This window comes from Lagenorhynchus albirostris, chromosome X (genome assembly GCF_949774975.1).
Source record: "Lagenorhynchus albirostris chromosome X, mLagAlb1.1, whole genome shotgun sequence".
Lineage (NCBI taxonomy): Eukaryota > Metazoa > Chordata > Mammalia > Artiodactyla > Delphinidae > Lagenorhynchus > Lagenorhynchus albirostris.
In genome coordinates this window covers 16628619-17201357 of record NC_083116.1, presented here as the reverse complement: position 1 = coordinate 17201357, position 572739 = coordinate 16628619, and the positions used below count along the sequence as shown (strand labels likewise).

General features: G+C 41.9%; 1 protein-coding gene and 1 non-coding gene across 3 annotated transcripts; both read right to left on the bottom strand.

Moving 5' to 3' along the window:
• Window positions 1-105990: 105990 nt before the first annotated feature.
• On the bottom strand, window positions 105991-550297 carry GPC3 (glypican 3). 2 transcript variants are annotated; one of them, XM_060137185.1, is made up of 8 exons: window positions 549886-550297; window positions 519421-519582; window positions 323541-324235; window positions 272632-272765; window positions 260690-260815; window positions 235342-235462; window positions 171123-171282; window positions 105991-106509 (listed from the first exon to the last, which is right to left on the bottom strand). In XM_060137185.1, the coding sequence occupies exons 1-8, from the start codon at window positions 550121-550123 to the stop codon at window positions 106340-106342; spliced, it is 1806 nt and encodes a 601-aa protein (XP_059993168.1). In that variant the 5' UTR covers window positions 550124-550297; the 3' UTR covers window positions 105991-106339. The 2 variants fall into 2 exon arrangements, with proteins under 2 accessions (XP_059993168.1, XP_059993169.1); XM_060137186.1 differs by having other exon boundaries at window positions 549949-550296.
• A 10417-nt stretch (window positions 550298-560714) lies between these two features.
• On the bottom strand, window positions 560715-560787 carry TRNAA-CGC (transfer RNA alanine (anticodon CGC)). The gene has a single exon. It is a non-coding gene; the product is annotated as a tRNA-Ala (tRNA).
• Window positions 560788-572739: the final 11952 nt, after the last annotated feature.

Here is a 572739-nt window from a genome sequence, read left to right as displayed (position 1 = left end):
GTCCTAGGCCTTCTGCGCGCGGCCACCTGACCCGCTGCCCGCGGGCCAAAGCCGGACGGAGCCCTCCGGCCTCGATACCTAACCACCAGCACCCCTCCGCCGCTGCTACAGCCCCGCAGCCTGGAGGACGCCCGTAACCGCCCAGCTCCTGGGCTAGGAGTGGAAAGCGCTGGCATTAATCTCATTGTTTGAAGCGGGCACCAGAGGGACTTGGGACTCCGAGCTGGCCCTAGAGCCTCACCTGGCCTCAGACCTGCTTTCCGTCAGACGGTGCTCATGGAGCACCGACCTGTTCGGAAACCTGGCAGGCATTCTCAGCGCCCTCCAGCCCCCAGTCTGGTTCTGCTACAGGTCTAATCAAACCCTGAAGCGGGAGAACCGCTGCCCTGCCAACCGCAGAGCAAATTCAGGGTTGACCTTGGAAACCTTCTGCCCAAACCCTCCTTCTTCACGAAGGGAAACTGGGGCCCAGAGAAGAGAAGCGACTTGCTGATAGCATGTAGCTGGCGCGGGGAGGGGGGGTGTCCAGAACCCGGGACTTGACTCCCAGGTCACATGGAATAAAGGTAGCCCAGGAACCCCCTTCCCCTCTGCCCTTAAGCCTCTTAACAGAGTCTCACCCTCTCTGGGTCCCTGTCTCCACTTAGCCACCTGAAAACTGGAAATGGGTGAGTCTTCCCACCTTCTAAGCTTTGTCACATTCCATTAATGAGTGTTTTTGAAGCTTCTAGGGCTCCTTTAATGAAGGGAACTGTGCAGATTGAGAACTTGTCATTACGGTTGTTATTGTTACAATCTGCTGTAAGAGGCTAGGGTGAGAAGCGCCTCAGACACCTCGGGAGTGTGCTGGGAACTGGGCAGATAAAAGGGGCTGGAACTTATTATTTGGCTAGACTCTCAATTCCCATAAAACTACATAGGGTGAAGATATGAACCATCATTACAATTATCACCCTCATGGGGTTTGTTGAGACTTCCTCCACTGTTGTTTGCAAACCTCGTTGACATGGTTGGCTGTGAGGAGCTGTAGAAAGTAGCTAGCTGTTGTTTTGAAAGCCCACTGCAGACTCTTCTACATTTTATTAACTCTTGGAGATCATCAGCAGAAACAGACAGACTGTGACCCGTCTATAAGTGGAACTTAAATTTCCAGTTTCGGTGGGTTGGCATAACATTTAACTCTGCAGCTAGGAGAGGAGTCTTTCTAAATAAGCAAACTCAGCTACAGATGAATTTCCTGCCATTTTCGAGGGACTTTCAAATGGTCCAGGTTTTCCTTAAACGGATAACCGTCAGGTCCTCAAGGCATTGCTAGGGCTTAGCCCAGAGCACTTTTAACTTTCATTGATTGATGCATTTACTCAAAGATGTTCTTTACCAAAAAGAATACGATCTGAGATGCAACCAACATTAATAATAAAATGAAACCCAGCCACTGTAAGCGAGAAAAAGATACTCCCAAACTATGAAGCCCAAATCAGAGAAAGCTTCCTTTCATACCAAGTCCAGGGGGAACTCATTCCTTGCCCCCCAGTTTACTCGGCTCTTCCTGTTCGTGTATTATTAACCAAAACTTAAGCCTTTTCCACCAGAAACAGTAACCTCTGGCTAGAAACGGATCTGGACAAGTCTGAACTTTACCACGCAAGCCAGGAACCCCAAGCCCTGCTCAGAGGCGGCTCCCACTTCAAAGCCTCCTTTCATGTAAATACAAACAGGGTGAACAACTGGCAATCTATGAAACAAATACCATCCAGCTTCCCTTTTCTGATGGCCCGAAGCTCCTCCTTCCCTCCCCCCACTCCCATTCCAGTTTTCCTGTGCTCCTTAGTAGAGGTGTATCTACTCTGTAAGTTCTCTGAATGCCAAAAAATGGATTGGGGTCTGCAGGTAGAGTGCAAGAATCAACAACTCCTCAGGATGATTAACCTTCATAGAGCCCTTTTGGGGGGCTTTTTAAAAACTGAGATAAAATACATTAACAGGGAATTCCCTGGTGGTCCAGTGGTTAGCACTCGCGCTTTCACTCCCAGGGTCTGGGTTCGATCCCTGGTCAGGGAAATAGGATCTCGCAAGCTGCCCAGTGCGGTCAAAAAAATAAAAGTACAATTTGGTGGCATTTAGTACGTTCACCATGGTGCACAACCATCACTGCTATCTAGTTCCAGAATATTTGCAGCATCTCAAAAGAAAACACATTAAGTCCATTCCCTCCTCTCCCCAACCCCTGGCAACCACTAATCTGCTTTCTGTCGCTATAGATTTGCCAATTCTGGACATTTCATATAAAAGGAATCATGTCACATGTGGCCTTTTGCATCTCGCTGCCTTCACTTAGCATCATGTTTTTAAGACCTATCCATGTGGTGGCATGTGTCAGCACTTCCTTTTTATGGCTGAATAGTATTCCATTTTATGGACACACCACTTTTGGTCATATAGTACTTTAGAGTTTGCAAAGTGCTTCCAGGCACACTCCCATACTGATTTTTAAAATAGATCAGCAGGGACTTCCCTGGTGGTCCAGTGGTTAAGACTTTGTGTTTCCAATGCAGGGGGTGCGGGTTTGATCTCTGGTCAGGGAACTAGGATCCCACATGACATGCGGCGTGGCCAAAAATTAATAATAATAATAATAATAAATCAACAAACTGAGTCTCACTGAAGTTATGTGGCTTGTCCACAGCCACAGAGCTCTTGAGTGGCTGAACCAAGACTGAAAAAAATGTAAGGCCTTTGACTGAATCCCATATGAGTGTCCCTATTTCAGATTAATAAATGTTTATTGAGCACCTACTATGTGCCAGATGCTGCCCAGCCCTAGAGAGAGGGGAGATATACAAGCCGAAAGGAGTTCACGGTTTACTGTATTTGTGGTACAGTTGGTCTTCCCAGGTGAGGCATTTCTCCTGATGCAGCACTGGGGTATGTTCGCTGGTGGGCAGAGGGAACAAAGTATGTACTCGCTGCTGCTGTCCTTAAGAATTAGTTGAGTTAGGTCCATTCTCTCAGCTTTGGGGGCCCTTCTCTTGGCCTGCTGGGAAACTGCTTTGGTTGCCAAATAGGCGGACAAAGAGTAGGATGTGGCTTCCTCCCTTAGGATAGGTCTTGTGGGCCTCTAGTCTCTCCGCCTACCATACCCAGCCCTCCCACAGCCATCAGAGTGAGCCTTTGACATCACTTGAACAATGTCCCTCCCCTGCTTAACCCTGCCCCTCTCCACCATGGTACCCTATTGCTTTCCAGGTCAATTGCCAAGTCATTCAGCAGCTCTGGATCTTTGCTATTGGGCCATAGTCTACATTACCAAGTTTCTCACTGGGCCTCCCCAACCCTGTATCATTCTCCATCATGCCTGCATCCTCACCCTGCCCCTGCTGGGAATACCTTTTCATTCCCCTCCATTCTTTGGACAAGTCCTTCATACTCATCCATCAAAACTCAGCTGAGATAGTACCTCTTCTTGGAAAGCCTTCATAGATCCCCCCAAGCAGAGCTAATGGCTCCTGCTTCTAGGCCTCCAGAGCACTGTCTTTATAAAATGACTACCACATTTGTGCCTTAGCAGAGGTCCTGATTTCTCTGAGGATTCCTCGACCCCCAGCCTCCAAAAGGCTTTTTAGGCTTTTTGTGTAAATGCCTGTTGCCTGCAAGGGTACAGGTTCACCTGATGGGCAGTATCCCAGGGGAAAACAAAGACCTAGAGTTGTATCTGAAATCTCCTGATTTGGGGGGTTTTTTTGGCCAGGCAGCACAGCTTGCAGGATCTCAGTTCCCCAACCAGGGATTGAACCCGAGCCACTGCAGTGAAAGCAGCAAATCCTAACCGCTAGACCACCAGGGAACTCCCTGAAATCTCCTGATTTTTAAATTAGTTACTACTTCAGAACTCTTAAAAGCTTCCTGGACAAACTCAGCCTGTCTTCAGCCTAGATCTCACCAAGTAACTTTCCTCCCTCGCTCCACACCTCTCCTTTTCAAGCAACCAAGCAAGTAGTGTCTTCTTACCACTTACTGTGAACAAAAGTTGGTTCTGCGAAGGCCCTAGAAACTTGAAAGATCAGAGGCCTTTGAGGAGCTGGCATCTTGCCTGGGGAGGTAAGATCCATATCTACATGGAGAAAGACACTGGCGAAGAAAGCAGAAGGCAATGCACGTCCCTCAGGACACTCATCCCAATTTGCTGTTTGTTTCATGGTGGCCCCTCTCCTCTTGGTCCCTCTGGAAATTTACAGAAGTACCAGTAATTGAAGGATCAGCCACTTTGAAGAAGTTGATGTGTGTGGTCTGTTCCTGTCTCCTTACTCCTGACCTCCCTTCAGTATTCTTTCTCTAGTGCCTGAAGCTTGCCTTACTTTTCCTTCTCTCTCAGAGAGCTCATCTGTGTTTACAGCTTTAATCACCAACTCCAGGTACCTAGCCACCATACTTTCCTGTTTGTGTCAGGGTTGCCCCCAGTTTTCCCCAGGCCATAGGTGCCACACTCCCTCTCTCTGTATTAAAAACTTGGACTGAGTCTTCCTTTCCACTCAACAGCCATCAACCTTTGTCCAAGTTCTATTACCTTTTGTCTGGACTGGTAGAGCCAACACCTAACAGATCTCCAACTTCTCCCTCCATCCATCCACCCAGGGGCTGTCACAGAATCAATCTTCCAATAACATGATTTCCAAGTGTCACACTCTTTGGTGAAAAAAGAATTCCATAGGAAGACAATCTCACAATAATAACACATTTGTTTAGTGCGGCAGAGTTTAGGTATTGCCTCCACATGTATTATCTGTGAAGCATGTATTATTTTCCATAACTTACGGGTGAGGAAACTGGCTCGGAGTCTTAAATTGAGGTCCTCTGAGTCCAAGTTCAATGATGTAGTCACTTCTCACTATGTTCCAAGCCCAGAATATGCCCAGGAAAACTTCGAGGACAGTGGAAGGCTGATGTGTAAAGGAGTGGAGAAGGTAGGTCTCCTTTTGGACCATGAAGGATGGGGAAGAATCACTAGGCAGCGAGGATTGGGGATTATGAGGCCATTGAAGACACCATCTTGACCAAGTACAGGTTCATCCGGGTGACTATCATGAAATACGGTGCTGGATAAGGGGGACACATTACCCTGGGAGGATGGTGCCATCTTGATCCTATCAACACTGAAGATTTATAAGCGGAGAGTGAAAAGATACAAGTAGTGCGTTCGAAAGAATGAAGTGAGGAGGCATAGGACGGACTGAAAAGAGGCAAGTTAGGCCATGGCAGTCTTCTCAGCCAAGTGATAAAGTCCCAACGATTCCTTATCCGGGGATTCTTTATGAAGAGCAGAAAATAAATACAAGACATGGGCTTCCCTGGTGGCGCAGTGGTTGAGAGTCCGCCTGCCGATGCAGGGGACGCGGGTTCGTGCCCCGGTCCGGGAAGATCCCACATGCCGCGGAACGGCTGGGCCCGGGAGCCATGGCCACTGAGCCTGCGCATCCGGAGCGTGTGCTCCGCAACGGGAGAGGCCACAACGGTGAGAGGCCCGCGTACCGCAAAAAAAAAAAAAAGAAAAAGAAAATAAATACAAGACAGACAGAAGAAAGGTAGTGTTGCCCAGTGAAAGAGGCGAGGCTATAGGGTCAGGCAGACCAAGAGCTGAATCCTGGTTCTGCTACTTCCTGTCTGTGTGTCCCTAGATGAGTAACTTACCCTCCCTGAGCCTCCCTTTTCTCATGTGTCATGCCTACCCTGTGAAGATTACAAGAGAAAACATATGAAAAGCATTCCTCTTGGCCTGGAGCATGTCAAATTCCTTTATGTGCCCTCAGCACCAAGTATGGAGGAGAAAATATCTATTCATTGAAATAATCGGAAAGCACTTACCGTACAGCCTGGTACAAAGCATCCATTTATTTATCCATTCACTCATTCCTTCATTCAACACATATTTAGAAGATCAGTACTCTTTCAGGCTTTGGGAATATATTCATGAATAAAACAATGTCTCTTCTCTCACGGAGCCTAAAATTTGGGGCTCAATCAATATGAGCCAATACTATTGTTATTATGGTTATTATAAATTCCATCTACTTCACAATTTGTGCAGATCCAGCCCTGTCAGCATTGAATGCTATTTAGCCGGATAATAAGTTGGTCTGATAATTTTGTATTGGGATACATGAATTACCTCCGTATTGGTCCATAATTAGCATTGAATTATACGAATTGTAGAGCAGAGAGGGATCTGAGTTACTTTCATACAGTATGGCTCTGTCACTACAGGGAAGGTGTTTCTTATTATCTCCATTTTCCTGATGAGATAACTGAGGCCCAGAGAGTAACGTGGACATTTTTATGCAATAATCACATATCTACTGGTATTGATATTTTCTCTTACTTTATTACTGGGGCAAAAGTTTCATGAAGTATGTAGTTTGTAAAAAGTCTGACTCATGTCTCATGCTTGTAGGAGAACAAAAACCAAAGGTGGTATGGGAAGAGATCTTTTGTCTCTGGTCTTGGTCTTCTGTACACCTAAGCTCTTATTTATAGTCTAATTTATAGAGAGGATTTCTAATTAATGGGAAAAACAAACCACTTTTCAGTGGGTACACTTCCATGTGATGGCAAAACTCTAGCTGTTGGCTGTAATTTGCCTTACAGCTTTAGATATAAAATGTGTATTTCAATATAATTGGGAGAGAGTTCCTTCTGTAATTTACCCAGTGGACATAAATGGTTCATTGATGGAAAGAAAATTATTTCTTCATATCCTTCTGATTAAATAAAAGTACTAAGTGTTTGGCATTTAGATTGTGAAGGTGCTTCTGGAACATTCATTTTTCAAAATTGTTTATGTAACTCTTCCACATCTCGCCTAGCTGATGAGAAAATCGCACAGGCAAAAAGGTAGCATGGAGGCAGGAAACCGAGCATGGTCTGAGTAGAGGCTACTAGAATGTGCGATCTGGAAGGGACCTTGGCATTTGTCTAGTCAGTCCACCTGAAACCTGACCTTTCCTTTTTTGTTTGAAATTTCAAGCCAGGGAAAGACTGTCAGAGGCAAAACATGGGTTCTGTCTAGAACAGTGGCCATATTAATGGTGTTTGTTTAACCTGGCTGCTTCTACCCAGGATTTTACCTGAGAACGCAGGCTCCTAGGTATCGGGCACACTGTGGCTCAAGGTGGCGAAGGACACCCAGGGACACATGGCACTGCCTAGTGCATTTTATATTTATTCTCTGCTTTGTTTAGATAAACAGACAAGCCGTCTGGTGGCAGCTTCACACTTGCAGGGCTCCAAGAAGCTGAAGGGCGCCCTCCCCAACACGGGCCCTGAACATTTTGAAACCAGTTCCTCTGTGAGCATCAGGATACTGAGCTACCGCAGAACCAAGCCCCCTTTAGAAAGCACCAGAATGTTTTAAAGGAAGTTCTTAATGAAGTGCCAATTTAGCCCTTTTCTTTTATTTATTTATTTTTCCCCCGTCTTCTCCTCCTCTTCTTTTTCTTCTTTTTCCCTAGCTCCATCATCCCTGCTTTTATGTGAAGAGACAATGTGCATTTTTAAGAAGTCCCAGCAGGGAGCAGGCCTTATTATTCCAAAGAGATACCACAGATAAAAAGAACCGAAGAGAGTCAGGGTCAGACATAGTTTGACATTGTCATTTTCTAACCAGTGATGGGTAATGTCTACAGAACGGCTGCTCTTGCTGCCGCTCGAACAATAACACATTCAAATGAGCAAGGAAACCATTAAACCTGGACACACATTCCGGGCCTCTCGCGGAATCCAGGCTCCACACGCAGCACAGGGGTTTGGCCTTGCCCATGTCCCTCTCTGCTGACATACACGAGTTTCCCTTACCCAGACTGACTTTCCAGAATTCGAACTGCCATTTTCTTAATTTTCCGAGTACACAGCATGCACGTGGCTTGGGGGGAAGGGGGAGGATGCACACGAGTTGGCAGAAATGAGAAAGAGGCTCTTCCCCACTCTTCCACTTCCACCACCTCTAAGAGAACCCTGACTGCTCTGCCCTGACTTCTCAGGGGCAAGGGAAGGAGGCAGCCACAAAATGCATCAAGAGAAATTTGTTTTCATAAGTCAAATTTCCGATTTAAATGCTCTCATGTCTCTGACACCTAACTTTATTTCTTCTGAAGTATAGATTCGTGTCAGGTTGTCCACCTTTAATAAATATGTACAAATGATATGATTTTTTAAATTTGCTGGTGTTAGGCAATATTTATGAAAAAAGGAATTCAAGAAAACCTTCTAGGGTGTTAGAATGTTCTATATCTTGTAACCACCTCGTGGTGATTACATGAGTGTGTACATATGTAAAAATTCATCAGTCTATACATTGCAGATTCATGCACTTTATGTATGCTATACAAAAGAAGGGGATACAAGAAACCACAACTATAATTTTTTTCAGTAGAAGGGTTGAGGGGTGTGTGTGTGTGTGTGTGTGTGTGTGTCTACACATAAAATTTGGAAACTTTTCTGTATCTTACAGTAAAAATGTGGGATTTTTACAGTCTCGAAAACAATAAACATATATATATTTATTGAAGTGTAGTTAATTCACAATGTGTTAGTTTCAGGTGTGCAGCAAAGTGATTCAGTTATACATATACAAATGTGTGTGTGTGTATATATATATATATATATATATATATTCTTTTTCAGATTCTTTTCCATTCTATTCCATACAGGATATTGAATATAGTTCCCTGTGCTATACAGTAGGTCCTTGCTGGTTATCTATTTTATATATAGTAGTTTGTATCTGCTAATCCCAAACTCCTAATTTATCCCTTCCCCCCCTTTCCTGTTTGGTAAGTTTGAATAAACATATATAAATTTTTTTTTTCTTTTTTTTTTTTTTTGCAGTACGCAGGCCTCTCACTGTTGTGGCCTCTCCCGTTGCGGATCACAGGCTCCGGACGCGCAGGCTCAGCAGCCATGGCTCACGGGCCCAGCCGCTCCACGGCATATGGGATCTTCCCGGACCGGGGCACGAACCCGTGTCCCCTGCATCAGCAGGCGGACTCTCAACCACTGCGCCACCAGGGAAGCCCTGAATAAACATATATTTTTAAAATGAGCATCACTGTCCTGGTGAAGAGAAGCTCTCATTTTCCTTACTTGCTCTTTTCTTTCCTCTCTAATGCTCCCAGTCTGTTAGTTACATTATACCTCGGCTCACTTAAACAAAAGTCTTCTTTCTTCCTGCATTATTCTCAAGCATTTACCAAGCAGCTACTCTGGAAATCTCACACCTCAAGGCTCTCAGGTGGGCATGTGTGTGGGTGATGATTAGAATGCAATGCTGAGTTATCTAGGCAAAGCTTGCCCAGGATACTCAAAAGCTGACAAGCTGGAAAAATGAATGCACCAAGTCCTGGAGGGAGATCTGAGGATGAAGAATAAGTGACCGTTATAGACACAAGCATCCCAGGGCTGAAATGGTGGCATTACCAACTATAGCGCTGAAAGTGGAAAACCAGGTAGAAACTACATAAGTGAGAACTTGGTTGGAAACTAGGGAGAAAGTCAACAGTACAAGCTACAGGGAGACTTCCCTGGTGGTCCGGTGGTAAAGAATCCGCATTCCAATGCAGGGGATGCGGGTTGGATCCCTAGTCAGGGACTAACTCTGGAACCCACGCACCACAACTACAGAGCCCACACACGACAACTACAAAGCCCACGCATCCTGGAGCCTGTGCGCCACAGCTAGAGAAGAGAAAACCCACATGTCACAACTAGAGAAGAGAAAACCCTCACGCCACAACTAGATAGAAGCCTGCGAGCCGCAACGAAAGATCCCGCGTGCCGCAACTAAGGCCCAATGCAGCCAAAATAAAATAAAATAAAATAAAGAGTACAAGCTACAAATTCTATTGAGGAGCATAGTCTATCTTATTAGTCAGGGGAACCTGAGTTCCTGGCTGTCCAACTGCTTCAAGGTAATAGGGTGCGACAGTCACATCCCCTGAGCTGAATACTGTTAGATGTTGCACTTTTAAGGTCCAATACTCATTTGGCTCCTTTGTTGTTTCTTTCAGGCTGGTGGAAGAGGTTGCTGCCCTACCCTTGATAACAGCTACTATTTATTGATTTCTTCTCATCTATACACCTTCCCTCAAAATATTATTTACCACCTTTTGAGCACCTGCTATATGTTATTTAATCTTTGTGGCAGCTCCATGAGGTAGGGTCTGAATCCCCATTTTACAGGAAACTGAGGAAACTGAGGCTCAGGGCGATTAAATCACTTGCCTGAGGGCACCCAGATGACCAGTAGCAGAGCAGAGAACTGTGCCTGATTCTGATACTAAAGCCCTGCTCTAGACTGCCAGGCTGGTCTCATAACACTCTTTGTGTCCCAGTGAGACCACGTGGGACGCTGGGGCAGCCAGCAGTCAGATACGGCCTAGACCTATGAGCTAAGATGCTGACACGCTTTTTTTCCTTCTTTTTTTTTTAATTGACTTGGAATTCACATAACATAAAATTAACCATCTTAAAGTGAACAATTGCATGGCATTTCGTGCATTCACAGGGTTGTACAACGACCACCTCTAATTATGTCCAAACCTTTTCACCACCCCAAAAAGAAACTCTATACCCATTAAGTAATAAATCCTCCTTTCCTCCTTCCTCTCTCTATTAATCTTCCTATTCTGGACATTTCATATAAGTGGTATCATACAATATTGGTCCTTTTGTCTGGCTCATTTCATTTGGCATAATTTTTTTTGAGGTTCATGCATACTATAGCATGTATCAGTACTTCATTCCTTTTTCTGGCTGAATAACATTCCATTATATACAATATACACATTTTATTTATCCATTTATCAGTTGATGGACATTTGGGTGGTTTCCATTTTTTGCACGCCCAGGAATTTATCCTAAGGAAATAACCAAGGAGATGCATAAAGAAATCGTTATAAGTATATTCATTGTGTATATATACTGCACTTTGTTAATCCATTCATCCTCTGCTATGAACATGCATGTACATGTATTTGAGTACCAGTTTCCAATTCTTTTGGGTATTGACCTACTTTCTTTATCATGGATTGTGTCCAGGTATTATAAGAGAAGTTTCTAGCCTGCTGTCCTTTGTGGCACAGTAGTTGAGTAGTCTGTATTTGGCAGATTTTGGAGAACAGTATAGTAAGAAGCCATTGGGCCATGAATCTGGAGGCCTCTGATGAGTCCTAACTTCGCCACTTCCCACTTTCTTGACTTCAATTTTCTCATCTCCGATATTTGGGCTCTGGAGTTCCTTCCAGGTCTGACGCTTGATTTTTGCCCCAGACAAGATCCTGACCCTCAAGAAATTTACAATTTTACTTGGCAAACAAGGCATGTCCCCCAGAGACAATTGGTGACCCACCACCGCACATGTGAAACACCAGGAATTAGTCTTTTGGGTGTTGGGAGAAAGGAGTTTTTCTCTGCATCTACCTTCTCCACTCCACATGAAGAAGCCCTTTTTGATGATTTTCAAATTTTTTACCGCAGCTGCTGCTGCTCCTGCCAGTAATTTAAACAGCAGTGAAAACAGAAATGTTATAAAGGTTGAAGTGCTAAGCTGTCATCATGCCCAATGCTGCCTGCACAAAGCTAGCCCTTTACTAGGAAATGAGGAGCAGCTGGCCAGAGTCCTCCCCCAACCTGGGGAAGGCTGCTTCCCTAAACGGCAGGAAAAGCAGCAAAATCTCTAACTCCACCCCAGACCCCTGAGGAAACATGGCTCTCCCACCTGCATTGCAGCCTCTCTGCCCATTCCGTGAAGAAACACAGCTACAGACTGCACCGTGGCCTCGCCATTCCTTGCCCTGTCACTTCTTTCAACTCCATGTTAAATGTTACTTGACAATTGGATAAATTCACATTTCAAAGAATGCACTGGACAACGTGCAGCAGGGGCCCATTAAAACACTGCTTTGGGGGCTTCCCTGGTGGCGCAGTGGTTGAGAGTCCACCTGCCGATGCAGGGGACGCGGGTTCCTGCCCCGGTCTGGGAGGATCCCACATGCCGCGGAGCGGCTGGGCCCGTGAGCCATGGCCGCTGAGCCTGCGCGTCCGGAGCCTGTGCTCCGCAACGGGAGAGGCCACAGTGGTGAGAGGCCCGCGTACCGCAAAAAAAAAAACAAACCACTGCTTTGGTATATACCAAAATATACTCATTTTCACAGATTTAAATACTTCTCAGCTCTCTCCAAAGGACTGCATGACAGATGGTTTCAAAGTGAGTCACATTTACAAACAGCAGACAAAAATATTATTTAGCAGATTCTCGAAGAGCTCTTCTGAGCCTTCCAGAACCCGTCTTTTCCCATGGGTTCTTTTATTTCTAATTTGTGGAGGCCCAAAGAAAAAAAATCTCTCTACTTCCTAGCAACCTCCATGTGTATTTCCTGGTCTTGTACAATATAAGAACTGAAAGAAGTTCTAGCGCTATGGAGTTGGCTCCTGTGTTATTTTTGAAAATACTACCTTGGCCTGAAAAATATGAATTATTGGCCCATCACAAACACTGAGCCAAAGGCCGGGGTGGGGGAGAGGAGAGGTTGTGCAAATAAGAGAAGAATGAAGTGATAGAGGAATTGTCACAAGAGTTATGAGTCATGTACGCAGCCACTGGGTAATTACACTTTGATGAAAGCCATCAAAATAGGGACCATGCCCTGGACAACTCCTTTGCTTTTCAAGTTTTGAAAAAAGTCACGTATCAAGTACATATTATGAAGAGGGCATAAGCCACAGCCCCAGCCTGGCCTCCGGGAGCGTCCACTTTTAGTGGGGACCGAACTGTTAACTCACAAAGCAGGCAGCATGTGTTAGATCCAGATAGCCAGTGGTCCTCATGGTCAGAGGAGGGGTCAGATGGCTGGGCCTTCTGGGGCTGGGTCCAGGCAAGGGGTGTTATCCACACCAGAGAGACCCCAAAGAGGTAGGAGGAAGGCGGAGGGTGTGTCAGATGAACAGAATACCTTGAACAAAGGCCTAGAGGATGAGGAACCTCTGGGGATGAGCAGAGAGAGGAGTGTGGAGGACGTTGGAGCCTGGGGGGAGAGTGGGGCAAGTGAGCTAAACCCATGGGGCTGGCAGCCTGGAGCCCAGAGTGGCTGGGAGGAAAGGATGCTCTGCAATGTCAGTGCAACCCATCAGGTTATGCTGTCACTGTACCAATGAGGACTGTCTTCTTTCTCTTACTGCTAGCTTTACCCTGAAAACCAATGGTATTTACACCATCTCTAACGTGTATTGACAAGGAGAAGGAGAAAAAGCCTGAGCAAAGCAACAATATAGATCTCGCCTGCTTTCTGATTAACAGCACAATTGTGGGCTGCTGGAGCAAAGTTGGTGCATTTTCATCGCTTACAGTGAAATTTTCCTGTTTATTCCTCCCACTCATGTTCTAGAATTTTATTTATAACACTTTTTGGCCTGCTCTTTAAAGTGTGTGTGTGTGCCTCTGTGTGTGAGAGACTGACTGGGAAACTGAAGTACTCTATTGGGCTTTGCGCTTCTGAAAAGCAGGCCCCACATGCGTTCCAAGTATTATAATTATGACCCATTACGCATAAGGAGGAACAATATAGACGGTGCCCCGCTGTCCTGCCCACACCATCCTGCGTAGCTGCCTCCTGGGCTCATATCCATCCATTCCGTCCCAGGATGGCTGCCTGTTCCCCAGGGCCCTGGTCCGGGACCAGACCACCCAGACAGGTGGCTACAGGTGTCCAGAGAGAGGCCACCAGCCCAGCTGGGCACCTGGCACAGAGATGAACCAGCCTGACAGGCAGGAAGTGCTTGCCAGACCCACCAGGGAGGAGTGGGCCTCCTTGCCCTTGTTTGTGGCTAGTGGTAGTGGCTGCAGGGGGCAGAGGGACTGGAGGAAGGGCGGGCCTGGCCCACACTGAGGCCCCAGTGAGCCCGGGCGTCTTTCCTGGGACAGGGCTGCCTTTTCAGCCCCGCCCAAGCCTGGACAATCAATCACTTGCCTTTCAGCGGGGTGAGGCTCAGAGATGGGCAATCCCTCTGGCTGCAGTTCAGGGCTGGGGGCTCTTCCTCGGGCCCACAGGGAGGTAGAGGGCAGCTCAGCACTTTGCCTGGGGCTGGGTGGATGCAATTGAGTTTTTTCCTCTATTGTCTCATTGTCTGGGTTAACTCATTCATTGATAGAGGGCAACATGATGTAGAGGGAAGAATCCTAGATTTGGAATTAGGTAAACTTGTGTCTGAAGCCTTGCTCTGCCATTTTGCTCATATGTGATCTCAGGAAAGATATTTAACCTTTCTAGTCTTCAGTTTCCTCATCTGAAAAAGGGGCATAAGAATAGGGCATTCCTCAAAGAGTGGTTGTGAAGCTTGAACGCAATATACTGATGACAAATATTAGCTCCCTTCATTTTTTACGTCAATGCGCCATATCGATTTTTTTAATCCATTTTGAAAAACATGATCTATGTCAATTTCTGTTGATCTAAATATTACTTTAATCAATGTAACACTGCCTAGAGTTTTCGCCAGCATTTTGCTGTGGGGAGATGTGGCTGTGATGGCATGTTTTATAGTTGGATCTCATCTGTATGTTCAGAACTTTTTATTCCTTTGGTGTTTTTTTTCTGTGTCTTCTTTAGATTTATTTTTCACCGTCCTGCAGAAGAACTCCAGGTTGGACCCAGGCCTTCTTGTTTTTGCAGATCAATGTTTCTGAACAAATAAAATACTGATAGTATTGTTTTCATTTAACTTAATAATAATCCTTTCTATTGTATTAAATGAAATAACATATGTAAAGTGTCTGGCATAGGGTAGGTATTCAGTTATTAGCAGCTGCTATTATTATTATAAAGCAGGAGACAGTAGGGGAAGACACTCCAGAGGAAAGCTTTATCATTCCTCCCCTGGATGGAATGCTGAGATCCGAATGGATATACATGACATCAAAGGCCTATTCAGCCATCTCAGCAAGATATTGAAATACCCCCATCTGAAGTCAATGAAGTCCCCAGAGTTGTCAACTTGATCATTGAGCCTGAGACCAGAGAGAAAGAGGAGGCCGGCCAGCCTCAAGGTCTGTTTAATTGCTCCAAACAAAAGGTTAATGAGGAAGTGGAGAGGTCCTTCCTGGGGGGACACAAAGGCAGAGCCCTTCCCTCAAGGAACTTAGAATCTCCCCTTGGCTCACTCCCCTCCCTATTATACCCACTTGTGTGTTGTTTTGTAAGTGTCCTTAAGTCTTTTCTCAAGAGAGTTGCTAATTGGGCCTGTAAACCCATCGAAGACAAGGGCCCTGGCTTTTATTTCTTTTGTTTCCCCCTCCCTCTCCAGGCGACTAGAACAGTACTCAGCAAAGGGCAGAGAGGCTCAATAGAAGTTGCTGACTGTCTGACCTTGGGGACTTGGTCAACAGGCTAGTTAGAAGCCCAGCTTAAGTAGCGTTAAGTGGCATTAACTGGTGACCCCGGCCAGCTGGCTGGCTGGCTCAGACAGTGCAAAAGGAACCACAAAATGCAAACATGCCAAGGGCAGTTCGGTCCAGAAAGCCTGCCTGTGAGCAGATGGGGGTGTGGGAAGGTGGCACAGGGCGGTGGCTCAGTCATCTCCTTCAGGAGATTGGATATAATTACCTCTCCAACGTAGGCCCAGATTACCTTCTGTGGAATTGAGTCTGACAGCAAACTGCCTATTTTGTTTTAATTAAATTGTATTTATTTTTAAAATATTTTTGGCTGCACCGCACGGCATGCAGAATCTTAGTTCCCCAACCGGGGATCGAACCTGCACCCCCTACAGTGGAAGTGCGGAGTCTTAACCACTGGACCACCAGGGAAGTCCCTAAATTGCCTATTTTTTTAAAAAAATTATTTATTTATTTTTGGCTGCGTTGGGTCTTCGTTGCTGCGCGCGGGCTTTCTCTAGTTGCTGTAAGCAGGGGCTACTCTTCGGTGCCGTGTGCGGGCTTCTCATTGTGCTGGCTTCTCTTGTTGCAGAGCACGGGCTCCAGGCATGCGGGCTTCCGTAGTTGTGGCACACAGGCTCTAGAGCGCAGGCTCAGTAGTTGTGGCGCAGGGGCTTAGTTGCTCCGCGGCATGTGGGATCTTCCCGGACCAGGGCTCGAACCCCTGTCCCCTGCATTGGCAGGCGGATTCTTAACCACTGGACTACCTAGGAAGTCCCCCTAAATTGCCTATTAAAAGTGCTAGAAGCCAAAGGGAGTGGGGAAGGGGAGGTGGGGGTGGGAGGATGGGGGTGTCTATTTTGAAAAGCCTGACCTTTTTGTTTGTTTGTTTTTTGTTTTTTTTTGCGGTACGCGGGCCTCTCACTGTTGTGGCCTCTCCTGTTGCAGAGCACAGGCTCCGGACGCGCAGGCTCAGCGGCCATGGCTCACGGGCCCAGCCGCTCCGCGGCATGTGGGATCTTCCCGGACCGGGGCACGAACCCGCGTCCCCTGCATCGGCAGGCAGACTCTCAACCACTGGGCCACCAGGGAAGCCCCAAGCCTGACCTTTTAAGGTATGTTTAATACTGTAAACATTTCTGGTCGCTACTACTCCCACCACAGTAAAGGGTTTTGTGTGACGTTTGCTTCTGTTGGCTAAGGAGTTATTGATCATATTAGCCAAAGCACAACATTCTGGTTGATAACAGAAATTCAGGGGAGCCTTTTTGTTCTTGGGGGAGGGGGCAAAGGAGAGCATACCTGGAGTCAGGAAGGATTCCTAGTGGAACCACTGAGATACTATGTGACTTAGGAACTGTCATGTCTCCCTTTAGGAGCAATTTCCTTCCCACAAAGAATCATAAGGATGGAAAGGCATCTATCTAACCAACTGCATATCACTATAGCCAATGCCCAGCCAAATCTGAGAGTCAAGGAACAATGTTCCTAAGGCCTCTTGGTGGGAAGAGAGCAGGTTTAATCCATGTGGTTTCTGAGGGAGAAACTGGGGACAAAGGGTGGAAATTACAAGGATAAAGATTTCCATGCTGGGACTTCCCTGGTGGCACAGTGGATAAGACTCCGTGCTCCCAATGCAAGGGGCCCGGGTTCGATCCCAGGTCAGGGAACTGGATCCCACGTGCATGCCACAAGTGAGGAGCCCACCTGCCACAACTAAGACCCGGCACAACCAAACAAACAAGTAAATAAATATTTAAAAAATAACAAAATAAAGAGACTTTAAAAAAAAAAAAGATTTCCATGCTATATAAGGAAGAGATTTCTAACACACTAGAGCTGTTAAAACCTAGATGGGTTGCCTGCTAAGGTAATGAGTTCTCCATGTGGGTAAGTGTTTAAGTTTCTGATTTAGTCCTCCTAACCAGGAATCCTGCTTCTCTGCCTAAATTTGCAAAACCAAAGCCCTAACCGCCCATAATTCAAAATGACTAAACATGAGATCCTGGCATCCTGACCTCAGTGGCTCTTAGGTCCAGGGCCAGGGCCAGCTTGTACAATGGGGATTTCTTCCCTTAGAAATCTAAGTAGGGTCCCCCAGCCTTCTCCTGGAGGGGACGTGGCTCCAGACCAAGTACTTCCTGGGGTGAGTTGAGATGCTCCCGCTTTGACCCTCGGGGAGTTGGGCCTTCCTTCTGTTGTTGGGCTTCCCGGGTGCCAGGCAGGCCCTCTGGCTGTAGCATCCCACCTGTTTAGTCACTCTCCAAGGCAAGTACATTCTTCTGCTCCAACGAAGAGCTGCCACCAAGCAAACTTGGCAAGTAAATACAAGACGTTTACAGACTCCAAACCATTTTTCAGTAGTTTGCCAGTCCCCTAAAGGTACTCTAAGAGTAAAAGCATGAAATTAGCATTCTTGACCTTTGACCCTACACAAATCATCATTCTCTGAAAGAGTGGCTGTTCACAAAGCAGAATTCAGCCATTCAGGCCTGATAGACTCAACCTGGAGATGTGCACTTGGAGAGGCAGATTTAGAGCCTATATCTTTTTTTTTTTTTAATATTAGCTCTGCTAGACAGAACAAGATGACAATCAGGCCATAAGACACCCTTTAGGATCTGTGTAGCCTTCTTTTTATTTTTTTAAAATTAACTAATTAATTAATTAATTTTTTGGCTGTGTTGGGTCTTTGTTGCTGCGCCTGGGCTTTCTCTAATTGCAGCAAGTGGGGGCTACTCTTCCTTGCGGTGCATGGCCTTCTCATTGCGGTGGCTTCTCTTGCTGCGGAGCAGGGACTCTAGGCACTTGGGCTTCCGTAGTTGTGGCACGCGGGCTCAGTAGTTGTGGCGCACCGGCTTAGTTGGTCCGCGGCATGTGGAATCTTCCCGGACCAGGGCTCGAACCCGTGTCCCCTGAATTGGCAGGCAGATTCTTAACCATTGTGCCACCAGGGAAGTCCTAGAACGTGTATCTTGAATTCCATCTAAGTTTTAAGTGTATTCAGCCCTTAGATGAACATTCATTTTAAAGAAAGCATTCAAGACTTTGGAGTGCTACTTTCAATAATAATAATTTGGGGGGTGGGTATTAATTTATAATTTACAAAGGATTTCATTTCTTGGACTCAAAGGAGCAAAGACTCAGCACACCCCAGGGACATATGCGCTCAATGAATGTTAAGATCTCAAATGAAAACTCAGATGCCAGGGTCCCACTGGGGTGAAGGCAGGTCAGGTATTGTCACCCACCCGCAGTTTACAGATGAGGAAACTGAGACTTATAGACGTTCAGTGAGTTGTCTTCTGGCCTCATCTGTCAATCTTCAACTAAACAGGGCAAGCAGAAGCCATGAAAATGAACTGGCCCTGTGCTGTTCTGGGGAAGGCAAATCTGTTGCAGGGCAAGTGGTGCTTCGCTGCCATCCTTCGTATTGCTTTGCACCCTGCCTCGTATCTAAGCTGCAGAGTTGTGGTTGTCCAGCAGGTTTGGGGTGTGAAACATCTTTTGCCCCCTTCAAATCTTTTTTCTTTTTAACATCTTTATTGGAGTATAATTGCTTTACAATGGTGTGTTAGTTTCTGCTTTATAACAAAGTGAATCAGTTATACATATACACATGTTCCCATTTCTCTTCCCTCCTGCTTCTCCCTCCCTGCCCCCTTCCAATCTTACCCTAGAGGTAAAGGAAAAGCTTTTCATTATTTTAGGGACTCAACAACCCAGACATTTCCCCGAGTTTCTTGGCTGTTTTTGTTAGATTTGAGAGTTTATTATTGTTAGGTTCTCTTTGGTTTTTAAAAGTTTTTCAGGTTGTTTTTTTCTCTTCTTTTTCATCTTTCTTAAGTGGGGGGGGGGTCGAAAGTTGGTAATGTCCCAACTTCTCTTGCTCTCTTTTAAATGAACCTGTCACCTAGCCCCTTGATTGTTGACTTCCTCTGTTGCTGTCTCGGAGCCCACTTCAATGCATTTTCATGAGTGGGTACAGAGACCCTAAGGGTCCCCTCCCAGCCACCATCACCTCCCTTCTGGCCCTTGAGGAGATCAAGAGCTTCTTTTCCATGAGTTCCTGTGAAGAGTAGCAGGGCGGAGCCGATCACCAACTTGGGCCCACCGTGTTCCAGGGCTGAGCCCTTTGAAGGAGAAGTAGGAGGGTGGCCACAATCACTCCTACTCTGCCCCCTATACTAAATGGGCAAGGAGAGGGGACAGCCATGGGGCAACTGTCTTGGGGCGTAGCTGGAGACAGAGTCAAAGACAAGAATCAGTGGGGAATCTGCTGAGGAAATTCTTGCCAACGTGGGTGGCAGAGAGGATGTTGGAGCCTGAGGCCTTATCATTTGTTGAGGGCCTGCTAGGTGTTACTTATTCATTTCTAGGTGCTTTCTTATGTTATCTCATGTAATCTTCCTAACAACCTCCTGAGATGAATGTTAATATCCCCTATTGTGTGCATGAAGAAACAGAGGCCGGCGGAGAAGGGCCGGCGCCTGCCCAAGGCCATGCAGCTGCCTATCCGGGTACTCCTGTGAGGCTGGCTTCAGGGCTCCTGCTTTCTGGGCTTTGCTGCAGCCTGCCAGCTGCGCCAACACTACCTGACAGGGAAGAATAAAGAGGCGATGGCAGGAGAGGCTTTTCCTTCCTGGGTTTCTGCGGTTTCCCAGCACAACCCTGAACCGGGGAAGGTCTGGAGTGGCTCTGCTCTTCTGATTGGTGCCTGTGGGCCTCTTCCTGTGTCGACTCCCCAGGTACCCCGGGAACACACAGTCTTTAGTGTGCCGGCTTCCCCCTTCCCCTCCCCCCCTTTCTACAAGCTGGAGCTCTTATCCTAGAATTCAACCCTCCCCGGAAGCAGGAATCTATGTGCTAATGTGTTAATCCTCCTATTCAAAAGGTCGCTCCTTCCCTACTGTGGAGACCAGCAGCAGTCTATAACCCGCTGCATACTGTATTTCTGTCCTGGGGTGAGCCTTGTTCCAGCCTAATTATAGCACAAAGGGGAGTTTAGACGCACTCATGCAGTTGTTTAAATTTACTGGGAGCAAATGGGGCTAGGGGATTTGGAAAGTAGCAATAGGGTCCCGACTTCCAAGTTATGGAGACCCCGTGATGGCCAGGGCTCTTAGAGAAACTAAGAGGGCATAGAGCGAGTCGTGAATGTGTACCCTAGCTGGAGGGCTTCCCCCTAAGAGGCAGGAGCATGTGGGCAAATTACCCAACCTGGGGCCAGGACTGCCTCCTTAGAGGAATGTGGTCCTTCCTCCTGTGTGCCATGGGAGCCTTTAAAGAGGCGGCCTCCATTGTGGGAACCTTTCTTTCCTGTGTGGGAAAGAACTGGGCTCAGGTTTCAACCAGGCCATTCTGAGAAGGCCCGGAGGGAAGGGGATGGTGGGAACAGGCGACCAGGACCTTATTTCACAATGGTGGCAGGCATGGAGGAGAGGCAATGGCGGCCTCGCTATCTGGCTGGGGCTTCCCAAAGGACAGAGGCCAGATGTAGTAAAGGGCACTTGCTCCTACTTTGCTGAGCAAATGAAACAGAGGAGAAGATCTGGGAGAGGAGAAGTGCATCACATTTGGTCCCTCTCCTGCCTCGGTCCCTCTCAGCAGCTGTGGTATGACAGTACCAGGAGGAGGAAGAAGCCCTGGTCACTGGACTTGGGAAGCTGCTGAAAAGACTGGGAGTCAAGAGTCCGGGATCCAGTCTCCTTCAGTCTCTGGCCCTGTGTCTCTCTTCATCTACATTCTAAGCAGGTTGGACTAGCTCATTGCTAGGGATCTTTCCAGCTCCGGTATTCCAGAATTTACCTCTGGAGGAGAGTTTCTAGAAGTTAAAAGGTAGGACAGAACATGAGCCTGGAACACAGAGAAGACCTTGCCACCTGGGGAGTCAAAACTGGGATACCGGGGCTTCCCTGGTGGCACAGTGGTTGAGAGTCTGCCTGCCGATGCAGGGGACATGGGTTCATGCCCTGGTCCGGGAGGATCCCACATGCCGCGGAGCGGCTGGGCCCGTGAGCCATGGCCGTTGAGCCTGCGCGTCCGAAGCCTGTGCTCCGCAACGGGAGAGGCCACAACAGTGAAAGGCCCGCGTACCGCAAAAAAAAAAAAAAAAAAAACCTGGGATGCCATGATGGTTGCTGCTTCCACAGTGAACAGCCTCGGCCCCTCTGCTCACCCCTCCGGAAGCACTCATGTGAGGCTATGGATAACCAGCCATGGCTGACCCCGGGGTCCCTGGGGACCACTGCAGAGCCCATGGCTATTGCTGCCCTGCAAAGGCCTTCTGACTGCCAGAAGGCCCAAGGTCCTAATGGGCAAGCTGGGCAAAGTGGGAAAAACATGTACCAAAATGTATCAGTAGTTGTAACAATCCTAAGATCAGGAATAATGAATTTTTTCCCTTTTCAGGAAAGTGTTTATAGTAATTTTTCTAAAAATTGCTTTGTCGCAGGAATTCCCTGGTGGTCCTGTGGTTAGGACTCAGCGCTTTCACTGCTGGGGCCCGGGTTCAATCCCTGGTCAGGGAACTAAGATCCCATAAGCTGTGTGGTGTGGCCAAAAATAATAATAATAATAACTGCTTTGTTAAAAGAAAGTTTGCCAGAGACAAACTGATCTTGATCTATAGGTGGCAAGGTGATTGGGACCTTCATTGGGCCTAGATTTACTTTGGAATTGTACTGTCCAATATGCTAACGCTAAGCGCTAGATAACCATAGCTATTTAAAAAGAAATTCATTGGAATTAAGAAAATTATTTTTTATTAAAAGAATTTTTATTGGAGCATAGTTGATTTACAATGTTGTGTTAGTTTCTGCTGTACAGCAAAGTGAATCAGTTATACATATAAAGAAAAATTTTAAATTCAGTTCAGTTGCACTAGCTACAATTCAAGTGCCTAGCAGCCACTTGTGCTAGTGACTATCATATTGGACAATGCAAATATAGAATATATCCATCATCTCAGAATGTTCTACTGGATACTGCTGCTTTGGAACATCTATGAAAAGAGATTTGCAAGTCAAAATCATATCAAATGTGTGTTAATCATACACTAGCCCTACTAAAGAGACCAAATGTCTTTAGAGCACCCACTTGGAATCCTTTGCTTATAGTAACCTGATTGTTTCACTTTATTTCCTTATATTCATTCAAAGAGGTGAACCCAATCTCTTTGGGCAACACTTTCTTACTGTTATTACACGATGGAAAGTAATAAAACCCTATTTCCTGAAAGCATGATCTTACCACTTTTAAGGTAGTAACTGACCTTGACTCATGGAAAGACCCAGTTTCCCCCATCTTTCTATAAGACAACCAGTCCATCTGAGAGGCTGCTCTTTGGCAGGATGGGTGAGGTCTCCTGGTAGATCTTGAAATATCTGATCGGATTTTAAAGTTAGTTATTGCCCCTGCATCTTACTCCCAGAAAACCAGGCCTTAGGGAGTTTCCTGGTGGTCTAGTGGTTAGGATTCCGGGATTTCACTGCCATGGCCTGGGTTCAGGAAAAGAGAAAACCAAACTTTATAGTGGGGAGTGGAGTTGTGTGGCAGAGTGTAAATAGAGTGGAGGGCTGGGAAGTGGGGTGAAGCAGGCAACAGTGACGTTTGACTATTATCCTAATGCTCCAGGAAGTAAAACTCCTCCTTATAAGGAGATTGGGAGGCCCCAGAAATGCTAGCCTTTCCCTCTGACTCCTCCCCCAACTAAGAGAGGACACCCTTACTGCACTCTTGCTGTGGTCTCACCCACTAAAACTCCTTAGGGCAGTTTAGACATCATTAAATGGGCCAAGCTACTCTGACCAGGCCCTGTGCTAGGCACCATGGACTCAGAAATGAGCAAGATCCGGTCCCCGCCCTCAAAAAAATCACACTTTTTCAGGGGACACAGACATCTAAGCAGTGTGTTTCGACGCAGTGTTGCATGTGCTACATACAGACATACAGGGTGCTGTGTGCACAGGAAAGGGAATGCTGCATTCTGAATGCAGAAATAGGGGAAGATTCCTGGAGATGATGCGAGAACTAAACAAAGGATGAGTAGAAGTTCACTCGCCGAGAATAGGGGAGAGTTGGGTGTTCAAGGGAGAAGCATTGAGGCATCTAAGAGTCTGGCCTTGGATGGTGGGGGAGCAGAGACTAACAGGATTTGGTTCCAGCCCAGGGCAGAGGTGGGGAGGAGATGGGGACACCTGGGTGTTGGAGTTGGCATGGTAGCCCATAGAAGACCCTATGAGGAGTTTGGACTTGATGACAATGGGAACACACTGGAAGGCATATTGGTGAGAATAGACTAGAGGGGGGTAGGTCTGCATGGAAAGAAACAGTAGCGTGTCAGAGACCCTGCTTCTACTCCCAAGATATTTATTGAAATCACTCACTCAAGGTCACTCAGCTTGCAACCAAGTTCTATCTGTACAGTACATTCCATCATCTCTGAAAATGTACCACAGGCAACAGCCTAGGAATGGGCCATAGGCTAATTTCCATTCATTCAGCTGGTTTATATGAATGACCCAAGGTGCAAGGCACAGTGCTAAGCACTCTGGGAATATAGAGAAGAATAAGGAATGGCCACTGCCCTCAACTCTTCTGCTATTTGAATAATGTAGAATTCTATCAGAGGGTTTGGCTGTAATTTAAACAGTAGCAAATGTAACACTACTCTAAGACATGTAAACGTGTTTACAATGATAACGACTTCTAATAATCACTTTGGTAATATCAAAGCTTTTACCAGGAAATGATAGGGGTTTAGGCAGAAAGTTATTCTACCAAGACTAAAATATGGTATTTAGCTCTTCTGATCGGCCCAGAGAAGTGAGAATGTTACCAGAAGTCCAAGTTAACCAGTTCCTTACATGGCTTTGGGCATATGCCTTCTCTGCACACCAGTTTGTTCTTCTGGAAAATGAGGACAGATCTAACAGTGCTTCTATATCTGACAAGGCAATGTTAGAAAATGTACTATGAGGTCCCATGAACTATTTCAATATACACATATATATGCAAGACATATCTTTTTATGTTTTTTTTCTTAAAAAAATTTTTTCCCCTTACTGTATGTCTCAGGAGGATTTGATTCTCTTTCCCCCTATGATTTCCAGAATGTTTCAAAACTCTTCAAATGAAAATATGCGAATCATGACTTGTGGGTAGCAAGTTAGGATTTGTGGGGACAGTTAGCGGGGAGGGCAAACTCTGAGATCTGCCAGCAGTTGTTTTCCCCTGTGATTCGAACGAAGGAAAAGATCATGTTATTTATACAGCATAAGGTTCCAGATTTTCAGGAATGAAACCTGAGCCCAGCATGTCAACATATTGGTCTGGTCTGTCTTGGAATCTACAGTAGATGGATTTCTTTGTGCTGGGAAACATTAGGAAGGTCAATATTCTTTTCTGATTTTTTTTCTTTTAAGAAAAGGGTTCACTCTCACACTCTAAAGCGGTGGTATTAGATATCATCCAGATAATACACTCAATGGTCGTGCTGACTTCGGTTTCAAACATAAAGCCCCAGGGTGAACAGCTTTTCTGTATTCAGTTACATGTTCCTTACTTCACAGATAATGTTTTGCCACAAATACTCCCAGCCCAGGAGGAAATACAGAAGCGAACGATCAAATGAAATAAAAATAATAGTGATGTTAATAACAATAAGTCCCAAATTGCAAAGAACCCAGAGAGACATCAACCTGGGCTTCCCACTCAAGCAGGAGTTGCCCCAGAAAGGGGAACTTGATAGAAGCAGCAGGTTTGTTAGGTGAAACACTGACTGAAACCGACCGCCCTGGCCAGGCAAGGACAGTAACAATTTGCATGAGTTATTTTACGACAGGAGGTCCTGGTAAGGAACAGGGAACTAACAAGCCACCACCAACCAGAAGAATATGGGAAAGGTCAAAAGGAGAGAGGAGACACCAGTCCACATGTCCTACCAACCTCCCAGAATCCTCCTTGCTGGAATCCATCTTGGCTGAGCGGCTGCACGCGCCACCAGAAAGGACCCTGAGTCAGAATGATTGGCCAGAGACAACCCGGAAACGAATCCCATCACCATAAAACCCGAGACTGCGAGCCACACGGCAGAGCAGTTCTCCTGGGTTACCCCGGGCGCCCCTTCCCAATAAAGGCTCCTGCTCTGTCAGCACGTGAGTCTCCTCGGACAATTCATTTCTGAGTGTTAGACAAGAGCCCACTCCTGGGCCCTGGAAAGGGTTCCCTTCCTGCGACAGATTGGGCAGAAGCCTCCGGGCAAAGGTGGGCGACAGCCCTGGGGGGAAGTGGAAAGAGCGCTGGGCTGAGGATCACAGGACTGGGCTTCAAGTCCTGTCCTCTTTCTGACGAGCTCTGCAACAAGGTATAATCACTTCCCCTCCCAGACTCTGAGGTTTCTCATCTTCAAAAGAAAGGGGTTGACCTAGACCTAGAGGAAAGGGCACGGCTCTGGAGTCAGACAGCTGGAGGTCTGCCTCCTGGCTCGGCCACTGGCCGGTGTGTAACCTTGGACAGATATTCTCTGAGCCTCAGTTTCCTCCCCTGGAAAGTCAAGGACCATAATACCTTCCTGACTGAGCTATCCTGAGGATTAAAGGGATGCTGTTTTTAAAGTGTCTGGCACATAGTAGCCAGCACTCAGGAAACTTGAGTTCCTTTCCGGCTTCCTCTTTAAGTCCCTTCCAAACCTAAAACACTCTGGCTCCAATCCTGTTCCTTTGTCTCCTAAATCCAGTCCATGCCTTGGAGAAAGCCCTAATTCCCAATCACTGCGGGAGCACACACACCTGAATTGCTTCTTTCAGTTTTCCAAATGGCCACTAAAACTTTCTTCCTGGGAAGTATTTGCCCCAATTCACCGTCTCTTAAGAGCCTGGAGTCAGAGTTTTTTCTTCCCTGATTCCCCTTAGAATTCCCTTCCCCTAGGCATGGGGAGGGGGGCGGGGAAGGGACAGGCCCAGAGCAGAGCTCCTCTCGGCCTCCCATTCCGTATCCTTCAGGTGTTTCATTGCAAGCCCAAGATTTAGCAAGTGTTTCCCATGGAGGAAGGGCACAGCCCTGGCTCATCTTCCAGGCTCTAGCTTTGGGATTAGTGGATCCCAAAATAGGGTCCCTTGGGGGGGTTGGTTTCTTGGTGGTTTCACCAACATGGCAAGGGTAGAGGGCTGTTTGTGGTGGTCCTTCTTTGGGAAGGGAACTTCTTGTTCTGAACTCCTTAATTCTAGGGAGGCTTCAGATATATATATTTATAAAAGTAACATATAATTTATATATATTTATAACAGTAATATAACCACATGACAGAACCTTTGAAAAGTAGAGAAAAAGAAAATCCCTCCCTATTCATAATTACAACTCCTCAGCACAGATGCTGGTAGTACTTTGCTGTTTTTTAAAAACATTTTAAAGTCTTTCCCTATTTATTTCTATACACACACACACACACACACACACACACACACACACTTTGTTGTACCTTGCTTTTCACACTAAAAACTTTTCTAGGCAGATACTTCATAGTTATTATTTCAATAACTGTGCACTACACCTAGGGGATTCAGTGTCACTTATTTTAGTTTTCTTGTTGTTAGCCCTTTAGGTGGTTTCCAATGTTTATTGTAACTAACACTACAATGAATATATATTAGTATAATGCCTTTTCACCCAAATTTCTTACTATTTCCTTAAAGTCATCTTCTAGAAATTGAAATATGGCATTAATGAGTATGAACATGTTTATGGTTCCATAAATCTTGCCCAAATGCTTTCCAAACGGTTGAACCAATATACACTGACCACGTGACAGTGTTTTTCATCACACCCTTCCCAGCACAGGCTATCAGCTTTTTAAAAAAAAATGTTGATTGTTTTTTTCAGGGTAACTATGCTTTGATTGACAGTGAAAGGAACACTTTCCCCCCAACACCTTGAGTTTGATTACTAGTTTTTTTCTGGTTTTATTTTTTAAGCAAGGCTTTTGAAGTGAGTGGGATTTGAATGAAGAAAGACGGCTTAGTGAATAAAAAACTAGGAGGTTGTCCCAGTAATGATGTTTAAGGAGAAATGGCAAAGTGGAAGAAGTGAATGAAAGTTCTTTCTCCATGGTAAGGAAGGGACAGGGAGAGTCAGGCTAAACGGTGGAGCCAGCAGGTGTAAGAAAGATGTACCGTGTTTATTAGCAGCTGTTTGGACCAATAGGAAGCAAAAGAGGCTGGACTCCAGACATGAAATCAGCATCAAGGATTTGGGAAGAGATGAAAGAGAAGTGAATTTCGGATTAAAGAAATGACAGAGTCTCTCAAGTACAGCGGGGAGGGAATCCTCCACTCTGACTCGCATTGATTGAACGCATTCCCTGAGCCCAGGGAACTTTCTGGAGGCTATCTCAATGAGTCCTCACACTAAACCAAGGAGAGAAGTAATATCATTAGCCTCATTTCACAGATGTGGAAACTGAGGATCTGAGGGGTTCAGTGCAGCAGCCAAGGTCTCACATATATTACAAGTGACAGAAATAAGGACTTGAAACCATGCCTTTCTACTTCAAACTTAATACCTTCAGGATCATGAATAAGATTTGGACAAAGGAGGGAAGAGAAACAGCATTTATCCAGATCATGAAAGCCTGGGGGTCAGGCCCACATCCTCAAATTCTTTGGGGAGTAGGGGCTCAGGGTCCTCAAAATCCAGGCCTGTATCTGGATAGATTGGCCCTGATGGCCATTTACCAAGGCCTAACACGAATTCTGATTTCTAAATCCTCAGCTATTTGAAGGCCAGGTACCTTAGAGCTCTTCACTGCCTCATTTGGGATGCCAGCTCCTCTTGGGACCAGAGTAGTGAATGTGAGATTGCAAGCATTCCTGTTTGCCTAACAGGCTGTCCACTCCCCTAGATTAATGAAAGAATGTCTCCTGCTCAATTTCAACTACCTCCCCTCTCTCTCAATTAAAGTGGAAACTGTGCCTGGCTTAGAGGGTCTGTGGTAGACAAAGCCAGAGTGAAATTTTCCAAGGCACTCGTCCCCTAGCCCCTTATTTCAACTCCTCATTATTTCACTAAAAAATGGGTTGGAAACATAGATTAGGTTTGAATGTTCACCAATACAAATGTGTTCTTATTTCACGACTTTCTAGTCTGCACAGAGTCTTCGAAAGTATGGTTGTGAAAATGGTCATGAAGAACCTAGGGGCAGGACAGGAATAAAGACACAGACGTAGAGAATGGACTTGAGGACACAGGGAGGGGGAAGGGTAAGCTGGGACGAAGTGAGAGAGTGGCATGGACATATATACACTACCAAATGTAAAATAGATAGCTAGTGGGAAGCAGCCGCATAGCACAGGGAGATCAGCTGGGTGCTTTGTGACCACCTAGAGGGGTGGGATAGGGAGGGTGGGAGGGAGGGAGACGCAAGAGGGAAGAGATATTGGAACATATGTGTATGTATAGCTGACTCACTTTGTTATAAAGCAGAAACTAACACACCATTGTAAAGCAATTATACTCCGATAAAGATGTTAAATAAATAAATAAATATGTTAGCATTGAGAACCAGGTACTACTTAATGAAACAAACAAAAAAAGAAAGTATGGTTGTGCAACACATCATTTGGTGATCTGAGTGACTGAGGCGAGCCATGGAACCAGGGAAATGTCTTAGTTGGGCTGGTTCCAAGGCCTGGGTTTCCAGAACCCACACACCCAGCACTCAGCAAGGAAGGAAACCCAGGGGTCCATTGTCTTCAGAGACCAACAAACTTTTGTGTAAAACAACAGAAATAACAGATAATTATTATGACCTTCCTATTCATTCTATCTCTATCTTTGTATCTGAAAGGAAATACTCCAAAATGTTAGCATCAACATGTTATGTTGTTGCTGGGTGGTGGTATTAGAGCAAAAAATTTCAGATTTTTTTTTTTGAGGAACAAAAGCCAAGTTTTTTATTTGTTTGTTTCTTGCAGTTGAAGTACTCCCCCTTGACGACATCCTTGGCCTGAGACTCTGCTATAGTCCTTAACTACCACACAACTGCAACCAACAGTTGAGTTGCCTCTTGTTAATCTTACAGAGGTGTATGCAATCCCCTAGTTACCAGTCCTCACCAGCCTTAATTAGGCTGCTTTGGTGTTCAGCACAAAGGACCTCCAGCTCATCACACACGGGCTCGTCCCAGCTGGATGCAAGTTCACAAAGATAGGCTTTGGCAGCTTCTCGAATTCCACTTGCTAGGTCATGCCGGACTGGATGGTCTTCAGCACCCATTGTAAAGCCCGCTGCTGCTCCAGCATCAATGCCTTCCTGGGCCACGGCCCTGGGTTCCCAGTGGAGCTGAATCTTGAACTCGCCCGAGCCTCCGCCTCCGGGTGAGTGGGGGGTGGTAGGAAAAGAGCTAGACTTTTCTTTAAGACCTTCCTGTGTTTTCCCCAAATTTCCATAACAAGGGTGATTTGCTTTGATATTTGGCAAAACAGCAGCAAGGAAACAGCAAGTCATTTATTGAGAATGTATTTTATTCAGGCCCATCAGGGCGATCAATCAGCTAGCATATTTTTATTTAGCATTTAAAACCTGCTGGCCTGGAGCTAGGCACTGGGAGTAGGGAGATTCAAAGGGGAAGGCGTGACTGTTTCCTGGAGGGCCGGTTATTTACCAGGTACACTTCTGATGTTTACTCATTTCATCCTCCAACAATCCTGGGAGGTAGGTTTTCACTAGTACTAGTACTACAGAGGAGGAAACTGAGTCACTGAGTTTCCCAGAAGAGCTTGTGCCATGGCTAAGACCACACTGTAAGTTTGGAAATTCTGAGCCTACAAGGCATGTCTGCCTACTTTAGAGCTTGTGCTCATTAAATATATACCATTTTCCTCCTGTAATAGATAAACTGATACATATACAGTATGATTCCTGACGTTTTAAACTTTGTAGTCCAGTTGAGAAGATAAAACAAACACACATAAATACAAGTACAGTCAGTCCCCGGTTTATGGACACTCATCACAGTCAGAAGACCCTCATGTATCTCAGCTGGAAACTCTCCACCTCTGGAGTTTTGGGAGGCTGGGCTGGGCTGTAGGGAATTTGGCTTTTATCCACACCAGCCTTGCTGCTGAAGTTTTTCTGCTCGAAGAGTGGCTGAAATCCACCATTGCTGTCTCCAATGTCAAATTGCAAATCCCGGTTTCACTCCATTCTGCCTTGAACAATTAAGGCAGTGCTTTTCAAACTTTAATGCGCATACGAATCACCTGGGGATCTTATTAAAATGCAGATTTTGAATGCGTAGGTGTGGGGGCTGAGTCTGCATTTCTAATAAGCACCCAGGTGATGTTGATCAAGCTAGTTTCAGGATTGGGTAGAAGGCACGAAGGAGTTAAAAGAGCTAACCCAGATACAAACCTGTTTTGTCCTTCCAGCCCCAAGCAAAGTGCTGAGCTGCCCTCTACCTCCCTGTGGGCCCGAGGAAGAGCCCCCAGCCCTGAACTGCAGCCAGAGGGATTGCCCATCTCTGAGCCTCACCCCGCTGAAAGGCAAGTGATTGATTGTCCAGGCTTGGGCGGGGCTGAAAAGGCAGCCCTGTCCCAGGAAAGACGCCCGGGCTCACTGGGGCCTCAGTGTGGGCCAGGCCCGCCCTTCCTCCAGTCCCTCTGCCCCCTGCAGCCACTACCACTAGCCACAAACAAGGGCAAGGAGGCCCACTCCTCCCTGGTGGGTCTGGCAAGCACTTCCTGCCTGTCAGGCTGGTTCATCTCTGTGCCAGGTGCCCAGCTGGGCTGGTGGCCTCTCTCTGGACACCTGTAGCCACCTGTCTGGGTGGTCTGGTCCCGGACCAGGGCCCTGGGGAACAGGCAGCCTTCCTGGGACGGAACGGATGGATATGAGCCCAGGAGGCAGCTACGCAGGATGGTGTGGGCAGGACAGCGGGGCACCGTCTATATTGTTCCTCCTTATGCGTAATGGGTCATAATTATAATACTTGGAACGCATGTGGGGCCTGCTTTCCAGAAGTGCAAAGCCCAATAGAGTATTGAGCACACTTTTTGCTAGTCTGGCTACTATCCGTAACGTTGTTTCCGTGGGAAATGCTTTCCAATTCCCACAGTGCCCGATCGCATGTGGGAACTGGCTGCACAGATAGGAACCGAAGCCCACTGAGAGTGAGAGGAACTGTTCAGAGAGTGTGTGTTGTAGCAGTTTGGAGGACGGAGGGAGGACCATGGGCTGGATGTTGACAGAAAAGTTCCTGGAGCAGGGGAGCTTGAGCTGTGCCTTTGAGGAGGAAAAGGATTCTTGTAGGTGGGACAAAGGGGTACAAAGCACTGAGGCAGGAATGGGCTCACGGCACATACTGCGAAAATCGGTGTCGGGCATTTTGGTTGGAGTCAAGGGATGTCAGGCCAGATGGGATTGGAAGAAGTTTTGTCTGTAAAGCTTTCATATTAGAGGAGAAGGAGGGAAGGGGTGGTGGGAGAAGAAGAAAAACAATTTATAATTACTACTCTGGGCCAGGCACTTTACCTGTGTTATCTCTATTCCTCATAGGACCCCAGAAAGATAGGAGGTATCCTCATTGCTTAGATGAGGAAATAGCTTCGTAGAGGTTGTGAGGTTCTTTTCTTTTAAATTTTATTGGAGTACAGTTGATTTACAATGTTGTGTTGGTTTCAGGTGTGCAGCATAGAGATTCACTTATACATATATTCATTCCTTTTCTGTGGTACATATTATATAAAATGGAATATTACTGAGCCATAAAAACAAAATAATGCCATTTGCAGCAACATGGATGGACCTAGAGATTATCATACTAGGCAGAGTAAGTCAGAGAAAGACAAATATATTTTATCACTCATATGGAATCTAGTTTTAAAAAATGATATAAATGAATTTATTTACAAAACAGACTCACAGATTTTGAAAACAAACTTTATGATTACCAAAAGGGAAATGGGGGGGAGAGATAAATTAGGAGCTTGGGATTATCACACGCACTATATATATAAGTGGCTTCACGTGGCTTTCTCCCCATGTGTCCCAAATCTCCCTCTGCCTTTCTCTTGTAAGGCCACCTGTCATTGAATTTAGGATGAATTCATCTCAAGATCCTTAGTCTAATTACATCTGCAAAGACCCTTTTTCCAAATAAGGTCACAGCCACAGTTTCTGGATGTTAAGACATGACATATATTTGGCGGGGCCACCGTTCAACCCACTAATGTGGAATTCTGCCATGGGAATCTGAAGAGTTCTGGCATGGCCACTTCCTAACTTCAGGTTAAAAAAAAAATTACCCCACAAAGACTCCAGACTATTAACAATAATCCCAGTGCAAGGAGGTAAGTCAGCGACCATCTGGGGTGGATATTTTAAGTGTGGTGTCATGCTGGGGGGCCAGGAGATGCTGCTGCCCACTCAGGGGAGCTTCCTGCCCTGTCCCTAAGGGAAGTGAGAATGGGGGAGAATGTCCAGAGAGCCTCTTTTATTTTCTTTAAAGATTTAGTTTCTTTATTTTTACAACATATTTGTGGTTTGTTTCACATAAACCTTTCCCACAGCAGCAGCCAAATATAGAAGTTTTCAGTTTTTACATCTTCAATTTTTTTTTCTAAAAACATTTAAACATTTCACATTATAAGAAATTTGGAAGTACAAAGATAAATGACTCCCAATCTCTGCCCTAATACAACTGATTTTTTTTTCATATTCTCTTTTGTTATTGTCTACATATGTCTTGGCCCTTTTGTGAAGTATTTCCTTACTTCTCCAGCAGGCTTTAACTTCCTTCCCCCTCCCAAAAGCATTTTGTGAGTTACAACACCTTTCAGTTTGTCTGTGTAATTTCCACTTAGACCAAACCTCCTTGAAAGCAGGGGATCATGTCTTTTCACCTGTGTGTTTCCTGTACGTAGCAGTACACCTGGTAAATAGTAAGTGTTCAATAAGTTTTCTTGAAGGAATTGATACACGTATGTGCATAGTCATAATCATGATAAGTAATTTTATGATTTGCTTTTCTTACTGAACATCACAGTACACATTTGTACATGTTATTATTTATTTTTCACATAATATACTTTAATAGTTTCCTAATATTCTTTCTGTTCCGTTAATGGACAGTCATTTGCTAATCATTCCCCCTCTTAATGGGATGGTTGCTTTCAGCCTCGCACTGTTCACAATTACACTGAATTGAATACCTTCATACCCAGGGCTTCCTGTTAGTTTTTGCAGTGAATGAAATTTCCAAGAGTGAGATCAACATTTTTTCAGTTCTTGGTAACAGTTGCTTCTCAAGAAGGTTAAACCAATTTGCATTAACATTGTATAGAGGTAACATTTTAACCACAATTCCGTCAGTATTGTGGTTTTTTGTTTTAGTATTGTTTTAAAATCATTTTTGTAATTGTTTTAAAATATTATCTCATAGTTTTAATTTTGTCCGTTCCATTTCAATAAAATTTGACGAACACATTTGAGTTCTATATGTAATTCACACTTTAAAATCTAGCTATATCTAGAAGTTTACAGGTGTCCAGGGGTGCATGTGTATCCCCTATGGACAAGTGCAAAAGCAATATTTAGTATTTAGTAAAAAATGGCCCTGAAGAGAGAAGGCACCATCTCAGTACAGATAAGACATCACGAGTCAAGACCTCCCTGTGGCACGTAGGAAGTGATCCATTCTGGACCAGCTCTGAGATACCACTCTCACTCGTTAAAGTCTCCACACATCTACAGTGAGGAAGAAGGGAGACCAACCATGTCTTTAATAGTAGGAAACTGCTTATGGCCTTACTGAGATCGTGTGAGCTCTGTATTTTCAATAAATTCTTCTGACACCTTCATTAAGCCCTTTAAACCACTGTTAGTATTTTGTATCTAGCTCTCTGACTAAATGAACACGTTCTGACTAGTGAGTGCTATTCAGGTGCTATTGCCGATGTTCTTCATTCTTTCCTGAATATCTCAGTTTCCCTCTGACATTATTTCCTCTCTGTCTAAAGAACTTCTTATTTCTTATAGTGCAGGTCTACTGCCAGTGAGTTCTCTTAGTTTTCTTTTCTCTGAAAATGTCTTTGTTTCATCTTCACTCTTGAAGGATCCTTTCACTGGTTGTAGAATTCTGGGTTGACAATGTTTCTTTTAGCATTTTAAAGATGTTGTGCCACTGTCTCCTGGCTTTCATGGTTTCTGATAAGAAGACGGTGGTCATTTGAATAATCATTCCCCCATGTATAATATTTTGTTTCTCTCTGGCTACATACAAGATTTACTTTTTATCCTTGGCTTTCATCCAACTGATTATGCTGTATTAGGCATGGGTTTCTTCATATTTCTCTTATTTGGGGTCACCAAATTTTGGAAGTTTCTGGCTATAATTAAAAATTGTTTTTTTCTCTCCTGGGACAGTTACCTATATGTTAGATCTTTTGATAATGTCCCACAGATCCCTGAGGCTCTGCTAATTTTATTTCCTGATCTTTGTTCTCTCTCTCTCTCTTTTTTTTTTTGGCTGTGCCACACAGCATGCAGGGTCCTTGTTCCCCAACCAGGGATTGAGCCCGTGCCCCCTGCAGTGGAAGTGTGGAGCCCTAACCACTGGACTGCCAGGGAATTTCCATTGATTTCCTTCTTTTTCTCACTCATTACAAGCATATTTTTCTTTACCTCATTGACTATAGTTATAATAACTACTTTAAAATGCTTGTCTGATAATTTCAACATCTGGGTCATCTCTGTGTTGAACTCAACTGACTGTCTTTTCTCTTGACAATGGGTGGGTTGTCAAGAGAAATGTCAAAAAACATTTTCCTGGTTTTTTTGGTTTGTTTTCTTTTTTTGTATGTAGGGTAATTTCAGATTGTATACCAGGCATTGTAATTGTTGAGACTGGATTCTAGTATATTCCTCCAAAAAGTGTTGATTTTTTGTTTTAGTAAGCAATTAACTTGGTTAGCCTCAGACTGCGAACTCTGTCTCACCTATCGAGGACATCAGCTCAGTTATCAGTTCAAATGTTTTAACCCTAGCTGTAATAAGACTTGAGTCTGACCCAGGTATGCATGGTTCAAGGGCCCAGGGATCAGCCACAGAGACCTTGGCTGAGTTTATGCACGGACTAAGGGGCTTTCCTGTTCTGCTTCTCTCATTTCCAGGATTCCCCTGGCGTTTTCAGGTGTCGATAGTTACCCTGGGTTCTGACATCTGATTCTTCAGGCCAGAAAGAGGGCAGGTTTTCTATTGGAGTTTTAGCTGTCTTGTGCCATGCTGCAACAGTAGTCTGTGCTCAGGGTCAAGCTGTAAAAATGGAAACTCACCCCGTGCCCCAGGCCTTTCTTCACAGTTTCAGCTTCCATCCAAAATATGCTACTTTTTTTCCACTCTCCAGAATCTCTAGGTTTTTGGTTTTTTTCTCTTTTTTTTGGCATTTTCCTCAGTTTATAGTTGCTATCTTTAGGGAGGTTGTTCTGTTAATGACTTATTTCCACCATACTGGAAATGGAAACTCTTTTCAATTTTTAAATAAAAAAGGACATTGGAGGATTTACCTCTAGTAAAAAAAATAATAATACATATACATTTAAAAATGACATGACATAGAAAAACACAAGAAAATAAACCTACCCATAATCTCATTTCTAAAATATAATTACTGTTAACATTTTGGTATATTTCCTTCCAGTTTTTTTATGTGTGTATATATATTCAAATGTGCTTATATAAGCATAGAAATATGTACATTTCTTATAACTAAAACAGGAACATACTGTAGATATATTATATATAACCTGCTTCTCCCTGCAACCCAATTTAGTAATATATAATAAACACTGAAAAAGAGGTATTCTGGGTTTAAGAATAAAAAGTTGGCGAGCTTACTGAAGACAGATTGAAAAATGAGAACTTTGATCTAAAAGGGCATGATGGTAAGAGGTGGTACCTTTGAGGGTGAGGTCCACAGAAGGATCTCAAGACTCTGTCTTTGCTGGCATAATAGAGTAGAGGGAACAGTGTCTTTTCTCCGTCCTAAATACCTGGGGAGGAGCTGAGGATTTGGGATTGGGCCGGGATTTCTTCTGCTGACTTCTGGCTATTAGAGACTCTGATGGGAGGAAGTCCCAGTCCTGGAGTTTGCGTTGGATTAGGCAGGCCACACAAATAGATCTGCAGGACACTGGGAGTCACTGCAGCTCCTGGGTGGCCCCTCCAGCTGCAGGTCCTGACCAGTACTAACTGCACATGGAGGAGTGGGGCTCTGAGTTAGTGGAGCAGAGCTAACATTTGCTGCATTGATTGGAGTTTTCAGGTGTTATCAACTATAGCTGGGGCGAACTTCCTTCAGAGTCAAATTATCTGTTGAGAATCTACTTGTTCTTTACAATCATTCCCCCTTTGTATAGGTTTGACCTGAGGTATTCACTACCCTTCACTACTTATCCATCTTTCCCACTGTGTTTAATCTTTCATTAGAGCTCCACTCAATTTGTTAGCCACTGACTTGAAACTCACTGTGCTCTAATCTGAGCTCATCATTTCCCTCCGGAGCTCACGCATCTTCTTGCCTTGCCTAGTTTTGTTCAGGACACCACCCCTAGGTAACCCAGTTGTAAAGAATCTTTGCTGAGTCCTCCCTTTCTCCCAGGCCTCCGTCTTCCAAGCAGTTGCTGCATCTTAATGACTTTCATTCCGTGAAGTGGAGCCACCAAAGGCTTCTGAGTAGACGGTAGGGTGTGATGAGCTGGCTTTAGCATAGAGAATGAACTGTGTGTTGGGGGAAAGAGACAGATGCGAGGCAGAGAGGTCAGTTTGGAGAACAGCAATAGACCTCGCAAGGGATGACAACACAAATTGCGAAATGGAGGACAGGATTTCAAGAGGCAACTCATAAATGGAATATGCAAACATTTTCAAACACAGAAGAAATCTTAGAAGTCGAGAAGATGGTTAATGTTGTTCAAGATATACTTTTTTAAAGTAAACTTTTAAAGGAAGTATAGTATACACATGAAAAGTGCACTAATCATAAGTGTCAGCTTAATGAACTTTTACAATACGAACACACCTCTGTAGCTATTACCCAGATCAAGAAACAGGGTATTACCAGCACCCTAGAAGCCCCCTTAAAGTCCCCTCCCAGTATTTAGTCCCCTCCAAGGTTAGTCATTAACCTGACAACTAATGCCATAGATTAATTTTATCTGTCTTTTAACTTCATACGAATGGAATTCTATAGGGTACATTATTTTGTCTGACTTCTTTCACACAACATTATTTTTGTGAGATTTATCCATGCATTTTTTTAATAGAAATAGTTCTTTGCTTCTCAATGCTGTGTAGTATTCTATTGCTTATAGATATTTATGTTGTTTCTACTTGGAAACTGTTACAAATATGCTATATGAACGTTCTTGTATATGTCTTTTTGGTACATGTCTCTATACATTTATGTTGGGAATATATTTAGGAGTGAATTTTGCTTGTTTCATAGGACATATATCTATATTTATGATACTGCCAAGTACTTATCCAATGTGTTTGTACCAATTTACAATCTGCTTAGCAATGTAAGAAGATTCCAGTTGTTCCAACACTTGGTATTATCTGCCTTTTTTGGGAAAAAAAAATTTTTAAAAATTGAAATATTATTAATTATCTTTATGCTTTAAAATATTTATTATTGAAGTATAGTTGATTTACAATGTGTTAGTTTCAAGTGTACAGCACAGTGATTCAATTATATATATATGTAAATATATATATGTATTCTTAAAATTTTTATCGTAGTATAGTTGATTAACAGTGTTGTGTCCATTTCAGGTGTACAGCAACATCAATCAGGTATACATATAGCCACTCTTTTTTATTTTTTTATTATTATTTTTCAGCCATACCGTGTGGCCTGTGGGATCTCAGTTCCCCGACCAGGGACTGAACCCAGGCCACGGCAGTGAAAGCCTGGAATCCTAACCATTAAGCCACCAGGGAACTCCTTATCCACTCTTTTTTAGATTCTTTTACCATTTGGTCATTACAGAGTATTGAGTAGAGTTCCCTGTGCTATATAGTAGGTCCTTATTAGGTATCTATTTTATATGTAGTAGTGTGTATATGTCGATCCCAATCTCCCAATTTATCCCTCTCCCCCCAATATGTTCTTTTCCAGATTCTTTTCCTTTACAGGTTATTACAAAATATTGAATGTAGCTCCCTGTGCTATACAGTAGGTCCTTGTTGGTTATCTTATCTGCCTTTTTTTCCCCATGTTTTCTTTAATTAACTTTTATTGGAGTATGGCTGCTTTACAATGTTGTGTTAGCCTCCACTGAACAACAAAATGAATCAGCCACACACATACAGATATCCGCTCCCTTTTGGACTTCCCTCCCATTTAGGTTACCACAGTGCACTAGGTGAGTTCCCTTCTGCCTTTTAAAATTTTAGCCTTTCTGGTAGTTATGGCAACTGTCTTTCGCTGTCCTTCTGTTAGAGATGACCAAACAGCGGCACATGCGTTCATTTACTCTGAATTAAAGGCGAGTCAAGTTAAAGTGGGAGCCTGCCCTCAAGCAGCTCTGAATCCAGTGGGAGACTCACTGACGTGTAAACAGATAATTACAACACGTAATATGTGCTATTGTAAGTATTAGAGTAGAGGGAAGATAATGTGCTTTGTTACTCTAGAGGAAGGAGTAGTTGGCTCTGTTCACAGTATGGGGCACAGGCTGGAGGGGCCTAGAGGAAGGAATGAGATCCAGTAGGTGACTATTAAAATAGAACACCTGGGAGGTGAACAAAAAACAAAGCCACTGGAATTGTTAAGCAGGTAGAATTGACATGACATGACTAAATGACTACTAAGATATGGAGAGAGGGAATGGAATTAGCAGACAGTGATATTAAGGAAGCAGGATGGACAAGGAGGCATCCCATGTAATGTGGAAAATCAGAAAAGTTACCAGGTTTTGGATCCAGGTGTCTGAGTGGATGCTGTTGTTAGCAATTAAGAGAAGGAAACCAGGTAAAGAAAGCGCTTGAGAGTGGGAGGTGGGAAAGATGTCTTCAATTTGGACATGCTGAGTTTGAAAGGCCTGTGAGCTGTCTAGGTGGAGCTCTCATCAGTAGGCATTTGGAAATAGGGTCCTGGAGCTCATAAGAAAATGAGGGGAGAGAGCAGAGGATATTATTTGAGGGATATTTGGTGTTTTGGAAGTATCTGAACAATGGGAGTGCATGAGATCAATAGGGAGATTGTGAGCAAGCTTAGGACAGAACCCTGTGGAATCCCACATTTAAAGGGAAAATGGAAGAAGATGACCTCCTCCAAATTGAGGTTTATGCATACCTATAGGTTAGGGGCAGGAAGCAAGCAGAGAGGGAAAGGTTGAAGACGTAGGAAGTAGCCATGTTGAGCCAGGTAGCAAGGACACAGAAGTGGGGAGGGATTGACATCGAGATACTGGAGATAAGGAGGGACACCCCTTGCTGACACTGGGGGGAAATGAAGAAAGGGTAGGTTTGGAAACACCTACGTGTAGATAAGTTTGAAGACAGGGGAAGGAATACAAAGTTCATAGTTGACGGCATGTATCTCGGTGAGGACATCTGCAAGACATCCTGCTAAGAGTGAGGACGGCAGAGCTGGGGCTGGGGGAAGAGTGGTAAGGCATGGATTAGTCATTGTGGTGAATGGGAGGTGCAGATGACTCCCAGCAACAGTAAGATTGCAGAGTAGCCTTGAAAGCTTTACAAGGTTGGCTACCGAGTAAGTCAAGATTCCCTAATGCAGGGAGAGCCTTGGTAAGAACGAACAAGCAACTCGCCTGGGGCCAACGCCCTAGGAATCCACTTCCTGCCGAGCTTCAGGGCCTTGCCATTTTGCTGAAGGCGTGTCAGGGAAAGTGGCTTTAGGTGCAGAGTCATGTGGACTGGGGGAATTCTCAATGTGTTATTGAGTGATGGGAAGAGGAAATGAGGCCATGTCAGGTGTGATGTCCTTTGGCTAGGTTTCTCATCTGTCCCCGTTCTGGTCACTTCTTTTACCTGTGGCTGGATTCCCTTACCTTGCTTTAGGTCTTGGGACCCAGCTGCATCCCTGTGTGCCCAGGCTGGTGGCAACAGTGATGTAGTAGAACTCCCAATTTTCTTAGTTGACACCTGGGGAATTTTTTGGCAGTCAAGTCAGAATGAATTCAGTCAGCCTTTGCCTCCACCTTCTATTTGCTTTTTGTGTTGGCTGGAATTCTCACCCAGCCGTCAGTACATCCTGTTCTTGGATTTTAAACCGGCTAGTGCAAAAGTGAAGGCAACTTACAGATCATAGGTTACACTTGAGAAACACAGGCCTAGAAGCATCATCTTTCCAACTAGATGGTGGGAAAAAAGGGAGCTCTTGATCCAATGGGACTGCCAAGGAAGATCCCATTACAGTGTTAGCAAGGTGTTGGATGTTAACCAAAAACTGTCCATCAACTTGCAACTCCAGCACAGGCTCAGATGGGACTAAATTTCATCCAGGGAGAGCTATCTGGATGGCTCTTACTCAGAATGCAGGTGTGTTGGGTGATTTAAGTAGTAAACATTTGTGAAACATGCTGCGCTCTTTCAATGAAAGGTGGTTTGAGAAGAGTCTACTATTGTTAACATCGTCTTCTTCTTGAGACACTCCACAAGGCAAAGTGCCTCTTTTCACACTGGTTTCAGGACAGAAAGGTGTTGGACTGGACCAAGTTAATCTATTTCTTCAAAATGCCCAAGGAGCCACCGCGACTTGGAAAGTGAGTGACAAAAGGGACCCTCCGAAGATTCAAAGACCTCTCAGCACCAATTACGCCAAGAAATGCTAAGCAAATTAGCACTTTGGCTAATTAAAAAATAAATACTCGAAGTAGTCAGTGAAAATGGCCCATCACCTTGATAAATAGTCAATCTGTTTGAGTAGCATTTCCAGTGTTAATTGAGGTCTCCGTGACTCAGTGCCCTGGTGGCCAAAAGTCAGTTCTGAAAAAAAAAAAAAAGGAGGTATTCAGAGGCCAGGCCACAGGGCCCATGGCTTCTCACATCTGCACGCAGCCCCCAGGCCAGCCCTTTGGAACGCCAGATGTTTACGGTCCACTTCCTGACCTCTCTTCCAAATGGCAGTTCTTGGAGTCCCGCAGAAGGGCTTTGCAGGCTGTTTGTTATTTGTGTGGAGTGCCGTGGATTTGATTTTTGCCTGAAATGACTTCCTGACACACTTGTTTCCCAAAATGACAATACTTTACTAGGAAATGGTTTGAAAACAAGGGCCAAGATGTGGACATGGTCTCCAGTGTTCTCCACAGGCCCGAGAGAGACCCCAGCAGTGGCCTGGGCAGGGGGGAGAGAGATTTCTGTGAACCAAGGAAGATCTTAAGTTTAAGACAGGGTATTTTTTTTTAATAAATTAATTTTATTTATTATTTGTGGCTGTGTTGGGTCTTCGTTGCTGTGCACAGGCTTTCTCTAGTTGCGGCGAGCGGGGGGCTACTTTTTGTTGCGGTGCGTGGGCTTCTCGTTTTCAAGCACAGGCTCTAGAGTGCGTGGGCTTCAGTAGATGCGGCGCGTGGGCTCAGTAGTTGTGCTACGCGGGCTCAGTAGTTGTGGCACGCGAGCTCTAAAGTGCAGTCTCAGTAGTCGTGGCGCACGGGCTTAGTTACTCCGTGGCATGTGGGATCTTCCTGGACCAGGGCTCGAATCCATGTCCCCTGCATTGGAAGGCGGATTCTTAACCACTGTGCCATCAGGGAAGCCCAAGACAGGGTATTTTTTTAAGAGTCCCTAGGGAGATGTGAGCCTGGGAGAGCTCTGCCTTCCCCAGTGTGGAAACCATGCCAAGGGTAACGAGAGGAGTAAACGAAAATGTTGAGCCTGGCAGCACGAAAGATTGAGTAAACCCATAATTCAGTCATTTGCGAAGTGGCTGGAGAAATCACCTTCTTGTTGGCAGAGCAGTCCCGTGTAGGCGATGACATGTCAGTGATAAAGTGCCTGTCACTCCCACTTGCGTCAGGCCTTTGGTACTGGAGGCATCAAGCAAGAAGGGACTGCTTAAGGGGATGAACAGACCAAATCATTGATTGAAAAGCCCGATCCAGTGTTTTCAGCTCTCTGAGCAGCCAGCTCTGACTGTCGTTGCGATGCTGGCCTTGCTGTGGGCAAAGTAGTGGCTTCCATATGAGTCACATCCCTTCCCATAAGCCCGCCTCTTTGGGGGAAACCCATTAGCATGGCACTTAACAGACTCAAGTCAAAACAGGCCAGAAACTACTGGCCACTTATTCTGTACCCAATACGGTGCCAGGCACCAGGGGAAAAGTAGTACATTTGTGGGGAGAAGAGAGACGCACAACACAGAAAGTGTCATGACAGGCATAGGCTCGAGCAGTGGATTTTGCGGCGGGAGAGGGCTCACATCTCTGCGGAGTCATCGGTGAAGGTTTGGGAAGGCGATGAAGAGGGTAGAAGGTGGTCCGGGTGGAGGGCTACAGTATGAGCAAAGATGCTGAGGCAGGAGTTAGCACGGCCAGTGCGGGGTCGATGAGCATGAAGTGAGGGAGGGTAACGGTTGGAGAAAAGTTGGAGATAGAGTTGGGCTCAGGGAGGGTTCAATGCCATGACAAGGACTTTGGAATGTGATCCCCTCGCAATACAGAGGCCCCTAGGGATACGGGGGCTTTCTAAGGAGAGAAGCGTTTGTGGCAGATGCCTGTGGCTCTGTGTGCATGAGCTGGAGTTGTGGGGAGCGGGTGTGGCTGCAATGCAGCCATGCAGTGGTTAACGCTTAGCCTAGGCTGGGGGCTGGGAAGATGGAGAGACAGCACAGCTGTGGCACAGGCCGGGGCTCTGGCGCCACACACCGGGGTTCCAATCCCCCCATCCACCACTTCACAAGCTGTGTAGCCTTGACCAAGAAGCCTCACCTCTCTCTGAGCCTCAGTTCCCTTCTCTGTGAACTGGGACGAACCCTCTTGCTTGCCTCATGGGGAAGTGGCATAGATGAAAGGAAATGTCTTTCTAGCACAAGGGCCGTTAAGCAGTGGCTTCTCATGCTTGTACTCATCGCAAGAGGCTTTTTGAGAAAGAACCAGCAGGATTTGGTACCAGGTAGGATGAGACTTGGGGGAGATGGGGGTGGGGGGACAGTGGCCCAGATGCCTGAGCCTGGGGACTAAGCTGGTCCTGAGTGAGGGCAACAGGAACTGCCTTCTAGTCATCTGTTTCATATGTATATTCATCTTCGCCTGCAGGCAGGCTCTGAGAGGGCCTTGTTTAGAGAAACATTGTAGCGAAGCAGGAGAAGGTATATTTTAAAGTGACAGGTCTAAAAATACTGCCGTCTCCTTGTCCTTTCACAGCTGCAGATTCCCAGTCGTGATCCTCACTGGGAGAAATAATAAAATGCATATGTTTATAATAAAAATCATATTTCCCTCTTCCTGTGATGTCTCCCAGTTGTAGGTTCCCATCCGTTTGCTGTTTTACCTATCATTTAACAAATGTATTTTAAGAAAAGTAATGTTTTCCACTGACATGTCCTATAAACGTCACATCCTCAGCTTTGGTTCTCATTGAGGAACAGAGGTGCATGTTTTGAATATTTCCAAAAATGCTTTGCACTCCATTCCCAGGCAAGGATTTTTCAATCTCTGTTTAGAGACCAGCTATACAGAGAATGCACTATATACAGTGATGTGGATCCCTGCGGCTGCATTGTCAGAGGACAAGATGAGAGTTTGGGTTCTGGGAAAATTAGCTACCACGGGCAGCTGAAATCCAGGCCTCCATTCCTTCTGTGGGTCGTCCCTGAGGTGTCCTTAGTGCGAGGCATTCTGGGAAGTCAGAACTGGGGCCTTACAATGAGTGGAGTGAGTCGGTTGCTGGGAAGTTTCTCCTGAAGAACTGTGGAAGGCAAGGCCAAGACGGGACAGTGGGCCAGCTCAGCGTGCAACGTGCAAAGGGCAAGAAACAGCCCTTCCCTTGGTCTGAGGGAGGAGGCTCGATCTGAGGGCAGGTAGATGGTAGCTGGCTTTGTCTGGAGGGATCTATCCATGTGTTGTCCTATGGACTGAAGGAAGTGTGTATAACGCACATGGTAGGCCGTCGAGCAAGCAGGAGATGGGAGCTGTTGTCAACACCTCTGCCGACTGTGTTGCAAGTCCAGGCAGGACTTAGGTTAGGGACTGGGAAGAGGGAGGCCATGTGGAAAAGTTGGGGTACACGAGGCAGAAGACTGACAGAAGGGAACTGAGGGAGCCAAGCCAGGGACAACCAGCAGAGTGGGGGAGAAAGGTGTAGAAAGAGTTGCGATTAGGCAGGCAGGGAGCAAGTTCTCCTGGTATACTCGGTCATTTCACTGCTTCATTCTTTCATTTAGCTAACAAATATTTATTGAGCATCTACTATGTCGTAAGCCCTGATCTAGGTGCTGGTGATTCAGCAGCAAACAGAATAAGAGAGGGACCCTTCTCCAACAGAATTTACAGGCTCACGGTAATAGATGACAAAGGAGATCTGGGGCTGGGGCTGGCCCCGGAGGGTTGGAGACCAGAGCTGGTCTACCCAAACTGCCGAACCCGCCGCAGGGGAGCCCAGAAGTCCTTCAGCTCACTCCTTCCCAGTGGTGATTTGCCCTCAATAGCGGGGCCAATCGCACCCCAAACTCCTTGACACGGCTGGCTCTGCACGAAGGCACAGGAGACACCTGACACTGAGGACTATTTCTGGGGGAAAAACTCAGTTTCCCTGCTCCTATTTCCTGTTTACTGTGGTTAGAAATGCCTTCCGCAGAGTAGGAAGCCTAACTTTTCCCATCTCAAAGTCCAAATACACTAGGGGAAGTAAAAGCTAAACTAAATGATGAATGATAATCACTAGGGGGGAAAAATCAAGCAGAGGAAAGAGAAGGGGAGTGTTGGAGGGGAAGGGCCCTAAATTTACAGAGGGGAGTCAGGGAGTAATTTCAATGAGGTACCATTTTAGTGGAGAACTGAAGGAGGAGAGGGGGCTAGCCATGTAGATCTGGGCTGGGGGAGAGAATTCCAGAAAGAGGGAACAATCTGAGTGAAGCCTCCAAAGTAAAACTGTGCCTGGCATTTTCGAGGAGCAGTCGGCAAGTTGTCATGGCTGGAGTGGAATGTGTATCGGCGGCGGGGAGCAGTATATGATGGCACGACGGGGAGGCCAGATCACATGGGGCCTTGTGGGCCATGGTTACGACTTTGGTTTTGACTCAGAATGAGATGGAGAGCCATGGCAGGGTGCTGAGCAGGAGTGACATGGTCTGACCTGGAATTGAAATGTATCAGTCTGGCTGCTGTGTTTTAGTTTTCCTTTTTTTAAAAAAAATTATAGTTGTTTGTTTATTTATTTACTGGCTGCGTCAGTCTTAGTTGTGGCGTGCGGGGTCTTAGAGGCAGTGCGCAGTCTTCTCTCTAGTGTGGCGCGTGGGCTTAGTTACCCATGGCATGTGGGATCTTAGTTCCCCGACCAGGGATGGAACTGGCATCCCCTGCATTGCAAGATGGATTCTTAACCTCTGGACCATCAGGGAAGTCCCTAAAGTATAGTTGATTTACAATATTGTGTTAGTTCCAGGTGTACAGTAAAGTGATTCAGTTATATGTGTATATATATATATATATATATACTTTTTCAGATTCTTTTCCGTTATAGGTTATTACAAGATGTTGAGTATAGTTCCCTGTGCTATACAGTAAATCCTTGTTGTTTACCTATTTTATACATAGTAGTGTGTATCTGTTAGTCCCATACACCTAATTTACCCAACCCCCTTCCTCTTTGGTAACCATAAATTTGTTTTCTATGTCTGTGAGTCTATTTGTTTTGTAAATAAGTTCATTTGTATCACTTTTTTAGATTCCACGTATAAGTGATATCATTTGGTGTGTCTTTCTCTGACTTCACTCAGTATGATAATCTCTAGGTCCATCCATGTTGCTGCAAATGGCAATTTTTCAATCTTTTCTATGGCTGAGTAATATTCCATTGAATGTATATATCTATATATCTATATCTACATCTATCTATCAATCTATCATGTATCTATCCACCACATCATCTTAAGCCAGTCGTCTGTTGATGGACACTTGGTTTGCTTCCATGTCTTGACTGTTGTAAATAGTGCTGCAATGAACATAGGGGTGCAGGTATCTTTTTTGAATTAGAGTTTTTGTCTTTTCTGGATATATGCCCAGTAGTGGGATTGCTGGGTTGTATGGTAGTTCTATTTTTAGTTTTTTAAGGACCCTCCATACTGTTCTCCATAGTGGCTGTATCAATTTACATTCCCACCAACAGTGTACAATGGTTCCCTTTTCTCCACACCCTCTCCAGCATTTATTCTTTTTAGACTTTTTGATGATTGGCTGCTGTGTTTAGACGAGAGTGTGGGAGAAATAGGTAGAAGCATGGAAGGGGGCTATTGACATATTCCTGGCTAGAGGTGATGGCGGCTCAGGCCAGGAAGATAGAGGTGGAGGAGATGAGAAGTGGTCAGATTCCGGATAGAGTTTGAAGGTGGAGCCAATAGCATTTGCTGATGGATTGGATTTGGGGTTTAAGGGAAAAGGAGGAATCAAAAATGATGCCCAGGTCTTTGGTCTATGCAAATGGAGGAATAGAGATGCATTAAGAGAGATCGAGAAGGTTGTGGGTGGGTTTGGGGAAGGAGGTAGACAAAGTTCAAGAGCTGAGGTCTTGGCGCGTTAAATTTGAGGAACTTATCCGACGTCTAAGTGAAAAAGTAGAGTAGACAGTTAGATATATGCACTTGAAGTTTATGGGAGAGGCCTGAGTTGACCTTTGATTGGCCAAGGGTAGCGGCCCAGACAGCTTGGGCCTCTCCTTTACTCTGTTCTCAGGGCTGGAGTTGGACCCAGGTACAGGATCCATCTTTAGTGGATGAAGCTGAGATTCCCCCTCCCTTTGCGGTCCCCTTGGCCTGTCTTGGTCTGTATGTCTTCCTCAGCTCCTAGGCTCCCTGTGCTACTTTGGCCGCTCAGAGTTCCCCACCTCTAGGCCCCTCTCACTGTCCTTTTCCTTTAGGAAGCCCTGGGAGAGAAGGAACAGGCTAGACTCCAAAGCTGGGTGGAGGGTGGTTGGTTGCAGTCAGCGTGGAGTTCCCTCAGGGTCACTGGCTATTGGCATCAATTTCAAAAACAACTTGTAGGGATAAAGTGCTAGGAATACTGCAATTAGTATGCTCTTTGAACCTATACGTACAATTAACATCTTTGAGGTCACATTTCTCATGTTTGCAGAAGGGATTTTTTCCCCTGTGATTGCTGTAGCAACAAGTAGAAGTCAAGTACAATAGTGTGTAAATACTGGAGTCTTTCTTGGACATTTGCCTGAGTCTTCCTTTCTGATTCTCCATTTTCTATCTTGGTGCCGTCAGGTCCCTGGAGGGTACTACCTATCCTCATCTCTTCCTGATGCAGAGGGTCACTTGGGTTTTCCACACCCAGAAACCTCCAGATGACTTACCTCTATAATTGCTCAGTGCCCAATTTGGTACGTGTGTGTTAGAGAATGAGCTGCCTTTTCCCAGGTGTGTGGCAACATCACAGATGCTCTTGCCCTGTGGCTAAGCAGCCAATCACAGACAAAATCAAGTTTGGGTGCCCTGGCACACATGGAGATGCTCTAGTTATTAACGAGAATGAATCCCCTTCTTTCCTTGATAACTAACACTGTTCCTTAACCCTGCTCTTATGGACTGCACATTGTGTATATGGATACACTTGCAGGAAGCATGGAATTATTTATTTTCTCATCAAGTTCTTCTGACATAACTGCATAGAAACCTTATGGAGTTTTGGAGGTCTGTTTATAAGTCACAGAAATTAACTTTCTTTTCATAAGAGTTCTTTATAAAAAGAAAAAATAGAGCCAAATGCCTGTTCTTTGAACTTACGTTGCCTTTCTGTGACTCGCTGAAACCTGAATCTGGATGTCTGTTAGTCTTAGCCTTGCTTTAGCTTTGAATTTCAATTATTCAGCTTCTGCACCCAAGTGAAGGCCCGAAGCAAATGTCCCAAACTGGATTGCACCCATTTCTGAACTCAATCATTTTTTCCCTTGTTCCCATTGCCTAGGTAGCCCCCAAAGGGAATATGGGGAATCCACTGAACACTATAAAAAAGTGGCCATCCAGGGTTTAATAAAAACCTTTGGAGACCCTAGGTATGGAGGAGATTACGATGTTTCCTGATATTATATGTAAATCAACCAAAAACAATATTAAACTGAAATAAGTGTCAGGAAGCCCAACAAAGTTCTGTTTTTCCCATAATGATTATATAATTCCATTTCTGAAATACGAAATCCCAAATGCTTTCAACTACGTTTTTGGCATGCCTAGCTTCATAGGAGTCCCAAGCATGGGTTGAATTTGTCTATTGGATAAACCATTGCTGTTGCCAGAGAATATTTTGTGACCATGTTTAGCTCCAAAAGTAACTGGGGGTAAAATATGTTCTTGGGATGTTCATCATCACTTTATAATTTTAGGCTTCCTGGAACAACCTTTAAGAGAACTATTTTCTGTTTAAAAGGACTGAGCTTACAGCTTGGTCTCATTGCCATGAAGAGTAAGAAGATACCTTCTATCAGAGCTAGGACCATAGGCAACGGATCGTCATTAAATGGGTTGGGAGAGATCAGACTTTCAGTTGAATTGGAGCTAGGTTTCTGGAGCAGGTGGGTGGACTAGAGAGTAAAAATGCCCAGGGCATTATGTGCACATAAGGCAGCGGGGCAAAGCCCAGGGCGCCCGGGTCAGGGTCCACACAAGTCTGGTGCTGAGGGTAAGCAGTGAGACAGAGCAGGGGGGCATATGGGAACCCTTCCCGAAACTGAAAAGGAGAACGAAATGGAAAGTAGTTCCACGGGGACCACAAGGTAAGACGAGAGAAGGTCAGGAACCCAGGCAACCATTCAGCTCAGCAAACACAAGACTCAAATTGGGAGACCTAGGATTTCCCTGGCAGTCCAGTGGTTAGGACTCTGCGCTTTCACTGCCAAGGGCCTGGATTCAATCCCTGGTTGGGGAACTAAGATCCCGCAAGCCATGTGGTGTGGCCAAGAAGAAGATGACCTAGAGAATGTAGACCAAATATCAGTTTTGTGCAAAAGTGCTTTACATTCACTGGTACTGCAAGAACCAGTCCCAGGATGTGGACCGCCCCAAAGAGGTGGGTGTGAGTAGCTAAGTGGTGGAGTCTGACCGATAGTGAAGCTGAGCGGTCTGGGAGAAGAGTGGACACAGACTCTGATTCACTTAGTCTCTTGAGCCCAATGGAAATGTGCATGTTTCATCTGAGATAGAGATGAAAATGAATACAGGAACTCTTGTTTGTCCAGCTCACCGTAGACCATGGGATAATGCAGGACCTGAGTGGTAACTGGGTGCCAACCTTGTTCACAAAACACCCACTGGCAACGGTGCTGTCTCATCCAGTACATAGACGCAATGCAGGGTTCGGGCATATGGCTGAGTCCCACCCAGTCTCAGATCGGGATCTCTAACCCCCATGGTCCTGAGTGGTTCGGATTCCTCTTCGGTGGTCATGGAATTTGGTGTCCTCTGTAGCTCTGCTGACTCACTGTATTTCCTGCCAATGCTTTCTGTGCAGCTCCTGAGATCAGGTAGGACACCCCCCAGATGATTACTGGTAGCTCTCGGCCAGTTTTTACTCGTCTGACCTCACAAGTCGTGTTTGCGCTTAATGGTAGCTTTAACTTTTAAGTTTTTCAGTGCCCCCTGTCAAAAGGACTGAGGGCAAGGTCCCCAGAGACTGGAATGGGTGAACTTGAGAGACCCCATTGCTGTATTTGGTGAACTTAAAGTATTTCCTCCAGACTGATGGTTAGCGGGGTTGCCAGACAAGCCATGAGGCTTCTGTTCTCTCCTGCAGATGGAATTCTTATTTTCCTGATGAATACGCCTCATAATTACGGTCACTTTCCTCTCCTTTTTCTGTTCAGAAATTCTTAATCCAATTAACCCAGGGACATGCTTCTTAACCCCCCAAATCCTCTTTTCTATTATATTCACTACATATGGGTTAAAGATAATACTTCTTTTTACTATTTTTTATTGTGATAAAAAAACATAGACTGTTGCCACTTTAGCCATTTTAAGTGTACAATTCAGTAGCATTAAATTCACAATGTTGTACAACTATCACCGCTATCATTTCCAAAATATTTCATCACCCCAAACAGAAACCCTGTACCCATTAAGCAATAATCCCCATCCCCCGCTCCTTCCAGTCCCTAGTAACCTCTAATCTAATCTGTCTCTATGAATTTATCTATTCTAGATATTTCATATAAGTGGAATCATATAAGTTTTTGTGACTGGCTTATATAATTTATCATAATGTTTTCAAAGTTCATCCAAAGTTGCAGCAGATATTAGAACTTCATTTCTTTTTAAGGCTGAACAATGTTCCATTTTATGGATTTTGTTTATTCACCTATTGATGGACACTTGGGTTGTTTCTACCTTTGGGCTATTGTGAATAATGCTGCTATGAATGTGGGTGTACAAATACCTGTTTGAGTCCCTGTTTTCGATTCTCTGGGGGTATATACCTGGCAGTAGAATTGTTGGATCATATGGTAATACTATGTTTAACATTACAGGAACCACCAAACTATTTTCCACAGATGCTGCATAATTTTACATTCCCACCAGCAATGTGTGAGGCTTCCAATTTCTCTACATCTGTGCCAACACTTATTATTTTCCATTTTAAAAACTGTAGCCATCCTACTGGGTATGATGTGGTATCTTCTGTGGTTTTGAATTGCATTTCTCTGATGACGTTTTTTAATAAATTTATTTACTTATTTACTTATTGGCTGCATTGGGTCTTCACCGCTGCACGCGGGCCCCCTCCAGCTGCGGCGAGCAGGGGCCACTCCTCGCCATGCTGTGCGGACTTCCCACTGCAGTGGCCTCTCCCGTTGTAGAGCACTGGTTCAAGGCGTGTGGGCTTTAGCAGTTGGGGCTCGTGGGCTCTAGAGTGCAGGCTCAGTAGTTGTGGTGCACGGGCTTAGTTGCTCCGCCGCACGTGGGATCTTCCCGGACTAGGGCTCGAACCTGTGTCCCCTGCACTGGCAGGCAGATTCTTAACCACTGCACCACCAGGGAAGTCCCCTCCCTGATGACTGTTGATGAGCATCTTTTCATGCACTCATAAGCCATTTGTATATCTTCTTTGGAGAAATATGTATCTCAGTCCCTTGCCCATTTTAATTGGGATGTTTGTCTTTTTGTTGTTGAGTTATTGGAGTTTCTTATATTCTTCTGGATATCAAATTCTTACCAAATATATGATTTACAAATATTTTCTCCCATCTGTGGGTTATTTTTTCACTCTCTTGATAGTGTCTGTTGACGCAAAAAAAATTTAAATTTTGATGCAGTTAAATTTATCTATATTCTTTCTTGTTGCCTGTGATTTTGGTGACATTTTTAAGAATCCATTTCCAGATCCAAGGTTATGCAGATTTTCTCTATGTTTTCTTCTAAGAGTTTTGTAGTTTCGCCCTTAAATTGTCGTATTTGATCTGTTTAATTTTTTGTATATGATGTAAGGTAAGGGTCCAACTTCATTCTTTTGCATGTAGATACCCAGTTTTCTCAGCACCATTTGTTGAATACACTATTCTTTCTCCATTGAATGGTCTTGGCACCTTCATCAAAAACCCATTGACTATAGATGTGGAGGTTTATTTCTGGGCAAAGATGATGCTGCTATAGGACAATCAGTAGAGAGAGAGCTAAACTCAAAGTATAGTTCGGTAGTTTTTTTTCTATTAACAAGGACTGACTTCTTTGGATTGCTTATCCTTTCCTTTATTCACCTCTAAAGAGAAATGCTTTAGCTCATACTCTTAACCTAGTTAACTTTTGGATTAAAATTCTCTACCTGCTTCGTAGTTTCTTCCTTCAGCTTCATTTGGTTTGGAAGCCCTCTGAACCCTGCCTGTCTCTTTCTGCATTGTTGATTTTATTCTCTCTTATGAGATCCATTGGGACAACTACTCCTGACTAATCGGAGGACTTATTTTGCCCCCCACAATTTACCATCTCTCCCCCACTTCTTAGAATCATCAAATCTTAATGTACCAGAGTTGGAAAATACCTTAGTGGCACCTATCCAGAGTTTTCCAAACTGTTCCACAATGACATCGCGATGCCTCGGGGGCTACAATGGGAGGAGCGTAGCAGGAAGGTAGTTGGGCTCCCACCCTGGTGCAACCAAAGCTGCCCAACTTTTATCCATTTTATATTGGGGCTCAGTGTATCGTCTTGCTTGGAGAAAGGATTGATTGCTAGTATCATTTAGGTACAAGCAAGAGAGACTGGATAACAAAAGGAATGGGGGATACAGTTTTTTAGAAGGAAATGGGAGTAGTTGAAGTAAAAGAATAGGAACAGGGCAGCTCTGGTGCCCTCAGTTGTGGGAACTCAGGAACAGTTTCATCAGGCTGCTTCCACTGGGATGAATCAGCTTCCACTGGTCTTCTCCCTTTGGTTACTTGACTTTGCTCGACATCTATAGTCTCTGGAGAGACTGGTTTAGCTTGGTTCATCTGTTTGCTCCTTAGCCAGAGGAAGGAAAGAAATCTTCATTGACATTCCCAAGACAGAATGAAATGGGGGAGAAAGAGCTCTCCCAAAGAAAATCCAGATTTTCTTACCTGAGAAAGGGGTTCCTAGGAATGATGTTCACTACAATCAGGAAAAACTTTTTCAAAACTCACAATCTAGACTAGGACTCATTGAACTACAGCCTGAGGGTCAAATCCTATAAGTAGCCTGCTTTTGTAAGGCCTTTTAATTTTTAAAGGATTTTTTAAAAAACCCAAAGAATGGGATAAATTATATGTAAACTATATGTCTGAGAAGGGATTTGTATCCAGGATATATAAGGAATACTTACAGTTCAACAATAAAGACAAATAACCCAATTTAAAATGGGCAGAGGATGTGAATAGACATTTCTCCAAAGAAGGTATGCAGGTGGCCAATAAGCACATGAAAAGATGCTCTAGGGACTTCCCTGGTGCTACAGTGGTTAAGAATCCACCTGTCAATGCAGGGGACATGGGTCATGGGTTCAAGCCCTGGTCTGGAAAGATCCCACATGCCGTGGAGCAACTAAGCCCGTATGCCACAACTACTGAGCCTGCACTCTAGAGCCCACAAGCCACAACTACTGAGCCCATGTGCCACAACTACTGAAGCCTGTGTGCCTAGAGCCCGTGCTCCGCAGCAAGACAAGCCACCGCAATGAGAAGCTCGTGCACCGCAACAAAGAGTAACCCCTTCTCGCCGCAGCTAGAGAAAGCCCATGCACAGCAACGAAGACCCAACGCAGCCATAAATAAATAAAAAACAAACAAGTAAATAAAAGATGCTCTACATCATGGGTCATTAGAGAAATATACATCAAAACCACAGTGAGGGCTTCCCTGGTGGCGCAGTGGTTGAGAGTCCGCCTGCTGATGCAGGGGACACGGGTTCGTGCCCCGGTCTGGGAGGATCCCACATGCCACGGAGTGGCTGGGCCCGTGAGCCGTGGCCGCTGAGCCTGCGCGTCCGGAGCCTGTGCTCCGCAACGGGAGAGGCCACAGCAGTGAGAGGCCCACGTACCGGAAAAACAAAACAAAACAAAACAAAACCCACAGTGAGATGCTACTTCACACTCACTAGGATTACTATAATCAAAAAGACAATAACAAGTGCTGGTGAGAACCATGGAGAAATTAGAACTCTCATACATTGCTAATGGGATGGGAAAATGGTGCCATCAATTGGTAAAACAGTTTGGAAGTTCCTCAAAAGATTAAACATAAGGTTACCATATGGCCTAGGAATTCCACTCCTAGGTATATACCCCAAAGAATTGAATACACAGGTCCATACAAAACTTGTACAGGAATGTTCATAGCAGCATTATTCATAATAACACACAGGTGGGAACAACCCAACCGTCAATTGATGATAGGACTACAAAGCATGGAATATCCATACAATAGAGTATTATTTGGTCAAAAAAAGGAATGAAGTAGTGATACATGCTCCTCATGCATGAACCTGGAAACACTATGCTAAGTGAAAGAAGCCATTTGCAGAACACATATTTTATTTTTCCATCTGTATGAAATGAACAGAATAGGCCAACATATCGAGATTGAAAGTAGATTAATGGTTGCCTAGAGCTGGGGATGATGGGGAAAAGGGAATGACGGCTAATGGGTTCAGGTTTGTTTTATTTTGTGGTGATAAACATTTTTAAAAAATTGATTATGGTGATGGTTGTACAACACTGCACAGAAAAACCACGAAATGATATACTTTTAGTGAATGAGATGCAAATTATATCTCAATAAAGCTGTTTAAAAAATGAAAAGAAAGAAGAGTATGCTAGGGACCATATGTGGTCTACAGTTCCTGTTACCTACTAGCTGGTCCTTCCCAGAAAGTGTTTGCTAACTCCAGCTTTGCTCTGGCGCTCTCAGCTTACCTCTAAGGATGCTGGGACCCACCCAACTCCCACTCTGCCTCATGAGTCAGCTGCTTACGCTTTAACCCATCCCTTGTTAACGCACAGCAGCACCCCAACGTGAGCAATCTGCTCCCTAGAGGATTTTGAGATGAAATCCCAAAGCCCTATCGCTCAAGCTTTCCCAGTCTGAAATAATAAGCTCTTGGTGAGACTCGAGGGAAGTGAGAAACATTCTCTTCCCATCAGATGTTTCCAGGGCCACCTGCTAGCCCCGTGCTCCTTGGGATTTCAGACCCAATTTCCTTTCTGCGCTAAAGCCTATACTTCTGACACCCTGCAACATTTACAAATTGCTTCAGGAGAAGAAATCCTTAGAAAGGGCGCTAAGTTAAGACTTTGTATCCCTTATCATAAAACATTTAAAGTAAAATTTAAGCATGGATTTGGAACAGAGATGGAAGGGCGTTTCATCTTGCTCCTTCAGGATTAAAGGTATATATGAGCCTCTTGCCATGAAAATAGCCCTGCGGTAATGCTTTGCTTTGCTCTCGGGAATGTTGGTGAGAGGACTTTGTGCCTGCCCCTCCATTTCCAGTCTTTTGGGGGTTGTGCTCCCTCAAATGAAACTGTGATCTCTTTCTGGGGGCGGGAGTATATACAACATGTAATAACGTGTCGGCGACGTTACTGTCTTAACCAGGAGTGCATCCTTCCTTCGCGGCACCCTTTCTCCACGGAGAGCCGGGGCCTCGGAAGCAGAGCCGTGCCTGGGGGGACCAGCGTCCATGCAGTCTCTCCAGCTTTGCTTCTCGCAGACCTCCTGGCCTCTACTCTGGCTTGTGGTGGCCATCCAGATCTGTCCTCATTCCCGAGCCCACTTCTTTGTTCCCCTCTTTATAGCAGCCCCCGTGTACCCGACCTCGTCTTGGACCCCAGGACTGGATTCTGGGTCTGCACCTGGGTCCCTGCTCCCTGGCGGGGAGCTCCCACGGCTGTCCTCACCTCTTAACTCCTGCTGGCACTAGGTTGCTGGTAATGAAGCGAAATAGTGTGGCCCAAGCTCTCCAAAACAGGAAATTTGCTCTTGACGCTTTTTCTAACGTTGGGGTTGATTCAATCTAGTGGGTCACTGACCATGCTAGTCCCTCCCCTTCTTTCCCCTCCTCTCTTTTCCCCGTGAACTTTCTGTGGGAAAGTCAGTCACCCCCTAGTTGGAGTAGTTTTGGTAGGCTTGGTGTTTTGTTTTGTTGTTTTCGAGGCAAGGGAGATCATTGACTCAAATCCATTCCGACACAGCAATGGAGGCCGAGAGAATGTAGGTCCAGGTAGGGCTGAGAAAAACTGTAATCCTGGGACACCGCCTGGCACTCGTGTAACCTTGACGATCAGGGCAAACTGTTGGAAGCACCCCCGAACCGCGGTAGGAAGCCCCAGACTTGAAATGTTCATTTCACAACGTTCAGTCAAGTTTCCCAGCCTATTTCTGAGGCCGGGAAACACGGAGACAGTTGAGCTATTTGTTTGGAGATTCTTCAGTGAAGTTGATGAGCCACTCTCTTTCCAGGAGTGCTTGAAAATGCCAAGAAACTTCATGGCTCATTTCACTGCTCTTGATTCCCTCCCCGGTCACTGTTGGCCTTCATCCCAGGCCTCCTCTGGTAGCCAACTCCCTCATTCCAGCAATCATTTCTTTGCAGGAGTTTGCTTCTAACCTTTCAGCGTGTGTCCCAAATATTTAGTGATGGACTCAATCCAGTAGAATGATTTCTTTCCTTTAACTCATTGAAATGACTTAGGAAAAAATGAAAGCTGTAAGCTGAATAAACATTGCTGTTGTCTCGGCCCTGTCCCTGCTGGCTGGAGCCCCCCCGATCGAGCAGTTCCTGGGGCCCCTTCCGTTCTGCCTCTCACCTTCCTAGCTGACCCAAGGGCATCTGGGACTGAAGGGTCCAGTCCCATGCGCAGGGCTCCTTTGTAACATGCCAGCCAACGCTGCTCCTGGAGCAGTCAAGCCTGGAGGTCTTCTGTGTGCTTCTCTTTGTTTCCTTCAGGTTTATTATAGTGCATGACACCTGCCATTGTATCTGACCCTGTAGCCTGGCTTAGCTGAGGAGGGAAGGAGCTGTCTTCCCTCTGGAGGGGAGCAGGGCTGAGGGCTGGCGCAGGGCAGAGCTACATCAGCCTCCCTGGCTCTGTTTACTACTTGCTATTTTGAGACTTTCTTCGCGTGGAAGTGTCGCATGCCTCCAATGCCAGAAAGAAGTGTGAGATGAGAACCACGTGAGGGAAACATTTTGGATGTGTTGACACGTTCTTCTAAGACTCTCTTTGGTGGTGTTTGCCCAGGCAAACTGAGGAGAAGTGGAGGTCTGTGGAGATTAGATTACCCGACTCCTTCAAGGCCGGGGGGGAAAAAAGGAAAAAAGATGGGATAGAGAGAGAAAAAACCCACTTGGTCCCATTTTTCTTCACAGCCCATGGGAACATGTGTATGTCACCTAAGTTGGGTCTCTGCTTTCATTCTCCTCAACAATCAACCTGCGTGTGTGGAAACAGCCCCAGTGAAGCCCTTTCTACTTAGTGGTTATTACGGTCGAGGCTCTGGGAAAGCTATGAGAAGAGGCCCTCTTTGCCTCTACGATCATACTATGGTTTCGAAGAGAGAGCCATTTTCTTCTCAGAGCCCTGACTGCTTGTAAAAGGGGAAACACACACCCAGGATTTGCAGGCAAAGAATCTCTTCCAACACTGGAGGCAGGACAGGGAGCCACGGGCAAGAAGCAAATCACCTAGTGCCCATATGAGAGCATATTAAGCACAGGAAGGAGCCATTTAGCCGTTTTCCCATCTTTGGAGGATTTACTTTAATCACGTCTTTCAGCCCTCTCATCATCCCCAACACTTCTTGACCTCTCCTTGAACAGATCTAGATGTCTCTCTCCGGAGCCTGAGCCATTCTTACGCGGGCTCCACTGCCCTGCCTCTGATAAGCTATTCCATATGCCTGGGCCCTTTGTTCTCGCAGTGCTAGGTTTTACAACTTCCCAGTGACTTGGAGTTTTCTTATTTTGGCAATGGGCTCTTCGGGGATTTGCACCTCCCACCAACGTACAAATGATTTTCCCCGTTGCATCATGTCCGTTCCTAATTTTGCAAACATCGTATAAGCAGCTGCCAGAGGGATACAGGAAGGAACCTACACAGAGTCTCGATTCCCCAGGCAAACCTCTCAGACCTCTCTCTTGTACAAACTACTCAGAAAGAAGAAACAAAAAACAAAACCAAACCAAGACTTTTGTCCTGATAAGTCAAAGAGACACAGAAATGTCCTGCCAGAGCTAAGAATGTTTAGGACCCACCTGTAGTCTGTTCACCCAGTAGCTAGGCCAGGCCTGCCTTTCAGAACTAAAGATAGCGGGAAAGCACTGTGGTTCAGAAAATGAGCTGCGGAAGCTTCAAGGGGTCAAAGTTAGAAGGGAGTTTAGGTGGCTGCCCTCACCTCCCCCATCAGTACAGGGAGCTGCGGGGTTAGTCTCTCCAGCACTATTCGTTTGATGTTAGTGCCTTAAATAACTTCAGTCTTGCTTTTTGAAGCAACCAGTGCTAAAAATATAGAGACTGATAGTTGCATTCACATCTATGCCTGCCTAACATACCTCGGAAACAGTATGGAGTAAAGCAGCAGTTTTACTGCTCTATATTAGAATCACCTGGGGAGCCTTTAAACCCACCTCCAGGAACTGCTTTAATTGGCCTGGGGTGGGGTCTGGGTGTCGGAGGCTTGAGAGCTCCCCAGCTGATTCTAATGTGCAACCGAGGTTAAGAGCCGCGGGCATAATAAAAGGACATGGCCTTTGGGATTAGTCAGAACTAGATTCAGATCTTGCCTCTTCCCCTTAATAACAGTGGAATCTCTTGAGCTTCAGTTTCCTTGTCTATAAACTCAGGATAACAATCCTACGTCGATCAGAGGGAATGAGCTAAAGTATAGAAAGCCCTTAACAATGCCTGGCGCATAATACTGCCTGCATAAAAGCTACTCTCCCCAACACACATGCTATCTTTAAGCCATTAAGCTCCAGCAGTTTGTAGAAATGATCTCTGTTTAAGTGTGGTATAGTTCAAAATATGTTAGGTAGAAAAAAAGAACACTAAGGTTGTGGAAGAACAGTTCGCTCAAGGTTCAGTATTTAGACTTAGGTTTTCTGGCGTAGAAGACTTTGATGGCATCTTCCTCCAGTGATCAGAACTTGGAAAGTGGGACCCACACAAAGTGCTATACAGAGTTTACAAATATCTGGTCGAGGGACTTCCCTGGTGGTGAAATGTTTAAGAATCCACCTGCCAATGCAGGGGACACGGGTTTGAGCCCTGGTCCGGGAAGATCCCACATGCTGCGGGGCAGCTAAGCCAGTGTGCCACAACTACAGAAGCCTGCGCACCTAGAGCCTGTGCTCCACAACAAAGAAAAGCCACTGCAATGAGAGAAGCCCGCGCACCGCGATGAAGAGTAGCCCCCGCGATGCAGCTAGAGAAACCCCGCGTGCAGCAACGAAGACCCAACACAGTCAAAAATAAATAAATAATTAACAAAAAACAAATATATGGTCGTACACATTCCAGATAAGGGGGACACGGTTTGATGAGATCATATAAAAAGATCTTGGGGGTTTGAGCTAACTACAAATTAAAGAAGGGCAAACAGTGCCACGTGACTGCTAAACGACGCAACATGATCTTGATCTCATGACATCCAGAGGAAGGAGCAAAGTAACCCATTATGCCCCTGCCCTGGCCCAGTGCCCTTCAGAGGATGCACCCACTTTTGGGCATCACTGTCAGAGGGATTTTGGTGAATCCACAGGAGGGTGATGAAGATGGTGAGTGGAAGGGGTATCACATGGAGGATGGTTGAAGGAACCAGGGATTTGGAGAGGCTCCACTGACTGTCATCAAATCCTTATCAAGTGGGAGGATTTGGCTGCTTCATGTGGTACCGAGACTAAAACCACTGGGTGGTAATTCTGAGCACTTTCAGCTTATCATTGGGTGCTGGGTCCAGGGAGATCACACTGGCAGTTCTAAGAGACTGATTCTAGAAGGTTCCTATATATATTTTTTTAACCTTCTAATTTCTTGTTTCGTTTGTTTTTTTGGCTGCGCCACACGGCTTGTGGGATCTTAGTTCCCCAACCAGGGACTGAACCCCGGCCCTTGGCAGTGAAAGTGCGGAATCCCAAACCACTGGACCGCCAGGGAATTCCCATGTTCTAATTTCTTTTCTTTTTTAGTGGTAAGAATAAGTAATTCTTAAATTTTTAAAATTTTATTGAAGTATAGTTGATTTACAATGTTGTGTTTAATTTCTGCTCTACAGCAAAGTGATTCAGTTATACATATATATTCTTTTTCCTATTCTTTTCCATTATGGTTTATCACAGGACATTGAGTATAGTGCCCTGTGCTGTACATAGGACCTTGTTGTTTATCCATCCAATATATAATAGTTTCCAGCTGCTAATCCCAAACTCCCACTCCATCCCTCCCCCACCCCCATTCCCCCTTGCCAACCACAAGTCTGTGCTCTATGTCTGTGAGTCTGTTTCTGTCTTGTAGGTGGGTTCATCTGTGTCATATTTTAGATTCCACATATAAGTTATATCATATGGTATTTGTCTTTCTCTTTCTGACTTGCTTAGTATGATAACTTCTAGGTCCATCCATGTTGCTGCAGATGGCATTTTTTCATTCTTTGTTATGGCTGAGTAATATTCCATTGTATATATATTAGAAGTTTCCTATATTTAAAAAATCCCTCTTTCATATGAATCACCCACGACCTAGTGGAGGCTCTGTCACTGACCAGCTGTATCATCCTGGACAAGTCACTTCATCTCTCTGGACTTCAGCAAAATGATGTTGGGCTGGTATCAAGTGACTCTGGCAGCAATATTTATTGAGCATCTACTATGTGTTAGTCACTATATTCAGCTATTTCTGCCACCTAAGACATTTCAGTACTGATTCACAACATTTCCTCTTTATCACATTCACCACAGCCTCCCCAGATCATCCTGCTCTAAGCCCAGGTGCGGGGATTGAACTAAAGGAACACCCATAGAGTTTTTAGACCGGAACACTAGAAGACTGAGGAAACTTGCCTGTATGGTTTGATGAGGCTGAGTGGGAATTAAATCCAGATTTATCCCCGAAGAAGATAAATGCTCCGTAGAAGAGGGTTTTTAAGAAACTTCACTATAAGCTGCTTTTCTATATAAGATTTGTGGATCAAAAGCATTTTCTACACATGTCTATGGGTATCTGTGTGGGCATATGGCAGACTTCGGGCACCTCTGGTTCCAGGCCTAATCACATCCAGCCCTGGCAAAGTTCAGACAAAAGTTTGTGAACCTGTGGGAGGGGGACAGGTTAGATTGGGTTTGCTAGTGCATTGCCAAGTACTGTGGGGCAACCATGAAGTATTGTACTTTCTGGAGCAATCAGCTTTGAGGGACCCTAACAGAAAGATAAACCTGGAGTTGGCCTGGATCTCTCTCAGTCTGGAGTTGGCAGAGTGGATTGGGCAAGCCTGGCCCGGGGTAAGCCAAGGGTCAATTTGCACTGGGGGAGACTTACCCCATCTTGCGTCTGATTTCCCGGGAGCCTCTGGCGTTTTCTGATTTGTGCCTCTGTGCTTGGAACTGGTAGTGGACGTGTAGATGTGCTCTCAGGAGGAACAGACATCCAGCCCGCGGTCTGGTTCCTCCTTGTAGCCAAGGGAATCCATCCACGGGCGACTTCAGGGGGCTGTATCCACTTGCCTCAGTCAGCCCAGTGATTCCAGCAAGCCCCTTCTAGGCACCCATGACTCTTCAGTACCTTGTGGACCTGAGACTTCCTGTTCTCATGATGCTGTGTCTCTCAGTTGCCTGGACTTGGTCTGGGTGGGATCTGAGGTTTTCTGTTTTCCTCCCTAGATTCAGATCATGTAACCTCTTGCCTGAATAAACCATGTCTGGGCTCTCCCAGAAAGCCTGGTATGTAGGCTGCCATGCTCCTGATCTGGGGGTCTAGAGGCCGGAGTTCTAGCCTCAGCTCAAGAATCAACCAGCAGCAAAACTTTGGCCAAATCACTTCTCCTCCCTGGGTGTCAGTTTTCCCCTCAGTAAAATTAAGGAGCTGGCCTGGCTGGTACTCTGGTTTTCTCTGTTTCGTTTTCTCTCACTCTTTGTATCGTTCTATCCCTTTTCTGTACTACACCCACTTACCTTTCTATCTGCCATTTTTTTTTCTTTTTCTCAGCACCCCTCCCCCGCTGCTGCCAACACCTGACTCTCTTCCTTTGATCTTTTTTTAATCGCCTTCTATCTTGCATATCCCTCCCAACTGTCTTCTTCCTGTACCCCTATTCCCATTCTCTTATGTGCTCTCCCTCTTTTTCTTAAATAGCCACCGGAAGGAAGGAAGCATATTTGGGAAATAGAATTGAATCAAGTGTTATGGTCCACTCTCTCAATTACCTGGTGTGGGTTGCTTGAAGGTAAACACGGAGCCCCAGCACCTTGGCCTTCCGTAAGAAGCAGTCACTGCAAACAGGAGTCGCCTTTGATGATTATGTGTGACCTACAATCGACATTGCTTTTGCGGGTCAGTAGCCACCGTGGAAGAGAGGTTTCCTGCCCTTAGCTGTGGCAGCTGACCCACTTGGTTAGCTCAAGCTGTCAGCAGGGCATTGCTAAAGAGAGTTGGCCTGGGTGGGGGCCTCTCACGTGAAGCCTGGGACTTGGTGAGCCTGTGAGAAGAGGAGGAGTACCTTGCTTGCTATACAAAGAATTGATCTTAAAAACAACTCAGCCTTGGGCTTCCCTGGTGGCGTAGCGGTTGAGAGTCCTCCTGCCGATGCAGGGGACGCGGGCTCGTGCCCCGGTCCGGGAGGATCCCACATGCCGCGGAGCGGCTGGGCCCGTGAGCCATGGCTGCTGGGCCTGCGAATCTGGAGCCTGTGCTCCGCAACGGGAGAGGCCGCGACAGTGAGAGGCCCCTGCGCACTCTTTAGCGTTTAGAATGGCATCGTGCTCCATAAAGCTCACCAGCTCTTTCCACTCCGGTGTCTGCTAAAGTGACATTTACAAATGTCACTTTAGCATCCGCGAAAAATGTATTAGCTCCTCAATCAGATGACCTGAGAATACAGTCAGCAGAGGAGACTGTCAAAGGAAGCAGAAATAACTCAAGTTTTCCGTTATGATAGGAGCTTGTGATACACAGGTGTGTGCTCATCAAAATCAAACCCATCAAATGGTACGTTTAAAATTTGTGCTTTTCCTCTGTAAATTTTACCTCAAAGAATAATAAACATGTTTCACACCTTAGTTAATGATATGAATGCTAGGAGTTTAGGAGTAAAGTGTACTCATGTCTGCAGATTATTTTGAAATGAATCCAAAAGATAAGATGGATTGAGGGGTGGGTAAATGGATAAAACGTGATAGAAAGCAAATATAGCAAAGCGCTAACTGAAAACAAAGCTGTCACCTGCGTGGGTTTAAGGCTTACATCCGAGGCACTGCCTTTTCTTCTCCTCGTTTACATTCCACTCAGGCACTGAGTGATGAGTTCCCCAGACCAAGTGAGAAGACATTTGGTCCTCATCAGCCCTCACCCAGCTGGCAGAGCACCTGTTTGCTACCCGGAGTCAGTGTTTGTCAAAGCTAGAGGTCCAGTGCATCAGATACAAGTTGAGAGACGCTTGGGCAAGGTCAGGTGCATTTTCGCCTTAGTCTTCAGACCCAACCACAGAAGCACTGGAGGCCTGGCTCCCCTGGGCTCACTCCCTGCCACCTGGCTGCCTTCAGCACAGTAATGGCTACAAGTAAAATACACACGCTATTTACCAAATCCTAGTTTGTTATCCTTTTCCGGAAACATGCTCCACTCTAGCCTTGATCTGATCTGACTCTAGCCAGAACTGATTCTAACACGAGGCTGGTGACAAAGCGACAGTGTTAACCTTAATAGTTTGCAAGTTTTTGAGGGGAACTTCAACGTCTTTTTCTTTTTTTTCTTTTTGCGGTACGCGGGCCTCTGACTGTTGTGGCCTCTCCCGTTGCGGAGCACAGGCTCCGGACGCGCAGGCTCAGCAGCCATGGCTCACGGGCCCAGCCGCTCCGCGGCATGTGGGATCTTCCCGGACCGGGGCGCGAACCCGTGTCCCCCGCATCGGCAGGCGGACTCTCAACCACTGCGCCACCAGGGAAGCCCTCAATGTCTGTTTCTTGATGCCTTCTTCTCTCTGCTGCCCTCTCTCTCAAACCTATTCTGTGTCCCAACCCAAAGGCTCTGAGATCCTTAATAGCATCACTGAAAACAACCACTAACGTCATTATCTCGTTAGTCCTTTGTTAGTCCTCTCTCATGGCTGTGGTCACTTGACACCTGCCCCTCATTTCAGTGACTATCAAGCACCTACTCTATGCCAGCCAGTAAATAAGGTGTGGCAGAGATGGAGCAGTGCTGATATGAGTAAGCATCAATATCTGCTCTTGAGTTGCACTCGACCTTGCAGTTGAGCTACACAAAGAGGGGGTGAGAGGGACTTCCCTGGTGGTCCAGTGGTTAGGACCCTGCCCTTTCACTGCCAGGGCCCGGGTTCGATCCCTGGTCAGGGAACTAAGATCCTGTAAGCCGTGCAGTGTGGCATGCCACCCCTCCCCCCCCAAAAAAAAGTGGGTGAGAGGTTATACTGCAACAGCTCTTGGGAAAGGGGCCATCTATGCAATCAGCCTCCTTCCCGGCTTTACCTCCCACCCGCTCCCGTGACTTCCACCTCCGTTAAGTGCTGGCATCTTCTGGACCCCCATCACCACCTCACAACTCTTCTCTGAGCTCCAGACCCTTAGTGTTTCCAGCTGCCCACTCGATATCTCCTCCTGGATGGCCCTCAGGTCCCTCAAACTCAACATGTCCTACGTCAAACTCAGAATTTCTCTCACTCCTTCTGCATCTTCAGTCTTCTATCAGTCTCTTTTGAGACACAGCTCACGTTTCCTCCCGTGCTGACCTCTCCGGGGGGGTTTGCTGACTGCCTCCTAGGTGTTTCCATTGCCCTTGGTACAAACCCCTACCCACAGCATTTACGGCGCTGTCTTGTAATGTTTTTCTTAACCTGGCCTCCCCAGCCATACTCCGAGCTCCTTTAGGGCAGGACTTGTAGACTTTCTCATTTTTGTATCCTTGTGCCTAACACTGCATGACATGTAATGGGCGCTGAGTGTGTGTCAGCTGAACGAAATGGAATTGAGTGACTATCCTGGAAAATTCAGCAAAGCCTCACAGAGGAGATCATATTTATACCGGATCTTGGAGAATCCAAGTTTGTCAGTAGTTGTGGGAGTGGGGCAGGAAGGGAAGCTGGAGGGCTGGCTCGGCCCTAGACAGACAGAACAGAACATGAACAAGGGGTCAGAGCCTCATAGAGTGTGTTCTTGGCGTGGCAGGTAGTTTGGCGCTGCTGTAGGGACAGTAAATGAGTCTGGAAGACTCAGGATGGGCCAAATCACTCCGCATCTTCAGTGCTTGCCTATGAGTTTAGATTTTAACCTGTATGTGTAGTCGAAGGCGAACCATTGAAGAGTTTTTCAAATGGGTGCAACATAATTGGAGCAGTGCTTCTGGAAGTTTACACTGTCGCCAGTATAGAGAATAGATTTTAAGACTAGGGGAGACTGCAGGCAGGGGGACCAATTAGGAGACTCGCCATAGTCTAGGTGAGAGACAGTGAGGGCACAGACCAGGGAAGGGGTCGCCAGCATGGAGAGAAGTGAAATCGAACCCAGGTTTCACACCTGATCTAGGGGGTAGATTTCAGGCAAGTCAAGTACTCGGTTGAAGGGGAAATATTTTCTGAACGTGCTCTATTTGAGTATTTTATTACCTAGAGTGCTAGGCCAGAAAATAATTCAGTGTTTTAAGACTTCGTTGGGCTTGTGGTCTATTTGGGAACATCTACAAAGCAGAATCTGTAGGCTATCGTGACTGATTAGAAATTTGGCATGAGGAGGCGGAGAAGACTCCAGGGTCTTGGGCCTGCGTGACTGAGTGGAGGGACTGGAGGTCTGGAGTCGGGGGAGTGCTGTCCGGGCACCCTGAGTGTGTGAGGTGCTGTGAGACACCCAAGGAGAGCCATCTGGGAGGCAGCTGGAAGTATGGTCCTGGAGCCGAGGAAAGAGATCTCGGCTGTAGACGAAGGTCTGGGAGTTGCCAACTTGGAGACAGAGGCGAAGCCATGGGGCAGATGAGATCGCCCAAACACAGTGTGCGGAGTGAGGGAAAAAGCGCTTGGGATGGAACCCTAGGGAAGATCAGACTTAGGGCTGGACAGACAGAACAGAAGGAGCCCATGAGGGGGACTAAGAAGTAGGGAAGGTAAGAAGCAAGAGAGTGGTAGGAGAAAAAACAGAAAACAAGGGAAGAGGAGATTCGTGGAGAAACAAGTCTGCTCTAAAGAGATCCACAAATGGCCAAGAAGCACATGAAAGATGCTTAACATCATTAATCATCAGGAAAATGCAAGTCAAAAATCACAGTGAGGTGCCACTTCATACCCACTAGGATGGCTATAATTTTTAAAAAGGAAAATAACAAGTGTTGGTGAAGATGGGGAGACATTGGAACCCTCATACATTGCTTGGGATGTAAAATGGTGCAGCCATTATGGAAAACAGTTTGGTGGCTCCTCGGTAAGTTAAACATAGAATTACCACGTGACCTAGCAATTCCTCCTCTAGTTACACACCCAAGAAAATTGAAAACAGGTATTCAAACAAAAACTCATAAATGAATGTTCATAGCAGGAAGGTTCACAATTGCCAAAAGGTAGAAATAAGCGAAATGCCCATCAACTGATGAATAGATAAAGCAACATTGACATCCATACCTTGGAATATTATTCAGCCATTAAAAGGGATGAAATACTGATACATGCTACCACGTGGATAAACTTTGAAAACATTATGGCTATGTTAAGGAAGCCAGACTTAAAAGTCCACATGTAGGGCTTCCCTGGTGGCGCAGTGGTTGAGAGTCCGCCTGCCGATGCAGGGGACACGGGTTCGTGCCCCGGTCTGGGAAGATCCCACGTGCCGCGGAGCGGCTGGGCCCGTGAGCCATGGCCGCTGAGCCTGCGCGTCCAGAGCCTGTGCTCCTCAACGGGAGAGGCCACAGCAGTGGGAGGCCCACGTACTGCAAAAAAAAAAAAAAAAAAAGTCCACATGTAATAACTCCATTTACCTGAAATACCCAGAATAGGCAAATCTGTAGACAGAAAGCAGGTTACTGTTTGCCAAGTGACGGAAGCAGGGGCCAATGAAGAGGGACTACTAACAGGCACATACTTTCTTTCTGGATTGATGAAAATGTTCTGGAATTAGATAATGATGACTATTGCACAACTTGGGTAATACGCTAAAACCCACTGAACTGTATACTTTAAAAGGTTTAATTGTATACCATACGAGTTACACCTCAGTAAAGCTGTTACTAGAAAAAGAATAATGCCTTGGTTGGCTTATGTGAGTAAGTGGATGGGATACCATTTAGTGGGGCAGAACAGATGGTGGGGAAAGTGGAAATAAATCCGTCCGCTCAAAAGGTCAAGTTTGAGGTGCCTGTTGGACCTAAGTGAAGACATCAGTAAGGAGAGGAAAAAAGAAATAAGTGTAAGTTCTTTTGTCTGAGGTGCTAGGGAGAACCTGGCAGTGGCCCTGGCTGGTGAGCATAGGAGTGGGAGAAGAGCTGATTAGGCTGGTGTTACTTTGGAACAGTTGGAATCAGAAATGGTGAGGAGGGACGTGAGGTTATGTAGCAGGTGCTGTACGGTCATGAAGTAGGGGCCTTGGGATGGGTACTGCACTGGGGCCTCTTGGACCAGAGTCCATTGTCCCATGGGTCCACATACAGATTTGGTTCTCTGGTCATTCCGCAGGCATTAAAAACAGTCTCTGGCTCTTTGTAGAGCACAGGGTAGGTCAGATAAAGAAGGCTGCATCTAGGATTTGTTGGTTTTCTCATCACATTTCAACCAGTAAGCCATCGACGTAGAGTCTTCTTTAACACCAGCACTATTAGTCTTCCTGAGTGACCATCTTTCAGCTGGTATCTGTAGACAGTATGTCCTCATCAGAGCAGCCATCTCTCCTCCTTCTACATAATCTGGACTAGAGTCTATGACTATGGTGGCCAGATGTACAGCACTAAGAGGTAGTCAAGGCGTTGAAGAGTGTCCCCCGGTAACCTTTTCTGGGAGGACAGCAGTGGTGGCCCAACTGAGCAGGGCCTCTGACCTCTGGAAGATCACCTCTCTGTGGGACGGATGTGTCGTTCCTTCTCTAGAAGGCTAGTCAAATAGAAAAAGAACACCAAGAGAATCAGTTGGCGTTAGAACCTGGTTTGGATGGGACCAATGAGGTATCAGGTGTAACAGGGAACAGGGCTCACTCAAGGTACTTCAGGGGCTGGTACCAAAACAGCAACATCTGCCTTGAACTCTACAGGGTGGGTGTGAGGTCTGAGTCAGGATAAGAGACAGGAGCTCAGGAAGGTGGGGACCGTTTGGGAATTCGGGCAGGGACAGGAAGTGGTGGAGATCTAGGTGTGGACTGAGTGCAGTCCGCAGGTTGAAACGTTCAGGGTCAGGTGAGGCCGGGAGCCCCTGAGGCGGGGGACTGAGCCCAGGGACGTGTTAAGCCTGTGTGCCTCTGGACAGCCCAGTGGTGATGGCCCAACTGAGCGGTTAGCGATAGAGTCTAAGGCCTGAGGAAGACGCCAGAACTGGAGGTAGAGACCTGGCAGCCCTGGCATAGAGATGGTAACAGAAGGCGCGGGCCAGGACGAGCTCACCAGGGAGGGGGGCAGAGGAGGTAAGAGGCCTGGGTCCGTACCCCGGGCAGCGCTGGTGTGTGAGGGGCTGGTACAGGAGGAACGTGGAGGGAGGGTCAGCAGGCACCCACCTGAGACGGATGAGCGGCAAGAGACCTTTCCAGGGGTGACACAGGCAGTCACTGTGTGCTTGAGTCAGAGGGTAGGCAGGAGGCAGCCGAGGGAACCCGCTTCCCCTCCTCATTCAAGGGGAGTTGAAGAGGCTCTAGCCATCTTGGCCTCTAGCCCTCCGTTTGTGGGGGGGCTCTGAGTGACGCCGGCTCCCAGGCAGCGGGGCGGGGGGTGGGGCGTGTCTGCAGCCAGCCAGTAGGACCACTCTGATCCACTCTGATACTGCCTACCTGCCTGGCTCTGTGCATCCCTTTGACCTCACCCTCACCCCAGGACAATGGGGGTGGTGAGACTCCTTTGCATTCCTCTATTTCTTCTCTCCTCTTCTCCCCCTCCTTGGGTCTGCCCCATGCTGGTTTCCTTCCTTCCTCCCTTCCCCCTCCCTCTCTCCATTCCTTCCTAAACAAATATATGTTCCTCTTTATCATGATCTTTTTTAAAAAATTAATTAATTTATTTTTGGCTGTGTCGGGTCTTCGTTGCTGTGCGCGGGCTTTCTCTAGTTGCGGTGAGCTGGGGCTACTCTTTCATTGCGGTGCGCGGACTTCTCATTGCAGTGGCTTCTCTTATTGTGGAGCATGGGCTCTAGGCACGAGGGCTTCAGTAGTTGTGGCACGCGGGCTCAGTAGTTGTGGCTCAGTGGCTCTAGAGCGCAGGCTCAGTAGTTGTGGCGCACCGGCTTAGTTGGTCCGCAGCATGTGGGATCTTCCCTGACTCAGGGATTGAACCTGTGTCCCCTGCATTGGCAGGTGGATTCTTAACCACTGTGCCACCAGGGAAGCCCTATTTATCGAAATCTTTTTATTACAAAATAAAACTCAGATACAGAAAATCACATAAAACAGATGTATGGCTCAGTGAGTTACTACAATATTAGTAGCCTTGACACCACCATCTAGGACACAGAACTTTGCCAGCCACCCCAGAAGTCCTTCCACATGTCCCATGCCAATCACAGCCCCTCCCTTGGCCAAAATACAACCACTGGAATCTTCCCTTGTACATAGAGACAGAGTTCCCATTTATTGAGCACTTCCTGCCAGAGCTGTACTAAGCATGCTTCATGTGTGATATCTCATTTAATCTTTACAACAACCCTATGAATTAGGTACTATTACTCCCATTTTAGAGATGCAGAAATTGAACTTCAGAAAGGGGCGGAAATGTGTTCAAGGTCACATGATGCTAGAGCCAGGACTGTCACCCTGGTGTATTTTGCTTCCAGTCCTGTGTTTTCTTCCTCCACCCTTGTATGTGCTGTACCTCCCGGCTAAACTCGGAATAGAACCCTAGGCAGAAGGCTGCCTTTGTGAATTTAACAGTTGTCGCAGAACTAAATCTAGTGGCCACACGGGAGGGGGGTAGTAAAGCCGGAGCAGCCAATCCTCACTGGCAAAGAGGCTCTGTGGTTTTGACTCTTGCCCTGGGGCCTGAGGCAAGCGTTTCCTGGATCCCTTAGAGAGAAGGAAAGCCACTCAGCAGAGAGAGAGAGAGAGGGAGAGGGAGAGGGAGAATGAGAGAGAGACAGAGAGAGAAAATGAGGGGGAAAGAGAGAGATCATCAACACATTCGCAACTGTCTGTATTCCCTCCTTGTCATCTGATGCTAACTCCTTCCATTACCCAATGGGAAAATAAACAGTGAATGGCCACACCAGTTAAACTGTTTAATTACGTAGGTTGGGAAGAATGACATTTGTGTACATTCCCCAAAGACATGGATTAAAGCAATGACCTTTCCCTTGGTGTGAAACTAATTTGTTGTGTTTGGGAGCTCTGATTGCTTCGGTCAGGCCAGGCATTTTGTTGCCCCGATGTTTATGTCTAAGACTGGAGATGAGGCTGAACGAAACTCCACATTAGGCTGGACCGATTTGTATATTAGCGTTTTTGAAAACATCCCCATCTGAAAAATATTTTCAAAGAAGTGTGTCTTCCTGTAGCCATCCCTGGTATTTTGTGGATTTGTTTAAATATAAATGTATCTGAAAACATCAAAGGAGTAAGAAAAATGACATTTACTATGAGTCACGGGGTGGGAAAAAAATGCCCATGGATCAACAATGACTGTTAAAAAGACAGGAGGACTTCCCTGGTGGCGCAGTGGTTAAGAATCCACCTGCCAATGCACGGGACACGGGTTCGAGCCCTGGTCCGGGAAGATCCCACATGCCACGGAGCAACTAAGTCCGTGTGCCACAACTACTGAGCCTGTGCTCTAGAGCCTGCGAGCCACAACTACTGAGCCCATGTGCTACAACTACTGAAGCCCACGCACAACAAGAGAAGCCACCCCAATGAGAAGCCCGTGCATGGCAACAAAAAGTAGCCCCCGCTTGCCACAACTAGAGAAAGCCCACACACAGCAACAAAGACCCAACTCACACAAAAATAAATTAAAAAAAAAAAAAAGACATAGCATCATTTATGGGGCTGGTGCTCTTTTTATAATTAAACATCTGGAACCAGAAAAAAATCATGGAACTAAATGTCAGGTGTCACATTGTGAGAGCTTTATTAATTGCTAATTAGTAAACTTCATTAATTCTTAATTAACTTCATTACTCCATTCTCAGGTGCTGTTAGGGCTCTGTTAGTTAAAACACAAAAACACATTCAGATTATATTCTTCTCCTTCAGTGTTATTGTGAACTGTATCATTATTTCCATAGTTATTGAAATGTTTGAAACGTTTAAAAAAATGCAAGTACCAACTCAACTTCTATTTATTTAGGCTCTGGGAACTTTGAGTTGATTTCTCTTTCATGAGTACAAAAAAATCAGTTAAAATTGGTTACGTCCATGAGGAAAGATTTATTGTTAATGTGTACACCCTTGAATTTCAAGGGAAATGTGGTATGTCAAGCTCCCCAAACCTCAAGTTTCAGGAGGAGAAATAGTGGTGATTGACCATAATGTGCCTCTGAAGCTCTAGTGAACCCCACCAGCTACCAACAGACATGAACCGTTATTTTCATTCCATGTGATGGGTTTGGGCCTGCAGTTTGGATTTTTTTTTAATGAAATGTTTTTTGGGGGAAGAGGATTAAAAACCCCAAATAAAATCTATTTGATGTGGCATTTAAGGAGAGAAAAACTCCAAGAGATTCCCCATAGACAGCAACGGTGGATTTCTAGTGAAATAAGATCAGATGTTTATTTTCAAAAGGATCTAAACTCTGAACAAAATATACTCTATTTGATTAACAGAAACTTTCTTCAACAACAAAATCACTAGCTGTATAAACATGCCAGGAGCTGTTCATCTGCTTCTAACAGGAAGCCCCTTACCTCAGCTGCAGGGAATGCCAGTAAGTTGTAACCCAAAGAGCTAAGTGCTTCTTAGGCTCTGCTTCCTTGCCTGCTGACACCACCCCCAGCTTCCCCCTGCCCCTGCCTCCCAGCATGATCCCTTTCCCCATCCGTCTCTCCCAGGGTACAACGGTGGCCCAAGGTGGCTCGCCTTGCCACATCTAGTCAGGAGCTGAATGGAGCCAGGCCAGATCCTATGAATTCTCTCCATCTTTAAAGCCCCAATGTTCCCTCTTGAACAACAACTTCCGAGCAGATCCATTGGCTCACAATGAGCTCCCTGGGAGAGTCTTGAAATTCGTCTTTCCTGATACTCTCTCTCCTCTCAAGTTGGGTTGGAGAGACACAGAGGAGTTTCGTTTGCCCACACATTCCTGGCTGAGCCCCCTTTCTCTCCGAGGACTGCTTCGGCTCCATTATTCTTGGCTGCCTACAGAAAACTCAAATCCACCTTTTCATTATACGGGCTCCCAGCTGCTCTACTGCATTTATATTTTCCACGATAAAACAGCACCAGTGGCACCGTGAACTAGGTAGCTATAAAAACACACAAGGAAGGTGCAAATTTGATCATGTTTTATTCGGCTAGGTCTGCTCGAAGGCTCATTTTCCTCACCTCTGAAGCTTGACTGGTATTTTTCAACATCACAAATTTCTCAGACGTGGAACCCTGCTTTGAACGTCAGTTACTTAATGGACAACATCTACTACTCAAGAAAGCCAAGAGCCAGGAAGAAATTTTCCCTCTCTAACATTTGAAGATTGTGGCCCGATGACAGAACTATGAGACTGAACAGCAATTGAAGACTGTTAAACAGAGTTTAGTGTTGATCAAATCTCACAACCCAAGCAGACTCATGTGACAGTTTTTAAACTTGGTTCTGATAAGCAAGTGTAAATGATAGATAGCTCATGGAAATGCCAGTGACTACTCAGATTTCTATACAGTCAACATAGTTATTCTAAGAAGAAAACTCTGGAAGCAGAGGAGGAAGGAGTTTGTTGTCCTTCGTCTTTTCTGCTGGAGGAGGTCAATCATGGCTCTGACAGTACCCCATACCAGCTTTCTATCAGGATGACTGAGTCCAGGGATGCCCTTGCCTGGTCTAGGTTTTGTGTCATTTTAAACCAAGCCAGTCCCAGGACTCCAGGTTCACTTCCAATCCAAGGGAACCGTGAGCTTGTCAATAGATGCTTCTGGAATGCCCCCCAGAGAGAGAGGCTCTCCAGTCCTGGGCTTCTCATGTACAGGTCTTCGGAGGAGCCTCAGAAGAGCTTTTGGTTCCGCTTACTTTTTGCCTCCCTTTCCCTCTTTCTGGCTAGATTGGAGGTGAGATCTCGAAAGAGCCTTTTCCTTTGTCTTCCTCAATCCTGACCTCCCAGGGTTGCATTATACAAGGTGGTGGAATAGGCTGAGGGTTATGACTTTTTTTAAAAAATAATTTTATTTATTTGTTTTTGGCTACGTTGGGTCTTCGTTGCTGTTCGCGGGCTTTCTCTAGTTGCAGTGAGCGGGGGCTACTCTTTGTTGCGGTGCACGGGCTTCTCACTGAGGTGGCTTCTCTTGTTGCAGAGCATGGGCTCTAGGCACACGGGCTTCAGTAGTTGTGGCTCTCAGGCTCAGGAGTTGTGGCTCGCGGGCTTAGCTGCTCCGTGGCATGTGGGATCTTTCCGGACCCGGGCTTCAACCTGTGTCCCCTGCATTAGCAGGTGGATTCTTAACCACTGCACCACCAGGGAAGTCTGGGTTATGACTTAAAACAAAAAAATTTATTTATTTGGTTGTGCTGGGTCTTAGTTGTGGCTCACCACCTCCTTAGTTGGAGCACGTGGGCTCCTTACTTGCGGCAGGTGGGCTCCTTAGTTGTGGATCGCGGGATCCTTAGTTGCGGCTTGCCAGCTCCCTAGTTGCAGCACGTGGGCTCCTTAGTTATGGCATGCGAACTCTTAGTTGTGGCGGGATCTAGTTCCCTGGCCAGGGATTGAACCAGGGCCCCGTGCACTGGGAGCGTGGAGTCTTAACCACTGCGCCACCAGGGAAGTCCCCTGAGGGTTATGACTTAAGCAGCAGTCCTCAACCTTAGCTGCACATTGGTACCATCTGGAGGGCTTTGATAATACTGATACCTGGGTCCCATCCCCGGAGATTCTGATCTAACTGGTCTAGGTTGTGGCTTGTGTGTTGGGATTTTTCAAAGTTCCCCAGGTGACACCAGGATGAAACCAAGGCCAAGAGGGAGAGTTTGTATTCAATAAATAAGTTTTTCAAAATACTTTCGGGTTAGCACTTTCTGAACCACCTGCCAGGATGATTTTGGAAGCATCAGAACCAAGTGCCCTGTGGTTAGATCTTGCCAATGAGTCTGCTTGGAGTTCTCAGTCCTGTCACAAAGCATTTCACCACTCTTGTGTTCTCTGTAAGTTCTAAATTTCCGTGACTTGAGGTAAAGTAATCCACTTTCTTCCCTGGGCTTCCCCAGGATTCTTGGGCCCCGAAGTCTCACCCTAAGGAACTGAGGCCTGTGTTGGCCCTGTTGATCTCCCCTCCTTGGTTTGACACAAAGGGAATAGACTTTACCTTAGGGGCCAAGTGAAGTCCTCAATCAGGAAGGAGTCTTGCCTGAACTTGAGGAGCATCCCTCCTGTATTAGTTTCCTGTGTGTGCTGCAGCAAATTAATATGAACTTGGTGGCTTGAAAGCCGCAGAAATTTCTCCTTTCACAGTTCTGGAAGCCAGGAGTCCAAACTCAGGGGCCAGCAGGGCTGCACTGGCTTGAAAGCCGCAGAAATTTCTCCTTTCACAGTTCTGGAAGCCAGGAGTCCAAACTCAGGGGCCAGCAGGGCTGCACTACCTCTAGGGGCTCTAGGGAAGTGTCCCTTCCTAGCCTTATTCTGTTGGCTACCAGCATTCCTTGACTTGTGGCTGCATCACTCCACTATCTTCCTTTGTGGTAGGTCACACTGCCTCCTCTTCTGTCTGTCAAATCTCATTTACCTCCCTCATTTAAGGACACTTGTAATTGCATTTAGAGTCCACTCAGATAATCCAAGATAATTTCCCTATTTTATTTTTAAATTAAAAATTTTTTTGCCATGCCATGCGGCTTGCGGGATCTTAGTTCCCCAACCAGGGATTGAACCCGGGCCATGGCATTGGACCACCAGGGAATCCCCTAATTTCCTGTTTTAGAACTCTTACTTCATTATTATTTTTATTTTTTTAAATATTATTATTTTAAATTTATTTATTTTATTTACTTATTTTTGCCTGTGTTGGGTCTTTGCTGCTGCCCGCGGGCTTTCTCTAGTTGCGGAGAACAGGGGCTACTCTTCGTTGTGGTGCACGGGCTTCTCATTGTGGTGGCTTCTCTTGTTGTGGAGCATGGGCTCTAGGCACTCGGGCTTCAGTAGTTGTGGCTTGTGGGCTCAGTAGTTGTGGCTCACGGACTCTAGAGCGCAGGCTCAGTAGTTGTGGTGCACAGGCTTAGTTGCTCTGCGACATGTGGGATCTTCCCAGACCAGGGCTCGAGCCCGTGTTCCCTGCCTTGGCAGGCAGATTCTTAACCACTGTGCCACCAGGGAAACCCCCCTTATTTTTTTTAATTGAAGTATAGTTGATTTACAATATTGTGTTAGTTTCAAGTGTACAGCAAAGCGATTCAGTTATATATATATATTTTTCAGTTTCTTTTCCATCATAGGTTATTATAAGTTATTGAATATAGTTCCCTGGGCTATACAGTAAATCCTTGTTGCTGATCTATAAAACCCTTAGTTTAATTATATCTGCAAAACTCTGTTTCCATATAGGGTAGTATTCACAGGTTCAGGAGATTAGGATATGGATATCTTTCAAGGGGGCATATTTCATCCTACCATACCTCCTAAAGGCAAGAAAGGGTGGCACTGAGAGGGTGAGCAGGTGCTGTCATAGTAGCATATTCCAAAGAGGTTCTCAAAGCCTGGGTGCGGAGCTAGGGTCCAGAGCTAAATGGAGTTCTGAGGGTCAGAAGGTCAGGAGTGAAGACCAACAGGTTTGGTCTGCACAATTCTGCAAAGAGTTGGGGATGGGGCTCTGGGTGGGGTGGGGGGGGGACAGGGGAAGAGGAAATGCCCATGGCTGGATGGTGCCTGTTTCTAGTACATGCTTCCATGGGCCTCAGAGGAGGGCCCTAAGAAGAATCAGCCTCTTAGGAGCAGACTTGATGCGTCTATGTGAGTGTACAGAGCCGGCAGGCAAGAATCCACTTCTCCCCTGCATAGATGGAAGGGTGTGCCCCACATCTCTGTCTTGCCTTTGACCTCAGGAGGGGTTGACCATTCATGCCACTGAAAGGCCTGCTCACACGTTCCTTTCTGTCCTATGAGTATTCCCACCACCCATTCCTTCTAAAGCTCTCCTGGCCCCAAGCATGCCCAGGTCTCTAACTCAGCCTCTCCAAGGCCAGTCAATTGCAGTGAGGCGGGGGATGAAAATTCAGAGCTCTCTTGGACTCCAACCCTTTAGTTTTTACTGCAAAATTTCTCTCTTTGTAGCAGAGAAGATGGAATCTGTATCAAACCTTCTGTGGAAACATTTTACATTTTTGGACTACAATGCTTTCAGTAACTGCACTGGAGAAATTGTTTGCAAAAACAACGTTTTCTTTAATTTTAGCCTTCTTGTAGCCATGAATGTATGTTTTTAAAAGTCAAACATTAATTTCACATTTAAAATATTATCATTTCAAAACCACCAGAAGGACAAGATAGCACCTATTCCTTGGTGAAATCACTTGCACTCATGGTACCATCTAAGACAAAAACCTAGCAATTCAAAGAGCTACTTTTAGGGACTTCCCTGGTGGTCCAGTGGTTAAGACTCCATGCTCCCAATGCAGGGGGTCCGGGTTCGATCCCTGGTCAGGGAACTAGATCCCGCATGCTGCAACTAAGAGCCCGCACATGACAACTAAGACCCGGCCCAGGCAAATAAATAAATCTAACAAACAAACAAAACCCAAAAAGCTACTTTTACACATACCTGGCTTTAGCCTACTCTCTGGAGAAAATGAAGAGTGGGTTTTCAGAATGCCACCATATTTTAATTAAAAAAAAATTTAAATTGAAGTATAGTGGATTTACAATATGAGTTTCAAATGTACTGCATAGGGATTCAGTATTTTCATAGATTATACTCTGTTAAATGTTATTACGAGATAATGGCTATATTTCCCTGTGCTGTACAATATATCCTTGTTGCTTATTTATTTTATACATAAGTAGTTTGTATCTCAATGCCATACACCTATCTTCTGCCTCCCCCCTTCCCCCTCCCCACTGGTAACCACTAGTTTGTTTTCTATATCTGTGCGTCTGTTTCTGTTTTGCTGTATACATTCGTTTTATTTTTTAGGTTCCTCAAATAAGTGATATCATACAGTATTTATCTTTCTCTGACTTATTTCGCTAAGCATAATATTCTCTGGGTCTATCCATGTTGTTGCAAATGAATTTCACTTTTTATGGCTGAGTAATATTTCTGTGTGTGTGTGTGTGTGTGTGTGTGTGAGACGATCCATTTGTCTGTTGATGAACACTTGTGTTCCTTGCATATCTTGGCTACTGTAAAGAGTGCTGCTTTGATCCTTAGGTGCATGTATCTTTTCAAATTAGTGTTTCCAGATATATACCCAGGAATGGAATTTCTGGATCATATGGTGACTCTATTTTTAGTTTTTTGGAAACCCTCCATAGTGTTTTCCATAGTGGCTGTACCAATTTACATTCCTACCGACAGTGTACTAGAGTTCCCTTTTCTCCATATACTCCAGCATTTGTTATTTGTAGACTTTTTATGATAGCCATTCTGACAGGTGTGAGGTGATACCTCATTGTAGTTTTAATTTGTATTTCTCTAATAATTAGCGATGTGGAGCATCTTTTCATGTCTCTGTTGGCCGTGTGTATGTCTTCTTTAGAGAAGTGTCTGTTCAGGTCTTCTGCCCATTTTTTAATCGGGTTGTTTGTTTTTTTGTTATTGAGTTATATGAGCTGTTTATATATTTTGAATATTAACCCCTTGTCAGTCACATCATTTGCAAATATTTTCTCCCATTCTGAAGGTTGTCTTTCCCTTTTGTCAGTGGTTTCTTTTGCTATGGAAAAGCTTTTAAGTTTAATTAGACCCCATTTGTTTATTTTGCTTTTCTTTCTTTTGCCTTAGGAGACAGATCCAAACATATATTGCTGTTATTTATGTCAAAGAATGTTCTGCCTATGTTCTTTTTTTTTAATTAAAAAAATTTTTTTTGGCTGTGTTGGGTCTTAGTTGTGGCACGTGGGATCTTCATTGAGGCACGCAGGAGCTTTCATTGTGTCACACGGACTCTTCGTTGTGGCGTGCAGGCTCCAGAGCCCATGGGCTCTGTAGTTGTGGCATGTGGGCTCTCTAGTTGTGGCGTGCGGGCTTAGTTGCCCCCCGGCATGTGGGATCTTAGTTCCCTGACTAGGGATCGAACCAGTGTCCCCTGCATTGCAAGATGGATTCTTAACCACTGGACCACCAGGGAAGTCCCTGTTCTGCCTATGTTCTGTTTTAGGAGTTTTATGGTTTCAGGTCTTACAGTTAGGTCTTTAATCTATTTTGAGTTTATTTTTGTATATGGTGTGAGGAAATGTTCTAATCTCATTCTTTTACATGTATCTGTCCAGTTTTCCCATTGTCTTACTGTACTGGCTGGGGCTTTGTAAGAGGCATTCGACCAAGGCCTCTTATTTTGAAAACCTGGAGTCACCACTTGCCATACATGCAGTTCGCAGCTCACCCACATATTCACTCAATGTGCCCAGGAAGAGCAGGAGGAAAAGCAATGCCCACTTTAAGAAGGAAAAGTCCATTCCGTATTTGAAAGTTGCCTTTGCAGACTAAGAGCTAAGGCCTACAGAGCCTGTTCTCTGCGATCTGATTTTCCAGAGGTAGCACCAAGGGTATCTAGAAAACCCGCATTTGAACCCTGCACTCACTGAGGCAGACAGGACCAGGTCTGTGGCAGAAAGATTCAGAGAATATAAAGGCAGGATGAACATCAGAGATGATCCAGTTCAGATTTGCAAACTGGTGGCCCCTCGGGTAGAATCATCATGCAAATGTTTTGTTTGCCCCAAATAGATGTTTTTTTAAAAAACTTTGAATTAGTTGCCAGCATTTAAAATCCGTATTTTTGGCTTCTTGTGAAAAATCAGGATCGGGCCACTGCAGCCCCTTGTTACTCCGTGACAACAGTGAGCTGGAGCCAATACCCACATCTTCCTTCAATGGGTCACCTATTCTTCAATTCACCACAGCCATTCATTCCCTTGCCTGGCCTCCTACACGCATTGACGTAGTCTGCAGAGCCCCAGTGGGCACTGGAATTTGCAACCATGGCCATAGTTCAAACTGCTCAGCTCACATGGCACGGGACCTAGACTCACAAAGCACAAGGGATACTGGCCAAGGTGGCCTGTCTTTATTGGTGATGCTGATTGCCTAGAGTAGCCAGGTAGAGTGGAACGCGTGTGAGACTGGAGATGGAAACCTTCTGTTTAAATCCTGGCGCCACCACTTCCCTAGCTGTGAATTCCCTCATGTATAAATGGGCACAGCCAGAGCACAGCTTAAATGAGACGAGCAACGTGGCAGCTCTTGGCACAGGTACAGAGTGGATGCTCTAACTGCATTCCGCCCTCCCTCTTTCCACAGCACCATATAGCCTCTCCAGAGGGCCCTGAGAAAGACTGGAAACAATCCAGTACCACCGAGGGGGCCCTAAACAGCCACTGGAGTTTTGGGGTTTTTTTACAGCTTTATTGAGATACATTTCACATATCATAAATTTTACCCATTTAAGGTACACAGTTCAGTAGTTTCTAGTATGTTCACAGTTGTGCCACCATCACCACTATCTAATTTTATGAAATTTCCAACATCCCCCCAAAAGAAACCTATACCTATTAGCTATCACTCTCCATCCTCCCCCAAGACCTAATTAGTAAATACTAATTACTTTCAGTCTCATATAGATGGCCAACAGGCACATGAAGAGATGCTCCACATTGCTAATTATTAGATAAATGCAACTCAAAACCACAATTAGGTATCACCTCACACCAGTCAGAATGGCCATCATCAAAAAGTCTACAAATAATGCATGCCGGAGAGGGTGTGGAGAAAAGGGAACCCTCCTGCACTGTTGGTGGGAACGTAAATTGGTGCAGCCACTATGGAGAACAGTATGGAGGTTCCTTAAAAAACTAAAAGTATTGCGCACCGCAATGAAGAGTAGCCCCTGCTCGCCGCAACTAGAGAGAAATCCCCCATGCAGCAGTGAAGACCCAACGCAGCCAAAAAAAAAACAAAAACAAAAAAACCAACTGAAAATAGAACTACCATATGATCCAACAATCCCACTCCTGGACTTATACCTGGAGAAAACTCTAATTCAAAAAGATACATGCACCCCAATGTTCATAGCAGCACTATGTACAATAACCAATACCTGAAAGCAACCTAAGTGTCCATCAACAGATGAATGGATAAAGAAGATGTGGTATATATATATACAATAGAATATTACTCAGCCATAAGAAAGAATGAAATATTGCCATTTACACCAACATCGATAGACCTAGAGATTATCGTGCTAAGTGAACCAAGTCGGAAAGAGAGAGACAAATATCATATGCTATGACTTATATGTGGAACCTAAAACAATAATACAGAGACTTCCCTGGTAGTCTAGTGGTTGAGACTCCGTGCTTCCAATGCAGGGGGCGTGGGTTCGCTACCTGGTCGGGGAACTAAGAATCCCGCATGTCACGCTTGGCGCAGCCAAAAAAGCAGAAAAATGCCCCCAAACCAATAATACAAATCAACTTATTTACAAAAAGGAACAGACTCACAGACATACAAAACAAACTTATGGTTACCAAAGGGGAAAGGGCAGAGGGATAAATCAGGAGTATGCGGTGGGAATTCCCTGGTGGTCCAGTGGTTAGGACTTGGTGCCGTCACCGCTGGGGCCTGGGTTCGATCCCTGGTCAGGCAACTAAGCTCCTGCAAGCTGTGTGGCGTCACACATATGCAAAAAAATTTGGAGTATGGGATAAATAGATACACAGCACTATATATAACATAGATAGGGCTTCCCTGGTGGCGCAGTGGTTAAGAGTCCACCTGCCAATGCAGAGGACACAGATTCGAGCCCTGGCCAGGGAAGATCCCACATGCTGCGGAGCAACTAAGCCCGTAAGCCACAACTACTGAGCCTGTGCTCTAGAGCCCATGAGCCACAACTTCTGAGCCCGCGTGCCACAACTACTGAAGTTTGTGTGCCTAGAGCCCATGCTCCACAACAAGAGAAGCCACCACAATGAGAAGCCTGTGCACCGCAACAAAGAGTAGCCCCCACTTGCCGCAACTAGAGAAAGCCCACATGCAGCAACGAAGACCCAACGCAGCCAAAAGTAAATAAATTGATTTAAAAAATAAACAACAAGGATTTACTGTATAGCACAGGGAAGTATATTCAATATCTTATAATAACCTATAATGGAAAAGAATCTGAAGCTGTACACCTGAAATTAATACAATATAGTAAATCAACTATAGTTTAATGAATAAAATTTAAAGATTAAAACATATTAAAAATTAAAATTAAAAAAAATTAAAATTTACTTTCAGTCTCTACTCACTTCCCTGGTTCTGGGCATTTTATTAAAATGGAATCAAATAATATATGACCTTTTGTGACTGGCTTCTTTTACTCAGCATAATATCTTCAAAGTTCATCCAAGTTATAGCATATATCAGTACTTCATTCCTTTTCATGACTGAATAAGAGTCCATTGTATGGATGTACCATTTTTGTTTATCCGTTCATCCATTGATGGGCATTTGGGTTTGTTCCACCTTTTGGCTGCTGTAAATAATGGTGCAATGAACATTGGTGTACAAGTACCTGTTTGTGTCCTTACTTTGTTTTTGTTTGTTTGTTTTTTAATATCTTTATTGGAGTATAATTGCTTTACAACGGTGTGTTAGTTTCTGCTTTATAACGAAGTGAATCAGCTATACATATACATATATCCCCATATCTCCTCCCTCTTGTGTCTCCCTCCCAAACTCCCTATCCCAGCCCTCTAGGTGGTCACAAAGCACCGAGCTGATCTCTCTGTGCTATGCGGCTGCTTCCCACTAGCTATCTATTTTACATTTGGTAGTGTAGATATGTCCATGCTACTCTCTTCGTCCCAGCTTACCCTTCCCCCTCCCCATGTCCTCAAGTCCATTCTCTACGTCTGCGTCTTTATTCCTGTCCTGCCCCTAGGTTCTTCAGAACCATTTTTTTTTAAGATTCTGTATATATGTGTTATCATACGGTATTTGTTTTTCTCTTTCTGACTTACTTCACTCTATGACAGACTCTAGGTCCATCCACCTCACAACAAATAACTCAATTTCATTTCTTTTTATGGCTGAGTAATATTCCATTCTGTATATGTGCCACATCTTCTTTATCCATTCATCTGTTGATGGACACTTAAGTTGCTTCCAAGTCCTGGCTATTGTAAATAGAGCTGCAATGAACCTTTTGGTACATGACTCTTTTTGAATTATGGTTTTCTCAGGGTATATGCCCAGTAGTGGGATTGCTGGGTCATATGGTAGTTCTATTTGTAGTTTTTTAAGGAACCTCCATACTGTTCTCCATAGTGGCTCTATCAATTTACATTCCCACCAACAGTGCAAGAGGGTTCCCTTTTCTCCACACCCTCTCCAGCATTTATTGTTTGTAGATTTAAAAAATGTATTTATTTAATTTTGCTGTGTTGGGTCTTCGTTTCTGTGCGAGGGCTTTCTCTAGTTGTGGCAAGCGGGGGCCACTCTTCATCGCGGTGCATGGGCCTCCCACTATCGTGGCCTCTCTTGTTGCGGAGCACAGGATCCAGACGCACAGGCTCAGTAGTTGTGGCTCACGGGCCCAGCCGCTCCATGGCATGTGGTATCCTCCCAGACCAGGGCTCGAACCTGTGTCCCCTGCATTAGCAGGCAGATTCTCAACCACTGTGCCACCAGGGAAGCCCTATTTGTAGATTTTTTGATGAAACCTGAAAGCTTTTGCACAGCAAAGGAAACCATAAACAAGACGAAAAGACAGTCCTCAGAATGGGAGAAAATATTTGCAAATGAAGCAACTGATAAAGGATTAATCTCCAAAATTTATAAGGAGCTCATGCAGCTCAATATCAAAAAAAGAAACAACCCAATCCAAAAATGGGCAGAAGACCTAAACAGACATTTTTCCAAAGAAGATATACAGATTGCCCCCAAACACATGAAAGGATGCTCAACATCACTAATCATTAGAGAAATGCATATCAAAACTATAATGAGGTATCACCTCACACCAGTCAGAATGTGTCCTTACTTTTAATTCTTTTGAATATATGCCCCGGAGTGGAATTGTTGGGTTATATGGTAATCCTATGTTTGGCTTTTTGAGAAACTGCCAAACCATGAACACGTTTTTATATGGACCTGTGTTTTCAATTCTCTTAGGTATATACCTAAGAGTCAAACTGTTGGGTCATATGATACCTCCATGTTTAACATTCTGAGGAACTGCCGGTTTGTTTTCCAAAATTGCTGCACAAGTTTACATTCTCATCAGCAATGTAGGGGAGTTCCAATTTCTCTACTTCCTTGCCATCACTTTTTTTTTTCTTTTTTAAGAAACTGTAGTCATCCTAGTCGGTGTGAAGAGGTATCTCATTGTGGTTTTGATTTGCATTTCCCTAATGGCTAATGGTGGTGTTGAGCATCTTCTAAAGAATTTCTTGGCCATTTATATATCTTTTAAGAAATGTCTATCCAGATCCTTTGCTCATTAAAAAAAAAATTGAGTTTTTACCTTTTTATTGAGTTGTAAGAATTCTTTATATGTTTTAGGTACATCTTCCTTATGAGACATGATTTGAAAATATATTTTCCTATTATGTGAGTTGTCTTTTCATTTTCTTGATGGTTTTGAAGCATAAACTTTTAAATTTTGATGATGTCCGATTTATCTTTTTTTGTTGTTGTTACTTGTGCTTTTGGTATTATATCTAAGTAACCATTGCCAAATCAAATGTCATAAGGATATACCCTTATGTTTTCTTCTAATAAGTTAATAGTTTTAGCTCTCATGTTTAAGTCTTTGATCCATTTTGAGTTAATTTTTATATATGGTGTGAGGTAGGGGGTCCAACTTCATTCTTGTGCATATGGATATCCAGTTTTCCCAGCACCATTTGTTGAAAGAGACTATTCTTTCCCCATTGAATGGTCTTGGCACCACTGTCAAAAATTAATGTATAGGTTTATTTCTCGACTCTCAGTTCTGTTCCGTCGATCTATATGTCAGTCCAATTCTAGCACTATACTGTCTTGATTTCAGTTGCTTTGTAGTAAGTTTTGAAATGGGGAAGTGTGATTCATCCAACTTTGCTCTTCTTTTTCAATATTGTTTTAGCTATTATGTGTCCTCGTAGTTCCCTATGAATTTTAGGATCAGCTTGTTAATTTCTGCCAAAAGAATAAAAAAGAGTACCTGGGATTTTAGATCTATAGAGCAATTTGTGGAGAGTATTACCATCTTAACCTCCCTGGGCTTTTTCAATTATCAATAGGCCCTGCTAGCTTCCCCATCAGTGCCAGGCATTTAGGGAAGCAGGTGCTGTAATGGCCAAAGAAGCCAATATTTGTTTATTATTTGAATTTCATATTAGTCCTGGGCTGTACTGTCCATATACAAAAGCCACTGGCCACCTGTGGCTACTGAGCGCTTGAAATGTTGCCAGTCCAAATTGAGATGTGCCACACGTTGAAAGACATATCGGATTTCAAAGATTTATAATGAAAAGGAAAATATTTCACAAATAATATTGATTATATGTTGAAATGATAATATTTGACATATTAGTTTAAATAAAATATGCTATTGAAATTATTTTCACCTGTTCCTTTTCACTTTTTTAATGTGGCTCCTAGAAAATTTAAAAATATCTGTGTGGCTTGTATTATATTTCTGTTGGTCATCACTGGTCTAGGGGTTCTTAACAAGGAGTTAACTTACGAGGGCCATGATGTGAGATTTAGGATGTCCTGGAACCCCCTGAACATCTGTGCAAAATCTTGTGTGCATGGGTATATGTTAGTTATTTATTGCTGTGTAACAAATTATCCCCAAATTTAGCATCTTAAAAAAACCAACTATTGATAATCATATGGTTCTGTGTGTGAGGAACTCAGGTGTGGCTTAGCTTGTACCTCAGGTTTAGAGTGTTTCATAGGCTGCAACCAAGTATTGGCCAGTGCTGCATTCATCTCAGGGCTTGTCTGAAAGTGGATCTGCTTCTATGCTTACTCACGTGACTGTTGGCAAGTCTCAGTTTCTTGCTAGCTATTGTCCAGAGACATTAGTTTTTTGCCATGTGAATCTCTCCATAGTGTACCTTACAACATGGCAGCTGGTTTCTTCAGTGAGTGAGCAAGAGACTGAGCCAGCAAGAGGGAAGCCACAGTCTTCTACTATTATTATTGTGGGAAAATATACACAAGGAAGCCACAGTCTTTTTGTAACCTGATCCCACCACTTTTGCCACATCCTATTCATTAGAAACAAGTCACTAAGTCCAGCCTCCACTCAAGGGGAAAGAATTACTGATGGGTGTGAATATCAAGAGAATATTGGGAGCCATCAGAGAGGTTGCCTATGACAGGGTATCAACACTTTTTTTTTTCCTAGAGAAACCTAAGCTTTTTTATGATTCTCTTTTCTTTCTTTTCTTTTTTTTTTTTTTGCGGTATGCGGGCCTCTCACTGTTGTGGCCTCTCCCGTCGCGGAGCACAGGCTCGGGACGCGCAGGCTCAGCGGCCATGGCTCACGGGCCCAGCCGCTCCGCGGCATGTGGGATCTTCCCGGACCGGGGCACGAACCCGCGTCCCCTGCATCGGCAGGCAGACTCTCAACCACTGCGCCACCAGGGAAGCCCTTTTATGATTCTCAAAGAAGTCTTGTACCACCCTCAACACTCCCCCTCGCCCCCAAACAGTTTAAGAACTAGTTTGGAGGGAACTGAAATGGAGATTTTGACTGAGGAAGAGATTTTCATCCAAAATTTCAAGGCTAAATATAAGATATAACTTTTTTCTCATGTTTAAAAAAATGTAAGGAAAGGGACCCATATAGGATATAAACTCAAGGTATACTTAAGTGAAATGATTGCAAGGTCTTTTTTCCCCTGGACACATTAGATTTTCTGAGCTGCTAATACTCTGTGTTCCCACCATGGGGATTCATCTCTCAGAAAAGTCTGGTAGATAGCTCCATGGTATTCTGTGACAACAGATTTAAGATGCAAATATCGATTGCTCTAGTCCAGATGGTTTTACAGTGTCTGGAGCTTTCTCTGGAGGAGAAAGCTCGGTTTCTCCCCACAATCTCTCAGGCAGCGTCCCCTATACTGCAGGAACCAGCAGGGCCTCTGGAGAAGATTTACTGGTACCCTGGTTGAGCCAATCCTTGTGGCCCCATCATTTATCCTTGCCAGAGTTATGTTTCCAATCTAATTAGCTCCTAATGTAGGGAGGGTATTGGTTTCTCCTCACTTACACTTCCCCACCTTTGTCAACCTCTCCTTTCAGTTCTAAGAACCAAGTGTGTGAACTCCTAGAGCTGAGATTTCCAAAGGGCCTTGGGCAAGCCTCAGTGATGGGGGTGGATAAAAGGGAATGCCCAGCTTCCTCATTCTGCCAGCAAGTGCAAATGGAAGCATTATGTTGGGCCAGATATGCCGTTATTCTTGGAAAATAGTTTCTGGAATCAGCGGTTGAATTCTCCCTCCCTAAAATGAGGGCTGAGCTGAGGAAGAGGCAGGTCTCCAGATATGCGCATTACCAAGCTCCCAGGGGAAGAGGCGGGAGCTTGGGCTTTGAGTCATTGCAGAAGAAAAAGACCATGCCATTTGAGCCAAATGTGTTTTTTCTTCTTCATGGCCCTTGAAATGAATCTCCATCTGTTTCTCTAAGGAAAATGCATGTCTTTTAGGGCTCATAGGAAATACCAGTTCAAATAAGCTCTCAATCCACTGCTCTCGCACTTGTCTTCCAGTTTTCAGGGAGTTTAAGGATTCTACACGGTGTTCATTGGTCTGATTCTCGTCACAAGGACTGGTGACAGGAGGGGTTAGAGGTAAGAAGCCAGGGACTCTAAGATGGAGAAAGCTCTCGGTTCTAGCTTGGCGGGTGCTGTTTTTGTTTCTGATCCTACTCATGGGCTAGGACCGAGAGCCCTGGACTGGGAGGCAGCAGGCCCTAGGCTCTAGAAGCACCCTAATGTCCCTCATTTCCCCCGGGGCCTTACTTTCCCCCTCTATTGGCTGAGGGGACCGGACTAGTTGACCTCAAGGGCCTGCCTGCTCTGCCCCTGGATGGTTTATTTTCATCTCTCCTGGATGCAGCATGTAGAGGGGGACAGGCCGAGAACGAGGAAAGCAGCTCCTCCCAGACCCTGGCCAGACTCTCACTGGATCACAGCCCCTGGCAACTCCGAGTCCCAACCCGGCAGCTACCCTGATCTACAGTAGAAAAGCCATGGGGGGCTCGGGCAGGAGATCAACACTCCCTGAGAGCTCAAGCAGGGCCATCAAATTCCGTTGGCTTTGAAAATCAGCACCTAAGAGTGAGTAGGCCCCTCATCATCTAACTGGTCCTTTTTTTCCACTCTCTCCCCCAATTCTCAGTTGTTACAAGAATGTTCAGTGGGTTTGGAATTATTACAAATAAAAAATGCCAGGAGATTTTTGGATCAGCGACACTAAGCTCCGCAGCTTCCAGAGAAGTCTTAGAGAAGAAGAATGTGGAAGTGCATGAAACCAGGCCTGGCTGGCTGCCGGCTCTGCAGCCTCCAGTCTCCTCTGGACTCACAGGAACGTTATGGATGGCACCTCTGAGGATGTCAGGTTCCGTTGCTCTGCCTTGCCTTTTAGAGCTTAATGTCAAAAGCAACATGGGACCCTCAGAAGACCTTTGGGCTGAGTCGTGTCGGCTGATGGGCTCCATCCCACCTGGGAGTACAGCTTCTGGAAGGGCCTGGGCCAGACCATGTGAGAAGGCCTGTGAGTCCCTCCTTCAGGGCACAGACCAGGCTGAAAGGTGTTCTCTGAAGCCACAGGAGCAGGGCCTGTGGCCTGCCGACCAGGAAGGGGAGCCGGGGATCAGCACAGCCAAGCAAGGAGAAGGGTCACCGCAGAGCTTCACGGTGCGAGCTTCATGCTCCTGGGAGTGGGTAGACATCCCGCCTCACTGCTGGGCAAAGTCGCTCTGTACCTGAAGCTCTCATTAGGATTCAGTGGGTGGCCAGGCCTGGGAGGCCCTCGGAGAACATGAGTACCTTTGTCCTTGGGTCTGTGGCTGGCTCAGAGCACAGGCTTTAGCTGTTCTGGTCAACTCCTGGGGAGCCTAAGCTTTCGTCCCAGTTTGGCTCTCTAACCGCATCTTTAATTTAATTTTAGCTTTTGGCTTGCTGCGCCGTTTGCGGGATCTTAGTTCCCCAACCAGGGATTGAACCTGGGCCCCCTACAGTGGAAGCATGGAGTCCTAACCACTGGACCACTAGGGAATTCCCTAGAACCTCGTCTTTAGATTCTCCTTATTCCGCTCCCAAAGTCCTACCGGGCTGTAACCTATACACATCCCTAAACCGTTGGTGGCTTTGTAATGAACACCAGTATTCTGGAAAACCTAGATTATGACTGAGAGCCGACTAGCAACTTCAGTTGGATTTGACTGTCTTCTGGGGGTGACTGTCGTGCATGGGCAGCCCATTGGGCCTTCCCTCCTGCCCTAGCTAAGGGGTAAAGCAAGAGTGACCAATAAGAGAGATGTTGGAAGATACCTGAAGAGGACTCTCGAACCCCTAAATGCAAAAGATGGGGGAATTGGATTTCTACCACATTGCCAGGCAGAATCAGACCGCTGGCGAGGCTTTAGAACGGCTTTCAGGAGAAATAAAACGAGAGGTGAGGCGGGATAGATTAAGAACAGTGTTTTGCAGTGGTCATGCGTGCTCTTGGCCTTGGCCATTTGTGAGTTTTCAATAATGTTCCCTTCAAAAGGAACATTGATTCTTGGCATCAAAAGAAGCCAGAGTGTTTGATTATTAGTATCCATCTTATTCTCTTCCTTCTGAAGTTGACCTCCCGGCTTCAAGTGTGAAATGCTTGGAAGAGGGTGAGGAGGGTGGAGGTTTGGAAGCCGTAAGCCTTCTCTTGTGATGTCTCTATGAGATTCTTTGATATCAGGCCCACTGCCCATTTGAGGCCGAGGAGAATCCTCATCCTGACAGGTAGGGTCCTGCTTAAGTCAGGTGGTGCTAGGCAATTACAAAGGCGTCAGAGAGCTGAGGGCTTCCTACTCTCGTGGGACAAACCACAATGCTCTTCCCCAGCGAAAGTTTGGTACTTGTCTTTGCAGAAACCTCTAATGGATGTATCAAGCCATTCAAAAGACTTTCCTGTCCGTGCCCTCATGTGAGCCTCAGGACAAGCCAAAGAGGGGGCAGTATAGGGCTTAATGTAATACACACTGTTCTTTTTTCCAGTTTTATTGAGCTCTGGTTGACATATAACATTGTCTAAGTTTAGGGTGTACAACGTGATGACTATATGTATAGGTCACCACAATAAGTTTAGTTAACATCCATCACCTCCCATAGTTAGAAAATTCTTTTCCCTTATGATGAGAACTTTTAACATTTACCGAAATGTTTCTTTCTTTTTTTTTTGCGGTACGCGGGCCTCTCACTGTTGTGGCCTCTCCCGTTGCGGAGCACAGGCTCCGGACGCGCAGGCTCAGCGGCCATGGCTCACGGACCCAGCCGCTCCGCGGCATGTGGGATCTTCCCGGACCGGGGCACGGACCCGTGTCCCCTGCATCGGCAGGCGGACTCTCAACCACTGCGCCACCAGGGAAGCCCCCGAAATGTTTTTATCGATACTTTGGCTGACCTGATGGTAGGCAGTGAGAGGGTGCTGACTAAAACAACTTCAGTTCTCTAAGCGTTTCTCAAAACTCACATGAGGGACCCATGCTGAGGAATCATAGATTTTATATGATCAGGTGCCATAGGACTAAATGAATGTCTGAAGTCACGGGATTAGACCATCAACATTAGAAACAACCATTTTGATGGCAGAGGAAACACCAAAGTTTATCAGCAAATTAAAGCACTAAGGAGATGGAAACCTACCCCTGGAAAGGAGAGTTTGTGGCAATCTATTTGGGACAGATTCTAATTCATGGGGAGCCAGAACTGTGTTTTAAATATTCATGATAATGGAAAGACAACCTTTAACTAGAAGCTTCTGGACTGAAAAAGTTGTAATGTGGTAAACTCTTTATAGATCTGGCAAAAATAAATACGCCGTTTTCATTTTGTATGTGCATATACACAGCTTCCTGATATTCCCAGAATTAAAATACAGCGAAATACACTGAAGGAAAACATATTGGGAAAGCATTGGCTCTTTGATGGTGGAGGACTCTGATTGCTCTAAATAGGGCTTTAAGGAGGACGTTCATTCAGAACTTTAGACAGTCTTGTGGCCATTTGGAAACAGCCCTATTTTTGCTGTTCCTAGACAGTACTTTTGTCCTGTGGTAGTTTTGTAACTGTAACCATAAAGTTCTAGAAAATTGTAGGAGAATAAAACTTTATTGTTGGTAAAATGACAGAACACAATGTGATATTATTGCAAGTTAAGTATGCCCTAGGTTGCTGATGCATGCTTCATCCACAGTAGGTCAGTCTTGGAGTTGATGGTCAAACGTCCCGTTTGGCCGGTGCTCGGTAACCTTGCTGTATAGATGTGGGGATCTGTGGTACTGGTTGTCTGAGGGAAAGTGAGTAATTTCCACGCTATCTGCCAGAGCTGTGGCCACTCAAATCGATGTTCACTCCACAAACATCTTCTGTAGCGCTGCCATGTGTTAAGAGGTGGACCTCAGTGCTGTGAGGGATCCTGGGCTGAATGGTTTCATTGACTGCAAGCTTAAGACGCGTTCTTACTTGGAATTCCTGATGCTCCAGAAGCTTCTCCTGTTGCCAGTATGGTGGCGGGAAGGCTGTGGGGGAAGGATGTACATTTTTTAATTTCTAGAAGGGCAAAACATTGTTACTGTCTATCAACAATGTATCATAATGGCAAACATCAGCCCTGTAAATTGTGAAACCTTTAAGTCATGTCTCTATTCTGTGATAGTATAAAAATTCAAAACAGTTTGCATCAAGAGAGCAAATAAAACCCACCTCTATTCAATCGGAGTCATATTTGCCCTCCCTTCATGCTTTTGTCTTTATATATACCTTTGCTTGTTTAGGGTTAAGCAAAATCTATAGATCCTCAGTTGTGGAGACGCATAAGTACGCGGTCTCTGAGATCCATGCAAAAAGAGACTTTGCATTCCCAGTGAGAAAGCATTTAGTGCTCTGGCTAAGACAAAAATGTTGGCAGCAAATTCATCCCAAGTACCAAATGAGGATTACTACGGGACCGGGAGTATTTTCAGAGACAGAACACTTCCTACTCCTCCGTTAGTGAATTCAGTCCATTCTGTGGTCGTTTTCATGAACATTTTGGCTTGGGGCCTGGGTGACGGGGAATTGCCTCCCTTCCTTCCCTGAAGGAAGGGCACCAAGGGGGTTACCCAATTCCACTGTGGGAGTGTTATCTGCCTCCTGGATGGTTCCATGTAGGCCCATGTCTAGACTGATTACAAAAGCGCCAACAAAACAAATGTGTAACATCTTACAGCAAAGGCATGAAACCAAACAGTGTGAGTGAGGAGAACAATGTGGCTTTTGTGACTGGGAGTCTTCCTGAGGAGGATGGAATTCCCGCACCCCGGGTTCCAATTTGTAAGGGCAACGTGAAGCTTCTCGAAGCAGGCCCTGGCTTGAACGCATTCATTTGGAAAGGCAATGTGTTTTGTTAAATAAGGGTTTTTTGTGTTTTTTTTAAACTGCCACTAAGATCAAAATGAAGATCAGTATAACTAACTCTGTCTGTATGCACACAGATTTCAGGAAGCAGCCTTACTCTAGCTCACCAATGTAACCATTTGTTAATTCTGCTCTTTCAAGGTGACAGGGTATATATATATATATAATGTGATGGGAGAGGCTCTGATTGAGGCAGCCCTGACTTTGCACTTACCTTGCTGTGTGACCTTATGTGTGTCCCCTAGCCTCTCTGGGCCTCAGTGTCCACATCTGTAAAACGAAGGGGTCAGAGCTGATCATCTATCTCTAAGAGCTCAAGACCTCTAATAAAGCAGAATAAATATTACAGTTCCATTGCCTAAGGGTACTGGAAATTGGGGCTTTTCACCCCAAAAGAAAGCAATAATTATCACTTGTCTGAAGGAGCTCTTAAATATGTTGTCTCGAACTGAAGCTTCGGGGACGCTTTGGGTCACTTCAGAATCACCTCCACAACTCGAGTAGATGTATAACTGCGTGGCAAATACGCCACATAATTGAAGGCACAATTGATTAGCCAATAGTTTCAAGTGGCCTGAGGGTAGAACACGCTGATTTCTGATTTGTTCGTTCTCTCAATATGTATTTATTGAGCACCTACTATATGCCTAGCCCTAGAGAGAAGATGTTTCTCCTGAAATCCTAAACCTCCCTCTTTCCCTCCCTTCTTCCCTTCCTTCTTTAAGTTTGGTTTTGTTTGTGACCTCGGGTACAAAGCGTTGAGTTATAGATACTGCTCGCTCAGTTCATCATATATCATCAGAGTTGGTCCAGACAAGGCCCCTCTTTTGCTTTGTTTGACTTACTCATTTATTCCTTTTTATGCCCGAAGCCTACTCCCGTTCCCCTCCATGCAAAGGCAACCATTCGAATGTGCTCAATGTATGTCTTTTAGTGTGCATGTTTTTTTGTAAAATGTGTATTATCTTCTGTGAATAGATCTTCACTCATTGCAAAGGTGGGATGCGATATAGCCCATTTGGTTTCTTGCCTTTTTACCCACACTATGGTTTTAGACAGACCCATTCTGCTGTCTGTAAATATTGCTCATTGCTTCTAACCACTACTTAGTGCTCTGTATACGCTCCACATGATAACTCTCCCCTGTCCCGTGGATGGGCACCCTGGGGTCCTGCAATGCCCCATTATGGCAAATAATGCGACAGGCTTGTGCATGGTCCACTATGGACCTATGTCATAATGTTCTAAGACACTCTGCCTCCTTTGTAATCTGGAGAATTTGTACATTTTCTTCGAAAACTGGACAATTTCTGTCCTTTTTTCTACACTTTCTTCAAGAGTTATATCCCTGACCCATTGACCATAATATGTTCCCCATTCGATGCTCTCCCATGCATCCCGCGTACATTCCTACTCTAGTGTTTTTAGTGTATTATAATTTCTTGTCTGTCTTCCCCCAATAGATGTGAAACCCCATGAGAGCAGGGACTGTGTCTGTCTTTTATACTGTATCTCTAGGACATGACACAGGGTCTGACAAAGTGTTACTCAAGGAATACTTGTATAATGAATACCGGATTCATCAAACACATTTTTTTCAGGGTTATATTTTCCCCTTTTTATTATTTTTTACAGGGTTATATTTGCCCCTTTTTATTTTTTTAAATTAAATTTTTATACAATTTTTAAAGGTTACTTTCCATTTACAGTTATTACAAAATATTGGCTATATTCCCTGTGTTGTATGATGTATCCTTGAGCCTATCTTACACCCAGTAGTTTGTATCTCCCATTCCCTACTTCCATATTGCCCCTTTTCCCCTCTCCACTGGTAACCACTATTTCATCAAATACTTATTAGGCTCTGACTGCATGCCAGCCCTGTACTCTATTTTTATCTTTATTTTTTTTATTAAAGTATACTTGATTTACAATATTATATTAGTTTCAGGTGTACAACAGTGATTCAATATTTTTATAGATTATACTCCATTTAAAATCATTAGAGAATAATGGGTATATTTACCTGTGCGGTACAATATATCCTTGTAGCTTATTTGTTTTATACGTTGCAGTTTTGTATCTCTTAGTCCCCTACCCCACCTTGCTCCTCCACCCTCGCCCCTTCCCACCAGTAACCAATGGTTTGTTCTCTATATCTATGAGTCTGTTTCTGTTTTGTTATATTCATTCATCTGTTTTATTTTCTAGATTCCATATATATGTGATAACATACAGTATTTGTCTTTCTTTGTTTGAATTATTTCACTAAGCATAATACCTTCTAGGCCAATCCACATTGTTACAAATGGTGGAATTTCATTATTTTTGTGGCTGAGTAGTATTCCATTATGTGTGTGTGTGTGTGTGTGTGTGTGTGTGTGTGTGTGTGTGTGTGTGTATTACATCTTCATCCATTCATCTGTTGATGGACACTTAGGTTGCTTCCATGTTTTGGCTATTGTGAATAATGCTGCAATGAGCATTGGGGTGTGTGTATCTTTTCAAATTAGTGTCTTCATTTTGGGGGATATGTATTCCCAGGAGTGGAATTGCTGAATCCTGTGGTAGTTCTCTTTTTAGTTTTTTGCAGAACCTTCATACTATTTTTCATAGTGGCTGCACAAATTTACTTTCCCACCAACAGTGTACGAGGGTTCCCTTTTCTCCGCATCCTCTCCAACATTTCTTACTTGTAGACTTTTTGATGATAGCCATTCTGACAGGTGTGAGGTGATATCTCATTGTTGTTTTGATTTCCATTTATTTGATGATTAGTAATGTTCAACATCTTTTCATGTGCCTGTTAACCATCTGTATATCTTCTTTGGAAAAATGTCTATTCAGTCCTTCTGCCCATTTTTTGTTTGGGTTGTTTTTTTCATATTGAGTTGTATGTGCTATTTGTATATTTTTTATATTAACCCCTTGTTTGTCACATGATTTGCAAATATTCTCTCCCATTCCATAAGTTGTCTTTTTGTATTGTCAATGGTTTCCTTTGCTGTGCAAAACCTTTTATGTTTAATTACGTCCCATTTATTTATTTTTGCTTTTACTTCTTTTGCCTTAGGAGACTGATCCAAGAAAATATTGCTATGGGTTATGTCAGTGAGTAGTCTGCCTATGTTCTCTTCTAGGAGTTTTATGGTTTCCCTCTTACATTTAGGTCTTTAAAGCCTTTTGAGTTTATTTTTGTATATGGTATGAGGGAATGTTCTAATCTCATTGTTTTACATGTGGCTGGCAGTTTTCCCAGTACCACTTGTTGAAGAAATTCTTTTCCCCATTGTATATTCTTGCCTCCTTTGTTGTAGATTAATTGATCATAGGTGAGTGGATTTATTTTTGGGTTCTCTGTTCCATTGATCTATGTGCCTCTTTTTGTGCCAGTACCATGCTGTTTTTATTACTGTAGCTTTGTTGTATAGTCTGAAGTCAGGGCATATGATACCTCCAGTTTTGTTCTTTTTTCTCAAGATTGCTTTGGAAATTTGGGGTCTTTTGTGGTTCCATATAAATTTTAGGGTTATTTGTTGTAATTCTGAAAAATCTCATGTGATTTTTGAAAGGGATTGCATTAAATCTATAGATTGCTTTGGGCATATGGACATTTTAACAATATGAATTCTTCCAATCGGTGAACAAAGCTATCCGTGTGATGGCTTTCCATTTCTTTGTATTGTCCTCAGTTTCCTTCATCAGTGTTTTATAGTTTTCAGAGACTATGTCTTTTGCATCCTTGGATAAGTTTATTTCTAGGTAGTTTATTCTTTCTTTTTGGTGTGGTTTTAAATAGGATATGCTTTTTCTTTGATTTCTCTTTCTGGTAGAGACTTTAGGGTTTTCTATATATAGTATCAGTTCATCTGCAAATAGTGATGGTTTTATTTCTTCCCTTCCAGTTTCTTGTCTGATTGCTGTGGCTAGGACTTCCAATACTATGTTAAACAGAAGTGGCGAGAGTGGGCATCCTTGTCTTGCTCCTTATTTTAGAGGAAAAGCTTTTCACCATCAAGTATGATGTGAGCTGTGGGTTTGTCATAAATGGCCTTTATTAAGTCGAGATATGTTCCCTCTATACCAACTTTTTTTTTACTTTGAAATAATCTGTATAGTTTATTCTCCAGTCCTTTATATTCCTTTGCCATAAATGATAATATGTAACCTCTCTAATTCATATGTATTTTTCTTATTGGAGTATAGTTGCTTTACCTCTGTACCAACTTTGATGAGTGTTTTTATCATGAATGGATGTTGAATTTTGTCAAATGCATTTCTGTGTCTGTTGATATGATCATGTGATTTTTATACTGCTTTTTGTTAATGTGGTGTATCACATTGATTTGTAGATATTGAACCATCCTTGCATCCTTGGAATAAATCGCACTTGATCATAGTGTTTGATCCTTTTTATATATTGTTAAATTCAGTTTGCTAATATTTTGTAGAGGATTTTTGCATTTATATTCATCAGAGATATTGGCCTGTAATTTTCTTTTTTGTGATATCTTTGTCTGGTTTTGGTGTCAGTGTAATGGTTGCCTTGTAGAATGAATATGGGAGTATTCCCACCTCTTCAACTTTTTGGAATAGTTTAAGAAGGATAGGTATTAGCTCTTCTTTATTTGTTTGGTAGAATTTCTCTGTGAAGCTGTCCAATCCTGGATATTTTTTTGCTGGGAGGTTTTTTTTTTTTTAAAATTACAAATTCAATTTCACTGCTAGTGGTCAGTCTGTTCAAATTGTCTGTTTATTCCTTATTCAGTCTTGGAAGGTTGTGTTTTTCTAGAAATTTGTCCATTTCTTCTAGGTTATCCAATTTGTTGGCTTAGAGCTCTAGTGTTCTTTGATTTTTTTTTAATATCTCTGAGATATCAGTTGTTATTTCTCCTCTTTCATTTCGTATTTTATTTGCATCCTCTCTTTTTCCTTGATGAGCCTGGCTAAAGGTTTATGAATTTTGTTTATCTTTTCAAAAAATCAGCTCTTGTTTTCAATGATCTTTTCTATTGTTTTTTTAGTCTCGATTTTATTTATTTCCTCTCTGATCTTTATTATTTCTCTCCTTCTGCTGACTTTGGGCTCTGTTTATTATTTTTCTAACTCATTTAGGTGATAGGTTAGGTTGTTTGAGATTTTTCTTGTTTCTTGGGGTAGGCCTATATTAATATAATACTTTTGCTGCATCCCCCAAATTTTGTAAAGTTGTGTTTCCATTTTCATTTGTCCCAAGGTATTTTCTGATTTCCTCTTTGATTTCATTGTTGACCCATTGGTTTTTTAGTAGCATGTTGTTTAGTCTCCACATATTTGTGTTTTTTCCCATTTTTCTTCCTGTAATTGATTTCTAGTTTTATGCTGCTGTGGTTGGAAAAAATGTTGGAAATAATTTCTATCCTTTTAAGTTGGTTGAGATGGATTTTGTGGCCTAAAATGTGATGTGTCCTGGAGAATGTTCCATGTGCACTTGAAAACAATGCGTGTTCTGCTGTTTTTGGATGGAATGTCTTGTAGATATCTATTAAATCCATTTGGTCTAATGTGTCATTTAAGGCCACTGTTTCCTTATTGATTTTCTGTCTGGATGATCTGTCCATTGACGTAAGTAGGGTGTTAAAGTCCTCTACTATAATCGTATTATTGTCAATTTCTCCCTTTATGTCTGTTGATGTTTGCTTTATGTATTTCAGTACTCTTATATTAGGTGCATATATGTTAATGTGTGTTATGTCCTCTTCTTGTATTGATCCCTTTATCATTATATAGTGCTCTTCTTTGTCTTTTGTTATAGACTTTGTTTTAAAGTCTATTTTGTCTGATATGAATATTGCTACCCCCCACTTTCTTGTTTCTATTTGCATGAAATATCTTTTTCCATTCCCTTTCTTTCAGTGTGTGTGTGTCTTTAGCTTTGAAGTGATTCTCTTGTAAGCAGCATATAGTTTGATCTTGTTTTTTTTTATGCCTTTAACTACCCTATATCTTTTGATTGGAGCATTTAGTCCATTGACCTTTTTTTGTTGTTTTTTTGGCTGCATTGGGTCTTCATTGCTGCGTGTGGGCTTTCTCTAGTTGCGGCGAATGGGGGGCTTCTCTTTGTTGTGGTGTGCGGGCTTCTCACTGCAGTGGCTTCTCTTGTTGCGCAGCATGGGCTCTAGGCATACCAGCTTCAGTAGTTGTGGCACACGAGCTTAGTTGCTCCATGGCATTTGGGATCCTCCCAGACCAGGGATCGAGCCCATGTCCCCTGCATTGGCAGGAGGATTCTTAACCACTGCACCACCAGGGAAATCCCCTAGTCCATTGACATTTAAATTGACATTACTGGTAGGTGCTTAGTTATTGCCATTTTTTTACTTGTTTTCTCGTTTTCATAGTTCTCTGTTCTTCTTTTAAATCCTTCCCTTGTGGCTTGATGATTTTCTTTAGTGGTATGTGTGTGTTCCTTTTTCCATTTTTTATGTATCTATTGTAAGTTTTTGAGTTGTGATTACCATGGGGTTCTTATATGTTGACCAATAACTATATCTACTTGTTTTAAAATGGTAGTCATGTAAGTTCAAACACATTCTAAAAGATCTACCTTTTTTACTCCCCTCCCCCACATTTTGTTTTCATTGTCATATTTTGTATCTTTATGTTTATCCCTTCACTATTTATTGTAGTTATAGTTTATTACAACTTTTTTGTCTTTTAATCGTTGTACTAGCTTACTTAAGTAGGTGATCCTCAGCCTTTACCATATATTTGCCTTTACTAGTTGGATTTTTCCTCTCTTATAGATACTTCTTGTGGTAGCCTTTTCTTTACCACTTAAAGAAGACCCTTTAACATTTCTTTTAGGGTAGGTATAGTATTGATAAAAACTTTTAGTTTTTGCTTGTCTGAGAAGTTCTTTATCTGTCTTTTAATTCTAAATGATAGTCTTGCTGGGTAATGTATCCTAGGCTGCATACTTTTCCCTTTTAGCACTTTAAATATATCATGTCACTCCCTTATGGACTTCAAAGTTTCTGCAGAAGTCAGCTGATAGCCTTATGGGTGTCCCCTGTATGTGACTCTGTTTTTGTCTTTCTGCCTTTAGAATTCTTTATCTCTAACTTTTGCCATTTTAATTATGATTTGTCATGGTATAGGTCTGTTTGGGTTCATCTTGTTTGGGAGCCTCTGTGCCTCTAGTACCTGGATATCTTTTGCCTACTTCAGGTTTGGGAAGTTTTCAGTCATAATTTCATTACGTACATTTTTGACCCTTTTCTCTCTTGCTTCTCCTTCTGAGACTGCTATAATGCAAATGTTGGTATACTTTATGTTTCTGCAGAGGTCCCTTAAACTTTTCTCATTTTTTAAATTTGTTCATTTTGCTGTTCTTATTGGGTGCTTTCCACTATTCTATCATCCAGATCACTTATGTGTTCTTCCGTATCACCTAGTCTATTGATTCCTTCTAGTGTGTTTTTCACTTCATTTGTTGTATTTTTCAGTTCTGACTGGTTCTTTTTTACACTTTCTAGTTCCTCATTAAAATTCTCACTGTGTTCATCTATTCTTTTCCCTAATTCAGTTAGCATTCTTATGACTCATGTTTTGAACTCTTTATCTAGTAGGTTATTTACTTTTGTTTCATTAGTTCTTTTTTCAGGGGTTTTCTCTTGTTTTGTCAATGGAAACAAATTTCTCTGCTTTTTATTTTGCTTAACTTTCTCTGTCTTTATAAAATTAGACATAATGAAAGAGTTACTTGTTGTGGTCTTGAAGGTGTGTCCTTGTGTGGGAGTGTCTCTATGCAGTCTGTGTGTGCCCAGAGGCTTTGGTGGAGGAGCTGGATCTGACGTGAGCACAAGTTATGTCTTTACCCAGGGTGTGCTGGCAGCTATTACTTTGATGAGAGGTGGAGCTGGAGATGGAGGGGCTAGAACCAGAGCCAGCTATGATCTGGGACTTCTTTGCTTAGTGGCCAACAACCTACCGGGGGGGTGTGTGGGTCAGGTCCCAAGTTGCTGGAGCAGAAGCCCTGAAGTTTGAGTCCGAGCTGGCTCCATTCCTTCTAAGTGTGTGCTCTCCCTACTCCCAGCACCACAATGCTGGAGGAAGAGGGGCAGGTGCGGGTGCATGGTGTGGGTCTGGGCGTGGGCTGTGCTGCCTGGCCAGTCACAGTCTGGGACACTTCTGATGCGCTGCCTCTGTAAGCACTAGTGATGGCTGCTCCCACCCTGTTCAGATGCTGTTCTGCATCTGGGTTGGCACAGTCCCTCATAACTGATCACTCCTCTCGTGGCAGACTTTGCCCTAGTGTGGAGCTGCATTGTGAAGCAAGTGGGCATAGTGAACGCTTGGTTCAGGCTGGGGTGCTCACTGGAGTTGTCGTGGGAGACCAGCCAGAATCTCGTGCACTTTCACTCTTTTTTTCTGCCTTGTTTCAGGAGTAAGCAAGTGGGTGTGTGCTCTTCACTAGCAGGGTCTAGGTTTCTCACAGCCCTTCTGTTAGTCCCACTGGTTTTCTAACCAGCTAAGGGGACTCTTCTTCCTGATGTTGGACCCCAGGGCTTGGGCACCTAATATGTGGCTGGAACTGCTCACTCCCCAGGGAGGATCTCTGCCCTTGTAACCTCCCTCCCCATTCTGTGTCCCCTCCCAGGGGCATAGGTCCCAACCTGATCACTTCTCTTCCCTTCCTACCTGATTCTGTGTGGGTTTCTTATAGCCTTTGTTGTAGAAGAGCCTCTGTGTCAGTCTCATTAGTTTTCAGTGAGAATCACTCTAAATGTAGATATATTATTGATGTGTTTTTTGGGGGGAGGTGAATTGTGTCCTCCTACTCCGCCATCTTGCTCTCTTCCATCTTTTTTTTTTTTTTTTTTTGTAGTACGCGGGCCTCTCACTGTTGTAGCCTCTCCCGCTGCGGAGCACAGGCTCCGGACGCGCAGGCTCAGCGGCCATGGCTCACGGGCCCAGCTGCTCCGCGGCACGTGGGATCTTCCCGGACCAGGGCACAAACCCACGTCCCCTGCACTGGCAGGCGGACTCTCAACCACTGCGCCAGCAGGGAAGCCCCCATCTATTTTTAATGTGAAACTTTCAGAGTCAATATATTTATTTCTAAACATATAAAAATGAATAAAAAGCAATGAGCTTATTTTGTTGGTCTCTTGGCAAACCTAGCAGACCTTCTATATTCAAACCAATGCTGTGTCCTTCCAAGATGTACAGTGTCCTCAAATATTGTAGAACATTTTTTGGGGAAAAATCCCTCCATATTCCATAGCATAGTCTTTGGAATCTTCTCAGGGAGGCCTTTGTTTCTTGAAGGTAAATTTGAGTTTGGGAGACAGCTAAAAACTACTTGGCAGCAAATCTAGAGAATGAGGTGGTTGATCAAGGTGAAGAACATCATTTTGGGTTCCAAACAAGGTTTGACTCTAGAGAAATGAGGTTGATTTTCTTGTATGTACATAAGCTGGCTTGACAGCAATTCCAAAGGAGGACTTCCAAAATGTGTGGCCTTGGCAAGAAAAAAGTTTCTCACCCCTGTTCACACACACACTCACACTCCCCACACACACACAGTGTATACTGCCTGGCCCAGCGTCTAGACAAGTAAAATCAAAAGCCCTTGGAATTTAGTTTAAAGAAGTCAGTTACACGAATATGGGATGGAAGAGACCTGGCCTGGCGGCCATTCTCGCAAAAACACGTGAGGGTTTCAGTTGGCCACAAGCTCATCGTTCATGAAGGGTGTGACGTGGCTTCTAAGTGTCTGCATTCTTGGACTGCTGTCTGGTGGAGGTCTTGGGCTCTGTGGGAACGTAAACACCCATGCTCCGTTCTGCGCCGGTGCAGGGGCACCATGAGCTCAGCTATGGTCATGACAGCATAAGAGGACCACTGACCCACTGGAGCATGGAACAGGGCTGAAGGGGCTGAGAAAACCAACCCAGGAGAGGCAAGAGTCAGTGATTGAAAATTATTGCTGAAGGACAGCTGTGCGAAAAGTGGTATCATCTTTTTTTTTTTTGGTTGCGTTGGGTCTTCGTTGCTGCACACGGGCTTTCTCTAGTTGCGGCCAGTGGGAGCTACTCTTTTTTTTTTTTTTTTTTTTTTGTGGTACGCGGGCCTCTCATTGCCGTGGCCTCTCCCGTTGCGGAGCACAGGCTCCGGACGCGCAGGCCCAGCGGCCACGGCCCACGGGCCCAGCCGCTCCGCGGCACGTGGGATCCTCCCGGACCGGGGCACGAACCCGCATCCCCTGCATCAGCAGGCGGACTCTCAACCACTGCGCCACCAGGGAAGCCCTGGGGGGCTACTCTTCATTGCGGTGCTCAGGCTTCTCATTGCGGTGGCTTCTCTTATTGCAGAGCACAGGGCCTAGAGCGCATGGGCTTCAGTAGTTGTGGCATGCTGGCTTCAGTACTTGTGGCTCGCGGGCTCGAGTGCAGGCTCAGTAGTTGTGGCACACAGGCTTAGTTGCTCTGCGGCATGTGGGATCTTCCCAGACCAGGGATCGAACCCATGTCCCTTGCATTGGCAGGCAGATTCTTAACCACTGTGCCACCAGGGAGGTCCCAAAAGTGGTATCATCTTAATCTCATGTTGGTCTTTATGGAAGAGCCAAGACCAATGGGTGGAAATTATAGGAAGGCAGATTTAGGCACAAACTACCAAAGATTCATTCATATTATAGAATTATACATTCAGTATCATCTCATGTGTGTGAATATGCACCTAAAGAGAGAGAGAAAATGACTGGAAGGATTTCAATCAAATACTTAATAATAACTATGGGGTACGGAATGATGGGATAAATGTCATCTTTTAAACTTTATGTGATGATGTACTATTAGATTTTTATTACCTGTATATATTGCTTTTGAAAAAAACAAACTTTCTAAAAATTGGAGGTGTCCAGCAACCAAATAAACTGTTTTGCAACCTAGTGAGGGCCCAGCCTTAGGCACTAATCCAACAGTGATTGTGGGATGAATTAGTGGGTCCTTTTCAGCCTAGGGATTCAGTATGTTGTTCTATGATTTAACCTTGTTCAAATACCAGAGTTGAGCTGGTGGAAGTTCACACGTGGATCCAACGAGAAAGGGGCCTGGAAACTCACAACAAGATGGGGCAACTTCCCAATTGCCAGGCCTATTCTAAGGACAATAGTCATCTTAACAAAATTCATGTAGGACGTTTAAATCAAAGGGTAGGATAAACACTTCAGAGGTGAAAAGCCACGAGCAACTAGCTGTGAAACTAGATTCTGAACTAGAAGAATAAATATAGAGGGATAGGAAGAGGCATGGATAAAATGCTAAAAGACAAAGGCCATTGAGGAAAAGTAAAATGTCAATTGGAGATGGTGGATTTTCCATGTTTTGTAAGTGTGAACGGTTATCCATTTTAATTCTAACCATTCAACTGAAGCCAGCAGGCCTTGGACATTATAGAGTCTTCTGCCCCGCATCACTCAGCCTGCATGGACCGTAGCTGGCAGTATACCAAGACCGCAGAAACGCTGGCTGGCTTGGGTCACATTCTGGGAACTGAAGTATGTCAAATAGGACCTTAAGCTGGCGATGCCCTGAGAGACACGTGGGAACAGAACACGCATAACACCAGTGCTGGGCGGAGGGACTGGCACTTACTCGCTTTTGGAGCCAGTGGTGCCACAAAATGAGAGCAACGAAGAAACTAGACACCTTGACCTGATTCTCCACTTTACAAGAGGGAAACCGAAGAGGGGCAGTGAATGAGAAGGATGTGTACAAACAGTCCCCTTCATCTCCCAGAAAGGAGAAATGGACTTTTAGACAGTGCCCTTCTGCTTGCAGGCATAAAACGTGATCTCAGGGTCACACATTATTTTGGCCACATTAAATAAAAACCTTTCTGTAGAGCGACAGGGACGACGATTAGGCGGTAACGAGGCTTTCGAGACTTCTTCTGATCTGGTGGCGGTAGCCTGGCACACTCGAGTCCAAGGAACAAACCTTTGCCGTATTTAGGTCTCATGAATCAAAGGACAAAGATTCTCACAAATCCCATTCAAATACAGAAATAGTGATGTTTAAAAGACGAAGATAATGCCAGTTCAAGTCTTACCCACCGCTATAAATCATTGAAAGCATATTAACAAATACCACCGATCGTAGCCTCGACTTCAACAAAACCAACTGAAGGCAACACTTAACCAGACATTTCTAATTGGCATTTGCAAAAGTTTCTGCACAGGATGAAAATGGCTATCGGGAACTTGTGCTCTGCAGGAGACCCTGATGAAAGTGTGTTGGAGACAGCCGGAGGGGAAAAGATAAGTTATAAGAAACTCCCCTGCCTGCTTCCCACAGGCTCACCTCCTGCCACCTCCTGCCACCGGGCAGAAACGGGAGCACCTGGCTGGGCCCGCCTCCCAGTATCAAAGGGGACATTCCAGTCCTTCCTTGACCTTGACTCATACTCTGGCCCTGTGCCTCAGCCCCTTCTCTCTCTCCTCCTCCTCCAGCTTTGCCCCTCTTTGCCCTCAGGTGGGAGTTGAGTTCCCACTCATGAGAGTCAACAGCGTTTCTGGTGACCCGACCTGGCAAGTGGGCAATAAGCCAGGCACTGGAAACAGTGGCGAGTCGGTCGTTCCTGAGGTTCTTTGGCAGCGGGACGTTCAAAGAGCAGCATCAGCTGCCGATGTTGGAATTAGTGTTGGTGTCGGACCTTCAGCTCCCTGAGAGCAGGGATCCAATCTGTTTAGTTTTGTATCATCTCCAGCAGCTGGTACAATGCCTGACAGCCAACAGGTACACAAGGTCTAGTTGTGGAACAAACGACTGTTGAAGGAGCCCGTCTGAGGCCAAGAGCCGTGTTGCTTCCTATAAATCCTGGGTTTCCCGGTGACAACCTCTGCAACCTGACCCAGGGCAACTGCCGGCCCTGCCACGTGGCAGCCCCTGGAGAAGGGAGACGGGGAGCACAGAAGCTTGGGGAATTACTTTGCACTATTGGGGCTCCCCTCTCTGGGTCGGGGGAAGGAAGGATATTAATTGTGTACATGATCCATACAGAGGATTTCGAGTTGGGCAAAACATTTTCAGCAAAGTGAAATTTGTAGAGAGAGACGGGGCACTTTTCTGAGATGCCGTTAGTTTCACAGGCCAGATACTCTACCCCGTTTGTAGATGGAGATTACGGATTGGGTGTGTGTTGGGACGGACTGGCTTTGACTGGAGCTTGGAGCCAAGGCTGATACTCACCCAAAAGGTAGGCAGGGAGGGAGGGGGATTTTCTTATACTGAGTAGAAAGCTAGGTGAGGAGGGGGAAAGCATTGCATGGTCACCACGTACGTGGGCTGACAAAAAAAGACCCAATGCTGGGCTTCCCTGGTGGCGCAGGGGTTGAGAGTCTGCCTGCCGATGCAGGGGACACGGGTTCGTGCCCCGGTCCGGGAAGATCCCACATGCCACGGAGCGGCTGGGCCCGTGAGCCATGGCCGCTGAGCCTGCGCGTCAGGAGCCTGTGCTCCGCAGCGGGAGAGGCCGCAACAGTGAGAGTCCCGCGTACCGCCAAAAAAAAAAAAAAAAAAGACCCAACACATTTTTATTTGAGCATTTATTTTTTTTCCAAAGAAATCCATGCAAAGGGAAAGACAGAGAGAAAGACATGGTAACCATGTTCTAGCAGCCAAACATAGGAAAATAATTTGGCACAATCTGATTTTTTTTTTCATTGCAAAAGGACAATCTATACTACCACTAAAATTTACCGTCCTCATAAAGATACCATTTGATTTTCGAAAACGTAACTCATGGTTAGTCTTCTACTTAATGGCTGGAGGAGGTATATAAGATAAAAAAAATAGAAAAAAAGAAAAAGGTGGTTCCCTTTATAGAGGGAGACCACAGGGTGCTGAAGGGGCAGCACGTGTGCGGTGACCTTGGCAGTCAGTGCACCAGGAGGAAAGAGCACACCACGGAGACTGCCAAGCTGGTGAGAATCTTCAGGGGGGAAGGGCCGTTCCCGAGGTTGTGAGAGGCAACTATCTCATTGTCCTTCTGATTCACATGTTGCTTGCTTCCAGGAGCATCGTCCACGTCCAGATCATAAGCCAGTTCTGCCGAAAGAAAGGAAAGAATTTCAATACAGGCTTACCGACAGCCTCAGGTTTGCACTCTTCATGGCCCAAGCGCTTGTCTGCACTGCTGGGATGCCCCAGCTTTGATTTCTTCCTTTCGTTGAAGGTAAGGCTGCCAGGAGATGGGAAGAAGACAGGGGTGTTGTGGGTGGGGCCCGCCCGAGGAAGATGGCTAGTGGTGCTCCTGCCAGAGGTGCCACCAACAGGGAGAGAGCTGGCTGCTCCCCTCCCACCTTTGGCTCCACCCACAGCCCAGAGTGCACACTGGCCCTTTCCCATCTCCCACCTGGCAAGGCCATGCTTGAAGGTCATTTTCACCAGATCTCACAGGTATCCAAACGTAAGGTGCCATGTGGGTGACTACATGCGTGTCCTTGTGTGTATGTGTGTTGGTGGGAGAGGGGATGTGGTAGCCTCCCAGGGTACCTTTCCTGGGCCCTGCACCCCATTCAGATTTTCCCCTGGGAGGCCTTGCCTTAGCGTTGATGATAGGGTAGTTTGCCATTGGAAGTTGTTTTATTTTTCTCAGAAATATTTCTTCTATCTATACGGTCTTTTCACCGCCCACCCCTAACACACATACCCACACCCACACAGGATATTGGGTTGGCCAAAAAGTTCGTTTGGGTTTTTCTGTAAGCGGAAAGACCCGAACTTTATGGCCAGCCCAATATAATGCATAGAATTATGCATTATATATGCATAGACTAAGGAAAGGCTAATGGGTAAGGGTCCTCTTTCTTCGACTGTCTACCGTTTATGAGATATGCTCATGATTCTGAAAAGGAATTGGGGTGTTGGGGTTGGCCTAACGCGGAAATCTCCCAGAGGGTAAATCTAAGTAGATAGTGGTTTGTCAGGAAATTAAAGACAGCTGGTCCTAGCCCAGGGCTCAGTTTCTCTTAGATTTGCTTTTCCAGATTTAGAGTTCAAATCTACTCCCTTGGCTTTTCTGGACTCAGTCACCAAAGTTTGTTTCTATTTCAGTAGCTTGTGAAGGTGATGTGATGTGACCGACCTCAGCAGCCAACTGTCCTGTGGCCAATGGAGCCAGAAAGATCCCTTGGGGACATGGAGATGCATAGCAACAGGCACAGAGGAAGCGGATTCTGCGGAAGGAAGGAAGGAAGAGGAAGGAAGAGCTCCTCTTACAGGGGATGAAACACGCAGTAAGTCAGAGGAAGAAAGTGTAAGGACTCAGCTGGTCCAGGATGTGTGCAGAGCAGGGCCCAGGACCACGGCTGCTGTGAGGCTGGCATTCCTTAGAGCAGGCAGCAAGGTCAAGGTGATCAAAGCCAGAGGATCTGATTACAGCCCGCAACGCTACTTTCCAAAGGGCTAGTGCAGTTTATAATGCCACCAGCAATGACGAGGGAACCAATAAAAGATACTGTAGTCTGTATAAGATGATATCTCAAAGTTTCTTTAATTTGAGTGTATTTGATTACTAGTATAGATGAACTTTTGCTGTGTTTTAGTTCTCAGTGAATAACAGTTCATATCCTTTGCCTTCTTACCTAATGCGTATTGATATTTTCCCTATTAATCTGAATATATATTTTACTGAGTCCTTTGCTTATCACATTTGATACAAGTAATTTTTCTATTTTGTTACTAACTATACTTATTTTTCATTGCTGTACAAGGAAATGATGTCCTAACTTTTAATATCTATGAATCTGACCACATTTTGCTCTTCTGAAGCTGAGAACGTGTTTCTTCTTGAGTGCTGATGATAATAGTGCAAATCAAAATTTCCAGGGAACCCTCTTACTGAGGGAAAGGTGAACCAGTAGACTAATATCCATTCCCTCTCCCCCCAGAATAAACAGATACAAAGAAAATCAGAGAAAAAGAGCAATGGGCTACTTGGAAATCAGACCTCTTTCTCTGAAAGGTACGGTGCAGCGCGCACAGAGCAGGCCGAGGTCAGCTGTCAGTCGGCAAGGATAGTGCAGGCTTAGATCCCGATCAGATTTCACCAAAGTCGAGAACACATACGGCTGGATCTGTTGAAAGCCCAGCCTTGAGTCTCATGGCAACTTCTCAACTTAAATGAAGAGGAGGATTTTTCGGGCTGACCTGAATGAGAGCACTTTCAGTAGCGCCTTCAGATTCATTTTCCAGATATGCCCCTTGCCTAACATCAGGATTAAGCAAGCAGCATCTACTAATGTGACCACTCAGCGCCTCCACTATTTATTTACCCTGCTCTTCAAATAATCCATGAACACTACACAGTTTTGTCTACTCTAGCAGTTGTGGAAAACCCAGCAGTTATGTTAGATCCAGTAGTTTCTCATCTTATTGCCACCAAATACCTCTTTTATGTCTATCTCTTGGAACCTATGTTTTGAAATTATAAAAATGACTACCAATTATTGAGTCCTCACTGTGTGCCAGGCACTGTGCTAAGCCCTTTATATACATGATCTCATGTAATCGAACCTTCTCAGTAATGTTGTGAAGTAGGTATTATAATTCCCATTTTACTGATGAGGAAGCTCAAGCTCAGGTTACTTCTTTTGCCTGTATTTACACAGCTGGTAAGTGGCACAGGTGTTCTTTGAATGCAGGGCTGACTCTGAACCTCATATGGACCTATATCATAAACAAATTGAAAAATTTTGTACATATACCAAGTATACTGCAGTCAGTAAATAGTAATGCGTTCCTTCTTGAAAAAGAAATTAAGGAAAATATCCTGCCAAAGATAACTAACTAAAGAACACGTGAAATAAAAAGACAACCTACAGACTGGGAGAAAATATTTGCAAATGATGTGATGGACAAGGGCTTAATTTCCTAGATATCCAAACAGTTCATACAACTCAACAACAAAAAAACAAACAACCCAATCAAAAAATAGGTGGAAGATCTAAATGGACATTTCTCCAAAGAAGACATAGATGGTTAAAAAGCCCATGAAAAGATGCTCAACATCACTAATTATTAGAAAAATGCAAATCAAAACTACAATGAGGTATCACCTCCCACCAGTCAGAATGGCCATCATCAAAAAATCTACAAACAGTAAATGCTGGAGAGGGTGTGGAGAAAAGGGAACACTCTTGCACTGTTGGTGGGAATGTAAACTGGTACAGCCACTATGGAGAACAGGATGGAGGTTCCTTAAAAAACTAAAAATAGAACTACCATATGACCCAGCCATCCCACTACTGGGCATATACCCTGAGAAAACCATAATTCAAAAAGAGTCATGTACCACAATGTTCATTGCAGCTCTATTTACAATAGCCAGGACATGGAAGCAACCTAAGTGTCCATCGACAGATGAATGGATAAAGATGTGGCACATTTCTACAATGGAATATTACTCAGCCATAAATAAGAATGAAATAATGCCATTTGCAGCAACATGGATGGACCTACAGATTGTCATACTAAGTCAGAGAAAGACAAATATCGTATGATATCACTTATATGTGGAATGTAAAAAATAGGGTACAAATGAACTTATCTGCAAAACAGAAATAGAGTTACGGATGTAGAAAATAAACTTAGTTACCAGGGGGTAAGAGGGGGGAGGGATAACTTGGGAGATTGGGATTGACATATACACACTACTATACATAAAATAGATAACTAATAGGGACCTGCTGTATAGCATAGGAACCTCTACTCAGTACTCTGTAATGGTCTATATGGGAAAAGAATCTAAGAAAGAGTATATGTATGTATAACAGATTCCCTCTGGTGTACAGCAGAAACTAACACAACATTGTAAATCAACTGTACTCCAATTTTTTTTTTTTTTTGCGGTACGTGGGCCTGTCACTGTTGTGGCCTCTCCCATTGCGGAGCACAGGCTCCGGAGGCACAGGCTCAGCGGCCATGGCTCACGGGCCCAGCTGCTCTGCAGCATGTGGGATCTTCCAGGACCGCGGCACGAACCCATGTCCCCTGCATCGGCAGGCGGACTCTCAACCACTGCGCCACCAGGGAAGCCCCGAAATTTTTTTTTAATTAAAAAAAATGAAGTAATGCCGTTTGTAGCAACATGGATGGACCTAGAGTTTATACTAAATAAGTCAGAGAAATACAAATACCAATGATATCACTTATATGTGTGGAATCTAAAATATGACACAAATGAACCTATCTACAAAACAGAAACAGACTTGCAGACAGAGAACAGACTTGTGGTTGCCAAGGACGAGGAGGAAGAGGGGAGGGATGGATTGGGAGTTTGGGATGAGCAGATGCAAACTATTTATATACAGAATGGATAAACAATAAGATCTACTGTATAGCACAGGGCACTATATCCAATATGCTGTGATATGCCATAATGGAAAAGAATATTTAAAAATGTATATATGTGTATAACTGAATCACTTTGCTGTACAGCAGAAACTAACAACAGTATAAATCAACTGTACATCAAAAAAACATGAGAGGAAAAGGTCTGGAGCTGCCGAAGACGCAAGAGACTTTTTCTTCCTGCTTTGTTTCCTGGTGCGCGAGGAGAGGGGATTAAGAGCACTGCTTAAAGGAGCTCCAGAGACGGGCGCGAGCCGCGGCTAAAAGCGTGGACCCCAGAGACGGGCAGGAGACGCTAAGGCTGCTGCCGCCGCCACCAAGAAGCCTGTGTGCGAGCGCAGGTCACTCTCCACACCTCCCCTCCCGGGAGCCTGTGCAGCCCGCCACTGCCAGGGTCCCGTGATCCAGGGACAACTTCCCTGGAAGAACGCACGGTGCACCTCACGCTGGTGCAACGAGATGTGGGCCTCTGCTGCCGCAGGCTCGCCCCACACTCCGTGCGCCTCCCTCCCCCCGGCCTGAGTGAGTCAGAGCCCCCGAATCAGCGGCTCCTTTAACCCCGTCCTGTCTGAGCGAAGAACAGACGCCCTCCAGGGACCTACAGGCACAGGCGGGGCCAAATCCAAAGCTGAGCCCCTGGGAGCTGTGACAACAAAGAAGAGAAAGGGAAATCTCTCCCAGCAGCCTCAGGAGCAGCGGAGTAAAGCTCCACAATCAACTTGATGTACCCTGCATCTGTGGAATACCTGAATAGACAATGATCATCCCAAATTAAGGAGGTGGACTTTGAGAGCAAGATTTATTATTTTTCCCCTTTTCCTCATTTTGTGAGTGTGTATGTGTATGCTTCTGTGTGAGATTTTGTCTGTATAGCTTTGCTTCCACCATTTGTCCTAGGGTTCTGTCTGTTTTATTATTTTTAATTTTTTTCTTTTTTCTTAATAATTATTCTTTAATTACTTTATCTTCTCTCTTTCTCTTTTCCTTCCTTCCTTCCTCCCACCGTCCCTCCCTCTGTCCCTCCTTTCTTTCTTTCCTTCTTTTCTTCCTTCCTTCCTTCTTCTTCTACTAATTCTTTCTTTCTACTTTTTCTCCCTTTTATTCTGAGCCATGTAGATGAAAGACTCTTGGTGCTGCAGCCAGGAGTCAGTGCTGTGCCTCTGAGGTGGGAGAGCCAACTTCAGGACACTGGTCCACAAGAGACCTCCCAGCTCCACATAACATCAAACAGCAAAAATCTCCCAGAGATCTCCATCTCAACACCAGCACCCAATGGCGAGAGCTCTCCCAGGTATCTCCGTCTCAATGCTAATACCCAGCTCCACTCAATAACCAACAAGCTCCAGTGCTAGACACCCCATGCCAAACAACTAGCAAGACAGGAACACAACCCCACCCATTAACAGAGAGGCATCCTGAAATCATAATAAGGTAAGAGACACCCAGAAACACGCTGCCGGATGCGGTCCTGCCCACAAGAAAGACAAGATCCAGCCTCATCCACCAGAAAACAGGCGCCAGTCCCCTCCACCAGGAAGCCTACACGACCCACTGAACCAACCTTAGCCACTGGGGGCAGACACCAAAAACAAAGGGAACTACGAACCTGCAGCCTGCAAAAAGGAGACCCCAAACACAGTAAGATCAGCAAAGTGAGAAGACAGAAAAACACACAGCAGACGAAGGAGCAAGGGAAAAAGCCACCAGACCTAACAAATGAAGAAGAAATAGGCAGTCTACCTGAAAAAGAATTCACAGTAATGATAGTAAAGATGATCAAAAATCTTGGAAATAGAATGGAGAAAATACAAGAAATGTTTAACAAGGACCCAGAAGAACTAAACAGCAAACAATGATGAACAAAACAGTAACTGAAATTAAAAATTCTCTACAAGGAAACAATAGCAGAATAACTGAGGCAGAAGGACGGATAAGTGACCTGGAAGATAAAATACTGGAAATAACTACTGCAGAACAGAATAAAGAAAGAAAAATGAAGAGACTTCAGGACAGTCTCAGAGACCTCTGGGACAAAACTGAACACACCAACATTCGAATTATAGGGGTCCCAGAAGAAGAAGAGAAAAAGGGACTGAGAAAATATTGGAAGAGATTATAGTCGAAAACTTCCCTAATATGGGAAAGGAAATAGTTAATCAAGTCCAGGAAGCACAGAGAGTCCCATACAGGATAAATCCAAGGAGAAATATACCAAGATACATATTAATCAAACTGTCAAAAACTAAATACAAAGAAAACATACTAAAAGCAACAAGGGAAAAACAACAAATAACACACAAGGGACTCCCCATAAGGTTAACAGCTGATCTTTCAGCAGAAACTCTGCAAGTCAGAAGGGACTGGCAGGACATATTTAAAGTGATGAAGGAGAAAAACCTACAATCAAGCTTACTCTAGCCAGCAAGGATCTCATTCAGATTTGATGGAGAAATTAAAACCTTTACAGACAAGCAAAAGCTGAGAGAGTTCAGCACCACCAAACCAGCTTCACAACAAATGCTAAAGGAACTTCTCTAGGCAAGAAACACGAGAAGGAAAAGACCTACAATAACGAACCCAAAACAATTTAGAAAATGGGAATAGGAACATACATATCGATAATTACCTTAAATGTAAATGGACTAAATGCTCCCACCAAAAGACACAGATTGGCTGACTGGATACAGAAACAAGACCCATATATATGCTGTCTACAAAAGACCCACTTCAGACCTAGAGACACATACAGACTGAAAGTAAGGGGATGGAAAAAGATATTCCATGCAAATGGAAACCAAAAGAAAGCTGGAGTAGCAATTCTAATATCAGACAAAATAGACTTTAAAATAAAAAGTATTAGAAGAGACAAAGAAGGACACTACATAATGATCAACGGATCAATCCAAAAAGAAGATATAACAATTGTAAATATTTATGCACCCAACATAGGAGCACCTCAATACATAAGGCAAATACTAACAGCCATAAAAGGGGAAATCGCAAGTAACACATTCAGTGTAGGGGACTTTAACACCCCACTTTCACCAATGGACAGATCATCCAAAATGAAAATAAATAAGGAAACACAAGCTTTAAATGACACGTTAAACAAGATGGACTTAGTTGATATTTATAGGACATTCCATCCAAAAACAACAGAATATACATTTTTCTCAAGTGCTCATGGAACATTCTCCAGGATAGATCATACCTTGGGTCACAAATCAAGCCTTGGTAAATTTATGAAAATTGAAATTGTATAAAGTATCTTTTCTGACCACAAAGCTATGAGACTAGATATCAATTACAGGAAAAGATCTGTAAAAAATACAAACACATGGAGGCTAAACAATACACAACTTAATAACAAAGTGATCACTGAAGAAATCAAAGAGGAAATAAAAAATACCTAGAAACAAATGACAATGGAGACACGAGGACCCAAAACCTATGGGATGCAGCAAAAGCAGTTCTAAGAGGGAAGTTTATAGCAATACAAGCCCACGTTAAGAAACAGGAAACATTTCGAATAAACAACCTAACCTTGCACCTAAAGCAATTAGAGAAAGAAGAACAAGAAAACCCAAAAGTTAGCAGAAGGAAAGAAATCATAAAAATCAGATCAGAAATAAATGAAAAAGAAATGAAGGAAACGATAGCAAAGATCAAAAAAACTAAAAGCTGGTTCTTTGAGAAGTTAAACAAAATACATAAACCATTAGCCAGACGCATCAAGAAAAAAGGGAGAAGACTCAAATCAATGGAATTAGAAATGAAAAAGGGGAAGTAACAACTGACACTACAGAAGTACAAAAGATCATGAGAGATTACTACAAGCAACTCTATGCCAACAAAATGGACAACCTGGAAGAAATGGACAAATTCTTAGAAACGCACAACCTGCCAAGACTGAATCAGGAAGAAATAGAAAATATGAACAGACCAATCACAAGCACTGAAATTGAAAGTGTGATTAAAAATCTTCCAACAAACAAAAGCCCAGGACCAGATGGCTTCACAGGCGAATTCTATCAAACACTTAGAAAAGAGCTAGCACCTATCCTTCTCAAACTCTTCCACAATATAGCAGAGGGAGGAACACTCCCAAACTCATTCTACGAGGGCACCATCACCTTGATACCAAAACCAGACAAGGATGTCATAAAGAAAGAAAACTACAGGCCAATATCACTGATGAACATAGATGCAAAAATCCTCAACAAAATACTAGCAAACAAACAGAATCCAACAGCACATTTAAAGGATCATACCCCATGATCAAGTGGGGTTTATTCCAGGAATGCAAGGATTCTTCAATATATGCAAATCAATCAATGTGATAAACCATATTAACAAACTGAAGGAGAAAAACCATAGGATCATCTCAACAGATGCAGAGAAAGCTTTCGACAAAATTCAACACCCATTTATGATAAAAACCCTGCAGTAAGTAGGCATAGAGGGAACTTTCCTCAACATAATAAAGGCCATATATGACAAACCCCAGGCAACCTCGTCCTCAGTGGTGAAAACCTGAAAGCATTTCCACTAAGATCAGGAACAAGACAAGGTTGCCCACTCTCACCACTCTTATTCAACATAGTTTTGGAAGTTTTAGCCACAGCCGTCAGAGAACAATAGGAAATAAAAGGAATCCAAACTGGAAAAGAAGAAGTAAAGCTGTCACTGTTTGCAGATGACATGATACTCTACATAGAGAATCCTAAAGATGCTACCAGAAAACTACTAGAGCTAATCAATGAATTTGGTAAGGTAGCAGGATACAAAATTAATGCACAGAAATCTCTGGCATTCCTATACACTAATGATGAAAAATCTGAAAGTAAAATCAAGAAAACACTCCCATTTACCATTGCAAGAAAAAACATATCTAGGAATAAACCTCCCTAAGGAGACAAAAGACCTGTATGCAGGAAACTATAAGACACTGATGAAAGAAATTAAAGATGATACAAATAGATGGAGAGACATACCATGTTCTTGGATTGGAAGAATCAACATTGTGAAAATGACTCTACTACCCAAAGCAATCTACAGATTCAATGCAATCCCTATCAAAGTACCACTGGCATTTTTCACAGAAGTAGAACAAAAAATTTCACAATTTGTATGGAAACTCAAAAGACCCCGAATAGCCAAAGCAATCTTGAGAACAAAAAACAGAGCTGGAGGAATCAGGCTCCCTGACTTCAGACTATACTACAAAGCTACAGTAATCAAGACAGTATGGTACTGGCACAAAATGAGAAAGATAGATCAATGGAACAGGATAGAAAGCCCAGGGATAAACCCACGCACATATGGTCACCTTGTCTTTGATAAAGGAGGCAGGAATGTACAGTGGAGAAAGGACAGCCTCTTCAATAAGTGGTGCTGGGAAAACTGGACAGGTACATGTAAAAGTATGAGATTAGATCACTCCCTAACATCATACACAAAAGTAAGCCTAAAATGGATTAAAGACCTAAATGTAAGGCCAGAAACTATCAAACTCTTAGAGGAAAACATAGGCAGAACACTCTATGACATAAATCACAGCAAGATCCTTTCTGACCCACCTCCTAGAGAAATGGAAATAAAAAGAAAAATAAACAAATGGGACCTAATGAAACTTCAAAGCTTTTGCACAGCAAAGGAAACCATAAACAAGACCAAAAGACAACCCTCAGAATGGGAGAAAATATTTGCAAATGAAGCAACTGACAAAGGAATAATCTCCAAAATTTACAAGCAGCTCAATAACAAAAAAACGAACAAGCCAATTCAAAAATGGGCAGAAGACCTAAATAGACATTTCTCCAAAGAAGATATACAGACTGCCAACAAACACATAAAAGAATGCTCAACATCATTAATCATTAGAGAAATGCAAATCAAGACTACAATGAGATATCATGTCACACCAGTCAGAATGGCCATCATCAAAAAATCTAGAAACAATAAATGCTGGAGAGGGTGTGGAGAAAAGGGAACACTCTTGCACTGCTGGTGAGAATGTGAATTGGTACAGCCACTATGGAGAACAGTATGGAGGTTCCTTAAAAAACTACAAATAGAACTACCATATGACCCAGCAATCCCACTACTGGGCATATATCCTGAGAAAACCGTAATTCAAAAAGAGTCATGTACCAAAATGTTCATCGCAGCTCTATTTACAATAGCCCAGAGATGGAAACAACCTAATTGTCCGTCATCGGATGAATGGATAAAGAAGATGTGCCACATATATACAATGGAATATTACTCAGCCATAAAAAGAAACGAAATTGAGCTATTTGTAATGAGGTGGATAGACCTAGAGTCTGTCATACAGAGTGAAGTCAGTCAGAATGAGAAAAACAAATACCGTATGCTAACACATATATATGGAATTTAAGGAAAAAAAAGGTCATGAAGAACCTAGGGGTAAGACAGGAATAAAGACACAGACCTACTAGAGAACAGACTTGAGGATATGGGGAGGGGGGAAGGGTAAGCTGTGACAAAGCGAGAGAGAGGCACGGGCATATATATACTACCAAACGTAAGGTAGATAGCTAGTGGGAAGCAGCCGCATAGCACAGGGAAATCAGCTCGGTGCTTTGTGACCGCCTGGAGGGGTGGGATAGGGAGGGTTGGAGGGAGGGAGATGCAAGAGGGAAGAGAGATGGGAACATATGTATATGTATAACTGATACACTGTGTTATAAAGCAGAAACTAACACACTATTGTAAAGCAATTACACTCCAATAAAGGTGTAAAAAAAAAAAAAATCAGAGAAGTCAATGTTTCCACATAGAACTGATCACAGACTTGATTAAGTAGCTTTATTAAGCTTTGTGAAATAGTGAAAAGAGCTCTAGGTTTGGGGACCCCAAATGGGCATTATATCAGTTCTGTTTACCTGAAGCAATCAGCAATGATGGCTAAGGCCATCATGCACCCCTGGCACAAAGCTGGGCGAAGTCTTCTACCTCCAAAAGACCCAAGGAATATTCAGAAGAATACCTTCTAGTGCTTCCTACGCTGTGGCTACAGGTTTCCCAAGGCTTCCCACTCAGCAGCAGCAAAGCTTTATCACCCAACCCTATAGCTGGGTTCCTGTGGCTGATACTGATGGGAGTTCCAGCAAAGACCCACTCTGGGCCTGGGCCACCATCACAGAGATTAGAGATGAAGGGGACAGCTTAGCATGACAAGGAAGCACCGTGGGACACGGAGGAACTGGGGTTTTGGTTAAAGATAACTATGGACATTCCTGGACGGGAGAAATATAATCCAATTTAATTCAAGAAACGTAACAGTAGTCTACTATGGCCCAAGCATTGAGCTAGAAGCTTGGAGAAAGACTTAGTGTCTGCCTTCAAGAATCCCACAGCCTGGTAAGGAAAACAGACCAATAGACAAACCAACGAGACAGTTGGCAGAAAGCAGAAAGGGTTCGGATAAAGGCACAAGTGAAACACCAGGGTGACAGGGAAAGAGAAAAATTCCAGATAAAAGAAGGTTCTGGGAAGGCTTCTTGGGACAATTGGGCCATAACCTGCACCATGAAGGATGGGTGGAACTATATAGCAGGGCTGAATGGGATGGTTATGCATTTCAGGCAGAGGGTTCAGCTTGAGAAAAATCATTAATATCTGCGAATGTCGATAGGGCATACTCAGTAGGAGCAAGTAGCCTCGACGGAGGGAAGGAATGCAGAGTTCACATCGCTGTGGCGTGTGTATGTGTTGCCTGGTGGGTGATAAAAGGTAGGGCAGGAAGGACAAGTAAGTAAGGGCCAAATCATGGTGGATTAGGAATGCTAAGACTTTCTCCTGTGGGCAATCGGGAGCCACTGCAAGGTTTTTAAATAAGGAATCCACATAATCTGTTTTGTGTTTTTCAGAAATCACTGTTAACAGTTTGGAGGACAGCCCTAAGTGGGCGGGAGAGACTTGTCAGACATGTTGTCTTGGGAAAAAGAAGAAGCCTGTGGGAACAGTATCTGGGGATCAGCCAGTAGCAAATATTAAAAGAAAATTTAAAAACCTATGAAGAAGCTAAATCCACACCAAACCAAAACCTTCTCATTTTGCTACGAACCAGATGCCTTATGGGAATAACCACAAACCATACCCTTAAATCACTCATATTTTTATGTTTATCAGTGATTTTCCAGACTATATCTTTGTTTGGTTAGGTACATATTGTAAAACGCACATAAATTGGCTTTTGTCTTTCAGCTTAACGTCAGTGAGAACCTTTTGGGCCAGCAAGGAAATTTTCATGCTAAATCCAAAACTCTGTTTCTATTTGTAATCAGTTTACACCCAGTGGGTTAGACCCAACAATCTGTACTAATGATACACTCAGCCCTGACTCTCATTTTGCTCTTACGTCCTTTGTGTTGCAGAATAGATAATCCCTTTAAATGATCACCAGTCATTAAGGTCTGCACTTCGTGTGGAAAAGTTTTTCTGCATCAGAAGAAGCACTCAGTGGGGAGCGCCCCCCACTAAGTTATTCAGTCTCCTAGGAGAGTTCCTAAGGAAGAGGGCACCTCCTGCGGGTCTGGAGCCCTGGGTTCCAGGCCAGGCTCAGTCACTGAGTTACTGTTTCACCCTTGGCAAGTCATTTCCCTCTCCTCTGGGCCTCAGTCACCCCCACTTTGCTAAATCGGTGTATTGGACTAGATGAACTCTAAATTTCCTTCTGTCAGTAGTTCTGTCCCTCTCTGATTCCAAGGCTCTTGGGGCCCAGTGAGGAGCTCAGGCTGCGATCATTCTTCTACCCACAGCAGCCAAGGGGGCTGCCCCCACCAGGGCACCTATGAGCAGGGAGAGGCAGTCAGTTGCTTCCCTTATGATGTGAGGCTTTCTGCTGATCACCGCCTACCAAATTCTGAATCCACTTTCTTCTTAAGCTGGTCTAATTGTGGATAAGAGACCCTGGCAATAAGTAAATCCACACTGGACTGTTTTTGTTTCCTTTAAACCCTGGCATAATAACGTCTACTAAAGGCAGTACACACCAAGCTTTGGGGGAGAAGTTGCTGGGCCTGGGCTACACAGGCAGCCAGGGAAAATCTGTCAGCCAGTGAGACGAGCCTTTGGGCCCTTACAGAGCCACCGGGGTCTTGAGCGTATAATAGGATTCTAATGCTTGCCCTCTGATGGCGTGGGCATCAAGCAGGGCAAGGCGCTGCTACAGGGGCCTTACCCACACCAGCGGGCCAACTCCACGGGGCAGCCTGGAAGAAGAGCTGCCGTCACACTACCAGCGGAGCGAATGCTGCCGCTTGCCAAGCCTGCACCAGCAGATGGCTTCAATCCGGCCCTAATATGGCAACAGAGCAATACTGCTCTCCCTGCGTTTTGTATTTGCTGTGCACAGTTGGCCCGCAGGACATGAATATGCGAAACCTTCAGTACATTGCTTGGTAGACCCCAGAGGCTGAGGTTGGGGAAAGCACTAGAAATCGTGTTCATTACACTACTGCTCACTCTGCTGCCCCTTCCCACAGAAGCCTTTGGGCCCCACCATTTGCTTCTGAATCCCCAATAGATCTCGGTTCCCTTGTCCTCCCCTCAACACAACCTTCCTTCCTGCCACATCAATCCCCCACCCTCACCCCGCCTCCGCCCTGTCAACCTTTCTGAACTTTCAGGTGTGAAATGACTACTTGGACTTGAAAGCAGAGGAAAGTGACTTTGTTAATGAGCCTCAGGTCTGCGGGAGTCTAGATTTTCTTCTTCATAGATCAGACGAGGGGGAAATGGCACACTTGAGGCCTCTGGTTTTAATTGGTCTAATGGGACTCCTTTTAGGGCCCATTTCACAACATGCCTTCTTGACAAGTGAGCTGCCGATTCTGCCAGCTAAATGACTGTAAATTCTGGGAATAATCCAATCGCCTCTCCTGGAAAAGGGCCGGTGCAATGAGATGCCCACTTCATTTCTTACAGCTAATTCCAGCCTGCAAATACCCTCAGTTACAATGCTGGGATGTTGAAAGAATACACTTGATTTTGCCACTAGTATAGGCATGGCCTCTCTTCCTATAGGCTCTATTTCTCCGTCTGGGGTGGGTGTACCTTCAGGTTACACTGCAGTGGGCTGTGGGTACGTGAAGCCATGGCATGCTTCTTCCCTGGGATTTAGGGCAAAAGCACACTATTTTATACTGAAACATGCAAGGCTGTATGATGGAGCAAAAGTGCGCTATTTGCAAACTCACTGAAGACTTCATAAGATATTTCCTGTTTACTAGGACCTTGAGGTTATGTCCCAGATCCTCAGGAACAGGTGTTTATTCCCACTCTTCACTGCCTGTATGGGGTACTTAGGTGGAAAGGTCTTATAAGCACTGTTGGGACACTTGATTCACCTGGGCTTGGTACACTACCAAAGCTGGGCATTTTGACTCGCATAGTCCTGATTAGTGACTTAAGGTAGCTTTTTCGATGACAACTTCCTTGTCAAGAGGGGAACGCCATGGCAATTGCCCTTAACTGGGGCTCAGACTGCTTAGTGTCTAATACAAAATGGTGTCCAGGGGATTCAGCCGCTAACTATGCTTCACTATTGCGTCCAGCCATTGAGAAAGGAACAATAAAAAATACGTAATCCTTTTGGAAATCAGATCATTTTACTGTAGAATCTTATGATGTGGGCCACTACTGTGCTTGTTTAGGTACATAATGAGTCAGGTCATCTTCCCAGAAACAGAACAGCTCCATCCTGGAAAGTGTGACAGTATGAGTGGGTGGTGTGGTACTGGCCTTCCGCCACCAGTCCTAGAATTATCATCACCTTCCACAGGAGTGTCACGACCATTACCCTCATGGCTACAGATCCTTCTCACCTGAGGCTACCTAACAGCTCCACAGGAATCACAGTTCCTCAAAGCCTTTCCTTCCCACAGGAGGGGGGGGGGGTTACCTGATTCCCACGGGCTTGAGAGTCAGTGGAATACAAGCAGCTGGTGACTGAGACACTGTTCAGCCAGGCCCAGGGGAGAAGATGAAGAGAACAGGCTTCAAGAAGGCAAGGGAAGGACTTCCCTGGTGGCGCAGTGGTTAAGGATCCGCCTGCCAATGCAGGGGACACGGGTTTGAGCCCTGGTCCGGGAAGATCCCACATGCCACGGAGCGACTAAGCCCGTGCGCCACAACTACTAAGCCTGCGCTCTAGAGCCCGTGAGCCACAACTACTGAGCCCGCGAGCCACAACTACCGAAGCCCGTGTGCTCTAGAGCCCGTGCTCGGCAACAAGAGAAGCTACCGCAATGAGAAGCCCGCGCACCACAACAAAGAGCAGCCCCCGCTCGCCACAACTAGAGAAAGCCCGCGCGCAGCAATGAAGGCCCAACACAGCCAAAAATAAATAAACAAACAAATAAATAGATAAAAGGCAAGGGAAGAGAACACTTTAAAGAGAGGAGGAGAAGCATGGTGGAATGTTATAGAGAGGTCAAGGAAAGTAAGGATTGAGAAGAGGCTACTGAAAGTGTCAACTAGAAGGTTACAGGAGATGTTTGAGAGAAGTTTCAGTAGGGTGTTTAGGTCAAAAGCCAGAGAGTACTGAGTTGAGAAGAGAGTGGGAGCTGACGTGGATTCACTGAATACTGATTAGCCTTCGGAGAAGTCTGACGGTGAGTGACAGTGGCAGTGAAGCACTGCCATCCTAACTGTGCTGAGGCTTTGTGGCAGTGCTATCAGTGTCACAACACCTGTACAACCAAGTTCACTAGAAGGTGCCTCAGAGTTCCAACGCAAGACGGCCTTTGGAAACGCTATATTGTTATCTCTGACGCACTAGGAACCTGTATGAGACACCAGACACCTGCATGCCAATGTCTATGGCGGATTATTCACAGCAGCCAAAAGGTGGAAGCAACCCAAGTGTCCATCAATGGACGAATGGATAAACAAAATGTGGTCTATCCATACAATGAAAATTTTTCAGTCATAGAAAGGAATGAAGTACATTCCTACATGTCCAAGGTATATGAACTGCAAAAACATGATGCTAAGTGAAAGAAGCCAGTCACTAAATACCACATGTCATATGATGCCATTTACATAAAATATAAATAGGCAGACTAGGCAAATTTTGGCAATAGTGGCAGCACACACATTGTAAGTGTGATTAATGCCAGTGAACTGTATCCATAATGGTTACAGTGACAAATGTTTTGTTATATATATTTTACCATATTTAAACAAACTATAGAAACCAAAAGATTTGGGGTGCATCCCAGTTCCTAAGGGGGGGTGAGTGCATTGCTCCTCTGGCATTTTACTTTGTAGAGGGGTGTGTGAATGTACCCGATACCCAAGCGTCAAGCCCCACATGGTACTCCTTCAGTGCTTTGAAAGTCAAGTTGTCCAAATGAATTAAAATGGATATTTAAGCACTACCTTAGAATTGCAAATATGGCTCCTCAATTGGGAATGAAAGGAGAAGGCAATTTTTGTCACGGGTTTTAGTCTGAGGCTATTTTAAGAGAAATCTATATACAACCTCAGGAAACTTACATTTGCTTTTCTGAGTCATGCAAATGATGCTCAGCTGAAAATGCATTTAAAAAAAATCAATGAAGCAGTGAATACACTCTGTCCTCATTACTTTAAAAAAATTAATGGTTTAGATTCACAGAGCTCTGTTTATAATGTACATTTCAAGCATGATGCAGCTACAGAGGTATGCAGTCATTGGGCTTGGAGGATGCAGAAGGAGAACACAAAATGTCACTTTTTGTAGCCAAATCAAATTGCTGTGGGGCGGGGGGCGGGGGGCGGTCAGGAGAGTAAGGGAGTAGCCTTATAGTCTCCTGGAGCCCAGGCTCCAAAATGCTTACTGAAAAGCTCTTTGATAGTATTTTAGGCAGGGCTTTGATATACTTGAATGGGAAAACGCGAAGTCTGGTCATCTTCCATTTTTAATCAGCCATGGTGTATCTTACAAAAAATGTACCTGAGAACTAAAATGCTTGTGATGTCCAACAGCAAAGGGAAGTTACTAGTACAACAGCCAGTTGGTCAAAATGGCACAAGTCCCTGAAAACACTCAGCCTGGGTGTGGGAACATCACAGGCCAGAAATCAACAGCAGGCAGGTGTCCTCATAAATGAAAGATGAAAAGCCTCTCTAAGTTGTTCCATCTAAATCTGTTCCCTAAAACCTCTCCAGTTGTGAAATGCCTCCCTCATCATCAATGGGATTTGGGGAATTGAGGCTATTTTCCCCTCAATTTACTTGGAAGAACACATTGTCATCCTGGCTCCCTCCTCCTTCCTTCCCATCTTTGGATCTGGACTGTCAGTAAGCTGCCATTCTCACATTCCCACAGGTACCACCTCCTCTGTCTTTGGACTGTGACCATTTCTCCTCTCTCCCTCAGCCTCTCTCTCCCCACGTACTTCCCATCTGCCACAGTTCTCAATGCCCCCAGCTAGATATGATACCCATTCCTCTCCAATGGCCCACTGCTGTCCAGGAAGCAAGAATGTCCTATTCCATGACAGCAGGCATAAGATAGTACTCTCTTCCTCGATCCCATGTTGAATTCAATTCCTCTCTTTCTCAAAATCCTTGATGGCTCCCTACTGCATGTGGGATCAAGTCCTAATTCCTTAGCATGGCATTCACAAGCTTCTCCATCTCAACTTGTCTTGCTTTCCAGTTTCAACTGCCCACATATTTCTCCAAGTACCATATACTGTTGTCTTACCATCCCATTTATCATTTGCTGAAAATGACAAGTACTTTGAGGTTCCCATGTCTTTCTTCATGCTGTTCCCTCAGGCTGGATTGGTATCTCTCTTTTTTTCTCTCTCTTAGGCTTCAACTTACATGACACTTCTTCCAGGAAGCCTTCCTTCCCTTCTTACCCCAGCCCAGATGAATCACTTCCCTCTGTGATTATCAATTGGATTGTACTTCTATCATAGCACTAATTTCAGTCTGCAGCATAGTAGAGTTCATCACTCAGCTAGACTGGGAGCCCCTTCAAAGAAAGAAACAAGTCTTACTCCTCTCTGTAGCTCCCATGCAGTACCTGGCTAGCACAGGCACTGAAAAACTGAATGAATGAATGCATGAATCAATGGCCACACAAATGAACACGTATCCCCAGTCTACAGAGAATATGAAGGTGAAGGGCTACCTCCTTCGTAGATACCCTTCCCAAGGAGTCTATCTTCATCAACTGATGATTTCCTTAGGGGAAGGAGTCCCACTGAGCTACGATGAAGACAAGATGCAGGCGGGGCCGATGGTGGAGGTGGTACAGGAAGCAAACGGCAGGGCTCAAACCCTGACCTCTACATGCCAAAGCTCTCTGAAAACAGGCAGTTCTCATTACCCACAGCATCAATTCACTGCACTCAGTGTGGGTGGAATCTACAAGGTTATTTCCTTTTGAGAAATTTATTTCTTATTTATTTTTGGCTGCATTGGATCTTCGTTGCTGCGCGCAGACTTCCTCTAGTTGCAGCGAGCGGGGGCTGCTCTTCGTTGCGGTGCGCGGGCTTCTCATTGCGGTAGCTTCTCTTGTTGCGGAGCATGGGCTCTAGGTGCGCGGGCTTCAGTAGTTGTGGCTCGCGGGCTCTAGAGCGCAGGCTCAGTAATTGTGGCACAGGGGCTTAGTTGGTCCGCAGCATGTGGGATCTTCCCGGACCAGGACTCGAACCCGTGTCCCCTGCATTGGCAGGCGAATCCTTAACCACTGTGCCACCAGGGAAGCCCCTACAAGGTTATTTTCTTACTCCCTTTTGCTGCCTGGAACTCGATGCCTTACTGTGTAAGCAGGGGATACATGCCAGCATTTTGTGTGCCACGCTGTGCAGGAAACAGGATTTCTCGTGAGTAGGTTCCATTTATTTCTCACTTCGAACCACCACGATTGGGTTCCCATACCTTTGATGCTTGCCTTTGCCTCACAATGTACGTACCCCTGGGCCACACCCTGTCCTTTCCATTGCCACCGATTCCCACGTGTAGGGGCTGCTGGTGATTGGCATTTCAGTGCCTGTCTCTGCAATATCAAAATATAGCTTCACTAATGAAGTCCCTTGCTTGGCTGTAATAAGTACAAAGCAGCAAGACTTCAACGCTTTCAGTCGCACGTGCCGGCGCCCCTTTCCCCTTGCAGAGGTCTGTGGGATGACTGCCAGGAAAATACAATTACGTGCTCTCATGGGAATAAATACAGTTCTTTAACCTAAAAGTTCTGTGTTTTTATTTCCCCCCTTTTCCATTTCTCTGTTCACTTCTTTTTCTCTTTCCATTGCTCTTTAAACTCATTTCCTGTGTCCAATTATTCCCTTCTCTCTGTCTAGTTGTTGTTCTACTAAACATTCTCTCCTGTCTCCACAGTGATCTTTTCCATATCCTTAGGCAAAGGGCAAGGCTGGACTCCTCTGATGGATTCTGAATGTTAAAGATGCTTTTCTGTTCCTCTGCACTTTGATTTAAACCTCTAACCTGGGTTCCATTTGTTTTAGAAGAGGTTCTAGTATCTCCTTCCTTAATCTCCCATCAACATTTCCATTGCCTTCCTGTTTACCCATCAGCACCATTCCTGCTTCTCAGCTCAGACTCCCTCATTTGCCCCCCCTCGCTCCACCGACCTCCTCGTCTGGCACTGCCGGATCCCCTGCACTGCACATGCCCCCTTTGTTATTTTTATTTTATTTTTAAACATCTTTATTGGAGCCCCTTTGTTATTTTCCTTCTCTCTTTCTCATCTCAGATTCTTCTTGCTCCACAGCCATGCCATTTTAGTACTGCTGTTTCTCAGCTCTGTCATTCTTTTAAGGGGAAAATGATTTGGGCTTAAAAGAAATAAAGAACTTTCTAATAATTAGTGCAATCTGACAATTGCGGAGGCTGCACCTAGGCAGTGAGATCTGTGTCTGGAGGTGGTCCATGAGTTTGGACACCCATTTGGTAGAGATACTGGTGAAGGGATTCAAACATCGAATGAGGGGGTGAAGGTAAATAGCTTCCGATGACCCTTCCAACCCTGAGATTCCAGGATTTCATTCAGGTCTGTGGAGGTCTCATGGCAGAAATGAAGGGTAAAGGGACAGGGTTCAAGTGACCTTTGCATTCCTCCTTTTGACACAGACACTGTCTGGAGAGGAATCTAAAGAGACTGCTTGGGATTCTCTCTCAAAGAAAGGGATCAGTGTCTTTTGGAGACCATGACTAGCTTAGAGAAGAGGGCTTTAAGTTTGCCAAAGAGTTATCAACCGAGACATAATTTTAAGGGAGCAACTACTGACTTGCCTAGGGTGGGGAGAAAGAACCACAAAATCTGTCCCACTTACTAAGGTAGGGGCTACGTCTCAGAAATAATGTGACTATTTATCAGGCAATATGAAATGTGCATACATGGTATGGGATGGTCATAAGAGGATACTGCCTATACAGAAGACAGAGCAACCAACTCGGGAATTGTTTTCCTATCAATAGGAAACAATTATCAGTAATTCACAGGCGGTAGACACCTTGTTCAATGCAGCCACATAATGCTATTACTCATGATCCAGAGGAAGAAAAGAAGAGGCATCAGATGGAAAAATTTCATTTGGGAAACATGCTTAGGACATAAGCTGGAAGGACCCAAGGGGAAGGCAACTGAGGATAAAAAGCTGGATGATCCTCGTACAAATAGCTCTGTGGTATAAGGACAAAGTAGGCAGGCCCAAAGCGAGACCAGGAAAGGTGAAAAGATGCCAAGTGGCCCAAACCTATAGCTAAAAAGATGTAAAACGGAAAAAGGAAAATTCTACTACAAAGAGTGGCAGCCAGATCACTAAAAAGGAGGATAAAAAGCAGCAGGAAGATATTGAGCCAAAATAAAAAGAAGATGCAATTGGCAAGAAATAAACACTTTAATTAAATAGGGTCAACCACGGACATAAAAAACAAATTTATGGTTACCAAAGGGGGAAGGGGAGAGGAGGGATAAATTAGGAGTTTGGGATTAACATATACACACTACTACCTATAAAACAGATAACCAACAGGGACCTACTGTATAGCACAGGGAACTATATTCAATATCCTGTGAGAAACCATAATGGAAAAGAATCTGAAAAAGAATATACGTATATGTGTGTGTGTTGTGTATGTGTGTATAAAATTGAATCACTTTGCTGTATATCTGAAACTAACACAGCATTGTAAATCAACTATACTTCAATTAAAAATAAATAAATAAATAATAAATAGGTGGTGCAGTGGTTAAGAATCCACCTGCCAATGTAGGGGTCATGGGTTCGATCCCTGGTCGGGGAAGATCCCACATGCCTCGGAGCAACTGAGCCCGCGCACCACAACTACTGAAGCCCGCGCACCTGGAGCCCGTGCTCTGCAACAAGAGAAGCCACCGCGATGAGAAGCCTGTACACCGCAACGAAGAGTAGCCCCCACTCGCTGCAACTAGAGAAAGCCTGCGTGCAGCAACGAAGACCCAACGCAGCCAAAAATAAATAAATTTATTAAAAAAAAAATAGGGGCAACGGCAGTCCCAGTTCCTTGTAACTAAGAAGGGGTGGAAGTTTTCCATATTGCTTTTAACTGTCTACAGAATATGGCAAATGTGCCTGTTAACTAAGACAAATGCGCCTCATTCGCCAAGTCAATTTAAGAAGGGAAATGACTGAGAACAAGGCATCAGCCTATAAGCGTAATAGAGGTATCAGAAAATGAATGAGATTTCAGAGTGAAGGCCTTGCAGGGCCAATAAAGAGGGCACGTTTAAACACACTAAAATGCAATTAAGAACAACAAAAACAGATCAGAACTGGGGCCTTATAGCCTGGCACCCTAAACTGGAAATATGTGCTAAAAATAAATACGTAAATAAGAATAAATAATAAACACAGCAAGTATACTGCAATTATCCAAAGGAAGACAGGGAATAGGGTGGTAATATTTATTGCTTGGTGAAAAGCAAATCAAAAACGTAAAGTAGTCTTTGATATTGCAAGAGAGTGGGGCAATGATCAGGATGTGACATCAGTAATGCGCATTTCCTGTCTTTATTTCATGGGGCTTTTCCCGACCAATTAGGAAGAAGAGGTTAGACTGGAAAGTTTTGCTTGGCATCAGAGCTTGCTGCAAACTAAATTCCAATAGATTCTTTTTTGTCCTCATCTCAACTTTTTAAACAACTTTATTGAGTATATACCACACCACCCATTTCAAGTAAATTTCAAGTGTATACTTCAATGAATTTTAGTAAATTTAGCGAGGTGTGCAACCATCATAATTCAACTTTAGAACATTTTTATCAGCCATTGAGCTTTACCCAGTGAGCTCCCTCATGCCAGTTTACAGTTAATCCCTCCATGGCTTCTTTTTAGCTTCTCATCTTAAGCTCTCTGCAGCATCCAATACTGTTGGCTACTCTCTGTCTTAAAACTTGGTGTTCCCCTTACTTTCTGACACTACTTCCTCCCGGGTCCCTCCTCTAATCGTTCTCAGGCTGCTGTGTGGGCTGTTTTTCTTAAAGATGGCTGTTCTCTCATTCTTCTTTGACCCTCCACTCTTCTCACTTGACAAGTCTTGAGCGCTCTCATCCATGGCCCTGGTTTTACCTATCACCAAGGAGTCCCAAATCTATGTCTTGCTCAGACATCTCTGGAGATCTAACTGCTCCTGGCCATTTCTACCTGGATGTCCCTCAGGCAACTCAGACTCAACAAGCCACAAACAACACAGCATTTCGATTCCTTTAGCTGCTCTTCCTCCGGTGGGCCCCTGCCGCCCTGCCCCCAACCCGGTTCAGTAAAGGCCTCTACTAGCCAACCAGTTGCCCAACCCAGAAACCCACAAGTCACCCTAGATTCCTCCTCCTTTTTCATCCTCCAGGTCTAATTAATTCTCACATCCCATAAATACTGTTTTCTTAATATTTTGCGACTTCGTCCCCTTATCAGTGCCATTGCTTGCTCCTGCTGCTGCTTAGATTACATCCTCCTGGATCTCTCCCCTGGACTCACAGCTTCCCTTGTCTCCTCCTTCATGCAAACCATCCTCCGCACAGTGGATAGAATGCTTTTATTTTGTTAATTTTTAAACTACTCAACACATGAATACATTCTTGAAGCTAAAGCTTCAAACAATAGCTGAGTGTATAGAGTTAAAAAAAAAAAAAAAGAAAGCCCCCTTTTCAACATGCCCCGTTCCACAACTCCCCAGAGGTAATTACTGGTAAATGTATTTTCTATGCATATGCATATGCTACAGGGTCTTGGAAATCTTTGCATGTTAATACATGTAGACTGCCTCATTCCTTTTAATCACTGCAAGAAATTCCACAGTATGAATGAATATAAGGGCACTATTAGCCGTTTTCTCACTGATAGGCATTTAGTTTGTCTTTAATTTCTCCCTGGCACAAATGATGCTGCAGTGAACATCCTCTGATATACACCTCTGAATACATGGTGTATTTCTTTCAGGTATATTCCTAGAATAACCCTGGCATGTAGGAATGGAGGCTGCATGGGAGATAAGTTGCAGGACAGTAGGACAGAAGTTGGGAAAGCTTGGTTGGAGAAGATTTTGACAGTAAGGAGATGAATGTATTTTTTCTTAAAAAGATGATGTAGGAACTTCCCTGGTGGCGCAGTGGTTGAGAATCCGCCTGCCAATGCAGGGGACACGGGTTCGAGCCCTGGTCCGAGAAGATCCCACGTGCCGCGGAGCAACTAAGCCCGTGCATCACAACTACTGAGCCTGCGCTCTAGAGCCCGCGAGCCACAACTACTGAAGCCCTTGTGCCTACAGCCTGTGCTCCACAACAAGAGAAGTCACTGCAATGAGAAGCCCGCGCACCGCAACAAAGAGTAGGCCCCACTCGCTGCAACTAGAGAAAGCCCACACGCAGCAACAAAGACCCAACACAGCCAATAAATAAATAAATAAAATAAATCTATATATAAAAAACAAAGATGATGTAGAGGATATCAAAGACATAGGATGCTATTAAGGCATCTTTGGGGAAAACATCATCATGTTATCACCCTATTGCAACAGCTACTTTTAAAACTGACATTCATTTAAAACAAAGTATGCACTTCCAAGTTATGACAAATCTGGCTGGGCACAACTGCCACAGAAGACCTGGGAGTCACAATGACCCACTGCTGAACATGATTTGGCAGTAGAGTTTCTTTTCATCAAGGAAACTAATGTTACGCTAAACTACATAAATTGGATTGTGGAGCAAATCCTAGTACATAAGCTGTCAGTATGGTCTTTGGTTATACCCATTTTACTATTGTATTCCATTTTTATTTTCACAACTTTAGGAGGAGATTGAGAATACTTCTCAGAGAAGAGAATCCAAATTATTAAGGGGATGGAAAATAGGTCTTCTGAGGAAGTGCCAAAGAAATATAATTGTTCTGTGACTTGCCATTCACTTCTAAGAGTGGCGGCATTTTGGTCCTGAGACCCACTTGGCTGAGTTTTTAATGCCACTAATAAGTTCACTGCTCAGCCTGCAAATCCACAACGGCATTAGCAGCAAGCAACACGGTAAAGGGAAAATCAAAATGAGCAAACTGTAATTAGGTATTGCCATGTCACCAGAGAAAGCAATTTACTAAAGGGATTACCATGATTAAAGATGCATTCTCCTCAAATAGAGATTGTTTTCTTCAATTGATTTGTCCCAATCAATTCCCCCTATGTCATGCAGAATTCCAGCGGAACAGCAATTTCTGTTGTCTTTTTAATTTCTCTGCCAAGAGATTAGGGGAAGTTTCTGCAGTCACTATAATTTCCTCACAAATGGAAGAAGTACTAACAGAGGGCTATAGAGACAGCTTACAGCTTAGGTCACCCAGGGGAGAAATCCGAAGCCCCCTTTTGACTAACAACAAGGTAAGTAATCCTCAAATCTTTTTTTCCTTAGTATTAAGCCTAAGACCAAGTTTAGGAGGCCTCCTTTTCAATTTGATTTCTTTTTTGGGGGGCAGGGGGCTTCACCTTTCTCAGGCCCCAGGCAGGCGGGCAAGCAGGCATGTGGAGGGTGGAGGGCCCCGAATACACACTGAGGCAGCATTCTTCACCACCAGTCTCTCTCAGCCTGCCTCGTTTACCTCACTACTTTTTCCTCTTTCCCTAAAACCTCTTCTAACCCTTGCCATTTCCAGAGTACTCTTTGGGGGGAAAATAGGGTTGAAAATATATCAAATTCTGGGTCCTTATCTTTGTTACAATTACCTGAGTCCTTCTAAAACACTTCAGTTTAAATGTGTTACCACCAATAACCCCCTGAAGCGGATGAGTGGCGCATGTGACAGCGACAGCTGGACGGAAGGGTTCGTGTTACGTGTGGTTAGTGCGATGTAATTAAATTCATCAATTACTTGTTGAGCATTAGGACCATTTACTGATGTCCTGAGAACCGTGCAGGCCAGGCACTGGGGATACAGAAGAAGGCACGGAGCCTGCCCTCGAGGAGCTCTCCGTCTTGCAGGAGGCCGACACTGGTAGAGGTCTCAGGAGGGGCAGCAATGCGTACACGGCGGGCGCCTGTCGTTTGCCAGACGCTGGGCCAGGTACTGTGGTGGATACGGAGGGGAGGAAAACTCAGTCATTGGCTTCAAGGAGCTCTCTATCCTGTCAGGAAGACCAGATGGGCACAAAAATAACCGTATCCAAGTTAGAGTGTGGTAAATGCCACAGGAGAGGCAAGAAGCCAGTGCTGTGGGGATTCTGAGCAAGGGCAGCACCGGATCCACAGACCTTCACTGCTCTGCCCGTGAGCAGACAATACTTGGTTATTTAGAACCAAAGTCCTACTACTTCTCAAGAGAGATAAGATATATAAATGTGATTTGTAAACCTTAACGTGCTCTACAAGCATGTTAGTTTTTGTTATCTGAGCAAACCATAAATATTAGACTTTTCTCTGGAGAAGCACTGCTCTGGAACCTAAGTTAACCTCTCATGCTTTCACATCACCCCCCATACCCCCTCTCTCTCTCCCTCCACCCCCATCTTTCTTTTTTTTTTTTTTTTTTTTGCGGTACGCGGGCCTCTCACTGTTCTGGCCTCTCCCGTCGCGGAGCACAGGCTCTGGACGCGCAGGCTCAGCGGCCATGGCTCACGGGCCCAGCCGCTCTGCAGCATGTGGGATTCTCCCGAACCTGGGCACGAACCCGTGTCCCCTGCATCGGCAGGCGGACTCTCAACCACTGCGCCACCAGGGAAGCCCCTGCCCCCCCCCCACCATCTTTATCGTGTGATGATCCACAGTGCTCAGGGAAGGGTCTTGTCTTGCGCTTTGGTCTTAGTCACTGACTGCCAGGAAACCCAGGTAAGTAACTCGCGGCCGGATGTGACAAGGCGCGGATGGCAGCCGTGCCCTCTCACATGAGGTTCGCCGTCACTGCGCCCGGGGCGATTTCCAACACACCGCCTCACTGGTGTTCGGTGTATCTGAGCACAGGCGTGGTGGGGTGCAGCTGCTCTTCAGATGAAACCCTAAACCCTTTCAAACACCTGGCAATCCTTCTACTCTCAGCTTGCTACTTTCTCAGCTTGCGAGGCTCTGAAGATTTCCCTCCGTACATTTTTCCAGCATGATGTGAGATGCCAGTTAGTCAAGAGAGATTTAAGAGAATGTGTTTTAAATGTAGTCTCCTTTAAAAAGGAGTTCCCTTCCCCCTGGAGTTTTTTCCATTAACTATCTGTCAGTTTATTTGCACATTTTATGAACTGAAGGGCAAATATACGCCCACTTAAAAACAAACAAATACACGTGGATGGGTTATTTGCCAGCCCTGATTATTGAAATGAAGACAGTTAAAAGCCAGACAGAGATAATCAAAGTGGTCAGATGCAATGAGATAAGGGAGTGACAAATTCTGTATCTCATATTCTCATTCCTGCTTAAAGAAAGAAAAGTAAATTTACTTCAACAATGTAGGACATGTCCTACTGAGGAATTAAAGACATAGAGCACTTTCCAAAGAGTTTCTGGCTGAGAGGCAGTACTGTGCTAGCCCTGATCACCCTCCCACTTCCCTCACTACCTTCCCCCCAGTCGCCTGTCTAAAAATACCAACTCACCTTGGGTGAGAAGCTGTAGTTATGGGAGGTTTCATCCAGCAGATTGGTAAACAGACTATCAGCTTGAGTTACTGAAATTAGCAAGGCTAATGCAATGTCACTATTCAAAACAGTGCCAATTTGGAATTTCTTAATGGCCTCAGGAGAGGGAGTCTTTATACATCCTACACTCTCTCTTCATTCTTACCTAAATTCCTTCTCATAGATGTTATGAATGGCCTGTTTTGTAGCCAACACAAACTTTGTCCAGTAAAATAATGTAAGGAACTCAGAATGAAAAGAGATTAGCTGTTCCTGGCTCCTGTTACTTTAAAGCAGAAATAACTTTGGCTTCTACTGATTCATAGACAAAGCTTGAAATGCAAAGCATGCTCAACTCTAGATTCAGCATGAAAAGGACCTTAAAATATGCCCAAGTGCAAGTAATGGACTTATTAAAGGGAAGAAAAGAGGCACTTTTCACACACTCCCAAGCTCTTTAGTCCTGTCATATCAGTAATCTTGCTTAAGAATTTCATTCTATTTACGTTTCTTCTCCCCTTAAATATCGTCAGGACTCATATGGCATCGAGTATTGAAGCTTGTAAGACATTAATTTCTTTATGTTAATAATGGGAAGGCATGTAAATGCACAAGTGATAGAACTTGGAGCACTCGCAACGATTTCCATGGGAATTAAAAATCAGTTCCACAGTTCTAATTGAACACCTGATCATTTATCAACAAATATTTTGTGAAGCAAACTTCAAGTATCTTCTCTGGACTATTTTTGGCATCGTTCCAGACCAAGTGCATTTTCCATTAGGAAATTTAGTTTATGTCTGATGACAAAAGCATGGACTGCAGCATTTGATTATGAAAACATTTATAAAATCATAGTAATATGGGGGGCTTTCAAGCCACAGTACATAAAGCACATAGTTCTAAAATATACACAGGCACGCGTGTATAGGCTTTCTGTTTTAACTTTAAGAGAACTCAAAAGAATGAAATTAGTGCCTGAAAACCTTTTGGGCATCTTGGAATATTTGTGTAAAATCAAAAAGGTGAAGGAGTCATGAGAACCTTTCTAAGCAGCATTAAAGTAAGGAGGCAGTCTGGTTCAGTTCCCCTCAGAGGTATTAGGTTCTAGTCTTGATTTTCCCCAAGATCAAGAATAAATTACTTGGCGTCTGTGCCTTAGTCTCCCTCTTCAATATAGGTAATGTGGTCCAGTAGGACTCAGATGGAATTTGCACAGGCAAGTCCATTCTGAATAGATGCTAGTCTGCTTCCACTGGATTAGTTAGAAGTGAGGATCGCCACCGTGGGGCCATCGCGGGAACGTTAGGATCTGGAAGGGCAGCGTGAGGGACTGAGTGTCCCAGGTTCCTAACCCTCATTCTTCCAGGTCCCTCACCTACTAGCTATGTGACCACAGTCCTTTAAATCTCAGCATTTGATTGCTAATCTGCAAAATGGATGTAATACCACTGCCTTCACAGGCTTGTCGAGGGAATTAACTGAGCTAATACATAAGTCCCAGTTCGTGGACCAAAGAGAGGGAAATGAGGGGCTTCCCTGGTGGCGCAATGGTTAAGAATTCTCCTGCTGGGCTTCCCTGGTGGCGCAGTGGGTGAGAGTCCGCCTGCTGATGCAGGGGACGCGGGTTCGTGCCCCGGTTGGGGAGGATCCCACGTGCCGCGGAGCGGCTGGGCCCGTGAGCCATGGCCGCTGAGCCTGCGTATCCGGAGCCTGTGCTCCGCAACGGGAGAGGCCGCAACAGTGAGAGGCCCGCGTACTGCAAAAAAAAAAAAAAAAAAAAAAAAAGGAGAAAATATAATTTGTGAGTATAGGGAGAAAAAAAAAAAAGAGAGAGAGGGAAATGGTCAGGACTAGGGAGAAAGAAAAAAGACAACAGAAATACGCTTCTGTCCCTCAACAGGAGTAGGGGAGAATTATGTGAGGCTGAGTTTGGGTGTATTTAAACTTTGTTTAGGAATCAGTAAGTGAAGCTGAGCTACAAGGTTCCAAAACACTTGGGGAAAAGAAAGGCAAGCTGGCTATCTAATGCTACGGATGCAAGACAAAAGAACCGTTTTACTAAATTCAAGTTTCTTTTTTAGAAAGTCAATCAAACCAATTTGTGTCTAGATAGGTTGCGTGTGAATGTCCAGTTAGTCGTACTTAATGTTAAAAATATTAGAAGTAATCTGATTTACAAATTCTGCTCAAATGAGAAAATAAACAGATGGTTACAGGTAATGATTAAAACTAAATATATTAAGTGTTTTTTGTGGTACGCGGGCCTCTCACTGTTGTGGCCTCTCCCGCTACGGAGCACAGGCTCAGCGGCCATGGCTCATGGGCCCAGCCACTCCACAGCACGTGGGATCCTCCCGGACTGGGGCACGAACCCGTGTCCCCTGCATCGGCAGGCGGACTCTCACCCACTGCGCCACCAGGGACGCCCTGAAGTGTTTTTTTTTTTTACATTGAAGTTCCAGTGACTATTTTGAAATTTCAGATACTAGATTTTCAGATATAAATCAAGTTGTCGCTCCTCATAGCTTTATGACTGGTAAAAAAAAAAAAATACAACAGGCCAGCACATCAAGCATTTATGAAATAACAAAGTTCAAATACTTGCTTTGTTTCTTTCCAGGCAATTCAGTCTACTTAACCCTTCATTTGCTGACAAGGCTTCCCTAAATTTTATTCCTCCACAGCCAAGACCCTGGGCCTAGGCATCTGTGAATATTTTATTTAGCCAGGCTCGGCCCTACTTCACATTTCCACTGTGCGTACCAAGACCATTTCTAAAGATATGGGGTATTCCTCTGCCCTGGCCCTCTAAAAGGTAGGGGTGGGGCTCTGGCCAACCATTTCACCAGACTTCATTTCCCACTTCAAGGCTTCTTTTAGAAGTACTTTAGAGAAGAGTGTGCTGGAGAGGTTGGGACAACTCCAACTTATGAATTCATAACCTAGTAGAGGAGTGAAGGAGCTTAAAGCGACGCCAGAATGAAGTCTGGGATTTTGGCCCACCCTGGAGTGACCTGCCACTGTTCGTTTGGCTTGGGGCCATTTAGCAACCTTGAACTCTGCTACCAGTCCACCAGTTTCTTAGGAGAGATACATCCACAGAAGGAATAGGGATCTGTACCCACCAACAAATCTGATAGCCCCATCGTTGTTATGCTTCTACCTGGGACACAACTGAGAAGACAAGTGTATCTTTGTTCTCCTGTTAATGTCATTTGCACTGTAGTCCTTCCTTATCCTCTCAAGAGATTTGCTGACTTCACGCTGTCTTGTAGCAGATCAGGGCAACTTTCCTGGGCTAGCACTGCTCCATCAGTGCCCAATTCTCTCAACGTGTCCCTCTCCCCCATCAAAATACAGCAGTCTCAAGCCCCATTTCTTCTGGGTCCTGTGTTTTGTTTAAGTGGCAATGGATGCTCATGAACAAATCAGAGAACCTCATCCCTTTCCAGCGACTCATAGTGTGTACTTGCAGGAGTGCCAAACAGATCAGGGAGTGAGGTAGTGTAGTATAGCGGTAAAGCGCCGGACTGGGAACCAGAAAACAGCTGTCAATATTGGCTCTACTATTTATCAACTCTGATTTCAGGCAAGTTGCATAACCTCTCTGAACCACAGTTTCCTCACTTGTAAAACAGTTTCTGTGAGGTTATGTGAGAGCCCTTAGCATGGTGTCTGGCACATAGCAGGTACCTCCAAAATGTAAACGTTCCATGAAAAGGTGAACGGCGATGGGAGATTCCTGGTCGCCACAGGGCCCTCGAGATGTACAATGCCATTCATAATCTTACGTACTTCAACTGTGCATGCTAGTGGACCAAAGCTACAGGGAACTTTAGTTCTGATGTAGATTTCAATCTCTCTAAAGTAACAATTTACAAGTTCTTTTTTCTCTCAAGGATTCTTTTGGCAGAACCAATACAAGTATGCCAGTAACACAAACCACAAGAAGAATGGAAGATGAACAATCAATATAACCACTACAAAAATGTCAGGCAGCTGCTCTCCTTTCAACTGGTTCAAAGTTGCTAAGTCTTCATGGTGGTGTCTCCTTTTTAAACAAATATGTCGCTGCAGATGGTTTATATCCTTTCCATTCAACTGTGGGATTTCACATGTATGCGAGGTGCTAGGCAAAGATGCAGAAACTGTCACGTCTCCACCGCCCCGCGCTCTTTCAGTCCCCCGGGCTCCCCTCCTGACCTCCGCGGTAGCCTGGCGGGAGTGAATAAAAGCATACCTCGGGAGCAGTTGTCACATCTCTGCTCACAAGTCACCAGCGCCTCACCACTGTTCCCAGGATTAAGTACAAACCCTTTGGTTCTTTTGTACCTCCCTTCCTCCTGGAGAGCAGGTATTGTCACGTGTAGCCTCTTTATCCTCATCGGCGCCTAACGCTAGGAGAGCCACGGAGTAAAAAAAAGTGTGAGTTGAGCTGAAATAACTGGTTGAATTGAATTCTCTCTCTGAGCACCTTCTCATCATCTCTCACACCTTCCCAAGTTAATGGAGACGAGGCAAGTTTCTTGTGCCATCAGCTACCTGCAGGCAATTAACCAGAGAGGATTTGGGAAACTCTGAAGGTCGCCACTAAAAGTCATCAAGTGGCCCATCCTCGAGGGACTTTTGTAACTGTGGAGGCCTTAACAGATTTATGCATTTTGGTAGAATTGAGCTCTGAAATAATGTGAAATACGAAGGAGAAAGAATTCCTGGGATGCCACAAAGCAGAATAGGGAGAGTTTGAGGAAGAGACAGACCTGAGAGCAAATCCAAGCTCCACCCCTTGCCAGCAGTAAGGCTCTGAGCAAGCCGCATCACTTCTTTTAGCCCCAGTTTTGTCATCTCTAAAGTGAGCACAATTACCTCCCCAACAAGGCTGCTGGGAGCAGTAAATGAAAGCATTTATGTAAAGTTCCTCACAGAAGCCTTGATATTTAGTGTCATCTCAATAAATATTTGTTGGTCAAAAGTGGAAGAATGACTAATTTTTCCAAATAAAGCAGTCAGCCTCAGAACTGGAGTGGCCATAGTGCTTCCTTTTAACCACTTTTCCATGGAGAGCTTGCCAGGCTCCATCATGATACCCACCCCGCAGTGGGTACTGCTGGCCCAATGGATTCTTCTGAAGGTTGTCCTCTCTTTTGATGACGCTGTGTCTTCTAGTACAGTGGGCGAGCAATTTCTTTGTCTAGCATGCAGGTGCTGAGGGAGGGAGAGATTCAGAGGTGTAGCTTAAGAGCTGTCATCTACCTCCAGACTCCAACAGGGTGGCCCTCCTCTGGAGAAGACAGATGGGGCCTGACCTACATGAAGGCACTTGTGTCCATAACACGGGGCACTAGGGCTTATTGTGGCTTTTCAATTTTTTTTTTTGGTTCCCTGATTGGGAACCGAATTCAATTTTTAATTAAGAACAACACACACACACACACAAACTCTACCCACGTGGTGGTATAGAAGTCAAACGTGCACCGATACCACTACTTGTCTCTCATTCTTCCAAAATCTTTAGCTGTACCGTGGCTAAGCCTAGGAAACCTACCAAGGCCACGTGGAGTATCACAGTGAATATAACACACATGCACAGCTGCAGGTATCCTATGCAAATAAAATACTCACTAATTGATTTGTGCTGCGGAAGGTGAACAGACGTGAGGCCAAAACATGGCCTCAGGCCTCTTCCTCCTACAGAGAGGGCCTCATCCCCTCAGCTTCCCCTCACCTCTCACCACCAGATACACAGAGCCCGAGAAGGCTAACACAGTTGTGCCCTGTGATCTAGCTCAAGCTTGACTTCTAGGCCACAGGAAGAGATTTGTTCAAAGTGATGAACAATTAACAAAAACAAAAACCTTGAAGTCTGTCCAGATGTCAATAACTCTCAACCAGAGACAGGGAAGATAGAATAAAATTAAAAAGGGAATCTTCCCCTTTCCTTCTACCTTCTTCCTACCTTCAGGGATGCCCAAGCAGGAATTATCTCAAGAGTCAAAAGGGCAGAGTAAAGGTCAGTACCTCCCCAACATTTCTCCTGGACTGATGCCAGCAGGTGTGAGGAAGGCATTCTTGTCAGGCAAGTACTTCTCATTTGTTCAAATACTTTTGAGTGCCTACTGTGTGCCAGGCCATGGGCCGAATGCTGAGTCTTCCGGGTGGGCCCTGTCTCTCCCCCTTCCTAGAGTGCACATAAGTGAGGAGGATAAGTATGTAACAGTGGCACAGTATTGCATACTCTGTCTGTCTCACCACTAGACCCTTACCTTGTCTCTAAGAAAAGAGAAACAACAACACAGACTAAATGCCCTGAACACTTAAAAATTATGGCCAAATTTATGGGTGTGCTCAAATCACATCCCACTGAGCAGCATCCTCCAATTCTGTGAGCACAGTTAAGAGTTGTAGGGGCTTCCCTGGTGGCGCAGTGGTTGGGAGTCCGCCTGCAGATGCAGGGGACGCGGGTTCGTGCCCCGGTCCGGGAAGATCCCACATGCCGCGGAGCGGCGGGGCCCGTGAGCCGTGGCCGCTGAGCCTGCGCGTCCGGAGCCTGTGCTCCACAACGGGAGAGGCCACAACAGTGAGAGGCCCGTGTACCGCAAAAAAAAAAAAAAAAGAGTTGTACATTTTGCCTGTGAAGGACCAAATTCACATTCTCCTTGGCGGTCAAACCAATGGTCTATAGCAGAGCCCTTTCAGTTGCTTACTTTTCTTCCATTTGAGTTCCCTGATCCACGGGATTTATCCTTGCCTTTATCTCCTAAAAATGTGGTCAAAAGCTATTGACCAGTGTCTCTGGCCCTGAAGATTTTTTTCCCTTTCCCCTAAGTGTACTTTTCTTAAGGAAATATAGAAATGCAGTTTAACTGAAAGTCAACTTGGAATTCAACATGCTCTATGTATCTGCCAAAAAGGGATTGCAGAGAGGCCCAGATCCAAAAGATAAAAACTAGGGCCCATTTAAAACACATGTTTTCCTCTTGACTTTACCAGAGGAGTACTTTACAAGAAACCAAAGCATTTCTCATTTATTTACACATAAAACATTTCATGTTCTTTTGAATGTACTGAAAACTTTATGGAACCTTTCAAAGAGATTTTGAGAGAACAGGAAGTCATATTGGCCAATGATAAACTACCAAACCAGTTGAAATTGGTTTAAAGACCTAACAATGCAAAATTCGGAACGACTTCAGTCCATAGCAAAGGATAAGCTCCAGGTCTGACATAGGAGAACAAATCCTCAGAGAATAACCAGAAGGCTAGAACGAAGCACCAAACACCCAATTTGCATTGCTCAACCTGATTGCCAACTTGAGAAGAGAGAAGCTGCTTCGGTCCACAAAGAGCAGCTCCCTTTTGTGGCTAACAAGGAAGCCATTAGAAGGCAAGTGACAGACACAGTAGATTACCTCTCAGATGTCTGGAAAGCATGTCCTCCCTCTCCACCACGTTCCCTTTGTGAAACGGTGCCTATTCACTCCAGAAACAATCACATAGTACCCACTCTGGGCCAGGCACAATGCTAAGTTGCTGAGGGTACAAAGTTGAACAAGCCATGGTCCCTGTCCTCAAGGCCAGCTACAACAGACAGAGCATCTACTGTGTGAGTTCTTAGCATACATAATTTCATTTTAATCCTTATAAGAATCCTATGAAGTAGGTGTTATCTCCACTTTACAAATTTAGGGACTGAGGCTCACAGAAGTATGGCTGTCCAAACCCACAAAACTTGTAAGTTGCTACGCTCTTATCTACTGTGTTATACTGTCTCAACCAGGTACAGAGAAACAGAGAAAGTTTAGAGGAGGCATTGATCACTTCTGGGTTGGGTATGAGTATTTTAAGATCAGGGAAGACTTTATGGAGGAATAAGCATTGAAATGGGGGCTGAAAAGCATGGGTAGGTTTGGATATGTGGAGACTAAGGGGCAGGTGGAAGGACAGATGTAAGTATTTCAGATGGAAAAAGAACGGTATATAGACAGGCACAGAGACATGGAAAAATGAAAAATACTCGGGAAACAGTTTGGCTGTACTGAGTGAGAAGAAGCAAGGCATTAAGCGGAAAAGGCTGAGTAAGATGAAACTGTAGAGGGCCACGAAAATAAAAGAGTAACAAATGAAGAAATGAATGAACAAATCTCAAGCAGCTCTCCAATGCAGATGAGCTTTTAACCTTGGAGCTACAATCCTTTAAAAGCTGCGGCGTTCCTGCTCTTTCTCCATCTACAGCCAAACACTAGGAAGATTTTAGGACCAACTATGTGTTGCTAGTGCGTGAGAGAGAGAGAGAGAGAGAGAGAGAGAGAGAGAGAGAGAGAGAGAGAGAGAGAGAGAGAGAGAGAGAGAGAGAGACTCAGAAACCATGATCCCAGTTCCTGGAAGCTGAAGACAGAAGCTGCCTTTCCTCACAAGAGAGTCCACTGCCATGAACTTGGTTCATCACCATACTGTTGATGGGAACTTTAATTGAAGTAAAGATACAACTTCAGTTATAATAGCCTTGAAGCATCATTCTATAAATTCTTCTCCAACCAGAAAGGTTTTATATTTTTCTGAGCAAAACTAGCATTTGGGAATTAAATGTTGTATTTCAAATCATTCCATGCTGAATGGATGTTGGTATCCATTTTACGGTTAAATGTGAGACACATGTGGCCATAAATACCTATCTGCATAGTGTCCCTATAGATACAGACAGTACACTCTTAAGAGCCATCTCCATATTGAATAATGAGTATTAGATGGAAGTTATTTCTAGATTACATAAGTATTGGTTACACTAGAAATATCAGCTTTAACACATTTGTATCAAAAAAGAACATTTTAAAAAAGAGGTATTAATAAATGTAATATAAAATGGGCACATCTGTGAATGACTCATTCTAGGGTGAACAAAAGAATGCTCTTAAAGGCATCCAACCTCTAAGTTCCCAGTAGAATTAGGCCCTGTTTAGTTTGGGCTTCTGTCTTTTCTCAGCATGAGATCCACTGCCTTTGCTAGCTTGATTTACTGAAAGAAAATTAGAATACACAGTCTAAGTCCGAGAACCTGGTCTTTGGCCCCATGACCAAATGCTTAAAGTGACTCACCATTTCAAGTTGGTCTTTGGCCATCTTTATATTGCTGTAGCCAGTGTGTACCCAATTTTATTACTTAGCGACAGGATATTCTGTGGTTGATTTTAAGAGCATTCATGTAAGGACTCAAAAAATCTCTTAAGAAATGGTTCTCCTGTGTTTCAAACTTAAACTTACCTACTGTGAAAGTCTGTGATTTTTATTATCGCATAGCTTTATAAACTTATACATACATGCATGGCATAAGTATCATGAGAATTTAGAATAATGAAAAGAAATCGTATTTTTTCTTTTTGTCCTGAAACCCACATCTTGGTTGACCATAATACTTTTATTTCTTTGATGTTTATCTGCATTACCTTATAAATCTACAAGTGAGAACATTTCACTGACAAAAGGCAATACTGAACACCACTGAAAATAGGAAATTAGTTCCAGAACTTATTTTTTGAGGTATAGGCGGCTTTTAAAAATGGCATAAATGATACCAACAGACAATTTAGGCATCACATTTGACTTCATCCAGCCACTCATACTCAGCCATTGTGTTCTATGTATTTAGGTTGGCTACTTTTTTCCAGGTATCTTGACAGTCATCTTTTATAGCTTATCCGATTTGGTCACCAAGGAGGCTGAGAACACTAGTCAAATGGAGGCTTCTGACCTGCTGGGTCCTTATCCCTTCAGCAACAGGCTAACAAACCACCATGTTCACGTACTCAAAATCCCCTCCCTTCTGTGCTGGTTTACGTCAGTAGCCTCAGCCTGGGAGGAGGGGCAGAAGGACTGAAAGCTTCAAGTTACTTCAGATAAGCCAGGAAGTGGAAAAATCTCCTTGTGGATAATTAACTGTTGCCTCTATGGTTCTAAAGGGCAGAATTAAAATGGAAAGGAAAAGACTTCTTATAGGTCTCTTTTTAATCTTAAAATCAAATGGTAGAAAAAAAAATCAAATGGTAGGATTTGAGAAGATGGCATAAGAGTAAGACGCGGAGATCACCTTCCTCCCTACAGATACATCAGAAATACATCTACACGTGGAACAACTCCTACAGAACACCAACTACTGAACGCTGGCAGAAGACCTCAGACCTCCCAAAAGGCAAAACTCCCCACGCACCTGGGTAGGGCAAAAGAAAAAAGAATAAACAGAGACAAAAGGATAGGGACAGGACCTGCACCAGTGGGAGGGAGCCGTGAAGGAGGAAAGGTTTCCACACACTAAAAGCCCCTTCGCGGGTGGAGACTGCAGGTGGCGGAGGGGGAAAGCTTCGGAGCCGTGGAGGAGAGCACAGCAACAGGGGTGCGGAGGGCAAAGCGGGGAGATTCCCGCACAGAGGATAGGTGCCGACCAGCACTCACCAGCCCGAGAGGCTTGTCTGCTCCCCCGCCGAGGCGGGCGGGGCTGCGAGCTGAGGCTCGTGCTTCGGTCGGAGCGGCGGGAGAGGACTGGGGTTGGCGGCGTGAACACAGCCTGAAGGGGGCTAGTGCACCACGGCTAGCCGGAAGGGAGTCCGGGAAAAAGTCTGGAGCTGCCGAAGAGACTTTCTCTTGTCTCTTTGTTTCCTGGTGCGCGAGGAGAGGGGATTAAGAGCGCTGCTTAAAGGAGCTCCAGAGACGGGCGCGAGCCGCGGCTAAAAGCGCGGACCCCAGAGACGGACATGGGACGCTAAGGCTGCTGCTGCCGCCACCAAGAAGCCTGTGTGCGAGCGCAGGTCACTCTGCACACCTCCCCTCCCGGGAGCCTGTGCAGCCCCCCACTGCCAGGGTCCCGGGATCCAGGGACAACTGCCCCGGGAGAACACACGGCGCGCCTCAGGCTGGTGCAATGTCCCATCGGCCTCTGCCACCGCAGGCTCACCCCGCACCTGTACCCCTCCCTCCCCCCGACCTGAGTGAGCCAGAGCCCCCGAATCAGCGACTCCTTTAACCCCGTTCTGTCTGAGCAAAGAACAGACGCCCTCAGGCGACCTACACGCAGAGGCGGGGCCAGATCCAAAGCTGAACCCCGGAAGCTGTGAGAACAAAGAAGAGAAAGGGAAATCTCTCCCAGCAGCCTCAGGAGCAGCAGATTAAAGCTCCACAATCAACTGGATGTACCCTGCATCTGTGGAATACCTGAATAGACAACGAATCATCCCAATTGAGGAGGTGGACTTTGGGAGCAAGATTTATGATTTTCTCCCCTTTTCCTCTTTTTGTAAGTGTGTATGTATATGCTTCTGTGTGAGATTTTGTCTGTATAGCTTTGCTTTCACCATTGTCCTAGGGTTCTGTCCGTCCGTGTTTTTTCTTTTTCTACTTAAAAATTTTTTTCTTATTATTTTTTACTTTTTATTTTAATAACTTTAGTTTATCTAACTTTATTTTATTGTACCCTCTTTCTATTTTTTCTCCCTTTTATTCTGAGCCGTGTGGAAGAAAGGCTCTTGGTGCTCCAGCCAGGAGTCAGTGCTGTGCCTCTGAGTGGGAGAGCCACCTTCAGGACACTGGTCCACCAGAGACCTTCCAACTCCACGTAATAGCAAATGGCGAAAATCTCCCAGAGATCTCCATCTCAACACCAACACCCAGCTTCACTCAACGACCAGCAAGCTACAGTGCTGGACACCCTATGCCAAACAACTAGCAAGACAGGAACACAGCCCCATCCATTAGCAGAGAGGCTGCCTAAAATCATAATAAGGCCACAGACACCCCAAAACACACCACCAGACGTGGACATACCCACCAGAAAGACAAGATCCAGCCTCATCCACCAGAACACAGGCATGAGTCCCCTGCACCAGGAAGCCTTCACAACCCACTGAACAAACCTTAGCCACTGGGGACAGACACCAAAAACAACGGGAACTACTAACTGCAGCCTGCGAAAAGGAAACCCCAAACACAGTAAGATAAGAAAAATGAGAAGACAGAAAAACACACGGGGCTTCCCTAGTGGCGCAGAAGTTGAAAGTCCACCTGCGGACGCAGGGGACGCAGGTTCATGCCGCAGTCTGGGAGGATCCCGCATGCCGCAGAGCAGCTGGGCCCATGAGCCATGGCCGCTGGGCCTGCGTATCTGGAGCCTGTGCTCCGCAACGGGAGAGGCTGCAGCAGTGAGAGGTCCGCTTACCACAAAAAAACAAAGAAAGAGAAAAAAAACACAGCAGATGAAGGAGCAAGGTAAAAACCCAGCAGACCTAACAAATGAAGAGAAAATAGGCAGTCTACCTGAAAAAGAATTCAGAATGATAGTAAAGATGATCCAAAATCTTGGAAACAGAAAATGCAAGAAACATTTAACAAGGACCTAGAAGAATTAAAGAGGAAACAAGCAACGATGAACAACAAAATAAATGAAATTAAAAATACTCTAGAAGGGATCAATAGCAGAATAACTGAGGCAGAAGAACGGATAAGTGACCTGGAAGATAAAATAGTGGAAATAACTACTGCAGAGAAGAATAAAGAAAAAAGAATTAAAAGAACTGAGGACAGTCTCAGAGACCTCTGGGACAACAGTAAACTCACCAACATTCGAATTATAGGGGTTCCAGAAGAAGAAGAGAAAAAGAAAGGGACTGAGAAAACATTTGAAGAGATTATAGTTGAAAACTTCCCTAATATGGGAAAGGAAATAGTTAATCAAGTCCAGGAAGCACAGAGAGTCCCATACAGGATAAATCGAAGGAGAAATACGCCAAGACACATATTAATCAAACTATCAAAAATTAAATACAAGGAAAACATATTAAAAGCAGCAAAGGGAATAACAACAAATAACACACAAGGGAATCCCCATAAGGTTAACAGCTGAACTTTCAGCAGAAACTCTGCAAGCCAGAAGGAAGTGGCAAGACATACTTAAAGTAATGAAGGAGAAAAACCTACAACCAAGATTACTTTACCCAGCAAGGATCTCATTCAGATTTGATGGAGAAATTAAAACCTTTACAGACAAGCAAAAGCTGAGAGAATTCAGCACCACCAAACCAGCTCTACAACAAATGCTAAAGGAACTTCTCCAGGCAAGAAACACAAAATAAGGAAAAGACCTACAATAACAAACCCAAAACAATTAAGAAAATGGGAATAGGAATATACATATCGATAATTACCTTAAATGTAAATGGATTAAATGCTCCCACCAAAAGACAGTCTGGCTGAATAGATACAAAAACAAGACCCGTATATATGCTGTCGACAAGAGACCCACTACACACCTAGGGACACATACAGACTGAAAGTGAGGTGATGGAAAAAGATATTCCATGCAAATGGAAATCAAGAGGAGTAGCAATTCTCATATCAGACAAAATAGACTTTAAAATAAAGACTATTACAAGAGACAAAGAAGGACACTACATAATGATCAAGGGATCGATCCAGGAAGAAGATATAACAATTGTAAATATTTATGCACCCAACATAGGAGCACCTCAATACAAAAGGCAAATACTAATAGCCATAAAAGGGGAAATCGACAGCAACACATTCATAGTAGGGGACTTAAACACCCCACTTTCACCAATGGACAGATCCCCCAAAATGAAAATAAATAAGGAAACACACGCTTTAAATGACATATTAGACAAGATGCACTTAACTGCTATTTATAGGACATTCCATCCACAAACAACAGAATACACATTTTTCTCAAGTGCTCATGGAACATTCTCCAGGATAGATCATATCTTGGGTCACAAATCAAGCCTTGGTAAATTTAAGAAAATTGAAATTGTATCAAGTATCTTTTCTGACTACAATGCTATGAGACTAGATATCAATTAAAGGAAAAGATCTGTAAAAAATGTAAACACATGGAGGCTACACAGTACACTACTTAATAACGAAGTGATCGCTGAATAAATCAATGAGGAAATAAAAAAATACCTAGAAACAAATGACAATGGAGACACGACAACCCCAAACCTATGGGATGCAGCAAAAGCAGTTCTAAGAGGGAAGTTTATAGCAATACAATCCTACCTTAAGAAACAGGAAACATCTCAAATAAACCACCTAACCTTGCACCTAAAGCAATTAGAGAAAGAAGAACAAAAAAACCCCAAAGTTAGCAGAAGGAAAGAAATCATAAAGATCAGATCAGAAATAAGTGAAAAAGAAATGAAGGAAACGATAGCAAAGATCAATAAAACTAAAAGCTGGTTCTTTGGGAAGATAAACAAAATTGATAAACCATTAGCCAGACTCATCAAGAAAAAAAGGGAGAAGATTCAAATCAATAGAATTAGAACTGAGAAACGAGAAGTAACAACTGACACTGCAGAAATACAAAGGATCATGAGAGGTTACTACAAGCAACTCTATGCCAATAAAATGGACAACCTGGAAGAAATGGACAAATTCTTAGAAATGCACAACCTTACAAGACTGAACCAGGAAGAAACAGTAAATATGAACAGACCAATCACAAGCACTGAAATTGAAACTGTGATTAAAAAGCTTCCAACAAACAAAAGCCCAGGACCAGATGGCTTCACAGGGGAATTCTATCAAACATTTAGAGAAGAGCTGACACTTATCCTTCTCAAACTCTTCCAAAATATAGCAGAGGGAGGAACACTCACAAATTCCTTCTATGAGGCCACCATCACCGTGATACCAAAACCAGACAAGGATGTCACAGAGAAAGAAAACTACAGGCCAATATCACTGATGAACATAGATGCAAAAATCCTCAACAAAATACTAGCAAACAGAATCCAACAGCACATTTAAAGGATCATACACCATGATCAAGTGGGGTTTATTCCAGGAATGCAAGGATTCTTCAATATACGCAAATCTATCAATGTGATAAACCATATTAACAAACTGAAGGAGAAAAACCATGTGATCATCTCAACAGATGCAGAGAAAGCTTTTGACAAAATTCAACACCCATTTATGATAAAAACCTTGCAGAAAGTAGGCATAGAGGGAACTTTCCTCAACATAATAAAGGCCATATATGACAAACCCACAGCCAACATCGTCCTCAATGGTGAAAAACTGAAAGCATTTCCACTAAGATCAGGAACAAGACAAGGTTGCCCACTCTCACCACTCTTTTTTTTTTTTTTTGCGGTACACGGGCCTCTCACTGTTGTGGCCTCCCCCGTTGTGGAGCACAGGCTCCAGACGTGCAGGCTCAGCAACTATGGCTCTCGGGCCCAGCCGCTTCACGGCATGTGGGATCCTCCCAGACCGGGACACAAAACCGTGTCCCCTGCATTGGCAGGCGGACTCGCAACCACTGCGCCACGAGGGAAGCCCCTCACCACTCTTAATCAACATAGTTTTGGAAGTTTTAGCCACAGCAACCAGAGAAGAAAAGGAAATAAAAGGAATCCAAATTGGAAAAGAAGAAGTAAAGCTGTCACTGTTTGCAGATGACATGATACTATACATAGGGAATCCTAAAGATGCTATCAGAACGCTACTAGAGCTAATCAATTTATTTGGTAAAGTAGCAGGATACAAAATTAATGCACAGAAATCTCTGGCATTCCTATACACTAATGATGAGAAATCTGAAAGTGAAATCAAGAAAACACTCCCATTTACCATTGCAACAAAAAGAATAAAATATCTAGGAATAAACGTACCTAAGGAGACAAAAGACCTGTATGCAGAAAATTATAAGACACTGATGAAAGCAATTAAAGATGATACAAAGAGATGGAGAGATATACCATGTTCTTGGATTGGAAGAATCAACATTGTGAAAATGACTCTACTACCCAAAGCAATCTACAGATTCAATACAATCCCTATCAAAGTACCACTGTCATTTTTCACAGAAGTAGAACAAAAAATTTCAGAATTTGTATGGTAACACAAAATACCCTGAATAGCCAAAGCAATCTTGAGAACGAAAAACGGAGCTGGAGGAATCAGGCTCCCTGACTTCAGACTATACTACAAAGCTACAGTAATCAGGACAGTATGGTACTGGCACAAAAAGAGAAATATAGATCAATGGAACCAGATAGAAAGCCCAGGGATAAACCCACGCACATATGGTCACATTATGTTTGATAAAGGAGGCAGGAATGTACAGCGGAGAAAGGACAGCCTCTTCAATAAGTGGTGCTGGGAAAACTGGACAGGTACATGTAAAAGTATGAGATTAGATCACTCCCTAACATCATACACAAAAATAAGCCTAAAATGGATTAAAGACCTAAATGTAAGGCCAGAAACTATCAAACTCTTAGAGGAAAACATAGGCAGAACACTCTATGTCATAAATCACAGCAAGAATTTTTTTGATCCACCTCCTAGAGAAATGGAAATAAAAACAAACATTAACAAATGGGACCTAATGAAACTGCAAAGGTTTTGCACAGCAAAGGAAACCATAAACAAGACCAAAAGACAACCCTCAGAATGGGAGAAAATATTTGCAAGTGAAGCAACTGACAAAGGATTAATCTCCAAAATTTACAAGCAGCTCATGCAGCTCAATAACAAAAAAAAACCCAACCCAATCCAAAAATGGGCAGAAGACCTAAATAGACATTTCTCCAAGGAAGATATACAGACTGCCGACAAACACATGAAAGAATGCTCAACATCATTAGTCATTAGAGAAATGCAAATCAAAACTACAATGAGATATCATCTCACACCAGTCAGAATGGCCATCATCAAAAAATCTAGAAACAATAAATGCTGGAGAGGGTGTGGAGAAAAGGGAACACTCTTGCACTGCTGGTGGGAATGTGAATTGGTACAGCCACTATGGAGAACAGTATGGAGGTTCCTTAAAAAACTAAAAATAGAACTACCGTATGACCCAGCCATCCCACTACTGGGCATATACCCTGAGAAAACCATAATTCAAAAAGAGTCATGTACCAAAATATTAATTGCAGCTCTATTTACAATAGCCAGGAGATGGAATCAACCTAATTGTCCATCATCGGGTGAATGGATAAAGAAGATGTGGCACATATATACAATGGAATATTACTCAGCCATAAAAAGAAACGAAATTGAGCTATTTGTAATGAGGTGGATGGACCTAGAGTCTGTCATACAGAGTGAAGTAAGTCAGAAAGAGAAAGACAAATACCGTATGCTAACACATATATATGGAATTTAAGGAAAAAAATGTCAGGAAGAACCTAGGGGTAAGACGGGAATAAAGACAGAGACCTACTAGAGAACGGACTTGAGGATATGGGGAGGGGGAAGGGTAAGCTGGGACAAAGTGAGAGCGTGGCATGGACATATCTATACTACCAAATGTAAAATAGCTAGTCGGAGTAGCCACATAGCACAGGGAGATCAGCTCGGTGCTTTGTGACCACCTAGAGGGGTGGGATAGGGAGGGTGGGAGGGAGGGAGACGCGAGAGGGAAGAGATATGGGAACATATGTATATGTATAACTGATTCACTTTGTTATAAAGCAGAAACTAATACACCATTGTTAAGCAATTATAGTCCAATAAATATGTAAAAAAAAAAAAAGCACAGAGGACCCTGCTCCCCGCCCTCATAAAAAAAATAAAAAGCTGTTACTAAAGAAAAAATCAACCCATATTTAAAATGAGATTCCATAGAGACCCATATTAATAAATGGGTCTTTCTTTATGAGACCCATTTTATTTTCTTTATAAAGCGGAGATTGTCTATTTTCATTGGCCACATCACATGAACCAAAGATAACCACTGGTTCAAGTTATTTTAGAGTTGCTGGTCATTTCTTACTAGACTTTTCGGTGAACAAATTTGTACTTTTCAGCTAAGGTTGTAAATTTTTAAAACTGATCTCTTCTTCATCGAACATCTCCTTGCCAGAAAACCCGCCTGCGATTCTGTGAGCATGTCTAGGCCCAAAGAAAATAGGAGTAAATACTAGACAAGGTGTGTTTATATTTTTACAAAATGTCAAGATGACCAAATTAACTTAGTCGTATCACCCCATGCACTACATCTGTATTCTTCTCTCTACCTTTTTTCGCTGGGAGAAGCAAGAGCAGGGAGGCGCAAGGGTTGGCCAGTGGAGCACAGCATAGATAGAATGACCAGTTGCAGGCGCTCAGTGCTGAATCCTGGGCACGATCATTTCATTGACCTCAACAGTGGCTGAAGCAGTGCTTGTGGGTCTTGGGGGCTGCCAACTGAAGGCTTACATGGCATAGACAAGTGTACTATGAAGCAGAAAGGGAGGTGGCAGAGCAGAGCTTAGTGTTTATCGTTTCATGGCCTTTGGAGCCAAAAAGGCATGGGTTTGAACCTTGGTTCACCCATTTATTAGTTGTATGACCTTAAGACATTTACTTAATGTCTCTGAGCTTCATTTTCCTCATCTGTAAAATGGGGGTTATAATATCACCAACCTTTCATAGGATGTTGTAGAAATTAAATGTGGCCATACTCAGGCCAGTGCCATCACAGAGAGAATAATCAGTGTTAAGTGTTATTATGTTTCTGACTATTGTTGTTGTTGCTATTGCTAGAATGAGATTCACTCCCACAATTCACTGTGAATCTCTATAACTGCAGTTCTCTAATGTACGAAAGACCTACAAAAAGCAAGGCTCACTCACGAGTATGCAATTTAAAATTCAGAGTTGCACTGAAGGGATAATGAATAATTCCAAATGTATTATTTTAGCTGGGGTACTGGGCCCAAGAACAGCACATGGGGCCTTTAGCCTGGCTACCTGCTCAGTCTCCCAGAACCAAGATTATGCAGGCTTCCAAAGCTACATTCAGGATAAGCTGTCTAAACCAACTGCTGCCCCAGCAAATGATAGCCTAGGATGTACTCAGGCCAGATGGTCACGGAGCACAGGAATGCGCTGTGGATCAATAATTACAGGTCTCAAGTGGAGCGGAGAGGCGTGAACCCAGATCTCCCAAGCTTGCATAGTAAGTTACTTGAACACCATGTGTGCTATAGTCCCTCCTTTAGGGCCAGACTCAGGCACCCAGAGGAACTGTGATTCATGGGAAAGATACGGGGTTATAGAGAGAGAGAGAGAGAAAAGAGAAGATTCTTCTGGGAACCCAGACTAGTCCAACAAAACTGGGCTGAGCACTGTGCTTTCAGCTCCTCCCTTTACTACATAACCCCTAAAGGCTGGAGAGGCCCTGAACTACTCCCGCTGAGGCTATTCTGACTCTGAGCATCAAGTCCACGGAAAAAGTCAATGGCTATTTACTGGCACAAGAGGACTGTTGTCACCATCATCCACATATGTTCATCATTAGTTACATATGCTGGGCCATGTAGCAAGGTAGTTATGGAAATGCGTTTTGTCATCACAAAGAGCTGGGCTCCAATTCTAGTTCTTACCATGCACTGACCTCGGGCAAGTAATCTAACTCTCTGAGCCTCGGTTTTCTCCTTTACAAGGGCTAATATTAAAGCCTATCTTACAGGATTGTAAGGAGGATTTAATTAGATGATGAATTTGGAAGCTATTTGTAAATCACAATCTGCTAGGTGATTATTGTTATGTGCAGAATGGTGGATACGAGGGTTTTGGAAAAGAAAGAGATGTCATGGAAGGCTGAGGCCATCAAGCATGACTTTTGTGGAGGAGGGTCTTGAAGTACTGGGAGGTGTCAGGATGGGAGAACAGAGGGCATCACAAGCAGATGTAACGAATGACTTGAGCAAAGGGAAATAGGTGATAATGAGACTGGTATGGTCAGGCCAAAGGCAGACATTTATAGCTATCAAAGGTTCCAGAGGACACTGTGAAATCATTAGCAAACCCATGGTCTCAAGGTCTGAGTTCAGGGTTAATAGGCAACCTGGTCTGGGGATCTGGAAATCCAGGCTGCACAGTCCTCACTCTCCCTTGACTCCAATGCTGAGCTGCATGCTTGAGTCACAAGGCAGGGACATTTGTTCCCTCTTGGCCAAGATGCCTGTCTCCTGGTAGTGCTTGCCACTGTGCCACTGACGCAGCCCAGATAGCTAGACAGGAAGCTAAGATGAAAACAACCATTAGCCTATTAGCCATTGAAATAGCCTATTCCTTAAAGCAATTGGATTCCTGATTAGAACATTTTAATGGGGAATGAGAAAAGTGCTTTGGAAGACAGGAAGTTACTAAACAAATGAATCAACTATATACATTTACATACACACATATGTACATTGTATCATTATTGAAATAAAAAAAGGTTAATCATTAGAAAAACAGCACAATTTAATGTGATATATTCTCTTAAAATCCAATACCCCTCTAACCTTGCTCTTTTAATTTTACGAATGCTAGAGGTGTTTTACGTGCAAATCATTTAGGCCGTTGTTTGGATGGGCTTGTTTTAATTCACTTTCCTACCGGTGTCTGCCCCTATGAGTAGAACAGATGTGGTGAATGCAGGATGGATTTATACACATTGCAGTGGTCCTCTTCCAAGAATGATAAATGCTTTGGTTTCCAGAACATTAAAGGTGAACTGATAAACCCTAGCACGGGTGCCAGGTGACCTGGTTGGCTCTATCCATATTCATCCAAATGACTCAGTGATGTCTTTAGCTTTTCTTGCCCTAATGTTCTTCCTCAGTGCCACTGATTTTGTTAGCTCTTTAATATTTTATACTTTTCTGTGCAGTTTTTTCATCTACAAAACAGAAATAATAATGGTACCCCCCCCAGTGTTGTTGGGAGGATAAAATTAATTGCTTCACGTAAAATGCTGAAAACAGTGCCCGCCATATAGTAAGCGCTCAGAAAAAGTGAGCTATTATTATCATGCCAAACCTATCATTACCTCTTTTATGCTCTCTGAATGGCACTGGCATCTGCCCACTTGCCCAAGGTGGGAACAATGACCTGGTCCTTGACTACTCTTTCTTTGTCATCCCGCGCCCCATCTAAACAATCGGGTTCTATTGATTCTTCTTAAATGTGCATGGAGCTTTCCAAAATGCAAGTCTGACCATGTCATAATTCTCCCATCACTGGTACTCTCTCACACTTCCAACCTCCACATACACACACGTGTATAATCTCACACCAGCAAACCAGAGTGCCACCGCCAACCTCTTGGTGTTCCCTGCCGCACTATGTTGAGAAGGATTATGAGGTCACATCTGGGCCCAGTGGAATGGGGTGCTGTGATTATCAACGTCTGCCATGAGAGGGGTGGCGGTGGGGACGCTGATGACCCATATGTTATGAATTTATAGACCCTGCTATAGGATCAAGGCCAAGGTCCTTAAGAAGGCATAGAAGGCTTTCATGCTCTGACCCTAACTAATCTTCCAGCCTCAGCTCTCGCCTCTCTCTGCTGTAGCCTCGCCAAGCTGCATATTGTACCCAGAACCACCATGCTGTTTCTCACCCTCCATGTCTTTTCTCATACTGTCCTCCCGGCTTGCAAGGCTCTCCCCTTTTCAGCTGACTCTTACACATTGTTTTAAGACTCAGCTCACTTTCTGACCACCCCAGTCTGGGTATGAAGCTTTTCCTTTGTGTTTCCACAACCCCATATGCATACAGCAGTCAGTACTTTAACCATATTACATTACAATTATCTAGTTAAGCGTCTGTCCCCACACAGCTGCGGAGTAGACTAGAAGCTTACACGGGCAGGTACTGTGCTTATGCATTGTGGTATGGCCAGAGCCACGCAGCAGAAACTTACTGAGCACCAGTTATGTGTCAGGCACTGGGAATTACCTGACTTCAAACTGGTAACTGCTATAATGGGTTAACAAAGCACTGTGCCTAGGACAAGGACTCACTGGGGAGGAAAGTACATCTGAGCTGAGTTTTAAAGGTAGAGAAGGGGAAACCTTTATGGATGAAGGAACCGGCATGTGCAGAGTATTAACAGCCACCATTTATTAGAACCCACCAAAGGGCAGGCACGGAGCTAAGTGCTTTATGTGTGTTGCAAATACAGGTATTTATCAAGGTCCAGGCAGGCCTTAAAGAGCAGAGCAGCAAGTTCAGGAACACAGAGAAATTCAAGGTAGTTGGAACACAGGGTGGGATAGGGATTAGTGGGAGACAAGATTAGAGAAGGAGGCTGGGCCCGACTGAGAAAGGCTGGGCTGTGGGATTTGGCTTCATGACCCCTCATTCCTGCCTGGAATCCAGGGCCAGCAAGGAACATGCCCTTCTGACTTCAAGTTGGCATAGCAGGAAGACTACAACCTCTCCTTGAAGGCACGTAGACTCATTTCCATTCCTTAAGCTGAACCTGGTTCTAAATTCCTTTGAGATGCTAAAAAATCCTGTTTTAGGTTGACATATGTATTCAGGTTTAGAAAGCCCCAGGACTGAAATGTGCATGACTTCCACAGATACTGCCCAAATCATTACCACTGCCCAAACCAAATCCATCTTCCCTGCTCCAACTACCAGGCCGCATGAAGTGGTGTGTGGGGAGAAGGAAAGCTAGAGCAGGAAAAAACTAAACAGAGAGAGAAATTCATGGCTCCATGTTCCAAAAAGCCCGAGTCAGAAAGATATTAGTGCAGAAAAGTGCTATCTCTGGATGTTGACTAAAAATGATAAAGAAATCACAGACATGAAATCCCTAGGTTCCCTTTCATTACTGATTTAGTCTTCTCGTGCTGTGTGCACAGACAGGTTCAGAAATCTGCAGGAGCAGAGCGCAGACGTTCTGACTGCACTGCTGCGTACTTGTATAGAAAGTCTCCAATTCCCTGATCCAACCGCATTTTGGGAGAATCTCATTCCTCAGTCCTCTAGCAATTGGTGCTGTTATGTGAGTATGAGTAATATGTTGCCTCCCTACACAAACAAGAAAGAAATGTTAAAAAGGAGAGTGGGGGGTATGTTCCAAATTTAGCTTTCCTTCCAACCTCTGCCCATATGGTTGGTGGTTAAAAAAATGAGTACCAAGCCAACAAAATGTAACCTGATATTAGGAGTTCCACTCTAAGTCTGTGAAACCAGGGCTAATACTAGCACACGGTATTAATTTGTCTTCATGCCGGCTGATATAGGGAGACTCAACTCTTAAAGTGGGCCTCGCTTGGGTGCCCCATGAGCTGGCCTGTGAGACTCCCATCCAGGTTTGGAATGGAGCTGAAGAGATCGCCACTGGTTAGCAGAGAGATTTCAGTGGGAGTCCGTCCACCTCAAGAGGGAATAAAGGGTTTTGAGGAAAAAAAAAAAAAGTTTACGGATCTGGTTAATAGTTTCCAAGTTAAGTTTCCAGTTCTAGGATTCCAAAGGAATTCCAAAGGAATCCTAGATTTCAGAGTAACTGAAAGTGAGGGGCTCTTGCATTTGCTAGCATAACTTTGGAAGAGAGAAATTCTCTCCCACTTGTGGTAGAAAGAGCTACTGATTTAAGCCTAGAACATTGAAGGATGAGGGAAGGAAAATAATCTTTCAAAGTACTCCGTTCACCCCACGGCGTGCTGCTAAATGTTTAACAACTGGCTCTCAAAAAAATAAATAAATAAAAAAGCATGCATGTCAGTTTATTTTAAATTTTGGTGGAATAAAGGATGTGGAACATACAATTCACAAATAATAAAAAGCTATACAATATTCTCTACTGTAAATTCCATACAGCCAGTTGATTTTCACAGAATGCTTTCATTGATTTTTGTCAGACTCTAGCATCTGTAGCCAAACCAGGGTTGCAATTGACAAGCAAGTGTGGTTCCTGCAAGAACACTGCTTGATATATTGGTTTACGTTAAGGAGGAAGACAAAAATGAAGTGACAAAGATGTATGTGGGAACATCACTCCTTCATCAATGACGGGAGTGCCTTTTCTGATAATGGGACAATAGTTTTCAAATACTGGAAGAACAGTTTCTCAACGTATTGTGCTATTTATTCACAATGTAACGGCTACAGAGACAACGCAATTTAAAGTTTAATCTGCACTGTTAACATTTTCTTCCCATCACTTTCTTAAGTCTAGATTCTAGACAATCCACAAAACAACAAGTCAAGCCCCCATCTGTAGTTTTTGGTGATTTCTGGGGTGTAAATATTTCCATCATGGTCAATTTCAAGCTACCGATGTGAAGACACTACACACAGAGTTGGGAAGAGTATATAATATTTCCAGGGAGGGGGAAGGGTAAGCTGCGACGAAGTGAGAGAGTGGCACGGACATATATACACTACCAAACGTAAAATAGATAGCTAGTGGGAAGCAGCCGCATAGCACAGGGAGGTCAGCTCGGTGCTTTGTGACCACCTAGAGGGGAGGGATAGGGAGGGCGGGAGGGAGGGAGACGCAAGAGGGAAGAGATATGGGAACATATGTATATGTATAACTGATTCACTTTGTTTTAAAGCAGAAACTAACACACCATTGTAAAGCAATTATACTCCAATGAAGATGTTAAAAAAAAATTTCCACCACCCAGGCACAATTAGACACAAATAACCTCAAGAGCATCGATAACAGTACATGTACTAAAATAATTAGGGTGTGATGAGTTTTGAGTAGGTTTTCTTTGTTTTTAACAGAATGTATTTAATTATAAATCTATAGAATTTAATTTTTAACAATGACCATTTTTAACAGCTGGCTCATGAAAATTCTGAAATTAACAATCGGCTCTTGTGAGCCAGTGCAAGCCAGCACCAGGACCCCACTGCCCTCACCCCCATTTAGACTGCTGTTTGAATCTGTTCCACTATTGGGTCCAAGGGTAAGGACAGATACAAGGCAGCGACACGGAGAGCAGGCTGCTGCTCCCTACTCGGCGCGGGCTCTGCTGCTCTGCTCTTTACTGCCAGTCTGTACAGGAGTTGAAGTAAGCACTTAGAAATGTTTATAGCAATTTGACAGAGAAATTTTTAGGTCTGTTGAGTCTCATAATTAAAAACTGTGGCTTGTATTTTTGTAGGCCTTTTTGTCATTTCCTTTTTGTGGTAATTCATTTTTATTGTATGTTACAAAAGTACCGGTCCATGACAGATTTGGGAGGAACAACAACTGCAACAACAACAAAAAAACCAACACAAAAACACTCCAGTCCTTCACTAGATAACTTGAGATGCACTGGTCTATTCTGTGAGGCCAGAGTTGGAAGGGAGAGAGTGGTGGAGGAGATAAGGGTGGACTGGACATCCTTGATATTGACCATTCAGCCATTAGGGCTAAAGACTTGTAGCTGGAGGAGGGACTGTATCCCAGTTTGCCTTTCTAACACAGGGACAGGAAGGCCACAAGCCTGGAAATAACTGGGGAGAAATGAGAACTGGATTCTCATAGTAGTAAAACAAATCTAGAGGCTGTGAGTGACGGACAGGATGTTGCAAAGAACTGCTCCCTGGAAAAGTGTGCCATTCGTAAGGATCCATTTGCTTAGGAAAATAGCTGCAGAAAATCATAATTGGTGACAGGTACTCAAATACAACCGAAGAATCTCTTCTATACTCCTCTTTCCTTCCCGGAGCCTGAGAAATTGCCCCATTGGTTTGCTCCACCATCTTGGTTCTCTTTTGCTCTACTTACATGTTTGCATCATAAAACCACAGCATCTCAGAGCCATTCAGTACCATGGAAGTCAAGAGTCCATGATGGAGGTATCGATCCACTCTCTGACACCCCACTCCACCCCTAACCAGCTAGTCTCTCTGATATATGGTTACTTACTCTCTAGTCAAATAGCTCCAGAGTCAGGAAGCTGATTGTTTCCTAGAGGAATTCATTCCACTGAGGAATTGCTTTAAGGGTGGAAAGTTCATCCTTTTGTCAGTCAAAATATATCTCCCTTATAAATTTCATGTATTAGTTCCAAGGGGTGGGGTGGGAGGAACTGGGAGACTGGAAATGACACATATACATTATAGATACTATGTATAAAATAGACAACTGATGGGAACATACTGTACAGCACAGGGAACTCTACCTAATGCACTGTGGTGACCTAAATGGGAGGGAAGTCCAAAAGGGAGGGGACTTTTGGACTTATCTGTATGTGTGTGGCTGATTCATTTCGTTGTGCAGTGGAGGCTAACAAAACATTGTGAAGCAACTGTACTCCAATAAAAATTAATAAAAAAAAATCTAGGGACTTCCCTGGTGGCACAGTGGTTAAGAATCCGCCTGCCAATGCGGGGGACATGGGTTCGAGCCCTGATCCGGGAAGATCCCACATGCCAAGGAGCAGCTGGGCCCATGCGCCACAGTTACTGAGCCTGCGCTCTAGAGCCCGTGAGCCACAACTACTGAGCCCACGAGCCACACCTACTGAAGCCTGTGCGCCTAGAGCCCGTGCTCCGCAGAAGGAGAGGCCACAGCAACGAGAAGCCCATGCACTGCAACGAGGCGTGGCCCCCGCTCGCTGCAACTAGAGAAAGCCCGCGTGCAGCAACGAAGACCCAACGCAGCCAAGAGTCAATCGATCAATAAATAAATTTTAAAAATTCAAAAAAATTCCATGTATTGGTTCCAGATCTTCCCTCATCTTCCATGTGCAAGACCTCTAACTAGTAGAAGACAACATTCACCTCTCCCTAATTCTCCTCTTGTATAGACTGAACATCGTGACTTTTCTTTCAGTGTCCTTCCACTGACCCTGTTTCCAGATTCTTCACTCTCCTGCTCACTCTCTGCAGGACGCACTCTAGGCTACAGACACACAATGTCTCACCCAGCATGTCCTACCCCTCACAGGAGCCCCTACCCCTCTGTTGACTGGAACAGGGCTCTCGCATCTCTTTGCTCACAGTTTCCACCGCTAGAGGTTGAAAGATACTTTGAGGAAGCTAATGAAAGAAGCAGTGAGGGTGAAAGCTACCAAATAGGAGGCAAAAGGATGCAAATGCTGACAAGTAAACATTGCACATGGATAACTGAGGTATTTATCAAACATCTACTAAGTGACAGTCGTGGGGCAAGGCAGGAGAAGGAAGCAGAGGTTGGTGACTGAGAGCTGATAAGTGTATGCATAAGATGACAAAGACTTGCTTTCTACACTCTGAGGAGATCAGCATTAATCAAGGAAACCACTTCATACTGAAAGCCATCCTGCAGGTGCTAATGAGATTGCCCGCTGCCCTAAAATAGACTATTCCCAGACACCAGAATTTGTAGAGTAGCCTCTACTCCATTTTTATTTACTTGGTAATTATATTACTGCTTAAGTCCACCAATGAGCTACAAATTAAGAGATTCTGTCCGCGCTGGTAGTCCCGTTCTCATCTTTAAAGGTTTATTTACCATCACCCGTACCCATTAGGATTGTAAAAAAAAAAAAAAAAAAAAAAAAAAGAAAAACCCCAAAAGATTTTAAAAATCAGTAAGTATATTTAGAAACATTAAGAACCACAAGGGCTATGGATTTTTCTGGATCATTAAACATCTCTTACCCGGGTGTGTACGTAGGCAGCCTCTATAACAAGATTTCCTTTCAAAAAGACTAACAAAACAAAAACTTGCCAGTAACTTCATTCCTACCAAAGCAAATTGGAAATCTCCTTGGCAAATAAGGGGGAGAAAGAGATGATGGCTGTACCTCTATTCTTTCTGCCATATTAACAAAGTTAACAGACAGCCTTGTCTGAATTGGAAAAAGACTTGATAACATGTGTGCACACATGGGCGTGTGCATATGTGTAGTTTCAGGGGCTCTGTGGAAGGTCAGTGATTGTAAGGCATCCGATGGCTCTGAGTCCCTCCTCCTCTCAAAGCAGGACCTCAGCCTGGCTTCATATCTGATCTCCACCTGCAGCCACAGGGACTGTGCATACCACGCGCTTTCAGCTTCTGTCGTGTTCTGCAGGCTCATGGTTCCTTGTTACCCTGGGCTCCTCTGATTTGGCTCTGTCAAGAGGCCACTGTTCATCAGGGGAACGCAGGGCCATCACACAGGTTTAATTAGACATCACATCTTTCTCTCTTTCTGCTGTGACATTTCTTCTTGCAGGGAGCACTTCCCATTGGAGGGCACACAAGCTGGTCCTCCCAGATCCCTTGGGGATGAAGTGAAGATCCCTTCACTTCTATGTGGCAGCTCAGCCGGAGGCTTTGGGCTTGCCGCCTTCCTGCTGGCTCTGCCTCTCCTTTTCCACCAGTGAGCATTGAACCTCTCCCTCCTATTCCTTTCTAGCCACACTAGATTACGGCAATTAGTTGAGGCTGTCGCTAAACTGGCAGACATGGCCTCATCCAGAGGAAATCAATCGCACCCTTTAGCCACACTCATACAGTCCATTGCTGCCTTTTAATTTGAAAACTGATTACAAAATATAATACAATGGTCACAAATTGCTCACACTATCCCTAACACTCCCCCAATTCTTAGAGTTTATGCGGAAGTTCTATCGACAAGTATAGGCATTATATAGCATTACCCCTGATGAAAGCCTCACAGCCTAATGGCTCAGACGGGAAGCATCAGAGGGCAGTAGACCTACAAAAGTGAACCCCAGCATAGGTCCTTGCAAATAATAAGAAACTAACTCCCTAAAGCACCTCAAGTGATGGTAACTTTATAGAAAGCTTTTTACCTTTCCTTACTCTCATCTATCACCAGCTTACCTGAAGTAATTCCCTGGTCAACACTAAGGCGTGGGGATGGCCCCTTTCTGGGTAAACTTACTCAACTGGCAGGTGATATCACTGTGAAAGCTTGCATCTAAATCCCTCTTTGTGAGCCAGGGGAACTACACAAAGCTCTGGGGTGAGGTGGGAATGGCTGTCTTGTCAATCTATTAGCCAGGACCACCTGGTCTGTGTCTGGGAGAAAAGTGCTATTATAGTGAGCTTTGCTTCCTTCAGCTTCCCTATGGCATTTGATCTCTAAAAGAAAAGATCAAGGCATGAGAGCAGATTGCTTCTGGCTAAGAGCAAGAGAGAATGGAAAGCATCAGGGGCCCCATTTCTTGACCCTCCCCAACTTGTTGTCTACCCCTGCCCTCACTGCCCCGTTAACACCAAAGAAAACAAAACATAACTAGCTGAGATTCTTTCAAGATGTAGGTGACTACTACTTTTGTGACTGGTTATTTGCACAACTCAGCAGACATATTTGTCATTGTTTAAATACCTTCTCACTGGGCTAAAAACAAGTTAATGAGTAACTGAAAATGCCACCTTGGGGATGAAAAAGAGGGAGCACATTATAGTGAAATTTGTTGGCCAGAACATCGAGAATTTAATGTATATTTTTAGCTGCAGGCTTTTGGTGAAGAAAATTAACTTATAACCCAGTGGTACCAAATAATATTAATAATATTACTCTAAGTGGGTAACTTCTTTACAGTTTACAAAGTACTTTTATATCCATTATCATGTGTGTTTCATTCAACAACTTATGAAGTGGGCAGGTCAGAAATATTTTATCATTATTTTTGCATATGAGGAATATGAGGCTCAGAGGAGTTGAGTGACTTTGTCCAAGCCCAACACTGGGAAGTAACAGAAGCAGAACTGAGACTCAGTTTCTTTGACCCTGCAGATGAGATGCCCTTCCTTCCTGTTATGTCTCAAGCTTCAGCGGCCTAAGTGTAGGACCGTATCCTGTTCACCCATCAGATGGGATCCACCTCCCAGTGTGAATGACATAGGGTCCCCTTACACTGAGGTCTCATGTTTGTTTGAGGGACTGATATCCCAAGAAAGACAGGTGGAGGGAGTCACTACAAGATCTTGCCTGAGAAATTCAGAGAGGGTTACTTAGTGGGAAACAACCTTCAACATAAGTGCCAAAGATCTGACGGTGGGTTTCCAAGGAGTGCAAAGGAAGTGGGATAGAATACATTTTGGGAAAACTGCCATACTCTATTCCTGGACTTGCTACCAGCAGGGAAGTATAAATAGATATATTACTGTATCCACATGTATTTTGAGCTCTGAACAGGACTCAATAACTTTCCCATTAAAAAACCCCAGGACATTTCATTCTCCTACAAACCTTCTACTCATTCTTCAGCAGGCAATATGTTTTGTTCTAAAGCATGAAAATGTTGCAGATGCCACCCATGATAAAAGGCCCATCAGAGAGTTCCTCCATTGATTTTACCCTTTTCACCAAACCAACCCATTAGTGAATTTATTAAAACGTGTGACTACCAGCCCACATTTGTGAGAGTTTGATCTGACAGTTTAGAAGAACAGTTAAGCCACTGAAGTGTCCTTCCTCTCTTCTATGTGCACAAGCATGTTAGGAACAGAAATATAAGGTTACATTTGATCCACTAAAAAAAGAAAAACAATAAAAGTCACTGGCTTAAAAAATATTTTCTAATCTCTGCTTTTGGGGAGTCATTGTTTTTTCGCCTCTAGACTGTAAAGTAACTGTACGGAGGTAATACTGGGTGCAGAGACTCCTGGGCCACAGCTGTGAAGACTTCATGGCTTCACTCCAGAACTGCTGCGCACGGGTGACTGGTGCGGGGAAGCACACAGCTGCTGTCCCTCCCAACAGCTGGGCATGACAGTAAAGAATGGCCAGAAGGGCCTACCTGGACCTGGATTTCACCTTCACCCTCACTCCCAGACAAGGAACAAGCGACAAGTTTTCTCTGTTCAGTCCTCACACTGACATGGAGAGACCGAAAGTTTCTTGCGGGCAAACATTTCCACAAGAAACGTTTGTTTAATATGGCAAGAAACAGCCATTTGGTTTTAGTATTGGTTCAAGTCCTAAGCCCAAGATGTGTTTCATGAACTGTCCTCCTTACCCTGCCACCAACCAGCTGAAGCCCCTCTTGTTTTTTTGTGGTACGCGGGCCTCTCACTGCTGTGGCCTCTCCCGTTGGGGAGCACAGGCTCCGGACGCGCAGGCTCAGTGGCCATGGCTCACGGGCCCAGCAGCTCCGCGGCATGTGGGATCTTCCCGGACCGGGGCACGAACCCGTGTCCCCTGCATCGGCAGGCGGACTCTCAACCACTGCGCCACCAGGGAAGCCCTGAAGCCCCTCTTATTCCCATGCAGCAACAAGGAATGTTTCGGTCTTCTATAGTCTGTTTCCGCTTTCCTCAGCCAAAGAAATAGGCTTTCGCAGTATCCATTCTTTGGCCCAGCTTGAGACAAGAATATCTTTGTTTTCTGACTCGCTGCCATAAAGACGTTAGGCTCGCCAGCATGCTCTGGCTGTACCCACAGCATAACACAGGCTGGAGCAGGAACAGGTCTAGGGAGGACAGGGGTGCGGGAGTGGTAACACAGATGTCTCTGACATAGGTATTTCTTGCTGGGAGTTGTTCTGTGAGTGTATATTTCAAAATGTGTTTCCAACAGTAGGCATGCAGGTGTGCACGCCTACAGGAGTGTGCACACGTGTGCATGTGTGCGCATGGGCGTGTGTGTGTGTTTCTGTGTGGGTGAGACTTGGCAGAGAGGCGGCACATGCTTCGGATGCTTAATCATCATGTCTTGGCTAGGGACACATGGCCAGAGCTTGCAAAGCTTCTCAGGGATCAGCCCCAGCCAAAGCACTGGGAGTAGCCAGCTTCCCCAACGGCTTACAGTAAGAGCTTTGACAAGGCCAAAAGCTGGGACAATGCTCACGGCAACCTGGCAACAGAACAGTCAGCTTATCACACCAGGTCCATCACGGATGATCTATCTATCTATCTTTGGAAGGGAGTCCGAACATGTGTGTCAAGTGTAAGCGTTTTATAACTCATGGGCTAAATTCAGTCTTTGCAGAAAATACATGCCGAACTAAGGTTGCTGAAAAAGCCAAAGAGCTTCCAGAGACTTTGGAATAGTAACAACAGTTTTATGGTTGTTATAAATATTTGTAGAGCTGCACAGGTTACAAAAGCACCTTCACACTCATTATCGCATTTGACTTTCACAAAAACTCACTGAGGTAGGCAAGGATGACTATTCCCATTTTACAGTTGGAGAAACTGAGGCTCAGGGCAGCTATGTAACTTGCTCAAGGTCCTACTGTTAGCAAATACGCTAGGACTAGAACCCAAGTGTACTAATCTATCACAGGGATGACTAGAACCCAAGGGACCTAATCTATCACAGGGATGACTAGAACCCAAGGGACCTAATCTATCACAGGGATGACGAGTCTTGGGCCTACTTTATACTTCCTAGAATACGTAGCCCACCGTGGGGGCAGGTTAGTGGCTTCTTCGATGCTTCAAGGATTAAGCCTAAAGGTCAAAAGAGCTCAGTTAGAAGGTGGTAACGACTATAAACAAATCACCTAGGGATCTTGTTAACATGACCTTAGGATTCAGTAGGTCTTGACGTGGGGCCTGAGATCTGCATTTCTAACAAGCTGCTGCTCCACGGACCCCATTTGGAATGGCAAGGGGTAAGGGGATGTTGCTGAATGTTGGTTACCTGGTTTTAGTTGCTTTTTATGAGTCTTAAACAAAAAACCAAGGCGATTAATTCTAATCTGTATCTGCCGGCTCTTGGAGCGCCCATAGGTCGGCAGGAACAGCAACAGACCAGTTGCTTTAATAGTAGACAGCATTTTTTCAGTGCTCACTAGGTGCCGGGCACCGTTCCAATGGCTTTGCATGGATTATTTTATTTAATGGCCACAACCCTATGAAACAGGCTGAGAGAAAGGAAATAACCCACCAAAAGGGAAGCATATTAGCCTCGTTCTGAGAAGTGAAAGGAATAAGTCAAGCTGTAACTGTGGGTAAGAAGACATCATCTAATGGTCATCTCAGCAGCAATTAAATTCAACAATCAGAAAGCAGGGTCAGACTCTAAGCATAGAAATAAGAATTATAGAAAAAGAGAGCACTTGGGGAACTTCAGGATGAAGAGTTTTAAAAGTGAATATAGCCCAGAAGGCCTGGAAACTACTTAGAACTTCTTATGAGCATCCTGGCATACAAGTGTGCTGAGGGCCCTTGGTAAGAAGCCTGGCTTCTTTGACTGCAAAAGTCAAAGGAGCCAGAGTAGGGAAAATGAGATCTTTTTTCATGTGTAAATAGCTCAGGAGAAGAAAACAGGGAACCTGCAAGGTCAGAAGAAGGTGTTCCCAAAAGACTCCAATAAGCACCTTGCCAGGGACTAAAGCCAAATAAATGAACATTATCACAGACTGCTGGTACGAGAATGGCCGGCGAGAGATGTCTGGGCATCCCCTCCATTGTACAAATGGAGAAACTGACTTCTAAAGAGAGGAAGGGGCTTGCCCCGGGGTACATGGGACTTAGAAGCAAAGCCAAGAATAGAATCTTGGTGACCTGCGCTTCATCCAGTGCAACACAAGATGGGAAGCAGTGAGCCGGGGAAGCCAGCCAGTAGGACCTGGCTGGGTAGAGTGCAAAAGAACTGCTGAGGGACAAAAGGGAGATAGAAGAGAGCCTGAACATACTCTGAGCCTTGTTTTTTATTTTCAAGTTGTCTTTCGGAGGAAGGCATTTGGATGTTCTAAATGAGATGGCGGTAAACGCACACAGTGTTCCAAGTCTAGTGGACTAAGTGGATGTTGATGAACCACCAGGACCAGGTGGCATCTACCCAGATTTTGGGTAAAACTGTGTAACAGCTGACCGAAGCGTATAGCTTGTTATTCCAAATAACTATTGTGCCACGAGCCTGGCAGATTGCCAATGAGTCTCCTCTCCATGAGAAGCATTTCAAAGGGGACCCAAGGAACTCCAGGCTGGTAGGATCACTGAACATGTTAGGCAAGTGTAACCTATTGGGAGTAAGGCATCATTTTTCCCGTAAATTAAATTAACCACCATTTGTGTAGCGTTTTACAGTTTACAAAGCACTTAGGGTAATCACGCCTAACTAATTGACTAGAATTGAGAGGATAACTGTGCATTTGGACAAAGGGAAACCAGTGGATGTAATCTATTCAGATTTTGAAAAGGCCCTTGACAAGGTCCCAGACCAAACACTGTTTTAAAAGTTAAGTCACCATGGAACTGTGGAATCGTGTTTTGAAATGGATAGGGAAGTGGCTTATAGGCAGGAAAGCAAGAGAAGGGATAAGCAGGGACTTTTGGAGAAAGTGGTATGTACTAGGGATCAGCGTGGAGACCAGTTACGAGTTTGCTAAATCATCTGGGCAACCTTTAGATGACCAAAAGCTTTTGGGGGCAGCAAAGCAGATTTGTCCAAAGAGTGGCCTCTGAAATCTGAATCCTAACTCTCGACCTTAGCCACTGCATGACCTTAAGCAAATTACTCTACCTCTTCCAGCATCAGTTTTCTCATCTGTAAAGTGGGAACAATAATAGTGATGTTGTGAAAATGACATGAGGCAGTGCCTGGAAAGTCCTGGCACAGTGCTGGCAGCATGGTAAGTGTCCAATAAACATAAGCTTCTATTATTTTTACTTATTATGCTTATTCAACATTCTTTTTATAGGATGCCAGGCTCTGAGCGATCATGTTATGCCCTAGGAATGGAACTTGGGAGCCACTGCAGACTACTTCCTGAAAGCACTGGTAGAATTTGTTTTAGTAATTCAGAGGACAGAGATAACTGTAGACTGAGATGGTTGTGAAAGACTTCATTGAAGGAAACTAATAATTATGGAGCACCTAGTATGTTCCAGATAATGGGTTAGATGCCTTACAAACTTTCCCCCTCGATTTGATCCTGAAATAGTCCTATGAAGTTGGGGTAATGATCCCCACTATGATGGATGAGGGAATGCAGACTTAGATAAGAGGCTAAGAACTGACCCAGGTCCTGCTAGCTCATAAGGAATAGAGCCAGAATTCAAATACAAATTTACTCTACCCCTAAACCTATTTTTTTTCCACTGCATCATTCTTGAAATGTACTTTTGGGGATGGGTGTAATTTAAGAAAAAATAAAAGAGGGGTATCTATATAGAAATAAATGTGGGCAACGCTATGAAGACAGATAAAAACAGTATGTCTACTCTTTTTTTGCAGTACACGGGCCTCTCACTGTTGTGGCCTCTCCCGTTGCGGAGCACAGGCTCCGGATGCTCAGGCTCAGCGGCCATGGCTCACGGGCCCAGCCGCTCCGCGGCATGTGGGATCTTCCCGGACCAGGGCACGAACCCGTGTCCCCTGCATCGGCAGGCAGACTCTCAACCACTGCGCCACCAGGGAAGCCCAGTATGTCTACTCTTGCTCATGGGGCGTGAGTATGGTTGTTCTTGCCAAAGTGCAGGGTTCCTGTGGGGCTACTGATGGGAAATGAAGCCGAAAGGATACTTTAGGCTAGACCAGAAGGCCCTCAGAACCCTGCTAAGGAGTCTGAGCACTATCCTCCAGGCAGTGGGGACAGGATGAAGGTAGCTGAGCTAGGGAGTGGTCGGAGATGCTTTAGAAAGATTCACCTGGCAGCTGTACGAGGTAAATTTGGTGGAATCTTCTGCCTGGGTCTCTGATTCTTTGTTCTCTAATCTTCTAGCCTAAGGCTCTCGATACTCCTGTCTTAGCCTAGAAGACTGGAGACCACTTAAGATGTGACTGAAATAGCATATGCAGGGGGGTGAAAGGGGGATAGAAAGGAAACAGTGAGATAAGCAGAAAAAAAAATACAGATCATCTACCGTGATTTGGTGCCCAACTATATATGAAGGGCAAGGGAGAAGAGTCAAAGACAACTTCAGTTTGAAGCCTCAGCGACTGGGAGAATGGTAGTGGCATTAGAAAAATAAGGATATTAAGGGAGGAGCCAGTTTGGATGGTCTGTTGATACGTTTGATTTCTGACACATAGAGCTGGGGGTAATGGTGGGAAAGCCAGGAAGAAATGACTAGTAAGCAGCTGGAGATGTGGGATGGGAGCTCAGGACAGCAGTTAAGATTGGAGGTAATGATTTTATGAATTATCCCCACAGTGGTATAATAGTTAAAGAATGCTCACTGCAGCATTACCCACAACAGCCAAGAGGTAGAAACAACCTAAATGTCCATTGAGGGCTAAATGGATAAAGAAATCGTGGTGCATACGTGTAGTGGAATATTACTCAGCATTAAGAAGAAGGAAATCCTGTAGTCATATGCTACAACATGGATGAACCTTGAGGACATTACGCTAAGTGAAATAAGCCAGTCTCAGAAGGCCTACATGATTCCACTTAGATGAAGTAGCCAAACTCATAGATGCGGAAAGCAAAATGATGGTGCCAGGGTTTGAGGGAGGGGAAAGGGGAGTTAGTGTTTAATGGGGACAGAATTTCAGTCATACAAAATGGCAAAGTTCTGGAGATCTGCCGTACAATCTGCATATTATTAACAATAGTGTACACTTAAAAGTTTGTTAAGAGGGCAGATTTCATGCTAGATTTTTGTTTGCCAGAATGGAGGAAAAAAAAAAAGAACTTACAGAAATCATAAAAAAAATTGAAACTGCCAAAATGGATAAGATCTGTGTTTTCTCTGGAAAAGAGAGAAAAGATAGAGGCTTAAGGAGAGACCCAGTTTCAGGCAGGATTAGAAAGAACTAGTGAAGGAAAGAGGTTGAAAAAGAAAGAGGAGCCTGCAGGGTCTCAGAGGTCATGGGCAACAGGATTTCAAGGAGAAGGCTGTGCATTGCAGAAGGAAGAGCATGACATTGGAAGTCTTAAGACCCAAGTTAGATTTCCAGCCCTGCCATTTAGATGAATCTCATTTCTTCTCTGAGCCCCAGTCTTCTTATCTGTAAAATGGAAACACGAACACCTATCCACATAAAAGTATTTTATAAATTGGGCTAATCGATACAAATGTGACTTGTGAGGGAATATTTTTTTTTGTGGTTGTTTTGCCTTCTTGACAGCATCAGCTATTTTTCTTCTATTTGTTTTCACCTAGCCGTCCAGTTATGTGTCATAGCCTATCAGTGTTAGACTACTTGTGGGAAAAAAACCAAATATGACATTCTAAAAAGAGAGGGTCAGCTAATGTCTTTTCCCTTGAAAGTTACCCCATCATTAGTTTTCACCAGACTCTCAAGATTGCATTTCTTTTTTCATCTCTTTTTATAACTGAGAAGAACCAAGGAAATCTCCAGTAGGAAACAGAGCCAACTGATTTAGGGCAGTTCATTTTAGACAATGAGAAACAGGAAGTTACCCTCTACCCAGGTCCAGATATTTAAAAGAAAAGAAAGGATACCTGAAAACTTCATTTTCTAGAGTGTAGTCTTTCCTTGAAGAACCGATGGCACTGTGTGTTGCAGAGATTTTAGGGGAGTTATAGAGAGCAGATTCAATTGGTATTTAATTCCAAAGCATCAGCATTTTAGCTCAGATTTGAGCCAGCACTAGTCAGTTACCTGCAAGGAAGCGGAGCTGGTTCTTCACTTTCATCATTCCATCACCAGAGCCTCCGATACACTCATCTTCATCATCGCCGCAGTCTCCACTTTCAAGCCCTTCCTCATCAAGGTTTTTATCCAAAACTCTACCCTTGGGCACAGACATGGTCCTCAGGAGCTGAAAGAAAACAAGCAGGATTGTAGCAGCTCTTCATATTTCTCAGGCAGGGCTAAAACAGTGTGTTATTAACAGGAGGCATTAAAAAATGTTAGAAGAGTTACACAGAGGTTTTAAAAATCATTTTCAAACTTAAATAGACGTACACTGCTTATACTCTCTAGAGTTGCATACTTCTGGACCCTTCCATAGCATTTGATATGATTCTCCACCCTTCCACTCTACTTCCACCATCCAGTAGCCAGAGTGTATATTGTATCAGAACGTTCCCATGTCTTAAGTTCCTGAAAGCCTCCATGGGAGGAGAATTTACTGATGAGGAACTTAAGACGTGATAGGCAAGGCATATTTACAGGCTGAGAGAACACCACGTTCAGAGAAGATGTTTATGGAAGCCCTCTCTAACTATATTTACATTCACTAAATTAAAGCAACAAGCGCATCCCACCAAATGAAGAGAACAGCAGTGACATTTTATACATATTTAAATGAATACTTATAATTCATTGCCTCGTATTATGCCCTGACCACTAGAAAAACTTTAAAAATATCTCCCGCTTCCACAATTTCAATAAGATGCTTTGAAATTCATTTTGCTTCATTGTAGATCATATGCCTAATAAGAGGCATGTCCGTTTTGCCCTTCAGTTTCTGGATTTTCAGTCACACAATCAATACCTTTCTAATTTTATGGTGACTCCTGCCTCCCAAATGTCTCTCCATTGACTCAGAGGCCCAGCTCACAGCATGAGAGGTCTCTAAGAGCAATTTTACTTTTCCTCACCCTCTCTCTCCAAGGCTGTAATCCAACATCCTCTATTCCTCCTCTAGCTTCTGCCCCATCATCCATTTTTAGTTCTAAATCTCAGTCCCACCTTCCATTTTTAAATAATGGACAACAAAAGATGTTGGATATGCAGAAAGTGAGATTTCTGCGATTGCAGAAGAGGTATCTGGAAGAAAAAAATGCTGCATACATAACACAGGCACATCTTGGTTTCTGTGGCTTCCACTGTCTGAGTTCACTGTCACTGCAAAATATACTCTTATGTTCTCCACCTGTGATTTAGCTGTTACACCATGATCTACTTGCAACAAGCTACGCATCACAGAGAAATATGACTGCAGGTTGGTTTCTCTTTTTAAGCAAAGAAAGAAAAGTCCACAACAAAAAGTTGGTTCTTTACTGGCCAACGACCTCTAATGTTGTCTGAGAAGTGAAGCCACCTCCCATCTCCCACTCCAGCAGCACCTCCACCCTGCTGCTCTAAGGCATGTGCTTCGCTACCCCACCTCCCAACCCCACACATCTAAACGTATAATACACACACACGCAGTAGGATAAGATACACCAGTAGTTCTCTAACTTTTAGAATTTAGGACCCCTTTATACTCTTAGTGGGAATCCCAGGGAACTTCTGATTATATATAGTTATATCTATCCACATTACCATCTTATAACTTATAACTGAGAAATTTTAAAAAATATGTAATAACTAATTTAAACGTAACAATAATAAACCCATGATATGTTAACATAAATAGCATTTTTGCAGTTGAGGAAGATGGCGGAAGAGTAAGACACGGAGATCACCTTCCTCCCCACAGATACATCAGAAATACATCTACACGTGGAACAACTCCTACAGAACACCCACTGAACGCTGGCAGAAGACCTCAGTCCTCCCAAAAGGCAAGAAAGTCCCCACGTACCTGGGTAGGGCAAAAGAAAAAAGAACAAACAGAGACAAAGGGATAGGGACGGGACCTGCACCAGTGGGAGGGAGCTGTGAAGGAGGAAAGGTTTCCACACACTAGGAAGGCCCTTCACGGGCAGAGACTGCGGGTGGCGGAAGGGGAAAGCTTCGGAACCGCGGAGGAGAGCACAGCAACAGGGGTGTGGAGGGCAAACCGTAGAGATTCCCGCACAGAGGATCACGGCCGACCGGCACTCACCAGCCCGAGAGGCTTGTCTGCTCCCCCGCCGGGGCGGGCGGGGCTGCGAGCTGAGGCTAGGGCTTCGGTCGGAGCGCAGGGAGAGGATTGGGGTTGGCGGCGTGAACAGAGCCTGCAGGGGGTTAGTGCGCTTCGGCTGGCCGGGAGGGAATCCGGGGAAAAGTCTGGACCTGCCGAGGAGGCAAGAGACTTTCTCTTGTCTCTTTGTTTCCTGGTGCGCGAGGAGAGGGGATTAAGAGCGCTGCCTAAAGGAGCTCCAGAGACGGGCGCGAGCCGCGGCTAAAAGCGCGGACCCCAGCGATGGGCATGAGACGCTAAGGCTGCTGCTGCCGCCACCAGGAAGCCTGTGTGCAACCGCAGGTCACTATCCACACCTCCCCTCCCGGGAGCCTGTGCAGCCCGCCACTGCCAGGGTTCCGTGATCCAGGGACAACTCCCCCGGGAGAACGCACGGCGTGCCTCAGTCTGGTGCAACGTCACGCTGGCCTCTGCCTCCGCAGGCTCGCCCCACACTCTGTACCCCTTCCTCCCCCCGGCCTGAGTGAGCAAGAGCCCCCGAATCAGCGGCTCCTTTAACCCCGTCCTGTCTGAGCGAAGAACAGACGCCCTCCGGGGACCTACACGCACAGGCGGGGCCAAATCCAAAGCTGAACCCCGGGAGCTGTGCGAACAAAGAAGAGAAAGGGAAATCTCTCCCAGCAGCCTTAGGAGCAGCGGATTAAAGCTCCACAATCAACTTCATGTACCCTGCATCTGTGGAATACCTGAATAGATAACGAATCATCCTAAATTGAAGAGGTGGACATTGAGAGCAAGATTTATTATTTTCCCCCCTTTTCCTCTGTTTGTGTGTATGTGTATGCTTCTGTGTGAGATCTTGTCTGTATAGCTTTGCTGTCACCATCTGTCCTAGCGTCCGTTGTTTCATTTTTTTGCTTTTAAGAAACTTTTTTCTTAATAATTATTTTTTATTTTAATAGCTTTATTTTATCTTACTTTTATTTTATTTTATTCTCTTGCTTTCTTTCTTTTGACTTTTTCTCCCTTTTATTCTAAGCCATGTGGATGAAGGGCTCTTGGTGCTCCAGCCAGGCGTCAGGGCTGTGCTTCTGAGGTGGGAGAGCCAAATTCAGCACACTGGTCCACAAGCGACCTCCCTGATCCACGTAATATCAAACGGCAAAAATCTCCCAGAGATCTCCATCTCAACACCAGCACTCAATGACCAGCAAGCTACGGTGCTGGACACGCTATGCCAAACAACTAGCAAGACAGGAACACAACCCCACCCATTAGCAGAGAGGCTGCCTAAAATCATAATAAGGCCAAGGACACCCCAAAACACACCACCAGACATGGACCTACACACCAGAACACAGACACTAGTCCCCTCCACCAGGAAGTCTACACAACCCACTGAACCAACTTTAGCCACTGGGGAGAGATACCAAAAACAACGGGAACTACGAACCTGCAGCCTGCAAAAAGGACACCCCAAATACAGTAAGATAAGCAAAATGAGAAGACAGAAAAACACAGCAGAAGGAGCAAGGTAAAAACCCACCAGACCTAACAAATGAAGAGGAAATAGGCAGTCTACCTGAGAAAGAATTCAGAATAATGATAGTAAAGATGATCCGAAATCTTGGAAATAAAATAGAGAAAGTGCAAGAAACATTTAACAAGGACCTAGAAGAACTCAAGAGGAAACAAGCAATGATGAACAACACAATAAATGAAATTAAAAATACTCTAGAAGGGATCAATAGCAGAATAACTGAGACAGAAGGACGGATAAGTGACCTGTAAGATAAAATAGTGGAAATAACTAAGGCAGAGCAGAATAAAGAAAAAAGAATGAAAAGATCCGAGGACAGTCTCAGAGATCTCTGGAACAACATTAAACGCACCAACGTTTGAATTATACGGGTCCCAGAAGAAGAAGAGAAAAAGAGAGGGACTTAGAAAATATTTGAAGAGATTATAGTTGAAAACTTCCCTAATATGGGAAAGGAAATTGTTAATCAAGTCCAGGATGCACGGAGAGTATCATACAGGATAAACCCAAGGAGAAACACGCCAAGACACGTATTAATCAAACTATCAAAAATTAAATACAAAGAACAAATATTAAAAGCAGCAAGGGAAAAACAACAAATAACACACAAGGGAATCCCCATAAGGTTAACAGCTGATCTTTCAGCAGAAACTCTGCAAGCCAGAGGGAGTGGCACGACATATTTAAAGTGATGAAGGAGAAGAACCTACAATCAAGATTACTCTACCCAGCAAGGATCTCATTCAGATTCCATGGAAAATTTAAAACCTTTACAGACAAGCAAAAGCTGAGAGTTCAGCACCACCAAACTAGCTTTACAACAAATGCTAAAGGAACTTCTCTAGGCAAGAAACACAAGAGAAGGAAGGGACCTACAATAACAAACCCAAAACAATTAAGAAAATGGGAATAGGAACATACATATTGATAATTGCCTTAAATATAAATGGATTAAATGCTCCCACCAAAAGACACAGACTGGCTGAATGGATAAAAAAACAAGACCCGTATATATGCTGTCTACAAGAGACCCACTTCACACCTAGGGACACATACAGACTGAAAGTGAGGGGATGGAAAAAGATATTACATGCAAATGGAAATCAAGAGAAAGCTGGAGTAGCAATTCTCATATCAGACAAAATAGACTTTAAAATAAAGACTATTACAAGAGACAAAGAAGGAGACTACATAATGATCAAGGGATTGATCCAGGAAGAAGATATAACAATTGTAAATATTTATGCACCCAACATAGGAGCACCTCAATACATAAGGCAAATACTAACAGCCATAAAAGGGGAAATTGACAGTAACACAATCATAGTAGGGGACTTTAACACCCCACTTTCACCAAAGGACAGATCACCCAAAATGACAATAAATAAGGAAACACAAGCTTTAAATGACACATTAAACAAGATAGACTTAATTGATATTTATAGGACATTCCATCCAAAAACAACAGAATACACATTCTTCTCAAGTGCTCATGGAACATTCTCCAGGACAGACCATGTATTGGACCATAAATCAAGCCTTGGTAAATTTAAGAAAATTGAAATCGTATCAAGTATCTTTTCCAACCACAATGCTATGAGACTAGATATCAATTACAGGAAAAGTTCTGTAAAAAATACAAACACATGGAGGCTAAACAATACACTACCTAATAACGAAGTGATCACTGAAGAAATCAAAGAGGATATCAAAAAATACCAAGAAGCAAATGACAATGGAGGCACGATGACCCAAAACCTATGGGATGCAGCAAAAGCAGTTCTAAGAGGGAAGTTTACAGCAATACAACCCTACCTTAAGAAACAGGAAACATCTCACATAAACAACCTAACCTTACACCTAAAGCAATTAGAGAAAGAAGAACAAAAAACCCCCAAAGTTAGCAGACGGAAAGAAATCATAAAGATCAGATCAGAAAGAAATGAAAAAGAAATGAAGGAAACAATAGCAAAGATCAATAAAACTAAAAGCTGGTTCTTTGAGAAGATAAACAAAATTGATAAACCATTAGCCAGACTCATCAGGAAAAAAAGGGAGAAGACTCAAATCAATAGAATTAGAAATGAAAAAGGAGAAGTAACAACTGACACTGCAGAAATACGAAGGATCATGAGAGATTACTACAAGCAACTCTATGCCAATAAAATGGACAACCTGGAAGAAATGGACAAATTCATAAAAATACACAACCTGCCGAGACTGAACCAGGAAGAAATAGAAAATATGAACAGACCAATCACAAGCACTGAAATTGAAAGTGTGATTAAAAATCTTCCAACAAACAAAAGCCCAGGATCAGGTGGCTTCACGGCCGAATTCTCTCAAACATACAGAGAAGAGCTAACTCCTATCCGTCTCAAACTCTTCCCAAATATAGCAGAGGGAGGAACACTCCCAAACTCATTCTCTGAGGCCACAATCACCCTGATACCAAAACCAGACAAGGATGTCACAAGGAAAGAAAACTACAGGCCAATATCACTGATGAACATAGATGCAAATATCCTCAACAAAATACTAGCAAGCAGAATCCAACAGCACATGAAAAGGATCATACACCATGATCAAGTGGGGTTTATCCCAGGAATGCAAGGATTCTTCAATATACGCAAATCAATCAACATGATACACCATATTAACAAATTGAAGGAGAAAAACTATATGATCATCTCAATAGATGCAGAGAAAGCTTTTGACAAAATTCAACACCCATTTATGATAAAAACCCTGCAGAAAGTAGGCATAGAGGGAACTTTCCTCAACATAATAAAGGCCATATATGACAAACCCACAGCCAACATCATCCTCAGTGGTGAAAAACTGAAACCATTTCCACTAAGATCAGGAACAAGACAAGGTTGCCCACTCTCATCACTATTATTCAACATAGTTTTGGCAGTTTTAGCCATAGCAATCAGAGAAGGAAAATAAAAGGAATCCAAATCGGAAAAGAAGAAGTAAAGCTGTCACTGTTTGCAGATGACATGATACTATACATAGAGAATCCTAAAGATTCCACCAGAAAACTACTAGAGCTAATCAATGCATTTGCTAAATAGCAGGATTCAAAATTAATGCACAGAAATCTCTGGCATTCCTATACACTACTGATGAAACATCTGAAAGCGAAATTAAGAAAACACTCCCATTTACCACTGCAACAAAAAGAATAAAATATCTAGGAATAAACCTCCCTAAGGAGATAAAAGACCTGTATACAGAAAATTATAAGACACTGATGAAAGAAATTAAAGATTATACAAATAAATGGAGAGATATACCATGTTCTTGGATTGGAACAATCAACATTGTGAAAATGACTCTACTGCCCAAAGCAATCTACAGATTCAGTGCAATCCCTATCAAAGTACCACTGGCATTTTTCACAGAACTAGAACAAAAAATTTCACAATTTGTATGGAAACACAAAAGACCCCGAATAGCCAAAGAAATCTTGAGAACAAAAAACGGAGCTGGAGGAATCAGGCTCCTTGCCTTCAGACTATACTACAAAGCTACAGTAATCAAGACAGTATGGTACTGGCACAAAAACAGAAATACAGATCAATGGAACAGGATAGAAAGCCCAGAGATAAACCCACGCACATATGGTCACCTTATCTTTGATAGAGGCAAGAATATACAGTGGAGAAAAGACAGCCTCTTCAATAAGTGGTGCTGGGAAAACTGGAGAGTTACATGTAAAAGTATGAGATTAGAGCACTCTCTAACATCATACACAAAAATAAGCTCAAAATGGATTAAAGACCTAAATGTAAGGCCAGAAACTATCAAACTCTTAGAGGAAAACACAGGCAGAACACTCTATGACATAAATCACAGCAAGATCCTTTTTGACCCACCTCCTAGAGGAATGGAAATAAAAACAAAAATAAACAAATGGGACGGAATGAAACTTCAAAGCTTTTGCACAGCAAAGGAAACCATAGACAAGACCAAAAGAAAACCCTCAGAATGGGAGAAAATATTTGCAAATGAAGCAACTGACAAAGGATTAATCTCCAAAATTTACAAGCAGCTCATGCAGCTCAATAACAAAAAAACAAACAACCCAATCCAAAAATGGGCAGAAGACCTAAATAGACACTTCTCCAAAGAAGATATACAGATTGCCAACAAACACATGAAAGAATGCTCAATATCATTAGTCATTAGAGAAATGCAAATCAAAACTACAATGAGATATCATCTCACACCGCTCAGAATGGCCATCATCAAAAATCTACAAGGAATAAATGCTGAAGAGGGTGTGGAGAAAAGGCAACACTCTTGCACTGTTGGTGGGAATGTGAATTGGTACAGCCACTATGGAGAACAGTATGGAGGTTCCTTAAAAAACTACATATAGAACTACCATATGACCCAGCAATCCCACTACTGGGCATATACCCTGAGAAAACCATAATTCAAAAAGAGTCATGTACCAATATGTTCACTGCAGCTGTATTTACAATAGCCCGGCCATGGAAGCAACCTAAGTGTCCATCAACAGATGAATGGATAAAGAAGATGTGGCACATATATACAATGGAATATTACTCAGCCATAAAAAGTAACAAAATTGAGTTATTTGTAGTGAGGTGGTTGGACCTAGAGTCTGTCATACAGAGTGAAGTAAGTCAGAAAGAGAAAGACAAATACCGTATGCTAACACATATATATGGAATTTAAGGAAAAAAATGCCATGAAGAACCTAGGGGTAAGACGGGAATAAAGACAGAGACCTACTAGAGAACGGACTTGAGGATATGGGGAGGGGGAAGGGTAAGCTGTGAAAAAGAGAGAGTGGCATGGACGTATATACACTACCAAACGTAAAACCGATAGCTAGTGGGAAGCAGCCGTATAGCACAGGGAGATCAGCTGGGTGGTTTGTGACCACCTAGAGGGGTGGCATAGGGAGGATGCGAGGGAGGGAGAGGGAAGAGAGAAGAGATATGGGAGCATATGTATATGTATATCTGATTCACTTTGTTATAAAGCAGAAACTAACACACCATTGGATAGCAATTATACTCCAATAAAGGTGTTAAAAAATAGCATTTTTAATGAAAAATAAACATATTTTCCCCTGACATAAAACCATTAGAAGAAGGGTGGCATTGTTTTACATTTTTGCACATATCTTTAATATCTAGTGTCATATGACAGCTGGATTGTCATATCTGCTTCTCCCTTCAATCTGTTGTTATATGTTGGTTTGGTTGAAACATCTGCAGAAAATCCAGCCTCTCACAGGTATGTAACGGGAAAAGAGAGAAGTACTTAATAGCCTTTTCAGATAATTGTGGATATTTTTCACTGATATCTACATAAAAATTCAACAAGGAGGAAAGGTTACTTGCAACGTTGAATACGAAACCATATAAATAAACTTTTCATGTTCTGTTACATTAAAATCCATTGGTATGTTTCGAACTTTGTATGGGCCTTTTACCCATTTTGTCTCATCATGCATGGATCATCCGGAAAATATTGGTTTACTGAGTTCTGCAGGTCTTCCAAATGTTGAAATCTTTCATTATATGATGTCAAAAAATCACATTGATTGGGCTTCCCTGGTGGCGCGGTTGTTGAGAGTCCGCCTGCCGATGCAGGGGACACAGGTTCGTGCCCCGGTCCGGGAAGATCCCGCATACCGCGGAGCGGCTGGGCCCGTGAGCCATGGCCGCTGAGCCTGTGCGTCCGGAGCCTGTGCTCCGCAACCGGAGAGGCCACAACAGTGAGAGGCCCGCGTACCGCAAAAAAAAAAAAAAAAAAAAAAAAAAAAAAAAAAATCACATTGATTAACATCACCTGCAATCTCATTTAAAAAAGTCTTTTAAATATCGGGAAGCTCTCAAGGTCATGGTGGTAGATACAAGTTTCCCAAAATTTTAATTTTCTCTTGAAAGTTCAAATGGTATCCTTGGCAACAAATACTGTCAGTTTTTCCTTTAACTGTCAGGCTCTCTTTGTTCCTTTCGAAGAAAATGGCTAGCAAATACTGATGTCTGTATAACCATCGTTTCTCAGTCATTACAGAGGCTAGTTTAGCTCATAGCTTAAATAATCTCACAAGTGCGTTTCCTTGAGACACATATCAACAGTTTGCAGCAGAAGTACCTTAAACATACGTCAAATGTCATAACACAGAATATTCTTTAGAAGTATACTCAGGCGTTAAGGTTTAATACATTAATCAGTTTTACTGCTTCAGCAATGATATTCTTAAGTGAAATGCCTTTTATTTTCCTGCACGTGGATGCCAGTGAAGAGTACAATGATGACGAGCACACTTTGGTGCCACTGCCTTGATTCATACTGTGGTGCCAACAGTTGTACTCACTATTGCTTCTGCAGCATCAGTGCAGATATCAGCACAGTGGAAAAGGCAAGTAACAGTATTGTGGTGCAAGTAATTTTGACCTTGCGGATCCCTGGGTTTCATAGACTACCAGGGTTCATAAACTATTCTTTGAGTACTACTAACCTAGACTATAATGTCATTTCAGTTTGACCAAAATACCCCAACTTCTTCTATTACCATTATTTCGTATGGGAAAATTGCTTTTGACATACACATTTGAAGGTCAGTTTTGAAAAATGCATCCTTCGTGTATGTCATGGATTACCTGAATTAGAATTGTTCACATAAGGGGAATCTGCGGTTAGATACAGCTTTGTGAACTTTCTCTTTCTCAAGCATGTCTCACATCTGCGCCTTTCATTAATCCCTTCAGCAAACATTAATTGAGCACCTAATGTGAGTTGTTTTCATTTCTATTGAAAGCACTCCATCCTTTCAAGCCAAGTTCAAATGTCACTTCCTTAATAAAGCCTTCCTGGCCACCACAGATAGTTATTATAATTCTCCCTTTCCCTCTTCCAGCACTGCTCCCTTTATCGTACCTCCTAAAGAGCACTTTACGTATGCAACCTGGTATTATTTATTTGTACACGTGGCTTCCCTCCACCACCAGACTGTGAGCTGCCCAGGGGCTGTGCCTTATTTACCTTTGAACCCCATAGCATTTAAGGCAGTGTCTGGCACATAGTAGGCACTCAATAAATGTGCTATTGAACTGAAGCAAGATGAAGTAGCATGGCATCTTTAATTCTTTAAAAGCTACTTCCACAACCTCATGAAAAAGGAGAAAGCCAAAGCACACATGAATTATAGAAAAACTTGTGAATGAATAACTAAACCCTTTTGGACGACCCTGGGTAAGATCTGTAGCTAATCTTTGAGAGGCCGTTTTCCAACCTCGTGTACAATGCCCCCAGTATTCTCCGGTATTTCAGTTTTTTTAAAGTGCAATTTAAAAAAAACTTTAAAACTTTGCCAGTGAAATTACTTCTTTAGTTCTCAAATGACTCCCATTTTGGAGACAACTTCAGCATTGAAGAAGGATTACAGCATACTTTCAAACCATATTACACAGACATCTGCTGAAGAGCCTAACCCTCACACATGAACAAAACAAATCCAAACCTAGAAAGCTATTGTTAACGCAAAAGTCTCAAAGAGTCTGAAGCTCCAGAGTGTTGAAAGAAGGGTAACGTGTCAGAGATGAGGAATTACCAGCAAGGACCGTGGATTTAGCATAGCCTGGAATTTGGCACAGAAATCAAATAAGCTAATTACAATTCACAATATTGACCGTTTTGTTCCCTCTCTCACTCTTTACAATGTCTTCCAGACTGAACGCTCACTTTATAAAAGAAAAGTTATGAGGGATTTGCACACAAATCAGTTAACTTTAGGTGCCTGATACTTCTGATGAACTGTTTGCCATTTTCAAAGGACAGTATCCTATTAGCTTTTTAAAAGCCAGGGCTCGGAATAATGATTATCAATGTAAACTATCTTATTAAGACACCGATGATTTTACTCCACGACCCCCAGAACCATTCCCTAAACCTGACATTTCTGCCGTGCACTGTTTGGCCCTCCTTAGCAGGAAGTACACGAGGCCTTCCCACTGCCCAGCTTTTTCCACAGTTTCTACCCTCCTTGCAACTCTGACTCACATAAAACTATCATGGTTGCTTAAATATACAATCAATTTTTATTTTATAATCGATATTTTCATTATGTAAGTATTAATGTAATACAGAAAGAGGAAAGGAAAGAGAAATAAGGGGAAAAAAACCCCAATTCCCAAACTTTAAGAACCAATGTTTGTGTTCTCTGGGGTAGCGTTGTTTTTAATGTCTATATTTCTACACGGTTGAACTTGCATTTTAGAATCAGACTGACTTGGGTTAGAATTCTGGTTTTTCCCCTTATTAACTTCTTTCTTTCCACTTACTAACTTTGCTGCTTAATCTCCCTAAATCTCAATGTCCTCATCTGTAAAATGAGGAAAATAATGCCTGCCTCATAGAATGGTTGTTATGAATGTGATAAATGAAATGCTTTAAATGCGTTTAAAACACCTACACAGTGCCCCTCAGGGATCTACCCAAATTTACTTAACCATTTTCCTAATGTTGAAAATATTACATTGCTTCTAGTTCTTTTTGCTCTTATAAATAAAGATGGATCAATCATCAGGAGCATTCCATAACTCCTGCCATAGTTTTCCTTAGTTTCCCGTCAGTAGGATTACTGGGTCAAATGGTATGTACATTTTTATACACCATGGGAGTGAGTCTTCAATTTCCATAAGAATCACCTAGGATGTTCGTTAAAAACTCAGGCTCCCAGGCCCCACCCACAGAGCTTCTAACTTAGTAGGTCTGGGGTAGAGCACAAATCTGCACTGTTAACTATATCTACCCCTGCCCCTGCCCCAACCTTTCTGTGAGTGAACCACAGACCACACTTTAAGAAACGCTGCTCCAGTGTCACTCCACTTCCCAGAAATCTGGTGAAACCATCTTTGGACAAGAGTCACCTCAGCCCCACGTGTGTCTGAATTCTTAATGCATGTTCTTCAGACCATTTTATAAAAAAGTAAATGCAATCAGATGATTTCCTTTTCACTTAGGTATGGACATCGTGACCCTTTGTCTTTGTAGTTAATGAAAATACCCTTGTGTAAAGTGAGTGACTTTGTTTGATTAGAAAGGGAAATATTTAAAGCTAGCCCTGGAACAGGTACTCAGGGTTGTGTGATAAAAGGAAACAAAAAGCCCGGAATAATTACTTAAGAAAATTAAAACCACAGCGTAAGAGGAAAAAAGGCTTTCTAGAATACAGCAATTTCATGTTCTTAAAACCATAACCAAGATAACAAAAGAGCACTGCAGCATGGGACGATGTGATTTGGCCAAAGCTCTTTTCATGCTTGCTTGACAGCAGAACAAAGATCAAACGACATACTTGTTGTTCTTAGGGGGATCAAATATGCCGAAATTAGACAGCGAGAGCAGCAACTCTTGATCTGTCTGTATGGTATAAGTAATGTGCCTCTCGGAATTATCTTGATTGCAAAGATATGAACCTTATCAGCCACACACTGTGCTAGGACTTAACATATGTTCTCTCATGTAATCCTTGAGTCTGCACCATCAATTTGTGTAATAGGGAAGATTGTCATCCCCATTTCCCACGTCAAGGGAGGCTCAGAGAGGGGCTAAGAATTGACCAAGTTACTCAGTAAGTGATAGTGATCTCATTAAAAATACAGTCTTCTGCTTCCAAGTCCACAGGTCTTCAAAAAAAGAAAAAGCTCTCTTAGGTAAAGACATCAACTAATGGGGCCTTCGTTCACATCTTTTGCCATCCTGACTTCTTTACCTAAGACAATTTCCAGTTCAATCTCATTTTCTCAGATGCTATCCATGAACTATACTTTGATGGGAAGCCTTTTGTTATTGGGCCGGAGAGCTGGGAGGGGGAGACAATGACATCGGATGCCTCCTGCTTGTTCTTCTCAGCCTCGCCATCTACTTAAATAACCAAACCATCTCATCACAAACAGGTTTGTTTTGAAAAGCTTCAGACAGCTGGTTAGAATAGAATGAAAAATTCCATTGCTGCTGTTCCATGGTTAAGAGTTTTCTTGACTTTAAGCTCTTCAGCATTTTAAAAATAAAGGACAAGTAACAAGAGTAGATACTACAAATATGGGGCTTGGTACATATTTTGAGGATTTAGCTGGTTTTGTCTCTTTTGGCTACTCACATACCTCTCTCTAGGCATTTTAAAAAATATCTGGAATCCAGGTTTCATTTTAAAGCTATTAAGCTGGGCTTACAAAACTGATTTTGAACTATTTGGATGCCCAGCTTTATCCAACCTGCAAGGAATGCTTTGGGGGTTCGGCTTTCCATGTCCACAGCAATGTAAATACATGCTTTACTGTTTGTATTTGAGTAGCATAAGCTAATGTGAAACAAATGTGTGACTCCAATGAATCCCAGCTTTGGGGGAATGCCATTATTATTTATACGCTGTGCACATCCACAAGACCTAGGGCACGTGACCTCTGCTTTGCATGCACACTTTCTTTGAACGAATGCACCAAACCACAGCCACAACTAATTGGAAACAATTGCGACTCCACACATTTGAGGAGAAGCCAGAACCAAAGTGTATAGGGCTAGAATGAATGGCTATATATGCACTTCACACATTGCAGGGGCAATAAAGTATAACCCTTAAGAGTGTGAGCTTTGGAATCTGACCCGCATGGGTATGAATCTCTACTCAGCCTACTTACTGGCTGTGTTACTTTTGGCAAGTCACTTAACCTCTCTGAGCTTCAGTTTCCTCGCCTGTAAAACAGAGGTTAATGCTATTCATTAACTTTGCAGGGTTGTTGAAGAATTAAATTCAACAGCACCTTTCACCTTTCACAGTCCCATGTATCCTTCTTTCATAGAACTTTCCACAGTTTGTAATTATATATTCCCCTGTTGCACCCCCGACTAGACTAAAAGAAGAAATAATGGTCTGTTTCAATGTGCTGCACGGTGTTTGGTACAAAGTAAATGTTCAATAAATATTCATTAAATGGATGAATGAACAGGTAAATAGAATGCAGATAAAGTGCTTAGCACATTGCTTGGCAAGGTAATTAGTTCTCGAACATGTTAACCCTGTTGCTAAGGATAATGATGATGATCTTGAAGATGAAGAAAGGGAGGAAGAGGAGAGGGAAGAGCAGTAGCAGCCACTGAGGCAGACACGAAGAGCTTAGTGCACATGCCTCGTGAAGCACAACAAGTAACATCCCCTGGCCAAACACTGAGGCACCAGAAAAAAAAGGGTGGGTGGAATTTTTGTAAGAGTCTGGGGAAACCCTGCTGGATGCTCCCAGTCAGATAAGGGTCTGTGCGCTGAGGATGCACGCAGAGATGTGTAGTAGTAAAGAGCAATGGGACCCGGCAGAGGCTGTGCTTCCATGTGGTGTCACTAAGAAGGCCACCCACACCCAGATACACTTTTGCCTGGGCATTGCTTCCATGTCTGCCTCTTATCCACAGCACACACTTTCTCTACCACTTCTAGCTTCCCCGATTCTTACTTTACGTTTGTTAATGTAGCCTGGAAACTTGTGAGAATAAGTCCTCCCAACTCAATAAATACCTGGATAGTAAAACAAACCAGGATGTGAAAGAAGCAAACTCGGGATGAAATTAAAACTATTTTGGTGGGGCTCGCTCCCAGTGGCAGAAATGGTTCTCTGCAGTTAGGAATCTGTCCACTGCCTTAAAATAAAAATATTTACAATACTATTACCAATAGCTTAGAACTGTATAGAGCTTTACGCTTTTCCAAGAGGAGGCAAAGCACGGTGGTTAAAAGCTCACACGCTCTAGAGACAGAAAACTTGTGTTCAAATCTAGACTTTATCGTTTACTAGCTTTGTTATTATAAACAAGTTATTCTTTAACCTCTCTGATCCTTATATTTCTTATCTATAAAACGTGTATAATAATACCTATACCTATACCTATACCTATACCTATACCTATACCATCTCCCACGTTGCACTGTCATGGGGATTAAAGGAGGTAAACCATGTAAAGATTAAGCTTAGTATCTGGCACACAGTAAGTACTTACACAATGTTATATTAATATTATATATTAAAAATGTGTTTATAAGACCTGAATCTCTGAAGAGGATGAATTCTGAATTTTCGGTTCCAGTTAACATTCAATTATGGCCTGGGTAGGGCTCATTCTGTGGAACACCGTAGGCTCTCAATAAATCTTAGTTATTGTGTCATTACTATCAGGATTTCATTATTTTTATAATTAAAAGTAGGTCCATATCTGTTTTCTCAGTTGATCCATCCCGGACCCCCGTGAGGCAGCAAGGCAAGTATTATTAGCTTCATTTTACAACTAAGGAAATTGGAGCTGAGAGAGATGTGAGGCAACGTGCCCACTTTTATCTTGAAAAAGTTCAAGGGTAGTTACTGTAAAGTGGTTAGGATTTGGAATGGGGCCAGGGAGGAGGGCTTGTGTAATCCAGCATTAAATTGGAAAGGGCATGGCCCTGGGACTAGCACAGGGCCTGACACAGAGCAGGTGCTTAGGAAATGATTGGTAACCGAAAGAATAAATGAACCAATGGGCTAACAAAATAAATAAGCAATTTATTGACCGACTTTTTTTTTTTTTTTTTTTTCGGTACGCGGGCCTCTCACTGTTGTGGCCTCTCCCGTTGCAGAGCACAGGCTCTGGACGTGCAAGCTCAGCGGCCATGGCTCACGGGCCCAGCCGCTCCGCAGCATGAGGGATCTTCCCGGACCGGGGCACGAACCCGCGTCCCCTGCATCGGCAGGCGGCCTCTCAACCACTGTGCCATCAGGGAAGCCCTACTGACCGACTTTTGATTCTCTCAATCTCTCTCTCTTCAACCCTGGTCTGATATGCCATTGCTATTGCTCTGGTATGGAAATAGCTGATTCCTGCCAGGCAGCCCTGGATACACTGAGGCTAGACACATGTACAGATAGACTGAGTGACTGACTGCCAGTGGGTCCCATATTCCCCTCCAGCTGAGGCAGCCCCCTCCTCTGATAAAGCAGGGCCAAGTGAAAGAGGAAGGCAGGAAATTGATCTTTTTAAGCAAATGAACCAACTAATTCAAAGGGATGTGGCCAACCAAAGCACTAAGTGGCTGAACGTGGTTCCTGAGGCCACCTGGTGAGCCCCTTCCAATCCCCAGATGAGTACTCTGTTTGCTAGATCAGTTGGCCTACTGTGTGTTAGTTCTGTGCTCTGTAATGACCTCCTTTAGAGTCTTCAGCATTACTATAATAAATCTCATTTCAAGGGTCCAAAAGCCCCACAAAACACAGAAGCTGGCTAGATAAGGCTGATTGGCCAGGTGTGGCAGCCACGGCAGGGTAACCTTGCAGGCCACCAAGTCCAATTTCCCTCTGAAGGCATCTGACCCTGGCTACCACCATGGCTGAAGGTTAGTGACTTTTTGTCCCTATGTCAGTTTTAAACTGTGAAAAGCCTCAAAAATGAAATATACCTTTTTTCTGGAAGGAAAACTTACTTCGAAGACATCTGCGAAACCCCGCAGCACCACTTGGTTTCCAAAGGATCGCCGTAATTAGATGAGGGCCACTGACAGAGGATAAGCGTCCCAGGGTGAGAGTATACCAAGATATCACGTTTCCTCAGGGAACTGAGGTTACACAGACATGATCTGTGCATTTACTACTGTCTTAGTGTATAAATCTGATTCATTCCAAATAGACTTTTTGTGGTTATACTTTTGGGAAATGAGAATTCTTGCCTCTAAAAATAACCTCTGTGTATGAACCACAGCAGCTATGTCATCAAGCACAGGGCCTTAAGAGTCAACCGAATGCGTCTGGCCCACCAAGGATTAGTGAGATGCCTCTAGTTTCCCTGTCAAAGCTTCCTGCCTTTAAAGGCTAGGTCTAGATCAGGATTTATAAATAGGTTTTCAGCGAAAACTGTTTTCCTTCTCTGGTGTACTATATGAAAAATATGAAGTTAAAATATGTTTCAGATAATTAAGGCTGCACTGTATTATTCTGAAGTGTAATAAACGGCCTGGTGCATCTGGTACAAATAAATTAGCTGGGATTTGATGAAAAACCAGATTCTGAGTTTCTAGTTATTATTTCCTTGGAGGTCAGAGAGCTTCAAACATTTCCCTTTCCAAGTTTTAGGCTATAGATTCCTAAGGGGGAAGGAGGCTCCCACAGGAACATGAGTAAAATTATTTTAGTATTCATATCTAATCACATATTTTTAAAGGTTGAAATAGAAGAAGCAAAAGAATGGTGCTCTTCATCAATGTTCATAGCAGCACTATTCACAATAGCCAAGACATGGAAGCAATCTAAATGTCCATTGACAGATGAATGGATAAAGAAGACATGGTGCATATACAGTGGAATATTACTCAGCCATAAAAAAGAATGAAATAATGCCATTTGTAGCAACATGGATGGATCCAGATATTATCATATTAAGTGAAGTAAGCCAAAGACAAATATCCTATGATATCACTTATATGTGGAATCTAAAATATGATACAAATGAACTTATTTATAAAACAGAAATAGACTCACAAACATAGAAAACAAACTTATGGCTATCAAAGTGGAAAGGGGAGGGGGAGGGATAGATTAGGAGTATGGGAATAACAGATACACACTGCTATATATAAAACAGATAAACAAAGACCTACTGTATAGCACAAAGAACTATATTCAATATCTTGTAATAACCTAGAATGGAAAAGAATCTGAAGCTGTACACCTGAAACTAACACAATATTGTAAATCAACTAGGGTTAAATTTAAAAATGACATTCTCACAGCATTTTCTTTATTTATGATCATGATGAATGAGGAGTGTTGTTCAATGGCATTTTACAACAGGCTACCAGTCTGCTTCTGCAAGTTTGGAAATCAGTAATAAATACTCAGAGAATTCTCAAAAAAAAAAGAATGGTGCGTTTGTATATTTTTTAGTGTCACTCCTTAAGTGAAGATTAACTTAAGAAATGCTTGGGTAATTCTTTTAAATATGAAAAACTAGGATGTGTACTAAAACAGTGCTTTGTGTGGTAAACACAGCATTAAAGATGCTAGAACAATTGACCCTTTCTTAATCCACCATGTACAGGTTTTGTAACACTTTGGTCACAGAAGACAACTAGAGAGAGCATTGGAATTTTACGAGGGCCACTGGCATCCCTAGTTGTGTACTGCAGCTACCAAATGATTATACCAAATGATTAAGTCCTTCCTTATCATGGTGTAGTTTTCCTTTCTGTACCTTGAGTGGTTTGAATGGAGTAGTCAAACAGTGGATGGAGGAATGTGAAATGGAACTGCCGTTGTTCCCCGATAGCAAAGGAATTCGAGCCCTAGTTTTTTTTGTTTTTTTTTTTTTTGCGGTACACGGCCCTCTCACTGTTGTGGCCTCTCCCATTGCGGAGCACAGGCTCCGCGGCCATGGCTCACGGGCCCAGCCGCTGCACGGCATGTGGGATCTTCCCGGACCGGGGCACGAACCCGTGTCCCCTGCATCGGCAGGCAGACTCTCAACCACTGCGCCACCAGGGAAGCCCTCGAGCCCTACTTTTTTTGTAACTGTTTAGGACTCTGCTTTAAAGGAAATCACTGAACACTGTAGGATAACTCAAGCGTGGCCATTAACACTTTGAATATATTCACTACCTTGCTGGAATTGTATTATTTGGTCAGATGGTCTTTTAACAAAATTCACAGCCATTTTACATCTACTTCTTATTGACATTGGTGATCATTCTTCCAATTTTAGCTTAGTCACTTCTAGTTTCAGAAATTCCAGCTGCAGAATTTTCTACTGGGTTGATTGTGTATAGTTACAAAATACTTGCTACTTAGCATTTGGCTAAACTATCATTCACGCTCACCTTTCATCCCCACATAAAACACTCACTAATTTAGTATATCTAAATACTTGCCATTTGGTAGCAAATCTTAGATTAATTTCACTTCTCTGAAGTTAAGCACAGAGTTGGAGTCTAGTACAGATACAATCATTTTCATTCCCATCTGGGTCTCTCTCATCATTGCTTCTTATGCTTAAATTCCAAACCTCATCAAGCATTTCTCCTATTGGCTCTGCCTAGGAATCCATTCCTCAGACAGGCCCCTTGTTTTTTCCTAAGAAGCTCATTAGAATTTAACCACAAAGTCTGGGAAGAGCACCATGTAACCAAGTCAGCTAATCTGTACTCAGTGTCGGGCAGGGCTTGATTCTGTGCTATTTTGGTGAGGTATATGTCCCAGAGATTATGGTGAATTATTTTCCCCGTTGGCTCTCACTGGTGCATGGGGTATGCACATTTTGCTTTGCTCCTAGGACTGAAGTGCTTGGCTGGCTGTCTTACCTGGATTTCTTCTCTATTTCACAAAACTATTTGGTGATGATGGTGGTGATAGAGTAGCAGGAATAGGAGAATGTAAGTGTGGGAGGGGAAAAGGACAGCTTATAACAGACTGCAGCCAACACACATTCATAGTTTCACCTTTCTTTGTTTCTCTTCACGGAGCTCAGTAGGTAAGAATGTCTTGACCAATTCTAACATGGGCTTCTCCACCATCTTCTGAGATTCCTTTTAGTCATATTCAATTAACATTTTGTTAAATAAACACCTGTTTCCCTCCCCCACAATGTTTAACCCCTTTTGATATACCAGGTAATATGCACACATTCTGAACATCCTGTTTGTTCAATATACTTCTGGATACAGCCATGGTAATTCTCATCTTTGAAGAAATTAACTTGCATACCCTAGCTACATGCAACAGGTAAGGAGATGGCTGGGAAGCAGAGAACCTACCTCCCAGAGAATGGTGTCCAGTATCAGAAATGGAGATATTAGATGTATTGAGCACCCAGAAGTGCTCAGCATTATATTCAACATGTTACTAAGGGAATCAGGTCATAGACCTGGAATGTTAAGTGAGTTAGAAAGGACCTGAGAGATATATCGTCCGTCCAATCCCCCCATTTTACAGATGAGCATAGCAAGCCCACACACACAATTGTTAGTAGAGCTTTTCAACACACCAGTGCTGCAAGTAATGCTAGCTTTCTGCCTAATCCTTGGGGATATCACAGGAGAATCAGTTGAGAGCAGGTAAGATAAGAGAGTGGCAAAGGGACTTGAGAGTTGCAAAATGCCTTTAGTTACAGAAAAAAGGGCAATGAGGTTCTTCTTCCTGGATCCTTAGCCAAAGCTGGTCAGAGCACAGGCTAGGAAGAGGATAGCATGGCCCCTGGGAACATGTGGCAGCCGATTTCCAGGTTGGCATGGGCAAGAGATAATAATAGAACATGGAGCTTGCCCTCAAGAAATACATAGTCCACAAGGAGTTCTTCTCTAGAAGGTTTGAAAAGCAGTGGAATAAAAGCTTCCAAAGTCCTCATCTTATCTGCTCCTGATTAGGTGGATAAATCCACCTGCCAAAGTATTGGTACTTCCTTATTTTCTCCCATTCATCTCTTCTGTCTATTCCCAAGTAATTCTGGTTGAAAACATCTCAGAGAGGCTTAATCATACTGAAATCCTTGCATTTGCATTCAATTAAACATAATTCCATTTTGTTTCCTACTCTCTTTACTTATGCACATTTAAGTGCTTGATGAATTTTGTTAAAACAAATGGTGAATTCCTAAGTTATGGTGGCTTTCAACTAAATTGAAACTTCAAATATGTTGCTGTCCCGAAGATTAGATTTGGTGGGCTGGTTGTAATTTATACATCTTTAAATAACAACTATATTTAAGGACTACCCTGACATTTCAGATGGTCGACATCTTGTGTTTTCATGGTTCCAGAAAGAGACAAGGATATATACAGTGTAACCATCAGTGAAGTTATATGTAGTGATTCTACAAGTTTGAACTAAATTCCAGCATCATTACCTGTGAGTTAACAGTGCAGAGACCTTCTGCTATAAATGCACCACCCACAACACCAGGGACAAAGTGTCCAACAAATTCACACACTTGGGTACTCACACTTACGCAGATACCTTAATTAATGGAAAACAAGTGTACAACTGCCTTAATTAGTAATATAAACCTAGAGGGCCACAGGGGTTTATAGGAGGCTGCTGTTACTGCTAAACAAGTTCTTCTCCTTCCCAAAACATGTCCCTACTCCACGTCACTCCAGCCTGACTTGTTTCTTATTCTAGTTATACCAGCCAGAAAAAAGATTTTTCCATCAACTCAACTGGGAAAATAGCTCCATCACTTTTGTCATTAAGATAATACCTCCTTTATGCAAGCAGAACCTGTACACTTGGAAACACTACCTTCCTTTTAGAGGAGCACAATCATTCCCTGTATTGCTTTGTGAAATTCCACTTTCTAGCTCTATGTTAAATAATTATCCAAACCTACTATTTCTCACAGCTCTGCGTTTAAAATCAATGACAAAGGGAGAATTATGAAAGCAGTGAGAGAAGCAATTCATCACGTACAAGTAATAATCAACAGGATTAACAGCTCATTTCTCATAAAAAACTAAGAAGCCCAGAAGGCAGTGGGAGAAGAGATTCAAAACACGGAAAGAAAAAAAAAAACCCAAAACTGTCAACTAAGAATTCTATATCCAGCAAAACTGTCCCTTAAAAAATGAAGACATTCCCAGATAAACAAAAGCTGAGGGAGTGTGTCACTATTAGAATGCCCTGTAAGAAATGCTAAAGAGAATCCTTTCAGCCTAAATGAAAGGATACCAGACAGTAACCCAAAAGCAGTAGGAAGAAATGAAGAAAACTAGAAAAGGTAACTCCATAGGATGTTGTTATTATTATTACATTTTTGCTTAGTAAATACTTTTTCCTATTGCTTTTAAAGGACAATTGCATAAAGATATAATTAGAAATATGTGTTGATGGGCTTAAAAAGATGTAAACTGTATGACAATAATAGCACAAAGGAGGAGAGAGGGAACAAAGCTATATAGTAGTAATGTTAAGTTGGTATTAATGCAAATTAGATAGCTATAAATTAAGATGTTAATCCACAGGGCAACTACTAATAAAATAATTTTTTAAATGTAATAAAGTGAATGACAAGGGAATTAAATGACAAATTAGAAAATATTTAATACAAAAGGCAGTAATGGAGCAACAGAGAGAAAAAAAGAGACATAAGATATGTAGAAAACAAAAAGCAAAATGACAGATTTAAATCCTACTGTATCAGTAATAACATTAACTAATTGGATTAAACTCTCCAATCTAAAGGCAGAGATCTAATGATATACTGCCTATAAGAGATATACTTCACATTCAAAGACAAAAATAGGTTGAAAGTAAAAAGATGGAAAAATATACTATGCAAAGAGTAACTGAGAAAGAGCTAGAGTAGCTACACTAATATCAGATAAAATTTATTTTAAGACAAAAACTGGTACTATAGACAAAGAAGGTAATTTTTTAAAAGACTGAGGGTCAATACCAATAATTCACAATTATAAATGTATATGTATCTAACAACAGAACTTGAAAAGACATGAAGTAAAAACTGACAGAATTGAAAGGAAAAACAGTCAACTTAAGAATAGTAACTATAGATAGTAATACTCCATTTTAAATAATGGAGAGAGCAACTAGACAGAAGATCAACAGGCCATAAAAGACTTAAACAACATTATAAACTAACTGGTGCTAAGGAAACCAGATATCCATAAGTAAAAGAATGATTTTTAATCCCTACCTCATATCATATACAAAAATTAACTCGAAGTGACCAAAGGCCAAAATGTAAAACAATAAAGCTCTTAGAGGAAAACACAGAGGTAAATCTTTGTGAACTTCGGTGAGGCAAAGCATAAGTACAAAAGAAAAAAAATAGATAAATTGGACTTCATCAAAATAAAAACACTATCAAGGGAGATTGGGATTGACATGTATACACTATTGATACTATGTATAAAACAGGTAACTAATGAGAACATACCATATAGCACAGGGAACTCTACTTAATGCACTGTGGTGACCTAAATGGGATGGATAGGGGATAGGGACTTCCCTGGTGGCACAGTGGTTAAGAATCCGCCTGCCAATGCAGGGGACACAAGTTCGAGCCCTGGTCCAGGAAGATCCCACATACCTCAGAGCAACGAAGCCCGTGCACCACAAATACTGAGCCTGTGCTCTAGAGCCCGCGAGCCACAACTACTAAGCCCGTGTGCCACAACTACTGAAGCCCGCATGCTTAGAGTCCATGCTCTGCAACAAGAGAAGCCACCGCAATGAGAAGCCCACACACCGCAACGAAGATTAGTTCCCGCTCGCCACAACTAGAGAAAGCCCGTGCACCGCAATGAAGACCCAATGCAGCCAAAAATAAATAAATAAATAAATAAATAAATGAGGGGATATATGCATATGTATAGCTGATTCATTTTGCTGTACAGTAGAAACCAACAAAACACTGTAAAGCAATATACTCCAATAAAACTTAGTTAAAAATCACTATCAAAAAAGTGAAAAGACAACTCACAGACTGAGAAAAATTTTTTGCACACCACACATCTGATAAGGGTCCTGTATCCAGATTATCTAATGAACTCTTATAAGTAAAAAATAAAAAGACAACCCAATTTTTATAATGCAAAAAGGATCTGAGTAAACATTTGCCTAAAGAAGATACAGAAATGGCCAATGAAAAGATATTCAACATCGTGAGTCATTACTGAAATGCAAACCAAAACCACAATGAGCTATCACCTCATTGGATGAAGCTTGAACATATTACGCTAAGTGAAATAAGCCAGTCAAAAGGACCACATGTTATATGATGCCATTTATATAAAATGTTCAGTACAGACAAATTCATAGAAAGTAGATTAGTGGTTGCCAAAGGCTGGGGGAGGGGAGAATGGGGAGTGACTGCTAATATTATGGAGTTTCTTTTTGGGGTGATGAAAATGTTCTGGAATTAGACAGTGATGATGATGGTGATGGCTGTACAACTTGGTGAATATACTAATAACCAGTAGATCATACATTTTAATAGGGTAAATTTTATGGCATGTGTATTTTATCTCAATAAAAAGAGAAAAAAGGGAAGCAACCAACTGGGAAAAGTTTGCAACCCCATATTTAGAAATAAAATTCCTATTGTTGGCATTACAGAGGTCACTGAAAATTCTACTCTTTATTGATACGACTGGGTGTCCCCTCCTGTGAAAAGATATATTCTTGGAATAATTTTAAGGGAAAAACCTTTATTTTATTTTTCTATTTCAATTTGCCTGAAAATTATTATACCAGCACATCAATTATCTTATTACACCAAAGTCTCAGTGACCTCAGTCTTCCACAAAAATCTTTCATGGATTTGCTTTCAGTACTCATTCAGATCAGGGAAAGTGTGTCACACAAGGAGAAGGGCCATCAAGGAGACACAACATAGCTAGTTCTCATATGACAAGGGCCTACAGAGTTTTAGGACATGAAGAAACAATGGAAACAAGAGTTCACTAAACAGTTGTCATTTGGCTAAATTCTTGAGGTAGAAAATCAAAATGATTCCTAAACCATAAATAATGTATTGGAAGGTTATGGTTTCCTGGGAGAGTTGAATTCACTCTTACTGTTAATAGTAATAGGGGAGGAGCTTCAAGATGGCCGAAGAGTAAGACGCGGAGATCACCTTCCTCCCTACACATACATCAGAAATACATCTACACGTGGAACAACTCCTACAGAACACCTACTGAACGCTGGCAGAAGACCTCAGACCTCCCAAAAGGCAAGAAACTCCCCACGTACCTGGGAAGGGCAAAAGAAAAAACGAAAAACAGAGACAAAAGAATAGGGACGGGACGGGACCTGCACCAGTGGGAGGGAGCTGTGAAGGAGGAAAGATTTCCACACACTAGAAGCCCCTTCGAAGGTGGAGACTGCGGGTGGTGGAGGGGGGAAGCTTCGGAGCCGCGGAGGAGAGCGCAGCCACAGGGGTGCGGAGGGCAAAGCGGAGAGATTCACGCACAGAGGATCAGGGCCGACCTGCACTCACCAGCCCGAAAGGCTTGTCTGCTCACCCGCCGGGGCGGGCGGGGCTGGGAGCCGAGGATCCGGCTTCGGTCCAAGCGCAGGGAGAGGACTGGGGTTGGTGGTGTGAACACAGCCTGAAGGGGTTAGTGCGCCAGGGCTGGCCGGGAGGGAGTCCGGGGAAAAGACTGGAGCTGCCGAAGAGGCAATAGACTTTTCCTTGCCTCTTTGTTTCCTGGTGCGCGAGGAGAGGGGATAAAGAGCGCTGCTTAAAGGAGCTCCAGAGACGGGCGTGAGCCGCGGCTAAAAGCGCGGACCCCAGAGACGGTCATGGGACGCTAAGGCTGCTGCTGCCGCCGCCAAGAAGCCTGTGTGCGAGCACAGATCACTATCCACACCTCCCCTCCCGGGAGCCTGTGCAGCCCGCCACTGCCAGGGTCCCGTGATCCAGGGACAACTTCCCCGGAAGAACGCACGGTGCGCCTCACGCTGGTGCAACGAGATGCGGGCCTCTGCTGCTGCAGGCTTGCCCCGCACTCCGTGCCCCTCCCTCCCCCCGGCCTGAGTGAGTCAGAGCCCCCGAATCAGCGGCTCCTTTAACCCCGTCCTGTCTGAGCGAAGAACACACGCCCTCTGGCGACCTACACACAGAGGCAGGGCCAAACCCAAAGCTTAACCCCGGGAGCTGGGCAAACAGGAGAAAGGGAAATTTCTCCCAGCAGCCTCAGAAGCAGCGGATTAAAGCTCCACAATCAACTTGATGTACCCTGCATCTGTGGAATACATGAATAGACAACGAATCATCCCAAATTGAGGAGGTGGACTTTGGGAGCAAAGATAAATATATTTTTATCCCTTTTTCTCTTATTGTGTGTATGTGTATGCTTCTGTGTGTGATTTTGTCTGTATAGCTTTGCTTTTACCATTTATCCTATGGTTCTGTCTGTCCGTTTTTTTTTTACTTAAAAAATTTTTTTTTAATATTTATTTTAATAACTTTAGTTTATTTTACTTTATTTTATTTTACCTTCTTCCTTTCTTTCTTTCTATTTTTTCTCCCTTTACTCTGACCCGTGTGGATGAAAGGCTCTTGGTGCTCCAGCCAGGAGTCAGGGCTGTGCCTCTGAGGTGCAAGAGCCAAGTTCAGGACACTGGTCCACAAGAGACCTCCCAGCTCCACGTAATATCAAACGGCAAAAATCTCCCAGAGATCTCCATCTCAACACCAACACCCAGCTTCACTCAATGACCAGCAAGCTACAGTGCTGGACACCCTGTAACAAACAACTAGCAAGACAGGAACACAACCCCATCCATTAGTAGAGAGGCTGCCTAAAATCATAATAAGGCCACAGACACCCCAAAACACACCACCAGACGTGGACCTGCCCACCAGAAAGACAAGATCCAGCATCATACACCAGAAAACAGGCACTAGACCCCTCCACCAGGAATCCTACACAATACACTGAACCAACCTTAGCCACTGGGGACAGACACCAAAAACAACGGGAACTATGAACCTGCAGCCTGCAAAAAGGAGACCACAAACCCAGTAAGATAAGCAAAATGGGAAGACAGAAAACACAGAGCAGATGAAGGAGCAAGATAAAAACCCACCAGACCTAACAAATGAAGAGGAAATAGGCAGTCTACCAGAAAAAGAATTCAGAGTAATGACAGTAAAGATGATCCAAAATCTTGGAAATAGAATAGAGAAAATAAAAAAAATGTTTAACAAGGACCTAGAAGAACTAAAGAGCAAACAAACAGTGATGAACAACACAATAAATGAAATAAAAAATTCTCTAGAAGGGACCAATAGCAGAATAACTGAGGCAGAAAAACGGATAAGTGACCCGGAAGATAAAATAGTGGAAATACTACTGCAGAGCAGAATAAAGAAAAAAAGAATGAAAAGAATTGAGGACAGTCTCAGAGACCTCTGGGACAACATTAAACACACCAACAATCGAATTATAGGGGTCCCAGAAGAAGAAGAGAAAAAGAAAGGGACTGAGAAAATATTTGAAGAGATTATAATTGAAAACTTCCCTAATATGGGAAAGGAAATTGTTACTCAAGTCCAGGAAGCACAGAGAGTCCCATACAGGATAAATCCAAGGAGAAACACACCAAGACACATATTAATCAAACTATCAAAAATTAAATACAAGGAAAACATATTAAAAGCAGCAAAGGGAAAAACAACAAATAACACACAAGGGAATCCCCATAAGGTTAACAGCTGATCTTTCAGCAGAAACTCTGCAAGCCAGAAGGGAATGGCAGGACGTATTTAAAGTGATGAAGGAGAAAAACCTGCAACCAAGATTACTCTACCCAGCAAGGATCTCATTCAGATTCGATGGAGAAATTAAAAGCTTTACCGACAAGCAAAAGCTAAGAGAATTCAGCACCATCAAACCAGCTTTACAACAAATGCTAAAGGAACTTCTCTAGGCAGGAAACATAAGAGAAGGGAAAGACCTACAATAACAAACCCAAAACAATTAAGAAAATTGTAAGAGTAACATACATATCTTTAATTACCTTAAATGTAAATGGATTAAATGCTCCAACCAAAAGACACAGACTGGCTGAATGGTTACAAAAACAGGACCCGTATATATCTGTCTACAAGAGACCCACTTCAGACCCAGGGACACATACAGACTGAAAGTGAGGGGATGGAAAAAGATATTCGATGCAAATGGAAATCAAAAGAAAGCTGCAGTAGCAATTCTTATATCAGACAAAATAGACTTTAAAATAAAGATTATTGCAAGAGACAAAGAAGGACACTACATAATGATCCAGGGATCGATCCAAGAAGAAGATATAACAATTGTAAATATTTATGCACCCAACATAGGAGCACCTCAATACATAAGGCAAATACTAACAGCCATAAAAGGGGAAATCGACAGTAACACAATCATAGTAGGGGACTTTAACACCCCACTTTCACCAAAGGACAGATCACCCAAAATGACAATAAATAAGGAAACACAAGCTTTAAATGACATATTAAACAAGATGGACTTAATTGATATTTATAGGACATTCCATCCAAAAACAACAGAATACATATTTTTCTCAAGTGCTCATGGAACATTCTCCAGGATAGATCATATCTTGGGTCATAAATCAAGCGCTGGTAAATTTAAGAAAATTGAAATCGTATCAGGTATCTTTTCCAACCACAATGCTATGAGACTAGGCATCAATTGCAGGAAAACATCTGTAAAAAATACAAACACATGGAGGCTAAACAATACACTACCTAATAACGAAGTGATCACTGAAGAAATCAAAAAGGAAATCAAAAAATTCCTAGAAACAAATGACAGTGGAGACACGACAACCCAAAAGCTATGGGATGCAGCAAAAGCAGTTCTAAGAGGGAACTTTATAGCAATACAACGCTACCTTTAGAAACAAGAAACATCTCAAACAAACAACCTAACCTTACACCTAAAGCACTTAGAGAAAGAAGAACAAAAAAACCCCAAAGTTAGCAGAAGCAAAGAAATCATAAAGATCAGATCAGAAATAACTGAAAAAGAAATGAAGGAAACGATAGCAAAGATCAATAAAACTAAAAGCTGGTTCTTTGAGAAGATAAACAAAATTGATAAACCATTAGCCAGACTCATCAAGGAAAAAAAGGGAGAAGACTCAAATCAATAGAATTAGAAATGAAAAAGGAGAAGTAACAACTGACACTGCAGAAATACAAAGGATCATGAGAGATTACTACAAGCAACTCTATGCCAATAAAATGGACAACCTGGAAGAAATGGACAAATTCTTAGAAAGGTACAACCTTCCAAAACTGAACCAGGAAGAAATAGAAAATGTGAACAGACCAATCACAAGCACTGAAATTGAAACTGTGATTAAAAATCTTCCAACAAACAAAAGCCCAGGATCAGGTGGCTTCACGGCCGAATTCTCTCAAACATACAGAGAAGAGCTAACTCCTATCCGTCTCAAACTCTTCCCAAATATAGCAGAGGGAGGAACACTCCCAAACTCATTCTATGAGGCCACCATCACCCTGATACCAAAACCAGACAAGGATGTCACAAGGAAAGAAAACTACAGGCCAATATCACTGATGAACATAGATGCAAATATCCTCAACAAAATACTAGCAAGCAGAATCCAACAGCACATTAAAAGGATCATACACCATGATCAAGTGGGGTTTATTCCAGGAATGCAAGGATTCTTCAATATATGCAAATCAATCAACGTGATACACCATATTAACAAATTGAAGGATAAAACCCATATGATCATCTCAATAGATGCAGAGAAAGCTTTTGACAAAATTCAACACCCATTTATGATAAAAACCTTGCAGAAAGTAGGCATAGAGGGAACTTTCCTCAACATAATAAAGGCCGTATATGACAAACCCACAGCCAACATCATCCTCAATGGTGAAAAACTGAAAGCATTTCCACTAAGATCAGGAATAAGACAAGGTTGCCCACTCTCATCACTATTATTCAACATAGTTTTGGAAGTTTTAGCCACAGCAATCAGAGAAGAAAAAGAAATAAATAAAAGGAATCCAAATCGCAAAAGAAGAAGTAAAGCTGTCACTGTTTGCAGATGACATGATAGTATACATAGAGAATCCTAAAGATGCTACCAGAAAACTCCTAGAGCTAATCAATGAATTTGGTAAAGAAGCAGGATACAAAATTAATGCACAGAAATCTCTAGCATTCTTATACACTAATGATGAGAAATCTGAAAGTGAAATTAAGAAAACACTCCCATTTACCACTGCAACAAAATGAATAAGATATATAGGAATAAACCTACCTAAGGAGATCAAAGACCTGTATGCAGAAAATTATAAGACACCGATGAAAGAAATTAAAGATGATAGAAAGAGATGGAGAAATATACCATGTTCTTGGATTGGAAGAATCAACATTGTGAAAATAACTCTACTACCCAAAGCAATCTACAGATTCAATGCAATCCCTATCAAAGTACCACTGGCATTTTTCACAGAACTCGAACAAAAAATTTCACAATTTGTATGGAAACACAAAATACCTCGAATAGCCAAAGCAATCTTAAGAAAAACGGAGCTGGAGGCATCAGGCTCCCTGACTTCCGACTATACTACAAAGCTACAGTAATCAAGACAGTATGGTACTCGCACGAAAACAGAAATATAGATCAATGGAGCAGGATAGAAAACCCAGAGATAAACTCACGCACATATGGTCACCTTATCTTTGATAAAGGAGGCAAGAATATACAGTGGAGAAATGCCAGCCTCATTAATAAGTGGTGCTGGGAAAACTGGACAGTTACATTTAAAAGTATGAAATTAGAACATTCCCTAAAATCATACACAAAAATAAACTCAAAATGGATTAAAGACCTAAATGTAAGGCCAGACACTATAAAACTCTTAGAGGAAAACATAGGCAGAACACTCTATGACATAAATCACGGCAAGATCCTTTTTGACCCACCTCCTAGAGAAATGGAAATAAAAACAAAAGTAAACAAATGGGACCTAATGAAACTTCAAAGCTTTTGCACAGCAAAGGAAACCATAAAAAAGACGAATGGACAACCCTCAGAATGGGAGAAAATATCTGCAAATGAAGCAACTAACAAAGGATTAATCTCCAAAATTTACAAGCAGCTCATGCAGCTCAATATCAAATAAACAAACAACCCAATCCAAAAATGGGCAGAAGACCTAAATAGACACTTCTCCAAAGAAGATATACAGATTGCCAACAAACACATGAAAGAATGCTCAACATCATTAATCATTAGAGAAATGCGAATCAAAACTACAATGAGATATCTCACACTGGTCAGAATGGCCATCATCAAAAATCTAGAAACAATAAATGCTGGAGAGGGTGTGGAGAAAAGGGAACCTTCTTGCACTGTTGGTGGGAATGTAAATTGATATAGCCACTGTGGAGAACAGTATGGAGGTTCCTCAAAAAACTAAAAACAGAACTACCGTATCACCCAGCAATCCCACTACTAGGCATATACCCTGAGAAAACCATAACTGAAAAAGAGACATGTACCAAAATGTTCATTGCAGCTCTATTTACAATAGCCAGGACATGGAAGCAACCTAAGTGTCCATCATCGGATGAATGGTTGAAGAAGATGTGGCACATATGTACAATGGAATATGACTCAGCCATAAAAAGAAACGAAATTGAGTTATTTGTAGTGAGGTGGATGGACCTAGAGTCTGTCATACAGAGTGAAGTAAGTCAGAAAGAGAAAAACAAATACCGTATGCTAACACATATATATAAAATCTAAAAAATAAAAATAAGGTCATGAAGAATCCTGGGGCAAGACGAGAATAAAGACACAGACCTACTAGAGAATGGACTTGAGGATATGGGGAGGGGGAAGGGTAAGCTGTGACAAAGTGAGAGAGTGGCATGGACATATATACACTACCAAACGTAGAATGTACAGCTAGTGGGAAGCAGCCGCATAGTACAGGGAGATCAGCTGGGTGGTCTGTGACCACCTAGAGGGGTGGGATAGGGATGGTGGGAGGGAGGGAGACTGAAGAGGGAAGAGATATGGGAACATATGTATATGTATAACTGACTCACTTTGTTATAAAGCAGAAACTAACACACCATTGCAAAACCATTATACTCCAATAAAGATGTTAAAAAAAAATAGTAATAGAGCTGTGCAAATGACTCTCTGGATATCAAGTGGGAAACTTGGCCTATGAGGTTGTTACATTTCTGAAATTTCCATCATATTTCCAGTTTCAGCTTACAAAAGAAACATTACTATCTGATGCTTTTGGAACATGGCTACACTCTTTCCTTTAAACTAATGGTGCTGGTTTTCTGCCTGATAGGTACAAATTCAACAAGAGGCCTACTGCTAAACCTGGTTGGATGAGTCAAAGCTTTATCTGTTCCAATCCACAGGTAACTTAGGACACCACACGTAATATTTTGGAGCCTATTTTTACAAAAACAGAAAAATGGCAAATTCTAAATACATTGCAAGTATATAAGGAAAACAAATGATTCTGTGGGCAGTCTATCTACGGTTATTGCCTGAGTTAACAGAGTGCCCTGTGGACACTGGGTGTAGGCACAGAATTTCTTACTACAAGTACTACATATTTACCAAGCCATTAATTCTCCTTATGAAAGAGCTGCCTACTAGGCTTCCTGTTTGCACCACTGCACCTTTTTGACATCTGTCAATCACACCAGGAGCCTAGAGTCTAGGACAGAGGGAAAATATGGCTTAATCAGTTTGACTTTTAGTGTTGATAGTTTAGGCATTTTAACAATCCTTAAGTCCACCCTTAATTTTTTCTTGTTGTTACTGTTGTTTATCAATTTTCCATTTGAGGTTGTTGTACAGATAAAGTTTAGCTACCTGAAAATAACTAGACTGAACCTATCTCAGCATCTGCATTTATAAACCAATGGAGTTGCTTATGTAGTCGATGGCTTCTCCCAAGAAACTACTGAAACCCGCATGTCCCAATTCTAACTATTCTAACATACTAAGAATCCCTGAAGAGAACAATGAAATAAACCACTGCTTGACATCAGAACCGTCATCCTAATAGTTGGTTGACTGTTGATAGCCTTTAAACTGCTTAATGGCATATGGCCGTAAATACATATACACCAATATGTTAATTAGCAAGTGAATACGAACATTACCGAAAAGTACCCCACCCCCATTTTTTCAAGCAACATACATTTTATCTTTGTTAGATTCTAACCAAACTTTCCTATCGAGTCAACTATTTCCTGGTTTTTATTGAGCTATATAGTCTGTGTATCATTTACAAATAGGGTATATCCTACCAAGTTCCTATAAAACCTGTTAATTCGCAATAACAAGTCCCTTCAGAATCTGAATAAATCTGCTCTGGGGATTCACGTAAATCAAAGCCACCAAGTCATTCCACTGGATATGTTTGACCTCATTGCTGTATGTTTACACATAAAACAAAATGTCACATTATAGTCGACTGTACATTCTTACATGTTGTGAACACTGATTTATTTCAGGTTTTAAGTTTCATGCTCTGCCTACAAATTGTATTACCTAAGAGAAATTGCATTCTGGCGTTCAAATCAAAACCCTTGTTATCTGCTTGTCTCATAAACAAATTTAACCTGGAGTCATAGCTATATTGGGCCCCCACAGATCATCTTCTAATGAGGTAGCACAGTGTATTGGCAAAGGACAGGCAGGTGTTCTTAGCTCTGTCACTCTTTGGGTCTTGGGGGAAATCTCTTCCCCTCTTTGGGCCTTGTTTTCCCCATATATATAAGGAGGAAGTTGGAATGCATGAGTTCTAAGTCTTTCCTAGCTCTGACAGTCCATGATTTTTAGAGATTGTTAAGGAGAGGAAAAGGGGAAATCATTTTGGAATGATTCTTTGTGAAAGAGAGTTGAGTTTTGGGGGCTCAGGATTTTATGGGGGTTTTTTTGTGGTTTTTTGACGGCAATGCAAGGAAACCTGATCTAATTTCAGCCTCAACGCAGTAAGGAATAATTGCTAATCAAATGTTAATAAAATGCTTACAGGCTTTAGGTCTGGGAAAGTCATTTTAAACACTTAGAAAAACAATCGGGAATGTCAGCTGTTTTTTCACCTGCTCCTAGAGGAAATGCTTGGCTTTTAACCATGACATCCTCCTTTAACTCAACTACAGTACATTTAAACCTACTAGCAACCTCTCGTTTTGAATTACACACGAAGATATTCAACCCAGAGAATTATCTTTCCCTTGACCTGAATCCTGTTCGTCCAAAGTATCCAGCACTGCATTAAAGTTCCTGCTTAGAAGTGCCTGCTATCCGTACTAGAAGGACTGGATGCCTTAATGAAATCATGAAACTTTATAATGAGGTACTAAAGATTGCTCCCCGCCCCCACCAAGAATACTTTCTAAATTTGATGGTCTCCTCTCTCAATTGCCAAAATGCAGGGCCGACCTTGCAAGCAGGCAGAATAGTTGGCTGTTGACAAGCAGAGATCAGAGAGATGCTGGGTGGCACTATGCCCCCAAATCTTTCCCTTCTTGGGCACTTGCAGGGCTCGACATTCTATCTGTAGAGACACATTCCTTTGGGATAAACATTGATCATCCCAGGTGTCTTCTTGAAATAAAATGTCTGTTGGAGAGGTAATATATTAAATCACCAACACTTTATGGTAATATTTCCTAGGGTGAAATCCTTAATATATTTCCCCTAGTTCCATAATGCTATGGAAAAAGAGATCCATGGTCAGACAAGTCAGGAAAACACATTACGCTACATCGCTTCTTGGAGCAAAATAATGCACATTAGCATAGTAAAGGTTCTAAGTCCTGATGTAAACAAACTAAATTATTTGAGCATATGGAATGCTTTTGAAAAAATTTTTAAATTGAGGTAAAATACACATAACATTTACCATCTTAACCATTTAAAAATATATAGTTCAGTAGTGTTATGTACGCTCACATTGCTGTGCAACCAATTTCCAGAACATTTTCATTTTGCAAAACTGAAACTCTGCACCCATTAAACAACAACTTCCCATTTCCCCCTCCCCCCAGCTCCTGGCATCCACCATTCTACTTTCTGTCTCTATGAATTTGACTATTCTAGGTACTTCATTTAAGTGTAATTATACGGTATTTGTCCTTTTGTGACTGGCTTATTTCACTTAGCATAATGTCTGCAAGGTTCATCCACGTTGTAGCAAGTGAGAGGATTTCCTTCTGGGCTGAACAATATTTCATTGCATGTACATACAACATTTTGTTTATCCATTCATACATTGATGGACACTTGGGTTGCTTCCACCTCTTGGCTACTATAAATAATGCTGCTATGAACATGGGTGTGCAAATATCTCTTTGAGATTCTGCTTTCAATTCTTTTGGATATATACCCAGAAATGGAATTGCTGTATCATATGGTAATTTTATTTTTAATTTTTTGAGGAACCGCCATACTGTTTTCCATGGTGGTTGCACCATTTTACATTCCCATCAACAGGGCACAAGGATCCCAGTTTCTCCACATTCTTTTTTTTTTTTTTTGCAGTACGCAGGCCTCTCACTGTTGTGGCCTCTCCCGTTGCGGAGCACAGGCTCCGGACACGCAGGCTCAGCGGCCATGGCTCATGGGCCCAGCTGCTCCGCGGCATGTGCAATCTTCCCGGACCGGGGCATGAACCCGTGTCCCGTGCATCGGCAGGTGGACTGTCAACCACTGCGCCACCAGGGAAGCCCCTCTCCACATTCTTGACAACTCTTGTTATTTTCTGTTTTTACTGAGAGTAGACACCCAAATAGGTGTTCTCTCATTGTGGTTTCGATTTGCATTTTCCTAATGATTAGTAATTTTGAGCATCTTTTCATATGCTCGTTAGCGGAACGCTTAAAAAAAAATCACGCCGATAATAAGTTCTGGGGAACACACTGGGCGATATGCTGCTAGAGCGAATGAGTGATAATGATTGCTTTTCAGAATAGACGAGTTTTTGTCAACTTATTTTAAGAGCAGCTAACATTTCTAGTTTGAAAGCAACACATATACAGTAAGTATGTGTCCAAACAGTGGTTATCTTTGGCTAGTGGGATTAGGAGTAGATTAATTTATTTTCACTTTTCTGTAATTTCTAAATTTCTACAATGAACCTGTATTATGTAATTTTTAAAGTTTAATATACCTGATGTTAAATAAATAGAATGCAGTGCTGTGCTAGTTGTTTTGGTCGTAGCACTCAGCTTCCAATGATCCTTTCCTCGTCACAATCCTTATGCTCTTGTGCTCAGTCTAGCAGTTGCTTAGGTTCTGACTTATATCATTTCCTAATTGTTCTCTATGTGTGAATAGTGACTGCTTCATTACTTGTAAGCTCTTTAGTGGAAGGCATTGTGTTTTATACTTCTTTTGCATACCCCAGTAGTAATAACCACATTTTCCAACCCCAAACAAGGCATAACATCTAACAAAGGATGTGTTTGTGTGTGTTTGCATGCTGTATCTGACTGAGTATGTGAGGCAGTTTGGGAGTTTTCATATGGATATTAAAATACTGAAATTCCGGTGCAGTCTCAGTGATTTATGAGGCAAAACAGATAAAAATGTTTAAAAGTGTGCCCTTGAATGATGCAGAACTGTTACCCAAACCCCTACAATAAAACATTCTTAAGACCTTAGAGGCCACTGAATATAATAAATTAAAAAATAATTTCTCCCATTATACAGACGTTAGTATTCTTATTTCTCCATTTAATTTTTTTTTTTACAATATTTTGACCCTACAACTTAGCATTTTGTCAAACATTGTTTAGTTGGTTTTATGTAAACTGATTTGTTCCTAAAATAATCTCCAATCAGAACATGCCATCTCATTTATTAGCTTTCCTCCTCTCAACAGATGTTCTGAGTCCTCATTGTTTCCAGATTACAATCAGGTTGTCCATAATACACAGATGCAGACATCTGGGCCAAGGGAAAATGGGCAAAACCATTCAATCAGGTAATGGAGGAAATGCTTCCTGCAAGTTTGTCCAGCAGCTATTCCTACAAGTGATATCCTGAAGGTGCTAGTCTGAGCTTTGCTGCAGTTCTGATACCTGAAACCAGAGTGGACTTTAAAGTGTGGCTGCCTGATGTAGTGGAAAAAGTAGAGGATTGGGAGCCAGACCTGGGGTCAGAACTCAGCTCTACCAACTTACCTACTGATTACACTTGTACAAGTCACTTCCCTAATCAGAGTCTCACCTGTAAAAAGCAGATAATAAAAGTGCAGTCATCCTTCTGTATCCTTGGGTATTGGTTCTAAGACCGCACGCGGATACCAAGATCCTCAGGTGTTCACGTCCCTTATATAAGATGGTAAAGTATTTCCGTACAACCTAGCACGTCCTTCTGTATACTTTAAATCATCTATAGATTACTTGCAATACCTAATGCAGTTGTACATGCGATGTAAATGCTCTATAAATAGTTGCCCATGCACAGCAAATTCAAGTTTTGCTTTTCGGAACTTTCTAGAATTTTTTTTTTCTGAATACTTTCGATTTGAGGTTGGTTGAATCCACAGATGTGGAACCTGCAGATACAGAGGGCTGACTCTAGTACCTCATGGAGCAACTGTGAGGAATCAATGAGATGAGACATGTGAAAGCATTTTGTAACATGTCACCCATAGTAATTTAAGGTAACTTTATCTCTGCTCTGGAACAGAGAAACTCTAGTCTTACTATACTTAGAAAATTATCAATGTCTTCAGAAATTGTGTTTAGCCCAGTCCTCTACTTATTCAAAACAAAACAAAACAAAAAACCCAAAACGACTCTAAAAGGAAACAAAGTCTAATTAATCTGTGGAAGGGAGGAGTGCACAACTCTCCTAGCATAGTCACATTCTTTCCACTTCTACCCCCTTATTTAAACTACAGAATATCCACGCAAAATGATTTGAGTAGACACTTCATTAAAGAAGATATACAAGTTGCCAAGAAACAAAGAAAAGGTGCTTACCATCATGACTCACTAGGGAAATGCAAATTAAAACCACAATGAGATAATACTACACACCCGCCAAAAAGTCTACACTCAGTAACAGTACCAAGTGTTGAATAGGATGTGGACAAATTAGAATCCTCCTGTATTGCTAGTGGGAATATAAAATGGTAGAACCACTTTGGAAAACAGTTTAATGTTTATTTATCACATGACCCTCCGGGGTATCTACCCAGAAGAAATTAAAACATATGTCCACACAAAGACTTCTACGTGAATGTTCGTAGCAGCATTATTTATAGTAGTCCAAATCTGGAAATGATCCAGATGTCCATCAACTGGTGAATGGATAAACAAAATGTGGTATATATCCAGACACTGAAAGACTACTCAGCAATAAAAAGGAACGAAGTATTGATACATGCTACAACATGTATGAACCTCAAAAACATTATGCTAAGTGAAAAAAGGTAGACACAGAAGACCGTATCTTGTATAATTCTGTTTATATGAAATATTCAGAAAAGGCAAATCTATAGGGACAGAAAGTAGCTTCGTGGTTGCCTAGGGCTGGGAATAGGAATGGGAAGTGACTGCAAACTGGCATAGGGAAACTTGTTGGGCTGATGGAAATGTTCCAAATTGGATTGGGGTGATGGTTGCACAACTGTATAAATTTAGTAAAACTCTTCAGACTGTATGTATGCTTATAATGGGTGAATTTTATGAAATGTAAATTGTATCTCAATAAACTGGTTAAAAATATCTTTGTAATAAAGAGAGAAATGCTAGTCAACGTGACAAGGGAGGAACATAAGCTTGGATGAAAATGCCTGCCCTTGGAGTGAAAACCCAGTAAGAAGCCAGCAATGTCTTACCAGACTCCTTTCTTTTTTTTTTTTTTTAAAGTAATACACAGATTTACTAATACCTTCTGAAAATAATAAAGTAAAATAAACTCTTTGGAAAGTACTACTTTTGGGATTCCCCCTGGGCTGTGACTCCCACCCCACAGGGAGATATTGAACAGGTGCAGCTCTACCTGTCTCACTGTGTGCCACTCACGATGCAGTAATACACAGCAGCATCTTTCAGGGCAGCGCAGGGCAGGCTCAGGGTGCTGGACTTCCTCTCAGTAGGGATAAACAGAGATGCCACTTCATTTACAATGTTTGCCAGACTCCTTTCTTACCCTAGCTTTCAGCCACTAAAATCATGCCATCAGCCAGGAGGCACACTAACTACAGGAAGTTCAAGTTGATACTTTTTAAAACTCAATTGCTATTCTTCTGAAATCTCTCTTTTCCATGCCCATGTCTCTCACTTTTCTCAATATTTGTTTTATTTTATGTTGTCCCCCAGGAAATGTGTTTCTTTGCTCAGTTTATACATACTTCTTTCTTCTACGGTATGCATGAGCTCTTTTCTCTACCTCTTACCTAATTCCATATTCATGGCTCTTACAGCCAGTATTTCATAGCAATGAATTTATATTGGAACAGACAGATCCCATCAGATAAGTGAACTACTTACTTGTAGAACTAGTCATTTCCAATGTATACTCACTCTTTTATGGATGCAAAATACCGTTATTTATCCAACAATGCAGGAGTGACAAGAAAATGAAAATAGGCCAGCTAGACAGTACTTGTTTGAGTTACTCGGTGAGGACTGGAGGCCTCCGAGATAGAGCCAAAGGCACAAGTAGCCAAAAGGAGTCTTTGACACTCAAGTGACAACGTAAAGCACCTCCACCTGCAGTACAATGCAATCATATAAGGTAAGGGAGTCTATTTTAGAAAGGTTTCTTTTTTTAAAAAAGTTAGCATTTTGGTCCTAACTTTCAGGTGTCAAAAATACCTGGGTTTCCAGGGTCCCAAGAATTCTAGTAACTCAGTGTTTAAAATGTACCTAAGAAGGTACGCCAGATTCCTGATTTGTTCATCAAACCACAACCAACACGTTCATTAAGCTATGGTATGCTGCAAAGAGTAAAGAATTTGGAGTCAGAAGGCTTGGATTCCCATCTTCTTTGTTTCCTCCGCTTGCTAGAAGTGAAATCTTAGGCAGATCACTGAACCTCACTAATCCCTAGTTTCCTATGCTATAAAATTAGGATAACAGTAATACCTACCTCACAGGGTTATGGGAATTAAATGTGTTTGTGTGTATAAAAAGCACTTTGTAAACTGCAGAGACCCATGCAAATAGAAGATTTCTACTTTCCAGAAAACTCCCAAAATTCTTTATATGTTATCCTGAACTTATAGGGCACCCCCCAAAATTACTTTAAAAAACATTGTTTTCATTTCCCCAACTCTAAGGGGTCTTGTTGACCCTTGGCATACCTGGCCTTGCATATGGTGGTTTCTTACTCGGCTGTACACATTAATAGTTAGTCTGCACAGTGTTTGGATCTGTTTCTTACACTTACACTTCCTGGCTCACAAAAGAAAAAATACTGTCGATCCAACATTTCTATTGCACCACTTTTCCCGAAGGATTTCCACACGCATTCCCCGCTGGGTGAGATGCAACTGCTGTTTAATAGCACATAGCAACACTATGCAAGAGTCTAAGACAGGATGCGAGAGAGGCGATATTGTATGCAGCTGAAAGGACAAGGGAAGCCAATGTCAACAGATGCAATTACCAGATGTGAACTTTGGCCAAGGAGGTCAGGGCAAACTCCCCTTTAAGAAGTGCCACGGGACCTTTAATGCCCCAGAGTCATTGCAACTTTGGCATCACATCTTATTCAGCATGGAATATTCTGGAGCCCTGACCCTTTGTGGTTGCATCAATCCAGTTTTGGGTGGGGGTTGTGGGTGACTTAAATGGTTTCACTAGCAGATCTCCCCTTGCTATTCAGAAGGTAGGCTCTCTGGAAAATTCGCTTCTAAATAATAACTTGGCATTATTTGGAGTGATTTAAAGGGATGATAGCTAGAGTGGATCCGGACACAAGCCACAATTTAACACTCCTTCCCCCATGTGGCTGCCTTTCCCCGCTCCAACACACTGGGAAGAGCATTGTACTCCAGTCCCACACAAACTTGGAATGAGCCAATTGTCCTTATTTTGTTCTCACTTTGCCACTTATTTCCTTTCCAGTACAAGGCAGGTGCACTGGTCCTTGTAGTGTAGGACCATGGAAATGCACTGGGAAGAATGATGCTCTCAAAGGCAGCAGATGCCTTAGCCAACCAGATCCAAAGAGAGAGTAACGAAGTTCACTCTTAGTAAACTGAATTCTCCCCAGGGCTTCCTCTCTAAGGCCATTCGTGAGGACCTACACAGTGGTGTCCAGAAAGAAACTCTACTGGGGGCAACATAAATTCACCCAAGGATTATCTATGAAATTCTTGAAGGCAAAATAGTAAGGATGTGTAAGCACCTGGTCCTCAAAATGACTCATTACTAAATATTTTAACTGAATCTATTTTCAATACAGCAGGAAGTGTCGAATACTTATGTATTTGCACATGATGAGAAGGGTTTATTGTCCCCTAGGGAGTCCACACATGTGGGTCAGACAAACTTCCTATTCTCACACCTTTACAAAAACAAAGAAGGAATATGGCCTGCCTGCTTATTCCATTCTGTACTATGAGGTGTTACTTTAAAAATCTGAACAGATCCTTTATTCATGATAAAACAGGGGAAAAACCAATCACCTGGAATTTATGATCAGTTAATTTTCTCATTCTCCAACCTAAAAATGAATTGCTTGTTCCTTCGCCTGCCAACCTTTTCTCCTCTGTCCCCTTCCTTCCCAACCACTAGTGTTGATGAATGAAGTCCGTTCGTGGTTTGTGGAAGTGTTTATCTAGGAAGGGTGTGATATTTGAATGGGGGAGGGGGTATACCAAGGCTCCAAGTTGGCCTCAAAAACAATAAATCACCAATAATATATCTTGCGCTTTCCCACTGTTCACTCCTCAGCCGGTGCCCATGCATAGTGTAAGTCTTTCTGTTTTCTCGTATAGGTATATATGAATGCCTTGCCTCTTAATTTAGTTGTGGACCCTCAAAGAGTAGAGGCTGAGTTCTAATACTGTCCCCAAGGGACCCGGCTGCAAGGGAATGATACTGTTCAGATTAAAAAAGAAAAATCTGTTGTTAGACTTTTCTCTCAGGCTGCTAACTCGGGTTTATAACTGCCCAAGCTCTACTTCCCCTGAGTCCCCCAACTCTCACAATTCTCTCCAGGTACCTTCACTAATCACCAAAGGCGTCATATGGTTTCACACCTCTGTGTTTTGCCCATGCTGTTCTCTTAGCCTTGAGTAACCTCCTCAGTTAAAATTCTATTTATGTTCCAAGAATCATCTCATATATCATTTCCTTCATAAATTCTTCCCCAATTCCTGTAACTGAGTCTAATAGTTTCATCTGTGCTCCTGCAACACTTTGTTTAGACCTATCGTAGAAGCCCAATTATTGTAATTATTTGTGCCTGTGTCTGTCTCCTCTGTGAGACCCATGGCTTTTTGAGGGTGGAACTGTGTCTGATTCATCTTTGTGCCTCTACAGATTCCAGGGCCTAGCCAAGTGCCTGGTACTCAGTAGCTAAATAAACAATAAGCATTTAGAAATCAAATGTGTTGATTTATTGAACTGTCTGTATGTCTTCTAGCTGTTAATCAAGGAGCCTGGCATAGACCACAAACTCAATACAGAACACAGAACATCTGTGTCGGAATAACTCCCCAAATTTTTAAATGTCAAATTTTTGGAAATTTGTTTAAATTCTTTTGCTTGCACGAAACCTTTGTAGGCCTGGCAGTTCATAGGAAAAAAAAAATCACTGACTTATACCTCCAAGCGTTTAGCCACAGAACATTTTGCAGACCGTTAAGAATGAGGGCTTCTGTTTAGGCAGTACTGGTTAATTTCTAACACAGAAAGTTATTTCTGGTATAGTGCATACATTATTTTTCGCTTTTCTCAACACTGTCACGCCCTGAACAAACACTCCTTTTTGGAGAGCCTGCCTTTCTGAGGGTCCCAAATAACAGGAACCTCTACAGGAGTGCAATCTAATGGTGCCCCGCCCCCTTCAGCCTATCAGAAGCTGGGTTGGGGGTGTTCCTGCAGGATGTTCTTGCTGTGGCCACCAGAAGCTCCAAATAAATGACCTCAAATCCTTCTCTAGAAAAAAATGAGGGGAAAGTGCCTTGGAACATGTTCCACTGATACTAACTAAACGTGTTTGCCAATATGTCCAGCATCAGGCCCAATAAGTCAATGGGATGTTAGGTGTCGATTTGCGGTGGGTTTTTTTCCCCCTTTCTGAATTCTAGACATCTTGGAACCTACGCCATTGATATTCCAACATGCAAGTTATTAATGACTAACACAGACAGAATTACCTGCTGCTACATTCCAGGTATGTTTATGTATTTCCCTGTCTAACCTGCTTCCTCCCTCCAGCTGTCTCAGTGTGGGGGAAATGGGGATGTTTCCCCCTCCCCTGCATCTTCTCCAACAACTGTGATGTCAAATGCAATTATTTGCCGAGGAATCTGCTGTACGATGAAAGGGACACATGCAAATCCTCAACAAGAAAGGGAAATACCAGCTATGGGGAAATATGTCCCGAAAGCATGCCCCTCTGGCCGACTCTGCTCAAGGCCCCCTGCGCACATATTAACAAGCTGAACACAATATGACTTTAGGAATGCAAAGAAAAAACTGTTTAACAGTTGAAAAATCTCCTCCTCAATCTGAGGTCAACCCAGCTAATAAAAAAACTTCAAAAACTTCTGAAAAACCATGAATAAGCCCCAGATGTTCCAGTTCTCAGCTGAACTTTCCACCAAGTTATTTCATACCCTCTGTTTTTCACAAGTAAAACTATTGCAAGCTCTTGTGCTTTCCTATCTCTTTCCAAAGAAAACTGCCTCCAGTCAAATTCCTTCTCCCACCCACAGTAACTAATTGTCCATACTGTTATTCATCTCCTTTTCTGAAGAAGAATTAAATTGGCAAGACCCCTTAGTGCAAGGGTGGGAACCTTTATTCTATCAAGGACAACTGACCCACAGAGGGAAAAAAATCAACGGGGGCCACACACAAGTAAGAAGCCACTGGATTTAGTTTAGTTTTTGTTTGTTTTTGTGGAATAAATATAAAATATTCACCTCATCTCCTTTAAAAAAAAAAAAAGAACGGGGGGGGGGGAAAAAAACTCCATTCAAAAGATAAAATGAATAGTTAAAAAATACTCCAGGTCTATGCTATAGCAAGTTTGGGCAATGAGGTGGTAATACAAACAAACAAACAAACAAACAAACAAACGATGTGGAGGGAGAGAAAAGAGAGATAAGAGAACAAATGGGAAAAGAAGAAAAAAAAGAAAGGTAAGGAAAAGAAAGAAAGAGGCCAGGGGATTGTGAAAGGAAGGAGAAAAACAGATCCAGAGAGAAAGGAAAAGAGGGAGAAAACAGAGAGAAAGGCTTGGCAAGGTCCCTAGTTAACGTGTTAGTTACAGTAAACAGCTTGTCCCACCCCTGGTGCTCCCTGTACTATGGGCATTAGAGTAAGTTCTCACTGCCCTTTGAAATCCTTATTAGCTTTCTAGCAGTTTAGGCAAAGTCCTTTCTGTGCTGAGAAACAGCTGGTCTGCTTTGATTTTCAAACTTCAAAGCTATTTTTGAAATAAAGGTTATTTTCTCAAGAAAGTCTGAAGGTTTTACATGTGTGTAAAGGAATGACTCTCTGACGTTGCAAAGCTGTCAGATGGCCTTATCTTTGGTCTCTGAGAGATTAGGGCTGTCTTATTTCATAGAGTCTGAATGTTATATTTGGAATCAGCATTTATTTCATTGATTTGAAAGTTTTTTTTTTTTCCCCAAAATCAAACTTAGTTTGGGGTTTCGCTGGATCCTGGTGTAGTAGACAATATAAAGTGGAGACCACATACACATCTTGAAGTTAAGACAAAACATACCAGCATTCACAGCTCTTTAATCACTACTCTTCTCCCATTGACAGCTGAACTTCTGAATGACTGCACCTAGCAACCCACTAGAGAGAAGTTGCTTCGAAGCTGCAGCACTGATTTTGGAGCGACTATGTATGTGCTCCTGTACCTTATTCCCAGAATATCTGGGATTACCTTCTGCTGATGGTGTATTAAAGAAGACAAAATGCAACAGGAAAGTGTCCAGAGAAGGGGAAATAAGATAATGAAAGGTGGAGAACAAGGCAATGCCATATGACAGACTAAAATCACTGGCCTTTTGAGTCTGAAAAGATGAAGGCTAATGGGGAAAATGAGAGAAACGCATACAGTTGTGATGGGTAGGTTAACTATAATCTTACGTCTTAGAACACTGCTTTTTCTGATTTAAAGATGATTTTTAAAAAGTATTTGGGCAGAGTACACAGAGGTAAAAAAGAAAATGAAAACTACCCTGATATTGCTAATGTTTTGATATGTATTGTTACTGACTTTTTCCCCATAAATACATTTATACATGTGCTAATTTTTGTTAAAATTGGACTGTACTTTACTACTGTCTCATCACCTGCTTTTTTACTTCACAATATGTCGTGAATATCTTTCTATCCATAACAATGTTTGAAAAATGTTTTTAATGGCTACAGATTACTCCATCGTATAGAAATGACACAGTTCACATAATAAATCTCCTACTGATAGATATCTGGGTTGCTTTTAATTGTTTTTCTATGCAGACACCACCACTGAAATATCCCATACACACATCTTTGTGGAGCCTTGGAAGAAATTGCTAGAGGTAGAGCTGCTAGTTCTAGGCTACTTCCAATGACCTGCTACATGATGAGACTGTCTTAATGGTTCTTCTTCCCTCCAAAGAGTAGAAGAAAGATCATAGAACTTAGAGTAAAGGCAACCTTTTAGTCACGTGAAATCTGAGTGTCATTTTCTTCATCTGTAAAAGAGAATATTAATGATGGCTAGCTCACAGGGTATTAGCGAGAAATAAATGTGGTAATATAAATTAAAGGGCCTCATAAACTTTAAAACACTTTAAATGCAGAGATTCTTAGTTTCTCAACATCTTTATATTAAGAATCTGGAGGCACTTTTAGTGAGCACACCCTCCTAGATGTCCCCCACACTGAGAGGGCCCCAAGAAACCTCTGAGGGCTTGCCATCATCCGGAATAACACTTCCGAGTCTCCAAACCTGAACTGGCTGCCTACAGGGTTGAGGGGAACCCTTCAACCTAGCAGATGTCTGGCTGCCACGTACCACGATGGCATTTGGCTCCGCAAGTTGTGTGCTACATGGCATTCACCTGGTGACTGTTTACCATTCTCTGCTGTACTGGGGAGAAAAGTTTATCATGTTCTCTTCCTCCTTTGGCCCTCTATAAATACACCCAGTTTGCGTGGGCCTGAATTGAACGCTCTGGCAAGAAACCAACTTTCTCAGGAAGAAAGAGATCAGTTGCATTGCAACACAACTTGCAAATTCCTTTCCAAACTTCTGGTGTTTTTGCTTTGAAAAAAAAAAAAAACCGCTGCTGTTCATCATCACTAGCCAAAAGCATTTATAGATTACGGATTTTTTTAATCTAGAAGGGAACATATAGCATGCATGGTGCTTTTTATTAGATGTTTCGAAACACCCAGTAGTACCAGCACTCAGCAAGTGCTCGATAAATGCTGTTTAGTCTCGATTACTGTCTTTTTCCAGGAGCCATTTTTTACTTTCCATTAAAGACAGAATCACTAAGGGCATAGAGAAAAAAAATCGACCTATAAGAAAAATTCTTACATTATGTGGAACATGAGAGTGGGTGGACAGGAAGAAGAGGAGTGAGGAGTTGTGGGGAAAGAGGTACCCCTCCCTCAGGGAAGGTAGCATGGCATAAGTGGGAGTCAAGTCCCATATTTGGGGGACCTATAAAAGGAAGGCAACAAGTATTTTTGTGGCAGAGACAGAAGTTATACAAGTGGATCAACAAAAGAAAAATATAAAGCAAAATATAAAGCCGCGTTGGAGACTACAGTGCTACAAGAAAACAGAGACGTAAAAAATGAATGCGGGTCCCTAGAGGCCAAGGGCAGTGAGTGTCTCATCGATTTTTCTAGTCCCTGTGCCCATCAGGGGATTGGTGGTGAAGTAAGGCAGGCCTGGACTAGGGTGATGGCATACAGATGGAAAAGGATCTCAGACAAAGAAGGTTCCAAAGAATGATCTGAAAGCACTTGGTGACTGAATTGCTACAGGGAAGAGAGTTGAGGACTAGTGATGTCAGCAGAGAAGTGATAACTTCAGTGAGTGGCACATAGTAGGTCCAAAGAAGATGCTGAAAGTAGATAAGGTCGCAGACCCGTTTGTCCTCCCTCACAGAAACTATTTCCTAGGGGAAAGCACGAGAAATCTGTGTAAACAGGATAGGTGGTGATAAAGATTTTGATCACTTTATTCATTTTCATAGGCTGCAAATAAGAAAGTTTCCCAATATCTAGCCACCTATAACTGAGGCATGAATCACCACAGTCTCCAGGATCCAGAAAGATGAGTCCAGAAAGAAAAGAGACACATGAATTACTATTTCATCTTAGCTCTTCAAGCCTTAACAAGCTGAGCTTGGAGTTGAAAGGAGACAGCCAGAAAATGAAAGTTCCCGTTACTCAGGCTCTGACAGATAAAAGTAGGTTTTCCATCTTCGCTCAATACTGTATTTTACAGTGACAGAATAGGCACAGTAGGAGGGAGCAGGCCACAGCCTGGGGTCTCTGTCAAAGATCATTGCAGAGCCGCCAAATGGAGGTCAGAAAAGGGAGACAGAACAGTGAGTGCACAGATTTTCCAGGTTCTGCCAAGTTAAGGAACTTCTGAACAAACAGAATGAGGACTCTCGGGGAGGACACGGTACTATTCCACCACGTTTCTCAAGAAAGTGAAGAAAGAGAGCAGATCTCAAATGTTCTCACTATAGAAAAAGAAATGGTAATTATGTGATGGAATGGAGATGTTAGCTAATGCTGTGGTGGTCATCACTTTACAACATATAAATGTATCAAATCAACACGTTGTACATCTTAAACTTTCACGATGTTATATGTCAATCATATCTCAATAAAGCTGGAAAAAAAATTTTAAAGTGAAGGAGGGACTATTCTGTTTTTCTTTTTTTTTTTTTACATCTTTATTGGAGTATAATTGCTTTACAATGGTGTGTCAGTTTCTGCTGCATAACAAAGTGAATCAGCTATATGTATACCTATATCCCTGTATCTCTTCCCTCTTGCGTCTCCCTCCCACCCTCCCTATCCCACCCCCCAGGTGATCACAAAGCACCCAGCTGTTCTCCCTGTGCTATGGGGCTGCTTCCCACTAGCTGTCTATTTGACATTTGGTAGTGCATATATGTCCATGACACTCTCTCAGAAAGGACTATTCTAGGTGACTTTTGGCAGATTTAGAACATTCTGTACATACTTTTACGGTAAAACTGTAGTGTAACATTTAATATTTTCTTTAATGCTGAAAGAATCCCCCTACTCTCTTTCTTTCTTTCTGTACATGCGCGTACACTTTCTCCCCTATTCACATCTGTCCCGTGTACAAAATACATTCACCCTATCCCAATAGCCCTTAAAAGTCTCAACCCATTACAGTATCAATCTAAGCCCCAAGTCTCATTAAATGGTCTTAGCTCAAAAGTCCCAAATCTCATCATCTCAATCGAGTACTAGTGAAATGTCGCAGATGGTCCATTCTGGGTCAAAATTGCCCTCTGTCTGCGTACCTGTGAGACTAGGAAACAAGTTATCTGCTTCCAAAATACAATGCTGGGACAGGCATAGGATAAAAGTTACAGTCTCCCTAAACTGGAGTTAAACAGCCAGTTCAAAAGTTGGAACAGAATCCTTCACTTATTCGTGCAACACATAGTTATTTGTTGCCTACGATGTGCTAGGCATTGCTCTAGAAGCAGAAGATACAGTGGTGAATGGGGCAGATAAGACCCTACCCTTGTAGAAGTGCTGTAAACAAGCTTTTACGCTGCCTGCCTTCTTCGCATCTGCTCTGACCAGCAAGGGCACAGGAGCGCTCAGGTGGAGAGAAAAAGCGGCATCCAGTGCCTGCCTGCCAGCCAGCCCCCGCTGGTGAGAGGTCAGGTCAGCTCATTGTCAGCACGTGCTTGAGTAAACTGAACAAGCAGGGTCCAATATATAAAGTGTATAAAGTTCTTGGAGACCATTCTAGGGAAACAGCACAAACTGTTAAGTAGCTGCCGTAATTAGAAAAACACAGGAGTTGATAACAAATTGGGAAACTATGTTTTAAGGAGGTTGGGGAAGGCAAACAGTCACTGCTCCCCTCGGCTCCCCTCCTGCCCTTTGTGAGGCTGTCACGAAACACAGTCGTCTTTCTAACACATCTAAGCACCCACGGTGGCAGCTGAAGAAAAACCATTATAATCTCTCTCAATCTTTCTCACAGTTTTGGTAATTTTTGAGACTTGGGTGAATGGATGGCGCTCAACATTCAACAGCCAAGGAGCCACTTTTCATTGGAATCCTGACTAAAAAAAGCGTGTAACAAATTGATTCAAAAGTAATAGTTAACACATTCATCAGGGACTCTAAATACTCCATTGTGAGAACTTCTGCTTAAGGTTCAATGACGTACTAGAATTAAAAAAATGTTTTTTTCTACTGTGAGACCTGGATTAGGTACCGGTCTGCTGTGCAGTCACGCCACGCTACCCTCGCTCCTGAGACCCGATCCACTGCCCGTTGCAGCCTCCCCAGGTCCTGGCTAACAGCCAAAAGATGACTGGCCCGACTTGAGGAACAGCGCAGTTCTCATCCCCTGCACTGTTCTGCCCGGAAGTGGAAAGCAAGGTTAATGAATTTTAATAACAAGCTTCGCCTCTTTGCCTCGTAAAACCTATCAAGCTTAACTGGACTCCTTGCTTCCAAGTTCTGATCTCCAAGCCACCCTTCATGCTCCTCATGGAGCTAACATCATAAAACACTGATCTGACCGTGTCAGGCTGGCTCCAATCCCTGCACTGGCTCTCCACTGCTAAAAAAGTTCAGATTCTCTATACTATTCATGGCCCTCCCAAATTTTGTACCACCACCTTTTCAGTCTCATCTTTCACTGCCTACATCCTCTTCCACTCTGGCTACTGATGTACTTTCATGTCTTTGTGCCACTGTGCATACCACATTCCTCTGCCAGGAAGATCCTTCCCGCTAACCTCTATCTGTCAAAATTCTCCTCATCTTTCAAAGCCTTAAAGGCTTAAAGGCTACCTATTTTTGAAGTCTTGTCTAATTCCCTTGGTAGAAATTAATCCTTCCCTTCTCTGGGTGAGCAGAGCACTTACTTGGTTTATACTTCTCTTGTGACACTTACACTGTGCCTTGGATTATAGTTACGTAGGTATGTTTTCATCACCCTCCTTGAAAGCAAGAATTGTGCTTAAGTTATCCCTGTATCCTCGTCCCCAGCCCCTAGCCCCAGTACACAGAGCTGCTCAATACTGTGCAAATGAATTCAAATGATAATGATATATGTATATGTGATAAGTCTGTATAAGGAGGAGGGGTTCTCTATGTCTTTATCAATAGAGCCCACCAAACTCAGCACTACACATAAGGTAAGCATTCAGTAAATAACTGCTAAATAAACAGTGAGGAAATATATATATATATATAAAATACACATATTATATAAATTATATATATATATATAAATTTTATTTTACTTTATTATTTTCCTGATGAGTTTCATTTTGAAAAGGGGTCACAGAAGTAGTCATGGTTTAACTGATTTCCAAGAACAAAGGCTATTCAACCAAGTAGAAGCTCAGAGCCAAGCTCCGTCTCAGCATCTTATCATGAAACCTGTAGCTTTAACAATAATTGGTACTGTGGGTTATCAGATTGCAATTATTGATCAAGCAGTTTGCCCCACAACAGCTCAGGGAATGGTATTCTGTAAAAAAGACACCAGCAATAAGAAAACTGCTCCCCACAGGGATACCCTTATCCTACGCTTGGGTCTGGCGAACAAAGGCAGCAGCACCACTGGATTCTGGTCTGGAGATCCTTCGGCTCTCAACTGCCTTCAAGCATCCATATGTGGCTATAACGAACTGCCTCTAGGCTGGCTTAATCTTTTGTATTAGCTCATTAATGAGTCTGGATTCCTTCCCCATTTTCCATGGTATCCCAGGCAGGGACAAAGGCTCAGGCAGCAGGGGACAGCTTTCCTTTTGCCTGACAACAAGTGGTGGCCGGTCCCAGCCTGTAGCTAACAAATTCCATAGTTCTTTGATGGTAGGGCCCATGGAAGGGGTCTTGTCTGCCCTAGGCTCTGCAATGCAAAATTGAGCTTTGGGAATTTGGGCCTAGGCAGTGTTCCTGGCATTTGTGACATCACCCCGACAGCTGAAAGTGATGGTGTCTCCAGGAAGCTAGTAGCCCCAAGCCCTGTGAATTCTTTCTGCTCTGTCGGCATGTGAAATACACACACTCACGAACATATTATAATGCCACTCAAAATTATTCTAAATACCTCCTGCGAGACATCTGCCAATAAGGATATCAGGTCAGCCGGGTTTTAAATATAGGAACCTCTCACCATCTTCAGCCAGAGAGCAAGATGCAAAAGGAATGCAGATGAACTTGCCCTGAACTTTATAGCTCTGAAGTCTCTTCACTTGATACCATCCTTCCATGAAAGGTCCTGGTGGGGCTGAAGATTAAAATGGGACTTCAGGACCATGATCTGTAAGATCTCTAAGCTGTACTCTAAGGATAGCCTGCCTATTTATAGATGCTCCACTTCAGGGCAGAGTTCAATCTTGGGAAAAGCTGAGGAACTTAAACACACACTCCTTCATATATATATGTATATATATGTACATATGAACATATATAGGTATGTATATATGTATATATACTTTTTAAAATTTATCATCTTCATTTTCCATTCAGTTACTTTGAGCCAAACCAAACTTTAAATAGTTTAAAAATCTGTCGAAGATTGGCTAGATATATTTTTCCAAGAACCTTTACGGTTTAGATAATTATGTGCAAAATTCTAAAATCATTGAAACAATAACCCAAACTAGAAAAGTTGTAGTCTCTACATTCCAGAAAGTGATAAGTTGAGGCAAAGTGAATCAAGCCACTTAAAAGGTTACTTCTGGGGCTTCCCTGGTGGCGCAGTGGTTGAGAGTCCGCCTGCCAATGCAGGGGACCCAGGTTCGTGCCCCGGTCCGGGAAGATACCACATGCCGCGGAGCGGCTGGGCCCGTGAGCCATGGCCGCTGAGCCTGCGCGTCCAGAGCCTGTGCTCCGCAACGGGAGAGGCCACAACAGTGAGAGGCCCGCGTACCGCAAAAAAAAAGAAAAAAGGTTACCTCTGACTTTCCTTTATGTTAACTCTTCATACTATCATAATATAAAGAAGAAGAATAGCTTTAATTTATTGTGTTACTACATGCATCATCTCTAACAAGTCGACTAACCCTTCAGGATAGATTGTAGTATACCCATTTCACAGATTAGGAGACTTGAGTACAGGGAGGTTAGATAATTTGGCCATTAGCTAGGCAACTACAAAGTGACATATCTGGGCCTTAAACATAGATCTATGTTTGGTTCTAAAGCCTTTGTACTTTCCCCCAAACTAGATTACACAGTGTTATGGCTCTCAAATTTCCCATTATGACTCTAAATCACATACCAAGAAGACTTTACAACCGAAACAGGTAGTACTAGTTTATTAAAAACTCATGTGGAATAGTGAACTTTACAATCCCAAATATTTCTCTAGCTACTTACTTGCATGCCCCTCCCTCCATTCCCCCCACCAATAACGGCCCCACCATCAAAAGAGCGGCTAAGTCATGTTTGTGAATCTATGTGTAATACTTCCCATTTCTCCCTGTAACATTTCACCTTGCTACTTTTCTCTGCCATTCCATCCTACTGAGACATTTTTAGATCCTGATTGTGTTATCTACGTATTAGCTAACCCCATCTAGCTTCATGCCATCACTAAATACTAGAAGTATGCCTTCTCAGTCTGCAGTGAAGTCACTGGTAAAAACTTCAGGCAGTAAAGGTCAAAGCAAACAACTAAAAGCCTCTCTCCAGGCTGACACTGATACGTTAAGAAAACACTCCTTAGGAATGACGGTTAATCAGCTACACATTTACCCAACTACATGATTACTTAGCCAACATTTTGTGTCACTTGTTTAAAAACGATCATAGGAATTTCTATCAAACACTTTGCCGAAATCTCGATATACCATGTCTGCAGCACATGCACACACACATAAGCGGAAGTGGCCTGATTTGTTCGGAGTGAGCCCACGGTGGCTTCGGAACGCTCATGCTCTCCAAGACTCTAGTCTAGAATTCTGGGAACATGTGATACCAGGCTCCCTGACTTGTGGTTTCCACAGTCCAATTTCCACTTCGTATTAAAGGTGAGGGTAAAAATATGTGCCTGTCTCCAGTCTTTTGGTTCTTCTTCTACTTGTTATGATGACTCAAAATTTGCTAATAGTGATACCATGATAGTAACCAGAAGACTCTTCAGTGCCCTGGGATATAACTGATCTGAACTTGGGCCTCATTATCTATGACATACCACAGTGGTAATTCTCTTAGCTTTTTCGGTTTTGTCAACTGCTTACCCATGGTACAGAATAGATATTACCTTGAAAACTGATGAACTAGCAAAATACGGACTGTGAAGAAAATAATATCTAGATCAACTAATTATACAAATAAGATCATACTTTAACTATGTTAGGAAAGTATCCAATAAGATGAAGTACATATGAATAATAATGCAATTTTCACCTTGGACATTAATTACAACTCTGCTGGAAATATTCCCCTTAGTAGCTGCTATGCAAAATCACTGTGGTTGCTGTCTAAAGAAAGCATATAGTTAGGGATACAGAATCGACCCCATTATTATCATTTCACATTCACTAAGTACCAACACTGAGTCTACATGGAATATGGAAACACCCCTGGTCGTACGGCAAATAAGTTTACAGTTGAAGGTTAGGTCTCAAATAACCATGGGCATAAAGGAGTAAGGCCAAACCTTTGGCTGAGCCAGTCAACATGGGGCTGCCATCCAGGGGCAAAAGTATCTGCTCTCTGTAGAGAAGCTAGCTTTATTCCCATTGAACTTTGGCAAAATCCTAATGACATGGGCAAGGAAAACTCAGCTGTGTTGGTCTTCAGCTTCAAAGAAGATGCTTATGGCTCACTAGTACAAGAATAATGGCGGGCTTCCCTGGTGGCGCAGTGGTTGGGAGTCCGCCTGCCGATGCAGGAGACACGGGTTCGTGACCCGGTCCGGGAAGATCCCACATGCCGCGGAGCGGCTGGGCCCACGAGCCATGGCCGCTGAGCCTGCGCGTCCGGAGCCTGTGCTCCGCAACGGGAGAGGCCACAACAGTGAGAGGCCCGTGTACAGAAAAAAAAAAAAAAAAAAAAAAGAAGAATGGGCCTTCCGATAGGAACATCACTTCCAATAGGAATAACGTCACCACCAAGCCGTTCATACTTTCCATGTTGTCTCCATTTTAACTAACAATTCATTTTAGGAGGTGCCTAACGGGGACTGGAAGGCATTCTGTGACTGCCTTGTGTATTGCAGATACTTAGTACTTCATCGAGTGAACGCTCAAACGAAGAAATGGCTCATATGGGATTAAACCTTTAACATTAGCTTCGAGGGCTCCCTGAGACGTTTCATCGTTTTAGCAGTTGAAACCCTTTGTTTAAGTGAAATCTTACTTAGAAGACCCATATGTAAAGCAGATTTTAGACATGCTCTGGTTACAACAGGAACGGGGGACTCAGAATAACCCCCGCAGCATCTCTCCCACATCTCCACTCCCCGTGGAGTATGATCTGAATACACTGCCTAAACAACTGAGCTAACTGGCACAGACACCCACTGACTAATATGGTGCTAATTTTGCCATCTGGAAGGAGGGAGAAGGCACTGGATCAATTATTACAGGGTGCCCAGGAAGGTGGAGGAGTTGAGAGTCAGAGCGTGAAAGTGAAAGGATGACTAATCCTGAATGTGGACAGGAGCCCAAGTCAGACTCTGTGAGTGGGTATAAGACCAGGAGCAGCAGCTCCTGCTGAATCTGCTTGGTTTTGGTCCAGTGATCCCAGCAGAGAGCCCACCCCCACTCCCAACCCACATGCAACAACTGCTCACTGGGCTGAATGAGGCAGGAGGCGCTGATGTGTACTTGTTACGACCAAACACTAGTTAATAGATATGATAAGAGATAAAAACTTGGCAAATTCATGCCTCGTGCTATATCACTTTCTGTTCCAAAGATGAACGGCTTAAGTAGGGGCTTCTGCTATGATCGGGAGTACTGTATAAGAAAATGTGCTTGCATGTCTGCAAGCATGTTTTGCATTATACGAGAGCCTTTGGAAGCAGAGCAAAGTCACGATACAATATTGATCTGTTCACTTTCCAGTCCCAGCTTTGTCATTTACTAGCAGCATGACTTTGGACAAGTCATTCCACTCTCTTGGCTTTCATTTCCTCATCTATAAAATCAGGGGGTTGGACCCTATGACCTAAAGGCCCCTGCAAACTATAATCCTGCACTTATGTAACACTGCCCTTTAGCACACAAACTGGTTAATACTGAATATGAAAAGTACCTTAAATTAAATCAAAGTTTAGAAATAAATTGAGGGCAGCACAGGTTGCATTCTTTGAATGAACTGATCAATAAAATACTGTATATGAGGGTCTATTCTGTATATGCCACTATGTTGGGTGCCACAGAAGACAAAGAGTTGTATGCATGATCCCAGACTTAAGAAGCTGACAGTCCAGAGGCAGGAGATATATATATATATATATATATTCATAAATATATCTGGGTAAAAGTTGTCTCTGAGTTTCCAAATAGTATTTGAACATACATATACCAATATACTGCTTATAATCCAGGTTTATGGGGGTAGAGAGCAATCATTTGTAACTGCTTATGTTTGCTGTGTTGCATTTGGTCAGTAGGTAGATGTAAATAGAATATGAGACCCTATGGATTTCATAGATATTTTGGAAATACATTTCTAACTTTGTAAACCTAGTAGTCTTCATAATTTGATAGAATTTCCTTTTCATATGTAAAACCTGTCTTCCCATAGCTAACACTTCTAATACTTCCTACTAAAAAAAAAAAAAGTTTATGGGGCTTCCCTGGTGGCGCAGTGGTTAAGAATCCGCCTGCCAATGCAGGGGACACGGGTTCGAGCCCTGTTCCAGGAAGATCCCACATGCCGCAGAGCAACTAAGCGCGTGTGCCACAACTACTGAGCCTGCGCTCTAGAGCCCGTGAGCCACAACTACTGAACCCGCGAGCCACACCTACTGAGCCTGCACTCTAGAGCCCATGAGCCACAACTACTGAGCCCGCATGCCACAACTACTGAAGCCCGCACACCTAGAGCCCGTGCTCCGCAACAGGAGAAGCTGCTGCAATGAGAAGCCCGCACAGCGCAACGAAGAGTAGCCCCCACTCTACGCAGCTAAAGAAAGACGGCACAGCAATGAAGACCCAATAAATTAATTAATTTTAAAAAAAAGTTTATGAAAGAGTACAATACTGCAATGAAAAAGGATCATGTATTTTCCTTCATTGCTAAGTCAAGATCACCACAACACTGCTATCAACGTTTTGGCCTACCACTCTTGACTCATCTTCCATTTTTGAATAATTTAATTTAATGTGCAAGGACTAAAATACATGACCCAATTTAAGCACCTTTAATCCTGTATATTCTAAATAAAGCAAATAGTTCATTTTCAAGAAATTTAATATGAAATACTTGGGAATTCATCTTGGTGCACTATTATTAAACTGTACATAGTAATTAAGACATTAAAAACACATGCTCCCCAAAGCCACCAGACACTGTAATTATTTTTCAGTCTATTAAGCAAAATGACAGAAGATTTTTTTTAATGATAAATGTGTTTTGGAACGCATCAGCTAATTCCCTTTTGCTTCATGAAATCATGTTTAGCTCCACAGAGTCTAGGTCTGGTATTTAAAGACCAATTCACATTGTCCTTTTGTAACTCAGAAGTCATTCATTGGCTCTTGTTAACATGCCATTGTATGGAATATTACTCAGCCATAAAGAGAAATGAAATTGAGTTATTTGTAGTGAGGCGGATGGACCTAGAGACTGTCATACAGAGTGAAGTAAGTCAGAAAGAGAAAAACAAATACCGTATGCTAACACATATATATAGAATCTAAAAAAAAATGGTTCTGAAGAACCTAGGGGTAAGACGGGAATAAAGACGCAGACATAGAGAAAGGACTTGAGGACACGGGGAGGGGGAAGGGTAAACTGGGACGAAGTGAGAGAGTGGCATGGACTTATATACACTACCAAACGTAAAATAGATAGCTAGTGGGAAGCAGCCGCATAGCACAGGGAGATCAGCTCGGTGCTTTGTGACCACCTAGAGGGGTGGGATAGGGAGGGTGGGAGGGAGGGAGACACAAGTGGGAAGAGATATGGGGATATATATATATATATATATATGTATAACTGATTCACTTTGTTACAAAGCAGAAACTAACACACGATTGCAAAGCAATTATACTCCAATAAAGATGTTAAAGAAAAAAACCAAACATGCCATTGTAGATACTCTGTCTTTCACACACACCCACACCCACACCCACCCACCCACCCACCCCCCCACACACACACACATTGTGGCTCCATATGGAAATGGCATTTACTAGAGTTCTGCCGCACTATTTGTATGTGAAGAAGCGTGACAGACACTAGCACATAGTTTCATTTGGAAAGGCCTTTTTTAAAATTTGGCTCTCAAAAGTTTCTCCTTCTGTTTAGAAATGTTAGATCAGTGTTAGCTTTTCTAGCAACCACTGGAGTAGGCTAGCATTTTATGACCCTCACTGGTTTTACTGTGAGAAGACTATGGAAAAAGTTACTCAAAGCATTTTCGATCATGCCTGAGATTCATTTAGAGATTTTTAAAAACTACATACTAAGGTATGTCCTGGGTACTTTTCTGACATGTAACAACTTTATTAATTAACTGATCAAAAGTATAACTTTTGGGACTTCCCTGGTGGCGCAGTGGTTAAGACTCCGCCTGCCAATGCAGGGGACACGGGTTCAAGCCCTGGTCTGGGAAGATCCCACATGCTGCAGAGCAACTAAGCCCGTGTGCCACAGCTACTGAGCCTACACACCTAGAGCCCGTGCTCCACAACAAGAGAAGCCACCGCAACGAGAAGCCCCAGCACCGCAATGAAAATAGTCCGTGCTCGCCGCAACTAGAGAAAGCCCGCGTGCAGCAATGAAGACCCAACGCAGCCAAAAATAAACAAACAAACAAATAAATAAAGTTATAAAACAAAATGTGTAACTTTCTGTTTCAAAAGTCAGTGTCTTTTCATGACACCAGAGTAATCTGTCAGGCATCTTAAAACATACTTTTCAGGTATTGGTGAAGGGGGATGGAAGTGGAGACATTCCACTGTCTGCTGTACATTTAAAATTTTCTTCGACCATTTAAAATCATTTTATGAATTCGAGATAGCTAATCAAAAGTCTGTCTGCTGTCTATAACTCAAAGTGCCTCAGTTTCCACACCATATTCTGTGGTGGTCAGTTTTCTAAGACTCTTCCCAACTGAGACTTGGTAAACAACGTGCTTACTCTTTCTTTGCTGCTGATTTTGGAGCTTCAGACCACAGACATTACTATATTAGGGACTTGGAAATCGTTAGACAAATTGAGGACTTTCTGCTCTTTGTACTTCTACGCATCTTTTATATATGGATCATACTAACCATAGCAAGGTGTGCCGTGGCTTTAAAGATGTCGAAGGAAAGAGCACAGAGACTGAAAGCCAGTATCCTGGATTCTAGGTCTAGTTCTACCACTTACTATATGAAGATCACTTAGACTTCCAGTGCCCACAGTTTCTTCATCTGGTAAATCTAGGTAATAATGTCTGCTTCTGAGAGTCACTGTGGAGATCAACTTATGTAATGTACATGAAAGAGCTTTACAAACAGAATCGTGCTATGCAAATTTATGGCAGAATTATTATCATTCATATGGAGTCACACGGCTAACAAGATGTGAAGGCAGGTCACCTGTCTGATTCTGGAGAAAGGTGATAAATGCAAAAGTGTTTGTACAGTTTAATGTTTTCATAGCCTAATGAGAACAAGGCAGTAGAACAGAAGAATTGCATGGGGGGAAGGGCAAGTTTACGTTCCATCTGCCCAGGCTGGAAGACTGGTGGGAAGGGAAGAATCTCTGAAAAGATGAGAGGTTACGAAGTAGAAAGGGGTGACCTGGGAACAGGGTGTTTTAAAAAGAGTGGCAGGAAAAAAAAAAAAAAAGAGTGGCAGGGCAGAGAATAAAGTCACAAGACTTGTTCACAAGAGGGTGCTGGGTTAAAGCCTGACCTTGAGCCACAAATCACGGAATCACACGGCTGGAAGGAATCTTAAGAGGCTACCTCGTCCACACCCCCACCATTCAGTTGGGTATTTCAACCATCCCAAACAGATGAGACTTTGAATGAAAAGCTCTGACACTAAATGAGCAGGTATTGACTGCTGTGGCTTCAACTGTTTACAACAGGCAGGGAAACAATTTCTGGAATTTCATTTGAACCTGAACTGAAACGGGGAAAACAATAAACAAGCTAGATTTTCCTTGGGAACAATAACTTCTGTAGCAGTTTAGGTACTGCTAAATTAACACTAACCACATAGCTACTCTTAGAGAGAAAATGTTACCAACAGAACTGGGTTAGAGGACAAACGGCCCACAGTGTCATGTGGGAAAGAATGTACTGTGATCATTCCTGGTATTTGTGGGTCCTTCTCTCCATGCAGGAGCCCTGGAGCAGGATACTAAGAAAAACAAAATTTGGTTTTTTTAAAGCAATATGGCCCAGCAAATGCCAGGACTGACACTGAAGACTTAAAAGAGTTCAATTCCTCTCCTAACACTAGACAATAAATCCTCACACAAATTAGAAACTGAAAAGGAAATAAAAAGGGTCCTCATTTCCAATCGTGGGAATGTTACACAAGAACTCTGGCTTGGAAGGAGGAGAGGAGGACATTCCACACCTGCAGGCCTTCCCAGGAAAGGGGCCCAGGCCTGACCCTGAACCCATCCCCTCAAGGTTACACCGTGAGACTGTCAATATGGAAATAATGTTACATTATTCCCTTAGCGAATATATTATTTCCAGTGCTATCAACAGTAACCATAACCTGAAAGGAGGCAGCTGAGAATTTCCATGGAAGAAAGTGAAGAGTTATTTTGGGATGTGCTCATAAACGGCCTAGCTACAGTCCATCTGGATGGACACACATGGGCACAGACAGAAGTGTCTCCGCATTTATAGTTGTGTACGTTGGAGCATCCTACCGTAGTTTAATAGATGCAGCACCAAGTGAGGGGCTTAGGAAAGTAACGTTACACTCCTGGATTCAGCACTCACTTACATGTGAACCGGGGCAAGTTAACTTGATTTTAGCTCCTCATCACTAAAACTTCAGGTCAATTTAGCCAGGCATTCAGTGAATCCAGATGTTGGGCAGTGTACAGGAAACAACATCTGGATGATTAACTGAATTTTCAACTGAACTTACCGGATGTTTTGGCAGCATGTCTGCACAGCCTTTAATGGCTTTCTGCCTCAGTTTCCCTAGCTATAAAAAAGGGACAGGGCTTCCCTGGTGGCGCAGTGGTTGAGAGTCCGCCTGCCGATGCAGGGGACACGGGTTTGTGCCCCGGTCCGGGAAGATCCCACATGCCGCGGAGCGGCTGGGCCCGTGAGCCATGGCCGCTGGGCCTGCGCGTCCAGAACCTGTGCTCCGCAACGGGAGAGGCCACAGCAGTGAGAGGCCCGCGTACCGCAAAAAAAAAAAAAAAAAAAAAAAGGGACAAACATCACTTACCTCACAGGAGGTAGTGAGGATGAAATAATATCCAAGGATAACAATGAGTTCCTGAAAAGCATGGTTCTTTGACAGTACTATACCTTATACAATTCCAGGCTGGATATTTTTTCCAACATGAGCAGTTAGACTTTTAGGACATGAAAGCACCTTGAAATATGGTTCAATGCTATACAAATACAACACATTATCATCATCACCATCATCACCATCCTAACATTCTTCTTTATGACTTCTCTAAAGTATCTCACTTTCAGATTGAATCATGGCCAAAATATGAACTTTATTGAGGGCCTGAAAGAAGACATGTTTTGGCCACGTAAAGCAACACAGATGAGAAAAAAAAATCAGTGTGGGTGTTTGGAGCCCAACCAATTTAACAGCTCAATCGAAACAGGTAAAACTGGTCTATCAATGAGAATTAATTGGTTGCTCAATGGTATTTGTAAGGGAACCAAAAATGTTCACACATACGTCCATGGCAAACGTAATTATAATGGTGACCTTTCCGACACTGACAATATACACCTCCCTACATATGAAGTGGCTTCAGCTTTTGTGGCTGGAAGTTAGTGTAAATAGAAAGAAGGAAACAATATGGGAGAGAAGAGAGATGCATCAAAGGGATCTTTTTTTTTGATTTTTATTTTTTTTAAAGGGATCCTTTTGATCCACCCAAAATTTGGGTGGCAGAATTGGACTGGCAAAAAGTATTAGAATACTGCTCCCTTTCAAACTCACTCAAGTCCTGCCTATAGAGAAAATCCTGAATGGACTAATCATCTTAACTGTGTCACGCACGTGCAATTATATATTTGTGTATATATGTAAAAATGTATAATTATATATAAATTTTATATAATGGGATAATATAAATAGATATAGATACATAGATATAATATCCCATCCTCATAATGACCTTGTAAGGGACAGTTTTGACAACTCTAAGTACTATAGATGAGAAAACTAAAGCTCAGAGAGGTTGAATGATTTGCCCAAGGTTATATATCTAGTAAGATACACAGGTGAATTCAGATCCATCTGGATCCAAAGCCCATCTTCTTTTCATGATATTACATGGTCTCCCACAGCATTAATATCAAACATCCAAAGTCTTTACTAAAGGGGCTTGCTATAAATATTTTTAGTGACTATTGGATCATATGGTCTGATGCAGCTCTCCCTTTTTTCACGGTGGGCATCCAGTCACAGGTCTTTCTCTGATATTTCGTATGAAATCCTTCTTACACTAGCCTAGTCCACCTTAGGCCTAAGCAAACCACCCAAAACTGACGAGCAGCGTCACTGCCTGGCTCTTCATTATAGGCTGCCTTTTATTTGTATTTAAGCACTTTCCATGCTTGTGCGTCTCCTCCAAGGAAGCTGTGAAAACAGGTTAGACTTCTTTTGAATCCTCAAACTCCCTGGTACCTGGCTGAGCACACAGTAGGTGTTCCTTAACGTCTGTTGACCAAAGAGATCTGTGGACAATATTCTTCATTTAGAATTAGGGGCACAGTAACGGACCCTGAGATTTTAGCCTCACCAGTGCTTGGGTCTAGCCAGTGGAGTGGAGCCACACAGACACATTTGGTTTGAGATAATCTGGAAATAATTCAGAGGAGCAATACTGCCATTGTCCCCAGGTAAAGCACACCAGTTCAGCAGTGAGTGGTTTACACCGTGCTCTGAATTCTTCAGAGGTGTGTTTTGAAATAATCATACTATATCTAACCAGGCTCTACAGAACTTAGTGAGGTTGTGAGTTCACCAAAAGAAGGATCTGTTATGCAAATACTGCCACTATCCTGTGCTCAGCAGCAGTAACAGCTATTTATTACTCCAAAGTGTAGCGAATACTTTCACATGCCATTTGCAGTGAAATACACCACTATTAGAAAGCCCTTCCAAACATTTTCTAAAAACCGCAAAACTTTCACTGCTAAACTTCATATTAAAAAATGAAATCATGCCAGCGTTGTCATACGGAAACCTCTGTCCTTGCATAAGGATTTTAGTTTCATTAAGTTCTTCCTAGGCTACAAATAGAAGTCAGTGGTGCCAGCGCCTTCCCACCCGTGGGCCGTGGGGTAGGAACACTGTCACTCTGGTATCTGGTGGCATTTTTGATGGCATTTAAAAATTGTGGCCACAAAGCAATCACAAGCAGATGGTACAACTAACTTCTATTTGTGTCTTAGTTACTAAACTCCTTCTGAGAGGAAAAACTGTGTACAGGTTAAGGGAATCTGTGGGTGTCTCGGTGCATGGCAGTGAGTCAGAAGTTGGCAAGGGTGCAGTGAAGCTGGTCCTCTCGTATCTTGCTGGTGGCAGTGAAAGCCGATACGTCCCCATTGGAGAGTGGTTTGGAAACATGCACTAAAATGCTCACATCCTTTAACCCAATAACCCCAGTATTTTAAGAAAATGATCTAAGATCAGGAGATAGCGCTATGCAGGAGAGGCAGCTTTATTTATAATGGCAAAAATTTGAAGCAATCTGAATGCATAGCAAAAGCAGATTGATTAATTATAATTAATACTTAAAGGAATCTTCTGCGGCCACAGAAAATGATTAATATGAAGATATATGGCAACATGAAAAAGTGTTTCCAATATAGTGTTCATTTTAAGAACTAGAAATCACTTGTATACTTCCAATTATGTAAAAAGTCTGTGTGATTTTATGAACAAATATTAAAAAAGAACGTGTGAAAATGAAAACAAAATAGACTAGTTGGGTTGTGAGAAGTGCTTTTCCTTCTGTTTTCTCTTATATTACAATGTTTTCTTTATAATTTAAAAGTGGGGTGGAAAACAAGGGTCAGAAGTCCTTTTCTAGCAGAGAGAATCTGAAGAAAATGAACAATGGCTGCCTCTCCAAAAGCCCAAGAATACAGTTTGAACACTGGACATCATCCATCCACCACTTTTTTGCCATTTCCATTTTTTGTTGGATACACACATACCTGGTTAATGTGCTTCAGTTTGTCAATAATTTGACTGACCACTGGCTCAGGGCCCTTCATTTTCAGCTCATGGAGGTTGAACTGATTTTTCATTCCATTTCTTGCTGCCTTTTGGCTGTATCTGGGAAACACGAAGGTAAAGAAAAGGTTTGTCACAAGAGAGTTCCAAGCAAAGTGCAAGTTGACTGTATTTGGCACCAATGGTCAAGCTGACCGCAAGCTCTCTTCAGCCTTCCAACCCATGGGATGACTGCATGGTACAAAGGTAGACCGCTCCAGATAGGGTCTATCTGCAGTAGAGAACATTCAACAGTCAACAAGTATTCATTCAACATCCTTTTCTTCTAGGTGTTGGATACACCAATGAACAAGACAGACAAGGTCTCTGTCCTTATTGTGCCCTCAGTCTAGTGTACAGTCCAGAGAGCATGCAGAGTGAGAAGAGCTATGCTAAGGGAGCTGCTGGGTCTTGGCCAGGGAAGCACACAGGAAGGTCCTTAACTCTGAGTACGCTTTCTACTCATTTGAAGAAGAAAGACTCTTGCGTGTTCTTTACCTCTTCCTTCTTCTCCACTTCTTCCTCCCATCATTTCCTGCAGGTCTGGGAGCTGGGTTGCTTTTCAGGACGCTTTCCTAAGCCATTTGCAGCATAAATTATGCCGGCCAGCTTCTGTCTGTGTTCTCCACGGAAGACAGAACACCAGCTCAAGGGAAGGTTTTAACTTGCTGCCCCCGGATAAACCATAGGCGTTCGCTTCAGGATTGAAGTTTCAAGGTATCTATGGACATCCTTACCAATGCGAGAATGGGGATATTAACAATCCTGGGCAATTCTGCCTTTCAGTGTGGGGCTTTGGCAACCTTGACTGGGACAGTAATTCACTACTGAGGTGACTGCTTCGCTGCCCCCATGGTTCCAGACCTCTATGTAGAGTTACTCCTCATCTTGCAAAACAAAGCAAACAAACGCAAAACAGAACAAGAAACAGATTTCATTTCTTCCTGTATCTTCCATCATGTAGAAAGACCAGAACACTGTTACCAAAGTGGGAAGAGGTTTTTGATCCCTTTTTTGCTTTTTGCTCATCCTGATAATGGAATATTTTCTTAAAGAAATGGAAAAATTTGTAGGTTTTTTGCTCCTACTTTATACATTTAAAAAAATTTACAAAAACGCAGTAGAATTAAGGGTAAATTCATATTTCTTTTACTAATATTTTTAATTACAAAAATAATAGTGCTCATTATAAACAATTCAAATGTATAGAAATAAGCAAAGCACACAGCAAAAGTTCTTGTATCATCCTATCCTTCCATGAGAGAACCATGGTTAACAGTTTGATAGGTATTCTTCTAGGGGTTTTCACATGCATATACTAACATGTAGCTTTAACCAAAACTGGAATCATACTAGTCATATTGATTTGCAACTTATCACTTAATATAAATCTTGAATATATTTCCACGTCAGAACATAAGTAACTGCCTTGTTCTTATTCCTCTGTATGGCTAGATCATAATTTATTTATCCAATCCCTTACTGATAAACAATTGAGATATTTCTAATATTTCGCTAATATAAACAATGCTGCAAAGAACATCCTCGCATACCACTCTTTGTACATTTACATTAATATCTATAAAGCATAAGTTTCTAGAATTTAATCAGTTTGTATTTCTAATCCCAAATTATGACATGCAATGAATCATTAATCCTACTGTATTTTTGCACAGCATTTTACATAGCAGTTTTGTATCACTCAGCTCATCTGAGCTTCTCATCCACAGTGTGAGGTGACAGGGAAGACCTCATTATCTCTTCATTACTGAAAATTTCACAACTTCAGAAGATATTGATCTGACCGTGTTAGATGCTCCCTTCCATAATATAATGCATCCGTCAATACTAAGGACATGATTCGATGCTACCACGCATGATAGCAGAGGAGGTCAGGAAATCAAAGTCTGACTTTTATAACTGAAAGTCATCTTCTGAGAAGAAAAATATTTTGTAGGAACGTTGAAGAGAACATCTGATTGCATTTCTTCTAAAATGGTAGCCTAACACATTCAGCTTACCTAACTTTAAAAGTTAGTGAACACACAGATCACCAACCATCAAATACCAATTGCCTTTGGGGGCTGTATTAAAGCAACATTCTTTGTTTATATATCTGGTGTGAACCAGCTCCCCACTAGCCTCCTTTTTTTTTTGTTCATATATAATGCTGCCTGTTTAATATAATCTCCCTCTTGATGATACTGCCAACTCCATCTCCTTCTTCTTTACATCTACTGATACCTGAAGCAGAGACCCAAGTGACAGGGAAAGACGTAAGGCTCATTATAAATCTTCTGAAATGAACTTCAGGAATGTGTCCCTAGAGACATTTCCCTGGGCTTTGCTCCTATCGAAGCCTGCCGGCCGCTTTTATGCCCACTCCTACAAAACAAACCTCTTCCTGAAGTTTATTATCCTCATTGGAATACTGTAAAGACATCTGCCAACTTAGTGATTTTGCCCTGTACTGCCTCTTCCAAATCATTTATAAATATTAAGTCAAATTAGTCCCATAGCTGATCCCTTGCGGCCCTACTGTCTATTTTCTGCCATTCAGAAAAATGCCCCTTTAGCTCTATTTTTTTTTGTTTCTTACCTCCAAGCCATGGACTTGGTGCTAAGGAGACAGCACTAAACACTGCTCCCCAGTCCCATCGTGACTCAATTTTTTAAAAACAGCTTTGAGTTTAAAAGCTTGCCAAACTTTCTGAAAGTCGAAATAGCATCCACTGTTCTGCTCTATCCATGTGCTATTTAAATCCTCAAAAGACTCTAGTAAATTAAGCATGGTTTCTGGTTACAGAAGTGTTGGGAAGAGCTGGCCTATGGCTTAGCTCTAAAACTTTATTTTATTTACTCCATGAAGCAGTAACCAAAAGTACTGGTTCGACTGATGTCTACAGCTGCTAAAATTTAGTGGCACTATTTTAAAACTATTCAAAAACTCTGATCTTGCCCTATCCCTTTAGGTGTCTCAATCTCTCTCCCCCATCCCCAATATCATGTTCTGTTTCTTACGTCTCTACTCTTTCTCCTTAGCCAGACAAAATGTAGAGCAGAATCTTAAAAGCCACGAGTGTTAAAATGGCATACTATGCAGACATTAAAAGAACAGTAGATCTATATGTGTTGATATAGAACCAAATCCAAGATACATTGTAACAAATACAAGTACTGGTTAAGAATGTACACAGTGTGATTCTATTTGCGGTAAAAATGGGTCTGCATACGCATTACTCTCATACATTTTATATGTGTCCAAATATACACAGAAAATTTTTAGATGGCTCCATAAAAGAATGGTAAAAGTGGTTACTTCCAGTGAGTAAGATTTTGGAGGAAGTTTGACTTTTTTCTTTTATGTCCTTCTATGTCTTTTACACTTTAAAATCTTAAAATAATTTAATTTTTAATGAGCGAAATTTCATATAGTAGTTATTTTTAAGGCAAAACAAAACAAAACAAAACAACCATAGCAAGAACAAAGAACATCCAGAGACTGTCATACAGAGTGAAGTAAGTCAGAAGGAGAAAAACAAATATCGCATATTAACGCATATATGTGGAACCTAGAAAAATGGTACAGACGAACCGGTTTGCAGGGCAGAGATAGAGACACAGATGTAGAGAACAAACATGGACACCAAGGGGGGAAAGCGGCTGGGGGGGGGGCAGGTGGTGTGATGAATTGGGAGATTGGGATTGACATGTATACACTGATGTGTATAAAATGGATAACTAATAAGAACCTGCTGTATAAAAAAATAAATAAAATAAAATTTTAAAAAAAAAGAACAAAAAACAAACAAAAGGAAAATAAAAAGTGGGCCTAACTCCTATGCATAGCTCAGGGCCTCTGGGAAATCTTTCTTGTTAATAAGAGTTATGTTGGCCCTCACTAGAACCCTGGTTTTAAGGTGATTTCTTATGAGAACACATATTTGGGCCAATATACACAATGTCACCCTGGAATTCCTTCACACCTCAGATGGCTATCATCAGGTCACAAATTCTACTTCGTTAGGTTAAACACAGCTTATATGTTTTCTACTCTTCAATGAGGTAACGCTAGCCTGTCTATTTCAAAAGGACAGTCAATATATTAGTGAGGATGTGACTAAGAATGTGCATTATTCTGAGTACCTCCTCTCAAAACGGAGGCAAAAAAAGCCATTCAAGTTCTTACCCACCTTCCCGGCAGACGCCTAGTCCTCTTCTGATGGGACTTGAGGGCCTCCTAGAACCACTGTGATTCATTCTGAACTGCTGCCCTTGTACCCAAATGTATTGTGGGTACCATGCTGAGTTGCTCGTGCTCCTTTTACGTACATTCATCTGCCAGCCCCTATAGGCTGTGAGCTCTTTGAAGGCAGAGGCTTGGTTAGTTCTCTTTTGTACTACCTAAAGCACCTCCTGGTGTTGTAATAACACAAGCTGCTCAGTACTGAAAGTACTGAGTGCTTTCTCTGTGCCAAATACTGTTCCAAGCACTGAGGAAAAAAACACCCTGCATCACCACACCTAATCCTAACAACCCGATGAGGTAGACAGTATTATCATCAGCCCCTTCTTGCAGATGAGAACGCTGAGGCACAAAGTGAAGCCACTTGCCCAAGGTCACACAGCTAGTCAATAGCAAAGCTGGAGTTTGAACCTTTGAGTCCATGTCCCGCTGCCTCTGTTCTTAACCACTCTGCTGCTACTGCTTCCTTAGAGATAATGCATGCTGACTAAATATTTGACGTTTCCACACCACACTGCCCCATTGTATGAGACAATTAGCCAGCTACTGGTAATGGTCTACAAGCCTTGCAACAGTGCCTGCAACAACTGCTGTCTTTATCTACTCAGCAGATTCCTGGGCTTGCCCTTCAAAAGCCCTTGGGGAGAGCCCTGTGTATGGAGTTTCTTCTCCCAAACAGAAATCCAACAGCATCACTATTCAGTGAAATATTTGCATTCTTGAAAGATAAGGTATTGAAGTTAGAGAAGTAATACACCACCACCACCACCACCACCACCACCACCACCACCCGGCACTAGACAAACACCAAAGGTGATCTGAAATCTCTAAGGACAACAGGCAAATGAATGCTGGAGAATGTCTCCCTGCCTTGCAGCAATGCAACATATGTGATGTAACCCCAGGGAATTTTAGGTAACATGCACACTCCGAGCTTCAAGGCCAGAGGGGACTCAGTTAGGGGTGTCTCTGTAGAGGTGCATTAATGAATTAATCAATTCAACATTTCACTTCCACTCACTCCCTCTGTGCCACTGGTGCACAATGGTTCGTGACAGGCTTTGAATGAGGATGAGTCACTGCAGCCGCAAGTCTCCTCATTCAGACTGCCTAGAGAGTCAGGAATGGGGACACTGACGGCCATGCGGGATTTTAAGGATGGGTTATCTGCTTAGTAACGCTCATCTCTAATTAGATTAATTGTCCTCTCTCCAGAACACTGCTTTTTCCTAAAGCTTTGACACGGTTCTGGCAACGAATACTGGCCGGTGGAGGAGGAAAAGTAGAGAGAAGTTCCTACCTCCTAAATGGAAACTTTTCTTAACTGGACATGTTAGGCGTGATGTCAGAAGTGTCACCTTTAAGCACTACTTGTGGTGTCTCCTTCCCCCACCCAGTGTGGTATCTGCTTAGCACGAAAATGACTGCCTTAATTCCAAGCAAACCCGATTTGTGAAGTGAAAGGGGGACATGCCTCTGTTCAGGCAGATTGGTCAGGGATTGGCGGGGGGGAGGAAAACCTGTGCAAAAGCTGCAAAGAGAAAAGGAACCTAATTAAAACAGGACATCTGGGCGTGCTGGTCTTGGGACAGTTGAAGCAAAGAGAGCACTTGTAGAAGAGGAATAGAGTCAAACATGTGTAAAATGGGCAATCTTTTCTTCCTGTCTCTGTACTGGCTGAGGCAGCACGGGTGTAGTGGATTCAAATATAGAACATTCAAAATGGAAGCACACTTAAGAGTGCATCGTGTCCAATCCACTCATCGTGTAGATGAAGAAACTGAGACCCTGAGAGGGACTTTCCCAAGTAGTTAGCATCATAACTCCCACCTTTAGAAGAAATTCCTTCTTTAAAAGGTTCCTTAAATGCACGTTGCTGATTTTGGAGAGAGAAGTTCCTAGAAAATTCACTTTCCTCCTTCTCCTAGGCATTAGACTAGTGGCAAGTATTTGAAGGCAAGTCTTAGAAAAACCAACTTGTCCCCCTCCCCCCACCAATTATTTAAGTTCACGTTGCTGCCGGGGTTATAGATGACCTACAATAAGTTACAGCTCTCACATTCTCAGAGCGCCATCTTATGGCGAGACTGCAGTATTGCAAGTAGCCCTTTACCCAAACTCAGTAATTTATCAGACTGTTTCCTTGGAAAGTACTCTGGCTGCAACAATCACTGTGAAAAAATGGTATAATTTAAAGAGTGTAAGTAGCTTTAAAAACAAACTAGAGGGACTAGTGGTGGTGGTACAGTGGTTGGGAATCCGCCTGCCAATGCAGGGGACACGGTTTCCAGCCCTGCTCTGGGAAGATCCCACATGCCCTGGAACAGCTAAGCCCGTGCGCCACAACTACTGGGCCTGCGCTCTAGAGCCCGCGAGCCACAACTACTGAGCCCACGTGCCACAACTACTGAAGCCCACGTGCCTAGAGCCCGAGCTCCACAACAAGAGAAGCCACCGCAATGAGAAGTCCGCGCACCGCAACGAAGAGCAGCCCCTGCTCGCCGCAACTAGAGAAAGCCCGTGCGCAGCAACGAAGAAGACCCAACACAGCTGAAGAGAAATAAATGAATGAATAAAAAAACTAGAACACAGGGTAGAAAACCCTTATTAATAGGCCTGAGAAAATGTTCTTTTTCTATGCAAGATGCAGTCTAATTTACATAAATGAACAGAAAAATAAAGGTGGAAATAGCTGAGTTTTGTAAATATGCTTAATAAAGAAAGCAACAATTTGCTTCTCATTTATTTATGCACATATTTAAAGAAAAATGTTTTTCATAATTGTTGGTACAGCAGTACCACTTCAGAGCAAATTTCAGCCAGGAGAGTGCTAGAAACAGGTATGACCATAGTACTCCAAGAAGTACTTCTATTCTCAAACAATAGCCTTTCAGAAATTACAAATAGATTTCAAAAGAAAGGAAGCAAAAGGTAGAGAAGAAATCAGGGAGATGTAAACCCATTTATACCTCATTTAGTGGACATTACCTATATAAGGGAATAACTGTATTAGAATCTGTTTTCAGCCTATTTTCAAACCTCACTGTGAGGAGAGACTAAAAGATTGGTCTTGGAATATAATCAAGAAGTCATTTAGACCTAGAGAAGCGAAGAATATTTTCCAGATGGTGAGGAAAGCTTGAGGAGTTGATATCGCCCACCACAGGGAGAAGAGTCTGTGACTGTGGGGAGACAGAGAGAAAATGCCTGAGATGGGAGCCCCTGAATGTCTGTCTGAAGAGGCAGACTCTGTAGAGGAGCCTGGAGGTAAGGAGAGAGAAAAGTAAATAAGGAAGCAAAAGTGATTCTTGCGAGAACTGCGGGATAGGCAGAGCCTGATGTGTGGGAACGCTGGTGTGAACTGCTTTCTGGGCTTTGAGCCCTGACCACAAGCGGCCGGGATACTAAGCCAGGGCAAGCAGGGCTGGTGAAGGGTTCTCTGAGGGGTGTCCTTGAGGGGAACATACCAAGGAGGAAAGGAATTTGATCCAGTGTAAGGCTTATAAAAACAACAAAAAATATGTAATTCAAAGCTCAATAATTGGGGGTGGAAATGTCAGAGCAAGGCGTGTGATGGGGATTTATTACTAAATCATCCCAAACTCATTTACCGAGTCCTTCTAGCCCAGAGAAGTAGCCCGGAAAACCAGATGTTTTCTTGTCCCACTGGAGTTAAATGAAAAGGAAATGATCTTTACCTGTTTTGTAGTTTTGGTTTTTTTTTTAAGTTAGATTTTAACTCAAAAATATTTGAGTTGGAAAGGACCCCCGAAATCATTTAGTTCAATGCACTCCTGTTAACAGATGGGCAAACTGAGCCCCAGAGAGATCAAGCAGTAGCCACGCAAATTATTATTGGCAGCGCTGCTGGTGGAACGTGACTGGAGCTGTAACTTCCCCCCAAATAGAAGAGCCAAGAAGAAGGGGTCAAAGAACAGGTCACACACCTCAACACATGACAACACTGTATGAAAGTAACTGATTTTCAAAATAATGATCAATAATTATTTTTAAGACGTAAAATTTAGTCTGGTCTACACAGTTTACTGAGGCAGCAAAGACAATACATTTTAGAAAGGCTGAGTCACGTGGTGGAATAAGCACTGGCCTTGGAGTCAAGACATAGGTTCAAAGGCTGGTACTGTGTGACTTCTGACAAGTAACTAAACCCTGCTGAACTTGAGCTTAAATGCCACCTGCATTTGTTTTGAGGATTAGTTGATATAATGAATGTTAGTAAACTGAGATAACATAGGTGAAGTGTTCACAAGAGGGCTCAGCACATCTATGAGAGGGCTGGTATTATTATGTGAAAGCACCCAACACACAATGGGTGTTCAATAAATGTTATTTGGAAGAGGATATCTTGAGGGAGGATGAGTAAACCTTGCAATGAATAGTTAGGGGAAGCTTTAAATCTGCTCGTCCCGCACTGAGAGGACTTAAGAAAGTGTGAGTAGCCAGCACTGAGCAGAGATGTCTTCACAAAGCTTCCAGGGGATGGGGCACCTGAGGCGGAGAACTTACTGGTTAGGACTTCGAATGGTTCAGAATTAATTTTAGTCCACTGAAGAACAGATCGTTTACCTGTGGCCCAGGGCAGATAGGTAAGTTTCCCAAGTGATCAACTTTGGGTGTCAGAAGCCTTTTCACTGTCTCCTCCCACCACATTTCATATTCCTCCGCTCTGTGACAGAAAAGTCACTTTTTCAAATCATTCTCTTTGGAACACTGCTTTGTTTGTCCTGGGTCCCTGCGGGGTCTCCAACAAACATCTATTCTTTCATGCAGGGATCTTCAAAATGAAGAACAGGACTCTCAAAGTCCACTTCCAATCACACTTCACTGACCCAAGACCAGGTTGAGGGAGAGGCAACGTCTGAGTTAGGGAAGAGTGTGACTTGTGAACCTTTTTCTCGCGTTGCGTTTCACAAAGGAAAGCCTCCTAACTGTTGTGTCGGATGTCCTGCTGAACTTTATTTAATGAACCGCCAAAGATTATGAGCAAAGGATAAACTGTTTTCACATGAATGGGTACTGCTGAAATACTTTAAAAGCAAGCTCAACATTCCTGCCACTATTTTGCTGTTAGCTTCTGCTGTCTTAGCCACAGTCATTTACAGGCTCTGAAACCTTCAATGTGCAGGATTAGGCCCCTCCCGAGATCCTGAGCCAGTGGTGACAAAGGCAGGAAGGTGATAGCTTAGCTGCCCGGCCTATCAGGCCCCAGTCTCTGGAATTAGTCTTTTGCTCCTCGGAGCCAGTATTTCATGCTTTTGGAGTGAATCTCAGATGTTCAGGCGTGACTTCCTTTTGCCCACTATATTTTCCCGGGCCATACGGCCGGAATTCCGCCTTGGTTTCCTCGTTTGTATTCACCCCCAAGTCAGTCCTCTGCTTTCTCCAGTGCCCGGCACACAGTAGGCAGTCAATAAGCATCTGTGGAACTGAACTGAGTCTGAAGACCTCACCCGAAGCTCACCTTCGGCAGTGGAGACTCTGACCTATTCGGCCCAGCTCTTGTCAGTCTGTTCCCCTGGGGTCTTCCCCCCAAATCTGCAGCCAGTGACTGAGGACCTGTCTTACACTGGACTTTTGTCTGGGTCCTGCCAGGAAAACCTGCCCCTGTGTCCCACCTGCTAGACTGCGCCACTGTGGAAACCAACGGCTAGCTAGGGAACGGCAGAGTTCCTGCCGGTGCCCCAGCAAACATCAGTATTCAGGTGGTGGGTCACTTCCCACTCGGGCCAGCCAGACAGGAGAGTTCCCATAGCCCAAGCACCACTCCTTCAGCCTCTGTCCCATCCCCAGGGACCAATCACTGGGCCCCTGACACTGAGCCCACCCAAGATACACACCTGCTAGCGATATCAATTTGCATCACAAACCCTTTTCCAATACTGTAAACTTTGGCCCACTTCTGGGCCTGATTTAATGAGATTTTACTGTTGTGAAAACAAATATTCTAACCCATCTGTTATATTTGTATGGTCAAGGCAATCACTTTGAGAGGGTTTCAAATCTGATGGTGAAATTTCTAGGTTCTCAGTTTTGGGGGTCAGAGAAAGGATTTGCTGTCTTCCATCAGTATAGAATGCAAATACCCTTTATTCCACACTTACCTATTAAGCACTGACACAGCCCTGCGCTCAGCCACAGAACCGTGACAGCTGGAGGTACGGAATTTTCCAATGTCCTAGCTCATTATCTCCAGCTTGTATTTCACGGACCAGATCCTGGTTTTGGCTTTGGCAGATCTGGTCCTCAGAAAATGAAATCTTCAACTAGTGACTGCGTTGGGTTCCCCTGCAAACTTGTGATTGAGAGCATGCAGCTCTACCACTTCATGAGCCGAGGACACACACAGCAGCCTACATCACATCGTGACACCCAGAGAGCCGGCACAGAACGCCATTGTGGCTGATGGGAGGAAGAAGGAACCAGCGAGAATAAGGTGTTAGACTTGCCCAAGGACGCTGAAAGGTCTGGTCTGAAGAAAGTGGAGCCGTCACTTCTGCTGCCTTCTCTTAAAATCAGCCTCAGAGCCCCAGAATCTAAGCTGCAGTCAGAGCCCTGGGTAGCAGAAGGAAACACACTCAGCAGGTGTTTGCCTGGTGGAAGACAGTGGCCACGGTGGGCATGGCCAGAGGAACCGGAACAGAGCTACGAGCACAGGGGAAAGAGCCTACCACACTGCCAAGGTCTGACTAGCAGAATAGCTCTGCCCTTGGCAGGTCCAAGCCTGGCACTGCCGCTCTCTAGTTGCCAGCAATAAAACTAAAGGATAACGGAGGGAAAGAAAGGTGAACTGAAGTGTAAACCACCCCCATTCCAACTGCCCCAGGAGCTGCAGGTGCCTTTAGCTCCTTGACTCTTTGCACCTGCTCTCCTGCCGGAACAAGTGGCCTATTGTGTGAGGCCGTACACAGGGAGGTGCTAAGCAAACAAAAGTGACTCTGCTGATCGTAAAATAGATGGGATTCCAGGAAAACTTTACCAAGCCAAATAAAAGGGATTGTAAAGCACTTGGTGAAACATAAACTGCTACATACATAAATACTTCATAAAAGCTCACAGCAATGCACACAAGGACAGCTAGGTCAAAAATTACCCTAGCTCTCTAGCCCGGAGGGTCTCGGAAAAGAGAGAATGTTCTCCCTCCCTTGGGTTTTCTCAGCCACTTTGTACCCTCTGCTCTTACCTGCCCTTCAGCCCTCGGCACTCCTCTAGATGTATCTCTCCCCTCAATGATATATCTCTGTGGTTAGAGGGCTTCTAATTTTCATTCTGGGTGGTTTGTGTCAAATATTATTAGGAGCAAGACACTGAATTCCCTTTCTTTTGCTCAGAAACTCCACTGGGGTCACGAGGTGCTATGGGGCAAGACAATTTCTTTAAGGTTTAATTATGTGAATTTCACACCAAACTCTCCAACACCAGAAACTGAGACCTCTGACAACATCTCAAACAGCCAACCTACCTGCTCCCCTGTAGCCCCAAAGACACCTGGAGGATCTCTTCTAATGAGAATGATTACGCCCCGGGGCTCCTTTTGAATCGCTTTCACTTTGGTCTGTTTGGGAAGCCATCAGGGAAAGAACTGGAAATTCAAAGTCACCAAGGCGGCTTTATGGCATCCCTCCTCCTCTCAGACTCCCCCCTCCCTCAAATATCCTTGCCACAGGATCTCATGGCCTGTTAGAGCTTGAAAGAGCCTTAGAGGTCATCCTGTCTAACTCCTTCATTTTATAAATAAAATGCTGAAGGGCTGTGACTTGCCCAAGATCACACAAACCAGCTCGTGGTAGAGTTAAGACCCAGGCTGGACTTCCAGTCTAGGGCGAAAGGGTCTCTACCTGCATGGGCTCCACAGCTCCACAGGGGATACAGAGGCGATGGCTTCATCATAAGAGATATTGTGTAGAGGAGATGGAATGGAGGTCATCGGCTCTTTCTCCCAGGAGATGCCACCTTCCGGCCCTGAGAAAATCTGAGAGCACAGAAGCATAGTGCAAGAGGCAGGAAAGGTACTGCAACTTTACTGGGTCTGGACTGGGGAGAGACCAAGGAAAGGATAGGATTTCGCAGCACAGGCCAGGGAAAGCCAGACAGGACACCCATCCCAGGTCTGCTGGACTAGAGAGGAGAGCAAGCTTAGATCAGGGTTTCCATCAAGATTAGGAAGAAGGGCTTCCCTGGTGGCGCAGTGGTTGAGAGTCCGCCTGCCAATGCAGGGGAATGCAGGTTTGTGTCCCGGTCCGGGAGGATCCCACATGCCGTGTAGCGGCTGGGCCCGTGAGCCACAACTGCTGGGCCTGCGCGTCCGGAGCCTGTGCTCCGCAACGGGAGAGGCCACAACAGTGAGAGGCCCGCGTACCGCATTAAAAAAAAAAAAAAAAAGAACAGGAAGAAGGTAGGAGGGTTTTGAACCCACGAAGGAGAGAAGCCAAGCATCTGACAGGCAGTATAGTGGGTAAGAGAGCACAGACTGTCTGACTTTGGATCCCATCTCTCTTACTAGTGCTGTGGCTTTTGTTGTTAACCTTATCAATAAATGGGGGTAATAATCATGTCCAGATCAGAAGGCTGTGGTGAGAATTAACTTAATGCACACATGGTAAGCACCATAGAAATGTTAGCTATTATCATCATTAAGCACCTTCACTGTTTCAGTCCTACTTTCTGCAGTCAAATGCTCTACCACTGAGCTATAGCCCCTCTTCTCAGTCCTACTTTCTGAAGTTACACTGCACTCTCAGACAGGATTTGGAGGGGGCAAAGGGAAGAGGAGAGAAGTTTTCAGAATGCCTCAGGCAAGAAAAGGTAAGAGAAGGTAAATAGAGAAGGTAGAAAACCCAACAGAGCTGCAATTCCCCAGCTATCCCTGCACCCATCCAAATGTAAACCTCCTACAACTGCATCTTTTCCCATATTTAGTAGCTCCTAAGGGCACAGGTGCCAGGAGGTGACCAACTGTCCCTCTTTGCCTGAGACTGAGAAATTTCCCGGGACTCGGGACTTTCTGTGCCCAAACTGGAAAGTCTTGGGCAAACTGGAACAAGCTGATCGCCGTAGTGGCCAGAAGGTGTTTGCTGTTCAGAATTGCTATTTGTTATAACTAGAGTGCAGAGCACTACTGCTAAATGCCATCCACTGGGGTTTGGAAAAGCTGTGTTATCCAGAAGCCATGCGAAGGGGGTTTTCATAGGACTTTCTTCGCGTCTATGAAGGGGGAAAAAGAGTTTCTTCAATAAATGGGTTTCACCAGGGGAACGTTAGCCAGTTTGAGGATGATGGTCTTTAGCAGGACATTCACACAGCAATAGCCTCATTATCAATGATTCTTATTTGTTCACTTCGATTCTCCGATGCAGGCTGTCTTTCTCCATGTTCTATTCCCAGCACTGTTATTTATATGTGTTTGCAAGTAATAAAGCTGCATTTATTGTAGAAGTCTGTCACGCAGACGTTTCATTAATTTAAACTGATGCTACAAATCCCTCAAAGTGTTTCCTTATGCCGGGTCAATTGGTTTATTCAACACCATGGAATGACTTGTTTAAAAATAGAATTTGTGGGAGTAGGTGAATTTGCTTAAGGAAAACACATTTTTTTAAAGTAATATTTTTGGAGAGATGCATAGGGAGAGATACTCGGGAAGCTGCTAAAAGCTCTGTGTTTATAAAGAGAGCCAGTAATGCTGTGTTAATTAGCCAACATATAGTTCCATTTATTCGTGGTAGAACTTCCCTCCGGATCTGATCTACTTTTCTACATTAACACCTAGTAAATGGAGGGCGCCTCACCATTTTCAAAGCTATTTCATACATGTTTGCTTATTGGAGTCTCACAACACCCTATGAGGTTGCCAGGGGAGGCATTAATTACACCATTTTATAAAGGAGAAAAAAAGAACAACAGAGAGTTTAAGCAAACCTGTCCAAAGGCACACAGACATACCACGGGGAAGCTAGATCTGGTACTTTGGTTTGTTACCAACAAGTATGTTTGTTGGTTTATTTATTGAATTCGATAAAAATGGATAGAGAGTCTACTCTATGGCAGGTACAGCTAAGCAACGAGGATATATAGCCAGAAGACACAGTACTTGTCTTCTAGTGGAAGATTAGAGAAAACATGTAACCGGAGACGTGCCAGACGGACACCTATGTGCTGAGGGTCTTAACCCAGACTAGGGCATATGGGGCAGAAGGATTCAGGCTCCTCAGAAGAGATGCCATTGAGTCAAGGATAAGGAGAGGTGAGCCAGCACAGTACCTTTTTCTGGCCCCTTCTAGGATGGTCCTGGTCATTAGCTTTTCAGCCTGAGTTCTTGTGTAGCGTAACCCCCTACACATCCCTCCAACTCAAGGTTGGTGTACCCTGACCTCGGGTGAGGCCAGCTCACTCTGGCTCTCATGAAACAGGGACTCATCCCAGCTCCGGGCCTGAAGCTGTGCCCAGAAGTGAGAAAGGGGACAACACGGGCCAATGAATGGCTCAAACTAGGTTTTTTTTTTTTTTTTTTTTTTGGTACGCGGGCCTCTCACTGCCGTGGCCTCTCCCGTTGCGGAGCACAGGCTCCGGACGCGCAGGCTCAGCGGCCACGGCTCACGGGCCCAGCCGCTCCACGGCACGTGGGATCTTCCCGGACCGGGACACGAACCCGTGTCCCCTGCATCGGCAGGCGGACTCTCAACCACTGCGCCACCAGGGAAGCCCCTAGGGTGGTTTAAGATCCATCTGACACGTAGATCACTAAAATATTTGGAGGCAAAAAGTAGGACGCTCCTGTGACACCGGAGCTACAAACGAAAATACATTTTCCTTCACAGGGAAATGAAACTTCCTTACAGAGGCGACAAATCCAAGGATCAAAGCCAAACTCACGTAAAAAAGTAAAATTCATTGGCTTGAGAAATTGGGAAATCATGACCGATTTTAATGACCTCTCTCCTTTTCCACAAAGGTTAATCCAAGGGTGACAGAAAGGACTTCAGAGCATTGGACGACTAGACCCTTCCTGCTTTCTATTGTAAGTAAAATAGGAAGATTACCTGAGTCAATCGCTGTTAAGAAGTTCTAGGAGGAACTGTTGAAACTGCCTTTGCTATAAAACAAGATATTGAAGGTAGGAAGGCCAGTCCAGTACGTACCCATAGATTCAAATAACTCTCCCTTGATCACCAGTGGACCCAAATGCCCACCATTTGTGCCAAGCAGGGCCTGGGATGAGGATTTTAATGTTTCTGCAGACGGGAGAAGAAAAAAGATACAAATCCGAGGGAGCACATAAAGCTGTTTCCCTGAAGGATTAAGAAATGGGTCACTGAAGGGAGCTAAAGCCAGGCTCCAACTCTCTTCCAGTAAAGAACTGGAAGGACCATTTTTATAGGCGTATTTTATTGAATAACAGCAGTAATAGCTACCCTTTCTTGAGGGCCTACTGTGTTCCAGGCACTATACTCTGTATTTCACCATCTTTCTGAATTCTCTCAACAATCCTTTAAAAGTAGAGATTATTAACTCCATTGTGCAGATGTGGAAACGGGCTCAGAGAAGACAAAGAGCTTCTACATACTGGAGCAGAAATCCAAACCCAGGCTTGCTGACCCCAAGGCTGTGAGCTGAAACACTCTAGCCCATGGCTTTTTACCACTGCCATGAAACTGCGCAATTCGCCTCTGTGTGCTTTCTGTTAACTCCCAACTGCTTGACTTTATCAGTAAAAATCATCAGAGAAACTCAAGCAATATTTTGTATTTGCTTAAGTATAGGAAGAAAGGGCAAAAAGACTGGAGAGCTGAGCTTCTTTCAATGGAGACCCCAAAAACTTACCCTGGGGGAAGAACTGGGGCCAGTGGCAGTAAAGAAGTGGCACCTGCCGACCATGTCCTGCAGCCTGCAGGGGAGAAAAACGAAAACCACAACCACAAAAGTCCCAACAACAAGGCAGTCAGAGGGGTCTAAGAGCAGGGCCATCGGCAAGAGGCTGCCAAGAAAGAGGCTTCCCTAACAGGCCTCTCCCTGTCCTTCAAACTCGGAGTCGCAAGAGTCCATTTTCTTGATACTCAGCGACTGACTACCAGAAATAACACTTCTGGGTCAGAGTACCTGCATGAAAATGTTTCAGGTGTGTCCCATTTGTGTCAGGCAAAGGTGTTCTGATGAAGTGACACTGCTATCACTCAAGGACTGACTGTCTACTTCACCAGGAAAAGGCCAGGGCACTTGTGCCTTCCGGCAGCCTTGTTTCAATCAATTTGTCACCTCCCTTACATGCTCTCCGAGGGGTGAATAAAAAGCAATGGCAGACTTCAAATTCGTAAATAAATATCAACCAGAATGTATACAGCCAAAACCATGTTGGGGCCCATCGACGATTCTGACATTACTTAAAACATTTCTGGAATGCCTCTCTGGAAAGCCCACTTAAAGCCAGTTTAAGTGTGACAAGAAATAAAGCGTCCCATGATTATCCTCTTACCCCAAATGAATCCCAAATGCTATGACCCTGCTTGAGCAGCCTCCCCATTCAACAGTTTGGTTCCAAAAGATGTGTAGATATTTACCCCGGATCCAGTTTACCTTTACAGGAAGAATGGCCTACAGCTCTTCACCCTTGCTCTGGACCTTTAACTGTCCTGCTCAGCCGCACTCTAATGACGTGATAACATCAACAGCTATCATTTATTCAGGGCCTATGGGCCAGCACACAGCTTCACAACAATCCTGCACAATAGGTACCATTATGCCCATCTTACAAACAAGGTAACAGAACCGTGATGCTAAATGACATGCCAGAAGCACAGAGTCAATGTGTAAACCAGGATGAAAATCTCCATCTGTATCGTTCTAATGACTGCACTCACTCCTTCCTGATAATGCACCTGCTTCATGCATCCTAACCTCTCAGGGTCCTCTCCCTATAACTGTCTGTACCACTGATGACCAACGGGCTGAACACCAACAACCTGCAGACTGCGGGAACGGCCATATGCCCTCAAGGCTCTTCCTAAAGAAGATGTCCAAAGATATTTTAAGGACTGGCAGCCTCAGTGAAATCAGTCTGTGACCTACCAAAGCGCCTACTCGGAAGGAGAAATACTTCAAGGACATAGAAGCCCTGATGTGTTAAATAAATAATTTCTTCAAAGCAATTATAGTCCTTCGTGGACCCATCTCCTAAGCCTTCCCAGCAAAAATAGAAGAGGTCTGGTGCACAGAGCAGTGATAGTGAGAGGAGACAGGTCTTACTCCATCTTCAGAATCACATTTCAAAGAGGAAGCTGTGTGGTGATATTGATTTGTTGATGGTATGGATATGCTGGGACCTGCCTCGGAGGCCCCAAATGCTCTCCATATAATGAGATGATCCAACTGAGCACGGTGGGGCTGGCGTAAGAACTGAGAGAACACAATCTGCTTCAAGAATAAGCCATCCAGCCTTCCACAGGTGGTTACAGACATCACTGCTGAGCCATGAGGATGTCTCCTCCTGCTACTTCAGACCTGACAGTTGACAAGCACAGCCCATCCTGAACGTGGCAGACCATATATGCTGTCAGTCAGTAGGATAAGCTGGGTTCTTCTCACTCAATTCTGCAGGTAGAGCTGCTGTATGTGACACTATAATCTTAAGGGATAAATGTCACTGTATTGCCACAGAGTAGGTTCTGAAAAATAGCTGTCACTAAAGACAACTTTTGACATAAATCTATGATGGAAAATATGTCAGTCTAAGTAAGCCCTTAGAGGAATTATTACATGGGGGCGTACCCCAAATTTATCTGTCTTACCTTACCAAGATTATAAAAAAATCTCTAGCTGACACAAATATTTCATGCTACACCAAGTCAAGTCATTTTCTATGTAATCTATTTTTCCTTCAAAATTTTTTCATGAAAAATCTTGACTTACCTAAAGCAAGTTAGAATATATAAGCTGCTATACTAGCTATACCTCAGTATTTTCATTCTAGGACATACACTCAAATCAGAAAAAAGTGAAGTGGCATGTTTCTGTTTCCATTCTAGGACATACACTCAAATCAGAAAAAAGTGAAGTGGCATGTTTCTGTTTCCAGGAAAACTGAATGAAATGAAATCCAAAAATGTCTGAAGGGGACCAAGAACTGTGGAGGTAGACAGTGCTCCAAACAAAATAAAGTTACTTTCCCAGTCAAAAAAAAAAAAAATATATATATATATACCAAAGCCCTATTTGTCCCTCTCTCCCTCCTGCCAGCCTTTCATAAGCAGAGCTTCCTGGAGGATAGGGGGCAAAGGAGGAACCAGCAATGAGAAGAGCTGGGGTATTGAAGGCTGACCACAGTTTCTAACCCTCCGACCATCACAACAGGGGCTGATAAGAAGAGCTATAAGCCTTGGCTACAGCAGGAGTTTAGTCTGACTTGTGCCTAAACAAGTTCAGAAGTAAATGACTTTGGGACGTGACTCAATACCATTCAATATTATTTCCATGATCCGCTGTTGACTTTCTTTCCTGTGCCCACTTCCTCTTGGCTCTGTTTTTTATTTTATATTTGCCTCCCCATTGGTGTTTTCATTGGCTAGCCCATATTCAAAGTTCTATGTACACTGCCTTGAGCCTTTTGGAGAAAAGCTACAACGTAAGCCTAAACTAACAAACAACACTCAAATAATAACCTATCTTAGCATGAGAACATGGGAGCTATATATAGCGACTGCTACATATCACTGGCCTGTTCTGATGCGATGGGAATGAGCTGTGCAAGTGCATACGTGTGTCTGAATATGTATACACTCCACACATCGGTCTTTTCTTCAATTAATTCCTTCATAACCAGATTGAAGATCCTGAAGGTCTTTCCATTTTGCTCTTTAAACCAGTGAAAACCTTGATAGTGCTAGAAATTGGTCCCTCCCCTACCTCAAGTCCTCAAAACAGTGTTCTTAAAATAACTGCATTATAAAAACAGAATCGACTATTTCCCCTCACCTTTCCTACATTATAGGGCAAAACCCAGCCGTTTTGTTCATCTCATTTAAAAAAAACATTATTTTGTACATGTCAGGAATTGGGTGTTACTGGTTCTCTCATTCATTCCCACTTGTTGACATGACACAGTCTATCCCTCCAACTCAGCAGAAGAAAAACAGTATCGTTACACTACTTTTCTGAAGCATCCAGAAGGTTTAGAGACAAGAACAAAACTCCTTGAGAATTAAAATAATTGCTTTGTATATTCCTGCTTCTGCCTTTCCAATTAAGCAGAGAAATCCTGGAGAGGCACTATAAACACTGGAAGACTTGTCTGATCAGTGGAAATAAGGGAGAATTTGCAGTGAGTGTGTATGTATATCATTTCTCAGGTGAAATGGAAGGTAAGATTGCGTAGGAGGGAGAGGACGCACCTTCACTGCAATGTGCTCCTGCGGATCTCAGGGAGTTGATTCTCTAATGCCAGGTGCCCCATGTACTCCACTGAGAGTCCCAGAGTCATGCCGAGAAAATACAAAATGGATACTGATCCATAATGAACAAAAGTGGCCATGCAGATCTATCAGCCAGAGGATAACAGCAGTATTGTGGGGCTGACGTTTTGATCCAGGCCCATCGAGCACAGCAACATGATAGAGGAGCAACAAAACCAGCTAGGACTGGATACAGAGGGAACTGAGGCATCGTGCCACAAAGTGTAAGTAGTTGTATATGTGCAACTCATAAACCTCCAAGTCACTAGGGAAGTATAAACTCCTATAGGAGGTATGCGGACTGCAGGAGAGACCAGCTGACTATACACACAGCGCTGAGAGAAAAAGACTCAGGGGAGAAAAAAATGCAAAGGAATATAGACATGAGGCCAGGTGGAGGAGAGGCTAGCATTTAGGTGGTGGTCAAGTATGATGGGGATGGGAGACCTGAAGGCTGTCCTGTCCTCAAGGTTAAGGGTGAGCCAAGCTGATTCAGAAATGGTGGGAAAAGCCTGATTAGAGCAGTAGTTGCTCAGGGTTAATATAAAGATGGGTGGAAAACTGATGACTGCATAAAGAAAATGTGCTATACCCATGCAATGAAACATTATTTGGCCACAAGAAGAAAAGAAGTGCTGATACATGCTACAATTTGGATGAACCTTAAAAACATTACGTTAAGTGAATGGTTCCATTTATATGAAATATCCAGAATTGGTTAGTTGCCAGGGGCTGGAGGAAGGGGAGAATGGGAAGTGATCACTAATGGGTATAAGGTTTCCTCTGGGGTGATGACAAAGTCTTGGAACAAGATAGAGGTGATGATTGTACAACATAGTGAATGTACTAAATGCCACTGTACTGTATACCTTAAAATGGTTAATTTTATATTATATGACTTTCACCATAATAAAACACACACACACACACACACACACACACACACACACACACACACACACACACACACACTAGCATGCACGCCCAATACAAATGGGTAGGAGCCTCTGCTGTGACGGCTCTGAGGGGAGCTCTGCCTGGACTGCTGAGGAAGGAGGCTGGTTGACTTTTTTCCTCTCATTCTTCTCCTTAAGTTGTAAACTCCTCAGCAGGGGCAGGCACTGCGTTCTACCTATCACTGGATGCCCCAAAGGGCCTAGTACATAGTAAGTGCTCAATCTTTGTTGCAGGAACCTGCATTATCAGATGTTAAATGTAGGAAAAAAACAGTATTTTTTTCTAACTAAGGTTTTTGAACATGTATAGGTTCAAACAGTTTCTCTCTTATGCTATTTTAAAATAAACTTGATTAAACAATAAAATAGGGCTTACATAGTATCAAACCATCCAGAAGAAGGGTGAAAATTTCAGCCAATTATCCAGATATTTGGCCTAACAGTTCTAAAAAGGTGTTTGAGAATGTATTTGCTAATTTGTTCACTCTTCATACAGGCAAAGCCTACATTTAGCCGTTAAACCCAGTGTTAGCTTACTTCTATGGGCTCCTTTATTTTTCTCTTGGTCTCAGAGATTCTGTAATTGAAATTCACTGTAGTTCTACAAAGGCAAAAGAAGGAGGATTTTCTGCCTTTGGCAATGGTAGGAGATCTTTGCCTGTAGGATACATGGTGACTCTCATGATGGAGTATACCTCACACAAGCCAAGCTTGCTAATTTGAAGATTTCTCTGTGAAATCCTGGAAGCCAATATTTATCTCCAGCCAAGATGAGGAGGTGGTGGAGGGAGGGGGAGGTGAGAAGGACAAATGATGCTTATGTGGTACTCCCTGAGACTAGATCTGTGAAAACGTTCTTTTCCTGCACAGTTCAATTGATTTTATTCATAAGAGATAAAAATTGAAAGGATGTGAAATATGACCTCATTGAGAGAGACAATGACTTGTTTGACTCTTTAAAAGTTGAAAGATCTGTACGTCCATAGTAGGAGGTTATAAACAGCTATGATAACCCAGCTGACATGGATATTGATCAATATTTTCTTCAACGTCAATATTTTCTTTTTAATCAGCTGTCTCCACTGACAAGTCTTGTTCTCTTTCAAGATCCTTGCTTTTCATAAATTTTCTTGACTAAAAGTAAAATATTTTCAAAGGAACACAAATCCAACCTATAAAAGCAACAAAGTCACAAGCCACTTGACAATATGAATTGGCAACTGTTACTTAAGACTAAATTAAATGAGAAATTAAATGAAAAGCACTGGAAAGAGGATTTAACTATAGATGAGACATGCAGCGCAAAGCTAATCTTCATAAATGGTGCAAACAGAGGGCACACATGTCCTCAGGCTATAGAACTTCATATCATTAAATGTATATTCTTGAGTAATTTGGTAAAAATCTAGTTCGACACTATTCCCTAGTCCCATCGTTGCGTTAGGTCAGTGATTAAAGTACAGGTTAATTATAACCCGAGGTTGCCAACCATGGAAGGGTCACTTCCTGGATTACACTATCCTTATTCTGTCTACCAACACGTTTGATTTCCTTCCTTCCTCCCACCTTCTTTGTCTTCCTTCCTTCTTTTATTCCTGCAGAGTATATATCAACAATAAAAGTTGTTCCGAAAAAATTGTTTTTTCAGAAGTACAAGTAAGAGTTTGGAATAATGGCTTTCCTCCATACTATAATATTTATTTTATTTTATCGTTTTCAATATCCTAAGATATTAAAAGCTAGCAAATTAAACAAAGAAGTTTAACAGTTATTTTAACGGTGCAGAAGTGCATTTAGTTAACTTTTGGACTCATTTAAAGTTAGCAGGCTTTGGATTCTTCCATTTGATAGAAAAGGACTTTCTTGGTTCCAGGACAACATCCTTCATGAAAGCATACTGAATATGAAGTAGTATATGAGTAAAATTCAATTTTTAAAAATCCCACTAATTCGGGACTTCCCTGGTGGCACAGTGGTTAAGAATCTGCCTGCCAATGCAGGGGACATGGGTTTGATCCCTGGTCCGGGAAGATCCCACATGTCGTGGAGCAACTAAGCCCGTGCGCCGTAACTACTGAGCCTGCACTCTAGAGCCTGCGTGCCACAACTACTGAAGCCCACGTGCCACAATTACTGAAGCTCACATGCCACAACTACTGAAGCCCACGTGCCACAACTACTGAGCCCACGTGCCACAACTACTGAGCCCACGTGCCACAACTACTGAAGCCCGCGCGCCTATAGCCTGTGCTCTGCAACAAGAGAAGCCACGGCAATGAGAAGCCCACGCACCACAACAAAGAGTAGCCCCTGCTCACCGCAACTAGAGAAAGCCCGCGTGCAGCAGTGAAGACCCAGTACAGCCAAACAAAATAAAAAATAAAAAAAAACATAGGCCTGCCTGACAAGAAATTCTTTTGAATTAGCTAAAACTGGATCATCTGATATACCAGAAGACATATCCAGTGGGGTTACAACATTTGCTCTAAACAATCACAACAGTGAGGAAACATATTAGTGCTTGATTCACAGTAGGTACTCAAATATTTGTTAAATGAGTAAATAAATGAATGATTACTTTAGTAAATAAATATAAACCAAAATTTCCATGGTTACAAGATATGCTGCTTAAAACAAATTAGTGTTCAGGGATTGTTCATTTTTCACCATCTTAATATACCAATGGGTAAGCCATTGGGATGGTCTCTCATCAAGTTTATGCAAGAACCACATGTTTGACCTGTAGGTGTTTTCCTTTTTAAATATTATATCATTTATACCTGTTTTAAGGCATCTGCTTTTTATAAAGCCAAATACCAACTGCTTTTCTTTGACAATTTAAATGAATATGTGGTAACAGTTAGGTACATTTCCATGATTCTACTCAGTACCTGATAGAGATTTTAGGGTGATAAAGATACACCATTTCTCCAGAGTAGAGTGGGCTGCATGGGGCCATTAATCCCTCCAGCCTGATTCACATTTGCTACAGAGAAGTCTATCTCCAGGGTGGCATGCAACCTCAGTCTCATTAGCACCTCATTCTCATTGTTCCAGGTCAGTACAAAGCTTAGTTGAGAAACAAGCTGTTTTCAGGCATGTGTTCTACTTTGCATTGGGAAGAGGAGGGGTGGCGGGGGAAGGGAGAAAGAAGAGAAGTAACATGAACTGAGCTTCCATTATCTGCCAGTCTGCTAGGGGCTTTACCTCACCTACTAGGTACAACAACCCTGTGAGATGCCCCTTCCTTACAGAAGAGGACCTTGAGACTTTCTAGGTGAAGTGACTCACCCCAGGCCACACGCAGTCAGTAACAGAACTGAGATGCAAATCCAAGTTCATCTGGCGCCAAAGCCTTCCTCTGTCCATGACATTACACTGCTAATTAATTCCATGATTAATTATCCTGTGTCCGGATATTGGGTTCCACTAAAATGTAAGCTCCTCAAAGCAAGGAACTTGCCTCTCTTGTTCACCCTCATATCCCTAACTCCTACCTTGGTGCCTAACACATAGTACCTCAAACATAAATGTTGAAGGTATGGATGAATGTATAAATCCATAAGGAAATAAAACACATAGACTGCCGGAGCTAGAGGTGCTCTAATCCAACCATCTCGGTTTTTAGATGGGGAAACTAAGGCTCAGAGGGATTAAGTCGCTTGCCCTTGGTTAAAAAACCGGTCAGTGAAAGATTCAGAACTTGCATCCAGGTCTCTTCTGTATTCTCCTCTACAACATGCTACCCCTTGCACAGACATTTTTGAAAGCATGTTCATCAACTCCATATGGTTTCCTAAGCATTCTACCCTCCCGATTTAATTCTTTAATTGTAAGCTATTCCTTACACATGCAAAGCAATGGAGGTTAGGAACACCATTAGCCCACTAGAATGAAAGCTCACTGAGGACAGGGAAATTTGCCTGTTCTTTTCACTTCGACATGACTGGCACTTAGAAAATGCTCAGTAAATATTTGCTGAAGAAATGAATATATATTATTTCCTTTCCAACAATAAGCAAATTCTTCAGAGATGACGAATGTTAGCACAGATTATACTAAGAAACACTCAAATGATTAAACATTTCAGTAAAAATACTGTGAAATGGTACTCCTCCTTCCCTCCGCTTTCTTCTTTCCTCTATCTTCATCTAGAACACGGGGCACGGGGCGGGGGAGATAATGCTATTTCATAGGATTGATGTAAGGATAAAAAGAGTTAATACATATAAGCACTTAGCATGGTGCTTAACATGTAGTTAACTCTCAATAAGTAACAGCTATTAGTACAAATATGATTTCTTCAAATCAATCAATCAATCAATAAGGGCCCACATAATGAGAAGATGAAGAAGCCAAAGACACCCCCCCCAAAAAAAGACTTGTTTTATGCTTTACAATTTGTACAATGTTCCTGAATCCACAGTTCTCCATGTGCTTCAAAGTTTGTAAGTTCTATGAGGGCTATAAGTTATAGACGGCATCCGCCATGTCAGAGATGTTCATGTGTATGTTTTTTTCTAGAATTTTTCTCATGAAATTAATGGAGAGAAGACATAACTAACATTGAGATGAACATATGATGAGTATTCCTCAAATACTGCTATATTTAACATTAGAAAAAGATTACCTCTCCACGAGTTCTTGTCCATTCCAGCAAAGGGTGTCGTTTTCAGCCACAGGGCTATGGCTGCAGATGTAGCCAGGCAAAGCACTATAGAAGCTGATGAAAGATTTTAACTTCTGAATTAGTTCCCTGAAAGAAAAACAAAACATCTGTGTATAAGATGCAAGTAAACCCAGTATGAGGAAAGTTTAATTTGCTTATCAGCATGACAGAAAGGCTCTGCCAGGCTGATTAGAGCAATAAATCATTTAAAAAGACATTCTGGGGCTTCCCTGGTGGCGCAGTGGTTGAGAGTCCGCCTGCCGATGCAGGGGACGCGGGTTCGTGCCCCGGTCTGGGAAGATCCCACATGCCGCGGAGTGGAGCGGCAGGGCCCGTGAGCCATGGCCGCTGAGCCTGCGCATCCGGAGCCTGTGCTCCACAGCGGGAGAGGCCACAACAGTGAGAGGCCCGCGTACCGCAAAAAAAAAAAACAAAAACGACCTTTTGGGCTTCCCTGGTGGCGCAGTGGTTGAGAGTCCGCCTGCCGATGCAGGGGACGCGGGTTCGTGCCCCGGTCCGGGAGGATCCCACATGCCGCGGAGCGGCTGGGCCCGTGAGCCATGGCCGCTGAGCCTGCGCGTCCGGAGCCTGTGCTCCGCAACGGGAGAGGCCACAACAGTGAGAGGCCCGCGTACCGCAAAAAAACAAAAAACAAAAAACAAAAAACAAAAAGACATTCTTGGCTACAAGGCCACAATTTAGGGTTTTTTAAATCAGTAAAATGATAGAAAAAAATTTGCCTGCCATATAAGGTGCTGTTCCTATCAGAAGGATGATTTAATTCCACCATCCATTTTTCTAACACGTTCAGCTTCCATTTCTTGTTCTGATGCTGTTACCCACATTCTCAAAGGTGCTGATTACAAGGCACACTGGAGCACTACATCTATCTTTTGGTTTCTGAGTGTAACTGAGTGCAATGATTGTAATTTACAATGCTATTATCCTAGAGATGGCCTCTTTTCATATAGACTCTGGCTAATAGTTGCAGATCAGAATCGCAGGGTGCTCAGAGCAGTATAAGCTCTGTGAAATTCTCCTGACAATATCGTCAGAGAAACTCACATCTGCTAAAGGAGGAAGGTTTCTTTGTTCTTTGTTTATACATTGTGGTTCCTATGGGGGTGGGGTGGGAGGGGTCCTAGTATATTTTATTATATATTTGCTCTAGCTTTCATGTTATAAGAGTGTGTGTGTGTGTGTGTGTGTGTGTGTGTGAGAGAGAGAGAGAGAGAGAGAGAGACCAACCGAACGTATTATATATACAAATATGTATAAACACTCACCCATAAATACCCAGCAAAACTTTTGGCCTATTATCTTCTTTCAGATGTACATGGACATACAAAATAAGACACTATAGACTGGAAAGAAGTGTTTATGCTTATTAAGAAATATTAAAATATCTATGCAATAGATGTCCAGTAGTAAACAAACCAAAATAAAATACTCTTTATTTTCTAAAGCAAATATTCCTTGTAGAAAGGAAGTTAAAGAGTACTTCATATATATTCAAGTCTATCTTAAGTCTTCACTAAGTTTGTAGAGACTCTCACCAGGGAATTTGCTGGCAGTGGAGTAATTATGCAATATTGTCTCCAGGCTAACAATGGACTGACCTGATATATAGGCCTCTAGAGGAGCCCAGAAATGCCCTCTGGGGGTTGTTCTCAGATCTGGCCAAAAGAGGAAGACTGGTGGAAATTACTGTCTTGCATTTAATGCCATTTTCCATTTTATTACCATAAAACAATTCATTTCAACTAATAATTTAGAGAAAGAGAGAGAGAGTGCGCTTACGACACTCAGCACATCTTCACAAAGGCTCGGGTCACAGTAAAGCCAGGGTGATGTACAGAACAACTCGAGAAGGGTTATTGAGACATATATAACTCCTGATACCCCAACAGTTACTTCCTGCTATGCTCAAACCCTCTCACAGCCTCTACTGCTGGTTGCTGAGCTCCGTCAATCTCCAAAGCGAAGAGGCTCAGTATAGGGCTCTGAAGATAAAAGTCAACACTCTAGTTTCTCACAGAGGAAAAAGATGGGTTCAATTAATGCTAATAGGGGAGATGCTCTGTTTTACAAGGTAATAATACGGTTCCCAAGAGTGGAAACTGAAAGACTAAAGCCTGAGTAATTCCCCTCATTCCATGAGGAAATGGAATACAGCCATTAGTCTATGGGAAGTGATGGCCCTCCCTTTAATGAAAGTTTCCCTTAGGCCTCCTCCTACCTTCAAACTCTGTCTCACTAACATAGCACATAGCAAGAAAAACTGAACCTCATAGCAAAGCCTTCCAATTTGACTTCCCTAGAAGTTAAAACAAACAAACAAACAAACATAACACTCTGAACTTCTTCCAGCCTCCCAACTTTTGCAGTTTTTTCCTTGGCTGATCATAAAGATCATTGACAAACTGGAGAAGATTCAGAGAGGGTCTATCTAAATGTCGAGGGGACAAAGCGCTGCAATAAACCTAAGACCTCCAACTTTAGTATGAAGGGATATTACTTGGTGGGGTCAAAATAAAAGTCTAAGAAAGCCACAAAGACTGTGAATAATGTCTAGGTCATCAAATTCTAGAACTCGGGGAATCTCTCTGAAACTTGAACAAGGTAACTTGGAGAAATAACAGACCATCCTGTATCACAGAATACGCATTACCTCCATAGGACATACAGGATGGACCTAGGGAGAGATAGTGTTTTTAAAACTTGCTTCTGAATTAGTTATTTTGAATTTAGAACACAGTTTCATTTAGGAAATATGATATAGTGATGGCTGGATTCTCAGAACAGCCCCTTAAAACCCACTGGGAGTAGTAGCTAAGAGCACTGATTTTGGAGTCTGACTCCGTGAGTTTCAAATGCCAGTTACTCTCTCACTTACTTAGCAGTAAAATCTTACTAGACAGATTCTAAACTTCTCTGAGGCTTAGTTTCTTTATCTGTAAAATGAAGCAAATGATAGGCTGTTGGGATGATTAAATGAGACAATGCATGTAAAGTGTTTAGCATAGTACCTGGCACAGAGTAACACCTCCACAGTGTTAGCCATTTGGCAATTTATTTCCATTATTATGAGCCTGTAGAATATAAATATAGTATATATATGAAATATATATTATATTCCAGATAAATTTATGTATGCAAGATAATTAAGTTGTTTTCAAGTTCCAGATAACTTTACATGTGCAAGATAAATAATACTTCATATTTTAAGGTGGCTATTAAAAAGTACAACCATGTTTTCTCCCTAAATATTTTTCCTGTTATTCTTTTTCAAAAATTAGCTAGCTATTGGGCTGGGTAAATCACTGGACTAATCTGGTAGAGCAGTTTAGATGGTCTTTGCGTGGTAGGAAAGTGGTGGTGGCCCTCACAAGGATTTGTGTCTAAGAATCCGAAATTGAGTATCAAATGTGGAAGACCACGCCAAGATGAAGTCGAGTTTAAAAAGGTAGGTTAATCATCAGGGAGAGGCAAATCAAAACCACAGTAAGAAACCACTTCAAGATGACTATAATAAAAAAGACAACAAGTGCTGGGAAGGGTGGGGAGAAATTGGAACTCCCACACATTGCTGGTGGGAATGTAAAACAGCACAACCACTGTGGAAAATAGTTTGGTGGTTCTTCACAAAGTTAAGCATAGAGTTACCACATGACCCAGCAATTCCACTACTAGGTATATAGCCAAAATAATTAAAAACAAGTACTCAAATAAGTACATGTACACGCATGCTCATAGCAGTACTATTAACAATAGCCAAAAGGCGGAACAAGACAGACAGGTAAACAAACACATATTCTGTACAATGGAATATTCTTCTTCTTTTTTTTTTTTCTTTTTGCGGTACGCGGGCCTCTCACTGTCGTGGCCTCTCCCGTTGCGGAGCACAGGCTCCGGACGTGCAGGCTCAGCGGCCATGGTCCACAGGCCCAGCCGCTCCAAGGCATGTGGGATCATCGCGGACCGGGGCACGAACCCGTGTCCCCTGCATCGGCAGGCGGACTCTCAACCACTGCGCCACCAGGGAAGCCCTATTATTCTGTCTTAAGAAAAGTATTCCTGCGTGCTGCAACATGGGTGAACCTTGAAAACATTATGCTAAGTGAAAGAAACCAATCATGAAGGATCACATACTATATGATTCCATTTATGTGAAATGTCCAGAACAGGCAAATTTAGAGAGGCATAAAGTAGATTTGTGGTTGCTTTGGGCTGGGGGGGGGGATGACGGTTGGGGAATGATAGCTAAAAGGTGTGGGATTTCTTCCTGAGGTGATAAAAATGTTCTAAAATTGACTGTGGTGATGGTTGCACAACTCTGTGAATATAATAAAAACAGCTGAATTATATACTTTAAATGGATGAATTGGATGGTGTGTGGATTATATCTCAATAAAGCTGTTATTGAGATTTACCTCCAAAAAAGGGTAGAGAAAAGGTGAAATATGTCTCAGAGAAAGAGAGGCTTTGTCTACGAGAGAGATACTCCTTCGAATAGTGGAAAGACGATCAGGAGAGCTGGGAAAGAGCCAGGTTTGGATGGACATGAAACAACGGCCCGGGTGAAGGGTGAGAAAAGAAATTTATAAGGGCCACAACTTCAGCACTGCAAGAGCTGCAAACAGTGGTTAAAATCTATTTCTTCCTTCATCTTATAAAATGAAGTCTGCTTTTTTCTCATCATAAAAGAAATATATGGTCACTATTGAGAATTTATAAACTACAGAAAAGTAGAAGGGGGAACAAAACCTTATTTATAGTGCTACCAGCCAGATAATCACACTTAATATTTGGATATATTTCCTTCTAGATGTTCCTCTCCAGTAAAGTTTTACGTTTATTTCTCTAAAACCTATTCTTCTTGATGGGCTTGTTCACTGAGTTCTTTTTGGTTCTCAGTGTATATTATTCCCATTAGAACCCACCTAGAATCCCAGGTAGATTTGATTAGAAAAGAACATCAAGGGCTTCCCTGGTGGCGCAGTGGTTGAGAGTCCGCCTGCCGATGCAGGGGACACAGGTTCGTGCCCCGGTCCGGGAAGATCCCACATGCCACAGAGCGGCTGGGCCCGTGAGCCATGGCCGCTGAGCTTGCGCGTCCGGAGCCTGTGCTCCACAACGGGAGAGGCCACAGCAGTGAGAGGCCCGCGTACCGCGAAAAAAAAAAGAAAAAAAAAAGAAAAAAAAAGAAAAGAACATCAAAATAATGAAATAAATACTGGTTCTCAAGTAATTCCCAGGACCTGTGAGATGAGGCAGTAGCCACTTCTGTGACAACGAGGAGCAGGGCTCCAGCACATTTAGCAAACTGGCCAATACTTCTGAGTCCCCAAATACAGTGTTACGGTGCAGGCCATTCCTTCACGGAAAGGCTTCTAAATACCGTGAGAAAACAAATTTTGGTTTCCAAAGAAACTTTGATTTTTGAAAGGAAAGCCAGACATCCTATTTTTCAGGGTAGAAGACTTTCTAAACTGTTGGAGAGTTAATGAGCTTTTCAAAAGAGGGCGACAACAGGTAATAATGTCCTCTGACATCACAGCCCTGAAAGCAGCAGAGTGTGACAGGAGTAGTTTACTGCCTCCTGGGTTTACTGCGCCTGTCTTATTTCTTCTCTTCTTTGTCACTCCTTCCTAAACTTGTTCTGGCATGGGAATTAAGTGTATTTTATTTTTACCTTTTCTTAAATAAAGCTTTCTATCCCCCTGCTTATAATTTTAAAAGGAGGTGAGTTGAATATATTTCTATTTATCTCTTTGAAGAAAGATACCTGAAACTAAATTAAGTGACATATTAATTACCCATGTATGACTCAGTCCAGATTTCTTTTCTTTGTGCTAGTAACCCATGACAGACAACAAAAGAATCTCCACCCATGAACTAAGGCAGTCTGCTCAACTGAATTGTCTCTGAAAAAAAAAAAGGATAAAAGTTTGGACAATTAGTTGCCCAGGATGGGAAAACAATTTGATTGAAGGGAATGTTCTTTGATTCGAACTCCACTTTATTCTAATCCTACATGCCAAACATACCATTTGACATATAAATAGTGAACCCTACAGCTCTCACTTGGGACAAACCCAATGCTTGCTCACAGCAGTCTACTCAGGAAAAAGAGTCTCTTCAATGTGTTAAATGTGGAACTAAAGGACAGGGCCCCCTTGCGTGCACGAGCCATTTTGAAATATTGCAGCTAGGCGCACGTGATCTTCCCTGGGGGGGCTCCCACCATCCTCAAGAGAAGCGTCCCCTTCTTGGGTTGTGGCCGAGGGGATTCCCTTTGCTTTCTTGCAATGATTTGCTTGGGCAGGCATCAAAGCAGCACTAATTGGAAACCACTGCAAGTAAAAAGCAGCCTTTCATCCCCAGCTGCAGATCCTGAACTTTTCTCCTTTATCATTAAGGATCTTACTTTTCTTAATATAAAATAATATGAGCTCATTATTTTTTTAAAAAATTAAAAACACAGAAAAGCCCATAAACTGTTTATCCTTAGAATGATGCAGAATCATACTTATTTCTGCTGCAGAGAACCTTTCATGGTCTGACTCCAAGCTATAATTTTCTACATTCCAGAGACTAGCCCATACTTTTTCTCATACTGTTCCCTTTGCCTGGAATACCCTCGTTTCCCTCCTCCATCTGTTGAATTTCTACTCTTCCTTCAAGACCCAGCTCAAGAGTTACCTTTTCGCAAGAGAGCTGCTAACCTTCCCATCTATGACGCTGCCACTCTTCTGTACATAGCTCTGTTTTGGCACTCACCCCTCAATGCATCAAAATTATTTGTGTGTCTGTCCCCCTAACTAGGTTAGCAGCTTCTCGTAGTCCTCAGAGCCTAATCCTTACACCAGCATAGATGGTGTTCACAAAAGCTGAAAGAAGTAGAGTCCTATTTAGGGCAGAATGACTTGCACCAGAGCTGAAACTCGACGATTCACTCAGGACATACTTTGTTGTGTTCAGGGGGTGGAAGGCAGCAGTCTGAGAGGGAGTGGGAGTAAGCATTGATTCTGGACCAGGGAGCTGAGATCAGCTTTTGTTCTTTTCTTTCTAGGTCATTTACTAGTGTCACCTAATCCACTGCCCCTTTAGACCAAGTCAGAGAGGAAAGGGAGGAGGGGGAGTGCGGGACAGGGAAGGCTGGAATACGTAGATGTACTTTCACAAGGGTGGAGGGACTGTGTGACTTTCTCACAGGTTAGCATCTGGGCCAGAAGCTCGGTGTGTAGATGCTGAATGGACTGTATTCAACTACAGATTTTGTGTTTGGAAAAGGGAAAGATATTGCTCATGTCATAAAATACCAAACTTTATGGGCGATATGTAAATGACAAGGTACACATTATCATAGGGGAAGTGGTGAAAGAGACATTCAATAGGGCAAAGGAGGGAAAGCCTGACATCTGAGAGGAGCTGAAAATATTAGAGTTGGAAAGGCCTGTGAAAATGTCATTTCTTTTCTTCTGATTGTACTACTTATGCATCTTGTCCTACCCTCACTGTTTTAAATCTGAGGACAGATATTTTCAATATTTGTATCCAAAAGGAATGCTGAGTCCCATACTTAGGCCACCAGTTGAGTATCAAATCGCCTTTAAATTGAACTAAGCTATTTCTAAGATTAGTTGTGTGTTGCAAACTACCCAGTTGGGGGCAGACAAAACAAACGGATGACTTCTGAATGCTACCAAAGGAATCCTGCGTTTCTTTGTGTGTTTTTATTTTAATAAGGCAACGGGGCTTTTCAACTCATAATCAGGTTCAGCTTGCTCACAACCTCCACAGACTGAATGCTACAATAGGGTTCCTTTCTAATTATCATATTCTTAACCACGGAGGATGGAGCTGGAGCATGGGTGCGAGGGATGCTGGAGGTACATATATTCTTTTGGACTGTGAAATCCTGTGCAGAACATACTGAGAAATGTATAGAGGTTCTAACACTCTACCACATCAGATTGCAGGGGGGGAGTGCATTTAGCAAGAGATTGTCTTAATCCCCTATTCTCCACTCTCCCTAAGAGGGTTTACAATGCTATTTGACAGAGTTAAATGAAATCAGACCCTCTCCTGTTGTTTTATTTTCTTATTCTGCCAGAGAATTCAGAAGGAAGGGCTCCATCTCAGTTTTGCGTCAGTGTGCAAAAAAGATGAGAAACACCATGGGGTGGGCTCATGTTCCCAACCCCCAAAGGAGCCCTGCCTGACTATCACTTACTTAAGTCTACGGGCTTTTGCAATTTTTCTTACTATCCTTTCTTCTCTTTGGGGGTTAGCAACAAATTCAAAAAACGAATCTAAACGAAGTGTCAAATCTGGGTGCTTAGCCAAAAACTCATTTACCGATTTTTTCTTTCCCTGGAGGAATCAACATCCACAGAGCCCTCCCTGGTAAGGCGAAAGGGAATAGGTCCCATAGAGCCCAAGACAGAAGCCATGGCAGCAGGACCTTAATAAACGAACGTCCTATCTACTTATCAATGTGTCTAGGTTGACAGGGTGATCTCAAAATGCGACTGGAATACTGTGTTTATTTTGAAAAAGCTTTGCATGTGATTCTGTTACAAATTAATATACCGCATCCTCAGTGAAGCCTCCACTATACCTGGGCAGAGGTTCTCTCCTTCCCTGTAGGCTGCCTCTTTGCACTTACAAAACTGTTTTGAAATGATCGCTATTTAAGTCTATTTCCACATTAGACTGATTTGGAGAGCAGAGACTGTGTTTTGATTTCCAGTGCACAGTATACATTATGGCACATAATAGGTGTTTCCCAAATTTCTGCTGAGTTGAACAATATATAATATATATATAATATATATATAATAATGCTATATATAAAAACGATATTTTATTAATATTATACTATAAATGTAATACAAATATATATAAAACAAACATTATATTACTTATAATTTCTATTTTACTTTATATATTATTTATAAATAATCTATAATATTATATAAATTCCCCACTTCAGTGCAATATGCAAGAGGTTTCCACTAGTTAAAGGTCAATAAGTGAGGTTAATTCCTCAGGTGGTTTGGGCAAAGAGTGAAAGCAATGGAGAGCAATGGACAAAGGACAGACAGGGGCTAAAGAGGGCCTGGAGAAATGGCCTAATTTTGTCTTCCCAGAAAGACACAAAATTTCCCAAAGGACCCCTATGGTATATGGAAATGGTTCTCAGAGTATTTTGGTGCCAGGACCCCTGTGGTGGTTTTAAATATGTCCAGGGACCTCCCTGGCAGTCCACTGGTTAAGACTCTGCGCTTCTACTGCAAGGGGCCCAGGTTCGATCCTTGTTTGGGGAACTAAGATCCCACATGCCATGTGGCACGGCCAAAAGATAAATAAATAAATGAATAAAAATAAATAAGTAAATAAAAATAAATTAAAAAGTCAACAAACTCTGATACTGCTCCTTTCAAGAGGTGGAGCTTAATTTCCCTCCCCTTGAATGTGGACTAGAACTGGTGACTTGCTTCTAGCAAATCGAATATGTCAGAAGTGACAGTATTGTCACTTCCAAGACTAGGTCGTGAAAGACATCTCAGCTTTCTCCTTGCTCTCTTCCCTGGCTCACTTATTCTAGGGAAGCCAGCAGCCATGTTGTGAGGACACTCAGAAGGTCCGTGTGGTGAGAGACTGAGGCCTCCTTCAAACAACCAACCAGCACTAACTTGCTCCATGTGCAAATGAGCCGCCGTGGAAGTGGCCCCTCCGGCCTCAGTCAACACTCAACGGACTGCAGCTCCAGGTAACACCTTGACCAAAATTTCTTTGAGACTGAGGACCACCCAGCTAAGCCGCTCCCAAATTCCTGACAGAAACTGTGAGATAATAAATGTTTGCTGTGTTAAATAACTATGTTTTGTAGTAACTTGTTATATAGCACTAGATAACCAACACAACCCAAAGGGTCCCCCCCCCACCCCTGGCCGTACCATTCGGCATGTAGGATGGAACCCACGCCCCCTACAGTGGAAGCGTGGATTCTTAATCACTGGGCTGCCAGGGAAGTCCCTTTTCTTTCTCTCTTTCTTTTTTTTCTTTTCCAAAGGGTTCTTAAAAATTACTAAGGACCCCAAAGAGCTTTTGTTTACATGACGTATATTTATTGATGTCTACTGTTTTAGAAATTAAAACTCAGGAAAAAAAATTTTCAATTTATTATTAGTTTTAAACTAACAGTAATGAGTCTTTATATGTTAGCATAAATTACATTTTTATGAAAAAAGTGAGAAAAGCGGTAATGCTTCTGCATTTTTGCATACTGCCTGTCTTAATAGGAGTCAGCTAAATTCTCCCATTGGCTTCTGCATTTAATGTGTTGCCATATTTTATTTTGGTTGAAGCGTATGAATAAAAGCCAGCTTCACATAGATATGTAGTTAGTAAAAGGAGGATCTTACAGACCCTCGGAAAGGGTTTTTCTGGGACTCCCTGAGTTCTCAAATCACACTTCAAAACTGCTGCTACAGGGAAACTAGAAATTTATTAGGTTGGAAGTCACCAAAAGAAAATGTTACTTCCTGAAATGCTTCTTTGGAGGACTATCTCCCAAGTGCCCTTACTGCCCTCTCTCTAAACTGTGCCATATATGCCTAAGAGTTACCGTTTCAAACTCTCCTGTGGTAAATGGACATGAAAGGAATAATTTAGCCCAAATATGAGACTATTACTTATTCCATCTCTTAATTTTCCATCTCTAGGCCAATCTCTCCCAATCCTCTCAAAGTCATCGTGAGGCAGAACTCATGTCTAGCTATTCTTAAGCCAGTGGCAGGGTTGGCTACCTGTGCAGTCCTTTTGGGGAAATCAATTCTCCCAGATTTGTGTTGAGCTTCCCAATCCAATTTCCACCCCTTATTTGTAACCATGAAACTAGAAGAGGGAAGGAGGGAATCTGGATAACGGGAGGAGGAATGAAGAGTATCGTAACAAACTTTAATTTGGTCTCTTGACTGCTATCTTAAGGAATAGAAACCAAATCCTTCATTTTATCATTCATAAAAGAGTGTGTACTACTTTATTTTAAATAGATAACTAACAAGGACCTACTGTATAGCACAGGGAACTTGGCTCAATATTCTTTAATAACCTGAATGGGAAAAGAATTTGAAAAAGAATGGAAACCTGTATGGGTATAACTGAATCACTTTGCTGTACCCCAGTAACTAACACATCATTGTTAATCAACTATACTCCAATATAAAATTTAAAAAAAATTTTTTTTTTTTTTTTTTTTTTTGCGGGCCTCTCACTGTTGTGGCCTCTCCCGTTGCGGAGCACAGGCTCTGGACGCACAGGCTCAGCGGCCATGGCTCACGGGCCCAGCCGCTCCGCGGCATGTGGGATCTTCCCGGACCGGAGCACGAACCCGTGTCCCCTGCATCGGCAGGCGGACTCTCAACCACTGCTCCACCAGGGAAGCCCCCCCAAAAAAAATTTTTTAAAGAGTGTGTACAGTGTGAAGTGTGTGTGTATACACATGAGAGTGTCTTGCCAGTTTCTCTTTCGTGAACTCACCCCTGACTCACTGTTTTTGGAAAGCCACAAACCAAGCCACGGAATTGTGAGACCAGATCATAAACAGAAAAGGTTTTGTTTAATCAACAAAGATCTTGAATAGAGAAGTCTATTCCACCCTGTGTTGCTGTACTGGATATTTACATATGGTAAATTTACATTTAAATATGGCTTGGATATAATACAATATCTTTTTTCTTTAACATTAACAGATGATAGATTCAATTCATCAAACACTCTACTCAGAAGAACTAAATAACATGTATTTAAGAAGCTTCCCTCCAATGGCTGTTGACCTTAAAACACAATTGCTAATTGTATGCTGAAGTAGAGAAAAAAAAATCTCTCACCTTCTTCGGCTGGATAAGGTTTCTTCATGTTCTACATGAGCAACTTTTAATACCTTCTTGTCAATAAACAAATCTTCAGGATAATAAGCAGATCTATACTGACGTTGTTGAGAATGGGCACATAACTTGCCAATCTGAAAAAGAAATGCAATATAATTATATGATACTTTCACAGACATGACAGTAGAAACAAGCTCTGAAACGCACTTCAATTTCTTCCCCAATTTCTTTTTAAAGAGCAGAACGAAGCTATTACTGGAGTCAAAAAAGGTGATAATGCTTTTAAGGCAAAGAACCATCTGTGGAAAAGAAGGTTGAAGACTGTGGTAGGGGGCACTTTGAGCACAGTCTATTCAGAGACTTCCTAAGATGAAAATGCTCTTTCTCTATAGTGAAGTACACATTTGAGAGGACCCTCCACACAGGACTTATGTTACTGATACCTTTCTATGGCACTTGATATTTATCCCTATGAAGTTCACAAATGGGAACTGCCAAGTTTAGGAAAGTCTGGTGAAGGAAGTGAGGGGTGTGACAGATGTGTAGAGTAGTCTGTTAATAGAAGAGCGACCTCCTGCACACAAAGTGCTCCTGATTCTTCTGAGCATTTTGTTAACTCTTTTTTTAATGATATAAGTTTCAGGTGTACAGCATTATAATTTAAAGCTTAGGGCTTCCCTGGTGGTACGGTGGTTGGGAGTCCGCCTGCTGATACAGCGGATACGGGTTCGTGCCCCGGTCTGGGAAGATCCCACATGTCGCGGAGCGGCTAGGCCCGTGAGCCATGGCCGCTGAGCCTGCGCGCCCGGAGCCTGTGCTCCGCAACGGGAGAGGCCACAACAGTGAGAGGCCCGCGTACCGAAAAAAAAAAATTATTAAAGCTTAGCTCTTTTATACTCATATAGTAATGATAACAATGGCATCAGCTCTCTTACTTTTCTCAATTCTAAATGATTGATTTGGTTAAACTACTTGTAGATTTGCTATTTTTTTCACTTTTGGTCAAAAGCCTGAATGAACTTCTGTATAAATAAGTATGAATATTAACACATGTCCCCCTTGTGCCAGACACTATGCTGCATTTCTTTGTGTGTTATTTTACTAAGGCAAAGGGCTTTTCAATTCATAATCAGATTCCAACAGCCCCGTTTTATAGCTGAGGAAATTGAGGCTCAGAGGAGTTAAGTGACTTGCCTAAGACAAATAGGCAGTGGATTCACTGTCTGACTTTGAACCCATTTGTCTGACTTCAAAGCTAACGCAATATCACCTTCTGAGAAGATGATGCTTTATTTTCAGTTGCTTACATTCTACATTTTGTGGGGAAAAAAAAAAGAATTCCCAGTTCTCAAAAACATAGCCAACATAGCCACGGTGAAAATATAGATTGTATACTTTAGGAGAAATACTAGAAATACCTTGTGAAAACAAGGGTTATATCTTTGTCACTTCTGTACCTCCATGGAATTCACACTGGATTTTGTACACTTAGGCCCTTAGTAAAGACAAATTAATTGAAGTGAACTGAAGGAAAATCCTCGTGTCCAATCTGACACACCATTCCACTGACAGGACATGGGCTCTGAGTTGTAATCCCAGCTTTTGGAGTCCCGAAGATAGCCCTGAAATATTCTCTAAGTTATGTCTCTCTTTATAAAAGCATAAATGGCACTTGGTTTGTATAGCTTTGGAAAGTTATCCATATATAAATAAATTTTTGAATTAGAAAAAAATCTAGAAACAGCAGTAGCATCACCTTTTATGAAAGACAGTAGCTATAGTATGATATTCAGACAACTACTTCTGAATAGTTTATCTTAATGGGAATGAAACAAAAGTTGCAGACACTTTAAAATATTCCATTTGGTTTTGGAATGTATGATACTGAATTTTTCAGATGTGTTTATGTAACGCTATTTGACTTGGGCTAATATTAACTTTAAATGAAGAATCTGCAATCTCTGAATTTGCCCTACTTGGTAGCAGTCTGGTAGGGTACTTTAGGTAGCGGACTGCCCGGCTGTACTGAGGAGTTAACTTCCAATCACTTCCAAAGCACGTAATGTAGCTACAAATAACTGAGGGTAGCCTGTACATCATAAAATTATGTCCATAGACACATATGTGTTTCTTTGTTAAACTGCAGGTGAGCATTCATGGAACAAAACCTTGATTTTTCCTTCCATAAATATCTATTTGTGACTCTGTGAACATACATCAATGTGAGAGTCTATTTCAGCAGGATCAAAGTATTCTTCATCAGCACGTTCGGGAGCACAGGACACATTCTCTTGACTGACACCTGTTCCAAATCCAGCACCAAAATCAAAATCTTTCACACATCTTTCACAGTAACTTGCCTACTTGCAACCCACAGCTGTGAAATCTCCCTCCCCATTGAAAGACCGCCCCTTGTATCAGTGAATACTAACTGGAACCCAGCAAGACGTTAAAGTTTTTAGCCCCTCCCAATCTACTGGAAAGGGCTGCAACTGAGGCAAAAGCAGGAAGGTTAAGAACAAATGAGAATGTAGCCAGCCTGCAGGCTGACCCTTCTTCCCAAGCCACCCAATGTGGCATTATCAAGCCGACTTCCCAAGGCTCTGTGTGGGATAAGGGGCAAACAATGGTATCCTGCCAACACCCCCATCTGAAATCTGCCACGTCTTATCAGACAGCCTGTATTTTCTTCCACAAATTTACCATGAAGCAAATTCTTCTCATATACAAAGTATTTGTCAAATGTAGACACCCCCTTTGGGCCCTTCTCTCCACATCTTTTACCTCCACACTGTGTGAGCTGTAGGTGAATATTACGAGCTTATTCTGAGAAGTGGACACAAAGAGAAAACATAATTTACAAAGAGGTGGGGCATTAACATTAAAGGGGTCCTTTCATCTTTATACTTGGGAAACATCAGGCTATGCTGGGAGACCTGGGTCTTATTCTACAGCTGTACTTGCTAAAGAAGCCAGCCTCCCAAGTGGCATATGAGAAATCAGTATCCTGCCCAGGAGTTTTAGGCTCTTAAATAAACAATGCAATCCAATTTCCTTTCACTGACTAATGTACCTAGTCAAGGATACCTCTATCTTTAAATTTAGTTAGCTGGACTGAATTTATTGGACAGAAAGGTGTCTCTATCAACAGACCTGGAATATAAAACCTTTTTGTTTTCCGTGAACTGTGATTCCTAATGGTGCCTTTATATATGTGTCAGAACCTGTGGCAGGGAAAGCAACAGTGCTCTGAAGTGTTATAAGACCTTGCAGTGTTATAAGAACGCAGGGCCTCTGACCATATCCAGGCCAGCAATTCATTCTAGTAACCCTAGCAGCATTCTTCTCTAGGCAGGGTCCAGAAGCACTGGCTTTATACACACATGAGGAAAATACACCGCTGGGCCCAGCAAGGTAAGTAAGAGCCCGGTAGACTGGACATCAGGAAGCGCAGCCTACAACCCCACTTCTACCTCTCACTCCCAGAAGGACTTCCTTTAGACCTGCTCCCACAGTTTCACTCCACTCTGGTCTCAAACAAAAGAGGAAGATATGGTATCTGAAGTGCCATATTTAATTCTGGGCTCCTTTGAAAAAGGGAGGGAGGAATTACTTTGCAAGTAGAGTACGTTACCGAAGATTCTGAAACCATGTCAAGCATTTGGATTTGATGCAATTCACGCATGCGCCCTATAATTGACATGTCAAGCTACGCCACTGGTTACATGCATCCTCGGACCCCCATTCATCGTTGGTTCTAGGAACTCTCAGGTGACAAAAACTCAGACTTGATCTTTCCCTGAGGATGGCTGAGCAGAGAAAGTGAGCCTACATTGTAAGCTTCTCATCAACACCAACACCTCACTCCGGGCTAATGCTTCGCAGAAAACGTCTACATCCATTCTCCATTCTCTCCGGTGAGTCCTACAACAACCCTCTGACGCATACAGTGCAGGTATTATTGACCCCATTTCAGAGATAAGGAAAGAGACTCGCAGAGGTTAAGGAACTGAAACAAAGTCAAATGGCTAGGAAAGGGCAGAGCTGGGACTCGAACCCAGACCTGTCTGACTTTAAAACCTATGTTTTTCTTTTCACTTTTTCCCCCTATGCCATGGGTTTCTGTCAAGAGGATAGACTCTGGGACTCCCAGTATTGGGTGTGGCCCAGTTCTACAGTCCTGTGGACATCCCATCCATAATTGCAGAAAGATAATGATTATGAGGACTGTAAAACTGCACTTCAAAGAAGGGCTAGTTATTAAAGATAAACAGGGAACTGGCACCCGATTTTAACCAAAGTTTCAGGCAGTATTGCTTGTGGAATGATGTAAACTCTCTGACCCACCAGGCAAGAGCGATTTCATAACCATACTAAAGCACTGGATGTCAACTTCTGTGGGCTGTGGGAAAGGTGGTTCTCAATAGGCCCAGGTTGCTGCCTGCAGGATATCCCTGGACCCAGCCTCCTGCCTACAGGATATCCCTGGACCCAGCCTCCTGAAGTCAGATTCTTGCATTGGCTACAAAATCTTCTGTAATTTCTACAATTTACCCCAGGGCTCGTCTGATGTCTGGCCTGAGTATATTCTCTATAGTTTCCCCCCAAAAGGAGATTCCAGGTTGATCCTATGCCTACAAAAATAAAACGGGTTTAAGCTTTTAGCTATAAGAGCCAAAAAGATTAGAAAATGGGGGGGGGGGTGCAACTACATTAAAGAGTATCTCTGACTCTCTCCTACTCTTTTTTTTTTTTTTTTTTTCCAGTACGCGGGCCTCTCACTGTCGTGGCCTCTCCCGTTGCGGAGCACAGGCTCCGGACGCGCAGGCTCAGCGGCCATGGCTCACGGGCCCAGCCGATCCGCGGCATGTGGGATCCTCACAGACCGGGGCACAAACCCATGTCCCCTGCATCGGCAGGCGGACTCCCAACCACTGTGCCACCAGGGAAGCCCCGACTCTCTCCTACTCTTAACTAGCCCTAAAAGATCTACTCTGCTCTCAATTTAAAAATCAGATGTACGACTTTACATTCTCCTTCTCAAGAAGTAGATAAGAGGGAAGTGTGTGTGTGTATGTGAGTCTGTGTGTTCTAACTTATGTGGCCCATAATAGAAGAGGGACGGGGAAGAAGAGGAGGAAGGAGAGGAGGAAGCAGAAATAGAAAGAGAAAAGTTCCCATCCCTAAGTCTGTGGCAGGAGAAGACCCAGGGACACACCAGTCTGCCCTCAGAAATCTGACAGCTTTTGACAGGGAAGATGGATGTCGCACTGAATTGTACTCAGGGAGCAGTACAACTCGTTCCCTCTCAAGAGCTGTACCTGAGGCCACCAAGACTTGAGGACCTCTAGAGGACCTTTTCAGTTTTATTTAATTATTCAATAACTATTCTGCTAGAATCCAGTTGATGACTGTGGTACCAAGGAGTGCTTTTCTGAGAACTGTTGCTAAATAACTGGTATAAATTTAGTCTTTGATCGCCAATGGATTCATCAGAACCCTGAAGAGTTAAAAATAAAACTTCCGGCTTCTACAGACAAGTGAAACTAGACTAGGCATGAAAGAACGTAGACCTTATCACCTAGACTCCATCTTATTTTTCCCGGGGACCCCAGTGGACTTTGCCGGAGACACTGTGGGTGTGCTCTAAAAGAAAAGAGAGACACAGGATTATTAAGGGTTGCACAACTGGATGATGGTAGAATGCTACGGATTTTCCTCTTTCTCACTGCCCTTGGCTCAGCAGAGGGTAACTGGAACACCATAATGACATCTACTGTCATACCATCTTCCTCTGGATGGTAACACACAAGAGAAAGGAAGGACCTTCAAGATGGCGGAGGAGTAAGACGTGGAGATCACCTTCCTCCCCACAAATACATCAAAAATACATCTACATGTGGGACAACTCCTACAGAACACCTACTGAACGTTGGCAGAAGACCTCAGACTTCCTAAAAGGCAAGAAACTCCCCATGTACCTGGCCGTGAGGCTGACAGGGTCTTGGTGCTCCGGCCGGGTGTCAAGCCTGAGCATCTGAGGTGGGAGAGCCGACTTCAGGACACTGGTCCACCAGAGACCTCCCGGCCCCACGTAATATCAATCGCCGAGAGCTCTCGAAGAGATGTTCGTCTCAACACTAAGACCCAGCTCCACTCAACGACCAGTAAGCTCCAGTGCTGGACACCCCATGCCAAATAACTAGCAAGACAGGAGCACAACCCCACCCATTAGCAGAGAGGCTGCTTAACATCATATTAAGTTCACAGACACCCCAAAACACACCACTGGACTCAGTTCTGCCCACCAGAAAGACAAGATCCAGCCTCATCCACCAGAACACAGGCACCAGTCCCTTCCTCCAGGAAGCCTATGCAACCCACTGAACCAACCTTAGCCACTGAGGACAGACACCGAAAACAACGGGAACTATGAACCTACAGTGCGAAAAGGACACCCCAAACACAGTAAGTTTAGCAAAATGAGAAGACAGAGAAACAGGCAGCAGATGAAGGACCAAGGTAAAAACCCACCAGACCAAACAAATGAAGAGGAAATAGGCAGTCTCCCTGAAAAAGAATGCACAGTAATGAGAGTAAAGATGATCCAAAATCCTGGAAATAGAATGGAGAAAATACAAGAAACATTTAACAAGGACCTAGAAGAACTAAAGAGCAAACAAACAATGATGAACAACACAGTAAATGAACTTAAAAATTCTCTAGAAGGAATCAATACAAGAATAACTGAGGCAGAAGAACGGATAAGTGACCTGGAAGATAAAATAGTGGAAATAACTACCACAGGGCAGAATAAAGAAAAAAGAATGAAAATTGACAACAGTCTCAGAGACCTCTGGGACAACACTAAATGCACCAACATTGGAATTATAGGGATCCCAGAAGAAGAAGAGAAAAAGAAAGGGACTGAGAAAATATCTGAAGAGATTATAGTTGAAAACTCCCCTAATATGGGAAAGCAAATAGTTAATGAAGTCCAGGAAGCACAGGGAGTCCCATACAGGATAAATCCAAGGAGAAACACGCCAAGACACATATTAATCAAACTATCAAAAATTAAATACAAAGAAAAAATATTAAAAGCAGCAAGGGAAAAACAACAAATAACACACAAGGGAATCCCCATAAGGTTATCAGCTAATCTTTCAGCAGAAACTCTGCAAGCCAGAAGGGAGTGGCAGGATATATTTAAAGTGATGAAAGGGATAGACCTATAACCAAGATTACTCTACCCAGGAAGGATCTCATTCACACTCAACGGAGAAATTAAAACCTTTACAGACAAACAAAAGCTAAGAGAATTCTGCATATGTGATAGCATACAGTATTTATATATACTACCAAATGTAAAATAGATAGCTAGTGGGAAGCAGCCGCATAGCACAGGGAGATCAGTTCGGTGCTTTGTGACCACCTAGAGGTGTGGGATAGGGAGGGTGGGAGGGAGTGGCAAGAGAGGGGGGGATATGGGGATATATGGTAAGTATAGCTGAGTCACTTTGTTATACCGTAGAAACTAACACACCATTGTAAAGCAATTATACTCCAATAAAGATGTTAAAAAAATAAAGTTTTAAAACGAGATTTAAACATAATCTATCATGATATTCTCCTGTAAAAATACTTAATAGATAAAACAGATATATTTGTATCTTAAGTCTTATTTTTAAAAATATATATGATTTTAAAAGTTCTGGTAAAGCTTCAAGTGCATTTGAAAACTTGAAATTATGCTACTTCAGAAATATTAATTTACTTAAAAAAATAAAACTTCCTCTATGTTTATGCAATTTAAATATCAATTCTGACCCTGCGGTCCACTCTGGAGGAATATTACCTGTGGCATTTGTTTTAGGGTACCTTGGGGTTGGGGGTAGCGTAGGGTGGGAATGCCATACATTTCCAGTTAGAATAAAATAATGAACTTCAGTTCATTCTGTTAAATTTTCTATTGTATCATTGTTCAGTTTCACTTAAATCTTAAAAGTTTAAAAACAAAATATACATTGAAATTATGTGATATACAACATAAACTTTTAAATAGTAGCAACCTGCCATTTAACAATTCTACAGGTATAATAAAAATGCTAATATATGTTAATGCTTAGTCTGTGGTTAATGTTTTGTCTTGTTAATTTCCCCAGGGCTTTTATTACTGATTTAAATCTGCCACACTACTCAACTGATTGCACTGCTTCCACAAACTGCATGGAAGTAGCTCAAATGAATACTGATTAACAGAAATGTACAAACATTTGGCTGGGCGAACCATTCTTATTATATGCTTGTAATAATTACATACGTTTTCGTACAATGAGATGGGCATGGCAGGCAGTTTCCACTCATTTATCCTCCAGAAAATATGCGTATGAGTATTAAATTAATTTATAACCTTGTACTTCAGTAAGCACATCATTATTAATTATCTATTGATTGGTCTGGATATAGAGCACAGAGGATAATGAACAGACCTGGTAACAATGTAAGCATTTTATCCCCCCAGAGATCTGCTGTGACTCATCATTAATTGCATGACCATTAAAATAAAAGTTCACTAATAATCTGTAATGCATTCTGAACCAGGCTATTTTAAGGAATCAGGTGCCATTGTCTGAACATTCCGTTCAAGTCAGCTCTTTTCAATGAACTGGAATGTTTTTTAAAAGGAACCAATGTCCTACAGATCAATCTGCTGTTAAATTGAACTATAGCACTACACTACAGCGAAAAGAGCACACAGTTGGAGTCAGGAGACCTTGGTTCCAGTCCCAGCTCATCCTCTTACCATTTCAATAACTCTCGATCAGTCTTTTAATCTCCTTCAAACTCAGCTTCCTCACCTGAAAACCGGAGATAATAACACCTGCCGTACCTGGCAGAAGTGTGAGGATCAAATAAAATAATGGATGAAAGTGTAATGTCTCCCACATCCAGATAGAAATCTGACTCATTCTTTCTCTAAGAGGGAACTGCTTACCTTCTGCAGCCCACTTTTTGTGTTAGAGTCCTGGCTCAGCTGGTCAGGTACATAGCTAGCTATAAGTAATATTTGGAGGAGTTCTTTTAAAGGGGAACTTTGGGAAAACAGTGCAAGTATTTGCTGAGACTGTGTTCCCACTCTGAAAGGGAGCCATATTGAGTTTGCCCACATCGTTCATGCGTCACAGTCTGATCTGTCTTGCTCTGGGACACCTGGAATACCCCCTTCTGTTCTTCAGGGCTCTAGTTACTGATGGGTGGTACGTGATCTTTGCCAGTTACCCTGTGCCTCTAACCTGTTTGCTTGTGTCCATGGAAATGAATGCTGTGGGGATGGGAGAAAGGTTTTAAAAGATCCTTTTGTGGAAGAGACTTGCATTTTACTAATGTAGAGCTGCCACAAGTGGATTCTGAGCAGGAAATAGAACCCTGCCTGTGCGCCTAACGCTTTCCATGCAATACCAATCCCTTCTCGGCACCAGGAGCCCAGGACATTATTGCTTAATCACATATGACAAATACTGTGGAGGTTAAAAGAGATCTTCATGTAGTCAATAAACTCTTTACTGAATTCAAACACCACTCCTTCAAATGTACGCATCTGCCTGTGTTCCCTGTCCCAGTGGAAAGGAATCGTCACCCACTCAGTGGTGCAAACCGGAAGAAACTGAAGCGCTTCTGGTAAATTCTCCCTCTCCCTGACTTCTCTACGTCCAGCCACAAAGTCTTGTTTTTCTCTCTCTTATAAATAACTTTTGTACTTTTCTCCATACTCAGGCTTGGGATATCATTAACTCTTAGAGCGGTGCTTCTCAAACTTTAATATGCATACAAATCACCTGGCAACCTTCCCCATCTAGATTCACACACAGTAGACCTGGGCCGAGGTCTGGGGTGAGTAGCAGGGCCCTAGGGCGGTGGTTCTCAAAGTGGCTCCAGAACAAGCAGCAATCAGTCTCACCTGGGAACTCATTTCAAATGCAGAGTTTGAGGCCCGGCCTTCAATCTGCTGAATCAAAAACGCTTGGAGTACGGTCTGGCCACCTGTTTTAAATAAAGCCTCCGGGCGATCTGATGCACCCTCCAGCTGGAAAACCACCACTACAAGGCCATCCGGACATCCTCTTAATTGGTCTCCCAAGCTCCACTTTTGACCTCTTCCAATTCATTCCTACTAACAGCAGTTCTCTGAGATCCTCTCAGGAGGGCCTAGAAGTCAAACCTATTATCATAAAAATACTGACTTTATTTGCCCTTTTCAGTCTTATTCCCTCACAAATATATAGAGTAATTTTGCAGAGGCTTCATGTTGTGTAATGACATCCTTGCTCTGGAATATGTGTTTGTGTATTCTAGAATTTTCTAAGATAGCAGCTTTAGGGCACGAGTATATATCTTTTTCAGAGGTTAATTTATTCTCAGTCCTTAGTGCTCTCTCATTGGCTACTTAGATTATGCCTACTATTTTTCTTCTAACTTCATTATCATTTAATAAATTATTTTAAAATCTTGAAGGTTCGTGTCTGTTATGCTACTCATAAGTAAATACAGCTTGTAGTCTTATTTGCAATAATATTTAAACATTTTTTGAAAAACTCTAAGTTTTAAGATTAACTATAACTGTTATTATTATAGATTAAACTCTAAGAAACAAAAATACGACAAAAGCTCATTCCTTTGGCCTTATAGACGCTAGTAATTCATCTGACTGATTCAACAGAACATTTCAGAACAGTATTGTAGTGTGAGCTAGCTTGTAGAGTCATCTTGAAAATCATTCAGCGTTTAAAGAAAAATTAAATATTTAAAAGTAATGTTATGAGATCTTTAAAAGCCAAAATTATTTGTTGCAGTGTTTCAAAATAGAAATGGAAAAGCAACTGGAACATAGTATAGGGTAAGCCACTGCAGTACAGTCGCTGGAGACCTACACCTAGTAGCAGAGAACTGTAGAGGAAATCACACCACCTTCCAGTGAAAGAGGCTAACTCACCAGATTAAAGACTTAGCTGACAACATAAACATGGAGTCAGTATCTCCCCAGCAGAATTGTGTTTTTGCCTTTCAAATGGACAAATCTATAGATACGAGCTGGACTTGCTGTTTTGCTTGTATCCATTCAGTATCAGTACCAACTAATCATTGAAAAAGATCTATAATATGAGAGCTTGGGGAAAAAAACATGAGTAGTGCTGAAATATTCAGGGTTGAATAATGCTGTTGAAATTCATGACTTATCCTCAAAGATGTGAGGACATTTACACCGACGGTGCAAAAGATACGGCAGGTGAAACTACTGGCACCTCAGCGTGAGTCAGGTTAGTTACCAAACTCTCATAGTAGTCACTGTATTTTTCACTGCTAAGCATTCCCAGTTCTTAAAAAAGCCAGTTTCACTTAAGAATGTACTTGAACAAACAGTAAAAATTTTAGTAAATGTTGACCCTTGACACGTCTTTTTATTATTATGTGTGAGAAAATGGGAAGTATGCCTAAAGTACTTCTGCCTCGTACTGCAGTATAATGGTCAAATAGAGGAAAAGCCCATGGCTGACTGAGTTATGAGATGAACTAGACACGTTTTTCATGAAACATTATTTTCACTTGAAAGACTGACGAGCAAACTACTGTTAACAAACTTAAGTATTTGGCAGGCATTTTCTCGGAAAGGAGCAAAGTGAGCCAGTTACTTTAAAGAAAACAACTGACACTTTGTAACCAATGATAAAAGTTGCCCTATCAGGGTTTCCAGTTCCACATATAAGGAACTTGGAAGTTGCCACTCCATCCTAAAAACAAGTAAGAAGCTAAACCGACGGAAAAATCAACTCTTCCTGGATCTATAAGAGGGGAGAGATGGCAAAACCACTGCCACCAAGACTGGAGACATAGTCAGACAAATACAGGGGGTAAGGGCTTACCGGAGCAGAAGCTGCCTTGGGAGCCAGTGCTGGCGTAGGAAAACGAACTGTAACCGACAAATTGCTGGAGGCTCAACGAAGACAACTCTGAAAGTTAAAATCTCCCCAATGTTGCGAATTTTACATTCAGGAGCTTGACCAGATTCCCAGAGTAAAAGAATCCCAGAGTAGATATCTGAGAAAAATTCCCTCATGCTTCCAGCACCGGGAGGAGAAAAGGAACCATTTTGAAATACACCAGGGCACTCTGTTCTTCTCAACAAGGCCTGTCCTCAGGAGAAACTGGTTAACCAAAGCCTAATCTGCTAGAGTATTTTCAGAACCTAACTCACCTGGGGAAGGGAAAGAACCAACTCCAGCCCACTCTAATCATCCTGTCCCACCTAATAGTGGAGGTGGAATTAATAAAGGCTGAGAAAGAGTTGGGAGGTTCATGGTCCAGAGGCTGAGGCTCATTAAAAGACCGAGACCTAAATATAGGACCTTAGAATGCCTCCTCCACCCCTACACCTTACCACCATCTCATTACAGGCCTATTTATAGCAGTTCCTTTCTACCAGTACATCAGGTCCAGCTATCAAGAAGAAAATTACAAGGCATGCTAAAAGGCAAAAAGCACAAATTGAAGAGACAGCAAGCATCAAAACCAGACATGGAAGGGATGTTGGAATTTAGACTCGGAATTTAAAACAACTATGATTTATTAATAATGGCTACAGTAAACAGCATGCAAGAACAGGTTGGCAATGTAAGCAGAGAGACAGAAATCCTAAGAAAGAACCACAAAGAAATGCTAAAGAGAAAAAACACTAACATAAATGAAGTATGCCTTTGATGGGCTTATTAGTAGACTGGACACAGCTGAGGAATCTCTAAGCTGGAGGATACGTCAATAGAATGCTCAAAAACCAAAAAGCAAAGAGAACAAAGACAAAAACCGAATATACGATCCAATAACTGTGGGACAGCTACAAAAGGTGTAACACATGCATAATGGGACTATCAGAAGAAGAAAGAAAGGAACAGAAGAAATATTTGAAATAATAATGACGGAGAATTTCTCCAAATTAACATCAGACACCAAATCACAGATCCAGAAAGCTTGGAGAACATCCAACAGGATAAATGCCCTCCCGCAAAGAAACCCTACAACCGGCATACAATTTTCAAATTATAGAAAATCAGGAATGAAGAAAAATTCCTTAAAGAAGACAGGGAGGGTGGAATACCTTATAGAGAAACAAAGATAAGAATTACATGTGACTTCTCTCCAGGAACCATGCAAGCAACAAGAGAGAGGAGTAAAATATTTAAAGTAATGAGAGCAAAAAAAAAATCACCAATCTAGAATTCTGAGGGTAATCTGAAAACTCACCATTCAAAAGTGAAGGAGAGGGGCTTCCCTGGTGGCGCAGTGGTTAAGAATCCACCTGCCAATGCAGGGGACACGGGTTCGAGCCCTTGTCCGGGAAGATCCCACATGCCACGGAGCAACTAAGCCCGTGTGCCACAACTACTAAGCCTGTGCTCTAGAGCCCATGAGCCACAACTACTGAGCCCACGTGCTGCAACTACTGAAGCCCGGGCGCCTACAGCCTGTGTTCCACAACAAGAGAAGCCACTGCAATGAGAAGCCCGCGCACCGCAGTGAAGAATAGCCCCCGCTCGCCACAACTAGAGAAAGCCTGCACACAGCAACGAAGACCCAACACAGCCAAAAATAAATAAATAAAATAAATTTATTTTTTAAAAAGTGAAGGAGAAATAAAGACTTTCTCAAACAAAAATTAAGAGAATTTGTTGTCAGTAGACCTGCCTTGCAAGAAATGTTAAAGGAAGTTCTTTAGAAAGATGGAAAATAATATAGGTCAGTAACTCAGCTCTACATGAAGAAAGAAGAGCACTGAAGAAGGAATAAGTTAAGGTGAAATAAAAATGAAAACTTTTTTTCTTACTCTTAATTGATCTAACAGATAACAGTTTGTTCAAAATACTAATAGTAACAATGTGTTTGATTATGTATGCTTATGTATATATCTTATGCATATATCATTATATATGCTTATATATAAATGAAATGATGGCAATGATACAAGAAATGGGAGGAAGGAATTGGGATTATTTTGTTATTATAAGGTATTCACACTACCTGTGAAATGGTATAGTGTTATTTGAAGGTGAACTTGGATTAGTTGTAAATGTATATTGCAAACTCCACGGCAACCAATAAAAAAAGTTTAAAAGAACTATCACTGATATGCTAAGAAAGAAGAAAAAATTGAGTCACATAAAAAGCTCAATGAAAACCACAAAAAGCAGAAGAGTGGAAGACAAAACCAAGAAAAAAGTACAAGGGCAACAAATAGAAAACACAGTAACCAATATGGTAAACATTAATCCAACTCCATAAATAATGACTTTGAATGTCAATGACTTTTAATGCATCAATTAAAAGACAGAAATTGTCAGGGTAGATCAAAAAACATGACCTAACTATATGCTGTCTACAAGAAACCCACTTTAAATATAAAGACACATATAGATTAAAATTAAATGGATGGAGAAAAATATACCGAGCTAACACTAATCAAAAGATAGCAAGAGTAGCTATATTGATTTCAGACAGAGCAGATTTCAAAGTAAGGAAAGTTATCAGGGATTTTTTAAAAAAAGGCATTACATAATGATAAAGGGGTCAATTCTCCAAGAAGACATAACAATTCTTAACATGTATGTACATAACAACAGAGCATTAAACCACAAGAGGCAAAAACTGATAGAACTGCCAGGGAAAATGGATGAATCCACTATCATAGTTAGAGACTTCAACAGACCTCTCTCAGAAATAAACAGATTCCAGCAGGCAGAAAATCAGTAAGGACATAGTGGAACTTAACAACACCATCAATCAACTGGATATAATTGACATCTACAGACTATGTCATCCAACAACAGCAGAATATACATTCTTCTCAAATGCACATGGGACATTCACCAAGATGGACCACATTCTAGGCTATAAACACACCTTAACATGTTTAAAAGCAAAGAAATCATATAATGTCTGCTCTCTGACCACAATAGGATGAAACTGGAAATCAATAACAGAAAGATAACCAAAAAATTCCAAAATACTTGGAGATAAGATAACACGTTTCTAAGTAACAGTTGGATCAAAGAAGACTCAAAGAAAATGAAAGTACAACTTATCAAAATTTGTGGGATGCAGTGAAAGCAGTGCTTAGAGTGAAATGTATGGCATTAAATGCATACATTAAAAAATCACAAAGTTCTAAAATCATTAAGTTTCCACCTTAGGAAACTAGAAAAAGACAAGCAAATTAAATCCCAGGTAAGCAGAAGAAAAGAAACAATATGAATTAGAGCAAAAATCAGTAAAACTGAAAACAGGAAATCAATAGAGAAAAATCAATGAAACCAAAAGCTGGTTCTTTGTAAAAATCAATATAATTCATAATCCTCTAGCCAGGCTAAGAATAAAAGACAGAGGACACAAATTACTGGTATCAGAAATGAAAAGAAATTAAAAGGAAATAAAAGAATACTATGAAAAAGTCTATGCCCACAAATCTGATAACCTATATGAAATGCACCAATTCTTTTAGAGACATGATCTGCCAAAACTTACACAAGAAGAAGTAGATGATCTGACTAGGCCTATATCTAGTAAAGAAATTGAATCAGTAATGAATATCCTTCCAAAACAGAAAGCACCAGGCCCAGATGGGTTCACTGGTGAATTCTATCAAACATTTAAAGAAGAAATTACACCAATTCTCTACAATCTCTTTCATAGGATAGAAGGAGAGGGAATATATCTTAACTCACTGTATGAAGCCACTCATTACCCTAATATCAAAACCAAAGACATTACATGAAAAGATCCCTTACATGTCATAAGGGAAATGCAAATTAAAACAAGATACCACTATACACCTATCAGAATGGCCATAGAATTCTTTTGGCTATGAGAATGCTCAAAATCTGGAACACTAACACCACCAAATGCTGAAGAGGATGTGGAGCAATAGGAACTCTCATACATTGCTGATGGGAATGAAAATGGTACAGCCACTTGGGAAGACAGTTCGGTGATTTCTTACAAAACTAACCATACTCTTACCATATGATCCAGCAATTGCACACTCCTTGGTATTTTGCCAAAGGAGCTGAAAACTTATGTCCACATAAAAACCTACACAAGGATGTTTATAGAAGCTTTATTCATAATTGCCAAAACTTGGAAGCAATCAAGATGTCTCTTCATGTGTCTGGATAAATAAGTTGTGGTACATTCATACAATGGAATATTATTCAGCACAAAAAGAAATGAGCTATCAAGCCATGAAAGACATGGAGGAACATGCATGCATATTACTAATATTAAATGCATATTAGTAAGTGAAAGAAGGCAATATGAAAAAGTCTACTTACGACATGATTCTAATTAGATGATATCCTGGAAAAGGAAAAACTAGGGAGACAATGAAAAGATCAGTGGTTGCCGTGGTGGGGGATAGGGGCCCACATGAACAGGCAGAGGATAGAGGATTTTTAGATGAGTGTAAGTACTCTGTATGATATTACATTGATGGATATATGTCATTATACTTTTCTCCAAAACCATAAAATATACAATGTTGAGTGAACCCTAAGATAAACTATGGACTTGGGTGATTATGATGTGTCAATGTAGGTGCAGCCTTGGTTAAAATTTAAAAGAAAAAGAGAGAAAGGAAGAAAATAAGGACCATTCTGGTGAGGGTTTTTGTTTGTTTGTTTGTTTTGTTTGTTTTGTTTTTTATTTGTTTGTTAAGCCTTTTTTATTTTAAAGATTTTTTTTTGATGTGGACCATTTTATTGAATTTCTTACAATATTGCTTCTGTTTTATGTTTTCTTTTTTGTTTTTTTGGCCATGAGACATGTGGGATCTTAGCTTCCCCAACCAGGGATCGAACCCACACCCCTTTCATTGGAAGGTGAAGTCTTAACCACTGGACCACCAGGGAAGTCCCTGGTGAGGGATGTTGATAATGGGGAGGCTATGCATGTGTGGGGACAGGGGGTATATGGGAAATCTCTGTACCTTCCTCTCAATTTTGCTGTAAACCTAAAACTGCTCCTAAAACATAAAGTCTTTAAATTAAAAAAAAGTTTTCACTATCGAGCAAAAATTAGAATTTGGAAAAACTTATATCTTCCACTATGAGCTTGACAGCTTCATACTTACAGGCTTTTGATGAGGATGTAGTAATATTAACGTATATGATATTCTGATGTTGTATAGTGAAGTGCATTAACCTTTGGTAGATCTGCATAACTCAGTGAACCAATATTCTTCAAATGATACAAAATCACACAATGGCTAAAGATCCACTAAAACTGCAAGAAAGATTTCTTTGTAACAGAAAATGAAAAGTTAATTGATATGATTTCAGATTCCATATTGCAGCTAACCTTTAAGACACTATCACTTGTCAAATTTTTGTGTAATATCAGAGAAATATAGCCTTAATTATCCTAAAAGTGTATTAAAACACTGTTCTTTTTCCACCTGTATATCCGTGTGAGGTCGAATTTTCATCAGTCTAACCAGATTGAGTGCAGAAACAGCTATGAGAATCCAGGTGTCTACTATTAAGTCAGAAGAAATTAAAGAGATTTACAAAATGTAAAAAACAATACCACTCATCCCACTAAAGTATTTTGTTTTGGAAAACATACCTATTTTCTTAGAAAAAAAAAATGTGGGGCTTCCCTGGTGGCGCAGTGGCTGAGAGTCCGCCTGCCGATGCAGGGCCGGACGCAGGTTCGTGCCCCGGTCCAGGAAGATCCCACATGCCGCGGAGCGGCCGGGCCCATGAGCCATGGCCGCTGAGCCTGTGCGTCCGGAGCCTGTGCTCCGCAACGGGGGAGGCCGCGGCAGTGAGAGGCCCGCGTACCACACACACACAAAAAAATGTGAACATGTGATAACTTAATTATTACTTTTAAAATAAAATAGTAAATAAATATCTTTTAAATCCTGTTTGAATTTACAATACAATAAATAACAATAGGTATAATTCACATAACAAGTCTCTTTGGAGGCTTCTGTAATTTTTAAGAGTGAAAAAGAGTCCTGACACCAAAAGTGTGCTCTACACTAACACCCAGAATAATCTGAAAATAATAATTTATGAGTAAACTATAAAGAATTTATAGTAAATAAAATATTATTTATTAAGACTAATTTAGTAATTTATCACCTACTATGTATTATGAGTGATGGAGTCACAGCAAAGATAACATTACTCAGCTTAAAAGCCCTCAATGGCTTCCCATAGCCCTTAGGATGAAGTACATACCTTAACTCCACTTACAAGATCCTTGATCTTATTCCTGCAAAACTCCTAGCTTCATGTCGCCCTCCTCCCATCACATTCTATGCTTAGTTCCTTCATAGCATCACAAGCCTTTACACATGCTCTACCTTCTGCCTGGAAACCATCCCCTTGTTCTTTGGGTTCCAATTTACATTTGACTTCCTCCCATAAACTGTTCCTGCTCCCCAAAGTCTGAATTTGATCCCATTCTACAACCTCCTACAGCCTTCTATACTTCCCTGATCAGGGCACTTATCACACTACACTGTAATTACTTCTTTTAGCCTCTTTCTCCACAAGGGTGTAAGCTTCATGAGGACACAGACAAAAGCAGTTTTGTTCATCACTGTATTTCCAGTGCTTAGCAAAACACTCTACGTATTAGGTGATTAATAAACATTTGTTGAATGAATGATAAATTAAGCAATAAAATGCTATATAACATATTATTAAAATATTAATAGTAGGACATCAGCAAAATTTTCAGTGGACGGATCTGGGAGAATTCTCTCCTTCACAAAAGCTGTGAAAAAACTGGCAAAAAAAAGTCAGAATCAACTTTTTCATAGCTCTGGAAATTACCAAAAGGACTGCAGTGATCCAAGGAGCATTTATTCAAGAAAATGGCTAAACCTCAGAAAGAGTAGTGAGCATTCTAGGAGGCCAGCATTAGCCTGATATTAAAATTAGAGAAAGACATCACAAGAAAAGAAAACTACAGACAGATACCACTTACGAAGATAGACTAAAAAGTCCTCGACAAAATTCTAACAAGCTGCATCCGGTAACATATCCCTGAATTTGGACCCCTACCTCATACCACATACAAAAATCAGTGCAAAATGGATAAAGACCAAAATTTAAGTGCTAAAAATATAAAACTTTTAGAAGAAAACATAGGCATAAAGTTTTGTGACATTGGATTTATTTGGCAATGGTTTCTTAGATATGACACTAAAAACATAAATGACAGAAGAAAACATAAATTGGACTTCATATAAATTAAGTACTTTCATGCTTCAACGACCACTATTAAGAAAGTGAAAAGACAACCTACAGAATGGGAGATATTATTTTCAAATCATATACCTGATAAGGGTCTAGTATTCTGAATAACTAAAGAACTCTTCTAACTCAACAATGAAATACTACTAATGACATTATATACATGGATACAATCTGATTAACCCCTTTATAGTTTGTCACTTATCTGATACTAATTATGCACTTGTACTTCATTTCTCATAGCTCGTTTCTATTCATGTTTCTGTTCCTATTCACTATGTACAATTAAAACCTGAGTCTGATTTAAGATGTTTCTGGGAATGCATGGTATATAAAACTGGGGCTGACTATCATGTAACATTACATACCACCCTATCACAGAATCCCAAATCACCTACAACAAGGTCCCTGCTGTCCCAATTTTCAAAAAGACCCAGGGTACAGGCGACCACCACACAGTACAGTATGTCAGGAGAGCCTAATTTTGGATCTTCTTTTACTCACTATCATTATCACTGTTGTTAAATTCTGACAGGCTGAAGGGGTATTAGATGGGTTAAAAGGAAAAAATATTAGAATGCAACATACATTATTTTCATACTCCATTTCTCATGCAAACATTAAAAAACCACTGTATGTAGCCAGGCACCATTCCTAAAATTGTATGGTAAGCTGTGAACCTGATAGGCAGCAACACTGTTCTAAGATTGTTCCTGCGGTAACTTCAGTCAAACCCACTAGCTACAGTCCATCTAAATAAAGACATAGTCTGATCGATACTTTGAGTCTCTGCTGATTGCCCTGCACTATAGACAGACCTCTGCTGCTTGGTCTTAGCAGAAGTTATAATCAGAATGCCTCAGAAACACTGCTGAGATGAATTTTGAAAAGGACATGATTGAAAGGAGAGAACAAAATCAGGTAAATTGAGAACAGTTGTGATCCCTGAACAGCAATAGCACAGACTCGTCTTGCACATTTCCTCTGTGACAGCAGCGTTGAACATTGCTATCATTCTAACCCTTTCTTTCTACATATGTTATTTTCACTTTTTCCTCCAATCTCTTCTTTTGGTCAGCTCCTTAAATGTCAGTCATGGTTTCTTATACCCCGGATTGTCTCCTGTCTTTGCCTATTCAGTTAGTGAGGTAATACCATTTGGGCAGCTTGTGATTCTTATTTTTTCCTAGTATTTGCACAACTTGCAGCCACCTCACAGAACTTTTGGGCATCATCTAAAACTGGCTTCTCCTGCTGCCTTCCATGTTTAGACTCACAGACACATGGATGTCAGAGCTGGCAGGCACCGTGTAGTCAGTTAGGGCAATTCTCCCTTTTACAGGTAGGTAACTAAGGCCCGGGGAAGGTCAGGGACTTGCACATGGCCTGCTTTTGGAAGTGCCGGATAGGCCCAGGGAATTACATCTCAGCTGAATTTCGCTCTCTGCAAAGAGATTTCAGAAGCTTTCCCAAATACAATAAACTCAAATAGAAATAGTATCTAGATGCATTGCTGTTTTGTGTTATCTGTGCTCCTCTACCCCACCATTAGTGTGAATAATCGAGAGGTAACTGTTCTATTGCTTAATAGATCATTCAAGAACTGAGGGTATTTCAGACTAGTTTCAAGAAATCTGTATGGTAGGTGTTCTCATAATCAACGCTCTGGTTAGTTATAGCCCTTTGCTCTTTACAAAGCCCTTGTCCATATTGCGTTATGACATAGGAGCATTATAACCAGGTCTGCGAAGCAAGATATTATGCCTGTTTTTACCAAGAGAGGTTTCAAGAGGTTAAGTGATTGCTGAAGGCCACACAGCTAATAAGGGACAAAATAGGGCCTTGAAACCAGGACCTAAAACTCCAAATCCTAATATGTTTGTTTACAGTCCCTATTGAGGAAACTTTTTGGGAGTAACTGAAGATCAAAGAAAGATTCACCTAGTTGAAGGTTAATACTTAAGAAGCTGTGGTCTTGGGCTTCCCTGGTAGCTCAGTGGTTAAGAATCTGCCTGCCAATGCAGGGGACACGGGTTCGAGACCTGGTCTGGGAAGATCCCACATGCTGCGGAGCAACTAAGCCCATGCACCACAACTACTGAGCCTGCGCTCTAGAGCCCGCGAGCCACAGCTACTGAGCCCGCGTGCCACAACTACTGAAGCCCATGCGCCTAGAGCCCGTGATCCGCAGCAAGAAAAGCCACCGCAATGAGAAGCTTGAGAAGAGTAGCCCCCGCTCGCTGCAACTAGAGAAAGCCGGTGCACAGCAATGAAGACCCAACGCAGCCAAAAATAATAAATAAATAAATAATAATTTTAAAAATAAATTAAAAAAAAAGAAACTGTGGTCTTCAAGAAGATAGAAAAAACAATGAGTAGCAACAGAAATAACCCTGGCCAAGTGTTTTCTATATTTCTTCCTTAACAATGAATGGTCTCAAGTAACACCCACATTGCATGAATCTCCAGTTGGACACAGGGGTTAAAAAAATGGGACCTGTTTTTATTTACGCTGAAGAGTAATGAGGACTTTACTTACGCTGAAGAGTAATGAGGACTTTACTTGAAATGTGTCTTAGGCGCCCCATATCTGAACTTTAAAAGCAATCTCATTCTTTCTGAGTCACTGAATTAGGAGTGTGAATATCCAAGGCTATGGTCCTAGCCCTGCTACTGGGATTTCTGTGTCCCTGGTAAGGTCTTCTCTGGGCCTCAGTTTTCTCACCTATAAGATGAAGGGATTGGATTAAATAATCACTCCCAACTCTGGCATCTTAAAATTCCACGGCTCTAAGAGCAGGACTGGTACAAGGAATAAGAAGTAATTTCCCTTTGAAAGTAGAGGATGTCTCCTTCTTTTCCCATCATTCTGCCATTTTTCCCCTGGTGGTTTCACAGCAGTCATAATAAAGTAAGGCTTGGACAAGAAGTTTGCTCCTTGTACCATGATCTTTTAACAGGTTTCATAATTTAGCATAGTGATGTGGCAAATCTTAATGAAAAATAAAGAAATAGAAATTTGGGGGCCATATATTGGGCTCCTGATACACACCATCGGATCAGACAGTCTGCAGCATGTCAGGAGAGCACACTACCTTGGGCAGCTAGGGCTTAGAGCAGATCTGTAGGTCAGGCCACAGAGAATCGCCCACTAATTTCAAAGTCCCTTTTATGATACCCCCCCACCAAGAAAAGGTTCTGAAGAACCTAGGGGAAGGACAGGAATAAAGATGCAGACGTAGAGAATGGACTTGAGGACATGGGGAGGGGAAGGGTAAGCTGGGACAAAGTGCGAGAGTGGCATGGCCCTATATACACTACCAAACGTAAAACAGATAGCTAGTGGGAAGCAGCCGCATAGCACAGGGAGATCAGCTCGGTGCTTTGTGACCACCTAGAGGGGTGGGAAAGGGAGGCGGGGAGGGAGGGAGACGCAAGAGGGAGGAGATATGGGAACATATGTATATGTATAACTGATTCACTTTGTTATAAAGCAGAAACTAACACACCATTGTAAAGCAATGATACTCCAATAAGATGTTTAAAAAAAAACCCAGAATATTGTAAATAGAAATAATCTCAGCTCTGCTACTGACTCCCCTTAGACAAATCATTTCGCCTCTACAGGAGAACTGCAAAACAGGTTTGTTCCAAGGAGGAAAGGCGCTTTTGGCAAAAATCCCTGTTGTAACATCGGATTCTGCCCATGTGGGGATCGTTTGCACAAACTTAGTGACTTGTAGACGCAATCATGCTGCTTCCACAGCTTGCACGGCAGCTGCACAACCCGAAACATGCTGTTCCACTTGAAGAAAAATCAAATTACTTCATTTGGAGTCGATTTACAGGGAGTGAGAGCAGGGCTCCTAGGTCCAGAGGACGGCAAGTGTGATAGAGAAATGAGAATATGACCAAAGAAGAAAGGGAGGAAAAGCAACACTTGGTTACACATATCTGGTGATAATAATTCTTCCAGATCTTCTAAGGAGTCAGCCCCCACTCTTTTACCAAGAGAAAGAGAAACAAAATGAGATTCTCACCCTTTACAACATGGGCACAGGTACTAGTGTTAGTAACACTGCCGTGGAGAACGGGCAGCTCAGACACTGGAAGTCCATTACAGTTACTGGGAAAAGACAAGATGATGATTAGCGTCTTTTGTACTGACTTTCCTTCAGCAACTTTTGATTAACTGACAAATCAGCAGGCCTCTTGCTAGTGTCATGAAATCATATATATCTGGAGCCAAAGAGGGGGAGCGAGGCTGGACATATGAGTGCTCTATCTACTCAGTTTTATTAAAAACTCATTGCTTGGTGCTAAGATATATCACAAAAGATTGCTTTTCTAATAAAGACAATCTCTTCATTCTCTGTTTCCTTATCTACATTTCTCTAATATACAAAACAGTATCTGCCTCACGTCTTGCTATCCTGCCAGAGCTAATAACATACATGAATCAGAAATGGATTGTTTTGATCCAAATGTTGGCGGCTCAGCAACAAAAGAACACACTGACATTCAGGTTCCAATTTCTCTGCAAAAGGAACAGGTCTCCCTCAGGACACTGCCTCTAATATCAACTCTGAGACAAGGAATCTGGATTAATGAGTCAAAATAAACGCTTAAAAAGCAAATAATTAAATAATCATAATAAAAACACATGAAGTAGAAAGACTACATGAAGTTAGCATTCAGTTTTATGGATCGCTCCATAAAAATATTCCTTACACAAATGTCCAAAGAGCAAACCAAGCTATGAGGAATTCCCTGTAGTCTTTTTTTGTTTGTTTTTTTGCGGTACACGGGCCTCTCACTGTTGTGGCCTCTCCCGTTGCAGAGCACAGGCTCTGGACGCGCAGGCTCAGCGGCCATGGCTCACGGGCCCAGCCGCTCCGCAGCACATGGGATCTTCCCAGACCGGGGCACGAACCCATGTCCCCTGCCTTGGCAGGCGGACGCTCAACTCCTGCGCCACCAGGGGAGCCCTTCCCTGTAGTCTTTTGCAGTCACCTACTACTCATTCACTTTCTTAGTCACTCATCTCTCTGATGTATCAGTCTCCCGTCCTCTTCTCACAGGGTTCCCTCTCAGCAGACAGTCACTCTCCTGTCTGTTTTCCTATTGTTGCTCTTATGTGTTCAAATATTCCTTCTCCCCACCCACCTCCATGCTCACAAATCTTTCTGTTTACTCTGTAAGGAGGATTTTACTTGAAATGGATCCTCCAAAGTCAGTCCCTATCTGAGTGGCCTTGTATGTTGTCCAGTGAACAAGCTGGGCACTCATGTGCTCTTCCTATCAAGAAGTCCCTCCAGATCTAACTTTCTTACCTCTGATTTGCCCCCTCTGTGTATTGACTTCATGACTGCCATGTCAGTCTTTGTATTTACTCCCAGGTTACAGACTTGGCAACATGGGCCAGGAGGCAAGGTACTTCACTTGAGCCCCCAAAACATAGACATCTGATCCCAGGTCTTCTGCTTCGTCTTAAAGGGAAAGAAAACATATGTGATTTCACTCCCCTAAGACTCAGCTGCCTCATCTGTAGCATGTGGACAATAATAAGTTCCACTTTATGTGGTTGTGGTGAGGGTTAAATGAAAGAATCTATATTAAGTGCTTAGCACGAAGCTTGGTATATAAACGGGACTCAATAAACAGTTAATTCCCTTTCCCCCAATCCATTCTGCATGCCTACCCAGTCACTCCACTCCCTAATCTTACCTAAAATTTTTAAAAGTGACACAGGGTACTTCTTAACATAGTTTATATTCTTCCTCTTGACTCTCTCTTACCACGACTTTCCACCTTCCCGTTCTCCTCTATATGCAGCTCTCTTCCCTGATCTGGTTCTCCCGTTCCTCATTGGTACAAGGATACGATTGGACTAAACAAGCTCTAAAGGTTACAAACAGCACAACTATAGCCACAGTCTGGGTCCCAGTGTTTCTTGGGCAAACAAATGTTATAACTACTCCCTCATAAATATGTTAGATAATGACAGCACATCGTACAGGAAATTGTCTTATAGGAAATTCTTAAGGGCATTTTATTTTATATTGGATTTTTCTCTGGCCAGGGAAAAGTGCATGAGAAATATTGAGAGTTACAACATTTGTCGTTTCAATGAAAATCTCTGGAAAGCAAATACTTATTACTACAATTTAGATGAAGCCATAGCCTTTTGATTGAAAACATGAAACTGACATATGGTACCTGGTACCTCCCCATCCCCAGGGAAACAAGCCTTCTAGGTTCTATTTATTTGCTTCTGAAAGTTTTATTGAGTTCCCACTTTGAGTCCTGAAAACTGTCCTAAAGGCAATGGAAAGGCACAAGGCTAGCTCTAGTTCTCCCCACAAGCCAACTGCTACACTCCCATGCCAGTGGCCTGTGTGGCAATGCCCATCCTCTGCCTTCACTTCTTCAGTTAAAGATCGGCCTCTGGAGATAAAACACCATGTAGCAGGTCTTCCCTTGAAAGGAAATTGCAATCTGTTCTCACTAGTACCTCTTTCTTGAAGAAGAATGAGAAGGAAGAGGAGGGAGGAGTAAGGGGGAAGGAAAGGAATGAAGGGAAGAAGGAGAAGATGAAGGAGAATTTAGACAGGAAGCAAAGTTACCTATTAGGATATACTTTTCTCACATGAGAACCAGGAATCATCCTATGAATCTCTGCCAGTGCAAAATTTATTTAAAACCATCCTGGACTCAATGAGCTTACCCAATTCCATTCCCATTAACTAAAAGTGCACCAATCCAGCCTAGTGACCTCAGCATCACATCACCCAGGCCATTTTGCTTGGTATCTCCTTTAGCAATGTTCTCTGAAAACAAAGATTGGCTATGGCTTGACTTTTAAAGCTGTGTATCCGATCTGGATACTCTGGAAGCTAGTAGTTAACTATTTGTATGCAATGTATGATCAAATAAAACTTGAGTCTTGAAGGGCAATATGCTGAAAAGCTGTGCATTAGCTTTTCAGTGACTTCATGAGGGCTTTTAAAAAATTACTACTCATAAAACTCAAGTAGAAAAAATTATTGATGATATTTGGGTGGCTTAATTAGTTCTACATTCCCCTAACAGGAGTCTAAAAGCAAGGGTAAAATTCTATAGAAAGTGGTTTCTTTAGAAACAGGACCAGTTCCCTTCCCCACCAAACCTTTTCTTTTTCTTTTCTGGAAACAATCCAGGCCCTCCCAGATGTACAAGCTCCGGTTTCCAAACCTCCCATATATGCAGGTGGCTGGTCCAGTGTGGGAGGTTTGACCTCTCCAGCCACCACGTTGCCTTCTTGCTGCTGGAGCCAGCTACAGTGGGTCTTGGGGAAAGGCAGTATATCAGACTCCTTTCTTCCAGAGTTGATACAAGGCATCAGGATCTGGGTGGCCTGGCACTGCTCAGGACAGAAGTCTGGGCCATAGCACCAGTTCTGGAAGTGAGTAAGAAAGACTCTCTTCCTTCCATTATTCCTTAGTCTCTACCTAAGCCCCATGCCTCTGTGGTTCCTTGCCAACAGTCATCTATTCCCCACAAACTCTGTGCTCGCCTCTTCACTGGCTAGAAGAGCCTTTATTTGGGTGGAAGTCCCCTAGGACACCTTCCCTGATGTCCCCAGGCTAGGTTAGATGCCCCCTTAACCTGCGTCCTTAGATTGCACATAGGATGATCTCTGTTTCTTTGACTGTATCCCTCACTAGACCACGAACTCTTTTGAGGCCAGGGGCTGGCTTTTTAAAAAATCTTTTTATTCACATCATACAATCCAGTACAGAACATATCTAAAGTACTCATCTGATATATAGATAAAGCTGTGACCTTGGTAATATTGGTTAGTACCACTGAGTCAGGCAAGCATTTGCTATTGGAGAGAAACCTTATCAAATGAGGTCAGTTTTCTGAAATTAACCGGCTAACAAAAGAAGTGCCACACACATTGTCAAGCATTTAAGATATAATAGTCAAATGTTCTTTTCTACCCGTATTTTTAAGCATTAGTTTAATTAACACTGATGCTTTGAAAGTCCTAGAAATAATCAGGACCATTAGTGTCAGCCTGACAAAGGTATGAAGAAAGTTTCTATAATACAGCCCAAACTGCTTTCACAAGATTGTCTGGAAATAAATAGCTCACTGTGAAATTTATGACTTGCTTTATATATTAATCAACGGTACAGTGGTGCTCTAACAAGGTTAAACGTATTCTCTGATTTCCATTATAAAGATAATTTCAATCAAGCAGCCTAACAGTCTAACAGTGTAGGTCATTCTATAATTCAGTTGTACTAACGACTATGGCATGCATGCAAACAAGAGAATAAAACTGGCTGAAAGACCAAACCTAGAAAAAATGCTTTATTAAGAAAACAATGATTTACATCTTGCATTTTCAATGACCTTTGTAGTACTCATCTGCAAATGAAATAGAATCATTCCTCATGGCACTACAGATACCTTTGTTCCTGCTCATCTATTTTGTGTAAACTATATATGCTGACCTTTAATTGGCTGTAACTGGAGCACATTCTGAGCAACACTTTTATATTGATTTGCTTAGACTTGTGCAAGGGTCTAAGCAGGGAGAAACAAGACTGACAGTTTCTACTCATTATTTATATAGAGAGCCATATTTAAGACGTTCTGCAAGCCTCAATTGCATATTTATATATATATTTTTGTTTTGTTTTTTGTTTGTTTGTTTTTGCGGTACATGGGCCTCTCACCACTGCGGCCTCTCCCGTTGCGGAGCACAGGCTCCGGACACGCAGGCCCAGCGGCCATGGCTCACGGGCCCAGCCGCTCTGCGGCATGCGGGACCCTCCCGGATCGGGGCACGAACCCACGTCCCCTGCATCGGCAGGCGGACTCCCAACCACTGCGCCACCAGGGAAGCCCGCATATTTATATGTGATTTCTTTTGCATAAACAATTTCTCAGGTAACTTGTAAAAACACAGATCCAAAATATCTTGGCAAGAAATTTCATCCTCTGCCCATTTTATTTCTCTTCTTCACATAAAAATGCTCATAATAGTCTGGCATTGAAATCTGTATTAATGATGTACTTATTGTGATTTCTAGGAATCCTACAATCAAAAAGCAAAGAAAATCAAGAAGCACCTTAGATGTTATTTTAAATAATAATAATCTGCATATAATGACAATTTTACCTCTTCCCTACAATTTGAATACCTTTTATTTCTTTTTCTTGTCTGATTCCTGTGGTTAGGACTTCCAATACTATACTGAATAGAAATGGTGAGAGTGGGCATCCTTGTCTTGTTTCATATTTTAGCAGGAAGGCTTTCAGCTTTTCACTGACGAGTATTATATTTGCTATGGGGTTGACATAAACAGCTTTTATTGCGTTCAGATATGTTCCTGCAATACCCACTTTCGTAAGGGCTTTTATCATGAATGGATGTTGAATTTTATCAAATTAAAGTTTCTTTTTTGAACCAATTTTTCACTTTATATTTAGAGAATGCTACATTTGAAATGACCCTCAAAGATCTAGTCTAGTCTCCTTACTTTGAAGGTGAGAATACCGAGGCATATGATTTGAGGCAAAGGATTTGCCAAAGACAAACCGGTTAATGTCAAAGCAGTGTAAAACCTACGGCTTCTGACAAACAAGCCAGTCTTCTTTCTACCATACTATCCATTTCTCTGATATGACGTAGTGAGTATGCTTCTAAGGTTTGCTTTTAGAATTATTCTGTCTTCTTCCACCTAAAAATATTCAAATCAAACCGGTGTGAGGTGGTACCTCATTGTAGTTTTTTTTGTTTCTTGTTTTTTTTTTTTCGGTACGTGGGCCTCTCACCGCTGAGGCCTCTCCCGTTGCGGAGCACAGGCTCCGGACGCGCAGGCCCAGCGGCCATGGCTCACGGGCCCAGCCGCTCCGCGGCATGTGGGATCTTCCCGGACCGGGGCACGAACCCACGTCCCCTGTATCGGCAGACGGACTCCCAACCACTGCACCACCAGGGAAGCCCTATATTCAATATCTTGTGATAAACCATAACGGAAAAGAATATGAAAAAGAATATATACATATAACTGAAAAAACCCCACAACTTTATACCACCTACAGGACAAAGAAGGGGGAGAGACCAAGAAAAGTGAGAACATTTTCCAGGATCAGAGATGGAGAGGTTTCAATAACAGAAACCAAAGTCCTAACCCAAGGTCAGTGTTTCCCTAGGATGTTTTTAAGAACAGACCATTAAGGGAAGCTTGTGGTTTGGGAGGATACTTCCTGTGGCACCCCGGACAGAGCAGAACCCCAGCTTTCAAAAATGCCATGAGGCCAATCCCAAGAATGAAGTTCCAGGTTCTCATGGTCTTCTTTTATGGACATGTATGCTTGTGCTAACTTGGGCTATTTGTCTATACGTCTACACTTAAGTGTTTCACTTTCCCCTATAAGTTGATATTACGTTTGGCCAATTAGCCAAACAATACAAAGCAAACATCTTGAAGTATTTATGGATTTTTCCTTTGATCCCAGAACTTACAGATGCTACTAAAATACCCACTTAGTATTTGTTTTGCCTGTCTTTACAACATGCAGCCATATCTCATTTGCTTACTTTGCTGTGCTTCTAACCCTCACTTTTCTGTCTTGTTGATTTGTCTGCCACATTCCATTCCCCATTCTGGCTTGAAAGATAAAACAAGGAAATGTCTTCCCTATGTTAACGCTTTCTAGCTGCTGGGCTGATAGGTTTCTTCCCTTTTTTATCAGATAGGCTCTTTAATTTTGCAGAGTAAAGCTCCGCATATAGATGTCTTCACTCTCTACTTCTTGAAAGTTGTGTACTGCCTTGAAAGTTGCATTCAAGGAGTGTTTCTTTCTTTCTTCCTCTTCTGCTGTCACTTTGAAATCCAAGGCCAGGCCCAGGAGGGTTGGCTGGGGTGGGGTTTCTGGCTAGTACTCTAAGCAAGGAAATCTAGATGCTGTATTAAGAGATGGGAGTGGGGCTTCCCTAGTGGCGCAGTGGTTGGGAGTCTGCCTGCCGATGCAGGGGATGCGGGTTCGTGCCCCGGTCCGGGAAGATCCCACGTGCCGCGGATTGGCTGGGCCCGTGAGCCATGGCCGCTGAGCCTGCGCGTTTGGAGCCTGTGCTCAGCAACGGGAGAGGCCACAACAGTGAGAGGCCCGCGTACCGCAAAAAAAAAAAAAAAAAAAAAAAAAAAAAAAAAAAAATGAGATGGGAGTGAAGAAAGGGAAGGAGAAACAGGCAGGTAATTTAGATCCTAGACTCAGGCCACAAGTTTCAAGGATCCAGATAAGGATCTAGAAAACACGAGCCCAGGGACCTGATCACAGAATATGGGTAAGAAGAAAGCAGCACCTAGGCAAGGAGTCTGAATGGCAGACTGATGGAATTAGCAAAAAGGGAACATGATCCTAAGCCACTTACTGCCAAAGCCAGAAAGAACATGCATAGCCTTACAAAAAGTCAGAGGCCTAGATCAGTTCATCTGGACTGTCCCCAAACCTTAAGCAAACAGGGTAGGCCTCAAATTGAGTGACTAAGAAAATTTAAGAATTAACTGGGAGAGCAAGTGGTACCTCTTCCTTAAAAAGCAAAGGTAAGTTAAGAATAAGCGATATTCAAGTGACAAGAAACCTTTAATCATCCTAATCAGACAAAATGGGGAGAGATTGAGGCAGATGTACAGATGGTTCTACTCATCTCACCACCTCCTAAACTCCAGCCAAAAAAAAAAAAAAGAAAAAATACACTCTTCAGGAGGGAGAGGTCTCTGGAGGGCCTGGACCCAAAATGGCACCTGCAATGGCTCAAATCTGTCCAGTCCCTGAGCAGCCTTCACCTTGCTTGGGCCTGATTCAGTCCTTTGCAGGTGATCTACCCCAGCGTGTTAGTGTTAAGAGTTCACATAGCAAACCTGAAAAGGCTTTTTAATTTCTACCCTTTATTTTCTACAGACATAAAAAAACTGTTATCATTAACCAAAATATTAACTAGTTCCCACAAATTCGTTTTCGATTGCCTGCAAGTGTGCTCTGGACGAGCAGTTGTATGTCAGAGAGACCACACACTTTCTTCTGAGCTTGTGAGCACTTCTCAGCGGGGCAGCTAGAAGGGCAGTTAGTTGTACTTGTAGAAAGTGGCCTTCCTGGGGTGGGATTGGCATTGCCAACTACATTCCTTCCCAGAGGGGAGGTTGGAACTACACTGTCCAATCTGTATTGTGTGACCACTGAGCACATGAAATGTGACCAGTCCAAGTTGAGATGAAAAACGAACGTAAAATATCTCATTAACTATTTTTAAAATGCTGACTACATGCCAAAATGCTAATTTGGGGGCATAATTAGGCTCAATAAAAATATTAATTTCACCTATTTCTTCTTACTTTTTATTGTGGCTTTTAGAAAATATAAAATTACTTATGTGGCTTGCATTATATTTCTATTGAGCAGTACTAACCTGGCCATCACATTGAGATACAATGGCACCAAAAGAAAGTACAAAATATATTGAATTGTAGGGAGAGAGGAAAATTAGAATTCCATGAGGATTGAGCACAAAAGAAGTGGATGGCTGCAAAACAAGGCTCGGAATTAGTTGGCAGAACTGATAGTAGAAAAGAACTATGAGAGGGACTTTTCCAGCATAACAGATCATTTTCAAACTCTAGAAAAACAAGTAGACAATTATTTGGCCACCAGAGTGGACAGGGTATTGAGGAAAACCAAAGGAGTAATATATCTGTATCTCACTAGAATTAAGTTAGTATAATTCTGAAGTAGATTCTGAAAAATTAAGTTGTGTTCTGTAAGTCCTAGAGCAACTGCTAAGAAAATAACCAAAAAAAGTGGAAAAAAATCTTTAAAGGAACAAAAATGTTACACTAGAAAATATTCACTTAATGGCAAAGAAAGCAGCAAAGGAGGAATAGAGGACCAAAAATACATGAGACATGTAGAAAACAAAGAGTAAAATGGCAAATGTAAATCCTACCACATCAGTAATTACACTGAATATAAATGCATTAGACACACCAGTCAGAAGAGAAGGAAGAAAATAGTAAATTAGATCACAAATTAATGAAAACAAGAATAGAAAAACAATAGAGAGAAATCAACAAAATCAAAAGCTGGTTCTGTGGAAAAAAATCAACAATATGGATAAACCTTTAGTTAGGCTGACAAAGAGAAAAAAAGAGTCAAATTACTATATCAGGAATGAAAGAGGGGATATTACTACCAGTCTTACATAAATAAGATGGGTGTTAAGGGATTACTAAGAAAAATTGTATGTCAACAAGTTACATAACATAGATGAAATGGACAAATTCCTACAATGACAAAACTAGCAAAACTGACTCAAGAAGAAATAGAAAATCTGAAGAAACATAAAAAATAAAGACACTGAATTAGCAATGTGAATCTTCCCACAAAGGAAAGCCCCGGACCAGATGGCCTTACTGGCAAATTCTTCTGAACATTTAAAGAATAATTAATGCCAATCCTTATAAAACTCTTCAAAAAAACAGAAGAGGAGGGAACACATCTCAACTCATTCTATGAGGCTAGTATTACCCTAATACCAAAACCAGACAAAGACTACAAGAAAACTACAGACCGACATTGCTTATGAAGATAAATACCAAAATCCTCAACAAAATACTAGCAAACAGAATCCAGCAATAAATGAAAAGGATCATACATCATAACCAAGTGAGATTTGTCCCAGGAATGCAAGGGTGGTTTAACATCTAGTAATTAGTGTAATTATTATCACTATATTATAATTATTATATTAATAGAATAAAAGACACATACACATTAGATGCAGAAGAGGAATTTGATAAAAACCAATAGGACTTGATAATAAAAACAACAAATAAACTAGGAATACAAGGGAACTTCCTCAACCTAATAAAGGTCATTTATGAAAAACTCACAGCTAACACTATACTTAATGGGGAAAGACTGAAGGCTTTTTCTCTAAGATTAATAAAAAGAGAGAGATGTCCATTCTTGCCATTTCTGTTCAACATGGCACTGGAGGTTCAACCCATACATTTATGGTCAATTGACTTCTGACAAAGGTGACAAGACCATTCAATGGGAAAAAATAGTGTTTTCAACAAATGGAGCTGGGACAACTGGATATCCACATGCCAAAGAATGAAGCTATACCCCTACTCACACCGAATACAGAAAATTAACTCAAAATGGATCATAGACCTATATGTAAGAGCAAAATCTATAAAATTCTTCGAAGAAACCATAGGTGTAAATCTTCATCACTTTGGATTAGGCAATGATTACTTAGATATGCCAAACACACAAAAATAGATAAATTGGACTTCATCAAAATTATAAGCTTTTATGTCTTAAAGGATATTATTAGGAAAGTGAAAAGATATCCCACAGCATGGGAGTAACTGTTGGTGAGGACATGGAGAAATTAGAACACTCACACATTGCTGGAGGGAAAGCAAAATGACTCAGTTGCTTTGGAAAACAGTTTGGCAGTTCCTCAAAAGGTTAAACATAGAGTTACTATATGACCTGAAATTCTACTCCTAAGTATATTCCCAAGAGAAAGGAAAACATATATCCACACAAAGACTCATGCATGAAGGTTCACAGCAGCGCTATGCATAATAGCCAAGAAGTGGAACCAACTCAAATGTCCATCAACTGCTAACAGATAAACAAAATGTGGTATATTTATACAATGGAGTATTATTGAAGCATAAAAAGGGAAGAAATAGTGAAACATGCTACAATATGGATGAACCTTGAAAACATTATGTTAAGTGAAAGAAGCCAGACATAAAAGGCCATAGATTGTATGATTCCATTGATATGAAATGTCTACAACAAGTAAATCCATAGAGACAGAAAGTAGAACAGCGGTTTCCAGGGGTGGGGCCTGGGATGGGGGTGTGGGGAGGGAGAATGGGGAATGACAACTAATTGGTACAGTTTCTTTTGGAAAGATAAAACTGTTCTAATATTGACTTTTGGTGATGGTCGCACAACTCCATGAATATACTAAAACCCACTGAATTGTACACTTTAAATGGGTAAATTGGTAAACGTATTCTATATGAATTACATCTCAATAAAGCTTTTTTTAAAGAGAAGTAATGATGTGGAGTTTACCACTAACCCAGTGGGAACAAGGATTTAGACTGGAAATTAAACTGATTTAAAAATAAAAGATGCTCCAGACAATGAGCTATTATTTAGCACTAAAATGAAATGAGCTCTCAAGCCATGAAACGATATGCAACCACTTGAAATGCATATTGCTGAGTGAAAGAAGACAATCTGAAAAGGCTACATGCTGTATGATTCCAAACATATGACATTCTGAAAAAGGCAAAACTATGGAGACAGTAAAAATAACAGTGGTTGCTAGAAGTTTGGAGCGGGGGTGGGGCAGGAGGGAGGGATAAATAAGCATGCACGAGGATTTTTAGGGCAGTGAAACTATTGTGTATGATGCTGCAATGGATACAATATGATACATGCAATAGCTACTTGGCACTATACATTTATCAAAACGAACAGAATGTATAACACCAAGAGTGAACCCTGATATAAAGGATGGACTTTGGGTGATGATGATACACATCAATGTAGGCGCATCTATTATAACAGATGTACCACTCTGGTGCAGGATGTTGATAGTGGGGGGTGGCGCTTGTGGGTGTTGGGGGAGCAGGAGGTATATGGGAAATCTCGGTACTTTCTGCTCAGTTTTCCTGTGAACCTAAAAGTGCTCTAAAATAGTCTTTTTTTTTTAAAGCGAAAACAAAAAAAATTAAAATGCACTGTTTCTTACACTTCTGATTTTGTGGGTAGCGATTCATGCTGTCTATACTTTTGATGGCTCCTCACTACCCCAGGAGGGACTCCATTCCCCTTTAGCTTGATTTAAGAGAAAAATTAAACCCCTACCCTGGGTAAGACATTGTATACTAGAGGTGAGAAGAGAATGGTGGTCTCACACCCTAAAACTGATGCTTGATTTAAGAAATGGCAGGTAAGTCAAAGTTGATACATACTGTACTTTTTAAATTTTAATTAAATTTTAATTTTTTTGTGTGTTTTTAAAAAATTTTTGCACTTTTTTTAAATCTAGAATTTGTGACTTATTTGTCTTGTGCTACCATGAGTGGGACAATGATTATATTAAGTAAATACTGTAGATGATGTGTGCCAAGAAAAAATCATTTTCAAATGGTTTGATTCACTTCCCAGGTTCCTTTTACTCTCCTAAAACTCCCTTCACTTCCTCCCCTACTGTTTTCTTCCTTTCCCTACATCAAAAGAAATACTGATAACCCAAATCCCCCAAATCAGAAAGGTAGTTGCCATTTATTACAAAGTGGGGGAAGAGACTCTGAGTAGGTAGGATGGATAAGAACGGACAAGAAAATTTAGGGATTTCATAAATGGATAATATCTAAAACAAGAGGATATCATTAAATCATCCCCAAAATATGTAATCGATATCTATTCATTTTTATACCAACCTAAATTTAATCATCATTTAACAGTGGTACCCAGCAAAAGCAATTTAGCATTATACTGTACAATACATACTCCAAACAAAGGAGCCATAAACACAGTTTGAATCCTCCTCTACTCCCAAGGATTTCAGCACTAAACCCGAGCAAAAAATCCCCATTGGGAATCTAGATATATCACACTGCCCTTTATCCATGAGTCTTCTGTGAAGATCAGTCTGAGCAGCTAGAAAGCTTCCATGTTCAACTTGGTCTGCCTGGCTGGGAATCAACTCACCTCAACATCTGGAGGAACATGATTGATAGTCCTGGTTATTAGTGGCGAGAGCTGGGCAAACGGAAGCAGAGGCCTGCAGCCATACAGGCTGAATAAACCTGTTCAAAAATGCACCAAGCTCTGAATGGAAAGACTAGTAGGAACTTCAAGTCCACAGGAGAAATGTGGAGTATCTGGACAAGCAGCCTCACCATAAAGAGCTATCCTAGTGTTAGGAAAAGAATCCAGAAATTCTGCTGCAACCCAACTGGTTTTGTCTCTTGAAACAGCTTCCTGATATTTGTGCTGCCAGCTTCTGTCATAGGGTTTTTGTCACAGGAGCTCAGTAAATATTTATCAATGATGGTGCTGCTAGTGAGAGGACCCCAAAGATGAACACCCCCATGTGGGGGAAGACAGGAAGAAAAGGTCACTTTGTCCCACAGCATATGGAATCTATCATGTTACGTGTCAGATTTTATAGTGCTACTACATGCTAGGCATTACTGCTAATTTTCATAGTAGTTCTAAGAGGTTGGCGTTTTCATCCCCATTTTATAGATGACACAACTAAGGTTCAGGGAGATTATACACTATGCGCACGGTCACTAAGATAAGGAGTGACTGAGCAGAGATTCACATCATAACTCCTGAAGCCCATGTTCCTTCTACTACATCACACAACCTTTTCTTACCCTGCTCCTTGCAATACCAAGCTGACCCATTCCTGGGCAGGGTATCGACTCGGCTTTCCATCTTGAAAGTTTTGCTCTTCAAAATCTCTATGGTGCTATTAAAAATGAATGCTGCAATTTATTATTCCTGCTATCTTGAAGAGTCTTTGGTCAATGATAACCAGAGCTGAGACAATTCTGAATGGGGCTTTTCACAGCAGAGCAGTTTGAGTCATGCATTAATTTTTTTTTTAAATCAATGGATTACAGATTCAGAAGAAATGGTGGGGGAGGAAACAGACTTTAAAACTTGATAAACACAGATGTGTCAGGGAAACGTTTCCACCAGTGTGTATTCTTTCACCCTCTGTGATCTGGGGCTTGTTAGTATCCTTTTCATAGTGGAAGGAAATATAACATGCATCCTATAGCTTCTATCTGTCAAGTTTGATTATGCCAATTTATCACAATTACTGCTTTATTTTTAATCAGAGTAAGGGCACTAATTTAGTTTCCTGCTCTTTTGTCCAGAGTACTTTATGTCTAGAAAACTCGTGAAGAGACTGTTCAAGGGTAATTTAAAATGTTCATAATTTTTTAAAAGCAATCTGCTAGAAGGTTGCCACAGTCAAGAAACCCATTCATTTTACATTAAGAATTGTTAAGGGGGGCTTCCCTGGTGGCGAAGTGGTTAAGGATCTGCCTGCCAATGCAGGGGACATGGGTTCGAGACCTGGTCTGGGAAGATCCCACATGCCGCGGAGCAACTAAGCCAGGGCGCCACAACTACTGAGCCTGCGCTCTAGAGCCCGTGAGCCACAACTACTGAGCCCGCGTGCCACAACTGCTGAAGCTTGTGCACCTAGAGCCTGTGATCCGCAACAAGAGAAGCCACTGCAATGAGAAGCCAGCGCGCCGCAACGAAGAGTAGTCCCCGCTCACCAAAACTAGAGAAAGCCCACGCACAGCAATGAAGACCCAACGCAGCCAAAAATAAATTAAATAAATTAAAAATTTAAAAAAAGAATTGTTAAGGGGAATGGGACAGTTGAGTAAATCAGAAACTCAGTTAACTGTGGAACTCCTTTCCCTGTTTGGAAAGAGATCGTTACAGGGTTTTATGCATAATAAGAAAGCCACAGAGCTTGGTATTTCAGCGTTCTTTGGATTTCTGATCTGAAAGGGGGGAAATTTAAGTGCCATATATCTTTTAAAGTATCTTTTAAACCTAAGCTTAACAAAAAGAGATTTGTTTTGAAAAAAAGGTAAGTGGAATAGACCCTGATCCTAGGGGAAGCCTGAGCTCTAAACAGATTTAGAAAAATCTCATTGGGATTAATATGGAAAAGTGGAGAATAAAAGGTAAGTCTACTGGAAGTTTCCATGCTGCTCTCAAGGCCACATATAGGAAACAGGATGAATGATAACAGAGAGCAGGCAGGAATGAAAGAGCCTTAGCAATTCCCTGGCTCCACATTCTACCTCATTTCTACCAACTAAGTCGGCTTGTGTCCAACTGCAGAGGGAGCCAGGCTCCACTCACACACTCTAAGGCCGGGGGTGGCCCTGGGCAAGAGATGACCCTCAAGCCCCTGCGGTAGAAAGCGGCTGAGGTAGCCTTGTAGCTGGTACCTACTTCCAAGTCTCTCTGCCTCAGCCCTTTAACCTGGAAAATGGTACTAATGATAATTCTTCCTTCCTTATCAGGACTGTCAGAAACATTAAATGAGTTAATCCACGTAAAGGGCTTAGAACTGTGTGTGGCACATAGCAAGTGCTTAATAAATAATCACTTTCATCGTCATTCTCTTCCTCATTGTACAGATTAAGTTGCTTTTCCAAGGCCACTATCCTGTGGTAGCACAAGGCAGAGACCCTATGTCAATATTCTGATTCCTGGACTGATGTTATTTCCACTGTACGATGCACAGCAGGTGATTTCCAAAGCACCGAAAGGTCCCTCATACATTTCCCCCTACAACTGTGTCACTGTGACTGAGATCTCCATCCTTGATAACCCTTTTGAAGAGTTTTCTGGTGATATAAAATTTTGTTAAGTGAAGTGAGTTTGCCTCAGGAGAGGGAACATTATTAGAGACCTGGCAGAAGCAGAAATGGACTTCCTGTGATGACTAAACCATGATCAAACACCATCATTTTAAACCGAATGCAGGGTCTGAATGAACAAGACACTGAGCAAGGTATAATTTTGAAGGGGAGGGAGAAGGTATAGGCTTGGAAGAGAGGTTAGTCATAGGTGGAGGCCAGGCAGCTGGAAAAACAAGGGCAAAAGTCTTTTAAGAGAGTTTAGAGGACTTCCTTCACAAACACTATGCTCTTGGGTTTCATCTCATGAACCTGAGCCTTGAACTTAGATCTGATTATTCGTAATTTTCTAGAAGCATAAGAGCAACCTGCACCCAGAACTCAGAGACATGTATATGCTGACAAGGTGGTTTCCGTGCCACATCAATTTCTCCTTCAGCTCCACTTCACGAGATTTCATGATAAAAATAATTCACAGCATAGGCTTGAGTTAGAAAAAGAAGGGTTCATCTATTAACTATACAAGAATACCAAGAACGACTTTTAAAAATCATACATATAATTTTTTTATTTGGAAAAAAAAAGACACCACATCATTAACTTCAAGCAGTCCTTGGGTTGCGTATTTTATGAGGTTTATTTGTACTGCATATCTGTGATGGGCTCTATTTGTGGCTGAAAGTACAAACATACTGATTACAATCACTCTTTCCCACATTTAGGAACAAAATTAATTATCTGCAAAAAGCAGAAGGCTCAGATAGACTCTCAGTCAGTAAATGATAATAGACAGCAGCCAAATATAATGACTCCGTCTCCTACTTTATCTGTTTTAGGCATTCTGAGTGGAATGAAAAAAGGAAAAATTAATTCACTTTCTGAATGTTCTTCAGAGAGGATTTGAATTTGGGTAATAAGAAGTCAGTATCAACCCTTCCCCACCTCCCATGCCCCCATATAAAATACGAAAGCAGCCTTGCTGGTATGCTCTTCCCAAAGGGACATTTTTTTTGCCTTCTAACTTCCTGTACTACTTTTATTTGTTTTTTTTATTTTATATAAATTTATTGGAATGAGGGATATTTTTGGATATATACAATTCACCCGTTTCAAGTGTACAATTTAATGGTTTTTACCAAATTGACCAAGTTGTGCCATGATCATGACAAACCAGTTTTGCAACATTTTCATCTCCCCAGTAAGATCCCTCATGCCCATTCCAGCACTGTTTTTGAGAAGTCTGATGCATTTTGAAGCCCAATCCCCAAAGGGACATTTTCAAAGGACATTAAGAAGTCTGTACCTTCACCAAAACAAAGGTTACTTGTACTACCCTATTAACAGTCCCCCCAATAAGGAAAGGAATGGCAAACAGTGAGACCTAGAACAGTACCCAGTACCAGGACTCAGAAAGTTGTGTCTGCTGGTGATGATGAAAGTTTGTGTTTTATCTTACAAAGGCTGTAACACGCTGGAAGAAATCTGCCCCAGATTCTCTCATCTTGGCCTTTTGTGAAATTCTTCATTACAGCAAATATTCTAACGACCCCCTCCCTGGAAGAAATTACTGTACTACAGTGTGACTTCATTTAAAAATGCTTCTGTGAGCTGGGATGAAGTGAGAGAGTAGCATGGACATACATACACTGCCAAATGTAAAATGGATGGCTAGTGGGAAGCAGCCGCATAGCACAGGGAGATCAGCTCGGTGCTTTGTGACCACCTAGAGGGGTGAGATAGGGAGGATGGGTGGGAGGGAGACGCAAGAGGGAGAGGATATGGGGATATATGTATACGTATAGCTGATTCATTTTGTTGTTCAGCAGAAACACAACACTGTAAAGCAATTATACTCCAATAAAGATGTGGGGGAAAAAAGAAACTAAAAAACAAACATCTGTGATGTTCAAAATATGTGCTCAAGTTTTAATGTGGGGTTAGGGTTAGGACTGCCTTTTAAGAAACGGGCCAAGTAGAAAACATTTTCTGCCAGAGACCTGAGCAAGACAGCAAAATGCAGAGAGGTCTAAGAGGTGAGTGAGCCAAGGCCACTGTGGCGCTATCGTGAGTGAAGGATGTAGCACTACAGTTGCCAAGAGTAACCTTACTCCGAGTGGGTAGAAAGGAATCAGAGGAATCACACTGTATACATGACTCCATGTTTTCGGAGGCGTTTTAGGTTTTGCAATAAAAAACAAAGCAAGTATTCGGGGGCTTTTCTGCCCTCGCCAGATAGAAGGCTGCTTTCCCTCTGCTCTGATTCCCTGGCCCGCTCAACATTAGAAAGGCATTTTGGACTTCTTCATTCTCGTCTTGGGAGCACAAGGATTCTCGGAATATCAGCTCATGGGGAAGGCCTTCCTGGACTTCCGCCCACTTGGATGAATATTCCTGACTTTCTAACCTTTCTGAATATACTCTGAGCACAAATCAGTCCTCCACGACACTCCCAACAGACGTGGATAAGCATCTGCTTACTACTCTGGGCTTATCACTTGCTTCATCTTAGAATTGCAGTAAAACAGAAAACTATCTGACAAGCTACTTAGCAATACAAGACTCCCAACTCCAGAGTCTGAACAAGCAAGAAAGGAAACAATAGCTTGGGGACCAAAAGAGAGAGCAATAGGTAGTAGCTGGAGGCCCAAAGTAGCAGAGTTTACTCCCAACCAGAGGCAACTAGTCAAGTGCCCCTTTTATACTTTTTAAAGTATTTTCTGAAGAGCTGAGAAAACTGCCACCGTTCTGTCTTTGGATGTGCCTACTGCTACCCTCCAACAGGTGGGACACAGCCCAGCCTTTTGACCAACCAGTCAGGGCTGAGCTAAGTGTCTTTCACTAACTTCTTACTTTCTTGCCTGATCCTCCAAAAGCATCATGAACTTGCGAGGCTTCTGCAGCCATCCAAGGTTGGGGAAATCGCACGTTGCCAGACAATTTTCCGTGCGTCTCTTGTGTTTCTGCATGTCTTATAAACAGAGGCACTTTACCCCCCAGACTGTCTTTATCAAGTATCTTTGGATAGTGAATAGTCTTGGAAGACAGTGATAGGGTCGCCCTTCAGAGAAAAGAATGGGCACTCTTACTACCTATTATAAAAGATGTGAGTTCCCTAAGCTCAAGGCTGCTCTCTTGTAATGCAACTCACTGTGTGTGGAGGAGTCATCTGGTCGTCTTTGCCTTTCTCCGTGGGAACTGGGGCTTGGGGAACTGGCACAAATGCTGATACTCTGCCTACTGCTATCGCTGTGAGAAGTAAACTGGCCTGCATCTCTGAGCCAGGAATCTCCCGTCTTTATCCAGCATCCATGAAACTGTGGCCAGGTAACTTGTTGGTTTGCAATCAGGGTAAGAATCTCAGATGTTTCACAGTTCTTGAGGACATTTTCCTGCCACATCAGTCCAGAGACCACAGAAAGGAGGAAAAACTTCTTTCTAAAGATTCACAACAAATAATCACGCTGACACTCTTGCCAAGGGAAAGGCAAGGAATTCCAGATTTATGAGGAGCCCATCTAACTCCCTAATATGACCCGTAATATACATAATTTCAGGATGAAGCATGATAAAAAGCTTCCTTTGTGTGACCACTGTTTGAAACCTGTCCTAAACTTAACATTTAGTGCCTGAAAGTGATGCCAATTTTTTCATTTGTATTCTCATCATTAAGTAGGTAATCTATGTTTTAAAACTATATATTTTCCCCATGGGAATCACTAAAGTTATTTTTTTTGTCAACGAAAAAAAAGATGGCAGCCTGTAAACATTTTTGTCTTTCCAGAAATGGACCTCATGCAAATAAAGTTGCCTACCACAGTTCCAGATGCTGACCTGCAGACAGTAATTAGGTAGTTAGCCATTTACTTGTTTTTATCACTTTGAAATCACTTGGTACTGAAAACAGCTTGTAAGAATTCAGACAAGGTATCTATCTCTATAGGAGACTAAAAAATGAAAGTCCAAAGTGATAGCATGAGGAGAAAAACACTGACATTCTGACACCTGAGAAATAACCTCGGCCTTCAAAAGCAGAGAGGAAGGTAGGGCTAATCTTGGAAATTCTGATGAGTTACAGTCACTCACAAAGACAGCAAAATATAAGAATTTGATAGAGTGAATTATTATTGAGGATCAACAGAGAATCTTCCCCAGAGCTTCCTAGCACACATAAATAAATATTGATTTCACTGAAGATATCTTCAGAAATTCTACCAAAGGAAATGGATGTAGCCACTATGGAGAACAGTACGGAGGTTCCTTAAAAAACTACAACTAGAACTACCATACGACCCAGCAACCCCACTACTGGGCATATACCCTGAGAAAACCATAATTCAAAAAGAGTCACGTACCAAAAGGTTCATTGCAGCTCTATTTACAATAGCCAGGACATGGAAGCAACCTAAGTGTCCATCATCGGATGAATGGCTAAAGAAGATGTGGCACATATATACAATGGAATATTACTCAGCCATAACAAGAAATGAAACTGAGTTATTTGTAGTGAGGTGGATGGACCTAGAGTCTGTCATACAGAGTGAAGTAAGTCAGAAAGAGAAAGACAAATACCGTATGCTAACACACATATATGGAATCTAAGGGGAAAAAAAAAGGTCATGAAGCACCTAGGGGTAAGACGGGAATAAAGACAGAGACCTACTAGAGAATGGACTTGAGGATACGGGGAGGGGGAAGGGTAAGCTGGGACAAAGTGAGAGAGTGGCATGGACATATATACACTACCAAATGTAAAATAGACAGCTAGTGGGAAGCAGCCGCATGGCACAGGGAGATCAGCTCGGTGCTTTGTGACCACCTAAAGGGGTGGGATAGGGAGGGTGGGAGGGAGGGAGACGCAAGAGGGAAGAGATATGGGGACATATGTATATGTATAACTGAGTCACTTTGTTATACCGTAGAAACTAACACACCATTGTAAAGCAATTATACTCCAATAAAGATGTTAAAAAAAAAAAAGAATATGTTAGGTTCTTAGTAGGCAATGTTACTACTAAGGAAACTCCATAATGGAGACCTGGACGTACTAAGGTCCAGAATCAAAGGCAAACGCATTAAAAACTATCTGTTGGTCCAACAGGCAGATTACAGGCATTGCAACTGGAAGAAAACCTATACCTCACCACTGGCACGGTGCACAGAGATTCTAGGCAAAGTCATTTTACTGTGTGACTGGGTCTTCCATCACCTACATAAACATTCCTTCTTCCCCTAGAAACTACTCTGTGCCTTTAAGTGTCATGAAGACGAAAAATCTCATGCTTTTTAGTACTTCATTGGGAAATACTATAGCAAAAGTCTCCAAGGAGGGAGAGTGAACTCAAAAACTGATTGTGAAGCTGGAGAAACAGTAGAGAGTAGTACAGGATATTAAATAAGATAATAAAGACCCACTTAGCCTATGTTCAAGGAATGAAGATTCTGGTGAAAAGAGAGTGGAACTCTTTGAAAGAGCAATATGGACTAATTATGAAAAGCATGAGCTTTGGGGTCAGACAGATCCAGCTTTGAATCCTAGCTCCGCTACCTACTGGCCAAGTGATCCCTGAGGACAGCAACAGTCAGGGTCATCTTTCCAGCCACTTCTTGTGCCCCTGGTGTCTATCAGTGGTTCCACAATTAGATGCTCACTAAATGTTCCCTGAAATGAATCCTGTTTCAGATAGTGCTAAAATGAATATCACAATGAGGAAAGAAAGGGAGAAACAGTGAAGGTAGAAAAGGTTGCAATTTTGCACAACATTCAATGAAGCCTATGACAAGTCAAGATAATGAAATTATGGGAGAGGAAGCACTAATGCCGTGAAGTTCTGAGATGAATCAATAAAGAACACGAGTACAAATGGAAACATGAAAGTGCAAACAGCCACGCGATGATATGTGAGCAATTACTTTGGGGGGGGATTGTAAAGAAAATAAATGAAATCACAGAAAGTTTTGGGAAACTTTCTGGAAAAGCAATAAACATCCAATATGCTGATTATTACTCATTTAATCAATGGATCTGAAATGTACAATGGCTATGCATATAATCCACATATAGGGGTATAGTAATTACAATCAAAGTGGTTTCAGAATAAGAATAACTGCATTTTAAAAAGAAGGTTGTAGCATTCAACAATTTGTGTGGTGTAACAACAATGTTGAAAGTATATGTATTGAAAACTGTACATATTTGTATTTGCCTCAAGGTATAAGATATGGAATTCAATAACATGCTGATAAATTTAACAATGATACCCTCAGATACTACCCATATGATACCCAAATACTATTCTTTTAAAATAAATTTATTTATTTACTTTTTGGCTGCATTGGGTCTTCTTTGCTGCACATGGGCTTTCTCTAGTTGCAGCGAGAGGGGGGCTACTCTTCATTGCAGCGCGTGGGCTTCTCATTGTGGTGGTTTCTCTTGTTGCGGAGCACGGGTTCTAGGCATGCAGGCTTCAGTAGTTGTGGTGTGCGGGCTCAGTAGTTGTGGCACATGGGCTTAGTTGCTCTGCGGCATGTGGGATCTTCCTGGACCAGGGCTCAAACCCGTGTCCCCTGCCTTGGCAGGTGGATTCTTAACCACTGAGCCACCAGGGAAGTCCCCCAAATACTATTAAAGACCTACTCAGTACTCACTTGGGGCCATGATGCTTAACCTAGTTCACAAATGTAGATGAAGAATCAAGATGGATCTATTTACAGTCCCATAATTAATACTTTCTTGAACTTTTCAGTAAAAATTTTCTTTCTTTCCCTTCCTCTCCCCTCTCCTCTCTCGCTCTCTCTCTCACGCTCACACACACACATACACACTCATACACACTCACACATTTTCACATACTTGCTATTTTTATTCACGCCTTTGGATTAAAATAACATTAAACATCTTGGCACTTAAAAACAAGTTTAAGAAAATCTCATTATCTATTTGGCACTTAGAAAACTGCTGTAGAAAGAGTACTGCACTGGGGCTTAGTGAGTACCTGCCATGTGCCTCGAACTCTGCCAGGTACTTTGAACCTATCATTTCACTGAATCCCCACATATCAACCCCATTTGACAGATGAAGAGTCCACGGTCACAGCTTTGCCATTAACTGTCATTCACTTTTAACCTCTGGGCCTTACCTTGTCTACTAAACAAGGTGGCTGGAGTTGCTTCCAAGGAAGTATCAGAATCAAATGGAGTACTCTGTAAGTGACAAATTCTCTGGCCTCTCCACAGACCTACGGTATCAGAATCCTCAGGGGGAGGGGGGGAGGCTCCAGGAATCTGTTTAACAAGTTCCCTAGATGATTGTGGTGATGAACCGAGTATGAGAACTACATGCTTACCACCTCCAGGAGCACCCTAACCTTTGCTTGCACACCTTCACTTGGTAGCCTGAAAAACTGAAGACCATCTTGTGGAAAACTAAAACACTAATAGGCCATAAGCGTCCATCATCGGATGAATGGATGAAGAAGATGTGGCACATATATACAATGGAATATTAGCCATAAAAAGAAATGAAATTGAGCTATTTGTAATGAGGTGGATGGACCCAGAGTCTGTCATACAGAGTGAAGTAAGTCAGAAAGAGAAAGACAAATACCGTATGCTAACACATATGTATGGAATCTAAGAAAAAAAATGTCATGAAGAACCTAGGGGCAAGACGGGAATAAAGATGCAGACCTACTAGAGAATGGACTTGAGGATATGGGGAGGGGGAAGGGTAAGCTGTGACAAAGTGAGAGAGTGGCATGGACATATATACACTACTAAACGTAAAATAGCTAGCTAGTGGGAAGCAGCCACATAGCACAGGGAGATCAGCTCGGTGCTTTGTGACCACCTAGAGGGGTGGGATAGGGAGGATGGGAGGGAGGGAGATGCAGGAGGGAAGAGATATGGGAACATGTGTTTATGTATAACTGATTCACTTTGTTGTAAAGCAGAAACTAACACACCATTGTAAAGCTATTTTACTCCAATAAAGATGTAAAAAAAAAGTATCTGAAAAAAAAATTAACAGTGCCCCACTCATTTAGATAAGACCAAAATGTTCTTTATGATCTGGGGTAGATGGTAGCCACCAAAAGAGCTGAGCAAAGTCCCTGCATGGCAGACCTCATGGCATGGCTTATAGCTAGCTAAAAAGGCTGTCCCAAACAGAGCTCTGGAAGAGCCTAGTTTCGAAGAGGTCTCTCACCACAACTTAACCTCAAGCAGGACTAACTGGCAGGCTCTTACACTTTATCACAACAGGAAGGTGAAGGTGCTACAGCAGAATCTCATTAATGCTTTAGTTTTCAATCAGCTTTGGCTTTGGGGCATTCTGTGGTTTTGTTAGCAGGAATAGAGTTCCTCAGTCCACCCAGCCCTCACTTCCCCTCAGCCCCCATAGATGGCCCAGCCCCCTTCTGGCCCATACAGAGTATAGCTGGATCACACCTGGCCAGTGATTCCCCACCCACACCATTTGGTATATATTACTTAGAGCTGGCGATCATAAAACAGTAACAAGGCAGAGTTTACATATGCTTTCTGTTCTAGTTTAGGCATTCCCCGGGGAAGGCAGGCTTCACACTTTCATCACCAGCTGGGAGCTGGGAGCTGGGAGCTGGGAGCTGGGAGCTGGGAGCTGGGAGCTGGGAGCTGGGAGCTGGGAGCAGTCAGGCCCTTAATGGCCAAAACAGAAAGGGACTGCATCACTGAGCGCCTCTTGACAGCCAAGGCCTTTCTTCCTGAATGATAATGACATGAAATGTACTCCCGTGTGTGTGTGCGTGTGCACACACACAAACGGGCACATGTGCACCTAAAATATAGCAGGTTTGGCATCCCAAAATAGCTATTCAATTTAAGTTCATGATGTCTTTGCAAAATCCTTATGGAGCTTTTAGAGCGAAAGTCTGGGAGGGGGCGTGGTGGGAAGAGTGCTAGATTGTCGCGGCAGAAGACCTTGCACTCTACTTCTGGCTCTTCCACTAATTATATAACTTTGGGCAAGACTCCCTGAACTTTTACTTCATTTGTAAATCAGTGGGACTAGACTGATTTCTTATGGCCTTTCTAACATTCACATTATAGTGAGATGTTCACTGTGGTGAAATTTATTCAGTTACATGTCTGTCTGTCAATGAAGCTAAACTGACGTTTTAAAGACTTAAGAACTATGCCTTGGGTAACCGAGTACCCAGGACCTGGCAAAGTGCCACGAACAGAGCAGATGCTTAATAAATGTTTACTAAACAAACCTTCATGTCTAGAGCCTGATCAAAATAGTGGACTTAATCCCTTACCAGCTCCCCACCCTATTTTTCTGTGTTTAAAAGCACCAGAGGAGAATACATGTTTTCAAGACGTTGCTGTCAAGTGACCAATATCAGAGGCAAACTTTAAACACTCCCATACCCTGTCTTTAATGTTATCTCCTTATTTTTCCTCTTATTGAAGGCATTTCCACACCCCTGGCACTCTGGCTTTGTGTCTGACACATAGTGGGCCCTCAATCAATTTCAGGTGAATGAACATATGAATGCACTGACTTTCCTTTTTTCTAGTTCTGTGAGATTTACTTTTGTGTGTGTGTGTGTGTGTGTGGTACGCGGGCCTCTCACTGTTGTGGCCTCTCCCCTTGCGGAGCACAGGCTCTGGACGCGCAGGCTCAGCGGCCATGGCTCATGGGCCCAGCCGATCCACGGCATGTGGGATCTTCCCAGACCGGGGCACGAACCTGTGTCCCCTGCATCGGCAGGCGGACTCTCAACCACTGTGCCACCGGGGAAGCCCGAGATTTACTTTTGTATAAGGCCCTAGAATCTGGCCTTCAATTAGAAAGCAATCAAAGGAATAATTAGCCACTGAAGAACACTATCGTTAGGACATTTCTGTTCATTTTACTATAAAATATTTTCTCAGCAGATGTGTTTTAAACAGCTAACATTGTGAATGGGGCAATTAGAGCAGTTCCGTAAGTAGCCATCCTGTGGGTTGCATCATTTTTGTCCTCCTTTCTAGTTTAATTCACCAAAGAAACCAGTTACCCCTATCGTTTTGTACTTCCAGAGTTTAAAGACAGGGCTAAATGGCCCAATCTGCCCTCCACATTCTGGGTAAGCAATGGTTTGGAGTACACAGTAGTTGCAACGCTATAGAAGATAAGAGCACGAATCGCGCAAGGTAACAAGCCAGGGTTGGAATCCCAGCTCCGCCACCTCTGTTTAACTACCTTTGACGTTTGGGCAACATATTTAAGCCCTCTAAGCTTCATTTACTCCTGTGTAAAATGGGGATAATATTATATTAGGACCTATCCCATGGATTACTAAGAAATAATATTACGTAAACTGGCCAGCAGAGCACCTCAAATGTGGTAGGAGCTCAACAAGGGTAGTGTATTATACTATTCTGCCACGTCCTTCTACAAAGCTGGGAACGTTCAGGAATCAGTCACCATCACCTTAGTGAGGTCTGGCTGGTAGCTCTTGGCTGTATGTTCTGCTCAGTATTGAAAAGTGTGTGCATTCTGTGGTTCTGAACGTGTGCACCCTGGCTTAGCAGGTACAACGTAACTAACATTGTCTGACTGAAACCAATCAAGCTTCTGCCTCACAAAACTGTCCCACCCCCATCAAAGATCCTATCAGCCTTACACTGGTATAAATCAAGGCTGCAAAAACAACTGTTGGAAAACATGAACGTTTTGCCTCACCTGTGTTCTTGTGTAGGTTTAGTTAGTGGGGTCTAGCTGGGTCTCCTATGTTTAAAGTCACTACTCAAAATGCAACTCAAAACTACAACGAGGTAGCACCTCACACCAGTCAGAACGACCATGCATTAAAAACTCTACAAATAACAAATGCAAAAGAGAGTGTGGAGAAAAGGGAACCCCCCTACACTGTTGTTGGGAATGTAAGTTGGTGCAGCCACTATGGAAAACAGTATGGAGGTTCCTTACAAAAACTAAAAGTAGAGCTACCATATGACCCAGCAATCTCAATCCTGGGCATACATCCGGAAAAAAACTATAACTCAAAAAGATACATGCACCCCTATGTTCATGGCAGCACTATTTATAATAAGCAAGACATGGAAACAACCTAAATGTCCATCAGCAGATGAATGGATAAAGAAGATGTGGTATATACATACAATGGAATATCACTCAGCCGAAAAGAAGAATGAAATAATGCCATTCGCAGCAACATGGATGGACCTAGAGATTATCATACTAGTTAAGTCAGACAGAGAAAGACAAATGCCATATGATATCACTTATATGTGGAACCTAAAATATGACACAAATGAACTTATTTACGCAACAGAAACAGACTCACAGACATAGAGAACAGACTTGTGGTTGCCAAGGGGGAGGGAAGGATTGGGAGTTTGGGATTAGCAGATGCAAACTATTATACATATGTACAACTGAATCACTTTGCTGTATACCAGAAACTAACACAACATTGTAAACAACTGTGCTTCGATAAAATAAATTTAAAAAATAAAGTCACTACTCAAAATAGTAATATGATATATATGATTAAGAGCACAAGAGTGAAATCAGAATCAAAGAAAGTGGTGATAACCTAATTAAAGGGAGACCTGATCAACTTCTGAATCACTGAGCTTCAGTTTCCTCATTTACAGAATGGAGATAACAGCTCCTACCTCACAGGGTTGTCATGAAGGTTGTGATAACCAACAACAGTGGTAATAATAGCTAATAATTACTGAAGAATTACCATGTACCAGGCACATGCTAAGTGCTTTAACACGTTATTCCCTATGAAGAAGATATTCTTTCTATCCCTATTTTATGAATCAGCAATATGAGACTCATACAGATAAAATGATTCACCCAAGGTCCCACAGCAAGAAAGTGGGTGAAGCTAAAATTCAAAGCCAGGCATTAGGACTCCATAACCTGTGGACTTAATGTGCTGCCTAGCTTTGTGAGGTCATTCAGTCCCTCTATCATCCCTGCCCACTTTTTTTCTCACTTCTCTCCATCAGCACCTGCTACTGGCCAGGCTGCCCTACCCCCAGTAGAATCCAATTCCTCTGAAAACTGTAGAATGGTACTCACAGTGGTGGTCAGTTTTCCTCCATTCTTCTGGACATACTGGATGGAATCATGGATCGTAGAAAAGAGACCAAGCAGTACATTCTCCATGTCATAGATCCTGTACATGCCATTCACCAGTTCTTCGAGAGACAGAATGTATTCTCTCCAGTACTTGTCAATCTCCACCACACCTGCCATACAGCCTTGCATAACCACATTGCAGTAGCCACCACACGGCTTAACCATCATCAGTCCCTGGCAGTAAGAGCAGTACCACATCCTGGTGAGCATTCGGCCACAGTCCTTACTGAACTTCAGGTGATCAGTTGTGTTGATCACTTCAATTCCGAGATTCAGGGCCTGGAGGAAGATCCTAGTGACTTGCAGTGACTTGGAAACCTGGGTCATAATAAGCTTGGGGAAATTCCCAAATACTTTCAGGTCACGCCTTGCCCCTCGGAGGCATTCATTGATGTCTAAGGTGGACTCCGGCAGGCCTGGGTTCATTAGCTGGGTATAGATGACTGGAAACAGGCTGTCAAACAATTCATTGACCATGTCATCCACGTTGATGTCAGAACCCAGGATGTAGAGAGATACATCAGTGAAAAATTCACCCACAAACTCAAAAGCTTGTGGGGTCAGGCTCGGGTAGTTGTTCTTGAACATGGCATTGGTGTAGTTCTTGGCATGGCGAACAACGATTTCAAAGGCCTCTGTAAAATAAGAGATAAAGAAATGCCCACAAATTAAAGCATGAAAATCCAGTGTGTAATTGACTTTGAGATTTCTCTATTGCTGTGGTGATTAAGGTCCCATTTGCCTTAAATAATTGACCCATGTTTACTTCTGGCATTGCCTCTACTCCTGCAGCTGTTTGTTCCTATAAATCAATTTTCCTTTCTGAACATGCAGTCCAAACCCTGATGTGCACGTAGATTCTTAAGCACACAAATTATATTTCAAATGACAAAAGCCAGGATTCAGTTAACATTCTGGTCTCTCATAAAAATATTGATTAAAAATTGGCTAAATGAGAAGTTCTTTCTCTTTCTCACATTGAGTTATTCAGTTAAAAAGAAACTATTTCAAGACATTTCATTTTTAGACAGATAAATATTTGACAACAAACCATATACTATATAAACTCACATAACAATTTAAGCCTGTTCATCCCTGGAGGAAAGGCAAGTTCTTAGCCAAGAATAAAAGCTATCACAAATTTCATCATGTAGGTAGATTTTCTCTAGATAACTTTAAAGGGAGCTATCTGACAGATTGACAGACCTGAAAGTGGAATTTATCCCCTAAACGGGTATCTGGATGGAGAAAAACAACACATGCACTTATCTATACGTTCGATACTGAAAATAACACCGCTGGTATTTGCAAGCTGAACATCTGGAAGGATAACTGCTAAGCTTCCTTGGTAAGTTCGGCTTCCACATGGCTTGGAAACCTTATCTACTCTACAGAGACTATGGGTTCAGGATTACATCTGCTGCCCCTAACCCTTGGCATAAGGCCTGATCAGTGTCATTGGTTTGAGAGAGAAAGTAATAATGTCACCATCCCGTTTTCTCCAAACTGAAGCACTGCAGACACAATTTATCCCAAATAACCAGAGTCCCACATTTATATGAGAGAAAGGAAAAAACTGCAATAATAGATTTTTCAAAGAAATAAGGCATAGTTTAAGAACAAACAAAAACAACCAAGTTTCCCAAGATATTTAAAATTAACTTAGTAGTTTCTTTCCTTTCCTTCCAAAGCGCAAAGGTCCATGACAGATGTACCCCAAATGATGCTATTTCATGAGCCTTGAAAAATCAAATTATTACCACTTTCATACTACTAGACAGACTGCATTCCAACAGCTCCTTGGGATCACTTAGCCAAACATCTCAGTCATCTGTGGCAGAAGTGAGCTCTAGGTTGTACCACCACCATCTGCCCCAGATCCCTCACAAGGTAGAACGCGCTTGCTAGATTCTTCCCTTGGGTTTATGACGTGCCCAGGAATGTTGAGCAGATGCCAGAGCAATTCTACTGGGTTTCCAAGCCCACTTGAGAAAGTTAATCTTCATTTTCATCAATTGCTAAATGTTCATTTGTTACTTTTATTTTGTTTAGAACGTTAAGCAATTCTTAGAAAGTTTATCTATCTTAAAACAATCTCTTCCTAACTCCACACGCTACTTTATTTTCAATCCTTGAATCTAAAGATTGAATGAAGCCAAGAGATTGTCTGACCCAATACAAAGGACCAGTCAATTAATTATTTAAAATCATCAGAAATTTGGAGATTAAAAACTATTCATTCATTTTAATTTCAGCTACCAATCATTTTTTATATACTAGACCCTGTGCTAAGTACTAGGGGTATGTAAGTGCTAGGTAGATGGAGATAAATAATACACCTTCCTTGTCTTAAAAGTACTCCCAAGCTATATGGTTTAGCATTTACAAAGCATTTCCAAGTTTATTACGAGATCTACTTTTTACAACAATCTTCTAAGTTCGGTATTGCAATCCCCATTTTATAGGTGATGAAACTGAGGCTCAGCAGAATTTAAGCACTTTCCCAGGGTCACACAACTGCAAAGTAGAAGTAGTCAACTCAGACTAGTGTCTCCCGGCAATGGTTTCACTCTAGTTGCCCTCAGCCCTATAGCCAACACACACATCCTCAAAAATCTTTGAAAGTCAAGTTCATTTTTAGGCTCATTATTTTCCCATTGGCTTCTCCTCTCCAAATGGAAATGTACTGGAAGAAATTGCAGTCCAAAGACCAACAAAGCAGAGTTACACTTTCACCTTTGTCTTGGGACAGCACGAATTCAGAGAAGAAAGACTGCTGCTGAGATGCTACCCTGTGGATCTCAATCATCTAAGCTACCCTAAAATTAAGTCTCTACAAGGCAAATTTCATCTCTAGCACAGTGCATTTGTTCTCTAATGTGCAAGATATATGACAGTGAAATTCCATAGACTGTACTGTCATAACTTTTTTCTTAAGTTTCTGTTACTAGCACTGCTGGATCAATAGAAAAAGAAAATTACAAAAGATCATGAACTCTTCTCCAGAAAGAATAACAACACATATTGCAGAGGGAAAGGGCTAGGGGTTCATATGCTCACACGTGCTTCCTGCTCCAACTTTCACAGCTCAGAATCCACTTAGCACATCTCTGGGTTTTGCCCAACCCCCTTACTTCTGTATCATGGGACAACAGACCAAACCATAACCGCTCAAGCAAAGGCTCCTTGGGGATTTATAGGAACCAACACTAGGTGAAAAGTGACGCTCAGCTTGAGGTTGGCAACTTGAGGTTTCATGAAATGAAGCCAAGGAAGTTCAGTCGATTGATTTTTTTTTTTTTGGTCAGATAATAATGTACGCTTAAGCTAGGGGAGGTTTTCCTCTGTCTCTTTCCTGGGAAAAAGTCAAGCATTATATCCAGGAAAAGTCGGAACAATGTAAAATCAGAGATGTTACGAAAAATTTGGCACCAAACAGAAAATAGTCTATTTTTAACAATATATAGAAAGATATATGATACAGATAAATAGATCTAATAAATTAATACACATCCAAATATAGCAAGGTTTCTAGATTTATTGTTGCCCCCATCACTATTCTGGTCACCTCTATTTGGACACACTCTACTGTTATCAACTTCCTTCTTAAATTATGGTGCTCAAAAAGGGACACAACTCTCCAATATGGTTTGATATGTAAAGTGTGCAATCAGGCTATCACCTCTCTTTAAATGGTTCAGTAAGTTCTCCCCCATCCCAACCCAGGACATATATCCTATAACCGTAGCAAAATGACTGTCCTTAGTACTTGGTGCTGATGTTTCTTTACCCAGACCTAGACATAAAGAAATGTGTTTTCATGGGCCTTTTCAGTAAAAGACTGGATTTTTTTTTAAAAGGAGAGTCTACTTGTAGTTGGAAGACAGAAATAAATGAACCACCGAGTTCCCTTCAAGCCCTTAAGAATAAAACAGTCCTGATAAAGGCAGGTTACTTTTTTCAAGGTAGTTTTTCCAGCATTGTAAGAATGGCAAATACTTTATAAGAACTTTTTAAATTCCTAGGATAAATGCCACACAATGGGTTGGACTCCAGTCTTTGCTTTCAAGCACAGGTACCTTAATGGAAGAAGAAAACTGACATTTATGTGATACCTGCAAAGTATATGCCAGGATCTGTAATGAACTTGCTCACATATGTCCTCTCATTTAAATTTAACATAAACATATGTATTTGGATTTATTTTTATTTGGTGAGGAAACTGAGGCTCAGACAGGTTAAGTGACTCATACAAGATAATATCTCTAGTTAAATGCCACAGACTGAATTTAAGTGTAGGTCACTCTAACACCAATACCCTTGCTAATTCCACAACATGCTCCAGCCTTGAAAACTGGACATTGGGAGACTTCTGGTCTTGGCTACAACATGTAAAGAGCTTGGAAATTATCATTCCCATTCTCAATAACAAGATAATAGCTGAACCAACTGAAAATCAATGATTCTTCTTAGACCCGTCAGGGAATTAAGGTCACAGGGCAAACTGCTACCCTGAAATCTGGAAAGAGAGGCAAATACAGAGAATCACAGCTGAGATCTGCTGGATATCAGACACCTGCAGCAGACGCCACTGAAGCTATAAACTAGTCTAAACCCTTAAATGGTAGTTCTGACAAACTGATAGAGGCTGAATGTGAGCTAGCCTGAGAGTTGAAAATTCCTGGGTCCTCAGTTTTATGGGTCCCCCACATTCCCATGGGATTTACCTCAAGAAAACACACAAAGTTCTCATGGTTAAGATCTAAGAAAAATCTCCTTGTTTTTTCTGGCAGGGGTAGGGGGAAAGTAATAATTTAGAAATACACCACGAGCATTCTCCATAACAAATGCCTGTTCTCCAATGGACACAACTTTACCAAAGCCTAATATACCTAGAAGAGGGGCAATTAGACAACTCCAGTCCCTTCTAGCCTTCCTGTAACACCTAAAGGGAAAGAAAAAAAGGCCGAGAAAAACTTATGAGGGTTACAGCTCATGGACTTAAGTCTACTAACAGACCGATTAATCGTAATATTATAGGCCACTTTCACTACCCCCATACCTTTCCACCAGAAAGACACAGATCCTGTTTAAGAAGGAGTTCTTAGAGAAACCCACCAAAAAGAGGTGAGAAAAAAATAAACAAAGACACTAGAGGAAACTAAAGCCTCTAGCATCTATAGATACAGCAAACAATAAATAGCCTAACTCCTAGTCACATTAACATAAAACTTCACACTAAACGTCTAATTACCTCAGCTCCTATTACCCAATATATCATATTCTGCTTTTAACAAACAATTACAAGCCATGAAAAAAGGCAAAAGAACAGTCTGAAGAAACAAAGCAATTATCATAACCACACTCAGATATGGCACAGATTTTGGAAATATCAGACAGAGAATTTAAAATAACTATTATTAATATATAAAGGACTCTAATGGAATAAGTGGACAACATACAAGAACATATGGATACTGTAAATACAGAGATAGAAATGCTAAGAAATATCGAAAGGAAATGCTAGCAATCAAAAACACAAACAGAAAAGAAGTATGCTTTTCATGGGCTTATCAGCATACTTGAAACAAACAAGGTAAGAACCAGTGATCTTAAAGAAATATCAGTAGAAACTTCTCAAACCACAATAGGAAGATTAAAAAAAAAAGAACAAACAAAACACAGAAAAGAGTATCCAAGAACTGTGGGACAAATTCAAAAGGTGTATAATATGTGTAATTGCAATTCCAGAAACAGAAGAGAGAGAGAAGAGAGCAAAAGAAATATTTGAGAGAATGATGCCCAAAATTTCACAAAATTCATGATAGATAACATCCACAGGTCCAAGAAGCTCAGAAAATAACAAGCAGGTTGAATACCAAAATACCTACTCTTAGGCATATCATATTCAAACTGTAGAAAACCAAAGACAAAGAGAAAATCTTCTAAGAAGCCAGAGGAAGAAAAAAACCATCTTATCTGTAGAGGAACAAGGATAAGAATTACATTGAACATGTCATCAGAAATCATGCAAGGAAGAAGAGAGTAAATGAAATATTTTGCATTGAAAGAAAAAAAAAGACCTAGAATTCTATTTCTAGCAAAATTATCATCAAAAAGGAAAAGAGAAAGTCTTTCTCATACAAACAAGAATGGAAGAAATTTGTCACCAGTAGACCTGGTTTGCAAAAAAAAAATGTTAAAATATGTTTTTCAGGAAAAGTATATAAGCCAGAAAATCAGATCTACATGAAGAAAAGAAGAGCATCAGAGAAGGAATATATAAAGGTAAAATAAAACTTTTCTTTTTTAAAAAATTGATTTAATATATAACTTTGTTCAAAGTAATAACAGCAATAATGTGTTGGTGATTATAGCATATGGATAAGTAAAATGAATATTATAAAGTACCTGAACTACCAGTGAAACAATCTAGTGTAATTTGAATTTCAAAAAGAAGCATATGCTAAGAGGAATGGAATCATACATAAATGTTCAGTTAAAGCCACAGAAGACAGGAAAAGAGAGGAAGATTAAAAGTAACCAAAACAAAGAATATGTGCAATAAAGAGAAAGCAGTTATAAACATTATGAATATTAATCCAATTACATCACTAATCACTGTAAATGTGAATAGTTTAAATATACAAAGTAAAAGATAGAGACTATCAGAGTAAAGATAAAAATAAGACCCAACTACAGATTGTCTACAGGTAGCACATCTTAAATATAAAGATACAGATAAAGGGATGAAGAAAGACTTATCATGCTAACACTAAGTAGAACAAAAACTGGAATAGCCAAATTAATTTCAGACTAAGCACACTTTGGAAGAAGGAATATTATCAGGAATAAAAAAAGGGTGTTACAAAATGTTGAAGGGGTCAATTCTCCAAAAAGACATAATCCTTATATGTACAAACCCACAATTACAGTTGGAGACGTCAACACCCCTCTATCAGTAACTAATAAATCCATCAGGCAGAAAGTTAGCAAGGGCATAGTTGAACCAAATAGCATCATCAATCAACTAGATCTAATTGACATGTATAGGATAATTCGTCCATCAACAGCAGAATGTACATTCTTCTCAAGCTCACTTGGAACATTCACCAAGATAGACCATATACTTGGCCATAAAATACACCTTAAAAAATTTAAAAGCACAGAAATCATACAAAGAACGTTCTTAGACCATAATGAATTTAAATTGCAAGTCAATACCAGAAAGATAACAAGACAATATCCAATCATTTGCAAATTAAACAACACATTTCTACACAACGCATGGGACAAAAAAGAAGTCTTAAGAGAAATTTAAAAATATTTTTAACTAAATGAAAACGACCATACAACTTACTGAAATCGGTGTGATGTAGCAAAAGCAGTGCTTAGATGGAAATTTGTAGCACTGAATGCTTATATTAGAAAAGGAAAAAAAGATCTCAAATCAATAATTTAAGATTTCACCAAATGAAACTAGAGAATTAACAGCAATATAAACCTAAAGCAAGCAGAAGAAAAAAATAATAAAAAATTAGAGCAGAATTCAGTGAAACTGAAAACAAAAATCAAGAGAGAAATCCATGAAACAAAAAGCTAGTTCTTTGAAAAGATAAATAAAATTTAAAAATACCTAGCCAGGCTAATCAAGAAAAAAAATGATAAGACACAATTTAGTAACATGAGAAATGAAAGAGGGGTCATTGTTAATGATCATATGGATATTAAAAGGATAATACATGAATATTATGAACAACTATACGCACCAAAACTTGATTAAATTGATAAAATGCACCACCAATTCCTTAAAAGACAAAAACTATCAAAACTTACACAATGACAAACAGGTAATCTGAATTATCCTGTATTTATCAAAGAAACTGAATGATTAATTAATAAACTTCCAAAAGGAATGCAGGTCCAGATGGTTTCACAGGTGAATTCTTTCAAACATTTAAGGAAGAAAGAAGACCAATTCTCTACAATCTCTTCCAGAAAATAGAAGCGGAGAGAACATTTCCTAACTCATTCTATGAGGCCATCGTTACCCTAATACCAAAACCAGATAAAGGCATTACAAGAAAGGAAAGCTACAGACCAAGATCTCTCATAAATATAAATGCAAAAATCCACAACAATATATTAGTGAATCAAATACAACAATGTATAAAAAGACTCATACACCATGACCCAGTGGGTTTTATTCCAGATATGCATGTCTGGTTCAACCTTCAAAAATCAGGTAATGTAATCCATCATATTAGTGGGCTATAAAGAAGAAAAATCAAATGATCATATCAATAGGTACAGAAAAAGCATTTGCCAAAACCCAACACCATTCATGATAAAAACTCTCAGCAAACTAGGAATGGGGGGGGAACTTTCTCCACTTGATAAAGTATATCCACAAGAAACTTACAGCTAATATCATACTTAATGGTGAGAAACTAGAGGCTTGCTCCTTAACCTAAGATTGGGGAACAAGGCAAGGATGTCCCTCTCAGCACTTCTTTTTAACATTGTACTTCAAGTCCTACCTAATGCAATAAGACAAGATAAGGAAATGAAAGGTACACAGATTGGGAAGGAAAAAAATAAACTGCCTTTGTTCACAAATGACATGATTGCCTATATAGATTGTTACAAAGAATTGATATAAAACTCTCCTTGAACTAATAAGCGCATATAGCAAGGTTGCAGAATACAAAGTTAATATACAAATTCTATACATCAACAATGATTAACTGATATTTCAAATTGAAAACACAACACCATTTACATTAGCACCCCCAAAATGGAATACTTAGGTATAATTCTAATGAAATATATATAAGAATAAATGGAGAAATATTCCATGTTCATGAATAGAAAGGCTCAATATTATTAAGAATTCTTCCAAACGTGATGTATGCATTCAGTGGAATCCAAATAAAAATCCCTGCAAGTTATTTTGTGGATAACAATACTAAAGTTTATATGGAAAGGCAAAAGACCCAGAATAGACATCACAACACTGAAGAATAACAAAACCAGAGGACTGGGACACCCAGGTTCAAGAATTCCTACAAGATAATGGCTATAATTACCTGTGCTATACAGTATATCCTTGTTGTTTATCTATTTTATACATAGTAGTTTATATTATGTTATTATAATATAAATAACTTATAATGGAGTATAATCTGCAAAAAATACTGAATTGCTATGCTCTACACCTGAAACTAATACAATATTTAAATTTAAAAAAGAAGAACTATTAGACAATCAATAAATTGTTAATTATTGTTTTCTCAAAGTGACTGTACCTACAGTCAGATGTATGAAAAACACTGAGGCCAACATAAACTTTCAAGGAGGGAAAATAAATTCCTATAAAGTTACACTAATCAAGACAGCATAATGGGACTTCCCTGGTGGTGCAGTGGTTAAGAATCCACCTGCCAATGCAGGGGACATGGGTATGAGCCCTGGTCCGGGAAGATCCCACATGCCGTGGACCAACTAAGCCCGTGCACCACAATTACTGAGCCTGCGCTCTGGAGCCCATGAGCCACAACTACTGAGCCCACGTGCCACAACTACTGAAACCTGCACGCCTACAGCCTCTGCTTTGCAACAAGGAGAAGCCACCGCAATGAGAAGCCCGCACCCCACAACAAAGAGTAGCCCCCACTCGCCGCAACAAGAGAAAGCCCGCATGCAGCAGCAAAGACCCAATGCAGCTAAAAATAAAATTAATTAATTAATTATTTTTTAAAAAATTTAAAATAAAAAGAGCAGAAAACTGTAAAAAAAAAAAAAGACAGCTAGTATTAGCAAAAGAATAAAGAAATAGATCAATGGAACAGAATACGGAGCCTAGAAATAGATTGACAGAAAGGAGAAAGCCAACTCAATGGAAAAAGTATAATTTTTTCAACAAATAGCTCGGAAACAACTGGACACTCATATGCAAAGAAATAAATCGATACAGACCTTACACCTTTTATAAAAATAACTCAAAATGGACTGTAGACCTAAATATAAAATGCAAAACTATAAAACTTCTAGATGACAACATGGGAGAAGATCTTGATTACTTTGAGTTTAGCAATAAGGTTTTAGATACAACATCAAAAGTACAATCCATGAAATAAACAACTGATAAGTTGGACTTTATTAAAATTTAGAACATCTGTTTTGTTAAGAGAATGAAGAGACAAACATCTGCTAGGAGAATGGAAAAACAAGTCACAAATTGTGAGAAAATATTTGCAAAACATATCTGATAAAGGACTTGTATCTGAAATATATAAAGAACTGTTACAATTCAACAATAAGAAAACAATTCAGTTAAAAATGGACAAAAGATCTGAACAGACATCTCACCAATGAAGATATGTAGATGGCAAATAAGCATAAGGAAATATGCTCAATATCTTATGTCATTAGGGAATTGCAAATTAAACCAACAATGAGATACCAACCACTACACAGCTATTAGAATGGCTAAAATTCATAACATTCACAATACCAAATGCTGACAAGGATGCAGCACAACACTGCTGGTGAGAATGCAAAGTAGTACGGCCACTTTAGAAGACAGTTTGGCAGTTTCTTACAAGTATAATTGCAATCCAGGAATTGTGCTCCTAGATATTTACCCAACTGAGTTGAAAACTTAAGTTCACACAAAAAGCTACACATGAATGTTTATAGAACCTTTATTTATAATAATCAACTAGAAGCAAGCAAGATATCCTTCAAAGGATAAGCAGTGCTATATCCATACAATGGAATACTATTTAGCAGTAAAAAGAAATAAGCTATCAAGACACAAAGGGACTTGGAAGAACCTTAGATGTCTATTGCTAAGTAAAAGAAGCCAGTCTTAAAAGGCTGTATGCTGTATGATTCCAACTATCTGACATTCTGAGAAAGGCAAAACTATTGAGACACTAGGAAGATCAGTGGTGACCAGGGATTTGGGTGCGGGGGGAGAGGGGAGGGGGAAGGGTGAATAGGTGAAGCACGGATATTTTTAGGGTGGTAAAACAGTTCTGCATGATATTCTAATGGAGGTTACAAGATATAATGCATTTGTTAAAACCCACAGAACTGTGCAACACAGTAAATTTTAATGTAAACTATGGACTTCAGTTATTAATAATGTATCAATACTGGTTCATTAATTCCAAGAAATGTACCACACTAATGCTAATAATGTTAATAATAGAGGAAACTGTGTGCAGGGGAACGGGAACAAATAGGACCTCTGTATTATCTGCTTGATTTTTGTTTAAATGTAAAACTGTTCTAAAATAAAGTCTCTTCATTGTTTTTAAATGAGAAAAACTGGACCTTGGAAATTAGTCCTTGATGGAACTAGTGACTAGAACCACTGAAAAGTGTTAACTCACTCCCTCTGCTCAATCTGCTTTGACATTTCTTTCATCAGTTAGGGAGTTTTAGCATACAAATAGACGCCATATGGCATCAGTGTAATTTTAATTGGAAAAACCACTGGAAAAAGTTAATGGACCAAAACACCCAAATAGGTAACACACTTCAACGTTATTTTTGAATACTGAATGATTTTTAAAAAAATCAACCACATAAAAATGCAAGTTTAGGTGGTAAGAAAAGCTCCCACATTGTTCACAGTAGTTCATATAGAAGATGCTAGAAGTTTTGCTCCAATTTCTGTTGAATTTTTCTGGAATTTTATGCTCCACATTAATTTAGATAGAATTGATGAAGCTTAGAAGTAAGTTGCTATTAAATATAAACCATTGGTTGGTACAGTTCCATGACCAGGCTGTAAATGCATATAGTCTTGCTTTTTAAGTTTCACATGCTAGGCTACTAAATACAAGGTACATGAATTGGAAATAAAGAAATGAGTAAAAAACAAAATGAAGGAAACATTTTTCAAGGGCTATTACTTGTATCATTTCATAGATAGGTAGATAGATAGATAGATAGGGATAGACAGGATGAATTTTCCCCTGAAGGCTATTCTATTACAGACCAGAGAAGACAATTAAAATGATTCACTCAACAGATCCTCAGAAATAGAAATGAATATCCACAGCTACTAGAAAATTTATGACTCTGCAACAGTTGACCATGCTTGCCCCATTAGCCCAATTAGTTCTTATTCTTTACCCTCCATTAGCTCTTCTGAAAAACCAGTTTGTTTTAAGCTTCTGTACATTCTGATTCATGTATTTGATCATTTTTCCCTCTTCATATTTGTTGCTAGAAAGCATAAACCAAATTTATCGTCTACCTCTATCGAGCACAGTAAACTTCATGTCATGCATTTTGTGCCATAGCTCTAATCCTGGATCCATCTTACTTCCTACCTGTATTTTCCCCTTTGCCTAATTGTTCCTATGTATTTTGGTTGCACTGTATCTTACTTTTATTATGCACACTTTTGTAGAGCGCTTTAAACTCTTTTCAGGAGAAGGTAGGATATAAATAAATAGGTAGGTAGATAAATAAGGAGAATGAGAAGCTATACCTACCACTTAAGACAAAATATCATTTCAACAATGTATTCTCACGAGTTTTAGTAGCAATGATAGAAATGTTTATATTCATAAATGCCAGACCCTTGTCAGGGACTCATTAAGCAGCCCCACACTGGCTTCCCTAGCAGTTGTCAGGGCTCGAGATTGAATCCGCATACATGATCCTTCCAAAATCTTTTATCTTTCTACCCTTTTATTATATCTTAAAATTTTGATCAAGTGTATATAACAATGTTAAAATTAGGTAGGCAGTAATAAGGCTGGCTTCATCATGGCTCAGAATATGTCTGTTTTCACAATGGATTCCGGGACAAGCCACACTTGAGAAATCAGGAAAAGTGGCTAAAGAGAAGAACGTAAGGGAATTCCAGATGATGACTTGTTTCTAATATTGATAAAACTTTAAGAACAATTTGTCTTGGAACTCATTTTACTGTGGACACACCAAGAATAATTCTGACTCTTATGAGATAATCTTGTGGTCCAGCATTTTTCATGCTAGACCATACCTTGCCCTTCATCTTGGTGAGTTAGTTCTGTTATCAGACTTGAATTTTAGTCTTTTTTTCATTCTTCTGTCTCCCAGGCTTTCACTTAAAGAAGCCAATTCTTGGTTGATTAGGAAATATTCTTACAAATTCAAGGTTCCCATGGCTAAAAAAATGACACCTACCAAAAGAGGCATCGGGGTCACATTCTTAGATCTGGTAGTTCACTCTTTACAACAGAAAGCCTGACAGTATCCAAGGAAGTAAAGTTCTATAGTTCCTCCCAGAATCCATAATTAAATAGTTTTTAAAAGCCCCCAGAGCTCTCCAAATCATTCCACTTAACTAAAATCTTTTTGCAAAAAAAAAAAGTTCCTCTCCAAAGAGTTCATGGGACATGGATTGCTCCAAACGAACAGTAACAAGAAGAATGGCTTGTGTCTTAGCCAGACCAAAAAATCACTAAGACATTCTAGGTTTGACTATTGTCTTCTCAACTTGTGAAATTTTCTTTTTGTAGTGTATGACCGTAATTCCATGAATCAGGGCTAAAGAGTTTCTTAACTCCCTACTATTAGTAACCATACTTTAGGAAAATAAAAATAGTCTTTTTAGGATATAATGAATGAAAGATTCTGCTGCATAAAGAGGGAATGGCTTCATTTAAAGGTTTAAATGCAAACATTCTGGTAGTGCCTTTATCCAATAAAAACCTGTATTTCTTTTCAATATACCTTTAGGTATTGAAAAGAAAGAGCACAACTAGGGGATTTTTCTGTTGCTTTTAGGACAATTAATGTGTTCATTTCACACAGTCTTGCTCTTCTCTGCTCTTCTTTCCTCCTTTAACCACTTAGGCACTAAATGAGTAACTTAAGAAAAGTCAATTGTCAGTAGTTTATGCAACCACTGTTACTGGAGAGAGTTCTCTCTATAACCTATCATTAGGGATTTCCACAGCACTTTATATTTCTGCAAGTGCTTCACAGCCAAAGCTTTAGTGACTATAAAAGCAACAGACTCCTCTTCCCCTTGGTTAGTGGAAGATGCAATCCCATCCTCCTTCCACTCACGCTAATGAGAAGTACCAGATCTGAGTTGGCTTAAAATTTATTCACACACCCTGCCAAGGTCTTATGCATTCATACACTCTATAAGTACTCACTGAGAACTCTTTATAACAATTTTTTTTCACTTTTTACACATAGAGAGCCAGGAGACTACTGTGTACTCTCTCATGAAAGATGAGATAGATCTGGGAAGAGTTCCCTTATGGCTTCTCCTGCTAAGCCATAACATGTTCTCTCAAGATATATGTCTGAACCAAATTTCAACTTGTTTGGGACCTAAATTATCACAGGCCCCTGACATTATGTGAAGTCAACAACATTAACCACTTGGTAGAAAACTATTTAAAGACCATTTTTGAGGCATCTTAGCTGTCTCATTAGATCGATTGCACTTGTATAAAATTATACTTTTTCCACTTAACATTTACTGAAGGTACACTATCTGCTAGACTGTGAATAAAACAAGCAAACAACATGCTCCTTATGCCCTAGAGGCTTGCAATAGCCAGCTGTGATAAAATACTGGATGGTCTATTTTCTTTGAAAAGCATAGAATACCTTATAGATATGAAAGTACCTTTTGTTCTGAGAATGTTATAGCTTAAATATACACAGAATACATGGCAACACGATCACCATAAGTGAAGTGTTTCATGTCCTTTCGGAATTTTAACATTTGTGTTCTCATTTAATTCTCCTCCTTCTCTATCACAGGAAGTGAATGTGCATGTGCGAGCATGTCTGTGTGCGTGCATGCCCACACACGTGTATGCAAAAGGTAGTGAAGGGAAATATTACTATCCCAGTTTCACAGATGAGACAACTGAAACTAAGACTGGCTGTAAGTCATATAGCTATGTGGCAGTTGGTGGCAGCAACAAAACACAGGACTCCTGACTGTACAATGATTTTTCCATTATGTTTATCTCCTTCCAAGGAAAATATTGCACAGCACTTAAAGATTAGCTTTAGGTGTAGTAAGAACTAGCATCTATGGGGCAGTTACCTCTGCCAGGCAGTGTTTCAAGTGCTTTATGTGAATTAATTCATGTCTTATCAACCCCCACTATGAGATGAGTATACTATTGTCTCTATTGTACAAACAAGAAAAATGAGGCACAGAGAGGTTAAATAACTTGCCAAAGGTTATATAGTCAATATGCAGAAGACCCAAGACTTGAATTCAAGCAATCTAACTCCAGAGCTTACCCACTAAAACACTACACAATAATTCCTTGAGGTATGAGGAGACTGATTTTTTTTTTTTCCTCTTGGTTCAACTCTAAAAGAAAAAATATTTCGGCTGTTTGGCTATACTGGGTTTTTACAAGACATCTCAGGAAAATAACTTCAAAATTTGGGTAGGATTTGAGGAACAAGGCAAAAGCCTGAATGATTCTAACTACCTACGAAGAACAATAATTGCCCAGAAGTACATAGTCTGCAGCGCCTTATAGCCATAATGAAATGGAAATTATAAGAAAATAAGAGAACGAGGTCAATACTGTGCATTTCCTTGGGATTATTGATATGGGTATGAAATCTCAGAGCTCTCAGCTCTAATCATAAAACTATGGTATTTAATTGAAAAGCTAGCCTTTGCGAAAAGGCCAGGCCCTCCCTTGAGCCACAGTTCCTTCAAAGTGCTACTGGCAGAGACACGATTCAAGGGCCAGGATCTTGACAGTTTCCTGGGACTCAGTCTCCTGCAGGGCACGCCAGCTTAGGAAACACAAGGGAGGTGAAGGCTGGCTTGATTAACTCAGTGGGAGAGAACTGCTCGGGTGTACTCAGTGGGCTCTGGCAGCGGCCAAAGACTTGGCAGGAAGGTCAGTATCACCACAGTGACTTCAGCTGAATTCAGTGGCAGGGAGGGAAGGCATGGAATGCCAGCAAAGGTCAACCATGTGGCTTTCCCCTGAGCCTGTCAAAAGGAGGGAATATTTCACTTTTAGCAAACTGCTATTATAGTCTATAAACTTTATAAAATGATTTTTGCCTCCGCATTAGAACTGAATCACATTGTGTGCGCATCTGGTATGAGTCTATGTGAAAGAATGGGATGGGAGGAGGGGTGAATCTATAGAATTAAGGTTAGAACCTGACAAAAGAAGTCAGCTGGTAGGAAAAACTGCGTCCCTAAAGACGTCCCTGGTGAAGCTGGGCATGGTAGTCTCTGTTTCCCTCAGGTTCTCACAAGACCATCAAGGCACTGAAGCAACCACTATAATTTGCAACTATGACTTGACTACCGGAGGTTTTGATAAATGCTGGATGCTTCTCAAAAAGTCAAAAAATGTTTATGTGCAAAAAGGGAAGTGCTTCACAACTTACTGAGCATCAAGTACCTAAAGTAAAGAATTCTTCCTCCAGGAAGAACTTGAGAGTAAGTAAAGGAGACTCCATGGACGTTCTCGTCAATCACTTTTCTTCCTTCTAGCAATAGATGTTTGATAATCTCTTTTTGACATTGCCTTTCTTTTGTTTAATAAGAAAATTATTGTTATATATCCAAAAATACAGTCTGAACATATCTGAGCGCTGCCTATGATTTCTCTCCTCCTCCATACCTCTTCCTCTCTACCTTTTTTTCTGGATGAAGAACCAGTTCTAGTGACATCTAGAATGGTGAGATGCAGTAGAAAAAACCACTACAGTATCAGTATGATCTATGAAGCAGGTCATCTAATCTCTCTAGGCTTGAATAAATTACTAATTGGTACCTATTTGCACGAAACCAGCTAAATTGTGAGGCTACCTGAATTCTGGTTTGTAGCAGTTATTGAGGGCTTCAGCAACTATCTGAAGAGCCTAAAACCCTAGAGCAAATTCAAAGAAATGAGTTAGGGAAACATCTCTTTTGTTAAAAACTCAATTGTATTTGTTTTTAAAGGGGACATTTCTTAAGACCTATGAAGGACATGCAGCTTTTCCTTGTAGCAAATGCTGAAGGCCATGCATGCAAGAGCAGACCACCCTGCTTCCACAGAAGCGTGGCATCACCAGCCACAAGGGCTGTCTGCATTGTACTGTTGAACAATCATATGTGACGTTAATGACTAAGGACCAGGTGACCTAATGGAATCTGACCTTCCAAACAATCTTGAACAGCTGATTATTTTAACAAAATGTGGAAATGGGTTTAACAGGAAGTTATAAAAATGGAGAGCCAGTGACTGAAATAATCCTAGAATTACAACCTGGAAGAAGAGAGGGTGCGCTCAGAAAGACAAGCAGCCTCTCCCACAAACATAAGTGCTTGAGTCAGCTTCCCATTTTGAATTGTCTGAGTACCTCTGGCAACCATCATATACAATATATTAAAACCAATGAGAGAACCCCAGGTCGTGAGCTAGAAAATCAGAAGCAAGCCACTCAGTGCTACCTTGGTTACTTGTAGCATCAGAGACATGGACGACTTTGGCTTCCATTTGTCCTTGAGCTTCTAACAAACTGCAGGTCTTTATCTGAAGAAGACCCGAGCTCATGATTTTAGAAGTCTCTTTGGAAAACCTCTGGCAGGCTTTGCCACTCCCTCCCCATAGCTATTCCAGATAAGGGGGCGGCTGAGCACAGGCCCCTCCTCATAGCAGGATGCTTTTCTTTTATCTTCTAGGAGTTTCACCCACAGTAGGTCACAATGAATTTCCTTCCCTTTAACCCTTCCATTCCTAAACCTCCACAAACTCAACCTAAAGTTTAAATCTGGGAGGGAATGGGGGAAGGATTGAATCAACGGAAGATAGTTCCATGGGGTAGATGGACAGGGGACAATATCAACAACTTTCAAGGCTCAATCCCTGTTAAGGAAACATCTGTGCAAAAGGAAATCCAGCTGTTGGCCAGGCAGCCCCATTTATGTCTGCTTCTGGTACATTGACATTTTCTGGGTTCAAAGAAAACAGCGCCTAAATTATTAAAAGGCCTGGGCACTATTTTAAAATAATGCTTGGAGTGATCTGATGTCTAAAATGGCTTTCTGCCAGAAGGACCTTTGCCACAGTGCTACATTCAAGAGAGCTTATTTTATTTTTTTAACATCTTTATTTGAGTATAATTGCTTTACAATGTTGTGTTAGTTTCTGCTATATAACAAAGTGAATCAGCTATATGCATACATATATCCCCATATCTCCTCCCTCTTGTGTCTCCCTCCCACCCTCCCTATCCCACCCCTCTAGGTGGTCACAAAGCACCGAGCTGATCTCCCTGTGCTCTGCGGCTGCTTCCCACTAACTATTTATTTTACGTTTGGTGGTGTAGATATGTCCATGCCACTCTCTCACTTTGTCACAGCTTACCCTTCCCCCTCCCCATGTCCTCAAGTCTATTAAGAGAGCTTATTTTAAATGGGCATTTGAAAACTGGTCCATTGCTGTAATTTGGCAACGTGCCTGGAAAGAGCTGATTTTGAGATTGGGCATTTTAAAGAAAATCTCTAAAATATAAACTACAGCCGCTTTCCCTAATGAGGCCTTCTGATCCTGTTGCTTAGCACTTTCCTTAAACATGCCTAGGGGTCCCCTGTGCAGGCCTGGGGGCAGTCCCGATGCCTGTGCAAAGGAAGACACAGCACAATTGCATTGTGTCCTCTGCTGACCTAACTGGCCTCAACTGAGCTATAAATTCCAGCTCACGGGGTCTAGAACAGTGGAGCTGACAGCACTGAAAATTCTCTCTGTTTTAAGAAAGAAAGTTGAGGGGAAACCCCTAAAACATTATTGTTCCAGTTTGAGCTATGTAACACAAAAGGACGAATTAAAATTCAATTTTGTCATTTTCTGAAATCTGCCTGTGGAAGTCATTAAGGTCAATGCCTCTGGCCCAGAATGACTGAAACCAAAGTAGAGAAGTGAATTGTTTTCTAGTCTTCCTTAGGCTCTAAATTCTCTGGGCAGGGAAGGGGGAAGGAAATATCAGTGCTGTGTGGTCCTGGCATACCATGACATCAATGGTCATTGGAATATTAACGTGAATGACGTTCAAATTGCCCCTGCGATAGACCCATGATGAGGCTGCCCCATTCCTGTGCTATATCTTTAAGTTTTTTAGAACTGTTTGGACCTGCGCTTCTACTCTAGAACAAGTTACCAGTACTCATGCTGACAAAATATAACATATGCCTCTTTTCCTTGTGCCCCTTTCCTCCTCCTCTATTGAATTTTCAGTCTTCTATGTGCCTCTCAAAAACACCAAGTGGAAGTCAATAAATGTGGCCACAAAAGGAGAAAACAAAAGTCTATCTGCCATTTCTCAATGCTTGTTAGAGTAAAACAATATACAGTACTTTTTTTTTTTTTAAGCTGAGGGGTTTTGTGAGTCAGCTCATACACACACTGGCTTGCCAACTTGTTCCCACAAAATGAGTCAGGCCAGATGAGAATGTTAATTTATCTGAGCAGACATTTGTCAGTATTGATGATCAAGAAAGGTGCTGGTATGTTCCGCCAGCACATACCAACACCGAGAAAGGTATGCTGCTGACAGCAACCTGGTGAAAAGAGTCACCATGACTGGTCCCAACCTAGCTGAAATTGTGTCTCTGTCATCAGCTCATTTTGACTGATGCTATCATCATACCCCGTCCCCCGTAAACGCCATGTGTCCTTTTTTCTTTAAATAAAAATGAAAGTTCTTTCTGTTTCAAGAATGCCATGACAACCCTGGAGCCAGTGCCGATATTGACAATCCAGGTTGAGTACCATTGGTTAACATGATGCCGGCAGACTGGTTCTATAATGGTGACTAAATGAGAGTATTTTAACAACAACAATAAAAATGACAACAGTAACAACTAATAGCTGCTGAGCACATTCATTTGAATCAGGCAGTATTCTAAACCCTTTACATTTATTCATTTTAAACCTCACAACCACCTTATGAGATGGGTATTATTATTATTATTCCCACTTTATAACATGAGAAAAGTGAGGCTCAGAGAGAAGTAAGTTGCCCAAGGCCACACAGCTAGTAAGTGGTGCACTGGTGGAAGTCAGAGTGAGATCTGTCTGGTTCCAAACTTCTTAAGCACCTCTCTCTAATGCCCAATATGGAAGACTAGAGTCTCCTTGGAGAAGGAGAGAAGAAGGTAGCTTGAAATGGCATATTCACTATTACTGAAATTTCAAACCACATAAAAAGATAGCATGAGATTTTTATTTTTATTCTGTGGAATTTTTTATAGAAACAGAGGGAGTTAATTGGCTGGAGGATGCTGGAAGACTGGCTTCTAGGAAACCTCACTAGGTCCAGAGTTGAGTACTTCTCAACTACATACTTCTCTCAGGTGTGGATTCACATCAACCAAGCTCACAAAGGGCTATGTTTAAAAATTTTTAATTCCCAAGGTTTGGAGACTCAAAACTCAGTCTTGACCATGTCCAAGGTTAATCGAACGCATAATATCAAACCCTCCAAAGACTGCTGAATCAAAGCTAAATGCCAATGTATAAATTAATACTGATAAATATAATTTTACAAAGTGACAGATCCTCACTAATCTCCCTACTGGTAAATAACATGGGAAGCCAAATTATCATCTAAGACTTGCTTAATAAACATAGAATCGGGGGGACGAGGGGAAGATGGCGGAAGAGTAAGACGCGGAGATCACCTTCCTCCCCACAGATACACCAGAAATACATCTACACGTGGAACAACTCCTACAGAACACCCACTGAACGCTGGCAGAAGACCTCAGACCTCCCAAAAGGCAAGAAACCCCCCACGTACCTGGGTAGGGCAAAATAAAAAAGAACAAACAGAGACAAAAGGATAGGGACGGGACCTGCACCAGTGGGAGGGAGCTGTGAAGGAGGAAAAGTTTCCACACACTAGAAGCCCCTTCGCGGGCGGAGACTGTGGGTGGCGGAGGGGGGAGCTTCGGAGCCGCGGAGGAGAGCGCAGCAACGGGTGCGGACGGAAAAGCGGGGAGATTCCCGCACAGAGGATCGGTGCCGACCGGCACTCACCAGCCTGAGATGCTTGTCTGCTCAGCCGCCGGGGCGGGCGGGGCTGGGAGCTGAGGCTCGGGCTTCGGTCGGATCCCAGGGAGAGGACTGGGGTTGGCGGCGTGAACACAGCTTGAAGGGGTTAGTGCGCCACGGCTAGCCAGGAGGGAGTCCGGGGAAAAGACTGGAGCTGCCGAAGAGGCAAGAGACTTTCTCTTGCCTCTTTGTTTCCTGGTGCGCGAGGAGAGGGGATTAAGAGCGCTGCTTAAAGGAGCTCCAGAGATGGGCGCGAGCCACGGCTAAAAGCGCGGACCCCAGAGACGGGCATGAGACGCTAAGGCTGCTGCTGCCGCCACCAAGAAGCCTGTGTGCGAGCACAGGTCACTATCCACACCCCTTCCAGGGAGCCTGTGCAGCCCGCCACTGCCAGGGTCCCGGGATCCAGGCACAACTTACCCGGGAGGACGCACGGCGCGCCTCACGCTGGTGCAACGTCACGCCGGCCTCTGCCGCCGCAGGCCCGCCCCGCACTCTGTGCCCCTCCCTCCCCCTGGCCTGAGTGAGCCAGAGCCCCCGAATCAGCGGCTCCTTTAACCCCATCTTGTCTGAGCGAACAACAGACACCCTCCGGCGACCTACACGCAGAGGCGGGGCCAAATCCAAAGCTGAGCCCTGGGAGCTGTGAGAACAAAGAAGAGAAAGGGAAATCTCTCCCAGCAGCCTCAGAAACAGCGGATTAAATCTCCACAATCAACTTGATGTACCCTGCATCTGTGGAATACCTGAATAGACAACGAATCGTTCCAAATTGAGGAGGTGGACTTTGAGAGCAAGATTTATGATTTTTTCCCCTTTTCCTCTTTTTGTGAGTATGTATGTGTATGCTTCTGTGTGACATTTTGTCTGTATAGCTTTGCTTTCACCATTTGTCCTAGGGTTCTATCTGTCGGTTTCTTTTATTTTTTCTTTAAAAAAAACTTTTTTTATTAATAATTATTTTTTATTTTAATAACTTTATTTTATTTTATCTTACTTTATTTTATCTTCTTTCTTTTTCTTTCTTCTTTCCTTCCCTCCTTCCTCCCTTGTTTCTTTCTTTCTTTCTTTCCTTTCTTTCTTTCTTCCTTTCTTTCTTTCTGAGGCGTGTGGATGAAAGGCTCTTGCTGCTGCAGCCAGGAGTCAGTGCTGTGCCTCTGAGGTGGGAGAGCCAACTGCAGTACACTGGTCCACAAGAGACCTCCCAGCTCCACATAATATCAAACGGCGAAAATCTCCCAGAGATCTCCATCTCAACACCAACACCCAGCTTCACTCAACGACCAGCAAGCTACAGTGCTGGACACCCTATGCCAAACAACTAGCAAGACAGGAACACAACCCCACCCATTAGCAGAGAGGCTGCCTAAAATCATAATAAGTCCACAGACACGCCAAAGCACACCACCAGATGTGGACCTGCCCACCAGAAAGACAAGATCCAGCCCCATCCACCAGAACACAGGCACTAGTCCCCTACACCTGGAAGCCGACACAACCCACTGAAACAACGTTAGCCACCGCGGGCAGACGCCAAAAACAACGGGAACTATGAACCTGCAGCCTGCAAAAAGGACACCCCCAAACACAGTTAAGATAAGCAAAATGAGAAGACAGAGAAACACACAGCAGATGAAGGAGCAAGATAAAAACGCACCAGATCTGACAAATGAAGAGGAAATAGGCAGTCTACCTGAGAAATAATTCAGAATAATGATAGTAAAGATGATCCAAAATCTTGGAAATAGAACAGACAAAATGCAAGAAACATTTAACAAGGACCTAGAAGAACTAAAGAGCAAACAAACAGTGATGAACAACACAATAAATGAAATAAAAAGTTCTCTAGAAGGGACCAATAGTAGAATAACTGAGGCAGAAAAACGGATAAGTGACCCGGAAGATAAAATAGTGGAAATACTACTGCAGAGCCAAATAAAGAAAAAAGAATGAAAAGAACTGAGGACAGTCTCAGAGACCTCTGGGACAACATTAAACACACCAACAATCGAATTATAGGGGTCCCAGAAGAAGAAGAGAAAAAGAAAGGGACTGAGAAAATATTTGAAGAGATGATAGTTGAAAACTTCCCTAATATGGGAAAGGAACTTGTTAATGAAGTCCAGGAAGCACAGAGAGTCCCATACAGGATAAATCCAAGGAGAAACACGCCAAAACACATATTAATCAAACTATCAAAAATTAAATACAAAGAACAAATATTAAAAGCAGCAAGGGAAAAACAACAAATAACACACAAGGGAATCCCCATAAGGTTAACAGCTGATCTTTCAGCAGAAACTCTGCAAGCAGAAGGGAGTGGCAGGACATATTTAAAGTGATGAAGGAGAAAAACCTGCAACCAAGATTACCCAGCAAGGATCTCATTGAGATTTGATGGAGAAATTAAAACCTTTACAGACAAGAAAAAGCTGAGAGAGATCAGCACCACCAAACCAGCTTTACAACAAACGCTAAAGGAACTTCTCTAGGCAAGAAACACAAGGGAAGGAAAAGACCTACAATAATGAACCCAAAACAATTTAGAAAATGGGAATAGGAACATACATATCGATAATTACCTTAAATGTAAATGGACTAAATGCTCCCACCAAAAGACACAGATTGGCTGACTGGATAAAAAAACAAGACCCATGTATATGCTCTCTACAAGTGACCCACTTCAGACCTAGAGACACATACAGACTGAAAGTGAGGGGTTGGAAAAGGATATTCCATGCAAATGGAAACCAAAAGAAAGCTGGAGTAGCAATTCTCATATCAGACAAAATAGACTTTAAAATAAAGACTATTAGAAGAGACAAAGAAGGACACTACATAATGATCAAGGGATCGATCCAAGAAGAAGATAAAACAATTGTAAATATTTATGCACCCAACATAGGAGCACCTCAATACATAAGGCAACTGCTAACAGCCATAAAAGGGGAAATCAACAGTAACACAATCATAGCATGGGACTTTAACCCCCACTTTCACCAATGGACACATCATTCAAACTGAAAATAAATGAGAAAACACAAGCTTTAAATGATACATTAAACAAGATGGACTTAATTGATACTTATAGGACATTCCATCCAAAAACAACAGAATATACATTTTTCTCAAGTGCTCGTGGAACATTCTCCAGGATAGATCATATCTTGGGTCACAAATCAAGCCTTGGTAAATTTAAGAAAACTGAAATTGTATCAAGTATCTTTTCCAACCACAACGCTATGAGACTAGATATCAATTACAGGAAAAGTTCTGTAAAAATTACAAACACATGGAGGCTAAACAATACACTACTTAATAACGAAGTGATCACTGAAGAAATCAAAGAGGAAATCAAAAAATACCTAGAAACAAATGACAATGGAGGCACGATGACCCAAAACCCATGGGATGCAGCAAAAGCAGTTCTAAGAGGGAACTTTATAGCAATACAATCCTACCTTAAGAAACAGGAAACATCTCGAATAAACAACCTAACCTTGAACCTAAAGCAATTAGAGAAAGAAGAACAAAAAACCCCCAAAGTTAGCAGAAGGAATGAAATCATAAAAATTAGATTGGAAATAAATGAAAAAGAAATGAAGGAAACGATAGCAAAGATCAATAAAACTAAAAGCTGGTTCTTTGAGAAGATAAACAAAATTGATAAACCATTAGCCAGACTCATCAAGAAAAAAGGGAGAAGACTCAAATCAATAGAATTAGAAATGAAAAAGGAGAAGTAACAACTGACACTGAAGAAATACAAAGGATCATGAGAGATTACTACAAGCAACTCTATGCCAATAAAACGGATAACCTGGAAGAAATGGACAAATTCTTAGAAATGCATAACCTGCCAAGACTGAATCAGGAAGAAATAGAAAATGTGAACAGACCAATCACAAGCACTGAAATTGAAACTGTGATTAAAAATCTTCCAACAAACAAAAGCCCAGGGCCAGATGGCTTCACAGGCGAATTCATCAAACATTTAGAGAAGAGCTAACACCTATCTTTCTCAAACTCTTCCAAAATATAGCAGAGGGAGGAACACTCCTAAACTCATTCTACGAGGCCACCATCACCCTGATACCAAAACCAGACAAGGATTTCACAAAGAAAGAAAACTACAGGCCAATATCACTGATGAACAGAGATGCAAAAATCCTCAACAGAATACTAGCAAACAGAATCCAAAAGCACATTAAAAGGATCATACACCATGATCAAGTGGGGTTTATTCCAGGAATGCAAGGATTCTTCAATATATGCAAATCAATCAACGTGATACACCATATTAACAAACTGAAGGAGAAAAACCAGATGATCATCTCAATAGATGCAGAGAAAGCTTTCGACAAAATTCAACACCCATTTATGATAAAAACCCTGCAGAAAGTAGGCATAGAGGGAACTTTCCTCAACATAATAAAGGCCATATATGACAAACACACAGCCAACATCGTCCTCAATGGTGAAAAACTGAAACCATTTCCACTAAGATCAGGAACAAGACAAGGTTGCCCACTCTCACCACTATTATTCAATATAGTTTTGGAAGTTTTAGCCACAGCAATCAGAGAAGAAAATGAAACAAAAGGAATCCAAATCGAAAAAGAAGAAGTAAAGCTGTCACTGTTTGCAGATGACATGATACTATACATAGAGAATCCTAAAGATGCTACCAGAAAACTACTAGAGCTAATCAATGAATTTGGTAAAGTAGCAGGATACAAAATTAATGCACAGAAATCTCTGGCATTCCTATACACTAATGATGAAAAATCTGAAAGTGAAACCAAGAAAACACTCCCATTTACCATTGCAACAAAAAGAATGAAATATCTAGGAATAAACCTCCCTAATGAGACAAAAGACCTGTATGCAGAAAATTGTAAGACACTGATGAAAGAAATTAAAGATGATACAAATAGATGGAGAGATATACCATGTTCTTGGATTGGAAGAATCAACATTGTGAAAATGACTCTACTACCCAAAGCAATCTACAGATTCAATGCAATCCCTATCAAACTACCGCTGGCATTTTTCACAGAACTAGAACAAAAAATTTCACAATTTGTATGGAAACACAAAAGACCCCGAATAGCCAAAGCAATCTTGAGAACGAAAAATGGAGCTGGAGGAATCAGGCTCCCTGACTTCAGACTATAGTACAAAGCTACAGTAATCAAGACAGTATGGTACTGGCACAAAAACAGAAATATAGATCAATGGAAAATGATAGAAAGCCCAGAGATAAACCCACGCACATATGGTCACCTTATCTTTGATAAAGGAGGCAGGAATGTACAGTGGAGAAAGGACAGCCTCTTCAATAAGTGGTGCTGGGAAAACTGGACAGGTACATGTAAAAGTATGAGATTAGATCACTCCCTAACACCATACACAAAAATAAGCTCAAAATGGATTAAAGACCTAAATGTAAGGCCAGAAACTATCAAACTCTTAGAGGAAAACATAGGCAGAACACTCTATGACATAAATCACAGCAAGATCCTTTCTGACCCACCTCCTAGAGTAATGGAAATAAAAACAAAAATAAACAAATGGGACCTAATGAAACTTCAAAGCTTTTGCACAGCAAAGGAAACCATAAACAAGATGAAAAGACAACCCTCAGAATGGGAGAAAATATTTGCAGATGAAGCAACTGACAAAGGATTAATCTCTAAAATTTATAAGCAGCTCATGCAGCTTAATAAGAAAAAAACCAACAACCCAGTCCAAAAATGGGCAGAGGACCTAAATAGACATTTCTCCAAAGAAGATATACAGACTGCCAACAAACACATGAAAGAATGCTCAACATCATTAGAGAAATGCAAATCAAAACTACAATGAGATATCATGTCACACCAGTCAGAATGGCCATCATCCAAAAATCTAGAAACAATAAATGCTAGAGAGGGTGTGGAGAAAAGGGAACACTCTTGCACTGCTGGTGGGAATGTGAATTGGTACAGCCTGTATGGAGAAAAGTATGGAGTTTCCTTAAAAAACTATAAATAGAACTACCATACGACCCAGCAATCCCACTACTGGGCATATACCCTGAGAAAACCATAATTCACATGGAGTCATGTACCAAAATGTTCATTGCAGCTCTGTTTGCAATAGCCCGGAAATGGAAACAACCTAAGTGTTCAGCATGGGATGAATGGATAAAGAAGATGTGGCACATATATACCATGGAATATTACTCAGCCATAAAAAGAAACGAAATTGAGTTTTTTTGTAGTGAGGTGGGTGGACCTAGAGTCTGTCATCCAGAGTGAAGTAAGTCAGAAAGAGCAAAACAAATACCATATGCTAACACATATATATGGAATCTAAAAAATAAAAGAAAATGGTCATGAAGAACCTAGGGGCAAGATGGGAATAAAGATGCAGACTTACTAGAGAATGGACTTGAGGATATGGGGAGGGGGAAGGGTAAGCTGTGACAAAGTGAGAGAGTGGCATGGACATATATACACTACTAAACGTAAAATAGCTAGCTAGTGGGAAGCAGCCACATAGCACAGGGAGATCAGCTCAGTGCTCTGTGACCACCTAGAGGGGTGGGAGGGAGGGAGACACAAGAGGGAAGAGATATGGGAACCTATGTATATGCATAACTGATTCACTTTGTTATAAAGCAGAAACTAACACAGCATTGTAAAGCGATTATACTCCAATAAAGATGTAAAAAAACATAGAATCAATATCAACTCAAGTTATAAGATTTGAGTGTTTAATAATGGCAACATGTTAAGATGTATCTCTATAAATAGGATTTTATAATAACATGTTACAACAATAGCTAACATTTATTGAGGGATTATTATGTGCCAGGCACTGTGCTAAATGTATAAATTATCTTCCTTTACTCTCACAAAGGCCCTATGCCGTAACATTATTAAAATTCCCGCTTCGAGAAGAATTTAAATTATAATGTCTACATACTGTAAGTCTAAAAAAGGTGAAAATTTCTAAAAAGAAAATAAAAAGTGTTAAAATAAAAAAAAAAATTCCCATCTTAAAGACAGAACCTGAGGCTTTGAAAGGTATAGACACTTGCCCAAGGTCATAAAGCTGAGGAGTGCTATGCATGAGACATGAACCCTAATCAGTCTGATCATGGGACCTCACTCATAATCATGCTGCTTCATTGCCTTGGTGCCTAGTCCAGAGCTATACAAGGCAGTCTCTCCTGGGTAGAGTGGGCTGATCAGTGTTACTATCTTTCTTTGTGACTTTCTCCGTTTTCTCTGCTTTCATGACCAACGGCTCCTGACCCCCACTGCCTGATTGACACTTCTTTCTTCAGCTGTGTTAACACTGTCAATCAGGCTACTGTCTGGTCTTTTTCCTTAGGAGCGCTTAAATCTGTCTTTCTCTGTCTTGCTCTCTCTATTTTTGAAATTTAAAAAATAAAGTTCAAAGAAGTAAAATAATAATCACCCATATTCCTGCCAACTATTATCAACAATAGTTAACTTTCACTGATTTGCTTCCAGTCTTTTTTCTACAATTATGCTTTACAAAAGTTTACAAATAATACGTGATGACATTCTTCTTTTATAATTCACTCACTTCTAAGGGAATTTGCATAACTTCATTCTCCTTCATAACTTGTTGCCTCTTAGGGAGCAATTTCATTTTCAATATTTTCAGGTCCTTGGGGAGGCCCCTCCAAGCTGCTGCCATGCCCCAACTACACATTACCAGATACGGTGAGATTGGCATAAAAAACAGGTAGATAAGACTGACCAGCTTATTAACGTCAGAGCTCAAAACCGTACACTTTGTCTAGCCTGCCTAACTCTCTTAATTGTCAAGGCAAGTCCAGATTAGCATAAAAGATTGTGAAAATCGGTATTGTGCAGGGGTCAATGACTATACAGTCTTTCCCCAACAATGCAAAAGCACTTGTATTTTGACAAGGAAATTACAGGGTTGGAAATAAACAATTAACTACATAGGTGACGGGCAAAACTGAGGGCATCATTTTGAAAAAGAGATATTTTGGAAACAGAAAAGTAAGCTATTAAGAAGCACCCCTGAACATTTCTGAAACTCACAGACATAATTCATGATATCTGATGAATGACATTTAGTATATATTTATTTCAAAACAAAAATTAAAAGGGGTGTTGCTTTATGGGTGTAAAGAAAGATGCATGCCCAGGACTATTTTTAAAAGTTATCTGCGGAAAGGATAAAACCACAAAATTAGTGGAAACGAAAAAGCCTCCCCGAAGGGGAAAAATGTGGTGTGCATAGTAAATATCAACAAGTGAGCACACAGTGAACAATGGTCAAAGACATCTTTTCTATCAAATCAAAGAAGCCTTTTTCAGTCTGTGATACATTAAACTTCCAAGGTTGTCATTATGGAGTTATTTTTATAGTTTATCTACTCTAAATATATCTTTCTAATAATATATATAGCAGAAAACTGAGGAGTTATTATAAACTAAATTCATTGCTATTTCTGATAAAAAAAGAGAATCTTATCATGGATTATAGGTATCAACCAAATGACTGGCTCCCCCTCCTGGCCACCCCAGGGATGACATAAAACATTCCTCACTCCTCTGCCCTTTACAGAACCCTTTCTCAGGCACCATTTGGCCGACCCCTACTATGCAGAGATCCACAGTGTCCTACTGCCAGCATTAAGACAAGCAACTGTATAATGCCTTTATTATTCTGGGCTTTCAACTGGAGTAGCAAAATCTACCTATTCAGATCATTGCTTTATATGTGGAAACCCAACAAGTGAAGAGCCTGTCCTTTTAATTTAGCTACTAATGCCAAGAACCCTTCTTTACTGTTGATTATTCTGTTGTCAAATCTCTCTGGGTCATTAGAGCTGAACATTCCAGGCTCCTTCAGATCCACCTTCATCTTCCTATTTCTCTGCTCACAGTGTCTGGCTATTATTCCTTTCCAGTCAGAATCTTTTTCCTCAGCCCTTGCAGTGACAGTCCAAAGGACAGAAGAATACTGAGCCAGGCGCATCTCTAATACCTTATGACCTAAGTCCATGCACTTGCTTGTGCTCATTATACAGCACTATAGCAATGAGTGTACTCCAAAACTAGTGCAGAAAGTACATCATCACAGCACTATAGCAATGAGTGTACTCCAAAACTAGTGCAGAAGGTACATCATCACAGCCTTTATTTACTAATGCATGGACCATCGGCCATTCTAAGAACTGAAATCTTATTCTCCTGGTCTCAACTCCTTTTTCTCCACTTCTCCCCTGGTCTCCACCCCTCTTGATCCATTTACTTCCACTCCAAATATCAACCAACTCCCATAAAAGGTAGGCTTCTACTCCTCTCTATGCCTTCCTGTCTGCCCCAGGCCTTTGGATGCCAATTTCTTGACCTGAAATCATGACCTCATAGCGCTCACCTCCCCTTCCCCAGACTCACAACCTTACCAACATCTTCTAGTTGGGCCAGAACACAAAAGCCTAGCGTGAAAATATTAATATAAGGTTCCTCTGATCAATTCTGCTTATTTTCATCTACCATTTAGATTAGAAATCTTTGATACTAGACATATACATGTTTAAACCTGAAGGGGACCTTATAAGTCATTGAATTCAGAGACTCCCAGACAGTTTTGGTCTGCAGATCTATGATCTCAGAATCTCCTGGAGTGCTTGTTGTAGGCCCTACTACAAACCTATAAATTCACAGTTTTTAGGCATTGGTCCCAAGAATGCACATTTTAACCAGTTCCCATGATAACTCTGGTGTAGAGGTAGGTCTGGGCATACTGATTATCAAAGCCTGTCATTTCACAGAGGAGGAAACTGATAGGGAAGGAACTAAAACCCAAATCTCATGAGTCCCAATCTTTTGTTCTTTCTATCATACCACCTTCTCTCCTGCTGGGAGAAGTATTTGGAATTATCTTGCATAAGAGTCAGTTATAAAGTCCATTACCATAAAAAGCTTGTTTGTAAAGAACACAGTGGCCTATCTCTTTAACTCTCAGAACCCTCCTTTTCAAAGCATTGCAGGGCTTCCCTGGTGGCGCAGTGGTTGAGAATCCGCCTGCCAATGCAGGGGACACGGGTTCCATCCCTGGTCCTGGAAGATCCCACATGCCGCGGAGCAACTAAGCCCGTGCGCCACAACTACTGAGCCTGCGCTCTAGAGCCTGTGAGCCACAACTACTGAGCCCGCGTGCCTAGAGCCCGTGCTCCGTAATAAGAGAAGCCACCGCGATGAGAAGCCCGTGCACCGCAACCAAGAGTAGCCCCCGCTCAACACAACTAGAGAAAGCCTGCACACAGCAACAAAGACCCAACGCAGCCAAAAATAAAGTAAATAAATTTATTTTTTTTAAAAGTATTGCACACTATTGAAGACTAATATTCCTCGTGGTGACACATATTTACTTCTGTGTATTTATGATTTCTCCCCCACAAAACTTACATGGGTCACAAACTGGAGAGACTGTTGAGTTTGAGCATTGTGTTGGAAGCACCAGAGAGTTATACAAGATGCTTACCTGAGCTACCTAAACTACTTGTTACCCCTTCTTTATAAAGACTATAGGACGAGAACCAAACAGCCAAAAGCAAAAGGAAAAGAAGCACTAACAAAGAACTAATAGGTCCTAGCCCTTCAGACAGCCCTCCTCTTTAGTTGCTTATAGTTTAGCTATAACTTACATGCAACCATCAGAAGAGATTCACACAAAGAATTTTTTCCATTCCAGATAAATATTTTGGAAACAAAATTAGTAATGGACCCTTAGCATGTGACATTAATTGCAACAGCAGTGTGATTATTAGATAATATAAACAACTGAGAATTTAAGATAGTAATCAAGTACTTTTGGGCCTGGGTGAGTTGAACATAAAGTCTATTACAGCATTATCATGATCTCCCACTTGGTAAAAATGGAAAAGGTCACTTCAAACTTAGTTAAATATAGTAGCCAAAGACATGCAAGACTCAACTGGAAATACCAGGTTGTCTTCTTGACCTGGGACTGCCTGGCTGCCTCTGAGACCTTGGTTTGAATATAATGACAGAATAGGGCCCATGGATGATTCAAGAAATAGCAGGTGGGACTCTACAGAGTTATACAAAGATGTGACAAAGGCACAGGGCTTATATATGTGATCAGAGAAGACACCAAAAGTATTTGGCTAGGAGTTCAGCTGGATCCAAATGTAACACAGGTTGGGAAACACTTATATGGCAGTTGCCTACCAGGGCACAGGGCCTTAGAGTCTAGAAGTCTGTGCTTTGTGTATAGTCGCTAGGATTAGGAAATTTTAGTCGTCTTCTCTACTTTTCAACCCATTAGTATTTTAGTCACCTGGAAAGAAAGAAACATGACACAAACTTCCAACTTAATGAAAAACAATCAGCAGCCTGCCTCAGTCTCCCCCCCATCTCCTGTGCTCCCAGAGTACACTGTGTGTACCCACCATACTGAATTGTACTCACTAAAGTGTAATGACAGCCTATACTTACAAACCCATCTCCCCAGCACGAGTGCTCTAAGGGCAAGGACTATGTGTCTGATTCATCTTAACTCCAGCACCTAGATAGGTTCTCGTTACATAGGAGGCTCTCAACGTGCGTCTGCTAAATAGATGGATGAATGAGTGAACAGATGAATGAGAAATCAAAGGATGCTAACCAGACATCATGGATGGCTCACACTGTGCACAATGAATGCTGAAAAATTAGACAATCCATCAATTGGTTTTTCTACAGGACATCAAACTAGCAATATGCTTGTGTCTTCTCCCTCCAGACGTCAAGGCATTTCAGGTTATGTCGCCACTCGACTAGAATTTAAGGACATAAAACACCTTAGACTACTGCATAAGACTTCGAAAATTCACACATATTCTGCCTTTAGGTCTATCCATTAGGAAGTGGTCTACAATATTTTGAAAAAGTCTCTATTATCAAAGGAAACCACAAAGCCATTAATAATATTAATATTATTAATTAAATTAATAATATTAAATTAAATCACAAACCATTAATAATATTATCTCATTAATCTTCAAAACATAGCTGTAAGGCAATAGCAATTTTTACCGATGAGGAAACAGTGACAAAGGAGGCTAAGTGACTTAAAGTTATTAAGTTAATCAGTTCATTACTGATTCAGTTGACATTTGACACTGTTGATATCCTCCTTCCTAAATTGCTTTCCCTTGACCTCCCTGACACTAAACCATTCTCACTCTTTTCCTTTTCTTATGAATTTAAACTTCTTTACTAAAGAATGAAACTAATGTTAAATCCATTCATCTGTACTACTGCAAATTGTATTGGTCAATGTATCTATATGTACATAGCTGTGTTTACATACTTGTTGATGTTCTTTTCCATTTACAGAGACAGCTGCATTATAGTAGTTAAAAGCATGAACTCTGGAGCCAGAATACATACTTTCCAACCCTGGCTCTGCTGCATGCTAGATATGTGACCTTCAGTCAGTCACTTAAACTTTCAGTACCCTGGATTCTCTACCCGTAAGATTGGGAAAATAATACTACCTACCCTCAGAAGGTGGTTGTGAGGGTTACATGATAAAATATTTATAAAAATGCTTAGAGGGGCTTCCCTGGTGGTGCAGTGGTTGAGAGTCCGCCTGCCGATGCAGGGGACACGGGTTCGTGTGCCGGTCCAGGAGGATCCCATATGCCACGGAGTGGCTGGGCCCGTGAGCCATGGCCGCTGAGCCTGCGCGTCTGGAGCCTGTGCTCCGCAATGGGAGAGGCCACAACAGTGAGAGGCCCGCGTACCGCAAAAAAAGAAAAAAAAAATGCTTAGAACAGTGCCTGGCACGTAATATATTAACACTCAATGTTAAGTATTACTAATAACATTTCATATGTACATTTTCACGTAGCTCTGCAATGTTTCATTGTGTTAATATATCACAGCTTGCTTTGCTAATTTCATCTTGCTTAATTTTAGGTGAGTTCATAGCAGTTTGGAAAATCACTGAAAATGAAAAACAGGAGATAGATCATATCCATCATTTTTGTTATTCAATGGTATTTCTTCAAACTCCTTCCCTGATTCAACTCCTCCCTCTCCCACCACATCCTCGCCTCCTTTTTTTTCTCTGAGCTATTGCTACAACCCCAGCCCAGGCACTCAGCACCTCATAATTTTTTAACGGAGCTCATGTAGGATTCACAGTGAACTAATAAAGCCCTCACCAAAGTGAAGTGTTTTGGCGTTAGATCACAACACACCTAGCAATGTCTCGCACATGGCGCCTCTCTATAAATGCCATATGGATAGATGAAATGAGATGGTTATGGGACCATATGGAAGAGGAGGCTGGAAGCAGGCTGGGGCCAGGCTGGGAAGGGACCTAGACGCCATGCTAGAGAATTTAGGTTTGATCTTATAAGCTATGGAGAACCACTGCATTTTTCTGAGTTATAAAAGTGAGAAAGAAAAGAAAAAGGGAATGCTAATTGGAGGCTAAGAAAAGCAGTTTATAGCTTCCTAACTATTCAGTAGTAAAGTTCATTTCTCTTTAACCCTGGGACAACTGTTTCAGAGCGTCCCTTTTCTTACTTGTCCCTCCACAAGGAGGCTTTTTAAAAGATGTAATATTTGCTTTTGTACTTTGTTTTAATAACAGATTCTTTTTTCTAAAGGGTTCACCCATGGCTCATTTTAAATGCCTATATGCCTTATATTTAAGAGAAACAATTTGTGTCCAAGATTACCCTGCCTGAAGGACAGGTAGTTGCTGGTGACCTGGGAAGTCTAGACCTGAGCTAATTGTGAGTTCCAGCTGGTCAGCTTCACAATAATTACCCAACTCTGAAAGCAATCTATATAAGAACATATAATTATCCACCAACTTGCCTCTGCAGCAGTGGAACTGCAGTCTCAGTGACAGGCACTCTTCAGAATGTGGCCCTTAGCCTGGGAATGAAACAGGTTCTATTGCTAGTGATTTAGGAAGAGATCGATGGGCAACATCACCACCTTGATCAAACCCCTCGCAGTCTACTTGGGGTGTTGTTAACCCCAAAGGGATAGACAACAATGAACTGGAGTACTTCAATAAAAAACTTCTAACACGGAAGCTCCAAAGGATTTCTGTTTTAGCATCATTATAGTATAGCCATAGTGAATAGCAACTCATCAGGGACCTTTCTCCATAATGGCTTATTCCAAATATTTATTTTTCTCATATCTCACATCCCTGTGGAATTACAATGTTCTCACTGACTTATTGAAAATTATTGCAGAAATGATGCTCTCAGTATGAAAGATATCATATTTCCTCCCCCAATTACAGCCTTACATTTTGGTTCTTTTTAATTCTATTTTTTAAAAATTATTTTTCTCTCTGAATCGGTCCTCTGCATCCACAAAGGTAGCTCTATATTTTCTTTCCCAACTGCCTCGCTGATGTTCTCTGGCATTATAGGCTAGAAGGAAAAGTCACTCAGTCTCATTTCCTTCACTTCAAAAGTAAATCCACTGGTTTGCCTCATCCACAAAAAGGTAATGGGAATGTTTTCCTGCCATGTGAGTCAATCCTGATGTAGGAGGAGTGAAAGGACAGGCCAGATGGCAACTGTCACGGCTGGCTGGGTACACTGCCAGGATCACAGAGGGTAAAGCTGGGCCAGGTGTCACGGCTCAAAATGAGGCAACTGGGGACTCCCTGAAATGACTTTAAGGCCAGGATGACAGGAGACCAATAAAACACTTTTTAAACAAACTGAGAAAATAATAACTTGCACCCCTATCTTTACTAGTGGACCTATATTTGCAAAGGTGAACTCTAGATTGTTTGAGCGGAAGTGATACATTAGAGTATAGACCTCTCTTCTGAAACCCTTGGACAAGGCTGATGACGTAGATAGAAACTAGGTGTAAGCAAGCCACAGGAAAGTGGGGAGGAGGCAAGTTGGTAGTGAGGAACTGGCCGAGGCCAGGGAAACGCAATAGCTAAAAGCTACCCTTACCTGTTTAGCCTCCCCTGCTGTGTACAGTGCGTGCCTGCACTATACTCTAGGTGCCAAGAGCCCAAAAGAGAATCAGGCATGATTCTTGTCCAGAAGGACCTTCCTGCCTGGTGTGCAATCCAACCTCTACTACGCCCTCAACAGTTTATTTAGGGTTCCTGGGGGGCTTTAATCTTCCCAGCCTTGCTGAGGACAGAAATTCATAACTCCTTTTGGGTCAGAAGCACTGTCATTTGCAAAGACCTCCATGAATCACGCAAACTAGTGATTCATCAGAGAGCCCATTCCCAATATAGCAATTGCTCTGAGAAGAGACAGCCCTAAATGCTACCATAGGGATCCTACTTATTGAAAACCCCAGACATTCCCTCCCATCTTCTCTGTGGGAGACAGAGGATTAGCTCTAAGCCCCTGGCCCAGCACCAAAGCAACATCGTGGCACGTGCACGTACCCTGCATGCTCACATTCTCTGCTAGGGGCTGGTACCTTTGCCGTAATTACCACCACTTGCTAAATTTCATCTCTATGGAAAGTATCATAAAATGATGGCTATCTATCTGAGGAGCAGTTGTTAGAGTAATCAAGCTTGAAACTATGATAGAAATGCAAATCTGAGGTTGCTAGTTAGGGAACAGTAGGAAAAGGAGAGCCCAGCAGAGCAAGTCAGTTACCTTGAGAAGCACTCAGAGCTCCACCTGTTTTAACTCACAGAAACACTCCTTCTTTAAGTACGTCTCTGTACATTTCCTATTCCACTTGCCCCCCCATCCTCTCTCCCTCCCTCTTATTCTGTCCCCTTTCCCCATTTCCTCTTCTCTATCCTCTCCCAGCACCTCGCTATAAAATGGAAGTCCTAATGAGACTCAGAGCAGTCTGCTTATACATGGCTGCCTGATGGACTGTGCGTGTCCATTCCAACACCAAACGCAAAAGAATTTGGGATCACCCACTCGATCAGATTACCTCTGCCCCGGCTTCGCTCCATTAGCCACCAAGAAATGACTACAGAGATTCAGACTGGATGCCTGTCGTATGGGCTTCCTGTGCCTAGTTCCCATGGTAACAGATAGAGATCCGTCACAAGAATAGGTGTTACATCTATGCAAACAGGCTGCCAAAGCTTTCAGCTCAGACAGCAAGGAGACAGGTTAACAGAGGGCAGCCCTGAGAGTTTGCTAGGCCTGCAGAGTCTGGCAGGTGTCAAGGAGTCAGTAGGCAAGGGGTAGACAAAGAGGCCTGTGCAACCACAGCAGACATCAGACCAAAAAAGTTGCCAGGGTACTCAGCTTGGTCAGGAGAGCCCAAGCAAATAGGGGCCAAACAGAGCCAGGGATCATAGACCTGGAGGTGCTGTGACCACAGGAAGCCAAGGCACAGCCACCCCTTCCTGATCTGAACTTCTGGGCAGCATTTCTAGGATTTATTTAAATAGCTGCTATCATTTACAACAACATAGGCTGCATTTCAGAAGGTGTGAAGTAGTTCTAGACCACATCGTAGATTTGCAAAGCTTTTGGGGGTCCTTTAAGATGAGATGGACAGCTGTGGATTTTTTTGGTTTGTTTGTTTGTTTGTTTTAAGACTTTAAAAAAATTATTTATTTTATTTATTTATTTTTGGCTGTGTTGGGTCTTCATTGCTGTGCGTGGGCTTTCTTTAGTTGCAGTGAGCGGGGGCTACTCTTCGTTGGGGTGCCAGGACTTCTCACTGCGGTGGCTTCTCTTGCTGCAGAGCACGGGCTCTAGGCGCATGGGCTTCAGTAGTTGCGGCTCGCGGGCTCAGCAGTTGTGGCTCGCGGGCTCTAGAGCACAGGCGCAGTAGTTGTGGCGCACGGGCTTAGTCGCTCCGTGGCACGTGGGATCTTCCTGGACCAGGGCTCCATCCCCTGTCCCCTGCATTGGAAGGTGGATTCTTAACCACTGCGCCACCAGGGAAGCCCCCAAAGCTGTGTTTTATAGGGCCTAGAAAGATAAGCCAGCGAATCTCAGGTATCCTAAGGTGAATTACTTTGCTTTCACGTTCTTATTAACAAAGTTAAGCAAAGCAGGTGAAAGAATGCCTGATGTTGCCTTGCTTTTCTTTTCACTTCTCTATGCTGGCCTGCAACCAAGCAGGAGGCCTTTTAAACACGAAAACACTTCATTATTTTCATCTAGCTAGGAGAAGGCCCCTCTGGGCTGAGAGGGAATGCTATAATTCTTCAGCACAGCCTAGAGTGGGACAGGTGTCTGAAGAGGGCTTTGAGGAGAGATGCTGACCAGCAGGACTTCTTTACTTTCCTCCTTCTTTCATTCTGATGCAGCCCCTGAGTCAAATGAGTGCCAACACATACCCCAAAGGCTAAGAGAGCTTTTCAGAGGAGCCACACCACTGCTCTCCCCCACTTGCCTGCATAATCAAGAGCTGACTGTAAGCATTTGGATCCTTGGGAAACAAAACTAAGTTTTATAAACACCTTCTGGGTCTTGTTTTAAGGGGAAAAACCCTGATATTGGTTTGTATGACACTTATCAACATTAGGGTTTTTAGGACACATTAAGCAGTGTCACAACTCAGAGCAGATTGGATTCATTAATGGAACTGGTCCACCTCTCTAAACATCAGAGCAACTTTTTAGTAACAAGAGACCTTACTTCCTCCACTTAGTTGAGCTGGAAAATTAATGTAGTGTGCTTCTGAAGAAACACATAATGAACATGATGAATTTTCATCATCTTGCTGGAAAGTGATTCTTTATGTTCTTATTCCAAATTTACAGCAAGTAAATTTAACGTTCCAAAGCTGCTGAGCCTTTTTAAGACCTCACTATCAATTTGTGGGGCGCTTTAACTGATTCTGACCTGGAATTGATTAGCGCTTTCTGAAAAATGCACGTGTAGCAAATTGCTGCACTTAAGATAAATCAAGTTGTTTGATGAAGTTACACTTTATTCACATTTCTCCTAAGGAAAAAAAATAGCCTTTACCTGGGTATCCTGCAGAGTGTCAGGGACCCAAACTGGCTCTCTGACTTTCATAGGCAATTTGCAATCAGAGTTAAAAATCTCCACTGGTAACTAGGAGCCCATGCTGACCAGCTCCTGGGCAGAGCTGATTTTAAAGTTACTCACTGATCTTTGGTGAAAAGTCCCAGGCCACAGAAGGCATCCCAGAGCACTGTGAACACCTAAGGACATGGACGCTCTAAGCAGATGTTCCATTTCCTTTTTTTAAACAATACTGAGATATAATTCACATACCATAAAATTCACCCCTTCAAAGTGTACAATTCAGTAGGTTTTCGTATATTCACAAAGATGAGCAACCATCACCTCTGTCTGATTCCAGACACATTACCAGTCACTTCTCATTCCTCATTCCCCTCTCCCAGCCCTGGCAAGTACTACTCTATTTTCTGTCTGTATGGATTTGCCTCTTCTAGACAATCATTCCTTTTTTTTTTTTTTTTTGCGGTACGCGGCCCTCTCACCCTCGTGGCCTCTCCCGTTGCGGAGCACAGGCTCCGGACGCGCAGGCTCAGCGGCCATGGCTCACGGGCCCAGCCGCTCCGCGGCATGTAGGATCTTCCCGGACCGGGGCACGAACCCGTGTCCCCTGCATCGGCAGGCGGACTCTCAACCACTGCGCCACCAGGGAAGCCCATCATTCCCTTTTGCATAAGGGTTTCTGATTTTTATTTTGTTTTTTAAGTAACCACTGCGTTTTTCCCTTCAGGAAGCAATAAATCAGGAGGAAATGTTAAGGTGGTCCCATTTAAAATTTAGGTCTTTGAACAAACCAGTATGGGAACTTCCTTCGGAGAATCTTCCCTTAGGGGGCTTTACTTGTGGATATGGACAGCTGCTGACAGCACTGCTTGAGCACAGACCTTCCCACCAGGTATAATTCTCTCTTCCCCATTTGGCTGGGGAAGTTGCGGGGGGTGTCTTATTTTGCTGTTTATCAGAGACAGGGTAGATTTGAATATCTCAAAGTCAGTCCCAGCCTGTTTATGGGAAGTAGTATAGCCAAGTAGACTCCAAAATCAGGTAAACTAGGTCCAAACCGTATCTCTGCCACTTTTTATGGATTCCAGGCTGTGTGACTATGGGCAAGTTACATGATCTCTGTAAGCCTCAGTTTTTACCTGCAAAAGGGAAATGGTAGTATCTACCTCACAGGGTTTATTTTGAGGACTAAATAAGATATAGATAGATAAATAGAGATATAGATAGACAGCTTGGTACTACAGCAGCCATTAGTAATACCTCAAAAAATATCTCAAATTAAATGCCTGGCCTATTAAATGTGCCAGGTACTGGTTTTTGCATTTACTGGTTGCTTACTTACTGGTGCTAAGTACACACCATTAAAAGGAAAGATGGGATTATGAATACAAGGATTGGTGAATGCCTATGAAAGATATTGATGTAATAAGATGACATGATGTCTGTTCAAGTATGAGACTGCTATCACAGCGGTAAACACCAGCCCCAGCTTAAGTTCTTGACAGGCAAGGCAAGTTGACATTCTCAGGAAATTAAAATTCAACATGTTCTTTCTGTGAAGAATACTACAGTCTATGAAAATCAATATGTTTCACCCTGACTATATAGCAGCCAGTTTCTACAGTAATATAGCAATAGCTATTCAGGCACAGTATAATATAAAATCTATAGATCAATAAGCCCTTTGACTTATAAAAGTTACAGCAAATCGCCAGGGACAAAAGATCTAGAAGAGATAAACGTCTGTCATCAAAAGGCTCCTTTAAACATAATCCTGTCAAAATAAAGAATAGATATTTTATAAAGTATGTGTGAAAACCTGATAGGATACTTTAAACACAATCAAGCATGTATCTTCACTAATAAAAAGTTCAAAGTCAAATATTTTATAACTGCATACACAGTCCATCTGGTAGGTGGACAAAAACTAGGTAATTACCATAGGTCCCTACCTGTAAGTGGTTATTTAACTAATTTCTCAGGTTTGATGGCCAATAACTTGATGCTTAATACTGTTTATAGCAATAGAAAATAATCACAAAGCAGTGGGTTCCCAACAGAATTCCATTTCTATAGGATTTCCTATAATCTTTAAGAACTAGGGCCATTTGAATCCCTGGTCCACAACACTACCTGAGCCTCATAAAATTACATCCAGGAAGAAGAGATTGGAGCCACTAACATTTATCAATGTCAAAGGAATGAGGAGTAGGATACAATTGTGTATCATTAACCTGAGATTGGGATTTTTCTCTCACTCAGCCAAATCATCTAAAGGAAACATTCCTGGATTCTAGTTAGGTTCTGAGGGTCCCGTGCCAAAGTCCATGACTGTATGAAATGATTAACTTTTAGGATTTTTTTCCCCCACAATGGTGGGATGGTTTTTACTTCTTCCAGCAATCAGGCTTTGGTTCCAGACAGGAGGAACACTGAACAAGTGGTGAAGAACCCCTAGGAATCCAATTAACCATTTCCCTCCAGCACAAAGAAGTTTTGAACAAGTTATGACTAAACAGAGAGTGGTAGGAGCCTAAAGAACCGCAGGCTGTTGCCAAGTAGAGGTGACGTCAGTCCTCTGCTCAACAACTTCTATTCTATTCTATTCTATTCTATTCTATTCTATTCCATTCCATTCCATTCCATTCCATTCCACCCCATCCCATCCCATCCCATCCTATCCTATTCTATCCTAAATCAGCTGATCTGGCTTCTGGCCCTACCTCTGTCACTAACTGTAGGACCTCAGGACGTGTCTTCAAACTTCTGGATTTCTGTGCCCACATCTGTAAAATGTGTAGGGGGAACTAGATGATCTATCTTTCTGTGCATCCTGTGATTCAATTCCAATAACCCTGGCCACTCTCTGTTTCACTCTTATCATCAGGACTTGAAGAAGAAAGGACAGACTTACTCACAAAGAGGCCTTCACTAAGTAAGTCAGTGATTTAGGCTTTTATTAACCTTTTGCCAAGCACTGTGTTAGCCCCTGGGGATTAAAGATGAATACGTTTCTGCCTTCAAAGATTTTTTACGAGACATATACATAACATATAGAAGTATCTGCAGTGGTCCAGGGCAAATGCCATTAGCTTCCCAGGTAAAGAAATCTAGCAACCAAGCAGAGGGCATGACGGAAATTTAGGGGAAAAGCTCTGCTCCTGGGATTTAGGCCAAAGCCTAGAAGGTGAGCAGAAGGAAAACTTGACTTTAAGGGGCTGCTCAGATCCTTGGAGAGCACGCCAAGGGATTCGGCTGCGGGACTAGGCGCTTTCTCACTGTTATGAGTCCTCCAACGCCTCTTCTCAGGTGGAACTAAGCTTTACTGTTTCACCTCTGATCCAAGAGCCACACCCCTTCACCCACTCAAGAGGTTTCTCTGTTTTTGCCTTCTGATCCCCACCTCTCGCCCCTTTGTGTCCAGAATACAGCGAGGGTCCTATGCTACTTATGGCTGCCGTCAGCTAGACATGTGATGTCAGGCAAATTACCTTTGATGCCAAACCTCAAACCTGTTTTTTTCCCTTCCTCCTCATCATACTACTACTACCTCACGTTTGTTCAGTTTCCAAAGCACTCTAAAGATACAGACACCGAGGCTCAGAGAGGAGGAATGACTTGCCCAAGCTTGCGCAGCCTATAAATACAAAAATCCTTAAATATTCAAAAGAAGGTGTGCATGGTGATAATGAAGGATGTCACCAGGGAAAGCCAACCGACCAGGCAGCCACTACGAAGCTTCACAGAAGAGGCTTCATTTTGACAAATTTACTACGGTCCAAAATTTGGTGCTCAGCTTGACCCATCAAGAAATTTGAGTTTGTCAGTGTCCTGGTGTTCATCTGACTCATGCTAAGAAAGAGCCCAAGTAACTGGCATATGCAACCAGAATGCCTAAGTATTCATTTGCAATATGAATTATTACTACTAGGGAGACTAGATTCTCATATTCTTGGCCATACTCTCCATAGACAAGCTACATGAAAAGATGAATTATAATCATAAGGTTGATTGGTGAGTTCGGAATCATTACCACATGAGTTAGTGAAATCATGTAAATGTTCAATGGTATCAGGTCTTTGTAATCTAATGAACCATCTCTACAATGAAGATAAACCTGCCATAGGACAGGCTTGGACAGAACTAGACAGGCTCTGCAGAACGCCCTCAGTTACTCTCTCCAGCCTCTGTTCTCGATGACATATCATTTCTTTAACAATGTTAATACCTTCCGATGACACCTCTCTGCTTTGATCTATTGCATCTTGTTTAAAGTTTAATTATCAGAGAACAACCTATTTCCAGAGTCTTCAGGGGGCACCTGTCACCTCCATGGACTGCAAACTGAGACCAGGTTCTTTGATTCTGAGTCTGCAATGCTTTCAACTACATCCTGCTGCCTCACCATCAAACAGGATGATCCCATATGCTTCATGAGGTTGTTACAGGAGAAAAATGAAATACAAAAATGCTTTTAAAGGACCATGCGAATATAAGCTATTATCATTTGAAAAATCACAAATGGATCATTTTGCTATCCTTCAACTTTACCAAATAAAGTGGCCAATAAGAGCAGAGAGCACTTAGTGGAAGAATTTCCAAAAGGGAAAAGTTCTCAGCTAAAAACTTGGGGAACTCCTGCTTAACTACTGTTTTTATTTAAGCTCCCCAAGGCTATTACTTATTTCCAAAACAGTGCTGATGCAAGAGATACAATGAAATGAGGTCGATGAGGGCAGGTTCCTCCCCAGCCAGGGCTGGGAGAAGGCTAGGGTAATCAGTGCACAATTAGTTATTAACTGATAAATGAGGAGCCAATTGGTCAATTGGCTGGATTACATAGAAGAAGTAGAGATCAGCCATATATATATATATATATATATATATGTATATATGTATATATATACACACACACATATACATACACACACACATATACATATATACACACATACACACGCACATATACATATACACACATATACACACATACACACATATGCACACACATACATATACACACATGCATATATATACACACATATACATATGTACACACATATATACATATATACACACATATACGTATACACACACACATATACACACACACATATATATACACACATATATGTGTGTGTGTGTGTGTGTGTGTGTGTGTGTATATATATATATATATATATATACACACACTGGCTGATTTATGAAAAAGAAAACGAGGGAAAGGAAGAAGAAGAGAGGGAGAGAAAATGAGAATGAACCATAAAGCCCCAAGAAAGAAGTACATGTAGTAAAGAGGTCCTGGATATCAGCAAGCACTGGAGGCAAAGGAAGAATTTCTTCCCCTCCTACCAACCACAGGCAGCATTTCTCTCCCTGGGAAGAGAAGGCGGCCATTTCCTCAGGAGACTGATTATACTCACAGAGGCCATACTAAAAGTTGACCTCAAATTATATTCATCACATTTCATTTCAAACTCTCATTTTTTGACTGTCATATGTGTCATTCTATGAGTAGGAGGAGGGGGACATAAAAGGGTATGTTATTATAGGAGATGAGACATCCTTATCTTTCAAAAGGACATGCTTTCTGCTAGAAATTTCTTTACCCCCAAAATGCTCATTTAAAAAAAATTCCCTTTGGTAGTAGAAAAACCAGAGGTAAATAAAGGCTAAGCTAGTCACCTACTACACCTATACTACACGCCTACTGGCATGTTCAAAGGCATGTTCTCAATTAGGCTGTCAGATATGACAGCATATCTACATATGATAATAGATTTTAAAGAGATGAAAATCAGGCCTTAAAGGTCAACTAGAAAAATCCTCCCTTCCAATCTTTGAACCATTATGTAAAAAGAAATGAGAACAGGAGGCTATTTCTTCTAAAGAAAGACCCTAAGCCAAAACACATAGTATAGATAACCCCATGAAAGGAGCTGGAGTTGGGAGGTAAAAGCAGGGAGGGCCAAGGGCATGCCAGAAAGTGCGCATGGGGCAGGCTCTCAACAAAGGCAGTGTCCCCTCCATCTATCTGAAGTGACTGGACTGCCATGTGGATGAGGGTTCCAGTTCATTAGTGCTTTGACCCTGTTTCTGAATCTGATGACCTTTGAGCATCACCACCGCCATTTTGTGAATAATAGAGACCTTCCATCCACAGAGTCCTCCTGACTTGGCTCCTTTCAGCAAGCCAAGATAGCCTCTCCCTCCCAACATGCAGTCCAGGGGAACACAAGGGGCAGCCATTCTGCTGGGGTCGGGGTTAGGAGGTGGCGGGAGAAACAGCAAGTGAGCCAGTATTGCAGCCACCCTGGAAACCCATATCCTCTAAGGCACATAGGCCACCCAGCACTCCCCTGGCTAGTGCCAGACACCACAGGATTACAATTTGAACAATAAGATTGCCATTCATGCAGGTAACTGCTGACTTTTCTATGCAAAAGGTACCTGCCAGACACAAACATTGAGACATGTAGCCTTTTTCTTAACTTTAACTCATGTTTGTGTGTTTCCTCATAACCCACGGTCCTGGTGTCTACCTGATATATAGAAGAAACTCAATCATAATTTTTTTCTGTTATTTTACCTTGATGCAGGACAGAAATAAGATCATTGGCTTTGGAGTCAGGAGACACATGTATTCTAGTCATACTTCTGCCATGAAAAAGCTGTGAGTCTTTAGGCCAGTCTCTCCCCCTCTCTGGCCTCGGTTCCCTAGCATGCTCCCAATGGTATGTTCTCCCACTTCATTCAGCTCTCCTTTCAAACACTCCCTCTTTGGAAAGGCTTTCCTCATCACCCTATCTAAAATATCATCACCACCCACCTCCCTCTTTTGCTCTGCCTTACTTTTACATCATAGCACTTAGCACAAATTTTTAATTGCCCTATTTATGTATTTCCTTCTTTGCTGTCTCCTTGCCCTCCACTTCCTGCCCTGCCAATAGAATTTGAGTTCTATTAAGGCAGAGATTTTTCTTTATCACTGCATCCTTTCCACTGCTAGATCCCTAGCTTCAGAACACAGTGCCTATCACACAGTAGGTGCTAATACATATCTGTTGAATTAAAAATGAAAAGCATAGTAGATGCTCAATAAATGTGTATAGGATGGGACAATGAAGGTGGTGAAATGGATAGACTCTGGGTCCTTCCCAGAGGAGAAAGTACGTTCTGATAAGAATCTGGTACTCAAACAAGCACCTCCAGAGCCGCTCGCAAGAGTCAGAGAGAGAGCTCAGGCGTTTGTCTCCCCCAGGTTCCTAGAGTTCAGAGCGAGGCTGTTCGGCACCTCTCCGAGCTGGACACCAGAGGGCAGTATACCCACACTTACTGCTTCCATCCGGTAGAGGGCCAGAGGTAGGGGGAATCCAAGTTCGGGATAAATGGCAGTACTCGGGTGTCAAATTGGCATGTCAGGAACGGCGCCTAACTGCCCCCTGATGTCAGGAGCTGCAGACTGCAGGACAAAGGGTTCAGTAAAGACTTCATTCAAAATTTGTAACATGGAAATCAAATGTGAACAACAGACCCCAAAACCATCTGTTCTTGCCAAAGCCAGGACAGACTCCATGGCCAGCTGCCAGAAGTGTCCTGGGTTGTTCTATACACACTAAGGGAGGGAGCCACGTTTCCTTATAACAAAAGTCCATTATGTAAAGGGCTACCAAGCGCAATCTTCGTTTTGATGCATCCTCTTTAACTAGAGTAATGTAATAAAATGATAATGATAATCTTTTGGTTTATGATTATCCCGAATCCCCCCCCCCAAAAAAAAGGCCAACTCCCGGCATCAAAGTAAGGTGACATTACAAGCTGATTATTTGCCTCTCCAAAAGATTTATCATTGTGACTTGCTGAAAGTGCATTTTGATTAAAACACTGTACCCATTATAAATTGGGGCATTTTTTAAAGAGTATAATTAAATCCCCAAACTGAGCACTCTGCTACAATATTAAAGGTGTGTATGAAAATATACATAAAGAAAACCTTATTACAGTTAACATGTATGGGCATATGCACATAATTTCTATTAAGAAATTTAAGGGCTTAATGAAAACCCAAAACTATTCAGTACATGAATTTCTATTGTGATGGCATATTCTACTGGTTTTGAATTCTTAACTCCTGTGATGTACATATTTAACTTTAACCATTCCTTCTTGTGAACTAAAAGGTTTGGTGCTCTTAGTAAATATACTCCAAGTCTTATACCTAAAGAGATTTTCCTCATATTTTTTTTCGTAAGTCACCAAACCCAGAATATCCTAATTCTGCTCCCTGGGTACATCCTTTTATGGACTCGGATCTTACACACAACCCCCCAGGCCACAAACTGCAGTCTGCTCAAAATATTAACGGCCTCTATATGTTTGTGTGGCAAATCAACAATCTCTAGCTTCAGAACTAGATCACTGCCTTGGACCTCTGTGAGGCTTCTGCATGGTGTTTCTTCTATAAACCTGCAGAGCCTCCCGGTAAGCTTTTGATGAATTAAAGTGTTTATTTGGAACTAGATAAGCTTAGCAGGCTTGTCGCTACACGTTCCTGTTAATAAAGTTGAGAGTGTTTCAACCCTCAGGAGGTAAAAAGAAAGAGCTGGTCCATCTTGTGCTGTCCGAGGTGATCATTTTCAGTCGGCCCCCTGATAGTGCCAGCAAATGTATCCCTTTTAGCATCATTTAAACCAAGCTAATATAGGAGGTTTCTCCTCCATCTGCTCACAAGGCAGCAGAATGAAAGAAAAAAATAAAGAGCTCTAAACTTATGTAAATAACTCCATAGAAAATTTGAAAAAGCAAAGCCTTTTCTAAAGCACTTCTTTTTCCTCTGAACAAGACGTGCAGAAAGCCAGTTCCATTTAGTGTTTTTATCCCAGCTGCCCTAGATTCACTTCACCTGGACAGGGTGTGAACACCAGTAAGCAATGTTTGGTGTCTGCTCCATTTCTAACTCCTTATCATTTGTACAGAGGCTTTAGTTTTTAATCAAGAGAACAGGAAGTAAGCTGAAAGCAATAAAACACAAAACAGAGCAGGGCCTGTGAATTCCAGGGAAAAAAACGTAAGTGCTTGAGAATGTCCCTAAGCACAAAGGAGGCCTCCTTTGTGTGAAAGTTGCTAAGAAGGAACTGAAGGAGTAGACAGCTAAATATAGCTTACTGAAAATATAGGAAGTCTACACCAGGGTCAGTCACCTTTTTAGCCTTGAAGGCATGTAGATTTGTGGGAGCGGGCGCCAGGTGTGCCTCTTTCTCTGCTCCTGCCTCCATTGCTTCTCTAGCTTTTTCTGCCATTCTTTTTCCTCCTGCTGCTTCCACTCATTGTCTGTTCCTTCTTCACTTTGTGGAAGGGAAAGACCAAAAGTAACTACCTTGAATTGGGGTTGGAAAACTGCCCGCACAATGGCCTCAGGCATCCCAGAGCCTAAATGTACCTGAACTCAACAGCATTTCCACTGTAAATACCCTTCCCTATGATAGAAGGTTGCCTACTAAGTAGTGGAAGACGCTATTGGCTTCCCAGTCTAGCTTAAGGAATATTTAAAAATCTATTTGGTGAGAAGCAAGTAGGAAAAGAGACTCTAAGAGGCAGAGACACTGTGTCTGTATTGGCTCCAGTAGCACATCTGTGTATACTCCATCTGAGTCTATCTCAATACATTAAAATATCCATTTATTCCTTTGTCTACCCCATTGCACTGTGAACCCTTAGAAGGTAGGGACTTTGTCTCTCTCCTCTTTGTGTCTCAGTATTTACCTCAGAGCCTGACACACAAGAGGGCATTTGATAAGTATGTTTAGCTGAACCAAGCTCTGTATCAACAGGCAACAAAACAGTGGCTTCAGCCTAAAATATGCCAACTGAAAAGAATCTGATGTGTGGATCATAGAACGTTTTCAAAAACTTAGTAGTTAGGACACATATGACTATTCTGACCAGAAAGCAACTGACATAATCAAAAGAAGCAAGGGACATTTAAAAAACTGTTATAGGGACTTCCCTGGTGGTCCAGTGGTAAAGAATCCGCCTTCCAATGCAGGGGACGCGGGTTTGATCCCTCGTCAGGGAACTAAGATCCCGCATGTCGCGGGGCAACTAAGCCCTCGCGCCACAACTACTGAGCTCGTGTGCCTCAACTAGAGCCTGCGAGCCACAAAACTACAGAGCCCATGCGCTCTGCACCCCGCGCGCCACTAGAGAAGAGAAAATCCGCACGCCACAACTAGAGAGAAGTCCGCACACCACAACAGAGAGCCTTGCCGCAACTAAGACCCAACACAGCCAAAAATAAATTAAATAATAAATAAATAGATCTTAAAAAAAAGAAAAGGTGTATTCCTCAGGAACAATGTCCTTCGGGAAGGCTATCCTTTATCCTCCTATCAGGAAACATGTCCTCCCCTTGTGGTAATTCACATAAAGTGGTCATAGCCATGAAAAACTACAAAGGCAGAGAGTCTGCTTATGCTTTGCTACGATTAGATATTGAATAAATGAATAAGGGTCACACATGGTCCCAATTCCAAATTTCATATTGCAGTGCCTGGTCAAGGTGGGGTGAGACAAGAGAAAATTTCCAGCTTCTATTCTGAACAACCCGGCTTAGGTCTGATAAGATAGACTGTCATGAAAACTATTCAATGAAATGTAATTTTTCATTCAAATCTTCAAAAAGAAAAAAACCAGTAAAACAAGTTTATTATCTTGTATATGTAGCAAAATACTTATGGACTTAAAAATCTGGTTTTAAAAGTCTATATTACAAGTAATATAAATTACCTTGAAGCTTTTGAAAAGCACATTATGTGCTAGAATACTATTCTACTTCCCTGAGCTGCTACTATATGAAAAATGGTGGGTCAAGCCTCTCATAAGCATCTCGAATAAACAATCGTCATCTCTATAGTACTTGGTTGGAGTCAAGTACATTCCATGCAGCAAAGTCCTCATGGGCAGTGACTAGAGCCATTTTTTATAGTTTAATATTTCAGTAATTTACGTTTTCTCTTTTAAACTTAGAAGGCAATAAGAGGGATTTTCAACACCATCAACAAAGTTTCATTTCTGTATGCTGAAGTATAAGTACAAAATCAACCGTAAGCTGATACAATTTTTAAAGCACCAGTTTAAAAGTAGTACTTTCCACCACGTATGACAAATCCTTAAATGTGCCCGACGACAAATGTACTGACAAGTTTGACATTAGCCACAGTAAAACCAAGAAAGGGTGCACTGGGAGAAGACAAATGGCTTTAAGTGAAAGCATGGCAATTAGGAACTGGGTATACCTTATCTGGAGCTCACAACAGAAACGACTTAAAAGGCAGCCTTCTCAAAGTCTGGAATATTCTCTATTCCTATAGATCAATTCAGTATTTATTTAGCTGAGGTTTCTCTAACATTCACTGCTTCAATTACTTGGGTAGTCACCAGTCAAATTAGGATTTCTGAGGACACACTGTTTTTCTCAAACTAACCAACAGCTTAAGTGGTACAATTTATAAACTGTCAGAGATAACTTTTTCTTTTTTGTTCAAGAAGCCATAACACTTTCAACTTTGCCTTCACAGTTAACGTAACTCAATTTCATCACCACTATTTTCTGAGTGACCACAGATGAGCCCAATCCTACCTCGGCTCAGAATAATCTCCAAAGCCAGGGGAGCTCTTAAGAAGTATAATGCTCAGCATCAAGTCTCCTGGGCTTCTAGGCCTGCTCTGACATTTTAGCCCAGTTGCAGTAACTGAGCCTTTGGTAACTCCTTGAGATTTATATACTCCGGTCAGTTCCAGCAATCCGGTGCCTGTCCTTGACACTCTGTCTTGCGTGGCTGAGTTCCTGTCTGGGTTTCCTGGCCAGAACTCTAGTTCTTCTGGATTCCCTTACTGCTGCTCCTTAGGGTCCTGCCCCTAGAGCCATGGATTAGAAATCCATGTTCTTAACTAGAGTCAGATGGGCTCAGCCGCAATCAGATGTCCCAACTGGACACACGTCTATCTCCCCTCCTAGACTTTGCACTCAAGAACAAAAACCTTACTATAGTCATTTTATTCCACAGAACAGAGCACAATGGCCAGTATATAGAAAGCGCAGAGAGGATTGAATCAGTAGACCTCTACCATATTTATCACCTGCTGCCATGCTTACTTGAACCTGATGTTGTCCCCATTAAGCTAAACTTCTTCCTATTACCAGCCCCTGGAATTTTCCCTGATCACCAGCTCCATTTCCCTGAATCTCTTTAAAGGCTAGGGGACAAGTATCTTAGTTTTTCTATCTAAAGTACATAAATGATTGTTAAATCTAAGTTCTTCTATTCTTCTTAAGTCTCCTCTCAAATCCTCCTGATGCTATTAAGAAAAAAAGTTTCTTCTTTCTGAAAAAAAAATAAGCGATTTCCTGATATCTCATGCTTACAAATTTTTTCTCAATAGAGTAAGTTTGTCACAATGTCAAGAAATCCCTTTTCATAATGCTTCTTTAGCAAAAGTGAAGAAAGGTCAATTTCAAATTCAACTGGAGCTCAATAACACATGAAGATTTTACACTTCATTTTACATTTATCTAGCTAAAATAACAGAGCAAACCAGCTTTCCTTCTCTGAAAGAACAGATTGTAAATAACTAAAAGAGGTGCTGGTCAGATAGATGGTACAATGATGATGTTCATGAGAGAGGAGATCCTGGTCTATGTATCTTCAGGTCTGCTGGCTTAGATGCCCCATATGGTAGGTGTCCACACATTGAAAGGGCCCCTCAGCATGACACTACATTCCCCCTTTGGTACTCAAAACTTCCACCTTAATTGATGCTGCCAAGGGGGGAAAGAGTAGGCCTCACTCCTCCTACAGCCACCACCAATGCTGCTAGACATTGAGGACAGGCATTTGAACCCCATGGGACACAGGATGAACATGCTTATTTTAAGGAACTTAGCTGATCCATCTAGCTTGTGTATTTACCTTTTGTGAATAGAACACAGACACCATCACACTGCCTGTGCCTTGTGTATGGAATAATATGCAATAATGAGTTTTGTAAACAGCTCAGTTCAACTGCTGCTGTTGGTGCTGCTTTTGCTGTAACTATGATAAACACCGTATATTATTCAAAGGCCAAAACCAAAAAAATCTACCTAAAAAATGCATTCCTTTGAACACTACTCTTGGTCTGCTACCTTCTTTTAGAAGGAAAATAGTCCTTGGAAAGGAAAGCCGTTAAGTCCTCTAAACTTGGGTAGAAATGAGTATAATCTGGTGCCTCCTTCACTGGCACAGAGGTAGGGTGGCATACAGAAGATGGAAGTGTGCAAAAAAGGGTGGTGGATATTTTCCTTTCACCTCAGGCCAACACTTGTTAAAGTAGTATGAGGTATAAGCAGGATGGTCCTCATAATTTGTGGGACCCAGTGCAAAATGAAAATGCGGGGCATCCTTTTGTTAAAAAACTTAAGAATTGCAAGTGGGCAACAGCAAAGCATTAAACCAAGCGCTAGGCCCTCCTGAGTGCAGGGCCCTGTATGACTGTACAGGGTGCACATTCCTGGAGACTAAAAGGTCAAAGGTCTGAGACTAAGAAGGAAAGGCAGAGAGTCTTCCACTGGCACTTTATCTATAGCCCCGTCTACAGGATAGGCTCCATTTTTTCCAAGGTGACCTGATGGGTCAGTGTGTCAACACAAAGGAACATGAATGACTTTGGAGAGAGGCCTCTGCTTTCTTACTGGTGTGGTGGCAGTGCCCTTCTGAACAGAGATGGCCAACTGACCTTGCATTTTCTTTGACCTGTGACACCTCTAGTCCCTTCTTTCTTAGGCCTCCCAAAGATGGACTGCCTTGGGGAACCAGAGGTAGTGCCAAAAACAAACGGATAGACAAAACAGAGAAACCAAAGAGTCAAATTCAGTATTTGGAACAGATAAAAATAATTACGTTGTCGTGTGATCAGATGGCTCTTTTGGCTTCACCTGACCTCCTCCACCATCTAAGCATTCCCCAGAGCCAAAGAACTTTACTGAATGTACCACAGAAACGTTCATCTTCTCCACACAGAGGACATTTCATAAATACACAGACCGGCCCAGACACTACAGATTCCAAATCAGCGCATTTAGATTTCTGTGGACTTGAGCAAAGAATTCCAAGTTCCACTCTCAACCTGATTTCATCCACTACATTATAAAAATCAAGAATTCACAACTCTGAGATATCGGTTATTATGGTGTCCGGAGACAGGCAGTAAGTTGATGAACACTGTCAATCTAGCCGTTGGGGGGTTCATGTTGTTCTGAAATCTTCTGGTGGTCATTTATTTAAAAAAAGAAACAAAAGAAAAAAGCACAGGTGAGTTGTTTTGCAAACAACAGAGTGGGCTGCATATTCAAAAAGCAAAAGCAAAAGGAAATGTCCTAAGTGCATTCTGGAAAGACTGTATAGAGAGAGCCATTGGAGCTGTGTACAGTAGGAAGGTCCAGTTGGATAAAGAGACAGGGCCAGCAGCTGGCTTGGAATTTAAGTAAATTAAAAAGCATCATCGAAGAAGACCACCAGTGTCTGAGAGGAGAACTCCCAAATCGAATTGAACTCCACCTATTTCCCTAGTGGAAGCATTAAATGGCCATTTAATGGGAGAGGTATGCCTTTTCTTTAAGCACATCTATGTGTCCATTTCAAATACTCTAAGCTGCAATGATGCCATCACTGCTTTCATTTGAAGTCCACTCATGTATGATATCTTCCCTTACAAGCAACTAATTGAATAAACAAGAATCTCCCCAGTAAATGAACTAGGAGATCTGAGCACTAGTAATCAAGGTTAGTAGGAATGGCACAATTGATCAATGACTCCTGAAACTTTCCTGTAAGGAGTACCTCACAAGAAAAAAAATGTGGCGACAGAGTTCACCAAGGGGGTTCCTTTTAATTCAAAGAGAAATGTCTACCACCAAGAGCTTTTCATCTGAAGTAGCCATAGAAATTAGACAGGTAGGTGGTCCCAGTCTTTAACTAGCCCATGCAGAGATGCTCTTTGAAATACATTTTCTACCTTTTGTAGGGTTCGATTGCAAGTATTCTAAGCAATGGGGTTGCTGGTTGCTTCCTTTCCTACTTAGGAAAATGGAGGTTCGTAAGTCTAATTTTTCATAAAAATATGCTTGCTAACATGTGTTTATACATGCATCTTTCTGCTTAGGAATCCAGTAAATCCATATAAAGTCTAGTACAATTTTATAAAATCATGCAGGAAAAAACCCTTCTTTCCCTCCCTTTAGGGAAAGAAATAGCAAGTATGTTTTTAAAAAACTGACAGCAAAACTGGCATTACCTTAACAAATACTAATCTTTGGTAGCTTCAACTAAGTCTAAGTCATGTCTTTAAGTCTTCATTTCAAGGGATTTTAATTAAAAGGTCAAGATCACTAAAATACAACACAACATGTATTAGCACATCTTGGTTAAACAAAGAACACTTAGAGATACATTTTGTCAAGGCTGTAAAGATTCTTTATACCTCAGGCACTCAGATGAACTTCACTAATAGGTCTCTTAAGCTTTGGTTTTTTATGTGTTGTCTCCATGAAGTCTGCATTCTAAGTTTAATTGCACATGAATGAATAAACCATCTAGAGGGTGTGTGTGTGTGTGTGTGTGTGTGTGTGTGTGTGTGTGTGTGTGTGTGTGTGTGTTTAAAGATAGTGAGAGAATGTAACCAAGAAACATAAAACGGGCGTAGAGGGAAAAAAAGCCCTTGCTGACATCTCCATTACTGATGACCATTCCTAACACACTTAATTATAAACTCTAACGCTCTTAATCATAAATCCCAAACCTTACAACCCCTTCCCCAGTGTGAGAGTCAATACAAATAGAACCCTCTTGCACTGTTGGTGGGAATGTAAACTGATACAGCCACTATGGAGAACAGTATGGAGGTTCCTTAAAAAACTATAAATAGAACTACCATATGACCCAGCAATCCCACTACTGGGCAATATACCTTGAGAAAACCATAATTCAAAAAGAGTCATGTACCAAAATGTTCATTGCAGCTCTATTTACAATAGCCAGGACATGGAGGCAACCTAAGTGTCCATCGACAGATGAATGGATAAAGAAGATGTGGCACATATATACAATGGAATATTACTCAGCCATAAAAAGAAACGAAATTGAGTTTTTTTTGTAGTGAGGTGGGTGGACCTAGAGTCTGTCATACAGAGTGAAGTAAGTCAGAAAGAGAAAAACAAATACCGTATGCTAACACATATATATGGAATCTAAAAAATAAAAGAAAATGGTCATGAAGAACCTAGGGGCAAGATGGGAATAAAGATGCAGACTTACTAGAGAATGGACTTGAGGATACGGGGAGGGGGAAGGGTAATCTCGGACAAAGTGAGAGAGTGGCATGGACATATATACACTACCCAACGTAAAACAGATAGCTAGTGGGAAGCAGCCGCATAGCACAGGGAGATCAGCTCGGTGCTTTGTGACAGCCTGGAGGGGTGGGATAGGGAGGGTGGGAGGGAGGGAGACGCAAGAGGGAAGAAATATGGGGACATATGTATATGTATAACTGATTCACTCTGTTATAAAGCAGAAACTAACACACCACTGTAAAGCAATTATACTCCAATAAAGATGCTAAAAATATACAAATAGAACAGTGAGTTGAATAATTAACTTGCTGAAGGTCTGGACACAAGCAGCATTTCACAGGATCATGTGTTCTATACCTTAAATACAGTATATAAAATAAGCACATTGCGAAGTGCAAAAGCCCTCCATCATCGAGGGAAAAGTCAAGGAACTCTAGTTTGTATACACACTCACACACACACACACATCCTCATCAGTTCATGAAAAGTTAATAGCATTTAAGAAGGAGGTATGATATTCAAAACAACATAATATATTAAAAGCCGAATCTGTGACTCAGCCCAGCCTGTAAACAGTCTTGTATGAACTGTGTGGTTCTTAAGAGTGGGCTTAATAATTTTCCTCCTATGGGCAAACTAATAATGATGATGATCCCCTGCCTGCATATTTGCAAAGCTGTTTGAAAGCCCATGCACATATATTCTTTTATCCATCACTCCTCGTCTTCCTGATTCTAAAGGAAGGCTGAATGGCAAGGACCCTGGACTAAGATAATTCTAAAACCTTGGTTTCCAGTCTGGAAAATGGTATTAAACATACCCTACCCTCTCTATCTCACAGGAGTATCGTGAGAAGCAGATAACACACATAAAACTGTTCTAAAACACTTCCCCCAAATATGCAACAATAATACTTTATCAATATAAACAATCTAGGGACTTCCCTGGTGACTCAGTGGATGGGACTGCACGTTCCCAATGCAGGGGGCTTGAGTTCGATCCCTGGTCAGGGAACTGGATCCCACATACATGCCGCAACTAAGAGCCCGCATGCCACAACTAAGGAGCACATGTGCCACAACTAGGGAGCTGGCGAGCCCCAAATGAGGAGCCAGCCTGCCTCAACTAAGACCCGATGCAACCAAATAAAATAAATAAAAGATATATATATAAACAATCTCTACATTACACAATAGTGATTGATCAACCATTCAGAAATCTTTCCAAGTTTCTTATCTAATGAAATTTCCTGCCAGAGACTAGAGAATGTGTCCAGCTCTACTCGGAAATATCTGCCTAGATCAATAGAAGGAGAGGATGAACAGAAGACTTGGAGATGTGTAAAAGAAGCAAGGTCACAAGAGAAGAAATTCACAGAGTAAAATATGACTCCAGCAGGACTCAGCCAAAACAAAATACTAGACTATGTTGATAACCAAAGTAGATATAATTTGTTTTAACTCCATGACCAAGAATTTAGACCAACTGAAATTTCCAGGTTCCCTACCATGGTCCAAATGATCCCATTCTGGGCTTCTAGGTCATCTGAGAAGCCAAGTCTGGTTCACAGACCCTTTCTAACCCTTTGGGGCCTAAAACAGCCACTGCTCCCTCCATCCTTCAATTTGACTGGACTGCCTTAAATGTACCCAAAGGGAATAGCATCCTCTTCTCCCAAGTCATAGGCAAATGGGAAAAATCCTTGATGGGTCCATCTGTCTCAAATGAGAAACAGATCTGATTCAAGAAGCCTGGAGTGCCCTGGGCTTACTTAGATCTGGAGACAACCCTTAGAGGAAAAAATCCAATATTCAACCTCAAATATGGCTTGGCAACTATACCTGATTCAGGTTAATTTGTACCAGAACTATCATTTATCCTATACTACTATCCAAAGACAAATTTCTCCCAAAGTCCACACATGACTTTCATATCTACAGGGTTCTACTTTTTTTTGAAATAAAACAGTATTTTTAGTGTAGAAGCCACTAATAGTTGCTAAGTATATTCTATTTATTTAACATAATAACATTAACCCAGTATCCTGTTTTTTCCCCCTAAATTATTACTCTTTATGCAACTTTGGAAAATATGCAAAAATTACCCATTCAATATCTGAGTTAAGTCCACAGAAATGATTTCCTTTCCTTTAAATAGATAAACAAATTAAACCCAGGATTTCAATGGAGATGGCTCCACTGTCTCTGGAGTTTTCATAAATATTTCCTTTAAATTTATCTCTAAAACTGGCTTTGCTTTGGAAACTACCCTCTTTTGAAAGGACAGGAGGCAACAAAGCAACAGCCAAGTCCTGAGTTGATGGAGGAGACAGTGAACTAACAACAGGCCCCATACAAGAACCTCCAAGGCAGGGCCAAGGAATCTGTATTTTTAACTAGTTCCAAAACATCTGTACCAACTCATCCAATCCTCAGGTGTCAACTCAGCTCTCTCCTGAGGATGCTCCTATCTCTCTCCAGCCCTGACCTTTCTCTTGAGCTCCAGACAAGCCCTCTGGGTATCTGAGGGGCACCTCAAATGCACTAAGGCCAAAATACTGAATCTATTTATTTTCCTCTCCAACTTGTTCCTTCTTTAAGTCTGATTTCAGGTGGTTTTTTTTTTTAACATGAAATACAGACATGCGCCAAGATCACCTGCACTTCTATGAACTAGAATTCCAACTGGCTCCCAACCTTATGCCTTAATCTTCCTTTAAAATTATTTTTTAAAACTGACAATTAAAAAAACTTTTAATAAACCATTACCATCCTGTATTTGCCATTTCTCTTCAGACCACATATATTTTTTAAAGGAATGGACTCTAGGAAACATTCTGCTTTATTTACAAAAATCTAATAGGCTTATTATATTATTCGTATGCAGACATGGAATATTACCATTAGATACCAAATGGTGTCCCTTTAAAATAGGTCTTGATTAAAGTATCGGTAGAGTATCAGGAGAGGCAAGTTCCATCATCAGCTTTTCAGGGAGACTGTTTATTCACCAGATTACACAGAAGCAAGCACATCTTGGTTAAAATTGGCCCTAGAGTTGTGCTGAGTATATGAGAATAGAACTCGAGCTGTAGCCTTTGTTTGAATTATCATTTAGTCTTGCAAATCAAAGGGAAATATAAAGAGGACAAATATCAGACACAGAAAGTTGTGGTAGTGTTACAAACTGGGTCATCTACATGGCTTCATCTTTTTTTTTTTTTTTTTTTTGCGGTACGCGGACCTCTCACTGTTGTGGCCTCTCCCGTTGCGGAGCACAGGCTCCGGACGCGCAGGCTCAGCGGCCATGGCTCACGGACCCAGCCGCTCCGCGGCATGTGGGATCTTCCCGGACCGGCGCACGAACCCGTGTCCACTGAATCGGCAGGCGGACTCTCAACCACTGCGCCACCAGGGAAGCCCTACATGGCTTCATCTTGATCCTTCTCCCACCTCTCCGACTGTCCCTCACCCCCATCTAACACTAGGAACAAAATAAAAGTGGGTGGCTTGGCCTGGTGCTCTCTCTCCCAGAATGCCTCAGGAAAGGAATTGAACTGGTGAAAGGGAGTAGAGGCAGTCCCCGACTTGGTGATAGTGAAATATAAGGTCAAGTTCTAGGCCAAAGTTAGAGCTGGATGCAAGACAGCTTATCTTTGAATGTGGTCAGCAGTGAACTCTGTCATTCCTCTGTCTCACCATACACAATTCCCTCTACTCAATTACAACATAAGAATGACGGTACATTGGAAAAGGCCCAAGCTTTGGAGTCAGCCAGACCTAGGCTGGGATCCCAGCTTTTCTAACTAATGTGTATGACTTTGAACAAATTCCTTAACCTCTCTGAGAGTTGGTTTCCTCCTTTCTAAAGAAAGGGTGCTAATAGTATTAATAATTCCTTCATGTTTGTTGAGAGGAGTTAATGAGAAATCACATATAAAGTGCATGGCACATAGCAGGCCCTGTATAAATGCTAGTTTTTACCCCTATTATGATCAGCACCATTATTAAGTACCTTGAGGAATTACTCTATATTTCTACTTTTAAATTGTATTATCTGAAAGTATTAGGTTGAATCATACCAAATTGCCATTTTTTCAGATTAAAAAAAGTCAAGTATCAGCTATTTTATGTGATACAACCTAAAATTTTAAGAAGCGTATCCTGGAAAGGGGTACACTATGTTTAATACCTGGTTATATGTGGCAAATGCACAACCTGATCCTTTGGAGTTAAGGAAAGTGAATGACTACGCAGGTGAAGGATGAATATCTGGTGCTTAGTGCAGAACACCCAGAAAATAACTCTGTTTACAATACCAGCTGAGTGCTGAAGGCCAAAGCACTACAGTGCCATTGGCATGACTTGGCTACACTACTATGAAGCAATCATGAAAGGACGCTGAGAATAGGGAGGAGACCATGTCCGCATAAAACAAAATTAAACATAAGCCCAGCCCCACAGGGTTGTTCCCTACAAGAAAGGCAGCGAGCTTAATGAAAAACATACCCTCATGACAAGGAGACATTTAACATGCTCTGCCTTTCCTTCTTAGTGTCAAATGACAGTTTGATTTTTCAAAGTAATCCATATGTGTTGGGGAAAGAAAATGGGGGAAGGGTGGTCCAATTCCAAAATACAAATCAAAGCTTAGAACGCTTTGTAAATAAAAAAAATTACAGACTTTGGGATATAAAGAAATTGAATGTAAGAACACAGAGGTCAGTGGGGAAATATGCCTGGTCCTTATATGCTATAATATCAGGAAGTAGAAAAACCCAGAATCATTTATGCTTGGAAGCAGTATAATATAATATAATGGAAAGAGATTGGGGCTTTGGAGCCAGAGAAATCTGTATTCCAATTGTGGTTCTAACACTTACTAGCTGTGAGACGACAGGAAAGACTCCATTAACAGGATTGTTGTCAGAATTAAATGAGATAATATATTTAAAGAACCTCTCACACAATAAGTATTGTAAAACCAGAAGACAACCAAATACCTGTTCTAACTTTGCAAATTTATAGTACCACCACCTACAGTTCTGACTGTATTCCTACATATCCTCCCACACACAAAGATGCATAACACACAAAATAAAACTTCATACTCAATAAAAAGATAGTTCTTGGGCTTCCCTGGTGGTGCAGTGGTTGAGAGTCCACCTGCCAATGCAAGGGACACGGGTTCGTGCCCCGGTCCGGGAAGATCCCACTTGCTGCAGAGCGGCTGGGCCCGTGAGGCATGGCCGCTGAGCCTGCGCGTCCGGAGCCTGTGCTCTGCAACGGGAGAGGCCACAACAGTGACAGGCCCGCGTACCATTAAAAAAAAAAAAAAAAAAAAAGATAGTTCTTGGCTTCACGTATTCCCAAATACAAACAAAGGCGATGTATTTAGATGGAGGTATGTTCTGAATGCATTAGAAAAGTTAGTTTTTAACTCTATCTTTCAGGTTATTCTCTTTTGCCTATTCAAATCCTTGTTCCCTTAATTTAAACAAGGTCAGTGATGTGGAGAAGAGACAGAAGATGAAGAAAAACTGCAAGCATATAAGAGTAAAGTTAGAAAGTGAACCAATATGAGGGCCAAGAAGAGAAATGTCAATTCTCTAAAGTATGTGAGAGGCGTATGAGGAGACATAAGGTGGTGGGAAGGACCAACAAATGCACAAACAAATGACTCAAGGAAATAAATGACTAACCCACAGCAATACTTACACAATTTTATATGCCTCTACCATCAAACTTTCTAGGACGTTCACTTACAATGAAGTTCGTTATGTTGGAGCGCCTCTTTATTCATTTGTTAAACTTTGTAACTTGTGAAGCCAAACGGCTACCCTGCCTGGATATCCAGAGGTTTATGTGGATGAGAGAGGAGGTCCCAAGGTGATCAATTCACTAGTTTGAAAGTGCCAACCAGGAAGGAAAAAGAGGGAGGATGGTGAGAAGGAGCTAGAGACACCCTCATATTCCATCCCGGGCCAGTCCACGTATGGTGGGCTACAGCTTCCCAGCTTCCTAGCCTTAGTTGATCCTTGTCATCCAAATGTACAGTCCCTGGTAAAACAAATGCCAATGTTGTTACTGCTTCCTACTCAGAGTCATTAGACAAATGAAAGGAGGGACTCAAATTAGCTTGGAGAATCAGTGGTGGCAGCTACCAATGCTATTCAGTCAACAAATGGTTATTGAGCTATACATAAAAGGGGAGTGAGATATTGATATCAACGCTGAGGGCCTTAGATCAGTCACATCCAGATTTCTATTATGATCTGACAATATTTTTATTCTATATCTTCTTTTTTCATGTATCCTTAAACTCATCCGTACATTTTCTGTCATCTCTACCAGTGGTAATGAAGTTTCTGACAACAAAGTGTATTGTTGGAGCCCATCCTCTTCATTAATGAGGTTATCATTACACTGCCTATCTATCACCAGGGAAAATGAATCTAGTGTGTGAACAGGGATGAAAGAATACACCCAGGATAAAAGCCAGAGGAGACAATGAGTATTACATTTATAACCTTAATCCCAGTTTCTGGCCCATTTCTTTCAGTTACATTTTGTTCAGTTTCAAACATGTCAGCCACAGCTAAGAGTCTTACTCATTCTCACCTCTCACCCAGATGCAAAAGTTCAAGTTCACTATCTCAGGAAAAACTGTACTCCATTGCCCAACCTTAGCTAGTCTGAAAAGTATGCCTCAAAGTCCATTAAGGATTCACTTGGTTCCATTTTCAAAAGAAAAATATTTTTGAATTTAAACTATCCAAATGTTTCTATAATATCTAATTGGATTAGGTTTTGGGACTTATCATCCGAACTAAACTACAAGAAAGTGAGAGAAAGACAACAATGAATTTGCACTGAAGGTTCAACAAGAATCAGTGCATTTGATTAGCTGTGAAGCACTGATTTGGAGGGAAGAGGGGCTGATGAGTCTCACGTTTGAGAAGTTTCACATCTAAAACGCTAGCTGTTAGACAGGGGAAAATAAAAAACTATGAGAATGAGATGGCTCAATGCTGTCTGTCCTTCCATCTTGGTAGAGTGGTGAGGCATGGGGAGTAACTAAAAGAAGCCTGGGCTGGGAGCTAGAAGACCTGGATTAGAACCAGTCATTGTGGGTTCAGAGTCTCAGTTTCCTCTGTGAAAAGGTGTAGGCTAGATGCTTTCTAAAGCCTCTTACACCGGGGCTTCCCTGGTGGTGCAGTGGTTGAGAGTCCGCCTGCCGATGCAGGGGACACGGGTTCGTGTCCCGGTCCGGGAGGATCCCACATGCCGCGGATTGGCTGGGCCCGTGAGCCATGGCCGCTGAGCCTGCGCGTTTGGAGGCTGTGCTCCGCAACGGGAGAGGCCACAACAGTGAGAGGTCCGCGTACCGCAAAAAAAAAAAAAAAAAAAAAAAGCCTCTTACACCTTAACATCCTAGTCTTCCCTGTGAATAAGGTGACCATACACCCTGATTAACCTGCTACAGGCTCAGTTTACACCTTTTAGATCAACCAACCTGTTGATTGTTTTTAGCCCTTCTTTCCTTCTTAAAAGTGTCCCTTTTTGGACAATAATTTACATTGTCATTCTACCTCTGAGTCATTTTTAAATGTAAGCTTTGTACTTTGGTACACAGCTCTAGCTAATTACATATCTCTAGCTAGCATGCTTAAAATTACAGTGCTTCATTCCTAAAGAGAGGAAGGAAGGAAAAGAGGAAGGGAGGGAGGGAGGGAGGATAAAACCAGTGACATAAAAGAAGTAAGTGTGAGTAAGGGGAGTGTAAAGTTGAGTTTCACCTACTTGGCTAAAGAGATTTAAGGACTCTCCTAACTGAAATTACTGAGGGGTTTTTTGTTTGTTTGTTTGTTTTAGAATAATTGCATAGGAAATTCTCCTACATAATTCAGCTCACATGGGACCATTTTATTTATTTATTTATTTTTGGCTTTGGGTATACTTTATTTGCTGAAGTATTTTAAAGCATAGATATCATGACATTTTATCCCAAAATATGTCATTATAAATCTCTTTAAAAAACAACACGTTTTCCTGCATAATCACTAAATGCATTGTCATACCTACCAAAACTAACAATTCTAGTCCCCAGCTGATAATTCTATTTCCCTAATTGCCCATGGGACCATTTGAAATTTCTACTGCATGTTTAGAAATGGTTATTTATATTCTGCTTAATGGGCACTGATGTTGCTGCTTAAGTGTGACTCACTCCCTTTTATCATCAGACATCATTTATATACAGTGTTGGTCAAGGCACATAAGTTAAATTGAGAGAAAAGGGTCTAATGCTAAAAATTAGCCATTTTGAAGTCATAAAAATCAACATAGCTGCTCACATAGGTCGAAGTCTGCCCTTGGGTATCCACAAACAATTCTCACCCAAATAATCACAGAGTTTAGGGTACTACTTTAAACTTGTCTTGAGAATTTCAGGCTTAAGTAACTTCTTTATTATTGAGACTACTTAAAAGAAATCCTTCAACAAGTACCTAAACCTAGTTAAACATGTATGTCTTACATAAAAGTTTTAGTTTAAAAATCAGATAAGGGAAAAGAGATTTTGTTGGAAGTAGTGATGAAAGATCCTAAGTCTTCCTTTTTCTGGGATTAAAAAAGTCTACCATAAGCTATTGTAAAAACCCAAAGCCATATCTAAACTAATGAAATAGAACAAAATTTCGACAAATATTCATGATATTTGGATTAAATCTTACTGAACTTTCATTGGAATCTGAATATTTTGCTTGTTTTTTCAAGCTAGAAACAGATACGTATGAGTGTCTAATGGACTTCATCATATAAAAAATATTTAGATACTGCTGGTGAAGAGGTACCTGGCAGACACGTCTAATCTCAAAAACTATTTACCATTCTAGGCAGAAGGATCTACTTTTTTTTTTTAATTACAAAGCCATCTGAGAAACAAAATGCTGTTAATATTTAAACTCAAATGATATTGGGTCTTGATATAGCTGACTCAGACTATGTATATAGATATACTGATGTGTGTGGAAAACAGTGGCCATAATTTCCATAAGCCCTATGGGAAACTGGGGGTGGAGGGTGGGCATGGGGGTCAAGGAGATATGAAGAGACCTCAGTCTAGATCTTCCTAGCTTGACTTTGAATTGATCTTGCTGCCTGGGACCTGACTCAGGTTTTGGTAGACCATTTCTCTTGTAACTGGACTCTTGCCCACTCAGTATATGCCTGCCTGGTAGTTTAGTCTCCATCCTCCCCCGGCCACATCTCCTGCCAGCCAAATGCCTGAACCTACTGCCTCTGAACATTTGAGCTTCCATTCTCTTAAAACAATCCTTCCTTGATAGTTTAAATTCAAGAATATGGCTCAGCGAGCTCATATTCTTTGACACTAGGAATCACACACCAGACAATCCAGGAAACAATCGTAGATGTTTATGTACCTCTCTAAGTTCCAATACCATTGTCAAAGCCACCTGCTTAAGACATCTCCAGCTATGAGCTAAGCTATTACCTGCCCCACTCCGAAGGTCAGTGAAGTGAAAGAAGGGTCTCCTGAGAAGGGTTCAATGCTGAACATTTTACCTGAGAAATTCTCTTTCAGAGAACTCACTTGTCAACTTAAATGGCGGGGACAGGTGCTCCTTAAGAGAGTTTTCGACTTTACGAAACTTGCCCCATGGGCCAAATCTATTTAAGTTCAAGGTTCTCCCATTCTTGTCACAGCATATTCATTCTGGCCCCAGATACCAGTCCTAGAGAAGAGAGATTTCAGCTCTGCAGGACCTCCTGAGAGCCGCTTAGCAATGCCTCTGTTAGGGTAAAGAATGTTCAAGAAACAAGAGCTGTCGTAGCTCCTTAACTAAAATGAATATCCACGTCTTACTTATAAACTTGATCGCCATTCCGATAACACTGGCTGTAGCAAAGATCAATAGACCTAATTACCCTGTCCTACATATTCTGAGGACTAACCTCTGGGGAAAGTATTATTGGTGGAAACTCTATATGCAGCATTAAGTATTAATAACACTCTCAGGTTTTCTGAAAGGATAGGTAAAGTCAGGAAAAAAAAAAACAACTCTGATTCTCTGACCATCATTAGAAAACCAACTTGCCCGTGAACGTCAATATTATGTCAATAATTCTGAAGAAGAATGAAAGAAGTGTGCTGCACAACCACCCATTAAATGGAAGAACACTAGGTGACATTCCTGATGAGCTTGTATAATTAGTGAGGGTTTGGAGCTAGCGGTGCAGGGAGCACCCATCAGCAGACGGCTCTCTGGTTAGTTAAAATTCTGGAGGACATGCCAATGTTTCTTCTTTCCACTCTGCTCCCTAGAATATCCTGAGAAAACAACCTGCAACTTATTGTCGACGCAGATCTGGGCACTGGGTAGAAATATAGTGGATGAGCAGCAGTAAGATGCTGCTAGAACAATGCCCAGGCTTCCCAAGCACGGAGGGCCTGCAACATATAAAAGCCACTCCCGATCTCCAGGCAGGGAGGGATTCAATTGCACAACTGTCAGAAATGTAAAGGAGCCGAATATGCCCCTGTGTCAAGAAATGCTGAAGAAATATCTGCACAATGGCATCTTGCAGGCTGTTAGGGCAAACAGTGAGGCTTGGAGCATGGAGAACTGACAGCTGTGCTTTTAGCGGACATTTTCGGATGCAGAGGTCACTGGAGAAATATGTCAGTTGGCGTGGTGAGTTACCCCATGCTAAGAGAAACCAGATCAAATTTTTGGCTGGTTACCCAGGACACTCCGGGATACCTCCTCTATAATATGATTTTCAACCCACATCCTCCTTCAGCAAAGGGAGTATTTGTTTACTCAGTTTTCCCTTTTCTCTGAAGCACACATACTTTGTGGGGCTCCTTGTCAGAAACAGTTCCCCACCCTGGACTGAAATGTGCTGATGTGGTTTCCTCAACTGAGGCTTGTCTGCTCACTAGGAGAGACAAACAGTTTCAATTAAGGACAGCACGTAAGCCTTGTTTGAGATGCTACATTTTGTCAAAACCAGAGCAAGGGGCTTCCCTGGTGGCGCAGTGGTTGAGAGTCCGCCTGCCGATGCAGGGGACGCGGGTTCGTGCCCCGGTCTGGGAAGATCCCACGTGCCGCGGAGTGGCTGGGCCAGTGAGTCATGGCCGCTGAGCCTGCGTGTCCGGAGCCTGTGCTCCGCAACGGGAGAGGCCACAACAGTGAGAGGCCCACGTACCGCAAAAAAACAAAACAAACAAACAAAAAACCAGAGCAAGCCAGGGCAAAGGCTGAGAGTAAAGCCGAGAAAGGTCTTCTGAGCAGATTCTTAGTTTTATCAGAATCCCAGAGTCCTAGGAGATCAGAGGACTTAGAGAGTTCACCCAGCCTAATGTTCTTGCTTAACCAAACATTTCCAGAAATGAGAGAAAGGAGCCACCCACCTTGGCTTTACATTCCAAGTCTCCAAATACCTGAGTTCATAAAAAATAAGTCATGGCAGCAAGTTTTTAATAACATGCCTTCTGCATCCAAACTTTGATAGTTTGACAAAACAACCAAATAAACCAAGAAATACAGCAAGTAATTACCAAGAAACTGTTGCAAGTCATGGAACAGAGAATAATGGCAAAACCTGATCCCTGGGCTTCCCTGGTGGTGCAGTGGTTGAGAGTCCGCCTGCCGATGCAGGGGACACGGGTTCATGCCCCGGTCCGGGAAGATCCCACATGCCGCGGAGCGGCTGGGCCCGTGAGCCGTGGCCGCTGAGCCTGCGCGTCCGGAGCCTGTGCTCCGCAACAGGGGAGGCCACAGCAGTGAGAGGCCCGCGCACCGCAAAGAAAAAAAAACCTGATCCCTGTCCACAAGGTGCTTGGACTGAATAAAAACAAAACAAAACAAAACATAGAAACATGGAATGAGCACTGAACAAGCAATAAGAAAGTGAACAGCTTCATATTTTGCAACACTATAAACTCATAAGTAAAGCACAAACCGTGCAAAACAGTGTATTATAAGGTACTAATTGGGCGGTACGGACAATTTGAAAGTACAGGAGAAATTACAAAATGGTGAGAACCGCGGGGGACTGCGACCAGGGAAAGTTCAGCAGCTGGGGCTTGAAGAAAGAATGAACGAATGGGCTCAGACATTCTAGGATGAGGAAACAGCATGAGTAAACATTCAGAGGTGGGACTGAGGTATGCATTGTGAGCGTATATTTAGGAGAGAGAGCCTTGATGTACATGTCTTCTGGGAGTAAGGTAAGGTTGGAGAGGTAACAGTGAGGACCAGTTTCTGCTAGGTCTGAAAAATCAGACAGAAGATTTTACGTGCTGTGAGGTAAGCATAAGGGAGACATTTTACGTTCTTTGATAGAAAATCATAGCTCTCTCCTGAAAGTTTACAGTGTGTTAGTGCTCTGCTAAGCTCCTTTCATGGATTATCTCACTGAGTACTCACAATAAACCCAGGAGGTAGTACTAGCATTACCCCGATTTTCTTAAGGGGAAAATGAAGATCAGAAACATTAAACAACTTGAATAGGGTGACACAGCAAATAAAAGGTAAAATCAGAATTGTAACCCAGATATAAACACCGTGCTCTTAACCTACCATGCTCTATGTGATGAGGGTCATTTTCAATAAATAAACCTAGCATCACTGTAAACCAGAGAGGGTAAGAAAGCAACGATACTGGTTAAGAGTAACCTCAATAATCCAGTCAACTAGGAGAAAAGGTCCCAAGAGAAGGTAGTGAAAGTTAAGAACAGAGAAAGGATAAATCCTAGAGGCAATGGTGATGTACCGGATGTGTAGGGGAAAGCAAAAGATGCCGTGGAGAAGACTAATGGCACTAGCGAAAGTGAGGGAGGGGTAAGATGAGTAATTAGTTTGCAGGGAGGTGGTACAAAGGCTAAATTAAATTTCAGCCATGTTGACTTTGAGGGGACCAATGGAAAATGTCCAGTGGAAAGCTGATGGTATGAGCTTGAAGATGTACCTTTGTTTTGTGTATGGCTCCTGGAAGAAATCTGCCAATCCATTCCCCAGAAAATGTACACATGTGCATACTTGAAATTCTGCTTCACATTTCAGAGGGCCAGTGACTCTTCAAAACCCACCCACAGTACCTTTGGCACAAACCATGAGTAATAAACTGAGGATGAAGACATACAGATTGGGGAGTCTTATGCACAATGGGTATCTCTTGACTTCAAGAGATAGTGGGTATCACGGACTTCTCCTGACTTCCAGGATCCTGCCCTTTCTGGTTCCCACCTTCCTCTCCGATCACTACTTTTGCATTTCTTTGTTTGGTTCCTACTCTTTTCCCTGTCCAGTAAAATTGGGTACTAACCAAGAATCTAGAATATCCTTGCCCCTCTTTTGTCCTCTATACAGGTTCAGTTGGTTGATTTTTATGGAGATTTTGTGAATATCAAATGAAATAATACGTGTACTTTGAACAGCACAGTCCCTAGCTTAGAAATCGCTCTTAGCAAATGGTAGCCATGATCACAAGCTGAGAAAAACAGAAGAAAGAAATTCGTTGACTGAGACAAAGATCAAGCCTTGAGAAGTTTCGAAAAAGAGAAATACTAGAGAATCCCATGGAGATGAGCATATCACAGGAGAAAAAGGATGGTTAGTGGTATAATGTGCCTCAACAAGAGGAAGAGAATCATTTTAAATTCCATTTGAATTGTCTCGAGTTAAAATCAGGAAAGAAGACTCTCTTACTCCAGGTCAAAGTGCTACTTCCCAAGATGCACAGTGGCGATTAATCTCCTCTCCAATAAGGTGCCTCGTGATGACACAAGAACACCAGTTTGTTGCAGTGGTAGTGATGGTTGCTACAGTTTATGTTAACTCTGTGATCATTAGAAAAACTGGAACGTGAGCCCCTAAAAAATATTCCAACCAACTCGGAATACAGTTTTCAAGCTGAAAATTCGGAAGTCGAGCATCTCTCAGAAGTCAATTCTCCGCTAATCAGGTCCCATGCGTTTAGAACAACTATGGAGGCAAAAATGTCATGCAAACATGCCGCTGGCAGCATTTAAATGAAACAGCATCCTCTTATCAGTTCCCAGCCTGGTCTCTCCCAGCATATGCTTCTCAACATACAAATAAGTGCCATGCTCTTACATTTGCAAATAGATTAATCAGGTCTCTTGAAAAATTGGGAGGATTTCTTCAAGTTTCAAGGGGTAAGATCTTAGTTTCCTAAACTAAGTTTGATGTGCCACATACCAAGAGAGGTGTAGCTCTCTGAGCTTCTTTTTTATAGTTTTTCCTAAACAAACAAACAAACAAACAAATTTACTACTTCTAGGGAGCTATTAAGTGAAACTAGAGCTCTACTGGTTGACTTTAAGAATGTAGGGTTACACAGGGAACTCTACTTCACTTTGCTGTATGGTAGAAACTAACACAACATTGTAAAACAACTATACCTCAATTAAAAAAAAATAAATTAAAACATTTTAAAAATAAATAAAATGGTAAACAACGAAAGAAAAGGAGGGGGGCCCTCAGATATTGTATAATATGTTTATTAAACTTCCTTAATTTCTTAAAAAAAAAAGAATGTAGGGTTAAGTTCTATCAGTTTGCTCCTGAATCACATATTAGAAGTCAGCAGGACTCCTGGGGAAGGAAATGCTTATTTTTCCCCTGGCAAGCGGGTGTTAGTGCTAGAAAATATGTGCATGGAAGAGGGAGGAGGTGGAGAGTATTTGAACCATTTCTGTAAATAAACAAGTCAGTGAGTATGATGCATAATTCCTAAAATTTGCATCTGCAAATTTGCATTTCAGATTTCTCAAAAATTATAATGCAAGTTAGCTTGCTTTTCATTCCTGCTTCCCCCCTCCCGTGATCATCCCCAATTTCAGCTGTGATTCACTAAATATTTTTTCCCATTGGAAATTATAAAAGGATATCCTAGCTCATTGTTTCACTTTATATTGAACTTCATTGGGTTTTCAGACATTTACACTGTCAGCTCTCCTTCCCTTACTGTAAAATCTTTTTTATCGACAATTCAATCATGTCAAGTTTGGAACAGGAGAGGCACTGATTTGATCAGCTATCATTGGATTTACAATATATAAATGACAGCACCATATCTGGCCCTCGTCTAAAGCAGCTGCCTTTTATCGATTTATATTCCACTAGCAAGGAAGAAAAATTACAGCACAATGTAGTGGTATGGTCCAAGATCAATACCAATTTTTTTCTTAATGACACAAAGGCCAAGATAAGGACAGCATAAGTCAAAGCTAGACAGACCAGATTTGTCCGATATCCCTTTCAATTACTGAAGAGCATGCACAGGGATGTATATCATTAAAGCAAAGGAGAATATTATTCCAAGTGGTTTAAAATTACGACTTCAAACAACACAGAGTAGCATCCTCCCCAAGATACGGAATTGAAATGAGCTGAGAATGGAGGACCTCCCTTCCCACCTTGGTCTAAAGCAGCTGGGCATCTCCAGAGTTAGTCTAACTACTAGATCTCAGAGCACTGATTCAGCTGTGTAGTCCCAACCATGAGGATTTAAACCAGGACTCTAGAACCAAACATCCTGAATTCCTTAGATGTTGGTATTGAACAATAGGTAATGAAGAGTGAAACAGACTGGTTGCCCCCCAGAATATAATCATGTTACAGGAAACTAAAAAGCAAATTACCCAAACAACTTAACAAGCTCAACAGAGTGGTTAGGCCATATCTACTCTGGGTAAGTTGTAAAGTCATAGCTATCTCCACTATGGCGTCAAAAGGTTGCCCAATCCCCATGGGAATCTGGGCAGATTATTTCAGCAAAAAATGGAGCTGGGTCCAGGTCAAAGCAGTTCTTTTTAAAACTGGTGCACCACGACCCCAACCCTATATCATGGCACACTATGATAAAATCAGTTCCCAGGAATGCTGGAACAGAGACTGCCTTGGTGATTTTCTCTACCGATGGGTTTTTCAAAACTTGCTACCAACACTGAAGTAGGCAGGGGTTTCTCCTCATTAAACTATGTCCCTGTTCTGCTTGCATATCTTTCTGATAGCCCCTTCCCTTCTACTGTGCCTCTCCAACAGTACACAAACATGGTTAGGCACTTTATTTGACAACAGGGTTTTTTTTTTGCTGAAGAGTATAAGCTCAACACAGATCAGGTAAATTACAGATAAAGTAAAGGTGGTCACGAGAAGCATGATGAAATCTTGAGAGGGCTTTTGTGAAATATGTTGTGAAGGGAATTCAAATATCTGATCAGTGGCATAATAGATGATGTCTGAATTCCTTCCAGTCCTGAACGCCTATGTTTCTAAGTAATAACAGCTCACATGCCCTATTGCTAGTGAAAAAAAAAAAAAGGAGTAAAAAGAGCATAAGTCTTTGGAATTAAACTGACTTGGGCCAAAGGGTAGACTCTGCAACCTACCAGCAGTGTGATCTTGGGCAAGTTACTTAGCCTCTCTGTACATCAGTGGCAGTGGCAGGCACAATGACAAATGTACTAAATGTACATATAGATACGTACATATACATATCTCATTTGATCCTCATAACAATCTTTTAGATTGTTATCTCCATTTTAATACGAAGAAAATGGTTCAGTGAGCTTAAGTAAACTTGTTCAAAGTCATACATGTTGTAGAGTTTGTATTCAAACCATGATCAAGATGGTTCTAAAATCTACTTTTACCATTACTCCCATCAGGCTACAGTCCTTCTACTCCAATCTAAGCATCAGTTATTTTCTTCACTGTCTCTCTGGTCACTGAGAAATCAAGTTTGGGCCACACAGCTAACCACAACAGAACTGTATAATCCCATCTACAGAGTGAGTAGCCAATGACAACTTAAATGCCTGCTCAGGAAATGCTTAGAAATAAAACATGGGAACCTCACTTCTTCAAGCCATGTTTGTTACCAGTGTCACCATAATAATATATCTAACTGAAGAGAAGCAAGTGTCCCAACTCTAAGGACAAAAAGGGAAGTTGTAACAAGAATGCAAAGGGCAGCATAAGACGTATATTTTATACAGTCAGTTTTCACTTGATTTTCCAGTAGTGCTGCTAATGCATTTTTTCTTGCAAATTAGTTCCGTATTCACTGATCATAACATCAGATGCTGCAAGTTTAGCTCGGGATAACAGAAGCAGGCATTTCAATCTTGTGTGAAGTAATCAGAAATAGGATGCCTTGTTTTCCATAAAATATCATGCTAGGGCTTTTGAGTGACAGTAAAACTGGGGCCACCAGATGAGTTGTGGGACTGGGAAGTTTTCTAAGACCGTACTAGTAGTTGGCACAATTAAAAGGTCAGGAAGCCAAAGAAGTAACACAGAGATAAAGAAATACACAGACATCAGAAGTCAGAGCAGGCAGTGGGGTCATGTGTTTGGGTGGAGTAAATGGGAGAAGTCCATACAAAAAACCATTAATTGAGGCACCTAGCTGGAACCATACTCTTACATACTTTCTCTCACAGAAAGAATATACCAGCTGTCCTCAGCTAGCAGCAAAGAGTGTAATGATGTCTGGCTGAGCAAAAGAGACACAGAATAACTAGCTGGTAGGGGGGAGAGAGTACAGAAATGTGATTAGGCACTCTGGCAATAGAGTCTCAAAATGACTGTGGTCAAAGTTATGACTGAGAAAGTACACCAGGAAGTTAGTCCAATAGCCAGCACACAGTAAAATCTCAACAAATTTTTTAGGTCCTGCAAAAAGGATTATGCCTAAAAACCAAAGGAGGCAAGTTTCCAAGTGTATGCAAAGTGATCTTTTTAGCCACACATCTACATAGCAACATTTTTGATAAAATTGTATTTTTCAACACATAATAACTAAAATTGAGGGTAAGTTAATGACCAAGGATAACCTCAAAATAGCTTATTTTGGAAATACAAATGTACACTAATTATTGCCAGCTAGCAACATGTGTACTACAATGCTTTATAAGCTTTCTGACTTTATAAGAAAGAAAAAAGAAGTTTGGTTAAATCTATAGCCAGTTACCCATATTTTGAATTTCTGTATAATCCTGGCACATTCTTAAGTGGCCCAAGTAAGTGAAGAGCAACAGTGTTACAATCCTTATATAGTCAATTGTATCGACCAATCCCTTATATAGTCAATTGTATCGACCAATCCCTTATATAGTCAATTGTATCGACCAATCCCTTATATAGTCAATTGTATCGACCATTTGGGAATATTAGCACATTGATGGTTCTGTTCAAATTGTAGTGGAATGGGTAGTTACTTTATATCTCTGTTGAAGCATTTCCTTCCTTTTTTCTAGATTATGTACTTAATAGAGACAACCCGGGGCTATAGAGACACAAATAATTTAGAGTCAGAAAACCTAAGACCAAGGCCTAGTTCTACCACTTACAGGATGAGCTAACTCTCTGTGCCTCAGATCCCCCACTACATAACAAAGGTAATAATATCTGCCTCTCTCAGTATAGGTATTATTCATCTTTATATCCATGACGGACCTGAAAATTGTGCCAGACAGACAGTGAGCAGATGCCCAAGAAACATCCGTTGCATGGTGATGAAAATTTCAAAAAAAAGATAGTAATTTATGACCCTGGAATTTTGTGTTTGCCAGAAAGACACTCATATTAAAAAAATATTGTAATAATTCTACAATTATCACACCACTCAAAATCATGTTACTGAAATAGATTGCTTTGACCTGATTTAAACTTCATCTTTGAATTGGCATCACTTGACCCAGTAAACTGGTAACTATACATTGCAGAGACTATGGATTTTTACCTTCCTAAAGGACATGCATAAGTAACACATGCCAAACATTCAAACATATTTAGAAGATACAATTAACCTAATTACCATAGGATATAAACAAGATCCAGAGTCTCATAGTATAATATACAAAATGTCCAGGATATGATCCAAAATTACTTGGCATACAAAAAACTAAAATAAAACAAAATTCGACTCACATGGGCAAAGATGATCTATAGTTGCCAACACTGAGATAACACAGATGACAGAGTTATCAGACAAAGATATTAAAGCAGTTATAAAAATGCTGCAATAAATAAGGGTAAACACTCTCGAAAGGAATGGAAAGATAGTATGTTTCTGCAAAGAAACAGAAGCTATAAATAAGACCAAATAGAGGGGCTTCCTTGGTGGCACAGTGGTTAAGAATCCACCTGCCAATGCAGGAGACCCGGGTTTGATCGCTAGTCTGGGAAGATCCCACATGCCATGGACCAACTAAGCCCGTGCACCACTACTATTGAACCTGCACTCTAGAGCCCACGAGCCACAACTACTGAGTCTGCGTGCCACAACTACTGAAGCCCACACTCCGCAACAAGAGAAGCCACCGCAATGAGAAGCCCGCACACCGCAACAAAGGGTAGCCCCCACTCACCGCAACTGGAGAAAGCCCGCGTGCAGCAACAAAGACCCAATGCAGCCATAAATAAATAAATAAAATCTATTAAAAAAAAAACCCAAACAAACAAAAAACCTCATTAGGTGCATTCAATAGCAGAATGGAGATGACAGATAAAGATAAAACAATATAAATTCTCCAATCACAGTAACAGAGAGGAAAAAGATTGAAAAAGAAAATGAACAGAGGGTTATGGATCTGAGAGATAACAGCACAAAGCCTAATATTTGTACCATCAGAGTCCAAAAACAAAAGGAAGATTATGGTACAGAAAAACATATTTAAAGAAATAGAGGCAGAAATTTCCCCAAATTTTGAAAAAGACATAAATCTACAGGTTGAAGGAGCTCAGAAAATTTCAAACTGGATAAGGCCAAAGAAATCTATACCCAGACACATAATAATCAAAATGCTGATGACTAAAGAAAAAGAAAAAAATCTTGAAAGTGGCCAGAGAAAAATAACATATTGCTTACAATGCAATAACAGTTGGAATGACTGTGGATTTCTCATGTGAAACCACGGAGGTAAGTAAGAAAAAAGCAGCACATTTTTAAACAGCTGTAAAGAACTGAAGATGAAATAAAAACATTCTCAGGTGATGGAAAACTATGAGAATTCAAAGCCACTGAACTGCTATAAAGGAAATTCTTTGTAGAGAAGGGAAATGATACCAGAAGGAAAACCAGAAAATCAAAACTGAAGGAAGAGAAGCAGAAGTAATGAATATCCAGATAAATAAAATAGACTATTTTTCTCCTCTTGAGTTCTTTAAAATATGCATCACAGTTAAAAGCAATCATTATAGCACTGTCTGTCAGGATTTTCAATATATTTGGATAAAACAATACAAGATAAAAGGGAGTAAAAAGGGGTCTATACAGTGGAAGATTTCTGCATTCAGCTTAGGGTGGTAAACTATGGATTGTAAAAAGATTGTGAAAAGTGAAGTGTGCATATTGTAATCCCTAGAGCAACCACTAAAAAAAACAAACTATACAAAGACATATAGTAAAAAATAAAGTAAAATGGAATAATAAAAAATGTTCAAATAAGCCAAAGGAAAACAGAAAATGAGAAAATGAATGAGAAACAGAAGGGAAAAAACAGAAAACAATAAATTGATAGGCTTTAGATCCAAATATATCAATAATGACATTAAATGTAAATGGTATAACAACCAACTAAAAGATAGAGATTGTAAACTAAGCTGTCTACAAGAGATCCATTTCAGATATGATGATATAGCTACATTAAAAAGTAAAAGAATAGAGAGTAACGTTAGCAAAAATGGCACAGTAAGGACTTCTGAAAATTTGTTCCTCCATAAAATCAATAAAAAACTGGCAAAAACGTGAGAATCAAAATAATGGAAATTAACCAAAGGCTTGGAGCAATCCAAAGAGCATTTATTTTTTTTTAATGGCTGTATCGTGGTGAGAACAATGAATTTTGAGAAATTTTTAATTGTCTAAAACTATCTCCTGTTCTCCAGCTTGGCAGTAGCCTTAAAAAGTAACAGCTTGAATTCCTAAAGGAGCAAAATGGAATTTAAGATCTCTCAGAGCCTCATTCCTGAAGAATTGTCATGAACTGACCTGTCTGGAGATTCCCTGGAAGACCCAAATTAAAGGCTCTCTCTATCAGACCTGATTTGGAATACGCCTAGTACAAAAAGCATTTTCCCTGTGTGGGGTGGGACAGGGTGTTTTTCAAAGAAAATTACTGACAAGTATTTTAAGTTTGTGACTGCCTGAGGTTGTAGATAACAGCTACAGCAAAGAACAGACTATAGCTTAGCAGAAAAACCTGGCGAAGTCATATCCATAGGGGCTTTTAAACTATTGGACATATTCCTGGGAATACAGATGGTTATGCACATATGCTGGACTGTGGTTATGCTCAAGAAAGACCTGGGAAGGCACTAAGATCTCACTTACAGTTGACTTTGAGGTTCTGTGCAAGCAACAAGTGATGGCTCAGGCAGAATTGTCCACTACTTGACCGAGTGCTGAAGGCATGGCCCAACACACACAAAGAGCCACAGCAAAGACTGGAAATATTGATTGTTCCAGGCATTTAAGGAAATCTCAGTCCAATCATTAGCTGAACACTAAGCTAACAAAACAGAAACTTCAGTGGCCACACACAGCAAAGAACACAGACTTAGGAAATTACTTCATAAAACTCTCTAAACAAACAAATACGAATAAAACAAGTAGCAAAACCAGCAAACATTGGGAAGGGGGTAGAATATGATGTCCAGAGTTCCCACATTGTATTATTTAAAATGTTTGGTTTTTAACAAAAATAATAACAAGACATGAAAGGAAATAAGAAAATTGTGGCCCATACAGAAGGGAAAGAAAGCAATCAATAGAAACACACTGAGGAAACATAGTCATTGGACTTACTGGACAAAGATTTTGAATCAGTTATTTTAAATATGTTCAAAGAGTTAAAAGAAACTGCATCTACAGAACAAAAAGAATGCATGAGAATTACTGTCTCAACCTAAAGAGAATATTAATAAAGAGAAAGTATTTTTTAAAACTAAATAGAAACTCTGGAGTTAAAAAAATAAAATAATTAAATTGAAATATCACTAGAGTGGCTCAAGAGCAAACTTCAGCAGGAAAAAGAATGAGTGAACTTGAAGATACATCAATGGAGATTATTCATTTGGAGAACAGAAAGAAAAAAAGAATGAAAAAAGAAATGAACAGAGCCTCAGTGACTTGTGGGACACCATCAAATAAAACAACATACACACAATGGGTGTCACAGAAGGAAAGAAGAGAGAGAAAGGAGCAGAAAGAATATTGGAAGAAATACTGGCCAAAAATTTCCACAAATTGATGAAAAACATCAATCTACACATCCAAGGAACTCAACAAACTCTAATTAGAAAAACTCAAAGAGATCCACACGAAGACGTATCATAATCAAACTTTCAAAAGATAAATACAAAGAGATAACCTTGAAAGCAGCAAGAAAAGAAGTGACTACTGATGAAAGAAATTGAAGATGATACAGGGTTTCCCTGGTGGTGCAGTGGTTAAGAATCCAGCTGCCAATGCAGGGAACATGGGTTCAAGACCTGGTCCAGGAAGATCCCACATGCCACGGAGCAATTAAGCCCGTGTGCCACAACTACTGAGCCTGCGTTCCAGAGCCCATGAGCCACAATTCCTGAAGCCTGGGCGCCTAGAGCCCATTCTCTGCAACAAGAAAAGCCACCACAATGAGAAGCCCGCGCACCACAACGAAGAGTACCCCCGCTCACCACAACTAGAGAAAGCCCACACACAACAACAAAGACCCAATGCAGCCAAAAATAAATAAATAAAATAAATAAGTTTTTAAAATACCTTAAAAAATAATAAAGATGATACAAACAGATGGAGAGATATACCATGTTCTTGGATTGGAAGAATCAACATTGTGAAAATGACTCTACTACCCAAAGCAATCTACAGATTCTCTGCAATCCCTATCAAACTACCAATGGCATTCTTCACAGAACTAGAACAAAAAATTTCACAATTTGTATGGAAACACAAAAGACCCCGAATAGCCAAAGCAATCTTGAGAAAGAAAAATGGAGCTGGAGGAATCAGGTTCCCAGACTTCAGACTATACTGCAAAGCTACAGGAATCAAGACAGTAAGGTACTGGCACAAAAAAACAGAAATATAGATCAATGGAACAGGATAGAAAGCCCAGAGCACATATGGTCACCTTATCTTTCTTTTTCTTTTTTTTTTTTTTTTTTTGCGGTACACGGGCCTCTCACTGTTGTGGCCTCTCCCGTTGTGGAGCACAGGCTCTGGACATGCAGGCTCAGTAGCCATGGCTCACGGGCCCAGCCGCTCCACGGCATGTGGGATCTTCCCAGACCGGGGCACGAACCCATGTCCCCTGCATCGGCAGGCGGACTCTCAACCACTGCGCCACCAGGAAAGCCCAGTCACCTTATATTTGATAAACGAGGTAAGAATATACAATGGAGAAAAGACAGCCCCTTCAATAGTGGTGCTGGGAAAAATGGACAGCTACATGTAAAAGAATGAAATTAGAACATTCCCTAACACCATACACAAAAATAAACTCAAAATGGATTAAAGACCTAAATGTAAGGCCAGACACTATCAAACTCTTCGAGAAAAACATAGGCAGAACACTCTATGACATAAATCACAGCAAGATCCTTTTTGACCCACCTCCTAGAGGAATGGAAATAAAAACAAAAATAAACAAATGGGACCTAATGAAACTTCAAAGCTTTTGCACAGCAAAGGAAACCATAAACAAGATGAAAAGACAACCCTCAGAATGGGAGAAAATATTTGCAAATGAAGCAACTGACAAAGGATTAATCTCCAAAATATACAAGCAGCTCATGCAACTCAATATCAGAAAAACAAACAACCTAATCCAAAAATGGGCAGAAGACCTAAACAGACATTTCTCCAAAGAAGATATACATATTTCCAACAAACACATGCAAGGATGCTCAACATCACTAATCATTAGAGAAATGCAAATCAAAACTACAATGAGGTATCACCTCACACCGGTCAGAATGGCTATCATCAAAAGGTCTACAAACAATGAATGCTGAAGAGGGTGTGGAGAAAAGGCAACCCTCTTGCACTGTTGGTGGGTATGAAAATGATACAGCCACTACGGAGAACAGTATGGAGGTTCCTTAAAAAACTAAAAATAGGGCTTCCCTGGTGGCGCAGTGGTTGAGAGTCTGCAGGGTGCATGGGTTTGTGCCCCAGTCTGGGAAGATCCCACATGCTGCCGGGCGGCTGGGCCCGTGAGCCATGTCCACTGAGCCTGCGCGTACGGAGCCTGTGCTCTGCAATGGGAGAGGCCACAACAGTGAGAGGCCCAAATATCACAGAAAAAAAAAACCTAAAAATAGAACTACCATATGACCCAGCAATCCCACTACTGGGCATATACCCAGAGAAAACCATAATTCAAAAAGAGTCATGTACCACAATGTTCATTGCAGCACTATTTACAATACCCAGGACATGGAAGCAACCTAAGTGTCCAATGACAGATGAATGGATAAAGAAGATATGGCACATATATACAATGGAATATTACTCAGCCATAAAAGGAAACAAAATTTAGTTATTTGTAGTGAGGTGGATGGACCTGGAGTCTGTCATACAGAGTGAAGTAAGTCAGAAAGAGAAAAACAAATACCGTATGCTAACACATATATATGGAATCTAAAAAAAGAAAAAAAATTGTCCTGAAGAACCTAGCGGCAGGACAGGAATAAAGACGCAGACATAGAGAATGGACGTGAGGACACAGGGAAGGGGAAGGGGAAGCTGGGACGAAGTGAGAGAGTGGCATGGACATATACACACTACCAAATGTAAAACAGATAGCTAGTGGGAAGCAGCCACGTAGTACAGGGAGATTAGCTCAGTGCTTTGTGTCCACCTAGAGGGGTAGGATAGGGAGGGTGGGAGGGAGACGCAAGAGGGAGGAGATACAGGGATATATGTATATGTATATGTATAGCTGATTCACTTTGTTATACAGCAGAAACTAACACAAAATTGTAAAGCTATTATACTCCAATAAAGATATTAAAAAAAAAGAAAGAGAAGAAGTGACTCATTTACAAGGAATCATCAACAAATTGGCAGCTGATTTCTAATCAGAAACCATGGAGGCTAGAAGGCAGTGGATTAACATATTCAACGTGCTGAAAGAAAGAAAACTAAAACACCAAGAATTCTATATCCAGCAAAACTATCTTTCAAATAAAGGAGAAACTGGGAGTAACTGTTTAATGGCTACAGGGTTTTCTTTTGGGGTGTGAAAATGTTTTGAAAGTAGATAGAGACAGTGGTTGTACGACATTGTTAATGTACTAATTGTCACTGAATTGTTCACTTTAAAATGGTTAATTTTATGGTATGTGAATTTCACCTCAATTTTAAAAATGAAGGATAAATTTAAAACATTCCTAGAAAAACAAAAACGAAAAGAATTTGTCACTAACAGACCTGCACTACAAGAAATACTAATCCTTCAAGCTAAAATGAAAGGACATAGACAGTGACTTTGATCTACATGAAGAAACAAGAACACCAGTAAAGGTAACTCCATAGGTAAATATAAAAGACAGTATAAATGTATTTTTGTTTATAATTCTTTTTTCCTCCTACTTGATTTAAAAAACAATGACATAAAGCAAACATTATAAATCTGTGTTTATGGAAACACAATGTATAAATATATAATTTATGAAAATAATAGCATAAAGAAGAGGGAGGAACAGACCAAAGTTTTTGTATATTATTTTAAGGTGGTATTAACTGAACTAGGTTGTCATAAATTAAGAAGTTAACTCTGATAATATGAGAAAAGAATCTGAAAAAGAATGAATACGTGTATATGTATAACTGAATCACTCTACTGTACACTTGAAACTAAAACAACATTGTAAATCAACTATATTGCAATAACATTTTTTAAAATAAAATTTAATAAAAGGGCTTTTGCTTGGATACTAAAAGAAAAAGAAATATCTAGAATAGGCAAATCTATAGAGACAGAAAGTAGATTAGCAGTTGCCTAGGACTAGAGGGAATGGCAGCATTGGAGGTCATGGCTAGGAGGTGCAGGATTTCTTTTGGGGTAATGAAAACACTCTAAAATTGACTGTTATTATGGATGCGCAACTGTGAATATATGAAAAGGCACTGAATTGTACACTTTAAATGGGTGAATTGTGTAGTATGTAAATTATATCTCAACAAAGCTGTTAAGAAAAAAGCAAAAAAAAAGAAGTTAATAGGACAAGAACTAAGAGAATAACTACAAATATATAGCAAAAGAAGTGACAAGGGAATTAAAATGGCATAGTAAAAATATATATATTTAAAACAAAAGAAGTCAGAAATGGAAGAATAGTGGGACAAGAAAAGATGTAAAATATAGAAAACAAATAGTAAAATGACAGATGTAAATCCTACCTTATTAGTAATCACATTAAATGGAAATTTATTACACTCTCTAATTAAAAGGCAGAGATTAGCAGGATATAAAAACATAATCTAACTATATGTTGTCCACAAGAGACACGCTTTAGATTAAAAAACACAAATATTTTCAAAGTAAACAGATGGAAAAAGATATAGGTATACCATGAAAACAGTAATCAAAAGAGAGCTGGAATGGCTATACTAATATTAGTATTATACTAATAACAATATAAAAAAATTGTTACTAGACACAAAGGACATTGTATAAAGGTAAAGGGTTAATCCATCAGGAAGATGTAACAATTCTAAACATATCTGAATCTAAGAACTCCAAAATACATGGAGCAAAAGCTGACAGAATAAAAGAAAGAAATAGACAATTCAACAATAATAGTCAAAGACTTCAATACCCCACTTTCAATAATGTATAGCACAACTAGACAGAAGATCAGCAGAGAAACAGAAGACACAAACAATTATAAACCAAGTAGACCTAACAAACATTTATACAATGCTTCCTCCAAAAACAGCAGAATGCACATTCTTCTCAAGTGCCCATGGAACATTCTTCAGGATAGACCACAAATCTAAAACAATTTTAAATAATTTTAAAAGACTGAAATGATACAAAGGATGTTCTGACCATAATGGAATGAAATTAGAAATCATAACAAAAGGAAATTTGAGAAATTCACACATATGTGGAGATTAAAAGCAGAACTATAGAAAATAAATTACCATGCAAACACTAATCAAGTGTTAGTACCTATATTAAAATATAGGAGTGCCTATATTAAAATCAGAAAATGTAGACTATAGAGCAAAAAGAATTATCAGGGAAGTATCACATTACATAATGACAAAAGCGTCAATCCACCAAGAAAGCATACCAACTATAAATATGCATGCACCTAACAAAAGGGCTTCAAAATACATGGAGACTCAATATAGTAAAGATGTCAATTCTCCCCAAATTGATCTATGTGTGTAACATGATTGCAACCAAAATCCCTGCAAGATTTTCTCTGTACATACAGACAAGCTGACCCTAAAATTCCTATGGAAATCAAAAAGATCCAGAATAACCAAAACAATTTTGAAACAGAAAAATAAAATTAAAGAAATCACAGCACACAATTTTAAGCCTTACTATAGAGCTCCAATACTACAGACAGCAGACAGTATAGTATTGATATAGATCTATGGAATAGAACTGAGGAAATGGGTCCACACATACACGACCAATTGAGCTTTCACAAAGGTTCAAAGGCAATTCAATGGAGCAAAACCAGCCTTTTCCACAATGGTTGGAATAATTAGACACCTGTATGGAAAAATAATGAACCTCTCCTTAAAATCATGTCTAATGCAGAGATTAACTCAAAATTGTAAAACTATAAAATTTTTAGAAGGGAACATGGGAGAAATTGTTTTGACCTGGGGCTGGGCAAAGAGTCCTTTTACATGACACCAAAAGCACAATCTGTTACAAAAAAAAAATGATCACTTGGAGTGATTCATCACAAGTAAAACTTTTGCTTTGAGAAAGAGACTTTTAAAGAAAACAAAAAGACAAGCTACAGATTAGAAGAAAATATTTGCAAATCATATATTCCACAATGGACTTGTATTTACAATATATAAAGAGCTCTTCCGTAATAGATCTCCAAGGGCATTATCCTGAGAGAAGAAAAATCCCAAAAGGTTACTGTCCAATTCCATTTATATGATGTTCTTGAGGTGACAGAATTAAAGTGATAGAAAACAGATCAGTGGTTACTACATAAGTTAGAGTTGAGGGAAGAGTGTGACTATCAAAGGGTAACACAAGGGAGTTCACTTGTGGTGATGGAACAGTCTGGTACCCTGATTTTCATGATGTGTATTCAAATCTACACATGTAATAAACTTCAGAGAACAATACATGAAAAAGTACATGTAAAAATTAGTGAAATCGTAATAAAGTCTATACCTGAGTTAACAGTATTACGCCAGGGTCAATTTTCTGGTTTTGACAATGTACTATGGTTATGTAAAATATCATCATGGGGGCAATCTAGGTGAAGGGTACATAGGAATTCTCTGTACTATTTTCATAATTTCTTGTAATTTGTAAACTATTTCAAAATTAAAAATTGTATTAAAAGAACTCAACAATACGTAAACAATCCAATTTAAAAATGGGCAAAAGACTTGAACAGACACTTTGCTAAAGAGGATACATATATGGCCAGTAAACACATAAAAAGATGCTCAACATCATTAGCTACTGTGGGAATGTAAATTAAAGTCATTGTTGAGATACCATTACACACCTATTAAAATGGCTAAAGTAAATATTGTTGACAATACCAAGTGCTGACCAGGATCTGAAGTGACAGCAACCCTCATCCATTGCTGGTGGGAATGCAAAATGGTACAGCTGCTCTGGAAAACCATTTGGCAGCTTCTGATACAGTTAAGTATACACTTATCATATGACCTAGAAATCCTACATCTAGGCATTTATCCCAGAGAAATGAAAACTTAGGGAACTTATGTTAACACAAAAACCTATACTCAATTGTGTATAGCATCCTTATTTGTAATTTCCCCAAAATGGAAACAACCCAAATGTCCTTCAACTTGAGAATGTAAGAACAAATTGTAGTACATTCAAACCATGGAATACTACTCAGCAATAGAAAGGAACACTCTATTCATACATGCAACGACTTGGATAAATCTCAAAGGCATTATGCTGAGCGAGAGAAGTCAGTCTCAAAAGGCTGCAACATTGTAAGATGCCATTTATGTGACATTCTGTAAAAGGCAAAACCATAGTGATACAGAACAGATCAGCGTTGCCATGAGTTACGACTGGGATGCTACAAAGGAGTAGCAAGAGGAAGTTTTTTGAAGTGATGTCTGTTCTGTATCCTCATTTCGGTGGTGGTCACATGAATTTATAGATGTGTTAATAATCAAAAACCTATATACCAAAAGAGTCTGTATGTTAACTAACTGTATGCTAATTTTAATAAAATTAACCTAATTATGCTAGCAATACTATCATTTCACAATCTAGAGATTTAAAACTAAGAGCACGTGTGCACATAGTGCTTACAAAGCACAGGCATTTTTCTAAGTATTTTACAAATATTAACCCATTTAATTTTCACAATAACCCTATGAGGTAAGTACTAGAATCCTCGCCATTGTACACACTGGGAAAGTGATACACATTGAGGTTAAACAATTTGTCTGAGATGACAGAGCTAGGAAGTGGTGGGGCTGCGATTGAAGCCACGCTTCAGTCTAAGCCCAGAGTCTCTGCTGTTAACTGTGAAGCTTTACCGTGTTCTATGCTATATGCTATGAGCTCTTTAGAAGATATTCTCTCCTCATTAATAAACCTATTTGAGGTACTTGTTAACTGATACATTTTTAAGACAGCCCTTAAGATTTAAATTCAAATAACCAACTAGTCAGAAAGAGACAAAAAGAGGAAGCAAAAGAGCTGTCATAATTTACACTTCACTTTCCCACTTACTATACTGATTAACACAGGTGGCTGGTTTCTTGCCATGAATTTTTTTTTCTCCTTGCATAAATCCATACAATACCTGCTATTTAAATACAGACAAAAAGGAACCTTTCTCGGGGCTTCCCTGGTGGCGCAGTGTTTGAGAGTCCGCCTGCCGATGCAGGGGACACGGGTTCGTGCCCCGGTCTGGGAAGATCCCACATGCCGTGGAGCGGCTGGGCCCGTGAGCCATGGCCGCTGAGCCTGCGCGTCCGGAGGAGAGGCCACAACGATGAGAGGCCCGAGTACCGCAAAAAAAAAAAAAAAAAAAAAAAAAAAAAAAAAAAAAAAAAAAAAATCCTTTCTCATTCACAAAATTGCTGAAGGAAGTTTGGGTTTCTTACAGTAGCTGGAGAAGCGGAGAAGGGGGAGTTTTTGAACTTCTTTGCTGGTATTAAAATTAATTTCTAAAGGCATGTAGGACAATGTTACTAAAAAGATTATTAGTTTATGCAGTCTTGATTTGTGTTTGTTCCTACCACATTGCCTTTGCCTCCATTCAGAATAGTTGATGAAAACTCACACACGCCAAAGTGCTGAGCAAAGACAAAAAACAAGTAATACAAAATCTCTCCTTGGGGAAAAGAAAGAATAGATGTTAGAGAGGACCATGCTTAGTTATTGTTTTTGAAATAAATTTGACCAGAAAAATTAATTGGGTGGTGCTGTTTAAATCATACTGTCTCTTCAAGGTCTGATTTTACTTCGAGGGGAAAACAAAGCCAGATATGTTGGTTTGGGAAGGAAATGGATCCTGTGGGTTTTTATAGTTAGGATGCCTTTGGATCGTTTCCTTCTTTTATGTGTTCAAAATAAGTCCTAAATGAAGGGATAATTTCATGAAGTAGACAGGGAATGAGCCTGATTAGAGGTTAGGAAATGTATAAGAGCAAGAATGTATATAAGTTCATCGTTAAACAACCCCGGACACATTCAGTGACTATTCTCAAATCCACATTAACATACCACAGACAGCTGTACTTTCTAAGGTCCACCATTTGAGAATTAAACTGCCTGTTTATATTTCAAATGCTTGACTCTGCCAGTGACTGGAAAGTGTGAGGGCAGAAGTGCACCAGGGGCCAGGAAGGAGGAGGGAGGTTCTGATGAAAACTGGGAGGAGAGTGTGATACATTTGCTATTCATTCAACTAACAGGCACTGAGCACCTGCTAAGTGCTGGGCAATGCCCCAAGGGCAGGACAGAAGTTGAAGGAATATGCAGTGAACACATACTGAAGGGCTTTGTATTCTATGCCAAGGAGTTTTACATTTTATGTCTTTTGTTTAAACACAAATAATCCATGTTTACTGTACAATATTTTAAGAATACAGAAAACAAAATGTTAAAAAAAAACCCTGTAATTCCACCACCCAAAGCTGCACGCTCTCTCTTTGGGTCTGTGTCTGTCTTTCCCTCTTTCTAGATAGATAGATATGTCTCTCTTTACATCTGTTGAGAGAAATATGTGTCCACTCTTCCTCTCTCTCTCTCTCTCTCGGGTTTTTCTCACTTAAAAAATATAGAATGACTATTCATATCATTAAATCTTCTTCAACAACATTTTTTAATAGCTGCATAGGATTCTATCATATTGCTATTTCATAATTTAACCAGTCCTTTATTGCTTGTTGTTTCCTATTTTTGCAATTATAGTAGCGGTTATTTTTGAAATGCAATCATATTTGCATTCTGTGACAGCTGTTGTCCAGAAACATGTCAGTTTCAGGCTGCCCCAGGGTAGAACTGCTAAAGAGAAAAGGAAGAGTAGAAGATCACTGAATGATAAATAAGGAGAGAAGTTGGGCATTTTGTGGAAAAAAATAAAAGGATTCATGTAAGGCGGTTCCTACTAGAGAGAGAGTAGTAAGAGGGAGGAAAGGCTCTGTCCATGCTGTGGGCGGGCCCGGGTTAAGTTATTCACTCAAAAAAACTTTATTGAATGCCTACTGAAAACATATGAATCAACTCAGACTCTGGATCCTAGAATAACCTAACCAAGGTTTCCAATATGATTTCCTATGCAAGCTATCATCAGTCAATGGTTCACTTGAGGCATCTGACCCTTGACAAAGAACTGACTGGCCATGGTAGCTAGATGATCACCTACATTTCCCAAGTTCTATTTCCATATTAAGTTAAATCATCAGAAAGCCAAGTACCTGGACCATATTATCTCAGCCTCCAAAGAAATGTCTAAACTGAATTACGATTTAATATTACATTCTCACCCTTTATGTACAAGGTTGATACAGGAATTATCCATTTCAACAGGGTTGTTGTTCCTTCGCAAAACTGTAGTTGAAGATTCTGATATAATCTATTATCTCTAACAGAAGGGTCCATATAATAAATTTCATGATAAAAGTTGTCTGGGTAAAAGAAGTATACATATTTTTTTCTACTGTAACAATAAAAACTATACAAGCCAATGTATCTTCCTGTTTACTTTTTGCTGCTAGGAAACAGACTGTTGGATTGGTCTGTCCAAATACTTCATGGCATCCACCCTTTCTGGTTCCTTTAGTTTGTCTCCTTCGTTTTTATGTTTTAAAGGTCCTATGTTTATACTGTTTAATTTTGCACCACTACCTCAGATCCTTCCGAAGGTATATGGAATGAAAAGAATCTTAAATAAATCTGTCACTGAAAGCTTTTAACAACTGGGCCACATGTTACTAAAACCTGGCTCAATGGTTATCAATATCTGATTGGGGCTGTGAGACTTGATATTTGTTAGGTGATAGTTTTGATTGTGGTGTAATTAGTCTCCATGTGATTAATGTCTTGAAATGTGCCATTCTAATTCGTTTTCATAACATATAAATGTACACATGCAAGTGCTAATGATGTAGCATCTCAAGATGACTAAACCTCTAGAGAAATCGATAGCTCCCATCTTTAATGAATATAACACTGAGCTGTTCCTTTTCTGTGCAGAAAGCAATAAAGAATGGAACGAAGCCAACTCAAAATTGTATGAATGTGCTCTTCTCTCTTCTCTACCGCTGATCTGAAGAGAAATGACTTACAGTGAAACCTACTTAAAACCCTTCAATGGCTCTCCACTTAAAAAGAGTTTTTATCTTTGGGATAAAGTCCAACGGCTATGGTAAGATGTTCATGCTAGCTTAAGTAAAAAAGGCAAATTACAGAACAATATGATCTCAATTTTATCACACATACACAAATAAAACAGACCCAAAATGGGCACTGAAATGGACAACAGGGTTAAAAATTATTCTTTTTTTAAATCAATATATTCTTATTTTTCTAAAATAAGCATGTGGGGGGCTTCCCTGGTGGCGCAGTGGTTGAGAGTCCGCCTGCCGATGCAGGGGACACGGGTTCGTGCCCCGGTCCGGGAGGATCCCACATGCCGTGGAGCGGCTAGGCCCGTGAGCCACGGCCACTGAGCCTGCGCGTCCAGAGCCTGTGCTCCGCAACGGGAGAAGCCACAGCACTGAGAGGCCCGCATACCGCAAAAAATAAAAAATAAAAAAAAAATAAGCATGTGGGGCTTCCCTGGTGGCGCAGTGGTTAAGAATCTGCCTGCCAATGCAGGGGATACGGGTTCGAGTCCTGGTCCGGGAAGATCCCACATGCCACGGAGCAACTAAGCCTGTGCGCCACGACTACTGAGACTGCACTTTAGAGCTCACGAGCCACAACTACTGAAGCCCGTGTGCCACAACTGCTGAAGCCCGTGCGCCTAGAGCCCGTGCTCCGCAACAATAGAAGCCACTGCAATGAGAAGCCCGCGCACCACAACGAAGAGTAGCCCGAGTAGCACCACAACTACAGAGTAGCACCACAACTACAGAAAGCCCATGTGCAGCAACGAAGACCCAACACAGTCAAAAATAAATAAATAAAATAAATAAATTTATTAAAAAAATAATAAAATAAAATAATGTGTTAGTTCTGTCATCAGGAAAAGAGAATCATTCTTCGGAACGGTTCAAATATTCACATATTCCAGAAATTAGAGACCCCACTGGAGGCATGGTGGAGCTGGTAGAATACTATAAGCCTCTCTCTTTCGATTGAGTGCACCTGGGCTGTGAGAAGACACATGATATCCACAAAGTGTCACAGCCAATGAATGGCAGAACTTAGAACAGATCCAAGGCTCCATCCAGTACAGTGCTCTGATGCCCCAGCTACCTGTCTGAGCTCTGGCAAGACACTAAGGACTTAGCCTTTAGGGGCCAGGCTAAGCTACAGGACTCGAAGATTTCTTCCAACTTTAAGAGTCTATGAAATACAATCTGGCAATACAGCCTTCTCTCGGGTTGGAAGCCCTAGAGTGAGACAAAAGAGAAACAAATAAAAAGTATTTTTAAGGCAAAACAATGTTCCAAGACAGAATGATTTTTGGACCTCTGGAAGGGACACAGTCCTAGAATTCAAATTTTTTTTGTTAATTTCAGATTGTACATCTTGCTTGCTTAAAAATAACATTTCTACCTAAATGAAGAAAATATGGCAGATAAAGAGAGATCTTTTGGCTGGCCTCCTGACCCCTTGGTCCAGAGCTTATTAACGGATATGTTGGGAGATTGATTTTTATTCAGGGACTAGGAGTTGGCTTGAGCTTTCAAATTCCACCTCTTTCCTTCCAATAGAATGGTCTTTCCTTTTAAAAGCTTCGAGCCTCTGAGCTGAGGCTACACAAAGCCTCAGTCAGATCAGTTTATTGTTTTTTTAAGTGAGGGAATGGTGATAAATCAAAGGTAACTTTTGGACCATCGGCTCCCAATCCCCGGTCACAAGACAAATGATGGTGACCAAGAGACATCCTCCCTAAACTCCTGGCTGAACGTGGAGTCAAGTATGCAGTACAGACTTTTTGTTTTGGGGAGATAGCATAGCTTCAGGACCATACTCTTGCAGACAACAGAAATAGTAATAATGGTGACGACTGTAGTGCTTTGTCCTCTCAGCAGCAACTCCCAAAGATGGGCCAGGCCAACAGTTCTTTAGAGGACCTCTTGGCCTTGGTCTGTGTTGGGAGATAATTCTCCACGGAACTCTTGTGTTTCTGCATATCTTGTGAACAGAAGCACTGAGCGCCTTTGTTCTGGAATATCTTTTCGAGGATGTTTGTGTAGCAAACAGCCTCGGAAGACAGAGATTAAGTGTCTAACTCTGAAGGAAAGAGCGGGTTTGCTTAGAAGATACAGCTGAGTGTGGTCGAGTATAATGAAGATAATGTCTCTCCCTAGAGCAAAGGGCTGCTGTACTTACTGTCCATTATAAAAGATTTGAGCTCCCTAAATTCAGGGTTCCTCTCCTGTAATTCAACCCACTGAGCGTGCACCTATCACCTGGCTGTCTTCACATCATCTTGGGGGTACTGGGACTCAGAGGGCCAGGGTAAAAATGCTGACACCCTGGCTACTGCCGTGAGGAATGAACTGTTCTTCGTCTCTGATCCAGGAGTCTTGCGCCTCCTGCCAGCAAATCAAGTAAAAATTCGACCCATCACAGTTCTTAACAATCTGCACTCCCTGTGACTGGACTCCTATAAAATCCATGGAAGCAATTAGGAAGAAAGTACAGAACCTGCAGCCTAAAGGTTAAAGGGCTGCTCGTGGCTCGAGATAGTCATCGTGACATAACAACTGCGGGTGTTTTTGACAATTAACTACTTTAGTTGCAACTGGGGCCACAGGGTCACAAAACCTCATCAGTGCTTGATTTGGGGCCACAGTGATAAAAGAACAGGTTTAGACCTAACCCAACATGTCTTCAAGGGCAGGTTTAGACAGAAGCTGAACTGACTTACGAAGTACCTCCTTGGAAGAATCAAAAAGTCCAGTCACTGATCAGTTCTGTACCTGGGAGAGCTTTGGTTTAACTCTCAGCCTGAACACCAACAAGTCTTTTGACACTGTTTAATTTACATAGTATCAATGTTTAAAAAATAAAATATTCAGAATAACTAATTCGTTGCAGAGGGTTTCTGGAGGGTTTTTTTTTTCCAGCTCATTACAAACCATACAATATGCCAATGTATTCTTTTAGTGCAATTATGCAGAAGAAATACAATGCATGACTGGACCCCTTCATTCAGCAGTGGCCATTTTCCAAAAACTAACTGAGAAAGATGTTACTTCCACTCCAAAAAACAAACGGTAATTCTTAAATGCCTACAGAAAGCCGAACGGCTTTTTAGAATTACTGGATTATTGCTTTACTATTTTAAAAATTCAGTAATTACATCTTAGCTGGGGGGTTACAGTATTCAGAATATAGCACAGTAATAGCCCACTTCTTTCCATCCTAAAAAATAACCCCACTTTTCATTTATGAACATTGTTATCTGTGTAACTAAAATGACTCATAATTTGTTTTTTCCTGAAATGATAGGTTATACTCAGAAATCCTCATCTCTATTTTTAAAAAGGAAGGGAGATGGGAGGGATGTTCCCATCTTCACCTCCATGTCTAGCAAATAAGCCAAGGTTCCCCACCGTCTTTGCCTCAAAGGGTCCCCAAAGTACTTGTGGAAGCAGATGTTATGTGAGACTCACACTGAGTACTTGAGTCTTTCTGCTTCCTGAACACGTTAACTTGACACTTGGAAATATTGTATTTGAAAGTTATTGTCACACGTAAGTTTCTTAAATATTTCTGATAGAAAAGAGAACCACATGGTATCAATGAAAACAATAGTTTAATTAAATTTTATGTACAGAAAAAGCTTTCATTTTCCCACCCCTTATACTCGTGGTTGTTGTGCAAATTTATTCTTCAAATGCGAATTCAGACGTCTGTTATATCTGTCAAAGCCACAACTATTTTTGCTCCTGACCTAACTGAAGCACTAAAGTTAAAGCAGTGCAAAGGGCATAACCCTGTGGAGTCTGCTCCGCAACTCCACCCACCTTCTGCAAAGAAAGCAGTAGAAGCCTTTTTACCAGGTCCTCTCTAAGTCCCTCAGTGGGAGGTGGCAGAAGCAGCTCCAGTGGGATGACGGGGAAAGATTATTGACCCAGGCCTAAGGGAGCTGACTTCAGCGGGCAGCTATCTGATTCACACATACGTTGGCCAAAGACCAGCTTTGAAGGACAAAGTTCCAGCAGGGGAAACAGGTAAGGACAGCGTACTACTGACTCGGAATAGCTTTATTTCTCAGAGCTGAGTTTCTTCGGATGAAAATCCCCCACCCTCATCCCATGCCCATATACAGACACATCACCATCAGTATCAGGACCATCTGCCTTTCCTTTCTGGAGATTGTGCTGGGAGGTCCTTACTGGGAAAACAAACAAGAGGAAGCTGGATTTGCAGAACCTGGTATTTGAGTCGTACCTCGCCTAGCCCCGAAGCATTTTTGGCTCCCCCTTGTGGGGAGAAGCTGTATTAAAGCGCACCTTGTGTGAGGACCCAGGAGTTAACCTTTATCAGGAGAGTCAAAATCCTGGGAGAATATACTTATTTTCATTAAGTTAAAGGAATCAAGAGGGTGCTTGGGTGAAGGCAAATGAGTCATCAAAATCTTTGGGGTGATTCTCAATCTCACAACTAATATTGGTCCTTTGTTCCCCAATTTTAAAAATATACATCATTTGAGATATCTCAGAACACAAAGCAGTCATGTGTATCTACTGGCTAATGATGATTAGAAATGTGGCTACAAACACTAAAATAGAGAGAAAACAATGAACTACATTTTACTTGACCTAGACCCTAGTCCCAGCTCTGTCCTAAGCTAACTGGATGAAGTTTGACAAGCCACTTAGCTGCTTTAGATCCTTTTTTTCCATAAATGATAACAGCTTTCATAGATACTTCACTGAACTGTTGAGAGTTTCAAGTTAGAGAGGATACCAAAGTATTTAAAAAAGCTATAGTGTCTTGTATCAAGCATATGTATATTGATAGACAACATATATGACCTAGAGTTCCCTCTAACTTAATGAGTCTAGGCAAAATTATCTTCTCTATGAAGGCATACAGCTAGCAACCATTAAGGTGAGGCTGAGGGGTGGGGGAGGGGCCACAGAGAGGTCCTGAGTAAGACAGTCTTCAATCCCAACTTGAACCGATCTCTCTTTCACTGCGTGTTGAGAGCTTCAGTGTCCTCATTTCTAAAATGGGGTTAAAGATAGTAGCATCTTTTCCATTGAGCTGCTGTGTTAAATGAGATAATGCAGATAGACCACTTAGCACAGTATCGTCGTCATCGTTGCCGTCACCACTCTTTCCTTCTCCTTTGACAGAGGTGTCAGTCTAAGCATATCAGAACCAGTGCATTATACGGAGAGTATATAGGTCAAAAGAGAAAGCTGGAATTCTGCTGAGGTTGGAGAAAGGAATCGCTGCAAAGGGCCACATAGTGAAGTACCCAATAAAGGAATTTTTTTCTTTTTTGGCTGCGTCGGGTCTTCGTTGCTGCATGCAGGCTTTCTCTAGTTGCGGCGAGGGGTGGCTACTCTTCATTGCGGTGCACAGGCTTCTCATTGTGGAGGCTTCTCTTGCTGCAGAGCACGGGCTCTAGGTGCACGGGCTTCAGTAGTTGAAGCGCATGGGCTCAGTAGTTGTGGCGCATGGGCTCTAGGGTGCACGGGCTTCAGGAGTTGTGGCTCGCAGGCTCTAGAGTGCAGGCTCAGTAGTTGTGGCACATGGGCTTAGTTGCTCTGCGGCATGTGGGATCTTCCCAGACCAGGGATCGAACCCATGTCCCCTGCATTGGCAGGTGGATTCTTAACCACTGCACCACCAGGGAAGTCCAGGAATTTTTTAAAAGGCAAAGCTTTGTTCCCATCCTGATGATGCCTGTGATTGTGGGCCCCTTTTGTTAGAACTGGACATTGAGATGTCAGGGAATACTTGACAGTGACTCTCAGACATCTCTTTTGGTTCATAAATAAGCACTTGAAACATCCCTTAAATATTATAACTATATATATATCCCATTTTATCCTAATGCACCTATACTTTAAAAATTTTATCAATTTATTTTTACCAGTGTGGCATTCCACTACCCTTAAAAGCATAAAGATACCTATAGATAGAGATTTCATAATGCATATATTCATTCAGCAAACACTCCAATGTTTACTTCATGCCAGACATCAGGTTAGGCATGGGGTTAAAAAGGTAATGAGAAGCTGGCTCTACTCTCAAGGAGTTCACAGTCATCCAGAAAGGGGGTTCAGGAAGGGCAAAGGTGGCCGGTTATGTTTTAAACATGTTCAGTTTGCAAGGCCTTTAGATAGCTGTTTGTAATGACAGACGTCTAGGCCGAAACTACGTACGTGAGTCCTCGGCAGTAAGCACCTGTGAAGTCACCCAGGTACACTGTATACAACGAGAGCAGAAAAGCAAAGATGAGCCCCTTGAGGAAACATGCTGAAAGGGTAAACTGACGAAAGGAATCCATGAAAGAAAGAGGTAGACAAAATAGAGGCAAAGAGTAAAGAAAACAATCAGGAGAGAATGCCAGTCCAGAAATTATATAAGGAGCTTCTATATAGAAATCAATAAGATAGAAAAGCAGTAAGTGCTATTACTGTCATGATTATTCCTATTTTCAATACTCGGAGGGTTTTTCCTCATTCTCATGGATGATGCAGTAGCCAGCCTCCAAGGTGGCCCTCAATTATGCATATCTCCTGGTATCTGTGCCCTGGTACAGTCTCCTTCCAAAATGAATCAGACCCGGCCCTGCCTGACCAAGAGAATACAGCAGAGGTGATAATGTATGACTTCCAAGTCTAGATCAAAACAGGCACTGTGGATTCTAGCTTGGTCTCTTGGATCATTCATTCTATGAAAAGCCAGCTACCATGTTATGAAGACATTCAAGCCAACCTACAGAGAAGCTCACGTAGAGGAACTGAGACTCGCCACGTACAGGCGGCACCAATTTGCCAGCCATGTGACTGAGCCATCTGGAAATATATCCTCCAGCCCCAGTCAAGCTTTCAGATGAATGTAGCCCCAGCCAACATCTGACTGAGATCCCACTAGAGATCCCCACTCAGAACCATTCACCTGAGCCATCCCCCAATCCCTTACCCACAGAAACCATGGGAGATAAATTGTCATTGCTGTTTTAAGCAAGTAAGTTTGGAGTGATTTGCTATGCAGAAATAGATAACTGTACAAATGTTTCCCTCTTTTAAATCTAAGCAACAATTTTTAAAAATCTGGAACACTGTAGTGGGAACCATACATTTCCTGGTATGAAAAGTTTCTTCCACAGTCATTATTGGTACATTTCAGTATCCCCCCATCCTTTATGTCAGTTACTATCTTAACACTACATGAACTACATGGCTGTTGCCGGGAGTCATTCCTTGGTTTATACATCCTTTTAGCAAGAGATGAAGTCCTAAGTAATAGATGGCACAGAAGACAATCATCATAAGAAAGCTAAAAGAATAATCCCCATATCTTCCAAAAGAGGGGCTTTGACTGGCAAAATATACTTTTGAAAAAAGACAAGTTAACCATGACATCTAAGGCCAGCAGAACCTTAAAAAGTGACTGGATGGGCTTCCCTGGTGGCGCAGTGGTTGAGAGTCCCCTGCCGATGCGGGGGACACGGGTTCGTGCCCTGGTCCGGGAAGATACCACATGCCGTGGAGCGGCTGGGCCCGTGAGCCATGGACGCTGGGCCTGCGCGTCCGGAGCCTGTGCTCCGCAACAGGAGAGGCCACAACAGTGAGAGGCCCGCGTACCACCAAAAAAAAAAAAAAAAAAAAGTGACTGGATCCACCTGGTGAGTTGATTATACTTGTTCTCCATAAGAAAGTGTATGAGGAGGCCATACTAACCATACAAACCCAGGGATGACTGTACAGGAGCCTAGGTCAATGGAAGACCAAGCATAGATATTTGTAAGACCTTATTTGGTAAATCCACTTTGCTTCCGGAAAAAAAAAGGAAAAAGGAAAAACATCAGAGCTTATTTTTCACATTCAAAGGGAGGTAAAACGTATTTCACAAAACCCTCTACTCTTCCTGCCTCCCTTCCCCCTCATGCCTATGGAAGGTGGGGGAAAGACGGAAAGACATGGCTTACTTGCAAGAGTAGCAGCGTATAAAGAACAGTTCTGATGTTTAAATATTTGGTCCTACTTTACACCATATGCCCCCACCATGTTCACTGCAGAAAGCAATAGTCACTGAAGATAAAGTGTAAGGAAGCCAGTGAGACTACTGGAAGAAACTATAGAAAAAAATGACTAATCCAGGGTCAAACCGTGAGGGTCCTGGCTCAGAAGGCAAGAGGTTGTAGGCAACAGTGGATGGAGCATAAGTTCCAAGTCCCTTTTTTGCACTCCTCTTACATTGTTCCTTGTTGGAGCTAGGATGCAACCTTCCAAGTTTAGACAAATGACGCCGCTTGTATATGCTAATTTCAAATCAATAAGGTGCTGCTCAGGAGAAACAACAAGCTGAGACTTAATAATAGATCAGATGAGGTGAAAGGGGAAGTCAGGCCTGAAAGGAGCTGAAAACTGTGAGAAAAAGGAAAGAAGTCCAAAATAAAGCATGGGGAGTGCATAACTACAAACTAGTGAAGTCCTGCTGACTTAAAATGATGAGAAACAGGTCTGGGGTACCAACGTGCCTGGCCGAGGACAGAAGGTCGGGGTTTGTATGAAAGCTTTTCTTTTTCAAAGATGAGGGGAGTCTAGGAAAAGTTCTGCCTTTGACAAGAATAATAGAATAAAACTAGAAAGAGAAAGTCCACTTCTTAGATACTCAGGAAAAGAAGATCCAAGTCTGAGATCTATGTGGGTCCCGGTAGCTGAACATAAATACCTAGTACCTTCAGGACTCCTTCAGAAGTCTCTGTTTAGTTGAATGCCATACTCCCTAGAGTTCAGGAGACTGTGGTAGAAGTGACCCTAGGAGAATTCTTTTTTTTTTTTTTTTTTTTGGGCCGAGCCACACCACATGTGGGATCTTAGTTCCCCGACCAGGGATCAAACCCACGCCCCCTGCATTGGAAGCGCGCAGCCTTAACCACTGGACTGCCAGGGAAGTCCTAGGAGAACTCATAAATATTTGTTAATGTTCATCAAAATAAGACAATAGGGGCTCCCCTGGTGGTGCAGTGGTTGAGAGTCCGCCTGCCGATGCAAGGGACACGGGTTCGTGCCCCGGTCCGGGAAGATCCCACATGCCACGCAGCAGCTGGGCCCATGAGCCATGGCCGCTGAGCCTGTGTGTCCGGAGCCTGTGCTCCGCAACGGGAGAAGCCACAACAGTGAGAGGCCTGCGTACCGCAAAAAAAAAAAAAAAGACAATAAAAACAGCACATTAAGTAAAAATAATATCAATGATATTTGGTAAATGAGCACTAAAGTATGCTTTACAATTAACTTTTATTTATCATTATCTGCTGACTGCAGACTTTCCAGGATCTTCTGCCTGCATGGTTTGAGTGAGAGCCTTGTCAATTCACTTTTCTATACTACAAATAAAATTTCAAGAGAAATTTTTTCCTTCCTCTATCTAAATGTTTTGATTCTGAGTCCCTAGATAACAGTCCCTAACTCACAACTGAGAGTAAGTGGAGATTTCTATAATCTTGATCCAAAATTCCTGAGATGGTGGGAAAAATACATAGATGGAAGTCCGTACAGGCTGTAATTTTGAATTCAGACTTAGGGAGGGATTACTGTATATGCCATACATAGAGTGAAGTGAACAAAATGTGGCCTAGCAAGGATTTTTTTTTTTTTTTGGCTGCGTTGGGTCTTCGTTGCTGCACGTGGGCTTTCTCTAGTTGCAGCGAGTGGGGGCTACTCTTCATTGCAGTGCGCGGGCTTCTCATTGCGGTGGCTTCTCTTGTTGCGGAGCACGGGCTCTAGGCACACGGGCTTCAGTAGTTGTGGCACGCGGGCTCAGTAGTTGTGGCGCACGGGCTTAGTTTCTCCACAGCATGTGTGATTTTCCCGGACCAGGGATCAAACCCGTGTCCCCTGCATTTTCAGGCGGGTTCTTAACCACTGCGCCACCAGGGAATTCCCCTAGCAAGGATTTTTACCTCACATGCAAATAACTATTTGAAATTAGTATACCAGGAGCTACTTCTAAAGTATCTGACAAGTTTAGACTCTTAAGCAGTTTAAAAGCTTCCTCAGGCAATCTTGTTTACAAATTAACAGAATTCTGAATTAATGAGGTCCAACTGCTTTCTTTTTAAATAACTTCAAATACAGGCTAACTTTAACACATATGGAAGTAATTCTCCTCCCACCCCAATGATACACTGGACCTCAAAGACATAACTTTTCTTTTGGGAGCTACTGAATAATTCTTGCCAGAGATTCAGTTTCCAATGGCACTGTTCTGAAGTGAATGACAAATACTCCAATATTTATACACGACCTGGCTAACGAAAATACATATTTGTTTTCTCCAGTACTTTTTCCATATTTCTCTCCAAAGACCTGAAGGGATGGTTTGGTTTTGCAGTCATCATAAATTTATTATACTGAACTTGTGACCCAGTCTGGATGAGAACCAGAATGATATCCAACATGAAAAGGCAGAATTCACTCAGTTCTGCAAAACTGCGCTTTCAGAAAATCCTGAAAAATGGCCCCTTTTACTTTCTTTACATTGTTCTCCTCTCTAAGTGCCAACAAAATGTTTTATTTTTATAGTTAACCAGCTCTAATAAATACATACGATATTGTTTTTGTGCCTATGAGTTACAAATGAATAATTCTAAGATTTGATATCACAAGATTCAATATCATTCTCTCAAACAAAACTTCATCACTTAAACTAGTTTTGCCTATAGAACTCATTCTGAAGCTTCCATTACACAAACTGCTCCTTATGAGAACTAATACATAACAGACTTTTTTAAAAAAGGCTGACGCCTTAAATGTTCTTTATTTTGAAAACTCTGGTATGTGACCCTTCCAGTCACAAAGCAAAGAAAAAGCCAAGAGTACCTAATTTAAGTGGATTTATAGAATCAAATTTTATGTGTGTGTGTGTATATATATATGTATATGTATACACACTGAATATATGCATATGACATAAGATAAAGACAGACATCCAGCAAGGCAAAACCCATAAAATGTTTCAAGATGAAATGATATAATTATACATCATACCACATATAGGGCATTTCTCTACCATTTGCCATCTGTAATAAGGAGTATTTTTATTTCCCTCCCCAAAGGCGATATTTTATCCTCTCTTACTTCAGAGTGGGCATAGATACCTTCAGGGAAAAAAAAGAACACTTTAAAAGCTGATTCCTGCTTGAATATTTATTTCCCTGCCATAATTTTCATTATTCAGGAAGGATATCTTATATGAATTGTGGGTTTCATATGCTCTCAGTTTCAGATACCACTGTATATGCACTCACTGAAAGTAGAAATCCAACTGCCTATATAATGGTTTTATAAATGGAACAAGTTGGCTTAAACTGAAACAATTTTAGGAGACTTTTCCATTGCCTACTTGCCATGACAGCTCTCCAGCTCGAGGTTTTTGAATCTGAAATAAAGATCTTTTACAGCAACAGTTAGCATAGACACATATCTACAAACAGGAAATTTTTCATAAGTCACGCTCAAAAATAAGAATGAACTGTTTTCCAAACTAGAATGAGTTAATACTCAAGACTGTGTCTACTTAGAGAGAAAAGCACAATGCAGAGTAACTGACTTGTTGGACGGGAGTCAGAATCAGGATTAACATTATGTGCTTCCTTATTTCTCTGATGCCTGCTTCTATTAATGTGCAAAAGAAGTTGATCAAAAGAAAGGAAATTTGTATTAAAAACGCCAGTGAGAAGAGACAAAAGACACAGCTACTCACAGAGACAATGTGTGTCTGATTGTTTTTTTCTGAAAATGGAAGCATAGATTAACAAAAGAAAATCAATGCTGCCACTTGAATGAAGGAAGAGAGGGGGTGTCATTTCAAATACATGAAATGATAGAAAAAGGAAAAGGAAATAGTTTCTGTATTTCCTACACAAGGTCAGTCAGTATTAATAAAAACAAGGGTGGAAAGAGATGTTGCCAATAATTATTGCAGAAACATTCATGACAACCAAGAATTCAAAATTAGTTCAGGCTAACCTAAATCAGAGTCCACTGACACTTCATGGCCACAGATTTTATGCTTGTTTTTTGGGGAAAAGAAATATGGGGTGGTGGTAACAGAAGAGGCTGGAGCAAGGGGGGGGTGTCAAGGAACAAAAAGAAGGAAGAATTTGTTACCTTAAAAAAAATCCATCATAGCCCTGCTTCCTAAAAGATTCTATGGTATTCCTCCCATACAGCTCACAGATGCAGAAGGGTAATGGACTGGAAGATGAACTAGGAGATACACAATCTTCACATAAACCAACTGAAGTGGTCATACCAAACAAAAGCAGCACTGAAACATGTACGCTGATAGACCGCAAGAATATCAATGCTGATCACATTCCCAGAGGAAACTGAAATCAATTGGAAACAGGTAAGAAATCCAACATTTCCAGGGACACTGATGAATTTCTTCAGGGATGTCATGACAATTGTAAGGTTCAAAGGCACACCCTTCCTTTATGGTATATTATCCCTGTAAGATCCATGCGGTCCCATAACCAGCAAGGTAAACGTCAGTGTTTGGGGGGAAAGGAGGGCTGATACGTTGTAGCACTTAACATGATGACTCACACTCTCTCTAAGTATCTGTGGGAGGGAGGAAAGATGTATAGAATAAAGAGGTTTAGAGAAAAAGAAGATCATCAAAAAGTTGGGGAGTAAGGTTTGTAAGTAAAGGTAATGATAGAATTATTTAAGCTTAGATAAAATGGGAAAAACATTTAATAAGTCTTCCAGGATATTATACACATGGCTGATCTCCACCTCTGCTGAAGACAGAACAAGATGAAATGCCACTTAAATGAGTTAGGTTAAATATAAAGAAGGCTTCTTGTCAAATGCTTGAACAGATTACTAAGGGAAACTGAAGATATCTTAAAATAAAATGTATTCTCACCTAACCAAGATAAACTAGGCTGGACAACAGATTAAATAAGTACACTGCAGTTCCATATGGCTCTGATAAATTTCTGACCAATTCTAGTAAGAACTCTAAAATTGAAATACAAAGAGACCATGGAGGTACACGTTTTTTCCAATCACGGTACTTAACATCCATCCTTATCTGTCAACATATAACAATAATATGCCCATAATTCACCATAACTTTCTAATAAAGTTTAATACCAGCATTCAGCTCAAGAGGTAACCATTTCTATTTCATTGACCTTTCTTTTTTTTTTTTTTTTGTAAGCTCCTCTCAACCACTTTCAAATCTTTTCCATCTGGCAAAAAAGTAACAGAAAAATCTCATTTCCTGTGCCCAGCCTGCCTGATCCTTGCCGGAGACAGGACCCACTTAACTGTCACCTGATCCTTTGGTATAGTCCTCACCTGATCTCCCTACCCCCACTCAATGGTAACCTCAACCACTCCTAAACGTGTAAAGCTCTCTGTTTACCTCTCTTACCACATTTGACAAATTCTATCTTGGATTATTACTGGTCTGTGTCTTCTCTTTCCTATGAGACTAGAAGTCCCTTGAGGGCAGAGCTTATGGCTGACTCATCTCAGGATCCCTAATGACTCCAAGGAAACTGCCTGGGTACTGAAATTTAACGAGTTGGAACTACAGCCCTCTCCTAGATTTAAAGACATGGTTACCTAATCAACAGTTCACTGACAGGAATTTACTTCATTATCTATTTCTTTCAAGTCTGGATTGTTGTCCAAAATATTGTATTGGATAAAATCAATAACCTTTTGCTTTGAGCCCTGAGATTAAACTCTAAGATACTAAAATTCTATTCACTGGATATGTTCTTCTTTATGGTCTGACTTATGTGTGTTTGTTTATTTTTTTTAAATAAAGGTAGCTGTGCTCTTCCTTACGGCTTAAGATGAAAAAAAGGTTCAAACTTTACTGCTCAAACCCAGCAAATTCACAGGATTCTCATTAGCTTCTCCACAGTTGCTTATAAAATGATTTGAAAAGTGAAGGTTCAGAACTTCACACAATTATCACAACCTCCAAATCTTGGGAAGTACCCTGAAGAATGAAAAAAGATCACTACTGTCCAATTTCTGAGGGGGGAGGAGATCAATAGCTAATATCACTCTACCAAATATAGATGTAGTATTTACTCGGTAATCCTTACAATACCTGCCAGACTCAGTCAAAAACTTCTAACTTTAAGTACAAAGAAATGTTAGCTGAGCTGAGCAGAATCGTGCAATAGCGCCATTTAAGTACAAGCACAATGATCATGCAACTTCAGTATGTATTTGGTGAGTTCATTTTCCCTCACCAATGGCAACTCCGCAGCTTAGGGGCCCAAGCCCAACAATGGACTTTGGATGAGAACAGCCTTCTTCTAGTTCACCTTCTTCTTTCCTTGGGCAGAATCTCCAGTTAGGAGTAAAACAGTGATAACATTCAGGACTAAAAGTGAACTTTCATTTGTCAAAAAGCGTTATTCCAAAATTCACCCCTCAGAGATGCCACTCCTCATTTATTCTCAGCTATCCTCCAGAGAGACCTTTACCCTGGCCGACATGAATACCTGTTCAAAATGGATACTTCTCAAACGTGACTTGGAATTTTGCCAAGGCTTTACATAAAATCTTGCTAAATAAAACCCCATAATGCACATCACTCCAATTACAGCATCAAAGAGTTTTTCTTCACTTGTGTTTCAAAATCAGTGGAGTACTTAGCTCATTAGATACTGCACCACTACCCCACCCTCCTGGTAAACCACTTAATATTTTACCTACTTTCCAACTTCCCAGTACACTGGTTATAGTGAAGATTGCATGGGTTTTGTACAATCAATCTTGTTCTCTCCACTGAAAAGCTATCCCCTCACATCTTGCTACTCTCTCTGAAGTGGGCCTTATTTCTCCCAATTATTTCACACTATTACTCTAAAATCTTTCTCCTTTACTGATTCATTTCCAGTGACATTAATATAAGTTCTACTTTCCCTACCTGTTGTTTTTTCTCCCCCCATACACGGCTTCATCCTTATTTGCATGCAAATCCATGATCAAATCAGCTACACATTTTCCTTTTCTGTTTACATCCCTGCAGATTGTCACGATTCTTCATTGTTTCTACTGTAATCCAACTCTGAGTACTTTTCAGCAAATTTCAATGTCATGCATCTCCCTAAGATTTCTAAATTGCTCATATCATTTGGGCTTAAAAGCATAGCTAGAAGAGAATTCAAACATTAGAAATAACTTCTTGACCATGAAAGAGATTTAGACTTAAACACCGAAACAGACCATGAGGGAAAAAAAAAAGATACAAAATATCTATCTTTAGAAATCTTTTCAAATAGGATGAAAGACCACAACTCATATATGATTTAGGTGTAGGGATACCTAAGCAGAGGGATGCATTGAACGGCTTATTTACTCAAGGTCTAAGATCCTACAACATACTCATCGAACTACATGTCTCAAATTTTGCTAAGAAAACTTTAGACTCTTGTAGAATGATGATAAAACTCATTAAGAAAAAGCCAAGTCAAGATATTATACCAAATGACCCAATATTTTATTCAGTTGAGTTCCTCTTGGGAAAAGCCAGAATTCGTAATTTAATAAGGCCTTTGAAGGGTGGAAGGGTGGAGGGGTGAGACAGACCTGTCTTCCTGCCTTTCCTTAAAGCCGGTGCCAGGCTGCCTCCAGAAAGGAGGAGGGGAATAATTGGAAAATTTATTGAGTCTGGAGCATTGTTCAACCAACTAGGTACAATCAACCGCTGTGGACATTAATTTTACTTTTGAGAACACGTAGCTAAAATGGAATTCTTTGAAGATCCGGGTAAGATTTCCTCACTGTTGGGGAACTAAATACATCCTAAATTTTTCAAATCCCGGCAAGCAGCTAATCATTTCTAATTAACTGACAATTGGTTGTGAGAGACTAACAAATAGGAAGTTTGCCAGTTAAGAGATAAACAGCATGCTGAGATGGGGATCATGGAGCTGGTGGGAGTCTGGTGGAGCCAAGAGAGAGGCAGAAGTGTGGGAAGTGGGCTCAAGGTAGCCAGGTTTCCAACAACAGCACACAGGCTGCTATTCTGTCCCTTCGATAATAAGGCAAGATAACATGTATAACTTCAGTGCTTTTAAATATTGCCATCGCCTTTCATTAATATCACTGTCACCTATAACTTTTCCTTGGAGAGCACGTCACAGGGAATGTTACATAAATAGGCAAATCCAAAGGGCTAAGAATTATCAAGGAAATTTAGGGGAAAGTCTCAAAAGAAGAAGGTATGCCATATCATTAATATTTGGTGAATGTGACATGTAATTTTTTAAATTCTAAGAAAAGCATCTTATGTTTTATTCCTTTTAATGTTAGTGACCTTGTACTGTATAGTGAGAGGCAGCACCGAGTATCAGAAAGACCCAAGGAAAAATAGAGGTCTTGAAATCAGGGAGACAAGAATCTGGATTCCAGCTCTGTCACTTCATAACTGTGTGACCCTGCGCAAGTCAGTTAACGTGTCTCATTTCTCTCATCTGTAAAATGGTTGTGATACTACAGTAAAAATTACTGTGAGGAATGTTTGTGTGTGTGTTAAAGCACACAGCACAGCAGCATATGGTTAACAATAACTGTTCATTTCCCTTAGGATCTCTTTCTACCCACTATCTCCTTCCTCTAGCCTCCTCAGGTTTCCTTAATCTCCCCTGTTTCCTTCATGTTCTCCTTCCCCAGCCAGTTCTCAGTTCTCTACAATAGTTATTACACACTGCTATATCTAAAATGGATAACCAACAAGGACCTACTGTATAGCACAGGGAACTGTGCTCAATATTATGTAACAATCATATATGGGAAAAGAATTTGAAAAAGAATAGATACATGTATATGTATAACTGAATCATTTTGCTGCACACCTGAACACTACATTGTTAATCAACTATACTCCAGTATAAAGTAAAACGTTAAAAAAATAGTAATTCTTCTCCTTTCCAACTGAAGCCTTACTTATGGTAAAATCCTAGCAATTATCAGTAATTATTGGGAGTGACTGCATACCTGGCAGATTAACAGGACTAGAAAGATTTCTAGATGCTTAGGGTTTAAATGCCAAAAACGTAACAGCACACCGTGGGTAATCAACGTGAGTACCTAAATACATCAGACATTACGCTAGGTATTGGAGTTACAGAGATGAGGACTCAGATCCTGTCCTCAAAGAGTTCAGACTCTACTGGGGGAGACAGACATAAAAACAAATAATTGTAGTAGAGTGTAAGAAGTACAAGAAGCGAGCAATGTGGCTATGCTAGTACACTGTTGGTGGGAATGTAATTTGGTGCAGTCCCTATGGAAAACAGTATGGAGGTTCCTCAAAAAATTAAAAATAGAGTTACCGGGACTTCCCTGGTGGCGTAGTGGTTAAGAATCCTCCTGCTGGGCTTCCCTGGTGGCGCAGTGGTTGGGAGTCCGCCTGCCAATGCAGGGGACACGGGTTCGTGCCCGGGTCCGGGAAGATCCCACATGCCGCGAAGCGGCTGGGCCCGTGAGCCATGGCCGCTGAGCCTGCGCGTCCGGAGCCTGTGCTCCGCAACGGGAGAGGCCACAACAGTGAGAGGCCCGTGTACCTCAAAAAAAAAAAAAAAAAAGAATCCTCCTGCCAATGCAGGGGACATGGGTTCGAGCCGTGGTCTGGGAAGATCCCACATGCCACAGAGCAACTAAGCCCGTGCAACACAACTACTGAGCCTGCGCTCTAGAGCCTGTGAGCCACAACTACTGAGTCCACGTGCCACAACTACTGAAGCCCGCGCGCCTAGAGCCCGTGCTCCGCAACAAGAGAAGCCACCACAATGAGAAGCCCGCACACCCCAACAAAGAGTAGCCCCTGCTTGCCGCAACTAGAGAAAACCCGCGGCACAGCAATGAAGACCCAACGCAGCCAAAAATAAATAACTAAAATATATTTTAAAAAAATAGAGTTACCATACAATCCAGCAATCCCACTCCTGGGTATATATCAAGAGAAAGCACTATTTCAAAAAGATACATGAACCCCAATGTTCATAACAGCACTATTTACAATAGCCAAGATATAGAAGCAACCCAAGTGCCCATCAACAAACAAATGGATAAAGAAAACGTGCCATACACACACACACACACACACACACACACACACACACACACACACTGGAATACTACTTAGCCATAAAAAGAATGAAATAACGAAATTCTGCCATTTACAGCAATGTGGATGGATGTAGAGAATATCATGCTTAGTGAAATGTTAGAGAAAGACAAATACTGTATGATATCACTTACATGTGGAATCTGAAAAAAAAAAACAAGCTCATAGATACAGAGAAGAGATTGGTGGTTGCCAGAGGCAGGGGCTGGAGGGTGGGTGAATGGGTGAAGGAAGTCAAAAGGTACAAACTTCCAGGTATAAAATAAATAAGTCATGGGGATACAATGTACAGCATGGCGACCACAGTTAATAATACTGTACTGCATAGTGGAAAGTTGCTGAGAGAGAAGATCTTAAAAGTTCTCATCACAGGAAAAACAATTCTGTAACCGTGTAGAGTGATGGATGTTAACTAGACTTATTGTGGTGATCACTGCACAATATACATAAATATGGGACATTATGTTGTACACCTGAAACTACTACAGTGTTGTATGCCAATTATACTTCAATAAAAAGAAAGAGAGAGAGAGAGAGATGTATAAGTACAAAGCTGGCAAGGAGGATGGGGAAACCCAAACTGCTGTATTGTACTTATGTGGGGTTTGGGGGTGGGAGTACGATGGTAGTCAAGGAAGACCTCTCAGAAAAAGACACTCGTTCCAGTCCTAGCTATGCTCTTACACAAGCTGCATCACCTTGGCCAATTCAGTTCACCCCTTTGAGCCCCATTTTCCTTATCAGAAAAATGAAGGGAGTCAACAATCTCCAATAGTCCTTGTGGCTTTAATGTTCTATAGCTTTTTACCAAGTAGGAAAATGAAGGGAAAATAACTCTGAATTCCATATTTATTTCTTCTTTTCTCCCCTGTTTCTTCTTATCCATTCATTTTCCCTTGCAGCCAGCTAGTCATTTCTAGTAGCTTTGTTTTTGACTCTCTTCTATCATGATGGTGTTGTGTTTATGGACTTGATATCATGGCTGCAAAAGAAAGTTCCCTAGTATGAAGGGATCAGTTTCTTCCTTGTTCCTTGTAAAATAAGATGATAGGTTGAGTTCTGAGCAATGATTTTAAATTTTAACTCCACGGATTCTTTTTTTTACATATCAGGACTTCAAAAACTATTTTAGTAACTTAACATTGACCCTCGCAAAAGATCCACTTCCATACCCATTTAACAAACATTTATTAAGGCTTTCTCTGCGTCAGGCTTTAGGCTGGGGGCTATGGGAGATGCAGAAATGATTAAGATATGGGCCTGGTTGTCAGGGAGTTTATGATTTATTTAGCAGCTGTGGCACTGAGCCCAGTGCTATATAAAACATATTAGCAAGGCAATCTTTGTTCTGTCACAACTGGAGCCATGAGTCCTCAACATGTACATGTGGTTTTGACTAGCAGTTGTGCATTCAGTAGGCGTTGAAAGCCACATGTCAAAAATTGAGCTGCTTAAAAAAAAAAGTTCAACCCCATTAGGAATCAAAGAAATTTAAGTTAAAACAATGAAATTCCATCATTCTCCTAGCAAGTTGGCAAAGATGTAAAAAGATAAAATGCAATGATGACAGTGTGGTGCGATGGGTACTTACACAGTTAGTGGAAATGGTAAATAAACTCTAGTGCACAACCACACAGGTGAATTCTATACAGCCATTAAAAATAAAGTTTTTAAGAATATGTAATGGGGCTTCCCTGGTGGCGCAGTGGTGGAGAGTCCGCCTGCCGATGCAGGGGACACGGGTTCGTGCCCCGGTCCGGGAAGATCCCACATGCCGCGGAGCGGCTAGGCCCGTGAGCCATGGCCGCTGGGCCTGCGCGTCTGGAGCCTGTGCTCCGCAACGGGAGAGGCCGCAACAGGGAGAGGCCCGCGTACCGCAAAAAAAAAAAAAAAAAAAGAATATGTAATGACATGGTAAATACTCATGATGAAATAATAAGAGAAAATAGCAGGTATCAAATTGAATATAAGCTTAATCACATTTTGTTAAAGCAATATATTTTTCTTTGTGAATGCAAAGAGATAAAAGACCGAAAACAATATACCAGAATGTTAACAGTAATTATTACTGGATAGTGTGATTACAGATGATTTTACTGTTCTTTTTAATGTCTCCCTGAATTTCCCAAATTTTCTGCAACAGTACTATTGCTTTCTAGTAATAAAAAGGTATTATAATGCATATAAAAAGGAAAAACATACACTAAAATGTTAATAGCAATTTTCTTCGGATAGCAGGGTGATGGTATGGGTTTTATGCTCTTCATGTTTTCTGTATTTTAAAACATTTTCTAGAGTGAACATGTACTAACTTTATAGGGATAAAACTCACTTTGGAAAAACTAGATTGTCAGATGAATTAGCAAAGACAGAATGAATAAGCATATATTATTTAAATGAGTCCATTCTACTGCCAATACTTTTAGGCTCTGTCTCCACTGACTCTGGTTTGGGGCAGTCGCTTAACTTGTGCGTGTTTTAGGAAATCAATAATTACCGCATGCTTCAAAGGGATTCTGTGATGGTGAGTGTGATACCATTGGTGAAATGCTTTGAACTCAGGAAATAAAGCTATACAGCAAGTAGTAATGGATATTTTAATTCTCTAACGGTGTAACGTTTGTGTTTAGATTGTCTTCAGCAATTTCACCCACTCTCATTTCTTCATCTTTGTGCAGACTGACTCCCAAATCTCTGTCTACCACTCTCCACCCCACACAAGACATTTCTTTTCCCTAAATCCCCCTTCTTCTGTCCTATTCTTGTTGTCTGACTCGTTTTTCCTACCTCTCTTGCTTGCACCCACAAATATTGTCACAGCAAGTTAAATTGATTATGAATGAATCATGAACTTGATTAACCAGTTTCTCTTGAATCAATGTAAGTTTGTGTAATTAACTTGGATATTATGTTAAAATTACTGTTCTTTGGCTCCTGCTAGGTATAGCTATCTACAGAAATTTTATATGTCAGAAAACATTCAAATATGAATATAATCACCCCCTTTCATCCTACGAGTTCAGCCCCAAAAGCTATGAGTTCAAGACTCCTTGCCTCAGAGTCAGGGGAGCTGGGTTCTGTTTGGCCTCACCACCAACCCACAGTGTGGCCTTAGGTAAGTCACGCCTCCTTTCTGGGCCTGTCTCCTCACCTCAAGGATGAAAGGAGCTGTCTGGATTTTCTAAAAGGCCCAGATGATAGAGATGAAATGGGGAAGTACCGCTGTACAAACGAGCTGCCCTCACCTAGAAGAGCACAAGGCACAAACCAGGGGCTCAATGCGCGACCTCATAATCGGAATGACACACCACAGCACAGGAGCCCGTATCACAAGCCAGCAAATAACCCTTTACCGGCAAGTACGGTCCACTAAGCCCTTTGGCAATTATTCCTGAACAATAAAGCTGTCAGCCCTTGTTTTAAAAAGTACTTATAGATAAAGGGATAAAAGGGGGGAAAGGGAGCTAGTCTTGTTATAAGAGTGAGGGAGCAAAGCTGAGGAAATACTGTAGTCTGCCAGACAGTATTCTGAGATAGTCTGGTAAATGTGAGATCAGATTGTTATCAAGATGAATGGATATCTGGGTCCAGTGAGCACGTCACGGGCATGGAGTCTAATAAGTGAAACAGTGGGCAATTGAGGAAAGTGGGCTGCTGAGGTAGTGCCCTGCCGTTATCCAGAGAAAATCCGCAACAATCACTGATGTTCCCTGCACCCATCTTGCCTTAATACCCCCTCCTGCCATCACCCGTAGGGCCGCTGCTAGCACACTGTGTGCCTCTGTGCAAAGCAACAAAAGACTCCCCTCTGGCACAAAAGGCGCCCCTCTGGTCCATCCAGCGGCAAAAGGGATGGAGGGACTGCAAATGGTGCCCTACTTGGGCAGACCCCCCCAAAGAAAGCATTGGTTGGCAACCAGTACCGTGGCTGGATCTCAGCTCCCACATGAGGTACCTCCTCAAGCTGGCATCTACCATACTCTGGGATCCCCACCCCCAATTCCCCGCCCCCATTCCAGCATTAGTCCAGGCCACGTTAATTCCTGACTAACTGCTACCCATTCACCCGCCCGGCCTCCGCCACTGCTCCAATTATACTGGGCACTACTGTCACTTCTCACTGTGCTTTGGACTGGGACCAGATTCATCCCTGAGTGAATGAAAATTAAAGATTTGAGTCAGTATCTTAATGAAAAGGGTATCATTTTAGAATATGGAAACCTGAATAAATCTCAGTGGTAGTGTCATGAACTACTCCTTGGAAAATAAGTCTTTTGGTCTAATAACTTTAGGAACTCCTATATACTGTATCTTTTGGAAATTAAAATCACACATTAGTAAATAAGGCTCTGTTTCACCCACCATTTCTCAAACTTACTAACCATGGAAACTTACTGAGAAGCCTTCATCTTCTGTCCATTCCAGGCTTCATTTTCAGGACACTTCCCGAGAACACAGGCCTTCTGCTCTCCTTGGCCAGGCTTCCTGGAGAGGAAAGGATTTCTGGTGGCAGAGCTACTGGGGCCTAAGGCAGGGGTTCCTGGAGAGCAACAGTTCCAGACTGGAATTCCCGGGCTCAGTGTGTCCCTCAGGATGCCCAGGCATGCGCCTAGGTGACAGAAAGCTATTATCGAGGAATGTGGCTCTGCCAGGGACCCCAGAGCCCTGTTTGGGTGTGTGTGGGTGGAGATGAAGGGGAAACCATCTCTGGCTGCTTCAGATCGTGATGACTGACTTTAGAAAACAAGGTCTGAGGCTTGGGAGAGAGAGAGTACATGTCTGTGCAAGTGTCAGGTTCCTGACAAAATGAAAATTTCAACAGAGATTTACAGACACCCTCCCCACCCATCATACATATCTATGTCAAGATTTTGAGCTTGCAAAGCACTACTGGCATTATCTCACTGGACCCTTGACAATCCTCTGAATTAAAAAAAGGAAATAAATTCCTAGTATAAATGTGAATCATTGAGACTTTCATCCATATGCTATTCTAGTGAATAATTTAAATCCTCGTAACAAACCTGTGAGGGTAAGCGCCATTATTATCCCCCTTCTTTCCACACTCCGAAACTGAGGCTCGGAGTGCTTACTTTATAACAGTCACTGGGACAGGTGTTGGGAAAAAAAGGAGAATCGGGCAGACATAGTCCTTTTCTGAAAAAATTCACAGCCTAATGAGGGAGACCAGCAGATAAGCAGCGCTCAGAACACTGTGAATACTACCATGACAGTTAAAAATCATGATAATGGCTAGCATTTAATGAGTGTTTACTACATGCTAGGTTCCGTGCTAAGTGCTTTGTGTATATTATCTTATTTAATCCTGACAACATTCCTAGGAAAAAAGTTCTATCATTATTCCCATCCTAAAAATGAGGAGAGGGCTTCCCTGGTGGCGCAGTGGTTGAGAGTCCGCCTGCCGATGCAGGGGACACGGGTTCGTGCCCCGGTCCGGGAAGATCCCACATGCCGCAGAGCGGCTGGGCCTGTGACCCATGGCCGCTAAGCCTGCATGTCCGGAGCCTGTGCTCCGCAACGGGAGAGGCCACAACAGCGAGAGGCCCGCGTACCACAAAAAAATAAATAAATAAAATAATTAAATAAAAATGAGGAGACTAGGCCTGAGAAAGATGAACTGACTATTCCAGAGTTGACCAGCTAGGAAAGAATATGTCCAGAATTCTAACTCAAATTGGTTTGACAATAGATGTGCTGATAACTACGAAGTTAATTTTAGAGGGTCCTATGGACTCAACACTGAGAGCATCTTAAGCTTCATATTCCAGCACACATAGTAAATCTTCTTTTTAAAAAGTTAATTGGATCCTTCTATATATTTCAAAATGATCACCACGATAAATCTAGTTATGATATGTCACCATACAGAGATATTACTTAATTATCAACTATATTTTCCACACTGTATATTTCACCCCTGTGACTCATTTAATTTGGAACTAGAAGTTTGCACCTCTTAACCTCCCTTGCCTATTTCTTTACCTCCCCTCCCCACCTCCCGCCCCGCCGGCAACCACTGTTTGTCTTTGTATCTATGACTTTGTTTCTGTTTCGTTATGTTTGTTCATTTGTTTTGGTTTTTGGATTCCACATATAAGTGAAATCATATGGTATTTGTCTTTCTTTTCTGACTTATTTCACTGAGCTCAATACCCTTTAGGTCCATCCAGGTTGTCACAAATGGCAAGATTTCATTCCTTTTTATGGCTAATATTGCATTGCATATGTATACCACATTTCCTTTGTCCATTCATCTACTGATGGGCACTTAGGTTGCTTCTATATCTTGGCTATTGTAAATAGTGATGCAATGAACACAGAATCACTATGTTCTGTAACAGGAACTAACATAGTGTTTGTTTGATACTTCAAAAATAAACAAACTCGGAAAAAAGAGATGAGATTTGTGGTTACCAGACGTGAGGGGTGAGGGAAGGGGAACTGGATGAAAGTGGTCAAAAGGTACAAACTTCCAGGGCTTCCCTGGTGGCACAGTGGTTGAGGGTCCGCCTGCCGATGCAGGGGACACGGGTTCGTGTCCCGGTCCGGGAGGATCCCACATGCCGCGGAGCGGCTGGGCCCGTGAGCCATGGCTGCTGAGCCTGCGTGTCCGGAGCCTGTGCTCCGCAACGGGAGAGGTCACAACAGTGAGAGGCCCGCGTACTGCAAAAAAAAAAAAAAAAGGTACAAACTTCCAGGTATAAGATAAATAAGTACGAAGGATGTAATGTACAGCTTGATCAATAGAATTAACACTGCTGTATGTTATATATGAAAGTTGTTAAAAGAGGAAATCGTAAGAGTTCACAAGAAAAAAAATCAATAGTTGATGTAAAGCAACAAATATTATTGGCAAATAATAACGAAAAGAGGAAGAGAATGGCTTAGCAGGGGTGGGATGCTTCCAAAAACTAAATTCTGACAGCATGCTCATATGTATATTATCTCAACAGGAAAGAAAAGAGAGGGGCTTTACTTGTCACATGACTCTATATTTGATTATCACAAGAAAAAATTTTTCTTCTATTTCTTTAATTTTGTATCTATATGAGACGATGGATGTTCACTAAACTTATCGTGGTCATCATTTCATGACGTATGTAAGTCACATCATTATGCTGTACACTTTAAACCTATACAGTGAAAAACGTCAATTATATCTCAATAAAACTGGAAGAAAATATGTTGATTGGAATATTCATTTTAACCCAGATGGGATGAGGCTTTATTTATATAGCCACAAAACTGCAGGGGCTTAAATTTTTATTTATAGATAATCTCATAAGAGTAAATGACTAATCTGCATCTAGTCTGGTTACCCTTAACTTGGGGTAACCTGGGGCTGCTGGGCTCTCAAAAACAGACAGAGGATCTATGACTTAATTTAATTTAAATTTAAATCCAAGAATGAAACCTACTTAGGCATATCCGAAATCTGGATCCTAAGAGCTGAAATCTGGCCAGTTACTATGTAAAGCGTCAACTTTGAGTTCTTGTTTCTATATGATTAACAACCCCAAAGTTCAATTAGCTAAAGTATGTCTTCTGTGCTAGTGTAAATGGGGACTGGATCATGGATGATACTGAATATATTTGGAGATGCTTAGAGAAACTGAAGGGGGAAAGCCCCGATTTATATAAGGGTAGTTTTCAGCTCCTTAAACCAAACTCATAAATTAGTCTGACATGCGACTATAAACTTGCATTTCCTCTTTACTGGCTACAGTCTTAGTATATTGGGAAAGGGGGGATTTCTTTGCCATTCAGTAACTGAGCGGTTTTACTTTCCACTCTACCTTTGAAGAATGGAACACTTATTTAATAAGTCGCAACTATCTTCCTGTCTAATCAACATATGCCAAAAAAATCATTTGCCAGGCTCCTCCCACTGTACAAATAACAATAATCCCTAGATGACAGCACAAAGATGTATCAACATGTAGTTAATGTCCAACCAATAGACCATATAGCAAAAGTAAAACAGGCAACTCTCACCTTTATAAGGTGCCAAGTCATAAATTACAGCCGTCTCACTTCCGGTCCATATTAATCACAGAAGGGACAGAAGCTATGCTACTGCCTCCCAGGCCTCCACATGTGGCTGTGCCTTACACAACTCTAGAGGGTGCCTTGCACACGGACTATGATGTTTATGTGCAGGGAATAACCTGCACAATTGTGTACAGCAGCCTACTATCTTTCCCCACCTCCACCCCCAGTTACCCCAAAACATGGTTTGGGCACTTTTGATTTTCACATACGGGAGATGCTTTTGTTCACACAACCTCTTGGCACTGAACACTGGCTCTGCTTAGCAGCACTAGGAAAGCACAAGAGATACCCACTCAGTTCTTAGCACTGCTCTTCTCATGTTGATTCTAAGAACATTCAGCAACATTTTCATTCTTTATTAGACATTAATGAAAACAATAAGCAAAGCTGGGTCAATAGTAATTGGTCTCACGTAGAAACTGACAGCCAGTCATTTATTTCTGATAAGCCCCTAGAAATAGCAAATAAAACATCTGTGCAATAACCCCTTGTCAATAGAATAGCCATAAATCTGGGTCTCAATACTCTGACCAATGCTCTAAGGAAAAAAATATTTTAAGCATGGTAAGAGAATTTTGAAGAATGATGTCATCTCTCTCTCTCTCTCTCTCTCTCTCTAAGTAAGAATGAACATTTTGATAGTCTTCAGTTTCTTTTTGGTTCCACTGGGCCACAGGAATAATTTTAAATTGTATTTCTGGCAGGCAGGAAATAAATGGATGCAAACATCTCCTATTCAGGGATAGAGTTAGCAGGCAGAGAAGGGGGTCACCCAAGTGTTGGAATTTGAAGAGTGCTGAGAAGGCCACACAACGAATAAATGCTATCATTTATGTTTCATCACACTGTATTAAGAGCAGTGTGCAACCACCAACCAGTATCCACACACACACACACACACACACACACACACACACACACACACACCCCTAGTTAACATGAAAACATTCCTAAGAGAGATAACACATTAAGCCTCTTTGATTACTGGCACATTTCCCTTCCCACAGACAGTATCTGGAAGAAAAGGAATACCCAGCTAACTTTAAGTAGAGGGAGAATAGCATAGGGCAATAGATTCAAAACCTTGAACACAGGGTATTTTCTAGAAAGAGTGCAACAGGGTACTGGTGTTGGGGTGGGAGGAATAAGGACAGTTGGGGTAGTATTTTATTTTTATTTTATTTTATTTTATTTTATTTTATTTTTTTTGCAGTACGCAGACCTCTCACTGCTGTGGCCTCTCCCGTTGCGGAGCACAGGCTCCAGACGCGCAGGCTCAGCGGCCATGGCTCACGGGCCCAGCCGCTCCGCGGCATGTGGGATCTTCCCGGACCGGGGCACGAATCCGTGTCCCCTGCATCGGCAGGCGGACTCTCAACCACTGCGCCACCAGGGAAGCCCTGGGGTAGTATTTTAAAGGCATCGGATACTGGGCACCTTAGCAGGGGAAAGGAGAAGAAGGGATGAAAGTTGAAGAAAAGGTTAAAGGGAATGAAACCCAAATTGCACTCACTTCACGGTTTTGACTAAAACTTTTCCTGATCCCATTTCACAGGGATTGACTCCGAAGAAGTTTCCCATAATAGAATTAGGAAAGTAGGCTATTATTTGGTATGTGTTCCTGGAAGGCTCGCATTAACCGACAGTAGCTCCTGGGAATTTATACCAAAGTTGTTCTCCAGCTGTTGGCATATCATGATGGTGGGTAGATACAAACAGCTGCAACTCCCATCGCCTCTCATTTCCACCTGGCCCTGATCACTGTTCAGCCCCATCCCTAATCTCTGTGAACAGGCAACGCTCACATCTCCGGCAGCCTTGTCTACTCTGAACCCAAGTGTAACTGACAGATTGGCTATGATGCCCAATTTAAAAATATTTTTTCTTGCGAATACAATTCTGAAGTTTTGGTGAAAATTTATGGGGAAATGTGTTACAATTTCCCAACATTTGATTTGACTTTTTTGTTGAACATTTTTATTCACGAAGCCAGAAAGTTTCTGATTCAAATATAAGTGTGAAACACAGCTCTCAAACTGTGAATGAAATGAAACTAAAATAACTAATGTTGATCTGGGGGTCTTCTTTCATTCTGAATGTCCCTGCATTTAAATAGCCTATGGAAACATACCTGGTGTTTTATACAGATTACAACTTGCCAATGGGTAATAGGATGTCCTTAATATTCTTGAATTGAAAATGTGATGTGGGCACAATAAACTCACTCCTAGACACAAGTACTTTAAATGTGGTATTGTTTTCTGCTTTTTAATTTAACATGTCCAGCTGTTGCCCTATTTACAAGTTATCTTCCTTTGATAAAATTCAATTACAGTTATCTGTGGGATGTCTTTTTATCTATATACCCCACAAAATGAAGATATTTTAATATTAATGTTTTCTCCCTCTATAAGTTAAAAAGTCAAACCTATCACGGAAACCATAAATTCTAAAAGGGATAACATTACACTGTGTGATCTTGGTACTGAGAAGCAATAAGGGTCATTCTCATTTTTTTACATATCAGCCAACAAAACAATGTAATTAAAGTTACAGTGTTACAGATGGTATTTTGCAAAATACTTTTGCAATTTTTCACAAAATAGATGCATATAAATGCTGTCATTTCATGCTGGAAAGTCACAAGCAATCCTCTCTACGGAGTGCCTGCTCTATAATGAGCTGGGTATGTTACTGAATCAAGCAGGAGGGAAGAAAGGACAAGAAGCATTTCACACAGGAAAAAGCACTCATAGAAGGAGAAAGCAGTCTGGGTTTTGGTTGTTGCAACAAAAACCTATATAAAGTTTGCTTACTTTAAAATGCACAGGCAGATGTAAATCAGTTGATTCTGTTGTCTCAGTAAAATGGAGTGCCTTTTTCATCTTTTCTTACATGTGGTAATTGGTAAGCAACCAACATGATAGTTACAAAAATATGAAGCCCACATCTAAGTAAGCCCTGACACCATTTTGACATTAAATCTTCAGCACAATTACCAGGGCCAGGCAGTTCACTGCATTGTACAATAACAAACTCAACCAAACTACTTCACACGGGCCTGGGACGGTGGGCCTTACTGGTTTTAGTTAGACAGTGCTGCGGGGATGTCTGAGGGCATTTTAGATCCACTTATGTAGCTCTGTAAAGTAAATATTACTTGTCATGCAAATTTCTAGTTTTAAGAAGTAGCCGGCTACTGAGATTACTAAGGTATATAGACAATTTAAATATGAAAAACTGGAATAAAAACAGACCACTGTATGTAGTATTTCCAGACACAATCATCTGAAGTTATTTTTCTGCCTTCCTCTATGTGAGCAATAAGAGGAAGAAAATGATACTTAAATCGAAAGAAACTAAAGAGAAATGACATCATGTTCCATTAACCAAAATCAATACCTTATATATGCAAATACAAGTTTCAACAGGGTATCCATATGCAAATTGTAAATATGAAGCAGCATTCCTTTTAATGCACAATTGAGCATTAGGACGCTATTTATTTAGGAGATTTTCAGTAAATTGCACGCTTTAATCTCTGTGTTATGGGAAATGGTCCTTTCACCTCCTTCAGAAGTTACCTATGGCAGCTATTAACGCCCACAAGCAAGGCAGTGACCCTGGCAGTGCATAATTCCACAGTGCATATTTAATTTTGAAGGTGAAAAACGAGACATACTCCCCTCATAAGACTTATTTTTATGACTCTCCTAATTCTTTGAAATTTATTATTTTCACTAAAAGCACCCAGAAGGTAATTGAAATAGATTTTCCAGATACATTTCTAGATTATCTTAACCTACAGTAACATGTTAACTCATTCATAATATTCTTAGCAAATACAGGAAATGGAATTTCCCCAATTAAAAAAAAAAGGCCCGACTAACCTGCTACTTCAGTGTTCTTCAAAAAAACTAAAGTCATTTTCAAAGAACTTCTGTGTTTTTTTGGAGATCAAGCCCCAAAACCTCTCTAGTCAGTCATCAGAACTAGAAAAGGGAACAGGTAAATAAGAGATGGAAGTGGCCCTCTGGGGTCGAAGCTACTAAGGAAAGAACCAATCATTCTCTCTCAGGCTCCGAGGCTAGGCATTTAGTGCCTGAATAAGATCATTTACTCTAAGATTCTCTTGTGACTTGAAATGGCTGAGTAACTCCCAGGAAGGAGTTTGTTACCGTCACTGTCAGGTCTGGCAATGAGTCTTCACTGAATCAGATACTGAATTACTAGGCTCCCGGGCCCAGAAAATAAATGGTTGAAGGAAAATTGATAATAGTTTTCAGAGCAAAGAGAAAGTTAGCTAAAATTGCAACTGAGGAAATGAGAAAAACACATGAACAAGTCACCGCAAGCACAGAACTGAATGAAGCCTAAAGAAACACAGGTAGAATAGTCTTTGGTGTCTGGTCTTCCCGCCTAGATAGGCAGCTCCTGGAGAGCAGGGCTCCATCTCGAAAATCTCGTCTATCCCCATAGCGGTAGTGCTCAAAAAATACTTGCAGAATCATTGGGAGAAATGGCATGCTGTAGCCCACATTCACTTGTTCAATCAGTCAAAATTTAACAAACAGTCACCCTGGGCAAGACACTGGGGCAGATGCTGTGCTGTGGGAGAGAGAAAGAGAAAGTCGTCACATCTCCCCTCAAGGAGCTCAGAGTCTAACTGGGGAGATAAGATGTTTACAATTAGCTGCTAAAGTACCAAATAATAACAACAACAAATACAAGATGCTAAATAATAGGTTCCTTTAAAGGGATACACATAAAGTCTAGAGCAAGGGAAGATGAGTTCCAGCTGGAGGAAAAAGACAAGACCTCATAAGAAGGTGCTGTTTGAAAAGGGCACCCACCCTCTCTTGGGCCCTTTCTGGAGTCTTTCTCATCGACCTTCATTCACTTTCTTTTCAATAGGCCCTAGGTGCTGGCCCGCTGCCTCCACTCCTCTGCTGCCAACACTTATTCTTTGACTCAGGTTTTCTCTTGGGCTCATGGCCAAGCAGAACACAGCTATATAGTTTCCCCATCTGTATCCACTTAAGCCCAGAAACCCTTTTGAGGTTTTGTAAAGGGTTTTACAGCTAATAACTATAGGGGAACAGACAAGTTTTAATAACACACACGGAGAAGTTCTAAAAAACCAAAAAAGCCTCCAGAAACAACTATCACAGATCTTAAGTGGAATGGAGATGAGACTAGGCCTGATTTCCCTAGTTCCTTTCACTGATCTCAAGGCTTCTTCCGGTATTCAGCACTACCCACCTTTCTTCGCCCCTGTTCCCATCCTTTTCTTTCACACAGTTAAAACTTGAAGAGGAAATGTAATGGTAGAAAACTGGGTGTCTCTAGAGGTAAACATGACAGTCCTCTGCGTCTCAGAAAATATGAGCTAGATTTAATAGCTTCTGTGCTGCTCACAAGAATAGTCATCTTACATCAGATGCATGGTGCCTAGGAAGAACTAATGAGTTTTAGAAGGAATGCCTTGCAAAATCAACCTTCGTAAGTAAAAGTAAATGTCACAATTATAACTTCATTCGAAGCGCACACAGAATCTAATGCTAACCGATGTTTTCATGCGTCTTTCTTTAGGTTCTACATTAAGTCACACCTGTTGGGGTTCACTGAACACAAGCAACTGTAAGCATGATGGGAAAGAATATTGACACAAACCATGGCAACACAAACACATTTCAAGCTTGAATAGCCCAGCCTGCTTTAATAACTAACGAGCTCAGAATAGTAACGTGAACTTTCCAAGGGGTGGAGAAGGAGAGTAACTTTTTTTTTTTTGGTTCTAAGAGTCCTGGGCGACTACAGAAATCACCGCTTTATGTTTCATATGGCTTCAATGAATTTTCACACATGGAAATTCAACTCTGATTTTTTTTTAGTGATGACGTACCAATCATCACTCTAACAGCAATAAGTTAGGGGGTGGAGGGCATCCTCTTTTTTTCCAAGCCACATTTGGAAGTACAATTAATTTCACTTATTTCAAAAGGAATGCATGGTTGGAAAATGTATGATCGAAGTAATCACTTTTCTTTTTCCAAATATCCAATGCTCTTGGTAGTTCCCCAAAAGTCCTCACTGTGTGACTCTAGCGTCAATTTGCCAACTCCCAAATCATTTCCTTTCTCTGCTCCCATTCTTAATTTCATGACTTTCTCCAGTAAAACTTGAAATTTTGCCATTTTGACGGTATAAATTCAAAATATAGCTTAACCTTAGCTGAGTCCTGGTTGATGTTAAGCAGGCCTTTTATTTATATCTTGTGGAGTACCCGGCATTTTCCAGGACAGCCAGTCTAAGCCTTTCCCGTTTTCCACTCTTCCCGTTTCCCAAGCCCCAAACCCAATCCTGTCCTCTTTACTTCTAGCAAATGACACTCCTCCTTTACTGGATAAAATTGAAGATATTAGACATGAGTTCCTATGATGTCCTGCCTCTCTGTCTTAACACTTGCCGTCTCTTCACCAATCTTTTCTCTTTCCCTCCTGTCTCAAGATACCACACTCTCCTGCCCTCCACTCCCAAATACACTAAAAGAGGAATCAACACTGACTTCTCAACTCCAATTAATGTGGCTTTCATGCCTACCATTCGAATGAAATTTGGTTCTCAAATGTCACCTACGACTTCACAGTTGCTAAACATTATGGCTACTTCTAATCTCCATCCTTCTCTACTTCTCTGTAGTATTTGACACTGCTCCTGCTTCAGCCTCTCTGCCTTCTATGCTAACATACTCGCAAGCTTTTCATTCGGATTCTTTGGCCATTCCTTTGCTGGTCCTTTTCTAAAAGCTCTTCTTTGGCAAACTTTCCAACTTTTGTGATTTCAATTACGATGCCTTATATAGGTAACTCTTAGATTTCTCTGTAAGTCTCAACTTCTCTCCAGAGCTCTAGGTCTATATTTCCGTCTCCCTCTTGGACACCTCCCCATAGGGGGCGGTCACCCATAGAGCAAACTCAACATTACTAAAGTCATCATCTTCCCTCCTGGAGTGACTGCCCCACAATCTTCATTGCTCCAACTGACCTCCCCGTTTCTACTCATGGCATCACCATGCTAGTTCCCACTTACTAATAGCTGTGAAAGTAAAAAATCTTTCATTCCTTCCTCTCACTCATCCATATCCATCTAGTCATCAAGGCTTATCAGTTCTCTCTTCCTCAGTGTTTCTCACACCCATCTCCAGCTTTTCTCTATCTCCACCGCTACTGCCCAAGTTAAGATCTTCATCATCTGTCACCTCCAATGCAAGGGACATTGTGCTCAGTGCTTTACACAGCACAGCTCACATAGCAAGTGCACAATAAATCTTTGTTTGACACGCCATCCTTTTCCTACACATGATGCCAAGCAACTATTAACAACCATCACCACGAACTGCCACTCCCCAAAGAATTTCCTTTTAAACAATAAAAGCCTTGAATAAAAAAATCCAGGCGAGGGCTTCCCTGGTGGTGCAGTGGTTGAGAGTCCGCCTGCCGATGCTAGGGAACACGGGTTCGTGCCCCGGTCCGGGAGGATCCCATATGCCGCGGAGCGGCTGGGCCCGTGAGCCATGGCCGCTGAGCCTGCGCGTCCAGAGCCTGTGCTCCGCCACGGGAGAGCCCACAACAGTGAGAGGCCCGCGTACAGCAAAAAAAAAAAAAAAAAAAATCCAGGCGAGAATTTTTAACCACATATAAAGTAAGATGAAAGAAGTGATTAGGTGGTATAAAGGGGCAGTTCACTATCCTTGAGTAGTGCAAATGTACAGTAAACATTAAGCAGAATCATGTTACCTCACATTGAGAAAGATAACCATTTCAATAGTGAAAATGGGGCCGATATATTTAGTCCCTTCCAAAGGGAGCAACAAGGATGCCAAACAGGATATTGTCCCTTAAACTGGTTTCAACCCTGTTTAATATCCAAAGAACTTGAAGATGATGACAGGTTACCTTTTACATTAACTGTCTCCAGGCGCATCATACAACATTTTCCTCAAACACTTTTCAGAAACATGACAGGAAGAAAAAGTGCAATTTTCTGTCTCAAGTACCCATGAACCTCATGTATTTTTTTCTCTGAGTTTCAGACATTCTCCTTGGTATATAAATGTCAAGGGGATGTTAAAGGATGCGAATGTAGCTTCTCACAGAAAAAAAAACTAGTTGTGTATGGCTACCTAACTGCCTCTGTGGGCATCTTGATGTCACTAAAACATTTAATATCATCAGTTAAAGACACATTCCTGGTTTTGTTAGTATAATTCATGGTCCTTTAGAGCTCAACACTATTCATGTGATAAGGAGTGCTAAAGTGGAGGTGGAGAGAAAGCAGCTAAAAAACTAGAATGATTTCTCCTTCCTCCCAATTGTCTTTTCCTTGTTCCTATACTGCTTTGGGCTTTTGATGGGACCTTGAGAGGGATGGGGATGGAGGGAAATAGAGATGAGAAGAGAAGAAGAAACGAAGATACAGATGGTGTTTCTAAGTTTTCACAACTCAAGTGAGCCTGGCTACTTCAACGGATCATTTGCCTTCTGGCTTCAAAGTCAGCCTCTCTTTTTCCTTCAGTTCTATTTTGCTGTATGGGTTTAACTATTGTTCAAGAAATTTTGGGTAGGAACGGCATCAATGTTTGAAGAAACTTGCCTGACATAAAAGCCCAGTGGCTAGGGCATTTACCTCACTTTGTGTCCCCAAATCACAGATGTGAAAGCCATCCCTTTTAAATGACAACTGCCTCCCTCACTTAGTGATAACTGCCAAGGTGGCTAACATGTTTAAAAGGCACCCACAGAGAGATCTTAAAAGTCTTTCCTTTCCTTTATATTTCCTGGTAAAGACTGTCTTCCTGAAATAGGAACTGTGCAGTACCTAATAAAAAGCTGAATTTGCTAAGAAGTTTTTATACCCTCATAAAGTAGCCCTAGTGAAAGTCATCTGACTGGCAGGAATTGTACAGGTAACAGACGGCTGGAACCTCAACCATGTAGTCTTCTCAACTTTGGTTAATGGACCCTGGCGGGCTGCCATCCCAGAAGTTTACTACAAAAGTAAAATGCAAGACTAATGAATTTTAAAATGATGCCAGGCATAAACACTACTCTTTGGCATTCTTTTGCCATTGAACAAATATCACAGAGAACTCTGCAGATTCCCAGGTACACAAGCCAATACAAAGTACAGAAAATACTATGCCAGGCCCAATGTGTATATTCCCCCCACAAAAAATCCAAAGAATGTTGCTGGGATGTCAGCCATCCACAAAGCATTAAAATGCACAAAATGGTGCCGGGGTATAAGCAAGAGGCTTTTTCACCTGGGTTGCAACATACCATTCTGGACTCCCTGGTGACAAGACAGAATAAAGCTTGAGAAAGTTGGCTGATATCTTCAGGGGGTGCTATATGAAGGCAGATTACAGACCTCAGGCACTTCAGTCAAAATAGATTGAGGTTGAGAAGGGATGTAATCAGTCTGTCAAATAATGGATATTGATGAGGTGAAGTGAACTCATTCGCCAAACCCTAATGCAGTAGAGATAAAGAAGACTTTTGAAAGTAAACAAAGTTAAGCTTGAAACAGATTAAAATGGGTGATGGCGTGGGAAGAAGCTGGTTTAAGTATATGGAATGCATTACATTATTCAAACCTAGAGGTTCTAATGACTGAAAGTACATAGTTTCCCCAAAATTGAGTTAGACACATCCATAAGATTTAAATCCACAATGGCTTATTGAATTACAAAACAGACGCTGATCTTCAGAAGCAGACTCCTGGAAAGCACAGAAATGATCCCGTTCTAATTATGATACCTAAGAAGAGTTCCCAAGGTTTACCAGGGATCTAATTTGTACCCCAAAATCACTAAATCACAATGACATTTTTATGGACATGTCCTTCTTGTTAAGGAACATGATTATTCTCTATTGTTTTTTCTAGAATAATTTTACAATCCTCCTAATTCCATGTTCTATAGCCATCTGCCCCCACCCCCCAATCTTTTGCAATTGCATTTTGGGAGTGCATAAACCATCTATTTTTTTTTTAATCTCAGAGACAGCTTTTTTTGTTTGGTTTGACCAACAACTACTTGAGCATTAAATGTCTTTGTACCTTAGTTTTGCTTCAACTCCTTTATTTCATACAATCTTTTAAAGATTTGTTTATGTCGTTGAACTCTAATCCTTCCGTTTTATGCTTATATTTCTTTCCCTATAGTTCCCTTTACACAACTATCTTACTTTTCCTTTTTAAGTCCTCTGATTGTGATCCCTTCCATATTTGTTGAGAACAAACTAAGAGGAAATAGCTGTAAGCCACAGAGTAAAATATTTCAGTTAGACATATCAGTTAGACTTAGAATGATACTATGTAAGTAATATGTTGGCGATGTTTTTGTTCTCTACCCAGCATGGAGCAGTTGCAGTAAATTAGGCCAGCCTCTCAGCAGCTCAAGTCAGACCTCTACAGTAAGACTTCATTATTTAGCTTGAAAGTGAATTTCAAAAACAGACTCACTCATAGTCAAATGTAAGTATAAACAGACTTTCCAAGTCACATATAAATGAGTTATTCATCATCTACCATTTGCAATTGCCCCTACCTCTGGTTCCCTGCCATTAATTAAATGCATCAGAAAATTCACCTTAGAATGTTGACGTGAAAGGTAAAGTTCTAGGGTCTTGCTTTTAAAAGAACATGACACATGAAGGCAGTGGCCAAGACAGAACAAGAAAAAAAACAGATAATGTGACAAGGACAGATTCTGAGCCATCCCCTGGCTAGTGGAGTGTCTCATATGAAGGGCTCATATATGAGATCATTTGATCAACAACTTTTACTTCCAAACATCCAGAAATACATACTACATCATTTAACTAGAAAGTAGTGAGTTTGAAATCACACAGCTGCTCAGCTTGATGCAATGAGATGTTAACCACTCTGGCAAATTTTCTAATCCAAGTCTCTCATTTCCAACTGATCTCATTGGGTGGCCCACATGATATATGCAGAGACTACAAAGGGGGCTGTTTAAAGTAGGACACCGTGAAGGGTTATTTTACAATGCTACATGTTATACAGATTAACTCAAGATATTGTTCCTTGGGTGTTGCTTTAAACTAGACAAGTTTTAAAAAGTTTATTCATATTTATTGAGTTGTACGCATATAGCCCTAGAAAACAGCTGGGAAATGGAAATGAGGGTCTTCTGTTCCCCTGCCTGCCTTTTCAACTTTCTCTTCCACTACACTATTCCCTTTAAGGAACCTTTTATTCCAGCCCAAATAGTTACTTTGGCACCCACAAAGCTCATTTTTCCTGGCTCAAAGATTTTGTTCAGGCCATTATATATACAACACATGTCACAGTCTCTCATATCCTTTCATCAATAGCTTCTCTTCATCATTCGGGTTTAGCTCAAAAGGTAATAGCATGTGCATGACCCCTTTGTCAACTAGACTATAAACCCCCCTTGAGAGTAGAAATTGCATCTTACATACCACCCTCACAGTACCTAGCGCAGTGCTTGGCACTTTGTAGATGCTCAATAAATACTTGTAGATTGAATGAACCCATCACCTGATATCTGTCTCAAGATGCTTACTGTAACATGGACATTCTTGTGAACCTAACTTCAGAAGATGCACATATTCAAAATATAGTTCTTGTTGTCTGAAAACACAGTTAAGCAACAGAGACCTACACTATTATCATTGCCTGAATTCAGTGTAAACACCTTGATAAGAAAGTGTCATTTCCTTGGGTGACGGTGCTCAAAGGGTAACAACATGAATAAGTTCTGGGGATGTAATATACAGCATGGTGACCATAGTTACCAATGCTGTATTGTGTATTTGAAAGTTGCTAAGAGAGTAAGTCTTAAAAGTTCTCACCACACACACACACAATGTAACTATGTGAGGTGATGAATGTGTTAACTAACCTTGTTGTGGTCATCATTTCATGATATATACATATATCAAATCATCACATTGTACACCTTAAACTCAGACAGTATGTCAATTATGTCTCAATAAAGCTGGGAAAAAATAGTCATTTCCTGAAACACTGAAGAACTGCTACATTCAGAAACATTATTAGGCTATTTAGATCTTTATTACTGAAGCCGTGGAGATTTGCCATCTACCCAAGTTGTTTAACCAACACAAAACAACTGAAGTAAAGAACATTAACACCACATTCAGGCAATTAGTGTAACATGATCACCATTCCTAGGCATCTTTAATTTTTGTCAAACATAACAAAATTCATATTACATTGACTCCTATTTCATTAAGATAATATGATTTGAAATAATAATGACAAGGGCCTAAAACAGAATAAAGACCCTGTTAACACTCGGAAAGCTTCTTTCCCCCCAAAGGCATATCAGGATACAAAAAGAAGACTTCCAGCAATGTACTCCTAACTCCAGAAGCAATGGTACCTATTAAACACGTAGGGGGGGCTCCCAGGGTAAGGTGATACAAAAGAAAACACAGCCTCAAAGAAGATAAAGCCTTACCCCAACTTTCAGAATCTGAACGTTTTAGTTCCAGTTTATGTCCTATCTATTGCAGTACCTTGGAATCCAGAAGCAAAACAATGTTATCACATTGATTCTCTAAGACAAAGAGCAAGAGGCTTTCAGCAGAGTCCGGTTATGGCTCCCTGGTGAACTAGAAATTGTGAATGGGCCATCCTTTGAAGGCCATGGGGCCGAGCTGTTCTAAGAACTGAGTGCGTACTATGGGAAAGAAGTGAAGCCTACTGATGTGCTTTTTCCTTTTGGCAGTATTGTTTTGTTTTTGTTTTGGTGGTGGTGGGGTAGATGTTTGTTTTACTTCCCATATTTGGTTTGGTTATGTTCCAATTAAGGAAACCATCTTTAATTGCTATATCTCATCTCATTCTGAAGTCTTCACATAAAAATTATGTGGCTTTTTTTCCTTCTTTTTCCAAAAACGAGAGTCAATAAAAGTTTCAATTCACTTTGTAGATGTTAAGAGTTACTTATTATGGTTTGAGAGAAGATTTAATCCTGACAGAAGTAATCTTTTCAATGTCTTGATGCTGAATTGGAAACACTATTACTTAATAAAGAATAATACTTTAAACCACCTTTTTGTGACCAAGAAAAAGAACCACAAAATCACTTTAGGCTATTATTTCTCAGTTAAGCATAACCTCTGTAGTGGATATTTTAGGTGTAAGTCAGAAAACATACTGCAAATATAAAAGAGTGCCTTTGGGAAGTGACCCATGCACTCATGTTTAGTCCTCATTATATATCAAATTCCAAACACATTACAGTTTGTAAATAATGACAGAACTAAATTTATTTTAAGGCCATGGCTGCATGAAGTTTTCCTTCACAAATTGCACAGCTAAATCTACAGATCTGTCACTAAGTTTACTATAGCAGTGGTCGAGTGGAAAGAATATAGAACCGTCAGAAAACCAAAGGACAAGTGATATTAGTCCTATGACCCTGGGCAAGTCTTGAATCTCTCTAGACCTGAGCGTCTACACCTGTAAAGTAGGGATAATATCAACTGTTCTTTACTTATACAACGTTGGTGTGACTAAACAGAAACAACTTTTCAAAGTGTAATTTGGAAAACACATCAAAGAATTTTACAACTTCATGCATGTTTTTAGACCCAGTAATCCTGAAATTTTAAGAATTTATCCTGATCAAAGAATCAGAAATGCACCCAAATATTTATGTACCGGAATGTTAATCACAGCATGAGCTGTTGTTGGAAAAGTCAGAAACAATCCAAATAGATGATCAAGTCCAAATAAATTAGGCTATACCCATACAATGGAAACTATGCAGTATTTAGAAAAATACTTAGTGAACTAGAAGTTTCACAATAAATAAATAGCAGAAAAGTGGGTTTCAAAACAGTATGTATGGGCTTCCCTGGTGGCGCAGTGGCTGGGAATCCACCTGCTAATGCAGGGGACACGGTTCAAGCCCTGGTCTGGGAGGATCCCACATGCCACGGAGCAACTGGGCCCGTGCTCCACAACTACTGAGCCTGTGCTCTAGAGCCCATGACTCACAGCTGCTGAGCCCATGTGCCACAACTACTGAGCCTACACTCTAGAGCCCGTGCTCCGCAACAAGAGAGGCCACCTCAATGAGAGGCCCGCAAGCTACAACGAAGAGTGGCCCCCACTCTCCACAACTAGAGAAAGCCCGCGCGCAGCAACAAGGACCCAATGCAGCCAAAAATAAATAAATTAAAAAAAAAAACAGTACGTATAACATAATGCAAACTGTAATACAAACACACGTTTGCAAAGAAAAAAGACTGGAGGGAAATAAGCCAAGATATGAACTATTGAACCATTGTTATCCATTGTTGAACCATTGTTATAACCATTGTTATCTTTAGAAGGAATTATGGATGATTTTTATTGTCTTTTTATACTCACCATTTTCAAATTTTCTTTAAAAACATGCATTGCACTTATAATCAGAAAAAAGAATTTTAAGGAATATTGCCTCTCTACCACCATTTTGGAAACTATATGAGATATTTGTGAAAGTATACTTGTAAATTCTAAGATAATATTACAAGAATAAGATCATACTATTATTGTTAGAGAAGATCAAATCCTCACTGTCAAAAATTAAGTAATTCAACTTTGGAGCAAATACCAAAAAAAAAAAGTGTTTCTGCAAAGAACTGCACTGAGAAAGTTCCTTCTGTTGGCTTTGATTGACTTTTCCACACCCCAAATGTACTTCTTATCTTTTCTTCTCATTCTATACATAGTACCTAATACTATGGGTCAGAATCTGTTGAAAACTCCCTAGAGTTATTTTAGCTATACAACACCTTGGTTTTCTAAGATGAGAAAGGATGTGCCACTACTTTGCCCAGTTAGATACACAGCTATAATGTCCACATGGCTGCAGGAGTCAAGTGAAGAAGTGTTCTGTTCAGTAAGTATGACAAATGAGGATGTGGTACATTCACCTATCTCTCATCACTGGCAAGGCCTCCAGTCCATAAGACAAACTTAGAACCTATAAACTGCTAGAAAAGAGAGCAATACTAGAAAATTATACAAAAGTCAAATGTCCACTTGGCAAAATGTAGGAAAATGGGAGTATACAAGACAAATATAGAAAGTAGAGGTTCCATCAACAGAGGAATGGATAAAGAAGATGCGTCACATATATACAATGGAATATTACTCAGCCATAAAAAGGAACGAAACAGTGCCCTTTGCAGAGATGTGGATAGACCTAGAGACTGTCATACAGAGTGAAGTAAGTCAGGAAAACAAATATCGTATAATATCACTTATAAGTAGAATTCAGAAAAATGGTACAGATGAACTTATGTGCAAAGCAGAAAGACAGACACAGATGTAGAGAACAAACTTAAGGATACCAAGGGGGAAAGGGGAGGTGGGATGAATTGGGAGACTGGGATTGACATATGCACACTACTATGTATAAAATAGATAACTATGAGAACCTACTGTATAGCACAGGGAACTCTGCTCAATGCTCTGTGGTGACCTAAGTGGGAAGGAAATCTAAGAAAGAGGGGATATACGCATACGTATAGCTGATTCACTTTGCTGTACAGCAGAAACTAACACAACATTGTAAAGCAACTATACTCCAATAAAAATTTTTTAAAAAAACAAATTAGAGGTATAAATGACAGAATTTTTAATGTGTTCAATGGATTACTGTGCTTTGTTGGATTGAAAAAACCTCAAAGAGAAAGGGCCACAGTACATCCAGGGAGACATTTTAAAACTGAGACATCAGTAAATTATCTGCATAGGATTAAGGGCTTTGCCTCCCCATCCCCTCCCCCATCCTGAGTGATAAGAAAATTACCCAAATTTCCATCTATGGCTTTTTAAAGGTTTAGTCTATCTATGTATAGAATGCAAGCTTCTACAGAGCAGCTTCAAATGCAAAATCAAACAACTCCGTGATTATCTCTGTAACACCTAAATGAAAATTCAAAAATTGGCGATATTGAGAGGTCTATCAGTCAAATGATCAATTGAGAAGGCTGATGAATGGAAACAGTAAGGACAATCCAATGAATTGATATAGATAGATAGATAGATAGATAGATAGCTCTCTCTCTCTCTCTCTCTATATATATATATTTTTGGCGGTACGCAGGCCTCTCACTGTTGTGGCCTCTCCCGTTGCGGAGCACAGGCTCCGGACGTGCAGGCTCAGTGGCCATGGCTCACGGGCCCAGCCACTCCACGGCATGTGGGATCTTCCCGGACCAGGGCACGAATCCATGTCCCCTGCATCGGCAGGTGGACTCTCAACCACTACGCCACCAGGGAAGCCCTTGATCTATATATTTTTAAAGAAAAACAAGAATACAATCCTTATTAGAATCCTTATTATTTTTTGAACCAGCTATCACTACCTTGTTTGACTCAAAGACTATCCCTTTTTTCATAGTTTAAACACTTTAAAAACATAAAAGTCATCAACCATTTCCTTTTATGAAGATTTTTCTGTACAATCCCATAAAACTGAATGTAAAGGTAAGGGAGAAAGCAGAACAAGTCCACTAAGACAAAGCTCTGTAAAAGGAGGACAAAAATCCAATGATGCTTCTAACCCAATGTTTACGGCCAAATATCTGAGAGAGAGAAAATAAACACAACTTTTATGAGCACAGTAGCTGACTTCGAGGTAAATGGTAATCTGACCCTCATATGATAGAAAATCGGGTCAGGTCCTCAAGGAGAAATTAGATATCCTGATGGAAGCTAGCAGTGAATGATCTCCTCTTATACTTAACAGACGCTATTAAATAATTTTTCACTCACTCAACTTTAACAATGTTCACTTGAACTTTCAACAACCTATTAATATGAGTTGAAAACAGAATACTGATGTTAACTGTACAACCACAGCCAGTTTCTCAGAAATGTGAACCTACCCTGGCAAGTCACCAACCACATTTGGCCACATATTCTCTCTCACCGTTCCCTGGTAAAGATCAAAGGCCCACAGACAGCACCTTATTGCTTTCACTCTCACACAGTGAATAGATTACAACAATAACAACCTTCCTCATTTGAATACTGATGTTTAAAAATGAAAAGACCAATCGACATTGACGGTTGCCTTGCCTACCTGTTTAGCTTTGCTAACTCGATCTTCTACTTGATAATGAGGGAAAATTATATAATGTGATCCCCCATGGGAAAAGACTGGTTGTTTTTCCGGGAAATTGTAAATGAGATCTATTCAAAGATCAGAAAAAAGTCAGAAAGGTAATGAAAGCAACCCAAAATGTTACAATTGGAATGTGTTGCAACTTTTATAATCACTGATAGTAATGCTGAAATAAAGTTATTTAAAATAAATTGAGGTACTAGTCTTCAAAGTATCACCCTGAACTGTAGAGCTTTTTCTGAGATTTACCAAAAAAGTAACACAATCTTTCTAGTTCAGTATATCTTGATCTATATAGCTACCTTCTAAACATACCCAATTGTTTAGGAAAATGCAGCCAAGTTACTTGTTTGCAGCAAGAAACATGCTTTTTAAAGTCATTAACCAATTTGCAATCACTTGAGAACCTCTCTGCCCTAAGATATTTCAAGAAAGACAAGTTTGTTAATCATTTGGTCATGCTGCAATTCAATATCAGCAGCGGAATCAAGCCTTAAGCCCCTTCAAATTCTAAAATACCTTCCAGAATCCCTCACAGTATTGCAAAGGGCTTTTCCTGCTCTCGCTGTGCACCGAGAATCCCCATCAGTATTATGTGCACATGCACCATTTGTCGCTGACACTCAACCAGAAACACAGACAGACATGCTCCACTGGAGGACCAATTTCCAGAGCAAAGAATACTTTAAATGAGAAAAACAACCTACCCTGCGTGCTCTAATTGCCTGTGTACTGTGTATGATTTAAAAGAGAGGGGGAGGAAGGGGACAGGGGAGGCAGCAAGTGGATTTTAATCTATAAAGTGAAAATTAATATGTACAGCATTTTATTTTCAGATTTAAATCATTTCCATTAAATTTAATTTACCTAATTGTTAATGAATTAGCAAGCACATTTAGCAACCAAATCACCTAGTAATTGGATCCTAATGAAAACTACTTAGCTGCTTGTATTCATGTTGATCATCATGTATGATTCACCAGGGTGAACTATACCCAAGGCCTCTGGCTAGTGAAACTGTACTTTCTACTTTTCATTGTTACCTGGATCCTCAAAGTGACGAATTTACTTCTTTTTTTCTCCCTCTAGGGTCAAGGACAGTGTTTGCTGCAAACTATAAAGCGGTACAAAACATTTACATCAAAGGACAAGGAGATCACCCAGCTCCAAAAAGTCCAGATTGTATAAACTACATATGCCACTGCTTACTGATGCAACAGTAAAAGCAACTCTTCCCCAAGTTGTTAGCTGGGGCTTCTAAAGATCTGCCAGTTTTCAGTATAAAGCCTGAAACTAGGCTGGAAAATCTGGAGATGCTTTAGAAATGTCTTCACAGGATGCCAGAGGGCCCTCCCCAACCCCTCCCCTCCTTTTCCGTTTCTTCAAGGCAGAGGGATGTAGCCAGAGGCCGGGCTTCTTCCGGTGGAATGTATGGCCAATTATTATGAGTCCTTAAAGCACTCTGGGCTCCTTTAGTCTGGGGGCCAAGGCTTCAAATGAGGGTCTCCCCCTCCCCCCACCATGATTCCAGTGATAACAATCTTACAATCCATTCTCTTTCCTCTATAAACACAACCCAATGACCTGCTTCCTTTTGTAACTGGTGCCAGGCCCTGAGTTGATTTCATCTGCCACCTTTCCTAATCTCTAGCTTGACCTGGCTAACAACCATTTAAATCTGGACCTTGACTAAAATTGTTTCTAGGTGCCACTGAGCAGAATGGTCTTTAAATCCTGCTTGGATTTGTCTATTTTCGCTCCTGAAAGACACTGGACCCTGGACCTGCTCTTCAAAAAACGTGCTTTTTATACCTTTGGACATGTTTAGATGCATCATCCTTTTTTTCCCCTAGAATGAAAGAAAAATAATTTTGCTTGATTTCCATTTAAATGGCCACCAGATATTTGAAACAACTCCTTGTGGCTTAGCTGCCAATTTAATTAACAAGGAGTTGACCTTGGGGTACCAGTCAGCAAGCATTTACAGAGAACCTAAATTGTGCCCGCCAACTTTGCCCCTAAACATGAGCAAAGTCACACACCAAGTCTTTGCCTACAGAGAATTACTGTCTAGCTCTGCCATTAACTCATCAGGTGACCTTGGGCAAATTGTGCCAACAGGAAGGGAACAATGCAGAGGACACGGTCAAATGGGAAGATGTCCTGCTCAGAGGCAGGATGCATGGTGGAGGAAGGAGTATCCAATCCCGAGAGCCTTATTTCCAATCTGACCCCCAGTAGGTAAGAGAACACAAATAGATTTTTCCACAGCTGCTCCCACTTTCCCCTCTCCAGATGGCCTAAGATCATACCCATCTTCTGCTAAAACAGATCCCTAGGTCCAACAAAATGTCTCAAGCTGAGCCATCATTTACTGAAAGATAGATTCTGAACTTTGCTCTAAATGCCTTCACAGTCTGCTAGTCTAAATTTAGAAATATGTGCATGTGTATATGTACATACATATATATATGAATATGTGTATCTAAAGCCCTTCCCTAATCACCTTCTAAACAAATTTAAAAACCTGCAAAAGGTTAAGAATACCTTTATTCTGACTGTGCCTTTATTATGGGCCTTTTAATACTTATAGATTGCACCTGTATTGTTTTCCAATACAATTACAGTAGAAGGTTATAGAGGTATTTACTTACAAACGCCACTGCTCTGGAATCAGCAGAACAGCCTCTTTTCTACAATCTTCCCTATCCCTTCATTTGTACAAGCTTTTACAGTACCCAGCTTAGCATGGCCAAATCAAAACTCTGTAGGTTTTGTGGTACACATTTGTTTAAATGAGGTTTTAATACAATGTGGTCATTATTGCCATCCTGCCCTTAGATAGAATTTTACATGCAAGATATACTGAATGTATATGTACTGAAAGAACACAGAATGGGATAGGGGAATATAAAGTCAGGTTTTCTAGAATATGAGTAATTTAAGTTGAAGGACAAGAGCATGAAAGAGAGGGCCATTAAGCTGAAGAAATCTTTTAAGCAATTATATTGGGGTAGAAGTTAAAAGTGGATTGGGATATGTTCTAGAATCTAGGCATTCAAATTCTGAACACTTGTAAGGTACTCATTACCGATATTCTTCCCCCAGTAACCACCCCCCCCATTTGTACTCAATTTTAGCTTTCATTACTGAATTCCGTTTGTCCCGAGGAAATGTTGTTCTTCAACACTGCAACAGTAATATACTAACTGCTTCAGATATGTGTTGCATGGGTTGTTAAGCCCCTGCTAAATGATTAAAGTAAGGTTGTCTTCTACTTTCTGGCTCTGTGTCAAAGATATGTTAAATGGTCTTTTAAATTTTTTTAATTATTTAGTTCCTGAAACTACATTATACAACCCTTATGCAATAATTAACCTGTGGCTTTCAACAGTGATTAGTGAGTCTTTATTATGGTAATGATGGCTCATTCATAGACGAAGTTTATTAAGACTCTGGTCCAGAGCTCATTGAGATCCCAGAGTCATGAAAAGTTTCCATAGGTCCTCATCTAAAAGACTATATCCTGGGACTTCCCTGGTGGTCCAGTGGCTACGACTCCGCCCTTCCAATGCAAGGGGCCTGGGTTCCATCCCTGGTCAGGGAACTAAATCCCACATGCTGCAAGTAAAAGGTCCCATATGCCGCAACTAAGACCTGATGCAGCCAAATAAATACATAAATAAATATTTTTAAAAATAATAATAAAATAAAAGACTATATCCTGAGGAAGAGAGAGATGTGAGGCACCAAATAGCAAGGTTTCGTTAGCAAAAGAAATAAACAGCCTCTAACTACATTTAGCGATTGCCTTAAGAAGTTTTCATTTTGGCAAGTCAAGAACACTCCATTATGATTGCCTATCAGTTTTCTGCAAGCAGGCTGTCTTCACTTCCCACAGAGTCTCATTCCTCTAGACTGCAAGGAGCTCCTGGGCCTTCAAGAGATTTAACAAATCACAAGAAAGAGACACAGCTAGCTCACTTGCTGGATGTCTCCTTGGCCAATCATCAAAGCCAAGCCTAGCTTTAGGTGGTAATATTAACTTATGGATTTCTACGATGTGCAAGCACAGTACTAGGTGCTTGGCACATATTCTCTTATTTAATCTTTATAGCAACCCTTTGAATTGGTTGTTACCCGTTCCGTTATACACATCAGGAAACTGGGACACTGAGATTAAGCAACTTGCCCCAAATCACACAGCCAACAGATGCTGACTGCAAGGTCCCAGCTACAACGTTGTAATTGTGTATCTATAGAGAGAATCCCGGGCACATTAATAGACAGGAATCTTCCTGAATGAAAATTATAAGCCATTTGTATGTAAATATACAACTGTCAAAGCTTGCATCTGGCATTCTCTTGAAAGCCCAATCAATGTTCCACGTAAACCATAACCCAAGAAAATTCACTGAAAGATATCTGAGATGAACTGTTCATTGATCATGTCAAATTAGGAAAGGCACAAATCACAAAGTCAAAATTTTATTCACACCTAAATTGGGTGCTTTCTGGTCTTTTTAGTTTACTCTCAAAACAGTAGCCTGGGGCTTCCCTGGTGGCGCAGTGGTTGAGAGTCCGCCTGCCGATGTAGGGGACACAGGTTTGTGCCCCGGTCCGGGAGGATCCCACATGCCGCGGAGCGGCTGGGCCCGTGAGCCATGGCCGCTGAGCCTGCGCGTCCGGAACCTGTGCTCCGCAACAGGAGAGGCCACGACAGTGAGAGGCCCGTGTACCGCAAAAAAACCCAAGAACAAAACAAAACAAAACAAAAAACAGTAGCCTGCCATTCTGACTACTGTCTATTGTCAAATATTAACCAGATTATTTTAGATAGAAATATTTCCCCTTTGTCTATCAAGATGACAATATCACAGCACTAAATATTTTATTCTTGTAAACTTGTCATTTGACTTAATTTCAAAGATTCCCCCTCCCCCAGATATTTGACTCCACATCACCTATCACTTTTGGAAAGCTTATTTGTGGCGATCCTGGCAATACCCGACCCAATGTAACTATTCACTGCAGCATTGGGTTATTTGTCATGGAGTCATTACATGTAGTTTCCTGAATGGTTCCTCTTAGTGAGTCAAAGAACATTCCTCTCCTATGTTATTAACAGGGTCACACATTTTACTGAGAAATATTATTTGGATTTCCCTTATAGGTTATCCTCAGTGGCTAGAGATAGAGAAAAATCAGAATATAATCAAAGAAAAGGTATCTCAGCAGCAAAAATGTAGATTCCTCTCCCTCCAACCCGAGTCCTCATTCAGAGCTGAATACTTTTCATTAACCCAGAGCCGTGATAAGTTTTGTAACCTAGTTTTTGAGCCCCAAACACATTAAAAGCAGCAAGTTAGAGGGGGAAAGGAATGCACTAATAGACTTGTGTTCTGGGGAGAATTATAGAAAACCCCACAAAAGCCTTATATCTTAAGAGGCCAAATCTGTTAAGATCTAGATATATGCTTATCATTATGAAAGGCTGAGAAGAGAAAAGCAAAAATTAGATGACTATAAGTAGATATGATTTCATGATTACTGAGCACAAGCTTTGTTGGGTATGAGTGCTATATGTCTTTGTGCATTTTGTTTTGTTACATGCCAATGTCAGGATTTCATCATTGTGCTATAAAATAACCTGAAAGCCTACATTTAAAATTTTACGTTTTAGAAATTTTAACAATCCACTTTAGGCAAAAAAATAAGGAACGGGAAAGTTGAGAATGTACTGAAGAGGGAAAAAAGAAAAGTAACAGAAATTTTCTCAATTTTCCTCTTTAAATTCCTTTGCATATTCATTAAAAGTATAAAAGTTTATTGAGCTCTTACAATGTGCCAGGCAATATGCTGAGTGCATTGAAAGGATTACTTCATTTAATCTGTGCATCAACCCTGTGAGACAAATATTATCATTCCCATTCTATGGATGAGAAAATTGAGGCTCACAGAGCCTCAATCTAGTCAGCAATTAGAACTCAGTTTGGTCTGACTGCACTTAGAAATTTCAACCTCCACTCTACACTACATTGTGCCCACAAAAGTAACTCAAGTATACATATTTCCTGTTGGACCAAATTGTCTTCATCTCCAAACAGGCAGCCAGAAGGGTTGTATGTCAACACACAAACGACTGGCTTGATGTGACAAGCCATGTCAGAGCAACTGAACAAGTTTGTGTGTAGGATGCAGCCAAAGGCAAGACCAGCCTATTATTAGAATACACAAATCTCATTTATGATGTAAATAGAACAAAGATTTAAGTTTCCTCCGCTCAACAGTGGCTCAGAATGTAGTAATGTAGTAACACTTTCTGAAAGAGTTTACACGGGCCTGATAATCAGCGCTTAATGAGGTGCTTTTCCCCAGATGCAAGACCTTTATGTTACTGTCAGCCTGCTCACCATCTCATTTTTCCCCACCTGAATAGCTTCGTACTCTTACAAAGGCCCATCACTATGTGAAAGTGGCAGTATAATTAATTTTTTCAGTAAAAGTCAAATTGTTTGTGCTCAAACATCCTGCAGTTCAGGAAATGTCAAAATGTCAGACCATGTAGGTGGAAATAAACTTTGCATTCCACTTCCAATCACTTCCTGTAGGGAAAGAATAGCTAGACATTCCGTTGAGAAAACAGAAATGCACAGAACCGATTCAAAAAAGTAACTCAATGTCTTTCTTATCTGATAAATATGCCATTATCAGTATATCTTAATCTATCTGGAGTTCAAACATAATACCCTAGTGTTGCTTGTAAGATCCTGTCACACCTCCAGAAGCTGGTGTATGCCTATGTGTGTGAACACAATGCATGACCGCCCCAAACTCCCTTTTGGATTGTTTTTAAAAATGACATTGATTTTTAATTTCCTTATTACAAAATACATGTACATACACCATAAAATGTCTGGCACATACTAGTACTCAATAAATAATTATGATATAATTTTAAAAAATTAGAAAACATAGATGAAAAAAAGAAGAAAATAAAGCCTCCATAATCCCATCATCCAGAGAAAACCACTGTTTTCTGTTATCTGTGATTCCAGCCTTATTTCTATGCATATTAAATACATTTTAAAATAAAAATGGGATCACACTTTATGTACTATTTTGTCACTTAATAATAAGTTGTCAGCATTTTCCTATGTCATTTTACTTTTTATTATTTTTTAAAATTTTATTTATTTATTTATTTATTTTTGGCTGCATTGGGTCCTCATTGCTGAGCGCAGGCCCTCCATAATTGTGGCGAGCGGGCTTCTCATTGCGGTCTTGTTGCGGAGCACGGGCTTCAGCCACCGGGCCTCAGTAGTTGTGGCTCACGGGCTCCAGACCACAGCCTCAGCAGCTGTGGCGCACGGGCTTAGTTGCTCCGCGGCATGTGGGATCTGCCCGGACCAGGGCCCGAACCCGGGTCCCCTGCATTGGCAGGCGGATTCTCAACCACTGCGCACCAGGGAAGCCCCCTATGTCATTTTAAATTCTTTTACAGCAGCATTTTAAGAGCTGTACAGTATTCCATCATATAAATATCCCATAATTGAACCAATCCCTTAATGTTGGAGATTCAGGTTATTTCCAGTTTTTCACTTGTATAATGTCACAATGAATATCCTTATAACTAATTCTTTATGCACCTACTTGGTTATTTCCCCAGGACAAATTCCTGGGCATGCAGAAAAGGGAAACAACCCTGAAAAATGGATAAATAAAATCTGTATATCCATACAGTGGAATATTATTCAGCCATAAAAAGGACTGAAGTTCTGATACGTGCTAAAACATGGATGAACCTTGGAAACATTATGCTAAGTGAAAGAAGTCAGATAGGAAAGGACAAATATTGTATGATTCCACTTATACAAAATGTTCAGAACAGGCAAACCCATAAAGACAGAAAGTAGAATAATGGTTGCCAGGGACTGACAGAGATAGGGAAGGGGGAAGGACTGCTAATGGGTGTAAGCTTTCTTCGGGGGGTAATGAAAAGATTCTGAACTTAGACAGTAGTGATAGCTGCATAACCATGCGAATATACTAAAAACCACTGAATTGTACACTTTAAGAGGATGAATTTTATCTCAATAAAGCTATTATTTTAAAAATTCTGAGGCATGTTATTGCTTGCTTAAAGGTTATGCAAAAATTTTAAGCTCTTAATGTAAAAAAATTATTTCTTGGACTTCCCTGGTGGTCCAGTGGTTAAGAATCCGCCTGCCAATGTAAGGGACACCGGTTCAATCCTGGTCTGGGAGGATCCCACATGCTGTGGGGCAACTAAGCCCGTGCACCACAACTACTGAGACCACGTGCCACAACTACTGAAGCCCACACGCCTAGAGCCCGTGCTCCACAACAAGAGAAGCCACTGCGATGAGAAGCCCATGCACCGCAACAAAGAGTAGCCCCCGCTCACCGCAACTGGAGAAAGCCCACGCACAGCAACGAAGACCCAACACAGCCCCCCCCAAAAATTTCTTAAAATGAACTAAAATTAATTTTCTTTTGAGAATATTCTGAATGGTATGCAACCACTAGCGAGATCACCTTAATAAATAGTTTAGCTAGGAATCACCTAGACTGAGACTTCTTAACGTTGGCATAAAAATGTTAATATCATGAACACCTGTAGGTTTATTATTTATATATTACAAGATCCAGAAAGGACAGAATGCTTTTTTCTTTTGAAGATTTTTTTCTTGTGGACCAATTTTAAAGTTTTTATTGAATTTGTTACAATGTTCCTTCTGTTCATATCGGATCTTAGCTCCCCGACCAGGGATGGAACCCTCACCACCCTCTGCATTGGAAGGCGAAGTCTTAACCACTGGACCACAAGGGAAGTCCCCAGAATGCTTTTTTGGGTAATACACACACACACACACACACACACACACATATTTTTTAACATGAAAATATACAACAGTTTTCAATAGTCAGTAAGGTTACCTGCAGTGTTACCTCTCGAAATGCCAGATCCTGGGCCAAGACAGAAATGGCAGAAGGGACATTAGTCCCTGCCTCTAAGGGTCTTCTCATCTCAGATAAGTTACATCGCTTTTTCAGATTCCTTCTACTGTCTCTGAACAAAACACCACTAAACACCATTTCACTTCCTGAGCAGAACTTTTTTAAAAAGACTACAGGCAAAGCCTTCAGTGTACATTCTGTTTTCCCGTTGGTGCCCTCTTCATTTCAAATGCTGCAATGAAGTCATTTTTGCTCTTCACTCCTCCTCTCTGGTATGCTTCTCCCATGGGCACCTCCTAAGTGGTTCAAGCAAAAAGACCCATCATTGCTCAGCAGTGAGGGCAAGTTTGGGCCACAAGTCAAATACCTTCCTGAGACCTTTAACCTTGTTGAATGGGGTGGGAGAGTGATGAAAGCCATTCTACATACCAGGAAGGTCTAATGTCACAGCTTACAATCTGTCCAAACAGGATGCTTGGATTTTTTTTTCTAAATGGTGACCAGGGTGGCTCAAAAGCAGTATTCCTATGATGACACCCTCAAGCCATGCCACACCTAAAGAGAGGGAAGGACGAGCTGGAAAGAGGGAGATAAACTCCCCGCAAAAGCTGCCTATCTGAATACTTGGGGAGAAATGCCTAGGAAGTCCCTGTGAAGAACTTTACATACCACAGAGAGGAATAAAAGCGTCCACACAAGTGGCTAGTCGGGAAACTTGTTGCCAGCAGGGTGCAGGTTAGGTTAGGTAAAAGCAGTCATAAAAGTCACCAGCCAAACACGACCAAAGATTCATATGCATCTTTAATTACTTTACTAGATACCAGCCCAAATATTTCTCAGGGCCGTCTTTCAGAGAGCCATCAGTATCTTCTTAGGTTTCTAATCAAATTATATTTGGGGGGTTTCTGTCATTTCTCAATAATTTCTAAAGCCATTGTGATACCTGTGAGGTATTTGGGGAAGAAGATTGCATTTTCCCATTAGGTTTAGCCTGTTTAGTCCTTTAATATCATCTCCACTTATTTTTATGAGGCAACATTCAAAGTGCTTTATTTTAAACACTAGGGGCTTCCCGGGTGGCGCAGTGGTTAATAATCCGCCTGCCAATGCAGGGGACATGGGTTCGAGCCCTGGTCCGGGAAGATCCCACATGCCGCAGAGGAACGAAGCACGTGCGCCACAACTACTGAGCCTGCGCTCTAGAGCCCGCGAGCCACAACTACTGAGCCCACGCGCCTCAACTACTGAAGCCCGCGCGCCTAGAGCCCGTGCTCCACAACAAGAGAAGCCACCGCAATGAGAAGCCCGAGCACCACAACGAAGAGTAGCCCCCGCTCACCTCAACTAGAGAAAGCCCGCACGCTGCAACAAAGACCCAATGCAGCCAAAGATAAAGAAATAAAATAAATTAATTTCAAAAATTCTTTTAAATAGTAATTATATGGTCCAGTGGTTAAGACTTGGTGCTTCCACTGCAGGGGTTGCGGGTTCGATCCCTGGTCGGGGACCTAAGATGCTGCATGCCGCGGTGTGGCCAAAAGTTCCAAAAAACAAACAAAAACCTAGTAATTATAGACTCAACCAATAAAGTAATGAGAGGCAGGCTTATAGCTCCAATGCAATGGCATCTTGTAGGGAAGATGTTTTACCCGACAAATGAGTTAACCCTCAGGAAGCTTGACAATACGAAGAACACCTGCTATCCAATCATGCCAGGTGATGTAAGACTAAAACGATGAAATTTTTGTTGAGAAGGCAAGTCCCTGCCTACTCATCTTCCTTTCTTTAGGGTATCTCCTTGGAAACATAATAGGTCTGATAAAAAGTCTCGACCCTTTGGTCTTATAATGCTTGTTCATGGGCCTCTAACCCTTGGAACTACAAATACTTCCCTTCAGAATTAGCTCAGAGGTCTCTGGGTATACACAAGATAAACACAAGGTACATTCTCTTGTCTCTCAAGGAAACAAGAGAAGATTTAAATTGTTCTCTCTTCTACTTTTCTGTATAAACGTTTTCTCCATCAAAATGCGTGAAATTCTTTCTGGACTTTGTAGTCATTTTTGTGCTACCCTACATGCATGTGACTCTAATAATGCTTACCCAATATTAAAATTACATTTCTCCTCTCTTCCATATTGGTATAGAAGAGCCTTGTGCTGACGAAACTGCTTTAGTTCTCTAACAATGACGAGTTGTTAATGGGTGGATTTCTGTGAGTGAAATGCATACAAACACCTGAAGAAAAGCGGGAACACTGTAGTTACATGGAAATCAATATAACACACTTGATCTAGGGACCAAAAGCATCTACTGGTTACTTACAAGTGCAATTTCAATCAATCCATCCATCAACAAACATTCTCTGAGCTCCTTCTATGACAAGGCCCTATGCTAGGCGCTGAGGACACCAATGAGACATAGTCAGGGCCCTGGAAGTGTTCACAGTGTAGTGGAGACATCACCAGACCACTGGATCCCCACAGATCTACTCCAGAAAACAGGGTCCAACTTCCATTCGAAGAGACTAATTGTTTACTTCAGCTACGATTATAAATTGGAACTGCTGGTGGGAATTCTGCCACCTCCTTGAGGTACCTGTTCCCTCTTTGGGCAACTTAGATGGCTGGAAAGTTATTGCCCGGCTTGAGAAAGCTATATCTCCCTATGGCTCTCCTCCACTGATCCTAGTTTGCCTCCTTCCACACCACCACACACACACACACACACACACACACACACACACACACACACTCACAATTAGTTTAATGCTACTTTGACTTGAGAAAACTTCATGCTTTTTATATCAGCCAGCATGGCCCCACATGAAACTCAAATTTCCCAAGCTAAAAAATTATAGTTCTCTCAACTTTTTCTCATATAATGTGATTCTGAGTTCCTCTGCCATTCCTTATTAAAGAAATCTCAGGCAGCAGCAGACAGGTGTTGTTTAGAAGGTTGGTAGCTGGGCCCTGACAACAATTTACAAACCTATTTTGAAGGAGAAAATGGGATGCATTAGGCCCCAGTTTGTGGTCTTCGTGATCAAGTATAAGCAGAATTAATCATTCATATCCTGCTACCGCACAGCAAATCACGTAAGAGCTTCGGCTTTAGCAAGGTCTTGAAACCGAACACACGCTCACAACACCGCTCAAAAGCATGAAGAAAAGCAATCTGTATGTCCATCCCAATCAGACCTCCTGATTACTGCTCACTTGCAAGAGAAGTTTCTTCCTTATTGAATTTCTGTACCCTTGGACTCGGCAGTCTCTCCCATAACTTTTCACTCTACATAAAAACTTCTAGTTCCAATTATTAAAGATGCAAAAGCCAATAGTCCCCATGAATTTAGGGCGTGAACAGAGGATCACGGTGCTTCTCTAGTCCAATATGCTTTTTAGATAGAAGAAAGTGAGCCTTAGGGAAAGTGACTTGTAAGTGGCAGAGCCCTAACTAGAACTCAAGTTTCATTACTTTTCTCTGTTTTCTATCAAAATGCCTCTAAGTGAAAAAAAAAAAAGGAAGTCTGCAAAAAACATCAAGAGACATAATTCAACTAATAGTGGTGTGTTGGGAAAAAAGGTTCCTGACGATCAAAGTTGTATTCAGTGAGTTTGGGTCTCCTCCACCTAACCACCACCACTCTTTTCCTCTATTTTTTTTTATCTTTTCCTCTTTTCAGCTCCCTGTAAACGTGTGCTTTCTGTATCCACCTAAGGCAACAGAGGATGTTAAGTCTGTAAACAAATCCAGGCTCAAATAATACTTACTGGACATCTACTAAGTGCCACGCATTTTCACACACAGGATCTCGGTTATTCTTCATAATAACTCCATGAAGTAGGTGCTATTATGCCCATTTTCCAGATAAGCTCAGCTCCGAGAGACCACATAGTACAGTCAGGATTCAAACCCAGAACTTTCAACTCCAAATCCAGTACTCTCTCTGCTACTTTCTCTGTGTACCTTTTAATGACTTTGATGATTCGGATGGTATTGGTGGTCTACTTCATCCAAGTTTTTGCTTCACAAACTGATTCTTTTTTTTTTAAGTTTTATCAGGTGGAAATTCTAAAAGATCCAACTTCTAGCAATCTTCTTTACATATTAGGCTACGATGACATCCTGCCTATAGCAGCAGTCAGGACAGGAAGGTTTTCCATTAGGTTTTGGCAGACTATAAGAAAACCCATAGCCTGAGCAAGGGAGAGATGAGGTAGTCTATCTAAACATGCTCTTCTGGATGGTTCCAGGAAGCCCTGAGACAAGTAAAAGAACTGGGTTCATCTTTAGAAGGTTCACATCACTTTAGCTTCAAATAAACCTTGACACCCAAGTAGGAGTACCAGGCAGCCACACAGGCCATCTATATCTCCAGGTTACTGTAAAAAGGAAGGAGCAAGTTTCCTGATCTGGACATTGAAACGCTAAGCTGTAGCCTCCCATTTGTAACCAATGAGTATTCACAAGGACAGGTGGGTAATGGAGAATGAACGTTCCCTCCCAGCATTTTTAATTAACTGGTTGTTGGATTTATTGGTCAGCTCAGTGGGAAATCAGAACCTACTACTTGGGGGCTATTTTTATAGCCTTCTGGAGTTAGGTTGCCTTAGTACAGACACCTGGCACTATTCCTAGAAATGATTAGATCTGTATTTTTCCCTTTTAAAAGCAACCAGTGAGTAGATTTGATCATTCCAGGCACCTGGCTAGTAATCCAACATAATAAAGGTACCCCTTTCCCTTCCCACTCTGGTAACACAGCATATGCACCACCAGTTTATCCCTTCACATCCAGCAGCAGGGCGGAGGCAAAGAAAGTGTGGTTAAAACACAAAATAAGCTCTGTAAAACCTGGGAAGCAAGGGGCTGTATCCGTCATCAATACGTTTATAAGCTATAAAACCAGAATAAGTAGTCTCTGAATAAACAACAGTTGATCATATCAACTCTAAATGCCTCAAATCAGAGTTTCAGCTCATTTCCTCTTTGTCTTCCTGCAGATGAAGCACTGTTTAGGAAAAAAAGAGAGGCTTTTGCCATTGGAGATCTTTTCACAGCATACATTAACAATTTCCATGCAGATATTTGGGTGGCAAATCGTAACCCAATACCTATTTTGCAATAAAACTACCACAGCATTAAATTGACATAATAGAGACAGAAATTGTATTCAGTCAAGTTTTAGTCATGCAGGCACTCACCTTAATGTGGGAGATGAATTAAGTTCATCCTTGGGAAATCCAAGGGTAATGACCGAAACACAATGTGATTGAGCTAATTATCAACCAGGTGTGCTTTAAGGAGTTGATGGTTCAATCTATTACTGCTAAGCACACAAGCCTTTTTTGGGGAGGAGTTGATGAGAGCAGGTCAGACACTGCAGCTTCTCAGAGGGCAAAAGACAACGTTTCTGCAGATTTTGCATTATGTTGGGCCAACCTAAATCTTGCCCAACCACCAAGTCCAGTCAAGAACCTGGAAACTTTTCCTGACTGTCCAAGGCCCCAGGGAGCTGGCCATCCCCTGGAGTCCACTGGCAGTGGCTATCTATAAGCAATTGGCCTATACTGCCTTGTAACAAGAGTCAACTTTTCATTTGTATATGTCTGGTCTTCTCAGCTAAACAAACTGCTCAAAGGCACACACATGTTTTTTTCTTGTATCCCCCATGATGTCTGACCTTGTTAAGTATTTGCAGATTGAGGTCTTCTGGATGGAGAGTAACTTTTTAAATACTTACACATTGCTGTATGGATATTTCTTACATTTGTTTGTCTCTGTAAATGGAGTTCTATATATGAAACATAAACTGTTTAATGGCTCTGGTTCATTATAATGAACATCAGTCTCACACAGTGTGGGACATGGAGCTGGGTATGCATTGACCTCATGATATACCCAACCAACCTCAGCACATGTTACTGAACAGACCTCTACTTCCCTGGGACCACATCCACCTTCTCACAGCCACATCCCCTATTCTTTCTTCCATTGTTTCTTGCTATTCCCTCCACTCACACATCTCCTTTTTCTCCTCCTTGTTCCAGTACCTCAAGGAGCCTGGCGTTCCCAGGCACTACCAACCAACTCCAATACACATTTCTTCTAGTTGTCAAACTGTGTCTTCCTCAAACTGGACATCATTAGTCTTCTTCAATGAATCCCAGTACACTATAAGGTCCCAGAGAACAGGAACTAAGTCTGAACCATTAGCATATGTATTGGTTGGCCAAAAAGTTCGTTCAGGTTTTTCTGTAAGATGTTACTTTTTTGGCCAACCCAATGAAATCTACCTCCCACCCTCCACCACCCAACCCAGAAGCCTAGTTCAAGGAATGTTCAATAAAGAGTTTAACTGAATTTCAGGATTCTAGGTTGCCCACCAGCTACTAGAAGATCCTAATTATCTGGGTGGCTGTTAAACAAGTGATTTGATTAATAGTCTAGTGGTTATTAAATTCATCGTAAGCTAAAGCACAGAAGCAGAAGACACACATGCCAACAGACCTATGGGGAGCTAGTTCCAAGTATCCAAGCAGCATTCTCCTAGCAGAGACTTCTTTGTTTTTTGGCACAGGGCAACTTCAATATTTGAATGTTAAATGTTGAATCTGCATTTAAAAGATAACCATCAATCAAATATTTTTTGATTGCCTGGTACATACAGGGCCCTGTGCAAAAAGTCTGTGAGAAAAAAATGGATGTGTTCTCGATAAAGTAATGCAATCAAGCGGTGGTAGCAAGAACAAAGCATCAACGCTACACGCTTCTTCTTAACAGTCAGAGGCCATCCAGATAGACTAGCTGTGGCGCCTGAGAAAATACCAGATGTATATACCTCACTCCGTGAGGAAGGTCTGGAGATTAAACAAAACAGAGGTACAAGGCTTCATCTTCTTTAAACATTTTACCAACCTACATTGAAAGCCAATGTCCTTCCTGAATGCTCTTCCAACAAAATGACAAGGAGGAGGAAGGAAACTGATGCCAGGATATAAGATCCTACCTAGGACCATTTTAAAGGTCCTCTAAGGGTTCCCCATTTGCTGGAAGCTTCTTTCATGGAGATCCCCCTGCTCAGTGACTGTCCAGAGCCACCACCAGAGCAAAGCAGGCTTCCAAACAAGCTCCAACTGGGCCAGAGCTGTTGAAGAACAAACTACTAATACAAAAAGGCCCACCAAGCACCATCCAGAAAGAATCTGGGAAGTTTTTCACAAAGTAGGATTCATTCCTTAAGGTAAATTATGTTTTGTATTGTCCACCTCTCTCTTTCCTTGGAATAATATATTGTTGAATTGTTCATAAAGACAATCACATAGGTTTTCCAGGAATTTCTATTTGAATCAAACCAACTCCTTCTGTTTCTGAAACACATTCAATAAAAGAATGATTGCATTTCTGGTTAATCCAACATACCACAATATAAATCTACCGAAAGAGCCATTTCTATGATAGATGTATTTAAAGGCATGTGAAATGCTACCTTTTAATCAAAAATTAACTATAAGTCAAATAATTCTAAGTTTTTTTTGTTTGTTTTTTTTTTGTTTGTTTGTTTTTGTTTTTGCGGTACGTGGGCCTCTCACTGCCGTGGCCTCTCCCGTCGCGGAGCACAGGCGCCGGACGCGCAGGCTCAGCGGCCATGGCTCTCGGGCCCAACCGCTCCGCGGCATGTGGGATCCCCCCGGACCGGGGCACGAACCCGCGTCCCCCGCATCGGCAGGCGGACTCCCAACCACTGAGCCACCAGGGAAGCCCTAATTCTAAGTTTTTAAAGAGGGTATAACAAAAAGGCTTAGAAGACACTAACCTGAGTGAATTTTTACACCAAATCTTTACTTAATAGTAGTGTTTTTAAATTTTGAAACACTCTTAAAGACAAGCACCAATTTTTTTATTTCACCAAAGCAAATGATTTGTTCATTTGTGTATGTATCTATACACACACACACACATATTTTTAGTTTGTCTCTAGATAGTTTTGAGTTAAGGTTATATATCTGAAAGGAAAACAAAAGGTAATTCCTTTTTTAGAAAAGAAACTTGAGGTATATGTTTTTTGTTTTTTGGTTTTTTTTTTGCGGTACGCGGGCCTCTCACTGCTGTGGCCTCTCCCGTTGCGGAGCACAGGCTGTGGACGCGCAGGCTCAGCGGCCATGGCTCACGGGCCCAGCGGCTCCGCGGCACGTGGAATCTTCCCGGACCGGGGCGCGAACCCGTGTCCCCTACATCGGCAGGCGGACTCTCAACCACTGCGCCACCAGGGAAGCCCCATGAGGTATATGTTTTTAAGAAAGCCACTACCCCCAGGAATGTCAAAATGTCTTTCCTCATTGGAAATATGAATGATAGAGCAAAGGACTGGGTATCTCCAGGATTCCAGAGCTAGCTGTATAACCAGAAAGAAGTCACTTAGACTCTCTCTGAGTTTCAGGTATGTTAGAACTGTGCCTAGCAAAGAATACTGTCAAAACCTACTGTTGAACTTTACCCAGGCTTGGGCCAGAAGATATATGAGGTCCTTTCCATTTCTAAAAATCATGCATGAAGATGCCATCTAAATATAAGGACCTATTTTAAAATACCTTTTATTTGAGCCCTCACTGTTTTGTTAGGTAACAGAAACTACAGTGATACTTCATAGTAAGCCCTCCTGAAAAGGGCATTTTAAGACACTTCACTGCTGTTATTTTTCCTATATTTAAAAAACTTTCCATAATGCAAATATATCTTTTGTTCTCAGAAAAAATAATTCCATACTGGCAGGTGGATTTGGAGGTTAAAGGTGGTGATAAGGAACATTTTCTTTTTATTTTTCTGATTATAAAAATTATAAATCTGCATTATAGAAATTTTAGAATAGACAATACAAAAAAGAAATGATTCCACCAAAAATAATCTCTATTAATATTTTAGTACATTTCCTTATAGTATTTTCTCTAGTGTATTATAGATAGTCAACTGGGATCAAATATATTATTTGATATTTTACTTTTTCACATGTATTGTTTTGTGAGTGTTTTCCACTGTCATTAAAAATCTCTGAAAACACCATTTTAATGGCTTCATCATAGTGTACTCTATACAACCGTCCCCAACTGTTCACTATTACAAACAATGCTGCAGTGAACTCCCATATAAATAGGTTTTTGTGCACATCTCAGGTACTTCTGAACTTGTATCTCCTTTGCAGCAACTCACTGGCCACGAAGGAAAGGGCAACACTGTGGGGTGCCAGTACAGGGCTAATTCGCACCATTCCCACCCCCCCTCCTTTTTTACTTGCCCTTCTAGCGCTCAGTTTCCTCTCCCTCACTGTCTTAAATTGGCTCTGGATCCTGACTGACTCTGACCCTGATGCACTGAGCAGAAGTGGCTGAGGAGACAGGCAGACACACAGAAGGCTGCAGCTGGAAAAGCAGGGAAGGCACCAATGACCTGGCCCACGGTGCTGCCTGCTCTCTGGCTGGTGATCTGAATGGCGCTGGGCACCAGACCAGCAGCGACTGGTTTTCCTAGCCTGGGTCAGGGTGGCAAAGAGACCGCAAGATCTCCATCCACCTAGCCCCTGAGCCTTTGGCAACAGCCATGCCATTACTGAGGTACAAATTCCCAAAGCAATCCAGAGGACAGAATAGAAGTACAGCTGAAGTGCTTCAAAAACTCAATGTACTATAACCTTAAAGTAAACTTTAACACTCCCATCAATGTCCAGTTTATTTTTTCTGATATATCTGGTATCATCTTTTCTTTGACTTCCTGGATCCCTGTGTTTCTTATAGCATTTCTTCCTTTGGTCAAAAACTGTTTGACATCAAAGTGTGTCACTGGACCACATACATCTTGTTAATAAAGGAATTATTCTGTAAAACATGGTCTCTCCTTTCAGAGCATTGCAAACTAATTGGGAAGCAAAAAGGAAAATACAAGAAAGAACTAGAGAATGATAAAATTAAGCACTGAGGCTATTGTCAGATTAGCAGTAAGTGCTCTGAGAGGTCAGACATGGTAAAGAGCCATGAAAATGGATAGTCTTTGGCTACCCAGAGAGAGACAGGGAAAATGTCCCTAAGATTAACAAAGCCACTAAAGAGGGAATGTGCCCCACCAATAATCAATCTAGCATATCTATCCCCACAGACTCAAACGTTGCCAGAGGCTTTAAGAGGCTGCTTGAGCACTAGAGGCTTTAAGAGCCTGCTTTCTAGAGGTAGGAAGACCAAGATACTTCAAAGAGAAACCTAAGCCCTTGATGAAGCAGCACTAAATAAGCAGCAATAAAAAAGAGAAACTAACAACCAACACTGTGGCCTAGATCTGTATAAAAACAAAAATAAAGAAAAATAGCCTTTTCTGAAAGAAGGTTGACATCCAAGTGCAAATGGCCTCCAGGGTACCTTTCATTTGCTTTCTGGCCATTTGTACATGACCTTACGCACAGGGTAAAGAAAGCAAATTTACCACATCATCTTCACCCCATGGGGCACCATCTGCTCCTTTCAAAAGAAATTTTTCCCCTGTCCTCATCAAGCACCAATATTTCACATGTTTAACTATCAGCAGATACTTACTTTTGCTTAAAACCATTTTATTTAAAAAAAAACGGGTTGAAAAATCATGTAATCAAGAAGCCCATTTCATAGGAAAGTTGGAGCAATGGAAAGAGTGCATCTTCTACGTAGATCTGCCAACATATTTTGGACATACTGGGGGAAAACATTCATAAAATTGTGCTGTCTCTGACATAAATCACTCCAATAGAATTCTTTCTGAGTTATTCTCTATCTATATGGAGATCAAAGACCCACTGGCTATTCCCCCACTGAAATAATCTACAGTTCCAGTGGAGTTATCTGCAGGCAAATGATCAAGCTATTAACACTTGCCAGGCCAGTAAGACTGTAAAGTTAACTGCAGTTGAGGTAAAAGGAGCTTTGAAGTACATACTTTTCTTTCAAGTTATCCGGATCCCCATTTAAGTATACTCATCCCAGGGATCACATCTTCAGGTTATCATATGGAAAATCTCTTGTCAGTATCAACCAACCTAGGACATCTTAAAAGAAAATGCATATAAAATCCATTCTCAAAGACTCTCTATTCTTTGGCTCTATAGAAATGTCAATTCAATGCTGTATTAAATTTTTCATTTAGCAGAGATTTGGGGTAAAAAACAAGGGAACTGACCAATTCTGAAACATAGTTTGCTTCCCACTGAGACAGAAAACAAGGTGATACAAGAAAAGATGAAGGAAGTATTTTTAAATAAGAGGGGGGAAAATACTAGAGAGGGAGAAAAAAAGGACAAAAGATAGGCAAGGAACAGAAATAACAGTTGTTATTGAATTCAACTACATAATAGTGTCTCACTATGCTTAACATGCAATATACAAGAAAACAGAGAAGAAAATTAATTCCACAGAAATAGATATACATGCTATGCAGAACTGTAAGTCACAAAAAAACAGGATTATCAAATGTGAACATGTATAAAAACTCTATTTTCTTCAAATCTAGATTGTCTTCAAACATTCTGAACATCCTCAATGAAACTGGATCTGTTATTTACCTGATCCCTGTCACCCTCACCCACCAACATCACAGACGAAACTTAGAACCATTTAGTTTTCTGAGGTCTGCATGGTCCTTATTTAAAGTGGGAACGAATTAACAAATGATGATGCAAGTGACTCAGGGACCAAGAATCTCATTACAGCAAGAGAAGGGGCCAGGCTGCATTAATATGTAGCCCACAGTGAAGTTTGCATCAAACATGCCGTGAACATGTCTTCTTTGTGGAAGGTAAACCATATGTTAAATTAAACAATGGATATTGGGAAAGCTACTAGTAATTTTGACAGAAGAAAACTGGACTGAAATGAATGTCTAGAGTCATGGGTTGATGCAAATTACTTGTAATGGATGCATTTTTACAGTATACAGAGGTCTGACAGATTGAACTTTCATACATGTGAGCAATATGTAAATATCCATTAGAACAGATTTGATTTAACAAGATAATACCGGATATCCAGGTTCTTCCAGTACACATCAAGCCATTCAGTCTTATCCATTTGCAATCAATCTCTCATTCTTCCCTCCTCACCTCCAGGAGGCAGTCATTCAAGACTTTATTAAGAGCCTGTTACCTACAAGGCACTTTTTCATGTCCATTTGCAAAAGGTACCTGGCTCTTTAGAATATGAAATGTTGACCTTTTTCCTTTGTAAGAGTAGTATCACCTTTTATTTGCAAAGTTCATTAACATACCCTTGATCCAAGTGTTCATAATGTATATTTACGTTTATATGCTTTGAATTAAAGTGAATTAAAATTAATTTTAAGTAAATTTAGAATTAAAATCAATTTTGCTCTGAAGCTGTTTGGGTTTGTTTTTTCCTCACAATTTCTGAATGCCCGTGATATAACTGGTAATACATAGGAGTGCTGAAGACGTGGATTCTACGGGTCCATTCCTAGACATCACAGGGCACACTATAAACTGTCTTCAATATAAAAATCCTTTTAAAAAAAATTTAGAAAATGCAAAAAAGAAGACCAACGCAATGCAAAAATAATTTCAGTGTGATCATTTCACATTGAAAAACAGCCGCTGTTGATTTTTTAGTATAAGACTTTCCAGGATTTTTCTCCATATAAGTTTAGTTTTATTTATTTTCATGCAGTTGTATCACATTATATGTACAGCTTTATATCCTGTGGAAACTATAAACTTTAATGGCTTTATAACATTGTATCAAAGGGACATATCACAGTTTATATAACCATCCACTCCTCTATTATTAAATATTTTGTTGTTTCCAATTTTTTGTTATCAGAAAACACCTCTGTTCATAAGGCTCTTTTTCTTCTGTATTCAGGACGGTTTTCATAGGAGAAAGTCCCAGAAGTCGAACTATTGGATCAAACCACGAATATTTTCGGGCCCTTGACAATACATATTGCCAAATTACTGTTCCAAAAGGGTTGTACCAGAAATGCACGAGCGTGTCCATTTGACTAAGTGCTCACTGGCAGTAGATATTATTTTTTATCCACTCTTTTCCTAATCTGCAAGTAAAAAAATGTTATTGCATTGTTTTCATTTGTATCTCCTTGATACTAGTGTGTGAACTTCGACTCCGTTTCTAAAATGCTCCTTTTGGAGAGAATGCTGTTTTAGGATTTCTGTTAAAGCAGACATGCAAATCTAGTATCAGGTCCTAGCAGAGGCCAAAAGAAAATGAGAAGAGAATAATCATACGAAAACTTTTAGGCAGTCTGAAGTTCCTTTTCTGTTCATTTAATGACCATGCATGCCAGGCACTATAGTTCTTTATCAGTTTCCCCCCAGCTGTCCGTAGGGCCTTCATACTTGGAAATTTCACTCCATCATTCTCAAAGCATTGCTGAGGACCCACTCTGTATCAAGCACAGTACTGGGCCCATGAACGTCACAGTGAACAGAGCCCCAATCCTGGTCTAACAAAACCCTAGTCTAGTGCAGAAGGTAGGAGGGTTGTCCAGCGGAGTGTGAAAGTACATAGCCAGGGAACCTAACCAAGACTTGAAGGGTCTAAGCTGAGGCCTAAAGCAAAAGCTGAAGCTCCCACCCCCACCCCCAGTTCTTTCTTTCAACTATTTCTCATGGGATGTGATTTTCAGACCCATCCTGGTCACTATCTTCTGGATATACTCAACTTTGTCAATGTTCGTAAAATGTGGTGACTATACTTGAACGTAATACTCCAGATGTGGTCTGATCAGCACACATGCTTCTAATACAGCCTAAAATTGTTTGGCTTTAAAAAAAAATAAGCTACACCACATTGTTGGCTCATATTAAACTTGTGATCAGCTAAATCCCCAAGAACTTTTTACGTAAACTGCTGCCAAGTCACATCTCTCATATCCTGTACATGTGCAATTTTTTAAACCTAAATTCAAGACTTTACATCTATCACTGTTAAATTTCATCTTGTAGGTTTTGACCTAGAGTTCCTACAAGCTGAGGTCATTTTAAATCTGGATTCTGTCATCCTATATATTAAACTATGCCACCCAGCTTTATATTATCTGTAAAGTGAAAAGCCTGTCCTTGTGATCAATTATGACCAAGAATTTGCTCCGTGACGGCAAGGGCCATGATACGGACACCTTTGTATCCCTCACAGTGCTAAGTAGGGTGACTTTTACACAGTAGGTGCTCGGTATTTGTTGCATGAATGAACGCCCAGGCAGAGCCAAAACAGTCCCGTGGCCCCTCACTAAAACATCTTCCTCCAAGTTGACGATAAATCAAGTTGCTCAACCACCTGCAAATCTGCCTAATTACTGGTTATGCAGTCAAATCTCACAATCTTATGCACAAGGATATTACAGAAGACTTTCAAATGTTTTGCTAAAAACCAGACATCCTCTATTTGTATCTGACATCCTGGCACAGTTGTTAGGATGCAGACATCGCGATGCAGCCACGAGACAAACAGACTACTAGAGGCTGCTTATCATTTGCCTCCCTGACAGTGTTTCCTCAATCCTTACCCAGATTATGGGGGACCTTCAGTTTCTGCTTTCTTCAACATGAATATTTTTGATTATTCAGTCCTTGTATGCCTTTAGGTTCTTTACATTAGAGAGGCAAATTTTAAAAAATAAGTTTACGTTAAAAACTGCACTGAGAAAGTGAAAAACTCATACATTTATCATCAGAAAAAAACTAGATACATTTTTAGGTTTGTTAGCTTTTGAAAGAAGATAAACCTCAAAACAGCCTACCAGTCCTATTCCCTCAAACCATCCTATCAAAGTTTTACAATTTTTAAAACAGCAGAAGCATATTACTTTCCTATAGTATTTTACATGGAATATTCATGAGAGAACTGACAGACACGGACTCAAGGAATCAGTGAAGCCTGGGTCTGAGACTACAGAACCACATTGTCACCCAAATATCCTTTCCCACTCCTTTCCTGACCCTTGGAAATCTGGAATTAGAGACTTTAAGAAATAGACTAAAAAAAAAAAGACTAAAAAAAAAGAAATAGACTATCCAAGAAATAAAAGAATTCTCAGAGAATGAGCAGATAATGTGCCCAGAATGATTAATGGCCCTTCAAAGATGAGCAAGTGTGGGAAACACATGACTCCTGGCAATGTGTGCTTTGCCTGCCAGATGGTTCCTGACCCTCCACCCCATCCCTCATCCCTTCTCGGAGCTTTAGCCCAACCATGACGCCCATCCCATCCTTGACCTCCTCTCCCCCTCTCCCACCTCATCCCTGATCTCCACCCTCAAGGCTACGGGACACGGTGAAGCTGAGGGATGGGGTGAGGCTGCCTGTTTTGCACATTACTTGGTAATTTTTAAAAAGTAGCTGAACGTTTTATTGGTTTGTTTTGTAGGCTTTTGCAGAAGTCTCCCCCGCGCATGTTAAAATGGTCTTGTCAAAAAGTTCCCAGCATCAAAATAGCTGATCAGGCCTTCCCTGGTGGCGCTGTGGTTGAGAGTCCGCCTGCCGATGCAGGGGATACGGGTTCGTGCCCCGGTACGGGAAGATACCACATGCCGCAGAGCGCCTGAGCCCGTGAGCCATGGCCGCTGAGCCTGCACGTCCGGAGCCTGTGCTCCGCAACGGGAGAGGCCACAACAGTGAGAGGCCCGCGTACCGCAAAACAAACAAACAAAAAAGAACAACAACAAAAAAGATAGCTGATCAAAGCAAGCATGTCAAAATGTCGTATAACTACCTATATGATAGAATGAAGAAAGTATCTAGGAATTGGAAGACTTGAGTACTAGTTCCAATTTCCACCAATCGTCTGGCAGACCTTGGGAAATTCTATTCCTGATCTGAGCCTGTCTTCCTTGTAACTGGAAAGTTTGGGCTAAATGATCTTCATAGTTTCTTCTCAAGCTATGATCCTCAGACTGCCTGGTACTGTTATTCAACTGTTTCGTTTGTAATTACCTTGTCTTTAAGCATCTCTGGTCATGGACCACGTCTCGTACTTCCACAGAAGGCATCACAGTCTGAGCCCATAGTCGGCACTTACCATTTTCCAATTGAACTGATTTCCCATCTGTGAGCTAAACTGGCTATAATTAGGCTTCTATTCAATAATTTTACTCTGAAGAGCATAGGACATCACAGGTAACCTTGGCTGCTGGTAAGACTCTAACCACCATCAGGCCAAACTCTTTGCTCACAGAACATAAAAATTACAGGGATGACTGAGAAAATATTGAACCACCCCTCCAAGTGAACCTGATGCAGGGTCCTCCATGGTACACTCTAGCCAGATGGATTGATGCTTCCAAGTGACCCTGCTTTTGACTTCACCTCCTCTCTACTGCCCTTGTCCTAATTGGTTTATGCTAAGTCAAAGATGAAAAACACTCTGTAGTCCAAGAAGAAAAAAAGTGGCCTGGTGAGATATCACTGATAATTTACATTTTAGAATAAAGCTTTTCTTAGAACATAAGTATTTCAGTGATATTTTTTCAAATTAGATTTTACTCCTATCAAACTTTTATTTATGCTAACGACCATAGGGAACATGCCTTAATAATTCAGAACTTTTTGAGAGAAAAGTCTTTCTGTCCACTGTTGATCACAAAATTGGGGTTTTGTTGAGAAGTAAGCAGGGGAGAGATAAGGAAGGGACTTCCTTACCTGCTAAGAATTGTGTCATTTAATAGATTAAGAAAAAATAGCAGCAATTATTCAGGACCAAAAGAAAAAAATTTTTAATTTAAGTAACAAATGGTTCAGAGTTAACATTATATAGAGATGAACATTTTGGGGGATGACCATTGAGAAGAAAACTTTAGCAAGACTGGGCAGCCAAATAATTAAAAGATATTTGCATCCTTTGAATTTATTTATTTTAAACACTAAATAAATACAGAATGCATTTTATATCACAAAAAAATTCAGAACTTTTTAACCTTCATTTAGCTAAAGCAACAAATTCATTCTACAATGTTCACTGAACCCCAAGTATATGCTAGGCACTGCACTAGCCGCTAGTTTGTTCAACTAGATATAGGTTAAAATCCTAGAAAACACATCAGCTTTTCATCTTCTTTTCATGACAGTGATTAAACACCCAGCTCCTCGGATTTTTTTTTTTAAAAAAAGGTACGTTCCAATTTCCTTATTAAGAAGACAATTCACCACAGGCTATCTGAGTATGTTTCTCTTTTGATACCATGCTACTACCATCTTGGTCAAGTCTGATTAAAGAGTGGTGTCACTGTAATTCTAGGCTTCCATTCATTACTAATAGGAGAAATTGAAGTACTGAACAGATAACCAAAGTTTCTCAATGGGTCTATGCTTTCCCTTAGCCTGTCTTCACAAGAACGAAATATAAGTGAACTTTTGACTTTCTGTACTGCTTCCATAAAAAATGATGGCAGCTATGGCAGATTTCTGCTTTTAAATGAAACGGTCACATAGATGCTAGCGTACTAGTAAAAACAGCCCAAGTAAAGCATTTAGTTTGGCACATAAAGAATCTGCAATGAGATCTTGTCGCCTGGTGATCCTATTATTGGACTTCAAAAAGATGTGGAGTTCCTCACTTCTCTGATTCTTAAGTAGTATCAAGTTTAAAATTTTGTAGCATTAGGCAAATGCACCACACAGAGGAAAGCTGACCCTCACCAATGGGCATTTGGGCCTTCCCTGATAATCTGTGGAAGTGTTTTCAAACTCATTGTCTCAACACATTGGTATGTGCAGATCAGCTGTGAATATGTTTTGCATCAGCTGTTACTAATACTGAACAACCAACATTTGTAAGTAATTTTCTGTTTAAAAAATAGTGAATTGAAAGTTGCTCCTATACTACAGAAATACCATCACTAAATCACTCACATTCCAATAGGCTTTCTAGTCCAAGAGAGAAGAGAGGGGCGGGATTACCACTGGTACACAGGGAACTGCGCAGAACCTAGGATAGCCCCGCCCATGGGAGGGACCCACTTGGGAAGTGTATCTTGAGGACTGAGGAAAGCAAAGCTAGGGCTGAGAATTATGCTTAACTCTGGGCAGCCCAGAAGAAGCAGTATTTGAAAGTTATGAGACTTAGCTCTCCTAATGGTTGGGAATTGCTCATCTGTAGGATAGCTTGAACTTTCAAGATATGAGGTTGTAATAAGTTGGGCTTGGGGGATTTTTGAGGGGGTTGGTTTTATTGGAGAGGGAGGGCATTATTCCAAAGCAAATACTGGTCTGATTTTCAATTCTCTCAGCCTGTAAGTGATATAACAGAAAGTGGGAGAGTGACACTGCCTTAAAGTGGGAAGGAGTTTGGAGCCAGAGAGGAAGGAATTCTCTTTTGGACCTGCTGAGTTTCAGTTGATGGTAGGAGATCTGAATGGAAAAATACAAACGTATGTAACTTATTTGAGCTGACTTCCTCTTATGTAAAATGGGCTTAAGGCTATCTGCCTTGAAGAGTGTTGTGAGAATTAGAGATGGTGTATATCAAGTACAGAGCACAATGCCTGACTCTAAAAGACGAATTTAATTATTATTAGTCCATAAGATATATAGGACTGGGGCACGGGTAAGAAGTCAGAACTGGAGAGTTAATGCCATTGAGATAGCAGCTGAAGCCATGAAAATGAGGGAAAAGTAGAGGGGGAAGAGAGCACTAAAGACATCCCTTTTCAAGAACAGTCACATTTGAATGGAAGAGGAAGATCTGTCATCAAGAAGGAGAGAAGGAATGCTCACAGAGGTTGGAGGGAAACGGATATATGCAGTGCCACAAGCCAAGGGAAGAGAAACATTCAAGGGGGAAAAAGAAAAAAAGCCCCAATGAATTCAGTAAAAAGTCAGTTGTTGGTAACCTGCAGGGGAACAATTTTAGTAAAGAGGCAGTGGCAGAAGTCAGATTACAAGGCGTTTCAGAATGAGTGGTAAAGAAATGGAGCCAGCAGATGTAAACCACTCACTTGAGAAGAGAAAGTCAATAATGTCTCAGTCTGACAGCTGGACTTGGTCCAGACACGCAAGAACAGACTTTAGCCGTAAAGACCTAAATGTTGGATTTTAATATGGAATTTCTGATGGCTGCAGGTATAGAGGGGCCTCCCAAGGGGAAAACACATTCCTACTAAAACTAAATATGGCTTTCATAAGCTCAACAAAGAGAGGCCAACCTTGGTAGTTTCTTAAATCTCCATGGCTTCAAGATAATGCCACTCAATTCTAGGGACTGAAGAGAGGAGAAAAACAGAATGAAAAATTCAAGAATGTACAAAGATTGGTGAAGAGCCTGCTCTCTCAGGTGGCCTCCCTGCGGAGCTTTTGTTCTCAGAATTCCCAGACTCTCCAAGTCTTAAGGAGTATAACCCAATCAAGCCTCCTCAGGTTGAGGGGAAAAAAAAAGGCTTCCCTATTAACTCCAAACCAATCACCTCCTGCTTCCCTTGTATTACACAAAGTCCCTATTTTCAGTGAGTAAATAAATAACCCCCCCAAAAGCAGAGTAGCTTTCTGGAAAAGCTGGTAGGGTCCACAAAGCTGATTAGGGCTGGTTTATTTGAAAGTTTCAAATAAAAGGCATTTCAACTGGTCAGGAATGTTTGAAGACTATTAAGACGGGACAGGATTCCCTAGGTAAACATGTCCTTACTCAGGCTTCTTGGAGCCTCTAATCCCTACAACAAGCAAGGTCCTAAATAAGAGAAATAATAATACTAGCTACCATTATTGAACGATCGTGTACCATGTGCCCTTTACATGCATTGTCTCATTTAACCCGCACAATAGCTCTACCAGGTTAGATATTATTAACCCCAGGGATGAAGAGGCCCTAGGCTAAGCCCTGGTGCCAAAGGACCTCCCAGGTTTCACCAGCATAAATGCCCTATACCTATACCCTGGCCATGTACTTGTATTTTCTTGTCCCAGTACTGCTTTGACCGCTTGATTTTCAAGCAGTTAAGAAAAAATTAAAAATATATCTTGTCCCCATTCTATCTTATATCATACAGGTTTTGGAACTATATAGACCCCAAGTTCAAATCCTGGCTCTGCCCCATCCAATCTGTGTGGTCTTAGCCAAACAGACAATCGTAGTAACTTCCAGTGCTGTTGTGAAGACTGAGATACTAAGTGCAGTGCCTAGCACATAGTGAGTAATACAAAATATTACTTTTTAAAAACTTTGGCATGAAGTAATGGTTTGATGTTTCCCTCATTCAAGTAAGACTATTTCTTATGTGTGTGTGTGTGTGTGTGTGTGTGTGGTGTGTGTGTGTATATATATATATATATGTATATATATATATGGCTGTAAAATGTTTGAAAACTTCAGAAAAATATAAAGAGAAAAAATGAACTATCATTACCACCATCCAAAAAAAAGGCCCCCAGATATTTCAGCATAGATGTACATGTGTTTTTCCCACCAAACTGGAATTATATATATATATATATATATATATATATATATATATAGCCCAAAAGTTCATTCAGGTTTTTCATAAGATGTGATAGAAAAACCTAGTATGTATATGTGTGTGTGTGTGTATATATATATATCCCATTCTTTATAAAATTTTAACATATATCATGAAATATTCTTTGAAAATATCATTGTTAACAGCTTCATAATATTCCATTGTATAAATGTACCGTAACTGACTTAACAGATGCAACACTGATTAAACAAAACAACTGACTTTTAACCAAAGTCCTCAGTAGCTCAACCCAGAGGATTCTTCCAATGAGAATTCCAGGAAAAAGAGAGTTTCCATTTCCCTTAAATTACACCTCATGTTCAGCCACCATGCTTCCAGCTGTCTCTGTCAGGGATTACTGGCTTTAGTGTTACCTGTATATGTCTAAGCAGAAGCTTTAAAAGTTAGACTTTTGGGCCATGTCCAAGGCAACCACTAGCTTGAAAAAGATGTAACATTATGTACATTTAACCACAGCTAACTAATAATAAAATACATATTCTGAACATTTTAACAAACCACATTACCATTCATTTTGTGACATCACAGGAACATTACTGAACCAGAGGACTGGTTCTCATTAAGATATCCAAGATGGATTGGTTAAATATATTATGGTGCACCAGACAATAGAGTATTGCATAGCCATTAAAATAATGTTGACATCTATGTAATAACATGGGAAAATGTTCTGAAAATATTGTTAGGTTATTTAAAAAGCAGGGTATAAAATGCTATGTATGTTACAAGGCTTGTAATGTATACAGATAATTTAAAAGTCTGTTAACCAAGCTGTTAAGAGTGGTTATCTCTAGGCTTCAGTATCATGAGTGAATTCTTTTCTTCACTATCATATCTGTACTGTTGAATTTTCTAAAGTTAACACGTATCATACCAATAAATTATTCTTACTTTTAAAAAAGGCAAAATTGTTCATTCGCCCACATCCTAAACCCCTACTATGGTGTGTGCTACCATAGTAGGGAATCTATATATTCTGGCTTGTCAAGACTTAATTGTATCGGGACTTCCCTGGTGGCGAAGTGGATAAGAATCCACCTGCCAACACAGGGGACACGGGTTCGAGCGCTGGTCCGGGAGGATCCCACATGCCGAGGAGCAAGTAAGCCTGTGCGCCACAACTACTGAGCCTGCGCTCTAGAACCCGCGAGCCGCAAATACTGAGCCCACGTGCCACAACTACTGAAGCCCAGGAGCCTAGAGCCCGTGCTCCACAACAAGAGAAGCCACTGCAATGAGAAGTCCGCGCACCGCAACGAAGAGTAGCCCCCGCTCGCCGCAACTAGAGAAAGCCCGCGCGCAGCAACGAAGACGCAACGCAACCAAAAATTACTTAACTTTTTAAAAACGACTTAATTATATCAACAGTAATAAATAACCCTAATGGAGTCAACAGAATACTGGAATTAGAGACCAAGTCTTGAATTGGAAACTAAACTCTTACCTCTTCCCAACATTATGCCCTTGGCAAATTGCTTAATCTCCCTGAGCCACAGCCCTCATCTCTAAAGTAGGAAATATATTATCTACCTCACAAGGCTGTTGTGAGTTTAAATGAGACCTTGCAGGTGCAAGTGCCTGTTCCTATACCTGGTGCACAGAAAGTCGGTTAAACCTAGTTCTAATACCTTTCTCAGCAATATAGAAAATGCAAAGTGACTCTCATTTTAATTATTCAATTCCTACTCTGTTTTTCTTTTTGTTCAATGTGTCCTCCTGTGTTCAGACTGGAGTCTGAGAAAGAACACACAAATAGGAGAGATGCCAATGAGAGTGGAAATACCTGAGACAATGGGAGTAGTCAAATATCTGAGTACCACACAGTCCTTGTATCATATGCCAACTGGAGATGCTTGATCACAAGCTGAATCAAAATTAATACAGTTGATCGCCCCTACCTACCCCGCGACCATGACTTAAACCAAAAAAGAACAGAACCTCAGGTTTAAATCTCATATTTAAATGGTCCAGTGTCAATGCAGCCATAGTTGCTTGGGGACTGGGGGAGATATATTTACAAGTGTGGTTAATAGTCATAAGGGAAGGTTAAAGGAAACCCTTGTTGAGTTCATACAGAAGAAAAGGGCTATATGTACAGTCAATGTTAATTATGCTCTTGTTTGCCGTATGATCTTATGAGAACAGTTCTGTCCATTCCTGTGCTAATGAGGACCTAAAACTAAGGCTCTGTCATGTGCATTTTATTACTGCCATTGGTTTTTCCAAAAGCAGCATCATATTTGTCCTAGAGAGAAAAAAGGAAGGTATTTCCAAATGAAACTTATAATAATAATAAGCCTCCAACCCTTCCTCTTCCTTTTTCCCCACCTCTCTCTCACATAAGCTGGTTTATCATTCTATCACTCACATTTTCTAAAAACAAACTGAAAAATGTGATGGTATTAAATATGAATAACCATCTGTTCCATCGCTTTGAGCTGGAGCTCCAAACTCCAAATACAGGACAACAAAAAGCCCACCCTCTGGCATACTTAAGCAAAAGGGTTCTTTCAGCCCATACGCTCAAACATTTTAAAAAGGTACGTGAAAAATGAGCTCTTCAGTCAAAATTCTCACTTTTTAACGTCTGCAATTTTATCTAACTTTCAGAATTGCATCCAGGGTTAGAACTGTATACTTGGTACGTCTTCTTTAAAAATCATATAGATCAAAAACTACTAGAAGTCTCAAAACATCAGATAATATGATTGAGTTTATTCTTTTATGACTCCACCTGAACAGGAGAGGAATGAATGGGCTTCAGAAACCTCTTATTTTTCCAGCAGCTTTCTTACAGAATAATATACTTTCATAATGAAATGTAAGATTATAAATTGCCAAATTGATTTTGCATCAGCGGTAAAAAGTCATAAGTGACTAAGTGTCCTAAGGTGACCTAGTATGTTATAGAAAATGTGAAACCATAGTATACTGACAGTTTAATTGGTTTAGCAAGAGTTCATATCACTTGGCTGAAATGCACCATTGGCCTTTTTATCGTTACATCTTATTGCAGCTTTAAAAATAAAGTAGATGACAATCTTGTGAAATGTTTCCTTTACTGAATCAGGTTCCTGTCCTTGACTTTATTGCTATGCCTAGCTTTCCAAAGCAATGTTTACAAACTGCCTCTGCCTTTTAATATATTTTGAAGAGTGAAATTTATCTCCCAACTTGATCCTTTCGAGCCTGGAGATGGGAAAACACTAGTGCATAGTCAGTGTGAGGAACACCAAAACAGATGCCATCAAGGAGTTAAATACCAGAGTGGATGGCACCTTGACATTTATTGCTGTCTAGTCCAAACCAGAATATATAATTTGACTCTTTTACAACATTAGGAGGGCAATTTAAATGCGTTAGGACTTGAACTATCGAAAGATGCTGCCTCCTGTCTCCAGATGTAATTACAAGACTATTAGAGCAGTCTTATAAATACGAGAAGAGCTAAGACTGTGAAGGGCGACAGAAGTGGAAAGAACTACCCCCCCAGCGATGGCAGCTCGTTTTCTGACAGAGCAGTCCCTGCAGCAGAACAGGAGGCCAGCTTGCGGGGCTTGGGTGTGTTCCTCCTGAACCACTGGTGTCAAAGTCCCTGAGTTCGACTGCGACCCAACACAGTGAGACAGGCGCAGAAATGACATTGCCACTACCAAGAACCTTCTACGCCTTTTGCCTCCCTTATACTCCTGCAGGTTAAACAGGCAGATTTTAGTCATTAGTCCTGCTTATTGAGAAGCTACTTACTACATGTGAGGAGCGTACAGTGCTAAGCAATGGTGCATTTAGTAAATCCAGGCCATGCGAAGTTGCCATTCTCCGAACCACGGTATGTAATGACTCCCTAAAGGACAACTGTCACTTGTTTTCCCAACGCCCTCCCTTCAGTGGTATTAGTGTGTGTGTGTGTGTGTGTGTGTGTCTGCGCATGTAAATGTCAAAAAAGAGTCAAAAAAAGAATCAAAATGTTGTCTGTGAATTTCACAATATTCCTGGAAATAAAGTTAAAAAGAAAGAGAATCTCCAGTTACTCGTCAATACGATATTTTCTTTTAAAAGATCATGTCCCAGTTAGCCACCATGTTAAGGAATTATGTACAAAAATGGTAAAAGGATGAGGGAGGAGGGGCCACAGGGTGAAACTCAGATTCTAAGCAGGGAGCCAAGTTAAAGCAAGTGCATGCAGAGAAAGATACTTGTTCTTAATAGTCAGACTCAGTGCTGATTAGGATGTAGAGAGATGGCACTTGCATGCTGCTCCTAGGTGTATAAATTGGTAAAACTGTTCTGGAAGGCAATCTGGTATTAAGTAACTAGATCTTCCTAAAAGTTTGTAATCATTTTGTTTTGTTTTGTTTTCATTTAGTTTCTTTTTTTTAACATCTTTATCGGAGCATAATTGCTTTACAATGGTGTGTTAGTTTCTGCTTTATAACAAAGTGAATCAGTTATACATATACATATGTTCCCATATCCCTTCCCTCTTGCGTCTCCCTCCCTCCCACCCTCCCTATCCCACCCTTCTAGGTGGTCACAAAGCACCGAGCTGATCTCCCTGTGCTATGCGGCTGCTTCCCACTAGCTATCTATTTTACATTTGGTAGTGTATATATGTCCATGCCACTCTCTCACTTTGTCCCAGCTTACCCTTCCCCCTCCCCGTATCCTCAAGTCCATTCTTTGATGCAGTAATTTTACTTTTAGGTCTCTAGCCCAAGGAAACATCAGAAATGAGCACAAAGATATATGTACACAAATGTTCACTGCAACATTGTTTATACTAGCATAAAACTGGAAACAACCTAAATGTACATCAGTAAGGGGTTGGTTAAACATGTTATGCATATTAACAATCACACTTACACAAACTTTTAATGGCACGGGAAAATGCATGTATATATTGTTAAGAAAAAGGCGAGTTCAAAACTGTATGTAGTAGAAGCAAGTTTCTTAGTCCCCTAATCCTATGTATTTTCAAAAACATCTTTAAACACAGTGCAGTGAAATAAAAAAAATAAAGCAGAAATGTGGATGGACCTAGAGAATGTTATCCTTAGTGAAATAAGTCAGACAGAGAAAGACAAATACTATATGATATCACTTATATGTGGAATCTAAAATATAATACAAATGGAATGTATATGCAAAACAGAAACAGACTCACGGATATAGAAAACAAATTACTACTGGTTACCATTGGGGAGACGGAAGGAGAGGGGGCAAATTAGGGGTATGAGATACAAACTACTACATAAAAAATGGATAAGCAACAAGCGTATATTGTACAGCATGGGGAATTATAGCCATTATCTTGTAATAACTTTTAATGGAATATAATCTGTAAAAATACTGAATCATTATGCTGTAAACCGAAATTAATATAATATTGTAATTCGATTATACTTCAATTTTTAAAAAAGCAGAGCTCATCACTGTTGAAAGTAAGAGTTTGGTCACTTGATTTTAAAAAAAACACTTTTTACTTTGCAATAATTTTGGATTTACAAAAGAGTTACAAAGCTAGTTTCACTCAGTTTCCCCTAATATTAGCATCTTAAATAACCATGGACCATTTGTCAAAATTAAAACATTGACATTCGTACAATGCTATTAAGCAAACTACAGCGTTTATTCAGATTTCTCCGGGTTTTTGACTAATGTCTTTTATCTGTTCCAGGCTCTAATTCAAGATACCCCATTGAATTTACTTGGTCACTTAATTTTGTTTGTTTGTTTGTTTTGTTTTGTTTTTTTCTGTACGCGGGCCTCTCACCCTTGTGGCCTCTCCTGTTGCGGAGCACAGGCTCTGGACGCGCAGGCCCAGCGGCCACAGCTCACGGGCCCAGCCGCTCCGCGGCATGCGGGATCCTCCCGGACCGGGGCACGAACCTGTGTCCCCTGCATCGACAGGCGGACCCTCAACCACTGCGCCACCAGGGAAGCCCGCTCACTTAATTTTAACAAAATAATTCAAACTTTCGCCTTGCCCCAAGACTCATAAAATGCCGTTTCATTTAATCAGGTTTTCTTTTAGCTTAAGCCATTTGTATTAGAAGAACCATGAAAGTATAAAGAAGATACCATTTTAGAATAAGTCAAAATAATCTGTTTTCCTGATTTTCACATGAATTTATCTAACTCAGATTCTTCCCAGAGAACTTTGTGTTTTCCCTCTCCTATGGTCCCTGGGTCCCTGTTAACTGGCTTCACATTTCCCTAATAATCAGGCCCCTGGTGGCTGGGCACTAGGGCAGCAACATCTCAGACACGGAACAAGAACAAGTACTAAACTGAATGGAGTAGAACTTTAAGGTGGGGAGCTACCATCAGTAACCCCAATCTTGCTAGAAACAACCTCTGGATGAAAATGATCACTTAACAAACATTTCTTTAGCATCTATGCAAAAAAAAAAACATTTTTAGTATCGTGTGTGATATCAGAGTGGTGCAGAGAGGCTAACTCAACAAAGTCACTTAGCTAATAGGTGGCAGAGCAGTGATTCAAACCCCAGTTCCTATGTGACTCTAAATCCATGATCTTAATGATTCTATTATTGTGCCTCCTTGAGAGACTCTCAATAAATGATGGAGCTGAATCATTCCAATTCTAGCTCTTGAACCCTGACTATTCCAACCTTGAACTGAACTCTGACCCAGCACTGGTTCTGATTTGATCTTTGTGGCTATGTGCCTTCCTACCCCTTTTACTAAACCTTGGCCGTACCTACTCAGATGTGCTGTATATATACCAACCCAGTTGACCCCTCTGTAATGTGTCTCAGTTATATTCTGTTAAAACTTTCCGGATGTGCCTGCCTCTTCTGGTTGGGGACCATCCTGCCTGTCCCCGACAATGAGGGGCCTCCGGTGTCCTTTGCTCTGTTAGCCAGTCTGGTTGCCACTCTGGCCATTAAGCAATTCTAGAACAGCTCCTGGCCCTCTGCTGCCCTCTAGGAGTCACCAGCTACTCTGCCCCATCTGGAACACAGGACTAGTTTTACCTTTGGGCCCTGTACTCTACCAGTTGGCTTGGTAACCTTAGAGCCAGGAAAGGGGAAGTCTAGCTGAAACAGCCTGGATTTCCTGGGAGAGTGACACTTGGCAACAAGTAGCTCAAGGGAAATGACTTTCTTGTCTTCCTTTTTGAAAGAAGGCTGGAGGGAAAGGAGGAAGAAAGGCTACTCCTGCTCCGTTTCTTCACAGTGAGAATCACGCAAGGGATGCTATTCCCAAAATGGTGCTAGGGAAGACCTAGGGCAATCTCAGACTAGTGTGTCCCAGCTTACAAAGGAGCTTCCCCACTCCGGGAGTGAAGGGCAAGAGGAGGCAGCAAGTCCTTGAGCCCTAGGGAAATGGATATATCAGTGACTTGGCCCCGTGGATACTTTCTAAACTCCTCCAGTCACTACAGGAATGACCTCAGGAACTACCAGCTGTGCACAGGTGGCAGAAGCCTTTGATGACTGGTTTCCTCTTCCCTAGAGTCATTTAGCAGCAGGAGGGGCTGTGAGGTGGAGGGAGCAGCTGTTTATTCTCATGACACTTCCCACTGCCAAAGACAGCTCTTTGATTGATCCCCCCTCAGAAGATCTAGCTTGTACTCTGGGGACAGAAACGGTTTGGGGATAGATGAGTTGTGCAATTTCCTCTGGGTCAAACACTGGCTCCTCAGGAGAAAACAACAACTTTCCCCGGTGCTGTCTGTTGCTGGGAGTGAAAGGGGGTGACTACAAAGGTACCACCACCACCCTCTTCCCACCTTTTCCTCTGACCTTCTTAGAAACCATCAATATAAGCTCACGGGGCTTCCCTGGTGGCGCAGTGGTTAAGAATCCGCCTGCCAGTGCAGAGGACACGGGTTCCATCCTTGGTCTGGGAAGATCCCACAGGCCGCGGAGCAACTAAGCCCGTGCACCACAACTACTGAGCCTGTGCTCCAGGGCCCGCGAGCCACAACTCCTGAAGCCCAGGCGCCTAGATCCCGTGCTCTGCAATAAGAGAAGCCACCGCAGTGAGAAGCTCGCGCACCACAATGAAGAGTAGCCCCCGCACGCAGCAACGAAGACCCACTGCAGCCAAAATAATTAATTAATTAATTAATTTAAATATATATATATATAAGCTCACATGGGTTTATTCACTTGGTCCACACTACCACTGTATGAGATAGATTCTTCTACCATCCATTTTAAAGATGGGGAAACTGAAGCTCTGAGAACACAAATCTCTTGCCCAAGATCACGTAGAGGCAGAACTAGGATTTGAACTCAAACAGTCTTAGAACTAAGAGAGTCATTAGGATTAAAAACAGACTTTAGAAAAGAAGCCTTACACTCCCCGCCCAAGCACCCCTTGCCAACACACACACACACACACACACACACACACACACACACACACACACCCCATGCCAGTGATTGTTTGTCTTTTCCAGCAAAGAGCAATTTAATCTCCTTTTAGGAAACAAAATCTGACCGATTTAGTCAGGGAGAGGAGACAGGCTGAGAATAGACAAGCAAGTGAAAGTAAAAATCAGACTTGCTGAAAACAGGAAGTAGAGAAAACAGGCTGGAAGCTCTGATCAGAGATGAGACAGGGAAGATGTCAGGCACTGCTTCCCCATTTGTGAGATGCTTTAAAACAAGAATGAAAAAGAGAATCACCTAAATCATGTCATCTCTAGAACCTCACCCTGAAATCGAGGGTAGGGCTTGACTGGTCATTGGGAGGACAGAGGAAAGGAATTACTGCCTTTTCCTTCTAGCCTTCCCTGAATTCCAACATTAGTCAAGGCTGGGAATCCAAGACAGAAAGAGGGAAAACTAGAAGAATTGCTAAGAGAAGGACAGTACACTGTGGCTAGCACGTCGAAGACTGGGGGACCACCCTGAGAAGCATGGGAACAACTGGAACATAACAGCTGGTTGAACCAAGGCTTCCCAGCCCGAGGCTCGGCATTGACCCAAACCCACTGTTTATTTGCATTGCAAAAGCGTATCACCCTCAAGCTGGATCTTCCAAAGATGATAACATCAGTTCCCATTTAATTATGAAAAAGGAACAATCAAAAATAAGCAGATGACTCTGGGCTTTCCTCTACAGCCACAGGTAGAATTTCAATGCTGACTGACTCTGACAAATGCCAGGTTTTAGGGGGAAATGGCAGAACCCTGAGATGCTCTGCTTGGGCATTCTCTGCCCTTGTAAGTTGCCCAGGAACACTGGGGGTTTTTGTTGTTGTTGTTGTTTTTATAAATTTATTTATCTTTGGCTGTGTTGGGTCTTCGTTGCTGCACGTGGGCTTTCTCTAGTTGTGGTGAGCGGGGGTTACTCTTCGTTGAGGTTCGCGGGCTTCTCATCGCGGTGGCTTCTCGTGTTGCGGAGCATGGGCTCTAGGCGCCTGGGCTTCAATAGTTGTGGCGCGTGGGCTCAGGAGTTGTAGCTCATGGACTCTAGAGCGCAGGCTCAGTAGTTGTGGTGCACGGGCTTAGTAGCTCCGCGGCATGTGGGATCTTCCCGGCCCAGGGCTCGAACCCATGTCCCCTGCATTGGCAGGCGGATTCTTAACCACTGTGCCACCAGGGAAGCCCAGGAACACTGTTTTTAAAAGAGAACAATCACCTTGACGTTCTGATGATTCTAAATTTGGGGATCGCTGTCAGATTCCAGTGGTTTTTACATGACATTTACATATGAAGACATTCTTAATGAAAAATATATTCTATACTGTTTAGCATAACACTGGCTGAAAAATATTCCACTCTGTGTGCTGTGACAGGGCTGCAATTGAAATTCCAGTTGCTTTTGGAAAATGCTCAACATTTTTGAAGCTATTTCCTACCAATGAGTTTATCACACAATATATAGAACCCAACTGGCCACTTTAAATGACTCTAGAAGGCAACTGTATATCAAACTCCTCCATAATGGATTTTTTTAAATTGTTAAAGAAACTCATCAATCCTCAGTAATCATTTTAAAGTAAAAATGATTCACTCATAACTAAGCTAGTGCAGCCCTGGCTCCCAAAACAGAAGCCATGACCATGAATGACTCCAATTCACCCCCAATTCTGGAAGTGCTAATTACCTCCAGGGATGCTACACAGGCAGCTGAAAAGCTGGATGACCACAAGCAATTAGCCAATCAATTTGGCCTGAAATCGCCCGCAACACAATTGGCAGAAAGCCATACATGGAGTTTAAATGGCAGTCACCTATCTGAGAGGAAACAAAAGGTTTTAGCCTCCCACACTACATTAATAACCGCCATGATGCCCAAAATTACCACCATCCTAATCACATGTTGGGGTTTAGGCCCTGCTCAAAAAGCAAACAGATTACTCATTGTTGAAAACATCTTAGCCCATTAGCATCCATTAGCATACTAAGTAGGTCTCACCTAGGAAAACTGAGGGCAGTGTTCTGATGGAATGGAAGGATGAGAGTCACCCAGCATGGGAAAAGGTGACAAAGAAAGGAGTATTTGGGAAACACAGGTGTGGGAGAGATGGTGAGGGTGAGTGAAAACAAAGCCCCTCTGGTTCCCATATTCCTTAAAGGCGAAAAGAAGGTGGTCACAAATCATAATCTCCTCAGTGTAACATCAATCCCAAGCAAGACTTCAGAACACAGCATCAAGCAGATTTGCGAGCATTTCAAAAAGGAAGAAGCAGTCACAAGAAGCTGGCATAGTTTTGTAAGAACAAGTCATGCCAGAGTAACCTCATTTCCTTTTATCATGGGAGTATTGGGCTGAAAACCAAGGGAAAACAGTGGATATACTGCTTCTGGATTTCAAGAGGGTTTAGAACAAAGTGAAGAGTCATGTCCAAGATAGACTGCTATAGATTGGAAAGAATACTGCTGGCTGGTTCCTTCACTGCTTTAATGGCTGTACCCAAAGGTGCTAGTTAATAGATTAACGTCAATCTAAAAGGAAGTTTCTGAGGAGGAACCTACGTGATCTGCTCTGCTCAGCATTTTTATCAGTGACTAGTATGATGGCGTAAATAGTACGCTGATCAAATTTATAAATTACATGAAGCTACAAGGCACAGTTAACCCATTTTGAAACCCTGGTGATCTCAACAGGCTACAGTTTTAGCTGAAATTTAACAAGATGCTATTATCATATAAGACGAACACCCCAAACATGGGATGAAAGCTGACGACATCAATTTGGAGAATTTTGCTTGACTTTAAGTTCAACACTCATTGATTCACAAGTGAGTGTCTTAGGCTGGCTGCCTCAATAAAAGTGTAGTATGTAGACTATAGGAGGTGATTGCTACTCTGTGCTCTGTATTGGGCAATTCTGGGCACCGCAATTTAGGGGAATAATCACCAAATAGCAGCCTATCCACATGAGAGCAACCAGTATGGTGAAAGAGTTACAAGGGGACTGAGTTTGGCCCAACAAACATAAAAACTAGCAATTAAAGCTGACCCAAAATGAAACGGGCTGCTTCTTAAAGGGGAGGATTCCTTCATCACAAGAGGTTTTCAGGCCAAGACCAAATGATCACTGCCTTGGAAGATGTTGTACAGAGGAGTCACACGGAGGCAGAAGGGTTGCATTCGATGACCCTAAAACTTCTTGTCAACTCTGAGATACTGTGACATTATGGAACCACCTTCCTTAATTTATAAAACCGAAAAAGGATACAAAACCCACCTCTGGGTAGTAAATTAACATATGAAGAGAAATATTCTGAACCCAGAAGAGAGACTAGAGAAATAGCGGACAACCCCAGTCCTTTCTTCCTCCAAACTCCTTAGCTGTAGGGGTCTTGTTTGCATGTATAGCTTGGGAGTTTAAATAAACTTCACTTGGGTGGCTGAGATGTTTGTAACGAGGATGAGGGTAAAGGGAGTCAAATGGTGATGTGTAAACAACTTATTTCCCTGCCTTCTGTGAAAACAGAATTTGATGTTTTTCTATAGAGAGAGTGATTTATATGAATAGGGCCAAAAAGCAAACAACAAACTAACCCACTTTAAGAGGATTATTTGTGAAATACAATTGAAACTCCATCTAACTCAAAGCATTTCTTCTGTGAGCCCTTAATTAAGACATAAAAATAACACAGAGAGAGCATGTCCATAAGCAGACAAGACTACATTTTTGAGGAATACAGCTGCATACTACCATGTGTGTGTCTGAAGGTGCCCTGAGGTGCCTGGCATACAGTAGGTGCTCACTAAATAGTTGTTGACTGGCTGACAGAAACAGAAAAATAAAGATTTTGAGGCGTCTAAACAAAAAATGCCCTCGAAATTCCAGCCCGTATGACAGCAGGATTTAGGTCTTCTACTTGAGACAACTGCACAGGGCTGAGCCAGAAGCTTGGTGTTCCTTGGCTTCCGGCACACTGAAGAAAGGACACAATTTCCTAGGCAGATCGCTCAGGATCAGTCCTCTGGAGCAATCAATTAGGTGCTTCCCCAGTGAGCTATGGAAAATGCTGGCTCTCTGTGCACGTTGGGAGGCAGCAGAGAGTGTAATACTGGCCTGTTGCCCCTGGAAACCTTGACCTGGACCCAACAGTCCTCCTTCTAGGGGATTCTGCTCCAGGGATAGCCTTTCAAGTGCATGAGAAGATATAACTAAAGATATTCCCTTCAGCACTGTGTGTCAGAGAAAAAAAGGTAAACAACAAACCCAAATGGTTGCCAGTAGGAGAGGAAACAGACAGGAATATTACACAACTGTTTTTAAAAAGGCCAAAGTCTTTAAGTACTTAGTTTGAAAGATGTCAAAGATATATGAAGTGGAAAAGTATGTTGCAAAACAGTACATATGGTATGATCACATTTATGTAGTGAAAAAACTGTGAGTGACTAGTGAGTGTGTGTGTACATATACAAATGCATGGGAAAAGGTTTGGAAGGATACACACATCAAACTTGACAGTGTTTCCAGTCGGCAAATGCACTAAGACAGAGGGACAGGGACAAAGGGGGGACTTGCAACTTTCTTTACTTTTGCTTTTTACTCTAGCTATTTCTGTATTGCTTTTTTTTTCTTTTTTACCTGAAGCACATCTAAAAACTGGACTCATTTTTCCATCTCAGAAAATCACCTTTGTAATTTGAAGACATATAAAAAATGAAGGACTCTCTCACCCTCTCGCCAAGCCTCCAGGGACTTCATAGAGGGCCTTGGCGAAACCTGCTTATCTTCCCTGCTCCACCCAAGTCATTCCCATTCTCTCGGGGGTAGGGGGCTGCAGGGTGGCACATGGCCCTAAATGGATGGACGATTTATGAATAAGTGACTTTCTCAGAAGGTCAAAACCCTGGGAGAATCAACAACCTTTTCTCGTAAGAACCCTTTCTCATAAGAACCCTTTCTTAAAGCCTTCTCATAATAAACATTAGCAGTGCCCACTACTAAAATTATGTAGTGCACCTACCAAAATACCTGACATTGTCAAAAAAGATGGAGAAAATCTGGAACTTGAGGCAAAAAGAAACTCAGTAAAATGAAGGTGCTGATTCACATAAGCCTCCAGGCAATAAAAGCTTGACATGCATGTCCTTTTCTATCACATCCTCCCAGACACGCTCACGCACAAGTTGTTTAGGAAAAGAAAATGAGACAGCATCAAATAACTAGATTCAATCAACAAAGCACCCCCCCCAACCCCGTAAATCACTCGTGAGTGCTTCTCTGGTTAGACACCAAACGATTTCTATGTTTCAGGAAAGAAAAGGTTAACGTGAAAAAGCACCTCATGGATTAAGGTCTTCCTCGTCAGAATGCGAATGGAAGGCAACTCTATCCTCAGTTTTGTTACCTGGAAAATAGGAACCATGTGTCTCCTGGAAGTAAAAATGTTCTAAAGTGTTTTTAGCTTTATATAAATATAGAATTACCTGATCCTGGGGTCATTTTAGTGCTTCAAGTCTATCAAAAATGCCTGAGAATGGTTCATTTTCAGCTTCAAACTTTAATTTGGATTTCACAAGATCCAAATTATTTTAAAAAGTAATTTAAGAAAGAGCCATAGTGAGGGCAGTACTTGAGGCAAAAGACAGTATAGAGCAGAGGCTGAGAGACCAGCCTCTCAAGTGTGTCTGCATTTGCAATTCCAGCTCTGGTATGCAATAGCTTTGTGATCATGGGCAAGTTACTGAACATCTGTAAAACATGGTATTGGGGGCTTCCCTGGTGGCACAGTGGTTAAGAATCCACCTGCCAATGCAGGGGACACGGGTTCGAGCCCTGGTCCAGGAAGATCCCACATGCTGCGGCGCAACTAAGCCCGTGCGCCACAACTACTGAGCCTGTGCTCTAGAGCCTGCGAGCCACAACTACTGAGCCTGCGCACCACAACTACTGAAGCCCGTACACCTAGAGCCTGTGCTTCGCAACAAGAGAAGCCACCGCAATGGGAAGCCCACACACTGCAACGAAGAGTAGCCCCCGCTCGCCACGACTAGAGAAAGCCCGCGTGCAGCAACGAAGACCCAACACAGACAAAAAAATAAATAAATAAAATAAATTTATAAAAAAAACAAAAACAAAAAACATGGTATTAATAGTACCTACGCTTCATATGGTTGTTGTGAGGATTCGATGACTTAATGCATATAATGAGCTTAACACAGTACTTGGTAGATAGTAGACACCTATTAAACATTGGCTAGTGTTATATTGTTAATGAAGCAGACCAGAGACAAACAAGGTATTATGGGACATGGAAGAAGGTAACCTAATCCAGTACAGGGGGTGGTCGGGGAAGGTTTCCTGGAAGAAATGGTACCTGAGTTACATCTTAAAAACTGATGGACACTAGAGGAAGGGTACAAAACTGGAAGCAGGGAGATTAGTTAGGAAGTGGTTTAAAAGTCCAGGCTAGAGCTGAGCATTGAAACCAGGGCAGTGGTTGTAGGGATAACAAAGAGGTATAACCAGCAGGACTTGGCGATGACTGGCTGTGGGAGAAGGGAAATAAGGAGGGAGTGGGCAGATGCCAGTACTTGAACAAGTTGCTTATCCTCTCTAGACTTCAGTTTTCCTCATCCATAAAATGAAGATAATACCACCTACCTAACAGGATTACTATAAGAAGTAAATCAATTTTGTTTTAAAACACATAACATAGTGGCACATAGTAGACAATAAATGGAAACGCTCACTATTATTATAATTATTATGAGGTGGATGGACCTAGAGTCTGTCATACAGAGTGAAGTAAGTCAGAAAGAGAAAAACAAATAGCGTATGCTAGCACATGTATATGGAATCTAAAAAAAAAAAATGGTACCGATGAACCTAGGGGCAGGACAGGAATAAAGACACAGACCTACTAGAGAATGGACTTGAGGATATGGGGAGGGGGAAGGGTAAGCTGTGACAAAGCGAGAGAGGGGCATGGACATATATACACTACCAAACGTAAAATAGATAGCTAGTGGGAAGCAGCCGCATAGCACAGGGAGATCAGCTGGGTGCTTTGTGACCACCTAGAGGGGTGGGATAGGGAGGGTGGGAGGGAGACGCAAGACGGAGGGGATATGGGGACATATGTATGCATATGGCTGACTCACTTTGTTGTACAACGGAAACTAACACAGTATTGTGAAGCAATTATACTCCAAAAGAGATCTATTAAAATTAATTAATTAATTAATAATTACAGCAGTCTTGGAACAGGCCCCTAGATGACGACTAGGCCAGGAGGCTCAGCGTCAGGAAGAGACTTACTCAATGATACACTATCTGCTTAGTGGCAGAGCCATGAATGAAGAGTCTATCTTCTGCTTCCTATTCCCTGATTGGTTTTTTTCCCACTATATTGGTTTAAGTGATTGGCTGGTGGATGCTCTTCTCCCAAAGATTATGATGAGATCACCCATGTGGTCAGCAGTCTTCTCCTTCCAGTGCCAACAATGAATAGGATTCTACAACAGACTGGAAGCCTACTTCCTTCTACTCACTGTAAAAACTGCCCGTACTTCTTAATTTGATACTTTTTCTCCCACCTCTCTTTATTAAAAGAGAAAGCTCAGTGTACATAACTAACTTGAATCCACCTTGCTATTTCTACAGATGTCTGGATTTTAACTGTATCACTTCCCAAGAGAACTAAACGGTATATAGTAGCTTCATTATGATCAGAACAAACACAGCTGGGCTCCTAAATGGTGCAACTCCTCTAATGTCTCTCCTGGGCTTTAGCTTTGCTATTGCTATTTGATTTCTTTAAGGGATGTTTACTGCACTCAGTTGACAAACATGAGTAAAGCGTCTAATTCTGCGGACCAAAATCCAGCCCCTCTTAAAAGCAACACAGGTGAGGACAAAATAACTACATTTGAGAAAGGAGATGGGAGGCAACATTCAAGCCAAGTTGGCATCTGAGTGGTAGCAGAATATACCAACAATCAGTACCCAAAAGGATATTATTAGATCTGGGAATCCTGACTTTAGTGCTGTTAAAATAACTGAGGCTACTTATCTGAGTCCATTAAATAATCGGAAACTTGAATCTATTTGTTCAGACTAGGATTCTGATTCTAATAGAATCAGATTAGAGTGGAATGGAATCTTAGAGATTAGCTAGCCTTGTGGTTCTTAACTGTTTGGGGGTGCATAGACCCCCAAATCTGATTTAAGACACGTGCTCTCTCTCCAGAAAAAAAGTCACATACACAAAACATTTTATATACAATTTCAGGGGCTTTATGGACCCCCTCCAACCCATCCAGTTAAGGAACAACGTGCTAGTCAACTCACCTCTTTGGACAGACAAACTGCACTTCAGAAAGGTTAAATTGCCCAAATTCCATTAAGAAGATAGCCCTATATTTTTAAACGTGACTTACACATAACAACCGTAATTTGTAATAGCCCCTTACATGAGTGAGTGTATAGTGTTGTTTGGTTTAATATGCAATTTTATATACACATCTTCATATTCTCCTAAATAATATAGACTGAACATGTAGCAGCTCCATTTTATAGGTGAGAAACCCAAGCTTTAGAGACATTAAATAAAGTTCCACCAACGTGTGCTGAAAATCTACTACGTGTATCTACTCACCAACACCCAACTAGGAGGTAGAGATACAGAGATGAGCTCAAAGAAGATCCTCAAGGAGCTTCAGTTCAGTGAAAGGGACAGACATCCTCCTCTCCGATCCACAGGATCGAATAAAGACACAGACCTACTAGAGAACGGACTTGAGGATACGGGGAGGGGGAAGGGTGAGCTGTGACAGGGCGAGAGAGAGGCATGGACGTATATACACTACCAAACGTAAGGTAGATAGCTAGTGGGAAGCAGCCGCATAGCACAGGGAGATCAGCTCAGTGCTTTGTGACCGCCTGGAGGGGTGGGATAGGGAGGGTGGGAGGGAGACGCAAGAGGGAAGAGATATGGGGACATATGTATATGTATAACTGATTCTCTCTTTTATAAAGCAGAAACTAACACACCATTGTAAAGCAATTATACCCCAATAAAGATGTTAAAAAAGAAAAAAAAGATCCCTGCTGGTTACAGGTCCCAGAGCTAGAAGAAAGATCAAGCTGGAACTGGAACCTACGTGTTCTGATTCCAAGGCCGGCGCTTCTCTGTGGGCTGAGCTTCCCAAGGGCCTTGCAATCAGATGAGGCTGAAGAATCATTCTTGGGAACACAGCTTCAGTCACACCAGGAATAAAACCGCCTAGCTCTTCAATTTTCAATAAATGCCGCTCTCAGTTAGTACATGCTCAATACACGCAAATTTGCTTTAGCACATGAAAATTAATTAGCCGTGACTCAAGTTAAACATGAGATAATTCAGTATGTAAACCTGAAACAGTTTCTTCCTACTAGTGACCATGTTACTATACTCAAATGTTCTCCCCCAACGCTTCTCCATTTTCCAATCTTGCTTCCTTTGTGTTTTGCTTTGGCTCTAACTGTTTATCTCTTTTCTTTCCTGCTATGCTGGTAACCAGAGCCTCTGAATGGCTGGGTAGAAAAAAAGGAAACAAAAGTGATTCGTAGAGAGCCCATACAACTTTATTGTAAGTACAAAGGCACATTTCTACTATGGTTTCACCGTCTGTATTAAAGATGTCTGGAAAAAGAATAAGTGTGCAGACATTATTATAATGACACAGAGAGGACTGTTCAGGGACAGCTATATTTTAAATGTTTTTCTTCTTTTTCTTCTCCTCTCCCTGACCTCCCACTGCCAGCCACCCACTCCCTCACCCCCCTCATCCCATCCCCTAAAAGGTCCTGAGCATTTTTGAATCAAGATGAATTATTTCCCTTTTCAGAGTCTCTGGAGCTATATTTGTAGCACTGTATTTCAAATGATTTGCAGTATGCATGTTTAATTTGAATACAGCTCATTTTTCAGTACTGAATATATTTTAAGTTTGTTGAATCCTTTAATTTTTTAATGACCTCTGGAGGACAAAATTTTCTGTGGTAATATATCGATATAATGTAAGACACAGAAGAGTTCTGATGTATAAAACTGACTTCCACATAATTTTTCAGCATGGTATCTGTTATATCAAGTCAGACGTACCTACTGAAGGCTTAAATAATAGCAATAACTTAATGATAATAAGTTTATCATACATTTGTATGGCAATTAAAGCATTATCTTATTTTGGTCTCATAACTATTTGAGATTTAGAAAAGACTAAGATTATCCGCATTTTACAGACAAAGAAAATGAGGCTCAGGGCTTCCCTGGTGGCGCAGTGGTTGGGAGTCCGCCTGCCGATGCAGAGGACACGGGTTCGTGCTCCGGTCCGGGAGGATCCCACATGCCGCGGAGCGGCTGGGCCCGTGAGCCATGGCCGCTGAGCCTGCACGTCCGGAGCCTGTGCTTCGCAACGGGAGAGGCCACAACAGTGAGAGGCCCGCGTACCGCAAATAAAACAAACAAACAAACAAAGTCTGTAAGAAGATGAGGCTCAAACAGATTAAGTGGTTAGTTCAAGGTCACACAGCTTCCACATGTCAGAAGGGGGACAAGAAATCAAAGGTAAAAGTTTTTCACACGTGCTTAAACCCCTAAGATAAAAAATATCACAGCTCTCTCAACTTGACTTAAAAGTGCTAACAACGGCTTGTGAAAAATGAAAAGCCTTGAAGGAAGGCAGAATAAAATCTAAGAAGCAATCACTGATCTTTTATCTTCTAGACTTCAAGCCGAATCAAGTTCTTCAAAAAAACCCCAATAAAGCCCAGACATTTTCATCATAACAAAATAAATAATTCAGTCAGCCTTTAGAGGACTCCTGCATTATGATTGGCTATTTGATATATTTGTGACTTAGCCGCCACTAAACTGATTAAAGCTAACCTCATTGACGCAGTTATGTCGACAGAGCCTTTGATGCTGACAGTTATGAATGGAAAGTGTAAATAACAATAAATAACCTGCAGCTTCCACATTTATTCCTAATGGAGGATTTAGCACTTTCAAAAGTTAAATGCCTGATAGGCTAAAAATTACAGCTTTGGTCTATCCGGCGTCAAAGAAACTGTTGAGATTCATCACTGTCCTCTCTTTAGGAAGATATCCACAGAGCCTCAGGTTCTTCCAGGCAGACAGGCAACTTTGATTTTAAAAAACTCAGACTCTCTGAGCTGCAAGCAGCTGTAGAAATTATCTGGTCTAACCCCACATTTTATATATGAGAAAACGAAAGCCCAGAGAAATGAGATTAATTGCCTAAGGTCATCCAGTGAGTCATGATGGAGTCAGAGCTACAAGCCATATCTTCTTACCCACAGTCCAATGCTCTTGTCACTCGACCACACAACAGGGAAAAATCTCCACCCAAGATACACAGGCAGTCTCTCTCTCTCTCTCTCTCTCTCTCTCTCTCTCTCTCTCACACACACACACACACACACACACATCAATTCCAAATTATAATGGACCTATAAAGATAATTGAATCCATATTCTCTGTGCTGAATTTCTACTGGTCTCAACAGAAACAGATCTGAGAAGGACTCTCAGATGTAAAATTACATGCAATTTTTCAAGTTCAAGTCCATCTCATGATTACAAATTAATGCCCTATTTTAAGGCACACCTGAAAATAACATGCACCCTCTCTGTTTTATCAATAGCGCTGCTTTTAATGTGTGCAGTATGATTCCACTTTTGTAAGGAAATCTACATGTGTGTATTTGAATATATGCAGAGAGAAAGGCAGAAAGCTTATGGTCATCTCTAGGTGTTAGAATTCTCAGTGGTATTTATATTCTGTTTTATATTCACCAGTATTTACCAATTTCTCTTTCAAAACTAACACCTATAATTTATGTACTATCAATAGGATAGCAGAAAAGGAATAATATTAGAAATTTTATCATAAAATATTCAGACATATAAACTCTTGGTATTTTTCAGTCTCCAAATTAACTTCACAATCTCAACTCATGGTCAGCTAGGTTTATAACATAATATCTGCTCAATTAGAATTTCCCTCCTGGGAAACTGAAAAGACTTTGAACCTGGTAATCATCCCCTTCCATGTATATATCTGGTCTATAGAACAGGTAGGAAAATTTATTAAGTTACTGTCCCCAGAGGGCCTCTTATTCAAATTCAGGAGCGGCTAGCTCAACAAACAGGATGTTGTCTGGGAACATCTTCACTAGTCTGATTTGATGAAGGAAGGGATAGTTTAAGTAAGTGAAGTGTGACTGACAACTACTTTCCGAGAATAACAAACACCAGCGAACATTTATTGAGCACTTGCTGTATACTAGGCACTATGCTAAGTTAAGTTTTATATGCATCATATCATTTACTTCTCACAACAACTGTGTGTGGTTAGGTCCTATTATTTATTATCCCTGCTTTAGAGATGAGGAAATTGAGGCTTAGAGAGGTTAAGTGGGCTCCCCTAGGTAACGAGATTTATTCCAGAATCTATTCTCTTAAACAGTAGGCTACTTTTTATTATTTTTTTCCATACCTAGAGTAACTCAAAATCACTGCTAATAAAGTGTTTCCAAGTAGAGGTTCTATCAGGTTGGCTTTAATAAGCAAAGCTCATTGTAATTAGCAGCCCCAATAATAGGCTTGCTCAAGTCCTTCAAGCAAGTTAAACATGCCTTCCTACAAATCTTATATACACTGTTAATTTGTTTAGCAGATTCTTTCTTCATAAATGGGATGAAAGGAAACTTCAGTCCAAGTCAAATTATCACAATATTCAAATTAACAGAGCCACAGTTAATGAGTTCACTCAAGATCATTAATTTTTACAAAATATTTACCTCCTGCCATTTCGGCATTTATTGCTTGTATATTTGATGTACAGACATATGTTTGCATTATTACAGTTTTCATATAAAGGGCTTCTGACCACCTTCAGAATAAGAAGGAAAAGGCCAACTGTGGTCCTGCTTTATTGGGAGACATTTCTAACATAGTCTCTAAAGAACTAGGCTTTAATAATTTGTTCAAAACCTAGTCTAATGCCAAGTAAATATACAATAGAATAAAATGCTCAAGTTGGCATATGTAATTAACACTTCCAGTCAATGTTCTTAAACATTCCTCTCTCTTTCTTATGCCAAGTCTAATGGTCCAAAATGCTGGTGCCTGAATTAGTACCACTCCACCCCACTACCCAAAACAAATAAGCATAATTAGACTGCTTCTGTCTAGCTTCTCTCTCTTATGTACATCATATAGCGAAAGCTCCAGATCAGTTCCTAGCTCCTTACTTTGACTAATTCAGGTCACCAACCCAACCCTCCCATGTCTACATTCACACAAAAGAGAAAATAACAGGAGTGCCACTAACTTTCAACTTGGAAATGCTTGAAAATACAATTATTGCACGTAAAGCACACTGAAATCCCTTGAGGAAAACTACAGTGTGTACAAACCATAACTTATTATACCTTGAGAATATTGAATATTTCTATTATGGTCTTCATATGCCTAGAATTGTAGATATGGGCAAAGAATTAGAGTTCAGAGAGTCCAGTTCAGTGTTTCCTCTGAGCACCAACAGATTTCACGAGCAAGGAAATGACAGACCCACGTGTTCTTCTAACACTGTAGTGCCCACATTTTAACTAGGCCAAGAAAGAGAGGCCCTGTGCAATACGGCTAACTACTTATGGGAGTAATTTCACCATACAACTCTAGCAAATTTATTTCAGTTTCAGATATCACTTTCCCCATTAACTCAGGAGACCAAAGGAGCATAACCGCCTTCCTTTCATCCCTGTCAAACTCAGCAAGTTTCTCAGGAAGCAAATACTATTTAAATCATTTTCATATTTCTAAAATGCCTGTAAGACAAGCCCAGGGTCTAATTATGCCACTTAAATTTGTTGAAGATGTTTGGGTTTTTCTTTTTTTAATTTCAATACCGAAAGAGCCCAAGGGTTTAAAGCCCTAATAATCTAATAAACTTTGCTAAGTGAACATTGTAACAGATACGCCTGGATGGGATTTTGTAAATACCAGACAATTTCCCCTGATCTTTATCAGGGAAAAGAAGTCTAAATCTTTAGCAGGAAGAAATTAAATGTAGTGCAAAATAATAACATCTGGCCAGGTTGTGTTCATCAGAGTAGCAGCTCCTTTAGATGTCAGGCTGAAAAGTACTAAAATGAACTCTGAAGGGGGTGTGTGCGATTCTTTATGAGGCAACAGGAAAGGCTGCTGCGCTGCCATAGAACAGTCGGGGTACAATTAACTCTTCCTAGTATGTCCCTGTAGAGAATCGTTTCACATCAATGGAATTTGAATCCTTATGCCAAATAAAATTTGGGGGCCATTCTTGGGGCATTTTGTTTATTTCTCCATTCCTGTACAGATTCCTAAGAGCACTTTCTATTTCTCAAAACTCTCTATGATCATTTTTATCACTTCACAAATCTTATTTTTATCGTCAACCTCCAAGGGAGACAGTGTGGCTCAATGAAAAGAGCAATGACTTTGAAGTTAGAAACTTAATGCTGCCACTTACTGGTTACGTGGCCTTGGGCAAATTGCTTAATGGCTCCTAGCTCCAGCTTCCATATCTGTGAAATGGGGATAATAATACCTAGCGGTATCACTACCGTTAGGAAGATTAATCAAACCTAGCACATAGTAGACTCTCAGTAAACTTAGTTAACCTTGCTTCTCCTTCATGTAAGTGACCCAGATGAGTTCAAATGTCTAACCTCACCAACTTTCCAGAGGCCTCTGACCTTCAAGAAGGCTTAAATTATCTGAATATACACTATCTTTCCCTCCCATCAAAACAAAACCAAAAGCTCTCAAGGTTATATTTGAAATAATACGTGCATCATTAAGCCTCTTCTTTCACTATCAGCCATCTCAACCTTCTGGCAGAGATTGCCAGAAAGAACACACTTTGTTTTTCCACTAATGATTACTTTGATGCATGAGATACTTTGTCTTTCCTGCCACTGATTTTTTTTAAGCTGGCATTTAGAGGGATAATTCTGGTCATCTCACAATTTAAAAATAAAAGGTTTTCCCCCCAGAATGTGTACCACAAAACAATGCTAAACCACTGATTCATCTTATAGGCCAGTGTATCTGTTTCAAATGTTAATTGCTAGAAAGAGTACTGTTTTTCCAGTCCCCAGGAACAGGAGTGTGGACAGAAGGCTTTTGGGTTTTCCCCCACCTACTACTCTGTTGGACAGGAACAGGCGCCTTGGCCTCACTGAATGAGTTTCTTTAGCTACCCTTCAAGGGCTGGGGCATGTGGGAGTAAACACACACACTACATCAAAGAATAGTTCCAGGGCCCATTTTCCCAGCTGGGAGGGTGGGAAGGATGCCCAGAATCCATGCTCCACGCAAAGAGACCGGTTGCAGGTAACGTTTCACCACCCTCCCAGCACCTTTCCAGCTACCAGAGCACAGACTCCAGTGCAACTCTAGACCAAGATTATGCCCTAGTAAATGGTCACAAAGTTCTCAAATCCAGGAGGAAAAAAGGCAATGCTGATAGCAGTAAACAGGAACTCATTCAGACTAGTGGTCAGTGTCAAAGACAACTGAACAACAACAATCATCCTTTAAACTTTTCAAAGCATTTTTATATACATTACCTCTTTTGATCCTCAGAAGCTCTGGCAAGTCGGCAGATCAGGTGTTATCTTACACATAAGAAAACAAACTCAGACACTTTATTACCGATTTTTACACAGATACTCTCAGAATAGGAAATAAAACACATGTCTGATTCATCTAAGGCTAACATCTATTAGGAAAGAGTCAAACAATATATTGGAAGCCAAAGGAAGATATCAACATATTTGACTGAAGGTTCTTTTAAACCACCATAAAAAATAAAAATTGAATTAACAAATCAGTAAAAGCAATTTATAACATATAAAATGGGTTAGCATCCTGAATATATAAAGAGCTCTTAAAAATCAATAAGAAAAGGGCATCTCAACAAGAACAATGAACAGCTAAATTTTTTTAAATGATGAAATAATATTAATGAGAAAAAACGCAAAATAAAAAGTACAAATGACCAACAAATTTTCATAATAAAAAAAGAGGGGACTTCCCTGGTAGCTCAGTGGTTAAGAATCTGCCTGCCAATGCAAGGGACATGGGTTCAAGCCCTGGTCTGGGAAGATCCCCCATGCCACGGAGCAACGAAGCCCGTGTGCCACAACTACGGAGCCTGCACTCTGGAGCCCGCGAGCCACAACTACTGAAGCCCACGTGCCACAACTACTGAAGCCCGCGTGCCTAGAGCCCATGCTCCACAACAAGAGAAGCCACTGCAATGAGAAGCCCTCGCACTGCAATGAAGAGTAGCCCCCGCTTGCCACAACTAGAGAAAGCCCGTGCACAGCAATGAAGACCCAATGCAGCCAAAAATAAATAAGTAAAAAAATAAATTAAAAAAAAGAGTACTATTTCTTCACCTAAACTGGGGTTATTGTAAAAGGGAAAACAGCAAATGGTCAGGAAAATGGACATCCATACATTGCTAGTGGGAGTGAAAAGAGATACAACGTTACAGAAGTCAAACAGGCAATAAATGTGAGAAACCTTAAAAACTGCATAGCCTCTGACCCAGCAATTCCAGTTCCAGGAATTTATCCTGAGGAAATAATTAAAGATATGCATAAATATACTTACATGGACATTATTTATCTCACTATGGTCTACTGGAAGTAACCTAAATTTCTAACAATAGAAAGGGTTGGATTAATAACATATGAGACAACAGCATGACTAAGTAGTAGGTGGCCCCTAAATACTCTATTGTTATTATAGTATAGAAATTGTTACATGGAAAGATGGCTATAATATATTACATGAAAGAGCAGTGTAATCCACTTTCTAAATATATATACACACACCTGCATATGTACAATACTGAACAAAAGTATGTAAGATTAGATACTAAAATGTTAACAGTAGTTATCCTCTGGGGGATAGAATGTGGGTCATTTTATTTTCTACTTTTTCATTTCTTTGTGTTTTTTTTCATTTTATCTAATAAACATGTATACTCATTTGTATAGTACAAACTTATTTAATAAAAACAATATCCTGAAACAAAGTTTGCTCTATTACATTCCATCTCAATGCACAAGTATTGATCCACTATCTATAGACTTTTAAGATCTTATACCTGAGTAGATTTCAAAACCTAGAAACAAATGCTGTAGGCAACAGCTTATAACTTTTCTGTCCATCTGGTCATAGTGGTATCAGTAGTTATTGCAGAGGAAGTGGAAGAGATAGTAACCTGTTTCTATTAATACTACTTATTTTAATTGTGTGTATATGTGTGTGTGTGTGTGTGTGTGTGTGTGTGTGTATTCACTGAAACATTTATTGAGTGTCTACTATCTCATTGGGAGATACAGGGTTGAGGTAGAATACGCATAAGCCCTACCCTCAGAGAGATCATTCTCTAGTAAAGGAGACCCACGTTAATCAAATAACCATCATATATCACTACCAACTTGATAAGTGCTAGAAAGAAAAAACACAGGATCCCAGGAGAGGGAATACTGTAGAACCTGGTCTAATCTGATAATTACATTTCAGTTAATCAGGTCCAGTACTAATGCTAAAGAACTTCAACCAAAGGAGGGAAGCACGATAAACATCCTGATTTCATCATTTTTGTTCTCCTTCCTCTCCTAATCAACTCAATGAAATCAGAGTCTGCCATTGCTAGTTAGATCTAGAGGCTACGTTAACTCATTCAGACCACTAGAGGACCATGCAGAAAACATATACTATTTAGTCTTAAATATACACATAGACACAGAGAACGAATGAAAACACACACAAATGTTATTAACAGTTTTCTCTGAATGACAAGATTATGAGTGGGTATATTAGAGCATTTCAATATTAATTAAATTATATTAAAGCATGAAAAGCATTTTTAAATGTATATGTACCAGATAGGTGACATTGAGTACCACAAAGCAGATATTATACTTCATATACAATTATGCTTATAAGCGTATGAGAGGGAATAACAAAAACAATGGCTACCATGCATTTGGTTCCTATAGAGCAGCACAGGCCTGAGTTCTTCACAGTCCTCACTGGATTTAACCCTCTTTAATTCATGGCTCAGAGAGAAGTGAGTTGCTCTTGGTAACAAAGAGAGGAGATGGTAGAGCTGGAACTTAGACTCCAGTCTGCCTGAAGGCAGAGCGCATGCCCGTCTCACTATGCCCCTCTGCTTCTCGCCTAGATGTTTTGTCCTTTCAGAAGGGATGACTGTAACGCTAGCTAGGGAGTCCAGAAAGACTGGTATCTAGAAGGTAATTAATAATGTTTAAATTTTAATTTAAATTTAGAAAAAGATGTGCACTGATTTACCTAACTCCCTTACCGGCCCTTCTCTTTGATCAAAAGCCACGTCCGTCTGGAGAATTCATACAGGCAATCTCCTCCAAGAACCTCTACCCTCTAGTTGGAATTAATCTCTTCCAACCCCACAGGCATTTTGTTTTTTCACTTTGTCTCCTTTTTCTAAGAGGGCATTCAAACTGTGTAAGCTTTGAGCCTTAAAAAACCTGGATCCACCCCTATTCCCTTAGAAACCTGCTAAAATTTTTCTTGCCGCATTTCCCATAGGATGCCTTGTACCAAAATTACTCACGCATAAGTCTCAGTTTCTGAAATTTGAGCTACTTGAAGGTAGGCGTGAGGTATCTTTGAATCCCCTACAATAACCTGCCTTCAGACGTGCTAGGTACTTGCTCAGCAAATGCTTTTAGTTAAATATAATAGAATTCCCCTGCAAGAAAGCAAGCTAGAACTGGGGAGATTGTCTGTGACCATGAAACAAAATACACACTGGCTATAAAACACATGGTGATTAAGGGCACAGGCCCTGGAGCTGTACATCCTGGGTTCAATTCCTGTCTCTGCCATTTATCTATTTGGCTGTGCAACTTTAGAAAACTTACTTCATCTCTCTAAGCCTCCACTTCCTCAGCAATAAAATGAGGCTAATAATAGTACCAACTTCACTGGGTTGTTGTGAGGTCTAAATGAGATAATATAAGTAAAACACTTCAGAACAGGACATTTTTCATTCATCTCTCCCTGACATAAATACATATTCAGTGAGGAGGTTTCTGATTCTCACCCGAAGCCTTCAACTTTCTCTTCTCCACACCAGCTCCACGTCTTCTACCTATGCCACCAAGACTCATTCAAACCCAGCCCAAGTGACTCCAGAGCCTCCCCTCTTAAACTTACACTCCACTGCTGGACTGGAAAGCAAAGGAGCAGACTAAAGGCATGAAACCCCATTCGGCCTTTGCAGGTAGTCTAGATGTAAGCTGATGGGAGCCTGGAACTAAAATCAGAGAAACAGAGCTAGAAGGCAACGGCATGTGATCAGTGAGACAACTGAGGCCCAGGGAGGGCAAAGGGGAACAGAATGTAGGGCAAAGATGGGGAGGAGTACGAAGGAAGAAACAAGAGCCGGTGACTGACTGAAAGAGGAGACAGGGCAAAGAAGGAGTATGAGGGTGTGCCGCAGCCCCTGGAAGCATCTCACAGTCAATAGAAGGAAAGGTGTTTTTAATTTCTATGTTACCACTTCCAGCTTCGAGGAAAATTGTTTCTACCTCCACTCGATTGACAGGAGAATTCAAATCTCTCAAACATATGCTTCATTACTCAAATATCAGGTACTGCAATTCAGTGAGACAGAAAGAGGAGAAGGAACATATGTTTTCAGAAAGTAAACAAATCCCAGTGGGGGAGGGGTGGGGAATAATCACTGGGCAAAAGTGGTATTTTTCCTGGAAGCTTCTAGAGGGCAGGGACAATGTCCTTTAATTTGCTTTGTTGGGTCCACTAGTGAGAAGGTGGGCGATGATAATGGCAGCTATAGGGGGGAGTTCAGAGCCCTACTGAACCAAGGCGCACGCGCTGGGGTAAGGAGTTAATCTACATAATCTCCTCACCTCACTGTTGGCCCAAGAACACTCCACACCCGCCATTTCTGTAGGCTCTTTTTATTAAACAGTTTTCGGTCTAATGACTGACTTCTAAATCAATAGAGGGCACAGGAAGGGTTTACAACTCTCCCCAGCCTCTGGCTCTGGCTAAAGCCACAGAATTTTGAAACTGAATTAAATCCAGAAAGTTCTTAGTTTAAAACCAAAGTAACTTTAAACACCCAGTTTCCAGTTGTTTTTCCAACAGCACTAATAATTAAAGAATCACATTTTTTATAACTTTGTAACCAAAATATCTCTTTGAGTCAACTCCATAAAAGTACACTAATTAAAGCCAGCATCTTCTGGCCTCTGATGAGAAATTCACCCTTTTATAATGGGATTACTAGAGCTTTGCTGTACAGATGAGTGGTTTGATTAATAATTTACATTTCTGAGGATATATAACCTCACTCATGGTCATGGTCTGCGTTCCTAAAATTCTCCTATTCAGTTTAATGTCATTATATTTGGCCCTGGCAAATGAATTAAGTTCTGATTAGACATCAATGTAATTATTTTCTCCCGTATACGTTATTTTCAAAAAAGAAAGGGTTGTGACGGAATGGCCGGCAGTTTGAGCCGAGGAGTTCAGTGGGGCTCAGCATGGGCAGGAGAACTGTCAAGACTAGTCAAAAGGAAAAAAGCGTGAAATGGAGAAAAATTGCTCAGTACTCACTTAAAATCCCCACTACATTATAAAAACTAAATTAACAAATGATTGAATCTCAAAAACATGTTTATCAACATTCAAGCAATTATTCAGTCACATATTAACTGTGAAGGAAAAGAGCTCTGCTTGAATAGTGTCCCTAAACAGTTATTTCAAGCAGAAATGACTGGAGAAATTGCTCTGAGCTGATGGAAAAGGGTGCTCTAACCAAGGGTAATTTTATTTAGTGGGAGTGGGAGAGACAGGAATCTGACAGAAAAAAAGTAGAAGAACTGCCAAGAGCAGATGGAAACAGAAAATAAGGGAGCAGAGAAAGAGAAGACGCACAGCAACACTGCTTCCTCCCCCTTCATCTCCTCCAGAGACAGCAGGTAGGAGAAAGCCTTCCAACGCTGGATGAAGATAGCGCTTTTCTTCCTCTCTGCCATGATAGCGTGCACCAGAAAATGCAACGAAAATATGGCCGGAACACAACAACGCCTTCGTGATCTAGCCTCTTGCTTGTGTGTAAAATATACCAGATAGGTATATTTGGAAGAGAAGCTTCAGGAAGCTGAAAAAAGGATTGCTCCTGGAAGTATTGATATTTCAAACAGCTCAGCTTCACATCTAAGAATGCATAAAATAAACCCCTCTTTCAAAGGGTCCTTTGCCTAAGTGCTCTCTCACCTGTGCACTGGAGCTGCTTCAACGTCATCTACATGGGGCAAAAGTTGTTGAATTACATCATGAAGTCCAGCTTTGTCTGGGATTATGTCTGTAATGGTAATGCATCATTTACCCCATGTGGGGTGAAGTGGTCCACAAAAATGAGCTTCTAGATAATACAGTAACCACCCAAAGTCATAAAGGCCATAAACAGAGAACTAGAATTAGAACTTAGATTTTTCTGACTCCAAGTCCAGTGTTTCTTCCATTGCCTTGAAGCACCAAAAATATTTTTTAGCCATTCAAAATGGAAATATTAACGGAAAAACAGTGAGCATAACTTGATCTTTCCTTATCAATTCACAGCCATCACTAGGAACATTAGTTGTTGGATCTATTATAACATAGGGGCTACTGAGGCAGGTAGGGATATACTCCTCTATAAAATGCCCCCAACTGCCACATTCAGTGAGTTCTTGAGTCACTTTTATGTCCTCCACTCTTACTGTCACTCGTTAGCTTCTTGCTGCTCATATGTACCTCCCTCTGGCAGTCTTTCAAAGCCCTTCTAGTTAACTGCTTATCTACTACCGGCTGGAAAACTAGAGAATCAAGCTTGTAAAGACTGTGCATAAATTCAGAACGGTAGTAGGCTCTGAACAAGGACCCAGGAGCTCTCAGATGAGACAAGTACATGAAGCAGGAGCTCCACGGCGTTTTAGGTGAACGGAGATGTTTTCTGCTTAACCACCATTTCTCCTCTCTGATAAAGAAAGTTCAAGTTGTGAGAGAGACAACTTCCAGAAAAGCGAAGCGTTGCTGCATTCTGAAGAGTCTGTTCTCACTCAAAGTCAGTGGTACCCTGGGGAAGACTGGAATCCTCCAACGTACAGAAAAAACCCGGACATACCCCAAATATTTCCTGATGGTACAAGGTTGAAAGTTATAATGAAATTCTACAAGGAACACAGAACTCAAGGCTCGAAAGCGTAGAGATGGTGGAGATATGATGAAAAACTCAGAATTCTATCCCATTTTTCTTCTCAAGGACCACAAATCCTACAATTTCTTAATTTTGTTTTACTTCAAGCACACTAAGAACAGGAAAACCATGTCACATGATGGCTTGGAAGAAGCTGTGGCATCAATGAGTTTCCTCATCTGTAAAATGGAGATAATTACAGTGTGAACCTCATAGGGCTGCTGGGAAAATTAAATGAGATAATTATGTAAAAGTAAGCATCATATAGTAGGCACTTAATATAACTGTCACTATTATTATCATCATCATCATCATCATCATTATTAGGTAGGGGAGAAGAAAAAGAGAGAAGAAAATCTACTTTCAGCGAAGTTTTTCAAAAAAGAATTAATTAAGCAGAAACAAAAAACGATTGTGCTGCCCCATTTTACTAAGCGCATCAAAGTAAATTAAGTTTAGGAAACGAGGCAATGCAAAGATTGAAAATAAAGAACAACTTTTTTAAATGCTTCAATCATTATCAAGACAACATTAGCAATAGAGCACTCCAACTACTGTAGCAAAGGGCCCCAGGCTCATTTATGAGGGCAAAGGCTTCCTGCAAACGAAGACATAAACTCCAAATCGAGGCAGTAAGGATTGCTCGTGGAACTGTGCACATATTTGCAGAAAGCACTCACTGCTTAATACCCCCAACGTGAACTAGTGAAGGAACCCTAAAGAGATTGTGGATCTAGGCCAATATCAAGATGAGCCATCTTCAATTTCATGTGGTGAAAACAGCTCACATCAAATTTCATAGGAGTTAAGTACTGGAGCAATTTTCTCAACAATTTGTTCTACCAGAATCTTGGGGAGGGGGTGTATTTTAGGGAAAAAGCAACTGTGTCCGCCAATTAAATTCATTGGACTACTAAGTAGTTACAAGAAAAAAGTGGATGCTCTCTTTTTCTCAGCAATCAGTAATACATCATCTTGTAGCAGTCCCTGATTTTAGTCTTGTCTCTCCAGACAAGGAGACAATCCTACAGAAAGGATTTGGGTCAATGTCTCTACAAACATGGCATAATTGCCTTGAGGTCTAGGACCATGTTTTATTTGGTTCTTATGGGGTTTATTTTTTCTAAGAGCGAAGCAGGAAAAGAATAAGAAGAGAGAATGAGACAAGATAAAGAATGAGTACATATGGTGACAAGGTAGAAGGCACCGGCAATGAGTTCAGACATTAGTTGTCTCCGTGTTCCTTTGCTAGGGTTGTCCTTCTGCCTGCCCCCACAATTTGAGAAATAATATATTTATATGTATGTGTGTGTGTGTGTGTGTGTGTGTGTGTGTGTGTGTGTGTATGAGAGAGACAGAGAACGAGTAGGTGCTGCCCCCCTACTCCCTACCCTCTGTTCACATGACAAGTGTTCAGCTTCCATTCTATAGCAGCCATATCTGGAAGCTAATCCAATCAAAATCTTGTCAAAACTTCCTTTCTCTCTTAGTCTTATGCTGTTCCAGAACTAGAAAACACAACATGCAAAATGCAGAACTGGACAGAGATGTGAACGCTGACATGCAAGGCCCTCAGATAGACAGCCACGTCAGCTACTCTTCACGCTAGAATACCAGCGTGATCACTCCACCACCCCCATCCAGCCAGGCAATGGTAAGACAACATCTGTGGGCTTGGTTATTCTGGGAATGAAACAAATCACAAATACTCCATTCTAGAAAAGCCCCTCCACAGCCCATAGAGTAAGATTCAGCCCTCCACTTCAACTAGATCCTCATGTCACATCACTTCTTATCACCCTACTTTCAGCTAGTAGATCAGCTCCAAAAATCAATCTAAGAAGTACATGAATGGTACATGTATTTTTAAAATGAGCTTAAATTATTCATTCTTTTGCCAAATTGTTAGTCTCAACAAACTCTTCACAAGAGTCTGACTGCATAAATAGGTTAACAAATACTTCAAGCTTCTGTATTATACTTCATATAATCAACCCAACATCCCGAGGCTTTGACCCAAGAAACTGTTGTGAATGTATGTTTTATTAGCTAATTTGAATAATTTTCTCAGCTTATTCTAAGTATTTCATTATAATATGCAAAAGAAACTATAATCAACCCACCTTACAATTCAAACAGGTTAATTCTTATAAAGGTGCCAATTCTCTCCTTATGGGACAAGAAAAAGGCAGCTGATTCCATCTGCTTAAGGAAGGATAGAAGAAAGCCCCAATATCCATAATTAACTTTCTTTCACAGGAAGTGGCATAATGAGGTAGTTAAAAGCATACACTCTGAGAGCCAGGCCAACTGGGTTGAAATCCTACTTTCCCCATTTATTAGTTGTGTGACCTTGGGCAAGTTACTTAACCATTCTGTGCCTTGAGTTTTCATCCATAAAATGGGGAAACTAATAATACTACTTACTTCATAGGGTTTATTGTGAGGATTAAATGAATTAATATATGTAAAACACTTAAAAGAGTACCTAGCACATAATGCTATATAAGTGTTTGCTCTCACCACTACCATCATCCTCCTAGCTGGGTCTCTGAATCAAGGGAGATACTCCCCATCCAGCTATGACAGTCCTACAAGTTAATAAGGAGAAATGTAATTTCCTACCCATTCTGGTAACACCACAACAGCTATCTTTTACAGTCGTACACAGGTATATTAAGGACTGAGACTCAGAAAAAGAGAAAGGATAATCACTCACACAAATGAGAAAATGTAGGGCCATTAAGCCAGTTTTTCCCTCTTAGATGGAAATAGTCCCAGTGGTCAGAAAGAGCTTGTGCATGTTCCACAAATATCCAACTAACTCCTGGAGAAAACTGGTATTTAAGTAAACATTTTTGTTTTTTAAACAAGTTTTATGGGCTAGTGGAGGGAAAGTACCATTTATTCTTTCTTCAGAGATTTCATCCTTTACATACAGGTAAACAGAATGTCCTTAGACAATGATTTTTGACAATACCCACCTTTCCAAAGATTGTAATGCAGCTTCTCTAAAAACCATGTTTTTCCTTAACCAGAATCTCTCACTGGGAGGTTTGTTGTTTTTTTTTTAATTTTAATTTTTATTTATTTTTTGGCTGTGTTGGGTCTTCATTGCTGCATGCGGGCTTTCTCTAGTTGCGGCGAGCTGGGGCTACTCTTCGGTGCCATACGTGGACTTCTCACTGCAGTGGCTTCTCTTGTTGCAGAGCACAGGCTCTAGGCATGCGGGCTTCTCTTGTTGCAGAGCACAGGCTCTAGTTGTGGCTTGAGGGGTCAGTAGCTGTGGCGCACGGGCTTAGTTTCTCCACAGCATATGGAATCTTCCCGGACCAGGGATCGAACCCGTGTCCCCTGCATAGGCAGGCAGATTCGCAACCACTGCACCACCAGGGAAGTCCCTCACTGGGAGGTTTTTATGACAAGTATTAATGTTGGAATGGTAATTTATAAATTATACTTAGCATTTGAAAGCCCAGTGCCCAAATAATGATGCCATTGAGCAGCACATCTCAAATGATCCCCAGAACTCACCTTGGAAAACTGCAGCATTCTGAATAATTAAGAACTTGAGCTCCATACTTGCAGACTGAAGCAGTTGTTCCATGTTCAATCGTGCTGTTAGTTGGTATTTTTCTTCCATCTTTCTTGAGCAGCATGTTGGGCCCTTGGGGAGACATACTTGCAAATCTGATCCTGAAACAAACAAGTTTTTCATGTTTCAGTAAGCACAGTGTCACACACACACACACACACACACACACACACACACACACACACGAGGCAAACAAGGCAAAACAATGCATTTCTTGTAAAACACAGTAAAATCTTGATTATCCAAAATCAGCGTTTACCTTAACTAATCCCTGCTTTCTCCCTATTATCTTTATGACTGATTCTTTTTGAATAACTGTAGGAATTAATTGCCTAGGTTTGACTCATAAATGCTGTATAAACTAATTTATAGCACAAAGTATACGTCACTGAACACCAATATTTAATTTGTCTGTTAAAAGACCAATCTTCACTCCTACAATTTCTTTTTCTTGATTATAATTTATGAATGAAAACACAAGCAAGAAGCCACTTTCAAACTTCCAGTTATGATTTCCTAATGAAATGTATGTCTGGGCAATCCAATGTTGCCAACATTAACATTCAACCACCCAAATCCCTTACAACTCAACAATTCTAGCTCTAGCACAAATGCCAACCTCCCGCTCCTCTGAATTCCTGAGCTCCCTTATGATGCAGAATGCTTTTTTATTTCTGTATCTCGATAAAGATCTGCCAAATGAATAATCTTCTTGATTATCCCAAAGTTAGGGAATCAGAACCTCTTCTCAGTCCTCAACCAATGTGACCCTTTGCAGTCCTCACAGTTAACCAATCCCTCCTTAAAACACTCCCCCGCCTTGCTTTAGTGAATCTACCCAGTTCACTAAACCTATCCACACACACCCCATACACTGCACCCCCACTGCTATGGCTATTCTTATATATATATATATATATTTTTAATATTTACTTATTTAATTTATTTATTTTGGCTGCGCTGGGTCTTCACTGCTGCACACAGGTTCTTTTAGTTGTGGCATGCAGACCCTTAGTTGTGGCATGCAGGTGGGATCTAGTTCCCTGACCAGAGATAGAACCCAGGCCCCCTGCATTGGGAGCGCGGAGTCCTACCCGCTGGACCACCAGGGAAGTCCCACTATGGCTATTCTTATCTATCTTTTCTTGCTTCCTCTTCGTCTGCCGATCACATAAATGTTGCTGACCCTCTTTCTCATTCTACATCTCTGCCCAATCCCAGTGATCTTACCTAACCCCTGTGATTGCTGAACTCTCTAATCCTGCCTTCACCGTTCTTCTGAGCTCCAAAATCCCACATTTTCAACTACTCTGTGGGAATCTCAGATTCAGCAGACCCCAAACTGAACTCAATATATCCCATATGAACACACAAGTTACATCTCCTGTAATCCGTACCTCAGTTAATGATTATCATCTACCAGGTTTCCCCATAAAAAAACCCCTTTTTGTTGTTTTCAGCTCTTCGCTGGTGACTCAACACACTTCTGTATCCGTGGAAGCCATCAGCATATAAAAGAAAATTGAAGCCATGGGAGTAGGTGAGAGTCATTCAACAAACATTTTATTGGGTATCCACTATCTGACAAGCACTGTGGATACAGCAGTCTGTAAGGTCCCTGCCCTCGTGGAGCTTATATTCTGGGAGACAACAAACTACATATGTAAGGTCAAGCAGTGATAAGTACTACAGAGAAAACAAAACTAAGTAAGGAAGGGAAAACAAACTGTGGTATACACACACAATGGAATACTACTCAGCCATAAAAAGAAATAAACTATTGATACATGCCACCACATGGATGAACCCCGAAAACATTATGCTCGGTGAAAGAAACCAAATTTTAAAAATTACATACTGTATGGTTCCATCTAGAAAGTGAAAATTAATCTATGGTGACAGAAAGCAGTTCAGCGGTTGTTGGCGGAGATGAAGCAGTTCAGCAGGTGAGAGTGAGGAAATTTGGAGGAGTGATAGACATGTTCATTATTTTGATTGTGATGATTGTTTCATGGCTGTAAACATGTATCAAATTTATCAAACTGCACCCTTAAAATATGTATAGCTTATGGTATGTCAATTATACCTCAATATAGCTGCTGTTTTCTAATGTTTAAAAGTAAGGTAGATAGGGAATGTGGTGATTGCAGGGACGCTTCTATTTATGTAGGGTAATCAGGGATGGCTTCTTTCATAAGGTGACATTTGAGGAGAAATGAGGGAAGCAACGGAGAGTCCCAAGATTTTATATCCTCTACCAATACTAGCAAATATTAGGGCTCAATGCATATTTAAGTCCAATCTCCTTCTTCTTCTGTAACTCCTGTTTTACTCAAACTTTCCCTTCAATAAGCATTTGTTGAGCTCTTCTGTGGTGGCCATGAAAATGTGCATCTCAGACCTCCTACCACAGGGAGTATAACTGCCGAACGGTCCCAGCTGCTGTGCTCTAAATTCAACGCCATGTCGTGCCCAGGCCACGATCCCTAGGGGCTGCTCCCAGCCAATGACAGCATGGCAAAGATGCCAAGTCCTGTGAGACACAGGACTTTGCTGACAGGCATTTGGGCTTGAGGACTCCCCACTGACCCTGACAAAACTTTCTTAAAACTGTACTGCAGTTTACATTCTCTCTACTCAACCTTCCTTCCTTCCCTCTCTCCTCCAAAGGGGTCAGACCTACACCACAGTCGAACGGCTCATTTCCTTCCCAAGTGTTTTCCCCAAGAAACTTCTTGCACATCTAGTGCTATATTGGCATCTGCTTCTCAGAGGACCCAGTCTAACATATCTTCTGTGTGCCAAGCACTGTGCTACATGGTAGAGGTACAGCTTTCAACAAGAGACACATGGTCCTTATCCCAAGGAGCACACTGTCTAGAGGGGTTAACAGAGATGAATACCTAGTGCATATAACTGGGTGCGATAAAGCGACATAGTTATCTAGGATGACAAAACATGTATATGGGATATCCCCCCAAGGGGGGACACCCCCAAAGTTCCATAAAGTCCTTGGCAAAGTAAGCTTTCATAATAAACATCAAATCTTACTGAAGTGAGGCTAGAAAGCATATTCAGACGTTTTAGACAGCTTTTCAATGACTGAGGTGTTTTTTTTTTAAAAAAAGGTGGGGGGAACTAGTTAGCCCTAAGTTACCAGAAAATTTACTTTTGTTACAATCTCTGATTTCCCTAGGAATTCCAGTTATCATGGCCCTAATGTATGTGTCCAAGTTTTCTTCATTGAGGAATGAAATTCATCAAGTTCAACCTCACATGACATCACTGCTGGAGTCCACAGTATTGACTCCAAGCTCTCTACTTCCTCCTCCTTAAGGGAGCTGCTGACAAAAGTAGTAAAGGAGAGCATGGATAACGGGTATCACCAAACCTAACGCAGCACTGCAGTTTGTAGTACTGGATGGAAAGGTGATGTTTAATGTGTCAAAACACAATTTGGGGTCTGGAGACGCAGAGTTCAGATTTATCTCCTATAAATGTCAATCTCATATACGAGCCTTAAACCGATTTTAACTAGGGTCTAAGCTCAAAGCCTTTATGATTATCTTCAGAAAAAGAAAAAAAACAGAGCTAGTTCTAGCTCACTGTGTTCTTTCTACATGAGGTTACAAAATGTAATGCCATTCTAGAAGTAGAAACTGACTCAGTTTATTGGACCAAGTAGGGAAAGAGTCCCCTTGGGGACAAGTGGCTAATCTAGATTTAAACAAGGGTAGTTGGGACACATGTGTAGATATGAAAAATCCTATATAGCAGGTACTTTCCAAACACCAGTTTATTTTCTTAGTATACTGATGCCTAAATAGTGTGTGGTTTAAAATACCTGTATTTGCATACATTCATAAAATCAAATGTTATAGATAAAATTCTTTGTGTTGCTAAATTTCCATTGGTGATGACTTCCAGTTTTCAAGAATGGTAGGGTTTATTTGGCAGGGTGGCTCTTGGTACTGTTCTAACTCCCACCAGCTCTAGCTAGTGGGAGTTATAAAATAATAGGGCTCAGATCTTCTCTTTGTGAAGCGCTGTGAGTTGCTTACATCTTAGAAGGTAACAAACTGCCACTCAATGTACCAACAGAAGCCCAGGAATGACTCTTTAAATGACCATGACGCCAGTTTGGTTTGCCTTAATACGATAATTCATGAAGTAACTTAGAGCATGCATAGGGGTACCCCCCTTCCCTGAGGTGGTCAAGTCTCATCATTGTATAAACTCCTACGACCTCAGGAGTTCGGTTAGCCAAAATCTTTAAAGGACTAAAACCTCAAATGAGAACTTATGGGAAAACATGTCAGATGTCATGAAGAAAGGTACGTGTTATATCCAAATATAAGAAATGTATATATAGCAATATTTATCCTCCCACCAACTTATCACAGCCTGGTTAATCAATAAACCAGTATAACTGATCTGGGGGCTAAGAGTTAGCTATAGATTTGAGGAAATAAAACATCTATAAACTGATAAGAATTCACGATTTCTGATAAGAATTCACGATTTCCAAACCAGGAAGGAGAGAAATAAATGCCCAAGGGAAAAACATTTTGTTTTAAGTAAATTTCATATAACTCACAGGCCAGCTTAAAATAAGCCTCAGTACATGATAGCATAAGGAACAAAGTGGGCCAGGAGAGCTAGACACACCTAAATGAAATGACAAAAATGAAATATAACCATTTTAATGCATGAACATGCCCATGAAAGAAACAAGACAGAAAGAACACACAAAACAGAAAGAAGTAGAGAAAGAATTTAGAGGGGAATCCTTATCAACAAAACAAAGAATTACTCTGGGCACCAAATCCCAAGTGGGATGAATAAAAAGTAGAACCGAGGGCAAATGACTAAGGAGGTACACTGAGAACTGGTACATACTTGTGTGAATGAAAGCAGAAAGGCCAATTCAAGAAATAAGATGTAACTTACAAAAGACATAGTAAGTAGCAAAGCATTCTTTAAGTATGTCAGGAACAAAAGAAGGTTAAGGGAAAATAGCTCCTTTATTAGATGGGAAGGAAAAGTAATCACGGACCACACTCGGCAAAGAGATGCTCACATTTTTTTTTTTTTTGTAAAAATGGAACTCAGCTGGGAAATGGGAATAGAGACAAGCACTATAGCCTGGGATGGAGATAAGGAGAAGACTTAGCAATTGACTATTAGAATGAGTCAGAAAGGTTCAACTCTTCAGGGCTTAATAAGTTGCATCCCAGATGCTAAAAAAATAAAATAAAATAACTGAAGTCATTACAGGGCTGCTAGTTCCCATTTATTCTGGAGGGTTAAAAAGTACCTTCATACTATAATCTCCTCTCCTAGATTTTTAGTTCCTGAAGAGCAGAGAATGACTCCCATCTCCTTTGGGATGCCCCGGCGATCTCAGGCAGCCCTGTGCATGTAGTGGTGCATTAATGAGGGCTGCAGACTGAGAACACAGAAAGAACACTTTCTGTCTGATCTAAAAAGGAGGAGTGGAGACAGATGACCCTGAAAATGTTACATCTGTATGCTTTGATCTTGGAAAAATATATTAAAATACCACAAAAATCAATTTCCAAACATCTTGAAGATTCACAAATAGATGTTTCGCTTGAAGAAACTATAAAGTAATTTATTTCTAGTTATTTTGAGACAAGGTCTTGCTTGCACAGTGGGCCCAGTTCTGGGTCTTACAACTGAGAAGGGATATTTGAGTTATGGAAGCCTTTCTCTGGAGGATTATTCCCATGCGTATTCAAGCTGGGCACCCTTACCAGTTGCTTTCCCTTCCAGAAGCTGAATCACAGGGGTCCACCGAAAGCTCCCTCCTGATGTGTACTCTTGTGTAAGGGGATCTCTTAGGTTTGGCTACCTGTGGCCTTGCCTTCTTGACCTATAACACAGACTCTCTCCTTTGGGCCTAGTTCTGACTCTTTTGGGCTCCATTCAAGGACTTGACATTTTAGACTGCTTCTGGTTTCCCTTAGCCACCTCCACCAGGACTGGGACTTCGGCTCCTCTCTGCCATGCAGTCACAGGTGCACCACACTCACTTGGAGACCCCATTCCAGGCCTGAGCTCTGTCCCTAATTGGAAGAGGACAGTGAAAACTATACATGAGGCTGTTTAATTGTATCTGTTCTATTGGATTTTATTCCAAGTCAGTAAGTATTAACGGCCTGGAGGCCAGCATCATGGTAGGCAAAACACTTATGGTCCCTCTGGTCAAGTAGCTTACAATTTAGTCCTAGCCCCACCACTTACTAGCTTGCAACCAAGGGTAGATTATGTAACCTCTACACGCCTTTTCGTCCCTATTATCAATACCACTTACCTTGCAGAGTTGTTGCAAGGACTGAGTGAGATTATGCATGTAAAGCTCTTAGCCTACTTGGTACAAGGTAAATATTCAATATATGTTAAGTAAAATTAAAATAAACAAAAAACAAATTCATGCTAAGAGACCAGACTTTCACACACAAAAATAGCTAGAGAACAGTAAAAGCTGATATATGGTTAGGTGACAAAATATGCAGTATATTTTCTGAGGTGACAGAAATAGTCTATATTTTAATTGGGGTGGTAGTTACATGGGTATATAAAGTTGTCAAAACTCAGTAAATTCTTCACTCAAAATGAGTGTACTTTATTATTTATAAATTATATTTCAATAAAGTGGAATTTTCAAATATGTACTATAGACAACATTTGCTAGATAAGTACATGCTCACCAGAGGCTCTAGGGGTCAAAGAAGACTTCCAGGAGGAGGTAGGGCTTGAGCTACACGGTAAAAGATGAGAAGGCCAATGGGTGAAATGCATTTGGCACCTGTGGAATAGTGGGGCAAAATTAACCTGCCTGGAGAGAAACTAGAATCTGGGGTATAGCTAGCTTATCAGGCAAGATGGGCCAGAGCGTGAAGGGCCTTGAATGCAGACAAAAGACTATGGGCTTGACTCCATGGATGATAAAGAACCACTGTTGAGTCTCAAGCAGAGGTATAATATGATGAAGGGTGCTGTTTAGGAAGATTAGTCTTACAGCTTGAAATTGGGAAATGAGCTAAATAACCCCTCAAGGTCACTTCCAGCCCTCCGATTCTCCAATTACCTTTATTATGTTCTATATGTTAGTTATTTTACTACACTGCAATTTTAGCTAATGACTATAAATTGTCAAAAATCACATTTAAAAACACACTAAAGAACAGAATAAGTATTAATGTAGACCTTGATCCTTATACTTTTCTAAAAGCAGATAGAACATATTCAAACAGCAACAGAAGAGACTAAATCGTCAGGGCTCAGTAACAATGAAAACTGAAATCCTTTCCATATATATACGTGTGTGTGTGTGTGTGTGTGTGTGTGTGTGTGTGTATGATGATTTCACACATTTTATTGCCAAGGTCTGCTTTATGAATGGCAGACTTTTTTGCTAACGAAAGTATGCTGTGCTAAAAATAATAATGTAATATTATCATTAAAGTAATATTAAACAAAGGAATGAATGATATCCAAAACTGGTTTGCTTCATGACTTATAGGGAAAATAATAGATGCCTATTAGAATTATCCAAAGGATTAAGTGCAGGTTGCTCAACAAATGAACGAAAAAATAACGTATCAACCATTTCTAAAAGGTTTTCTTTTTAACAGAGGACAAGTCAATTTGCCATCCAGAAATATTAACTAATTTCCTTAGCATATAACAGTGACTTGCTATTAGAACGGTGCCTTTTCCTCTGATTAATCATTATCTAAATCAAATCTTACATGCTCATTAATTTCTTACTAATCAAGATAGGAATACAGATGAAAGAAATGGCTGCATTTGAAACCAGTGGGGAAAGTGAGGATTGCTGGTGGAAGAAACCGTCTTAGGGAACCCAGATGAAGGTTACCCTTCTGTTATTTAGCCTGAAAGAACATGACCTTGCAGAGGGCACACCTGGGTATCACGAGCTCAGACTTTAAAGCAAAGATCATGCCTGGGGCCGTGACAGACTCTGCCTCTGTAAAAGGCAGGCCAAAATGTTGCTACCACACTGGAGTACTGGGAGTTTAAAGCAACCCTGGAGATAAGCCTGAGAATTAAAGAACGAATTACCTTTATCTCTACTGCCAACTGTCAATTAACTGCATATCATTTCATGCCCAGTAAAGGTTGAATCCCTAGATCACTACACTCTCCCACAAAGAGGTTCTTTCTGGACCACATTCCCAAGCAGCAGTCAAACATGTGCTCTGGGAACACAAATTCACTGATTACATTCAGCCTGCCAAAGTGGTGAACAATTCATTCATACAACATTTACAGAATGCCTACTTTGTGCTAGGGTCTCTGCCCAACCCAAGGAATACAGTAATGAACAGGACACAGTCCCTGCCCTGGGGTTCACAGATTGGTCCAGGAAATGGACTCCCAAACTATCAATAACTAGAAACTTCTAGGTCACTCTGGACACCTCATTCACCTTCATCCCCTATAGCCAACTGTCACTAAATCCTACTGGTTATGCTTTTCAAATATCCCTCATCATTCATCTTCTTTCCATCCTGGCCTCATCACCTCACCTCTTTTCACTTGGAAAACTATTATAGCCTCTAAACTGGCCTTCCTGCCTCTACCCTCTCTTCCACCCAAGCCGGAGAGAGACGTTGCTAAAGTACATATCTGATCACATCGTTCTCCTTCTTAAAAACGGAGCAGGGCTTCCCTGGTGGTGCAGTGGTTGGGAGTCCGCCTGCCGATGCAGGGGACACGGGTTCGTGCCCCGGTCCGCGATGATCCCACATGCCTCGGAGCGGCTGGGCCCGTGAGCCATGGCCGCTGCGCCTGCGCGTCCGGAGCCTGTGCTCCGCAACGGGAGAGGCCACAACAGTGAGAGGCCCGCGTACCGCAAAAAAAAAAAATAAAAATAAAAATAAAAACGGAGCAAAGACACAGGCGTGTGAAAGTGGGTGGCATATGCAGGCATTGCCAAGGAACCTGGTAAGGCTAGAGGGAAAAGTGAGCTGGTGGAAAGTAGCTGGGGCCGGATAAGGAGGAGTATGTGAGCCCCGCCACCAGAGGATTCCTAGTTATCTTTGGCTATTTTTTGTTTGTTGTCTTTTTACATTTTTTTCCAGCTTTCCTGAGGTATAATTGACTCTGAGTTATCTGTGGATTGGATTCTCACAGGAGAGAGTGTTCGCGGGGGCAGAGATGCACTCCAAAAGCTTTCTGTCCTTTGAATTCCCATAAGCACTCTGCATCCTTTATAAAGACACTTCTCACACTCTCTAACTTGCATCATGGTTACATTTGCATGCCTTATCTTCACTAGATTTAAGTTCCTTCAGGGAAAGACCCTTGACTGACTTATCTTTGTATCTCAAGGGGCTCGCTGACGTTTGGGCTTGATGTCCTCCCCTTTGACTTGGAAACAATGCCAGAACTTCAAGAGAGTTCAGTTTTAAAGGAACCAGGTCAGATTAATTGATGCTAATAGAGCAACTCGTAGAAGAACAGTATTCCAGGAAAACTAAAGAATCCTCAGAGCCCAAAATGGAGTTCTCTCTCACCTCCTCTTCTCCCTTCTTCTCTTCCCTCCAGCACCCCCCCCCACATTATTTAGACAGGGTAAAAACCCTAATAGAAACAAAATTGGGTTGGAGGATATGCCAGTTGGGATAAAGAATCTTTTTATTTATTTATTTTTGGCTGCATTGGGTCTTCGTTGCCGCACGCGGGCTTTCTCTAGTTGCGGCGAGAGGGGGCTACTCTTCATTGTGGTGCGCGGGCTTCTCATGGCGGTGGCTTCTCGTGTTGCGAAGCACAGGCTCTAGGCGTGCAGGCTTCAGTAGTTGTGGCACGCGGGCTCAGGAGTTGTGGCTCGCGGACTCTAGAGCGCAGGCTCAGTAGTTGTGGTGCACGGGCTTAGTTGCTCCGGGGCCTGTGGGATCTTCGCAGACCAGGGCTCGAACCCGTGTCCCCTGCATCGGCAGGTGGATTCTTAACCACTGTGCCACCAGGGAAGTTCCAGGATAAAGAATCTTCTGCCAGAGGGACTAAACCAAGGCAATTTTCCTGTCTCCCCCTAGTCACTCTTTCACTAGTTGTTATTCTACTCAGATAAGTAGCGGAGATCCCATCTTTTAGGAGATGTATAATTTTTATTCTTCAGATACAATGTTCAAATACGCAGACCTGAAGCATAGCTGAGAATTTCAACACCCTAGGCCCAATCTAAGTGCTAGGCCATTTCCCCTGTGTATGAAATCACATGGGGGGGGGGAAGAACCCTTCCCTAAAGTGTTATTATCTGTTCTGCTACCAAATCAGCTGTGCGACTCAACCAAATACCTTTTCAGATCTGGGCCTGACTAGATGACCCTGCAGACAATTTCAGGTCTGAGAGTCTGCTTCCAACTATAGGTCAATCAATAGTCACTAAGCCCATTCTAGACTAGGCATTGGGAGGACACAAAAGAAGCAAAAGACCTGCCTCTGCCCTTCTAAGAAGGCTCTGTCAATAGCACTTGACAATAGCTATACATGAACATGGATATGAGGCCAAGGCAAAGACCAACAACTCAGCCTTTTCAGTGCTTCACCCCATGTAATAACCACATTCCCTTTTGTATACCCCTTTGTCTCCAGAGGCCAACTAATGTCAGACAGCTTCCTGATGGATGGCACGCAATAGCAAAGGGAAGGACTCTGGAATCAGACCAGGTTGTGAATCCCAGCTTCACCACGTAACAGCTGTGTGATCTTAGGCAAGTTACTGAATCTCTGAGCCTCAGCTTCCTTATCTATAAAACAGGAACAATAACACCTACCTCTCAAGGTGGTTGTGAGAATTAAACTCCTATTTAATGTTTCCCAAACACATGCCTTCATTTCCTGCTTCCCTAGAACAAGTTCCCCTTAGAGTAGAGAACTCTGGTAAATTGGGATGATTCAAGAGACCCAGAAAGTTCTCTTCTGTAGTGGACTGAACGGTGCCCCCCCAAAAGATTATGTCCATGTACTAACCCCTAGAACCAGTGAATGTGACCTTATTTGGAAAAAAAGGGTCTTGCAGATGTAATTAAATTAAGGATCTCAAGATGAGGTCATCCTGGATAATCCAGGTGGGCCCTAAATCCCGTGACATGTCCTTATGAATGACACACAGAGGAGAGACACAGGAAGAACAGAAGGCCATGTGAAGACAGAGGCAGACACTGGAATGATGCAGCCACAAGCCGAGGAAGGCCTGGAGCCCACAGAAGCCGGAAGAGGCCAGGAAGGACTCTCCCAGAGCCCTTGGAGGGAATGCAGCCCTGCGGACACCTTGATTTTGTACTTCTGGCCTCCAGAACTGTGAGCTAATCAACTCAGTTGTTTTAAGCCAGCAAATTTCAGGTCATTTGTTCTGGCAGCCCTAGGAAACTAGTACACCCTCCCTCTCCCACCTATAAGTACCTGCCTAGTAATGTCTAAAGGTTTCATCGTGGGTGAGTTACTACTTGGTTAAGCAATTTCATCAGGTGTTGTCTTAAAGCGTAACGTTCCTTGAGTAATTCCCTCATACCTCAAGGCTAAAGAGTTTACCTGGGAGCTTCCTGGAGCACAGGAAAGAGGGGGTGTGGTGGGGGAGTTAACCCAGCACACCTGGATAGGGACATGGGGCGATGTCAAAGGGAAAGATTGCAAAAAGATCAAAGGGGCCAAAACCAAATTTTATCTATGCTCAGCCTTGAGAAAGTCATATTGATGAAGCCCAAATATTACTTTAACAGCATAGTCCCATACTATAAAACGGAAGTCTTGCAGAAGCAAAAAAATAACAACATTGCCTCAGTCCTTGGTTCATATTCCAGAAAGTCTGTTAGGAGGGTGCTCAGACTAATCCAAATGCCTCATTCTCGCTGCTCAAATGTGTTTGTTTTCAACGTATGGACACACCAAGGGGGGAAAGCGGGGCCGGGGATGGGGGGGCGGTGGTGGGATGAATTGGGAGATTGGGATTGACATGTATACACTGATGTGTATAAAATAGATAATTAATGAGAACCTGCTGTTTAAAAAATAAAACAAAATTCAAAAAACAATGTTTGTTTTCTTAAGCCTGATAAATTAGGTGTATTTTGTATACATGAAAAAAAGCATTTTAAGCTATTAGCAATCGAATAATCACAAAGAGAGCTGGGCAGCAATGGAATATGCCTATCAGTCTGGGCCTCCAGCCCAACCCTGAATTTGGTAGGAGTTTCTCTTCACATTACACCTGCCCTAGTCTTCCAGCACTTCTGGAGACGCCGTTTAACCAGCTCTCAGGCAAATCTTTCTGATGTCCAATTGCCCTTACTGTTAAGATGCTTCTCCCAGCTCTAATGGCTAACCTAAATTTCAGTTTCAAGCCATTGCACCTTGTAATTACTTTCTCAGCTGCTGTAAATAATCTGTGCCCTCTATTTTATCTTTCCCCTTTCCCCATGATAGGGACCTGTGGAAAAAGGAGTCGGTTGCCTTGTTAGTACAACATACACACTGCACCTGAGCAAAATGCAACCAAAAGAAAATCAAACACTCACTCTTGATCCCTGAGTGAGAAACAACGTTATTGATCTTTTCCTTTTTCCTATCCTTCAGCTGATCTGAGTGTCTACACTGACATGCTCTAGTGCTGTGGCATTTATGCCATCTTGGGGACTAGCTGTGTAAATGCTCCAGTAATTTTATACAACTTCATCATACTGTTGTGTTAGAACTTGAGTATCTGAAGGACTGAGGAGAACAGATTTTCCGCCTCCTTCTCCTCCCCCACTCTCATGTAATATGAATCAAAATCTTCACTAATTGGCCCTCCTCCTGCCTGTTACTGAAGTCTAGACTTGGTGGCAACCCCTTCTGTGGAAGAGATTTAATGAAGGAGAAAGTGCATGGGAGGGGAATTGGCAAGCAAACCACTGCAAAGCAGCTATAAGAAACTTGGAGGCACAAGGAGTTTTGGGTAAGCTGAGATTGGAAACTAAAGGATATGGTTTCAAACACACAGACACACACACACACACACACACACACACACACACACACACACGTTGGTGAATTCACTTTGCCCTGAACCAAATGTTTCCCAAAATTGAGGAAATTTTAAGTTGCATTAATGCAACACATAAAAGAGTTTTCAATGATGCTCAGTAGTGACTTTTTTCCTCCTTGCTTTCTTTGGGAGCCATGAAAAACAAAAATAAATTACCCAAACAGGTAATTTGCGGATCTGCCTTCCATTCCCATGATTTCACCGAAAAACTCAAAAATTTCTAATAGTAACTTCATTCTCCTGTCAAGCTGGGGGTGATTCAGATACAGAGCTCTCCAGAGCCCAGTGTGGGCTCCAAGAGGGAGTGCCAGGAGGGCTCCAGATCAAGCTGTAAGAACCAAGCCTGGATCCAGGATCTCCCTGTGGGCTGCTAGTATTATAGTCTGACCTGCCTCCTGAAAGCCACCAGATCCAGGATCTCCCTGTGGGCTGCTAGTATTATAGTCTGACCTGCCTCCTGAAAGCCACCAGCTCTCAAGACTGCAGCAATTTCGTTTGGGAATGTCTGCCTCATTTAACTTTTACTTGTTTTCAAGAAAGAACTGAAATAAAGTAGAAATGACATGGGAACCATGGAGCCAATTCTCCCAAAACCATGCCGACCGCCTATGTATGTCTAAGGAGTGCGGGGTTCAAGGTAGCTGAGGCTACAGTCAACTAGGGCAGTGACGGAAACAGTTTGATGCAGTCACTGAGGCAGTTCAACTCAGAGACGATAACCTTCACTGAACGGGAAAATCGAATGCCCGTGACCCCAGGCTGCTGAGCTGCATTTGGGACGCAGCATTCCCACAGATTCAAGCCATCGCTCTTCCAAGGCCCTCCTCCTTCCCCTCAACAGATACGGAGACCCTCCATGCATGGTCCTCATCTGTCTCCATGTCTGCCTCCCCCACCAAGGACAGAGAGAGGGGAGTTTTTTTCTTTGAATCCCCAGCATCTCACACATACTGGGTTCTCAAAACTGGTTTCAGAAGTAATCCCCAGAAATGCTGAGCCCACCACAAGAGTAGTGATTAGGAACATGGTTCTGAAACCAGACTGAGTGGATTTAATTCATTTTGTAGCTATTTGACCTTGTACAAGTCACTAAACTTCTGTAAGCCTCGGTTTTCTCATCTGTAAAATGGGAGAAATAATAACACCCACCTGGTAGTTCTATTGTGAGGATTAAATGGGATGTTGCCCATAAAGGGCTCAGCATAGCGCCTGGCTCAATAAATGTTAATGATTATTAGCACTGCCCCCACCACAGGTGCTCAATAAAAACTTGCTGAATTGAAGTCACAGCAGTGGGAATGACTAGCAGATGTGAAGGCAGCTTGAGTTGTTTGGGGTTTTTTTAACGTTTTTCCCCACCTCACTCTACACCAGATGACCTCTGAGATTTTTTTTTCTTTTTCTTTTCTTTTTCTTTCTTTCTTTGTTTTTTGTTTTGTTTTGTTTGTTTGTTTTGTTGTTGTTGTGAAAAAGGATAGAATAGGGGATAGTTAGGCTCCGCTTTTGCTGATCTTCAGTTTTTCATTCAGGGCAGAAAACCAAGCCTGGCAAAGCCGGGCAGATGATTTTCTGAGAAATATGACACGGCTATTAAAAACCCTAAATGAAAGTTGTGTAATGAGCATGAATCTGAATACATTTAAGTTTTCTCTAGATCCAGTAATTCCAGCATCAGCCTTATATATATTTTTAAGTGTTTTTTTGCAAATGTGAGACCAAAACCCTAAAAGATAGCAGAATTTTTCCAAGGGTGGAGGTTGGGTTGAGGGTAGGGAGGGGTGCACAATTGTCATGAAAATTAACCCCTGAAAATGCACAGGATTTTATTACCAAATGGATGCCTGAGGAGATTACTAGATTTTTAGGGTCTTTACTATCAAGAGAGCAACCTGCATGCCTGAAATAATTAAGAAGAAACTCAATTATCGAGTAAACTGAAATTTCAAACCGCCCTGCTTACCTAAATGAGAAAAGCTGCTTAGACTAAAGCGTCATTACTTCTATTTAGACAAGCCTTAGCAAAGATATACAAGGAGCTAAGGAATGGGACCCCACATTCTTCCCTAAGCCACAACAATGCCTGTTTATGTAAATAGGATTTTCAATAACAGAACAGAATCTGAAAAAAATGTTTGCATTATTGTCTCTGAAAAAAATGCAAATGCAGAAGATGAAAGTCAAGGGGCTTTCGCTATGATTGGGCACAGAATACCCTAAAATATTTATTTATTCTATGCGAGTCTGGGCCTGGATTCCGAGTGGATCTAAGAAACAAGCAATGACTCTAAAGGTCTGAGTAGAGTATGAAGAAGCACCAAGGTTTCTCTGACTCCATGCGAGTGAGCGCATATTTATTCAAAAACTCAGTTTAAAAAGAAATAAAAGTAGTAGTAGATATCTATTTACGTTTATTTGGCAGCCCCTTCCAAAATCTGGGCCAGAACATAAATACCCTTGCCTCCATCATCACCATCTGACAATCAGACACTCTGGCCACATGACCATAACAACCTCCAGGCACAAACCAAAAGCTCATTAAAGACTATATGAAGGCTATTTATAGAAGAGCTAAACAGAGAAGGAAAGAACTACTAGCAAAATTAATTAGACTGTTCATACTTTGGACAACTATTACTATTTGTTTGAACCCAAGTGTCCAGTTCCTTTCCTGACTGGTATTGATGACTACAGAGATGCCACGTATCCAGAGTTTTCAACTGACCCTGTAGTTTTTTGGTTCAAGAACTCAGGTTTTGACCTACACTCTGTATATCAGCCTTCCTGTTGCTGTTTAGGCAGCTGATAAGAGGCAGAAATCCTTCTTGCTCATTAGGCCATTAGCTGCTGTTAAGCAAAGGGCTCAGGGAGGGGGCTGTTCAGTGGCCCAGAGGAATGTGCCAAACTCCACATATAAAGCCAGCCCCAATTTGGGGTTAAGAATTTAACCTTAAAAGGCTGACAAGTCATAAATTTGCCTGAGGTTCATATATACGTGTGACTTTCACAGTTTATATTTCCTAGCCAGGACTCAAAGTCAAAACATGCCCCTGATTAATGAATGGTACTAATTGTTATTCCTGACTTGAGAACATTAGCCTTTATCCAAAATATTTTCTTAAAAAACACACAATCTCATACTTAAAACTCTCTGGCTTAGGGGAGTTTGGGTAACTGGTCAGAAAAAAAAAAAAAGGAAGAGGAGGCTAATGTTATCTGTTACTGGTGCTACCATTTTGGTAGGCAAGATTGACTGAAAAGCTTCCATTTCACTGTGTCCATCAAGCAAAGTGCAAAGGAATGTCCTCCAAATCTAAACATCTGAGATAAAGCAACCATCTGTGAGTCCACACAAAAACTGAGCTGGGGCCCGGGCAGTGCGGAGGTGGGGGGATGGAGGGGCTAAAGTATCTTTAAGCACATTTTGTCTAACTTATCTTGTTAAATATTTATACATAACTGCATAACCTAACAACCTTGGCCAAGCTTGGAAGAGATAATAGATACAGGACAAACCAAAGATCCCCAAAGTGTAAACACAAAGAAAAAAATACCAAGGAATACTCCAACTGGAATACACTCTCTAACCTGTAGTCAAATTTGAAACTAGGACACTAAAATCCTACAAATGAAACAATGTCCTGAAACGTGATAATTTCATCAGGGAAAAGCAGGCTACAATTTGGTTAGCCTACAAGGTAGGTGTCAGTTCTACCCCACAGTAGCAGTCTTTCAAAGGGGCTCCCTTATCTTTAGAAAAAGGAAAGGCATTCAGTGTAAGAAAAGAGATTTCTAAGAACAGAGATGCAATTTGCATTCATTGAGAATTATGACAAAGTGAGAGAGAATGTAAGCTACATTGCAAGGATCTGAGGTATTCAAGTCAGATATATTTAGCCTTGTCCTATCTGTACAAAAAGCCTTTTAAATACTCAGAGTTCTTAGAAAGTGGAATGTAAATGCATCAGTGCATATTTTAGACCTCTTCATTTCCAGACTAAGGAATTGAATTTCACAATATCCCAAGAGAAGTAACCAGGTACCCAAATATGTGGGCAGAAATGCAAAGCCTGTTTTCTCTCCAGGATCACTGAGGGCAAGCGGATGTGGAGAAGGCAGAGGAAAATGGGGGAAGAGAGGGGAGAAAAGGAAATCAGGACCTATAGGAAAAGGAAACACAACTTAAAATAGAGAGGAAAATATAAAACATTCCACTCATCTATTTTTTTAAGAGAACGAGAAACACAAAAGCATTCAATAAATATAACAAACCATAAAACACCTTCTGTTCTAAACTATAACCGCTTGAGAGAGTGTGAGGGTGGAAAAGAGGAAGGCGAAAAGGGAAGACGGGGAGCAGGCCAACAGATGATGAAGGGGGGACCCACTCTTCCCCTTACCGTGGGCATCAGAGTAACTTGGGCTACACTTCTTATCACCACTCTATGAAATGTTGATGAGCTTTTGGGGAATTCTCCCAAAATTGTTAGTTGGTAAAACATCTCATGGCCACTAGGACCTAACTTGAAAATAAAACTGGATATTGTTGAGGGGTGGGGGAAGACTACAAATGACTGAATAAATGTTGGTTCCAATATCACCTTCGGGCTTTGCGAATGAGGCAACCTTACTCTCTCAAAGAACAAAAAGGCAATCTGACAGCTTTTGAAGGCCAAAAGAACCTTCAGGCAATGTTATTAAATTGACCCACAGTACTGAAGTTTCAAAGGCAAGAAATGACTTGGGTTTTCGAAATTAACACTTGTATAAAACCTTCAGAATTCCATGGGGGGGAATAAACCTTTATTTCAGAAATAGACTTTGAAGTTTGAAGACAAAGCAGAAAATCTGTTTCTGAAAACAGAAGGGACTATTTGAAACACTCAGCACAGTTCTCCCATGGCTCTCTGAAACTCCTCGGGAGCTCCACTCTGACTTCTGGGGGTGGCCAGAGAAGACACACCTCAGAATGCCAGTAAAAGAGGATGTGGGAAACCAATAGTTCCCTAGGGTAAGAGCAAAATGATCTCAATTCGTATGTGCCTCTGGCCACATTAAATTAAGCCAAGGCCTAGACTAGAGGTTCTATCCATCTAGGGGAGCAAAGACTGTTTTTCAAACTGTCACGAAGTTATTAGCAAATGAGCAAAGATCCCGTAGGCTCTCTCTAGCCCACCCATTCTCACTTTCTTATGCTCCTTCCTTCTCTCCCTCTCCCTCTCCCCCCAACACTCTGAATCTCTCTCTCTCCTTCCCCCTCCTCCCATCCTCCCTTCCTCCCCACCTCCACCCATCCCCATCAATGAATAAACAGCTGAGGCACAGCACAAACTTGAGAAATCAAAAGAACAATGATCTATTACAAGCAAGACCCTCTCTTAAGTGTGCAAGGTTCTTACCCACAAGGGGTTTACATTTGCCTACAAATCACCTGGGGAATGCTGTTAAAAAATACAAATTCGGATTCAGTAGGTCTGGGATGGCATCTGAGATTCTGCTTTTTTTTTTTTTTTTTTTTGGTGCCGAAACCCCGGATTGAACCAAGATTCTGCATTTCTTATCAGCTCCCAGATGCTGCTGATGCTGCTGGTACATGGGCCACACTTTAACGAGCAAGGCTCTAGTCAGAAGAGAAAAGTACATAAATAATTACAAGAGCAAAGGAGAACCAAGGCCATGGGAGAAGTTCACTGATAGCAGGGTTCAAAGGGAGAAAGGATCACATCTAGTCATGGGGAAACATGAAGTGATTCACGAAGAAGATGACATTGTACTGACACCTTGAAAAGTGGGTAAGACGGCAGCAGGCACTGATGAGAGGAAGACAGTCAGGTGGTCTGTAAGCAGAGGCTGGGAGACAGACAACTACAGGGTCCTTTCAGCAATGAGCGCCAGCCTGTTATGCTTAAATAGAGGGCACACATGTCAACAGGATAAGAGTGAGAGGCATGATGGAGGGAGACTCGCAGGACTTGGCCATTTAATTTGGATGTGAGATGTGTAAAAAGAAAAGTCAAAGATGATTTCAAGGTTTCAAGTTGGGTCCCAAGCAGAGATGCTATCACCAGAAATACAGAATGTTGGAGAGAGGCCGGTTTGTGCAGATAGGAAAAGAAAATGATGGACTAATTTTTTACTGTGTTGAAAGTGAAGCGCTGGCAGGACTTCTGGATGGAGATATCTAGCAGGAAACCGGGAAATACTGAACTGGACAGCAAGGAAGAGGTCAGGTTGGGAAGAGATGGAGGAGTCATTCAAGCAGCGAAGATAATGAAGTCATGGGAATGGCTGTGGGAATGAACAAAGAGAGAACAGAAAGGGCAAAGGACAAACGCCACTGGAACACTTGCATCTAATAAAGGGTGGGAGGAAGAGCGTAAACAAGCAAAGAAAGAATCAGTTTTACAAGTAGGAGGGGAACCCAGTGTGTACAATATCCCAAAAGTCAAAGGAGTGTGGGAATTTAAGTCAAAGACTTTATATCCGGACCATATTCCTTCCCCTCGTAATCCAATGTGTACACTGGAAAGAGCATGAGCTATGGAGTGAGACAAATCTGGATGTATAATAAATCCTGGCTCCACCACTTACACAACCTTTGGGAAAGTAAACCTTTCTGGGCCTCAATTTCTTCATCTGTAAAACGGACATGACATCACCTACCTTTCAGCTTTGCTGTGTAGATTACATGAGAGATTAAATATAAAACAACTGACACACAGTAGGCACTCAGTAAATTGTAGTTTTCATGCTCTTCACTTGTGGCCCTTCCAAACTATTCCATCAACCTAAAAGTAGCCTCAAAAAATCTACCTAAGAACAAGGAGTTTCAAGCTTATGTTGAATGAAAATAGATACCCTGATGAAGGTAAACTCATGAACAGGGAAATTAAAGAAACCATTATGCCAGAGAAACAGAAAATTATACAATCCTCTCCCCCAACCAACCAAAAAAAAAATATCACATCCCCATAGACACTTAAGTAAAGATCAGCCCAATTACACAAGTATTCCTAGTATTTGCTTGGAACCACATGTTTCAAAGGCTAGCCAGCATGGCCCAGTCTGAAATGGAATAGAGACCAGAGCTCCAAAGCTACACAGTATTACAGCATTCTTTCTCCAAAGGGGGAGAGCCAGAGGGGCCTACATGTTGGAACCAAGCCGATCTGTGGAACTCAGAACCTGCAGACACTTTATGAGTGGCTGCATTGTTTGCACATAAGATATATAAAAACAAGGCTTTCCAGACATAAATGTAATGTATGATTGTGAAAGACCACCCACTGCTAAGAGTAACAACGACTTTCAAACAGTTTAAATGACACACATAATTATTAATTATTGCTATCAAAAATAATAGAAATCTGATCCGTTGATTCTAATGTATTTTTCTACACAGAAGTATGTGTGGGGTGTGTGTGTGTGTGTGTGTGTGTGTGTGTGTGTGTGTGTGTGTGTGTGTGTTGGAGTACATTATCTTATTTGCAAAGTCTTGGACTATGACAACATATACTCATACTTTTAATCAAAAGAGTTCTTAAAGTCTTTGGCAGTTTTTAAAAAAACTCACCAGATGTTGGCAAAACACATTTTAAGACATGTCACATGCAAAAGCCTGGAAAATATCATCCACACCCATGACTTCCAACTTGAGCCTATATGTCGATGAGTCCCAACTATGCTTCTCCTGAACTCCAGAAGAGTATATACACTCTTTCCCAGTGATCTCATCTATCCCCAGTTTTCAATTACCATCTACATGCTGACAATGTCCAAATATGTTATCTCCAGCCCTGACTGCTCTCTCTTCTATTATCCAACACACAACCTCAACTACCTACCAGACATTTCTGCCTCAATGATCAAAGGACCCCTCAAACTCAACCTGTTCAAAATCAAACTCATTATTTCACCCCTCAAAAATATGTTCCTCCTGTGTTTCACTCATTTATTCAACAAATATTTACTGAGCACCTATTATCTGCTGTAGCCTCACCACCCCGCAAAACTAGAAGTTCTAGACTCTCCCTTCTGTCCTCATAACCAGTCACCAAGTCATGTCTACTCTACTTCCTCTATTCTCTCAACTTTACCTTTTATTGTCCTAGTTACTGCCCTGGCTTTTCACGTGCATTATTAAAACTCCCTGCCACCACTCACTCCCCACTTATCCTCCATCCTAAATAGCGTTTCCTCTTCTTAAAATGTTTTCACGGCTCCTCATCAGCCTTGGATACAGTCTAACAACTCCTCAGCATCTCCTACCTACTTTTCTTTTTCATCTTTCCTCTACTTTCCCCACATCTGTACTCCAAACAAGCCAAACTAGTCCAATACAACAAATATGTCATTTTGTCTCTTAAATCTGTACCTTTGCACATACCGTACAGGACAGCCCACTTAAGGCAACTAGGCACCCTCTTCCATAGCTCAGCAGCACCCAGATCCCCACTGGGCACCCAGCTCATCATGCTGCCTTGACATCCATGGTTTTCCTTACTGGGTCCCTCCCTAAGCAATGGTTTATCTTATTCATCAGCTCAGTACCTGGCATAGAATCAGTGCTCAATAAATGTTGGTTGAAGTAAAGAATGAATGGAAAACTTTTAAATATTTATGCAGAGATAGCATATAAAGTTCATTATTAGTAGGTTCATTTTCTGACAATTTCCATCTGTTTTCCAAAACAGTTAAATGTGGTTCCCCAATAAAATCACTCCATGAAACCTAACTTGAAGTGCCTCTTGGGTCACAGTCTCATTTCTATGGAGCTCAACACGCAATCTAGCCAGTGCTGGAAGTAGTTCTCCAAAATGAACCAAATTCACAGTATGGGTTAACCATCACCACTTCAACAAGGATCACGCCTCTGTACTTAGGGAAATGATGGAACTTTATAAATGAGCAGTAGCTCTATGATATCAGTGGCAATTAGCTCTGCAACAATTTGGGGCCAATCCAATTGAAAATGGTTTACTCAGGCTCTGAAAAGCTGTACCCTCCAGTTCTTCCCAGTGTAGGTTAGGCTTATTCTCTAGATTATTAAGGGGGTACAGTTGTAGGGGTATTTTATATGTGTGTATGTACGAGTATACAAATATGTGTGTGTGTGTGTGTGTGTGTGTGGAACCAAGCAGATCTGTGGCACTCAGAACCTGCAGACACTTTGAGTGGTTGCATTGTTTGTACATAAGATATATAAAAGCAAAGCTTTCATGACACAAATGTAGGGTATGATTGTGAAAGACCACCCACTGCTAAGAGTAGCAATTCACAACTTTCAAACAGTTTAAATAACACATAATTACTAATTGTTGCTATCAAAATAATAGAAATATATATTCATACATATGTATAATCTATGAATATATATGTAAAACATATGCAAATACCACATTTAGATAAAGCTGCAGCTAAAATCTCTCTCTACTTGTCACTTCCTCCTCAAACTTTAGTTTTGAAAGAGGGGCAACAAGGCTCCCAGGGCCACAGAGAATAGAGAAATATGCTTCAACTTCACCACCCCCCTTCCTCAGTCTCTGCTGCAGATCAGTTTAGAAAATGATACATTCCGAGAATCAGTCATTCTCTAGGTATATGCCACCCTAGGACCTCATTTGACAGTGATCAAGTCCTCTAGAATATGTCTTTAGGTATTTATTCTTACAGTCATTCCAACCTTTAATAATAACTCTGTACAAGGCACTCTACTCACCACGCTAGAGGATACCATGACAATCAAACATGGCTCCTACATTCAATGGGCATAGGGTCTGTCAGAGGCTATGAATAAACTATGGACTTCAAAAAACATGGATACTAAGTAAGAAGTATAAATAAGGTAATTCTGGGAACCGAATGCCATTAGGGCATATCTCTGTATTATCTCTGCACACATGATAATTTCCACGTTCAAATGTTTTCCAATCCTTTCAGTCTGTTATGTGCCCGTTAACTTTCTGATATATACCAGAATGAGGGCTCTTAACCTGCTCCCTGTATCCATCACCCTAACTCTTCCTCTCTTCACCACGTTTCCCTCAGCTTCAATCATCCAGACCAAAATTTGACAAAGAGCAATGGAGAATCCCAGGATGCCAGAACACATACTGGAAGTATGTATTACGCAGAGTGTGGGAGAGAGGGAAGAGAACCATAATTAAGAAGGAAACTACGCAAATAGAATTCTAACATTATTTTTAAATGATCATCATTTCTTTCTCTTTTCCCCTCTTTCCTACTTGGGCCTGTATCTGAAAGAACTCCCGATGGGTCATCGCTGGCCAATTTTGAAAGTATGCCCTAATGCATACAGAAATTAAGAGGACTCTCAGGAGGCCCTTTAGACTACTCCAATAAAATTCCCATGGCTGAAACCCACTTTGGATTATGTCCTTTTCCATGTACATTTATGAAGTTTGATGTTATAGGTAAGAAACACCAAACACTGAGGGAAAACTTATATACATTTAGTGTATGCTTCTGTAACCAGTTGCATTATTTTCACACTAAATACCACAGATCTGTAAAGTGAAAATAAATATATGCATTTACGTATACGTAAATATATTTATTTTTAAACTACTTAAAATAACCTTGTAAACAAGTACAAGCTACTTACCTCTTGTAAGACTTGGCTAGTCTACTTTTTCCAGGGAGTTATAGTACAGCCAAATGAATTAAGTCAATGTCCTTTTCACTTACCCATAGACAACAAATGGATTTTTGACCTGAAAAAGTAGTTACTTTTTTAGAAACCTTAGTATATTGGTAAAAAGGAATCAACTACTTAAATATTGGTTTTACGGAAATTTTACGGTTACATTTATAATTCCATTCATTCATTTAGCCTACAAATATTTATGGGGTACCTATTATTTGTACTATGCACTATGCTAGACACTGACGATACAAAGATACATAAAATACAGCCCCTATAACCTTGAGGAGATCACAGTCTAGTAGGGAGATAGAGATAATCACAAACACATACCTTAAAGATACCATAATAAGGATTTCTAATTTTCCAGTAATAAACTTATATTCAAAAGGCAGAGTCAAAAGGCCAGTTAAAATTCTACTCTCAAAGTTTGCTGAATTTATAAGAAATAAATGCATGCTTCATTGTGGAAATTTTGAAAAATACAGAATATTCTCAAAATCATCACTTCTGAGAAATGTACATCTTTCAGGTGAATGGCTGGAATACAGTGTGTGGAAATTTCATTTATAATGGCTTTAACTTCTCTGTTCCTTTTTACTGCCACTTTCACTTGTATTTTATCTCTCTTCCTATCAATTATTTATCAATATAAGCCTATTAAGTATACTTCAAAGAGCTTAGTAGATTTACTAATCTAGCATATAAATACAATTTCAGCTACTAGGCATAATTAACTGTTCAGAACACTAGCAAAGCATTTGGGTCCTAACATTGACTCCTTTTTCCTCATGAGAAAAAATACAAACTCTCAAATAAGGCTTCATGTAGCTACACACATAGAGGCAAAAGTGAAAGTACCTTCCTTGTTAATCAATGCGGAGTCATTTTTGTTTAAAAATGGCAAACAAGTATTCCTAATAATTAGCACTTGGATAATTAATATTTAATTGGCCTAATTCGAAGAAGAGAACTAATACTTTACTTTGTATATTCAACAAGGTATTCAAGTGAGACTATAAGGTCCCAGTGAGCGTTTTCCCCTCACACACAGCATTTCAAAATGCACATTTTCTCTGCTGATATGCTCACCTTCGGGTTGCTGTGTGAATCGCAGTGTTCCTGTCATTACGTTTCAGAAGATAAATTCCCATTACTTTATGCTGTCTCTAAAGCCAGTCCGGGGCCCACGACTTGGACACTATTTTCTGATGCTCATTGCTTAATGGAGTGCTGGGGATCCTGTTTCAAGCCTGACAATTTGCTAAATATGGGCAGATGACTGGGGGATTTTTCTGCCCACACTTTCCATTAGACCCTAGATTACCAAAAACATCAAACCTGCTTAGAAGCTCAGCTAGGGCTGAAGAGATGCTGGCTCCTGGTATGGTCTCTAGAATTGAGCCTGTGCACAAATTCTGATCCCAGGTTACAGAAACCTGTGAGGTACATCAACAGGTCCATGCATGTGTCACAGCTCAACTCCCAAATGTGGTAATGTCAACATTAGTGAGAAAGGTCTAGCTGACATTAAATCAAAGAGAGTTTGATTTAAGAGATGTCTTACAATTTATGTGCTATAATTGGTGATCTTTAACGATACTAGGGCAGTCATAACAATGTTGCTAATTTCAATTTGTTCTCTGGGTACTCAACATTCATAAACACTGCCTGATGGTAAGAGTCGCCAGCTAACTGAGGTAAGCCCGAACCAGTCTCCGGTCAAAATATATGCAGCTTGAAAAGTTTGTCCACATACCCCAATAATGTCTCATAAAAATCTGGACTTAGACTTTTCAAATAAGTAAGATGAGATCTAGCTTAAGAAAGTATTTGAGAGTTTCATAGAAGAATACATAACAATCTAGAAATTCTATTATCAATTATTTACTAAATGCTCTACGGTACTCTTAGCATTGTGCTCAACACTGCATCAAATACAGTGCTTTCCCTTTAAGGAGCTTATAATCTAAAACATACAAATAACCATATGCAGAAAAAAAGCGAGAGATCAGAGTAAAAGGAAGCATTCACAAAAATGTACAAATTCAGCATGCCAGAACTTTTCAGTTGAGCAATATGATCCCCAGTGAAATTCTTTCCAAATGATGTATCGTGTGCACAAGTTATAAGTGATTATCTTCAATTTTCTTAGAAATGAGTAATAAGATACCTCTTAAGAACCATGCTTTTGTATATGCATCAAACACTACAGTTGGCGTGGTCCTATTGATAACTGCCATTTAAGGAGAACATATTTTCTGCCTTGTCTCACATCAGACAAATCCAGACCTCTTTTCTCCCAGGTTGGTAATAAGCTGCCTTTTTCTAGGCTACAGTGAACAGCAAACATTGCAACTCCAAAGATGGAAGCAGCAGAATGCTCAAAAATATTGCATCAAAATATTGGATACAACCTACCAGCCCATAAGAAAAAAAAAAACACATTGCAAAACTGACACCATCTGTGTCATCTAGCATCCATCAAAATCCTCTTATGCTTCTATTTCCTAATGCTTACAAACAGAATTTGCTCCAAGAATTAAGAAAACTTTTTAAGATGGCGGCCCTATTAAGCGACCTCTCCCTATCTCCCACTTCATCTCGTCAGTTCTTTTCCCTTGCCCAGGCTGGCTATTGTGACCATTTCAGCCAATTTCCTGGAGGTATTTTCTAGCCCTTTTCACCCTATTTAATCCCACAAGTTTCCTGAGAAGCCTGTTTACTTGTATGCTCCCCCACTAGACTGTGAGCGCCTTGACAAAAGGGACTATGTCTTACTCCTCTCGGCACCCCCAAAACCTAACACAGAGCCTGCCAAGCAGCAGGCAGTCTGAGACTCCTTTCAGGCCAAGGCGCTCCACCGACCATCAGCCGTCTCCTCAATCGGATCGATGCTTCCCTCTGAGAACATCCCGTTACCGATCACCAGGATTAGCGTAATAAATATATTCAGACCACATTTGAGAGAGTTCTCTAAACTATTCCAAGTTAGCACATGGTGATACAACTTTTTCAAAGTTTGAACAAATCACCTGCTCACTCAACTGTCCAGTGCAATCTCAGAGGAGAGAAACCCCTCCCACACCTCACTCTTCTCTCCTGACTTTAGGACCACTAACTGCTTCCAGTTAATTGGGGAACCACAGCTGGCAACCCGGAGGAGGTTACTAGTTCTCATACTCTAAAGCAATAACAACGAATACCAAACTCTCTTTTCGAGAACGTTGATTTTTATTTTGATGTTGTTTCATCTATTTGAGAAACTCCAAGTCAGTTTTGGCTTTTCAAGGCTGCCTTTTACCCATTCGGGCATTTGGCCTCCTGGATTGGTTCTTGCACTTTCCAAGGCCCTCTAAGGCAAGATTCCTCAGTCTTTGGGGAGTTGCAACACTACCACGGTTTGTTTGATTTTCTCATTCCCATCCGTCCCCTTCACCACCACCCCTACAAAAGTGGTGTATGGCATTCATAAAGTGAATTACACTTGATTTTTGTTTAGAGGAGTTTTTTTTCAGACTTCTGTAACATTCCCTTGAGACAACTGGAAACATCGTTGTCTGATTACTAGCTCACTTTCCTCGCCTAAAATTGTATCCATTCCTGATTGCGCCTGTGGGTAGGTTAAGCAAAACAAAATAAACATCTAGACTTATGAGCTCATTGGCTTTTTTCTGAATTTTTCTAAATTAAATAAGGGCAAAAGAGCTGCACTGAAAGTCAGTTATATGGATTTTTCTGCCAAATACTAACTCTGTGTGCCTGGTTTCCATCTGTGGTGCTTTCCAAGTTACAAATCCTTAGGAAAAAAAAGAGTGGGGTACGAAAAGATCTATGGATTTGGGGGGCATGCTATTTAGAGTTGCTATCCTGTGCCTTTGAACACTAAAAGACATGGGAACGTGAGATCGTAAGGCTTTAGATCAGCTTTGTGGAAGTCTAGTGTAGTCCTTCAGCACCAGTGATTTATTTTTTAGGCCTGCTGATTTCAAATGCCATTTAGTCTCATCCATATTAGCATAAGAAATGTACCTTATCCACTCTAACCCAATTCTGCTAATGGCCTAAGTTAACAGTCAATCCCATGCTCCCCCTAAGTGAGACAAGACATTCTTGAGGATTTCTCCTTACTGTGACCAAATCTCGTTTTATCTGGGACAAAGAAAGCTTTAATGCAGTTAATATAGTGGAGCAGAAGAAATGAACACGGCTTAAAATAGAGATGGGAAAGAAAAGTCAAGCGGTCATCACGATGGTTCATAACTATCAAATAATTTGCAGCTCTCTTTCAATTTCCAACCACTGAACGACAGCAGCAAATCACACATTTATTCACTTTGAAATTATGCACTTGCCATTGTATTTAGTCGGCCATTATCGTCTCTTCTCTGAAATACTGATGAGCTCTTTCCACACACGGACATTAGGATTTTTACCATGCTTTCCATATCTACAGTGACCATATTTGTCCAACTAAAATTCAGGACACGTGGTTTCATGCCAGGACAGAGTACTGGAAATCTGCACTGTCCCAGAGAATCCAGGCTATATGGTAGCTGTGTGGGTATCGCCATATTTGAAATTTGGCTTTGCTCCAGGGTGAGTCAGAACAGTGCCTGCCACGTAGAAGGTGCTCAACAGGGCATATGTTTGTTAAACAGAAGTGAAGTAGGGAATGTTGGGTTTATACGGTAAAGACCCTTGGAAAGGGATTTTTCCTATAGAGTTTGGGAAATACTTGAGGAAAATGAAAAATCTCCATTACGAGTCCCTGCTCTCTGTATGTAACATGGCCATCCTTAGGCCAGGAGTAAGGGTGCTTGGAAGGAGGGAGCCCAGGCCAAATCTCATACACACAGTGTGTGGGCCCTCCCAATACTTTTATACAGATGCTGCAAAGAGGCAGGCAGCCAGAGAGCTGGGGGAGGGCAAGGGAGGGTGAGCTCCTGCTTGAGCCTGTGTAGAGGGGGGTTGCTAAATGAGTATCTGTGCGTTCCCTCTGGTCTTTTTCCTCTTTTAAGCACAATCTTCACCCCTTGGCTTCAAACCCGCCCAGTGTGGCCCCCGCTCCAACCCTGGATCCATTCATCTTGTGGGGGGGCTCATCCTGTGAGGACAAATTTTTACATTACCAACAAAAGCATGTTCTCTGGCCTTACCAAGCTAATTACCAGGGCACTTCGAGGGGAGAGAGAGATTCGCCTGCTGTTGCAGCTCTGTGGAGCTGATTCATAGGTTGCCCCTTACGGCTCCTGCACACGCCCACGTGGTACGTTATTAACACTTAACAGAGGGAGAGGTAGTTCTACCCTTCCTTAGAGCGAAATCCTGCAAAGCAATATTTAACATATGCGCAAACGCATTTCAGTCACCAAAAAGGGTGAGCAATTACCTTTGCAACTAAACAGCAGGCTCGCTCGGCTCTTTTCATCCACCTAAAGAAAAGGCTGAGGGCGCGCTGGCTGCCTAGGTGACCTCCCGCTAGTGAACGCTCGCCGGCAGCGCCCACAGGGCGCGCATCGCATTCACAACTTGGCCCAACCATCAGGCCCGCCTCCCCGACTTGTTGAGAGCCACGAGCCAAGTTTTGGCGAGGGCTGCTCCCTGATCCCTCGGAAACGCGGGACGCGCGCCTCGCTGGATGCCTGGGTGGCGAAGAGACACCGGAGGCCACAAACGTCTTACGGTTTGTGAATACAGCCAGCCGTTTCTTAGAGCGCACCTCTGATAAATAAACCTGTTTGAAGCCGACTCTTCTTGCCTGCATTGCCAGTGTAGCAACTTGTCCTAATTGGATTCTAAGGCAGGCTTTTAGGACTCCAACCGTGGGACAGTCAATCACACAAGGCCATTAATATTCATCTGTTGACAGCGGCAGCGCTCAGGGAAGGCTAAAATATGCCCTTACAACACGACCTGATTGTGCAGAACAAAAGGCAAGCGTTCAGAAACTTTCCTCCACCTAAAATCATCTCCCCTTCAGGGTCCAGCCTGTCAAGAAGGCAGATGAGTTTGAGAAGGGGAGGAGTTAAATCATCTTTGGACTCCTGCTCCCCGGGCCAGCGGCCCGGTTTTGGAAACGATTTCGCCAGCCTAGAGAAGAGACGCTGTTTTGAAGGAAAAGCCTCAGTCCTCCTCATTTGGGGGACCCTCCTGCCTACTCAAAAGTTTCCCTCCGTGTGTCTTTACCTGCCACTGCGGATTCGGAGATCTGTCCTCAACTTTGCCTGCACTTGGGCCCGCGAGCCTCGGGAACCCAGGCTGCGGAAAGGAGGGCGTGAGGGCAGGTTGGGGAAAGAATGGCCGGAGCCGCGGTCCAGCTGAGGCTGAAATTCTGGCACGTACGTGCGAGCGAGGGTGGCAAATTCCAGAGGCACCAGCTAGGATGTGGGGCGCCAGTTCGCCGAGGCGGGGAGAACCAGCTCCAGCCTTCCTGCCCTCCCCCCAAAAATGGGCGCTCGCTAGAAAGGCCATGCTCGCGGTTCCTCCCAGTCGCACCTTCGCTGACAGCCCAGCAAGCTTGGGAGATGCGGACACGGCCCACATATACCCTTCTTCCCTTTCTCGGGAGACCTGGCCGGGCGGCCCGGGCACGGCGACCACTCCCAGGTGCCCGGCCGCTAGGCTCACGATCGCGGCCCCGTGGGACTAGCGCGCTCGGGTTACCTCCACCATGCGCCCCTTGGCTCACCGCCGGGCGCGGGGAACGCGCGAGGGACGACTCCTCACCTGGCACCGGGGTTTCAGGCACCCACTTGAGTCCGGGCTGCAGTCTCTGGAAGAAGGAGCGGACCTGGTGACAGGTGGCGTCCGGCGGCGGCGGCGGGGGCTGTGCCTGTCCCGGGCAGTCCAAGCTGAGCAGCATCGCCACCACCAAGCACGCGGTGCGCACGGGCCCTGCCATCCTGCTTCCCCGGGAGCGAGAAGAGAGCGGGAGAGTGGCAGCGGGGGCGAGAGCGGTCCCAGGACTCAGCAAGCCTGGCAGTGGCCCTAAGGAGCGGGAGACGTGCCGCTACCCAGCCGCTGCAAAAGTTTCCTCGCAGCTACCTGGGCGCTGGGCGAGGGCGGGAACGGCTCGGCGGCTCGGGGCGGGGCGGGGTTGACCGGGTTGGGGCGGGGCGAGGAGGGACCGGGTGGGGCGGGGCGAGGCGAACTGCGCGGCCGGGGGGCGGTGGCGGCCGCGCGGCGAGGCTGCGGGCGCGGGGCTGCGAGGACTGCTGGGGCACCGCGGCGCGGGGACCGGGCAGGAGCGGCGCGAGAGGAGGACGCGGAGCGCGTGCGGTGGCTCCTGGCCCCGCAGCCCAGCTGCCGGCTCGCCGCCGCTCTACACAGAGAGCTCTGGCATAACTACTGCAGAGGGGCTGCAGGCTCGGGCGCGCTGATTGGCTTCCCGGCAGCCGTCCCCTCTGACTGGCTCTGGGAGAAGTTCCCCAGCCTCACTCCTCCTTCCCGCCGCTCATTGGCCTACAGCCGAGAGGGCTTTTCCCTTTAGGATTTTTGCAACCTCTCCATCCTTCCTTGGGGGTGCGTGGGGGTCCCTGGCTTAGGTATCCCTCCTCCCAGCCCGGTCCAGCTCGTCTCTGGCCACAAGAGCCTCGCAAGAGGTCTTCCTCCTCCGCACAAAATCCACCTCCTCTTCCTGTTCTCTGAGGAGCTTCCCTCGAACCGTTTTCCCAACGCAGCTCTGGCCGGGTTCGGAAACCCACCCCACAAATAGTCCCATTCAGGGGCAGCTGGGGACCGCTGGCAGAGAGGGGCAGGAGGTTCACAGCCTGCCTCATCTTTGAATACTGTACCTAAAAAGTCTGACAGCCCGTGGGGCTTACTAGATTTAATTTAATAGAACCACGCAAAGTCAGAGAAGTCACCTGATCCCAGGATGAAATCTGTCTCCTGTAAGGTAGCTCCTGGTGACCTTTCATGAAGCAAAGCATAACTGGTGACAACAAGATAACCTGGGGCTTAAAGTCAGCCTAACTCATTAGAAAATTTTTTCACACAGCAAATTCATTGAGCCAGAGCTAGCCTGCTTGAGACGTCTCCAAGGCCCAAATCCCCACCTCTCCTGTTTAAATGTCATCATCTGAAACCCAGTTCTTTGAAAATCAGATACCTCTCAGAGGAGGAATGTATTTGGTCATTACCCATATGCTCCTAAGCAGGGATCTTAAACTCCCTGGTTCGTTCTGTGACTCCCACACACACCTAAGCACAATGTCTGGCACATAGCAGGAACTCGATAAGTGTTTGTATAATGAAATGATTTAACACCTCAGTGTGAATTAGTTTATCATCTGATCGTGTTGTCTCTGATCTAGGTAAAAGCAGGTTTAGGTAAGGAAAGAAAAAGGAGAGCCTCCACCCCAGGAATTCTCCAATGAGTACCAGCCAGGCCAGGGGCGGAGAGGAGAGGTCGTGTGCCAGGACTTGTGGACTGAGAAGAGAGGCAAAGGAAAGATAGGTGGCCGAGGAGCTCATTCATTCGTTCAGTAACAAATATTTGAATTGCTGCTACATGCCAGACACTGCGAGATACAAACAGACAGTGGGATACAAAGATTAACCTGTGGTACCTGACCTCAAAGAGCTGCAGGTCTTGTGGGAAAGACAACTAAACAGAAAAATGTTAACACAGCATGTGGTAAGTGCTAACATAGAGGCAAATGCAGAGTTCTAAGAGGGTGAGAAGGCAAGCCACAGAAACCTTCCCAGAGGGGGTGATGCCCTAAACTCAGGCTTGAAAGACCAGTAGGAGTTGAGGTGAGAAAAGAAGATGGGGGAAAGGGGGGCAAAGGAAAAGAAGCAGGACGAACAAAGATTCTGACAGGAGAGAGCCTGGCATGGCCCAGTGGGATGGTGGGAGGTGCAAGTAATGGTTTCAGGCTGGGGAGTTAGAAGAGCTACAGCAGCAGAGGTAAGCAAGGGTCAGATTATACAGAGTCCCCAAACCATGCAAAGGAGCCTGGGGAACCACTTAAGGAAACTCTAAGCAGACAGGTGACATGACCTTATTTGCCCCATGAAAAGATCTCTCCAGCAACATTGTGGAGAATGGCTTGGAGAAGGAAGAGGTTTGGAAGCAAGTCAAGAGGCTGTGAAAATAATCCAGACAAGAAATGATAAACTCCTGTGTCAGAGGAGACTTGGAAAGGGAAAACACTACTGGAGATATTTAGGAGATAGAATTCAAAAGGCACCTAGTGGATCTGGGGGTTGGGAGAGAGAGATTCAAGGACGGAGGGCTCATTCATTCTTTTTTTTTCAACAAACATTTGAGTGCAGCCTACGTATCTGGCATTCTTCTCCTACTTCATAATTTTGCCTGGGGCTAGGCCTGCGCCTGCATTGAACATTTGACAAATGACATATCCACTTTAAAAGAAACACCAATTAAGAGTCATAATTTGGCTGGTGAGTTTGATACGTTCCACCTGTGGAGCCCTGTGACCAAAGGGCAGATTGGAAGGCAAGCATTGATTGAATTTCATGACCTCGCAGAGGAAGACATGACCTCCCATAAATTCATGATCTTCCAGAGCTCATGCAACTAACTACAAAGGCAACAGTTGTTTTCAACTACTGGGTACTGAGTACCTTGAAAAGAGGGGCTACGACTTCTTATTTTTAATACATACTTTTATATCTAATACACTTTGTATGAACCAGAGCAGTGCTTCCCAAAGTGAATCCCTGGTGGTATGTGGGCCAGTGAAGTTTTTGGTTTTTTTAAAATAAATATTTGTTGTAATGTGGATCAGAAATTACGTATATACGTAGCAGCGTATCCAACCCATGACTTCATTAGGACAAAGCTAGGTAGACAGTACTGTGATAAATTCACTTCAATAAAAACGTGAGCTGGCCTAAAATAATATTAAACAGTATTGAGAATACGAGGATATAGCAAAACTTGTGCGGTGGTATGTGAAAGACAAGGATTTGGACTTAGGTCGTAAGCAAACTGACCCTGAGGTTTTGGCAAATATTTCTTTGGCCTTAAAGCTTCTGCGCCGCCTCCAAGCAGCTACATGAGGGTTTTAAGCCGACCTAAGGTAGGAGTTAATATAACTTTCTAGGCTTAAGGAGTGGTTGCATTTTTTTAATAAGTGACTCTCAAAGACTTTCTAGCCTTCCAGCCCACAAGCTGTAACTCTAACAGTGGAATTTCAAGCACTGGAATAAGCACCGAAGAATAGGTTTTTGGTCAGGAAAGCCTGCAGGGGCACTACGGACAGCTGTCTATCGAGTGTGTGGAATTTTACTGACAAAATCCAGTTCCTTTACCAAAGCGTCAAATCTGTTCCTTTATATGCTATATACTGCTGACATGGGTGACTATGAATTAAGATCGGGTTTTCTCTTTCCCTTTTACATAAACAACTGTCTTACTTTTCAAGGCTCCCTTCCTCATATTAGAAGTCAGGCCAATGACTCATCCTTGTTCTTCAACTAGAAGAGACAAAGAGAAACAATCAGTCTAGAAACACAAAAGGATGTGCTGATTGAGCCGGTGTTCACTTTCTACAATTCATGGCTCTGTGCTTTCAGGCCCAGTTGGAAGCATTTAGATAACACCATTGGGCCCCATTTTCCTCTTTGGGCCTCAGAGGAAGGCTACCTAGCACAGCAGGCCCAGAAGAACTTTTCTTCACCTTTCGTTCCTAGTCTCCAGTTTGAAAGAATTCGAGAATTCCCAGCTGTAGCCAGCAGCTATTATCTTGCTGTATCTGGGAGGAGAGTCTGGTTCCATGGCTCCAAAAGCAGCATAAATCAAGGTTTCTGGGAGAGGGTTAAGAAAGGGTGTTCAACAGCTGCCGCCATGGGAGGGGCTCATGCATAGCCCTGCACACGGCCACACACGCACACACGGTTTGTCTTGGGCCCGGTTCCCTTTGCCGCCACAGGTGATGCTCTCCCCTCCCCAGCCCCCTGAGGTACACGGCATCTCCTCCCCTTCACACCACCCTCGAGACCTGCTTTCTGAGAAGAAATTTTAAAACTCATCCGCTTACAGGGTATACGGTTGATAGGATACAATGGGGCTGCTCACCCAGGGGTAGGGGTATTGAAACAGGGATCAAAGCTTTAAACCGAAGGAACAGGGCTCTAAAAACTGTGGAATTCCAGGCATTTGCCAGTGGGAAGGGAGTGTTTAAACTGAGGGGCAATGAGGCCTTTTTAGGTACACCTGAAATCACATCATGTAGACAGTTGCTTCTATGTTAGACGGGTGCTGTTCACAGTCAACACCTCCCTAGCCACACCTCTGCACTCTGGCGCGCAGCCACTTTGTCTCCTTCTCTTGCAGTGTATGACTCCTTTGTGGGACAGAGGGGAGGGGAGGCGCCAGGCACACTGATCCCAATTCTCCCAAATGTATAAGCTATGATCAGAGAATGAATTATGGTCCTTTGGGAGAGAGTGTTCATTCATTCACCCCAGCCAGCAGGCCAGTGCAATGTAAATGGTAACTTTGTAAGTTGAAAGACTTAAAGCCATTTTGAAAATTGCATAATAATCCCAGGTAGAATTTGGCTCTATGTGTATGGAAAATTAATAGGTCCGGCTGAGATGCTTGCATTATGAGTTGTGGATGGATAGCCTCTCCCCAGACCGGGACTATGCTTTGCCCTCTCTAAATCCACAAAATGTACTGAGGTTCTTGTAAGTTAGAGTTGAAGACTTTGAAAAAAAACTCTTGAGGTTTTTATTTGTGGCATCATGTTGATTGCTGTAAATAAAAAATTATTCTATTCTGTCTTCGTTTGTGTCAGGAATATTGATCTAGATTCCTAACATATTTCTTCATACCCCTAGTCCATTGAGTTTCGTTTTTTTTTTTTTGATTGGGCAGATATACTATATGTATATCTAACATTTTGTCTCTATTGCATAGCAGGGTCGGTTTTCTATTAAAATTTAAGGGGGTTGTAGTTTGGTGATTGAGAAGATGGTAGCTTTAAATCTAAAGGTTGGTGACGCCTGAGGCACAGCTTTATGTGCCACATGGCAATTCATGAATACTTTGTTTTGCTTTGAATTATTGTATCCCCCCAAACACAGTGGCTCAGGTAATGTAATATATTTATTTTGCTGTATGGTGTGTAGAATCTATAAGTAATTTTACTAAGTTCTTTCTGGGTCTTTATGCTCTGGAATCTGGGTCCCCAATAGGTCAACAGTTGATCTCTAACCATTGACCTCTCACATGTTTGCTTCCCTCAAGGTCCTTTCCCCTCCCCACAGCTCCCTGGATTCCCAGCAACACATGGGAGGAAGTCAACAGCCAGCCACCACCACAGACAGCAACTCATACTTTCAGCGGCCTCGTCCATCCCACTTCCCAAGCCTCACCCACAGTCCTAAATCTTGGGGAATTTCAACAGTAGCATCTCATATGAAAAGGTCATCCCCACCCCTACCCCTAACTCTATAGTTATTGTAAAGTCTATCCATTAGGAACTGTGTTTTTGAGAGGCAGTACTGGGACCTGTAGCCGAAGGAGGGGAAGAGCAGTACCAGAACATTCCATGCCTTACCAACCAAGCCCAGAGTCGGCTATACTTGTACCAACACCTGGGGTGACCATTACATTTGCCACATTGGGTAGCAAATGTATGTTTACTTTTTTGTCTCTACCATGACTTGTGAGCTTTAGATGCGCAGGAGTTCATATTAATGTCAGAAAATAAAAATAATATTAAGTAAATTGATCCTTCACTACAGACTGTTTGAGAAGCATTATGCTAAGTATGTGCACGGTGCTTTGGCCCATGGTAGTCACTGAGTAAATGTTTTTAAATAAAGCCCTGAAATGCTTTTCTTTACAAAAATAAATTCCTGCATTCCCTAATGATAGAGAGTTCCTATTAAAAGCACAAGGCATAAAAACTTTCCAATAATAGGTAGCCCATTTGAGGATAAATGTCTAACTAAAAGATTTCTCCTACAAAAAAAGTATCCCACAGGGACACTCTTCTTCTATGGCTCGCTCTTATTCAAGCAATACTCAGAAGTCAGTAAATATGGTTTGCATGAGATTTTGCATCTCAGTAGAACTTGGTGTAAATCACAGATTGGAGGTTGAACTCCACTACCTTCGTGTTTTATTTTCTCCATTATTTCCCCGCTAATTTATGTCATGTTTTCTGTTGTAAATGAGATGCTAGCCTGTGTACCAAAACATAGCCAACATACCAAAACAAAGCAAGATGATAAGATCCAGAGGGAAGTACTGCTTCCTTGGAATGCCTTCATCTCATTCATTCTTATAACATGTCAGAAGTATAGCAAGTCTCCCCTGCCATAAATAAATTGTATGTCATTACTCAGAAGATTTAAGCTCTGTTGGATGTCTCCAGTCGTTCCCTAACTGCTGTTAAACTTATGGTTAATGTCATATGGTTTGTTAGCAGCTTTTTGTCTGGTATTGTTCTGAAGTTGTTTCGTGTGGGAGTATCCTGTCTTCCCAAATAGCTTGGGATAATCGAAAGAGCAGAGGACCAGCAGTCCGAAGAGCTGGTTTCTAGTTCTTGTTCTGCCACTCTGAGCATTGTGACCCTGAATCAGTAGCTTAACATCTCTGAACCGCAGCCTCCTTAACTGTAAATTGAGGATGGCGGACTACATGCTCTCTAAGGTTCCTCCTACCTCTGACAGTCTGTATTTCTATGGTTGTGAACTCCTTGAGGGAAGGGTTCTTATACTTCTGTACCCAGAATCTGAAGCAGTGCCTAGAATGTATAGTAGGGCCCCAGTACATATTTATTGAATGCATGGCTGAATGCATCCCTCACAACACAGACCCCAGAAATGGCTCCATAGGAGATTCTCAAGAAATATTTGTTGATTCATCAGTGCGCTTCTTAAAGTACTGTGTACAGATGTAGAGAACCAACGAATGGACACCAAGGGGGGAAAGTGGCAGGGGGGCGGGGAGTGGTGGTGGTGGGATGAATTGGGAGATTGGGATTGACATGTATACACTAATATGTATAAAATAGATAACTAATAAGAACCTGCTGTATAAAAGATAAATAAAATAAAATTCAAACAAAAACAAAGTACTGTGTACAACATTTAAAATCTAATTTTTCTCCTAACGAGCAGCACAGTAATGCTTGTTGTAAGCAATATTGCAAGAGTGGAGATATAAACAGACATACTTCTGTTGTATTTTACCTCCAGAAATCTAAGTCAGGGACTTCTGTAATTAAGTCATTAAAATTTTTAAATAACTGAGGCTTTGATGTTGACTCTTTAAGATTGTAAACTACTAAAGGTAAGAGACTATGTTTACCTAAATCTTAGTGTATGAGGGTCTAACAAATTATTATATTGTTTGGAAATTATGGTAATAAACTTTTGGGAGTGTTTATTATTAATTTATCCCTGTTGAAAACCGGTGTCAATCCTATCTATGGAAATCTTTCTGAAATGTATTACGTATTTCCCTGCCTTAGTAAACAAAGTATGTGAAATCTAATCTATTCTATTCTTGATACTCTGTTGTATCATATTCAATTTTTGTACTATGTTACGAATCTACAGAAATGGTGAGACAGTGAGCTGAGCCTGTACTGGGCCTACTACACATCATGAAACTTGCTTTCTTAAAAACAACGACAGGAATCCCCTGTAATGATTTGCCCCTTCCTCTTTAACATATGACATAGAATGCATAGATGCATGCCCTCCTGCATTGGTCTGCTTTTTACAAATTATAATTCTGGGGTCAAAGGCTAAATTAGCCCTTCCTGGGATGCTCCTCTGGTTTTAGCACTAGTAACTTCAACCTCTCAGTCGATTTCAACCCACCCTCCAGTTTACTTGCTTTAACTTATGTTGCAACACAGTGATCGCAAGAGTCCGCTCGGCGTGGTGGAATGGGCATGGGTTGCAGAGTTCGATAGTCCCAAGTCCAAATTTTAGCTCTATTACTTACTAGCTGGGGGACCTGGGACAAGCCGCCTTACCTGGCTGAGACTTCACTTACAAAATGAGGATTAAAAGCTTAACCCCGGTTGATAAATGGATGAATAGATAGATCCATGTGATAATACAAGTACAGTACAATGCTAATTGTACAATATAAGTAGTCAGGATACTAGCGTCCACTATAATATTCTTTCAGCTTCTCTGTAGAACCGGGGAAGGTCTGAGAGACTAGAGGTAAAATAGGTAAAGCTGCACGTTGTAGGTATTCACATCATCCTGTGAACCTTAAGGTTATTTCTTTTAAAGGCCATCAAAGCCAGGTTTGTTTGTTTGTAATAAACGTTAATTAATTTTTTATTACCAACGTTTGTAGAACGGTCACTATGTTCTAATTACTGGTGATATAGTGATGAGGGCAAAATTTTTGCCCTCATGACCCTTAACCAGTTTTGTTTCGGTTGTGAGTTCATTGCCTGGTTTACCACGATGCCAGCATTGGAAACGCCAGATTATCAAGGTTTCACATGATTCGTAAGTTTGAAGGGGGCATATGCTCTCAGAGGGTCTCCTTTAACTTCACACTCTCGGCCCCAGCTCAGTCCTCCTTCAGCCTCCCTTAAAACAGGTCCACCTGGAGGGTATAAGAGCTAAGCAGTGTTCGGTGATGGCCAGAGTCCAGCAAGAGACCTGCCACGGGCCCAGGAATTCTCAGACAACGATTTTCCTTTCCATTTCCCGGGGCTTAACCCCTGTCGTTTGGCCTCCCCAATTACAATTACATTTCCAGACCTTTTTTTTGGCCTTACCCTCAATTCCCAGCCTTGGTAATGGCTCGTATTTCCTGGATGTAACTACAGGAGCTCAAATTCACTTCTGAAAAAAAGTTTTCAAACTTGAGCTTGCAGCCAGATCTACCCCAGATTTAAACTTCACAGTCTCACTCACATACGCTCATACCATTTCTAATTTACCATTGTAGGGAAATATGCTGTATTTACTTTTCTTGTTTTCTGTTTGATACTAGGCAATGAACTGACTCTTCTTCAGAGGAAAAAGGCCAATGATATCCTGACAACCGGAAACAATGCCAGTCCCTTGGCTGGTGGTCTGCATGTGGAGGAACAACATTTACCCCACAGATGGAAGGGAAAGTCATCTTCCTCCGCATAACTGCTCCTATGGCAAAAAGGTCATGTAATCCCATGCCAGCAGCTAGATAAGATGAAAATATAAAGCAGGATTCTGTGTGCTTCTAAATCATCTGGGGTTTATCAGATGCCCCTACACCACTCAAGGATGGGAAACCCTGGGACAGTTAAACAGACACATCAAAGAATGAAGGATGGATTTTGCCTATTGTCCTTTTGTATATTTTCACAGATATGATTTAGTTCTTGACTCTAAAATGAGAAGAACAACAGGTTATTTTTCTATGAACAGTTGTCTTCACAACTGAAGCAGCCATGATTCTGAAATCCAGGGAGAAGTTCTCTCTTTCTCACTTTACTTTTGCTGCAAATAGAACTTGTAATATTACTGATTACTTTAACACATTCATAGTGTCATTAATACTGAAAAAAATTTAAGCCTGCCAAGTTTTCTTAGCCCTATGCTAATATTACTGTGGAGGCAATATATCCATTCATCCCCATTTTTCCGTAGAATTTGATCTTCGGGGGTGTTTGAATCCAACAAACAGGGATTAAAGTAACGGTAACACACAGTGCAATTTTGTGACCCGACAACAAACCTCTTGATCTGAGAAGGAAGGGTCAAGTTTTCAGGACTACCTGATAATCCCAGTTAAATTGTCTCCTTTTAGAATCTCTTACATTTGTTTAAGACTTCATTCTTCTTACAAAGGGCTTCCCCATACCTTATTTGGATTGTTCTTCCCAACAGCCCACTGAGATAGACCAGGCATGCAAATATTATTACCCCCATAACATTGATGAGAAAACCTCTGAGATTCAGAGAGCAAAGTGATGTTCCCAAGGTCACATAGCAGGTCAGCAATGAAGACAGGACCATAACCCAAGTCATATACCTCCAATACCTCCAAACTAAAAACTCCCAACAAGCCACGTGGCAGTGGTTTAAAACCTAAATGTCATAGGCAGAAACTTTTGAATGTTATCCAGGTGTCTTTGAAAGCCTCACGGGGATCAATACTCACCTTAAAGAGCCAGGCATAAAAAATGACATGTTATGAAAAACATGCCCATTTGGGATTTACTAGATGAGAGAGAAAAGTTGGGGACAACAGAGGCAGGGCCAGGTTTCAAACAGAATATTTCTTGTGCTCTTCGATTCACTGCAAGCAATGACCTTTGCACAAGATAGAAAAGGTACAACGCTGGCAGTAGAAAAGTGAGTTTGTGTCATATAATTCACTCAAAATTTGTGAAAAAACTGGAAGACATTTTGGAAATCACCCCTGCAGTTTGATTTCTTTTTAATGTTTATTTATTTAGGCTGTGCCAGGTCTTAGTTGCAGCATGCAGTCTTCTTAGTTGCGGCATGTGGACTCTGAGTTGCAGCACGCATGAGGGATCTAGTTCCCCGACCAGGGATCAAACCTGGGCCCCCTGCATTGCGAGTGCAGAGTCTTACCCACTGGACCACCAGGGAAATCCCTGCAGTTTGATTTTAAATGTTTGGAGAACCTTTTCCTCCTTGTAAGTGAAAAGCCTAAGATGGTTCAGGGGAAGTCTCTCTGTTCTACTTTCATCATGTTATCAGTAAGGTAAATGAAGAAATCAAATTAAGTCCACATGAAGTAGCCTTTGAAAGCATCTGAATTGCACTTCCTCATGCCAGCAGAATTTGACAGCTAATTATGGAGACCATAGATGATACAAAACTCAGGATTTCTCAAAATGTAGTAGTAACGCCTGGGTAGGGAGGACTGGTTCCGTTCATTACGGGAAATTCACAGCTTCCCTCAGGAAAAGTGGTTCCATGGGTCAGAGTCAGGCCTCATGCTTGGAATTAGGGGGTTCAGGTCTGACTGAAGCCCTCTTCTTCCTGCCTTGCTTTTACAGACTGAGAGGGGCACTAAGTCCCTCAAAGGAGAGCTCCCCACAGGAAGGAAAAGTTAGCCTAAGACGGAGCTAAACCAATGATGCTGAGTTGCCAGAATCCCTCCACAGGCCACCCAAGCAGTGAAGAAATTCATGGAGAGAAAGAAAGAAAGAAAAGACCCACAGCCGTGAGCAGAGCCAGCTGGGAGGGATGTTATTACTTTATTTCTGTTTTCTTAACTATGTGTGTGTGTGCATGTGTGTGTGTGCACGTGTGCGTGTGCATGTGTGTTGAGGAGGAGGGAGGATTGATTGCAGAAAATGTCTGGATCCACAGCACTCAAGATGGAAACTTTTGTTGATATAACTTCTCCTAACTTTCCTACACCTTCCTTCCCTTCTACTCCATTTCCCCAGTGGCTATCAAGAGCTGTATATATCTGACCACAAAACATCCAGTCAGTTCAAGTCAAAAATGCAGCCAGCCATCTGGATTGACTCAAACTCTGTCTACACACACCAATTGGCTTGGGGGTAAAAAAATGTAATTCAGTGGAACAACTGGTTATTTTTAAAACAACGAGTTGAATTCAGACAACCATCCAATTAGTTGATTTCAAAATGCCTGTTTGGCGACATGAAAAGGGTTATTTTCAAAGGGCCTTGTGTGTGCATAAACAACCTGAATGCTATTAAATTGACGAGCTATTTTGGAATCAAGTAGATAAGGCCAAAGCGGCTGGACTCTGTTTATAAAGGGGAAACGTGTTAGGGTAGCAGAGTCCATCAAGCACTCCAGAGGGTGACACCTTCTGTTGGAAGGATGAGGTCTTTCACTTGACAGCAGCATAACCATACCCCGCTTTGTAGAGGCAAAGCACCTCATTCTTTTTTTAGGGAAACCTCCTGTGTGCCTTCTTCCTGGACGTGCCGTGCTAGCCAGAAGGCCAAAGATTCAAATAGACCCTCAAAGGCAAATGCGCTTCGGTTAGCTATTGCCACGTAACACATTTCCTAATGCACACAGTGATGTTAACTCGATTCTCTCTCCCGTTACGGGTTTCAGTCTCACTACATACAGCAAGGAAGCCTCGTCTGAGCCATTTGACCCGATTCGTGAAGAGTTGGGTCAGTTTAAACGGCACAGCTGTATCTCCCTGAGCTTTTCTCCCCCCTGAAATGTGAACGTTCTTTCCCCGTGTTACATGGCTAGGAAATGATTTTAAGCAAAAAAGGGGGGACGAAGGTCTCCTCCTGAAGAGAATTTTATTTGCACTCCCCATGCTTTGTCATAAAGGGCATTCAACTGTGTTAATCATATAAGAAGTTTTAGAGAAGCTCTCTTTTTCACATTAGGCTTAAAACATCACCCCTGAGGGGGTGCTGATGGCCCCCTTAGAAAAGATTTCTTTGACATCTAAGACACAAAGGACTTCAGCAAACGTTCGGAGTTAAATGAGTGGTGCCTAAGTGCTGACTCTCCATCCCCAGTGACAAGCATTTACTAAGTGAAACTTTTGTTACTGCAAATGTCTTACTTGGGTGTGTCTTAATCCCGAATGTTGTGGAGGTTTTGTTTTAGTGTGTGTGTGTAGTGTGTGTGTTTTTTTAAAACATTTATTATATCAGAAAGGATTCTCACAATGGAAGCATTCATTGCCGTGGCTGTGGCTGAATCTTTACGTTTAAGACTGGTTAAGCTGCCCCAGGTAGAAGTGTTTGCACAGCTACAGAAGTATAGAATCGGGCTTCCCTGGTGGCACAGTGGTTGAGAGTCCACCTGCCGATGCAGAGGACACAGGTTCGTGCCCCGGTCCGGGAAGATCCCACATGCCGCGGAGCGGCTGGGCCCGTGAGCCATGGCCGCTGAGCCTGCACGTCCGGAGCCTGTGCTTCGCAACGGGAGAGGCCACAACAGTGAGAGGCCCGCGTACCGCAAAAAAAAAAAAAAAAAAAAAAAAAAAAAAAAAAAAAAGAAGTATAGAATCACAGCCCCCGAGTTGGAAGGGGGCCCATTAAGGCAGTCCTTGCCTTCGGGCATCTAGGCCAGAGGAATAGCCACCCTTCTCTTTAAGATCTCCAAAGACAAAAACTCCACATGCAGTTCTTTTATTATAAGAAGTGTGAACTGTAAAACATATTTACAAGGGAATGATATTATAATCCATCTTTAAATTATTTCCTTTTTTAAACGTTTGCTTTCCCAAGCTTTAAAAACTTAATACAGTAAAGTAAAAACTTAATACAGTAAAGTTTCCTTTCTCCTCTTTTTGAGGAGAAATGTCCACATGGGACATTTCTCTCAGGAAATTCTACCAGAAATCATTATGTTTCTCCTAAAAAGCAGGTTTGCTTTTATCTTATAGATGCTCTGAATCAAGAGATGTTTCCTTTCTCCCTCTTACCGTTGGAAAGCTTAGAGCCAAATGTGTAATCAATGAACAGGACCCTATCCCAGCTTCACCCATTTTCCTTCCCTTATTTTTTCTTCATCCAAATTTCTTCACTTAGTTGTGTTTTTTGTTGCTGTTTCCGGGCTTTTTGGATCGGTCTGTTTCCGTGTTTGTAAGCAGTTTCGTGAAACAATTCAGATCAGCAGTGGCTCTGGATCCCAGCTCCACCTTTTCCTAGTTTAACCTCTCTGAGTCTCAGTTTCCTCATCTGTAAAATGGAGATAACAATTGTACTTTCTACCTCAGGGGGTCGTTGTGGGCATCAAATAATAAAATACACGTATAGTGCCAAGCTGATAGAAAGCACTTTCATTATTAATATTATAACCGTGCAACCTTAAATCATTTTGGGAGCAAGCAGGGCAAAAAAATAATTACTTATTCCCCAAATCAAAATTTCAGTCTTTTATCCCGCTTCTCCTTCTGTCTTTTGTATGAGTTGTCTTTCAAGTGAAATCATTTGATGTTTCACATTTTGATGGAAACTCCTTCTACTACCTTACAGGAGAGTGCTTCCCAAACTTGCTTGATCTTAAGAATCAGTAGAAGCACTTATTAAAAATACAGATTCCTGCTCTTGGACACCTAAAATTATTGCGTGAACGAGCAGTCCAAGCTCCGATGTTTCTGGGATTGACGTGTTCTATACTGGCTTTGATCATCAGCTTTTTGTGCAGTATATGCCACAGTCTACACTTTCCTCCAAGAATCTAATCACAAACTTCCAAACTTGTTTTCTATGTAGTGAGTGTCCCACTACCTTTTTTTTTTTTTTTGGTTTTCATATTTTTCCTTCAGTGACTTTTTGCACCACTTATTTTTATTCTTTTACTTCCTGTCCTGCCACATGTTCGAGCCTATCTTTTTTCCAACTCCCGTTGCCCCTTCTTCGTAATAGCACGTCCTTCCCTACCCGTCACCCACAACATTCCTTTGGGTGAAGTATATCAGAGCTACGGTTGTTTGTTTGTATCGTTTTGTGACTGAAGGTATATGGACATTACCAGAAAAACAGTTACTCGGTAACCATTCCAACCCCTTCTTTGGGGAGAAAAACATCTGCTGCCTTCTTTTATTTTATTGGCCTGATTGATGGCTCTACAACACAGCGAAGAAGCAGCTCCACCCACCACAAGCTCTTCATCCTGCTGGGGAAGCCATACATAGTTGAGAGACCAAAAAGTGCAAGAAAAAAAAAAGATTGTATCCGCCTTCCTCTGTTTTCCATGGATAAATGCCAAATCCCTCATACTTAAACTTTTCCCCCTTCCTTTACTTTGCCTCCCAGTTTTCCTTTGAATGAATGAATAAATTGTCCACCCCTCCAAATCTTCTCAATAATCTACCTCTATAGCTCATTCCAGTGTTTAATCACCTTGACGAAAGAAAGAAAGAAAGGAAGGAAGGAAGGAAGGAAGAAAGAAAAAGAAAGAAAGAAAGAAAGAAAGAAAGAAAGAAAGAAAGAAAGAAAGAAAGAAAGAAAGAAAGAAAGAAAGAGAGAGAAAGTCTTGCTTACTAAAATCCTAAAAATCTCTCCTGCTTTATCTTAAGCCTATTTGGGCTCTTTCCCCTTGTTACATGTGTGTTGCTGGGTTAGTACAAGTATTTTCAAGATGAATTCTCGGCCAAAAGATCTTGCCACTGAGTCATCACCATCCTCATCTTTTTAAAAACATGAGCAAGTCTCAGCAGCGCTTCATTCACGTTAGTAAACATTACCTAGGGAAAGAAAGAACAGCCTTCAAGAACATGACATCATCATTAAAAATAAATGTTTACTGAGTCCCTACTCAGTGCTAGTACTGTTAGCCCTACAGATATAATAAGCATCTGCATTAGGCACACCTGCACACACGTGTACTCCAGTGTGCTAAGTCCAGAGAAGTGCCTCACACTAGAAGGATTATTGGAATTCCAAGGAAGGAGCAATTCTGCCCAAAGGGCCCGGGTGGTCACAAAAGGTAAGACTCCAAGCCCTGAAGAAAGAGTAGCAGAGAGCCTTAATTAATGTGAATTAATTAAGAATTAAGAATTAATGTGAACAAAGACCAGGAAACAGGAATGAAAATAGTTTTGGGGGGGGGAACAATTAGGAGACCGTTTGACGGGAGCAGACAGTTTCTGTAGACTGGAAGACGAGTGGGAGATAATAATGGAGCGGTAGACCTTAGTCTGCTTATAGAGGGCCTTGAATGCTAGGCTAATTAGTGTAGCCTTATCCTATAAGCAATAAGGAGCGCCACCGTCACAGATAAAAGAAAGCAGGAGTACGCTGGGGCTTCTGGGTACCTTAAAGGAAAGGAAGCAGGGACACTGATTTTTGTGAACTTTGTGAAATGGCTTGAGTTTGCATAACTGTTCTCCGTATTGGTGACTTTCTTATTCCCTTGAAGTAGCAACACTGTTTGGGAGGACAGCAAGAAGAGGATAAGGGAGAGATTACAGCCTACCCCAAAGGAAGTGAAAAGGACCCTAAGAAATGGAATAAGCGGTGGTGGTTGTTTTAAAAGTAGAAAAATAGACAAGGAAAATCTCTGAGGCTCACAGAAGGGGTAAGAAATGCTGCATATTTGGAAGCAGCACAGGACAGCAAAGTGCCTTTGAGGGCTTTGTAAGGAACCCTAGGTATTTTCCTACCAGCCAAACTTCTTCAATAGGATATCTCATGCTAATTTAGGGAAGGGGACTTAAATTGGCATTGTTAAATGAATGCACCATTTTGTGAACCCCAGAGAACTCCCAGAATATTCTGTAAATACTACCTTGTTGAACTCAGTGGGACTGACTAGGTATGAGGTAATATCTTAAGCCCCCTAATTTGAAAGCACCGCTTGGGCCATAGTGGCTCCCCATTTCCTCACTCAGATTTGATGCAAACGTGAAATAAAATTCTTTTCAGTCAAGAGTTGATTGTGCCCTGCTAAGATAAGCAGTTGGTTTGGATAGTCAAGTACTGCTCTCTGCTCTCTTCCTAATTCAATATGGCTTCAGTATTGTGAATGGGCGGTTGCCTGTCCAGGCCCACTTGGAAAAAGCTTCTGTCTCCACTGATCTTCATTTCCAGCTGAGCTGCTCTCTCTCGGTTCTAAATTCACCCCTGCCCCCTTTGCAAGTAGGGGGTCACCAATGTTTACCTGACAGGGCACAAAGTGATTGGGAAAGACCCTGTTACCTCCTTCCATCCACTCTGCCCATTCGTCAAGAAGACAGGAAACACTGCTTTCCTCACTGACTTTCATGACCATTTTGCACCGGGTACATACTAGATATTCAATGGTATTTGCTGAACAAATGAATGAATGAATGTCGGGCCCTATCCTAGGTTCTGGGCATTCAGCAGTAAAGAAGAAGACAATATACAAAAATCCCCACTTTTATGGAGATTATATTGTAGGGAGAGAAAAGAAGGAACCATAAGGTTCCAAGTTATATCAGACACAGCACTGAGCACATGGTAAGAACCCAATAGATATGTGGTGAAATGGGACACTAATATAATAATGCATCTACTTTATGTTTCTCTGCCTCCTTAAAAAACTTAATATCCTCAAAAAGTTAAGAATATAATTACCATATGATCCAGTAATTCCTTTCCTAGGTATATGTCCAAGAGAATTGAAAGCAGAAGCTTTAACAGCTGTTTGTATACTAATATTCATAGCAGCATTTATGCATACAAATAGAATATTATTCAGCCTTTAAAAGGAAGGAAATTCTGACACATGCTACAACTGGATAGACCTTGAGGACATTATGCTAAATGAATTAAGCCAGCCACAAAAAGACAAATACTGTATGAACTCACCCAAATAAGGTGTCTAGAGTAGTGACATTCATAGAGACAGAAAGTAGAATGGTTGGTTGCCAGGGGCTGGGAAGAGGGAGGAATGGAGAGTTTACCACATAATAGGTATAGAGTTTCAGTTTTACAAGATGAAAAAGTTCTGGAGATCTGTTGCCCAACAATGTGAAAATACTTAATACTACTGAGCTGTACACGTAAAAATGATTATGACGGTAAATTTTATGTTACGTGTATTTTACCACAATTAAAAAAAACTTAAGCATTTATTAAACCTCTTTTTGTGAGAATTGTTCAAAGATTAACAAACCCAAACCCTTTGCTGGAGTTTACATTGTAATACAGACCCTTCATGATGTGGCCAGGCGTGTCAAGGCCATACAGACAAGAGAACACAAACATTCAGCCCAGATATGGACAGGCAGCTGGATATTTACATTACCTAACAGAGCAAAGGTGAGTGCATTTTGGGATGGAAGGACGGCACGCTGTCCACACAGCATGATTTGACTAGATGGTGCCCCTGATCCATTTCTCAAAAATATAGCAACGCCACTGCTTGTCATACAGTCCAAAATTATAGTCCTTTCGAATCCTGAAGGGTTAGGATCTTCCACAATTCCTAATGAGTAGGCAAATAAGCCAAGAAGGGACAAGACTGGTTTTCAGCGAACAGTTTCCTTCTTGTTTTTTATTACAGGGTTCCAGGATGAGAGAGGAAGAAGTGGGGGAGGAAAGGAGATGCGTGGGCAACCAGATCAACTTCCCACTTTCACACTCAAGTGGAGGAGCCAGGGAGGCAAATCCACATTCACAGAGGCTTAGAGGGGCTGTTCTCCCCTCGAAGAATGGAGAGTAAAGGAAACCCATTTCTAAACAGTAGCACTGACCAGCTTCCAGAGGTAGTGATCTCCATTCCTGCTACCAGAAGTGCTCTAGCAGACGCCGGGGTGGGGAAGGGGTATTTCTCCTAACTCTGCATTCTATGCTTCTCTTAACAGAGACAGGTGGGTGAACCTCCTTTACTTCACCCCACCAGCAGTCACACCTCAGTCCCTCAGGGGACACCAACTGTGTGTGAGAGATTCTAGAGACAGATGGATCTCTTTGTATTCTCCCTGAAGAAGAAGTTTGCTGGGCAGGATTCTTTAAATCACATCGCAAATGCATTTTTATCTCCGTAAAGGAAAAAACTGTTTCTAAGGACTTCAGCACATTGTTTATGAGTCAATGGAAACTGCTAATAACAAATGGGTCTTATCTATTCACGAAAGCAAGTCTCTGAGAATCTCTCTTGGGAACCACTGTGAACAGTTAGTTTGAGTTATTGTACACATAGACTTCAACTAATAAAAGGGCATGTTTTAAAACATTCCAGAATTCCAACCTGTCACTAATTCACATTGGTCTCCTTGCCTCCACCCCCATTAGTCCAAATAGATGAGATTTTGCTGAGGCAGATTTTCGAGTAGTTTGCAAGTGGTAAAGAAAAACAGAGGATTTCTCTCACCCTCTCTCTTAATTTGAGACACATTGTTTGACATCTCACTATTAGGATCAATAGGTGACAATTTTTCCCAACTTGTTATTTACCTTGGTTCTCACTAGAAAGTTGCATTACAGCAAGAATGGGCACCGACTTTCTTGCAGAGTGCCAAACAGATTTGTTTTTCTTTGACTGACTCTCTTTTGGTCTCATGACAGTTATTAAGCTAATGTTAAATTAAATTAGCTTTCATTCATTTGTAAACATGAAGCCCAAATGCTCATCAAAAAGATAACTTAGAGGTATCCTAGAGGATGCTCTGGCCAGTCACTCTCTTTGAAACATCTCTTTGGATTGCAATGATACCTGTGATGTGTTATTTTTGAATAATATTTTCTAAGATCATCAAGCTATAAATGCATGCTCAGAAAAAAGTTAACCATAAGCTATTTAACGGACATGTAGAAAGAGAATATTTAAATGAGAATTTCATTTTTCTAATCAGATAAAGAGCACTTCATCTCTAAAGCATGTGGGAGCCCATCATGCCAAGGGTTCTAGTCTTTATGTGGTAGTTGGAGTTTCCCAAGAAGACATCTAGCCAGGTTCAGAAGCTTTAAATAGGTCTTTGGTTTTATATACGTGTATACACACACACACACACGTCAATCTATAGTTGTATTTGTTTCCTATATGACAGGAATTGTGACTTGCTGTTGAGAAAGCATTTTGAGAGCCATAGGAATGAAAAAGAAACAATGATGCTTTTCTGGTTCTGATTCTCTTCAATAGAAAGGGAGAGTCAAGACTTGGTGATAGGAGCTTACCTGGTGAGCTTACCCGGTGAGGAGCAGGTGAGAAATGTGACTGAGGGTCTGAGGTAGTTTGGTGCTAAGAGGAAAATACTCTGAACTGGGATTTGTAGCCCAAATACTTATCAACCTTCACCTCCCAGCATGCACCTCATGAAATAAGCTTTTTTTTTGCGGTACGCGGGCCTCTCCCGTTGCGGAGCACAGGCTCCGGACGCGCAGGCTCAGCGGCCATGGCTCACGGGCCCAGCCGCTCCGCGGCATGTGGGATCTTCCCGGACCGGGGCACGAACCCGTGTCCTCTGCATCAGCAGGCGGACTCTCAACCACTGTGCCACCAGGGAAGCCCATGAAAGAAGCTTTAAATGCTTATGAGGCAGGCAGCTTATAACAACAAAGGGATTCCCCTTCCAAGAAGTTTCCGGTCTGAGATGACACACGTAGTACAGAAATATTCCATTGTTAACCAACGTAATATATGCACTAACTGAGGGATAGAAGAGCATAAGCATTTTAGCTTCAAAGGCAAAGTCAACAAATTTGAGATGCATAATCTTACAATTAAGACTTCAAAACCAATTTTCAAAGTACAAGTAGGTACAAGCCAACAGAAGAGGGCTAAAGAAGAGGCAGGATCAGTGATGCTGTGGCCAAAGCAGGTGGAAGTGAATCTTAGGGAGGCGCTTTTCTTATTTAAAAGATGCTTTCTGCTACCTCCTCTATGAGGTCTTTCCTGTCCCTCACTCTTTCCCTGGCTACATTGGGCCACTCTTTCCTTTTGGTCTCTCTGTACATACTCCACCACATCACCCATAACAACGTACTGCATTTCTGTTTCCGTGTCTGTGTCCCCACTGGACTTTAAGTACTTTGAAGACAAAGTCTTCTTATTCTTTCATGTGTCTTCATCACTCTAGCTCAGTACCTAGTACATAGTAGGTGCTCGACACTTTTTTTGAATGGATGATATCCCATAATACCCTGTGATGAAAAGAACCACAGCTAAATAAAAGTTCCTGTTAAACTTATGTCAAGCCAATTTAGGGCTCCACGGAAGAAAGAGAACTGTAAGTTCCCAGCTCCTAAATCAAAGGTTGAAGGCTCGCTCCTCCCTAGCCATAGCTCCTTGATATGGCTCCTGATTAATAATCTGTTACATCCTCAAAAGGGGTCATTTTAAGGTAACACAGAGGAGCTCCCATGACCTATTGACCTTTTATATCACCAAAAAGGAGCTAACTTTGGGTCAAAGGATGGCAGAATACTTTGCTGTGATTCACATATTACCCAGAAACCTTTGGCTTCCTGGAATTCATAATAAAAATTCCAAATCCCCAGCAATAACTTTCAAACCCCACAATTCTTGCTAACACAGCAGAGTAACACTTGGATTCTATGCCAGGCCTCCTGACCTTTTGTTAATTGCAAAATAAACAGATCTCCAGTTTAGAGGGGCCTTCTCCTTTTATGGGCTCCCTGCAGTGTAGGCACTGCTTGAATGGTATTTATTTCGGCCATATTTGCTTTCCAACACTTGTTCAGAGCAAGAGGCAGGTGTCTGGGAGTGGAAGGAATAGGGATTGGAACAAGAAGAGAGAAGCAGGCGCCCTGAAAGTGCTGAAAGTGCCCAACTTATTCTTCAAAAGAGGTTGAGGTCCTAGAAGGATGTATGGAAATGAATTTTATTTTAAAAATCTTCAACAAGTGTATCTGAGCCCCTACTTTTGTGTCTTCCCCTTCTCTTACAGAGCTCACTACGACAGAAGCAAAACAAAAAGCTGGGGGAGCCAAGAGGAGAGATAACTCTTCTCCTCTGGCCAATGCTAGTGATTGGCATACAAATGTGCTAGGGAATGGCTGCGGTGGCATCATGAAGATTGGCCACAGGTCGTGGATCTCCTCAGTTTTGCGGATTCAGAAACTTAATTTTATGTGTTGCTCTAGGGCTAATCAAACTCCAAGGGATTGTTCCATGATAAAACAGAAAGTCAAATATTAATATAAATGATAAACTAAAATTACTTTACTATGTATTTACTATATGCCAAGAAATGTTCTAAGTGCTTTATATTGAATTATCTCATTTAACACTCATAGCAACACTACGAGAAAAGTACTATCACCACCTTCATTTTTAAAGTAAATAAACGAAGATTCAGAAAGGTTAAGACTTGCCCAAGCTGGTCAAGTTAGGATTCTTATAAAAGTCTGTCTTATTCTAATGCCCATGTTGTTAACCTTACACACACAGTCACTCTTTATTTTACACTGAAAAATAGTACTTGTTGCCTACTTTGTGCATTCTGTCCCTAAGAAGGAAGATAATGAAAACCGAGTTGGGTCCTGAAGATTGTTTGGTAAGTGTCAAAATCAGAACAAGGAGCTCAATAAATACCTTACATGGATGACTAGTTAAGAGTCTCAAACTATGCCAGCCTAGTGAATTAGACTCTTTCACCCCTGCTCCATAGATTCCAGACCTTAAGTCAATCAATCAGGACACTCTCCTCCAAAACGTCAATGATTAAGACTAACTCTGCCTTGCTGCTTTTTCTGTCCTTAAATACCCATATTTGGGCCCTATCTTTAACCTCAGTCAGTGACTAGGGTCTTAGATACTATCCTTGCTCAGTTTCTGCCAACCTTTTTCTGAGAGCTGGATCCTGCTCTCCCTAAATCCTATGCCTCCACCATAAGGCTGCTCCTTTTACCAGACTGGCCCTTCGAGAACTCCTGATGACCAGAATTATACCTGAGTTAGCTATTTCCTTTGGACCACCCAGCTATCCTGACAAAAGACCATTAATTTATTCATTTAACTAATCTTTACTGTGTGCCTACCATTTGCCAAGCACTGTGCTAGGGGCTTGAGGGACCAAAAGGAGGGATATCTTATGCCATCATGATGTTAATGTCTTGGGCTTGGGATATAGTACAAGAATCACCCAGGTTTATCAGTTAAGGTCTGGGCAGGAAACAGATGGCATACTCAAATTGAGTAATGTAG

Excerpts from the sequence above, each read along its gene's own strand:
- GPC3 (XM_060137185.1), bottom strand. The coding sequence starts at position 550,123 with ATGGCAGGGCCCGTGCGCACCGCGTGCTTGGTGGTGGCGATGCTGCTC. Across the intron at positions 519,583-549,885 it reads CCAAGGGGCGCATGGTGGAG|GATCAGATTTGCAAGTATGT; the intron begins GTAACCCGAGCG and ends TGTTTGTTTCAG. Across the intron at positions 235,463-260,689 it reads GGACAAGAACTCGTGGAGAG|ATACAGCCAAAAGGCAGCAA; the intron begins GTAATCTTTTTC and ends CGTGTTTCCCAG.